At 41.6% G+C, this 530420-nt stretch overlaps 1 protein-coding gene and 1 long non-coding RNA gene across 2 annotated transcripts; one reads left to right on the top strand and one right to left on the bottom strand.

Moving 5' to 3' along the window:
• The first annotated feature begins 43072 nt into the window (after positions 1–43072).
• Positions 43073–286973, top strand: LOC140211676 (chondroitin sulfate synthase 3-like). The gene is made up of 2 exons (XM_072281715.1): positions 43073–44658; positions 284680–286973. The coding sequence occupies exons 1-2, from the start codon at positions 43762–43764 to the stop codon at positions 286249–286251; spliced, it is 2469 nt and encodes an 822-aa protein (XP_072137816.1). The 5' UTR covers positions 43073–43761; the 3' UTR covers positions 286252–286973.
• LOC140211677 (uncharacterized) lies at positions 62307–92044 on the bottom strand. Its single transcript, XR_011889545.1, has 3 exons — positions 91972–92044; positions 82364–82456; positions 62307–62450 (listed from the first exon to the last, which is right to left on the bottom strand). It is a non-coding gene; the product is annotated as an uncharacterized lncRNA (long non-coding RNA).
• Positions 286974–530420: the final 243447 nt, after the last annotated feature.

The raw sequence follows: 530420 nt of genomic DNA, 5'->3' as shown, positions 1-530420 counted from the left end.
AATCCCTTCCGACCTATGTTCGTGAAACTTCTCACGCTCTTAAACTTTTCGATGATTTTAAGTTCCCTGGCCCCCACCGCTTTATTTTCACCACGGATGTCCGGTCCCTATATACTTCCATCCCCCATCAGGAAGGTCTCAAAGCTCTACGCTTCTTTTTGGATTCCAGACCTAATCAGTTCCCCTCTACCACCACTCTGCTCCATCTAGCGGAATTAGTTCTTACTCTTAATAATTTCTCCTTTGGCTCCTCCCACTTCCTCCAAACTAAAGGTGTAGCTATGGGCACCCATATGGGTCCTAGCTATGCCTGCCTTTTTGTTGGCTTTGTGGAACAATCTATGTTCCGTTCCTATTCTGGTATCTGTCCCCCACTTTTCCTTCACTACATCGACGACTGCATTGGCGCACCTTCCTGCACGCATGCTGAGCTCGTTGACTTCATTAACTTTGCCTCCAACTTTCACCCTGCCCTCAAGTTTACCTTGTCCATTTCCGACAGCTCCCTCCACTTTCTAGATCTTTCTGTCTCTGTCTCTGGAGACAGCTTATCCACTGATGTCTACTATAAACCTACTGACTCTCACAGCTATCTGGACTATTCTTCTTCTCACCCTGTCTCTTGCAAAAACGCCATCCCCTTCTCGCAATTCCTCCGTCTCCGCTGCATCTGCTCTCAGGATGAGGCTTTTCATTCTAGGACGAGGGAGATGTCCTCCTTTTTTAAAGAAAGGGGCTTCCCTTCCTCCACTATCAACTCCGCTCTTAAATGCATCTCCTCAATTTCACGTACATCTGCTCTCACTCCATCCTCCCGCCACCCCACTAGGAATAGGGTTCCCCTGGTCCTCACCTACCACCCCAACAACCTCCGGGTCCAACATATTATTCTCCGTAACTTCCGCCACCTCCAACGGGATCCCACCACTAAGCACATCTTTCCCTCCCCCCCTCTGCTTTCCTCAGGGATCGCTCCCTATGCGACTCCCTTGTCCATTCATCCCCCCCATCCCTCCCCACTGATCTCCCTCCTGGCACTTATCTGTGTAAGTGGAACAAGTGCTACACATGCCCTTACACTTCCTCCCTTACCACCATTCAGGGCCCCAAACAGTCCTTCCAGGTGAGGCAACACTTCACCTGTGAGTCGGCTGGGGTGATATACTGCATCCGGTGCTCCCGATGTGGCCTTTTATATATTGGCGAGACCCGACGCAGTCTGGGAGACCGCTTTGCTGAACACCTACGCTCTGTCCGCCAGAGAAAGCAGGATCTCCCAGTGGCCACACATTTTAATTCCACATCCTATTCTCATTCTGACATGTCTATCCACGGCCTCCTCTACTGTAAAGATGAAGCCACACTCAGTTTGGAGGAACAACACCTTATATTCGGTCTGGGTAGCCTCCAACCTGATGGCATGAACATTGACTTCTCTAACTTCCGCTAAGGCCCCACCTCTCCCTCGTACCCCATCTGTTACTTATTTTTATACACACATTCTTTCTCTCACTCTCCTTTTTCTCCCTCTGTCCCTCTGAATATACCTCTTGCCCATCCTCTGGGTTCCCCCCCCCCGTCTTTCTTCCCAGACCTCCTGTCCCATGATCCTCTCGTATCCCTTTTGCCAATCACCTGTCCAGCTCTTGGCTCCATCCCTCCCCCTCCTGTCTTCTCCTATCATTTTGGATCTCCCCCTCCCCCTCCAACTTTCAAATCTCTTACTCACTCTTACTTCAGTTAGTCCTGACGAAGGGTCTCAGCCTGAAACGTCGACTGCACCTCTTCCTAGAGATGCTGCCTGGCCTGCTGCGTTCACCAGAATCTTTGATGTGTGTTGCTTTAATAATCCAGTGAGTGGAAGTTCTGTGGGCAAAAATGCCTTATTAATCAGGGGTTAGAGGAGGATGGCCAGACTGGTTCAAGCTGACAGGAAGGTGACAGTAACTCAAATAACCACCCATTACAACAGTGGAGTGCAGAAGAAAATCTCTGAATGCCCAGCATGTCAAAACATCAAGTGGATTGGTACAGAAGGAAAAAACAACCAACGTAAACTCGGTGGCCACTTAATTATGTTCCTCCAGTACCTAATAAGGATGGTAATAATAATAACTTAGTTGCAGAATGAAATCCTGTATCTAAAATAGCCACTGAGTGTACATAAATACAAAAGACAAACTTTGCATATTTTTGGATAGATATTTCAATAAGGACAAACGGTTACTGTTATAATCGACAGTTTGCTCTTGGATGTATGTTTACAAACTTATTTTTGCATTAATTTGGATATGAGAGGTTTTGTTTCTTCCATATATATTCTCCTACATGCTCCATCATTTTTGATGTATTAGTGGTTTTTACTTTGATTTTCCTATAGTAAGTTAAGGGAAATCAACATTCTTGTGAGTGCTTTGCTCCTGCACTAGGGAATTGCTCCTGCTAAAACTTACAATGCTCCATCTAATGGTAGAATTATGTAGCCACAGTATACATAGTGTGATAAGCAATTTTATGAAAGGAAGAAATTTGCTGAGCTATAGGTATGTAACAATGGTGATATCAAGAATAAGAGACAGTGTACTCTCATAGAATGAAAATTTAATGTACTAGTCAATTTTCCCTTGGCTTTTCACACTGGCAAGAATGACTACATACAATCTTCAAATGGAAAAAAGATTAAATCTCTGGGAAATAATTGGACTAGAACATTTAATTATAAATTCAGATTTCCATGTTTTTATAGAAACTGATCAGTAAATTTTTCCTGCTGTAATTTCCTTCAATGCCCCTGCTGTGAGGCAAAATGATTGCAAAATGACAAATGTACACAGCAACCTTCTATTAAAATTGTAAGCATAGGAATTCATATTGGGAATGATTTCTGAAAGGTTGCATAATTGAAACATATTTTGATGTAAAAGATTGTGGATAATTGTCTTATGCAGGCAAACTATATTCACACAGAATAGTTGGTCATATACTTCGATTAGACACTCTCTTGAATACCACACCATTTTTTATACCTAAGTTTTTCCACAAGGAGTGAATAAAAAAAATGTATGTGATGAACATCAGTTGTGTGAGCTCAATTCAATCATGCATAATGCATTGACTTTCAAGTAGTAAAGATTTTTTTAGTAGGGATTAATCCACAGAAAATGTGTTGTCCCACCATACATCAACTGGTTCACAGCTCAGAAAATCTAAGTCAGGGTGCTTAATGAATAAAATTTTAATTGTGTGAGCAAACAGTGAATGGAATAAGAGCAGCATTTTTTCAGGGTCTGTGGTGAATGAATAAAAATTCTGGATGCTTTTTTGTTCTGTTATCTTACATTTTCCAATGGCTTTGCATATTTGAAAAAAAAAACAGAACTGTCACCATTGAAATTTCATTGATTAAGTGATAGAGCAAAGATAATGGGAGCACACTTAGAATTTTAAATTAGCCATGACTGAAAGAAAAATTTCTCTATGCGTCTGATCAAATCACAAGTTAACTTGCAGAGTACGAAGGTACAAATGTGTCACACATTTGCAGTTATTTGACTCACCTCCTGACACCTCAAAGCCTTTCTGTCATCTCCAAAACACAAGCCAGGACCATGTTGGACTACTCTCCATTAGTCTGGATAAGAGCAGTTCTCAACATGCTTGGACCCATCTAGCACAAAGCAGCTAACTTTATTAGCTCTTCATCCATCACCCCGTAATACTTCTTTCTTCCACAACTCGGCTGCATCTGCAAATTACACTTACAGTCATATTCTACAACTGGTTAGTCGAGTAGTTAATGTACCAGGCTCATACTGGACTGTAATCAATTATTAGTTCTGATAAACATCTCTTTCTCAGGAGATACAAATTTTATAATGTGGCCTTATTACTGAGGATATTACTTGCAGACCAAATATTTAAAGTGGAATTAGATATGACTACTTTCAAGAAAGAAAATGTGTGATATGTTCAAAAATAATAAATAGCTCATATGAGATGTATAAACAGAAAAACAAGAATAGAAACATGCCTTCAATTGTTTTGCTTGCAAGAGAAGTTAAAAATAGAATGTTAATAATAATGAAATAACTGCACTATATTGGGATTTCATTTGGTATAAAGTGCTCAGGTATTGCTTACAATAAGAAAGGAAAATTTAAGGAACAGGCAGAACAGTTTAAAGGCAGGGTCAAAACTATGCGGAGTAAGGTTGATGTTAATACACTATCAAAAAACTTAACTGGATTTTAAATACATTCATTGTCTTTTCTATACTGCTTTATTTGGTGGGTTTATTCAAAAGTACATCAGCTCTTATGAAGCAGTGTCACAGATCAGAATTGTTGAGGTTTCATTTACTTATCACTGAACATATGCATTGTTCCCCCAAAGGATCTGGAAATGCAGTGCATGCATATGGACATCAAAGCACTCCAAGAGAGAATACATACATTGTTATTCAGACAAATGAACACCAGGTTTTTTTGCAGTTTCGGCTAGAAATATGGAAGATCACGTTCCCAAAGCCCATAAACCAGGTAATAAATGTGTTGTGGTTTCCTGCATTGGATGTTCAGAGGCATTTACAATTTAAATGTAGAAGGCAAGATTAAGGGGTTTGCTGATGATGAAGAATCATTGTGTGCGCTTGGATTGATTGGGTGAGCAAAAAATTGACAAATGTATTTCAATCCCATGAAGTGCGAAGCTGTGCATTTGGGAAGGGCAAGCAAGGCAGGGAAATGCAAAATGAAGAGCAGAGAAGTGAAAAATGTAGAGGAACAGGAGTATTTCAACATGTCTTTCTATGGATAAGAAGGTAGCAGGAAAAGGTAAAATGGTTAGAAGGAAAAAAGATTACATGAAGAATAAAACCTTGTGCAAGAATTACATTTTAAATAAAACACCAGTTAGCCCTTTGATTGGTTAGTAGGGATAGTTAGAGAGAGGACAATAAACAAAGGAGCAGGTAAAAATTGTGAAATGTAGGTTAGAGCTGGTTAGTGAAGAGAGAAACTGAGCCAATATTGTAGAAGATTAACCGACAGCAGAATTGATCAGTTTTGATACAAATAGAGAAAATGCGTTACCTGAAACTGTTGAATCCAATGTTAAGTCTGGAAGGTCGCTGTTATTCTTTCAGAGATATTTACTTTGTCCTGTTTATTCCTCTCCCATCCTCACTGCAATTAAAATCAATTTTTTATTCCCTTTTTTCCAGGAGTATCAAGTGGTCTTTGACCTGAAACGATATTTCTATTTCTTTTTCCACAGATGCTGTCTGACCTGATGTGTGTTTCCAGAATTCTATTTCCTTTTAAATATGCTCCATCTGCAGTTTTTTTGTGTTTTTGTCTGGCATGAGTATGATGGGTCAAGTGGCCTCCTTCTGTGCCACAAAGTTCAATGATTCTCTGAATTAACCAGCCCTTGTATGTAAACTTACATATTTGAGCTGAATCTAGACTTAATCAGTCAGGCCATAAAACTGAGTATTAATGCAGCTACAATTTTCACAATGTCCCCCAGCACTATGGTGCAGATAGTGGAGTTGCTGCCTGTTTGTTTCCAGTGACCCAGGGTCCAGGCCTGACCACCAGTGCTGTACGTACATTCTCCCTGTGTACGTACACAGAATTGCCTTTATTTAATTGATTGTGTTTGCTTCGATAAGTTAAATGCTTTCTTGTGTTTATTAATATTTTGGATTAATTTATACCTGATTTTAAAATTAGAAATATTTTGCTTGCCTAATTAATTTTAATGGCTTTTTTTTCTGAACAGCAGAAGCAACCAAAAAACTTGAGAGCTTTGAAAATTAGGTGTGAGGCAATCAGCGATCAAAATGTTATCAATCATTTTGTGGGTGGGGCTTATCCTGTTCCTTCCTGCGCAGTGCATGCTGGCATTACTTTCTGACACTCGAGTTGTTGCATTGGCCCATATCATTTTAGATTCAAAGTTGACCTTCCATTCAGTGAACAATTGTATAAGGTAACTTCTAAGTTTTTTCTTCTTCCGGTCCTAGCCTTGGTTTACTTCCACTATTTCTGAGAGCAAAAAGGTAGTAAGATAAATTGCTAAGTACGATCAATCCCATCCACCAAAGTTGCCTGACAAATAAGCTTTCTGTTAAAGCTTACAAAATACATCTTTGGTCAGGCTTGCTGAGTGCTCCCAATATTTTCTATTGTTATGATGTGATGGATATTCACTCCTTGGTCATTTGCAACTCTTGGCTTTCTAAACACATCATCTGCAACTTGTAAGATTAAAAACACTTATAAGTAAGCTTCCAACGAACAGTTTGTTTTAGTTAGCAAAAGGAAGTCAGCCTTCAGTTCTTAAAATGTAAATATAACCATATAACAATTACAGCATGGAAACAGGCCATCTCGGCCCTACTAGTCTGTGCCGAACTCTTACTCTCACCTAGTCCCACTGACCTGCTCTCAGCCCATAACCCTCCATTCCTTTCCTGTCCATATATCTATCCAATTTAACTTTAAATGACAACATCGAACCTGCCTCAACCACTTCTGCTGGATGGTCTTTCCACACAGCTACCACTCTCTGAGTAAAGAAGTTCCCCCTCATGTTACCCCTAAATTTTTGCCCTTTAACTCTCAACTCATGTCCTCTTGTTTGAATCTCCTCCACTCTCAATGGAAAAAACCTATCCACGTCAACTCTATCTATGCCCCTCATAATTTTAAATACCTCTATCAAGTCCCCCCTCAACCTTCTACACTCCAAAGAATAAAGACCCAACTTGTTCAACTTTTCTCTGTAACCCAGAGAAACCCAGGCAACATTCTAGTAAATCTCCTCTGTACTCTCTCAATTTTATTGACATCTTTCCTATAATTCGGTGACCAGAACTGTACACAATACTCCAAATTTAGCCTTACCCATGCCTTATACAATTTCAACATTACATCCCAACTCCTATACTCAATGCTCTGATTTATAAAGGCCAGCATACCAAAAGCTTTCTTCACCACCCTATCCACATGAGATTCCACCTTCAGGGAACTATGCACCATTATTCCTAGATCCCTCTGTTCTACTGCATTCTTCAACGCCCTACCATTTACCATGTATGTCCTATTTTGATTAGTCCTCCCAAAATGTAGCACCTCACATTTATCAGCATTAAACTCCATCTGTCATCTTTCAGCCCACTCTTCTGAGTGGTCTAAATCTCTCTGCAAGCTTTGAAAACCTATTTCATTATCCACAACGCCACCTATCTTAGTATCATCTGCATACTTACTAATCCAATTTACCACCCCATCATCCAGATCATTAATGTATATGACAAACAACATTGGACCCAGTACAGATCCCTGAGGCACATCACTACACACCATCCTCCAATCTGACACACAGTTATCCACCACCACTTTCTGGCATCTCCCATCCAGCCACTGCTGAATCCATTTTACTACTTCGATGTTAATACCTAATGATTGAACCTTCCTAACTAACCTTACGTGTGGAACCTTGTCAAAGGCCTTACTGAAGTCCATGTAGACAACATCCACCGCTTTACCCTCGTCAACTTTCCTAGTAACCTCATCAAAAAATTCAATAAGATTTGTCAAACATGACCTTCCACATACAAATCCATGTTGTCTGTTCCTAATCAGACCCTGTCTATCCAGATAATTATATATACCATCTCTAAGAATACTTTTCATCAATTTACCCACCACTGATGTCAAACTCACAGGCCAATAATTGCTAGGTTTATTCTTAGAACACTTTTTAAACAATGGAACAACGTAAGCAATACGCCAATCCTCCGGCACCATCCCCGTTTCTAATGACCTTTGAAATATTTCTGTCAGAGCCCCTGCTATTTCCACACTAACTTCCCTCAAGGTCCTAGGGAATATCCTGTCCGGACCCAGAGACTTATCCACTTTTATATTCTTTAAAAGCGCCAGTACTTCCTCTTCTTTAATCATCATACTTTCCATAACTACCTTTCTTGTCTCCCTTACCTTACACAATTCAATATCCTTCTCCTTAGTGAATACCGAAGGAAAGAAATTGTTCAAAATCTCCCCCATCTCTTTTGGCTCCACACATAGCCATCCACTCTGATTCTCTAAGGAACCAATTTTATCCCTCATTATCCTTTTGCCATTAATATAACTGTAGAAACCCTTTGGATTTATTTTCACCTTACTTGCCAAAGCAGCCTCAAACTTTCTTTTAGCTTTTCTAATTTCTTTCTTAAGATTCTTTTTACATTCTTTATATTCCTCGAGCACCTCATTTACTCCAAGCTGCCTATATTTATTGTAGATCCCTCTCTTTTTCTGAACCAAGTTTCCAATATCCCTTGAAAACCATGGCTCTCTCAAACTTTTAACCTTTCCTTTCAACCGAACAGGAATATAAAGATCCTGTACCTTCAAAATTTCATCTTTATATTACGTCCATTTCTCTATTACATCCTTCCTATAAAACAAATTGTCCCAATCCACTCCTTCTAAATCCTTTCGTATCTCCTCAAAGTTAGCCTTTCTCCAATTAAAAATCTCAACCCTGGTTCCAGTCCTATCCTTCTCCATAATTGTATAGAAACTAATGGTATTGTGATCACTGGACCCGAAGTGCTCCTCAACACATACCTCCGTCACCTGCCTTGTCTCATTCCCTAACAGGAGATCCAACACTGCCGCTTCTCTAGTTGGTACCTCTATGTATTGCTGCAAAATCTATCTTGCACACATTTTACAAACTCCAAACCATCCAGCCCTTTTACAGTATGGGCTTCCCAGTCTATGTGTGGAAAAATAAAATCTCCCACAATCACAACCTTGAGTTTCCTACAAATATCTGCTATCTCCTTAAAAATTTGCTCCTCTAATTCTCGCTCCCCATTAAGTGGTCTATAATACACCCCTATAAGCGTCACTACACCTTTCCCATTCCTCAATTCTACCCAAATAGCCTCCCTAGACGAGTCCTCTAATCTATCCTGCCAGAACACTGCTGTTATATTTTCCCTGACAAGCAATGCAACACTTCCCCCTCTTACCCCTCTGATTCTATCACACCTGAAGCAACGAAATCCAGGAATATTTAGTTGCCAATCACACCCCTCCTGCAACCATGTTTCACTAATAGCTACAACATCATATTTCCAGGTATCAATCCATGCTCTAAGCTCATCCACTTTCTTACAATGCTCCTAGCATTAAAATAGATGCATTTAAGAAACTCTCCACCTCTTACTCTCTGTTTATCCCTAATGGAGCAAACAACTTTGTTATCTTTTTCTTCCTTCTCCCCTACATCTTCGGTCTGAGTGCTCCCGTTCTCTGCCCCCTGCCTATCCTCCCTCACACTCTGTCTACTAGCTTTCTCTATTTGTGAAACTAACCTCCTCTCTCCTAGTCTCTTCAATTTGATTCCCACCCCCCAACAATTATAGCTTAACGTCTCCTCAGTAGCCTTCGCAAATCTCCCTGCCAGGATATTGGTCCCCCTAGGATTCAAGTGCAACCTGTTCTTTTTGTACAGGTCACGTCTGCACCAAAAGACATCCCAATGATCCAAAAACTTGAATCCCTGCTCCCTGCTCCTTGCTCCAATCCCTCAGCCACGCATTTATCCTCCACCTCATTCCTTTCCTACTCTCACTGTCGTGTGGCACAGGCAGAAATCCCGAGATTACTACCCTTGCAGTCCTCCTTCTCAACTCCCTTCCTAAATCCCTATATTCTCCTTTCAGGACCTCTTCCCTTTTCCTACCTATGTCATTGGTACCTATATGTACCATGATCTCTGGCTCCTCTCCCTCCCACTTCAGGATGTCTTGGACGCAATCAGAAATATCCCGGACCCTGACACCAGGGAGGCAAACTACTACCCGGGTCTCCTGACTGTGTCCACAGAATTGCCTATCTGACCCCCTGTCTATCGAGTCCCCTGTTACTACTGCCCTCCTCTTCCTTTCCCTACCCTTCTGAGGTTCAGGGCCGGACTCTGTGCCGGAGGCATGGCCACTGTTGCTTCCCCCAGGTAAGCTGTCCCCCGCAATAGTACTCAAACAGGAGTACTTATTGTCAAGGGGCACAGCCACTGGGGTACTCTCTAGTACCTGATCCTTCCCCTTCCCCTTCCTATCCGTGACCCACTTGTCTCCCTCCCATGGCCCCACTGTGACCACCTGCCTGTAACTCCTCTCTATCAAGCTCCAGTTCCCTAACGCAGTCCTTTAGGAGCTGCATCTCGGTGCACCTGGCACAGATGTGGACATCCGGGAGGCTGGGAGACTCCAGGGCCTCCCACATCCAACACCGAGAACAACAAGCTGCCCTCACACTCATACTTCCCCCCTTTCCAGAAATAACAAGAAAAATTGGAAACCAAACCTTCTTCGCCTTACCTGTTTCCACCTAAGCCCGTTGAGCCAAAGCCATAAGGCCTTCACTTTGCTCCCGGCTCACTCCGCTGCCCGCAAATTGACACTGCCCGCTGTATGAGGCTGTTTTGCTTTTAAATCTTCCGCTTTTCACTGCCCGATGTCACATGCCTGCGCAGTCCTGCCTCTCTTAACTCCGATGAAAAAACGAAAAATTCAAAATGGCTTCTGCCGCACTCTCGCACTGATTCTCAGACTTCTTTCTCCAAATTAAACCTGAATCAGGATTTCTGACCTCTTAAATCTTCCGTGCTTCACTGCCCAAGGTCACGCCTGTGCAGTCCTGCCTCTCATAACTCCAATGAAAAAAACGAAAAATTCAAAATGGCTTCCGCCACACTTCTGCTCCAATTCTCAGACTTCCTTCTCCGAATTAATTGAAAGCAATAATCAGCTTGAAGTTAAAACAAAGTATTTTCTCTAGAGCAGCATTGATGACATTCTGTGTAAAACCAGATGATAGCTCATAGTATCCTATCTTACTGCTCAAGACAGTGGGATATTTAATTTAGCTTGTTTCAAACAGACAAGCTGACTCTATGTTGCTTAGTTCAAGGAAGTTTGTAGAATAGATGGATGGATATTATTTAACATACCAATAGCTGACATGTTTATACTTAGAAGACTTTAAGTACTCAATGAAGTTAGCTTCACAGCTGGCATTTACAGCCTTAGTTGAGGTCTATGTTTGCTAGATGCTTTTAGACTGTTTCTGTTCAAAAGGATATCTGAGAAAATATGATACGCTTGTCAAGTCACCCAAGTGGGAGAAAAAGAGTATATATGTAGAGTGCAGTTCACGTGTATTAGGAATGGGGCAAGGAACATCTAGAAACCTGGAAGAAACATGGGTTGAACTAGAATCTATTCCTCCGGCTTCAGTTTCTGCTACAGGCAACTTGTTCGTCTGCATCCTGGAATGTCTGTTTCGTTTATAGGAATTGTACCCATGTTTTGGAAATCCTTTTCCTTTGTTATTAGTGCTTTATGCTTTGAGTTTCATGTTTAGGAAGTAGCTTGTGCTTTAGAAATGAGTTGTGTTTTAGAAATGATTTGTAATTTGGCAATGTTAAAGGTAGAAATTCTCAGAGTTTTAAATATATTTTAAGAGTGTTGCTTTGATTTAAATAAATGAACTATGTTTTTAACTACTTTCTTAGCTGGAAGTATCATCTTCTGATGGGGAGACGGGGGCACCACTTGACTAGTAGGTATTGGCGACTAAAATCACCATGGAGAATAAACAGGGTAGCAAACTGGTCTTTAAAGATTGGAGTACAGTATAATCTCCCTTCACTGAGAGTACTCGTGGCTATTTACATTTGTATATCGAATAGGGCTTAATGTTCGCTTGAGTTGAGAACTTCACAGTTAGCAAAACCAATACCTTCACAATATTATTCCAATAGATTGAGTAATGAAAAGTGGAATCGATGATGTAATTTGGTCTTAAGTATTTCATTTACATTTTGCCATCCTGATAGAATGGCAGCTTATATGTACTCTGGAAAAGACTGAAAAAGTTTGAGCTCTATCCACTGTGACAGGTACACATCCTGTTTCCTGTATTCATCCACTTGAAGGGTACAAATACAGATCATGATCTATTATCTGTATATAGAGAAAGTTATTCTGAACCTGAATTTTGAATCTATATTCATTCTATATTTTGAATATTGGTTAGGATATGACTGAAATGTCACTTCCATTTCTGGACTTTAGAACTTATATAAGATATGATGGCCCAAAAATGTTCTGGAAATATTTATAAAAATTATTCAGGATGAGAAATTTCAGCTACAACATTTTCAATCAGTTTCTTAAACTATGCACTGTTCCAGCATGTTTCAAGAAACCTGTTACTATTTCAGAACTCAAAAAAGTCAAAGAACACTGAATTCAATGATTACAGACCAGTTGCATTCACTTTTGAAAGGCTTGCCATGTTATTTCTTAAATCCATAACTCAAACATGTCTAGTTCTACTGCTATTCACCTACAGAGCTAAGGGATCTGTAGACGATGCCTTTAACGTTGGTCCTGACTTTATACTACAGCACTTAAACTCCCCCAGTACATACTCTATGTCTGGATTCTCTTTTTCAGTTTTAGTTCAGCCTTCAATACCATCATCCCTGAGCTTCTAAAAGAGAAACTCGCCAAACTTAACATACCAGGTCCCAACTGCAGGGGGATCACGAACTTCCTCTCTGATGGGAGGTAGTATGTGAGACTAGGCAAGCCCATCTCCACTTACTGCTCAGTAAGCACTGGGGAGCCACAGGAATGTGTTCTCTTCCCTTTCATTATTTACTCTGTATACCAATGACTGTCATTCCAGTGATCCATCACATGAACTGATAAAGTTTGCGAAAAATTCCACCATCATTGAACTAATCGGCATAGACGATAACTCTAAATACCACTTGGAAGTAAACAAACTAGTGTCCTGGTGCAATCATAACAACCTGGAGTTCAATGCCCTCAAAACCACAGAGATACATATCGACTTCAATAGAAATGTAACCTTCTCTTCATCCACTCATCATCAATGGCTCTACAGTTAGCACCATTTCAACATTATTCTTTCACAGAACCTCACTGGGAAAACCATATCTCCTTCATTTATGAAAAGGCTCAGCAGAGGATGAACTTCTTGCAGCAGTTGGTTAAATTCCATCTTCCCTAGAACATACTGTGAAAATATACGCTGAAGTTATCGAGAGTATTCTCTCATCAGCCATTGCTGTCTAATTTGGTGCAGCATTCTCTCACAATATACAAAAACTATGGTGATGTGTCAGAACAGCAGAAAAGGTTATTGGCTGCAGTCTACCATCACTGCTGGACCTGTACATGTCCAGGACAAAGAAGGGGCAGGAAAATCATTGCAGATGTTGCCCCTCAGCAAACTGTCATTTCCAAATGCTCCCATCTGGAAAGTGCTCTAGAAGTCATAAAATAAAAACATCATACCAACTTATAAATTTCTTCCCTAAGGCAGTTAAACTGATCAGCCATTCAATTTAGACCCCTCCCACACTCCCTCAGTCATTGTATTGCACTGTGGACATTTTTTACAATACTGTTTACATTGTAAATACACACTGGTATTTATGTACTTATGTACATTTTATTCCATATCTATACTTCGTACTTCTGTGATGGTATTGGGTTTGTTGACTGTGAAGTTCTAAACTCAAACGATGACCCTAAATCGTGATTGGGTGTAGATAGATACAGCTACACTCACTGAAGGGAGGTAATACTCTAACTACCTCCTCTTCAAAGACTACAGGATTTCACTTCCCTATGTATCCTTCACGGAATTATTTTTAAATACACATGGTTAAGACTCACAGAGGATTTTTTATCTTAAAACTTATTCCAAATTACAAAACATTTCTAAAACACAGAAGTTTTCCAAAACACAGATACAGTTCCTATAAGCTACAAGTCAACACCTATACATTAAAAAGACAACAATTCAGACAAACAAATCATCCTCACAAAGGCAGAGGAATAGATTCTTATCACCCTGTCTTTCTGGCATTCTTCTTGATGTGTTTGTAATCATTCCTAATAAGCCTGAACCACTCTCTAAATTTAGACTGTTTTTTCTGCCACTTGTGTGACTTCACATGTATATGATATTTTTTCAGATACTCTTTTCATACAAGTGGTTTAAAAGCTACTGGAGACATTATCCTCAGATATTCACAATTACTGCTGTGAAACTGAATCTTTGAACTTACAAGTTTCCAACTTTTAACAGATCAGCTGTTTTATTTGCTAATGTCAATCTGGTCTACAAGCTTCCTTAAACTGAATAACTTAGCCAGCTTGTTTGGTTTGAAACAATCCCAATTAAATAACCCGTTGTCTGACACTTTAACCCTTGAGAAATCAGTCCAGCTGCTGTGATCTAATATCCTGCTTTCTATAGTCAGTGTGTCTGTTCGCAAAGCTGTCCTTTTAACTTCAAACCAAATATTGCTTGCCATTTACATTAAAACTGAACATTAGCTCCTGTTTACAACGATAAGCTAAACAAAGCATATTGTGTGGGTTATCTTATTCGAAAACAACCCTTTGATCTCTAAAATTTTCTGCTGCTATGTTAGAAAGCTGAGCTTGGCAAAAATAGGAAGAAAGAATGGCCCTCTAACCCTGGACAGTGAATATCTGTTACACTTCTAGCAATATCGTATATAATTATTTTTTTTTCAAACTGTTGAATATAGTTTTTTGGTTGCAGATAGCACCAATACAGCAAATTCCCAATACATGCAAATGAATATGTTGAATAATGTTGAGCTCTGACCCTTGTGAATGCCTCTGAGCAAAAAAGTTGTAGCTGAAATGTTTCACACTGCTGTAATTAAGTTTCATTTCATTGCATTTATGCATATGAAAATAATCTCAACTTTGACTTTCTCCTTGGAAAGATGAAGGTTGAGAGGTGATTTCTTGGGATTCACAAGATCATGACAGGTTTAGGTAGAGAGATGTCTCTGCCTTTTTTGGGATGGTTCAAGGGTAATTAGTGGGAATTCGAAATAATGGGCATAAAATGCAGTGTGGAAAGAAGTTTTTTTTTAATATAGAGAATGCTAATTATCTGAATTCATGAATAAAAAAATTTCAAATGGTAATTGAATAGGTATTGAAGAAAAATAGTTTGGCAGATTACAGGGAATGAGCTGGCAAATGGGACTGAATGGGTTGTTTTACAAAGTGCAAACACAGAAGAAATGGACAGAAAAGTCTGTTTTCTGTGTCATAATGACTCCATATTCAAGCAGTCTCCAATGACTGAAACATTGAGATGTTCAGTTCTTTTCACTTTTATTTTTACATCTTTGATCCTGAAGAATGGCCGCTCCAGTATTCTAATCGAGAGATCAGTTTTACTCTTTGTCTTATGTGGTATATTTTAGGTGATGTATTCACCTAAAATATCTCATTGATCTTTCTGATTGGGACTCAGTGTAAACATAAGAACATAACAAATAGGAGCAGGAGTAGGCCATCTGGCCCGTCAAGCCTGCTTCTCAATTCAATTAGGTCATGGCTGATCTGACCATGGACTCATCTCCATCTACCTGCTTTTTCCCCATAACCCTTAATTCTCCTACTATGCAAAAATCTATCCAACCTTGTCTTAAGTATATTTACTGAGGTAGCTTCCACTGCTTCATTGGGCACAGAATCCCACAGATCCTGGAGGCAGAGCGAAGTCAAGATGGAAACAACTCTATTTCTATCTTTGATATCTCTTTTTTTGCATTTTCAAGGTTCCTTTGAAGACCCTGACCTGGAGTTACACTCTGACTTTGGTTCTTTGTGGGAATGGGACCGGCTCTCAGGGCTTCACGACCGGCCATTTTTTGATAACCCAAGGACGCAGCCTGGAAGGCGAGTGCACCTTCAGGGTACTGGATTCTTGTGGCTCTGGAGACAAGCTGATTCTAGGCCAGTGTCCCTGACTGAAGTATTGCAGGAGATCAGGGAACATCGGGAGCAGCAGGTTAGCTGCCAGGGGTTGTGTTTCCGGAGAGCTGCACCGTTCTGGTGCTGACTTTCTGGGCACAGAGCTCAGAAAAAGCGACGCAACAGTCTTTTAACGTCGTAAGTCAGCGAGTTGCTTCTTACGTCTCTCCTCTTGCAGTGAAATGGGGACACCTCTTTTTTCCTTATTTAGGAGAGAGAACACCGGTGGTATATTGAATTACTGGGTGAGTGAGTAGTCATTGGGGTACTGCAAGTCTGTGTCTTTACTGATGCTTGCTGCACGCTTGAGTGCTCTATGGAGGGTGCTGATGTTTTTTTGTTGGTGTGGGTGGGGGAGAAGGTTGCCTTTCCTATTGCTTGTGCGTGGAAGGGGGGAGCTGGGGGGGCTATGGGATTCTAATGTTTTAACTGTCATTCATTCTTTGGAGCACTCCTCTTTTTTGTGGATGTTTGCAAAGAAAAAGAATTTCAGGATGTATATTGTATACATTTCTCTGACATTAGATTTACCACATTGAAACCATATACCTTACTGAGATTTACCACCCTCTGGGAAAAGCAGTTCCTCCTCATCTCCGTCCTAAATCTGCTCCCCCAAATCTTCAGGCTATGTCCCCTAGTTCTAGTCTCACCTATCAGTGGAATCAACTTTCCTGCCTCTATCTTATCTATCCCTTTAATAATTTTGTATGTTTCTATAAGATCTCCTCTCATTCTTCTGAATTCCAGTGAATACAGACCCAGGCAACTCAATCTCTGTTCGTAGTCCAACCCCCTTATGTCTGGAATCAACCTGGTGAACCTCCCCTGCACCACCTCCAAAGCCAATATATTCTTCCTCAAGTAAGGAGACCAGAACTGCACGCAGTACTCCAGGTGTGGCCTCACCAGAATCCTGTACAGTTGCAGTTAAACCTCCCTGCCCTCTAGCAATGAAAGCCAACATTCCATTTTCTTCTTGATAGCCTGCTGCACCTGCAAACCAACCTTATGTGATTCATGCACAAGCATCCCAAGTCCCTCTGCACAGCAGCATGCTACCATTTTTTTACCATTTAAATAATAATCTGCTCTTCCTTTTTTCCTTCCAAAGTGGATGACCTCGCATTTACCAGCATTGTACTCCATCTGCCAGACCCTTGCCCGGTCACTTAATCTATCTATATCTCTCTGCAGGCTCTCCATATTTTCTGCACAATTTGGTTTTCCACTCAATTTAGTATCATCAGCAAACTTAGATACACTACACATGGTCCCCTCTACCAGATCGTTAATGTATATTGTGAACAATTGCGGGCCCATCACCGACCCTTGCGGCACACCACTTACCACTGATTGCCTACCAGAGTACACCATATATCCCAACTCTGCTTTCTGTTAGTTAACTAATCCTCTATCCATGCTAATACATCACCCCCAAAATGGCATTGACCCTGGATGTCCATGTCTCTTCAGGGGTTCAGGATGTCTGTTCCAAGAATCAGACAATTGATTTATGGATGGCTCTATCACCCCCTGAATTCAGTAATTATAAATGATTTACCATTGCTCCAATTTGTGATGATAGGAAAAGACTCCAAAAATTCCAAATATCTTTGAGTTTCTCCAATATCTTTTCCCGAACGGTTGGTGTGTGTTGTGCTTTGTTTCTCTTAGCCCATTGGTTTCATCCTTCTGACATGCGGAATCTGTTCTAAGAACATTATTAACTGAGAAATTTAATCCCCAGTAGGTTTAGGATAGAATCAGCTCCTTAGAGGAAGGATTTCCTTTCCAGGAAGCTCACAATAGTCTGTATAAAGTACAGTATGACTGGACAAAACTGAACCATCTTCCCACTCCTGTAAATATTAATTTCAGAATGATTCGCTTCATGTAGGTTAGAATTTTTCAAAATGCGATATGTGTTGGTGATTCTATTAAAAAAGAGAATTCTTTCCATGAACATAAACATGCTGACAGGCAATGAATAAAATGCCCAGTCAACAAGAATTTGCTGAACTATAAATTCCAGTTAAGTGGAGACTTTAGTGAACTGGAGTTTGGTAGTTGCATATTTGTCTATGGTGTGGTTGATAATGGGTGATGTTTATAAGTTTGTTGCTGGAAAGTACTAGGGCCTGGGTGCATTAAAATAGGGTTGTCCCCTTTTTTTCTGCAGAACACCATACCTCAGCGAAAACTCATGGAGGAACATCAGCAGATTATTAAAAAATCAATGTTCAAAATCACTGATATAAAAGTACATCTTAACATCTTTTGTTTACTTGAGGCATCCTTTCACTGCTTTAAAAAAAGCAGTGAGCAAACGAGTCCCAAGGTCAAGTTTATCTAACCGCCTTTACTGTTGCTGGCATAATTCCTCAAGTTCTTCGTTTCTCACCCCTTCCTCCAGCTGCCTCCCCATTGACAGCAACCTCGAGGAATTTCTCAAGATGCATTCCACTTTAGCCAATTCTGCCGTTAGCTGGAGGTGATTACAATTCCGAAGCCCCAGAGAGAGGAAATAATGAGGAAGTGAATAAAAACCATTGAGAATTCTTTTTATGCCAGTGATTTTGAACATCGATCTTCTCATAAAAGGGTCAAAAGCTGACGATTTCAGATGTAAAATGATCGTGCAAACCCAATACAGGAAAGAAGAATATCATTTTTTCTCATACCTACATGAATAGGAAAGGTTTAGAGGGACGGGGGCTGAATGTGGGCAAATGAGATAAGCTAAGATAGGAACCTTGGTCAGTATGGGCCAGTTAGGCTGAAGTATGACCCTATAACTCGACAACTCATTATTAGGTTTTAGGAAAAAATTATAAAGCAGCTGTCAATTGAGAATTAGATCAATAAATGGAGGGAAAATATTTTGAAGATATATGAATACTGATTGAATTAGCTAGTATAGACAAATTATGAAGAATGCTGCCCGCGGTATGTTATTCAAAGTCCTAAGTAAATTTAATATCGAAGTACATATATGCCATCATATAATACCCCAGTGTATACTACACTGTAAGACAGACCAACAACCCAATATGCAAAAGACAACAGACTGTAAATGAGAAAGGAAAACAAAGCAAAATAGTAATACAGGTCGACCTTCAATAATCTGGCACCATTGGGACCTGAGGAGTGCTGGGTGAGTGAAAATGCCGAATTACAGAAGGATCACATTAAGCAATAGCTAACCGCCTCATCATACCTTTAAAATATCATGTAAATCAGTACAAGCTAGATAATAATGAAACAGAAATATTAAATGAGTAGAAAGTGAATTTTAGTAAAGTAATATACTGTACAGGAACAGATAAAATAAAGGGTACAGGTAAATGTACGGGAATTAACTTGTACAGAAAAGTTGATCACTTCCGCTTCTAAAGTGAGACGTTTAATATACCTTCAGGCAAAGTTACATGTCTGCAAGTGTGGGGTTGTCAGGATCATCAACATCTTCATCTTGAAAGATGAGTAAAGCATCAGGAACTGGTGCTGAAACTGGCACAACAACTGCAGATGTTGGTGGCAGCACATCTGGGTGAGCAGAAGTTGATGGCATTGCATTTTGAAAAGTTAGCTCCCCTCTTGCACTTTTTCTAGCAATTTTCTAGAACATATCTTCCAAGGTAAGCTGTTTCATATATTTTGGTTTCTCTCTGATTAGCTTATCCTGCAGCATATAAACACTCATTATTTCTTGCTCAGTTATAAATCATAATTGCTCTCATCCTTTCAGCAATTCACCTGTCAACTTAATTAGCCTGTCAATAAAAAGCCTCTCTGCTACAGGAAATTGTGTCATACCTTTGAAGGCCCAAGGACGTAAACTTTTGCCAATGACCAGTAACTTACATCTGTGGGTTCCTATAGCATTAGAGCAGCCTAGCAAAGTCACACGATCTCTTGATACCTTATACCCTGTTGGCGATTCTGCATCTGCTGTTGTTAGTGTTCTTCTTGGTGTACATCTCCAACGCGAACAGTCTCATCAGCATTGTACACCTGCTCAGGGCTTAATTTTTCATCGGAGACTAACTTGGCGAACTCGTCAACAAACTCTGCTGCTGCTTCCTTGTCTGCTGAATGTTTTTCACCACACACAGCACGGAACTGTGAACCATGACGCTGCTTGAACCGACGAAGCCAGCCTTCACTATAGTCACACTCATTATCTAGTCCCAGTTCTTCATGAAACTCTTTTGCTTGTTCCTTCACCATACCTCCAGATAGTTCAACACTTTCACTTACACGAAGATTAAACCATGTTATCAGCACTTTATCTAGTTCTGAACTTCTTCCATCTTTCATTGTTTTTCTTACGCACATCTGTTTCCTTGAGCCACTATCAGCAAAAAAATGTAACAGTTTTTCTTTCTGTTTCTTTATATCATACACTGCGGAAGAGCCGATGTTGTAACACTCGCACAAGCTTTTCACCGATACACCACTGTCCAGTTTTTTCAAGAGTTCAACCTTATCCTTAGTGGATAATGTGCTGTCTTTTCGCTTCACAGCACGAGGTGCATTTCCTTTACTCACTGGGGCCATAACTGAGCCTAAAAAGGAGCCAATGATGTTAATAAATGCAGGAAAACAAGCAGGAATCGCCTATTTGTGCTTACAAGAGCGCACCAACACGTGAACAGATCTAGCGCAACCAAAATAATGCGCAGCAGATTGGTACGGTGGCCCGGGAAATTTGAAATTACAGTTGCGCGGAAAATTTGAAATCAGTGCCGGATTATCGAAGAAACCGGATTACAGGTAGTCGGATTAGTAAAGGTCAGCTGTAATAATAATAATGATAATAACCCATGAGGAGTTGCCTGTCCCCTACTGGGCACATCTCCAGGTGCTAGATTGGGGAATGCTCTGCAGATATGGAGAGCAGGATGGAAATAAAATACCACCTGCTGACTGTCATGTGTGACGCCAATCAGAGTTACCGGACAGATGATGCTAATGAGAGAGATAACGGAAGACAATGAAGAAACATTCAAAATGCTAATGATAGAGAAGGGAGAGATTAACGAGAAAGAAACACAATTCAGATATTGACAGACGGGTTGCTTTGAACCTGAACTGTTTGAAGTTTGATGGACAGGTGATACCCCAGCAGGGGGATAAAAGGAGCAGGTTTGCTAAGGCACGAGACACGCCACGAGACCCTGGAAAGAGCAGTGTGCCCCCACAAGTGGTGGGCGTTTGGAGGACCGGTTCCTGGGAACCGATCAGAGGCTCACAGGGTGTAAAGGTACGATCGGTGGAAATCTGGGGTGTGTGTCCGCCCTTGCCTGGGTGCCGGTTTCACCGTGGAAGAATGATCGTATCCGGAACAGAGGGGTCACAGTCGGTGACCACAGCGGGATTAGAAGACATCAAAATGTCTGTCCGAAACCAACTGCGAAGACATCAAAAGGTCTGCCTGAAACCAATTGCATCTCTCTCTCTCTCCAACAGTACAACAACAGCGATTACTTCGAACTGCACTAAGCTGAACTGAACTCTGCTTCACTTAAGACTGATCATTTTACCCCTAGACTGCGATAGAGGTTGATTGATTCCTATTACCCTATTTCTGTGTATATGTGTGTATTATCATTGCTAACCTGTTACATTTATATCCTTACGATTAGAGTACTGTATTATTTATTTCTTTAATAAAACTTTATTAGTTCCTAGTAATCGCAGACTCCAACGAGCATTCCATTTCTGCTGGTTTGGCAACCCAGTTATGGGGTACGTAACATGACCAAAACAGAAACAAATCTAGGCGCCAACACAGTAATAGCAACAACACAGATGTAGATACTCTGCAGAATTCTGATGATGAAGCTGAGCTTACAGATAAAATTATCCTAACATCTAACACCACACAAACAGAATACTTGGGGCACTGTCCCAATAAAACAAACTACATTATCAAAATTTGCAAAAATTGTAAATATTCTCAACAATATTACATTAGCACAATATTTAGGAAAACTTGAAACATTTGAAGAACTACACACATCAGGGACCTCCACAACCCTCCACCGAGGACCTACTTCCTTCTTTCTGCTGTCATCAGGATGAAGATATGGGAGCCTCAAAACTATACCACCAGATTCAGGAACAGTTATTACCCTTCAACCATCAGACTAGTGAATCAAAGGCAATAACTTCACTCAAATTCACTTGCCCACCTTTGAAATATCCTCACAACCTATGGATGCACTTTTAAGGACTCCTCATCTCATGTTCTTCATATTTATTGCTTATTTATTTATTTATTATTATTATTATTATTATTATTATTATTATTTCTTTCTTTTTGTATTTACACATTCTGTTGTTTTGTGCACACTAATTGGAAGCCCAAGTTGGAGTGGCTTTCATTGATTATTATTCTAAACCATAGAAATATAGAAACATAGAAAACCCACTGCATAATACAGGCCCTTCGGCCACAATTCTGTGCCAAACATGTATTTACTCTAGAAATTACCAAGGGTTACCCATATCCCTCTATTTTTCTCAGCTTCATTTACCTATCCAAGAGTCTCTTAAAAGACCTTATTCTTTTCTGGATTTATTGAGTATGTCCCCAAGGAAATTAATCTCAGCATTGTATATGGTGACAAAAAAGTACTTTGATAATAATTTTACTTTGAACTTTGAACACTGACATACTGACATACTGTAATAACAGCAGTGTAGTACAATGGATCCAAAATAGAGACACTCTTTAAAAGAAACACAAAACTGAGGAATGAAATGAAAACACTGAATTTACAGATGCAACTAAGAAGCAAAATTGAAACCTTAAGAGCAGAAATAGCCCACATAATAGAGTAAATAATGGATAACCCAAGCAAAAAAATTAAGAGAAAAGCTAAGGAAACATAAGGTCCATATAAGGTAAGATCAACCTAACAAAAGCATTGTAGAACTTATACAAGAGGAGACCAGTGACTAGTAGGCTGCAAAAGGACTGAGACAGATTCAGAGATTGGGCAATAAAATGGCAAATAAAATACAATGTTGGAAAATGCCTGGTCATGTACTTTTGTAGAAGAAATAAAAGTGCAGACTGTTTTCTATCTGGGGAGTAAATCCAAAAATCTGAGATGCAAGGGGACTTGGAAGTCCTTGTGCAGAACACTCTAAAGATTAACCTGCAGGCAGAGTTGGTCGTGAGGAAGGCAAATGCAATGTTAGTATTCATTTCAAGAAGTCTAGATTACAAGAGCAGGGATGTGATGCTGAGGCTTTATAAGGCACTGGTGAGGCCTCACTTTGAGTATTATGGGCTCTTCATCAAAGAAACGATATGCTGGCCTTGGGGAGGGTTCAGAGAAGGTTTATAAGAATGATTCCAGGAATGAAAGGGTTAACATATAAGGAGCATTTGATAGCTCTGGGTCTGTACTTGCTGGAATTTAAAAGGATGAGGGGGATCTTTCGAATGTGGAAAGGACTAGACAGTGTAAATATAGGAAGGATTTTCCCGTGGTGAGGGAGTCTAGGTCAAGAGGACACATCCTCATTATAGAGGGACATCCATTTAAACCAGAAATGCGGAGAAAAGTGCATTGGTGAATTTGTGGAATTTGTTACCACAGACAAACATGGAGGTCAGGTCGTTGGGTGTATTTAAGGCAGATCTTGATAGGACATGACATAAAAGTTTACGGGTAGTGGGGCTGAGGAAGGGAAAAAAGAATCAGCCATAACTGAATGGCAGAGCAGGCTTGGTGGGCCAAATAGCCTAGTTATTCTCCTATATCTTATGGTATTATGGAAATTTGAGAAGTAGAAGCTAAGGTAAGATGTATCAGTATTACAGTGGAGTAAAGGGAATTACAGAAACATGAGAGAGGAGTTGGCCAGAAATGATTGGAAAAGAACACTGGCAGGGATGACAGCAGAGCAGCAATGTCTGGAATTTCTGGAAGTAATTTGGAAGGCACGGGATATATACATTCCAAAGAGGAAAAAGTATTCTAAAGGAAAATTGACACAACCGTAGCTAACAGGAGAAATCAAAGCCAACATGAAAGCCAAAGAGAGGGCATATAACAGAGCAAAAATTAGTGAGGGAGAATTGGTAAGCTTTTAAAAAACAACAGAAGGCAACTAAAAAGTCATTAAGAAGGTAAGGATGGAATATGAAAGTAAGCTAGCCAATAAAGAGAATGCCAAGTGTTTCTTTAGATACATAAAGTGTAAAGGACAGGCAAGAGTGGATATTGGACCACTGGAATACAATGCCAGAGAGTTAGTAATGGGGGAACAAAGAAATGGAACTGAATAAGTTATTTGCATCAGTCTTCACTGTGAAAGACACTAGCAGTATGGCGGAATTTATAGGTGTCAGGGGGCATAAGGTGTGTGAAGGTACCATAACTAGAGAGAAGGTTCCTGGCAAACTGAAAGATCTGAAAGTAGGTAAGTCAACTGGACCAGATGGTATACATGCCAGTGTTCTGAAAGAGGAGGCTGAAGAGATTGTGAAGGCATTAGTAATGATCTTTCAAGAATTACTAGATTCTGGAATGGTTTTGAAAGACTAGAAAATTCCAAATGTCACTCCACTCTTCAAGAAGGGAGAGAGGCAGAAGAAAGAAACTATAGGCCAGTTAGTCTGACCTCAGTGGTTGGGAAGATTTTGGAGACAATTATTAATGATGAGGTCTCAGGATACTTTAAGGCACATGATAAAATAGTCCATAGTCAGCATGGTTTTCTCAAGGGAAAATCTTGCCTGACAAATCTGTTGGAATGCTTCGAAGAAATAACAAGCAGGATTGGTTGATTTTGTGTACTTGGATTTTCAGGAGGCCATTGACAAGGTGCCACACATGAGGCGGCTTAACAAGTTGTGAGCACGTGGTCTTACAGGAAAGATTCCAGCATGGATAAAGCCTTAGCTGATTGGCAGAAGGCAAAGAGTGGGAATAAAGAGAGACCAGTGACTAATGGTATTCCATGGGTCTGTGCTGGGACCGATTCTTTTTACATAATATGTCAATGATTTGGACATTGGAATTGATGGTTTTGCTGCAAAGTTTGCAGATGATATGAAGAAAGGTGGAGGCACATGTAGCTTTGAGGAAGTAGAGAAACTACGGAAGGACTTAGACAGATTAAGAGAATGGGCAAAGAAGTGGCAGATGGAATACAGTGTCTGGAAGTGTATGTCAATACATTTCAGTAGAAAAAATGAAAGGGTTGACTATTTTCGAAATGGAAAGAAAAAAAAAACAAAAAACTGAGGTTGAAAAGGATTTGGAAGTCCTTGTGCAGGATTCCCTAAAGATTAATTTGCAGGTTGAGTCTGTCGTGAGGATTGCAAATGCGATGTTAGCATTAATTTCAAGAGGACTGAAATATAAAAGCAAGGACTTTATAAAGCTCTGGAACATTGTGAGCAGTTTTGGGCCCCTTATCTTAGAAAGGATGTGCTGAAACTGGAGAGGGTTCAAAGGAGATTCACGAAAATGATTCCAGGATTCAATGGCTCTGGGCCTGTACTGTATTCACTAGAATTCAGAAGAAAGAGGGGTGACCTAGTTGAAACATATTGAATGATGAAAAGGCTTTGATTGAGTGAATGTGGAGAGGGTGTTTCCTATGGTGGGAGAATCTAACACCAGACGTCACAGCCTCAGAATAGGGAGTGTCCTTTCAGAAAGGAGGTGAGGAGGTATTTCTTTAGTCAAAGAGTGGTAATTCTTTGCCACAGGTAGCTGTGGAGGCCAAGTCTTTATGTATATTTAAGGTAGAGGTTGATAGACTTTTGATTGGTCAGGGCATGAAGGGATATGGGGAGAAGGTGGAAGATTGGAACCGAAAGGAAAATTGGATCAGCCATCATAAAACTCTCCCAACCATTGAGCACATCTACATGAAATATTGCTGTAGAGAAGTAACAGCTATCATCAAAGATCCTCAGCACCCAGGCCATGCTCTTTTCTAGCTGCTTCCATCAGGTAGAAGGTACAGGTGCCTCAGGACTCGCAACACTAGGTTCAACAACAGTTACTACCCCTCAACCATCAGGCTCTTGAACAAAAGAGGATAGCTACACTCATTTCAGGACTCATTTAAGGGCTCTGCTATATTGTTATTTCATGCTCACTATTTATTGCTATTTGTTTGTACCTGCATTTGTGCAGTTTGTTTACAGTTCCTGATGTTTACAGTTTATAAATATCTCATCATGGTCTTATGGTCTTGCTTACAGTTAGTGATGGTCAGTTTGTTTACAGATAACAGTTCCTGATGTTTACAGTTGACAGTTACTGTTCTATAGATTTGCTAAGTATGCCCACAGTAAAAGAATATCAGGATTGTATGTGATGACATGTAAGAACTCTGATGATAAATTTTACTTTCAACTTATGAACAAGGTATACATTGTCCCATAGTAATATCTACAACTGGCATCATCCCAAAGTCACTACGTATTAGAATTACACAATTAGGCCCGTATAGTAATATTTACATTAATCTTCAAAAAAAACCACGATACTAAATACCACTAGAATAACCTGTAAGTTCCTAACAATTGAGGAACGAGTGTGCTTGCAACACACACAAAACGCTGGAGGAACTCAGCAGGTCAGGCAGCATGTATGGAAAAGAGTAAACAGTTGACATTTCAGGCTGACACCCTTCATCAGGACTGAGAAGGAAACTGGGTGGAGGGGAAAGAGGCCACCTGGTAGCAGATAGGTGAAACCAGCTGAATTAACAAATCAGAGTGGAAATGGGAATTGGAATTAAAAGTTTTGGCCATTGGGAAGTCCCGCTTGTGGCAGATAGTGCTTGACGAAGCTGTCCCCCAATTTATGATGGTTCTCACCAATGTAGAGGAGGTTGCATCTGGAGCACTGGACACAATAGATGATCGCAGAAGATCCTCAGGTGAAGTGTTACCTCACCTGGAAGGACTGTTTGGGGTCCTGAATGGAGGTGAAGGAGGAGGTGCATGGGCAGCTGTAGCTCTGAGCCCCTCGCAGGGATAAGTGCCTGAAGGGAGATTAGTGCGGAGGGATGAATTTTCAAGGGAATCACAGAGGGAGTGACACTGTGCACAGCAGAAGGGGCAGAGGTAAAGGTATGTTTAGTGGTTGGATCCCTTTGGAGGTGCTGGAAGTTGCAGAGGATAACATGCAGGATGTTGAGGCTGATGGGATGATAGGTAAGGGCAAGAGAGACTATCACTATTAAGACTGCGGGACAATGGGGTGAGCACAGATGTATGGGAAGTAGAAGAGAAGTGACTGAGGACAGCGTCAATGCTAAAGAGAGGGAAACCACGTTCTTCAAGAAGGAGGACATCTCTGACCTGAAATCAAAAGCCACATCCTGGGAACAGATGCAGCAGAGGCAAAGAAACTGAGAAAAGGGAATAGTATTTGAATTGACACTCAAAGCTGCTGCGCAGGTTAAATCTGTGGTTAAGAAGGCATACGGTGCATTGGCTTTCATCAACCATAGGATTGAGTTCAAGAGCTGAGAGGTAATGTTACAGCTATATAGGACCCTGGTCAGACCCCACTTGGAGTACTGTGCTCAGTTCTGGTCACTTCACTACAGGAAGGATGTGGAAACTATAGAAAGCGTGCAGAGGAGATTTACAAGGATGTTGCCTGGATTGGGCAGCATGCCTTATGAGAATAGGTTGAGTAAACTCAGACTTTTCTCTTTGGAGAGTCAGAGGATGAGAGGTGACCTGATCGAGGTATATAAGATGATGAGAGGCATTGATCATGTGGATAGTCAGAGGCTTTTTCCCAGGGCTGAAATGGCTATCACGAGAGGGCACAGTTTTAAGGTGCTTGGAAGGAGGTACAGAGGAGATGTCAGGGATAAGATTTTATGCAGAGAGTGATGAGTGCATGGAATGGGCTGTTGGTGATGGTAGTGGAGGCAGATACGATAGGGTCTTTTAAGAGACTCCTGGATAGGGACATGGAGCTTAGAAAAATAGAGGGCTTTGGGTAACCTTAGGTAATTTCTAAAGTAAGTACATGTTCAGCACAGCATTGTGGGCCGAAGGGCTGTAGTTTTTCTATGTTCTATGTTCTAGTATTTTTACAGGAGATAGAGTGGGAAGAAGTATAGTTAAGATAACTATGGGAATCAGTAGGTATGTAAAAGATGCCAGTTTGTCTCCAGAAATGGAGCCAGGTAGATCAAGAAAAGGGAAGGAGGTGTCAGACATGGACCAAATGAATGTAAGGGTAGGGTGGAAGTTATAGGCAAAGTTGATAATATTGATGAGCTCAGCATGGGTGAATGAAGCAGCGCCAATACAGTCAATAATGTAGTGGAGGAAGAGCTGGGGAGTATAACCAGGAAAGGCTTCGATCAAAGACTGCTTTACGTAGCTGACAGAGATGCAGGTTGGGGCCCATGCAAATGCCCATAGCTACCTCTTGAATTTGGAGAAAGAGGGAGGAGCTAAAGGAAAAATTGGTCAGGGTGAGGACCATTCTGCCAAACGGTTGATGGTGGAGGGGGATTGCTTGGTTATGCCCGTACCTCAGTTTTTACCAGCTTGAGCTCAGAAAGAATAAAAACACATTCAAAATAATAATTCTGATTCTGGTTCCTTAGCATTTTGGGGAACTCATTTTCTGTTATTATATTAGGTCACAGATTCCAACCTACATCACCCTCATGAATATGGTTGTCATAAGAGTATGCCACAAGGCAGGCATCCTCCTAGTGGACATAAACTTTTCACTATCTGCAAACAACAAGAGTCATGAGAGTGATGGAATACTCCCTACTTGCTGAGATGAGTGCAACATCCAAGAGGCTGTGCAGAAGGCAGCCCAGTTAACAGTCTCCCTCAATATTCATTCTCTCCATCGGCAATGAACAGTGACTGCGGTGTGTAGCATCCACAAATTCACTGCTGTTACTCACCTGGGGTACTTCAACTGCATCTCTCAAGCTCAGAAACTGTTTTCAAAACAATCAAATATTGTGTTTTTGATGACAGTTTGGCAAGGAGGTGAAAGAATGAAATATGTAACAAACTGCACAAATCTGTGTTTCTAATTAAGATTCACAAAATGGATCACTTTACGTGTAGATGCAGGGAGTTTTAGAATATACTGAATGCTTCTCATTGGGATGGGATGGAGTGGGGGAAAGGGGGCAGGTGGTGTCAGGAAAAGAACAAATCAAATCTCTGAAGCTGCACGACCCAGCACACGTTTAATGTATTCATTCCAATGGAAAAAAGATAAAGCAGAAGTTTCACTAAAGTGGAAAATGCTGAAATATTTCAGTATGTTTTCTTAAGAAAGCACAAGAGCTTAGTGTTTTAGAAATTGACCCTTTGACAAGGAAAAATTATCGATGCACAGAGGAAACTCTCCAATTTATGTATGATGGAATAATCTCTTCAAGAGAAACATATTACTCATTTTGCAATGAATTTCCACCTTTTTATATTGGCTACTGAAATAATGCACAGTAGGCAAACCACATTAGTCTTCTGATTTATAACAGCTGTGACATTAAATTAGACCTTTGAAATATCGATAACATTGTGCAGGCTGGCATTTGAATAAGAAGATTATGCAAATTAAATGCCTTAGGGACAATGCATAAAATAAAATATACAAATATGATGGGGGAAGGCGTACTGAAACACACCAGTAGTCCATATTTTTTTAATTATTCAATTCTCAGTTTTTGAGATTTCATGTAAAACTCTATCTGGAAATTACGAACTTGGATTCCAAGATCCCTCTGTAGATCAACACAGTCCAATCTCACCCCATGAATACAACAGTAAGGGGATATTGCTGAGGCTTTATAAGACACTAGTCAGCTGTAGGAAATCTATTTAGTGATTTCTGAAGAATTTCCATATGCAAAAGGATGGAGCAGGTGGAGGGAAAGTGAGAAGAAGGGTGTCTGTGCCCAAGGACACCCATGTGAGAGTGAGAGCTTTGTGAGATACTTGAGAACTTTGACTTGGAACTTCTTGCAGCATTGGTTCTGTTGACATTGCTGCTTTGAGGCCTGGTCTGGTGGAGATTATAGAGTGGTTGAGTCAGATATCAGTTCTGTAGTTATTGGTGACATGAGAACTAAGCTGCTGGAATCTGGAGCAACACAAAGTGTTAGAGGAACACATGGGTCAGGGAGCATAAATGAAGGGAAGTGCACAGTCAACATTTTGGGTTAAGACTCTTCACCCGGACTGAAAGAAAGAGGGGAGATAGGCCCGTTTAAAACAGGTAGCGGAAAGGGGTGGAGCAAGAGCTGGCAACTGATAAGAAGATCCAAATGAGGAGAATGGTAGGCAGGTAGGGGACGGAGGAGAGTGGGATAATGCTGAGTTCCTCCAGCTCTTTGTGTTGCTCCAGCGCTCATTGTTGTTTGTCATGGTGTGGATGATGTGGAAATCTTTATGGTCCTTTGTCTGGACAATGATATAATTCAGAAACGATGTCTTATCCTTACCTCTCTATGAAACAGAGTGTTTGTTGTGTTGAGGATGGTCTCCAAGCATTTTTTGAAGAGACAGACTAACTGGAATTGACCTCCCCTGCTCCTTCTTGTCAATCACATTTTGATGGAGGCTGTGCCCTTTCCCAGCCTAGTTTTGTCATTGAAATTGTGTAGGAGGATCAGTTTATTTCCCTGGGGGCTGTGGACAAAGAGTTTTTTGAGATCATAAATTATGTTTTCGAGAGCAAACATAAAACGCTACTAGATTAGAATCACCACCATTCCGTAAAGGGAGAAAAAAAGAATGCTCAAAAGGCACTGGAAGGTAGTCCAGCCAAATACACAGGATCTAGAAAACCCTGGATGCACAGAGTGCAGGAGGCTGAGCAACTTACTGACATAGGCTCTTCAGCTCTATAAACACTCAGCGGTCCACCCCACAGAGAGCAAAGGTTGGGGTGAACTCATCAGGGACAGAGAGGATATTAACACCTGTTCAAGGGAACATTTTGAAATCTCATCAGACATGGTTCAGTTCTTGGCTCCATCCTTTAGAAAGCTATTTGGATCAGCTTTATTACTACTCCTAACTAAGGAGAATTCAAGGAGACCAATTCCTAACTGTCAAATAACAATTCATCAGGTGTGTTCTGGCTGAAATTCTAAATCCCAGAGAACTTCAATTAGATTCCACAGCCTCATAACCTACTTTGGAAAAAGGAAGATATTCCAGGAGATGCACAGTCATGCACAACTTCAAGAGAGGAGATGTCTAACTCTGGTAACTACTGAAGGATCTCCCTAGTGCCTACCAAGGTTCACCTCTGTCACCAAATTCCAGTGGATGTAAAGGTGCTTCCTAAGTCACAGCGTTACACCTGTCTATCAATAGCCACAGTGGACGTGACCTCACAGAGGTGCACCACTGCTCCACCCCAGCAGCATCCATACCAGCACAGATTTAAACACACAACCCACTGATTCCATGCTCAGGGCAATCAGACAGCATCCCACGGAATCAATCCCGAACGTAGCATGATCTTCACTCCACAACAGCTCCAAGAAGAATGAAGGTAGCAGCACCCACTATATAAATGCTTTGTTTGACCTGACAAAAGCCTATGATTTCATCAGTTGTGGAAATGTAGAAAATCCTCTTCAGATTCAACTGCTTACATAATTTCATCCCCATCCTATGGTTGCCCTGTGATAACATGCAAGTGCAAATACCAGAACTGGTCTACACTAGTATCATTTCAGTGAAGACCGATGTCAAACAAGGCTGCCAGAACACTTTTCTAAATCTTCTTTGCGGCAATATTCCAACAAACTTCCTTTGTGGGAGAGGGGCTAATGGCACTCCAGAACACAGGACACCCAGACCCCAATCAACACATTCAAAATGCTGGAAAAACTCAGCAAGTAAGTCAGCATTTATGGAGGAGAATGAAGAGTTGACATTTTGGGCTGAGACCTTTCACTAGTCTTGATGAAAGACTTGGTCCAAAACATCGACTGCTTATTCCCCTCCAAAGTTCTATTTTGCTCAAGGTTTCCAGCATCTGCAGAAACTCTTGTGTTTATGCAAACCGCAGCAATTAAGCTGTTGTATGCAGAAAATAATTGCATTTGTGGCTGAGTTCCAAGCCATTTCATTCAAAGTTTGAAGTACATTTATTATCAAAGTAAGTAGAAGGGTCTCGGCCTGAAACGTCAACTGTACCTCTTCCTAGAGATGCTGCCTGGCCTGCTGCGTTCACCAGCAACCTTGATGTGTGTTGTTTGAATTTCCAGCATCTGCAGAATTCCTGTTGTTTGCATTTATACTTTATACAACCTTGAGATTTATCTTCTTATAGGCAGCCATGAAACAAAGAACCCCAATTGAACCCACTAAAGACACAGAAAAAAATGTCAAACATCTCTTAGCAAAAAGGATGACAGATGGAGTTTAATGCTGATAAATGTGAGGTGCTACGTTTTGGTAGAACTAATCAAAATAGGACATACATGGTAAATGATAGGGCATTGAAAAATGCAGTAGAACAGAGAGATTGAGGAAGGATGGTGCATAGTTCCCTGAAGGTGGAATCTCATGCGGATAGGGTGGTGAAGAAGGATTTTAGCATGCTGGCCTTTATAAATCAGAGCATTGAGTATAGGAGTTGGGATGTAATGTTAAAATTGTACAAGGCATTGGTGAGGCCAAATTTGGAGTATTGTGTACAGTTTTGGTCACTGAATTATAGGAAAGATGTTAACAAAATAGAGAGAGTACAGAGGAGATTTACTAGAATGTTACCCGGGTTTCATCACCTAAATTACAGAGAAAGGTTGAACAAGTTGGGTCTTTATTCTTTGGAACGTAGAAGGTTGAAGGGGGACTTGATAGAGGTATTTAAAATTATGAGGGGGATAGATAGAGTTGACATGGATAGGCTTTTTCCATTGAGAATGGGGGAGATTCAAACAAGAGGTCCATGTTGTAATTGTTATGTGGTTAAAAGCAAACACTAATGCTGAAATTCTCCTCCACTTTCAATACACCGGCATAGCCTTTGGCAATTGAGGAAAAGGGTATTTGAAAATTATGAGGGCTATTAGGGACTATTATAGAGGAGTTGTGCTCTGGGGTAAATTAGCCCTTATATGCAGTGCCAGGACAAGTTTCAGGAGACAGTTATCTAGTCCTGCTCCTACTTTCTGGTGGTCCTTTGTTATGTGAGCAGTGCTCTGTGAATGGTGGAATCGGTGCACCACCTCCTAAACTTAACCTCAATCCCCTTTGATGCCACTTCTGTCCCAATTGTGGTGGAGTCTACAAGTCCCACAATGACTCCACCAGCTGCTTCAGAAACAGTCACATCCTTAATCCTGAGGGGCTATTTAAAAGGTGTCTAGAATAAGTTGATATTTGGTATTGAGCTGTTGTCATTATAGTTTACAAAACAAACATGGGTCAGAGAGCACACACTTAGCACTTTTTTGGTGAGTAAAGAACAACTGCTGATACAATTGAGTTTTGATTTCAGATATTCATTGATCATTGTATAGTGCATCTGTCAGTCCCCTATGTGGTGCTGTTGAGTCAATCCTTGTGCAGCTAAACTGCTATATTTGAGTTTGACCTGGAAGCAGCTCCGAAATAATTTCCTAACTGGCCTTCAGGAACTACGTAGGATACCAGGAATATTGTATTTGAAGGTAACCCCAAAAGCCATAAATGAAAGAGGTGGGGTTTTCACAAGTGAATTATACATTTAATTAAATATACACAATCATAGATGTGTGTGCTGAATGTGTATTATTGTGTCCCGAGTTCTCTCAGTTTAGTGAAGGAAATCTCTGGATGCCTTCAATTTTCTAACATGTTTAGTTTAGCAAAATCAGCAAATTTTCTTTTAGGTCATGATCCATGCAAAACTTGACTTGGCAGATTGGGGAAGATGTGTTCATGTTTTCCATTGTGTCACTGTGCACTTCTGTTAAGTAGTACTTAATCATGATTGTCAGAAACATTAATATATTTAAGAATCAATTTTATCATATGTTCAATTCGGCTTCTTGACCTTGATTATACTTTCTATCAGTTGCATTGTTTGCCCCGTGTAACAACTTTATTTTAGCTGTAAGATTCCCTTTGTCGATAATTCCGGCCTTGCCATTATGCAACTCCTGAGTTTGCTTTCAATTTATGATGGTGTAGTTTTCTTTTAACTCAAATCTGTTTTGACTGCATTACAGATATTTGTCTAGGATCATGACAATATTGACTTCTAAGGCACTGGAACAGATCCATGTGTGTTAATAGTCATATTTGTGACTAGTGTTTCAATCTTCTAGAAATCCCAGTCATTGTATAAATCAAAGATATAACAAATATACAAAAATACCAAGGTTGCAGCCTTTAATCATAGCAAGAATTGGTTCTTACTGACAAGTAAAATAATTATTCTGCTGTTGATACCTTTCAGCAGTCACAAGATTTCATCTGGAAACCACAAGTGTTTATTCAGGATTGTTGTACGAGACCAAAATCAATGTTGCAAATAATACTAAAATAGTATTAATCTACCAGTTATTCTATAGATTATGGACTGGTGATATGTCAAATTGTAGCAGCAGATATAAAGTAACTCTTTGAAATTAACAAGAATTACATTAAGTATCTTGACTAAGGAACTAACAAATGGAAGGAAGACAATTCTTTACATATTAGAACAGGAAGTAGACTGTAAGTCAGCTTTCATTGAATTGATGCACCTTCCTGAAATACCCCGGAAGTGCAGAAGATGCCAATTTAACTCTAAAACATGGACAGTGTGTCCTTAAATTAGATCTCTACCTTAACTTTCATCTTCTCACCTCTCATCTGCACCGCTTATTACCACTGCCTAACACCAATCTTTCAAGTTTGATTTTAAACTTTTAAAATACCCCAGGATCAATAACATTTGGGGAAAAGAGTAAGGTTTTGTCTACCCTTGTATAATGAAGCACTTTCTGACATGACCTCTGAACTATCTAGCTCTGATTTTAAGGCTATGCTTCCTGGATCTATATTCTCTGTAAGTGGCCTATAAAATTCTTCAATCATCTTAAGCAACTGTTCATTCAATTTCTGAGCTGCTATACCAAAGGAAATGCAAACCAATCTCCTCCTCTTGCTCAAGACTATGTGTTGTGTTGAATTCAAAGAAGATTGGAGATTGGTAAAATAACTGAACAAATAAGAAAGAAGGGTAAAGGGGAAGTTGGAATTCCCATGTGATTATCTATTAAGGTACCCTGAGAAGGGATAATAGCTTCTGAATAGGTGAGGACATTCAAGCTACATATTTAAAAAAATCTTAATTAGTCCAAATTAATCTGCATTGATCTGTGACTTTTTTTTTCTTTTGTAGAAGCTAGAGTTGCTCACGAGTTTCTTCTGGAGGCTCAGGGATGTGTCTACTGAGTACAATTGTCCCAAGTTTGAACAGATGTCTACAGCATACAAGTCTTCGGTCAGTGTAAATTTTTGCTCCCACTCCACATCCTCCATGTATAAAATGCACATATGCATGGACGTGACCAGCTGTACATGGTGACCTAAGAACAGCACAGTCTTTCTGTACCAAATCAGGCTTTATTTGGGAATTAAAACTTGCTTCAGTGTTAGTTAACTGATCGTCTGTTGGGGATTCTGAGGCATTTCTCATCCCATAAGTAGGCTCTTCAATGAGGAATATCCTTGTGTCTTCCTTTTGTATGCATTTATCCTTGGTGCACTTCTCTTCATCCATCTGGCTGACCTTCTTTATTCTTGAACAATAATTGCATATCTTTTCCTACCGACATCCTAAGCTCCCATCCTCTAGATAATGCAATACGGTAATACATTTTGGAAGCCTTAGCACAAGTACATCTGCAAATACAAAGGTTTTTGCAAGTCATTTGAAATGGAATAAAAAAACAAGCTTGACTTTATTAACAATGGATTTTGAAACAGGATGTGACAACTACAATCCAAATATAATACAGATATCAATAACATTGGGGAAGCATTATTATCATCCTGAAGAAATCAGCATGATTTTCAGAGACTTCTGAAGAGAATGGATTCAATATTTTTAACTACTGAGTTGTGCAGTATTTGTTAAAGCACTAGGTGGTGCAATTGTTTCTCTAGAAATTTTCCACCTCATAAAACGATGCAAACTGCAACCGCAGATACCTATTGCCATATTCAATCACTATAAACATGGTTGGATTTTTACAATATTTTGTACCAAATAATAAAAAAGGATGCATAATGAAACTCAGTGAGCTATTTCATCATGCATGCTACCATTCAGTTGGGCTCCTTTATTCAGTTGTCCGGGATCATAGGATGCCCTTAGTACACACATCATCTAGAGCATGTTTTTTTAAAATTATCAAACTCTCCTGTACCCGTTTTGTACTGTCTAATTCTACAGCACTCATGTACATTTGGAACCGTTTTTATTATTAGTAAAGGCCGAATCAAGCACCTGAAAGGCAGATTTTACAGAAAGGTGACAAAAGTTCATTTTTCTCAAATGATATAATGACAAAAATAGATTAATAACACACTTATCACAAGCATAACGATGCAACTTAACAGATTGTATTTTTATGCATATGACTTTTCCTTTTCTTCTTTTTGAAGGAAAGCTTAGGAAATAATTTCTTCATTTGTGGAATGGTCACAGGTTGTGTGAATTAAATCAATGCAACGTCGACTGTACCTCTTCCTACAGATGCTGCCTGGCCTGCTGCATTCACCAGCAACTTTGATGTGTGTTGCTTGAATTTCCAGCATCTGCAGAATTCCTCGTGTTTGCACATGTCATATCCTTGTCAGACAAGGATATATCTGGATGTGAGCTGAAGATAAGCTGTATATTTGCATTAATATAGTAAAATCTGTACAACCAAGTTTAATAAGCAATTCAGTGAAACGTTTATCCTTATCATACCTCTTTAACAATGGATACTTTACTGACCATTGAAACAGAAATTAGAATGGCTTATCTATTCACTGTAGAATCAGGTTTGTATTGTGATTTGTGGAATGGATGCAGCTGATGATTTTCATGTTAGAACTTGAATCCTACCTATGAGCTTTAATGAGCCACAGGCCCAGTTGTTGTAAATGTCATTCTCACCGCCTCCTCCATTAGCAGTGACATGTGTTTATGTCATGTCACGGGGGAGGCGAAAAGGTAAAGTGGGTATTTTGTGGGAATTAGCTGATGTAACAGTGAGGAGCATTTCACCACTTCAAAGCAACTGACAGTGACAGTTTTCCTTAAATTGTTGTTTAATTTAAATACAGTTACACTTACAAAAAATCCTTAAACCTGGCCTACAGCTCCAATATCTACAAGAAGGCGGGCGGGGTGGGCAGTTTGGATGAGGGTTACTGAGTACGTTCCAGTACTGGTGGATTAAGTTGCATGACCTGATTAACATTTCTGAAATGTGTGTTCTTGGCTGCCAACAGCCAGGTTGAAGAGCCAGCTGACTGTTGAGTAGCCAGACCTGGAGCATGAGGCCACAGCAAGGGAATGCAGGAGGTTGAAGGACATCAATGCAGAATGCTTGCAGAGATCAGGTTTGGTGCAGATCCCAAAGAGAGATATGAGTGAAGAACGGAGCATTGTGGCAACACAGAGTGATCAAAGGAGAGGGGAAGAGGTTCAGGAAGAACATGGGGAACACTGAATTGTGGGTGAAGTGACTGGACACCGGGAGATCACTGAGGAGGTTTCTTTGAGACGTAGTCAACCTCACTCCTCTATCTCCTGACTTAAGAGCGGTGTTCTGAAAAATAATTTATGCATTCCATGTTGGCGGACTTCATCCTTTTTCAGACATCCCACCTTGCAAAAACTCATTTCAGGGAGGTAGTACCCCTAGCCCCCGCAACCCCATATCCCCCCCCCGTCAACCGCCAAGGGTGTACGTAATACTTTGTTTAGTGATTTTGTCTAATCTGTAAACCCAGTTGGATATATGCAGAAAATGTGACATTAAAATATGTACATATATTATATTATATTATCATGTTTGTTCCATTACAACTTTAAGTAAGTCTACAGGGAGCTTGGCGTCATCACATAGGACATCAATAGAGTAGATCCTTAGCAGCTAGCCAGCTAGTTTAAATAACGTTAGCTACCCTAATGAACGAATGACACCTGTTAAACTTACCTCAACATGTCTTTTACATTTTGACCCACCACGGGCAATAGAAATGTCACAGTTGCAAACAGAGCAGCGAGCAACACTGTTATTATTTTTGAGGTCGACTGTAAAGCCCGCCCACAGAGAAAACTGACAGGTCTACTTAGCACGAAGAGAGACCAATCAGGATGCTCCCTCTCCTTCTCAAAATAATCGATTTGTGGAATATTGTATATAATTTCCAGGCATCAGGGAGCCACTATCAATATGCGGGAGACTCCCGGAACTTCCGGGAGAGGTGGGTTGTCTGCCTCTTTAATAGCTGAGTTTCCTGAGGCCTAGTAAACCCAACAGTTATTGTTTAAGCTGGGAACAGAAAAACAGAACCTGAGGTGAAGAGTAGCACAGGAACAGTTAAAAAAAATGGCTCATCTCCCGGGAACATGTGCTTTAATGCAGGCACTTCCGAGGCATGTTGGGTTCAAGCTTGTGATATTTTACACTTCCATTGCCCTCCAGTCTCAAACCAACCTCCTTTTGGGTGTTAAAATGCTTTCTTTTATGTGAGACACTCATAATTGCACTGATATTGTTTTAGTTCATGAATTTTCCAATTCTTATGCTTCTACTTTAACATGCATTTAAAAGCAAATTTTAAAATGATAAATATTAACTAATACATTACTACATAGATGGAATTTACATGGAAATATGCTGATTAAATTAATGGAAAGAGAAGTAAAGCTGATCACATGACTGTCACAAAATTGTTTACCATGTAGTGACAGGAAATGGAGAGTTCTGTAGGCATATAATATTAACCTAAGTTCAGTTGTTCAGTGGAAAAAGTAAGATAATCAAATACTCGCCTATGTAGAACAAGACCAAACCTTAGTTTTCGCTTTTAAATATGATCTTGAAGATTTTGAGGTTTGTGTTATACATGGATGGTTTTACAAAGTTAACTCAATAATCATTACATCTTTATCACTGCAGATAAAGTGTTATGTTCTAAGTGAATGCTCATTAGAGCTGACATGTTTTATAATAAAATGTACAACAATATAGCAGAGCTATAAATTTCATACAGATCTATTTTAATTACTTCAACTAAGTTAGAGTCTCTTCTAATATAAATAGTCCATTTGTGACATGACACAGCCGGAATACAAGTTGAATAGATGATAGATTTCAGATCATTTTTGAGTATAATAATGCAGTCACACAGAAAATGCATTAAGTATAAAAAAAACTGGAGACCTTGACTCAAAATAATTCTCATCGGTACTTTCCATAACTTGTAACTTCTTTTACATTCTTCTGTGGTAGATACATTGCCTATTTCTGCACATACAAGAGAAAATCTTCAGGTGCTGGAAATCCAAGCAATAGGCACAAAATGCTGAAGGAACTCAGCAAGCTAGATAACATCTATTGAAAGGAGTACAGTTGATGTTTTGGGCCAGGACGGGTCTTAGCCCAAAACATCAACTGTACTCTTTTCCACAGAAGCTGCCTAGCCTGTGGAGTTCCTCCGGCATTTTGTGTCTGTTGCTTGGATTTCCACACATTTTTAGTTGTCTGGGTTTGGAAGATTATGTGCGTCAAATGTCCTGGAATCCAAAAAGACAAAGAATTTACAATAAACAACAGGAATTCTGCAGATGCTGGAAATTCAAGCAACACACATCAAAGTTGCTGGTGAACGCAGCAGGCCAGGCAGCATCTGTAGGAAGAGGTGCAGTCGACGTTTCAGGCCGAGACCCTTCAGCAGGACTAACTGAAGGAAGGTCCTGACGAAGGGTCTTGGCCTGAAACGTCGACTGCACCTCTTCCTACAGATGCTGCCTGGCCTGCTGCGTTCACCAGCAACTTTGATGAGTGTTGCAAGAATTTACAATAAATAGTTTTAGGAAATAGCTATTCCTAATGTTGTCTAGCAATTATTTATAGGTAGTCTTTTAAGAAATATCATTTTTTTATTACAAGATAATTAACTCTACATCTGAGATTTATGAATGAAGCCTGCTGTACTGTATCTCATGGTCAATGGCTTTCTTTACAGATTTAGAAAATTAATTTGGTTAAAAACCTAGTCCATGCTGCCACAAATTATTGGTAATCCCCACACTTTTCATTCTGCATTTCCTTAGTCTAAGTACACAATCACTGGGGAATTCTGCATATGTCTGCAAGGCAATGAACATTTGTTATTAAATGACTCATTATTGTAGATGTATTAAGTTTTATTCTTGTTAATCATTTTCCTGAATAAATACTGGCTGTAAAACTGAGTTTATTCATTATCATTTTATTATTATTATACTTATTATAAATGCACATCAGAATTATAATCAATCACATATTCCCTGTTCCATCCTTATATCTATCAATTGATCTACTATCCCAGAATCTATATATCTGTTTTGAATCTGCTCACCACCTGAGCATTAAGAGTCCTTAGGAAATGGAGAAGAAAAACAAATCAGAATTCTTTGAATGAGAAAAATCTCCTAAATGGTTTCCTTCTCCCTTAGCACCCCCTCCACCGCACAACCATTCCTCGTTTTGGGCCCTAGCCCTAAATTCTTCAGTTTCAGAAAACACATCTTCAGTAACCACACTATCAAAGTCTCTCATTATGTTCAATATTTTAATAAAGTCGCCTCTCTTAGACCCCACAAGTTAATCTCCCCTCAAATGAGAATTTCTAATCCAGGAATTAATCCATTTATGTTTGTTCTACTACCTCCAAAGCAAATATGTCCTCGAGTATATACTTCCATGGACAAAGGTGGCCAAACCTCTTCACATGGATTTACTAGACCTTCATATTGTTTCAACAGAAAATCCGGATGTCTATGCTGTATCCTCCCAGTGGTCAATTTGCCTTCCCACATCCTTACTATATCTGTGAGTTAACTTCCTGTTTTTCATAAAATGACACACTAAGTCTCCCCTGTATATTAACATTTACCAGTGTTTCACCATTTACAAATAGACTGCTCTATCAAAATGAATGATCTCTCACTTTCACACATTTTTTCCTTATCATTCACCTAACCCACCTTATCTTACGGCAAATGGTCGGCAGCTCAATTTTGCATCTAGCACTGTATTGTCAGCAACTAAAAACATTGATCTCTATCCTTTGGCTTGTTATTGATATGGATTGCAAGTAATCTAAGGCCCAATATTGATCCTGGTGGCACCCTGCTATTAAAAAAAAGGCTTATTTCTCCTGTTATCTGTCTCTTGAATGCCTCTTTTCACTATTTAACCTCATTAACCTTTTTTTTAAATAATCTTCAGTATGGAGCCATGCTAAATATCTTCTAAGAAGCCAGATACATAAATGATAGCTTTTTATCTATCTTGTCGAGTGTGTCCCTAAATAACTCCCAGAGTTGACAGAATTTACATAAACAGTATTGATTCTGCCTCATTACGAATTTTTCTGAGTGCCATGTTCCAACTTCCGACAATGATAGTAATCAACAATCCTCTTTCCCTTCCCCATGTCCTTCTTTCTTGAAAAGCTTTATGGCATTTGCTACATTTCAGTCCACTGATTGATTCAGAATTTAAAAATGTTGAAAGATCAAATCTACACATCCAATGTAGAATCATAAGCAAAGGAACAGGCCTTAGCCCATCAGATCTACACCCAACTATCAAACACTATTCTACAAATGTTTGTATATTAATTTCATTCTCAATACTTGGTCCATAGTTGAAGTGATTCAATACCTGTGAAGCTATCCCTTTTAGAGATCTCCTGTACAAATTGATTTGTCAGTGTTTCAAAATTTAAATTAAATTTATTATCAAATTATCTATATGTCACCATATGCTACCTTTAGATTCAAGAATGTTTGATACTCTTGGAATGCCACGTTTTCATTTCAAGGTCTGTAACGTTAATGATAAAGAGAGGGGTATTTCTTCTGAGACCTTCTATCCTAGATCAGATTTCCTTGCTCTGTAATCCTTTAAATGCTTTCAACTTTGATGAAACTGCTATATAAGATTAAAGGGCAAGGAAATTTGAACCTCTGGAAATTACATTATAATTGTCTTTGCAAATCTGTGAACCGGGTGAGTCAGGGTAGGCCATTTCTCTGTTCCATTGTTTCACTTCAGAGAGGGGTTTCACTTTATCTTGCTGCAATAAATCCACAAGCAGCAAGGGAAAGCTTAGCTAACAACTTTTCGGGGAAAAGTGATTCCTCTAGAACTTACACTTCGCTAAAGGCTAAACTGAACGCCCGTGAACATACATTCATTTCAGCAGTTTATCAAATGCTTGAACATAATGCTAAACATCACTGAGTATAAAACTTAAATGCTCATTTAAAATAAAGTGAAACTATACTCGAAAAAAAATTTATAATATTTCAAACATCTTTCGTGAGAGCGTGCTGGCTCTCGACACACCTTTTATCGGTGTTATTTTGTTTCAACTTGCCCACTTCATTTCGCAATTATCTGTATCCTTAATCTAAGGCGTCATTATTGTTTTCCGGTCAGCCTTCTTGAGGGGAAAAATAGGCTTTCAGTGTAAAATATTTTAATAAATCGCATTGGGTAGGGCGGAGCATTCCCCATTCTTTGTTTTATTAAGGGGATTATTGATATTCAATTAAAGAAATCACATCTGTAGTTCGCAGCAATCAGTGATTATTGCAGGAGTCCTCTCGGCAAGCTTTCTTCTGCCTCAGTCTAGCAGCAGCCGCAAGCCATCAGTGTCAAACAAAGTCTGCTTCTGCTTCAGCTCCTCCTCCTCCAGCATTTCACACCACCGAGGCAAAGACGCAGCTCAAGGGGGCGGATGTCCCGTCCCTCCTCCTCAATTGATTGGCTTGGTCGAACTCAAAGCCGACGAAACACTTTCAACCCTGTGCCCTAGCCCTGGTACGACTGGTCAAAAGAGCTGTCAATCTGGAGGGAACCCCTCGGTTCCTTCCTTCAGCCTCTCAGCGACTGCGCTTTGTGAGGGCGGTATTAATGTTAATGAAGGAAAGCCGGAGCTGGAGCAGAAAGACTGAGAAATAGAGAGAGAGAGTGGGAGAAGAGAAAAGGAAGAAAAAGTTATTTGCCCCTGACGTCAAATGTAAACAAGATGGCGATCCGGGGAGAGTGGAGAAGAGGAGGAGAGAGAGGGGAGAGAGTGGGAGTGCCACACATACTTGAAATGTGCTCTTGCACTCAAGGAGTTGACTTGCTGAGAAGCCAGCCCTGACAACGCGTTCATTTCTTACCGTCAACTTTCCCCCCCTTGTGTGTTTTCTATGATATATTTAAAAAGGAAAAAATGCACAGAAAAAAAAGTCAAACAAAATGCGTGAATCTCTCCAAGAAACGGAAAAGGATCCGCCTGCAGTGAAACCCAAGAACTTCCTTCAGGTTGTGACAACTTGGAAGAAAAGGAGCCAGACTTAAGTTGAGTTGGTAGCCCTGGGCAGAGGAAAGACCCTTTCTTTTTACAAGGGAATATGAATTTTCTCTCTTTACTTAAAAGAATTTAAAATGGACATTTAAACAAAGACTCCGCAGTTTGCTATGGTGGAGTAGATTACTGGCTATCCAGTATATGTATGTGTGTGTATGTGTGAGAGAGGACAGGTGGGAGACCCCTCTCCTGCAGGGATATGGCTGTAAGGTCTCGCAGACCGTGGATGAGCGTGGTGCTGGGACTAGTGCTGGGTTTCACCGCCGCTTCGTGGCTTATCGTGCCCAGGGTGGTGGAGATCAACGGCAAGAACAAAAGGATCTCCAATATCTGCCATTCGTTGCTGAGCAGAGCCGGGATCGCGAGGGAGGCAGCGGCGGGCGCCAGCAACAGCAATAGCAGGAGCTTGGGCTGGCACAAGGACACGGTGCTGCTCAGCAAACTGCGGCAGCGAGAGGAGGCTGAAGAGGAGGGGGAGGACGAGGAGGAGGAGGCGGAGGGAAGGCAAGGGGCGAGCGACAAGCATTTCCTCTACGTTGGGGTGATGACAGCTAAAAAGTACCTGGACTCACGGGCGGTGGCCGCCTATCGCACCTGGGTGCCATCCATCCCGGGCAAGGTAGAGTTCTTTTCCAGCGAGGGCTCCGACCAGTTGCCCCTGCCCGTGCCCATCCCGCTGGTGTCGCTGGCCGGGGTGGACGACTCGTATCCGCCGCAGAAGAAATCCTTCATGATGCTGAAGTATATGCACGATCTTTACCTGGAGCGTTACGAGTGGTTCATGCGCGCCGACGACGACGTTTACATCAAGGGCAGCCGGCTGGAGGAGCTACTGCGCTCGCTGAACAGCAGCCAGCCGCTCTACCTGGGGCAGACTGGCCTGGGCACTAGCCAGGAACTAGGCAAGCTCGCCCTCGAGCCCGGCGAGAACTTCTGCATGGGCGGTCCCGGCATGATCTTCAGCCGGGAGGTGCTTCGTCGTATGGTGCCGCACCTGGGCGAGTGCTTGCGCCAGATGTACACCAGCCACGAGGACGTGGAGATCGGCAGGTGCGTGCGGAGGTTCGGCGGCACCCAGTGCGTCTGGTCGTATGAGGTGAGCGCAACGTGGGGATGCCTGCTGACCCACGCCTTCCACCCGAAGTCTAGCTTTTACCCACCCACCATCCTTACCCATCCAAGTGAAAGCTCTCTCCCACTCCCTTTTCTTTCATACCAAACCAGCTATGCTTCAATCTCTCCCTCTTCACTCTCGCACCCATCCTGATCTATGCCACTCATCCAAACTAGCTAGCGCCTACCCAAACATTTCAATAGACCTAGATCTAATCTTATGACTTCCAATCTTTCTTCACCCATTCAAACATAAGATCTCACTCCCTTCCCCTTATCCACGGAGAGAATTCTGCCTCATCTCTAACAACCACTTCACAACCGCCACATCCATGGAATTCACACACACACACACACACACACACACACACACACACACACACACACACACACACACACACACACAATCACCTATGTTCATCCACACACTCTCACCTGCCCATTTTAGACCATCCATACGTGTCCATCTGCAACCACTCTCATCCCTTCTAGGTAGTCATCTATTCTCTTTACAAATTGAACAATTCACATCCACCTAATCCCACCACTTAATCCCTTTACTTGCTCAGTCCTTCATACTGGCCTGCTCAGTACTGCAGGGCTCTCCCCTTGGCACACTTAGACTAACCTCTCAACTGCTGCCCCATTGTCAGGCTGGTCTTGCCTTCATCCATAGCTAACCCTACTGATGTTCATCCTGCTAGCCCTTTTTAACCTGTTAGAGTTTACACAGTGCATTCGCTACACTAAATGTTACCACTCCTTTCTCCCATACCAATCCACCCTCCACATGGTCCCAGCTCTTGACCACGGCATTTTCCTCAATGTACTCCTTGAACAGCTTTGCCCACACCTTGTATCCAACTTGACCGCTTTGCTCTATGGATCTACACTATCCTCTCTTAAATAATCTTATGTCACACTTTCAGTAGCAACTCCATCCAATTTTCAACTCCCCACCTTCCATCCCTACAATCCTCATCCCTCACCTCATTTCCCCTACTTCCCCTCCTCCATTCTCCCACTTACAACTCTTAGAACATCCCACTGCCACATTTCTCTTTGACCTCGCCTCACAATTTTCCAATCTGTAACAGCACACTTGCAGAGCTCTGTCTCTTCCCTCAAACCCTCTGTACTTTCTTCACACCTCCTTCACAACCCTTCCTTTCACCACCCTCTCCTCCCTTCCCCTTATCCCCATCCTTTCCTTGCTCAGCACCTCTGGGGTGGGGTGCTGTCCTGGTAGTGTGTGAGGCTTGTCTGTTCATTACTAGTTAGAAACTTGCTACCCCTCAGTAATTTGCAATACACTGTAACAAATTACAGCCTGTGCCAAAATTACAATATTACTGCCATTCTGTTATCCTTAGACGAAGTACATTAGCATGTTGTCATATGAAATTTTGATCATATGTTCAACAATAGTGAATTAAAAAATTTTTTTGTCAACTGCAATTGCAGATAAGAGGACATAATAATATCCATTTCCTCTGGTTCAGTAGTACAAATTTGGAATAGTTTTATTATGCTGCTTTCGCTACATTAACAAATTAAATAAATAGAAAAGTTTTTAATGTCTATAAAATCAAAAGATAGACCTGCCATAAGTAAAACAAAGAACAAAAATTTTAATTTCCAGATAACTGTTAAAAGTTTCAACTCTGTAAATACAAAATAGTTCTGAAGACGGCATCAGATCAGAACAGTAATATTGTGGTACCTGTGTCACTCAGTTGAGAATGAGCGAAGTCCTGTTTGTTTTGTCTTTCTATCATAATTAAAAAATTCCTTTTATAATGGTTTTATGATCACTTTCAGATCACCTTACTGTAAGATCTCCTGGATAATAAATGAAATGAATCTAGAAGCTTTGTGATTATGCCATTAAATGTCCAGCATTCTAATGTGTCCGGTTTGTCTCTGAATAAGTCAACGTTTCTCATAATAGGTCATCAGACTTGTATTTATTGAATGTGAAGTAAATTTGACAGTGGTAATAAAATTGGGTATAGTATTTCAGGAGAAGGCCGGCTGGTGGTGTAGTGGCATCAGCGCCGGACTTCGGAGCGAAGGCTCCCGAGTTCGAATCCAGCTGGCTCCCTTGCACAACTTCCATCCATGCTGGGTTGAGTGTCGAGCTAGCAACTCGGCCTCATAAAAATAAGAAAGCCTGCTAAAAAAACACAGTCATGAAGGCATCCCGATTACGCCACTCAGAGTTAAGGGCTTTCTTCTTCTTCATTTCAGGAGAAAGCCATAATGAGAGGTGTTAAAATAGGAAGTGCAAACTAAAACTTGGAGTTAAGATGATTTTGAAATGTATTTTTCTTGTAATGCAAATTCATCCACAAACAAATAGAGGATAGGTTTTTGGTAATAGTGGTAGAGGGGTTGGTCGTGGGGGGGGAAGTGGAATGAACACTGAAATATCAGACCTATAAATAATTCACTAGTGAACTCCCTATTCTCTGCTGTCAGGGTGAGTTAGCTTAGCGATGAATTTAAAATGCAGCTCTAATGAATCCTTATTCAATGGGCAACTTTAATTTGGAGATTACTGGGAGAATACAATGATCTGGGAGTTAATACAAAAATTTCCAAAATGAGAAGACCTTTTAGGGTCAAATTGATTCCTTATAGCTCCATATCCTATTTTTCCTTCTCCAAATTATTTTTGATTACTTATTTAACTACTTCGCTCTTCTACTTTGTTATCACCCTTTTAGTTCACAAATTACTCCTTCAAAATTTATTTTATTTCTTTCTAATACTTTAAATAAAATTCCTCATGTTTGAATTTTGTGTTAGTAGAAAATGATACTCAGAATTTATTGTAATTGTCATAATTTCAGTGAAGGTTCTGGGCATCTGCACATAGCCCATTAAAAATTGACAAGTAATGCCTTGGAATGGCTAAGCTTATTGCTTTACTTTAGAACCCGTAGTGAAGTAGTAACACTCATGTAAAGAAGGAGAATTAGTTACCTGAGGAATTAATATTACTCAGTACAGTGGGCTACCTTGTGTCTTAATGATGACTGCATTTCTGTATTAACTTTATGCCATGTTCTTGTAAAATTGTGACAATGATAATCTTAAGTATTTTTATGCACATTTTTGATGAAATTTTAGCCTTTGCATGTAGTTTTGAGATATTTGTAACCAAGCAATTTGAACGTAATTGATTCAACAAACATACACCTAAGTGATTTGACATATTTAAAATTCCTCCATCTTTTGCACTAGTTCATTTTGCTTTAACTGGATCACGCTCTACCTTGTTGAGGCAGACGAAGACTTCTGTCTGCAAAATAAGCAACAGAAGTGTGTTGTTATCACAATCATTTTCTGTTTAACAGATATTTTAAAGTACAATCCAATCTTGCGTTACATTTGTGATGGACTGGGTGCCATTTCCATTGCGAGGTTTTGTTTTCTTTTGACAGGTATAAACATTGGTTCTTAAATTTACATTTGAATTACCGTATTATTGATCTGTATGCAAGTTTAATCAGTTTCAATTAATTGTGTCCTACAGAGGGAAAAAGTGCATGATCGATGAAACTGTTGGTCCATAATTTCCTTCTACTGTTTGAAATGTTGGTGTTAAACCCACACTGCATAATTTTATTGACCAGCCATGGTTTATGTAAATTACTTTAATGTCAGTACTTTGTAATAATTTGTGATGCTTGTGATTAGAAATTATATTTTGACCGTTGTCAGGGTTCCTCCTATCATTCAGGAAGCCAGGGACTGCAAGTTTCCTCCTTTCACACTGACACTGAGCTATCTATGCTAAACTTCTAAGTGCAAGGTTGTACATCATTTTCTGTGTTCTTTATTTGCATTCTACTTGCATTAGGGAAAAAGTAGCTTCAGAATCTCTGAACAATGAAAGCTTTTTAATGCACATAAAGATACCATCTCAATGACGCTGTATGATGATCTGATACTGTCAGGCCATCATAAATAAGGAACTTATCAGGGAATAATATGTTCTTTTTGGGCATCTCCATTTTGCTGATATTTGCTTGTTTTCTGCTGTTTCTCGTATCCAAGACTCTATTACTTTGCCCATAATCATGCAATTCTTTCTCAAGAAATGTTAGTGTGTTTGTAGCATTTTTGGTAAGCCAGATCAATTCTGTCCTGTTATTGTTTAAGATGTTGCAGTTATGTCAGAATTTCATGATTTTTGAAACAAAATATTCTGCAAACATTGGGGCAAGCTTTTCAGTTTCTCCACTATAAATTATACATTAGTATAATTTCTAAATCTGTGAGTTCTATTAATGTATAATTTATATAGATAAGCTGAGTCATACTTGCTTTGTAACCATTACAATGAAATTCATGTGTTCCAAGAGTGATGCTACTGCTGAATTGAGATTATGAATATTATGTGACAGGGATGTGAGGAGGCTAAAATGAAAGTTTTAAAAAATTGGTGTAGATAAGTAATGGGAAGGGGCAATCTTACTCAGCACTTCATTGTAGGAGGACCAAGTTTAGTAGTCTGAGCATGTATCTGGTCGAGGGAAATTGTAACTAAAGATAACTACAAGACCAGAATGGAATGAAGTGTAGGTTTCAAAGAGGAGGTGGCTTATTTCCAAGTAAGTCCAAAAAGAGGAACTAAAAAATTGATCAATATATGGAGTCAGAGGGCAAAGCTGAAATCTTTAATGAGTATGAGGCGAATTAACCTGGTTTGTTTTATGATGAAGTACCCAAAAAGATTAACGGGCTAAGTCTTGTAGTTATGTTGGGCATGTATTTTTGCAAAGTGTTTGATGAGCAACTGCATACAAGGTAAGTTAGCAAAAATTAAGTTCCATTGAATAAGAGGAACAGAAAGCAGAGAATGAAAATTGACATTAAATTAACCTGGACTGAGGTAAACAGTGGTATTTTCCGGGGCTTGTTTCTGAGGCACTGCCATTTTGAATTGACAGTGGTATTACAGAGTAAAATTTCAAAATTTCCAGGCGACGCTAAGTTTGGAATTATGGTTAACTGTGAGTAGCAGTGGCCTTGGAATGAGCAGGCACTGTCAGATGAAGTTAATACAGAGAAGTTTAGATTAATAAATCTAGCCAAAGAATGTGGAGACCGAAATTGTGGACTAAGTGGTCATTTTTAAAGTGGGAGCAGAGATGCAGCCTTAGTGCATATGTTCATAAGTCTTCAAAGATGGTAGCACTGGTTGAAAACATGGTTAAACACTTGAGCAAGGAGGTTACATTGAACCATTAAAACAACCATGGTTACATCCAATTTTGGTCTCTTCATGTCAGAATGGAGGTGATGACCTGACAGAGAATTTACAGGGTTAATACAGGAATGAGGAATTCTAGTTGAAAGGAGAGATGAGGGAATCTCCGGCTGTTCTCCTTGGAGTGCAGAAGATTAAGAGAGGATGTGTTAGAGGTGTACAACATTACATAGGTTTAGGTGAAATAGAAATAAAAGCTTCTCAGCAGCAGAGGAGTCAAGGACCAGAGGTGACAGAATTAAAGTGATTATCAAATGATAAGTGGCATTACTATAATTTGAAATGGATGCAGATTCGATGGTGGCTGTCAAAAAAAGTATTGGGTAAATTTGAAGATTAAAAAATGTTGGTTTGTGGTGAAGAGTGACTGTAATGCATTACAGAGTTGGTACAGGTTGAATAGAGTGGTGTAGCTGAACAACCATCCCCTTTAGTGTAATGATTTTGTGATCCAAAAGAAATACACAAGTATGGCATTTTTAATCTACATGAACAATAATTGCCAATTGTTTTTCCATATTTAGGAGAATATTCCATGAGGTTACATTCCTTCTCCGCACCACCACAAATTTAAGATGAGAACTTGTTGATCAAGGAATCCTTACAAAATGCTAATGATGCAAACACTGATTTATAAAATTCATTTAAAGTGATGTGTACAACTGGCAGAGAAAGGGTCTGCAATAAAATCACAAAACTAACTAAACTAATAAATTGGGATAAATTATTCAGCTATAACTAAACAATACTTTAACTTGGTTTGCATTTCTAAATTCATTTACATGGCATAAATCAAAGAGCAACAATTTCATAACTCTTCACAGAATTGTAAAGGTTGTCAATATGAGGCAATATCTTGATTGACAAATTACCTTCAGCACTGATGCTGGAGAGAAAGAATAATTACCTCAAATTTCTTGGAGCAGAAGGTTATGCTTGTATATCTCCTTGGAGTAAAAATGTATGAAAGCAATGAATTTCTTACCTAGCTCAGATGATTTGCTCAGGATAAATTATTGGGAAGGTTGGGTATGGGCCACAATGTGGTGGCGGGCTGCAGGCCAGAGCGTATCGAAATGGCAGGGTCCACGTCCTTGAGCAAGGAATGAGCCGATGTTTGGATGATTTAAATGCTGAGCCAGATTGAAAAGGCGGGTGTTGGTACCTGAGGTGAGGGTTAGGCTGGTACTGCTCACAGCTCTGCGCTGAACTGAGGCTGTGGCTGCCTCCATTTGAGGCCTGGCTTCGTGTCTGTCTCACTTCCGTCCTGAATGCTATTTGCTTACTTTTACTGTTTGCACTGTATGCACATTGGGTGTTTGACATTTTTCAAAATTGGTTTTGTTTGGTTTCTTTGTCTTCTGGCTCCTGAAGGGAGACAAATCTCAAGGTTGCATAATGATACATACTTTGTACTTTGAAGTTTGAAGTGTCTTCTTTACACCTTCTAGGTTATCTAACAGAATTGCTAAAATATGTGAAGTCAACCAATGATCCATAATAATATTGTCCAGAATATTCTCAGGATATGTTAGAACCTGGTTGAAATCTCCTTTCTAGCTCTCCATAATGTGTTGAAAGAGTAGGATTTTTAATGTCTTAATTTCCCTTGGAATAGGCTTTTTAACTGACCCTTGACTCCTGTGGAATTTTGTATATCTCTTGTGAATTTCTGAACTACACCGATCAGTATCAGAATGCTCTGATTATAATTTGATGTTTGAGATATACTCCAGTCATTGAGCCTTAGCTACAATGTACAAAGATTCCAGCCCTATTTTCTAAGAGAGTTATTTTATTCTTTTGATCTAAATCCTAAGTATAACCCTTGAGTTAGCCCATGGTCTCACTTGTAATTATTTCTCCCATTGATTAAAAGTCCAACTGAAGTCTTAATTTGGTATCAAAGTCCAATTTTAGTAAACTTGAAGAAACTTGATACTTGTATGTTTCTCAGATTGTGTGGAGTTCCAACCAAGATGCTGAATTTGATCTTTTGTTTTATGACAGAGGTTGAAGTCATGGAAGTGAAGGGGAGACTAAAAGCTATTCAGTAGACTGACTTCTTTCCAGGGAAACCTGTTAAACCAGCAATCTAATTAACTCATTTATTCTGTTTTTGTAATGCAAATGAATCTTCTTTGGTAATAATTTTGTGAAGTCTTTGTGTCCATAAATAAAGGAAAATTTCATGATGCCAAGCTAAGTTTGCCAGTGATCCCATTTTCTTTATTTTCACATCCTTAAAAGTTGCAGGTTTCTGATAGAAAAGCACAAGATGTGAATTGGGTTAAATGAGAGAGAATACACATTTATAGCAAATAGATTACATGTCTTTACTATTTCATGGATTACTTGGGTAAATGTGACTTATTCTTAACCTGCTTGAAGTGAATGAATCTGGATTGTACAACAGTATGCCTTTATAAACGACTACATGGCATATGATGTGATGTCTTCCGCAATTTGCTAAGCAATTTCAGTTTGATTGCAGCATAAACTGGAACTTTCAGAAGGGTTGGAACAAGATTCTCTTTGTTTCCAGCAGCTGTTTGTTCTTACGAGTGTACTTTGAAAAATGTCTCTGCCAATTCAGAAATCGTCTGCCAAAAAAAAGGAAACAGGCAGCAGATAAGGACATTATCCATAGGAATTGTTAATGTATCCTCTCCAATGGCTTTTTTGTTAAATTACAGCGTTACAAATCATGCCTACACTGATGTACCACTTATTGACACTGTATTTCAGCGAAGGAGCATTTCCCCTTCCATAGATTCTCAAAGCTGGCAACTTTACAAGAGGTATATAAAGTTAAAGGTGATAAGTACTGTAAATATTTGAAGGAGACAAATACTTTGAGATCCTATCTTCTGCTGTGTCTGGATGCTTCCACTTTATTGTACAGAGCACTCTGTAACTGCAGGACACTGTAAGAACAAAGATAAGTTGTTTACAAACAACATCCAGGGACACTCCATTCTTTAAAAATTTAAGTAAAATGTGCTTTGCCCTCTTGTTCTAGACTCACCCACTATTGGAAGCATCCTTTCCTCATCCACTCTGTCTGTGTCTTTCAATTTTCAATAGGTTTCAATGCGATTTTCCACCCATATTCTTCTGAACTCCAGTGAGTACAGTCGCAGAGCCATGAAACGTTCCTCATACATTAACCCTCTCATTCTCAAGAATCATTCACCCTTTCATTCTCAAGAATCATTCTTGTGAACTTCCTTTGGAACCTCTCCAATGCCAGCACTTGGAGTATTTTGAGCAGCACAAATGACTTATAATACTGCAAGTGTGGTCTGGCCAATGCCTTATAAAGCCTTAACGTGAAATCCTTGCTTTTATATTCTGGTCCTCTCGAAATGAATACTAACATTGAATTTGCCTTCCTTACCATTGACTCAACCTGCAAATTAACCTTCAGGGAATCCTGTCGGAGGACTCCCAAGTCCCTTTGCACCTCTGATTTTTGAGTTCCCTTCCTGTTTAGAAAAGTCTACACTGTACATGACCCATACACTGACCTATATCCCCTCTGCCACTTCTTTGCCCATTCTCCCATGTCCTTCTGCCGACTCCCTACTTCCTCAGCACTACCTACCTACCCCTCTACCTACCTTCGTATTGTCTGCAAACTTGGCCACAAAGCCATCAAGTCTGTCATCCAAATCGTTGAAGTATAATGTGAAGAGAAGTGATCCCAACACTGACCCCCATGGAACACCACTAGTCACTGACAGCCAACCAGAAAAGGCCATCTTTTTTCCCATGTTTTGCCTCCTGCCAGTCAGCCAATCTTCCACCAATGTTAGTATCTTCCCTGTAATACCATGGGCTCCTGTCTTGTTAAGCAGCTTCGTGAGCAGCACGTGGTCAAGTGCCTTCTGAAAATTCAAGTAAACAGCATCCACTAAATTTCTTTTGTCTATTCTGCCTGTTACTTCCTCAAAGAATTGCAACTGATTTCTCAGAGAAGATTTCCCCGTAAGAAAACCATGCTGTTTTAGTGTATTTTATCATGTCTCTCCAAGTACCCCGAAACCATCCTTAATAACGGACTCTTATATTTACCCAATCACTGAAGTCAGACTAATTGGCGTATAATTTCCTTTCTTCTAACTCCTCCTTTCTTAAAGAGTGGAATGATATTTGCAGTTTTCCAGTCCTCCGGAACCATTCTAGTGATTCTTGAGAGGTCGTTACTAATGCATCCACAATCTTTTCAGCTACTTCCTATAGAACCATAGGTGTAGTCCATCTGGTCTAGCTGACTTATCTACCTTCTGTGTTTTCAGCTTTCCAGGTACCTTCTCCTTACTAATAGCAAATACACTTACTTCTGTGACATGACACTCTTCGATTTTTGGTGTACTGTAGTGTCTCCCACAATGGAGAGTGTCACAAGATGCTTATTAAGGTTGTCTGCCATTTCTTTGTCCCCCATTACTGCCTATCCAAAGTCATGTTCCAGCAGTCTGATATCCACTCTCGTCTGATATCCACTCTCACCTCTCTTTTACTCTTTATGTATCTGAAAAATCTTTTGGTGTCCTCCTTAATATTATTGGCTCGCTTCCCTTCATGTTTTATCTTTTCTCACTTTATATCTTTTTTAGTCACTTTTTGTTGGTTTTTAAAAGCTTCACAATCCTCTAACTTCCCAAATATTTTTGCTATATCATAATGACCTCTTTTCCTTTATTGATATCTTTGAATTTCCTTGTCAGCTGTGGTTGCCTCATGCTCCTTTAGAGTACTTCTTCATCTTTGTGGCGTATTTATCCAGTGCGATTTAAGCTGTTCCCAGAAACTCCAGCCATTGCTATTCTGCCATCATTGCTGCTAGTGTCCCTTCCAATCAACTCTGGCTAGCTTCTCTCTCATGCCTCTTTAATTCCCTTTGCTCCCAGTAATACTGATATATCTGACTTTATCTTATTCCTTTCAAAGTGCAGGGTGAATTCTACCATACTATGATCACTGCAGTGCAGTGGATTTGCCTTCCAAGCCTTCCTTGGTAATGCTTCCCAACTCTTTCTGTGTTGCAATGATGACTGCATTGGTGCCGCTTCGTGCACTCATGCTGACCTCATCAATTTCATCAACTTTGTCTCCAACTTGCACCCTGCCCTTGAATTCACTTGGTCTATTTCTGACACCTCTCACCCCTTTCTTGATCTCGCTGTCTCCATCTCTGGAGACAAACTTTCTATCAACCTCTTTTATATGCCAACTAATTCCCATGGCTATCTTGACTATTCCTCTTCCCAGCCCATCTCCTGTAAATGCTGCTACAGTCGGCCCTCCTTATCCGCGAGTTCCACATGCACGAATTCAACCAACCACGAATCGAGAAAACCCGGAAGTGCTCTCCAGCACTTGCTGTTCGAGCATGTACAGACTTTTTTTTTCTTGTCATTATTCCCTAGACAATGCAGTATAACAACTATCTTACATAGCATTTACATTGTATTAGGTATTATAAGTAACCTAGAGATGATTTAAAGTATACGGGAGGATGTGCGTAGGTTATCGTGGATCGGGATCGAAAAAAATGGAAGTTCTCCTACTGAGTAAGGAGGAACAGGTACATCCGGTATTTTTTAGCGTCACTTAGTCAAACATTTGTCTTAGTATATAGTATATATTTTACCTTGCTATGCCTATAAAATACTTGAGAAAAGTATGTTTCACCGCTGGGCTCGGAAACGGAAATTTCTGAGTTCGATCCAGTGACAGACTGCTTCCGACCACGCTCTCCATCTGTGCCGGGTTGATGTGGAGGATCAAAAACCCAAAATCCCAAAACCCAATAATTAAACCACTGCGTTGCTTAGTAATAATTGTAGCTTTAGTCAGGCAGGGCCTTTCTCATTTTATCCTTTAAAATTGTTCCGATCGTTGACCGACTGTAGCCTAACGCTTTTCTAATGACCGATGGCATTTCACCTCTTTCTGATCACTTTATTATTTCCACTTTATTTTAAGTTGTGATCATGGTTATTTTCGTGAACAGAAACACTGCGGATTCAGAGCTCCGCCGCCGGGTCCTAATGCCCACTGCACTGAGACAGGTTAAATAAGGTCTAGGGTTCCGCTGGGTCCTAAGGTCCACCGCACTGAGACAGGACAGACTTGAGTATCCGCGTTTTTTGGTATCTGCAAGGGGTCCTGGAACCAATCCCTCGCGGATGAGGGCCGACTGTATTCCCTTTTCCCCATTTCTTTCCTCTCCACTGCATCTGTTCCCATGATGAGGCTTTCCTTTCCAGTTCGTCAGAGATGTCCTCCTCCTTCGAAGAGTGGGGTTTCCTTTCCTCCATCACTGATGCTGCTCTCACCCGCATCTCCTCCATTTCCCAGACATCTGCAGTCACCCCATCTTCCTGCAGCCTTAACCAGAGATAGAATTCCTCTTGTCCTACCACCCCTTGAGCCTCCGCATCCAACACATCATTGTCCACTACTTGCGCTATCTGCAATGGGATCTTACCTTCAACATACTGTTACACACACGCACTCTCGCGCTCTCTGCAGGGATTGCTCCCTCTATAATTCCCTTGTCCATTCATCCCTTCCCACTCATCTTCCTTTTGGCATGTATTCCTCCAGATGACAGAAATGCTAAACCTGCCCATTCACCTCCTCTCAGGGCCCCAACCAGACTTCCAGGTAAGGCAACTTTTCAGCTGGAAATCTGTTGGGGTCGCTTATTGTATTCTGTTCTCCCAGTGTGGCATCATCTACATCGGTGATTATATAAAAAAAAAGAAATTGCCTTTAAACTCACGAGAGAGCATAGGCCATCAACTTTTCGCTGTTGATGTTTCTGTAGCAGGCAGTTTCTTTTTTACGAGGTCGAGTTGCTAGTTTGATGCTCCACCCAGCATGGATGGAAAGCATACCTGGGGAGCCGGCTGGGTTCGAACTTGGGAGCCTTCGCTCCGAAGTCCGGTGTTGATGCCACTACGCCACCAGCCGGCTGACATTGGTGATACCTGACATAAATTGGGGCAACACACATAAAAGTTGCTGGTGAATGCAGCAGGCCAGGCAGCATCTCTAGGAAGAGGTACAGCTGACGTTTCGGGCCGAGACCCTTCGTCAGGACTAACTGAAAGAAGAGCTAGTAAGAGAATTGAAAGTGCACCGCTTTGTTGAGCACCTCCGCTCCATTTACAAAAAGCAGAATATCCTGGTGGCCAACCATTTTAATTCCTATCCCCATTCTTGTTCTGACATGCCAGTCCATAGCCTCCTCTTCTGCTATGATAAGGTCACTCTTAGGGTGGAGGAGCAACACCTTATATTTCATCTAGGTGGTCTCCAACCTGATGGCAAGAACATTAAGTTCTCTGTCTGGTATTTTCCCCTCCCCCTTCCCTCCTCTTCTATTCCCCATTCTGACCTCTTACTCTTCTCCTCATCTGCCTGTCACCTCCCCCCAGTGCCCCTCCTTCCTTTTTACCAACAACCTCTCTTAGCAGATTCCTTCTTTTCTAGCCCTTTACCTTTCCCACCCAACTGGCAACACCAATCATCTTTTATCTTGTCCTGCTTCTCCCCCTCCCACCTTTTTATTCTGGCATCTTCCCCCTTCCTTGCCAGTCCTGATGAATGTTCTCGGCATGAAACGTTGACTGTTTATTCATTTCATGGAAGCCGCCTAACCTGCTGAGTTCCTCCAGTGTTTTGTGTGTGTGTGTGTGTTGCAATGGATTTGCCTTTTGCTTAATGTTCCTATTATTGTATTAGCAAAAGAATACAACACATATCAAGGCTGAAAGAAAGATTTTCAACTTAGTAATATTGATCCAGCTGTTACTAATTGCAGTCATCCATCTATATTTGGAAACCATTATTGATTTAGTATTTGCTAATAGATCACTACAAACGTTTAATGCTTTCTAAGTAAAACTCTGACTTGTGCCTTGTTTGAAGTTTTCTCTATTTTCCTTTTCCATTTACTGGTTGCTGTTTCGAAAGCTATTTCTTTTATTTCCAAAGCATACAACCATTATCTAGTTAAGATAATTGTTTTACTCCGATTTTTAAAAAAAAAGTTAAAAAGGAATGGGCTACTTGAAATGGGATAGTTGAGGAAGGTGTTGTACCTGATGCCTTAAGGACGTTCAGATCATAAAATCACTTAAGAGAAGGTGGCAAATAGAACTAATGTTTATTGGTGTTGAAACATGAGAAGACAGAAAAGGATGCTCTTCCTGGCTACGGACTCCAGCACAGGATTTGCCATCTCAAAATAAGTGGGTTATTTAGGACTGAAGTAAGGTGAAGTTCCTCCATTCTCCAGAATGTGAATGTTTGAAATTGTATGTCTTGGAGGACTGTGGAGTCTCCGTAGTCGATTGCATTTAGAACCGAGGTTGATAAATTGCCAGATATTAAGGGAATCAAGAGATATGGGGATAGTCAAGAAAGTGAAAATAAGCCATCTTGAATGGTGGATTATGCTCAGTGGACCTAATTGGCCTTGGTGTTTTTTTTTGGTTGTAAAAGCCTAAAACACTTTACTTATTTTTTGGCTTCTGCTTCCTCCCTTCCCTGTAAAGCTTTTTAAAAACAAAGTATTTTATAAGTGTAATTATCTTTAATATCCCAGCATTTGTCACTACAAATGCACAGCGTGAAACTGGCTCTGTGGAACAAGTTGCTGCAGAGTATCTCACTGCCACTGGAGTACTTTGAAAGTGCAGTCACTGGTGTGATATCAGAAACGTGACGGTCAATCTGCATATGGAAGATTACACAAAAATAAATTGTATTGATCAGGTTATCTGTTTCAGTGTTGTTGATCTGTTTTTCCTCCTTTTATTGGCATTGTTATTTGATCCCTGCGGGCACATTCTTTACTGCAAGTACAGTATATGTTGATTTATTTAATTTGCCTTCTGACAATTTTTGCCTGCATTATGAGTGTACTAGCAGTGATGTATTGAACAAACATTAAAAAAAATAGAAGCAAAGCAGAGAGACAAATCTAGAGACACACTGTCTTTGTCAATTAAAACATCTATGGTTGTTCAGCATCTTTGAAATAATCCTATGTGAATCTTTTGGATCCACTTTAGGGAGTGGATAAGACCATGGTTTAAGATCTGATGGTGCTGCATTTCCTCAGTGCAACACTAAGGTTATCAGTCTAAAATTTAGAATATGGAAGACAGCAGAACAGGCCCTTCAGTTCACAATGCCAGTACCCACCATTATTCCAATTTAAACTAATCCCACGTGCCTGCACATAGTCTATATCCTACCATTCCCTGCCTATTTATGGGCCTCTCTAAAGGTCTTTTAAATGTTGTTAACTTCTGAATCAGACTGCTAGATAATGCTTCTGAGTCATAAGTTCCACCATCAGTTGATGTCTGGTGGACATCTTTTCCGAGTGCAGATTAACAAAATTAGTGGACAATTGCAATGCATTTCAAACCTCAAACGAAATGTGTGGTTTTCTATCATCTCTGAATTTTGTTTTCATTTATCTCCAGTGTGATGACTTAGATGGACGTGTATCATTTAGCTATCTCCATATATGAAAATAAGTGGAAAGGTCAGGGGAGATTTTTTTCAAGAAATGCTCTTGCAATGGATATAATAAATTTTTACAATATTCGCAGAAGTATGAAAGAAAAATTAACTTCCTGCTTCTGATGGCATCTTCTGTCTGCCTCCCTCTGGTGCACTTAGTCACTTCATTAACTGCAGTGTGATGTCATTCTCCTTCGCTTTGTTTTTGTTAAATAATATCATTAGGGAAAGGACATGCGTTTGGTTTGGGTACTCAAGTTTGTTGCCTTAAGCAAGCATGCCTGCAACTAGGGATAAAGTAAAGCTCAGTCCAGCCCACCCTCAGCATCCTTGCTACACCAGTGGAACATGGTGTGGCTTCTCTGAGACCACCAATTTCATTGCATCAAAGGAAGCCATTCTGCCAAAGGCCTATGTCTACCCTTTACAAGAGCACATCGAAATGAGTCCTATTACTATGCTTTCACATGGCATTATGTGCTTCCAACACTTTATTTTTCCCTCTCTTTTATAGAAAAACAACCTAATTAAGAAATCGATTGGTGTTACAGTCAGTGCACGGCTGGCCCACAAAAGGTCTTGTTCATGTGTTCAAGATTAGCAAACTCAGCACAGGTGGCCCAATATTTGTACTGAACAGGCTCTGTATACAAAGATCCTTCCTCCACTAGCGCTGCTGTTATAGAGAGAAGTTCAGGATGGAGGACGGTGGAGAATTTTAAGAAATGGGTCAGAGGCAGTTGTTGGGTGGAAGAGCAGAGTGACTTTTGGCATTTAGTGATTGGTTGACGAATGGAGTTACGAGAATGATCTCGGGACTGAACGGGTTAACATATGAGGAACATTTTATGGCTCTAGGCCTGTACTCGCTAGAGTTCAGAAGAATAAGGGGTATCTCATTGAAACGTATCCAATATTGAAAAGAGTGCATATAGAGAGGATGTTTCCTATAATGTGAGAGTCGAGGACCAGAGGGCACAATTTTGGAATAGAAGGACAGCCTTTAGAATGGAGATGAAGAAGAACTACTTTAGCCAGGGAGTGGTGAATCTGGTATTTATTGCCACAGATGGCTATGGAGTTCTTGGGTGTATATTGAAAGAAGAGGTTGATATATTCTTGATTAGTAAGGGCGCCAAAGGTTAAGGGGAGATGGGAGGAGAATGGGATTGAGAGGGATAATAAATTAATCATGATGGCATGTTAACACTGATTAGATGGGCCGAATGGCCTAATTCTGGTCCTGTGACTTGTGGTTTTACTTTGTTTGGTGACTTGGTTGGGCAGTGATCAGTGATTGTGGATTTTGGGTCAGTGTTCTCAGGTTGTGTAAGCAGATCTTTTTTTTGGTGGTGGTGGGGCGCAGTTGCAGTTGTTAGGCAGGGGTTAGCGGTGTGAACTTCTGGTGCATAGTGGGGCCCAAAGACTGTCGGATAAGTATCTTGCTTATACTGGACCTACCTGAGTCAGTTTACGAATACTTGACTCTGGGCTACCTGCCTTTTTTCATTGTAATTTTCTTTAAGGGTATAGCACAGGAGCAGGGCCTTTTGACAGCTAGCCACACTGTGTAGCCACTCACCTATTTAATCCTAGCCTAATCAAAGCACAGGATGATTCACATTCTCCAATTAACCTACTAACTGGGATATCTTTGAATATGAAAGGAAACTGGAGCACCTGGAGGAAACTCTTATGTTCATGGAGCGAAAAATCACAGTGGCATTGGAATTGAACTCCAAACTCCAATGCTTCGAGCTGTAATGGAGTTGATCTTAACAGCTCTGCTAACATGGTGCCCTTAAATTAGATTGTTTTTATTAAATTAAAAATATGCTCTCAGTTATTGTGACATTCTCCATCGAGATAAGTGGCCCACAGGAATTAATATTACAGAAGTGCTTGCCTTTGGATGCTACCTTTTTTGGAGGTAAAGTGTCATAGTATACAGGCTCCTTAGGAGCCTTGGTGTTCTGGGGGGGGGCATCCTGTCGTTCAAGTTGCAGCTCCCTGAAAGTGACAGAGAGGTAAAGAAGGCCGATGACATGCTTGTCTACATTGCTCGAGGCATTAAGTATTAAAGTTGACAAGTTGTATTGCATCTGCATAATTTTCTTGTTAGGCCACATTTGGCATGTTGTATCAAGTTCTGGTTGCCACGCTGTAATGATCTTTGGAGAGGGTGGAGAAGAGATTCACCAGGATGTTGTTTGAATTGGAGCATTTGATTACAAGAAGAGGTTCTCGACCAATCTTTCTCTTGTGTTTCTGTATCTGACTGAAGTATATAAACTTATGAGAGGCCTAGGCTAGATAATCAGTCTTTTTCTCAGGATGGAAGTGTCAAATACTAGAGAGCATAGGTTTGAGGTAAGATGGGGAAAGTTTGAAGGCACGTTTTTTTTTATATACACAGTGTTCATAGGTGTCTGGATTTCACTGTTGGGCAAGGTAGTAGAAGTAAATGCAGAAGCACTATTTAGACAAATCGACACATACAGGGAATAGAGGCATTCCCTGTGTGTGTCGATCAAAAATTAAATGAAATGAGCTAGTTTCTCTTCATGTTCGGCACAGACTGGGGAGGGGGCTGTGGTGGCGGATAGCTGAAGGGACTGTTTCTGTATTGTGCTGTTCTATGCTTTATAATCTGTTAATAATTTCCTGATTCAATACAGAAATTTTATTCCACCTCTATATTTGGATTGAAGTTGCTGCATGAGAAGATGTAGTCTAGATTCTGGATGATAAACATGATAAAGTGGAGGTACTAGAAAGGTTAAGGCTACCTTTTCAGCTGGGGTTTGTTCTTGACAGCTAAGTGAAGTAACATAGAAAATTGCCCAGAATCCGGCTTTAATCCTCCAAATATCTTCACCTTCAGGGGTGGTGCTTTAGGGCTGGAAGTGGGCTAGTGCTGCATTTTCTGTTTTAAAAATCTGTTGGATTGAATTATAGACCAGTTATCTGGATGCAAGGAAAAGTCTTAGCAGCAACAGTAAAATTCAGACAGTTGTCATCAGAACAAAGGTAGATTCATTTGAGATCTATCTCGGACTTGAACTATTTTGGAAATTGACTAACTTCATAGATTTTTGACCATGTAACAGAGATGGTCAATGAAAGAAATGTAATTAATGAGCTATTTGTGGACTCTCTAAAGTTGATTATTAAAATGCCACTTAGTAAATTTATCATTAAGATGGATGCTCACACAAATAAAAGGGGCTATAGCAACTTGAATAGAAAATTGGCTGATACAGGAAATGAGAGTTAAAGGTTGTTTTTTTTATTGGGGGGTGGTTGGTATGAATTGCACAGTAGAGTTCCATAGAGGCCTACTATGATTGAGTTTAATGTTAATGACTTGCACTTAAGTATGTATACATGACCTGGCTCCAAACTGTGACAAGGGCAGGAGAAGACTTAAAGAAACTATACCAGTTGGAGGAATGTGTGGTTAGGTGGCAGATGAGATTTAATATTGAGAAAGAAGAAGTAACACATTTTGGTATTTTAAAAAAATTTAGAAGTTATATAGGTCAGGACGCATTTTTTAAAAAATGATACAAAACAGAGGTCTGGAGCTGTATGTGCCCAGTTCACTGAGATTGGAAAAAGTAGTTTCAGAAAAAAGATGGGCTTTATGGGCAGAGACTTAAATTAAAGTTCTTTATGGAGTAATTTATCAGTGTTTAGAATTTACTGTGGGAATTACTAGAAGCAGATTCAATGGCACACTCAAAAAAGACCTGGATTAGTACAGAAAGTACGGAATTTGCAGGGTGCTGGAGTGCAGTAAAGCAGATTCCTCTAACATTAAGCTGTATGAACTAGAAAGGCTGGTTACAGCATAGAAGACAGCCATTCTTTGATCCTGTTGAGAATGTGCGGAGTTTTGTGTGCATCTCCTCTGAATGCATTGCATGTAATTTATCGTACTTTATCTGTTACTGTATAACTGTGGACCCAATGGAGTTTAACCTGTAAGAAAAACTTAGAAACATTGAGAAGTTTAGCATTTTTTAAAAACAAAGACAGAACTTAAGAAAAGATCTATATATTCTGGTTTCTTCAATTCCTGTTGTGTAATGGAGTTTTATTGCAAGTTTAATGTTAGTGATACCTATTATTCTTAACAGAATTTTGGATAAACTGCCTGTGAGATTGCACAGTGTTCTTGCAAATGCAGTGAACCCAGATGCCATAATAGTAGAGCAACTAATTGTAATTATGGAAAGTTCTTTAACAGTAAAATGTTTAATTAGAAATAAAGCATTAGCTTCACCACAGCATGCCAGCAGGAAGTGACAAATGTAGCAAATTGTCCTGAGATTAGGAATAATCTCATTAATATACAGCAAAAAATGGAGAGCAGAGATGAAAGATATTTGCTCTCTAATGGGCCTACATATAGAAACACCATGGTCTTTGTGAGTGTGAATTCTTTTTGGTCTTTGTGTGGTTTTCAAGTTAAAAACGTAAATTGATGTCTTTTTTTTAATAAACTTGTGTATACAGGCTGTGGAATTTTATTCTAATTTGTCCGTGTACTCTAGTTTTGTTCTTTCTTTTGTTTTCCCCACTGCATTCGTACAAAGCTGCGTTAGAGACCTCACGACAAACCACTGAACTGTAGCAGTTGGTGGTGAGGAACCACATGAAAAGTCTTGGGGTTAATTGAGGAGGACTGAGCAAAATAAGTGCTGTGATGCAGAACCTATTTTTGGTACTCTTCTTTAGTATTTTCTCTGATTCTCCTAAGAGTGGTGATAGAGGCAAGCTTATTCAAAATTGGACTTTTAAGGTAGAACTTCCAGGGTACCCACATGTAAGCAGTTTGATCATGGGCTCACAATTGCAAACCCTGGTCCTGTTAAACCATTAAAAGGAAATTGTGATTTTTCTGTCATAGAGAAGGTGCTGTGTGAAACAGAGGTCAGGCCCATTAGGGGCCAAGTATTAGGATTTGTGGTGTTACCGGAGGTTAATAGGCTGGAAGGAAAGGGGGATTGATGGTGGTATTCAGTCATAATTGGAGTCTGAGAACAAGGACAAAGGTGTTAATCAGGTAAGCAAACATCCTGGGGGTGGTATGGGGCTGAATCTTCATTAGGAGGGCAGGATTTATTCTGATTGGATGAACAGGGATGGAGGAAAATATTGATGACATTCAGGAAGTTCCTAGACTATGGCTTAGATGTTGCCATCAGGCTTTATAAAAACCACCTCAAAAATGGGACCTTGATTTAACATTTTAACAGAAAGATGATTTTTATGATCATATTACAGACATCCCACCCTGCAAAAACTCATTTCAGGGAGGTAGCACCATCAATTTGCGGGAGATTCTTGGAACTTCCGGGAGAGGTGGGATGTCTGCAATAGAGTAGCTCCTTAGCAGCTAGCCAGCTAGTTTAAATAATGTTAGCTATGCTAATAAACGAATGACACCTGTTAAACTCACCTCAATATGTCTTTTACAGTCTTAACCCACCATGGGCAATAGAAAAGTTGCTGTTGCAAACAGTGTAGCGACCAACACTGTCATTATTTTTTACCCCAATTAGGCAGGGGTACACTTTAGTGTAGTCTGGGGTGAAGTATGTTTTATATTTTATTTTTTTGGAACACTGCCATGGCATGTGCTCTCTCTTGTGCTTGCTCGCTCTCAAAAAATCAATTTCTGGTATATTGTATATAATTTGTGGGCATCAGGGAGTTGCTATCAATATGCCGGAGACTCCCGGGACTTCCAGGAGAGGTGGGATGTCTGATATTAAAGCCCCTTTGTGTTAGACTACTCAAGCTGCTGATTAGAGCTTGAACACTGCCTTCTTTCTCAGAGACAGCAGTGCTATATTCAAGCTAAACCAAGACTTAGTTTATTCAGCTTTTCCTATTTAAAGTGCTAGCAACTTCCAATTTTTCAAGAGGGGTAACTTATTCCTTTTAAATATAATCTGCTATTTAATACATGCCCTTGTTATTGCAGCCATCGAGCTGTAAAATGCTTTGTTGCTTCACTCTTGATATTCCTCAGCACATACTACAGATGTACTTAATACTTAAAATTAAAAAATAGACAAAATATAGCCCTGGTTGGTATTTTAAAATCTGTGAATTGGGAATCTAAAAATTATTTGGTTCTCATCTTGGATTTCATTAAAGATATGTGCACCAAAGTCTCAACTGAATGACCAACTTGAAAATTTCTATTTCTGCTTGCAGTATTCTATGTTCTGGAAAAGATTCAACAGAATTGTAATTTTTTTTCCCAACTCTGTTGGGAATTTCAGAATTTTCCCCAGTATACTTTCTCAGTACAGTACCAGTCTCCTGAAATTTTGTTTTGTGAGATTCTTTGTGAGAAGTGGAGTTTACAGTGTAAACCATCTTTTTTTCCATCTAAATTTTTGTACAATGATTTCAGCAATGTCCCCACTCTATTCATTACAATAACACCTATTTTGTTGGTCAACTACAGAAATGACTCGAGACAATCTTCAAGGGATTGAGGGAAATTATGAATCTGGTTTCATCAATAGCTTCGCAAATTTGTCCAGAGAATAACTTGAGAGTCTGGGACATCAGGCAATTCTTTGCCACTGTTAATAAATGGAGGTGGAAATGGTGGGGGGGTGGGGGGGGCGCGGGGAAGAAAGCGAGTTGGAGGAGAACATGGGCCAAGAGCAGAATAAGAAACAAAAAGTCTAAATGATTTAGTGTCATTGTAATTTTTATTTTGCTTTTTTTTTGGAGTGACAGGTAGTTCACTATAATTTGTATTGCATGCATTTGCAGTCAGATTTGCTCTATCAGAATTCACTTGAAATGTCAATTATTTTGGCAAATGGGTAAATGCAGGTGCTAAGTGGGTGCTATGCTGATAAAACAGATCTGTTTGAAAGTCTAGTTTTGGCCCACACTTTTGGGGCTAATTGTGATGATTACCATGAGTTGAACATGTCTAGAGGCACTCAAATAGACCCCTACAGGTTTATCACATAAGTGATGATTAGAAACATTTTTTTGAACTGGTATAAGCAGCCTCCTTGCAGTTTCTTCCTCCAAATGATGCAAACTCCCGATATATTTTAGATCCACATTTGAAGACCACTGCCGGGCCAAGGGGAGGGAGCACGGAGGTTTGCAGACTTGGCACTGGTGCCTCTGAATATCTTTGCTCACCTCTAGTTTCTTTACCAGCTTACAAGGTCTCCCATAAAGGTAATAAGAAAAAAATGCTCTCTTTTCCTCCCTATAAGATGGAGCATCAGTAGACAATTTTATCCAATCCTAGTCCTAACAAACTCAGTATATTCTTATCTAAAGATGATATTTTAGAACCAGGATAGAAATGCTCAACTTGATGATCTTGGTTGCGCTTCAACAACCTAAGTTTTTAGAAAGTGAAGGAGGCCCAATTGTTGTATGACTTGCAGATACCTGTCCCGCTTGGTGGCACAATAATATCAGCGCCGGACTCCAGAGCAAGGGTTCCCGAGTTTGAATCCAAGTTAGGTTGAGCGTTGAGTTTTTACTTGGCCTCGTAAAAACAAGAATAGCTTGCTACGGAAACACCATCAAAAGATGGTGCCCCACTGCCGAGATGATTAACTCCACTGCTGAGTTAAGGGCTATTCTTCTTCTTCTTCTTCTTCTTGCAGACCACTGTATTCGATGGCTAAAGCTTCTGAAAGCATTTGAAGAAATGGATTGGACATAATTTTAGTGTTTTTGGTGAAAATGAGAGTTTTATTAAAATATGTATGCAACTTGAATGTAGCAGCAAGAAAAATTAGCAGGGGAGAGGAAATGATCCTAGAATTTATAGATGCATAGCTTTTAGATACAAAATGTCAAATGCCTCGTGTTGTTCTGATTGATCTGAATCAGCCAACTGACTGGAATTTTTTTACACAACACCTTTAATGTAGTTTATAATATTCTGTTACAAATTGGATCAATCCCATGGCTTTATATAGTAACAAGATAATAAAATACTTGGTATTAACCTGTAAACTTTAATATTTAACTTATTGAAAATGTCTATTTTAAATGTATAGAACTAAAAAAAAGTACAGTAGAACTCCAATAATCCACTCCCTGATTATTTGCAAATCTGTGTATGTGCTCCTTTGCGATATACTTTCTTGTTTATGCTTTCCTGGAACTTATCTAGTTCACTAAAATGGTACCATGTAACATCTTATAAAAATGAGTTAAAAGTATGTTGGTGTATTGATTAGATAACATCCAATAGTCCAGAAAATCTGCAAGGCTAGCACATTGAAGTCTGTAGCATGGCAGACTACTAGAGTTTTACTGTAGCTGAAATTGAGGATGCAAAGAGACTTCATAGAGTATATAGATAGAACAAATGAATGGCCAGGAATAGGACAAATAGAATATGTGGAAAATGTGATGTCCTCCACTTTGGTAGAAGAAATGGAAAGATGGAGTATTTTTTAAAATGGTGTGAGATTGAAAGAAGTTGATTTTCAAAGGGACTTGAAGTCCTCGTGCTAGAGAAAATTAACATGGAGGTTCATCAGGCAATTGTTGTCCTCATTATAAGATTTGGTCCTCTTCCACCAATAACATGGAGTTCTTATGAAATTACTCTACATCTGAAATATTGGGTTGATTGGTTTGTTTTACAAGGGAAAAAGTTAGCTGACTGAAATTGTACACTCAAAAGAATGAGAGGTGATCACATTGTATACAAAGTATTTATGGGGTCTTTTGGATGATAAAGGAATTGAAAGATATGAGAAAAGTGCAGGAAATGAATGGAGCAGGGACAAGCATCCAATTTACTCCTTTTATTTCTCAAGTTCTTTTGTAGAACTAACATAATGTTACCAAAAATTTTAACTCTGCAGAAGTGCAACTTAATAACTTCAAATTGCAAGATTTTCAGTATAAAGTATGAACTTGTAAAACAGCAGAAGAGCTTTTCTTTTATTGTCATAGCCCAGATGTTTTAGCCAGAAGACGTCGAAACAGGAAGAAATGAAGCTGAATGAAGACCAAAATATTAAACCTTCACTAAGTTGAAATAGCTTTCTGTGAAATTAAAAGGGTCTTTAAGAATGAATGAATTATGTGTGAATATGTAATTAATAACTCTGTTAAGTGTTTTAGGTATAGCAGTTAAACTCTGCAAATTATTGAAAGCCAATCCTTCAGTGTGATGTTTCCCTACAGAGTTTTATGGTGATCCTTCAAGGTTCTTTGTTGGAATCATACTAGTTCTTGAGGAGCTATAGAAAGAATGTTCTCTGGCTTGAATTAAATGCTTTATAATGCTTTATTTTCTTGTTTTTAATTTTGACTGGAGTGATTGAGTTCAGCATGCAATATGAGGATGCCTTATGGCTATTCTTTTACCTTCTGTTTCTAATTGTGTTCATCCTGCATTTCCTTTAAAGAACAGGTCGTCTTTGTTGTTTAGTTTAATTATGTTAGCATCTCAGTACAGATGTTGTAACTGCTTGCTTTAATTTGTGCATGGATTTGGTTACTGAAAACCTGCCATTTCTGTTTGGATTTTCCTGTCACTGTTGATTTAGTTTGTGTATTTTTCTTAAAGTGTGTAGTTTATATGAATCAGTTTCAATGTACTTCTTTCAGCATAAGACTTTTATGATTTCAGATCAGATAAATACACAGCGTTTTAAATTTGCAGTGATGAACTGATACCTTATATTTCTATAGCAAACATGAGAAAATTTGCAGATGCTAGAAATTCGAGCAACACACACAAAATACTGGTGAACGCAGCAGGCCAGGCGGCATCTATAGGAAGAAGTACAGTCGACGTTTCAGGCTGAGACCCTTCGTCAGGACTAACTGAAAGAAGAGATAGTAAGAGATTTGAAAGTGGGAGGGGGAGGGAAGACCTGAAATGATAGGAGAAGACAGGAGGGGAAGGGATGAAGCTAAGAGCTGGGAAGTTGTTTGGCAAAAGGGATACAAGGCTGGAGAAGGGGGAGTATCATAGGACAGAAGGCCTTGGAAGAAAGAAAGGGGGAGGGGAGCACCAGACGAAGATGGAGAACAGGCAAGGAGTTATTGGGAGAGGGAAAGAGAGAAGAAAGAAGAAAAAAAATTAGGGATGGGGTAAGAAGTGGAGGAGGGGCATGAATGGAAGTTAGAGAAGTCAGTGTTCATGCCATCATGTTGGAGGCTACCCAGACGGAATATAAGATGTTGTTCCTCCAACCTGAGTATGGCTTCATCTGGACAGTATAGGAGGCCGTGGATAGACATATCAGAATGGGAATGGGACGTGGAATTAAAATGTGTGGCCACTGGGAGATCCTGCTTCCTCTGGCGAACAGAGCGTAGGTGTTCAGTGATAGGTCTTCTCCTATCATTTTGGGTCTCCTTCTCCCCCTCCCACTCTCAAATCTCTTACTATCTCTTTTTTTTCCATTAGTCCTGACGAAGAGTTTCGACCTGAAACATCGACTGTACTTCTTCCTATAGATGCTCCCTGGCCTGCTGCGTTTCACCAGCATTTTGTGTGTGTTCCATATATTTCTACTATAATCTTATCTGTCAATTGTTTCAGATTTCGCAAAGCGTAACTTTTGCAATGAATCATCTATTATTCCCAATTTTTCTTTTATATGTAGATGGCGATAGAAATACTAGAAGTCTACTGTTCATTCAAAATTAATCAACATTTCTGTAACCCATGCTGTAGGTTGGAATTGAACCCCAAATGCTGGTGCTGTAAAGCACTGCACTAACTGCTCTGCTACTCGCCACCTTTATAGCAAGAGTTATTGATTAAAATTGCTGTAGAAACATCATATTCCTTCAGGTGAGCTGCTGCTTTTAAGAAGCTGAACGACAGAATTCTGACAGTACTTTTGTTATTATTTATATCCAATGTGCATATCATTTTCAAATGGAATTGTCATCCTATAATAAGTGATATATAACGGTGAGCACTGTTAATATTGTTATTTCATCGGCAAGTTCTGGCCCTGTGTGTTCATTCATTTGAAAAGAGCCATTTTTAACAATGTTTTCTGAAGCGTAGTAATGCCATCGCTAAGGATGCACAGTGTTAATAATATGGAAATTCTACAGCAAATTCAGGAACTAGTTTGAGCTGCAAATCCCTGGGTTGATTTTCATCAATCAAAAGGCACCTTATTTTTAAGAACTTGCTGAATTTGCATTTTAATTGTATGTTAGACTTGTGAAGGCAGATGATTAATGGCATAGTCCTTTTTAATGATGATTGTCAATGCAATGCTAATCGAATCTTTGTATTTGCAAATTAATCATTTTAAACTGGAGCTTCAATCTTTTTGGATTGTAAGTAGCCATTGAACTTTTAAATGTCAAGAGTTTTTTTCCCTTTATTTTAGAATTTGAGTTATTCTTGCCCTCTTTTTCTTGTTACTACACCTAATTTGACATTGAATTCACTGGCCTTCCCAATCCAACCTCTTTCTCTGTTACTTTAAAAACTTTTAGTTCTGAATAGCTAGGCCTGCTGTTGCTATTCCGATACCCTCACTGCTATGGAAATACAAATAGTGCTTCTGGCAAATCATGCAAAAAGATGCTTTTTGTTAATTGGTCATCACATTTCCATAAAATTCTGCCACTTTATGTTTATTAAGTCACTGGAACATGATATCTCCTGGTAAATAAGTACTTTGCATGTTTAGGGTTCCAAAACTGCCTTGCATTGTTATTTATTTGTGTGTTTGTGTAATTACAAATGTTATACAACTGACATTCAGTAGTCACATTGACAAGCTTTGTAGCAAACCTGACAGGATTCTTCACTACCAAAAGGCAACAGATCACGTTTTACTCAGAAATAATATTCTCTTCCCTCTTGCCTTTGTTCCAAGTTGCTACTAGTTGCAACTCCCAGTTGAAGGCCAAGCTGAGCAGATGATTTAACTAAGTAGTATGTGCTTTCTTGACTTCTAAAAACAAAAGTAGTAAATTTAACCATTTCCTTTATTTTCTTCAAATTAGAAATTCAGTGTAGCTTTGCAGTCCCTTGGGTCTTCAGGCAGCATTAATTATTTGTACTGGTAGATAATAATGACTTATTGCTATGAGATACTGTAGTAGTGTTTTGGTATCTCCTATCAGCATGGTTTGCAGCTGTTTTTGTGAGAATAATTTCCTCTGAAATTTTAGGGAAACCATCTGTATTTGAGAATTGTCTTTCACTCCTACGCTAATGTTAGTTGCACTAATATTTAGGGAATGTTCCATGGAAGTTGGAGTTGATCTCTTCGTGGCACATGGAACATGCCGTGCAAGAATTCCTCCGCAATCTCCATCAGCAAAGATGCACCGCAAGGCTCTGTGCTTAGCCCCCAACTCTACTCAGTTTACATTTCTGGCTGTGTGGCTAAGCACAGCTCCAATGCTATTTTAAAATTTGCTAGCGACACCACTGTTGTTGGCTTAATCAAAGGTGGAGAAGAATCAGCACGTAGGGGGGATACTGAAAATCTGGGTGAGCGGTGCCACAGCAACAACCTCTCACTCAATGTCAGCAAGACTGATTATTGACTCCAACAAGAGGAAACCAGAGGTCCATTAGCCAGTCCTCATCTGGGAATCAGAGGTGGAGATGGTCAGCAGCTTTAAATTCCTTAATATCATTTTGGAGGACCTGTCCTGGCCCAGCACATAAGCGCAATTATGAAGAAAGCAAGGAGGTGCCACGGCTTCCTCAAGAGTTTGCGAAGATTCAGCATGACATCTCAAACTTTGACGAACTTCTACAGATGTGTGGTGGAGAGTATATTGACTGGCTGCATCACAGCCTAGTATGGAAACACCAAAACCCTTGAACAGAAAATCCTACAAAAATAGTGGATATGGCCAAGTCTATCACAGGTACAGCCCTCTCCACCACTGAGCACATCTACATGGAGCATTGTTCCAGGAAAGCAGCATCCATCATCAGTGACCCTCACCGCTTGTCATGTCCTCTTCTGGCTGCTGCCATCAGGAAGAAGATACAGGAGCCTCAGGACTCACACCTCCAGCTTCAGGAACAGTTATTACTCCTCAACCATCGGTCTTTTGAATCAGAGGGGATAATCTGGCTTGCCCCATAAGCTGTGGATTCTCTTTCTTCACCTCATGTTCTCTATTTATTTTTTATTTTCTTTCATTGTGTATTTGTGCAATTTGCTGTCTTTTGCACGTTGGTTGTCAGTCTGTTGGGTTCAGTCTTTCATGGTTTCTAATATGATTATTGGATTTATTGAGTATGCCCTTAAGAAAATGTATCTCAGGGTTGTGTATGGTGGCATGTATTTTGATACTTTGAATGTAGTGTTATCACTCAGTTAGATTGCCTATAAGCTGTCATGAAACAAGCCACCAGTAAAACAATGTAGTGGAGATCACCGAATCATGGTATCTCAGTGGTGCTTATCAGAACTAATTGACGAGCTTCTTGCTGCCATGTCATTGTTATATGAACGTGTGGAAGTGTATGCCCGCAAGAACCCAAATCTCAGTGTTGTATATGGTGACTTAATATGTATGTTTGTACTTTGATAATAGATTTACTTTGAGCTTTGAATTGTATCAGACATTGATGTCATGGGTCAGCTGCGTGAAGGCTGTCGTGGATGTGAAAAAGTGGGATTGGAACTGGTTTAATATTGTCACGTGCTGAGGTATAGTGAAAAACATGTCTTGCATACTATTCATACAGGTCAATTCATTACACCGTGCATTGAAGTAGTACAGGGTGAAACAATAAAAGACTGCAGAATAAAGTGTAACAGCTACAGAGAAAATGCAGTGCATAGGTAATAAAGTGCAAGGTCATAACCAGGTAGACTGAGGGCAACAGTCCAACTTACCATATTAAGGAACTTTCAAAAGTCTTATTACCGGGGTTAGAAGCTGTCCTTAAGGTTGGTGTTATGTGGTGTCAGGCTTTTGTATCTTCTGTCCAATGGGAGAAGGGAATGAAGAGAATGTCTGCCATTGGTGGGCATTTTTATTAAGCTGGCTGCTTTACTGAGGCAATGGAGGTGAGGCTGGTTTTTCGTGATGTGCCTAGTTGTGTCCGCAACTCTCCGCAGTTTCTTGCGGACGCGGGCAGAGCAGTTGCCATACCAAGCTGTGATGCATGTGGAAAGGGTACTTTTGATGGTCCGTCAATAAAGATTGTTAAGGGCCAACAGGGATATGCTAACTTTGTTTAGCCTCCTGAGGAAGAAAAGCCATTAGTGTGCTTTCTTGGCTGTGGTGTCTACGTGATTGGATTAGGAAAGACTATTGGTGATTTTACTTCTTTTACTTCTTCTTTCAGATATGATTCTACCACTAACCTGTGTGTAATTGGAACCTGGGTTTACATTTTGATGGGGTGGTTTTGGGCCAATTGAGTGATCAAGCATTTTGCTATCTCCGAGAGAGTTTGGTGAGGTTGGGAGCGGATTGTGTGGCCTGGAAGCCTGGAGGCGATTCTCAAGCCCATGATTGGCTCCATTGCTTTTCCAGTTGAGGCGTTGAGCAACGTTGAAGTCAGCGAAGATGAGAGCAGAGGACGGGCGGATGTTCGGCACTGACTGCCTGTGTTTGTTCCTTCCTCTCTCATTGGCTGCTGTGAGAGGAAAGTGCAGAAATCTTGAGATGCACATTATAGGGATTGACTGGTGAGGCTTATGGCTGTGGTCTAATTTTTGAGGGACTTGGAGGTTCATGTTTGAGGTTACCAATTTTCTCACTCCCAAATAAGGGACAAAAGTAGCAGTCAAATACGGGACACTTGTGTTTACCCTGAGTAAGACTACCATGACCATGAAGCCTTGTGCGCATGCATGATGTGCACATACATGACGTGCGCATGCGTGTACGTGCCGATTTTTTTTTTCCCTATAAATCAGATTTGGCTTAATCTTCCCGATTCTGTTATGTGAAACTACACTGTACATTCGTTATTTCTACTTTATATAGGCTGTGTATTTATCATATCATTCTTGCTTTTACTATATGTTAGTATTTTTAGGTTTTGTGTGTTATTTGGTATGATTTGGTAGGTTATTTTTTGGGTCTGGGAACGCTCAAAAGTTTTTCCCATATAAATTAATGGTAATTGCTTCTTCGCTTTACGCCATTTCGGCATGAAGGGTTTCATAGGAACGCTCTACCTTGGCGGGGAAAATACGGGACAAGGGCAGCCTTGTATGGGAGAAACCAATTTAGCCCAATGTATGGGATGTCCCGGCTAATACGGGACAGTTGGCAACCCTATTCAAGTTTCATGTGTTTCTGGATTCTGGTTGCTCTTTACTTGCTGTTTTTTGAGAGATTTGATCTGGGTGATCGATTCGGACTGGTAGGCTTCGAAGAAGACTGGCTCTGCAGCCTGCTGGTACTAGTGCTAAACTGAACACAACTGAATACTCCTAGGCTCCTGATTTAATGTTGATATTCTTTGTGGTGTTCGCTTTCTTTTTGCAGTTTGTACAATTTGTTCTTTTTTTCGCATATTGGGTATGTGATGTTTTCTTTGAATGGATTCCATGGCATTTCTTTGTATTGTGGCTGCTTGTGGGAGGACAAATCTGAGTTGTACTCTGCACACATGCTTTGATAATATACTTTGAATCTTTGAATGTTAACTTCTAGGAATATTCTACAAAAAGAATTATACATTGCGATATCCTGTGACCTACCCTAATTGAGCCCTTTTCTGCCAGAGTCCTCATGCTAACGTGAAGCATGGACTGATCAAGGAATTTTTGGGGGGAGAGGTGTTGGCGGCTATGATGTGGCTCGGGTTTGAAGATTACAGCGATGGCACTTACTAAAGCGTACTGTGATGTTTTCTTTACCTTGAGCAGTGAAAAGTGAGGTTGGATTATGGGCAAACCATTGGTATCACAGTATGGACTCTTCACTTGTGGGATATTGCACACTGTTCTGCAGGATTTTACTTGAGTGTTCAGTGAAGGTCATTTGTTGCAGCTGGAAGCTTCATTTACAACTGTAACAGAGGTCATGCTAGGCTGCAAAGTGTGACATTGTTAGACATTCAAGTGATGCTAGAAAATTACCTGCTGCATTAAACTGAATTATACATAGAAGTAATAAAAACAGAAATTGCTGCAAGCTAGCAACTGAATTGTATACGAAAGTGCCTGGGGCATTTTCTGATGGTATGCAATTTCACTTGGAAGAGATTGGTAATGCAGTTGAATGAAGGGTAACATTGTAATTTGTGCATTTTTTTTAAAAAAAGCAGGCTTTAATGTATCTGATTTCATGGTTTGCTTTCCATGTGACCAGAATAAGTGTATTTATTAGTTTTATATATAACTACTGGATATTGCTGATGATTTGGCATTAGGAAGAAATGAATGAACCCTGTTGCCTAATAACCAACTGGTTATTTTCAATTTTAGAACAAATAGTCAGAAACAACTCAGGGTTATGATACTAAACTAACAAATTTGAGATCATGTGTTCAAATGGCACTGGCAAGCTGAGAAATGAAATGCCACGGTAATTGAATTAAATTTAGTTACGACTAAAAACAATGGCTTATTGTCATTCGCTTCACTGATGTATGATTTAGTTTTCAACACAATCTTCCTCCACTTCTTAGGCGGATCCACGTTCAACTCTAGTCTTGCTAAGGCACAATTAACACAAAGCCTTCCAAGGTAATCCAAGTCAAATAGTGCCCACATTTCAGAGGCATATTTTTTTTAAAGTTCAGAGCTAGGAAGCTAATGCAGGTTTCCCCCGCCATCTGAATGTAGAGCATTCCTACAAAACCGTTCGTAAGCTGAAATGGCGTAAGGCGAAGAAGCAATTACCATTAATTTATATGGGAAAATTTTTTGAGCGTTCCCAGACCCAAAAAATAACCTACCAAATAGCACATAAATTCTAAAATAACACCAACATATAGTAAAAGCAGGAACGATATGATAAATACACAGCCTATATAAAGTAGAAATAATGTATGTACAGTGTAGTTTCACTTAACAGAATCGGGAAGTTTGAGCCAAAATCGATTTGTCAAAAAAAATCCGCATGTACACATGTGCACATCACGCATCCGCATGTGCACATCACGCATCCACACGTACACGCAAGTGCATATCACGCATGCATACATACACGCATTCGCACGCACCTGCCCGCACAAGGCTTCATGGTCATGGTGGTCTTTCTCGGGGTAAATACAAGTTTAAAGCAAGTGTCTTGTTTCATAAAAGTGAAAATCCTCTTTCGGTTAACGAAAACAGGTACTAATGTAGGTCTTTCATAAAAGCGAAATGTCTTAAGGAGAATGTTCGGAAAGCTGTGGACACCTGTATAATACAAAATGACACACACACAATGCCGGAAGAACACAGCAGGCCCGCAGCATTTATGGAAAAGAGTACAGTCCTGCTGAAGGGTCTCGGCCCAGAACGTCAACTGTACTTGTTTCCTTCGATGCTGAGTTCCTCCAGCATTTTGTGTGAATTGCTTGTATTTCCAGCATTTGCAGATTTTCTCTTGTTTGTGATTAGATAATACAAAATGAACCTGATTGAGAGGATTGATGAGGATAAATTTTACTTCCTTATCATAACCATGCTGTAGAACTAGACTTGTTATGCTTGTGCTTTTAACTCTTCTAGTTACGCCTTTCAAAAGTAGCTGGATGTATATTTGACATGTGGATTTGGAGCTCATCAACAGGGTTAAAATCTTCTGTGAGTTTAGTATTTTGCCTCCGGTTCAGAATAAGTGGGAAAATAACCATGAAGGAAGGTAAGCAAGACAAGACCAGACTCTTGTAATGTAGAATATAAGTCATCCTTCATCAGCTTACACACTCCTGGCAAATTCCAGCACCTCAGCTCCATTGGCTGAAGTGTACTGATGAAAATATCCAGGCACATTAATTGGCCAAACACAGGCAAATTGGGAGTGGCGCTGGAAGGCAATTTGTTTAGCATGGCACCTTGTCCATGTTGTGTAACTCCACGACGCAATATATTCCCAATCTTGCCATTAGAATGCCATTGCGCAGGACTTCTGCAGCTGAAGACTTTAGTTCATTGTTCTATGATCTCAACCTGAGCCTCTAGGGCAAGGCTTCCCATCCTGGGGTCCAGGGACCCCTTGCTTAATGGTATTGGTCCATGGCATAAAAAAGATTGGGAACCCCTGCTCTAGGGCAAAACATAGCCATTATATTTGGCTTTGATTTATTTTTGATGGAATTTAAGGGGAACAATAAACAAGGGGAGGTTAATAGTGCTGAGGCAGAAGTTAGTTCTGGATAAAATTGTGAAATAGATTAAATAATGAGGTATTGAAAAGGGATAACTGAGAGAAGATGTTGGTTAAAATGAAATAGAAATGTGAGGTTTTAAAGTGTCATTGTTAGGTATTTAAAGCATTTTGTCTGCACACTGATATTTTGATATCGAGCCAGCAGCTTGCCCTGAATGTTCTGTTAAGAACAATGTGTCTAGGACAACAAGCTGGACCTTGATCGTAGAAACTAGACTTTCAATAACATTCTGGATTGGGAGGAGATCAATGTTGAATATCTTGAGTATAGATATTAATTTATTATATTCAGGATAGGTAGAGATTGTCATATTGATTGTTTTTATGGTTTCTGTAACAAGATGCTGCGGTAAGCAGCTTCATAATGAAGGATTTTATTTGCGGGGTAACCCCTAAGGCTCAACCCCAACCCGTTCTTACCAGGGTTGTCACTTGAGTGTTCAAAGGTAAACTGACCCCAAAGAATGTGGTTGTTGACTGTGCAAGAAAAGAATACAGTATTTGTCTTTACTATTGTCTGTGATGAATTCTGGAAGATTAGGCATGACTAGATCCAAAGCTTGTCTTCAAAGTTCAAAGTACGTTTATTGTCAAAGTATGTATGCAGTATACCAGTCTGAAATGTGTTATCCCCACAGACTGCCTTTGTATGATTCACGCAATTCTCTTGTCATGTAATTGCTCCATAGCTTTAAATATCACTTAATCTGCCACACTCTATCTGTGCAGTATTGAATTTGGATTCCCTTATTAAATGGCTCAAGCAGCATTCAATAAAGGCAACAAAGTTGAGAGCACGAGGAAATCTGCAGATGCTAGAATTTCAAGCAATACACATAAAAGTTGCTGGTGAATGCAGCAGGCCAGGCAGCATCTCTAGGAAGAGGTACAGTCAACGTTAAGGGTCTCGACCTGAAACGTCGACTGTACCTCTTCCTAGAGATGCTGCCTGGCCTGCTGCGTTCACCAGCAACTTTAAACTTGAGAGCATGATCATTTTCTTATTGAACACCATTAATGACTCCAGGCCCTAAATCTACTACTTGGGTGGGTATGCCAATGTCTTACCGTTGGCCGATGATTGGACAGCTGCTTGGTCATTTGAAAGCTGGAAGGGTAAAACTGAAGACTGCTTTGAAAAAAAGATGACTTTCTGGGCAGAAGTGCCCATTTATGTCAGCAAACATTAGGGATCAGTACAGATAGCTAGGTAATCAACAACGCATTGGGATTGAAGTCTGAAGAGATAGGTAAACATTGTGGGAGCATAAACACAGGTGGAAGGAAAATAAGAGGAATGCATTAAGAGCTTGGGGAGTGCGTGGTTTGACTTGATGAATGAGGGAGGAAGGAGCAGTATGACCTGGGTTTTAATGACGCACATCTACACTCAATTGACTTGAGGATGGAGCAGTCTGGAGTAAGGGATTGAAGGCGAAGGTTTGTTAAGAAGAGAAGCTGTTCATCGTGGCATTGAAGCCTGAGCTTCCTACTAGAAGGCATGCAGCCAGATGCAATTGTGGATGGCGAAACCAGGCCCTTACCCACTGCACTGTCCATCATGATGCTTTATTCCGTCAGACTGTGGATGAGATTTCCCTGTTCGTGTTTCCTGTTTGTTGTCAAGTTAGACAAATTAGTTGATGGGTCAATATAGACATTGAATCCCTTGCAGTGCATTGGAGATTTGAATATATGATAGGTACAGGCCTGAATACCAGAATTGATATGATTTTCAAATTGAAGTTACAATATTCTTATTTTTTTCTGAGTTCAGTAATGCTTATAAAATCTTGGGCAGGTTTTTAATTGGCCCATTGGCTACTGACTCAAGAAGATGTGGTTGATCACTCTCCAAAAGCAAAAGAAGAAGTTATTAGGATGTACATCAAGTGCACTTGGCCTTTGTATAGTTTCCAAAAAAAATAGTTTTAAAGGCAACATTTTTTCATGTTATTATTTATATATTTTTTTTGTTTTCAGACTTCTGCAAGTAAGTATTAGTGTCAGATTTCTAATTCTCAAAGCAAATGTGACATTAAAAATGCGGAGAGCACAGGCAAGTGGCTTTCTACTCATGATGTGTATATTAGTCATAGGGCTGGATTTCACCCAATTTCCACTTAATCTTTAAGCATTAATGTGTCGTTTTCTCATGGAAAACTTTATGCACATCTGGATGCTGGATAGAGATAAATTTGTATGATAACATCTGAAAATGCCATAGGGATCCTTCCCAAATTAAGTTGGCCGTCAGCTACCAAGTACAGAAAGCTGCATGATTGCAAGCAACGCACACAAAGTGCCAGAGAAACTCAGCAGGCCAGGCAACATCAATGGAAAAGAGTAAACAATCGATGTTTCTGGCCCAGACTCTTCATCAGGACTCAATATTCTTGTTTATTTCTTAAAGAATATAGGAAGATTTATTGGAAGATTTTGAGCATTTTTTGTTTTGCCAGCTTTATATGAACTTGTATGTATATTGGTGATTCATTAGCAAGCAAATGTACAAACAAGATCAAAGTTTTGAGAGCAGATCACTTACCAATAACTGCATCAAAATGGAAATCTATAAAGCTATATTCTCTGAATTGAAAAATTCAGCAACATTGCCCAACGCATTTTTCCCTCAACACTCATAAAAAGTGCTGGTGAAGCAGCAGGCCAGGCAGCATCTATAGGAAGAGGTACAGTCGACGTTTCGGGCCGGGACCCTTCTGTTCCATTGTTGTTGTGCATACTTTTAATTATTCTGTACAATGTCTTGGTAGCTTCTGGGCCTTCTAAATTTGTATGTTCTGAGGCTACATAAAGTGATCCATCAATTCCAGATAGATGTTTCTGTGTGTTGCTCCAGCACTTTAGACATCTATCAGATTACAAAGTGGTTTCTTCTACTGACAGAAAAATCTGTCAAATGATACCAGGGCGTTATTCAATATTCCCACTGGTAACATTTGAAGGTGGCATTTATAGGGTGCCCAGTCGCCACTTGTACATTAGAAAATCTGCAGATGCTGGAAATCCAAGCAACATACACAAAATGCTGGAGGAACTCCACAGGCCAGGCAGCATCTACGGCAAAGAATAAACAGTCAACATTTTGGGCTAACACCTGATGAATGGTCTTGCCCTGAAACGTTGATTATACTCTTTTCCATAGATGCTGCCTGGCCTGCTGAGTTCCTCCAGCACTTTGTGTGTGTTACATTGCCATTTATATTGATGGGAGAGGAAGCTACAATGAGTAAGTTAAGGCTGAAAGGCCTTCTACTGATCAGTATGGTTCTTTCCTCTACTCAGTGTAGAACTTCTGTCAGGCTAACAGTCGTCATGAATGTATTTCAGAATTGCTCGGTGCACCACTACAGCCAAATTGAAGGTGTAGTGTTTCAACTCAGAAATTAAAAATTACATCATCAACCCTTACCAGCAAATATGTGGGGGAAGGAAAGGTAACAGTTAATCTTGTAATTGAGTGATAGGTATGTGTTTACAACGTTATCATGTAATCAGCTACCATTAAAACTTTAAACCTGATTTCCTTTATGAGCAGTTTCCATTGTAGAATTGCGTGTAATCATGAATTTATTTTCCATAATCACATTCCAGCTGTATGCTTTTACAGTGTGCAGTAAAACCACAGACTGTATATAAAGACTTGCCTAATCACATTTCAGCAAATGGATCTGTATTTTCAAAATGTTGGCAAAAGACCACATCTGTAAATCTAAATGAACTCTAATTTTTGTTTGTCTGGATTTCCTCCAGTAATATCTTCAAAGTAATCTTTGCCTAAAAAAATACGTTGTCCTAATTGGTTATGTAGTTCATTGTGTGAGGTAAAAGTATTTGTGGATGAAAGGATCAATGACTTTTGGAAGAGCAAAATATACTGCATGTTGGAAGTATTAAATGACAAAACAAAGTTGATGTTTAAGGTTGACCTATCATCAGAAATGAAGAAAAAAATGAGGCTTAAACTCAATTCAGAGGCAGAGAAAGAGTGGGAAAGAGAAAGGAACAAAAGGTTTGTGACAGGGCGGAGACACTAGTAAATTAGGCTTTTACCTTCACATTTGTCAATTGATCTCTTCAGCTTTCTCCCCTATAACAGAACTACCTTTCTGTTTTTTAGTCTATTCCTTTTCCCCGATATATACTTGGCAGCTTTAAATTGTACCAGTTTTGAAATTATTTCAGTTGAAGTTCCTATTTTATTTTTAACTTCCATTTGAGACCTTAAGCTATCTCTCTAATTTTATCACTACTGACTGGCATATGTAGTTTATACCTGAGCTCTGAGATAATATTGCGAGAAAGCCAGAGCCATCGGTAAAAGCCAATAATAAACAGTGAGGGTCTTTCTGTAACCATTCTCTATACACACCATGGCTGAAAATGTATTGCCATACCATCAGGGAAAGAGTGCTCGAGAGGGTTGGAAATTCAGCGTGGATCGGATTATGTTGGATCTTGTCCTTAACTAGAGCTTTCAAAATAAAAAGATCTAATCTCTTACCGTAAGGCCAAGAGTTTGCTTTTTGGTCAGTTTCAGTTACTCTTCATTGTCTTTTGTGTCATGCTTCATGGAATTTAGCTGTCTGAATCCCACCTTTCACAAGATATAATCATTGTAAGATACCATTATACCTACTCATTATAATACTTAAAGATCATTGCTTTGAAATGAGAACACTTACAGGCAGTTGCCTGTGCTACTACATCAGCAACATACAATGCACTTTTTTCAACTGCTGTCATTCATGCAGAAGCATACAATTTCTGAAGCCAGTAACTCTTGGACTGCAGTCTCAATTTTAGATGAGTGCCTTGAAAAATTATTCAGTCTCCACAACCATTTTCACATTTTACTGTCTCAGTTTCTAAGTTAAAAATATATTGAAGTAAGATTTTTTGTGTTAATCCCAAAACCTTGTGCATCATGTCAAATCAAAAGAAAATCTCCAATACCTGTCAAAAAATAACAAAAGATTATAAACCAAAATTGTGAGGCTGAAAAAGTATTCATCCCCTTTGTAATTACTATGCTCACTTTTCTCAGGTGCAATATACAGTATTACCTAACCAACTTATCTGATTTGTTGATGTAGAAAATTGGAGGATTGGTTACCAGTTTTCAATGAATTCATAAGAATAAATACCCCCTCTCTCTGTAAGGTCCAGCTATATGGTAGATTTTCAACAGACTAAACCAAAGTGAAGACAAAAGAGCATTGAAGACAAGTCAGGGAAATGGTAATAGCGAAACACATATCTGGGGAAGGGTGTAAGACCATTTCAAAGGCACTGAACGTACTTCAGAGCTCAGTGCAGTCCATCACGGAAACATAGAAAACCTGCAGCACAATGCAGGCCCTTCTGTCCACAATGTTGTGCCAAGCATGTACTTTAGAAATTATCTAGGGTTACCCATAGCCCTCTATTTTTTGAAGCTCCATGTACCTATCCGGGAATCTCTTAAAAGACGCTATTGTATCCGCCTCCACCACCGTTGCTGGCAGCCCATTCGACGCAGTCACCACTCTCTGCGTTTTAAAAAAAGACAACAACAACTTACCCGTGTCATCTCCTCTGTACCTATTTCCAAACATCTTAAAACTGTGCCCTCTCATGTTAGCCATTTCAGCCCTGGGAAAAAGCCTCTGACTGTACACACGATCAATGCCTCTCATCATCTTATACACCTCTATCAGGTCACCTCTCATCCTCCGTCATTCCAAGGAGAAAAGGCCGAGTTCACTCAACCTATTCTCATAAGGCATGCTCCCCAATCCAGGCAGCATCCTTGTAAATCTCCTCTGCACCCTTTCTATAGTTTCCACATCCTTCCTGTAGTGAGGTGACCAGAACTGAGCACAGTTCTCCAAGTGGGGCCTGACCGGGGTCCTATGTAGCTGCAACAAAAAGTGGAAAACAAGTGAAACAACAGCCATGCTGCTTATGTCATGCCGTGCCTCTAAACTTGGTCACTGGAGAAGAATGGCACTTGTAAGAGTGTCACCAGGTCAATATGAGCTGCAGATGTCAGTGGCTGCAACTAGAGATGAAGTTCATGGCTCCATATTCTCTAAGGCCTTGCACAAAAAGGGTACTTATGGAAGAGTGGCAAGGAAGAAGCCCTGGCTAAAAAAATGCACATCTTTGCCTGTAAAGACTTTACAAAGCATCACTTAGAAGATACTGTAGAGATGTGGAAGAAGGTCATGTGGTTAGATGAGACTAAAGTGGAACTTTTTGGCCTTAACACTAAACAGTACATGTGGTGTAAATCTAATACTGTGCATCAGCCAGGTAACGACATCCCTTCTGTATAGTGGAGGTAGCATCATGTCATAGTCATACTTTATTGATCCTGGGGGAAATTGGTTTTCTTTACAGTTACACCATAAATAATTAAATAGTAATAAAACCGTAAATAGTTAAATAGTAATATGTAAATTATGCCAGAAAATTATGAAATAAAGTCCAGGACCAGCCTATTGGCTCAGGGTGCCTGACCCTCCAAGGGAGGAGTTGTGAAGCTTGATGGCCACAGGCAGGAATGACTTCCTATGATGCTCTGTGTTGCATCTTGGTGGAATGAGTCTCTGGCTGAATGTATTCCTGTGCCCAACCAGTACATTATGTAGTGGATGGGAGACATTGTCTAAGATGGCATGCAACTTGGACAGCATCCTCTTTTCATGGGGATGCTTTTCAGTAGCAGGGATTGGAAATCTAGTCAGGATTGATAGGAAGATAAATGCTGTTAAATACAGAGAGATTCTAGATAAAACCTGCTAGTCTCAGGCCGAAAGCTTAAACTGAGGAGGAAGTTCGTCTTTTGGGCAGAACAATAATGCAAAGTACAATGGCAGAGCAACCATGGAGAGGGTTTCAAATGAAGAAAATTGATGTCCTTGAGTGGCTTATTCAGAGTCCTGACCGTAACCCAATCGAACACCTCAAGATTGCTATCCGCTGCCGCTCCCTGATTAACCTGGCACAGCCTGAGTGGTTTTGCAAAGAGGAGTGGGCAAATCTTACTCCATCATATTGTGCAAAGCTAATAGAGACTAGCCATAAAGACTACTGGTTGTAATAGCTGAGGGCTGTGGTCCAAGTAAGTACTGAGCAAAGGGGGGGCGGGGGGGTGAAATACATTTGAATTACTGACATTACAGTTTCTGAATTTTTTGTTGTTCAGGCTTTACAATTTTTCCTGCTTTTTGAGATCTACTGTGAAATAGGAGCATGTGATTCACAAGTAAAAATTCTCAGTTAAATTTATGAAAATCCCTGGTTGGAATATTCACTTATGTGAATAAAAAGGTTGGGAGCTGAATACTTTTAGCCAAGGCACTGTAAGTGAACATTCATTTTTGGAGACTGTGAACATTAAGTGATTGTTCTTCACCACAATGCAGTTTTAATTTTTGTTTAAACTTAAGTGGCATCTTGCCCACCTTTGGGTCACTTGACTGTTGTAAATTGCACTTGTGACTTCATAGTTGTTGAATTAATGTTTTGATTCTGCTGTGCCTGTCTGTTGCTCTAATTGCTATTTGAAACAACACTGCAAATGCAGATTTCTAAAATGAGCATGAACATTTCTGGAAATCTGTGGCAGCACTTGCAACGGGGACAAAAAGAGGTTAATACTTCATCTGAATTGTTTGCATTAATTTGGTTAAATTGAGAGGAGAGACCAACAATAGATGGTGTAATCATGGAGAGCAAATTAATGGGTTCATTGACCTGACAGGAAACACTATCCTGATGAATTATGTCAGTGCAACAAAAAAAATTTAGAGTGTATCTGGAATGAAATGAAAATGCATGGGAAAGGTCCGTGTTAGCAAGGGTGCAGGAAAATGGTTGTTTTTGAAATGAAAAATCCACAAATCAGCAGGAGACCTGAAATAGAAATTGAGAGATGTACAGCTGGTCTACTAATGCTTTCTAAATAGAGGCCAATGCCCTGGCAGAGAAGCTTCCAACAGAAAACTCAGCGGCAGAACTTGGTTCTTGTGAAAGATCCATACCCTTAAGCTCAATCCTTCCATGTCAGATCAGGCCAAATCATAGCAGCTTCCGCTAAAAATAAATTAATGAAGTGAGCAGAACAGCCCAGGACAAACAGTGTGATCAGGAGAAAGTCAAAGTGCTGTTCCTGAAGCTGAGTTTTGAGCCAGGTTGGAAAAGTGAAGCAATCTAGATGCACATGCTGAAGTAGGAATTGTATTCACAGTCAGAACAACTACATTCATTAAAAATATTCAGCAATTTGCTTTATTTACCTGTATCTCCTTCATTAAGGGGACTACATCATGAGCAGAAAATGGAGTATGGCAGTTGCAGAGAAAACGTGTTAACTTGTTGCTGTAAAGGGGGAGTGTTTGGGCTCCGAGACTGTGGTATGAGAAGCAGTGCATCAACAGTAACAAAATTCTTGCATCGTTTTCTGTTCCTGGAAAGCTTTTAGTTGGTTTTCCCAGTTGTGCATCGTCAACTAGGCTTCTGCTACTCTTCACCATTTTGAATTTGGACAACAGCTTTATTTCTCTTTGTCTTCAAGCATCCTATTTATGGGCTGCCACTGACACTTCAGTTGTATAAGCTGAAGTATGTCACCTCTCTGTAACCTGAGTTACACTTGAGGAATAAGGTTCCTCTTGTCCTCACCAATACATGAGTCTCCACATCTAACATATTCCCTGCAGTTTCCGCCATCTCCAATGAGATCCCACCTCCGAACACATCTACACCTACCTTCTCCACTCTCTACAGGGATTGCTCCTCATGGATTTTTGCTCCTTGAGGTACTTAACCATCCAACCATCCCAAATATTATACCTGCCCCAACCTCTCCTCCCTCACCACCCTTCAAGGCCCTAAACAGCCCTTCCAAGTAAGGCAGCACTTTACATGTGAATCCTTCAGTGTCATTTATTCCATCCAGTGTTCCCAGTGTGCGCTCCACTATATCAGTGAGACATGATGGAGATTGGAGAATCACTTCATCAAGCACTTTCACTCTGTCTGCTGTAACTGCCAGGATCCCCCGGTGGCCAGCTATTTTAATTCCTCTTCCCATTCCCACACTGACATCTCTGTCCATTGACTTGACTACTGCCAACTTGAGGTGAAGCGCAGGTTAGGTGAACAACATCTCATTCCATATTGGTTGCCACAGAATCAATGTTGATTTCTCTAACTTCCGAAGACCAATATCTCATTTCCCCTGTCCATTGTTTTCCTTTATCTCACTGGCCCCATTACCCCTTCTCTTTCCCCCATTCCCATCATCACAACCTGCTCCCTCTGGTCTCCCATTTCCTTCACTATATTCCATCGCCTACTGTCCTGTCCTATCAGATTTCACCTTCATTAGCCCTTTGTCTCTTCCACACATTACTTTCCAGCTTCTCACATCATTCCTCACTCCCCCCTCCACCCCCCTTTCCCACTAAATACCCATCTTCTCCCTCTTACCTGGATTTATTTACCAGCCACCAGCTTGTGTTCTTCCCCACCCCCCTTTTTATTTTGTCTTCTGCCCTCTTTCTTTCCAGTCCTAATGAAGGATATTGATCCCAAATGTCGACTATTCATTTCCTTCCATGTATGCTGCCTGACGTGCTGAGTTCCTTTTGTGTGTGTTGTTAGATTTCTTGTTCTGTGCATTCTCAAAGCCAGTTGTGTTTTTTAAAATTTAATTCTAAGCACTTCAGCCTTTGTTCCTGGAGCTTCCTTTCAACTTTCGCCACTAACAGTTGTATAAATGACGACTCCAGAAGGCCATTTTCCACAGCACAATTAACGTCTCTGTCCCTGCATAGCATATTTTGTTTTAATGAGGCATGCTTAAATCGCCCAACCTGGAGGACCGGACTATCTGTTTTACTTGGTCTCTATTTTCCAGATCTATCTGACATGGATGGAAAGCAAAAAAGGCTGCAGATTGTGGAAATCTGAAATTAAAAACTACAGATGCTCATTTGTGGAGAGGGAATCTTTTAAATGTTTTAGGTTAAAATTCCTTTATGCGAATTGATAAAGGTGATTGTGGAAGATGGAGAGTGGCAAGGAGAACAAAGGAAATGTCTGATGGGATGGAGAGCAGGGTTGCCCATGAGACACAGTTGCATTTGATGCCAGCAAAGAAAGGGAACTAAACACTTACAATCCTGTCTAATGCGGGGTTGAACCTGCCAAAGGCAAAAGCTCTTGCTAGTGCAGACTTTGGGATCATTAGAGCTGACATGTTGCCTATTGAGCAAGGCATAGACTCCAGAGATCAGGCTTAAAATGCACAGAAGCTAAATGCAGATGGTTCTGAGTGTCTTTAGAATATTAGCATGTACCTATGTGAACCCACAGATTGGAAGTTGGCAAATTGAGGAGTGGAAAGTAAGAGATGACTAAAATACACGGAACATGCAGGAATTTAAGAGATATGTAAGAAGTGGAATCAACGTTGTTGATATTATTAACAAAGGGTTCAAGAAATTGGTTAGTGTACAGTTGGAACAAAGCATTAATGATATTACAAAAAGCCAAGGATCTAGGAAAAGATCTCCGTCTGTGGCTGGGCGTCAAGGGCATTACTGACTATGCAAGGAAAAACAGTGTTGACTTTTCCCGGTAACGCCTATACCAAAGAATTCTACATCTTCAGAACAAAAAAAAAAAATTGCCCAATGGCTCTAACCTCTCTGTATATCGGCAGCACAGCAGTGGAAACTGCAGGCAGTTTCAAACTCTTGGGAGTGCACGTCACACATAGCCTCTCATGGCCCCAGAAAAATCGTACACAATCAGGAAAGCTCGCCAATGCCTTTACTGTTTGAGGAGACCGAAGAGAGCTGGACCATGTACATTTGTACATCTGTACTCATGTCCTTCATCAATAGAGCGCATCCTAATATGCTGCATCACTGCATGATATGGAAACTGCACTGCTGCGATCAGAAAGGCTCTGCAGGCATCACTGACACCAGCCTAGTCGCCATCAAGGACATGTGTTCAGAAAGGTGCTAGAAAAGGGCCAGTAACATCATGAAGGATCCCACCCTCCCTGCCCATGAACTGTTTGTCCCACTCCCATCAGGGAGGAGGCTGCATAGCAACCATGCCAGGACCACCAGGCTCAAAAATAGTTACTTTCCCCAAGCAGTAAGCCTGATGAAAACCTCTGCCCACTAACCCACCTCTCCACACCCTCCACCACCACTACTTTGTCATTTTTGAGAGGAAAATTGGATCCACCATGTTGAAATGGCTCAGCAAGACTCTATGGGCCAAATGGCCTAATTCTACTTCTATATCTTATGTTCTTTCCTGTCGGTCAGCTTATGTACAGACACTCGAGTGCCTAGCATCACTTTATAGATAATACATACACTGTCTATCTATATAAGCTGTCATATATATGTATATTTATTGTGTTCTTTATCTTATTGTTTTTTTAATGCTACATTGTATCCAGAACAACAATTATATCATTCTCCAATACAATTCTGTACCGAAAATGGCATAAAGCAAAGTTTGGAAATATTTGTCTTTAAGAAAGATGCGCAATCGACGTTCTAAGGAAGAACAAGGTATGCCATCTGGGGCAATATTATGGTGTATGTGGAGAAAAAGTGGAGTCCTGGATCAAATCTACTACTATATTACCGTATACTTTAGCACGGCCATTGAGGATGCTGCAATAAATGGATGAAGATTAGTAAAACGTAATGATGCTTAAAAGGGAACAATTGGAACTTAGCTATCCCAGAAGTGACTGGTGAACCAACAATGTGATTTATAGCAAATCTAGGCGTAGAAGAGTAGTTGCATGCAACTTGGATTAAAATACTCTTTGGTTTGGAGTTAATGAATTCACTGATATGAAAAGACTTTTATTTTTTAAAAAAAGATTAGTATACAAGATTGTTCTTATATTTTCTAATGAGGTGATGAATGTGAAAGAGGTGACCAGTTTGCTGGGAAATTGGATGTAAGAGGTAAGTAACGGTTTGTGGGCTAAAAGATTGATGTTGTCATCGACCAAAATGTGATTGGAAAAGGAACGGCCCAACAAGTTCCTGCTTTCAGTTAAGTAGGTTGCAAGTCATTCAGCCGTTAATGTCCTATCTGTGGTGCTGGTATCTGTCTTTTAACAGATAATTACCAAAATGTTTGTTCATTTTGTAGTTTTAATTCTGAGGAAAAACCACATTTGAAATATTTACTCACCTCTTATTTGGGCAAGTAATATTAATTTATTCTTAATTTTTACTTTTTATTTCTATCTTCCATTTTTCATTTGGTCAGCCGTATCTTTCAGTCCATATTTGTCAAATGCTGACTGAATATCTTGACTATTTGGAAATTTTACTAGGAGTTCTGCTTTTAAAAGTAATTTAGGCAGGAAACCACTAGATTACTCAAGGAAATTGAATGAGATTAGAATGCATGAAGTTGTTTTCCTAACCAGCTTAATACAAGGACATAATCTTTTTAACTTTCTCCTACATTGTCTATGTTTTTATTTTACATCTGAATTTGTTTTGCTTATTATGTGAACTAGTTCATGTGTTACATTGATAATGTACTTTATGCATTAAGTGAAGTAGGACATCTTTAGAAAAAGTTTTCTTGGTCGAGGAATCTTGGACATGGTTTGAAATCCTGCCAGAATATATGACTATATGACTGACTTTGTTAGGGGGTTTAGAAATTTGCGAAACACACCCTCCAGAATCTTCTACTCCTGCTCTACACTTCTGCAATTAAAATGTTGAATATCCCCGCAAAAATTGCCAGTGGCATGTAATTCTTAATCCATGTGTGATTCTAGTATACTTCATGTAAAATGGTTACAACTCTTTTTGTTCAGAATAATAGCAGCAAATTTGCGAATCCACTAATGGTCACTGGACCTCGAGCTCAGTGTGTTGTTTGAGGTTATTATTAGTATTTTTAAACCTGTCATTTCTTCAGATGTTTATTGAGGGGTGCTGATGTAGTAGCTGCTTAATTTATTTTCTGTTTTTGTAATGATATAGACAATTATCACCAAATACTTAACAACTTTTTTCTTACAAGACTGGATTGAGTAGAAATAGGGATGATGTTTCACTTGCATTGGAAACTAGAAGCAAGGTATCACAATCTCAAAACATGGGGTCCACCATTCAGAGAAGGGCTAGGAATTTCTTATATTTCTTTCCCCAGAGGTGGTTGAATATTTGGAATTCTTTACCAAATGGGCTGTGGGGAATCAGTTATTGGGACTATTCAAGAACGTTTTGGCTATTAATGGATTCAAGGGTGTAATACTGGAGAGTAGCACTGAACTAAATCAGTGGTCCCCAACCATTGGGCTGCAAAGCATGTGCTACTGGGTCGTGAGGAAATGATATGATTTGGCAATATGAGTCAGCTGCACCTTTCCTCATTCCCTGTCACGCACTGTTGAACTTGAACCCCCCCCCCCGTTGGCCGGTCCACAAGAATATTGTCAATATTAAACCGGTCTGTGGTGCAAAGAGGGTTGGGGACCCCTGAACTAAATGATCAACCACGACCCAGTTGAAAAGTGTGTGAGAAATGAGGGGGAAAATTACCCCTTTTACTAATATTCATGTTCGTGTATTCATTGGAAGGATGCTCAAATGATATGTAAATGATCGTCTGATAAAATCATAAAATTGTGCAAAGGTTGTGAACCAGAAATTGTCCTTGAAAAAATGTACAATCTTAACAGTGTGGTGATATCAGTGGGGCATCTGGCACCCCCTAGTATCTGATCCTGTGGATGCATCCCTGTGTGATTGGTGTGGGTGGAGCAGCATGTGGAATAAAAGGAGATATTAAAAGAAAGAAAATAGGACAAAACAGGATGAAGGAACGAATTACAACATTTAAAAGGAACTTTTAAAAATACAATCTGTTGAGTGCTCATGTATGATTCTTTGGATTCAGTTGTTCCCTCACAGAACTCCACATTTTAGCTTTCAGCTACAGCATTAAACCACACCATCAGGATTCTTAAACATGAAGCAACAGCCTTCAACATTGAGGGCAAAGTTCACTCACCACAAATTCAACTGTGGTTCACAATGAATTGCTTACCATAAATTGATGCATTTCCATCCATAAAAGTTCTGAGTGATCGATTTTTTTTTTCCACAGAAGCTTTTAGCCTTTTAAATAGAAATTGCAGAAAAGGAAAACAGTTAATTAAATGCTAATTTTGCTCAATATCATAAGCAAATGCTTCTGATTGCTAGAGCCACATTGTAGCAGTAGTGTTCCAATATGAGACTGGAATCTCATTGGTATCCCAGCAAGAAAATTTATTTGCAAAATTATTTCACAAGTGTATGCAGCTACATTTCAAATTGAATGGTGAATTCCGTCAAACTTCATTATCGCTATGTTCTAATATCACAAGTTAAAGTTTACTTTTCGGTAGTTCATTTTCTATCCAATTGAATTTTATTATTTATTTGCTGTACCCTGATTATATATTAAGGTAAAATTTTACATGACTTTGAATCTACTCATTTACTTATTGAGTTTGTTTACAGCAAGTGAGCCTGACCAAAAAAAAGTCTCTGAACTTTCTGGGGCTTCTGTTTAAAAAGTGATAGAGCTATGATTTAATCTGAAAATCTGTTAAAGGGACTGGGGTAATCTGAATTTTCTGAAAAAAAAAGGGAATGTATATTTCAAGGAAAATGGTGATGGGTGATCTCAAATGGGTGCCACAGTGGCGTAGCAGTGAGTTCAATGCTTTTACATCTTGAGACGTTGGAGGACAAAAGTAAATTCCAGCAGCATCTGTAAGGAGGTCGTATGTTCTTCCCATGACTGCATGAGTTTCTTCTGGATGTTCCAGTTTCCTCCCAGAGTCTAAAGATATACTAGTTAGTTAGTATGTTAATTAGTCATTGTAAATTGTCCTGTGCATAGGCTAATGTTAAATAGGTCACAAGATCACAAGACAAAGGAGTAGAAGTAGGCCATTCAGCCCATCGAGTCTGCTCCGCCACTCCACCATGAGCTAAACTATCCTCCCATCTAGTTCCAATTTCCGGCTTTTTCCCCATATCCCTTGAAACCCTGACTAATTAGATACCTATCAATCTCTTCCTTAAACACCTTCAATGATCAGGCCTCCACAGCTGTATGTAGCAACGAATTCCATAAATCCATGACCCCCTGGCTAAAAAAAAGAATTCTCCTCATCTCTGTTTTAAATGGGTACCCTCTAATTCTAAGACTGTGCCCTCCTGTCCTAGACTCACCCACCAAGGGAAACAGCCTTTCCACATCGACTCTGTCCAACCTTTTCAACATCCGAAATGTTTCTATGAGATCCCCTCTCATTCTTCTATACTCTGATGAATACAGTCCAAGAGCTGACAAGTGGGTTGCTGGGCACGGCTCGTTAGGCTGGAAAGGCCTGTTCCACACTCTATCTCTAAATTTGAAAATAAGAAATAAATCTCAATCAGAGTATGGCTGAAGAATTTAGTCGCCTCATCAGTGAAGGCTCCTCCACTTAGTCATAGAAATAAAAAAACTATAGCCCAGAAACAGACCTTTTGGTCCATCTAGTCCATGCTGAACCATTTAAACTGCCTAGTCCCATCAACCTGTGCTTATACCATTGCCTTCCATACCCCTACCATCCATGTAGCTATCTAAACTCCTCTTGAACATTGAATCAGAATTGCATTCACTACCTATGTCGGCAGCTCACTTCACACTCTGAGTGAGGAAGCTCCCCTCATGTTCCTCTAAAGGTTTTACCTTTCACCCTTAACCCATGACCTCTAGTTGTAGTCTCACCCAGCCTCAGTGGAAAAAGCCTGCTTGTATTTACTGTATCTATACCTTTATCAAATCTGCCCTCAACCTTCCAAATTCTAAAGAATAAAATTCTAACGAACGTGTGAACTCTTTCCTTATATCAGGTCCTTTAGTCCCAGCGACATCCTTGTAAATTTTCTCTGTACTCTTTCAATCTTAATTACATCTTTCCTGTAGGTAGGTGAACAAGATTGCACACAATACTCCAAATTAGGCTTCACCAACATCTTATACAACTTCAACATAACATCTCAATTGCTGTACTCAATATTTTGATCTTTGAAGGCTGATATGCCAAAAGTGTTCTTTATGGACCCTATCTACCTCTGACACCACTTCCAATGAATTATGGATCTGTATTCCCAGACCCCTTTGTTCTGTCAACTTCTATCAAGTTTCTGAAATTATGCATCATCAGATTACACGTCTATGAAATTTAGAAAGAAATGTTAAGCAGATAAGACATTTACTTGCAAAGTGATTTTACTTTTATCATGCATGATTAGTTGACATTATAGTCAGATATTTTGCATAAGAACCCATTGCAATTTAACTCTTTTATCTGTTCTCTCTAATAGATGTCCTAAAAAATGATATCATGCTGTATGTTTCTTATGAAATTCATAAAGGGAAATGGAGATGGTTTTAAACTGATTACAGGCAGCATATTGTCACTTTCAACAGAACCAATTAAGAATTGTATTGAAAAGTTAATTTCAATGAAAATATTTCACTTAACAATTCAATACATTCTATTTTCCTGTTCACAACTATTGGTCATATTTTCTATATATGTAATTGGTTAGTGCATACTCTTTACTATTTGTTAAGCAGTTTCCTCATTTCTTACAGATACCTTCCATATTGTGGTGTAACTTAATAGATCCTGGCTTCTTTTGTTAATTCTTCCATTTTCATCTGGAAGCCAGTATCATGGAGATCATATTTATACTTGATCATGAACTGCAGTATGATCATACTGGTCTTACCCACATTCATCATTCCTCTCATCTCCAGCAGGATGTACTGCCTAAGTGAAATCTTTGGCTTCATGAAGAGTTATTGGCTGCAGGGGCGTATCTACAGAAAATAGCGCCTATGGCAAGCACTGAAATTGCATCCCTGTTCAAACATCTGACACCCATCTTTTAGATAACTTTACTATAATATCAGCTCAAAAATACAAGTCAAGCTTGTTAATCTTTTAATTAACAAATTATGGCACTACATGAAAATTATACCTGCACCTTCCTTGCTTTCACTGATGCAAATTGGTCTACGATGTGATCAAAGTCAGTTTCTTCTCTTTCTACACTTAGCAGAGCAAGATCAGAGTCTGCCATGACCCATGGAGGCTCTCAAATATGAAAGTATTGGTTTTAACTTGCTGAATGATCTCTCACAGCTGGCAATGGAAACCGTGATGGTTATGAATAGTAATGTGAAGATTGGGGAAGATGCTCTCATCTCCATACTGGAAATAAATTCAAGAAGCTCTTCAGGTCTTGATATTTTCATGTTGACCCGCCGTGATAGCAACATTCTGCAATCCAAAATTGCTTCATATAGCTGCTGTCCATCAACATCAGAGCTGTACAATTCGCCCAAATTTTCACACTTCTTCTTTAGGTTGTTACTGTCGGCGCCATAACACAGTCCCTGGACATCGAGAAGGAACCCAAACTTGGCGTCAGTGTCGCGCAAATGAGCCAACCTTTCGTCCATTTCTCTGTGAAGATGGTCGAGTGTTCCCTTCATGACTCTTTCCATTTCCTCCTTAGCTGTTAACCCAGTGTCTCTCGAGTTCTCATCAGCCATTCATTTCTTTCGTCTCTGACGTCTTTCAACTTCAATACTTATTCTTGACAGAGACCGACTCCTCCTTCGAGTAACTCACTGACCAACATTTCTCTTTCATCATAAAAATGATCTCAGAGGGCTTTGAAATCCAGGGCATCATTGTGGAAGTTCATGCTAGGATCCTGCAGTCTCTTTTGAATACGGTCAATGCGAATGAGTACTTTGTTCCAAAAACCCAGCAAAATCAGAAAATCGTAACTCAACATGTGGTTGTACAGCTGCCTTGCGTCACTTCTTGTTTCAGTGATCTTGTTTTCATTGTCTATCATGTCCTGAAGAACTTGAAGTATCTCCTCAAGGTACGTTGACGGGTTTCACTGCTTCTGTCCTTGCACTCCACCTGGTTTTGGACTCCAACTTAACCACAGGCACAGTGTTTTTGAGTTTTTCCCAGCGCTGTGTTGAACGAGAGAAAATCACGTAGAGAGCTTCAATGGTTCCAAAAAAACTTGACCATCATTGTATCCTGCTTGGCTGCATGTACACCCACCAAGTTGGGTGAGTGATTGTCGCAATTCACAAACAATGTCAGGTTGTTTTTCTCACTTATTCTTTGATGAACACCACTTCTGTGTCCAGCCATTACAGCAGCATTGTCATAGCACTGTGACCAACAATCTTGTAGCTCCATTTCGTCCTTCTCTAGCTGTTTCAAGATGTCTTCAACCAAGCTCTCAGCATCCTTCTGGCTTACCTGGATAAAACCAAGGAAGGACTCTCTAACACGGACTGTTTTCCTCTCAACATCAATTTCCACATACCTCACTACTTCTGACATCATGATGTGCCTGATCAGGAGTTGAGTCAAACATAAGACCATAGTACTTGGCTTTAGGAATGCTCTCAGTAAACTCTGGTGAACAGTGAATGCCATCGTGTGGATGAATTTGTTCTGGACACAGGGTGAAAGACAAGACATGGATCCAGGATGATTTTCCAAATGAGTGAGGTGTTCTTTTATGACAGGGTCAAAGATGGCCCTGTAAGCCAAGGAAATTTCTCACATTGGAGTCACTGTCTAGCTGAAGTGACTCCCTGTGTCCTCGCAAAGCCAGGTTCTGAGTCGCAAGGAATTTTATGCAATGAAGGATTCTTGTCAGGATGTCACGCCACTTCTGCTTTTCCTTCTCAATCTGTGACTGAAGTACCGGGTCAATAACACCTCTGTTTCCAGCTAAGTTTCTTTCTATTTCTTTCCACTGTGTGAAGCATTCCCGATGATTCTTGGCATTTTCATGAACACTAATCCTTTCAGGTGCTTTCCACTGGTTGAATCCACTTTCCTGCTCCAATGAGGATTGATGGTCTGACCGGGAATAGAGAAGACAACAGATACAAAATGCAGACTTTTTAGAAGCGAAATAGACCAGCCATGAGCGAGTCACTTCCCCACCACGACCATTTCCCAATTTCCTCTTGAACCAAGATTTGTTCATTGGGCGGTTATTTTTTGGTAGAAAAGGCCCCTCACTGTTCTGGAAATACTTCAAACCCAGCTTTATTATTTCTGTTCTCAACGCGTCAGGCAGAATTGCTTTTCCAATATCCTTGTCGAACTTCAGAAGTCCAATGTCATGCTGTTCAATCACCTCTGGTATGACAGTTCGAGGCTCTTTGACACCATCCAGTTCACTAGGTTCAGTGTCGTCAGGTAAAATCTCGTCAATAAACTCAACATCATCACCACCACCATCGTCTTCCCCTCCAGTCATGTCCACATTCTCTGTGGCAGCCTCACTCTTAATCTCGTCATACTCGGATATATCTGACTTGACTGCCTCCTCGGCTTGTGACGCATTTGTACTCGATCCACCTTTGGATTCTAACAAACTTGTAGCAGGTGCAGGCGACTCCATGGAACGTGTCGAACTACTTGTTTCAGGCTTTTCAAAGAAGGGCATGAAGAACTTGACTTCTTGGCTTCCTCTACCTCCAACTTTCGTCTCTTCCGTCCTTCAGCTCCACTTTCCTACTTTGTGAAGAAACGTTTCATAGTTTTCTTACACAATGCTCTGAAATAAGGCCATCCTAGTGCTTCTCACCCATGATAATCAAAGGCAGATCATACATCTGAAGAAAATTCTTTTTTCACTATCCGAGGATGGCTTGTCTGACTTTAATAGAAACTGCTCAGTGGCGCCCCCCCCCCCCCTTCAAGTGGCACCCAGGGCACGTGCCATACCTGCCATACCTTAGATACGCCACTGATTGGCTGATCTTAGCCAATGAGAACTTTCCGGGCACCTTGGCTTAGCTTCGCATTTAATTAACAAGAGTGTAGGTTTTGAACTTTACTGTGAAAATTAGTGAAGATATTCATTACATCATGAAAATTTTCCCCATAAGGCTGAGTTAGTAATATTTCTGGATCCTCATCTCAAGGTTAGGATCCTAACCTACATTTCTAGATCCTAATCCCTGTAATTAAACTAACAAGGTTGTTGTCATGGGTGACTTCAACTTCCCAAATATTAGTTGGCACTTCCTTAGTGCGAAAGATTTAGATGGGGTTAGAGTTTGTCCGATGTGTTCAGCAAGGATTCCTGACTCAATATGTATACATATGACTAGAAGAGAGGCCATACTAGATCCGGTACTAGGCAATGGACCTGGTCAGGTGACAGAAATCACATTGGGTGAACATTTTGGAGACAATGACAACAGCTCCCTGACGTTTTGCATAGCCTTGGAGAAGGATAGGAACAAACTGTATGGAATGTATTTAATTGAGGGAGGGGTAACTTGGGAGTGTAAACTGGGAACAGATGTACTCAGGCAAATGAACAATGGAAATGTGGAGGTTGTTTAGGGAGAATTTACATGGGCTGTTAGGTGGGTCTGCCCCTTTGAAGTATGGAAAGAATGGTAGGATGAAGGAACTTTGCTTGACAAGAGATGTGGAGCATCTAGTCAAGGGAGGAAAGAAAGGGTTTAAAGGGCAAGTAATAGACAAGACTCTAGAGAGTTACAAGTATCCAGGAAGGAGCTTAAGAATGTACTTAGGAGAGCTGGAAGGGGGCATGAGAAGGACTAGGTGAGCAGGATTAAGGAAAGCCCCAAGGCATTCTACACATTGTGAAGAGCAGGGGGACGATGAGAGTGATGCAAGGGATAGAAAAGGAAATGTGGCTGGAGTTAGAAGTTGGGGGAGGTCCTTAATGAATACTTTGCTTCATTATTCACCAGTGAGAAGATCCTTGATGTTTGTGAGAACAGTGTAAAACAGGTTGGTATGCTATAACATTGAGTTTTAGAAACAGGCTGAGAAGTGGTGGATAGAGTTCAACCCAGAAAAGTGTGAAGTGATTCCACTTGGAAGGTTGAATTTGAAAGCCGAATACTAGGTTAATGGCAGGATTCTTGGCAGTGTGGAGGAACGGGGATTTTGGGGTCTATGTTCATGGATCCCACAAAGTTGCTGCGCAAGTTGATAGGGTAGTTAAGGTGCATGATATGTTGGCCTTTATTAGAGGGATTGAGTTCAAAAGTCACAAGGTAATGTTACAGCTCTATAAAACTGTGTAGACCACGCTTGGAATACAGTGTGTAGCTCTGGTCACCTTACTTTTGGAAGGATCTAGAAGCTTTAAAGAGGGTTCAGAAGAGAACTCCCAGGATGCTGCCTGGATTGGAGAGCATGTCTTTTATGGATATTTTGAACAAGCTAGGGCTGCTCTGTTTGAAGAAAAGGATGAGAGGTGACTTGATATAGTTGTATAAGCTGATAAGAGGCATACTATAAGAGATGATAAGTGGACAACCAGAGACTTTTTTCCAAGGTAAAAATGGCTGATATGAGAAGGCATCATTTTAAGGTGATTGAACGAAGGTATAGGGGGAAGGCAAAATTTTTTTTAATGCATTGTGGTGTGTGTGGAACATGCTGCTGGGGTGTTGGTGGAGGACGATACATTAGGGGTATTTAAGAGACTCTTAAATACCCCTAATGCACACGGATTATAGATACAGGAATGATATAAACATAGAGGGCTGTTGTGAGGCAACGGTTAGATTGATTTAGAGTACATTTAAGGTCAGCACAACATCGTGGGCCAAGGAGCCTGTACTGTGCAGTAATGTTCTATTTTGAATGTTTTGATTTTGATGGCTAGAATTGATTAGCAAGGACAAGACTAGTTGTAGTTTTAAATCAGAAGAGATGGAACACAATGCACAGAGTTTGGTGCAGACTGCATTTAGTGCAGATCACCAAAGGGATATTTCAGAAAACAGTTGGGAATTCTGAACCGGGGAAAAATAGAACAGCCAATGGAAAATTCCATAAAGTAGTCGAATTTTTATTTCTGCTTGTAATTAAGCAGCTGCAACAATTTTACATATAGCATCAGTAGGAAGAAATGCCATTTTCTGAAGAAATGCCATTTTCTGAAGCAACAGCACTTTTTGTGAGATGAAATTGTCATTTACTGCTTCTTTAGAAGCTGGAAGGCAGTGAGGCCAAGACTTAAAAGCCTGACCGACACATTCTGAGCAGCTGCAATCAGCAGGCCTGTGATTAATGGGTAGTGCTTTTAAGTGGGGATTGATGTTGAGACCAGAGGAGACATAATAAGGGATAAACTTTGGGACTTTCCTGTGGATCAAGGTCAAAGTGAGTTTGGCTACAAAAGTACAACTTGGTGGTGACTGTGTGAGATTTCAGGCTTAATTAATGGAGGGAAAAGAGTTTTATAGCGCATTTCATGCTCACAGGATATTACAGTGCCACATACAGCCAGTGAGGTACCTTTTGAAGTGTTGCAAGAAAATACAATTGCCATTTGCATGAGAACATCACAAAATAATGTTGATTAAAAGCAATTTCGATTGGCAGATAAATCTGTTCCAGATAATCACTTCAATCAGTTTATTGAATCAGCCTATTTATCAATACCTTGATTAAAACCACTCATTTTAGCTTCCAAAATAAGCTGCGGACCTCATTGTAAGAACAGAATTCGAGACAAGATGAAAGTAGCTGTTTTATCAAATGTGCTACTAATGAGTTCCATTTTAAAAAATGAAGCCATTGGAGAAAACTCCATCCATGCACAAAAGATGCATGATTCCTACTAATCACTTCAGCCCAGGACATAGTTACCTGAGTTCATCAGGGTAGTGTCCCAGGCTGTTTAATGCATGACTTGCTCTCTGTAACGAGGTCAGAAGTAGAGGCGTTTGTTGCTGATTATGCACTGTTTGCGTTACACAGTAAACAAGAGAATGAATAGTTCTTGGGGACTTTAGGCAAGAATGTAGAATTGGGGCTATAATCTTATTGAATTGGCAGAACATGTATGGGGGGGCTGACTTTGCCAATTTCTACTTCTAATTCATATATAATTTCTGACTTCTCCAGTAATGAAGCATTTAATGCCTGCATACTCCAAAACTTGGATAAACTCTTAGTTTTGACTGATGAGAGGGGGAAAAAAATATACATGCCATACCAGTGCCATAAAATGAACTGAAAGTGTGTAGGTTGCAATTCAATAGTGAGTATCCGATCAGCAACATCCCGGAGACAATTTCGGCCCAAGACTGGAATGACCAGCTAGATAAATATTAGAACAGCAGGTTAAGGTGCGCTGCGGAATTCACTGTCTAATTTAAAATTCAAGTAAAGATAACTTATTCTTCCTGTGGAAGACATGGGTTTTCTCCAGGTCCCCCAGCTTCCTCCCTCATTCCAAAGACATTGGGTTTAAATCGGGGTTGTTGGATGTTCTGGCTTCATGTGCCAGGAGGGCCTATCCCAAGCTGCATCTTGAAATAAAATACAGCAATGTGATGATAACTTACATCATTTGTGTCACTTGTGAAGTCCATCCATGAAAGAACATCATTGTTGGGGGGAGGTGGGGAGAGTAGTAGTTTCAATAGAAGACACACATAGAGTGTTGTAGAAACTCAGCAGGCCAGGCAGCATCTATGGGAACAAAGTACAGTTGACATTTTGGGCCGAAACCCTTCAGCAGGACTGGAGAAAAAAAACTGAGGAGTAGATTTGAAAGGTGAGGGGAGGGGAGAGAGAAACACCGGGTGATAGGTGAAACCTGGAGGGGGAGAGATGAAGTGAAGAGCTGGGAAGTTGATTGGTGAAAGAGACAGAAGACCATGGAAGAAAGAAAAAGAGGGAGGAGCACCAGAGGGAGGCGATGGGTGGGCAAGGAGTTAAGGTGAGGGAGGGAAAAGGGGATAGGGAATGGTGAAGAAGGGGGGTGGAGGACATTACCAGAAGTTTGAGAAATCGATGTTCATCCCATCAGGTTGGAGGCTACCCAAACAGAATATAAAGCCTCATCACAACGGTGGAGGAGGCCATGAATGGATATATTGGAATGGGAAGTGGAATTAAAATGGGTGGCCACTGGGAGATCCTGCTTGTTCTGGCGGACAGAGCATAGATACTTAGCGAAGCAAGCTCCCAATCTACGTTGGGTCTCACCAATATACAGGAGGCCACACCGGGAGCATTGAACACAGTCAATGACCCCAGCAGACTTGCAGGTGAAGTGTTGCCTCATCTGGAAGGGCTGTTTAGGGCCCTGACTGGTAGTGAGGGAGGAGGTGTAGGGACAGGTGTAGCACTTGTTCTGCTTGCAAGGATAAGTGCCAGGAGGGAGATCAGTTGGGGGGGGGGGGCGAACGGACAAGGGAGTCGCATAGGGAACAATCTCTGCGGAAAGCAGAAAGTTGGGGGGGTAAGGAGGGAAAGGTGTGCTTGATGGTGGAAGTTTCAGAGAATTATGTGCTGGACGCGGAAGCTAGCTGGGTGGTAGGTGAGGACAAGAGGAACCCTATCCCTGACGGGGTAGCGGAAGGATGGGGTAAGAGCAGATGTGTGAAGTGGAAGTAATGCAGTTGGGGGCAGCATTGATGGTGGAGGAAGGGAAGCCCCCTTCTTTGAAAAAGGAGGACACCTCCTTTGTTCTAGAATGAAAAGCCTCAACCTGAGAGCAGATGCAGCTGAGATGGATGAATTGAGAGAAGAGGATGGCATTTCTACAAGTAGCAGGGTGAGACAAGATATAGTCCAGGTAGCTGTGAGGGAATTTTCATTATGAAGAAATGGCTACGAGGTAATTTTTGCCAAAAGACTAGAAAATCCAGCTGAGTCTTTGAATGTGAAAAAGGCAGTGAGAGAGATCTGCTCCTTTTTAAGGCTGCATTGCACAACCAATAACCTTACTTTTTTTATCTCTCATCATTGTTTATCCTTTTATGTGTAGTTTCTACATCAGCCACATAGTATCAAAAAATTTTCAAATTTAACACTGCATTTAAAAGACAACTTAAAGAGCTGTAGAAGATGTAGAAGTCAGCTATCTTGACAAAAAAATAGGTTGCAACTAGAAATGGAAAGTTCAGTTTTCTCTGTAATCTTTTGATAAAGCATTGCTTCCATGAAAAATTTAATTTTTTGCTTTTGAACCATTATTGTTAAATAATTATATTGATTGACCTCAATGCTTTCTTAGTGGTCTGACTTTGTAAGGAGTCTTGTCTGGCAGCCATTTCAAAATCATTGTCACATTTCCTGCCAAAGGGTTTTGGACCGAAACATCGACTGTACTTTTTTTCCATAGATGCTGCCTGGCCTTCTGAGTTCCTCCAGCATTTTGTGTGTGTTGCTTGGATTCCCAGCATCTCCAGATTTTCTCTTGTTTGTCACATTTCCTCTCTGGTTGTACCCACCTTGAAAATGATTGCTACATCTTTTACAGTCTTTTTTTTTTGACCAGGATCATCAAATATATTCCTATTTCCAAGATTTGTGTATAAACCAAACCTGTTACCCCTTCCTATATCTACCTCCTTATTAGGGTCTGTGTACTGACAAGTCAGATATAGGATGGGGTAACGGCATGCACAGTGAGACAATGCCCACCTCCAGCCTTCCAGCATATATTATCTCGTATTCCCTGCATTGTGAGCTTTCTTGTCCATCATCTGGTCATAATGATTTGAAGTTTTGTTCTTTTCAAACATTAAGAACATTAAATATAACCCATTTATTTTTGTCATGACCTCTGTGTCCTCACCAATAGAATCGATCTTCCTTGCTGCCTGTAGCTTCAGGGGATCTATACTGTTTGCAGCCTTGTTATTCTATCTGGTTGCAAACTGAATGTATAGCCTCCTTCCTATCAGAGGACCTTCATAATCTCTCTAGCCACATGTCTGCTATGAACTTGTCTGTGCACCTCCAGGGCTAACTCTTGCAATATGTACCTGCCTGGCCGCCTTCGCCCTTCCCTAAATTTGACCCACTCGATATTCAGTAACTTATAATGGGATCTGGAAGGGTACTGCTTTAAATTTGCACCCAGTGGTATTTGTCCCACTGGGGCACCACAGTGGTGTAGCAGTTAGTGTGACGCTATTAGAGCTCGGCATGTAGCAGTTCAATTACTCTGGAAGCAAGTTTGTATCTTCCTTTCTGTGTGCACTTGGGTTTCCTCTGGGTGCTCTGGTTTCCTCCCACAGTCCAAAGACCTACCAATTAGTAGGTTATTTGGTTATTGTGAATTGTCCTGTGATTAGGCTAGAGTTAAATTGGCAAGTTGCTGGGTGGTGCTGGAAGAGCCAGTTCCGTGCTATATCTCTAAATAAATAAAATAAAAAAAATTTAGAACCTTTTGATCACTCAACGACCTAGTTCTTTAATCTCCTCCACCCCAAGAACTCCATAAGCGTTCCATGGTATCTTGTGCATTTTGTCACTTATGATACATAATTTCTGGCCATGTTTTAACTATGAGAGTAGTGTTGATCATTCTTCTATTTAAATCTCTTTCACCATTTAATTTGACCGTGGTTGAGCTTGATATCAACTCCATTTACCTACTTTATACTTTAGATTCAGAAACCTTGCATTCCTTTAGATATATATCAAATTCTCTAAAACTTGCTTCATTGAATGCCGTTCTTTTTCTCCTTGAATACCCACCTTAAAACACACATCTCTGATTTCATTATGTTCCCATATCAACTTTGTTTTTTTTCCCTGATTAGCTTCAATAAAACACCTTGCATCATTGGCTTGGTTCAAAGCAGTTTATAATTGCAAGCTGTTGTTGTAATGTGCAAATGCTGCTCACATTTATGCTGTGTGGCGTCAAGTGAGCAGCTCACAGTAATAGGAGCATTGTGTATTAGGGGCTAAGTTTTCCTTGCTAAGAATTATTCCAGAAGAAAAAAAAATGTAATTTACAACCATAGAACACTTCAGTCACGTATCCAGGGTGATAAGTAACAATTTATTTCGAACTTTACCCTGTCTGCAGTTCTTCTCAAAGCAATGAGTTACTTTTGAGATGTAATCACTGTCTTATAAATAGGTAATTACAGAATCCACTCTGCGTACACAAATAACAAACAAGTTAAATGCCAAATGATCAGATTGTTGCACTAACCGGGGGGGGGGGGCGGGAGGGATGGTTGCCAAGACAATAAGGATTTCTCCTCTTGAAAAAACCACCTGAATAGGTAGGCATATGGTACTTCCATAGAAGCAGCGTTCCCTCAGTGTGGGTGAGATGTGCGAGTATGGATTTTGTTGCTGTGGTGCTTTTTCAAAATGTCACCTACCGATTTAAAGATCTTAGGCAATTGGAGCAAGATAACACCACAAATGCAAATCTTCAAGATGTGGGGGGGGGGGGAATTTCATCAATGAAATTTCCAATATTTAAAAAAGTGAGTTCAGAAGTAACATCAGTTGCTATTATATCATGATGGATCTGTATGTACCTTACTTTGCTCTGAAATATCACTATGTCATTTCCTGTGGGAGCAGACACTGATCTTAAAAGACTCTGTAGTCATCTTCCTAATACTCATGAGACATTGATGGAAACCTTAGGGAAGTTTCTAAAACAGGTGAAAGTGCAGATTCACATATTTTCTCTCTGGTTTCTTTGCTGGAAGACATTGACATCACCCTGTGGAATTTCTGAGTCGAGTAACATGGTCTGAGTATAAATTTCAGTAAGACTCTCTGATAGAGAGCTAACTGCATTTATAGGCTTTGATTAAAAGAACATTGTCTGAAGATGTTGAAACTTCATCTTTCATGTTCTGTAGAAGAATCAAATCTTTTGGGATGACGTCCTGTTTTTGAGTCTGAAAGATTGAAACAAAGATGTCCTGGTTGCTTAAGTCTTTTACTGTGGCTTCAAGACATGATAATAAATGGCTGTTCTGTATAAACCATTAGTTGAATAACAAGATGCACTTAGAAGCCAGAAGATCTGGCTGCCAAATGTTGAATGAAGTCAATAAACCCAGTGCTTTCACACTCTTCTCTCAGTTCTTTGAATATCAACTTGTCAACGTTCTTTAAAAGACTATTAACAAGTCTTATGACATTTTCAGTAGAACTTCATAAACAAAAATAATCAGTTTTTCAAATTGTGGTTTAATTTTATGTCATGTTTTTGGTTATCATTGCTAGAGATGCCAGGCTGAAGTGCTGGAGTGCCTGCTGGAGAATGCTGCGAATACAGATAATGTTCGTTTGCCTTTCTCTACCGTATCACGCAGGAGCATTGAGCCCAAGTTTGCAGTGGATACAAGAGTTCTTTTCAATTTATAAATCTCTCATGAAATATGCAGTAACATGTATTCTTTCCTATATGATATGTGTGTTGTAGATTGAGGGTGACGTGGCATAATGTTAATATCTAAGATTATAAATGATTCAAAGAATAAATGTATTCAAAAATTATTAATTTGCATTTTACCCTGTTTTTTTCACCGATTGTTTTTTTCCATTTTTTAAATGTTTTTACCCAAGTTGTTACAGCTATATTTTTAGTTGTTGCTTTTTAAATTTTTGAAATGAATGTTCCATTGAAAATCCTTTTGATTTTGTTGTGTCATTTGGAGGGCAAAGAGGAGGAATGTGGATAGTTCCTGGGAAAATTGATTTTATCCACCCAGACTGTGAAGGCCACATTTAGGGGCAGAGACACATTTTGGAATATTGCTGTACAGCTTCCTTTGATGGTTGCAATTCAGTAGCAAGGCAGTGACAGTGTAATGCTGCTTTCTGGAATCTGACCTTTAGCTAACATCCAGTACAGGGATGGTATTGTCAGCGATTGTTGAGATCAGCATATTTCAGTTTTTTAAACCTCCATCTCACTTCATAGAAGCTGTCAGCTATGTTATCAGTTTGTGTTTAGAACTTTTATTAAAGACTTCTGGCCTGTAGTTTTTAAGGCATTGGCCTCGTCTCTCTTGCTAAAACCAATCCAGATACCTTACCTAATAGGAACTGTCTAATGGCTGAACCATTCATGTGAATGAATTGTAAACAGCCCCTCTAGTTCAGTATCCCGATTTTGAAAAAAAATACTTGAGTACATGAACAGTTGTCACTCCAGTGCTAAAACTTGCACTTGCAGAGTGGTCAGATTGATGTGACATTTGATAGAACTTGTGAAATTCTACCTTACAGCAGGTCATTACTCTTACCATAAAGAAAAAGAGGAGCAATGTATACTGCAGAGATTAGGTTTGAAGTAGTGGAATTATCTGTCTTAAATATATCAATAAACTTCCAATAAAAGGTGAAAGATCATTCGTGTCTGTCCATGTTTATTTTCATAAGTCATAACACAGATTTTTGGCATGTTCTTGCTTCCTTTTTTCTTCAGGCAGTGGCACAATGTCCTCACCAGTGTTGCATAATGTCTCCGTTGTCTGAATAAACTGTATGTCATGGCAGTTGATCTTGAGTTCCTTTCTCTTAACAGTGACCGTTTGTTTGACAACTTGACATTAACTTACAAGAATAAGTTTATAATTTTCATATATACAGTGAAATCTAGTTAATTAGGACACATTGGAACCAATGCATCTTGGCCCAATTAAGCGGCTGCCCTCGTTAGCCGAACTCAGAATCAGAATCAGGTTTATTATCACCGGCATGTGATGTGAAATTTGTTAACTTAGCAGCAGCAGTTCAATGAAATACATAATCTAGCAGAGAGGGAGAGGGAAAAAGTAATAAATAAAATATAACATAACAAGTAAATCAATTATGTATATTGAATAGATATTAAAAAAGTACAAAAACAGAAATACTGTATATTTTTTAAGAAGTGAGGCAGTGTCCAAAGCTTCAATGCCCATTTAGGAATCAGATGGCAGAAGGGAGGAAGCTGTTCCTGAATTGCTGAGTGTGTGCCTTCTGGCTTCTGTACCTCCTACCTGACAGTAACAGTGAGAAAGGGGCATGCCCTGGGTGCTGGAGGTCCTTAATATTGGACGCTGCCTTTCTGAGACACCGCTCCCTGAAGATGTCCTGGGTACTTTGTCCGCTAGTGCGCAAGATAGAGCTGACTAGATTTACAACTCTCTGCAGCTTCTTTCGGTCATGTGTAGTAGCCCCTCCATACCAAACAGTGATGCAGCCTGTCAGAATGCTCTCCACGGTGCAACTATAGAAGTTATTGAGGTATCTGTGGACATGCCAAATCTCTTCAAACTCCTAATAAAGTATAGCTGTTGTCTTGTCTTCTTTATGACTACATCAATATGATGGGACCAGGTTAGATCCTCAGAGATTTTGACACCAAGGAGCTTGAAGCTGCTCACTCTCTCCACTTCTGATCCCTCTATGAGGATTGGTATGTGCTCCTTCGTCTTACCCTTCCTGAAGTCCACAATCAGCTCTTTCGTCTTACTGACATTGAGTGCCAGGTTGTTGCTGTGGCACCATTCCACTAGTTAGCATATCTCACTCCTGTACGCCCTCTCGTCACCACCTGAGATTCTACCAACAATGGTTGTATCATCAGCAAATTTATAGATGGTATTTGAGTTATGCCTAGCCACACAGTCATGTGTATACAGAAAGTAGAGCAGTGGGCTAAGCGCACACCCCTGAGGTGCACCAGTGTTGATCATCAGTGAGGATATACTTGCATGGAAATGGGTAAAAAAGATAAACTGATTAGCAATTTATGTATATAAATGAAATACAGAACAAATTAGAGCACTACCAGTGCTACTGCAGTATTATAAAACTGTAATAGTTCCTAATACTTATCGACAGAGGAATTCATTCATATTGGGTCCCTTTGACTGTAAAACAGTCTTTTGACTGTTTTTGGGCCCCTTATCTTAGAAGGGATGTGCTGACGCTGGAGAGGGTTTAAAAGAGGTTAACGAAAATGATTCCAGGATTGAACAGCTTGTCATATGAAGAGAGTTTGATGGTTCTGGGCCTGTATTCACTAGAATTCAGAAGGATAAGGGGTGACCTCATTGAAACCTATTGAATGGTGAAAGGCCTTGATAGAGTGGATACGCAGAGGATATTTCCTACAGTGGGAGAGTCTAGGACCAGATAACACAGCCTCAGAATGGTGATGAGGAGAAAGTTCCTTAGCTAGAGAGTGGTGAATCTGTGGAATTCATTGCCAAAGTGACTGTGGAGGTCAAGGCTTTATTAAGAGTTGAGGTAGAGTTTGACAGATTCTTGATTGGTCAGGACATGAAAGGATGCATGGAGAAGGCAGGAGATTGGGCTGAGAGAAAAAAAATTAATCAGCCATGATGAAATGGCAGAGTCGGCTCAATGGGCCAATTGGCCTAATTCTGTTCCTATGTCGATGGTGTTGTGGTCTAACTGAACAAAATCAGTGCAGACAATGGACTGCCTTCATACAAAGCTGTTGATGGTTGCATCCTCCAAATCTTCATGTTCATTATAGCATTCAAGAATGCTGATACCTTCAAATCCTTCATAGTTCCTAACTTGTTGAAGAGTGAATCATTTTATTTTCACTCCTGACCGTTTCTGGCATCTCCAAGCCTGAATGCTTGAAACCGCAGTGAGCAAAACAGTTCTGAATTATCTTAATGCTTATTTCTTACCAACTGTCAGTGACAAAAAGCACTACATTTTGAATATAAACAAATGCAACTAATACTATTTAAAAAGTGTTCACTCGATGTATGTTGTAGTTCTAACAGCCATGCATGTGCACATGACTGACACTAGTCATGTTTGGCAACAATTTTCTGCCCTGAATAAGTGGCATAGTATCTCAATTTTCTCGATTAGTTTTTGTTCTTCAGGAGTTGTTCCAAGTAAGTGGCTGCCTCGATTAACTGATGGCCCAATTAACTGAAAGCCACTGTATTTTCCATTTTTTGTTTTTGACTTTCTGAAAAATCTTTGTAACTGATGAAAACTTGTTGTCTTTCCCTCCATTTGGTCAAGGTATTGAGTTGTCAGATTTTGACTACAATCTTGATTTCATAGGGAATGGACAATCCACATCATTTCCCGAGATAATTTATATTTTGTATTCTGCAGTTTTTCAATTTTGGGGTTACAAATGATTGCCAAGAATATCAGACTAAAATCTTAATTTACTGCTTTTGACATGATCACTTTGTGAGATGTATCCTGGCCACATTTGACTTTGCTTTCACCCTGCTTTGATGTGTCTTTCGGGGTGATAATTAAAAAATGACCCTGTATCCTTGGCCCCGTTTTAATAAGACACATTTTAAACCACTTCCACCATTTTAGTAGCTGAAAGCAAGCTTGGGTATTGAACCTAAGTTTCCCTTAATTTCTACTATACCACATTTTAACTATTGAGCAAACACAATTCTTTTTTAAATTTGGCTACCTATGTGTTCAAGGTTGATGTGCTTAAATTTTGACTTGCATGTTCCATAAATGAGCAATATATATTTAAGCTGTACATGTATTTATCATATTTCTGTGTGCAATTAACCATTTTTAGTGGTCATAACTATCATGACAGTATCTACCATTAGCCCTAGTGTTGATTATGGCAGATCTTGCTTTGAAAGAATCAATGATGTTGTGGTTGATTATGATGCAAGTACCAGCCTACCTATCACAATGGTACCTTCTTCACTCAAGAGACTTCATTACATATTACTTTAGTTGAAGCTTCCATGGAGATGCTACCAGTAAATGTAATGATGATTGAAGCAGTTATTTGTAATATTCTTGTTAGGAAGAGGTGTCATTTGAAGAAGAAAATGTTGGCAGCTGTACCCTTGTGAGCTCTTTGCATTATTTGACCAGATTATTTGGCCCAAAGAGCTTGCTGTCTGTAGAAATATTAAGAAAAGCAAAACAGCAATGTGATATTTGGCATCCACGGTAGTGGTGCTGATGCATATTAATGGATAGTCTGCACTACACCCATGTTCTAAAGTACAGGATGGAATGGGAGAGAAGTGTCTTTGATACTGAAAGCCTGCACACCAGATGTGCCTTAGCTTATTAAAGCCTCAAACAATTGTTAATGAGGTTCTTGTACTGTGAAAAGATCTCAGACCTTAGCTACCCTACTGTTCAGAGGCCATGTGAAATTGGAGCTGGATAATTGGGGAAAGGTTGGTATTTGCATCTTCAGGCTATATGTTGATTTAGCAGTTTATTCCACTATGCCTTTGGTTTCATATTCCACCCTTTTATCCATCTACCTTTTTTTAAGAAAGGAATTGTCATTGAGTTCAATCTGAACAGGATAGGATTTTCCCTGGCCCATCTGTTTATCAGAATCATGTTTAATGTCATTGGTGTATGTTGTTAAATTTGTTAACTTTGTGACAGCAACACTATGATTTAAAACAAACCTGTGAATTAGTTTGTGTGTGTGTGTGTGTGTGTGTCTCTGTCTGTCTGTAACAATGAGAAGAGGGCATGTCCTGGGTGATGTGGGTCCCTAACGATCAACGCGGCTTTTTTGAGGCACCAGTCCTTGAAGAGGTCTTAACTACCACAAAGGCCACGATGGAGCTGACTGATTTTACAGCACTCTGCAGCTTGCTTCGAATCTGATGATTCTTCTAAGGAGAACATGTGCAAAGTACCTGCAACCTGATGAGGCTTGCACAGCCATGCCCAGTAAACAGTGTTGCTATGATAATGAGTAGAAAGGCATAAAACCCATGGCTGCCGACAGCCTTATTCAACTTTATGAATATGCATCAGTCTAATACATTGTGTTCGATGGGTGTTTCATTATCACTGTTCATAAATCACAGGGCAGCTGCAGGAAGTTAAGAGGGGATGTGACTGAGGTATATAAGATTATTGGGATATAGATGCAATACTCTGCAGGAGACTATTTCCCATAGCAGAGGTTTTAACCAGATGGCATAGATTTAGGACATGAGGTAAGAGATTTAGCAGGGATCTGGGGAGAATCTTTTTCACCTGGCCAATAGTAAGAACCTTAGAGTGCTCTGCTTCAAAGCAGAGATGTTGACAGCATTTAAGGAGTATAGTATTTTTAACTTTTATATGTTTTTCATACCAAGGTGCATGGTTCTCTTTATGTTCATATTATTATCCATTTTATATATTAATGCTGTTATCAGGTCTATACCTTTGTAGAGTTAGTGCATTCTATGTACAGGGCACCTTTACCACTTGTGATCTCCTGGACTGATACGAGTATTTGAAAGGCTTTTCTGCTAGACTCAGTCCCTTAGTGTCAGGTAGCGGTACGACCTTAGACTGCAGCCCTACACTACAAAGCCTCTGAATTGGCTGCCGAAGTTTCAGTACATTCCTTAAAAAACACAGCTGCAGCCTGGAATGTGCCATCCCCTTTTGGGTCTCTCATTGTACTGCAAGACCAACTAGTTTTGGGCTTTCACCGAGTAGATGAACTTCCAGCAGCACTTGATGTCTGTCTGGTGCGTGTTCCTTGGAACCGCTTGTAGTTCTGAGAGTACTCTATTATGCCAGTGCTTGGGATGAACCTCAACCCTTGTATCTGTTTCTAGACTTCCTTTGAAAATGCATCATCTGCAGACACAGTCATTTGTCTCTTGCTTATCAAAAGGAAATGTATGTTTATGGTGAGATGGTGATATATTGAGGTATCAGAATGGGAATAGCCTTACACTTCCTCCCTCACCACCATTCAGGGCCCCAGACAGTCCTTCCAGGTGAGGCGACACTTTACCTGTGCGTCGGCTGGTGTGATATACTGTGTCTGATGCTCCTGGTGTGGCCTTCTATATATTGGTGAAACCCGATGCAGTCTGGGAGACCGTTTTGCTGAACACCTACGCTCTGTCCACCGGAGAAAGCAGGATCTCCCAGTGGCCACCCATTTTAATTCCACGTCCCATTCCCATTCTGATATGTCAATCCATGGCCTCCTCTACAGTAAAGATGAAGCCACACTCAGGATGGAGGAACAACACCTTATATTCCGTCTGGGTAACCTCCAACCCGATGGCATGAACATTAATTTCTCTAACTTCTGTTAATGCCCCTCCTTCCCTTCTTACCCATCCCTTAATTATTTTTATCCCCCCTTTTTTTCTTCTCTCTCTGTCCCTCTCACAATCACTCCTTGCCTGCTCTCCATCTTCCTCTGGGCTCCCGTCCCCCTTTCTTTCCCCCTAGGCCTCCCGTCCCATGATCCTCTCCCTTCTCCAGCCTTGTATCCCTTTTGCCAATCAACTTTCCAGCTCTTAGCTCCTTCCCTCCCCCCTCCTGTCTTCTCCTAGCACTTCAGATCTCCCCCTTCCGTTCCCAGTTTAAAATCTCTTACTATCTCTTCTTTCAGTTAGTCCTGACGAAGGGTCTCGACCTGAAATGTCGACTGTACCTCTTCCTAGAGATGCTGCCTGGCCTGCTGCGTTCCACCAGCATTTTGTGTGTGTTGCTTGAATTTCCAGCATCTGCAGATTTTCTCGTGTTTGCATCTCTTGTTGTCACTGTGGTTTTGAAGGCAAACACCATTGCTAGAGGGTGACAAACTGAACTGAATTAAACTGAACATGAGCAAGGGTTTCCTGACCAAGATGTTTTATTTTGTCCTTATTGTATTGCTGTCTCTGTGAATTTGAAGTGTGAAAGCCAACTGCTATGTTTCCCAAACTGCTTCAAAGTACTTCTTTGCCTTCCAAGAGTTTGTATTTGTGAAGCTGCATAAAAGCTGATAGAAAAGTATATAAAGCGACACACATAAAAATTGCCGGTGAACGCAGCATCTCTAGGAAGAGGTACAGTCGACATTTCAGGCCGAGACCCTTCGTCAGGACTAACTGAAGGAAGAGTTAGTAAGAGATTTGAAAGTGGGAGGGGGAGATCCAAAATGATAGGAGAAGACAGGAGGGGGAGGGATGGAACCAAGAGCTGGACTGGTGATTGGCAAAAGGGTTATGAGAGGATCATAGGACAGGAGGCCTAGGGAGAAAGAAAGGGGGAGGGGGGAAGCCCAGAGGATGGGCAAGGGGTATAGTGAGAGGGATAGAGGGAGAAAAAGGAGAGAGAGAAAAAGAATTAATAATAATAAAAGTCAAATAAATAACAGATGGGGTACTAAGGGGATGTGGGGCATTAATGGAATTTAGAGAAGTCAATGTTCATGCCATCAGGTTGGAGGCTACCAAGATGGAATATAAAGTGTTCCTCCAACCTGAGTGTGGCTTCATCTTTACAGTAGAGGAGGCCGTGGATACACATACCAGAATGGGAATGGGACGTGGAATTAAAATGTGTGGCCACTGGGAGATCCTGCTTTCTCTGACAGACAGAACATAGGTGTTCGGCAAAACGATCTCCCAGTCTGCGTCGGGTCTCGCCAATGTATAGAAGGCCACACTAGGAGCACTGGACACAGTATATCACACCAGCTGGCTCACAGGTGAAGTGTCACCAAGGGAGTCGCGTAGGGAGCGATCCCTGTGGAAAGCAGAAAGAGGGGGGAGGGAAAGATGTGCTTGGTGGTGGGATCCAGTTGGAGGTGGTGGAAGTTACGGAGAATTATATGTTGGACCTGGAGGCTGGTGGGGTGGTAGGTGAGGACAAGGGGAACCCTATTCCTAGTGGGGTGGCGGGAGGATGGGGTGAGTGCGGATGTGCGTGAAATGGGAGAGATGTGTTTGAGAGCAGAGTTGATGGTCGAGGAAGGGAAGCTCCTTTCTTTAAGAAAGGAAGACATCTCCTTCTTCCTGGAATGAAAAGCCTCATCCTGAGAGCAGATGCAGCGGAGGCGGAGTAATTGCGAGAAGGGGGATGGCATTTTTGCGAGACAGGGTGGGAAGAGGAATAGTCCAGGTGTTCCAACACCTCCAATGGTTCCATCTACCATTAAACCCTTCCCTACTAGCTCCTAGTATCACCTCCCTTTTCCAGCACTGGTAGCCCTTTGTGTATAACTTCCACCAGTAGTCGTCTCCCACCTTCACACTCCCCTTACCCACTTTGCCCCATCTGCCTCTCAATATTTAATTTCTTTTTGTTTGCCTCCATTTATCATTCATCTGCCACGATCTCCTAAATCCACCATCCCTCCCCCAACCTGGCACAAACTGCTTGCCATCTTACACCCCTCCTCAGTCCACCAATTACTTCAAACTCCTGTCCACCATTCCCCTTCTCCCTCTAAACTGGCCAAGATTCCTCTCCCATGTCAGTCCTGAAGCAAGGTTTCGACTTGAAACATCGACTTCCTTTCTCCACAGAGTTCTTCCAACCTAAGCACATCTTTCCCTCCACCACTCCCCATCCCCGCTTTCTGCAGGGATCACTCCCTATGCGTCTCCTTGCCCATTCGTCCCCCCCATCCCTTCCCACCGATCTGCCTCCCGTCACTTATCCTTGTAAGCGGAACAAGTGCTACACATGCCCTTACACTTCCTCCCTCACCACCATTCAGGGCCCCAGAAAGTCCTTCCAGGTTTCTCCCCCTGTCCCTCTCACTATATTTCTTGCCCATCCTCTGGGTTTCCCCCCGCCCCTTTCTTTCTCCCTAGGCCTCCCATCCGTCCCATGATCCTCTCATATCCCTTTTGCCAATCAACTTTCCAGCTCTTGGCTCCATCCCTCCCCCTCCTGTCTCCTCCTATCATTTTGGATCTTCCCCCTCCCCCCTCCCCCCTCCCCCCTCCCACTTTCAAATCTCTTACTTTCTCTTCTTTCTGTTAGTCCTGACGAAGGGTCTCGACCCGAAACGTCGACTGAACCTCTTCCTAGAGATGCTGCCTGGCCTGCTGCATTCACCAGCAATTTTTAAGTGTGTTGCTTGAAATTCCAGCATCTGCAGATTTCCTCGTGTTTGCGTAGATAAGTATATACTTGTATTCCAAGAAAGCAAGTATCTTATCGGACACCATTTAAGTAAGATGTATTAAATCAATGTATTGACATTGCTATAAACAATTATTACAATAATTTGTGTTTAAAAATGTTATTTTAAATTTTGGTAGACAATATTCTGCTTTTTTCTCCCCCTTTGCTCAAGTTGCTTGTGTAAACATTTTAATTAGCAGCCTTCTCCCTGTTTCTATTGTTAATTTTAATCATGTGTATATAAATGAAATTGGTTTCCCTTTGTCTGGGGAAGCATTTTTTTTTGCAACTTCTCCTCCAACTTGTATCATGTTGAAGTCAGACTGTCACTCTGTGAAGAACAATTAACAGTTTTTGTGTGCAAAGGTGTGATTATAACTCCATAAATATAATTTGACACATTGATGCACCAGAACTGTTTTATACCAAAGAACATGATATAAAAGACTGCTCCACCATTTTGTAAAATGATGGATAATTTGATTTTTGAACTCAAAACCACCTTCTACCTAATCCTCTGAAGTTGAGAATGCTCCACTTAAATATACACAATAACTAACAACCATCAGTTTTTTTTTGCATTGTCTGTTCATTAAGGACTTAAATTAGTATGCAATAAGTCTACTTTTTTTCACTTTTACATTCAAATTTTTATCCATTTGAGTTGTGAGCAAAAATTAATTATGGATTTTTTTTGGTCCAGTTCTATACAATTACTTTTCTCCATATTTTGTTATGCAGTCAAAACAAAAATGCAGCCATTTGCCAGTCATGCTAGTAGAGACTTGCATTTATTACAGAAAACGACTAAATAACTAGGCGGAAGATGAATTCCTGGCACCACCTCCACAACAATAAAACAGCAGGAATCCAAGTATTTTTAATAGAAAACATAACGTACATGCAATTAGATTAAATTCCTTTTGAGGTTCAAAGTTGCTGGGCAAAACAAAACTACACAAATGCAAATTAACAGGAAATTCAATGGTAGCCTGCTGAGTGTTACGTGGTATTTGGTAATTTAAAGGATCCTTTTTATTTTGTTTCTGCCTTAACTTAGTTCAGAGCAGTGCAGTTATTTTCCTTTCTGTTTAAGAGTTAATAGGCAGTCAATTGAGCAAGATAACAGGCTAAAGAGCAAAGGTTTTTGAGGAGTGCGCTAGTGGAATATTCAAATATAACTTAAATCCATTTTTCAATCTGACTTGAAAAAGGATCTATATAATTCATAGAGCAAGATGGTGTGACTGAGGCAATAGTAAATAGTAATAGTTAGGAATAGTAAAATACAAAATCCAGGTGGCTTTTACAAATAAGGCAAATTACAAACAGTTAAAAGTCATTTGAAATTTTTTAAAGTTAAAAGAATTAAACACGTGTAGCTTATTAAAAACATTAATTATAGTGTAGAAAACTCATGACACAAAGAAGTTTCTGATAGATGAATAATAGCTACCTGGCCAATTCTCACCTTCCAGCATGCGCCCATAACACCTGTGGATCATAGGCCTAGTTCTACATCAATGTACTGTTTAAATTTAATGGCACTTTCTGTCTCTATCATCCTTTCATCCAGTAAATTCCAAAGATATTTCTGGTTGAAATATATTTTCTTCTTGTCTTTTTAATCTTTCTGCCAGAATTTAAATCTGCCTCCTGGCTATTGATTCCTTAGCTAAGGGAGAGAAATTCCTTCTTTTAATATTATGTAGGTATAACTTTATTCACCTCTCCTGTTCCATTTCCAGCTTTCCTCTCGGGTACATTTCTATTCCTGGCATCATCTTTTTAAATCTCCTCTGTATCCCACAATTCTACATCACTCCTATAAATCTGATCAAAAGGATCTAGAATCCGGGCCTCTGAACCTCCCTCTGCAACTGGATCCACGGCTTCCTAACCAGGAGACCTTAGTCTGTGTGGATTTGAAATAACATCTCCATCTTGCTGACAGTCAACACTGGTGCACCTCAGAGATGTGTGCTTAGCCCACTGCTCTACTCTGTCTACACCCATTTCAAGTTCCTGGGTGTCAATATCTCTAAGAACCTAATCTGGACCCAACATTTCAATGCAACTTTGAAGAAGGCAGGATAGTGGGTATATTTCGTTAGGAGTTTGAGGAGATTTGATGTGTCACCAAAAACACTCGCAAATTTCTACAGGTGTACCTTGGAGAGCATTCTAACTGGGTGCATCGCTGTCTGGTATGGGGTGCAACTACATCGGATGGCAGTGAGCTGTAGAGAGTTGTAAAATTAGTCAGCTGTCTCATGGGCACTAGCCTCCGTAGTATCCAGGACATCTTTAAGGAGCGGTGCTTCAGAGAGGTGGCATCCTTTAAGGATCCCCATCACCCAGAACATGCATTCTTTTCATTGCCACCATCAGGGAGGAGGTACAGAAGCCTGAAGGCATTAACAAATTTCATGACATATGCCAGTGATATTAATTCTGATTCTGGCCCTCGTCAGTGCTTTGCTGTAATGTGACCAGAACTGTATGCACTACTCAGAGGCCTGGTTACTGTTGTGTGTAGTTGTAATCTTGATGCTTTTGTATTCTTTGTCTTGTCTAATAAAGGAAAGCAGCCTGTAATTCATTTAAACCACTTATTTTCCTGCTTTTAAGCATTTAGAAAGATAGACACATAGAAGACCTATAGCACAATACAAGTCCTTCGGCCCACAAAGCTGTGCCGAACATGTCCTTACCTTAGAAATTACCTAGGGTTACTCATAGCCCCCTATTTTTCTGAGCTCCATGTACCTGTCCAGGAGTCACTTAAAAGACCCTATTGTATCCGCCTCCACCACCGTCGCTGGCAGCCCATTCCATGCACTCACTACTCTCAGCGTTTTTTAAAAAAAACTTCACCCTGACATCTCCTTTGCACTTACTTCCAAGCACCTTAAAACTATGCACTCTCGTGCTAGCCATTTCAGCCCTGGGAAAAACCTCTGACTGTCCACACGATCAATGCCTCTCATCATCTTATACACCTCTATCAGGACACCTCTGATCCTCTGTCACTCCAAGGAAAAAAGACCGAGTTCACTCAACCTATTCTCACAGTGTATGCACCCCAATCCAGGCAACATCCTTGTAAATCTCCTCTGCACCCTTTCTATGGTTTCCACATCCTTCCTGTAGTGAGGCGACCAGAACTGAGCACAGTACTCCAAATTTCTCAGCTTTTGAAATGATTATCTTCCAGGGTCCCTCTTCCTCTACACCTCTCCCTATCCTTCTCATTTTCCCTCCCAATCACACTTGTTGGAATGCTTTGCCTTGCACTTCTCTGTATTAAATTCCATTTGCTAACTTTCTGCTGTATTGACCAGTCCCCCTCAATCATCCTACAGTCTAAAGTTTTCCTTCTTCCCGTCAACCACTCGACCAACTTTTACAGCTATACCTAGCCAACATTTGGGTCTAAATCAGTAATGTATATTATGACGTGCGAGGGAATGAACCCTGAAGAAGCTATGCTAGCAGCTTTGCAACTAACTGACCCCAATTATAACAATAGCAATTACTTTCACTTAGCTCTTCAGTGAAAGTTCACAACCCAATTAACTAATGCAGAGGCTACCCTTGCCATAGGTGACATAAAGCTGAGGGGTGCAGGTAAAATGTGCAGCCAAGTTGGTTTAATTACACAATACCCCCGGTGGGAGGTTCAGCAGCAAAGAAGGAAGACTAACATACTCACCACCCTGCACTACTTCAAAATGGAACTGCTGACTGTCTGCCTAACCCAGACCAATAGTTTTGATTTGAGATGTAAACCTCCAACTACAGAAACTGTGTGTGTCAACTCTGTAAACTTTTGTGATTGTGTAGACAGTCAAATGATTCCTGATAAGCCCTAGGTTTTCACTGTTGAGAAGGTGGATAAAAGTAATACATAGTACAGTAATTCAGAAAACTAATGTCACAAATGTTGAAGACAATCAGTAAACAATCACTTTTTTTTTAAATATTTCCCTTTTGTAGTCAGTTTTCACATGCAGGATAGGTTGGTTGTCTAACATTAGGACTCTGCACCTCTTTGTTCCATAGGGAGCTCCTGTAGCATTGCAAACTTACTGACTTCTCATAAACCTATGGAATAAAGCGTGCAAATAATATTTTAATTGTATTTGCTAAGTTATCAGAAATCTAGTTACAATTTTTCCTGGTCCTACTTAAGCCATGATGAGCATCTTGCTTCCGAGGGATTTTCTGCTTGGAAATCACTTAACTACTGGGCTTCTGACTGTGACTATGAGTGTGCCACATGGCAGAGCTTGCATTTTAGATCATTCTACATTCTGGAATGTGACAAATTTATAACCCGAAACAAAGAAAAATACTGTAGTCCCATCAAAATCATAAAGAACCTGCACCTTACAGCAAGGTGAATCTCAAATGCAAGCTTTCCATAAGATATAGATGCAGTATCAGCCCACTCGACCCGTCAACCCACTGTTGCACTATTACATAGTGAAGTATAACAACCAACTAGTGCACAATGAGGGCCCTTGAGCAGTCTGGTAAAATAAGTCAGCAGATTATCTACTTCAGTTGTGTGGGACAAATACACATTAGATTGGTTACGAGGAGAACTTGGACATTCTTGCATAAAGTCCTGTAACATCTGCTGTAGGATAAATAGAGTTTTACTGATTGCAACCACAAAAATTCAAACAGCAGCACTGAAAATTTAGCTGACGGCATGAACTCAAAATCTCCATAATGGGACTTGAGCCCATCACTCTCAGATATTATGGCTTTAAAATATTATTGCAAAATCACTCCCACAACAACACAGGTTTAAAATTATAGTTGTGTTCTAGAATATTGCTGTGACAATTAGCATATAATAGATAATATAAGTTGTACTATATTGTGGTATTATCTTTACTTAATGAAGGCACCGGCATGAGAATCGGGTTTATTCTCACTGAAGTATATCATGAAATTTGTTGTTTTGTGGAAGCAGTACAGTGCAAGACATAAAAATTACCATGTTTCAAAATAAAAATAAATAACTAAATAGTGCAGAAAACGAATAATGAGGTGCTAGTGGGTAGAAATGGTCATGGGTTTCTCCAAGCAACTTTTGCTGAAATCTTTGTATTTAAGTGTCTTTTGGAATGGTACTAAAATCAAAAATTGCATTGTGCTGATTTTGTTGCCTTGGAATAGTTGCCCTTTTAAAATAATGATTATAGCACATCATTCTAAGCCATTTGCAGTATGATTACCATTTCCCAGCTTGTGCCCTGTACAGACCTGCATAAACTGAGTCAGCACACCAGTGTTTAATCAGAAGGAAGAGAGCAATAACCACAGCCTGCTGGTCTGTAAAATTTGTTCTAGAAAGCTTGAGAGATCATATAAAAATGTTCTTTTATGAAAAGCAATTTGCCAGTCATTGGTTTCACTGGGATTTTAAAGCAGAAGTGGTGTGCAGTCAGATTGCTCTGCCATCAATGTGTCTAACTAACATCTTTGTTGGTACCAAAATATATTGCTTCTGAAATGTCAGACACTGAGTTTTGTTGCACCATCATCTTCCAGGCTCACAGGAATTAGCTGCTAAAATCCTATGTTAATTTTAATATTGACATTAAAGATCAGCTTTATCTATCAAAACATACAGTGAAAAGCATCATTTGTGTCGGGGATTTGCTGGGGACAGCCGGCAAATGTCACCACACTTCCAGTGCCAAGATATCACACCTACAATTTATCCTTGGAATGTGGGAGGAATTTGGTGCACTTGGAGAAAACCTCACTTGCTCAGAGTGAGAACTCATAATCTCCTTACAGGCATTGGTGAGAATTGAATTTAGAATTTATTTAAATCTTACATCCATCCCACTAAGTGAGGGAGTAAAAATCTTTGCGTTATGACTCCGTCGCAATGTACGGACATGTGAATTTAAGAGTATAATGGCTTGCAGAAAGAAATTGTCCCGTAGCCTGTTGGTCCTGGCTTTAATGCTGCGGTAGCATTTGCCAAACGGAAGCAGCTGAAACAGTTGGGGTGACTGCTCTCCTCGATGATCTTCCAGACCTTCGTTCTGCAGCAACTGCTATTAATGTCCTCAGTGGAGGGAAGTTCACATCTGGCCTGTCCGTACCACTCTCTGCAGTGCTCAGTGATCACGGTTGGTGCAGTTTGCATACCAGCTGGTGATGCAGCAGTCAGTTGACTTGCAGTTTTTACAGTAGGTGTGCTGTAAAGTGCTGTGCCAACTGCTATGTTACTGTGCTGCCCTATATGCTGTAGGTACAGTAAATTATCGGTAGGAGTCTACCCCATGAAGGTGTACGAATCCAACAAGAATTTCATAATTGTCTACTTCATCTACTTTCCAACATTATCTATAACATTGTTAGATACAGATTTTTAAGGAATAAACTCCTTTAGAAGTAGAAGTATACTCTCACCTTGTATATCTGTTATCAGGGTTGGCGTATTCATTTGCTTTTCTTAGATGGGACACTGAAATTCTCACTTAAGTGGCCAGTTTCTCAGTATGATATTTAATAATGTGTTGCTCAAACACCCAAGATCATCCCATATGCCAGTATTTGGCCAATTATCTTCCAAACTTTTCCAAACCATGTGTCTACCCAACTGTCTTTTAGAAGTTGTTATTGTACCTACCTCAACCACTTCCCCAGCACCTCACTGCACATGGATGCAATGCTTTATGAAACAAGTAAAGTTGCCTCTTAAGTTCTTATTAAATCTTTCCCCTCTCATCTTAACCCTATATGCACTTTTGCTCTTGATTTCCCAATCCTGGCGGAACAGCCTGCAAGCATTCATCCAAATTGTGCCCCTCCTGATTTTATACTCTATAAGAACATTCAAAGGAATCGTCCTAGTGTAACCAACCTCTCCCTGTAAGTTAGTCCGAAAAGTCCAGGCAGCATCCTTATGAATTTTTTCTGCACCCTTTCCACTTTAATAACATCTTTTCTTTTGCAGGCTGACCAAACCCAAACATAATTCCCCTAGTGCAGCCTCACCAGCCTCCTGTACATCTGTACTATGACCTCACAATTTGATACTTAAAGCTCTGATTTACCAAGGCCAGTGTGACAAACGTTATTCCTGTTTATCTATGACTCCACTTTTGGTGGACTATATACTAGAATTCGATGGTCCCTATGTTCTATATTACTTCTCTAGGCCCTGTCCTGTACTGTACAAGTCTGACCTGTATTTGACTTTCCAAAATGCAACTCATAACCGTTACCATTTGCTGATGTTGAAACTTGTTCATTTCAGTGTAAGTGAACTCCCCATAACATGATCAATTTTACAATCGAACAGTGTTTCAGGTATGAAGTTTCATTCTTTAGATTGTAACTAAAGAGTGAAACTTCAGATTATTTCACTCTTTATTGTTGGAGACTTAGTAAAACCAAAGGAACATGTTTTTTCATGTTTTCTCAATTTTTTTCCTACTGCATCTCTGTCTTTCACATAGTCACACATGCTCAGGCAATCCTGTAATCTTTTCCTGTTGTTTTCAGTACATTGTGTTTTATACCCTTTTACCCTCCCTGGTTCAGACTGTGCTATAATGAAAATTCTTTGATTTCCCCAATATCCAGTGGAGGTGCTGCAGTCTGATTGACTCTTGAAGACTTGTTTTGCAAAAGCCCTGATGCTGCTGATAGTGTGGTAGATGTCAGGTGACATTTGATTGTTTCTGATTGTAGAATACAGACCTATATGTTTAGACTGTAATTTCAATCCAATTCTGTGTTGGATCCAACAGTTTACTTCTCAGATAAGACTGTTTAATTGTTATATTCTTTGTAGTTTAACGATTAATTACCTGCTTGTATCTTAAATAGTTCTTATATACATGTAATAGTTTAATAAGCTTATAGTGGCTATACAAAGTATAATTCTGGAAAGTTCTGGAAGTTTCTGTGTTCTGCATTACTTGAATAAGTGCTTTTTCATTGGTTAACTTGGGACTGCAGTATTGAGTAAGTGCTTTCTAATTGGTTATTTGGTATCTATACTGTAGATTTGAATGCAATTTTTCTCATCTCTATAGGCACACAATAGATGAACACAAATCAGCACCATCTTGATATTCTTAGTCTTTAACTGTAGCTTTCTCTTTACTAATAAACCCCTGTGACTGTCTATTCAACTTTCCTCTGTTCTACCAACACTTAATAAAACGATCATGAAGCAAGAAGTTTTGTGCCTCTATTCTGAATTTCAAAAGAACCTTGAATCAAAAATATCAGAATCCAACAATTGACATAGTCAGCAGGATATTAGGGGGTTAGAACTTGGAACAACCGAAGACAAAAGTGGAAGCGTATCAAAAGGGGTAAGAACTTCCTTGTCTTCTGTTGTCTGAAAGTAGAAAGGGTTCTGGCTTCGAATACAGGATTGAGGATTGCTGTGTTACTATTTAAAAAGAAAGCAAAACAGCTGTGAAAATATTGGTTGTGTAATCTATTTGGTTGGATCCCTTTCAGTTACTATCTGTTTTGGTACCTAGAGAAAATACTAACTGTACAATCTGTTTGTTTGTAATCTATATGGTTGTAATCTATTTGGTTGCTGGATCAATCTATTTAGTTACAATTAGTGATTTAAAAAGCCTGTACTAATTAAGAATGAATCAAAATGATGGCGAATGTCGTGAAACTTGCTTGGAGCTCTTGACTGAATAAAATATCTGTTTAATTAAGATTCATAAGATAATACTAAGCTTTATTAAAATCCAGAAAATGCCTGCCACTGATTTAGAGATGAGACCACGTGGCCGGTTTGAATGAATGTGCGAGTGATTGAAAGAGTTAATGAGACAAGTACAGTCTTTTACTAATCTAAAGAAACGCAAACGTAATAAATTACAAAACAGCATGATAGAGACAGTAAAAAGTCTAAAGAGCAAATCTTTGCATTAACCAAGCAAGTGAAAGAGCAACAGGGTAATTCAATTGAAGTGTGTTTTGCAGAGCTCAGAATCAAACAAAAAATGCTGTTGTAAGTTCACAGTGCTTCTTTAATCAAGTACCAGTGTTAAATTTTAAATAACTAGTTGAAAAAAGAGGAGAGGTGATGCTTTCTATTACACATAGAAAACTGGTGCGAAGTACAAACGTTTGTACAATGCTGTCCTGGAAAGGATGATGGAAACATTTGTACAAAGAACAGCTTTGCAGGTTTGTGGGGAACGTGCAAGGAAGCAACTCTAATTTGATAGTGCTTTCAAACTGTCAGCATAGACACAGTGGGCTGAATGGCCACACTTTATCATTTAATGAAAGACGATACAAACATTAAGTGAGTTTTCAGTGTGAGGGGCTTAAATCTACTGTGTCTTCTGGGCGTTTGTGAGATAATTTTTCTTATGTCAAATTACTCGTTAAATTCCTGACATTCTTGTTCATTTATGCTGGAATATCAAAATAACAGGATCAAGATGAACTTTAAAGCCAGCATTGGATGGTTATTTCTTGTTTGAAGGTCAAATATTCAGCCATACATTAATTATTCATTTAAATTAGGCCAAGATTTTTAATGCTATTGAAGTCATAAATCTGTATTTAATAAAATACAATGCAGGTATCTGTAGATTTATTTAAAAAATCACAACAATGTAGAAACAAGAAATGACTTCTCTGTTTTCTCTGCAGTCTTTAGTTTAATTTTATACCAATTTTAAACCAGCCAAGGAAGGATAGCTGAATACGTAGTTTATTAGCTTATGGTTGAGCCTTCAGGCACAAGAATTGAAAGATATATGGAAATTATTCTGAGAATATTTTGGGATTTCATGATCATGTATTTTTGAACCTTGATACCGTGCATCTCTGTGCATAAAAACCTAAGAAATTCCACCCATGATTTTTTAATTTTTTAAAAGAAGGAATGGCTTTGCTCTGAGCTCCAGATGTTGCTCAAGCTGAATAAATTGAAGATTTATTGTGGCTTTCAGGATGTTGCTTGAACCATATCATTTATACTATCAAGTTTTCAGAAACTGGCAACAGCATCTTTTCACTATGATCTCAAATATAATACTTTACTTTTGTCTATTCTTGGATAATTCACATTTTCAGCTATTGTAATTATATCTGGATAACATCTAATTTATAGATAGCTACTAATCAGTCATCATAACAGCAAGATTAAGCATGAATAGCTTGTTATATAAGATATAACCATGAGGAACAAAAGAAAATATCAAGGCAAGTTGCATTATTTTTGAATGAGCTAAAGTTATTGAAAGGGTCTTCAGTTGTTTCAAGCAGTACTTGTAATTTTGTGGTAATTTTAACAGTGGTTAATAGTTTTATTGAATTCTAATTTTTTTTTGTCTTTGAATGTCAGATATGTGTGTGTGTGTGTGTGTATATTTTATTTATATTTATATCTAAGTATTAAAAACCAAAGCATCATGGTATCCTCTTTTCCTGTCATTTCAACAATTGGTGTTTCTAAGGAACTGTTAATTGTTCAGGCATTTTCTAAATAGCAATACTGTGCCTTCAGTATTTTGCCTCTGCCATAGAGTGCTGGATAACCTACCTAATTTTCTAGAGTATCTAAGGTTTTTGACCTCTGTCTTATCTACTGTTGCCATCGAAGTACTTCCTTTGACTGCAGCTGTGCACCATAGCATATGTATTAAAACATGTAAAACACAGTATAGAGATTATTTATAAGTATTTTAGAGTAGAGAAACTTTCTTTCCCACCATTTGTCTTGTCTGTGAGTTATCGGCAAGTGGTGGCATTGATTCATTGGGGCATTAGATATTCCAGGATAATTTTTGTTGTAAGATAAGCAATTAGATTAGAAAAGGTGGAGTGAAAATCTGATAATAAAGTCTGAGTGAGGAAGGGTCTTACTTCAGAAAATTACAAAGCAGAATCAGTCTTGAGTGGAGCTATGAAAAAATAGTAGAGAACGTTAGTGGAACAGATATAGTTCAAAGATTGTGGGAAACCTTCAACTACATGATGAGGGAGAAGTGGAGAGTCCGTCATCGTGCCTGACGCCGGCCCCCTAGGCCTGAGTCGACATAGTAGTAGTTCAACTACACGAAGAGTACACAAACCAAAAGAATGTTAACAGTGTGGAGAACAGATTCATGAATCTATCTGAAATGATTTTCGAGATAAATGTTGAACATATGTTGAATTCAGTTCAATCTGAAACCAGAGTCTTAAATCTAAGCAAACCAAACTATGAATAAACAAGGCATGAGTTGTTGTGTAAACTGCAGATTACATGAACAGTTATGACAGTAAACAAAGAATGACTGAAAATTGCAAAGTTAGTACATAGTTTAAAATAAATACAGATGCAAAATCCCAACAGAAAAGGGAATCTAACTGAGAGAAATTAAAGGTGATATTTTATCAAAAGAAAACTTTTTGCAAGAAAAAGCAGTAGACTCAGACTGGGAAATTTTCATAATTCAGCATGGGGGAACAGTAAATTCATGGTAAATAAGGGAAAGGTAACATAGTAGAACAATCTAGTAAGAAACTTATTTAAATGTATTTAAAAGGGAAAAATTCTAATCCCTACACATTGATACAGACAGAATTATATTAGGGAATAAGGAAATAGATAAATTTCATCAAATATTTTATATCAACCTTTGTGGGAAAGATACAGAAAACCTTCCATAAATAATGGAGAACAAGTCTAGAGTGACTGAGAAAATCAAAGTAATTAGCATTTACAAAAAAATGTTCTGGAGAAATTATTAGGAAGGAAAGCCAGTATGTGCCAGGATCACAGAGTTTTGAAAGAGGTAGCTGTGGTGATTGTAGATATCTTCTCTGTCATCTTTCACAATTAAATACATTCCAAAGTGTGATTGAAAGAGCAGGTGGGTTGGTCGTTTGACTGACTACTTCTCCTTCACTTACATAGGCTTCTTTATGATATGGAGGTCCTCGATTCTGTTCAGAACACTCCTACCCCGCTTTGAGCAGGTAGGAGCTAGAGATTCCTGGAGTCATTGGGAATGTTATACTTCTAGGAAGCTTTGACCTCATCCTTAAATCCTTGTCTCTGCCGCCTCAGTAATCTTCCCTCCTCCACCCTCAGAGTGCTTGTTTTGGGAATTTGTGGAAATATTATCTGCCCATCATGCTTGACTGAGAGTAACTGGAGACTCAGTGCTAGGAATGTTGGTCTGGGACACTGACATTAGTTTGCGTAACCTTCTGATGAATTTGAAAATTTTGCCGGTGCTGAATTAGCGGTACTTTTCCAGTGTTTTGTGGTGCCTACTGGATACTTTCAAGGAGGAAACCGGCTTGCGTGCAGTACGGGATTATCGATTGTTTGTCTTCCACTTCATTGACTAGTGTTTATGGCAGTGATATAATACTACACTGTGGCACACTTTCTAGTACAACTCTCTAATGGCCACCTGTTCTGTGCCAAGCTTAGCATATAAAACATTAATTCAACAGTACCTTGTGTACCAAACTATCTGAAAGTAATGTGGGCATTTGTAAATTGTGTGTGCATCTGTGTGTTTGGGGTGTGATGGAATAGAATGCAGTTCCAGGACTAAATAAGAGCATTTATGAGTGTATTCACACATAATTGCAAGAGTTGAATACAAAGATGTTTTACACCTTGAGAGAGAGCTAGCTATGCAATCAGTTGGCTAACTTACAGATCAAAGATCATGAGCTGGATTTACTTTCTGACGGGGTGGACTAGTTAAAGTAAATATCATCCCTTAAATTTGCAAGGAGCTGGAAGATTGCAGGATTTCAGCAATACAGTAATGTTACATTATCTCCTGGCTACTGACTTCAAAATTGGAAGCCATTACATTATGCCAACTAGTCTTATTCTTTGAAGATATCACAAGATAGACTCTGGCTAGATGCATTATCTGCCGTGTTTTTGTCAAAGTGATTTGTTAAATCCATTGAGTGATCTTGAAATAGACAAAGATTATCTGATGTGACACTCACTAGCTGGAGCAGGAGCTTTCTGAGTAATCTGTTGTTAAACATCTGTGAAAGCATTCATGCTTCTGAATCTCAGCCTAGCTTTTGAAGAATTTATTAGAAAACATTCTATTTGACAAAATACCTGTCAGTTGTTATTAGAAATGTAATTAGTTATTGAAGACTGAATTTTCTAAGGGGGAAGTACATTAGAAACTACCACCATCTGTTTTGAACGATGTTTAATAACCCTTTTAATTGCAGTATGCTCGTAAAACCTCATCAATCCATCGGTGATTGGTATATTCTTCTAGGTTTTGAAATAAGAATGAAAAACAAATAAATGCATTAAATTGAAAGTCATTGAGGTGGCATGTCTCTGATGCTGGTGTAGAAGTATATCTAGTGACCGTCACACAAAAAAACACTTGTAGGCACTGTATTTGATTTTCATCCACATTTTTTCCCAGACATTTTTGGTACTTTAAAAATATCATCTGATTAAAAGCTACATTTTAAACTTGTCTCATTTTTACCTGGATTTACCCTGAAATTTCTCATTTTAGTTTTGTAAAAGTAGGTGCTTTCTGTTCATGCCCTGAATATCTGATTGCTTCTGATTTCAAAGCTATATCAGTACGCCACTGCTTGATGAGGGAGTTAGTCAGTGACCGTGCATGAATGTGTCTCGTAGGCAATCTAAATCTCACAGACCTAACAGTTCCCAGTATTATCCAGGCAGGGTTGGCTGCCAGATTGGCAAAAGAAACTCTGAAGTTGGTCTCTCACAATGCTTAAGTTACACATTTTGCAAATGGTACAGGGTTTTAATGAGCCTTTCTTCTGATATAGCATCTGTTAGAAAGTCTGCAAACAAAAGGAAAAAAATCATCTTTTTGTTAGCAAACTGGTTTTCAATTTCAACATTTATGCGTAAAGCACGACCATGAGGACAAGTTTAGGAAGTGCAGCATTAAGAGTGGATTGGTTTGATCTCTGCAACTTGCATCTTTCCCCCACCCCTACCAGAGCCCATCCCACCCCCTCTAACCTGTTTTAGATACAGAAGATGGGTTGAAATGACTTTCATATCTGAGTGGTGTCTCATTAGGCAGAGTAGATTTTCACTGCAATCGAACCTCAGGTACCGTCGTCCCAAATCTATTATGCTGTGATGGCCTTTGGCAGCCTGCCACTGCCAAGAGCGGAGCCATTCCCTAGCTTAAACATGGAATATAGAACAGTACAGTGCAGCAGAGTGTGTAGGCCTTTTGGCTCATGATATAGTGCCGACCCGTCAACCTGCTCCAAGGTCAATCTAACCCTCCCCTCCCACATAGACCATCATTTTTCTTTCATTCATGTGCCTATCTTAAATGTCCCTGATGTACTTGTGTATATCTCCACCCCTGGCGGGGCACTCTATGCATTTAACACTCTATGAAAAAACTTACTTCTGTCATCTCCTCTATACTTTTCTCCAATCACCTTGAGGTTATGCCCTTTTGTAATAGTCATTGCCACCCTGAGAGAAATGCACTGCCTATCTACTCTGTAAGACCATAAGATATAGAAGTAGAATTAAGCCATCTGGCCCGTCAAGTTCTCCCCGTAATTTGATCATGGCTGATTTATTATCCCTCTCAACCACCTCCTTTTGCCTTAGATGACCTGACTAATCAAGAACCTAGCAACCTCCACTTTAAATATACCCAATGACTTGGCCTCTACAGCTGTCTGTGGCAATGAATTCCACAGATTCACCACCCTCTGGCTAAAGAAATTCCTCCATGTCTGTTCCAAAGAGCATCCTTCTATTCTGAGGCTATGTGCTCTGGTCCTCTGATCTCTGTCAGTGGTGGCATTACTTAAGCTACTCTGGGTACCAGACATTGAACACTCCACGTGAGTCAATGTGCAGAGCTGGTTAATCTCTACTGGCAACACACATCAAAGTTGCTGGTGAATGCAGCAGGCCAGGCAGCATCTCTAGGAAGAGGTGCAATCGACGTTTCAGGCCGAGACCCAGGGTCCTGACGAAGGGTCTCGGCCTGAAACGTCGACTGCACCTCTTCCTACAGATGCTGCCTGGCCTGCTGCGTTCACCAGCAACTTTGATGTGTGTTGCTTGAATTTCCAGCATCTGCAGAATTCCTGTTGTTTGCGTTTATAATCTCTACTGGAACTGTTTACAGTCCCTGGTTGAAGGAGTGGAAGAATTAGATAAATCCCCTACTCTTCTTATCTGGTCTTGTTATCAATTGCTTTAATCTGTTCATTTTTTTTTCAGAATCTGGACGGACATGGGTGGTAAAGCTGGCATTTATTGTTTATCCCTGATTACCCGCTGAGAGGGTGGTGGTTAAGACACTTTCTTTCAATGTGGGCACTCCCACAATAACTTTAGGATTTGTGCCAACATAATTCCAGATAAGGATGGTGTGTGACATAAATGGGGCTCTGCAGGTGGTGATGTTCCCATCCCCCTATCCTCGTCCCTGATGGTGGAGATCACTGGTTTGGCAGATGTAGTCTGAGTAACACAGGCAGCAAATGTCAGACTTGTCGTTGGGATAGACACTGTAGCTGCTGTGCACCAGGCTTGGGAGGAATCAATGTTTAGGGTGATTAATGGGGTGCCATTCAAATCGGCTACCTTGTCCTTAATGCTGTTAAATGTCTTGATTGTTGTTGAATGTGCAGTCATTCAGGCAAATGGCGAGCACTCCATTATACTCCTGAATCCTGGAGTCAAAAATGATTCATTTACTGTAGAAGACTCTTTCTCTGACTCGTTCTTGTGCTTTATTTATTATGTAGCTGCCCAGTTTTATTTTGGGTTGTTGGAGACTCCCTGGATATTGATGATGGGAGACTCAGTGATAGTAATTCCAATGAAGTATTAGGATTAGGTGGTTAGTGTCTGTTTTGGTAGATGCTGTTTGCTGGCTGATGTGGCAGGAATGTTGTTTACTATTTACCATCCTTTGCCAAGGCTTGCTTCATGCTGGCATAGCTGCTTCAGTGGCTGAGGAATTGAATATCGTGCAAACTTCAGTGACCATCTCCCTCTCTGACTTCATGGTAGAAGGCTCACTGATGAAGCCTAGGACACACCTCAGGAACTGCTGCACTGATATCCTGGGGCTGGAATGCTTGACCTTAAGTAGCTTCTTCCAACTTGAGGTGTTTTCCCCTTGGTGCCCATTGACCAGTTTTACCAGATTTCCTTGATATCCTGATAAAACTGGTCAAGTGCTGTCTTGATGTCTTGGGCAGTCACTGTCACTCTGTTTCTCCAGTTCTGCTCTTTGATTGTTCTGAGACTGTGATAGTCTGAAGCTGAGTGCTCCAGGCAAAATTCTAACATGCTCACTGATGTCCAGGATTTTGGTGAGCAAGTGCTGCCTGACAGCACTGTCAATGCCACCTTCTATCACTCTGTTGACAATAATGAGAATGAGCAGGTAGCTATTAGTTAGGTTAGCTTTGCCCTTTTTTTTTGTGAATAGGACCAGTCCAAGGAATTTTCCACATTGTCAGAGAAATACCAGTGTTATAACTGTGTTGAAACAGACCAATTTAAGCTTCAAATTAGTATAGGCCAGAAAACAAATATGGTTAGATAAAAAATTGCTACTCACCTCCTGTTCTCATTGATGAAGAGTATAAAGCTGGACAAAGACCTGGAGAATAGCCATTGTAGCTAGAAAACAGAATGACTCAGCATTGTGTGGAGTGGGTGGGAGAAAATCTAATTCAAATAATAATTTTAATATTTTTCATTTTCTTTTAATTTTCAGTAACTACTGAGAACTGAATTAAGGATACAAACATAAAATACAAATGGAAATGCTAGAAATAGACCAGAGAATATATGTAGAGGGAAATAAAAATTGAGATAAATTTGTTTTCTAATGAAAAGTTTAACTAATATGTAGTCTTGACACAGAAACCATTCATTAGTTTATTTTAGTGTAGATAGTTTGACAGTTGATGTAACTGCTGAATCTTCTGGACTTGCTTTGGAGAAGTTACCAGTATAGCATTAAAGGCAAAAGTTAGGATTTCAGAGGAACTCAGCAGGTCAGGGAGCACCTATGATGTTGGGTTCCTCCAATGTGTGGTTACTCAGGATTTCCAGCGTCTGCAGAATCCATTGTATTTATGAAGATGTTAAAATATTTTAGTTTATAAAATGTCTTTAATTTCCCTAGGCTTCAGTTTTCTTTCACTCATTTTTAAGATTTAATTTTCCCAAGATTATTACTTATTTAATCCTGGTCAGAAACAAATCACTTTATGTTAGAATTTTTTAAAATTAGTATTTAATTTCTATCCTTGGTTGTTAAAATTATTATATTTTTTATGGGTCTAATTTGTCATAGGTGGACATTTTTGGTACTACTAATTTGAACGAGGATATCTCCATATCTTAAAATGTTGCTTCACATATCCTGCAAGGAGGCAGTTGTTCAGGAAGGTACTTTGGAAGGAGAAGACATTTGAGCTGCTTGTGAAATGGTCTTATATGTGACAAGGACATCAGAAGTATCAGAATGTTGGAAGAGGAGGGTTGAAGAGCCAATTGGTGGCACGATTGTGCTGAAGAGCCAGAGGAAGATCCAATGAATGCAGAGCCCCTGTGTGGTAGAAGATGAAGAGAATGAGAATCATCTGATATATCAAGAAGGAGACAAAGGAGTGAAAGCAGATGTGTAGAAAATGGAATAGATATAGTTGAGAGTCCCATCAACTACAAAGTAAACCAATCCTGGGATTGGGGGAGGGGAATAAAAATGTTAAAAATACTGATTTGGATGGTGGCATTGCCTAACTAGATGGAAGTGAGACAGGAAATAGAAGCTCAAAGAGGTTTTGTACTGGAAGTAGGTGAGTCTGAAGGGCAGTCTAAGTTTCAGTTGGTTCATTGCAAATATTTATACACTGGTCATCCCTAGGAATGGAAATAGAGATATGAGGAAAAGAAAAGGAAGTCAAGAATGAATCTCATTTGGGCAAGACAGGTTGATGAAATTTCCCAATCTGATGTTGGATGTCAATAGACTAACATTTCACTGAGGATTATTGTAATGCCCTAATGTACTTTGAGGATGAGGTAAAACATACAAAATTTGTTCCCTAAATTTTGATTTGGTTGCTTTCTGAAGCCAGAAAGTCAGTTAGATTGTGCTACTCAGAAATATCAAAAATATATTAACTGAAGTATACTTAGTGATTGTCTACAGGAAGTTTCAAGTTTCTCATTAACTCATTTAAATTGTTGGAGAAAGGTACTTTGAAAAGTTCAGTATACCTTGCTAAAGCCAACCTGTTTTATAAAAGGAAATCAGATTTGCTCAGTGAGTTCTTCTATGAAGTAACTGTGGATAAAGCAGGACCAGGATAGTACAAAATGTGAATTTCCATGAGGCACTTAATAAGATGCTGCATTTTATCATATTACTGTTACATACCTCAAGGAGATCTTGTGATTTTTTTTTGTGAGAATGATGTAATGGTCTTTTGGAGGTCACTTGATATAATTTTCCCACCGATGTGAGGTCATGTGATGACATATTCACCACAGGTATATAAGGGAAGACCTCAGATGATGCAGTTAGTTTTTAGTTTTTAGTTTTCTAGCTAGAACGTGCGTGTGTCTCCGTTTCTGTTGCATATTTATTTTATGATGCAGTTTCATTTTTAAAACGGAGTGTTATGTTCTGTTGCAAGGTACAATAGTGTTGAGCTGGCAATTTTTGCTAGATTTGTTTATGTACCTTTTTCCAGTAGTATTGGAGAGTGAGACTTTATCGAAGTACAGGATATGAAGGATTAAGAGAGGTCGGAATGTTCGGCAGTTTAATAAAGGATCGGCCTTATTGAGCCTTCGTTGAAGAAGTAGCGACCTGCATCAAAGATAACTCTTGCGGAATGAGCAAGGTAGTTCATGCAGAATTTGCTGTTTAGAAATTAAGGTCAGTTGTTTTAAGCCGTTTATTTCCTTCATCGTGAATCCTTTGGACAGAACCAGCAGGAAAGTCGTGTCAATGAAGAAATCCTTCCCCAGAGAAGTCTCTCCCAATTGAATGTATAAATCTGTTGGACTTTCGAATTTACTATTTTAAGAACTGTGTTTGACTTTACCGCTTTAAGAACTGTTTTCGAGTTTATCGCTTTAAGAATCAGTACCGAGTGACGAATCGTTGAACGGCCGCATAGCGGTTAACTTCCGGTTAAGGTTTCCGTTGGTTTTTTTATATTGTTTATCTGTGTTTAATAAATGTTTGGTTGTTTTTATATAACCTGTCTCGATTGATAATCATTGTTGCCGGTTATGTAACATTACAGACAATAAACATTCATAGTGTAGGAGGCATCATTTTGGCATTGACATAAACGAGTCTTTTTCTGATGTTAAGGTAAGTGATAATTCAACATTTCAACCTCTCAACCCAATTTGCTGAGGCTGGCATTGACTGTCAGTGGAGATAGGTTAGTGAGCAAGGGAAGATTTGCCAGTTGGAGTGTAATCTGAGAAAATTATTCACTTTGGCAAGAAAGGTAAAGGGATATACTATCTAAATGGTGAGGGTTCTGGGTGTCCAAGAACATGGTTCACAAAATACTAACATGTAGTTAGAGCAAATAATTAGGAAACATAACAATTTTATAAATAATCGCCAAGGGAATTGAATAGGGAAGTTGTCCTTATAAGTACATTGCTGAGACTACATTGGGACAGTGGTGTACAATAGTGGTCACCTTAATTAAGGAAATATGTTAGCCTGTTGGAAATTGTCCAGAGAGAAGTTATTGGACTAATACCTGGGATGGGTGAGTTGTCTTGCAATTCTTTTCCACAGTGGTGGAAACAATCTGAATTTTTTAAGCAGACTTTGATATGCTCTGACTATCAGTTTACTGCACAATCAGATCAACCATAATCTTATTAGTGGTAGAGGAAGCAGAAGAGGCTGAATAGCCTATACTTGCTCCGAGTTGATAGGGGAGTACAGTGTAAGAGCAAGAAAATTATGTTGCAACTGTATGAAACTTTAGACAGACTGAATATGAAGACTGCGGAGAGGAAGCAAAAGAGATTTACCATGATTCTGCCTGGATGATGGGTATGAGCTAGAAGGAAAGGTTAGATAATTTGAGTTGGTTTTCCGTGGAGTATCAGAGGCTGGGGGAGATCCATAGGGTAGACAGTCAAAATCTTTTCCCCATGGTAGAAGTGTTAAACACCACAGGGGGATGGGAAGTTTAAAAACAATGTGAGGAGCAAGTTTTTTTTTACACAGAGTGGTAGGTGGCTGAAGTAGGTTACCAGGCCTAGTATTAGAAGCAGGCAGTTTGTAAAGTTTAAGGATTTTAAATAAACACATAAATATGAAGGGAACGGAGGGATGTGGGTAATACACAGGAGAACATTTAGTATAAAATGGCATTAAGATTGGCACAAAATCATGGTCAGTATGGCCTGTTCATTGCTGTATTGATCTATGTTCTAATTTGTATGACCATCTTCTTAGGTGAATGGAATTTGTGGTTATCTTTTCATATTCTGATCATTAAAGATTATTAGAAACCTCAGAAGACTCATTTGATAGGTGAATAAATTAGTCATTTCTTGAATATATAGGAAGCAATCTGAGCTTTTTATGTTAAATCAGTGCAGTAATGGAAGTTGCTATTCAGTGACCTGCTTCATTTTCTTGAACAATTAAAAAGGCAATGTTTCCTATTTAATTATTTGCTTGTCGTTCATGTTGGAGTCATTGGTCAAGTTAATTTGCATAGCATTGACTAGAGAGCAAAAAGCAGAGATAAAATGCTGTTAGTGCAGTTATCATTGCAAGGCCTTTGAGTAGTTGGCTGACTCAGTCATTCCTAGGTGTAGCCGCTGTGGGAGTGAGGAATGGAGAGTAGCTGGGACAGGATAAAGAATGTGGGTGGAACATTAAGGGAGACAGGACCAACTGTGTGCATGGGGATGGGCAACAGAACCAAGGGGTGTTTATGGAGGATGGTGAGGAATGGGATGAAACTAGGTATTGGAAGGGGAGGCGTGTAGGGAGTTATTGGAGACAGGATCTGATGTGGAGTGAGTGTGTACAGAGGGAAGCATGGTGGAGATGGAACTAGAAGTGTGGAGAGTGGTGTTTGGGGAACATATTTTGATGCAGAGAGAGAACGTGGTGTGGAGAGAGAACGCAGTGTGTATGGGAGTGGATGGATGTGGAGAGAAAACGAAGCCGGGGAATGAAATCGGATTTGAAGAGTGCACAGTGGGGAATGGGAATGGGTTTTGAAAGACAATGTGGTGAAGAACAGAACCTGGTCTGAGGGGAAAGCGTAATGGAAAACAAGATCTGGAGTGGAGAGATTATGATGGTTAATGTCATCAGTTTTGGGAAGAGAAAGTGGTGGGGATCAGGACCAGGGGCAAGTGCTCAATACCAGGACCAGGCGCCAGGAACTAGAGAATGTCAGAAAATTTTGGAAAGTGTGCCCAGAATGGCATTGTAGGTATGGATGGAGTAGAGATGATCAGAGTGTTGGGATGGATTCCCTAAGGCACACAGTGGAGGGGGACTGTTTATCTGTCCTTTTCCTGCATACATATGCACAGGCATGGAGGGGAATTAAAGCAAGAGATAGATGAAGGAAGGCCTAGTCAAAGAAAGCAGCAGATACAGATGTAAAGAGACAAGGAATGACTGAGAGTAGGAGAAAAGTATATGTATGAGAGAGGAAGGGATACAAAGCTAAGCAAGGGAATAAAGAAACAGAAGAAGAAGAGCAAAAGTTGAGGGAAGGACAAAACTTAAAAAAACAGAGCAATACAAAGAAAATGTATCCATGCAATAGCAGATAGGGAGTAGGAGGAGAGGGAGAAAGACTGGTAAAGACAAAAAGATTTTGAGTGAGAGTATTAAGTATACACACAGAGCAAAAATTGATAGTTGCAAAAGGTTGCAATGGAAAGGCAAGATACAGGAACAAATAATAATTTAAGAAGAGGGGATGTCAAGAAGTTGAATTCTTTGACTGGGCAAAGTGCAGAGACAGAAGAGAGCAGGAAAATTAAACAGAAATTAGGAAACGATGAAATGAGGAAGAAAAGGAAAAGGTTAGACATTTGGAGGGATTGGAATGAGGGAGGAAATTAGGAATATTTCTAGAGAGGAAAAAGCAGAGAATCATTTGAAGTGATCTAGAATGTGAGGGAGAGGAGAATGTGTAAGAAAGGCTGATAGAACTCAAGCCCTTCAGCAGTAGGAATCAATGTGTTGATCTAGTCTTAGGTACAGCATGAATACAGGCCATTTAGACCCTGACCACCAAGCATCAGTTTTTACATTAATCCCATCCTAACCCTTTTATTTTTCTACCACATTCTTAGCAGCTTCCCCCGATTCTGTGACAATTCAGTTAACCAACCAAACTGCATGTTTTTAGAATGTGAAAAGAAACCAGAGACCCCAGATGAAACCCATGTGGTCACATGAAGAACATGCATACTCCTTACAAGTAATACCAGTGGTCAGGATGGAACACTGGTTGACAGGAGCCACTCTTCAAGCTTGCATCACTGTACCTAGGAAGTTATTAGCATTCTCCAATTGAAGATTTCTTGCAACACACATCAAAGTTGCTGGTGAACGCAGCAGGCCAGACAGCATCTCTAGGAAGAGGTACAGTCGACGTTTTGGGCCGAGACCCTTCGTCAGGACTAACTGAAGGAAGAGTTAGTAAGAGATTTGAGAGGGGGAAGGGGAGATCCAAAATGATAGGAGGAGGGGGAGAGATGGAGCCAAGAGCTGGACAGGTGATTGGCAAAGGGGATATGAGAGGATCATGGGACAGGAGGTCTGGGGAGAAGGACGGGGCGGGGGGGGGAGGGAACCTAGAGGATGGGCAAGGGGTATACTCAGAGGGACAGAGGGAGAAAAAGGAGAGAGAGAGAAAGAATGTGTGTATATAAATAAATAACAGATGGGGTACAATGGGGAGGTGGGGCATTAGCGGAAGTTAGAGAAGTCAATGTTCATGCCATCAGGTTGGAGGCTACCCAGACGGAATATAAGGTGTTGTTCCTCCATCCTGAGTGTGGCTTCATCTTTGCAGTAGAGGAAGCTGTGGATAGACATGTCAGAATGGGAATGGGATGTGGAATTAAAATGTGTGGCCACTGGGAGATCCTGCTTTCTCTGGCGGACAGAGCGTAGGTGTTCAGCAAAGCGGTCTTCCAGTCTGCGTCAGGTCTCGCCAATATATAGAAGGCCACATCGGGAGCACCGGACGCAGTATTTCTTGCCCTATTTGCTCTTGCTTGGAAAAATGGTGAACATGGCTGAGTTACTGATTCAAAAATGTTCACTCTTTTAAATTGTTCCAAAATGGCATATCTTGAAAGTGACCAGAGGCAGTGCTACAGAAGATGTATTATGCATAAGCAAGTGCATTTTCCAAGGTCTTGCGGTGAAACACAGTACTAGTTTCATGTGGGTTGATAAAGAACTGAAACGTGTGCAGAAGCTGCTGGGAATACTCATCAGGCTGTGTAGCACCTTTGGAGAAAGAACAATGAACTTCCATCAAAATTAATTTACTGTCCACAGATATTAATATAATTTATTCTTGAGCCTCTGCAGAGTAAATCTGTGCCTTTTCCAAATGATAAAACATTTTAAAGTTAGTCTGATGATGGCAAATAAATCAGTCTCGAGAAAGGGCCCCTCACTGGAGTCCAGTATTTTAGTTTATTTTCATAGGGTTCACCAGGGATTTGCAACAGTTTCTCTAAACCCCCATCAACATTTGCTTTCATAAGAATAGTTTAGGTGGTGCATCTGATGGACTGTATGATTTGGCAGCCAAGCCAATTCGAGAATACGCTTTCCTCCATCGTTTTCATTTACTTAAAGTGTGTCATTGTGGATTAGTCTCAGGCGTTCAGCCGTATGTTGTGCATTTAGCCCACAGGCGTATATATGCAGCACAAAGCTCAACAAGCAGGAGATTGTTCAGCTGCGTAAACATTGTCCAGAGGTGGTTGAATACTAAAGATGTTGTTTAAACACTCTGCACTTTGTGTCTGAAAACCTGTTGGGATTTAGTGGTCAGACTTTATGGAGCTTGAGGTAGAAGGGCTGCAGTTAGCTGCCCGAATGCTTGCTAGCCATAATTAAGGTTGGTGTGCAGTTCCAGTTACAGCAGTCCCCCACTGAATAAGGGACAGACCGAGCAATATCACTCTCACAAGTACCTGTACGTTTTCATAGAGTTTTCCAGTTCCTGGCTTCAAAACCATAAAATTACAGAGCACAGTTGTTTTGGTAACTGCTTGTTGCGGTTTTTTTAAGAAAGAAATAACGGCGATGTAGCCAACTGAGCCGTCAGCACTTCAACAGAATGTTAGATCCCTGTAACATTTTATGGTCGTCATTTAAACTGGTGTATGTATAAACTATAACTTTATTATAACTGAAAATAATTATAATGAAAAATAGGTCATAAAATGGAGTTTAGAGAGCGGATTACTACTTTTCCATTTGGTTATCTTCAGATACACTCATCACAATGTTAAAAGAGAGAGAGATAGCAAATATTTAATGAGGTGAGAGGCAAAGCTGTTTAACTACAGGATTCATCTGAAGACAGATGATTTAGGGAAATGTACTGGCTGTTAGACATCCATTTCTTTGAATTGATAATGTAAGAAGTTTAAAGGGAAAACTGAAAGCAGGAATTCAGACCATGTTGAATCCAGTTCCCAGTGAGAATAGAGATGGAAGGACTGCAGATAGGAAACAGCACAGCTAAGACTGAGATATGGATTTAGCAGAAGTAGGAGACAGGAATCAAATAATAAAAAAGAATATCCATGGTTGAAAGTCTGGATTCAAACCAGTTCTGGGGCAAATATGTTGTCTTCCTTGATTTTGATCATGTAGAGATGATAGTTATGAAACGTCCATTATTGTGGTAATTGTGTAGCTTGACTGGTAGATTCTTGTGGAAAATCAGGTTTGTGGATTAGATGAGTGGGACAGAACATTAAGTAGGTTAACTGTTTATTTACAAGACAAAACAGACACTAAACTTACAGTAACTCCTTCCAGCTAAGCTTGGTTACAGACACGTATCCAAACTGAGTGCCCGAAGTGGCAGGAGACTAATCGCACACAGTGGCAAACACTTACCTAAAGTATGCACCACTGCCTTACACCCCCACTGTCTACCATTTCCGCAGAACTTTTGTCTCCCTGGTCCGCGCAGACCCAAGAGTAAAAGAGACCTCATAGTTACCACACACAAGATTAAACCCTACGAGCGCCGTGATGTCATCAGCTAAATGGAAGCTAGTGGGAGGGGCTGCAATGCTCCCTACACCAGCCAGTCCCTGCCTCCCACGGGGGAGTGGCTTTCGACACTTTCTGCAACATAGATCCTATTTATCGTGCCATGTGGGGTATCAGTACTGCCAATAGAAAGAACTATTTCAGAGTTTAGTATTCATGGACAAAATACAGAAGAAATGATTTCTTATCTACAATGAGCACAGTTCTCATTGTACATCTCTATAGAGTGCAGGCCTCAGGCATGAGTCATCCATGCTGTGGGAGCCACCTTTCTGCTGATCTCTTTGCTCATCCATGCACATCTTGTATTCCCACATTAGGCCTGTGTCCTTCAATGCCTTGCCTGTTTAAGTGCCTGTCTAGTATGTCTCAAGTGGTTTGACTATGTCTGATGCCAGTACCACCACGAGCAGTAAGTTTCAGATATCAGCCACTCTCTGTGCCGAATAACTTCCCCTCAAATCCGCTGTAAATTTCCTTCCTCTTAAAGTCATGTCCTCTTGTTTTTGATACCCCCACTATGGAAAAAGGTTTCTGACTGCCTACCCCATCTATGCCTTTTATAATTTTGTATATCTTTTTTGTATATCTTTATCAGGTTACCCCTCTGCCTCCTCAACCTGAGGGAAAATTAGCCCAGCCTATTTGATCTGTCCCCACAACAACCTCCAATCGAGAAAACGTCTTGGCAAATTCCCCTTGCAATCTTTGCAATGTAATCACATCCAGCCAATGAAGGGGAAAGCAGAACTGCACACAACACTCTGAATGTGGTGTAACCAGTGTTGTGTACACATCCCTAATTGTGTGCAGTCTTGAAAATTCATTTTGATAAAAAATGAAAACAGAATATTAATTTGAAATTAATGATGAATTATATTTGAAATGTTATAAAACACTTCAACAAATATGCTCACAAGGTTCACAAATAACAAAAAGAGATATGACGTAATTGAGCGATAAATATTGATAGCAACAGAAGGAGAGCTCTCCTGGGCCGTTTCATGTCGGTGTTCACTCTCCAGACAACTTTACTGAAAAGACGTCTATACATTTTGATCATGTTGTCGGACTTTGCTTTGTGCAAGTTGGCAGCTGCATGAGCTACGCCACAACAGTGACTCCCTGTCTAAAAGTATGTCCATGAACTTATTTGTCCATTTTTTGGATATCTGGGGATTAGTGGCAAGGTGAGTCTTTATTGCCCTTAAGGTGATGGTGAGCAGCCCGGAATTTCTGCTGTCTTTTGGTGGGTGGCACACCTGTGATGTGTTTGGGTGGCAAATTCCAGCCTATAGACAAAGTAATAATGTAGGAACAGTGACAGATTTCCAAATAATCACTATGGAAGTTCATCAAGCTTATAAATAAAAACACTTTAGTTTGCATACTATTGCGGCACTCACTCATGCTGCTGTGCAGATGACTTGAATTCCAATGTATAGTTTTTAAAAGTGGTAGAACTGGGTCAATAACTGTGTAAAAGAGAGCTGGCATGAACAATGTTTTATATTTGTATCTATTTATGAAGATGAAGTGTTTGATAAGACATTTTGAGGTGTATCAAATCGACTCCTATGGGCTATGAAAGTTGCCTTTGTAATTGTTGATTTTTTTTTTACAACTTATCATATTTAGAAAATGTTGCAAGCTGTGGGCTGTGATTTCTGATACATTAATAGAGTAAAGTGTACAGGCCAGATCTTTGGACCTTCTGGAATTGTATAGTGTTTAGTTATTTTTATGTACTTTTTTCTTCAACTACTATCAATGCTGATTTTCTGTATGGTCATTCATGAGTTCGAAGAAGAGATAATGAGCGAACTTCCATATTATGTAAGGAATTATCGGAGTACAGAGTTACAACATAATGCTTTGACCGTCAGAACATGGAGGAACCATCGTGCGCTCCCACAGCTCCTGATGATCCTTTGGTCTCGGTATCTGAAGATGGCGTACGGGCTGCCTTTGAGGGAGAATCCAAGGAAAGCATTCAGTCCAGATGGAGTACCTGGCTGAGTACTGAGGACCTATGCTGATCAACTGGCTGGTGTGTTCGCAACTATCTTCAACCTCTGGCTTTGTCTGGTACCCACCTGCTTCGAGCAGCTTTCAATCATGCCAGTGTCCGAGAAAAACATGGTAATCTGCCTCAATGATTAGTGCCTAGTTACACTTACATCCACGGAGGTGAAGTGTTTTGAGAGGCTAGTGATGAAACGTATTCACTGAAGTCTGAGTGGTGACTTAGATCCTCTTCAGTTTGCCTACTTCAGCAACAGGTCCACAGCAGATGCCAACTCAATGGCTCTTCACGGAACTCTGGGACATCAGGAAAGCAAAGATGCATACATCAGGATGCTCCTTGTTAATTCCAGCTCAGCATTTAATACCATAATCCCCTCAAAACTAATCAGTAAACCTGCGCCCCAATACCCTCTTGTGCAATAGGATCCTGGATTTCCTCACTTGCAGACCTTAGCTGGTTCAGATTGGCAAAAACATCTCAACAATCTCCATCAGCACAGGTGAACCACTGGGCTGTGTGCTTAGCCCTACTCGCTTTACACCTATAACTATGTGGCTAAGGACAGCTACAACACCATATTCAAGTTTGCTGGTGACACCACTGTGGTGGGCCGAATCAAAGGTGGTGATGAATCGGCATACAGGAGGGAGATTGAAAACTTGGCTGAGTGGTGCAACAACAACAACCTTTCACTCAATGTCAGTAAGACTAAGGAACTGATTGTAGACTTCAGGAGAGGGAAACCAGTCCACATTGGAGGGTCAGAAGTGGAGCGGGTCAGTAACTTTAAATTCCTGGGTGTCACTATCTCAGAGGACCTGTCCTGGACCCGTCATATAAATGTAATTGCAAATAAAGCACAACAGCACCTCTACTTCCTCAGAAGTCTGCGGAGATTCAGCATGACATCTAAAACGTTGACAAACTTCTATAGATGTGTAGTGGAAAATGTATTGACTGGCTGCATTACGGCCCGGTATGGGAACTCCAGTGCCTTTCAATGGAAAATCTTACAAAAGGTAGTGGATTCGGCCCAGTACATCAAGGATAAAACCTTCCCAACCATTGAGCACATTTATGTGAGACACTGTCATAGGAAGGAGACACCTATCATCAAAGATCCTCACCACCCAGGCCATGCTCTTTTCCCACTGCTGCCATCAGTTAGAAGGTGCAGGTGCCTCAGGACCCACACCACCAGGTTCAAGAACAGTTACTGCCCCTCAACCATCAGGCTCTTGAACAAAGCGGAATAACTATACTCATCTATTGAGGTATTTCCATAACCAATGATCTGACTTTCAGGATACATCTTATTATTTCATGCTCTTATGTAGTGTTATTTATTTGTATCAGCATTTGCACAGTTTGTTGTCTCCTATGCCTTACTTGTTCTTTCATCGATCCTGTTATAGTTACTGTTCTATAGATTTGCTGAGTATGCCCACAGGAAAAATAATCTCAGGGTCATATGTGGTGACAAACACGGTATGCACTGTACTCTAATTTTACTTTGAACTTCAGTGTGTAAAGCACTTGTTTGTCTTTACTGTGTTTGAACTTCAGCATCAAATTGTTTTATGTGAATTGCACAGAGATGTTTAGATTCACTATAAAAGTTGTTGTGCGGCTTTGTATTTTGAAAGATCATTAAGGTCCAGTAGGTTGTATTTAGTGTAACTGATACTGTGCCAGATGAAGTATAGTGCAAACCAGCAGCTGGAATTGGCAATCAAACACACCATGCAAATTATTTTCGTAGCCGCCACCTATTAAAAGTGTGTTTGCTAAGGAGCCTTGATATCTGCTAGACAAAGTTGTGCATTAGATGTAGAAAATTAAATATCTTTAAAGTATTTTGAAACCCAAATCTAGCAGGCAGATTTTTACTATAAGAACCCTTCTCAAAATATGTGAGGGTAAATTTAAGCAATAAGGAGGCTCATGCATCCTGTATCTTTCAGTGAAGGCTGACATTTAAATCTGGGTACCCCAGATGAGAATCATTTGTAACTGCCCTCAGCCATGGTTGGGGAGAACTGGGCAGATCAGGAGGAAAGAGAAGTGGGACAGAGGGGGAACAAGTTGTCTGAAATTAGATAATTCAATATTGATACCTTTTGGGTTGTAGACTACCCAGGTGAAATATGAGGTACTGTTACTCTAGATTGCATTTGGCCACTCCTAGAAGCAGAGGAGGGATGAATGAAACAGGGAGGCGTGGTGAAAGTAATCGGTGGGAAGGGAAAAAATATAGCTAGTCGTGGGATCACTTTGTACCTAGTGGGAATGTTGAAGAATGATATGCTGGATGTGTAGGCTATAGGGTTGAACGTTAAGGACCAAAAGGAGCTCTATCCCTGTTCTGTCTGGGAAGAGGTGGTGTTAGAGCAGAGGTGCAGGAAATAGAGGAGATCCTCTGTCAACTACAGAGGGAAAGAAGCCTCATTTCCTGAAAATGGAGAACATTTCAGATGCCCTGACGGTCTCATCTCAAGATAGATACACTGAAGATGGAGAAACTCAGAGAAAAGAACAGCATTCTTTCAAGGGACAGGGTTGGAGGGTTAGGTGGGTTTGTAGTAAATATCAGTGAATAGTGTGTCTCCTTAGATGGAGATAGAAATCAGGGAAAGGAAAAGTGGTGTCAGAAATGGTCCAAGTGAATTTGAGGGCAGTGTAGCAGTTAGTAGTGAACCTGATGAAATTGTGAAGTTCTGCAGATAAAAAATATTGGAAATTTATTCCAGAAGAGACTGAGAATAAAGACTGCTCCATGTAGCTAACAAGAAGGCAGGCATAGCTAGAGCCTATTTGAGTGCTCCTCACTACACCTTTGGTTTGTAACAGTGGGATGAATCAAACAAGAAGGTTGTTCATGATTAGCACAAGTTTCAACAGGCAGAGGAGGGATTGTAGATCTGATTGAATCTTTGTTCCAGAAAGAAATCAAGAGCTCTGAGGCCATTGTGATGGGGGAATGGAAGTGTTAAGAGACTGCGTATCCATGGTGAAGATGAGGCAGTGAGGTGTGCTGGCAGAGGAGTTGGAAATCGTTAAATGGTGGAGAGCATGCTGGGAGACCCAGCTGTAGGTGGGAACAGACTGGATAAGGGAGGGGGAACAAGATAAAACTGAGGTAGTTATAAGCTCACTGGGGCAAGAGTAGGCAGAGTGGGCCTACCAGGGCAGTGCTGTTTGCAAATCTTGGTAAGAGTTGTAAGTAGCCAGTACAGGGCTGGAAGCTGTGGACCAGATATCTCCTGTAAAGATAAGATCTCTGATGATATGGGAGATAATGGGCTGGTGTTCATTGGTGGCATCAAGGGTAGATCTGAGCAGGTGACCAAGAAGGTAGAGATCAGTGTACAAAATTATAAAACACTATGCTTTTCTGTGGGTTTGATGGTTAGGCTGGGATTGATGCAGAGTGAGCAGAGAGCTGCATGTTCTTTCAGTGTAATTTGAGTTTATTCCTGCATGTAGAAACAAAATACCGTTTCAAATGTACTGGTGCATCATTAAATGCTCAGTGTAGGTGTTGGCAGATCACCTGTGTGCACAAATAGAACTAATTTGCATCATAGGATTGATTCCATTTGCTGCTGCCTTCATGCATTACATTTGAAACAATAACTGGCAAGCAGAAAATACCAGCCTTAAATTTTCTTTGTGCGTAATAGTGAATCATTCTTGGAAGGCGAAGCTGCTGTGGCTGGGGAATGGAAGGAGGACTTTTGATGCCAGGTTCTCATCAGGTTTTGATGCCTGGGAGTTTTCTCTTGACTGGGGTTGGAGATGAAGGAGCGCCATTGGCTGGAAATGGCACCCTTAACTTTCTGCTCTTGGGACCATGAAACTACTGATTGTTGTCATGCTGATTGCCATTTAAAGTGGCAATCAGCTGCAATAGCTAATATATTTATTTGTACAGCCCCTATAACATAGCAAAACTATCCTGATAGATGGCATTCAAGCAAAAAATAGTGCAAAAACATGCGCAGATATACTGGAGCAAGTGTTCATATGGTTGGGTTAATGAGAGAGACTTTAAGGGGTATCTTAAAGGAGAAAAAGGAAACATAGAACCCAAAAAAAAAGGTTAGGAATCAAATTCCAATGTTCAAGACTTTGAAAGCTTAGTCATAGCTGATTTCATTTACAAAGCCTGAGTGACTAAATAAAGTAATGTTCAGGAGGCCCATGACTGGAGGAGTACTGATATCTTGAGAATCTCATCAGGCTGAAGAAGGTTCTATGGCACAAGACGATGAAAGGGTTTGAAAACAATGGTGATCATTTTATAATTAAATTAGGAGTGAGCGAAACAATACTTTAGAGTACCCCCGATGGGAAAAGAGTCCATCCCATTAGCAACTTGTTGAAGATGACAGTTGCAACTTGTCACAGGCTCTGCAAATAAACCTGATGCCAAGTTTCAAAAGTGACCATAATCAAATTCCCAAAGCTCTCTTCTACCTGGTAAGTGTCCAAAGGACATCAGCACAAGCATTAGCCTCTTTCAGATATCTTATTCTTTTTCTCCTTGGCATGGTCAAGGCCAGAGATATCCTGGCAGAACTCTTGCTCTACTTTGGAATGGGTTTACATATATTAGGCTCTTTTGATTTGCTTGCTGGCACCAGAAAAAAAAATTCCTTCTTTTATACTGAACAGCTTTTTTTGTGAACAAATTCATTGAGTGCAATTAATTTCTCCCCATTTCTATGAGACTGGCATTTCATCTACTCTGGGCCAAACATTGAGGGAATAATATATCAGTGACTGGCATGAAACTCCCACTGTGAGATAAAACATTGCTGAAACAACTCGCATCACATATTGTTGTTTAGAAATGTAATTTCTAACTCTGTTTTGCTTTCAAACTTTTACAAATTAATATAATTGTACTTTCTATTTTCTCATCTGAGATGTGATACTGTGAGGAATTTTGGATAATTCAGGAAATATGTTTGCGCACTTGCGAACATAAAATACTCTTGCACCCCAGCTCTTTTCAGTATAAGGTGTCATTATTCTCATTTCGGACATTGGAGCCTGTCATCTTGAAAGTAACCAGCATTGGTCATTCTCAGAACATCTGACACTTTGCAAAGTTAGGTGTATACTTCACTTCACCTCTCAGTCCCCAACACAGTACCAATCCTTGTCTTAACACTTCTTCATTCTCTGTTCTTTTGCATTTGAATCCAAGAGTGAAATGTTGATCTCCCAACTCCAGAGTTTGAGATTACCAATAACCATCTAACATTACCAACACCTACCATATCCTCAGCACCCGCTCTTTGCTTTTTCTGGCCATTGCAGTACAGGCACCTAATCTCAGTTCCCTCTCTCCTCCACTTCTATGATCTTTTGATTACGGGTCCTGTTCTTTCAACCATCGCAGTATGACACTTCTAAAGTAATCTTGCTTGCAGCAGAGGCCTAACTGGGTCCCGGAGCACCAGCTCCCAGATTCTTCCTCCAACATCACCCCCCCCCCACCTGATCCTGCCTGAAAACAGGAAACTAGAAATGAGAATCAGATTTATTATCGGTAAACTTTTATGTTGTCAAATGTATTGCTTTGTGGCAGCAGAACAGTACAAAGATAGTAGATGAGTTTAAATGACAAAAACAAATATTGCAAAATAACAGGAATAACAAGAAGGTGTTCATGAACTGTTCAGAAGTGATAGTGAAGAGAAGAAGCGGTTTCTGAATTGTTGACTGTGGACCTTCAGGCTTTTGCTCCTCCTCCACAATGGTAGTAATAAGAAGAGGACATGTCCCAGATGTGTCTGAAGTGATGAATGCTACCATGAGGCCCTACCAGTTGGAGATGCCCTTGATGTTGGGGAGGGTTATGCCCATAATGGATCTTGCTATGTCTATAACCCTTTGCAGCCTCTTCTGATCCTGTGCAGTTGAACCTTCATACTAGGCTGTAATGCAACCAATAAAAATGCTGTCCATGGTACACCTATAGAATTCATGGTATAGAAATTTGTAACTGTCTTTCGTGACACATGAGTTTCCTCAAAATCCTAACCAAGCAGAAATGCTTGCTTTTGTAATTCATCTATGGGTTGGGCAGAAGTTGTATGATGACTGAACACTTGATCTTTGAACTGCAGTTTATGTTGGAGTTGTGGCAGTTCCCAAAACATTCAAATATTGGTGGACAGTTTTTGATGGTAAATTGTTGGATTATATTTCATTAGGTTTACTACTTCCCTGGAACATGCGAGTCAATTCTCAACAAAAAAAAAAGGCTGTGCACTAATATGTAAACTATTACACACTTGATGTGTCACTTAAAAAAAAAGCTTTAGCATTAGCAGTAAAAGTTACAGAATTCTTAACTAACTTTGTGTGCTGTTCCTGGATATTCCATCTGTCTAATAACTTAGTAAGGTACTTGGCAGACTCCTGAATTGCACACCGATGCTGGTGGCTTGACTGAATTTTCAGTGCTGTATTCATTCAGTTTTTTCTTCCTTCATGAGAAAACTGGGCATATTTTCTAAACAAGTAAACTAAGGTGTTAATAAAAATTGATGAGACCTTGCTGGTGTGTGGTTCTTCGTAAAACAGAAGCTCTCTAATACCCAGATGATCACATCTGAAGTTTAATGCAAAAGCCAGGAGCTAGCATAACTTGGGGATAAAGTAGAGTCTGGTTCCTATCTTCCCTATGCTCTCTTCAGTCCTTTCCTCCCAACCTCCCCGCATATCCTTTGGTAACAAACTCATTTTGGTCAGTATGTGAATCCTGCACTAATTTTTCTCATTTTCTCTTTCTATCTGCTAACTCAGCAGAGTGCAGATTTAAAAATTTACTGGCTTAGGTAACTTAGCTACTCAGTTGTTACTTAAATGAGTCATCAGGAGATCCAAGTCATGTTATTTCGAATCCAAAAATTGATTCTAAATGTTGGAATGAAATAGACAATTGATTTTTGGAAATACTTAGAGTCGTAAATTGTGGAAAAGGGAACCGCCATTCAACCCATTCTTCCAGTGCATGTACAGGCCTTTATTTGTCTGTACAGTTTAAGTTTTGGTTTTTCATCTGTTCCTGCTAGGGAACTGTTGTTGGCACAGTATGTCAGAGTCTGGGCAGTCATACACAGCACACACCCAAGTTTCTCATCTGCATTTTCACTATTCAAGATAATTGCTGGTACTTGAAAATAGAACACCAACCGTTAAAGTGTAAGCTGATTTCAGTCCCGCAAGAGTGCTGCATTAATTTCTGGAGCAAATGTAGACAGAGTCGCCCTTTAGTCCATTTGCTAATTGGTCATTCTGCATTTGGCAGCTGAGACAAGTAATACTGGCAAGACATTTAACCACAAGGCAATGTTGCGGACTATACCTCATATCTGAGCATGGTGCTACTCTCACCTGATGTCTACGCAGTAAGTTGCTGTGTATTTTGGAACGTTAAATAGGGAAGCATGAACAAAGCAGTTTCCACAGCTGGAAATAGCATTGTATAAAATTACAGAAGCTGCTTTTACTAAATTAAAGAAAATACTGTAAAATGATGGATTACTTCAATTTCTTTTCCTTTAGGGAAAGTGGTTTTTGCTGGCATATAATGCTCATCCATAATTGCCTTTAAGAAGGTGATTCTGAAAAACTGCCTGGAACTGCTGCATCTATTCTGCTGAAGATATTGGTTCTGTTGGATAGAGAGTTCCAGGATTTAAGCCCCAGCAATGATGCAATATATTTCCATCAGAATGGTGTGTATCTTGGAGGGGAGCCTCCCTTGGTTGAGTGATTGCAATTCATTTTGAAGAACATACAGTGCATTGGCAGAGGAGAGAATGATGGATTAAAGTGGTGCACGGGGGTGCTTTATCATGATGGCGTTGAGTTTCTTGAGTTTTGTTAGAGCTGTAGTTACTAAGCAAATGAAAGAATGTTTCATTACACTTCTAACATGTGGAATATGTAGGTAGTGGATAGTAGAAGTTGAGTCACTTAATCAGGATACCCAGGTTCTGACCTCCTGTTGTAGCCAAGGCATTTTTACAATGGGATAGATTAAGTTTCTGGTTAGTGTGGTGACTCCTAGGGCCATGAAGAACGTAGTCATGGTGATGCTGTTCAGTGCCAATGGTGTGGATTAGACTCTGTTGTTGAAAATGATCAATGCCTGTTACTTGTAGACCATGAATGAATGTTATTTCCCATTTAAGAGCCCATGCTTGAACATTGGCTGGACCTTGGTTATGAAAATGCATGAGCTACTTCATTTTTGGAGCTCAAGTAGAAGTGAACATAACACAATTATCTATCTCCAAAAAGCCTCTCTTCTGACTCCGATGGAGGTAGTTGAGCCAAGATATTGCCCTGAAGAACACCTGCAGTGACATCCCAATCACCGTTTTTTTCTGAATATTCATGACTCAGTTATGGGAGACTTTTCCTCTAGATTCCTATTGGGCTGAATTAGAATCAACCCTCGTACTTTGTAATGGTGATCCTCGTCAGTAAGCTAGGAGCAGAAGGCCAAACAAACTGACCTTACGGACCTCAGAAGCATTCATATGCCCTTCAATTGGTATTGGTATACTGATAAAATCTTACTGCCAAATGGTCTGATGGCATTTGCATCTAGAGTAGTCTCCTTTCAAACCTTCATCTCCTGTCGGAGCTGGCACTTTAGTCATATTTTTAAATGTTATTGTGGAAATATGTTTACCTACATCCACATGAGTTTCCTTCTTGAATTCCTCCCATTGCTTTAAATTAATTTACCTTTAAGTAATTTATTCCAGTTCACTTGTAAATAATTTCTCAGTCTGATAAAATTGTTTTTGCCACAGTTTAGCCCTCTTTACTCCAACTCTCCCATTATCTTTGTCCTTTCCCGTAATTGTACCTCATTTTACTGAATTATGAATGTGATCACAGAAGTGATATAATAGTGATACAGGAGCATATAGTACTATATCATGGAAGCAAGCTAGTCCTATTTGTTGCATTTGACCCATATCCCTCTAAACCACTCCTGTCCATCTACATATCCAAATCTTTTAAATGTTTTTATTGTATCTGCCTCAATCACTTTCTGTGGCAGTTCATTTCATGTGCACACCACCCTCTTCGTGAAGAGGTTCTCTTCAGGTCCCTCTTAAACATTTTACCTCTCAAATTAAACCTATGGCCTCTAGTTTTTAAGCTCCCCTTCCCTGAGTAAAAGACTGTGTGTGTTCATCCTATCTATACCTCTCATGATGTTATGATTTCTATGAGGGCATCCTTCAATCTCCTCTGTTCCAAGGAATAAAGTCCTAGCCTGCCCAACCTTTCCCTTGTAACTGAGGCCCTTGAGTCATGGCAGCGTTCTCATAATTCCTTTCTGCACTCTTTTCAGCTTAATGATGTATTTGCTGTAACAAGGTGACCAAAGCTGTACACCATCCTCCAAGAGCGGTCTCACCAATAACATGTACAACTGCAACATAATGTCTCCGCTCCTGTACTCAATGCCCTGAAAGCTAGCATCCCATATACCTTCTTCTCCATTCTGTCTTCCAGTGACGTTTTTTACCAAACTGTAAAGGTTCCTCCATCCCATAACAGAGGACCATTGGTCTGACCATTCACTGTACAAGTCGTACCCTGGTTTGACTACTCAAAGTGCAATGCCTCACACTTAACTGAATTAAAAGCCATTTGCCAAACCTTGCTGATCAAGATCCTCCTGATATTTTTGATAACTTTCATCACTGTTTATGATATTACCTGTTTTAGTGTCATCTGCAAACTATGCCTTGTACGTTTATGTTCCAATTATGTATATAAGTAACAAACACCACAGCACCGACTTTTGTGGCAACCATTAGTCCCAGGCCTTCAGCCCAAGAAACAACCTTTACTCATCACCCTCTGCTTTCTACCAAATCCTGCCCTCCATTGCTTGCGTGACATCAACTGAAGGCAGGATTTGACTTCACTAGAATTCCCAGCTGTGTAAAAGGAAAACAATTTTAGCTTCTAACCTTTAGCATTGAATAAACCTCCACCCCTATATAAATGAAGAAAATTGACTTAATTTTCATAAACTGCTGTTTTGCACAGTTACCATTTCACAGATAGCTTTTTCAGAGTGACTGCTGCAGTGGTTTTAATCTTCCAAAATTACTTTGATTCTCGGAACGTACCGGAAGCTCAGGATTGGGAGTAATTATTAGAGTCAATAGAGAATTGGCTAAGCAGCAGAAAACAGAGGCCTGGGATAAATGCATCCTTCTAATATCAGGGGAATGTAATGCTTCGGCCTCAATTTTTTTTTCTGATGTGCAGTTAAGAGGTGAAGGAACCACAAGTATTACAGCCAAATTTGTATACAATATAAAGATAGGTGGGAAAATGGGTGGAGCTCAACGGGAATGCTTTTGAGGTGGTGAACTTTTTTTTTGTTTTTAGGGGCTTTGCGCTTTATGGGGAATAGGCAGGAAAGTGGAACTGAGGTCAAGCTCAACGCAACTGCAGTACTGTATGGCAGAGTCATAACATTGAGATGTACATGGTCTGTTCCTGTTCCTTTTGATTATGTTTATTTATTGAAAAAATGATAAATATAGTGGAAGAAAATAATATTGACCCTTTGTGTCATACTGCTTAGAATCCAAAGAATTTATTATATATAATCAATAACAATGGCCGCTCATTTGGGTTACTTAGAAAGTAGATATGAAAAGTAGAAATGGGAGATAGAATATCCTGGAAATAAATTCCTGAAAAGCTGGGGAGTGCAGAGGCATGCATAGCAATAATATTTGGTCTTTGGTTTGTTTCAAATTCATATCTTTCATGTTGGGGTGCTAGAGATAACCTGAATACATCTGTGCTGGGAAAGAACAAATTCCAACAAAATTTCCAACAACTCTCGGATACCTCCCCTTGTTTACCCCTCGATCGTGACCCCACTAAGGAGCACCAGGCCATTGTCTCCCATGACATCACCAACTTTATCCACTCGGGGATCTCCTATCCACTGCTACCAACTTTATAGTTCCCACGCCCCGCACTTCCGGTTTCTACCTCCTGCCCAAGATTCACAAACCTGCCTGTCCTGGTAGACTTATTGTCTCAGCTTGCTCCTGCCCCACTGAACTCATTTCTGCATACCTCAATACTGTTTTATCCCCCCTTGTTCAATCCCTTCCTATGTTCGTGACACTTCTTATGCTCTGAAACTTTTCGATGATTTTAAGTTCCCTGGCCCCCACGGCATTATTTTCACCATGGATGTCCAGTCCCTATATACTTCCATTCCCCCATCAGGAAGGTCTCAAAGCTCTCTGCTTCTTTTTGGACTCCAGACCCAATCAGTTCCCCTCTACCACTACTCTGCTCCGTCTAGCGGAATTAGTCTTTACTCTGAATAATTTCTCCTTTCGCTCCTTCCACTTCCTCCAAACTAAAGGTGTAGCCATGGGCACCCGTATGGGTCCTAGCTATGCCTGCCTTTTTGTTGGCTATGTTCCAAACTTATTCTGGTATCTGTCCCCCACTTTTCCTTTGCTACATCGACAACTGCATTGGCGCTGCTTCCTGCACGCATGCTGAGCTTGTTGACTTCATCAACTTTGCCTCCAACTTTCACCCTGCCCTCAAGTTCACCTGGTCCATTTCCGACTCCTCCCTCCCCTTTCTAGATCTTTCTGTCTCTATCTCTGGAGGCATCTTATCTACTGATATCTACTATAAGCCTACTGACTCTCACAGCTGTCTGGACTATTCCTCTTCTCACCCTGTCTCTTACAAAAATGCCATCCCACTTCTCGCAATTCCTCCGTCTCCGCCGCTTCTGCTCTCAGGATGAGGCTTTTCATTCCAGGATGAGGGAGATGTCTTCCTTTTTTAAAGAAAGGGGCTTCCCTTCCTCCACCATCAACTCTGCTCTCAAACGCTCTCCCCTATTTCACGCACATCTGCTCTCACTCCATCCTCCCGCCACCCCACTAGGAATAGGGTTCCCCTTGTCCTCACCTACCACCCCACCAGCCTCTGGGTCCAACATATAATTCTCCGTAACTTCTGCCACCTCCAACGGGATCCCACCACTAAGCACATCTTTACCTCCCCCCCCCCCCGGCTTTCCGCAGGGATCGCTCCCTACGCAACTCCCTTGTCCATTCATCCCCCCCCATCCCTCCCCACCCCTCCCCACCAATCTCCCTCCTGGCACTTGTAAGCGGAAAAAGTGCTACACATGCCCTTACACTTCCTCCCTTACCACCATTCAGGGCCTGAGACAGTCCTTCCAGGTGAGACGACATTTCACCTGTGAGTTGGCTGAAGTGATATACTGCATCCGGTGCTCCCAATGTGGCCTTCTATATATTGGCGAGACCCGACGCAGACTGGGAGATCATTTTGCTGAACACCTACACTCTGTCTGCCGGAGAAAGCAGGATCTCCCAGTGGCCACCCATTTTAATTTCACGTCCCATTCCCATTCTGATATGTCTATCCACGGCCTTCTCTACTGTAAAGATGAAGCCACACTCAGGTTTGTGGAACAACACCTTATATTCCATCTGGGTAGCCTCCAACCTGATGGCATGAACATTGATTTCTTAAACTTCCGCTAATGCCCCACCTCCCTCTCGTACCCCATCCGTTATTTATTTATATACACACATTCTTTTTCTCTCTCTCCTTTTTCTCCCTCTGTCCCCCTCACTATACCCCTTGCCCATCCTCTGGTTTTTCCCTTCCTCCACCTTTCTTTCTCCCTAGGCCTCCTGTCCCATGATCCTCTCATATCACTTTTGCCAATCAACTGTCCAGCTCTTGGCTCCATCCCTCCCCCTCCTGTCTTCTCCTATCATTTCATATCTCCCTCTCCCCCTCCCACTTTCAAATCTCTTACTAGCTCTTCTTTCAGTTAGTCCTAACGAAGGGTCTTGGCCCGAAACGTTGGCTGTACCTCTTCCTAGAGAAGCTGCCTGGCCTGCTGTGTTCACCAGCAACTTTTATGTGTGTTGCTTGAAATTCCAGCATCTGCAGATTTCCTCGTGTTTGCGTCCAACAGAATTTCAGTTAGTTGTTTGAGTTGTCCCGGAAAATGTATGAGAGAATATGGAGACTTTTGGCTGTGATGGTCTCAGAGTTGCATTGTTCACCAGTGGTGATCAACAACACTTAAACATGAGCAAATGGCATCTGTACCTGCGGGACTATCCCAGTAGTGGCTGGAACTGTCAGAGCAACAGATTAGCTACACTTTCTTTTAAGAATAGGTAACTACATTGGCTCATGGCCATTGAAATATTTATCTTTTTAGACAGCCAATGGTTGAAATCCCATGGCTATCTTTTAACTTTATGTAATACTATGTCAATGTAACTGTAGTTAAAATGTTTTTATTGCAATTGAAGAAACAGGAAAATACTAAAGTCATATTTGTTCCTATTAACCACAAAGCTACTATAGTGTTAGTAAGGCTATTGAAAGCAGTGAACAATACTTGACGATTTCAACAAATAAAGAAAATTATTTCCTAATTTTAGAAGTAAAGTGGAATCCATTGAACTGCAGAAAGTGGAAGTGACTGTGTGAGCATCTAGTAATGGTATTGTGACTCAGCATCTAAATCATACTGCAGCAAAGGGTAATTGCAACAAATTTACAGTGCTCAATAAGTAACTAAGCAATTTGTATATGTTGCCATGTGTAATTTTATGTAGCAGTAAAAAAAACATTAAGCATTCAAGAGGAGAATTGCAGAGTTTATAGACAGCAGTTATTTCACTTTCTTCTTGAATTAGCTTCACACAATAAGTCTAACCCAGTATCAGCTTAATCCATTTTGGAACTACAAACGTTTGTAATACCAGATTTTGTTTTTGTGTGACATTATAATGCTAAATGGAAATTGGTTAAAAAAAATCTGTGAGGTGAGAGTGACTGTCCTTGACATCAAGTCAGCATTTGACTGAATGTCATGTGCAGAAGCTCTTGAAAAAATAGAGTCATTGGCTATCAGATGAAAAGCATGTCAATGGATGGAATCATACCTTGTACAAATGAAAAAGATTGCAATATTTTAATTGTATTCTAATTATTTGGATTGTCATAATTATCCCATCCCCAGAATATTAGTGTAGCAATTCTTCAGGTCATTGGCCCAAATACAGCCATCTTCAATTCTGTTCCTTCCATCGTAAGGTCTGAATGGGGGCACAGTAGCTTAGCAGTTAGTGCGACAATATTACAGCTTGGGGCATTAGAGTTCGATTCTGGCGTCCTCAGTATGGAGTCTGTATACATCCTCCCTTTGGAATGCATAGGTTTTCTCTGGGTGATCTGACCCCCCCCCCCCCCCCAGCGCATCGTCCAAAGACATAACAAGTAGCTTAATTGGTCATTGTAAATTGTCCCGTGATTAGGTTGGGGTTAAATCGGGCTTGTTGGGGGTTGCTGGGGCCGTGCGTCTCAAAAGGCCAGAAAGGCCTACTCTGCACTGTATGTCTAAATTTGAGAAAATAATAAATTAATGCTGTTTACTGAAGACCACACAATGTTCCATTCCATTTGCAACCACTGGCTCTGGCTGCATACTCCCTTGAAGTCATGACTCTCACTCTGGTTCTGTACTAATGAGTGAAGTGGATGCTAAGCCATTAGAATTTCTAAGCAATCTGATGTCAGATTATCACAGTTTATGCAAATTGCCAACATCCTCCATAAATTTCAAGAGCTTGCTGCGCATATAAATTAGTAGAATTATTACTGTCAGTTAAGTAATTTTTATCACTGATTTTCTGAGAAGTCAGGATATTTTTCTGATACATTTTGTCACAGTGAAGTCCCATTATGTTTCCTTTTGTAATCAGTCTCCTTTACAGAGTTTCCCTATGTAGAACTTGCCTCCCCAATTATCTATTTTATCTAATTCATAGTACATGCAATATATCAGGAGTGTACTCACATCTTTTTGAAATTTGTGGTTGTTTGCAGTATTCACAAATGGTCACCACTCTCACATAAAGAGAGCAAGCCAATGAAAACTTAGTTGGTTGATAAATGGTTAAGATTTATAATTAAAGCTGTGTTGTGATTGCCATGTTTCCTCAATTCTCAGTAACACAAACATGTTACACTAAGTTACCTTTATTAATATCATGCACATCTTGATAGCAGTTGGCAAGGTTGATGGAATAAAATTGTATTCCCTTCCAATTGTAAAAAACATATTCCTTTACTTTTGTAGAAAATGTTAGTAACATGTGCCCTTTAGTTTATAAATGTTAAGTATACTATATGCAAGCTAGGATATTACAGTGATAATTTTTTTAAAAAATAATTTTAATTCATATATATATATATATATATATAAACCAATCGAGAAAATAGCAGGGAATCCGTTTGTTTACTTAGGCCACAATGCCTCTTAATTGAGGCAGGAGTCTTGCTGAACAGTTTCTAACTAGCACCAGTTGCTTGCACTTGTGTGGATGTTAAACACTAGATTGTACTTTGAGCAAACAGTTTTTAAATAGCATCAGCTGCATGTGTTTGTGTTCAAAAAGCACCGATTTTTATCCCTGAATCTTGGCGAGAAGTAAGTTGCTGGACAATCCAGAACTGTTTTGCTCACTACAATTTCAAGCATTCAGGCTTGAAGATGCCAGAAATGACCAGGAGTGAAAATGAAACAATTTCATTACTTCAACAAGTTAGAAACTATGAAAAATTTGTAGGTATCAACAATAGTCTTGAATGTTATAATGAAAATGAAGATTTGGAGGATACAGTTATCAACAGCATTGTATAAAGACAGTCCATTATTTGCACTTCATGTCTGCGCTGATTTTGTTCATTTGCAGTCAAAAGAACATGGCGTGGATGAATTCCTCCATCGATAAGTATTAGGAGCTAATACACAGTTTTATTGTACTGTAGTAGCATTGGTAGTGTTCCAGTTTTTCAATTTCATTTAAATACATAATTTGTTGGTCAGTTTCTTTTTTATACAGGTGTCCTCTGCTTTTCAAACGTTTGTTTTACGAAACCTCACTGTTATGAAAGACCTACATTAGTACCCTGTTTTCGCTTTCAGAAGGTGTTTTCACTGTTACGAAAAAAAATCAGCACGATAAAAAATCAGCGCGCGATAAAAGGCAACTCTCCCCCGGGTTCAGAACGGCTTTCTCACCGGCATTGCTTAAACACAGGCCTGTGAGCAGCCGTTTGCAAGATGAGTTTTAAGGTATCGGAAAAGCCTGAAAGAGCTCGTAAGGGTGTTACACTTAGCGTAATTAAGCATTTTGATCGTGGTGAACGAAGTAAGGACAACGCGAGTTTGGCTTGTGGAAGCTGGTGAACATGATGTTGAAGAGGTTTTGGCATCCCATGACCAAGAACTGACAGATGAAGAGCTGATGCAATTGGAAGAAAAAAGGATAACAATCGAAACCGAATGAGTAATGATAAAGTGCGACTTTAATTTTGAAAGGGTACGTCAGTTTAGGGGATATTTGCAGGATGGTTTGAGTCCTTACAAAGAACTGTGTGATAGAAAAATGCGCGAGGTTCAGCAGTCAAGCAAGCCTTCCAGATCAGCCACAGCAGACGATGAACCTCGACCTTCGACATCGAGGCGGGCAGAGATAGAAGAAGATGAAGATGATAGAAGAAGATGAGCCGCCTGCTCTAATGGAAACAGGCGACGAGATGACACCCCAGTGTCCCACCACCCCAACCCCCAGGCCACGGACAGATACCGATTCGCGGAGAATGCAGCGGTAGCTGGGAGGCACACAGCACATCTTTAAGAAAAAAGCCGAAACAAACATGCTAATTAATTAGGTGCCGCCGACACGTAATTGTCGACCCAGATCAGAGACAACGCAATTGGAAATCAGCACTGATCTGGGCCAACAATTACGTGTCGGCAGCACTTAATTAATTAGCATGTTTATTTTGGCTTTTTTCTTAAAGATGTGCTGTGTGCCTCCCGGCTACTGCTGCATTCCTGCATGCTTCGCGGCACTGTATCGCTCGGCAGCCTGGAGGGTGGGGCCACTGCACCATCCCAACCTGCGACGACTCAGTCTAACACACCATCATCCATGTGCTCGGCGCTGTCTTCCTGATTCCCATAAGTGATATTACACTACATACATTATTTCTACTTTATATTGGCTGTGTATTTTTATGTGTTATTTGGTAGATTTGGCAGCTTCATAGCTTAAAGTTTACTGGCGAGCGCGTTTATGCCAACAGCGCTTGCGTGAGATTTTCTGCCGACAGCGCTTACGTGAGATTTTCGCTACGGAGAGCAGTTCAGTAATGATTGTGGAAAAGTATTTCTACTTTATATAGGCTGTGTATTTATCATATCATTCCTGCTTTTACTATATGTTACTGTTATTTTAGGTTTTATGTGTTATTTGGCATGATTTGGTAGGTTATTTTTGGGTCTGCGAACGCTCACAAAATTTTCCCATATAAATAAATGATAATTGCCTCTTTGCTTTACGACATTTCGGCTTATGAACCGTTTCATAGGAACGCTCTACCTTCGGATGGCAGAGGAAACCTGTATACCTTTTTAACTATTTCCATGAAACTTCAACCCCAATTTGCCAAAACTTCATGGAAATAGTTAAAAAGATATAAAAGAGACAAACTAACAAATTTTATATATATACTACCTTTCCTCTGCTCTCCTATCAGATTCCTTCCTCTCTAGCCCTTTACCTTTCCTACCCACCTGGCTTCACCTATCACCTTCTAACTATCCTCTTCCCCTCCCCCTACTTTTCATTCTGGCATCTTCCCCTTTCCTTTTCAGTCCTGATGAATGTTCTTGGTCCGAAACGTTAACTATTTATTCACTTCCATCGATGCTGCCTGACCTGATTTCCTCCAGCATTTTGTGTGTGTGTGTGTTACCTTTTATTTAAACTGATTTTCATCTGTACCATGTGAACCTTTCTAATACTTCAATTAATCCAAGAAACATTTTGTATAAAGGCTGCTAAATGGATTTTCAAGCTGTGTATGGTAAACCAAGAATTATGTGCATGTGTCTTGTACTCATAATTAAAGAAAGCTTCCTGTCTGATGGTGATATAGATGTGGTCATGAGTTTCCTTTCCCAGAATAGGTTTCTGTTTGTGCATTGCCTCGTCATTGCAAATACTTTGCACACCACATGTGAACCAGACTTTTCCCAGAGAGAATTACTCAACATTGCCAGAGAGGAAAGCACTCACTGTCTAGCATTGCCTATTCAAAACAATGAACTGAAAATCTGGATGCACTTAAAGTGATAGCAACTTAAATTTAAGCTTGTTATTGGCATCCATTGTGAATATTAAACGTAATTTCCAATAATATGTAGAGTTGATTCTGATTCGTGTATAAAGGGCATATCACATTTGAAATCACCCAAAATATCACGATTAATAGAAATTACAAATAAATGGGAGGTTGTAATACTTCCATAACTCAAAAAAGAGACAACTTTGAAAATAGACAGATTGATATAACTGATAGAGTTTGCTATTACCATAGTTGCGAGATGAGACATTTTGGTTGTTACACATGGTAATCCAAAATGCATAAGAAACAAATTCATCATTTTGTACATATCAGTGGTTTGGATATCACAATGTACCAACACTGAGTTTCAAATGAAGTCTGTTGTGCACTTGCTTTTACCTTATTGTCCTTAAATGAATCTGCATTTGCAATTGAAAAGACGAACAGAAGTGATGATCTGTATGAAAGTGTATCATCTAATTTATTAACAATATATTAGGGATCTGTTAATCCACAATCCAATAAAAAAAATTTTAATGCACACTGCCATTTGATGTTTCACAAAGATAATCAAATGGAGATAGCTTTACAGTAAACTCACTTGCATTCATGCATCCACAATTTTCATGCAACTGGCTGAACAATTGTTTTACAAAATAAGCTTGAACATTGAATTTTATTTCATGTGTTACGCAAAACAAATGTGATTAGATATTTTAGTTTATTTATGTTTATATTTATAGACATTGTATTTGTCAGCTGCTTAGCAACAACATCTGCTCTGCTGTGGTGCTTAATGTCATGTTGAGTACAGTAATTCAGTTATTTTTTGCTGTATTTTATATGAATACTTTTTAGCCTTAAATATAAAATTGTGGTATATAGGGTATGGAGGTGACATAATTTGGCAATTTATTTACAGGTTTATGCATCGAGTACTCGTCGGTGATGTGTTCTAATTTGTTAATCACTCAATGTCGATCATCCAGTAGCATTTGTATTCATAGTGATGAGGTGTTTTGAGAGGTTGTTGAAGAAACCTATCAACTCCTGCTTGAGAAGCGACTTGGATCTGCTCCAGTTTGCCTACTGGTGCAACAGGTCCATAGCAGATGCCATCTCATTGACTCAACCCTGGAACATCTGGACAGCAAAGATGCATACATTAGGATGCTATTTACCAACTATAGCTCAGCATTCAATACCATCATCCCCTCAAAACGAATTAATAAGCTTCAAGGCCAAGGCCTCAGTACCTCATTGTGCAATTACTTGCAGACCTCAGTCAATTCGTATTGGCAACAACATCTCCTCCACAATCTCCTTCAGAAAATGTGCACCACAAAGCTGTGTGCTTAGCGCTGTGCTCTACTCGCTTGTGAATGTGAGTCTAAGCATAGCTCCAATGCCATATTTAAGTTTGCTGGTGACACCATTGTCTTTGGCCGAATCAAAGTTGGTGATGAATCAGCATATAGGAAGGAGATTGAAAATCTGGCTGAGTGGTGCCACGACAACAGCCTCTTACTCAATGTCAGCAAAACTAAGGAGATGACTATTGACATTAGGGGGAGAAACCCAGAGGTCTGCGTTCTCATTGGGGAATCAGAGGTGGAGAGGGTCAGCAATTTTAAATTCCTCTGTGTTATCATTTCAGTGGACCTGTCCTGGGCCTAACGTGTAAGTGCAATTACAAAGAAAGCATGGTAGTGTTTTTACTTCCTTGGGAGTTTGTGTATGTGACATCCTAAACTTTGACAAACTTCTATAGATGTGTGGTGCAGAGTATATTGACAGACTACGTCACAGCCTGCTATAGAGACCGCAATCCCCTTGAATGGAAATTCCTACAAAAACAGTGGATATAGCCAATCATTCACAGGTAAAGCCCCCTCCCCTTATTGAACACAATACATGAAGCATGGTTGCAGGAAAGTGCTATCCGTCATCAGGGACCCATGTTAACCAGGTTGTGCTGCCTTCTCACTGCTGCCATCAGGAAGAAGGTACAGGAGCCTCAGGAGTCAGCTTCGCTTGCCCCATCATTAAAATGTTCCCACGACCAATGGAGTCACTTTCAAGGATTCTTCACCTCATGTTTTTGATTTATTGTTTATTTATTTATTATTATGATTTGTTTATTTTTGTATTTGCACAGTTTATTGTCTTTTGCACCCAAGTTGGGGTGGTCCTTCGTTGATTCTATTAGGGTTATTATTCTATTATGGATTTATTGAGTATGCTCACAATAAAATTAATCTCAGGGTTGTATATGGTGATAAATTTACTTGGAATTTGTTATCTGAATAATTTTCATGCAATCCACACATTCATTCAACATAGCCCCCGTTCCCCACATTTTATGTCTCTGCTTCCAGTTGTGAAGAAGCTCCCATATGATCTGAGCGAGTCTTCCAGCTGTGTGATGTGCCCTTGAGAAGATAGCATTGGCCACACAATCATCAAGAATACAGGCAGGTCATCCCCCACCATATCTGGAACCAGCACCATGCTGCTTCCTCGCATCAGGTGACCTTCGCTAAAATTTCCCCTTTGCCTTTTTTTTATGGCTTCTGAGTAAAATACTTCTCAATACGTAATCTTTTTTGTGGACATATTCTTTAATAACTTAGTTGTGTCTACCAGCTAATTTTAAGTGGGCCTGTTTGAATCAACAAATCCTGATTCCATTTATTGACTGAGCTTGAGCTAAATCTAAATTAGAATCCCAAAGCTGCAGGCATGGTGTGCTAACTTGGTGCACTGCCATCTGCTGTCCTGGTTTGTCTAAGTGAAATCACTCTATCTTTTCTATTCAAAACATGCCAAACTGGGATTTCTAATCCAGTCATTGACAGAAAGTGGTTTCCTGATTTTCTTTTGGTTTGTTCACCTCAGTAAGAATTAGCTTCAGTCTCTGCACTACAGGAGGGGAAATTGGAAGCACAAGCTGATGGGTAAATTAAACAATATGGATGTACGGCACTGCAAGAGAAAACTATTAGAGAAATGGGAATTGGCAAAGTTATTTAGTTTAAGGGAAGAAAACTGAAAGGGTAGGAGAAAAAATTAACCAAATCAGCATGAGAGAAACGTTTATTTAAACCTCATGAGTATTGCAGTACATATTCTACTTGTTTTTTCAGCTGGGGGAGAATACCAATTTCATCCACTCGTTCTTTTCTCTTGACAGCAGTGGGACACTTCCATGAAATTGGCCCTCCTCCAACATCTTGCCTATGGGGGCATTCTTTTTGTGTGAGCTCAGCGATTAAAGTGGAACTTATTAATCGGTCAAGTAGGGGGGGGGCGGGGTGAGGGCACCATTTCCCCTATCAGTTTTTTTGAGCCTTCATTTGCCTTGGTCTTGCATATTTCTTGCATACTGACATTTCTTAAGTAGAGCCTGTATTGCACAATATTTTGATTGCTTTAAGGATTCAATCACAAGCAGTCTCAGACTGCATACAATCCTTTTATGCCATTGTAGGTTTTTTCCTAACAGTGTCTTTGGATAAATTCAGAAATTCTAATCTCTAATTGGAAGTCTTCAAAGAGAGCATAGATGAGACTCATGACCAACAATCATATGGTCTTCTGCCTAGACCATATGATTGTTGAATTTGCTATGTGGAAAGTATTTCCTCCTGTTTAAACATTTTCTCTTGTGCAAATGAAAATAAATCCATCTATTACAAGTGTCAGCAGACTGAGTCAATACTGATGCTGTTCAATTTCTAGCTTGATTTAAATCAAGCTACCATTGTAATAGATGATATCTGGTACTTCATTGTTTCCTACTGCAAGTACCAGGAGGAGTTTCCAGCAAGAATCAGCTCTGAAAAGGCTCATTAAAGCAGCAACATACACAAAGTGCTGGAGGAACTAAGCTAGCCAAAAAAGCAACAGTCGACCTTTCGGGCTGAGACCCTTCAGCAGGACGTCTCGGTTGGCCTGCCGAGTTCCGCCAGCATTTTGTGTGTGTTGCTTGGATTTCCAGCATCTGCAGATTTTTCTTTCGTTTGTCATTAAAACAGCGTGTGTAAGTGCACTGGGATCCTGGTGTGGACCTGTGTCGCCGTGCTGGGAATTCGGCTGGGGGCTCAGCCCTTCAATGACATTTCCGCAATAAGGCAGCAGTTAAACGGGTCTCCAGTTTATGGTTTCTTGGTGGTAAGGAGTTGTCACCAGCCAGCAAGAGTTGATGAAACAGAGAAACATAGAAAATAGGTGCAGGAGTAGGCCATTCGGCCCTTCGAGCCTGCACCGCCATTTATTATGATCATGGCTGATCATCCAACTCAGAACCCCGCCCCAGCCTTCCCTCCATACCCCCTGATCCCCGTAGCCACAAGGGCCATATCTAACTCCCTCTTAAACATAGCCAATTTACTGGCCTCAACTGCTTCCTGTGGCAGAGAATTCCACAGATTCGCCACTCTCTGAGTGAAGAAGTTTTTCCTAATCTCGGTCCTAAAAGGCTAAAAAAGAGAGACTAGTTTCAGCAGACTGTAGACCTATACAGCTACTACCACTAGTCCTTCATAATGGGTCGTGCTAACTGTGCACTCCTCAAGCATTGTATCTAAGTGCTGAATCCAGTGTCCGTCCGCATGCACATCACATCAGTGGTCCTCTGAGCCCTGCAACGTAAAGCTAACTACCTTATTGATGCAAGAGCACTATTGAAGGACAGAGGCATGCCCCAAGTTCAGCAGCAAGTGTCTGAGCAGATTTCTTTTATTAAGTACAGCACCATTATAGTGATTGGTTCCAGTGCCGAAAGTGCTGTAGCAAATCAGTGCACTACTGGATGGCAAAAGCAAGGTATCAGTGTACTGAAAAAATAGTTATTACCATCTGTGACTACTTGAGAAATTATGATACACTTTTTGTACAGAGAATTATGATTTGTGTGCAGATCTTTAGTACACCAGTATCACATTGCATTGCTATATAATTGAGGAGGATCCCATAAAATGATGTTTAAAACTGTATATCTTCTGAATAAAAGAACTTGTGATATACACTCAGTGCCCGCTTTATTAGGTACACCTGCTTGTTAATACAAAATCTAATCAGCCAATCATGTGCCAGCAACTCGATGCATAAAAGCATGCAGACATGGTCAAGAGGCTCACTTGTTCTTCAGACCAAATGTCAGAATGGGGAAGAAGTGATTTAAGTGACTTTGTGGAATGATTGATGGTGCCACATGGAGTGGTTTGGATATCTCAGAAACTGCTGATCTGCTGGGATTTTCACGCACAACAGTCTCTGGAATTTACAGAGGATGGTGTGAAAAACAAAAAAAAACATCCAGTATGCAGCATTTCTGTGGGCAAAAATGCCTTGTTAATGAGAGAGGTCAGGAGAATGGCCAGACTGATTCAAGCTGACAGAAAAGCAACAGAAACTCAAATAATCATGTGTTGCAACAGTGATGTGCAGAGGAGCATCTCTGAATGAACATCATGTCGAACCTTGAAGTGGATGGCCTACAGCAGCAGATGACCATGAACATACACTCAGTAGCCACTTTATTAGATACAGGAAGTAGCTGAGCTATTATAGTAGCTGACCGCTGACTATATAGCACAAGCCTGAAGAAATACTTGATTTTATTGCACCACATCAAATCAATTGTTAATTTTTTTTCTTCCTGTAGAAAAAACATTTAAAGCAAATATAATGGATCCTAGTTTGTCGGGACACATTGAGACCAGCACATTCTGGCCCAATTAAGCAGCTGCCCCAATTAGCCAAAGTTTCATGGAATAGGTAAAAAGATATTTAAGAGACAAACTAATATTATGTAATTATATGAAATACAGAATAAATTAGAACACTCTCAAAACTACTATGGTATTATAAATCTGTGTACCTGTTGTATTCCTTAACTGATATTCCAAAATCCAAAAACCTTTGAAATCTGTTCTCCCCCCCCCCCCGAGTACTGACGTGATATCACAAATGGAAAATTCCACAAGACACTGGCAAAGTTCCCAGGCGATGCCCAGATATCTGCGCATCACAGAGTTCTGAGAAGTGACCTCACAAATGTAATGAACAGAAATGAAGGAAAGATGGAAAACACTGAATAATGTGAAAAATGAAGGTCTTAATCGTGTATTGTCTTCGTCGGAGTGGACATATGCCACTTATTGGTATGTTGATCATTAAACAAGCAAAGATCTATCATGACAAACTGAAAATTGAAGGTAACAGTGAATGTTCTGCAGGTTGTTTGCGACAATTTAAGAAAAAGCACAGCATTAAATATTTAAAGCATCTACTAATCATAAAAATCTAGCACCAGAACAAGTCTACAATGCTGATTGTTTTTATACCTTACAAGTGGCATAAGATTTATAAAGCGTGGCTGATGAAAATCTAACACCAGAACAAGTCTACATTGCTTGTTGTTTTTTATACCTTACATAAAACCTAAAAAAAATATAAATACAGTGTACTGTAACCTTTTAATCAAAAGATAGCATCGTAGATGGAGACTGAAAGCCTGCCATTGTTTGTTGTTGTTCAATGGTTGGCTCAGGTATTCTCCTGATGCTCCTGAGCTGCTTTTGCTACTCTGCTCACGTTATATTTTCAATAAATTAATGGCATATAATAATTTTTACTATTAAGTACTTATGCATGATGAATATGTGCAAGACAAAAACTGCTTACCGGCAGCACATAAATTCAGAGTTGGAAATGATGGCGGTCCCAAGCTAATTCAATATATTTTCCAAAATCCAAAAAAAAAATCAAAATCAAAATAATTTCTGTGTAAGTAAGGTAGAAGGTCACACACCAACTAGTATTTAAAACCATAACAGTTTTTTTATTTAAAATGGCATGTTACTGCAATGGAGAATTAACTTGTATTTTTACAGCAATTTTCTAGAGGGCTAAGGTTCCTTTTAACAACTTTATAAAGTGTAAACGCTGTTGTTTTGGCAAATATGACAGTTAATATGCACACAAGATAACAAAAAGGAAAATGAGCTAAGATGCTGAATGATATGCTTTTGCATTATTGGTTTAGATCCCAGGAAAAGATATCACTTCAAAAAGCGTAATAGAATCCTTTATGTATGTCCAATCTGACAGGAGAAACAGTTGGAAAGGTGAGCACTCACTCAGTGCTCCTTTGCAATTCTTTGATAATTTGTATTATCTGCTCAAGTTTCTGAAATGGAACTTAAATCCACCACCTGCTGGCTCAGCGACGAACACTACTTGAGCCAAGGATGTTACATAGCCTTGAGTTCAATGCACAAGCACATTTTTTTTGCACTTTCTCTGTAGGCAAGAATGTATCTGAAAATGACATGCAACTTGCCAAAAGCTTTCTAGTGACCCAGAGAATTTTTCCTACTCTCTTGCACGTCTAATTTTAATTTTAGCACCTAATTACAAGGATGGTTACAAAATGGTCAAATAACATTTAATGCTTTGCAAAAGAACAATTTTCTTTAATAAAACATTTGAAATAATTAATGTAATATAGGGAATTTTGAAGCTTTGAGCTCTGCCATTCAATTTGATTGAGAAGGGAGAAAGAAAGCACTAAATCTGTGTGAGTACAGATACTTTGTGACTAGCTGCCCATTTTCATGACCTCCAGTCACAATTGCCTATCAGCATTTAACTGAAATTATCTCATAAGAGAACTTTTTCAGGTTTTGACCGGTAGGTAATGAGAGAAGAGATTCTGTCGTTCCATCCTGTATGGATTAGAAACCTTCATCTATTCACCCTGATAACATGCACAATTTCCTGATGAATTGGGGGGGGGGGTGGAGAGTGAATTCTAGGCCACAGCTAAGTGCTGGATCTCCTGTTTACATTCAGTCCAGGGTCTTAAATTGCCTCTTAATTTTTGAAAATTTAGTTGGCATCTCTGGGTAACTAGAGTACAAGGCCAGTATAAACCACCAACAATACAAGCTCCATCCACCAGAAGAAGCAGGATCTCCCAGTGGCCACCAACTTTAATTCCACTTTCCATTCTCAGTCTGATATGTCAACCCATGGTCTCCTCTACTGTTGCGGTGAGGTCACACTGAGGTTGGAGGAAGAACACCTTATATTCCGTCTGGGTAGCCTCTAACCTGATGGCATGAACATTAATTTCTCGAACCTCCGGTAATGCAAATCTTCCACCCCCCCCCCCCCCTTCACCATCCCCCATCCCCTTTCCCACTCTCTCACCTCATCTTGCCTGCCCATCGCCTCCCTCTGGTGCTCTTTCTTTTTTCCTTTACACTCTGTCTTCTATTAGATTTCCCCTTCTCCAACCCTGTATCTCTTGCAGCAACCAACTTATCGGCTCTTTACTTCATCCCTCCCCCTCCCATTTTCACCGATCACCTTGTATTTCTCTCTTCCCTCCTGACACCCCCCCCCCCACCAAACCTTTTAAATCTTCTCCTCATCTTTTTTTCTCCAGTTCTGGCCCGAAATATTGACTGTACTCTTTCTATAGATGCTACCTGGCCTGCTGAGTTCCCTCAGTGTTTTGTGTCCAGCATTTTCTATGTGTTGTTTGGATTTCCAGCATCTGCAGATTTTCTCTTGTTTGTGCAGGGTATCATTGCTGATTTAGGAGATATTGGTCGCAAAATGCAAGCAAATTTGCAAGGGCAGAGTCTCCATCTCTTTGAATTAAGGAAAATATAGTAGTCCATTAAGTTCAGGCAGAAATCAAATGTGCTTTTAGCATGTGGTCTATTGAATATCTATCAAGTCTAAACCAATTATCCTTCCATTTCTGAAAGTTTTTTCAGTTGATCTTTAAAGTGCTGCTACTAGAATAGGACAACTCATTTATCACGTATAAGAAGCAACTCACTTTCAGTTAGGTGTAAGACAACTGGGCAGCCAAATGAACAGCCAATTTCTATTTTGGCTTCATAATGCAGTCTCACCCTTAAGGCTGTTAATTGTCATTCTGGTGCAACTTTATTTTGTTAAAATTGTAAGTGTTTGAATGCACAATAATCTGACTTGATTTGTGTAAAAATATTTCAATCATTTATGGATTATCTCTTGTTATAATAAGGATAGCATAGATCAATCTGTTTGCGTTTTATTGCACTGCTTTTTCTCTCAAGGCAGATATAGTCCAGCTTTGAAAGGCAAGCTGTTAGTCCAAATGAGCTTACCTACACACCCTTATCCAAGAAGACTGTACCACCTCTTCATCTAGTTGGGAGCAAGCCCATTGCTAGATTTTCTTAAGGGACTTAGGCAGTACAGTTGGTGTGATGTTTACCAGAATTTCTGTATCTGACTCTGGAGTGGAGCGAGGCATGAATAGATGAATTCATTTTACAATCCAGGTTTGCACAAACACATAACTTAGTTTTGCAGGGAGGTAACCGAAGCTACATAGGAAACTAGATTTATAGATTCAAAAAATCCAGTTGCCTTACTTTTTCTGGCAATCATAAATTCCTCAGCAAAAATAAATACTTTTAAGAAATATTTAAATTCTTCATGCTTCATAAGTGCAAGTGTATACAAAAGCAAATGCCATCCAGTGCACATCTGTGTGCAATAAAGATGTATTGACGATTAAAACAGCACGCTGGAATATCATTGGCTCTGCCACAAGCTATTTTTCATCCAGTAGCAGTGAGACTATCACTTTTTTATTGAAGCTAAAGCACTAATACATTTACGATTATGAACCATGCTGCTGCAATCTGATTAATCTGTTCTCCAATATAAAGTCAGAAAGATATGAAATTATGATCCATGCTACTCTCAAGCCTCAGGGAATGGCAGCCACCTTTATATGTTAGTCATAGAATATGTTTAGAGTTGACTGAAATGCCTCTAACTTACTAATATGCATGAAGTGCCCTGGTCTTGATGTTCTGCATATTGTGTAATTCTGGCCTGCTCTTCTGAAGCCGGCCTCCGTCCATTTCTATTCTAAGCCATAGTCTCCCTGCTCCTCTGTGCAGCGCAACAGCAAAAAAAAATTGAAAGGGTATCTGCTTGCCATTTCATCTACTATTTCAGTGAATGCAGTTGGCTGTTGGATTAACATAGTGCCCCCTTCAGCTTTGCCTCTAGGATGCAAATAAAACACATTTAAAAAGTTCAAAATAAATTTATCATCAAAGTACATACAGATATATGTCACCATGCAGAACCCTGAGGATCCTTGTCTTGCGGGCATACTCAGTCAATACAAAAATCACAATAGAATCAACAAATGACTGCACCCAACAGAATTGCAATAGCCAATGTGCCAAAAGTAAAACAAAGTCTGCGAATACAAAAAGAAAGAGAAAAAAAGAAATTATAATATATAAACACAAAGCAAACAAATAAATAAATACACAAGCAAGTAATAGATATCAAGAACATGAGAAGAATTGATCTTGAAAGTGAGTCCCTAGATTGTGGGAACAGTTCAGTGATAGGACGAGTGAAGTTATCTCCTCTGGTTCAAGAACCTGATGGCTGAAGGTATTAACTGTTCCAGAACCTGGTGGTGCAGGTACTGAAGGTCTTGTAGCTTCTTCCTGTGGCAGCAGCGAGAAGAGAGCATGGCCTGAATGATGGGAGTCTTTGATAGATGCTGCTTTTCTGCGACACCACTCCATGTGCATGTTCAATCGTGCGAAGAGCTTTCGCTGTGATGGACTGGGCTGTGTCATTACTTTTTGTAGGCTTTTCCAGACAAGGGCATTGGTGTTGCCATACTGGGTGTGTACTCTCCACTATATATATGCAGAAGTTTGTCAGAGTTTTAGATGACATGGGAATCTTTGCAAACTTCTGAGAAAATAGAGGCACCACAGTGCTTTCTTTGTAATGGCACTTGTGTGCTGAATCCAGGACAGATCCTCTGAAATGATAACACTGAGGAATTTAAAGCTGCTGACCCTCTTCACCTCTGATCCCTTGAAGAGTACTGGCTAATGGACTTCTGGGTTTCCTTCTCCTGAAGTCTATAATCATCTCCTTGGTCTTGCTGACATTGTTTGAGAGGTTATTGTTGTGGCACCACTCAGCCAGATTTTCAGTCTCCCTCCTATATGCTGATTATGTGCTACTCTTATATTTATTTGGGAATAAATACATTCAAAAGAACTAAAGACTTAGTTACACACATAAAAGTTGCTGGTGAACGCAGCAGGCCGGGCAGCATCTCTAGGAAGAGGTACAGTCAACGTTTCGGGCCGAGACCCTTCATCAGGGTCTAACTGAAAGAAGAGCTAGTAAGGGAATTGAGAGGGGGAGGGGGAGATCTGAAATGATAGGAGAAGACAGGAGGGGCAGGATGGAGCTAAGAGCTGGACAGTTGATTGGCAAAAAGGATATGAGAGGATCATGGGACAGGAGGCCTAGGGAGAAAGGGGGAGGGGGGAGAAAAGCCCAGAGGATGGGTAAGAGGTATAGTGAGAGGGACAGAAGGAGAAAAAGGAGAGAGAAAAAGAATGTATATATATAAATAAATAACGGATGGGGTACGAGGGGGAGGTGGGGCATTAGCGGAAGTTTGGGAAGTCAATGTTCATGCCGTCAGGTTGGAGGCTACCCGGACGGAATATAAGGTGGTGTTCCTACAACCTGAGTGTGGCTTCATCTTTACAGTAGAGGAGGCTGTGGATAGACATATCAGAATGGGAATGGGACGTGGAATTAAAATGTGTGGCCACTGGAAGATCCTGCTTTCTCCGGTAGACAAAGTGTAGGTGTTCAGCGAAACGATCTCCCAGTCTGCGTCGGGTCTCGCCAATATATAGAAGGCCGCATCGGGAGCATTGGACGCAGTATATCACCCCAGCCGACTCACAGGTGAAGTGTCGCCTCACCTGGAAGGACTGTCTGGGGCCCTGAATGGTGGTGAGGGAGGAAGTGTAAGGGCATGTGTAGCACTTGTTCTGCTTACAAGAATAAGTGCTAGGAGGGAGATCAGTGGGGAGGGATGGGGGGGATGAATGGACAAGGGATATGCGTAGAGAGCGATCCCTGTGGAAAGCGGGGTGGGGGGAAGGGAAGGATGTGCTTAGTGATGGGATCCCGTTGGAGGTGGAGGAACAACACCTTATATTCCATCTAGGCAGCCATCAACCTGATGGCATGAACATTGACTTCTCAAACTTCCGCTAATGCCCCACCTCCCCCTCGTATCCCATCCGTTATTTATTTATATACATACATTCTTTTTCTCTCTCTCCTTTTTCTCCCTCTGTCCCTCTCACTATACCCCTTGCCCATCCTCTGGGCTCCCCCCCCCCCTTCTCCCTAGGCCTCCTGTCCCATGATCCTCTCATATCCCTTTTGCCAATCAATTGTCCAGCTCTTGGCTCCATCCCTCCCCCTCCTGTCTTCTCCTATCATTTTGGATCTCCCCCTCCCACTTTCCAATCTCTTACTAACTCTTCCTTCAGTTAGTCCTGACGAAGGGTCTCGGCCTGAAACGTCGACTGTACCTCTTCCTAGAGATGCTGCCTGGCCTGCTGCGTTCACCAGCAACTTTGATGTGTGTCGCTTGAAATTCCAGCATCTGCAGATTTCCTCGTGTTTGTGTTTGTAAAGATTTAATTAACTGTATTTCACTGTTGCTGGTGAAATCATTTCCATATGACTCTTGTGATGGTAGGTTCAGTTCCACATTCCCGTTTACCTACTGTAACTTTTCATCTGCTTGGTGTTCACATATCCACCTGCCTTTGCTAAAAATATTCAAACTGGTTACATTTTTTAAGCTTTCTTACATATTTGCAATATCGGTATTCTTGCTTTTGTAAGTATTGCCCTAGGTTATCCAGATCCCTCTGAGCTCTAAAGTCTTCTCTTATCATTTAAGTATTGTTAATTTTTTAAAATTTATGCATGTATTAAAAATTTCACATTTTTTCAACTGTTTACCAAATCTTCTGCAGTTACTTAGCTATATAGCAGTTCAATGCAATGTATATTCCCTCTTGCTAATAAATTCCCTCTTATACCTTATATTTTCCACAGTAACCTTTGATGTGGCATTTTTATTAAGTGCTCTCTGGCGATCTTAGTGCATCACTAGTACCTAATTGTGCACATGTTAATGCTTCAAAGAACTCCAATAAATTAGTGAAATATGAGTTCTTTTTCACACAACCATATTTACTTGTTTCATTACCTTGAATTTTTCCAGTGATTAAGTAAAATTCTTAATTATAGCTTCTACTATCCCTGAGAATAGATGTTAAGCTTTTTCTATATGGAGTACCATTTGCTATTTTCCTGTCTAGTGGAACTTTAGCCAAATCCGGGCGATTTTGGAAACCTTAACAAAAAAGTCACTGGCTATTCAGTGGCACCTCAGGACTAGGAAGACAAATAATCAGTATCATGTTTTTTGCATTCCAGTGATAACCCATGAATTGCAAATTGAATTAAATATTAATGGAACTGTTTATTATCACACCTCTGCTCCTCTCAATCATCTCATACAGAGTATAAAATTTTGTAAAGCTGTTGAAACAGATTCTGACTAGTATTAATAATGTTAGTTTTAACAATTATTTTTATGTATTGATCATATACTGGCCTCCAAACGGTACAAATTACAAGAAGAAATAGCAAAGGCAAATAGAAATGGCAATGTTACAATGATCATGGAGGATTTCAATATGCAGGTAGGTTGGGATAAATCAGGTTGTTGCTGGATCCCAAGAGAGGAATTTGCAGAATGCCTACGCGATGGCTTTTTAGAGCAACTTCTGGTTCAGCCCACTAGGGAAAGGACAATTCTGGATTGGGTGATGTGTAATGAATCGGATTTAATTAGGGAGCTTAAGGTAAAGGAATCCCTAGGAGATAGTGATCATAATATGATGGAATTCACCCTGTAGTTTGAGAGGGAGAAGCTAAATTTAAATGGATATGTATAACAGTGGAGTAAAAGGAACCACAGAGGCATGATGGAAGAGCTGGCCAAAGTTGATTGGAAGGTGACACTAGCAGGGATGACTGCAGAGCAGAAATGGCTGGAGTGCTTGGGAGTAACTTAGAAAGTGCAAGATCAGTTCATCCCAAAGAAGAAGCAGCATTCTAAAGAGAGGATAAGGCAACCATGGTTGACAAGGGAAGTCAAAGTCAGCATAAAAGCAAAAGAAAGAGCATATAATATAGCAGAATTAGTGAGACATCAGATGATTGGAAAGCTTTTAGAAGCCAAGAGAAGGCAACTAAAAAAGTAACAAGGAGAGAAAGATGAAATGGAAGGGTAAGCTACCAGTGATATAAAAGGGGATACCAAAAGTTTTTTTTTTCAAATAAAGAAAGAGTAAAAGAAAAGCAAAAGTGGATATTGGGCCTTTAGAAAATGATGCTGAAGAAGTAATAATGGGGGGATAAAGCAGTGGCAGAAAAACTCAAAAAGTAATTTGCAGACATTCATAGTAGAACAAAGTAGAAAGGAATGGAAAGCTACACACAAAGACTGACAAATTGTGAAAATATAAAACAAAACAATAATAATAAATAGTACTCAGAATGTGAGTTGTAGAGTTCTTGAAAGTGAGTCCATAGGTTGTGTTCAGTGATCAGATTAGTGTTGTGGTGGGTGAAGATGTTCATGCTGGCTCAGGAGCCTGATGGTTGAAGGGTAATAACTGTTCCTGAGCCTTAGGACCGAAGGCTCCTGTACCTCCTTCCTAATAATAGCAGCAAGAAGAGAGCATGGCCTGGATGGTGGGTGAGCCTTGATGATGGATGCTGCTTCCTTATGACAGTGTTCTTTATAGATGACTTTACCTGCAATCAACTGGGCTGTACCTACCCTTTTTTGTATTTTTTTACATTACTCTGCCGTGATGCTTCCGTACCAAACCATGATGCAACCAGTCATGATACTGTACACTTATATATAGGCATCCGTTTGTCTCATGAGACCATGGATTTGTGCCTTGGAAGGTTTCCAGCGCGCAGGCCTGGGCAAGGATGGAAGACCGGCAGTTGCCCATGCTGCAAGTGTCCCCTCTCCACGCCACCAATGTTGTCCAAGGGAAGGGCACTAGGATCCATACAGCTTGGCACCGGTGTCGTCGCAGAGAAATGTGTGGTTAAGTGCCTTACTCAAGGACACACACGCTGCCTCAGCCAAGGCTCGATCTAACGATCTTCAAATCACCAGACGAATGCCTTAACCACTTGGCCACGCGCCAACACACGTGTACACTATGATCTATAGAAATTAGTCGTTGCAAACATGCCAGATCTATGCAAACTTCAAATAAAGTCGAGGCAGGATAATGGGGTTGAGCGGTATAATAAATCAGCCATGATTGAATGGTGGAGCAGTATTGATTGGCCAAATATTTTTCATTCTACTCCAATATCTTATGGTCTTGATTCAACCCAGCTATCTGCCTATAGGTTAAGTCCCTTCCAGGAACATTTTAGTTGATTTGTGAGTGGAATAATGTCTGAGTTTTGAGTTGAGCGGCAGATTTTTTCTTCCATTTGGGAGGGAAAACTTGTGATGCACTGCCTCAAGTATTTACTGGACACTTGCTTTGCAGTAGCAGAAAACTCCAGCTTGCTTTATCAAATCATCAGGTAATTCATTTATTGTTTATTTTGTATATAAACCAAGAAGGCTAAAAGTAATAATTGTAGATTATATAGGCCAGCCCTTTATACCAATCCCAGGTCAAGCAAAACAAAATGCTGTAAAAGGCTTTACTTCATCTGAGCACCTTTTTATAGCATTACAGATTACTCAGGGAATTAAGAACAAACAATAATGGAAATCACAAATGAAGGAAAATCTTCTGCAGATGCTTGAAATCCAAGCAACACACACAAAATGCTGGAGGAACTCAGCAGGGTCTCAGTCCAAAATGTTTTCTTGTACTTTGTTTCCATAGATGCTGCCTGGCTTGCTGAGTTCCTCCAGCATTTTGTGTGTGCTGAAATGATGGAAATGTTCAGAAGATTAGGCAGCATCTATTGGGAATAAGAAAGTAACAGGGAAAGGTTGATAACCTTTCTTGTACAGTATTTCTAGAATTTTTTTTTGTTTTTATTTCAGATTTTTAGCATCTGCAGATTTTTTGTGCTTTTTGATTGATAGCAAAGTTAAGCATAAAATTAAAATATTCTGTACCTCATCAATACACCTACAATTGCCCCCCTGTTGAGTAATCTAATTATACATGCTCTCCAAGCCTACACTTAGAGAAGTACCACTTGGCATAGGCACAACCAATCCCTGTGAATCTGTACTAAAGCACAAATCAACACTGTAAAGAGGAGAAGTTCTTTGGAAGCAGTGAACTATTTCTTATGTACTTAGTTTTATGTTTATCTTGATCTAATAAATCTGTTCTGATTGAAATGATCTTGCTTATTCAGGAAACAAACATGCATCTCTTTTAAAAGCTGGGCAAATTATAAATGTCGTGTGTTTCATATTGTTTAGCAATCATCTCCCGCCCCCCCCCCCCCACTTTTTCTATCATTGAATTACATCTATGAAGCAGTAAAACTGAATCCACAGATTTAAGTACAGTAGCTTAAATTGCCACTTACTCTCATATACTGTAAATCAATAACCATGGACAAAAGGAAAAGCTTTCTCATTCAACATAATGTCCTAACTCCTAGCATCTTTAAAATATTAACATCCTGACCTTTAATAGAATTTTAATATCAGCGCCTACATAAAGACATGTCTATTGGATTGATTTTAATTTTTCTGTTGTAGCTACTATGGCACTTTCATCTTGTCCCACTGCACTATAATTGAAAATATTATTGTTGCTATGATCATTTGGATTTTTATTGCTTCCATTGTAAATGTTATTGCTAGGCCTAATGCATATTATACCCCTGCCAATCAGGCAATTTAATTTGGTAATATTAAATATACAAGATTAACTTGCCAGTGATTTCGATTTTTTTGCTTTCCTTGTGTTTTTCTCACTTCAACACCACCCACAGCCTCTCTCCATCACTAGATAATTTTCATGCAGGTTGACAACAGTCAAAATAGAGTGTGCACTAATTTACTGACCTGTTCAACTTAGCGGAGTGATTGCATCAGCAATTTAAAACATGGTAGCTGGAGCTGATTGGTGTAAGAGGCTTTCCCAGAGGAAAGTCAAAATATACAACACAACAAAGCAGAAATCAAGGATCACAGTTCAGAGAGCAAATTTCCGCATCTTGTTTGTTTCTCATGACTTCAATTTAGAATACATTATAACCTTTTCCAATAATTAAAAATAATTTGGTTTTCACATTCATTATCTGCAGCCATTATTAATACACTCAAGTGTAAAGTATCAAGGCAGACTCAGAACTGCAGTGATCTGTATTTAAATTTATAAACCAACACCATGCTTTGTTAGTGTCACAATTTTTTTTAACAAAAGTGTAAATTCAGAACCAATGTGTGAACTGAAGAACAAAAAAATTGCAGAGGAAATAATGCTTTCAGGAACTGGAAGATTTTCCTTCAAAACTTTGTGGATTTCAGTTGATACCTTCAAGACTGTTTCATATACTTGTATCAGCTTTATGGATTAAAAAGTAGGTTGATGGAATTTGGATGCCGGTTAACCACATTCGAAGAATGTAATTGTTTATATAGTGGCTTTTCTCTTGAAATGTTGGAAACATTCACTTGGTCAGGTCTAGATAACAGCTAAATTTGAATGTGCAAATTCCTCTTTCTTCATTAGTTCTAAAGGAGTTAATGCTGCAAGTATAACCTTTTGGCTCTTCTGAAAGCTTGTATCAGCCTGCTGCAATAATGCCAATTGGTATGATGAGTGTCTACTCCCTTTTTGGAACAAGGAGCAGAAGTAGGCTCTGCAGATCTTTGAGTCTTTTCTGTAATTCCTTGTGATCACTGTTGAATTGTAACCTGAATAATATGTGATTTCACACTGCCAGTTTCACACACAAAGTGAGTGTGACACAATAGATTAACGACTTCCATTTTCAATGAATTATGCCTGCCTGTTTCTCATTTTAATAAGAATCTGCCACTCTTTACAGTTCCATTCCTTCCCTTTTTTATTAATGCTTCTTTAGAATTAGGGAAGAAATTGGAATTTGTAATTTCTAATTTGGCTGCCTATTGAGTAGTATGTTAAACCTTGGTATAAACATGCATTTAGGTGTGCATCTCTAATGATTATTGGTGAATGGTAAGGAGATTCCCCCTGCTGTCTACTTCTGGATATGAGAGAGGTATATTTCCAAAGACACACTTTTAGGCCCACTTTATAAGACCTTACTAAGGATTCATTAATACCTTAATTTCTCAAATATTCCATGAGCCTTGAAATTAAATTGTTGGTAGGATAATCCTGATGAAATTGTCCAAATTTATTTTGTGTGACTAAAGTAGCGCTTGGGGAAATATGGATGAGCCTTGTATGTGTCAACCAAGTTTGAACCTCTGGAATTATGGACTTAATTAACAAATTAGCTGAGACATGGAGTAATGGGTGGGTGTTCTAATTGGCAGAAAATGATTAATGATGTCCCACAGGATGCTTCAGTTGTTCACTATATTTATTGGTAGGACATAAAGTCACAAACCCAAGTTTGCAAAGGAAATAAAGGTGGATTGCAAGATTGTAAGATAGAAACACAAAATTGCAAAGTGGTATTAGGTGAAAATGCAAAATCATGCCAAATCAATTTCATTAGTCCGAATGCTATGGACCTGAACAAAATAAAGATATTTCTAAATGTTGAAAAGCTGGAAGGTCTGGCGGTCTGTAAAGGCACAATCTCAGGTACAGTATACCAAATGTTAAAATTCTGTGGACAGAAACTGAAATAAGTGAAAAGGTGAATGAAAATTCTGGAGATATTCAGTAAGTCAAGCAGCAACAGTGTAAATTGAAACAAAGTTATTAGAGTGAAATTATAGTGTCCTTCGCCACAAGCAAAGAACTAGAAGACCAGCGAGTACTGAACGTTGTTCCATTATTCAAGAAGGGAACCAAGGATAATCCTATAAACTATAGGCCGGTGAGTTTTACGTCATTCATAGAGAAGCTGGTGAGGATTCTTAAGGATGGGATTTATGAGTAGTTGGAAAATCATGACCTAAGTAGCTTCAGCATAGCTTCATGTGGGGCAAATCATGTCTTGCTAAATTGATAGAGATTTTCAAGGAAATGGTGAGGGCAGTGGATTGAAGGTAAAGCTATGGATGTTGTCTATGTGGATTTTAGTAAGGCATTTGATAAAGTGCATTATGGGAGGGTCATGCAAAAGATTAAGATGCATGAGATCCATGGTAAGTTGCCCATTTGGACTTGGAATTGACTTGTCCATAGAAGACAGAGGATAGTGGTTTGTGGGATTTAATCTGGCTGCGGGGTTGTGAGTGGTGATGACCTGCAGAGATCCGTACTGGGAACTCTGCTATTTGTGATGTAAAATTATCTGAATGAAAACACAAGTAGGTTGGTAAGTTTGCAAATGACGTGAAGATGGTAGTAAACATGAGGAATTCTGCAGATGCTGGAAATTCAAGCAGCACACGTTAAAGTTGCTGGTGAACGCAGCAGGCCAGGCAGCATCTCTAGGAAGAGGTACAGTCGACGTTTCGGGCCGAGACTCTTCGTCAGGACTAACTGAAGGAAGAGCTAGTAAGAGATTTGAGAGGGGGAGGGGGAGATCCAAAATGATAGGAGAAGACAGGAGGGGGAGGGATGGAGCCAAGAGCTGGACAGGTGATTGGCAAAAGGGATATGAGAGGATCATGGGACAGGAGGCCCAGGGAGAAGGAAAGGGGGGGGAGGGGACCCAGAGGATGGGCAAGGGGTATAGTGAGAGGGACAGAGGGAGAAAAAGGAGAGTGAGAGAGAAAGAATGTGTGTATATAAATAAATAACGGATGGGGTACGAGGGGGAGGTGGGGCATTAACGGAAGTTAGAGAAGTCAGTGTTCATGCCATCATGGTAGTTTTGTGGATAGGGTAAAGTCTAAATGCATCGGTTGCAGATATGGGCAGAGAAATGGCAGACGGAGTTTAACTTTTTCAAAGGTGTGAAGTTTTGCACTTTGGAAGATCAAATGTAAAAGGGCAGCACACTGTTAATGGCAAGCCCTTAACAATGCTGATGTGTAGATGGGTCTTGTGGTTTGAGTCCATTGTTTCCTGAAAGTGGCTTCACTAGTAGATAGAGCGGTAAAGAAGGCATATGGCATAGTTGCCTTTATTAATTGAGAAACAAGTTCAAGAGTTAGGAAGTTATGTTCCAGCTCCATGAAAATCTAGTTAGGTCATATCTGGAGTAGTGTATTCAGTTCTGGTTGTCCAGTTGTAACAAGGATGTAGAAAAAGATCTGATAGAGGTCTTTTAAGGTTAAGGGGGGCATGGATAGAGTAGAGAGGCAGCATCTTTTTCCAGGATTAAAATGTTTATCAGAGGACATGCATTTAAATTAGGAGAGAATGTGTTAATAGGAGAAGTGTGGGACAAGTATTTTTTCTCATAGTGCGGGTGGTTATACTGCCTAGAGTGGTGGTGGGGGAAAATACGACAGAGGATGGGTTCCCAACCTTTTTTTTATGCCATGGGCCAGTACCATTAAGCAAGGGATCTGCGAGCCCCAGGTTGAGAACCCTTGCAATAGAGTCATTCAGAGGCTCTTAGATAGACACATGAATATGCAGGAAATGGAAGGATATAGACGTTGTCTCGACAAAAGGAATTAATTTAATTGGGCATTTGATTAATAATTTAATTAACTTGGAAATAACATTACGGGCCAAAAGGCCCGTTTCTCTCTTAAACTGTTCCATGATTTGTGGGTTTTGGCCTTTTGTCAGAACTGAGAAAAGGTGGAAATAAAAAAAAAGCTGGGCTTTGGTTTTAGAGCAATAACATACAAAATCTTAAAAGTTGTGCTACAACTACACAGATGTACCACAAGCATGAGTAACATCCCCCAACATCTCTTCTGGGTAAGGTATGACCCGTACAAAAAGGACTATACATGAATTTGGAGACTAATATCCTTGTAGGCAGGTTTGCTGGAGCTGTGGGAAGGTTTAAACTAATTTGGTAGGGGAATGGGAGCTGGAGTGATAGGGCCAGGGATGGGATAGCTGATATACAAATAGATGCAGTGTGTAGTGAGACCGTGAGGAAGAACAGGCAGATAGATAATAGAGCAAAATTAGACCATAAGACCATAAGACAAAGGAGCAGAAGTAGGCCATTCGGCCCATCGAGTCTGCTCCGCCATTTTATCATGAGCTGATCCATTTTATCCTATTTGGTCCCACTGCCCCGCCTTCTCACCATAACCTTTGATGCCCTGGCTACTCAGATACCTATCAATCTCTGCCTTAAATACACTCAATGACTTGGCCTCCACTGCTGCTCGTGGCAACAAATTCCATAGATTCACCACCCTCTGACTAAAAAAATTTTTTCTCATTTCTGTTCTGAAAGGGCGCCCTTCAATCCTGAAGTCATGCCCTCTCGTACTAGACTCCCCCATCATGGGAAACAACTTTGCCACATCCACTCTGTCCATGCCTTTTAACATTCGAAATGTTTTTATGAGATCTCCCCTCATTCTTCTTCTAAGCTCCAAGGAATACAGTCCAAACGCCAAGGAATACAGTCCAATTGTAATCAGTGAGATGAGTTGAAGTGTAACATGGGGCCAAAATGGAAAAAGGGTGATGAATACGGGACTGAAGATGTTATATTTGAAGGCACGTAATATATGGAATAATGTAGATGATCTTGTAGCACAGCTGGAGATTGGCAGGTATAACATTGTGGGCTTCACTGAACTGTGGCTGAAAGAAGATCATAGTTAGGAACTTAACATCTAAGGTTTCACATTGTATCGAATGGACAGCCTGGTAGGCAGATGGGGTGGGATGGCTCTGTTGGTAAAAATTTAAATCAAATCTTTAGAGAGGTGACTTTGGATCAGAAGATGTAGAATGAGAATCAGGTTTAATATCATTGGTATATGTCATGAAATTTGCTGTTTTGTGGCCGTAGTACAATGTAATACTTTATACAAATCTATAAATTACAATAAGTGGTGCAATGTAAGAATTTTTTTACAATAATATATATGAAAATTTAAATTAAGTATGTAGTGCAAAAAGAGCAAAAAAAAAGTGAGGTACTGTACACTTAGGGTTCATTGCCTAATCAGAACTCGGATGCTGTAGGGGAAGAAGCTGATCCTAAACTTGTCGACTGTCGTCAGGCTCCTGTACTTCCTTGATGGTAGTAATGAGAAGAGTCCGTTGCCTGGGTGATGGGATAGTTAATGAGGCCATCGTCTAATGGTTAGAGTTAAGAAACTGCAAGAGTTAAAGTCCATGATTATATGCAGGCCTCCAAACAGTAGCCTGGATGTAGGTTGTGAATTACAATGGAACATAGAAAAGACATGTAAAAAGGGCAATGTTACAATTGTCATGGGGGATTTCAATATGCAGGTAGATTGGGAAAATCCAACTGGTGCTGGATCCCAAGGGAAGGAATTTGTAGAATACTTTTGAGATGGCTTTTTAGAGTGGTTTAAGGCTGAGCCCACTTAGGGAAAAGGTAATTCTAGATTGGGTATTGTATAAAGAACCAGATTTGATTAGGGAGCTTAAGTTAAAGGAGCTGTTAGGAGACAATGATCATAATATGATATAATGCACCCTCCAGTTTGAGAGGGAGAAGATAAAGTCAGATATATCAGTACTACAGTGGAAATAAGAAAAAAAAAGGAACTAGAAAGGCATGAGAGAGGAGCTCCCCAAAGTTGATTGGAGGGGGGACACCAGCTGAGATAATGACAGAACAGTAATGGCTGGAGTTTTGGGGGGCAATTCGGAAGGTATAGGATAAGTATATTTTAAAGAAGAATTAAAATTCTAAAAGGAAGATGAGGCAACTGTGGCTGACAAGGGAAGATAAAGACATCCTAAAAGCAAAAGACAGGGCATGTATATAGCAAATATTAATGTGAAGTTAGAGGATTGGGAAGTTTTTAAAACCCAACAGAAGTCAAGAAAGCCATAAGGAAATTAAAAGATGAAATATGAATGTAATCTAGCCAACAATATAGAAGAGGATAACAAAAGTCTTTCCTGATATATAAAGAGTAAAAGAGAGGTGAGAGTGGATATCGGACCACTGAAAAATTTTGCTGGAGAGTTAGTAATAGGGGTCAAAGAAACAGTGCACGAACTTAATAAGTATTTTTGCATCAGTCTTCACTGTAGAAGATACCACCAGTATGCCAGAAATTCAGGAGTGTCAGGGGGCAGAAATGAGTGCTGTTGTTATTACTAAGGAGAAGGTGTAAGGAAAGCTGAAAGTTCTGGAGGTAGATGGACCTGAACCATATGGACTATATGCCAGGGTTCTGAAAGAGGTAGCTAAAGAGATTGTGGAAGCATGAGTAATGATTATTCAAGAATCGCTAGATTTTGGAATGGTACCAGAGGGCTGGAAAACTGCAAATGTCACTTCATTCTTGAAGAAGGGAGGGAGGCAGAAGAAAGGAAATTATAGGCCATTTAACCTGACTTTAGTGGTTGGGAAGATGTTGGAGTCTATTACTAGAGATGATGTTTTGAGGTACATGATAAAATAGGTCAAAGGCAGCTTGGTTTCCTTTAAGGGAAATCTTGCCTGACAAATATATTAGAATTCTTTGAAGGAACAATAGGCAGGGTAGACAGAGGAGAGTCAGTGGATGTTGTTTACTTGGATTTTCAGAAAGCCTTTGACAAGGTGCCACACATGAGGTTTCTAAATAAGATAAGTGCCCATGGTATTAAGTAAAGATACTAACGTGGATAGAAGATTGGCTGACTGGCAGGAAGCAAAGAATGGGATTAATGTGTTCTGTTTCTGTTTGACTGTCGGTGACTAGTGGGGTTCCACAGGATTTGGTGTTGGGACCAGTTTTTTTCATATTGTATGTCAGTGAATTGAGTGGTGGAATTGATGGCTTTATGGCCAGTTTTCAAGATGGTACAAAAATAGGTGGAGGGGTAAGTAGTGTTGAGGAAGCAGGGAGTCTGCAGAGGGACTTAGATAGATTAGGAGAACGGGTGAAGCGGCAGGTGAATATAGTGTGGGGAAGTGTATGATCATGCACTTCTGTAGGAGTAGACTATTTTCTAAACAAGGAGAAAACTCAATAATCAGAGGTGCAAAGGGACCTGGCAGTCTCCATGAAAGATTCCCTAAAGGTAAATTTGCAGGTTGAGTTGGTGATAAGGAAGGCAAATGCATTGTTCTTTCTTTTCAAATCTTTTTATTGTTATATAAAAGAAATAACACAAGTACATTGAAGTAACAACACTTACAATGTCTCAAAAAAGACATTATTAAAGCATTGTTAGCTTTCATTTTGACTAGAATATAAAAGCAAGGATGTAATGCTGAGTCTTTATAAGGTATTGATCAGACCGCACTTGGAGTATGATCAGCAGTTTTGGGCTGTTTATGTAAGAAAGGATGTGCTGGCATTGGAGAGGCTCCAGAGAAGCGTCAGGAGAATGAAATGCTTAACAAATGCGGTATATTTAATGACTCTGGGCCTTGCTTGCTGGAGTTTAGAAGAATGAGAGAGGGGATCTCACTGAAACCTGTTGAATATTGAAAGGCCGAGATGGAATGAATGTGGAGAGCATGCTCCCTATAGTGGGGTGTCTAAGAACAGAGGGCACAGCCTCAGGATAGAAGGACATCCCTTAAGGAAAGAGATTAGGGTGAATCTCTGGAATCCATTGGCATAGATGGCTGTTGAGGCCAAGTCATAGGTTCTTAATAGGTTCTTGATTAGCTAGAAACTCAAAGGTTAAGGGGAGAAGGCAGGAGAATAGGATAGAGGGTGATAATAAATCAGCCATGATGGAACAGCAGAGCAGATTCGAGGGGCCAAATGACCTAATTCTGCTGCTGTGTTTTATGGCCTTATGGATTACTTTAAACAGTTCTGGGCCCCTTCGCTTGCAAATTATTTATTCGCCATGAGGAGGGTTCATCTTAGATTATTCAGAAGAGTATTTGTATTGCAGTAGTTAATTTGCAAAAAGTATTTACTGTACCAATATTGTTGGCCCTGGAATTTAAGCAAAATTTTGTGAGAAATTGTTAGGTAGAATAAAAGACTGAATCAGAGCCCTGTATGGAGGGGGAAACCAATGGCCAGGAACAAAAAAGTCTACAGGAAGTGCAGATACAGCCCAGTCCATCACAGGCAAATTCTCCTCCCCCTTCCCCAGCCCACACTGTTGAGCACATTTGCATGGAGCCCTGCCCCAAGAAGACAGCGTTCATCATTAAGGACCCCACCATCCGGGCCATCCTTTTTTTCTCTGCTACTGCCATCAGGAAGGAGCCTGAGGTCTCACACCACCAGGTTCAGGAACAGCTATTACCCTACAACCATCAGGCTCCTCAGCCAGCGTGGATAACTTCACCACAAATCTGAACGGATTCTCTGACCTACAAACTTACTTTCGAGGACTCCCTACACCTCATGTTCTCAGTATTATTTAATTTTTTTTTTGCACAATTTGTTTCCTTTTGCACATTGTTTTTTTTTCACTTCTGTTATATTTCTTTATTTTCCTGCAAATGCCTACAAGAAGATGAATGTCAAGGTAGTATATGGTAAAATCTGCCTGCTTTGATAATAAATGTACTTTGACTTTGGGTACTAATTCTGCTGATTGGATGCTTGGGTCTAAGGGACATAGAATGAGCATTTGTGCCTTTTGAGAGTAAAATTAAGAATTGTTTTTCTAGGCAGTTAGTTCCAGATGTATGAAACTGCTCCCCAAACAACAAAATGATATTAATTGTCAAGTGTTAATTTTGAAACTGAAAATGATGGGCTTTTGTTAAGTAAAAGTATTAAAGAATATGGGGCCATAACATTATGATACCTGGTCACAGTCCAACCATTAGATTGAATGGCATATTAAATTCAAGGTCCAGAATCCCTTCTGCTCCTGATTTATTCATATGTAAGCAGTGGAAATACACCTTTGTATACATCTTGGCTCTTTTAATTTCCCCACTGCGAATAAATTTCAAATTTGCGAATGCAATGTTATGTCTGCTTTTATCTCCTGGTTTTTAGTCATTGAGGAAATCCTAACCATGAGCCCCTCTGAGTCTGAGGCAATCATAAGATAGCAGTGTAATTGTATAAGGACTCATTCTCATGGTAACAAAGAAATTAGTCTGATGCAATAGATATTGGTTTCGATTGGAGTATCCAATCCTCTAAAATATCATCTCTTTTCACGTTGCAAGGAAAATTGAGGCAATATACGATTAGGTGCTACAGTACAGTTCTAACTATTTGAAAATCCAGGTTTTCATCAAGTAATATTTTCCTCACTGTTTGTCCACTCACTGAGATCCGGTTCCCTCACTCCCCGTCCACTCACTGGGACCCAGTTCCCTCACTCCCTGTCCACTCACTGGGACCCAGTTCCCTCACTCCCCGTCCACTCACTGACCTGGTTCCCTCAGTCCCCGTCCACTCACTGACCTGGTTCCCTCACTCCTGATCCACTCACTGATCCGGTTCCCTCACTCTCCGTCCACTCACTGGGACCTGGTTCCCTCACTTCCCATCCGCTCACTGACCTGGTTCCCTCACTCCCCGTCCACTCACTGGGACCCGGTTCCCTCGCTCCACGTCCACTCACTGGGACCCAGTTCCCTCACTCCCCGTCCACTCACTGGGACCCGGGTCCCTCACTCCCCCGTCCACTCACTGGGACCCAGGTCCCTCACTCCCCGTCCACTCACTAGACCTGGTTCCCTCACTCCCCGTCCACTCACTGACCTGGTTCCCTCAGTCCCCGTCCACTCACTGACCTGGTTCCCTCACTCCTGATCCACTCACTGATCCGGTTCCCTCACTCCCCGTCCACTCACTGGGACCCGGTTCCCTCACTCCCCATCTGCTCACTGACCTGGTTCCCTCACTCCCCGTCCACTCGCTGGGACCTGGTTCCCTCACTGCCCGTCCACTCACTGTCCCGGTTCCCTCACTCCCCGTCCACTCACTGGGACCCGGTTCCCTCACTCCCCATCCACTCACTGGGACCCGGGTCCCTCACTCCCCGTTCACTCACTGGAACCCGGGTCGCTCACTCCCCGTCCACTCACTGACCTGGTTCCCTCACTCCCCGTCCACTCACTGGGACCCAGTTTCCCTCGCTCCACGTCCACTCACTGGGACCCAGTTCCCTCACTCCCCGTCCACTCACTGGGACCCGGGTCCCTCGCTCCCCTGTCCACTCACTGGGACCCAGGTCCCTCACTCCCCGTCCACTCACTAGACCTGGTTCCCTCACTTCCCGTCCACTCACTGACCTGGTTCCCTCACTCCCCGTCCACTCACTGACCTGGTTCCCTCAGTCCCCGTCCACTCACTGACCTGGTTCCCTCACTCCCCATCCGCTCACTGACCTGGTTCCCTCACTCCCCGTCCACTCACTGGGACCCGGTTCCCTCGCTCCACGTCCACTCACTGGGACCCAGTTCCCTCACTCCCCGTCCACTCACTGGGACCCGGGTCCCTCACTCCCCCGTCCACTCACTGGGACCCAGGTCCCTCACTCCCCGTCTACTCACTAGACCTGGTTCCCTCACTCCCCGTCCACTCACTGACCTGGTTCCCTCAGTCCCCGTCCACTCACTGACCTGGTTCCCTCACTTCTGATCCACTCACTGATCCGGTTCCCTCACTCCCCGTCCACTCACTGGGACCCGGTTCCCTCACTCCCCATCTGCTCACTGACCTGGTTCCCTCACTCCCCGTCCACTCGCTGGGACCCGGTTCCCTCACTGCCCGTCCACTCACTGCCCCGGTTCCCTCACTCCCCGTCCACTCACTGGGACCCGGTTCCCTCACTCCCCGTCCACTCGCTGGACCTGGTTCCCTCATTCCCCGTCCACTCACTGACCTGGTTCCCTCACTCCCCGTCCACTCACTGGGACCCGGTTCCCTCACTCCCCATCCGCTCACTGACCTGGTTCCCTCACTCCCCGTCCACTGGCTGGGACCCGGTTCCCTCACTCCCCATCCACTCACTGTCCCGGTTCCCTCACTCCCCATCCACTCACTGTCCCGGTTCCCTCACTCCCCATCCACTCACTGTCCCGGTTCCCTCACTTCCCGTCCACTCACTGACCCAGTTCCCTCACTCCCCGTCCACTCACTGACCTGGTTCCCTCACTCCCCGTCCACTCACTGATCTGGTTCCCTCACTCCCCGTCCACTCACTGGGACCCGGTTCCCTCACTCCCCATCCGCTCACTGACCTGGTTCCCTCACTCCCCGTCCACTGGCTGGGACCCGGTTCCCTCACTCCCCATCCACTCACTGTCCCGGTTCCCTCACTCCCCATCCACTCACTGTCCCGGTTCCCTCACTTCCCGTCCACTCACTGACCCGGTTCCCTCACTCCCCGTCCACTCACTGACCCTGTTCCCTCACTCCCCGTCCACTCACTGGGACCCGGTTCCCTCACTCCCCGTCCGCTCACTGGGACCCGGGTCCCTCACTCCCCATCCACTCACTGAGACCCGGGTCCCTCACTCCCCGTCCACTCACTGGGACCCAGTTCCCTCACTCCCCGTCCACTCACTGACCCGGTTCCCTCACTCCCCGTCCAATCACTGGGGGTCCCTCACTCCCCGTTCACTCACTGGGACCCGGGTCACTCACTCCCCGTCCACTCACTGGGACCCGGGTCCCTCACTCCCCGTCCACTCACTGGGACCCGGGTCCCTCACTCCCCGTTCACTCACTGGGACCCGGGTCACTCACTCCCCGTCCACTCACTGGGACCCGGGTCCCTCACTCCCCGTCCACTCACTGGGACCCGGGTCCCTCACTCCCCGTCCACTCACTGACCTGGTTCCCTCACTCCCCGTCCACTCACTGGGACCCGGTTCCCTCACTCCCCATCCGCTCACTGACCTGGTTCCCTCACTCCCCGTCCACTGGCTGGGACCCGGTTCCCTCACTCCCCATCCACTCACTGTCCCGGTTCCCTCACTTCCCGTCCACTCACTGACCCGGTTCCCTCACTCCCCGTCCACTCACTGACCCTGTTCCCTCACTCCCCGTCCACTCACTGGGACCCGGTTCCCTCACTCCCTGTCCACTCACTGGGACCCGCGGGGGTCCCTCACTCCCTGTTCACTCACTGGGACCCGGTTCCCTCGCTCCCCATCCACTCACTGTCCCGGTTCCCTCACTTCCCGTCCACTCACTGATCTCGTTCCCTCACTCCCCGTCCACTCACTGGGACCCGGTTCCCTCACTCCCCATCCGCTCACTGACCTGGTTCCCTCACTCCCCGTCCACTGGCTGGGACCCGGTTCCCTCACTCCCCATCCACTCACTGTCCCGGTTCCCTCACTTCCCGTCCACTCACTGACCCGGTTCCCTCACTCCCCGTCCACTCACTGACCCTGTTCCCTCACTCCCCGTCCACTCACTGGGACCCGGGTCCCTCACTCCCTGTTCACTCACTGGGACCCGGTTCCCTCACTCCCCGTCCACTCACTGGGACCCAGTTGCCTCACTCCCCGTCCACTCACTGAGCCGGTTCCCTCACTCCATGTCCACTCACTGACCCGGTTCCCTCACTCCCCGTCCACTCACTGGGACCCAGTTCCCTCACTCCCCGTCCACTCACTGACCTGGTTCCCTCACTCCCCGTCCACTCACTGACCTGGTTCCCTCACTCCCCGTCCACTCACTGACCTGGTTCCCTCAGTCCCTGTCCACTTACTGGGACCCAGTTCCCTCACTCCCCATTCACTCACCGGGTTCCAATTCCCTTATCCCCCGTCCGCTCATCAGGACCCAGGTAACCACACTTCCCATCCACTCACTGGGATCCAGGTTCCCATGTTCCCTTGAAGCTTAACTCATTCACAGAAATCTTTTTGTATAGTAATGGTGAATCAAGAATGTGTTGGTGTTTCGATATAATAAAATCCAATAGTGTAGTTCAGAAACTTGCCATTACCAAAGTCCTGAGCATGCACAATTAATAATTTTACTGTATTTCCATTTTGCCAGTCTCCACTATTCTCCATCTGGCAAGGAAGAACAATTTAACCCCCAATATCCCAGTAAATATTCATATTCACGATGGTTGTACCACTGCCCTGTTCTTTACATTGTCTTAAGACTGCAATTGCATATTGTTCTTATCAGATTTTCATCCAATCACATTATTGCTACATTTGAAGCTGATACCATATCATTACCCTGCTTAACCTTGTCAATTTTTTTCTTTAGTTTGCTTTGTAAGAGTTTAATATGAATGGATTTTGCCTTTCTGAAGGTTCTGCCTAGATATAGGGACTGAGTGTTTAGCTGATCGGGTGTCTGACCATATCATTTTGAACTTGTGGGTGGGTGGCTTTTTCTGTCAGAGCTGACTTCCTTCAGGGAGTTGAGGAGGAAAGAAGATGAATCAGTGTATAAAACAGAGATAGGTGGCTGACTGCAAGATAAATATTGACACTTGGAATTCAGTAAAGATGAAAATACTTGGGCTAATGCAGTCTTTTAAGCAAAGGCATGATTATGTAGCAGAAGATAATGCTTCATGTAGGCATCATTAATGTACTGGTGAATCAATTTTGGAAAGCTTACCAGAACTTCATTGTGGGAGCGTTGTAATAATGCTGCGTAAAAAATTGAAACTAAATTCTAGGGACATCAAATGTCTGCTTTCTGAATAAATCAGTTTGAAGTAAAGTTTGATTTTCGTTTATTCTGTACCTATATAACATGCTGTCCATTGCCCTATGGATTAGTTATTTCAGAGGCATTTACTGAAATATGTTTTTATATTCAAAAAGGATAATTTTCATCTGCTTCTGAATTTGTTCTGTGCTCGCATAATGATTAAATGTAAATCACATCATGATGTAATGTAATTAATGGTGCGCAGAAATAGCCAGCATCACTGAGGGTGGCTTTAATATAGTCAGTTAAATCCTACCTCATTGGAGACAGCTGGTGCCAGGAAAAAGACAAGCTTCAAAATATGTCTTTGGAATGTCGCAGGGAAAATGGTGGTCACTTTGCAATAGATTCCTTCCACAGACATGCAATCTGAAGCAATAAATTTGAATGGCCCTCTTTCGTCTCGTTGGTCCAAATGCTGTCTTGATTTTCCTGTTGAACTACCTGCTACTTTTTGATATGAATAGCCTGTGGAAATGTTCAAAGTTCAAAGTAAAATCTATTTTCAAATTAGATACATGTCACCACCTGCAACCCTGAGATTCTTTTCTTCTGGGGGCATACCTAGCAAATCTATAGAACAGTAACTGTAAACAGGATCAAGAAACAACAAACTGTGCAAATGCAAATATAAATAAACAGTAATAAATAACAAATATAAAATAACATGGAATAAACAGGACCTTTTCAGAATGGCAGGCAGTGACTAGTGAGGTACCACATAGCTCAGTGCTGGGACCCCAGTTGTTTACAATATATATTAATGACTTAGATGAGGGAATTAAATGCAACATCTCCAAGTTTGCGGATGACACGAAGCTGGGCGGCAGTGTTAGCTGTGAGGAGGATGCTAAGAGGATGCAGGGTGACTTGGATAGGTTAGGTGAGTGGGCAAATTCATGGCAGATGCAATTTAATATGGATAAATGTGAGGTTATCCACTTTGGTGGCAAAAACAAGAAAACAGATTATTATCTGAATGGTGGCCCATTAGGAAAAGGGGAGGTGCAACGAGACCTGGGTGTCATTATACACCAGTCTTTGAAAGTGGGCATGCAGGTACAGCAGGCGGTGAAAAAGGCAAATGGTATGCTGGCATTCATAGCAAGAGGATTCGAATCCAGGAGCAGGGAGGTACTACTGCTGTTGTACAAGGCCTTGGTGAGACCACACCTGGAGTATTGTGTGCAGTTTTGGTCCCCTAATCTGAGGAAAGACATTCTTGCCATAGAGGGAGTGCAAAGAAGGCTCACCAGATTGATTCCTGGGATGGCAGGACTTTCATATGATGAAAGACTGGATCGACTAGGCTTATAGTCGTTGGAATTTAGAAGATTGAGGGGGGATCTTATTGAAACGTATAAAATCCTAAAGAGATTGGACAGGCTAGATGCAGGAAGATTGTTCCCGATATTAGGGAAGTCCAGAACCAGGGGTCACAGTTTGAGGATAAGGGGGCAGCCTTTTAGGACCGAAATTAGGAAAAACTTCTTCACACAGAGAGTGGTGAATCTGTGGAATTCTCTGCCACAGGAAATAGTTGAGTCCAGTTCATTGCCTATATTTAAGAGGGAGTTAGATATGGCCCTTGTGCCGAATGGGATCAGGGGGTATGGAGGGAAGGCTGGTACAGGGTTCTGAGTTGGATGATCAACCATGATTATACTGAATGGCGGTGCAGGCTCGAAGGGCCGAAGGGCCTATTCCTGCACCTATTTTCTATGTTTCTATGAAAGAGCATAAAATAACAAGATAAAGGTCCTTAAGGTGAGACCATCGTTTGCGGGAACACCAGAAATAGAATGAGTGTAGTTATCCTCTTTTGTTCAAGAGTCTGATGGTAGAAGGGTGGTAACTCTTCTTGAACTTGATGATACGAGTCCTGAGGCTCTTGTACCTTCTACCTGATGACAGCAGCGAGAAAAAAGTATGGCCTGGGTGGAGAGGAGCTTTGAGATTTCTGCTTTTCAATGGCAACATTTCATGTAGATGTGCTCAATGGTTGGGAAGGCTTTATCCATGATGTACTGGGCTGAATTCACTACCTTTTGAAGGATTTTCCACTCAAAAGGCATTGGTATTCCCATACCAGGCTATAATGGAGCCAGTCAGCACACTTTCCACCACACATCTCTCGATATTTGCTAAGGTTTTTGATGACATGCCAAATCTCTGAAGACTCCTGAGGAAGTCCAGGTGCTGTTGTGCTTTTTTCACAATGATATTTACATGACGGGTCCAGGACAGGTCCCCTGTGATAGTTACATCCAGGAATTTGAAGTTACTGGCCTTCTCCTTGGAGTTTAGAAGAATGAGGGAGGACCTCATAGAAACATTTCAAATGTTGAAAGGCATGGACAGAGTGGATGTGACAAAGTCGTTTCCTATGGTGGGGGAGTCTACTATGAGAGGGCATGACTTGAGGATTGAAGGGCGCCCATTCAGAACAGAGATGCGAAGAAGCTTTTTTTAGCCAGAGGGTGGTGAATCTGTGGAATTTGTTGCCACTTGCGGCAGTGGAGGCCAAGTCATTGGATGTATTTAAGGCAGAGATTGACAGGTATCTGAGTAGCCAGGGCCTCAAAGGTTGTGGTGAGAAGGCGGGGTAGTGGTACTAAAGGGGAGAATGGATCAGCTCATGATAAAATGGTGGAGCAGACTCAATGGGACGAGTGGCCGAATTCTGCTCCTTTGTCTTATGGTTTTCTCCACCTCTGCTTCTTTGATGAGTACTGGCTCATAGACCTCTGGTTTCCCTCTCCTGATGTCTACAACCAGTTCCTTGTAAATACAGATTTCCCAGAAATCCTGCCCTGGAATCATCACCATCCCCTGCAGCCCATTGCACATAGATATATTTGCAAATGCCTCATCTAGGCGTATTTATAATATTTGAATTTCGGTTACATAAATGAAGTAACCAAAGGAGCACAAACTATGTTGAAGTTCAAAGCTGATTGGTTAATCATGTAAATAACAAGACACACAGCCCAGCAATCCCCCAATTTAACCCTAGCCTATTCACAGGGCAATTTACAATGACCCATTAACCAACCAACCAACCAGTACATCTTTGCACTGAGGAAGGAAACTGGAGCACCTGGAGGAAACCCATGCCGTCATGGAGAGTACATACAAGCTCCTTACAGGCAGTGGTGGGACTCTCTGACCGGATCAATTTTTGGTGTAACCACGTACAGCTAACAGCATTTAAACAATGAGTTCAAGGTACATTTCTTCTCAAAAGTATGTATACTATATATAACTTAGATATTCTTCTCCTTACGTGTAGCAACAAAGTAAACCAGTAAAGAAAGACCATCACCCACCCAATATGCATTAAAAAGACAAATTGTGCAAACAATAAAAGTAAACAGGAGTTTACTAAAGTGGGTCCAGAGCCACAAAGCCATCAGCCAGTTCAGGAGCCCATTAGTTGCAGGCCATAGCCTCAGTTCAGTGCAGGGATGAGCATCAGCGAGCTGAACCAGCCCATACCTAGCCTTCTGCCCCAATGCCCCAATCTGGCTCGACGCTTAAGTCATCCAAACTTTGGGTCATTCCTCACTGTTGGACTCGGGGCCCTGCTGCTTGGACATGCTCTCAGGCCCAGGCCCCGCCGCCTCAATTCAGCAACGCACCCAACCTTGCCAATTAGCCTCCTGCTTAAATTAAATGCAGTGACTAAATCAGTTTAAGAACTTACTTCCATAATTTGTCTTCCATGGTTCCGATATCTCAATTTTGTGAAAAACACTTGGTTGAGTTCTGAATGTGACCAATTTAACTAAATGATTTTAACTGCCTGAAAGGAAATCTGGTTTCAACAGCTGCCCATTTATCTGGAAAGCTGGGGAGATGAGCTACACCCACCACTTTCTCGCATAGCAGTTCAGAATATTGCTCATTATTTCAATTCTAAGCTAAGCCAATTGTTTGATCTTCGTTTATTTCCTGGTAACTAAAAAGACAACAAAATCATCACAGTGGCAAAATATATTTATGCACTATATTAATTGTGGTTATTTCAGGCACCATTTTAACAAGACTTCTCTTACATATTTTCATTATAATATCACAAATCTGACATGCAGTGTGACATTATTTTAAAGGGCTTAAGAATTATTTCTGGTCAACAAATGTTTGTGGCATGAACAAAATGGAAATTGGTAAAAGGTGCCTTTCTTGTAGCTTTTTTAACTCTGGCTGTGAGACGTCCAATCAGCAACTCTTTGGGTGAAAACATTTTTCATTAGCCTCAAGGCTTGTGTTCTGCTTGTTACCACATTAAACTGTGATAATTTCCCATCTGCTGCTATTGATTCTATAATATTCATGAAAGTGTAGGAGTTGTGGGTAACACATGGACTGCTGAGGGAAAATGTTATTTTTCCCATGTGTCTGTACATTTTTTATTCTGTATGGTGAATAATTCTATTAGAGACGGTAACATTTGAGAAAAAGGACTTTGTCCCACTAGCTGTTTCAATTTACCACTTGTACATTGAAATATGCAGCTGCCATGACTACATGGGATATGTGTCTCTGCTGTGTATGTAGCATTTGACCAGAGACAATTCAACAAGATTTCCGTAGCTCCGTGACTTTAAAACAATTCCCATTAAAACACTTGAAAACAGCAAGTGTAGTGGCATATGGATGTTCAACATTTTGGGTTGAGACCTGGCATCAGGATTGAGATTGTGGAGAGTAGATTGCCAGTTTATTAAAAACGAGGGTGAAGATTGATACAGAGCCTTGTAGGTGGCAGATAAATCAAGGTGTGTGGGGTAATGATGCCCAAGTGGTGGAAGGAGGTATGGATTGTTGAGACAGAGACTGTTGGTGATAGGTAGAAACATAAGGAAAGAAAAAAAATGTTGACAGATGGAGCAAGGCAGCGGTTGGGATGGGGAAAGTAAAGATAGAGGTTGGTGTTTGATAGGTAGAGCCAGATAAGGAAGAGATGCAGGGCAGATGGAAACAGGTGGGAGAGGGAAATTAGTCTAGGTAATAAGAGACCAATTTACAGACATTTCATCCAAAATTCCAAAAATGTCGCGGTTGTTTTCCAGAAAAAAATGTTTCCCATTGGTGAAGATGAACAGCAGCAATGTGCAGCTACATTGTGGTGTGTGGCAGCGAAGGCCTCAGATGAATTCACACCATCTCAAGTCCCCCTGCAATCCTCAGGCCAAAATTATCTGGTCTATAAATTCCAGTTAAAACCTGCAAACTGAGAAATTAGACCTGTTTCAAACATATTCATACTTGTAAGAAGTATTACACTGGGATATGTTTGTCACTGAGTCAAACCGTTCTTGGTTCAGACCGTGCTGTAGAAAGCTGAGCAGAAAATCTGGAGTGACAGTGCTGAAGGAGAGCTGTCAGAATTGACATCCTTCAAAAGAAATGTTAAACCATCTGCAACATTCAGTTGGATGTAAAAAAAAGTGTAATTTCACAGAAGAGCAGGAATGTTCTTGTCAATATATTTCCCTCCTTTAACAATGTTAAAGATGATTATCTTGTCATTATTGTTCACTTGTTAGTGGGAATTGGGCCTGGCCAAGTTCTGTTGCCACGTCACAATAGTAATTCATTTCTAAGTTATTTGATCACAATTGTGATGATAGAAGTAGTGAAAGCAACAAATAAATTCCAGATACTGTATGTTACATAACTGTTAAGGATTATTGTAGTAACTGTTGCTCTTGCCTTTTGTCACAGTTTGAGTGGCTTAGTTTGGCCATGTTTGATAGTTGTATGCAGTAACCATTTGGCCAGTCATTATTATTTGTCCAAGTGCACTAGCAGGTTAATTATGTAGTCATTTTGAGAAGGAAAACCCCAAATATCTGTTTGTAACATTCAGCATGTTGGAATTAAAAAACCTTCAGTGTGGTGAATCAATTAAGTAGCTGATTTTTTTTCTCTCTGAAAGCAAGACAATTAGGAGTGTTTGGATGATTACTAAAGCAGAATTATTTTTATTGGAGATTGAGAAACGATAAAGTGAGTCTGTTGCCTGTAATTGTCAGCCTTCCATATTCCTAGTGACCCATTACTCAATCCAACTTTTAGGATTTTAAAGTGCCAAGGCTTATATTTATTCAGCCCTCTTACTTAAGTATATCTAATGCAATGAGAATTAATCTCCATCATTTATTAGAACAAAAACAACTCTCCTGAGTTGTTTCCTGGAATAGTAATTGAGTCTTTTCCACACTTGAATAAATCTTTTTGCACAGACGTGCCTTAAACAGCATTTAGCTTGTATTTCAATGTATGGTGCACCCAATAAATGTTATAACATCATTTCACAGATCTGTTTGTTCAGTACATCTTGTTCTTTATTAATTTACACTTTAAACCATACCAAATCCATATGAAACTGGATGCCCTCAAATAGCTTCTATTGGCCAGAAAAGCAGAGTTGTTTCAAACTGCAGACTTTTTTGCAATGACTGCCAGGCACACAAATGCCGCTTGTGTGATCAGCATACTGGAGGTGTGCTCATTCAGGAACAAGGAGATCAGTGTTGATTGTCTTTTACTTCTCATCCTTCACCAATACTGCTGTGAGTAGGCATTCTATGTATTTAACAGTCCTGTTTATTAAATACATAATTAATGTGTGTATAATAAATGCCAGGAAAACCTAGGAAATTAAATTTAGAAAATGATCTCCTGATAGAGGAGGGGAGAACAAAACCTGCAAAAACCAACAGTATAAAGCCAACATGGCAGAGAAAAGGCTCTTTTTCTAAATTTAATTTCCTAGGTTTTCCTGGCATTTATTATACGTGCTTTACTTATTATATATTTAATAAACGGGACTGTTATAGACACAGAATATCTATTTACAGTAGTATTTGTAAATTCATCCTGTATAGAACCATCTCAACATGTTGTTAGTGAACAACCTGAGAAAGAACTTGGGATGAATCACCTTGACAACTCTCAGTCATCAGTCTGTGCTGTGAGTTGATTTCAAACGGGGCAATATAGGATGGAAGAATATATCTCATTTTCTTTGAGCTAAGAGGAAGAGGGAGGGGAGAAAATTATTCCTGCTCTTGTTGACTATCTTAGTAGTCTCTTCAGGAACATGTATCTAGGTGAGGATAGATTCAGGCTTATTTTATGGTCTGCAGAGTGTTTGATTTAAACTGGATGGCTTTAACAGTGCTCCTTCACAATGATCTATTTCTCAGGAATGGCTCTCAGATAACTTGCTCCATTTTGGCAGAAGAAGCAATAGATAATTGGCTATAGAATTCTAATTGCAGCTACTACAATGAGCCTCAAATCACAATGTCCGTCCAAGTCAGATTGACTAATAAGATTCTTAAAATACTGTTTGCATCCACAGCTTTACAATTTCTGTTAATGTGGAGTCCAAGAGGTAACAGGGAAACTTGGCTGAGCTGATCAGAGTAATTCTGCTGTCCTTCTGGATTAAATGCTGAGCTCCCACCGGTTGATATTACTTTGTTATTTAATTAATTAATGAGAATTGAGTGATTCAACTTACATTTGAGACTACAGGTTACACCACACCTCATGGCTCCATGGTCCCAGGTTCCAGTGCCAACCGCGTAGGCTACATGGCTTTCCCCAAAGTGCTCCAGTATCCTCTCAAATCTCAAAGATGTGCTAGTAGGTTAAATTAGCAGCGTCTTATCATCAAAGATTACCTGTTGATGTCAAAAGAAATTAAAGGGGAATTGCTGGACGTGGGCAATTGCAAGAACACATAGAAATATGGAGCAGGATAATGGAACTAATGGAATACACCGCAGGGAGCTGCCATGAATCCAGTGGGTTAAATGGCCACTTTCTATGCTGTAATTAATTAATTAAACCTCAAATGTACTTTGATCTGAGATGATCACTTTTGCTTATATTCCTATTATGCTTCATGTCTTACAATATCCTGCATTAATTCTAATTTCTAATATTGTCCTCTTTCTAATACAGCTGTGTTTGTTTAACTATTCCTCCAAGTTTTAAAACCTTAATTATTTGTATCTCCACATTTTGTTTGTTTACTGTTTTCCAAGTCTCGGGTCAGGCCCATCTAATTTGTTGGCAGACTTTTCCTTCTGTTATTGTTGGCATAAATCACATTGTCAATATTCAGAGCAGATTTATTATCAAAGCTACATTCCCATATACAGTGGATTCCAGTTAATTGGTTCATCGGGTTCACTGTTTATTTGTGACAACTCTTAAAGAACAAAAACTAATTGTGAAAATAGCCAGGATTCCCTTCATTTATTTGGGACACTGTACTGCTTAATTAGGGCAGGAAACTGTTGCCAAATCGTTTCTAACTAGCATCAGTTGTGTGTGTTTATGTGTAAAAACATGTGATTTTTGTCGCTGATAGTTGGCGAGAAATAAGCAAGTAAGAGAATTTATAATAGTTTTGCACACTGCAACTTCAAGCATTCAGGCTTGGAAATGCCAGAAATGGCCGGGAGTGGAAAATAAAACTGTTTCACTACTTCAGCAAGTTAGGAACTGCACAGAGTTAGAAGGCATCTTCACAGTTCCAATGAAAATGAACAGTTGGAGGATGTAATTGTTGAAAGCATTGTATGAAGGCGCTAATTTGGTACATTTACAATCAATCAAAAGAATACATCTGCATATTGGTTGTCTGTCATATCCGACGATGACAGCGAAACCTGTGTTGGAGAGTTTTTAAAGTGGAAAAGTGGGACATGAGATAGTTCCAGTCTCTCGACCGTGGAAGTGGGGTCCAGTGGTATGAATATCCATCCAAACCGGGGACTTCCTTGAATGCAGTGGATAACTATGATTTATTCTGTGCCTTACCTTGCCCTATGCTCTCCATAAAGTGTTGTGGAACTGTCTTCCTAGTTGTTTGGATCTCACTGTTGAACTCAATCCACCGGAGCTGACTTCACATGCGAGGACAGGCACGTTCCTATTTCACCAGGGTATGAGGTTCTCCAGCTACCCTCACCTGGTTTAGCCTGCCTGCCAAAGCGGTGTACTGGGGTGTGACCACTGTCATATGCTGCTGTACTTGGAGCCACAGGTGAGAGCTGAGTGTCTGGTGGGGACCGAAAGTGGGTGAGTTGCCTCAGAATGGACACAGCAAGCCCCTTCACTAGAGGTGCTGCCCTTTCCTGGACATCCCATACATGGCAGTGTACACTGGATTAATTCCTCCATTGTAACCATTAGGAACTACAGTACTATAATACTATAGTAGAGTTGGTAATGTTCTAATTTGTTCTGTGTTTCATTTAGATACGTAATATTTTACTCAGTTAAATAGTAGTTTGGCTTGTTTATATCTTTTTAACTATTCCCATGAAACTTTGGCTAATTGGGGTAGCCATTTAGGTCCTCTATCTTGCTCTCCAACAACCATATGTTGGACCGGAGGATGTTAGGTGCAAGGGAGCAGTGGTTATGTTCCCCATCGCTTCAATTTGACCTGAAGTCTGCCCCCCACCCCCAACCCCACCCATGACAACCTGGAGCAATGACAATTTCTTCAGGTTCATCAGGAGATTATAAGATCATTAGTGCAATTAGATGATTCAAAAGTGAGTTTCCCCCTTCTCGAGCCCTGTAACTTTCACCAATCAACTTACCAGCTTTTACTTCAACCTCCCCTCCCCCGCCTTTCCTTCTTACTCTGACACCTCATCTGATGCAGGGCCTCGGCCCAAAACGTCGACTGACCTCTTTTCCATAGATGCTTTCATAGGTTGCCTGCTGAATTCCTCTAGCATTTTGAGTGTGTTGCTTATCTTCTGAACCTGGCTGAATTTTAACAAAAATTTGCATTCTTTTCCCTTCATCAGCATTTGTTAACTCCAGTAGATGAAATAAAATAAAAAATATCTTCAGTACTGCTGCTCACCATGCTGAACCTCTTCAAGCATTTCTGACTTAATTACATTTTGGTGCATGGTGATTTCCCTTCAGGATATCTGTTCATTTGCACACAATGCCCTTGCAATTTTATGACCTTATAATGCATAATTACATTGAATTTATGATTTTTTGAATCATGGTCCATGGGTGATAACATCATGTTTTTTTTTACTGTAGATTCCCCATATGATATATTTTTCCCATTGCCTTTCTCTTGGTATTTATTCCAGTAATGGTGTGGTTTTGATCACTAAGTCATGCCTGGGTCTTGCCTCCAGTTCTCATCCTCCATTTGGACAGCCTGGTCTGGTTCCAGACTTATTTGTCTCATACTTAAATTATACAGTTGCCTTTGCACATTCTGATTTTATGGTTCTCTGAAGTAGTTAGAAAAATGATGAAAGTATGTGGTAAAAATATGTTTAAAAAAGGCTAGATATGATTGTGATGTGAGCAGAGCATTATTATTATCTCAAGTACTTCACTGCATGGGCATTATCATAGTGGGTGCAGTTTTTCAACTGGTTCTGGCAGGCTTGAGCAATTGCCAGAATTGTTAGTCTTTGTACAAATAGTTCAAAAATCCACATTTCTGTCTGTGTTCCATCATTTTTTTTACATTTTAAATTATACATCATACATCCAGAATGAAGATTGTGGTGATTCATGGAATAGGCTAGACTTGCCATGCAAACATTAAAGTTGTTTCGGGGATATATTCAGACGCCTGTGCAATTTCTTCAGTCTGAATGAAGAGAGCCAGCTGTGGGTCAGCACCAAGAAAAAATACTTGACAAGAATTTATCTAAGTAATTAGACTGTAGAAGGACGGTTAATAAGTACAGTTCAAACAAGCGCAATGCATTGAATTTGATACGCACTTCAATCCTGACCTCGGGTGATGTCTTTGTGGAGTTTGCATGCTCTTCCTGTGACTACTGGATGCTCCAAGTTTTCTCTGACATCTCAAAGACACGGGTTAGTAGGTTACCTGGCCACTGCAAATTGCACCTAATGTGTAGATCAGTGGTGGAACCTGTGGGAAGTTAATGACTAGGCAGAGAGAATATCAAATCGGATTAATGTAGGATCAGAATCGATGTGTGGTTGATAGACAGCAGGGACTCGATGGGCCAAATGTTCCATTTCTGTGAGTTTATGATGGGGAAGCAAGTATTTTGTAAAATATTGTTCCGTATTATACTCAGTGGCCACTTTATTAGGTACCGCCTGTATGTAATAAAGTAGCCACTGAGTTTATGTTTGTGGTCTTCTGCTGCTGTAGCCCATCCACTTCAAGCTTTGACATGTGTGTTCAGAGATGCTGTTCTGCACACCACGATTGTAACACGTGATTATTTGGGTTACTGTTGCCCTCCAGTCAGCTTGAAAGTGTCCATCCATTCTCCCCTGACCTCTATTGTTAACAAGGCATTTTTGCCTACAGAACTACCTACCACTCACTGGATTTTTTTTGTTTCTTGCACCATCCACTGTAAACTCCAGAAACTGTTCAGCATGAAAATCCCAAGAGATCAACAGTTTCTGAGATACTCAAACCACCCTGTCTGGCACCAACAATCATTCCACAGTCAAAGTCACTTAGGTCACATTTTTTCCTCATTGTGATATTTGGTCTGAACAACAACTGAATCTCTTGATCATGTCTGCATGTTTCTGCCACATGATTGGCTGATTAGCTATTTGGATTAATGAGCAGGTATACAGGTGTATCAAATAAAGTGGCCACTGGGTGTGTATTTGAGCAGTGGCCATGTACAGGCCTTAATAAAGGTATTGCAACATTGTGTCCTTGCTTAAAAAAATGTAATGGTTTCTTCCCTTCAAGAAGCATTAATGCATGATCTTCATGAATAAGTAAAAGATACTATGCCATACTTATGTTAAGTAAATCAGAGCTATTCATAGGTTTGTTCCATCAGTAATAGAAAACTTTTTTTAAACTGCAGGTGCTAGTTATTGGAAACAAAACTGGAAGTGTAAGAAGTGCCCAGTAGGTCAGGCCACATTTATCGTAAGTAAAATAGGTAACATTTCAGGTTCAAGACTCTTCATCAGAACAAAAAAAAAACAGCGAGTTAGCAAGTTAGCTATTAGTTGTAGAGAGAATGGTGGAGGGTGAATGGTACACAGGCACAGATATATTAGGCATTTTCAGCATTCTCCACAGGTTACACTCCTTTTTCTCTCTCAAAACTGGTTGTGATGAGAGACTTTTGAAACTATTTGAATTTATAAATAGGGCAATGTTATATTCAGTCATTATATACAGTGGTATGCAAAAGTTTGGGCACCCCGGTCAAAATTTCTGTTACTGTGAACAGCTAAGCGAGTAAAAGATGACCTGATTTCCAAAAGGCATAAAGTTAAAGATGACACATTTCTTTAATGTTTTAAGCAAGATTACTTTTTTTATTTCCATCTTTTACAGTTTCAAAATAACAAAAAAGGAAAAGGGCCTGAAGCAAAAGTTTGGGCACCCTGCATGGTCAGTACTTAGTAACACCCCCTGTGGCAAGTATCACGGCTTGTAAATGCTTTTTGTAGCCAGCTAAGAGTCTTTCAACTCTTATTTGGGGGATTTTCGCCCATTCTTCCTTGCAAAAGGCTTCTAGTGCTGTGGGATTCTTGGGCCATCTTGCATGCACTGCTCTTTTGAGGTCTATCCACAGATTTTCGATGATGTTTAGGTCAGGGGACTGTGAGGGCCAAGGCAAAACCTTTAGCTTGCGCCTCTTGAGGTAGTCCATTGTGGATTTTGAGGTATGTATAAGATCATTATCCTGTTCTAGAAGCCATCCTCTTTTCATTGTCGGCTCTTTTTATAGACAGTGTGATGTTTGCTTCCAGAATTTGTTGGTATTTAATTGAATTCATTCTTCCCTCTACCAATAAATGTTCCCCTTGCCATTGGCTGCAACACAACCCCAAAGCATGATCGATCCACCCCTGTGCTTAACAGTTGGAGAGGGGTTCTTTTCATGAAATTCTGCACCCTTTTTTCTCCAAACATATCTTTGCTCATTGCGGCCAAAAAGTTCTATTTTAAATTCATCAGTCCACAGGACTTGTTTCCAAAATGCATCAGGCTGTTTTTAGATGTTCCTTTGAACCTTCTGAAAAGAACTTTTTGGCCGCAATGAGCCAAGGTATGTTTGGAGAAAAAAGGGTGCAGAATTTCATGAAAAGAACCCCTCTCCAACTGTTAAGCACAGGGCTGGATCGATCATGCTTTGGGCTGGTGTTGCAGCCAGTGGCACAGGGAACATTTACTGGTAGACGGAATAATGAATTCAATTAAATAGCAGCAAATTCTGGAAGCAAACATCACACTGTCTGTAAAAAAGCCGAAGATGAAAAAGAGGATGGCTTCTACAACAGGATAGTGAACCTAAACACACCACAAAATCCACAATGGACTACCTCAAGAGGCACAAGCTGAAGGTTTTGCCATGGCCCTCACAGTCCCCTGACCTAAACATCATCGAGAATCTGTGGGTAAGCCTCAAAAGAGCAGTGCATACAAAATGGCCCAAGAATCTCACAGAACTAGAAGCCTTTTGCAAGGAAGAATGGGTGAAGATCCCCCAAACAAGAATTGAAAGACTCTTAGCTGGCTAGAAGAAGCGTTTACAAGCCAAAGGGGGTGTTACTAAGTATTGCCATTCAGGGTGCCCAAACTTTTGCTTCGGGCCCTTTTCCTTTTTTGTTATTTTGAAACTGTAAAAGATGGAAATAAAGTTTTCTTGCTTAAAATATTGAAGAAATATGTCATCTTTAACTTTATGCCTTTTGGAAATCAGTTCATCTTTTACTCGCTTAGCTATTCACAGTAACAGAAATTTTGACCAGGGGTGCCCAAACATTTGCATGCCACTGTATCAGAAGTAATGACAATTCTGGTTAAGCCATGGCTTAGACTTTAATTTTCCCTGTAATATTTTTGCTTTTTGCCTATTTCTTTAACAAATACTTGCTTTAAGTGAAAACGTGCAGTACTGTTTCACAATAGGGTACCAGAATCTGCTTCTGTGAGCTTAAAAATGGTACATTTTTAGTTCATTACTTCACGTTACTCAGTGGGACACATCATTTGCGTCATTTGTGATAATTCAGGTGAACACCATGGGTTCAATCCTAAAACAACCACATTTTGAATACTCTGCTCTGCTCAGTATTGTTCTGCATATTCTATTATGTCAATGCGGGGAATTGTTCAGCATTCGTACTTTGTGTTCCTTTGGAATCCAGTGATTAAAGGTAAGTAGTATCTAAGTAAACACTTCTATGAAGTTCATACCTTCAGTATTTTGAGCATGGAATGAATGTGGTCCGTTCTTTATCTTGAGTGAAAATATGTAAGTGAAAATATTGAAGTTTGTCCAACATACGGTGAATACTAAGATGAACGAAATTCATTACACACTGGTAGCAGGTAGCCTGATAATCCAACTTGAATTTGAAGTGAACTGAAGTGATTTATATGACAGGAATGTACTGCTTCCCAAATATTCTCATTAATTTTAACATAATAATTACTCAACGTATAATTTATAAATGTAGAAGTAATCTGTGGAGCTAGATTTAAGATTGAGAGAAAGTGCTTTGGAATCCTGTATGGAGAACTCTCATAATTAGAATAAAGTCAAGTTAAAGTTTCAAGTTTTTTTGTGAAATAATTGAAGAACTATAAACTCATTGAAATTTATGACACAGGAAGGAGTCCATTTGACCCATTATATCTGAATGTCTGCTCTGACCAAAAACTTAGTAATTTATATTATTTCCACTTCCCAACTTTTAAACCATATCCTTTGGCTACCCTAGTGCTGACCTACGAGTATGTATCTTTTCAACAGTTTGAGAATCTCTGCACTCTCAATGCTTTCAGACAGTGAATATTGCACTTTAAGTACTTTTTGGCCGGAAAGGCTTTTCTTCAACTCCCTTCAGATCAGAGCTGATATAAATCTATGTCCCTTCAGTATCAACGTATCTGCCAAGGGAAATGCGTCTTTTCTCCTCACTCCTTTTGTTTCTCATCATTTTCTACATTCTAATTAAATCTCCTCAGCTTTGGTTATTCCAAAGCAAACAAGCAAGTCTCACATTATAGTTAAAATTTTCCTGCTTTGACATCTTTCTCTCAAGTTCTGTCTTCACCACTCTTACAGTACTGTCTTGCTCATCCTACAGAGTGGTAGCAGAAATTTACAGAGTTTCTTCTTTATAGATAGTCCCATGGAATCACATTTCATCCACTGCAGTTTTGTGGGTTCTGTGGTGATGCTCAAGGTGAGTGTGGGAATCACTCAGACTCCTCGAAAGATGGGAGAAGAATGGCTGATGGGTTTAGTATATGGGTAATTTGTGGGGTGACACAATCTTTTTGCCACTAATGCTGAGCTTGTGTGTAGGGATTTAAGATTCTGAGTTTGATCCAGACTCTTCCTCCTCCATTTTGAGTAATTACAGATCAAGGTTTATCAAGAATCCACAGGACTGTTGCATTGACTTAACGCAAACACGAGGAAATCTGCAGATGCTAGAATTTCAAGCCACACACATCAAAGTTGGTAATGAACGCAGCAGGCCAGGCAGCATCTCTAGGAAGAGGTACAGTCGAAGTTTCGGCCCGAAACGTCGACTGTACCTCTTCCTAGAGATGCTGCCTGGCCTGCTGCGTTCACCAGCAACTTTTATATGTGTTGCTTGCATTGACTTAATGAGGTTTTTTGAATGAACTCTTCCTTGAATCATCTTCTTTTCCACCTTGTGTTCTCATTTCATCTCAGAGCTCTTTTGAGAGTCTGATGTATGAGTGTGCAAGAGACATGGCTTGCCCCTGCAGCTGATTGAATGTAACTAGAGCATCATTGTTGGTGCTATTTCCATTGGAGAGGACACTAACACTGGTTCACATATTCTTACAGTGGATTTGGAGAAACAGCGTTACTAGCATGATTCGAACGTTTTAAGGTGCCTGTTGTATGTAGACCATATATTTTGCTCCAGGTTTGACATCTTGATCTTCAAATCTTCTTTTCTCCAATTAACCAAAAGACGTTTGCCCTTGTTTGCTCTCCCCAAGTGCAATGTGGCATACTTCTCCAGATTAATTTCCATCTGCCATCTGTCCACATAAACCAATCCATTTCCAAACTGCTAGGAGATATCATTTTCATCCTCTCAATCAATATTTAGTTAAGTTTGGTATAATGAGCAAACTTCTTGACAACAGCCTTGGAATTGTTCAAGTCATTTTATATATAACATGTAAGTTAAGGACCCTAGTCCTTGACCCTCCATAACCCCACTGTACATAGCTCCCTGGGCACTTAAACTCCCTTTGATAATGACCTGTTGTTTTTCTCCGTTGAAGACTATTTCCTTAAGATCACTTGGATTTTTACTTTTCTGATCTGTCTGCCTTTTAGGATTGTGTCAAACACTTGGTTATAAATCGATTTCTAAGAATCTGTTCCAGATTTCATTTACCATTTCTCTCAAATTTTACTTTCTTTGACTTTTTTTTTCCAAATTTGGTTTGTTGCGTGTCCATTTTAGCAGTATCTTTAGTTTTATAAACAAAATATATCAATTAATTTCATAGAACTTCACAATAATACACTTAGAATGATTTTATTACAATATCTTCATTCACCATCAAGGAATAATAGCAATGTGTGGAAAGAGCATTATATTTACAGTACTTGCATTACAATAACAAAATCTGGGCATTCGTACAGGGTTTGATGGCAATACATATATTCTAATTGAGGAATTGCCAGGAACAATCTGACATTGATAGAGGATTCTTGACCTTGCTTAGACTGAGCTGTAAGAGCTGTTAAAAAAAACCTTAGCATGCAGCTGAGGAAGCTGAGGAAAACCATAAACAGCTTGTACTCATTAATACATTTTTCATCCTCTCTCTGCTCTGCTGTTTTGTCCTGTAAAACTGCACATCTACCTTTATCTTTTTCACAACTAAGTAGCACAGTAAAGTAGTTTACTGATCACTATGAGAGACCTGCAAGTAAAAGAAAAGACCCTGTTCACTTTAACCCTGAGTCTCATCATGGGGGTGAGGGGTCACTCCCTCCAGCAAGCAATCAAGTCCTTGTCAAATGCAGCAGAAGAAAGCAGCAATTAGATTTGGATTAAAAGGAAAGACAACAACTGGGCTGCAAGATGAAGACAGGAGGATATGGAACTGCGGGGGGTGTATCTGGGATGAGCCCTCTGGAGACGTGGGCTTATCAACGAAACATAGGGATTGAAACATCAAGTCCTAGTAGCTCTACTGAGTCTCATTGGAAAGGGAAGCTGATAAGAATGGAGGATGTATGTGCAGCTATAACAATGGTAACTTGCATTTGTAAGCATCTAAAATGTGGTGAAGTGTTCTGAGGTACAAGATTATGAAGGAATGGCCTCAGAGAATTTGGAGATGTTCAGATTCCCAGCTGGACACAGAGAAGCTTGAATAACTTCAGAAAATATTTATTTTTCTTTTCCTGGGATTGAAGTAAAGTTGAAGTCACACCAAAGTAATCCAGATTTGAATGTAGCAGCTTGTTTAGATGCACCAAAGAAAGTAATGGTGGCTTCACTGGGTGTCTAGACTGATTTCTGTGTCTTAAACAAATTATGCAGATTTAGGAATTATGTTTCCAAGGCTATGGTGCCTAGGCCATTCAGCAATGAAATGAGAAGAAAGTTCTTCACCCAGAGGGTAGTAAATCATTAGATTCCTTTATCCAAGCACGCTACAGGGCCTCAGCCTCTGTGCACATCCAAGACAAGTATATTTCTGTGTGTTCAGGGATCAAGAGAAATGAAGTTCGTGCAAGAAATTAACACAGAGGGATAAAACCAGCAGTGATGTAATTCAGCAGTGAAGCAAGATAGGGGGCAGTGAGTTGGTCCTGATTCAGTGTGTTTTGTTAATGTAATTAGCTTTCTTTTAGCCCAAATTAAGGTGTTCCTAAGAAAGTATTGGAAAAATCTATTACTGTGCTCCATCCATCTTTGGCAAACCACATTTTGACCAGATGCTAGTGACAGGCTGTGGCTTTTTAATATAAATCCACACTACACGTCTGCCATTTTAACCAGTTTCAACTTAGTGCCATTGCTGATCATAAGCTAAAATAACTGGACCCAGAACACACGCAGTCCTACGACTCAACCACACTTTTATTTTCCTTGTACTCAAGGAGACCAGCATGACCCCGTCATCTCATTGTTCTGAAGCCAGGGCAGAAAACTGCTATTTTTATACAGAACTGGCTTCTCAGTTATGGATATTAACCATATGGTAAGTTAAATATGTTTTAAATTCCTTACTTCCAAGATTATTTACCATTCACAATAGAGGTATTAAAAGTTAATAACGAGCTGACAGCCTATGATAATGTGAAGTTAGTGAAGCAATTGTCCCTTCGCTGTTGGGCGTCTTCCACATCCTTCCATTAATCCTATCTCTTCTGTCTTTTGCACCCCATATTGCGTAAAGGCCTCACTTGTCGAGTTTGAGTACACACTACCTCAGTCATTCCTCCCCACTTCCCATTGTTAGTAAACAGAGGTGTCTCTGATGGTCTCACTTCAAAGGTCTCCCTTGTCTGGGTGTGACTATACACCACAGCAAACATACGTGCTCGGATGTTGCCTTTAATTCTTGCCTTACCACAACTTCCACAGCCGGAGCTTGCATTATAGCAAAATTATAACACTTCAGAATTATCAAAAGAAAGCTGTACATTTATAATGCACCCTTCTTGGCCTTGGAACATCATTTGGTATTTTTTATAGTCAATTGAAAACTTCTGACAGGTCGTAATTGTCACGCAATTGTTGGTTTCAGATTTAGTTATTTTGTGGCACTGCCAATACACAAACAAGAACATTGAAATAGTTAAGATATTTCAGAGAATTTAAGTGGCAATCATCAAAGTCAATATTGATTTTAATACTACAAAATGATTTTAATCTTTCAGGAGTGAAGGACATAGTATTCAAGATTTTTGAACTGTATTTTTAAGTAATTTCTGGTCCCTATAAAATTATGGAGGAATGTATATATTTTTATTAGTTAAAAATACTTTGTTCTCAATGGCACCATGTACAAATATTCTGATACTTTAATTATCTTAAAAATGCCATTATATCTATATATTAAAACCATATATGGTGGTGACTATTAAAATATTTTTCAGCCTCTTACATAACGACATCATATAAAAGATATGATGTTTATCTACAAATTTGCATTTTGAATGACGTAGTGTTATACCTAAAAAAACAAAACACTGCTTTTGAATTCTATGCCACGTCACGGAGCACGGCTGCCTAGTATTATGAGCATCGCCTACTTTTTAATTTGTTATTATTGAATAGGTATTGTTTTAGATGTGTTGGCCATTACTGTACTTGTATTCCAATGCAACTGCTAACTTTTCCCCAGAGCCAGGTTCTGCAAGTTAATTGCAGTCATGATTTGAAAAAACGGATTTCCCTAGGCTTGCAGGGTTGTAAAGGAAGATGAGACTACCATTAGTGTGTGGAAGAATGTTTTTTAATCCCAGTGCCAATAGAGTTGCAGGAAGTATTAACTGGGGAAGGCTTTTAAAGCAGACAGTGTGTCACATATTTGGCACTGCTGTCTAAATGATCCTTGCATTCTTTCCCATTAATGATCTTTCCTTATATAGGAAAGGATATACTTACCTTGGAGGCAGGACACACAAAAATTAAACAAATTGAATGTCAGGATGAGAGGGTAGACTTTCATGGAAAGAACCAAATATATTGGGCCTACCCTCTGGAATTTAACATAATAAATGTTAGTGATCTTATTAAAACCTGAGATTACTTGGGAGCTAAACAGAGTAAATACTCAGAATTTTTCCCCCCGGTTAGAAAGAGAGGACACTTAAACACTAAGTTGAGAAGACTTTTTTTTCTCACTGAGAGGATTGTGAATCTTTGAAATTTTCCACCTTAGATGGCTAAGGATACTATATTATCAAGTGCATTCAGTGAGAGAGAGGGGTGAATCACAGGTTATGAGCCCAGGCAGGCAAATGGAGTGAACTTGGTGCATGGTGGAGCAGACTTGATGTAGGCATAACATGCTGGTTCAATGTTCAAAGTAAAATTTATTATCAGAATACATACGTGTCACCACATACAACCCTGAGATTCTTTTTCCTGCTGGCATACTCAACAAATGTATAGATCAGGAACTGTAAATAGGATCAATGAACAACTAACTGCAAATGCAAATATAAATAAATAGCAATAAATAGTAAGATACAACAGTACTTAAAGTGAGATCATGGGTTGTGGGAGCACCACAAATAGAATGAGTGTAGTTATACGCTTGCTTTTGTTGAAGAGCCTGATGGTAGAGGAGTAGTAACTTTGAACCTGATGATGCGAATCCTGAAGCTCTTGTAGCTTCTACCTGATGGCAGCAGTGAGAAAAGAGCATGGTCTGTGTGGTGAGGATTTATGATGATGGTTGCTGCTTTTCTACAACAATGTTTCGTGTAGGTGTGCTCAATGGTTGGGAGGGCTTTACCTGTGGTCTGCTGGGCCAAATCCACTACCTTTTGTCAGATCTTCCACTCAGAGGCATTGGTGTTCCCATACCAGGCCATAATACAGCTAGTTAATACACTTCCTACCGCACATCTATAGATGTTTGTCAAGGTTTTTGATGCCGAATCTCCGTGAACTTGTAAGGAAGTAGAGACATTGTCATTCTTACAGCACCTTGTGAAGTGAGTCACTACCCATTTTTCTTATTGAAATTTGACGTAATTGTGATAGATTCAAGGATATTATTGATCATTTACTGATCACTGGATCTCCAGTTGGCCTTGGATCATCTGGACAGCAGTAATACCTACATCAGGCTGCTGCTTAATGAATGCAGCTCAACATTCAACACCATCTTATACTCAGTTCTAATCAACAAGCTCCAAAACATGGGCCTTTGTACCTCCCTCTCCAACTGAATCCTTAATAGTATCCCCTCTTAGCTGACAATCAACACTGGTGCACTTCAAGGATGTATGCTTAGCCCAATGTTCTACTCTCTCTACACCAACGAGTTTGTGACTGGGCACGGCTCAAACACCATCTATAAATTTGCCAGTGACACAACTATTGTTGGCAGAATTTCAGATGGTGTCGAGGAGGGGTACAGGTGCAAGATAGATCAGCTGGTTGAGTGGTGTCTCAACAACAACTTTGCACTGGATATCATTAAGACCAAGGAACTTAATGTGGAATTCAGGAAGGAGAACTTAAGAGAACATACACCAGTCCTCATCGAAGGATCAGCAGTGGAAAGGGTGAGCAGTTTGAAATTCCTCGGTGTCAACACCTCTGAAAATCTATTCTGGGCCAAACATATTGATGCAATTACAAAGAAAGCACGACAGCAGCTATATTTCATTTGGATTTTGAGGAGACTTGGTATGTCGCCACAGACACAGGCAAATTTCTACAGATGTATCATGGAGAGCCACCTAAAAGGTTGCCTTATCATCTGGAATGGAGGGGCCACTGAACAGGATCGAGAAAAGCTGGAAAAAGTTGTAAACCCCATCATGGGCATTAGCTTCCCCAGCATCAAGGACACCTTCAAAAGGTGATGCCTCAAAAAAGGTGGTATCCATAATTAAGAACCACCATCACCCAGGACGTGCCCTCTTCTCATTGCTACCATCAAGGAGGAGGTACTGGAGCCTGAAGATACACTCAACGTTTCAGAAACAGCTTCTTCCCGTCCACCATCGTATCTCTCATTGGACAATGAACCAATGTACATTACCTCACTATTTTTCCCATTTTTTGCACTAATTTAATTTAATATTTTTATAGTTTTATTCATTAATCTCCATTGCAGCAAAGCAACAAATTTCACAACATGCAGAAGTGATATTAAACCTGTTTCTGATTTAATACTTACTATTTCGGAACTTTATCAAGTGTGACTATTTTAGGAATTAGGCCTGTGATCACAACATCTGGCACATGTGACATTTGACGTGTGTCTTTCTCAAGAGCCAAAATAATCAGATTTGTTTAGTGCATTTGGGACATTTTTAAATCATCAATCCAATATATCAGTTAGCTTCAAAACCATTTCATACTTGACAACCTGTAATTCTCAAGAATATAAAACGGTAGTACCCTGTACAAGTTTTCCCATAATTGATTATATTATTTAAGAAAAATTTTCCCAAGCTGCACTAAGTTTTCAGATTAGTTGGAGATCTTTGCAACTTACTTACATTGAATAAGCTAACGCTGAAGGGGGAACCATGAATGTATTTGTTATTTTAGACTTGAACATTAATGATCGGCCATAGTTTAGCTTCAGTAACAGTGAGTATATACTGGGCTGATAGCCAGCTTCATTTGAAATTGGCCCAATCTGCTGGTTCTTTTGTAAATTGTCTGAATTTAGGATGATTGACATGTTCTATTTTTGTTTGTTTCCTTGAACTGGCTTTGTAGCATTGTAGCTTTGTGAATATTTGAAAAGGGAGAATAGATTTTAATTTTGTTTCAGCGCATGCTTTTGTTTGCCGATGATCATCTTTGACACAGCAGTATACACTCATTACAACCAAAAAGAGTTTCATTTACAATATTTTATGAAAGAAAAAGGCTGCCTTCCTTTTTCTTCTGCATTATTCTGTTGATTATTTAATGTTCCTTCCTGGATGTTTTTGCTATCCCTATATAAAAGTGGCTTTCCTTTACTGTTGTAAATTTACTGTAAAGTAATTCATTTATCACAAACTTAATATTTAAATTTTTTGAAGGTCTATTGGGACTTTCTTATTTCGAACATTTAATCAGAAAGCTGTTTAATTTGAGGAATCATTAAATAAATTTAATTCATTTTAATTTTAATTAAATTTATTGCATTAACAAGTTTCATCCTGTCTGTGATCCCTTCCTGTCACTCACCCATCGCTGACTATAGTGAAGAAGTAAACAGGAAGGAGATCAGATTGGATAAAAACAGGGAAGACGCATAAAGGTCAGTGATGCAGGTGGGATGTATCCTGAATCACTAAGGGCAACTAGTGAAAATAATAGAGCCTCTGATATGAACTCAAAAAGGTGTAGTGTACAAACGATTTGATAAAGCAGCACAAAACAGGCTCTTTACCAAGACTGAAGCCCGTAAGATTAAATGATAGTGCATCATAGGGAGCCATTGTCTGAGAGAAAGAAAGTACGGAGCAATGAGGAATGGCTGTTCTTCTGCAGGCAAGTACGCAGTGAGGCCACTAAAAGTTGTGATTGGGACCATTCTTGCTCCTGATATCTATTGGCTAATTGGGGCACAATTTCAAAATCTGAACAAGAACTTAAGTATTGATGAAGGTTATAAAAGATCTGGAGAGATATTAGGTAGGCACATTGTAGATGAAGTGGGAAGACATGCTTCATAGTAGGAAATGTTGGCCATAGAAGATCATGGTTGCATAAGCATCTAATTTTCTGAGATGATAGAAAAAAAATTGAAGAAGCTGTTTAAAAGGTTCCTGATTTAAACACAGAAGAGAATCTTAAATTCAGCACGATGAGTTTGAGCTATGTGAAATGCAGAAATGTTTAAAATGTTTCATTTAACTCCAACTCACTCATATCTCATGGAGTGAGGGAGTAGGCAACCAACATTGCAGCTTTATTTAAATATGATGATTAGGCTCTGTGCCTCAAATGTAGATGATGCTTCAGGTTTAATGTGATAGACAATAGAAAGTGAGGGTCAAGAGCAGCAAGATACTACCTCCCAGACTACCTGTCCCTTGACTACAATTGGACCTCCACTGCCTATGTCACCCCATTCCTAACTTGGTGCTCCCTTCCACTTTCTTGGACAAGAGGAAGGATTAGGTGGCCCCTCTTTCTCTTCCTATCGTGTAAAATTGGGGACATTTTGGTCAATTATAGCCCCAGCTGGAGGGTGATGTCCTGTCTGGACAACATAGGAATTCAGTCAAGTCTGAGAGAAGGTACAAAGTAAATTTAATAGAATATTTTCCAAGATGAAGTTACGTGGATCGACTAACTAAACTTGAAATCGTCTTGTTAGGGCAGAAGAGTTATTAATTCAGAGGAGTTCAAAATCATGCATAAAGTAGATGAGGAGGTATGGTTTCCAGTGGCAGAACAAATGACACAGATTTAAGGTAATTCACTAAAGCTTAAATTCGGTCTGCAGATCAGGGTGCCGAAATGAGCTGGTCCCATGTGTCTTTGTTCTGCCTATCTCACTCTAAACATTTCATTTTCATCTACCTTTGTAAATGTAATTGTAATTGTACCCGCCTCTAAATTTCTAAACACAATAAGTTCTGGAGCTGCTGGAAATTCAAAGGAACACACACAAGACACTGGAGGAACTGAGCAGGTCAGGTAGTATCCATGGAAATAAATAAAGAGTCGACGTTTTGGGCCCTTCATCAGGACTCTAAACTACTGCTTGCAGCTCAATCCCATATACCCATCACTGAAATGAATATTCAAGGGTATACGTCCTATCGAAAGGACAGACTGATGGGCAGAGGGGGTGGAGTGGCTCTGTTGGTGAGGAATGATATTCAGTCCCTTGCGAGGGGGGCATAGAATCAGGAGACGTAGCGTCAGTATGGATAGAACTGAGAAATTCTAAGGGTAGAAAGACCCTAATGGGAGTTATCTACAGGCCCCCAAACAGTAGTCTGGATGTAGGGTGTAAGTTGAATCAAGAGTTAAAATTGGCATGTCACAAAGGTAATACTACAGTTGTTATAGGGGACTTCAACATGCAGGTAGACTGGAGGAATCAGGTTGGTACTGGACCCCAAGAAAGGGAGTTTGTGGAGTCCCTCCGAGATGGATTCTTAGAACAGCTTGTACTGGAGCCTACCACAGAGAATGCAATTCTAAATTTAGTGTTGTGCAATGAACCGGATTTGATCCTCGAGGTAAAGGAGCCATTAGGAGGTAGTGACCATAATATGATAAGTTTTAATCTACAATTTGAGAGAGAGAAGGGAAACTGGGAAGTGTCAGTATTATAGTTGAACAAAGGGAACTATGGTGCTATGAGGGAGGAGCTGGCCAAAGTTCAATGGAACAATACCCTAGCAGGGATGACAGTGGAACAGCAATGGTAAATGTTTCTGGGAATAATGCGGAAGGTGCAGGATCAGTTCGTTCCAAAGAGGAAGAAAGATCCTAAGGGGAGTAAGGGGAGGCCGTGGCTGACAAGGGAAGTAATGGACAGTATAAAAATAAAGGAGAAGTAGTATAACATAGCAAAGACAAGTGGGAAGCCGGAGGATTGGGAAACTTTTAAAGAGCAACAGAAGGTAACTAAAAAGGCAATACGCTGAGAAGAAATGAGGTATGAAGGTAAACTAGCCAAGAATATAAAGGAGGATAGTAAAAGCTTCTTTAGGTATGTGAAAAGGAAAAAAATAGTTAAGACCAAAATTGGGCCCTTGAAGACAGAAGCAGATGAATTTATTATGGGGAACAAGGAAATGGCAGACGAGTTGAACAGGTACTTTGGATCTGTCTTCACCAGGGAAGACACAAACAATCTCCCAGATGTAATAGTGGCCAAAGGACCTAGGGTAATGGATGAATTGAAGGAAATTTATATTAGGCAAGAAATGGTGTTGGATAGGCTGTTGGGTCTGAAGGCTGATAAGTCCCCGGGACCTGATGGTCTGCATCCCAGGGTACTTAAGGAGGTGGCTTTAGAAATCGTGGACGCATTGGTAATCATTTTCCAATGTTCTATAGATTCAGGCTCAGTCCCTGTGGATTGAAGGGTGGCTAATGTTGTCCCTCTCTTCAAGAAGGGAGGAAGAGAGAAAACAGGGAATTATAGATCGGTTAGCCTGACGTCAGTGGTGGGAAAGATGCTGGAGTCAATTATAAAAGATGAAATTATGACACATCTGGATAGTAGTAACAGGATCAGTCCGAGTCAGCATGGATTTACGAAGGGGAAATCGTGCTTGACTAATCTTCTGGAAATTTTTGAGGATGTAACTATGAAAATGGACAAGGGAGAGCCAGTGGATGTAATGTACCTGGACTTTCAGAAAGCCTTTGATAAAGTCCCACATAAGAGATTAGTGGGCAAAGTTAGGGCACATGGTATTGGGGGCAGAGTACTGACATGGATTGAAAATTGGCTGGCTGACAGAAAACAAAGAGTAGCAATTAATGGGTCCCTTTCGGAATGGCAGGCGGTGACCAGTGGGGTACCGCAGGATTCAGTGCGGGGACTGCAGCTGTTTACAATATATATTAATGCTTTAGATGAGGGAATTAAAAATAATATTAGCAAAGTTGTCGATGACACAAAGCTGGGTGGCAGTGTGAAATGTGAGGAGGATGGGCCGAATGGCCTACTTCTGCTCCTTTGTCTTTGTCTTATGTTATGAGAATGCAGGGTGACTTGCACAGGCTGGGTGAGTGAGCAGATGCATGGCAGATGCAGTTTAATGTGGGTAAATGTGAGGTGCTCCACTTTGGTGGTAAGAACGGGAAGGCAGATTATTATCTAAATAGAGTCAAGTTAGGAAAAGGGGAAGTACAATGAGATCTAGGTATTCTTGTACGTCAGTCACTGAAAGCAAGCATGCAAGTACAGCAGGCAGTGAAGAAAGCTAATGGCGTGCTGGCCTTCATAACAAGGGGAATTGGGTATAAGAGCAAAGAGGTCCTTCTGCAGCTGTACAGGGCCCTGGTGAGACCACACCTGGAGTACTGTGTGCAGTTTTGGTCTCCAAATTTGAGGAAGGACATTCTTGCTATTGAAGGAGTGCAGCATAGGTTCACAAGGTTAATTCCCGGGATGGCGGGACTGTCATATGTCGAAAGATTGGAGCGACTGGGCTTGTATACTCTGGAATTTAGAAGGCTGAGAGGGGATCTTATTGAAACATATAAGATTATTAAGGGATTGGACATGCTGGAGGCAGGAAGCATGTTCCTGCTGATGGGTGAGTCCAGAACCAGAGGACACAGTTTAAGAATAAGGGGTAGGCCATTTAGAACGGAGTTGAGGAAAAACTTTTTCACCCAGAAAGTGGTGGATATATGAAATGCTCTGCCCCAGAAGGCTGTGGAGGCCAAGTCTCTGGATGCTTTCAAAAAAGAGATGGATAGAGCTCTTAAAGATAGCGGAATCAAAGGTTATGGGGATAAGGCAGGAACTGGATACTGATAGTGGATGATAGCCATGATCACAGTGAATGGCAGTGCTGGCTCGAAGGGCTGAATGGCCTACTCCTGCATCTATTGTCTGTGAAAAGCTTGCTTAAATTTTGAAATTAAAATCTTGTTTAAATTTTCTCCCTCTCACCAAATAATCACCTATTTAGTTCTCACTCAGCTCAAACTGTGTGATTGGCACAAGGAACTTTATCATTTCAGTTTATTTGCAGAAGATGCAAGTTTTGAAATCAATGTCAAGCCATTAGTTTCACTAAAGGTACATTCATTTTGTTACCTATGAGAAGTGAGAGAGCTTCCCGGGGAAGCAGTTTCTTTGCACACAAGGCCTTCTTTATTCTGTATGGTAATTCAGGTCAACAGCATATTGAACAATCATCTTTTCATTGAGCACAGGCATGGCAATTGATTGTTGAGGTAACCAATGGCAATTTGATAATTAATATAATGAAATTAATATGTATTCTTGTTTCCAGTTCAAATAGTGGTGCGTATTTATCAGTAAAGAGCTATTATAATGTGACGATATAAAAGCTACTATTGCAGGGGTTCTTAATCCTTAAAAAGAGTTTTTTTTAAATTTTGGTTAATTATTAATTCCCAGGTGCATTGACTCTATTGCATAGAGCCTAAGCTTTCAAGTAATAGTGATGGGAGCAAAATATTCGGAAGTATTTGAATAGTTTTCAGAACTTGAATATCATTTGATGCTGCTTGGTGACGTTTCATGAAGGAATAAAGGTTTCAGTGAATGCATTGCTATAAGCTAACCCCACATTGGAGAAAAGGAACTGTAACAGTTTTTCATTTCTCCCACGTTTCCAAATAGATCTAAATTGCTAAACAGAAATTAATGAACCATATGTAATATATATAGGTAGGTAGATAATACTCAGTGGTGTCCCAGGTGTATTAAGGATACATAGCAGAAACTGTGATGTAGATCAGTACTGCTGGGCTACAGGCCAAGAGATCAGACCAAGAGATTCTTCATGTAACATATACTCAACCATTCACACTATTGTAATCAATTGGGAAATGTGGTTGAAAGTTATACCTTGATACATATTTTGATTTCAAATTTTTAGTCTGACAAATCTGTTCAGAATTCCACGAAAGCATTTTCTATCAACTTAAGAATATAGTGAAGAGGGGGTATAGGAAAGGTCAATGTGACTAACTTTTTAAATATAGATATTAATATACAGTTTAATGCACAAATGCCACTTTAAGAAATGTCACTTATTCCATTATTCATATTTTTTCAAAACTACTGCAAACCTGTCAAGTGTACTCTTACTTGAAAGAATAAATTGAGCAGATGATGAGCTTTGTCAAGTGTCTAAGCTGGAAAGGCACTTGCATATGCACTAAATAGTGACTGCTGCATGTTATTTTAGCAGCCATTCTCCATATAGAAATCCCAAAAGAAAAAGGCCAAATCTTAACTATTGCAAAAAAAAACAGCGCTTCATCTTCTTGCTGTGAGAGTTGCCAATGTTCATGAATCACAAAATGTTTGATTTGAAGGTTTTTTTTAAAGCAGTGCAAATTGTTTAAACATGTGGGGAAAAGGCTAAATTTAGATTTTTCAGGGCAATGTGAAATACAATTTTAAGAAGAGTATTCTCAAAGAATTTGACTTGCAACTTGCTCATGGATGCCAGCGAAGCTGCTCAAATTAGTCATCTGTCTCTCTGAGAAGATTAATATAGATATAAAAGGGGAGTGAACACAGTTCAAGCATTCCATTTCTTCTGTGTGTAGTCTGTTGAGGAAACATAGTATGGGCAACAAATTGCAGGGGAAAATAAGTGAATATTGGACCTGCATACTCTGAGAAAAAATTAAAATGCTACGCATGAACAGAGAAATGAAGGATATGAAATAAAGATTAGCTTAGAAAGAGAAACTAATGACATAGATTGGTTCAAATCTATTTGGCAAATATTATAACTGTCTGGAAGATGATGGTTGTTCAGGGACATATTTCCGGCTAGTCACGTGGGAAACTTCATTTCTGGTCCTGGCCAGTACTGAACACAGTACTGTGCTTTGGATATGTAGTTAAATCAATAACCCATCTTTCCCGGTGATTGCAGAATGTCTCACACATTATCTTATAGAAAAGCAAACATCTTAAAATTGTGTTTCTAAGTGTATGCAGGTGTATATTGACACAAGTGTTTTACTCAATTGATGAAGCTTTTCTATATGTTATTATTATTTAATGCTGTTAAAGCTTGAAAGTTTTTACCTTGATAGGAAAGAGTCTTTTTAGTTGATCAGTGTCAAAAAAACCAAATTAAATCCACTATCACTCAGTTTTGTAAAACAATAAAACATGAAAACTTCTAAGGGATGTGAATACTTTTTATAGGCATTGTAACTGCAAAGATATAATGCTATAGCTTTATAAGGTATTGGTCAGACTGCACTTGGGGTATTGTGAGTAGTTTCGGGCCCCTTATTGGCCCAAAGGATTGGCTGGCACTGGAGAGGGTCCAGAGGAGGTTCAGGAGAATGATGCTGGGAATTAAAGGGTCAAAGTATGAGGGGCTTTTGATGGCTCTGGGCCTGTACTTACTGGAGTTTAGAAGCCTGAAGGGGGCGGTGGATCTCATTGAAACCTATGAAATATTGAAAGGCCTAAAGAGAGTGGATGTGGGGAAGATGTTTCTAATAGTGGGGGAGTCTAGGACCAGAGGACACAGCGAGTAAAGCAGGGATGTCCCTTTAGAGGAGGATTTCTTTAGCCAGAGGATGATGAATCTGCAGAAGTCATTGCCACTGATGACTGTGGAGTCCAAGTCATAGTGTATATTTGAAGCAGAGGTTGATAGTTTTTGCTAAGTAAGGGCATCAAAGTTTAAAGGGAGAAGGCATGAGAATAGTGTTAAGAGGGATCATACATCAGCCATGATTGGATGGTGGAGCAGACTTGATAGCCCAAATGAGCTTATTCTGCTCCTATTACTTATCATCTGATATACAAGAGGAAGGTGGTTACCCTTATTCCCAGTTACAGTCGTTATATTTGTAATACATGTTGATGATTGATTCTCCATCCTTTAATGATTTCATATTTCTCAGGGCTTGTGGGATGAGCTTTTCCATGTGAATATATTACAAAGTTGTCTCTTGTTAACACATGAATGCAGCCAAACCTCAGAGTTCATTGGTAAGGTGTTGGACTGAGCTGACTTGTTGCTAGGGGCTGAATTCCTAGCCAAGGACCTTAAGACTTCAGCCTGTCTCAGACTTTCCCAAATGTGGAAGTACAACATGGGCTGGAGGTCAAATACTGGCTTTAGGAGCCCAGTGATGGTTCATTAACATGCTAAAGAGAGTTCTGATCTTTGTATTGAGCCCTCCCATCCAAAGTAATTTAATGTTTTGCATTAAACTTTATAATTTTGATGTTTGAATTGACTGACTGCTCGGATGGGAGCACTGCCTGATCCTCCTTACTGCTTGGAATACACCTTTGTCTTACCAGGTGCCTCAGAGGTGTAGAGGGTCATTTTTCTGCCTTGTCCTGTCCAGAGAGAGTCCAAATCCAGAGCAACTCAAACTGAAAGGGGAACAACAACACAATCACAGAGCTCCTTGCTGGACTATTTTTGATGGAATAATATCAGTTTGTTTTAGGGGGAATAATCACTGAGTTGCCTCTAAGTTAATTTTTCTTCCGTGAAACACCTCATTGCTAGTGAAACCCATGTCATCATAACCAAATCAGGAAATTTGTGTAGGATATTGTCACAGATGTAGGCACTTGGCAGAGATTGATGTGCTGAACTGTATTTCCAATGTGAAGATAAATTTTGCTGATGTCTTCCACGGCAGCAGCTCCTGTCAATATACAACACTAATAAGCAAGAGAGGAAAGGGATAATTAAGTGAAAGATTTGCTAGCTGTACTATGCATGAGGTATTATATAACCTTGGCTGCCATTTAACTGAATAAACTGCAGGTGCTCAAAATAGCAATTATTTTTCTAAATAAAGTGCATATACTCTGCCCACATTTGCTTACAAATGTAGGCAGTCTGTATGTAGTCATCACTTCCTTGTCCATATTTAGCCATTATTTATCAAAAGTGCATCATGTAATTTATCTACCTGTAGGCGGCGATAAGTGTTTTAATCATCTTGTTTGTGTTTACTTGATCTTTTCTATTTGATTATAGAACCCCATAAAGCCCAAAAATTGAATAGTAGGTAAACAAATTAGAGTTATGTACTTGTGTGTATACATTTTATAATTTAATTTCACCTTTGATGCCTGGCCATGATCTAATTATGGTTCATACTGACAGCCCTTCTACAAATGGAAAACAGTTGAAGGAAAAGTATTATGTAAGTGGCATAATTGCTTTAGATCTTGTGAAAATATTTGAAACAATCCCATCAACAATTAAGACAATCATTTTTCCTTCTACCACAATCTTAATGACAGAACATAGTACAGTACAGTAGTCCCTTCAGTTTACAATGTTATGCCATACTAATAGAACTAGTAATTAAATGCTTAACTAAACTCATCCCTTCTGCCTTCTCAATGTATGTATCCCTTCATTCTCTGCACACACATATGCCTCTCTAAGAGCCTCTTAACTGCCTCTATCTTATTTGCCTCCACTACCAGCCTGGCAGTGCAGTGTTGACAGTGAAGAAATAGTTCGTGCAGTACTAGTGACCCAGGTTCATTTCCCATGCTGTCTGTAAGGAGTTCGTATGTTCTTCCCATGTCCAGACGCTCCGATTCCTTCCGCTGTCCAAAGACGTACTAGTTGATCGGTTAATCGGTCATTGTAAATTGTCCCTTGATTATATGACCATATAACAATTACAGCACAGAAACAGGCCATCTCGGCCTTTCTAGTCCGTGCCGAAATCTTACTCCCACCTAGTCTCACCGACCTGCACTCAGCCTAGGCTAAGATTAAATCAGGGTTTGCTGGGCAGTGCGGCTTGGAGAGCTGGAAGGGCCTATTCCATGCTGTATCTCAATAAATAAATAAAATGATTCAGTATGAGCTAAAATAATGTAACTCTTTAACCTTCAGCTTTCAACATGCTTTCAATTTCAGAAGATTGCAACAACATTGACTGCTGTCAAGAAGAACTTATGCAAGTTTCTTTCTCTGAGGTGTATTAACTAATTCAGTGTGGTGGTAGTAGTACTTTTCAGATATGACAGTAAAATGGTGGATCATGGAAAAGATACGCCGGTTATGGCTGCTTTGCTGTATCGTAAAATCTGGCCGCAATCAGTGATGAATTATACAGGTCCAGTCCTTCGGAACTTAGATACGGGAATATCTGGTGAAAGTGCTATTTTTAACAGTAAATGTTCCTACCAGTTGGGAAATAGAATATTTTTTTAAGAAGAATGGAGTCAAATCAACTTCTGTCTATTTATACTTGTTTTTGTTAAGTCTGTAGAGTGGGGAAAAAAAGGCAACTTAGTTTGTCTTATAAATTTATCCTGGTAACTGAAGTTTTATTTATTTTAATGTGTTGATGGCCTGTAAAACACAGCAAAACTCCAGGGAGCCATTTCTGATATTATCAAAGCAAGCTTTTTATCCATTATATGTAGGTTTAACATTGGTGTTTAACCAATGCAGTACTCTGGAGTAGGTGTTGGGAGGGCAGGGAAAGGATAAGAACAGATCGTTGTATTAGACCTTTACTTTGTAAGTTATTAAATTTTAAGTGATACCTGGTTGTGATTTATCTGTCATGCTCTTAATAATAAGTCTTATTTGAAGGAAAGTGATTAGTGCTGCCTCTCTTTTTGTTATTATGATCTGTTTAGAATTTAAGAAATTTCCATACTCCCTTCTTGCAAATTTCCTGTTAGGTTATTTTTCCAACACTTGGCTTCTCCAAGCATTTCTGATAATAATGTTAATTACCTCTTTTCAACATCACTCTCCCAGTTCATGTTTACTTTTCAGCTATGTGAGAGTATTTAACAGACACAGCCCAAGAATTTGGCTTACCATGATTTAATTTTGTCACCCTGCAACTTGGACACATCATTAACTTACGCAGAATAATGCTGGCAATTTTCAAAGCTCTCTATCCCTGTCCTTTCCAGTTAGATGGATGAAGTGAGAATAAGATGTTTAACCTCTGTGCTGTGGTGGGTAATTCAGGACTGTGGACTGATGGAAGATTCATTTTGTAATGCATAAGCTTATTTTTCAGAGGCCCAGGGTAGCTGCCAAGATAATAATCTTAAAGCCAGCTTTATTTGTGCTTCAGTATAACTGGAGAAGTCCACCTCCCATGTTTATGCTATCATTCAAAGTAAATTTATTATCAAAGTACTTATATGTCACCAAATACAACCCTGAGATTCATTTTCTTGCAGACATACTGAATAAATCCATAGAATAATAGAATCAGTGAAAGACCACACCAACTTGGTCGTTCAACTGGTATGCAAAGACAACAAACTGTGCAAATACAAAAAGTAAGATATAATAATAAATAAATAAGCAATAAATATCAAGACCATGAGATGAAGAGTCCTTGAAACAGAATCCATAGGTTGTAACCCTGATTGAGTACATGAAAGGGCTGTTCCACAAGTTGTGGCTGCACTTTGGAGCCACTGTTCTGATCTTTGGGCACTCTGGTGCAGAGAGGGGTAGGAGTTTGGGGTCACTTAGAGGACCTCCTAGTAGATAGGTTTTTGGGCCTAGCCAAGTGGTCATTTATTAGGTCTGAACAATGGGCTATCAGGGGGATACAGGCAGTTTGCCATTAGGGGATCAATCCAAGCCGGCTGGCTGCCCACGTGCCTGCAGTAGGAAGCATACAGTGTCTGCTGGGTTGCTGGAAGTCTTCAGGAAGGCTAGTCCATCCAGGAAATCGACTATGGCATTTTCATTTAAAATCTTTTACGCATTTCAAACAAGCATTTGCCTAACTTCATTTAATCATTTTCAGAAGAAAAGGACTCGATGGGAAAGGGCAAAAGTTTAGGATCTTCCTGCCATTGAACAAATTAGATGAAATTTGTGTTAAAATCCCATGAGCTATTTACTTTAACTTTGTAAATGTAAGTGAGAATGTTCTAACATTAAATAATGGAAATAACGTTACTTGTTATGGGAATGCTTCTCGACAGTTCTCTATTTATATATTTTAGATTTTATAAAAAAAAGTAAATTTTGCAATTAAAAAGGTATATCTGGGGACATGTACAGGGTTGGCTGTGCCGACTGAAAATTTGCACTTTTGTCTCAGGACTGTGCCTATTTATCACTTGGTGAAAGCGGGCAATTTGTTAAGGGAATTCCTGAAGATTAGCCTTTGGCAGCCTTAATATAGTTTTGTATCCACTTTTACAACATCTTGTGTATTTTCCCCTTTAAGAGCACTTGTGAGTTGCAGGTATGTGCAGTAGGTTACGGGGCTACAAGGAACCAACATGTTGGGCTTGAGATTATTGCACAGCATTATGTGTGTAATCACCAGTGTGGGGACTAAAGTCACCAGAGATTCCAGCTGCAGCACAGCTGGTGAACAGAAATGGTGATGTAATGGTTACATCTGTCTACCAGCAGCAAGGATCTAGAGACATGAGTTCAAAGTTTTACCACGGCATCTGGGAGATTTAAATTCAAGTAATTAAATAAATCTGGAATTTAAAACAGAAGCATGGCTAGGTAATGTTAATCACAAAATGGCTGGATTGTTGTATGTACCAGCCTGGTTTACTGATGTCCTTCATGGAAAGAAATCTGCCACCCTTACCCATTCTGATTTATCCCTGGCTCTTGACTTTCAGTGCCTCCTTGACTCTTAGCAACTTTCTCTGTTCACTGGCAGTTAGGGATGGGTAATAAATACTGATGTTGTTAATAATGTACACATTTCATGAATCAATAAATTAAATGCAGGCAACAAGTCTACACGGTACGTTTTGAAACTATTAGCTGTGCAGCATTTACTATTTTCAAACCAAGTTAAAATCAGTTAATAGACACACAGTTTGCATAATAAGTAAACTTACTTCTTTAAATAGGCAATTACATTGGCTGTGTACCAGTAAGTTGCAGTACAGAACACCACAAGTCATATGACAGCTAGTTGGCAGATACCATACTGAAGTCATCTGCACCACTTGAAACACAGATCTGGCCATTAATACTGGCCTACTGTTCCTCTGTAGAATGTAAGAGACTTGTTTGGTGCACTTTTTATGGAGGAGGAAGCTGGCTAAACTTCACCAGAATTTAATGTGATAGATACATGCCCTTTCCTGATTGCAACTTTACAAAATTGAATGAAGTCAGCAGTAGGAATGAGTCAGAGTGACAGTCTGAGTAACATGTAAAGATATAAAGTACTTGTACCTTGTAAGTATTGCTAATAAGTTTGTCCATCTACAGTTTTAGAGTGCCTCAGATGATTTGCTGTCTAGTTTATCAGAAAATATCCAACTATTATCAGCTGACATGGCATCATGACTGAACTTATAAATACAACCGCAACAGAGTGCATGCTGCCAGTGTAACTTTCTATAAGATATTCTCAACAGGAGCCCTTTTATGGATAGCTACTGCAGAAATCCTTGTTGGAGGATTAGAGAATTTCATTTTGATTAGCGTTCTTGCTGCTTATTGTATCCCTCAAAAGAATTCATCTCCATGTGACTTTTCAAAATCTCACCCTACGCCCTCCAAATAACTGCCAATAAATATTGTACAAACAAACAAAATGCCTGCAACTCATGCCACTGTAAAACTAATGCCAAGGAAATTCCTGAAATCAACCCAATGAATATTCAAACAAATGAATAAATTGTGTTGGGAAAAAGGAGCAAAAGAGGTGAGTGTGATTATTTGCTTGCAAAGTAGGCAAAGCATCATGCTTTCTTTGTTGCCTTTTTGAAAGGAATTATAAGTCTCCATTAGGGTTGTGAAGCACAGTTGTACTTCTAGTAGCAAGGTTGTGATTTTTGGAGGGAATGCACTATATATCTTTTAATAAGAGTAAAAAAGGCAAGTTTTATTCCAGGAATAATGCCAACATTTTACATTAATAGGCTTTTATTGGGGGGGGGGGGGTGGAGGGTTTCTTCTTTAAGTAAAAGGTCAGGTTGATTTTTCAAAGTTGATCTAGTGACATGAATTGCCCCAATATTCTCCTACAGAGACAATTTGAAGATGATTTCATCAGCAGAATTGGTTCCAAATGATGAGAGCAGTGCCAATCCCACCTGAAATGTCCATTGCAAATAGAACTCAATCCTCTACTATAAGCCCATTTTCATGATTGCTTAATAAAGTCAGGCTGTCAGAAAGACAAGATACCATACTTGGTGAAGATCAAAATGTATGTAAATCAAATGTAAAGAGTTGGGACAATTTACAGGAGTAAACCTAGAGCTTAATTTGGATGAACAGTGCAGCAGAAGTAAAATGGATTGACTCCAGTGGTGGCAACTATATCCCAATTGTTTTCTACCATTCCAAAAATTCAGCCAAGACTTATTCTGATCTTGTGATTTCTAATTTGGATTCACATAGAATAACATCGTAACAAGTGGATTGCTCTCTGATGTGCCTATCGTAGGCCACTTGTGGACATCCAAGCTAACGTAGTACTTCTTGATGATATAAGCAGCTCAAGGTAGAGGGAATCCTCTGAGCAGATCGCTGGCTGGCAAGGGGAACCAGGTACAGGTCAGCCCCCTTTAATTGCCTACCAGCTCTCTGATAGGTCATTCAGACACCACTGAATTTGGCTGTGATAGGCTGACAACCACACATTTTGAGTCATACAGCATAACAATCACCTCTCATCTGGCAGTGATTAATTTCTAGCCTGTTGTCTCATTTAGTAAAACATTAAGAAAGGTTCAGAAAGCATCAAAATCTATCCAAAAGTGCTAATAGTATTTAGCCAGGGTAAAAGGGCACAGATTTAGAATTGGCAGAATTTGTAGAGAAAGGGAACCACTGGTGTAGGGAGAAGGCTGGGATAAATGATGGAGCAGATTTGACGGCTGCTGAAATAAGGAGTTCCGATCTCGATGGGCTCACTGGCATTTCCTATTAACCAGCATTCTAACATGTACTGGAAAGACTCGGCAGGTGAGGTAGCATCTGTGTGGAGAGAAATAGAGTTGCCATTTAACAGTCATGATCCTCCATGAGAACTAAGAAATGTCATTGATCCAAATGTCATAATTATTTCACTCTGCACAAGTGCTTACAAAAATGAAACTACGTAAATTTCAGGCAGACCCACTGTGAATGTGTCCGATTATTACCTTTCAGAACTGGAATCAGAATCAGGTTTATTATTTATTATCACTGACTGGCATGGTGTGAAATTGTTGCTGTGTGACAGCAGCACAGTGCAAAGACATAAAATTACAATAAATTACACAGTAAACAATGCAAGCAGGTTTCATGGGGTTCATGGACCATTCGGAAATCTGATGACATCAGAGAAGAAGCTGTTAGGGAACGGTTGAGTTTACCTCCTCTCCGATGGTAGTACTAAGAAGAGTGTATGTCCCAGATACTGAGGGTCTTTAGTGTTGGACGTCACCTTCCTGAGGCACTGCCTCGTGAAGATGTCTTTGATTGGGAGGATAATGTCTATGATAGAGCTGGTTGAGTCTGCAAAACTCTGCAGTCTCTTGCAATCCCGTGCACTGGAGCCTCCCTGACAAGCTGTGATGCATGGAATCAGAATGCTGTCCTCTGTACATCTCTAGAAATTTGCAGAGAATCTTTGGTGACATACCAAATCTCCTCAAACTCCTAACAGATAGCTGGCATGCCTTCTTCATTAAGATATTCCTCGTCAAAGTGGTCCAAGGCCTGTGTTCTCCCATAGTGAGACAGTAATGCCCGGATTGCACAGCTCATAGTAACTAATATGCCCCGCTATTGTTAGATTATACAGGAACTGGGGAAATGAAGATGCACCTGACAAGATGTAACGACAGTTCCTATGGCATCACCCCTCAGATTCCCTTCCTCTGTAATAGCACACTGCAATCCTAATTCTCCAAACATGTCAACCTGGTATGTTCCCACTGTAATAGAGCTTGGCCTAAAAGAAAATCAATGAATTAAAACCACATAAGCTTACAGATACTTTATTACCAAAACTGTTGAATCAGAAGTTTATGGTCACTTCTGTTTAATGTCTGCGCTTTTTAAGAATAAGCCTGTTGTGAAGGAATTTCTGGTCAGCTGGTTTCCTTGTAGGGTCTTGAACCAGGTGATTAGCATTAACATTTACTAGCTAATTACATAGAGTCACCTTACGCTGCTTATATATTTGAGTAAGATGTGTGCCTCGAATAGTGAGCTTCCATCCCCCATCCCAGACCTGAGTCAAAACTTGAAGAGATTAAAACTGAAAAAAGCAGTAAACTGATTTCTCCCCAGTTGTGGCTCTTCTAGCTTTTTTCAGGGTTCAGTGAAGATGAAAATTGATTCCATAACCTTTAAAGTGTAACTGAAAATTGCCTGCTTCATGGTAAATTCAGACTATACTGGTCAAGGCCACTGATTAAAATTTTCTGTTAAGATTAGTGGCTGCTGAAGCAAACAAGAAACTTTCCGTGACTAAATGTATTCATTGTAATTCAATGTGCAAGAGAGAAAATGTCACAGAAATATTGGTACCTCTCACATAAGTAAATAATCTTAGATTTAATAATGAAGTTTTATTTTAGCAAACAATCTGTTGAACTATTTATTATTCTTTATTTCCATAATGCCACACAGGCTCTTAGGCGAGGCTGACCTTTTGTGTGGTGTACTAATTTCTGAATTTGAAACTCTGTCTGCTTGCTTCTGACAAAAATGTAAATGTCAAAATCCACTTTTCACCTCTGTGTGAGGTAAGATTGAAATAGTTTTTTTCAAATGCTTCTAATTTTCTCAAAGTTCTTGTAACTGTTTTACTCTGAATCCCATTAAAAATGTAAAGAATTGAGATTTTGCATTAATTTGTGCCATTCACTCAGTTTATGGAGGTATTGTTACTGCAGCTGGATGAATCTGCAATTGGCTGTTGTAAAATCCCTATTGCAAAGCTGCAATAGTTTTCACAGGAAAGAGGGCTACATCTGGTGTATATTCTGATGCAAGTTTCCTTTTTTTAAATTAAACTATTTAATATGACTGGCAGCACCATCCTAGACAATTATTGCTCTGTTCTCTGTGGATGACTTGCAAAATGATTAAATCAAAGTGGCGCCTCCCTTTGAAGAGTGAAAAGCATATTCCTGAAATAGTGAATGTGGGTGCATACAACTAGATAGAGAGGTGCATGTGGTAGCATTAATTCTGAATGCAAAATGCATTCTCCTGCTACTTGGATTTTTTTTTAATGTGAAAGAAGCAAATCCAAAATTGGAACCAATACCATCATTCTGCTTGGTTTTGAAAAAGCAGAAGCTGCTAGCAAACAGAGCAAGGCAACTCCTGGTCACAAAGCTGCTATTTGTTAAAGGTGGTAAGTTCAAAGCCTGATAAATAATAGCTTTGTTGAATCAACATAACACACAATGCATCATATTTACAATGAATGCATTTGTCAGTTAATTTTTAGAATTGTCAAAGATGAACAAGCAAATGATTTCTTAGAAACATAGAAAATAGGTGCAGGAGTAGGCCATTTGGCCCTTCGAGCCTGCACCGCCATTTATTATGATCATGGCTGATCATCCAACTCAGAACCCCGCCCCAGCCTTCCCTCCATACCCCCTGATCCCCGTAGCCACAAGGGCCATATCTAACTCCCTCTTAACTATAGCCAATGTACTGGCCTCAACTGCTTCCTGTGGCAGAGAACTCCACAGATTCACCACTCTCTGTGTGAAGAAGTTTTTCCTAATCTCGGTCCTAAAAGGCTTCCCCTTTATCCTCAAACTGTGACCCCTCGTTCTGGACTTCCCCAACATCGGGAACAATCTTCCTACATCTAGCCTGTCCAATCCCTTTAGGATTTTATACGTTTCAATCAGATCCCCCCTCAATCTTCTAAATTCCAACGAGTACAAGCCCATGAAACGGTTATTATTATTCAGTTATTAGTAATGTTGCACTGACCTGACGTTGGTGTACTTTGTTTTAGCCAAACAAAATGTGCTGTTAGCTCCACAGCAAACTTTCTACTAAGTACATTTCAATCAAAGAACGGTACAGAAATATGTGTTATGGCTTTGGGCTGCATGGCTGACAACCATTCATTTCTCTGAGGTATTGGATAAATTTTACATATGTCATTAACCAAAGAATCACACTAGGCATGGATTAAAAGCAGCAGTATTGCTATTCAGATTTTTCAACAAACCTGACTGATTGACTAACAGAACAACATTTATTTTTTAAGAGGATACATAATTTCTTGTTCATTGAAGTATTTTGGACTTGGCCTTTCCTTCATTAACGGTTTTCAAATAGCAACAACTAGTATTTGATTTGCATTCGATGGTGAACTTGCCTTTGGAGAGGGTGTGTGCTTACTTAATATTGAATCTGCATTCTCCTCCCATCTTGCAAATTAATTGATCTTGTGGCACACAAGAACTCATTTGGGTATCGTTTATCAATGGAGTTTTTGACCTAGAAAAAATAAAAATTGATTTCTGGATCATTTTCATTTGCTTGAATTCATTTCCTCCAAGGAACAAAAGTGCAGAGGAGCTACAGTGGGATACTGTAGTTGTCAAGAATATTGAACACAGAATATTTTGAAGTCAGAGGAGACTTAAGTTCAGGCAGGGTATAAAATGAGCAGTTCATCTGATTAGGGCAGATTTAAAATAACCTCCACAATTTTCAACTGTGGGATGAAGTTCTGTATGAGGTGCATCAATAAAGACACAGATAGAAATCTGAAATGAAAACAAAGAATGCTGGAAACATTAATTGAGTCAAACATTGCCCTCCTCAGCTGTTGTCCCACCTGCTGCAGATTTTCAGCACTTCCATTCTCATGAAGTGAGAATCAATGGTAATTCGGGCACATTTCACTATCTAGCCAGTTACTGCCAATCAGTTTAATCTCAATCAGCAACAAAGTGACTGATAATGCCATCAACAGTGCTATCAAGTAGCATTGTTTCACCAATAATCCACTCACTAATGCCTAGATTCAGTTTTGCCAGGACAAGCCCAATCCAAAGATGGGCCAAATAACTGAATTCATTTGGCTGAGCATGGCATCAAGAAACCCTGATAAAATCAATGTGAGTGAGCATCAAATACTCCAATGGTTGAAGCATATTTCTGACAGAGAAAGATGACTTGTTGTGGAAGGTCACTTATCACAGCTACAGGATATCACTTCATTTCCTGAAGTCCACGTTCTAAGCCCAGTTGCCCTCATTTGCTTCATCAATGATTTCCCCTCCATCATTCGATTGGAAGTGGAAATGGTCATGGTGACTATACAATGTTCAGTTCTGGCAAACACTCCCAAGCCCATATCTGCATGTAACAAGATCTAAACAAGATTCAGGCATAGTCTGATCATTAGCAAGTAATATCAGGGAGTGACTGTCTTGACCACAAGCAAAGCCGAGCTACCTGCCAATGCTGTGCATCATCAACATCCTGGAGGCCACTATTGATCAGAATCTCAAATGGACCTGTCACAAATGCTGTGGTTACAAGAGCAGGTCAGAGACATGTGCGTCATATGGGAAGTGACTTGCCTCCAGACACCCCAGAACCCTTCCACCATCAAGACACAAGTGTGGTGGAATACTCTCCATTTGCAACTCTAGAAACAGTCAAAGCTCAGCGTCATCAAGGCCAAAGCAGATCATTTGATTTGTACCTAGTCCTCCACCCTAAGCACTCATTCTTTCCATCACCAGTATACACTGGCCGCAGTATGTGCAATCCTCATACAGTGCACTTACTTAGTTGGGTTATACAGGCAGCAGCTTCTACAGTGCCATGTAAAATTATTCAGCCTCCAACCCTTTGTTCACATAAACAGCCGGGGATTTTGATCAATTTAACTGAGAATTGTTATTTGTGAACCGCCTTTTTTAACAGTTGTGCCCAAAAAAACAGGGAAAATTGTAAAGCATGAGAAACAAAATATTCAAAAACTGAAATATCAGCAGTTCAAAAGTTTTCAATCCCCCTTTGCTCAGCACTTAGTTGAACCACCTCTCGCAGCTATTACAGCCGGTAGTCTTTTTGGATAAGTCTACTAGTTTTGCACAACGTGATGGAGCAAGATTTTCTCATTTCCCCTTGCAAAATGGCTAAGCTGTGCCAGGTTAGTTGGGGAGCAGCAATCTTGATATCTTGCCAGAAATGTTCGATTGGGTTATGGTCAGGATTCTGACTGGGCCACTCAAGGACATCAATTTTCTTCATTTGAAGCCACTCCATGGTTGCTCTGTCAGTATGCCTTGAGTTATTTTCCTGCTGAAAGACTAACTTCTTCCACAGTTTAAACTTTCTGGCAGAAGCTAGCAGGTTTTTATCCAGGATCTCTCTGTATTTAGCGGCATTCATCTTTCCATCAATCCTGACCAGATTTCCTGTCCCTGCTGCTGAAAAGCATTCCAGTAGCACGATGCTACCTCCACCAGACATTACAGTAGGGATGGTGTTACCTGGGTGATACGAAGTATTAGATTTATGTATTAGATTCTCATCTAACCACAAGCCCTCCTTCCACATTTACAGTATCTTCTAAGTGACGCTTTGAAAAGTCTTTACAAGCAAGGATTTGTTTTTTTTTTAAAGACAGGGCTTCTTCCTTGCTATTTTTCCATAAATACTCTTTTTATGCAAGGCCTTGAAAATTGTCGAGCAATAAATTAATCTCCAATTGCAGCCTCTGACTTCTGCAGCTCAGAAGAACTGTTGCAGCACAGTAGCTTACAAGGCCATTCTTCTCTGGTGACTAAGTTTAGAGGGGCAGCCTGACCTAGGCAGTGTGCCTGTGGCTTCATATTTTATCCACTTCTTCACAATGGTCTGCACTGAGCTCCGAGGTATGTTTGCAGCCTCTGAAATGGTCTTGTATCCTTCCCCAGATTTGTGCTTCTCTAGCATCATTTCCCTGGCTTATCTCGAATGCTCTATTGGCTTGGTCTTTTGAAAACCTACCTTACTGTTGGACCTTACAGAGGGATGGTGTATTTACTCTTACGAATCATTGAAAACAGGTGGTTCTCCAATTACAGTATTGTATCAGAGGAAAGTTAGTGTAGTAATTACAAAAGGGATGATTACTTTGTCAGCCTCACAATTTTAGTTTTTATTTTTTAGTAAATTGATGTCAGGCTTTGGAATTTTTCTTTTGATTTGATGTGATGCACATTGTTTTATAGATCAGTTCAAAAATCCTACATCAACATATTTTAAATTTAGAAAATGATACACTAAAATTTAAAAATGGTTGCAGAGGGGTGAATAGTTTTTCAAGGCACTGTACCCCAAGGATAAAGTCTTTAGATTTTTAGAGCATTACTACCAGCAAGGTTTCCTTTCATTTCACTCACATCTTGACCTTGAAATATATTAGTATATCTTCTAGGTTGCTTAATTTTAAACCTGGGATCCCCACCCCCATCAACAGCGTTGTGGGAGTATCTTGACCAGAAGAACATCAGCAGTTCAATTCATCACAATTAGTGTTGGACAATAAATGTTTGCCTCACTTGCAAGGCACAAGTCTCAGTAGATGAATACATTTTTAAAGCACTGTTTGTAGAGTGTACAAGTACTCAGTTTCATGGAGTAATTATTGCTTATGCTTGCAGTTCCACCCTAAAATCTGGGCCTGTGTCTATGTTTACCTGGGAAGAAAGGTCACTTCATTGTTATTAGAAGAATATTTATTGCTGTGGTACTAGTTAAGGTTCCATGTCAGAGGCAAAGATGGGAGGAAAGAGAATGCAATAATCCACACTATAGTAATGGAGATTGCAGCTGATACCATTAATAATCAAGTCTGTGCTCTTGCTACCATTTTAAGGCAACAATTCTTAAAGGTGGCCCAAATCCAAATATATCTTTTTATTGTATGCCTGCTGTGCATGTGTTGGACTGATCTGCAAATGCCTTCAATCCATTATCTGCCAACCGAATCTTCAATCTTCCCTAATCAATATTGCCCACATAGGCTTTGTTACTCTGTCACTGTTGAATTATTGACTCTGTTTCTAAAGTTAGTGTGGATTTTGTCAGATGGCAGTTGCAATAGACTTACTGATATTGTTATTTTTACCCTATTCTAAAATGTATTATCTGGATGTTCAGAGTATCCAGAACATTTAGAAGAAAACTCAACCTCACAACAAGTTACTATTTTGCTATGGATTACAGCAAATTTAACAGAATTACAGCAGTAACAACTCAAATGATCAAAATCCTGATTTTATATAGTATAGATCAATCTAGAAAATCTTCTCAGGGTGCTTCACAAAGAGACAAAAATATGCAGTAAGAATAAAGAAATAAGGATATGTGGTGCAGCTTTAAAGGTGGTGTGTAAAGAAGTTCTTTAAGAAGAAGAAAAAGTTGGATTTACAGAGGGATTTGAGGGAAGATATTGTGGAGCCTTCCATTTGTGTGCCAAGGGAGAAGATGAATCCATATGATTAGTTCAGGAGCATAATCCTTCTGTTGCTTCTCTTTTTTTTAGTTAAGTATCATTTCATTAAAAGAAAATGAATGCAGTTTCAGCTACAGTCTGTGTGAGTGAATTTCACACTAGCCATCTGTGATTCCTGTCTAAACCGGCTGCATTTTAAAAAATTGGAAATCAATTGTAGAACATTGTTTAAGGATGTTGTAAGAAGAAAGTAACAGAATTAGAAATAAGATCCTAGAAATTCAATTGCAAGTGCTCTTTCTCTTTCAGTATTATGCAGTTGAAAATTGATTTTCCAGAGACAGCTAAGTCAGGGCCATGGACTGATCAACTGATTGATGGAGACAAGGGAGACATAGTGTTGTTGGAATGAAAGGTCAGAGGATCAGGCTGACAGGATGTCAGAGGGGGCTAGAAGAATGAAGAGATTCTGTATTAGAAGGCTATGGAGCCTTGAATATCCAAGGATAGGTGCTTGGATCTTGCTGGAATATAAGCGAATATTTTTGGTGTAGGGGGATGGTTCTACATGCAGACCAGTAGTGCCTGATGATGGGTCCAAGAGATCAAAGATAAATATGGGACTTGCCTTACATTAGTTCACTGCATTAGTAAAAATGCAGTGACTATCCTGAGGGTGTCCAATAACGGTTTCTACCTGGATAACAGTCTAATTCCCCCCCCCCCCCCACAGTGCTCCAAAGGGAACATTGCATAGATCATTAAAGTCTCTTGCATATTCCTACAGATGTATGGTAGGGAACATTGTGACAGGTTGCATCACAGCTTGGCATGGAGCCTCCAATGCATAGGATCACAAGAGACTGCAGAGTTGTACTCTTGGCCAGTTCCATTATAGGCACAATAATCCCTGCCATTGAGAACATCTTCAAGAAGGTGAGAGGCATTATAAAAGACCCTCCCCATCTGATTTTCACATTACTTCCATGGGGTAGGTGTGGCACAGGAGCCTGAAGACCCACACTCAGCGTTTGAGGAAGTGCTTCTTCCCATCTGCCATCAGATTTCTAAACGATCCATGAAATCAGAAACAATACCTTTGGATCCTTTGCACTATTTATTTATATTTTTCTAAGTTATTGTAATGTTATAATAATTTTTGTGTTGTGCTTTACTGCTGCAGCAAATCACCATCTATGTAGGTGATAATAAATCTGATTTTGATAATACACCTAATTCTGAAAATTGGAATGTAATCAAATTTCTTGGTAAATATTTCTTAAAAGGGGAAGACAATGTAACAGCACAAGATCTGTTCACTGCAATCATCCAACTTAGGAACTTTTTAAATTTTTGAATGCAATATCTTGAAATTTTCAATATTAACCATAATGTCCTATTTTATTTTTAAAACTATCACATCAGTACATCCCGCAGTGTAGTTGAATTTATTCTGTTTTTCTACGAGAGATTCTTTTATCCAAACGGCATATTAATAGCTGTCTCACACTCTGCATGAATAGACCAGTTGTTCAAAATTATACATCTGATTTGAATCAACATACTGACAGTGGGCGGGATTAAGAGGATGTGGCCATTGTGGATCTTTTCCAGTCTCTGGATGATAGACAATGGTAATTCACTTAGATGGAGTCGTTTAGACTCCCTTGCCTCCATCAATCAGTTGCGTGCCTCAAACTTGACAACTCTTCATCCCTGAATATTTCTCGAGGGTGTTAGCAAACAACGAAGTTTTATGACAAGCCACCCAAAGAGATTTCAGGGTGGATGACCAAAAGTTTAGTCAGAGGTTGGTTTTAAGGAGCACTCTAAAGAAAGAAAGGAAGGGATGTCTAGTGGGAGAATGTTTCAGGAAAGGTACTTCAAAGTTTAAGACTTTGACGGCTGAAGGCAAGGCTACAGCTAATTAAATTAGCAATGTTCAAGAAAGATGAATGTCTTTGGAGGCTAGAGATTAAGGATAGGGTCTATTGAACTAGTCTCTTGTAAAAAGTTGTATTTACAGTACTGTGCAAAAGTTTTAGGCACCCTAGATTTTTATATAAATTTTGTTTTAGGTGTTTATTTTTTGTCATTTGCATTAGTGTGTCAGTAGAAAAGAGCAAATTTTAGATTTTCAAACATTCTAAAAAATTAAATGCTATAGAAAATACTTTGTTAAAGAAAGTAATATATTAAGTAATGGAACATTTTAAAAATAAAATAAAAAAAATAAAAACATGATACTTTGTAGGTATATAGCCCAGTGCATGCTTAAACAAGATAACAAACAGGTGCTAACGATCACAGACATAATGAGTTGAATGAACTGAAACAGAAAGTATGGATCAAACTAAAAGGTGAGACTGTGGCAGATGTGACAGTTTAACCTTCAAATCATCAAATCTTACATCATGGCAAGAATGAGCACAGCAACAAGACACAAGATGGTCATCCCGCATCAGCAAGGTCTCTCGCAAGCAGAAATTTTGCAGCAGACAAGAGAGACATCAAACTGATGTCCCTTCCAAATCCAGCACCGCTATCAACTCTGAACTCACAAAAACCGCTGGAACCCAAGTACACCCCACTGTCTGGAGAAGACTTGTCAGAAGTGATTTTCATGGAAGAGTTGCTGCCAAAAAGCCATTCCTCTGAAGTAGAAACAGAGCCAAGAGACTCACCCATGCACAAAAACATGAAGACTAGGGTGCTGAATAACGGCAGCAAGTTCTCTGGACAGAGGAGTCAAAATTTGACATTTTTGGCTCAAACAAGAGGCAGTTGTCTATAGAAGTGCTGGATAGCGCTACATGGATGAGTGTCTGCAGTCAACAGTGAAGAAGAGGGTAGATTCCCTGCAGGTTTGGGGCTGCATTTCTGCAAATGGAGTTGGTGATCTGATCAGAATTAATGGAATCCTCAATACTGAGAAGTACAAGCAGATACTCATCCATCATGCGCTATTGTCAGGGAGGTGTCTGATCAATCCCAACTTAATTCTGCAGCAGGACAGTGGCCTCAAACATATAGACAAGGTCATAAAGAGCTGTCTTCAGTGAAAAGAAGAACAAGGAGTTCTGCAACAGAGGTATGGCCTCCACAGAATCCAAATCTGAACATCATCAAGCTGGCTGGGATTACCTGGAGAGACAGAAGCAAGTGAGAGAGCCAAAGTCTGCAGAAGAACTGTGGCAAGTTCTCCAGGATACTTGGAACAACCTATCAGTTGAGTTTTCTTTTAAAACTGCATGAGAGTGTAACTAAGAGAATTGATGCCATTTTAAAGGCAAATATTCAGTTTTTTTTTTACTGTTTACTGCTCTTTATAGTAAATTTGTTGATATTTAGTAACTTTTCATTTAATTATTTTTGAAAGCATCTTAGCTTTACAATTTTTTTACATGTGCCTAAGACTTTTGAATAGTACTGTATATAGAGCTGAGTATTTTTGACCTGATCTACAACAGAGTGCAGCTGATGCATGCTGCCTTCCTTAATGAATAGAATGCAATGTGCAAAAGAAATATGATCTGTCTTTACATTAAGGCATACTTTATTTAAACTATTTCAATGACCATTCATAGTGGAACATTTTCACAGAGCAGAAAAAAGTATGGTAGATTTGCTGCGCAGTAAAGTGAATGATTTAGTTTTGGGAAAATTCACAAAACTGGTAAAAATATCAGTACAGAAGTGGGCTGTTAGAATCACATGAATTAGCTGCAGGAATAAGCCCTTTTGGCCTTTCAAGCCTAGTCTACTATTTAACAAGATCACGTCTAATTCAAATCTTCCACCATCCTTTGAGGAAATTTTCATTCTAACGTTGCATTCTGAAGATCCCTCATGATTTTGTATGTTTCAGGAAGTCCTCCTCACTCTTCTAAACTCCCAGCACATACAAGCCTAGTCTGTCCAACCCTTCTTCATGAGTAATCCTACACGTTGCATGTTGAGTAAAGCGTCTCTGAGATGCAATGAAACTACACGAAAATAAGGAGACTAATATTCTACAGAGTCTCCAGATCTGAGCTCTATATAACTATATAATCTCATTAAATTTGTATTAAATTCTCTTATCCATAAGTAACATTTTCATTTCACTTACATAATTGCAAACACCATATGCAAGAATCTTGAACTAGAATATCTAAAGTCCTCTGCATCTCAGAGCTTAGTATGTTCCACATTATACTTCTCCTTGATGTCTGCCCACTCAGTTCAGCTATCTACACACCTTTGTAGCCTCTTCATGTCCTCTTTGTAATTTACTTTCCAGTCTATCTTTGCAAAGTTAGCAACCATGCTTTTTATGCCATCATCCAGGTCATTTAGAAGAATCGAAAAATTGGTGGCCCCTGCAACCACTTGTTAGATTGTATCAACCAGAAGAGACCCTGTTTATGTCTTTGCCATCTCCCATTATCCAACTAATGACTTGTCCATGTCAGTATGTTACCTCAGTGAGCTTTTATTTTCCCACATTATATTCCTTTGATCAAATGAGTTTGGCCTCTTTTACCTGATCCTTCAAACAATAAGTTAATGATCGATCACACCTCCAAGCCATTTTGTTACACTAATCCCATATCCCTTCATTTCTTTAAGAATAAAGAAAAAGTGTGTTGCTGTTTATTTTATCATTTCTCTTCCACTCTTCTGGAGATAACTTTCAATTCCAGTGTCCCACTAACTGTACTTATTGCCAGGTGACTAAAGGTGAATGGCAGCTGGGGAAGGGTGATGATCGTCACCTTTTGCACTAACTTCATTTGCGAAGAGTGGCAGCCTTCACCTCCTTGCCTCTCCACAGTATTGTGCATTTATGACTAAAATTCAACAGGCACCGGAGAAATTGGCCACTGTAATGGCAATGTGCATAGAGCTAAAGTGTAACAGTAAATTACTCCAAGAATGTTTTAATCACAAACAAGAGAAAAGCCGCAGATGCTGGAAATCCAAGCAACACACACAAAATGCTGGAGGAACTCAGCAGGCCAGGCAGCATCTATGGAAGAGTACAGTCAACATTTCAGGCCAAGACCCTTCGTCAGGACTGTTCAGCGGAAGATTATTTCTATCATTTTATATCGGCTTCCTAGCAACACAGAAACAATTATCTTCTGTTTTTGGCAGATTAGAATTATTAACTTTAGGAATTTAGGAAGGAATGGAGGAAAGGATGTCCAGTGACATATGCCATTAATTAAATGAAATGATAGAAATAATCTTCAGATGAAGAATCCTGCCAAAGGGTCTCGGCCCAAAACATCGACTGTACTCTTTTCCATAGATGCTGCCTGGCCTGCTGAGTTCCTACAGCATTTAGTATGTTTCCAAGAATAGTTTAACTATTTAGTTCTATGATTTTGAATTATCAATTAGAAACAGGACAAATAAAATGTGTATCTTTTTTGTGTAATATTATTGAATGAGCTTTATTTGTGATATCCCCCATGGAAAGGATATCTTTACTCCCACTTCCCATGTCCCCCCCCCCAACAGAGACTAGTGTAATTGTTTATTTAGAGAACCCTGAGAGTAATATAATTCCACTCTAAATGTCCCTGGGTCTGTTAAACCATGTGTAGTATCATTTTATTAGTGTTATAGGGTGCTTGGCCTGAACACAGATTGAATTTCTCTGCAACAGGAAAAACTCATAAATCTTAAAAGTGCAATTGAAGTGATGAGCCTGTGGGCCTGCGGCAAAGTTCGTGACTCGTACATTTCTGAACATTTTGTACAAGTGCAGCAGAATGGGATTATGTATGATAAATTCCAGTAATTCTCAGTGAGCTATGATAAGAAGGATTGGGACTTTACAGAAAGGAGCAACAGGAGGAACCAAGATAAAAGCTACTGCTGACACTTGTGAAAAAGGTGTGTGTGCCTTTACTGGCTCTCCCACAGTGTGGTGTTCTCATCAGAGATATGGAGGAGTCTGCAGCTTTGTTTGTCTTCCTGGCTGTGGACTCTCTGCAGCAGGGGAGGGAGTCTCCCAACAAGCAGAAAGTCAGGGGGAGGGGGAAAAAGTACTGGCCTTTTTTCCAGTCGATTTAGACTTTGTCTTGGCATGGTTTCATTCTTACTTAAGTCGCCAAGACTGTGAGTTAATAGTGGGCACGGACTAAATGTTGCAGTTGCACAGCATCAGTTATACAGCGACATGGAGTGAGAACACCCATCTGCAGCATTTTTATTGAATCTACCATTGTCTTAATAACCTCACTGAACTGTGCACAATACACCTTCCACAACTGTAAATTTTTATTGCATTTGAGTGTGCTGAGAAGATCCTAAAGAAGATGCAGCAGCCTTTTAAATACGCGTTTTAAATAAAAATGTACAGCAAAGAAATGGAAGTGTCAAAGAAATCCAGTACCAATTCAGCACCTTAGTGCACTGTACCAAAGCATGAAATCACCCTGTGTCAGTGGTCCCACATCACTGAAGTTTCTCAGCAGACAGTATAGCTGTATCCTCTGCATATTAAGTAATGTATCGGATCAGGTAGGGAAGCATATTGATGTTTGAGGTGACAGATCCACCCCCACACTCATAACATCTAAGCTGGTGTGAATAGAACTGCTGCATCATTAAATGCCATAAATGTGCATTAAAAATAACAAGCCAGTTGGAAGCAAATGGCAGATCAACTGCTATGTTTAAAGAGAAAAGTCAGGTTGCGAGGCTCGATTGAAGAGCATTCTAATTTGCATTTTTTCTCTCTTGTTTGAAAACAATGATCTACTGTGTTATTGGTTTGTAATTTTTTTAATGGGTGTTGTGTTTAATAGCTTGTGGATGATACAGAGCCGGCCTGCTGTGTATTTGTGTTTCTGCCATGCCCTTTAACCCTTAGTTCGATGCTATTAACATTTCATACTACTTTTGTTGCCTCTTGGTGCCGGAAGATGGGACTGGATTGAATATCTATCTAATAACTTCCACATTTTCCCTTCTTTTAACTTGTTGTTCTAACAGCTTATACAAAACTATCTTTGATTAAAGGCTGGGGGATCAGAACCATTATCATCATCCTGTGCAATTAGATCCATAGCAATCACAGAGAGCATTTAAGGCTAGTAATAAGAGAGAAGTTGCAGAGTTTGCATTTGATTCCAATATATGTATACACATGGTTTTCTGTCTGTTGATTTTTGCATGATTTGTGTGCAAGAACAATCCACATTGAGGAATTATAACCAAAAGCTTGCCTCTGGAAATTCATGACGTGGCACTTAACCATCGCATGCTGTTACATTTCTATTTGATTTTGACGTCTGATGGTTGAGTCAGCTTACAATATAAATGGATTGGCTTATCTTTGCTTAAAGTGATGCTTATTTCTGTTTCTGTTTACTTTCATTAGCATTCGTTGTTGGAATATATCCAAATAGACATTTCTGAGATTTCCTCTGAGATGTTAATCAGCCAAATACTTTCCTGAAGAATTTCAAATACATGCCAGAAATCTGACTGCAGAATAGCAAGAAGTACATGTTGAAAGTTTCCTTATAGAGGAGTTACTTTGTCTTTCTCTGAAGAGAGATTTCTGAACTGTCAACATTTCTACCAGCAGATAGTACACTTCTCAGGAAATTCTTTGGAAAAACATGTCAAAGAGAAAGATCAGCTGGAAATTAGATGAAAGAGCATTACATTTTTGTAATCCAAGAAAAATAACTCCTGAAAAGCAGGGGTTTTTAAACAATGAATGAAGAATGCTGGAGTCTCACATTGCTGGATGTCGGATCCAGGATTTTTAGTCACATTGGAGTAGTTTGTGCTGATAGCTGTCCTCTTCATTAGAAACATGTTTTCAGCATAGTTAAGAGCCTACTTTTACATTAGCATGTCTCCCTGAGCAAGAAACCTTGCCGGCAGTAAAGCCAATTCAGATTTCCCCTTTAGACTCTTCTCTGACTGGCCCAACTACCCATCCTGATGATAACCCCCCCAAAGGTCATGACCTCAGACATCCCACCCTGCAAAAACTCATTTCAGGGAGGTAGCACCATCAATTTGCGGGAGACTTCCGGTAGAGGTGGGATGTCTGCAATAGGGTAGCTCCTTAGCAGCCAGCCAGCTAGTTTAAATAACGTTAGCTATGCTAATGAACGAATGACACCTGTTAAACTCACCTCAACATGCCTTTTACATTTTAACTCACCACGGGCAATAGAAAAGTCACTGTTGCAAACAGTGCAGCAAGCAGCACTGTCATTATTTTTGATCCCTATTAGGCAGGAGTATACTTTAGGGTAGTCTGGGGTGATGTACGTTTTATATTTTCTTTTTTTTGGAACACTCTCCCATGGCGTGCTCTCGCTCGCTCGCTCTCTCTCACTCTGGCTTGCTTTCTCTCTCGCTCGCGCACTCTCGCTTGCTCTCACGCACTCTCATGGTCGCTCTCGCTTTCTCTCTCGCTCACTCGCTCTTGCGCTCTCTCTCGCTTGCTTGCTCTCACTCTCTCTCGTGGTTGCTGTCACGCTTTCTCTTTTGCTTTCTTCCTCGCGCTGTCTTGCTCGCTCTCAAAAAATCGATTTCCGTGACATTGTATCTTATTTGCGGGCATCAGGGAGCCACTATTAATATGCGGGAGACTCCCGGAACTTCCGGGAGAGGTGGGATGTCTGTGACCTGCACCTAACAAGACAATGTTGACATCTTCAACCACCACCTCCCCCCACCACCACCACCACCACCATCACCAATAACTGAACACATCCCCACTTATCTATCCAAGCCATCGGTCAGAAGCAATGCCCTCTCCATCTCAACATCACCAGTCAGAACAGTCAGCAACCAGCTTTCTTTTTTCTTTATCCAGCCAATTCTTGATCTTTTCCTCAGTGCTGATGGAAACATGGCCCAGCATGGATACATTCTCCAGTTGGTGCAGTACACTTAGGAGCAGTCTTACCTCTTGTGAGGCCAGCAGTGTGAAGTTTTTTTTTAAGAGTGGGCCCGCTCCAAAACAGTCATTGGTGAGCAGTAAGTGTTTAATTTGCCTCTTCCAGTGTAGGGAAGTTGGTGCTTATCTTTCTTCCATCTACTTCTGGTTTGTGTGGTATCGCTGATTCTACTCTATACATTTGATTTAGTTGGGACAAATCATTTCAATGTCACAGATGGCAGAATTCCACCATGGCCACGTCTGTCTGGAGAAGGCAAACCCGGTGACCTCTGGAGTAAACATCCTTCATTCCCAATACCTTATTCAGCTGAAACAGCAGAGAACCATTGTAACTCATGAAGTATTAAATGTGTTCTGTATATTTTCTTTTGTATGGCAAGAGTACAAATTAGAGGAGTATTCAGTTATTTTACTGTGTGCTGAATTTTGACTGGCCCAATTCTGATAGTTCAGTTGGAAGCAGGAAACTTGCATTCTTCCAGTGAAATTTTATGTGAGTACCATTTTGTGAGGAATTATTTAATTCAATAATGTCATACTTTTCTTGAACACACAAAATAGATTGATTAGTTTTCTAAAATTATAATATATATGTCATAAATCAATTAATGGGACACATTGTGTCACGGCTATAGGTTTGACTGCTGCCAAATGAGAAATTGGAAAGCTCTGTTTTTTCGCACTGGCGTTACGGAAAAAATATAAGCTCTTGTGTTTCCTTTGTGCCAGTCTAGCTTGGTGAGTGCCAACACCTGAGTAAACTTTAAAGGCTGAGGACATCTGTGGAAGTGATGTAAAAAAAACATGGAGACATGAGACTGCAGATGCTGTAGTCTGGAGCAACACAAAAAGCACTGGAGGAACTCAGCAGGTCAGACATCATTTATGGAGGGAAATGGCCAATCTATGTCTTGTGTCAAGACCCTTCATCTGGATTGATGAAATGTATCTGGACAGTGACGATGTCGGGTCTCAACCCAAAATCCATTTCGTTCCACAGATGCTGCCTGACCCACTGAGTTTCTGCAATGTTTTTAGTGTTTTATTTCTAAAAAGTGGTTGGAGCATAACAGAAGCCAAGGAGATGAACTGAGCATGAGATGAAGGAATAAACATAACCAGTGTGGTGCTACCAGAATCCAAAAATTGGATTCAGTTTAATTGGGGCACGTTATATTGGCCCAACTAAGCGGCTGTCCCAATTATCCAAACTTTAATGGAAATAGTTACAAAAGATATAAAAAAAGACAAACTACCATTTAACTGAGTAACAAATAATATATTTAAATGAAATACAGAATAAATTAGAACTTCACCAATATTACTACAATACTATAAAACTGTGTATTTGTAATGGTTAACAGCAGAGGAATTTATTGAGTGCATGTTGGCATAGTACACGATTGGTAAACTATCCATTCTTAGCTGCTTAAAGCACTGAGGTTTAACACTTTTCCCAATAACCAACAATTTGTTTTTGTCAGTTCCTGACATATTTGAGCAACACAACACACTATCATGAACTATTGCTTTCTTTGAACCGAATAGTGATGCGTGTTTGCAGCAAAGGGAACTGTCCAACGTGGCATGATTTTGTTTTAAAGAAAAGGCCTGTTTCATCAGCTTTGTAGATATCATCTGCACAAAGTTTTAGAAACAAGTTAGGGAGTTTTGTAGATTTGCAGCTTCAGCACTACCTTTCTCACCGTGTGCTTTCTTGAATTTAATGTGGTGCTTACATTTCCATTGAGACAAACAACCATCTGTTGCTTTAAAACCTTTGTGACTTTTGTTTAAACATTGGTCCACTGACATGTGCTCCTTGTCCAGTTACAATGGAGAACCGTTGATTGAGGGCCTCTATAACATCTGGATCCTGACCTTCACGCTTTCGTTTTTGGAATGTTCCATGTTGTCCCTCATGTAATGCCCAGTCTTCTCGCAGTTCATCTTGCGGACGTATCACGCGCGCAGTTGTAGATTTTGGCACTCCAGTTGTCTCTGCCAGCTGACGAGTGGTGTGAGGCAGATGGCTTTTAATTTGATTCAGTAGGGTAATTTTTTCAGCTCGAGTCAAATCTTTACATGCCAATGGTCTCAAAAAAATTTTTAAACCAAAACGATCAGAAATGACTTTTTTTTAAAATGAGCGTCCCTCAGCCCAAATGAATAACATAACACAAGCAAACGCAACCATTGGCTTTAAAACTCGGAGTAGCGTATAACAGCCACATTAGTGCACGGTATAGTGTCCCAAATAAACAAATGGAATCCCAACTTTTCTCGATTTTGTTTTTTAACAGTTGTTCAAAATAAGTGGCTGCCTCAGTTATCCAATGGCCCAAGTAACTGGAATCTACTGTCTTAATCTGCTTCATTTGACATAAACCAATTAACATAGATGCATCGATTTATTTGTCATGATCATGTTAGTTTAACCACAATACCTTCAGTGGCCTGTGTTCTATAAATACTTAATTTCAAAACTGACTTTTAAATTTACAGTTAAACAGATTTTTCTGAAGACTGACTGGTTCTCGTTTGTATTAATACCTATTGTGTAACTCCTGAGAGATATCCAATGTCCGACAATTCCCTAATACTGCTAACTGGAAGTCCGACGCAGGGTTTCAACTATATGACAACAATTCAACAATTCACCCCTGCCCCCCCCCCAACACCCTCCCCTGCCAGCTCACTGACACTGCTCAACCTTTTGAGTTCTTCCAGCAGATTGTTTGTTGCTGCAGATCCCAGCATCTGCAGTCTCCTGCGTCCCTGTCTGGAATGGGCACTCTGTTTTCGTCTGTAAGTGAAATTAAGGTTAATCTTAATGGTAGTAAAGTGGAAGAGGCCCCAAGTAACATCTTTAATACTGTGTAAAATAATGGAATCATTATTCAGGAGTAAACTTCAGGGTCATATCAGAAAACTACATTGTGGTTTTTAACTGAAATGTTCTTGCTTGACTCCTTGCTTAAAGAGACCAATTTCAGAAATTACAAGAGTTAACTATCTGAAATGATTAAGCAATGATAGAGGAAATTCAAGCGAAATACTGGAATGAGGGTTCAAAACTGGATAGACATCGAGTTCTAGAGGTCATGGATAAAGATGGAAACAATGATTTTCCAATCAGAGCAGAGCAACAGTCAGCATAGCATGTAGTATGCTGACTCCAAGACAGAGGAAATATAATCTAACTGTACAGTTCCATTGTCCAAATGCAACTTGAGTCTGCATCTTGTTCGCTGGCTGAAAAACAAGAGAAACAGTCAAATGTTAGAGACAATGCGGAGAAAGCCACGTGGCTAATCACTGAAGTTATAAGTCGGAGTTATGAACAGGACTGGAGAAGTTGTGTTTTTCTTCCTGAAAGTGGGTCATTGTATATAATTGTCACTAGTAGCAGGAAGTAGGCCATACAGGCTTTTGAACTAGCTCCCATCATTTATCAAGATCTTTTTCTTTCACCTCAGCATTATTTTCCAAAACTATACCCATATCTTTTAATACTACTTGATATTCTTCCTACCCACAATTCTGTTTACCTGTGTTTTAAAAGAGTACCACAGCCCTTCAGGATAGACAAAGGGAAAGTTAAGTGAGGATAATGAGTCAAACAATCGGAAAGCACAAAAAGATATTTTTCTTCTTCTTTTTCAATATTTTTATTGATTTCTATATAGAACAATACAGAATCCAAAAGAATACATATTATAAAACAAAAGAAAAAATATGATAATACCAGATACTGTATGTTAAATCATATTAACGAACTCCTTACCCTATTTTTTTTTTTAATTTATTTATTGAGATACAGCGCAGGACAGGCCCTTTGAACTGCTCCGCCCAGTAACTAGACCAACCACGGGACAATTTATGACAACCAATTAGCCTACCAACTCGTACATCTCTGGACTGTGGGAGAAAATTGGAGTGCCTGGAGGAAACCCACGCAGTCATGGGGACAGTGGCGGGAATTGAACCAGTATTGTAGAGTGTTGTGCTAACCAGCATGTGACCATGCCATGAGTTAAAATGATTTTAAAAAATCAGACTCATGTCATGGAAATGTTCGTACAGTGGATGATTAGCACCAAGAATCAATTTCCAAGCAAAACACAAGAATAATTTAAGAAAGCTTTAGATATCACAAGATCACAAGACAAAGGAGCAGAAGTAGGCCATTCGGCCCATCGAGTCTGCTCCGCAGCTCCCCCATGAGCTAAACTATTCACCCATCTAGTTCCAGTTTCCGGCTTTTTCCCCATATCCCTTGATACCCTGACTAATTAGATACCTGTCGATCTCCTCCTTAAACACCCTCAATGATCAGGCCTCCACAGCCATATGTGGCAACGAATTTGACAAATCTACGACCACCTGGCTAAAAAAATTTCTCCTCATCTCTGTTTTAACTGGTTACCCATTAATTCTAAGACTATGGCCTCTTGTCCTGGACTCACCCACCAAGGGAAACAACCTTTCCACATCTACTCTGTCCAACCCTTTCAACGTTCGAAACGTTTCTATGAGATCCCCTCTCATTCTTCTATACTCTAATGAATACAATCCAAGAGCCGACAGACGCTCCTCATACGTTAGCCCCTGCATTCCAGGAATCATCCTCGTAAATCTTCTCTGAACTCTGTCCAACATCAGTATATCCTTTCTAAGATAGGGGGCCCAAAATTGCACACGGTATTCCAAATGAGGTCTTACTAATGCCCCATAGAGCCTCATCAACACCTCCTTACTCTTATACACTATTCCTCTTGAAATGAATGCCAACATAGCATTCACTTTCCTTACCGCCAATCCAACTTGGTGGTTAACCTTTAGGGTATCCTGCACGAGGACCCCCAAGTCCCTTTGCACTTCGGATTTTTGAATTTTCTCCCCATCTAAATAACAATCTGCCCGATTATTTCTTCTTCCGAAATGTACAACCGTACATTTGTCAACATTGTATCTCATCTGCCATTTCTTTGCCCACTCTCCTAAACTGACTAAGTCTCTCTGCAACCTTTCCGTTTCTTCAACATTTCCTGCTCCTCCACCTATCTTGGTGTCATCCGCAAACTTGGCCACAAAACCATTTAATCCATAATCCAAATCATCGATACACATCGTAAAAAGAAGCGGCCCCAACACCGACCCCTGCGGAACACCACTAGTAACCGGCAACCAATCAGAATAGGATCCCTTTATTCCCACCCTTTGCTTTCTGCCTATCAGCCAATGCTCCACCCATTTCAATATCTTTCCTATAATTCCATGGGCTCTCATCTTATTAAGCAGCCTCATATGCGGCACCTTATCGAAGGCCTTTTGAAAATCCAAATACACAACATCCACAGCCTCTCCCTTGTCAATCTTATTCGAGATTACCTCAAAAAATTCCAATAAGTTGGTAAGGCAGGATCTTCCCTTCATGAAACCATGCTGGCTTTGGCCTATCTTGTCATGCACCTCGAGGTATTTCATAACCTCACCCTTGAAGATTGACTCCAATATCTTTCCAACCACCGATGTCAGACTAATAGGTCTGTAATTTTCTTTTTGCTGCCTCCTTCCTTTCTTAAATAGCGGAACTACATTTGCGACCTTCCAGTCCTCCAGAACCATGCCAGAGTCTATTGATTCCTGGAAGATCATTTCCAATGCTTCCACAATCTCCAAAGTCACCTCCTTCAGAACCCTTGGGTGCACCTCATCCGGGCCAGGAGACTTATCTATTCTTAGTCCACTTTCTCTCTAGTTATCTTGACTGTACCTAATTCTATTCCCTGATACCTCTGGCTATCGGGTATATTGCTCATGTCTTCCACTGTGAAGACTGATGCAAAATACTCACTCAGTTCCTCCGCCATCTCTTTGTTATCCATTATAATTACTCCAGCATCATTTTCAATCGGTCCCATATCTACCCTTGTCACTCTTTTACTTTTCATATATTTAAAAAAACACTTAGTATCCTTTTTTATGTTAATCGCCAACTTCCTTTCATAATTCATCTTTTCTTTCCTAATGACTTCCTTAGTTTCTTTCTGTAAGTTTTTAAAGGTCTTCCAGTCCTCATTTTCCCCACTAATTTTTGCTTCCTTGTATGCCGTTTCTTTTGCTTTTATTTTTGCCTTAACCTCGCTCGTTAGCCACATTTGTGCCATTTTTCCATTCATGATTTTCTTTTTTCTTGGAATATATTTTTCCAGCATTTTCCTTATTTCTTGTAGGAATTTCATCCAATTCTGCTCTGCCGTCCCTCTATTTAGTTTACTTTTCCAATTGACTTGGGCCAGTTCCTCTCTCATACCACTGTAATTTCCCCTGTTCCACTGAAATATCGATACACCTGATACCAGCTTCTCCTTTTCAAATTTGAAACTGAACTCAATCATATTATGATCACTACTTCCAAGAGGTTCCTTTACCTCCAGCTCCCTAATTGCCTCAGGTTTGTTACACAGCACCCAATCCAAAACAGCCGGTCCCCTGGTGGGCTTCTGGACAAGTTGCTCCAAAAAGCCATCCTGTAGGCATTCTACAAACTCCCTCTCCTGAGATCGATTACCTTGCCAACTTTCCCAATCCACTTTCATATTAAAATCCCTATAATTATCTTGACATTGTCCTTCTGACACACTTTTTCTATTTCCAGCTGCAACTTGTAGTCCACATCCCGACTGCTGTTTGGAGGCCTGTATATAACTGCTGTTAGTATCTTTTTACCCTTGCCATTTCTTAATTCTACCCATGATTCTACCTCTTCTGATCCTATGTCCCTTCTTTCTATTGATTTGATATCGTTACTTACCATCAGGGCCACGCCACCCCCTTTACCTACCTTCCTATCCTTCCTGTACACTGTGTATCCTGGGATATTCAGCTCCCAATCACATCCATCATTTAGCCATGACTCGGTGATGGCCACAATGTCATATCTTTTAACCTGCAGCTGTGCAGCAAGGTCATCCACTTTATTTCTAATGCTGTATGCATTTAAGTACAGTACATTTAGATCGGTGCCTGTTGCCACTTGTGCTATATATCTATTTTGCAGCAAATTATCCTGTATATTCACCGGCCTGTCCTTCTTGCCATCTTTGCTGCACAGTATTTTTGACTTATTTCTATTTTCCTCTTCCTCGATCCTAACACTTTGGTTTCCTTCCCCTTGCCAACTTAGATTAAACCCACCCTAACAGCTATATTAAACAATCCCGCTAGGATATTAGTACCTTTTGAGTTCAGGTGTAATCCATCTTTTTTGTACAAGTCATACCTTCCCCAAAATAGATCCCAATGATTCAAGAATTTGAAACCCTGCCCCCTGCACCAGTTACTTAGCCACTGATGGTCTTGCAACCCAGATACTCCTACAGCCCTGATATTGAACTCAGCCAAACCATCTTTCCAATTCTTCTATCATTCAATTCTCTTCTCTTCCAGCAAATCTATCTGATAGCAATTTTTTTGAAGACTGTGACTTAACCAGTCATAATAGAAGGAATATGTAATTTGTCATCCAATGTGGTCTTCAATATTACTAGCTTGCTATTGTAATGACTGTGAGCAATTTGCAAATACACAGGAGGAAATGTAATGTTTTTGGGGATGTTTGCAAAGAAGAAGTATTTTATTGTATACATTTCTCTGATATTAAATATTGACCTAATGCTAGTTGATTCATTTGTACTTTGAGATATCTAAGTTTTTGTTAGAATCAGGAGTGAAAATAAAAATGAGATGTATGGATAATAAGCTTCTTGTAAGTAATCACGCATCAGACCTCCAGTCTACAATAACAGTATGCAAGGAAGGCTTTGTTTTTTACAGGTAAAGAAACCTCAGTAGCAATCAAACATCTGACAAGTTAGTGAACAGCAATAATCTTGTTTACTTAAGAATCTCCTCTGTTATCAAATAAAAATCACATTATATTTAGGAAGAAGGGTACAAAGTATTAATCTCAGTATTCCATGCTTTATATGAAAATTTTTCCAGACAGTATTTTTCCCGAGGGAAAAATCCAGAGCTGGATTTCTTAAGGCAGTTCAATGCTGCCTGGCAACTCCTGCAAAGCCAATGGTGCCAAACTGTATGGGTCTTTGCCATTCCTTTAGATTCATCAGCTGCATGGAGAGGGGGAGCCTGCTACATGGGCAACAGCCTGCTCTCCGTATCGTACTGCCCTGGTGCATATCACATGGACAGCTGGGACACAGCATCCACAGTCGACTCCTACCAACGGAGGGCCTGAGAGTCCCTTATGTACAGACACTCCTGTGCCTAGGGTCACAATCAATCTATGTATGCTGTACAAGCTTTCTTATGTATTAATATTTATTGTTTTTTTATTATTGTCTCTTTATCTTACTGTGTTTATTTTTTGTTTTTCATGAGATTCGCAGTAACAATTATTTAGATTTACTTGAAGTGATATTAAGCAGTCTTGAAAGTGATGCATTTTTGGGAAGGAGATACACATCAAATGGCAGTGGCCTCGAGAGTGTTGTTGAAGAGAGAGATCTCAGAATACAAGTACATAGTTCCCAGACAGTGGTGACATAGGTGGACAGGATCGTGAAGAACTTATATGGCATGCTTGTCTTCGTGGGTCAGGATATTCAGAGTAAGAGGTGGGATGTCATGTTACATCTCTACAAGACTTTGGTGAGACTGTACTTGAATTCTGTTTACCATGCCACAGGAAGAATGTAATTAAGCTAGAGGAGGCTCCGAGAAGATTCACAAGAATGTTGCCAGAACTAAAGGGTTCAGTTACAAGGAGAGTCCGGAGCAGATGTGGCAGAAGGGTGACCCTGAGGAGGTTTATGAAATCCTGAGCAGCACAGATAGTCACAGTTTTTTTTTCCACAAGGCAGTAGAATCTTAAGTTTTCACACACACACACACACACAGAGGTTGGTTAGTATATGAAATGAGCTGCCAGATGAAATAGTAGAGGAAGGTACAATTTGCATTTGGACCAGAGGGCCTGTATCTATGTTGTACATCTCCATGAATCTATCTACTCTGCTTCACAGCTGTCCGCATCTGTACATTTTTCCAACACTGGTCCCTTCTCAAATCATTGTTTCCCAGTTCCTCCATCGGCAGCTGTTCTCTCAGCTGCTGTGCTATGGGTTTCAAAACTCAGGGCAGCCCCGTAGTATAGTGGTTAGCAAAATGCTATTACGGTGCTCGTAACCCAGATTCAATTCCGCCTCTGCCTGTAAGTAGTGTGTACTTACTCCCCATGTCCACATGGGTTTCCTCCGATTTTCCAAAGACAAGTGAGTTAATAGGTTAATTGGTCACATGGATGTAATTGGGTGGCAGGGGTTTATTGTGCCAGACAGCCCTGTTACTGTCCCATATCTCTAAATAAAATAAAGTAAAATCTCTAATCAAAATTTCTCTGCCTCTGTATATACCTTTTAAACTTCATTTTTTAACCAAACGTATGGAGATACCAGTGCAGTTTACCTACTGGGGCTTGGTGTCATATTTTATATGATAAAATGAAGGAACCTACAGCATATTACCATGTTTTAAGTTGTAAATTTTTGATGTGTAATATTGTTTTAATATGGAGTAAATTATTTTTCTTCTAAGCAGTTTACTCCCTCCAGCATTGTTGTACTCAATAGTAACAGGGAATAAGATCAATCACTACCCAAACACACAAAACACTTTTTACATTGCGGACTTAATAATCTGCAGTCTCGCTGGGAATTCATATAATCATTAACGATTCTACTTTTATAAGCCCTAGTTTTAAACATACTAATCACATTCTTTATAAAGCATTTAAATAAGGCTACTGATGGTAGGACACTTTCATCAATTCTTCTCATTTATCCAGAATAATGAAATGCGCATGGACCTTTAAATCACCCACTTTAATATTTTATATGAAAACACTACCATAAGGAGCCCTTGTTTTTCTAATATAAGTCTGCATCATCAGGAATTTTATAATATCTAGATAGAGGTGAAGTAAAACCACAGCAATTAGGTTTATGCAGCCCAAGAATTTGTGTCTGATTTATGGTGTATAGGTTATACAATAGCACTTGCTGTGGCGAAAAGTAAATTTATCTTTCACTCCTTTGAGGCTTGTGACCTTGAATTCTGGTTAATGTCCATGTTGTCTCTTATCATATTAGACCCATAAATTAGTTGCCAAAGGCTTCTTTTACTGGTAACAGGAGTACAGAAGGCTGCTTTGTTTAATGTTGCTGTCCACCCCCTCCCCCCGCACTCTAAAGAAAGAGCTACTATAGGGTTGAAATGTTCCTTCTGTATAGAAGTGACAGATTTAATCAGACCTACATAAAGCTGGACTACCCTTAGCTGCAATTGGCCTGATCTCTTGTCAAGCTTGATGGTGAAATGTAAGCTGAAGTTGTCATTGGTGCTGCCACACCTGTGATACATTCGGAATTGACAGCAAATCTCTTTCACTTCTCAGAAGATGCAGGAAATTGACACATTTTATCTGAGGAATGGAATGTTGCTGTCTTAGTTCATGCAAGACTTTTAGGATTTATGTGTTGCTCCAGCAATTTAACTCATTTTATGCTTTTGTTCAATGCTCTGATGACAGCTTCCGTCAGAAAACTTGAAATGTACTGTACGCCATCTCAGTTCCTTGCAACTTTTATGTATATGTTTATACTGTATCTGTCAAATAAGACCCAAAGTATTTGTTGAGCTATCCTAATAGGCTAGAAATATTACATCTGAGTTGCAATAAAATAATGGAAGGATTAGAGGAGCTTGAATAGGCCCTCTGGACTTTAAAGTCTGCTCTGCTTTTCATTTAAGATTTGTACTTCAATTCCATTCTCCTACATTATTTCTATATTTCCCATTCCCTGAATATAAATAAACCTACAGATTTCCATCTTGACTGAACTCAGTGATTAAGCCTCTACAATCTTCTGAGATGGAGAAATCCAAAGATACATCACTTTGGGTCAGCCTTTCTCAACCTTTTTTCCCTGGGGGAATCCTTGAAATGATTTTCAGGTCACAGGGAACCCTCTGTAAAAATTATTATACCTACAGCTCACAGTACGTTAGCATGATCAGTAACTTGTAGATTTATTAATCCAAAAGTAATTGTCAGTGCTCTTTTAAGAAGAGAATGAATTTTTAGCCAACCTTTCTTGAAAAAAAGGTAGTTAATCTTAGCTTACCTTTCTTGAAATTAATCTTCCTTTCCCTTCCATAAATTTTAAAAACTCATAAGGCAAACATATCAAATTTCTACTAAGTAACTGGCTTAAGCCAAAATGAGATTTAATTTTTTGAAAGTAGGTTCAGTAGTTTTAATTTTCTACTACACTGTTAGTTTGTTCGCTTCCACCCCGCCCCCCCATAAGTCAGTCGGTGGCACGCAAGGCAAATTTGGGGGAGGTAATTCGGGAGGGAGAGGCTGACATCACAGCCCAAGTCGGAAGAGTCTATTCAATACTTGGAAAACACACTTCACACTCCTCTACAACCTACTGTCCTCCCCTCCGTCCAATACAGTGCTCACCAATTATCAATGGCCTCCCCTATCTTGCATCCAAAACTGAAAATGGACTCAACCAAATAAACACGATCCAACTGTGCGCTGCCATACTGGGCTGAGAGACCCCTAATGAGATTGCTAGTGGGCTGTTCAGTCACTGCCCACTGCAAGAGCAAAGTTCAAACAATATTTATTTTTGTTAATCACAATCTCTCATGGAACCCCGGTTGAGAAACCCTGCTCCAGGTGAAAAGATTTTGCCTCATCTCAGAGCTGAATGATCTGATGCTTATTCTGAGACTGTGATCTGGGTTCTGGACTCCTGAGGCGAAGGCAACACCCCCCCTTGCATTCACCATGTAGAGCCCCATAAAATATTTGTAAACTTCAATGAGAACACCTGCTAAATACTATATCTACTACATGATCTATCTTCATGTGGCAGACCTGCCATCTCAGATGTCAGTGTGGTAAATAATTACTTTTTTCCAAGCCAGTAATAGGAAAACATTTTGTGTATGTTAATTTATAAATACACTATATTTCTTTCTTTCATCTGAACAGTCCCATGACATATACATTTTACTTATTCTATGCCAAGGTAGAGTATATATACAAATTAAATCACATATGTTGTTGGTGACCTCTATGTCCAAGATGCACTTTTCAAAGTCAATAAATGACTTCTGAAGTTCATTCACTGTTGTAATGTAGGAAGCACCAAGTTATCAAGGTTATTGTGTGACCAACATGAATGGTGAACTCCAGTTGGAAAATCTAACTGATCCGCAACATAAAAGAAAGAGAAAAACTATTCTAAGTTTTTATTAAATATTTCCAGCTGTTTCAGCACTGGGATAGATAGATGCCTGTACCCTGGTTTGTTTGACATTGACTTTCTGTCAGCCTCCAAACCACCTTGAAAATAACTGGGGGAGGAAAAAGCTTCCATTTCACCCAGTTATTCTTCAGCAGAAAGCTGTCGGTTGACTAGCTTAGACCTAAACACACACTCCATTTCATACCCATTTTCCTGCATTAAAGAAGCTACAATACAATTTGGAAAACAATTTGGAAAATTTTACATTTTGATATGCAATATTTTACATGTCTGTACAGCAATGCATGAAAAATTCCACCAACCCACTCTACACCTCACTTCCTGTGTGTCTATAAATTGTACATCCTCATGGCAGAAGAACTAATTGTGTGAATTCTAAAAAGACCATAAGACATGGGAGCAGAGTTAGGCTGTTTGGCCCATTGAATCTGCTCCGCGATTTATAGATCAAAGCTGATCACACAAGGGTTAAATTCCCTTGGGAGTTATGTAATTTTCTCTGTTCTCTTCTTTGGATTTCTGTTCTGTTGCAGATATAACGGCAACTAACCAGAAGAATCCCTGCAAAGATTCATCTATAAATGTTATATTGGATATGCCTTAAGGAAATTCATCATTCTTGCAGTATTGATTAAGAATTTTCTCCATGCGTGAAACAATATCGAAAATTAATGGGAAGGGTATTTCTCCAATGGAAGGCAGAAAATTACCCTTTCGTTCTTATACCAGGCAGCTAATAACAATACCTCAAAAGTCTGAATGGTACTTCAGAGTTATGCTATCAAAATCTATCAATTTTATGTTTTAAAAGATAAAAAGATGACAGCTGTTTGAAGTGACCTGGGTAACAATATTATGGAATAGACTTTATACTTGTGCAGAGTGTTTGCTGACAAAATTTGTCAGCAAACTGTGGAGGATGTATCTTGTATCTGGTTCCTTAAGGCTGTGGAGGATGTATCTTGTATCTGGTTCCTTAAGGCTGGAGGGTGGGAGGCGGTGGGTTAGTAGGGATAAGCTCCCATTACCTAGTAAATGCTCCCAATGGTGTGTATCTCAAATAACCTTTGACAACCAAGTCGGGCTCCTGGCCTTCACGTGTGGCTTAGTTACTAAGCCTGGTGGAAATGTCTCTACTGACAGGAAAAGAGGCAAAGGCAGATTACCCAAACCTTAAAACCAGTCGCTTCAGGCAGACGGGGCTCGTCAGCCATGATTGGTGGCTCATCTAGGAGAAGGAAAACTCTGAATCAAAATGTTGCTGCCTCGAGGCTACACCTACTTATAGGGAAGGTGTTGGGTTTAAAATTGAGGGAAAAATTTTGGAGCTGGATTCTTTAAGGCAGTCCAATGTTGAGTTCAACGCTGACTGGCAACTTCTGTGATGCTTCTGGTGCCAAGGTATATCAATCTCTGCCGCTCCTTTGGATTCATCAACTGTGTGGAGGAGGGAACCTGCTACATGGGTAATAGCTTGCTCCCCATATTGTACTGCCCTGGCATGTATAGGCAGCTGAGACGCAACATCCATCATTAATCCCAATCAATAGAGCGCCTACTACTACTAGAAGTAGTGCCAGTAACTGCAAATAATTGGAACATTGGTTCCAAAACATGGAAAATGTCAGATCTAAGCTTTCATGTTCTACACGCTTTGAGATTTGTCGGGCATACAGTAGCAGGCAGATTGGCATTTATTGATTTAAAAGAGGGTACTATACTCAAAATAAGATCCAAATGATTTTGACAGAAATATCAAGGACAGTATTGAACTGAGATTTTGCAATATGATCTAGTTCAATTAAAGCAACAAACAAAAAAAGTAATAAAAGAAACTGCAATGCTTCACTTGTGAAATTAAATTTGTAATCCCATGAAATACAGAGAGATGTTAACAATGTGAAAATACTGTAATGAATTTCTCTCCCAAAAAGCACACAAACCAAAGATATGAACTTCTTTAAAAACTTTTGGTTTTGCTTTGTGACAGATTCAGAAATCATTTTCTGGTCTTTGAAAACTTTGTGAAACTACAAACTTCCCTTATAATAAATTACACAGTGCATGTGGTCACATTACTTCTGAGCAGCAACAAATCAGAGGTTTTACTGGTCTGCAAAAAAAAGTTCCCCTATTGATTGTCTGAAAATCTCAGTTAAACTACAGAATGTGCAGTTCTCATTGGGGTGGAGCTGAGCAGCAACAATGCAGTTTTGTTTCAAAATGGTAGTTGTGAAAGAAGGACAAACTGATTCATATGGAGATTGCCAAAGATAAATCAGTATTCACATAATGAACAGCAGAACTTGAAAGACTGTGTGCAGGCATGTGTTCTGTGGAGGAAAAGACTTGGCAATTATTATGTGACCACATGTAAGTGCTTGAGAGGCATCTTTATAATATAATGCCATTCATATGAGAATTCCATAATAAAACAGTGTAGCCATATGCTGAGAGAGAGAGAGAGAGACACACACACACACACACACACACACACAGGAATTCACTATAATCTGAATTAGGGTTGACAGCCCTGTAAAACCCGATCATTGTACATATTCATTCTGCAGTAATTTTACTCAATGTATTCAGTGCTCCAGGCTGTTTTAGCCAAGCTTTTGATGCATTGCTCCTTCCTTCCTTTCAATGAAAAATGAGGAAAGTGCAAGATAGGTATATTCCAAATAAGAAGAAATTTTCAAAGGGAAGAAGGACACAACCATGGCTGACAGGTGAAGTCAGAGCCAAAGTAAAAGCAAAGCAGAGGGCATTCAAGGAAGCCAGAGTTAGTGAGAAGACAGAGAATTGGGAAGCTTTTAAAAACTTGCAGAAGGAAACTAAGAAGGTCATGAGGAAGGAAAAGATGAATTATGAAAGGAAGCTGACGACTAATATCAGAGAAGATACTAAAAGCTTGTTTAAGTATATAAAGGGTGAAAGAGAGTTGAAGGTAGATATAGGACCAATAGAAAATGACGCTGGAGATATTGTAATGAGAGCTGGCAGAGGAACTGAATACATATTTTGCATCAGTCTTCCTAGTGGAGGACGTCTGCAGAATGCAGAGGACATTCAAGAGTGTCAGGGAATCGAGGTTTGTGCAGTGAAAATTACGACTGAGAAGGTGCTCAGGAAGCTTAATAGTCTGAGGGTGGATAAATCTCCTGGATCTGATGGATTGCACCCTCAGGTTCTGAAGGACGTAGCTGGAGAGATTGTGGAAGCATTAACGTTGATCTTTCAAGAATCGATAGATTCTGGCTTTATACCGGATGACTGGAAAATTGCAAATGTTACTCTGCTATTTAAGAAGGGTCGAGGCAGAAATGAAACTATAGACCTGTTAGCCTGACATCAATGGTTGGGAAGTTGTTGGAATCGATTGTTAGGGATGAGATTAAAGAGCACCTGGAGGCACATGACAAGATAGGCCAAAGGCAGCATGGTTTCCTGAAAGGAAAATCCTGCCTGACAAACCTACTGCACTTCTTTGAGGAAATTACAAGCAGGGTGGACAAAGGAGATGCAGTAGACGTGGTGTACTTGGATTTTCAGAAGGCTTTTAACAAGATGCCACACATGAGGCTGCTTAGCAAGAGAAGAGCCCATGGAATTACAGGGAAATTATTAGCATGAGTGGAGCATTGGCTGATCGGCAGAAAACAGAGAGTGGGAATAAAGGGATCCTATCTGGCTGGCTGCCGGTTACCAGTGGAGTTCCACAGGGGTCGATGTTGGGACTGCTGCTTTTTATGATGTATGTCAGTGATCTGGACTATGGGATTAATGGATTTGTGGCTAAATTTGCTGATGATGCAAAGATAGGTGGAGGAGCGGGTAGTGTTAAGGAAACAGAGAGCCTGCAGGGAGACTTGCATAGTTTAGGGGAATGGGCAGAGAAGTGACAAATGAAATACAATGTTGGAAACTGTATGGTCATGCACTTTGGTGGAAGAAATAAATGGGCAGACTATTATTTAGATGGGGAGAGAATTCAAAATGCAGAGATACAAAGGGACTTTTGGGAGTCCTTGTGTAAGATACCCTAAAGGTTAACCTCCAGTTTGAGTCGGTTGTGAAGAAGGCAAATGCAATGTTGGCGTTCATTTCTGGAAGTATAGAACATAAGAGCAGGGATGTGATGTTGAGGCTCTATAAAGCACTGGTGAGACCACACTTAGAGTATTGTGTGCAGTTTCGGGCTCCTTATTTTAGAAAGGATATACTGACATTGGAGAGGGTTCAAAGAAGATTCACAAGAATGATTCCAGGAATGAAAGGGTTACCATATGAGGAATGTCTGGCAGCTCTTGGGCTCTATTCCCTGGAGTTCAGTAGAATGAGGGGGATCTCATAGAAACATTCCGAATGTTAAAAGGCCTGAACAAATTAGATATGGCAAAGTTATTTCCCATGGTAGGGGAGTCTAGGACAAGAGAGAACGACGTCAGGATTGAAGGACGTCCATTCAGAACAGAGATGCAGAGAAATTACTTTAGTCGGGGTGGTAAATCTATGGAGTTTGTTGCCACGAGCAGCTGTGGAGGTCAAGTCATTGGGTGTATTTAAGGCAGAGATTGATAGGTTCTTGATTAGCCAGGATATCAAAGGGTATGGGGTGAAGGCAGGGGAGTGGGGATGACTGGAAGAATTGGATCAGCTGATAATTGAATGGCAGAGCAGACTCGATGGGCTGAATGGCCTACTTCTGCTCCTATATCTTATGGTCTTTATGGTCTCATTCCAGTCTGACTTTATTGTACCTCTGTATAAGTTGATCAAATTTTATTCTGTCCATTGAACAGCGATGCTCATATCCAGGTGTTGTATTTCATCATATTAGTGGGTTCAGGTCAATTGGTATCTGTTTCGTGAAACTCTCTCAACCAGAATAGGTCCTTTTGTGGACAGACTGCAAATGTGCCAAATTTGCTGAAGGTCTCAGTGTAAGCCACAATGGCATATATTTTAATGTGTTAATTATTGTCACAGGCACAGAGGATAAACACATAGATGTGATGTAGCACAGACTTAAGATACGTTGATTGAGTTCCAATGCCAAATGGTCAACACATTCAGCATTTCCCCAGATAATGCAATCAATCTTGGATTTTCTGAAAAAGAGAAAAATTAAAAGACATCGCTGTTGTAACTGTGAACAAAGTCACGAGAGAGACACTGAAGCAGGTTGATATAGAAGTGGTTTATTCAGCATTTGAGAAACTCTTGGAAGAAGAGGCTTGGCTGACCCAATATTATATGACATTTTTATATGTGAAAGATCAAAGGTAACAGCAAGACAATTCTATAGTTACAATTTATCTACAATGCTTCCTTTGAATTACATATAATTTCCAAACACCTGTCTTCATACCCATTCTCCAGACACCCAAAATAAATGTTAACTTCCTCCGACTCTGGGCCACATTCATGCATATTGCAGGCTCCGATGATCAAATGGAGTGTTTCTTTGTTTGCAATCAACCCCCAAAATACAGCATTGTTCAGAGCTGCAGCTTAAATTCAGTCTACAATCCACGTTCAGGTCTGAAGACTGACTGCTGTTAAAATTAGCATTTGCTGTATACCATAACTCCAGAATACACCTTAACAGTTTCACCTTGGAGTTGTACTTCAAATCCGACCTCAAATGAAAGATGCCAATAATACTCAGAAGCAATAAAGGCAATACCTGTCAGTCAAATTAATGTAGAATCTGGGCAAGCTCCCACATTTCAAGCAGAAGTAACATTTGTATATGAAACTTGTTGAATACAAACTCAGTGATAATGAGTAGTAACGTTATGTACTTTGAACTGTTCAGGCTTTCATATAGTTAAAGCACTCAATTAAACATGCTGAAAGCTTTATTTGAATAAGTTAGAAAATTACTATTTCTGTTTTGGTAAAGAGTTTTACATCCTCTGTCAAAATAGTAAAGCCATCCTTAATTTCATGAAAAAAATCTTTTCTTGAGGCATTAGAACTTAAAGTAGATGGAGTTCTGTATATTAGAAACTTCCAATTGCATAGACATGAAGTAACTAATTAAACCAATTAAATGGTGTTCTTCTATATTAGATAAGCAATGGTTTGTGCTCCTTGTGAACTTTTTAATATTGTTGCAAGTTGAATCAAATCAAACAAAAAGAAAGTAACTTCAGGGCATTAAAAAAAACACAGTATGCTATGAATTGTAGGGTGAGTTAGCCTGACAAATCTAAACCTTAATTGAAGCTGTTGTGAGAGACTTTATGTACCTTGGCAGACAAATTAGTCACACAGCAATGTTGGAGCCAAATGAAAAGAATAGCAAGCGCAGTATTTAATAAATTAGGTAATAATATCAGCAATTTTACATGAGGCAAAAGTTTTTGATGGTGTGACTTTAAAACAATATTATATATTGGCTATTGAAGTAATTGAGGGAAGAATCAATCCTTCACATAAAGTGTTTAGTAAGATGAATCCAATAATAAATCCAGTTAAAAGATTTGACTACAACTAGTAAACCAAGGAAATAGAACAACAGATGCTTATTGTTGTAATGTGCTTATCACATTAATATTGTCTCAACAACTTTACAGAAATGGGCGAGAGAGCAGCAGTGAACTGGAAGACATTCTTAGCCTGGAAGAATAGAGGCAGCCTTAGAGGACCTTCAGCAACTGGTTTAGATTTGGCTTTCTATTCTGAGCAAAGAGAGGCCTGATTAATAAAATGATCTGTTCTTTTGATTTCATTTCTTACTGCTTCAATAACTGGAGCAGTTGTAAGGAAATTGTATGTTGTGCTGTTGTGACAATGTCGACTTTAACACATCTGAAACTCTTTAAAGCCACATGGTGGTTTCTGCTGCTAAATATGCATTTTTACTGATTACAGGAAACATTACAGCTCTTCATGAAAAGGGTCTGCTGTGACTTCTCATGAAAAGCTGAAACGAGTACAGATGAGCTGCATCATTCTCTTTTTTCTACCCCATTCTTTGATCTGGACACTTGACTTTGAATAGGTCATTCCAAGAACTTTCTTCGTGGGAAGCTTTCAGAGTGAATTTATTACATGTCAGTAGACTAAACCCATATATGGAACTGCTAATCTTACATAATTTCCTTCAGCCTGCAAAGATCATGCACTGGCTGCCCTCTGCTCAAATTGCAATTGTAGCAGCAGACTTGTGGGGAGGGAATAGCCACAGGAACTTGTATTACTTTTGATTGAGCTGCTTTTGTTTCCGCTTTTCATATTCAAGTTTGAGACAGCTTGCAAAACTTTCAGTTTAAAGGGGCATCAATTTCATTGGGCAGTGATTTTTATAATGTTATACTTGGCAAAATGGCTTGCTTATCAAGAAACAATGTTTTCAGTCAGAATTAGGTTCTGGATAAAAAGCAAGTACATACATACTATTCGTTTTAAGTTTAATCATTTTTCTCAACTACATCTTGTTTGAAAAGCAGAAAATGGGAGCTTGCGCTGTCCACTGTCCTCTGCCTTTATGCGGTCCTTTTAATTATTGGTAAGATGAGTTTAAAAAAGGTGCATCTTATAACATGGTTCTTGCATTTTTTCATTATCTCATGAATATAAATGTCACAAGCAAGATTAGTTTTTAGTTCTTACCCTTAACCAGCCATAAGAAGGTGGGAGTTCTTGAACTGCTGCAGTTAGTGTGCTGAAGGTATGTGTTGCTTTGTGACAGGACTTTGGCTTGATGGTGATGATAGGTAATTCACGTAGTTTTGATGTAGTGTGCAGCCTGAAAGGGGACACTGCAGGCACTGTTTCTCCTGCTCCCTTTGATTTGGAGATGTTATTGATGTAGTAATTTGCAGTAGTACATCCTGCAGATGCTACATACCCAGCTACTGCTTTGATACATTGGTGTTGATCGGGAAAGAAAAGGGCAGCCCATTTACCACCTTCTGGTTTGAAGCAAATATTGGAATCATTTAATTACATTAGCGTTAGTCCATGGCTTTCCATTGCCTAAATCCTGTGGTGACTAACTCACCTCTTACCTACACGAAACCTATCCACCATCTGCAAAGTTCAAGTCAAGAGTGTGTTGGAATACTCTACACTTGCCTAGATAATTCAAAAATACTGAAGCATCGTGACACCAAACAGGACATAGCAGCACATTTAGTAAGCACTCCTATGCATAACCATTCACTCACTCAATCACTGGTGCGTTAGTAGCATTCCGTTGTACTATCAACTGAATGCACCAAGACCCCTCAGACAGCACCTTACCAGCTAAAAGAACAAGGAAAATCAAAGATGGGGCCACCACCACCTGGAAGTTACCCTCCAAGCCACAAACTATCTTGACTTAGAAATCCTTCACAGTCCCTGATTCAAATTTGTGATTCTCTGTCTCTGACAGTAGTGTGGATATACCCACATCCCTACGACTGTGGTGGTTCAAGAAGGAATCTCACCACTTTTAAGAGCAATTGGGGATGGGCAATTTCATGCAGGCTCATCCTAAGAAGCCCACATACCTTAAAAGAAAAAAAACGGTTTGTCGTTATTTATTGCCAACAAGACAAGCCTAAAGAGTAACAGTAATAAATATTTAAAACTGCAGTGACCAATGTAGCAACAAGTTAGTTATATCAAGTGCATGTAATACAGGAAGGTGGTTGATATTTCATGTTACATCCCATTTCATCTCTTCCTTTGTACTGGTATTGATTTAGGGAATATCAATAGAAGTTAACAACCTATTTGACTGTGATTAAGTTTGTTATATTTTCGCTCCCAGCGTCCACTTAAAATGTAATCATATCGTGGAACTATGTCTGATCTATTTTTGCAGCTTTGAGATCAGTGGCCTTCCCAAATTGAGAACTAATTCTTGTTTAGAATCATAGATTTACAGAGTGCAGCAGCTATTTGGACTGAAGAGGCAGTGTTTTAAAGAAAAACCCTGTCAGTCAGAACACCTCTATCCCCATAGCCCACTGATCTTTCCCTAAAATGCCTACATTTTTATGTTCCTGTACAAGAATTTATAGGCCACCCTTTTGAAGCCACTGCTTAAACTCTGTCAGCACGTTAATAGGTCATGCAATCCAAAATCACAACCAGTTCTTTTTTTTCTGTCATTAACTCCTCATCTTTCAATACTGTGGGAAAAAAATGGAGCCACAGAAATTAAAGCCTTGGTTTTCTTTAAGGAAAATCTTTCTAGTAGTGTGGGTATCACAAGAGCAAACATCAGAATGGTTTAAAATCTCCAAGGGAATTTCTCTTTTAAGATTTTCATTCTGCTTTTGGGCAGTGTGGTGCCCAGCCATCAATTAATTAATTGGAAATTAATGGAAGAGTCTTGCCATGAGTTCATGGTTATTTTAAAATACATCATTACAGTATTTGCCAATATTTAAATGTTTAAGCTGAAGAAATTGTCTTTACCATGAATTGTTCTGTTCATAACACCAAGTTCTTAGAAAAATAATTATTGTCAGGGAATGTGATGTAAATTTCTTGAGTCATTAACGTAAAGTTATAAGAGTGAGTAATTTAGAACTGGAGTGGTTATTGTTAGTAGTGTTGGTACCCACATATTTTCTGTCTGAAATTTACTTTTAAAATACATTTTAAATATAGTCTTGCCACTTAAAGGTTAATGGCTGCAAAATATTAATTCAATTAAAGTTACTGGGAAATGCAATCCTAGGTTAACTACTTGGAACTGCAATCCCAGGTAAATGTGTGTTATTATCGAGAAACAATTTCAATCCTACGAAATATAACTTTTGATTTCCATTGTTGAATTGTTGTTTCCCTGTTTAGTTAAGAGATGTTATTTTGTTTTCTTTTTGTTGGGGGAGATATTTTCTAAGTTTTATTTTACTGTTTATCTAAACTGGAAACAAAATGTAGTATTTGGTTGATTCTTTCATTGTGGAGGATATTAAGTTTTGTCTTTGAAGAAGTATAGTGCCAATGAAACCAGTCACTGTCCAACAGCATTTGACATTAATGCCTTCAGTTTAATTTACTATCGTATTCAGTATAGCAATGATTTCTGTAACCAGAGGTTTATACATGTAACTTCCCTTGTTTGCTGGAAGTAATATTTTTAACTAATAGGCATGTACACCAAGGTAAAGTTGTTAATTTGCAAAGGGAAAATTATCTAAAGCCAGGATAATTTATAAGGAAAATGGGAGTAGTCTGGAACAGTCTGCACTATTGCAGACTACTCACATTTTCCAGGAAAGCTTTTCCGTTACTGTCATCCGATCTTTTGTGCCCTTAGCTGTTGGGTAGCTGTAAAGTAACATGAACAGCAGCACTAATAAATTTGAGGTGCAGTACAGTAGATGGAAATATTATATACTTAACTCTACAATACCTTAGGGTTTTTCCTCCAAATTCAAAAGCAAATTAGATTCCAACAGAACCTACAATTGTGACAGCTAACATTTCTCTTTACCATATTCATGATCCCAGATGGAATCTTTGATGAAGTCTGATTTCATTGAAAAGTCCTGATAAACGTGGCAGGAGCAGCACTAGGCATTTTATAGTGCCAGTCTGATAAAGTTACACCATGTTTCATTTGGGATGCAAGTGTTGTTAGCAAGGCTGGCATTTATTGCCCATCCACAACTGCCCTCCAGTGAGGGTGCTGAACCTCTGCAGACCTTCTGATGGCTCTGCTCCCACACTGTTGTTGGATATGGAGATCCTAGACTGAATGTTGATGATAGAATAGTGACGTATTTCTAAGATAAAGGTGGTCATGCTCATGTCTATAATCTTAGAAGTAAAAATCACAGAGATCTAACATGAATTTTGTTGGTGTGTATGTGGCAGCCACTGCATTGCTGAGAGACTTGAATATTTTTAGGGTGAAGCATGAGATATCAGCAAAGCATACTGCTTTGTTGGTGATCTGAGTACTGTTAGAGCCAAACCCATCCAAATGAGTGGAGAGTATCCCATTACAATCCCGGTTTGTGCCCTAGGGGTGATGAGGCTGAAGGATAGCCAAGCCACAGAATGCCAGAGGTATGTGATTAGCCTCTCTTTTGATGGGAATGGTCATTATTAATGGCATTTAATAGCCTGAAAGTTACTTACCACTTATCCGCCCATATCTGAATGTTAACGTGGTCTTATTGCAGGCAGGCGTGGATTGTTTCACCTTCTGATGTGGTGCAGGTTGAACTGAATATTATGCATTCACTCGACAAGCATTATCACTTTTGATTTTATGATGGTGGGAGCATCCATGATGAAGATATTTGTGCCAGGGTGCTGTTTTGAGGAACTTCTACAGCAGTGCCTTGGAACTGAGATGATTCACCTTTGACATCCACAATCATCTTGCATTGTATGAGGTATATCTCCAGATATTGTCAGTGGGCAGGGAGAAAGCAATGCCAAAGGCCATCTGCAAAGGGAAGGCAGTCACCTTGAACTCTCCCTGAGGAATTCCATTCTCGGCTTCAGGCCTGTAATGTGGTTTCTTTTGAGCAGATTATTGGAGAGGAAGTGTTACTCCATAGCACTATTGGAAAGTCCTTCCATCCGTTTGCTGAGATTGAGTGTAAACTGGTTGGGCAGTAATTAGATAGATTGGATTTATCCTTTTCATGCACAGGAGATGGCTGGGAAATTCTACATTGTTGGATTGATGCCACCTTGCATTCTAAATGATTGAAGGACTAAATTAAGGCAGAGATTAGAGGGGAAAAAAAATTGCAGAAATTGATTCTGAACAATTAGTTAACAGAACTTCCGTAATGTCCTCAACATTGGCAAAGAGGAAAAGACGAGGCTGACATGCAGCTATGTTCAAAGGGAACACCAATTGATCAATTTAAATTTGCCTTCTCTCTGGGCCCCACCATGAAAGATACCACTCCTCAGCCAATTTATTTCCCTTTACATGACATCACAAAATGGCTTAACACTGGATATAGTGAATGCCATAGATCCCAATGATATCTTGTCTGTGGTGCTGAAAATGTGCCCTCCATCATGAACAAAGTCTCTTGTCAAGCTGCATGAGTAGACTTCACACACCTGGCAGCTACCGGACAAAGTGGAAGAGGTACCTCCTCCTGCTGAAGCACAGGATGAAACCAATCTAAACACTTACCATTTTAACAAGCAACACTCAATCAGCAAATTGTTGAAAGGTGTCATTGATTGATGCTATCAAGTGACATTTAATCAATAAACTGTTCACTGATGCTTGGTCTCAGATCTCATTACAGCCATTAAATAGATCAAAGAACTGAATTCAAGAGATCAGGTGTGAGTAATTACCCAGGACATCAAGTTAACATTAGGCCAAGGAGCCCTGGGTAAAATGAACAGGAAACACAGAGCAATTCTGCACTCAGCAGAGTCCTTTCTATTGCAAATTAAAATGTTCGTGGGTATTAGCAGGTTAATTCATCATTGTAAATTGTCCTGTGATTAGGCTAGGATTAAATCGGGGCATTGCTGGACGGCAAGGCTCAAAGGGCTGGAAGGGTCTATTTGCACTGTACCTCAATAAATAAATAAAAATATTTTAAAAGTCACCCATCTTTTCCTTCAAGTGCTTCTCAGAGTAGCTTCTACCATCTCCTGACACTACATATAAAGCCTTCTCTCCCTTGTGGCACAAACAAGAATGTATCTGATTTATTGCACAAATTTGATTTATAGCTAGTCAGAAAATACTGCCAGACACGGACAACATTCAGTTAATAGATTTTGTTAGATAATGATTCACACAGAATTCCAATGAGATAGCGATCATGTCTAATGAAAAGCATCTAGGTAAAGTACTTGATGTTCAATGGTATTGACATTGCCAAATCCCCTTCGTTAAGCACTCAGATCACCAGAAAATGAATTCAGCTACACGCTGTAGCTGTGAGACAAGGTCGGAGGCTAGTAATGGTGCAGAAAGGGTTTACACCTTGATTCTAATTCCTTTCCAGGAACGTGCTGGAATCCCCTCCATGCTTGAATGAGTGCAGATCCTCTAGTTGTTAAACAGCGGTGACAGGTTCCAGATATTTACCATGGATTTAATCGTCACCTTAAACATGTTCAACTGTTGAGGCACCTTGGCTGCAGTGTGCACCCTCCAATTGCAAAGTAAACCCAGCTCTTCTGTCTAGATGGTCAAATGCAGCAGTGTCATGGGGATTCTACCACCTACAAGGTGGCTGGGGGGGAGCTGTGTACTGCTCCTATAATCACACTTCACCAAAATAGAATCCAAATTCTGGATCTCACTGGCAAGCACAGAAGGAGTTCTTACACCTTATGGGCTGCACTTCACCTGGCTAAAATGCAACAGCTTCTTAAGAAGAACAATTGCAGATTGGGAATAAATGCTAAATTTATACAAAATCTCCAATCAAGAATATCCCCATTAAAAGAGGATTAAGGTTCTATTTTCATTAGAAACTGATGTCAACTTCAGTCCTTGTACATTTAAGGTTCAAGGTTCAAAATGCATTTATTGTCAAAGTATGTATAGATTGTACAACGGTGAGTTTTCCTGTCCTAACAGGCAGCCGTGAAACTAAGAAACCTAAAAGAACCCATAAAAAAAACCATCAAACACCCAATGTGCAGAGAAAAGGAAAGAAGAAACAAATCAACTCATGCAAACAATAACTGCAGGCAAACAGCATTCTGAACTGAAGTCCACAAAGAGAGTCCGAGTCCCTTAATTCAGCGCAGAGCCGGGTTAACGTCACGGAGCAGTGAGCTGAACTGGCCTGTCCCTCGCTTTGGGTCCTGACACCCTGACCTTTTCAAACTTGCCCAGTGCCCAAGTCATCCAAACATTGGGTTCAGTCGCTTCGATACACTTGGGGGCCTGGACCCCGCTGCCTGTCACTGGTGCCTTCTTAAACTGGAATTCATTCTGCAGTCTGAGTAATGTTCAGCTGTGGAACATCAAACAGACTGTAACATGTGAAGCAGCCATAAAAGCAAGATCAGTGCTTGACATTTGCTGATAGCCATAGGGATTGACAATAGACCCAATTTTGTTTTGGCTGGAACTGTTCCAACAACTTTAAAAGTTGTTCATTGCCATTTGAAATAAAATGCTGAAAGACTTCTTGTTTTAAGAAGAGTAGGCAAATTTTGTGACACACCAATTAGCTTAAAATTACACCCACTTCAAGCAGACTAATCTTACACAATTTATTTCCCCAGTGAAGTACTTAATAGGTTAGAGTAGTTTAATGTTATACTAAATACACCTAAATCATTTGTTTTTTCAGGAAAAGCACAAATTCGCATGAAAAAATTGCTAGAATCTCAAGAGTCACATATTCTTAAATGGGAATTGAAGGTTCTAACAGTACCAAACATCTAAAGTGATGAGGATTTTTTCATTTTAGTTCTGGGCTAAATAGATTCAATTAGTTTCTAATCAAATATCATTTTCAACAAAAATCCACTTTTTCATGGAAAATATTCAGAATTGCTGCTAGCACTAAGTGTAATAAATCATTTATATATTTGAACCAGACTATGACTCTGCATTGACATACAGTCTAAAGATAATCCATATAATGTAATACAACAGCCTGTGACTGAGCTTTGGTCTATCCTGATCTCATTTTGGAGATGTTCCACATGACTCTAACAGAAAGAGGATCTGCAGTGTGAGTTGTAATCTTCTCCTTGTATTAATCAGGACACAAATCCACTTGTGAATCCAAGATAAATGATCCATATAGAGAGAACATGGATCTCATTCCTCAGCAGAGATTCTTTAGACTGGAGCAAGGTGTGTAAGGGGAGAGAAAGATTTGCTGACAAGGTTGGTGTAAGGTTCAGAATTACATAGACCATTCCTGTGCTGTTGTGGACTTTTTTGTAGCACATGTAGTAAAAGCTGTATTGCAAAGCCAAAAATTCATACTTTCAGTGTTGGGATTAGTGAACTATTCTATCCAGCGGACAATGCCTGTAATATTGACTAAAATAGCAAAACCAAGAAATAGCACTTTTAAAAATAAATGCCAAGCACTTATTAAAGAATTTAGTGATACAATGACATTTTTGGGAGGCAATAAACATCTTCAGAAGGGGACTGGGCTTGAATATAAAATTCAAACCCAAACAAACGATGGGTAATTTAAATTCTACTTAATCTCACTACATCTTGCCATCCTGACTTCACCTTCACCATAAATGTCAGTACCATGAAACACTTGTTGATAATACTGAGCAACTCACCTTGAACTGGATATACTACCAATATTGGCTAGCACAACCCAGACTGACAAAAACTCAAATTTTAAATTAAAATTTACATTTGCCCTGAACTCAGCAAAAGTACCATACTATTCGTGGTATTTAGGTCTAGTCTGTTAAGCATGCTTGAAACTTGCTCAAATTCATCATCCAACTTGTATCCATGTTTCTTTCCAAAAAGACATACCAATTGAAAAGATTATAAACATAAATAGTGGGTCATGTCTAACCATCCTTATAGAGTTTTTTGAGGAAATTATCAGGAAAGTGGATGAATGTAAGGCAGTGGATGTTGTCTACATGGAGTTTAGTAAAGCATTTGACAAGGTCCCACATGGGAGGTTAGTCAAGAAGGTTCAATCGCTCGGTATTCAGGATGAGGTAGTAAATTGAATTAGACATTGGCTTTGTGGCAAAAGCCAGAGACTGGTAGTTGATAGTTGCCTTTCTGACTGGGGGTCTATGACTAGTGGTGTGCCACAGAGATCGGTGCTGGGTCCTTTGTAGTTTGTCTTCTATATCAATGATCAAGGCGATAATGTGGTTAACTGGATGACACCAAGATTGGTAGCGCAGTGGACAGTGAAGAAGACTATCGTATCATGGCTTGCAGGGTGGCCTGCATCAGCTGGAAAAATGGGCTAAAAAATGCAGATGGAATTTAATGCAGACAAGTGTGAAGTTTTGCACTCCGGTAGGACCAACCTGAGTAAGTTTTACACAGTGAACGGTAGGGCACTGAGGAGTGTGGTAGAACAAAGAGATCTGGGAATACAGGTCCAAAGCTCGTGGAAAGTGGCATCACAGGGTTGTAAAGAAAGCTTTTGGCCCATTGGCCTGCATAAGTCAAAGTATTGAGTACAGGAGATGGTATAAGACGGTAATGAGGCCTAATTTGGAGTATTGTGTGCAGTTTGGCCACCTACCTGTAGGAAGGATGTAAACAAGGTTGAGAAAGAACAGATAAAATTTAGAAGGATGTTGCGATTGAATAGGTTAGGATTATATTCTTCAGACCATAGAAGACTGAGAGGAGATTTGATAGAGGTATACAAAATTATAAGGCATATAGATAAGGTAAATGCAAGCAGACTTTTCCACTGACATTGTATGGGACTATATCCAGAGTTCATGGGTTAAGGGTAAAAGGTGAGAAGCTTATGAGGACCATGATGGGGAGCTTCTTCACTCAGAGGGTCGTGAGAGTGTGGAATAAGCTGCCAGCCTAGGCAGTGCATGCAAGCTCAATTTCAACATTTAAGAGAAGTTTGAATAGATACATGGATAGTAGGGGTGATGAGGGCTATGGTCCTGGGGCAGGTTGATGGGAGAAGGCAGTCTAAGTGATTTCAGCACGGACTAGTTAGGCTGAAGGACCTGTTTCTGTGCTGTACTTCTCTATGACTTTATCACTCTAAAATAATTTAGTCACCCCAACCAAGTTGTCACAAAATACTCTGACCCCCTAGGGAGATTGACCTCTGCAATTTTGTCAGTTATGCAGAAGAAAATTCTAACTAACATTTCTTTTTTGCTGGTACTAAGAACAAAAATTATTCTATAAACAAGAATGGGCTGCTGCACAGAATCAAATTGTTAAACTTTATGTACATTCCTGCCATTAAACACAAATAATGCTACAACATAGTTTTAACTATATCCTCTCCAAATTTAGAGTCAGTGGTGAACAGCACAGAAAGAGGCCCTTTGACCAACTACATATACAAACCATCATGCCTATCTATACTAATCCCATTTCCCCTTTTACCGCTTGCTCATTCAGGTACCCGTGAAGATGTCCCATAAGTGTTGGTACAGTTCCTGCCTCTGCCAGTTCTGGTTGCTTATCCCAAAAACCAATTCCTCTGCGGGGAAAAATGTACCCCTCAGATTCCCTTTACACAATCACTTCTTCACCTTAAATCTATGTCCTCTAGTTTTTGACAGCCCTACCATAGGAAATAGACACGGCCTATCTACCCCAAATAATTTATATGCCTTGTAATTTTATATGCCTCCATCAGGGGGGTTAATCCTGTCTCTCCTGATGACTCAGGCCCTCCCATCCAGGCCATATGGTTGTGAAACAAAAAAACAAGCTGCTGGGGGAACTGAGCGGGTCAGTCCCTGTGTCACCACTCAGCATATGTAGAGGAGACAGTCTGTGTACAGAGGTAAGGCACAGGGCTATAGCAAGAGCTGACAGGTAACAGGTGGACTCAGGTGAAGAGAGGTTTGTGGGCTGATGGAGCGAAGGATGGAGATAAACAGTCGTGTGGGAGTTGATTAGTGGAACTAGATAAGGTAGGGATGCTGAGCAGAGGGGAATAGTGCGGGGTTGGGGGGAAGATAGGTTACCAAGTAGATTGAGTGTGTGGGTAACAAAAAGCGGGATCTCAACCGCACAATGTGGATTGTTGTTTTGTTTCCACAATAGCTTCTCGACTTGTTGACTTCCTCCACAGCTTGTTTTTTGCTCCAATTTCCAGCATTGCGGTCACTCGTATCAACAGACTTGTCAACCTTTTCTGCATCCTTTCTCAGTTCCTCTGGACTAGTCTGATTAATTGACAAACTACCTGCTCTCGTAGCTGCTATAGATTTTCTCTTTTATAATGATCTTCTGTCGGAGTCCAGTCCTTGATCTGGTCACACAAAGTAGCTGTAACTGGAATGAAAGTCGAGCTTTTTCCTGGTGGATGGGAAAACAATGATGCCTGTTACACTGAGCAATTTCTCTTAAGTGGAAGAAGGTTTCAGGAATCAGCAGTTTTAGGACAGCTCCATCATGGAATCAAGACTCCCTTTTGTACCAATGCAGAGTTCGCCAACTGAAGTGAGGCCTGGAAAGAAGCGGATTATTCTTCTGAGGATACTGCAAGCTCTGTGGTGTTAGATGATCAACTATAACCTCCGTTATCCCAAGAACTTACCCAACGATGCTGCAAGGAATGCAGTAACCTTCTGAGTACAGCCGTACTGAAGGTATTGTCCCTAACAAGAGAAAATCTGCAGATGCTGGAAATCTGAGCAACACACACAAAATGATGGAGGATCTCCACAAGCGAAGTTCCTCGAGCATTTTGTCTGTATTGTCCCTAATCAGGGGCTGGCAGTGCTACTGGGTGCGCCTTGTTGAACTGTCTACAGCAGCGGTCCCCAACCACCGGGCCGCAGAGCATGCGCTACCGAGCCGCGAGGGAACGTTGGGGACCCCTGGTCTACAGCACCGACAACCAGGTTAATTCATCCCTGTAAATTGTCCCTAGTGTGTAGTTGGGTGGTAGAATTTATGCAGAGCAGTTGAGAACGTGGAGAGAATAGGTTAAAGAGGATATTGAACACTGTGATTGCAATGTCAACTGGCATAGACTCAAGGGACAAGAATGACCACCTGCGCTACAGGGAAAGATGCTAAATACATATCAAGTATCAGTGCTAATGACTACACTCGCCAGTTGTAGGTCCCAGGGAAGAATTATTCAAAGAAACCAGCTCCACCTTACTTACCCAGACACACACTCACCTCCATAGCACGGTATTAGCTCTCATCCCATTATCTCAGTAAATTTATTTCAGCAAGTCCAAATGGTTATATAGATTAGTTTAACTTGTTGCAATTCCCCCTTGGTAAGAATTTTAAGTAACCTCATTTTCCCCACCACTCCAACTCTTTTAATTGCCTGTATCAAGGACTATGAACCAATTGCTCATTCAAGAGACTAAAACAAGTTACCATCCTGGGTAATTATGTTCACGGTTTCTATTAGGTAATCTAATTAATTGTTTTATCTGCAAGATTCTTTCATTAGAGGCCCGGTCCTAAAGGCCTGTAATCAAATGATAGCATATTCCCATTACATATAAAAAGGTCATTAAATGAACAAGAGATAATTAAAAGTATTATAATTAAAATAATTAACCTCAGCTTTCTCATACTATATTATTGGGCTTGGATCAGTTTCTAGAAAATGTGTTGCCAACTCAGAAAACTTCAGTGTTGTGTTCTGTGCTCCTATTGTGTCAGATGTAGGATAAGCAAAGGAAATGACTGCATGTACTATTGGCTTTGTATAATTCACACCCCATTAACAGATGTGGAAGGGAATTTCTGAAGTAGTAAAGCTCAATATACTGCACGTGATTACAAACACTAGAATATCTGCAAGTGCTGTGAATCCAACACAACACACAAAAAACGCAAACACGAGGAAATCTGCAGATGCTGGAAATGCAAACAACACAAACAAAATGCTGGTGGAACGCAGCAGGCCAGACAGCATCCGTAGGAAGATGCACAGTCGACGTTTTGGGCTGAGACCCTACGTCAGGACTAACTGAAAGAAGATTTGTAAGTGGGAGGGGGAGGGGAAGATCCGAAATGATAGGAAAAAACAGGAGGAAGAGGGAAAGAGCTGGAAAGTTGATTGGCAAAAGGGATTCAAGGCTGGAGAAGGGAGAGGATCATGGGACGGGAAGCCTAGGGAGAAAGAAACGGGGAAGGGAGCCCAGAGGAAGATGGAGAGCAGGCGAGGAGTTATTGTGAGAGGGACAGAGAGAGAGGAGAAAAAAAGGGAAAATAAATAAATAAAGGATGGGGTAAGTACGGGAGGAGGGGCATAAACGGAAGTTAGAGAAGTCAATGTTCATGCCATTAGGTTGGAGGCTACCCAGACGGAATATAAGGTGCTGTTCCTCCAACCTGAGTGTGGCTTCATCTTGATAGTAGAGGAGGCCATGGATAGACATATCAGAATGGTATCATCCAGCCTTCCAGCTCTTAGCTCTATCCCTCCCCCTCCTGTCTTCTCTTATCATTTCAGATCTCCCCCTCCCCCTCCCCCTTTCAAATCTCTTACTATCTCTTCTTTCAGTTAGTCCTGACGAAGGGTCTCGGCCCGAAATGCCGACTGTGCTTCTTCCAATGGATGCTGTCTGGCCTGCTGCGTTCCACCAGCACTTTGTATGTGTTGCAACACACAAAAAATGCTGGGGGAGCTTAACAGGCCAAGTGGTATCAATAGGAAAGTGATTAGTCAACGTTTCGGGCTGAGAACTTTTATCAGGGCTGGAAAGGAAGGGGAAATGAGTCAGACTAAGAAGATGTGGGGGGGAGGGAAGGCGGGAGGAAGAAGCATAAGGTGGCAGGTGATAGGTGAAACCGGGAGAGGGAGAGAGGGTGAAGTAAAGAGCTGGAATATTGATCGCCGAAAGAGATAAAGGGCTACATGTGATTGGTAGTTTCTCAGTTGAAAGTAAAATCATCTTCTTCACTGACACTTGTGTTTTGGTTTGAAACCATGTCCATCTAAATGTTTAAATCTGACAGTTTTAAATCCCCATAGCTGTATATTTTTCTACATGAATGTTCAAGTAATTTATAGTGTAAGAGACCATGAAGGGTGAGAATAAACATGGTACAGTGCATTGAAGTTTAATAGAGAAACCTTGTTTTTAGATAATATCATACAGGCCTTTATGAGGTGGGGGATATTGGTGACAGTTTAGAAAACAGGTTCCTAGAATACATGATTTTCTGTAACATGAAGCTGCATTATCTGTACATCTATCAAGAAAAGCAATCTTAAAAAAAATTGTGTTGATTTATTTACTTATTTTCCCCACACAATTTTCATGAGAGCGAATTTTATTCCGTACTCTCAAATGATCTGTGAGTTGTGCAAGGGAGATTTTCAGTAATTCAAATGGCTATTACACATATAGAATAGTACTAATAACATACATTGGTTCCATGGGTCTTTGTTTTGTGACTGCGGAAAAGGCAAATTTCAGAGTAGTATGCTACGTACATACTTCGATAATGCATACTACATACTTAGAATCTTTGAACTTAGCAGATGTTTCTGGAGTGGTCTCATCACACTGCAACAAGCTCTATCTATAGAAGGCACTTTTATTCCTAAAATTAATAAAACACTGTCAGTCTAGTAATGGCTTTGGTGAAGCTAGGTAGTTCGTAGTGTTGAATTTAAACCAAGCTGAATGCCACTTCAAGTGAGAGATATTGAGCTTTGTGGTGGCAGCTGCTTCTTGGACTTCAAGAAATCGATAGAATTCTTAATTTGCTAATTAGTCCTTGGTCCCCAAGGATATTAAAATAGCAGGTTTCATCATAAACAGGAACATGCAAGTCACAGTTGATCGTGATGAAGTATAAATTTGTGCATTAGTTGCTGCATTGGTCCATTTATGATTCAGCACAATACACAAGACAATGTCACTGTAACTTCTAACAGTTCCTTAAATAGATCAATATTCCCATTTGCACTCACACAATAGAAATATAGAAGAGAATTCTGATATTTGTGGAACACCTGCAGCCCTTTGTACAGATTAATTGTGCAGATATTAAAATTAATTCAATGACTATGTTAAAGCATGATGTAATAAATGGTGTTCCCAGACAAATGACAGCTGATGCTGAACAATAACAACTTGCACTAGTTTATGCACTATTATAAAATGTTGTGAGACCACCAAAACAAATTTACCTAAAAGTAAATCTGAACAAAATCTGTATCTTTCAAAGATTAATTTATTTTCTTCCTACTGTTCCAAATATTTCTGATGGTTAACAGTTTTCTCTTTAGATTATTAAGTTTCTTTATCTGTCGAAGTTTCACAGTAATCAGTATCAGACTCCTAATTTCACATGTTAGTTAGCTACAATCAGGCTGCCCAAGTATAATTGAACCTCCTTTGCTGATTGTTGATGTGCATAATTCATATGATGGAACTGAGCAGCCGGGCAAGGATGTACTTTCCTTGATCAGATGTCATGAGTCACATTCCTGTCATCATCAATTACCGATGTGTTGAGCTACATTACATTTTACCTGAAAGCAGGTCTCCCAAGTAGCTGCTGTAGATGATCAAGGTGCCTCACTGAGCAGAGCATAGCAGTTTCAAAGTAAATTTATTCTCAAAGTATGTGTCTGCTACCAAATACTACCCGGAGATTCATCTTCTTGGAAGGGTGTACAGTAGAACAGCGGTCCCCAACCACCGGGCTGCGGACTGACCTGTACTGGGCCGCAAAGCATGTGCTACCGGGCCGCGAGGGAACGATATGAGTCAGCTGCACCTTTCCTCATTCCCTGTCACGCACTGTTGAACTCGAACATAGGGTTGCCAACTGACCCGTATTTGCCGCGACATCCTGTATATTGGGCTAAATTGGTTTGTCCCATATGGGACCGCCCTTATCCCGTATTTCCCCTGCTAAGGTAGAGCGTTCCTATGAAACTTTTCGTGCCGAAATGACGTAAAAGCAAAGAAGCAATTACCATTAATTTATATGGGAAAAATTTTTGAGCGTTCCCAGACCCAAAAAATAACCTACCCAATCATACCAAATAACACTAACATATAGTAAAAGCAGGAATGATATGATAAATACACAGCCTATATAAAGTAGAAATAATGTATGTACAGTGTAGTCGGGAAGATTAAGCCAAAACCAATTTGTGGACAAAAAATCGGCACGGACGCGCATGTGCACATCACATGTGCGTGTCACGCATATGCACACAGGTGCCCGCGCAAGGCTTCATGGTCATGGTAGTCTTTCTCGGGGTAAACACAAGTGTCCCGTGTTTGACTGCTACTTTTGTCCCTTATTTGGGAGTGGGAAAGTTGGCAACCCTAACTGTAAAAGACATGTTGAGGTGAGCTTAACCCTACTTAAACACCCCCCACCCCCCTAGTCGGCCGGTCCGCAAGAATATTGTCAATATTAAACCGGTCCATGGTGCAAAAAAGGTTGGGGATCCCTGCAGTAGAACAAAGAAGTGCAATTGAATCAAGGAAAAAATACGCAAATAGTGCAAATACTAAAAGAAGTAAGTAATAATAATAATAAATGTCAATGAATAATACTGAGGACATGAGCTGTAGTATCCTTGAAAGTGAGTCCATAGGTTGTGTTCCATGATCAGTTCAGTGTTGAGTTGGATGATGTCCATGCTGGTTCAGGAGCCTGAGAGTTGAAGGGTAATAACTGTTCCTAAACCTGGTGGTATGGGACTCAATGGTGGGGAGGGCTTTTCTTGTGATAAACAGGGCTTTGTACACATTTTGTAGGCTTTTCCTTTCTTGGGCTCTAGTGTTTCCGTACCAGGACACGAATCACGCAGTCAGGATATTCTCCGCTGTGCATCTATAGAGGTCTATTAACGTTTTAGATGACATGCCGAATCTGCATCAACTTCTAAGAAATTAGAGGTGCTGCCGTGCCTTGTTTGAAATAATATTTAGGTGATGGTCCCAATAGAGATCATAGACAGTCAAGGAATTTAAAATTACTGATCCACTTTTCACAGAATCTACAGTGTAATGTTTCTGCCTAAAGCACTCATTATAATGCAGTTGTGAAAATGCTTTCTTATCTGCTTTTTTTTTCTGCAGGGCTACTGCTAAAATGAGTAGCATCTTTATTCTAAGCTGTATGTGAGATTATTCCCCTGGTTAAGGCTAAGCATTATTGTTAACTACAGAATCTTAACTATGGCAACTGAACTGCAAGGAAGTTGGTGCAACGTTTCCTGCTCTTCCTTTCTCAATTATTTTCCCACCTGGACGGCAGGGCAAGTACTTGCTCAAAATCAAGTCACAAAGGTAACAGATATGTTGCACTGGGTGACCATTGCCCCTGCTAGTACAACCATAGTGTCTTAGGAGTTCTAGAGGATGGCATAAAATACAATATTTGTAAACCAATTTCCCCCTGCTTCCATGCACCAAGGCCATGGCAGTTGAGGCAGCCATGAACAGGCATGTCAGAATGAGAAGTCGAATTGCAATGGGTAGCCACCAGGTGGTTCTGCCTTTTGCAGCAGACAGAGCAAAGGTGTTTAACCAAATGGTGCACAAATCTGCATTGGGTCTCAACAACGTAGAGGGGCCGTAGTGGGAGCACCAGATACAATACTCCTTACCTTATCTTCCCCTCCCCCCCATTCTGACTTCTGTCACCTTCCTCTCCTGTCATGCTGAAGGGTCTCAGCCCAACTGTTTCTTCCCTCCATAGATGCTGCCTGACTTGTTGTGATCCTCCAGCATTTGTTTATTTGATGTTCAAGATTTGCAGCCGCTGCAAAATCTCGTGTGTTCAGAACTTAAGTTGTGATGGTTCTTCAGCAGAAAAACATTCTGGGGTAATCAGGAACGCTCTGCAGTAATCTTCACCCAGCTCAGCCATATTGCTTGCTGTAACTTGGTCTTCTTGCATTTAGCCCAGGTCTGGAGTAACCAGCTCTCTTCCTAGTTCATATTTATTTGTTTTTATTTTATTCAGAAAAGGCCCTTCCAGCCCAACGAGCTGCACTGCCCAGCACTGTTCCCTGTGTGCACAGTCGTGCAGTAACTGAATTGCTCCCACTCACACAGCCTTTGTTGCTGTGTATATTTTCTTTAATATAATGTTAATATAAGATTGAAATTATCCTAATATAATTTTGAAATCTATGTTAATATAATTGCAAAATACCCTGCAGTTAATTGTGTTAATGAATATAATCCATTTTTTTCTAAAATAATAAATGTACCACAGCCTTTACTTTGAAACATTTTAGAGCTTCAATGTATTTACATAGCTCATGTTTCCAGTTACAACCCTGTTTAAAAATTGTAGCAGAATGGGTGTTGGTAGCTCATTGTTAATAAACTGCCACCCTGCTGAATGCTAACGCTGTCTATGTTTAGAAGTTTATGAAACATGCAAAATTTTCTTTGTTGTACTTTATTTCATTATACCCTTCAAATAGGTCAATTAAAGGGAATGTTGCTGCCCAGTAACCTATCTATTTATCTCCAGTCTAATCAAAGGACAGTTTACAATTTACAATGACCATTGGAATGTGGGAGGAAACCAAAGCACATTGAGGAAACCCAAACGCTCATGGAAAGGACATACAAACTCCTTATAGATGGCATCAGAATTGAGCTCTGGGCAACTAACTGCTATGCCCTATATTAACTGCCTATGGAAGAGCATTCAGTGCCAACAGCTGCTATGATCCGTCATTAGAGAGCCAAAAGTCCTCATCCAAAATAAACATTTCCCTATGCAAATTACAGCCCATATTGATGTAGTCAGATGCGATTAGTAATTTTAAAGGTACACATTGGCCAAATGTCTCCTTGCATTGCTATCAGGAAATTATCAGAACATTTTTAAACTTAGTTTTTCACTTAATTTGCGGATCATTCTTCACTGAAGGATTGAGCTTCAACTGGCATCACTTTGACTTTGATTTTGCATTGCCCTGCACCCATCTTCCAATGAATCAGTGACAAGTCAACTGTCTGACAATGCAAGACCAAGGTCAGAAAAGTGGTAGTTTTATCTTTGCTAGGCTTCTTTGCTACCAGTTTGAAATAACTCCTCTATCAGCCATCCATATGCCACAAATGACTCTTGCATTTGGTTACCAGATGTTCATCAGGCTTCTTATAATTAATGTATTTGCATAGTTATTGTTTTCATTTAACTAATTGATTACCATCATTGAGTTGACAGTTCTTTCAGATTTACACTGTACAAATATTGCAGTGTTTGTCAACTTCAACCACTTTTGCTTAGTTGAATCTTTCTTATAATGGCAAGAATAGTACCACTTGACCTTTAAGGTGTCTTTTGCCAAATTTATGAAAAAAAATAATTGAACAATAGACGTTGAAAACGAAGGTGGCAACAATTGAATGGATTTGTAAACAATTGCTCATGACAGCATTAAAAGAGCTTGCAATCAAAAAATCCCTTTCATTTGTCATGATTAGATGCAGCAAGACTTTGGAATTAAAATATTCTGAAAATTGAGTGTCTACCAGGTCAGTTGTGTTTTGGTTTGAATGCAGTTCTTAATTTTGAGATGGAATTGTATCATTTTTATGATCTATCAAACATGGAAACCGTCAGAAGTTTGTGATGGAGGTTGGACCTGTAGTGGTTAAAACAGCAACATTCAATCGAAGACCTTTCATACAGTTTACCCAGCAACTGACCAACTACAAAAATAACTTAATGGAACTTGTTAATTTACGTACTGTTTACAAAATATAATCTGAAAAATTGTTTTGAAAAAATGCATGTACATAGATATGCTGTACTCTCTCAAACTAATTTTCTCTTTCACATCCACAGATGCAGCAGCTGTTCTATGAAAATTACGAGCACAACAAAAAAGGATACATTCAGGATTTGCACAACAGCAAGATTCATAACGCTATAACACTCCATCCCAACAAACGGCCCTCCTATCAGTACAGACTGCATAATTATTTGCTAACCCGTAAAGTTTCAGAACTACGCCATCGGACCATCCTGTTGCATCGAGAAAGTGCTTCTATGAGCAAGCTGAGCAATACTGAAGTGCGCAGGGAGGATCAACAACTTGGAATGATGCCTTCTTTTATGCGTTTCCAGCCGCAGGATAGGAACGAGGTCCTTGAGTGGGAATTTCTGACTGGGAAACACCTTTATAGCATGGTAGAAACACAAATCCCTCGGCAAGGCATCAACAGCATGCTGCGTGCAGCACTAGATGACACCATAATGCAAATTATGGAAATGATCAACTGGAACTCCAAGACCAGGGGACGTGTAATTGAGTTTAAAGAAATTCAGTATGGCTACCGCAGAGTTAATCCCATGCATGGAGCAGAGTATATCATGGATCTGTTGCTACTTTATAAGAAACACAAAGGAAGAAAGGTGACTGTTCCTGTGAGACGCCATGCTTACATTCAACAATCTTTCAGTAAACCATTCATGAAGGAGGCTGAAGAAATTAATGCCAGAGAGCTTGCGGAAAGTATAAACAATGATGCTCAGTCATTCTCCTTCCTCTCAAACTCACTGAAGATCTTTTCACCATTCCAATTCACAGAGAGCACCAAAGAGCTTAAGCAACGTAATGACCAGAAAGTTCACATCCTAGTCCCTCTCACTGGAAGGTACGACATATTTGTGCGGTTCATGGAGAACTTCGAGAAAATTTGCCTTATTCAAAAGCAGAATGTAAAACTATCCATCTTGTTATTCAATTCTGATTCAGTCCCAAATGAAGGCAATCACATGGAGTTAATGAGAGAGCTTAACCTGAAGTATCCTAAAGCAGATATGACAATTCTCCCAATGAGGGGAGAATTCTCCAGAGGCTTGGCACTAGAAATGGGTTCCTCTTCATTTCATAATGACAGTTTGTTGCTCTTCTGTGACGTTGACTTAATTTTTACGCCAGACTTTCTGCAAAGATGTAGGGACAATACAATTCAGGGAGAACAAGTTTATTTTCCTGTAATCTTTAGTCAGTATGACCCAAAAATAGTTTATGGTAGTAACCCTGTAAATGATAACAACTTTGTTTTCACAAAGAAGACCGGTTTCTGGAGGGATTATGGCTTTGGAATTGTTTGCATATACAAGAGCGATTTATTGCAAGTTGGTGGATTTGATACCTCCATTCAGGGATGGGGCCTGGAAGATGTTGATCTTTTTACTAAGGTGATTTCTTCCGGCTTGAATGCCTTTAGAAGCCAAGAAATTGGGGTTGTCCATGTTTACCACCCTGTTCACTGTGATCCCAATATAGATCCTAAGCAATACAAGATGTGTCTAGGGTCCAAAGCAAGTACATTTGGATCAACAATGCAGCTGGCTGAACTCTGGCTTGAAAAGCATTTAAATGGTGGATACAATAGAACTATATCCTGACACTCAAGCTCCTTATCTCACTCTTCAAAGGATTTTACCTCAGATTTTTACATTATTATGCTTTTGGTTCTCCAGTCACCTCTTCCAAAGAAGATTTTCAAAGCATTAAGACAAGGTGAATAACATTCATGAATATTTTAATGTCCTATGGAAAGTGCTTTGAAAATGGGTTATTTTGATCTTTGCCTAAAGCTGGGGAGATTCAAAACACCTGAGAGTTCTGTCAGTTGCATTCCTCGTGCAGGCTTTGTAAAAGTGCTTCTTGTGTCAGAATCTGAACTCCAAAATCAAAACTGATATGTTGGAAATTATGCCACAAAAGTGCTTTAAGCTTCAAGTGGGAAAGAACTATTGTAGACTTTTTAATTTATGTTCAGACTTTAAAATTGTTGACATTCACCATCTGCAGTATTTTTAAAAAAAACTATGTGAACAAATGTATGATTGTATGTTTGCTTTTAAAAACTTTTATGTGGGAATATATTCTCACAAGATTACAGGTACTGGTGACCAAGCTCTAATTGTCAGAAATGTATGTATTCCGTGTAATGTGTACAGCGAGTTTAGATGACTCCTGGTTTCTTCAAGTGGAAACATGCTGCAAGTAGGCATGTATCTTCATTCCTTTAGCTTTGTGTCTTTAAATGCCCCTACAGTTTGCCGCTTAGAAATCATCTGAGAACAATCCTATTTATAATAAAGTATCTGCATAACATTATTTGACTTCCTAAACATGGTTGAATTGTTTTTGTCAGTTTAATGAACATCATTGACAAGGAACATATTGCTGCATTAATGAAGTGGGTGGTTATTTATTTTATTAGTAATTTTTGCATTGGTCAAGTTATCTCTGGATTTAGCAGGGTGTATCATTAGAAGTATTGGAAATGTTCTTGAAAGTACAGTGGCATGCAAAAGTTTGGGCACCCCTGGTCAAAATTTCTGTTACTGTGAATAGCTAAGTGAGTAAAAGATGACCTGATTTCCAAAAGGCATGAAGTTAAAGATGACACATTTCTTTAACATTTTAAGCAAGATTACTTTTTTTTATTTCCATCTCTTACAGTTTCAAAATAACTAAAAAGTATAAGGGCCCAAAGCAAAAGTTTGGGCACCCTACATGGTCAGTACTTAATAACACCCACTTTGGCAAGTATCACAGCTTGTAAATGCTTTCTGTAGCCAGCTAAGAGTCTTTCAATTCTTGTTCGGGGGATTTTTGCCCATTCTTCCTTGCAAAAGGCTTCTAGTTCTGTGAGATTCTTGGGCCGTCTTGTATGCACTGCTCTTTTGAGGTCTATCCACAGATTTTTGATGATGTTTAGGTCGGGGGACTGCGAGGGCCATGGTAAAACCTTCAGCTTGCACCTCTTGAGGTAGTCCATTGTGGATTTTGAGGTGTGTTTAGGATCATTATCCTGTTGTAGAAGCCATCCTCTTCATCTTCAGCTTTTTTTACAGATGATGTGATGTTTGCTTCCAAAATTTGCTGGTATTTAATTGAATTCATTCTTCCCTCTACCAGTGAAATGTTCCCCATGCCACTGGCTGCAACACAAGCTCAAAGCATGATCGATCCACCCCCGTGCTTAACAGTTGGAGAGGTGTTCTTTACATGAAATTCTGCACCCTTTTTTCTCCAAACATACCTTTGCTCATTGCAGCCAAAAAGTTCTATTTTAACTTCATCAGTCTACAGGACTTGTTTCCAAAATGCATCAGGCTTGTTTAGATGTTCCTTTGCAAACTTCTGACGCTGAATTTTGTGGTGAGGAGGCAAGAAAGGTTTTCTTCTGATGACTCTTCCATGAAGGTCATATTTGTGCAGGTGTCACTGCACAGTAGAACAGTGCACCACCACTCCAGAGTCTGCTAAATCTTCCTGAAGGTCTTTTGTGGTCAAATGGGAGTTTTGTTTTGCCTTTCTAGCAATCCTACCAGCAGTTCTCTGGGAAAGCTTTCTTGGTCTTCCAGACCTCAACTTGACCTCCACTGTTCCTGTTAACTGCCATTTCTTAATTACATTACAAACTGAGGAAACGGCTACCTGAAAACACTTTGCTATCTTCTTATTGCCTTCTGCTTTGTGGGCATCATTTATTTCAATTTTCAGAGTGCTAGGCAGCTGCTTAGAGGAGCTCATGGCTGCTGATTGTTGGGACAAGGTTTGTGGAGTCAGGGTATTTATAAAGCTTTGAAATTTGTATCACCTGGCCTTTCCTAACAATGATTGTGAACAAGCCATATCCCTAACAAGCTACTTAAGGTCTGAGACCTTGGTAAAAGTTATCTGAGAGCTCAAATCTCTTGGGGTGCCCAAACTTTTGCATGGTGCTCCTTTCCTTTTTATCACTCTACAATTGTACAAAACAAAAATAGTACACTAATCTTGCTTAAAATGTTGAAAAGAATGTTTCATCTTTAACCTTATGACTTTTGGAGATCAGTTCATCTCCAGTCACTTAACTATTCACAGTAACAGAAATTTTGACCAGGGGTGCCCAAAACTTTTGCATGCCACTCTGATTATTGCTTCATACCTACATTTCACTGTGGTTAATTTTTGTACCATCTTTCAAAATGCAGGCACCAGAGGTGGAATACCAGAATACTGACCTGGGTCAGAGTAGCTATCTTGGGTCAGTAAGAAGATGGACTAGTGAAATTTTAGTGTCATGATACAGAGCTAGCATCATTTTGAGCTGAAATTAAAACAGGCTATGCTGGAAGTACACAACAGCAACATCTGTGGAGAGGGAGTAGAGTTATTAACAACTGGAGAAGTGTGCTTCCAGTTGCAAAGAGGAGGGAGGGTAGAAAGAACAGAGGGAATGTCTATTAGATACACTCCAAGGCTGTCCGTGTGCTGTCATGCTTTCTGTCCTGGTAAACAAGAGCAAGACAAAGGCCAGATCAGTTCTGACACAAACAGCAGAAGACTGGAAGAGGATTGGCAGCTAAAGACAGAGGTCATAGTGGAATTGAAGAATTATTCTGAAGGCTGATTAGAATCCCAGAGACGTTTTAGTGTACTGAACCAAGATGTTCTGGGAAATCAAAACCTAATCTGTGTCTGGTTTCTCAAGTGTAGAAGAGATCACCAAATGTACTGTACTAAATTGGAAGAAATGCAAGCGATTCACAGCTTCATCTGAAAAATTCTTGGAACCACAGATGGTGGGAATGAACAAGATGAAGGAAGTGTTCCTGTGACAGGGGGATTAATTCTAGGATGGAGCACTCCCTTCAGAATGCCAAAAGAAGAGAGGAATGTGCATCTGGTGTTGGAATTGTGTTCCCAGTGGCAGGAATTAGAGGATGAACCATTGAGTGTGGAAGCAAGCGGGCTGAAAGATGGAGGAGAGAGAAACCTATACTTGCTTTGGCCACTAAGAGAGGGAAACTTGTGAAATGTGGTGGCTTCTATACCCAGCTTTCAAATTTCCATTGTCCTTTGCTAAAGCAGTATATAAGTGCTGATCTTTTTGCTTATTTTGTTTACAATATCACAACTCCATAGCTGCCAACAACTTGGAAGTTGATGCCAATGGTAAGGCATAAGGATTAAGGTCAGGTTGGTCAGTCAGCATAGTAGTTTGGAGATGCAAGTCATTGTAAGTGCCCCCTGATAGTTGTCTGGAGTGGTAAGGGGTCAGGTGAGAGGTAAATGATTATAATCATGATACGATACTGAAGCAAACCTCAAACACTCTGGTATCCTACTTCAACATGGCTGTTTCGGAACAGGCTGATGGTCATCAATGCAAGAAGTTAACTTAATTGTTCTCTCCACAAACGCTGCCTGACCTCAAGTGTTAATAGAGCATGGAAACAGACCCCTGGCTCACGCCAACCATTCAAGGAGATATACCAGCACTTGGTCTGTGGAATACTACTCCTTGGGAACCTGCTGACCATCGTGCTTCTTCACTTCAAACAGATTTGGATTTCCTTGTATAAACATAACATGCATGCACAGCAAGCAATTAGATAGGCAAATTTGAAGTAATTTAAAAAAACTTTGTTTCAAATGCAAAAGACCACAAGCTGTTTTGTTCTCTGCCCCAGAAGGATTGTAGCAATAGTAATCATCAGAATAAATACTGGAAATATTGAGATACCCCTATGTTAATCAGACTTTTATGAATGAGAAACCTTCCTGAAATTTCTCAGATTCAAGGAGAGTGCAGAGAGTTGAAGTTGAGCTGTTTCCTCAGACTAACAAGTACCAGAACTGGCAGTGTCATCTTAAATTTAAAGAAAATCTAATTAGAAGTGACGAGGAAAAATGTGCCTCTTTGGATATCTAGTACCTGGACAGGTTTGAGTACCAATTTATTAAAATGCTGCAGAACAAGATTCAGATTTTCCCTCCTAACTGGCACCTCTCAGTTTACCACATCTCCACTACTATTCATTTTGTCCTTCCAGTCTGCTATACAACACACTTCCTCTGTGATCTATCTGCAAATGTGACATTGGGAAAGAAAGGTTTTGGAGCAAGCTTAGTAATGCCAGGCTATTATTAAGTGAACCTTATCTGCCGATATGGTACAATGGAAGATTTCTGCCAAGAAACCTATGTGCATTTGTAGGTATGTTAAATATGTTGTCTCTAAATACATACTAAGGCATTAAAGGACTGTAAGCCCAATGCAAATGAGTGCACATATTGTAACTGTTGTTACCAGGGTTTAAAACGTGGGAATAATGCAGCAGTTGTAGGGTGACTAGCATACTCTTCACAGATAGCAAGTTCTCACAGCAGATTTACGAGTCCCTCATCCCAGCCCACTGATACTCCTTTGTCCACTTGTCTCTCTTTACTGATATCCCTCCTGGTACTTAGCTTTGCTAGCAGAACAAGTGCCACACCTGCCCGTACACCTCCTCCCTCACTACCATTCGGGGCCCTGAACAGCCCTTCCAGGTGAGGTGGAACTTCACCTATGAGTCTGTTGGGGTTGTCTACTGCATTCAGTGCTCCCAGTGTGGCCTCCTGTGTATTGGTGAGACACGACATAGATTGGGAGACCGATTCATCAAGCACCTACCAGAAAAAGCCGGATCTCCGGGTGGCCACCCATGTCAATTCTACTTCCCATTCCCATTCCAACATGTTAGTCTACGGCCTCTGTACAGCCCTGATGAGGCCACACTCAAGCTGGAGGAGCAACACTTCATATTCCGTCTGGGTAGCCTCCAAACTGGTGGCATGAACATTGATTTCTTGAACTTCCAGTAATTGCCTCCCATCTGTCCTTCGTCATTCCCCATTCTTGTTTCCCTCTCTCACCTTATCTCCTTACATGCTCATCATCTCCCTCAGGTGCTCCTCCCCCTTTCTTCCATTTGTGTCCTCTTCTATCAGATTCCCCCTTCTCCAACCCTTTATCTCTTTAACCAATCAAATTCCAGCTCTTTACTTCACCTCCTCCCCCTCTCCTGGTTTCACATATCACCTACCACCTTGTACTTCTTTCTCTCCTCCTCCCACTTTCTCACTCTGACCTCTCATTTTTTTTCTCCAGTCCTGATGAAGGGTCTTGGCCCGAATCATCGACTGTTTACTTTTTTCCATAGATGCTACCTGGTCTGCTGAGCTCGTCCAGCATTTTGTGTGTATTGCTCCAGCAGGTTGAAAGCTGTTTTGGTTAAAATGCAGCCAATAGATCAGAATCAGTGGAAGAAAGGACAGTATAGGTTGATCCAGGAAAGGAACTCGGTTGGGAGCACATTCAGAAAATGTGGAAAAAAAAACAAAAAGCTGAACATTTTATACGTGTCACCTTTTTAAAAGTTTCTCCATTTGGCTTTGCCATTTAGATTATTTTGAATGGTCGTACCAGAAACATTAAACATCTGCACAGGGCCTGACATGCTGAACATATGTAACATTTTCTTTTTTTTTAATTTCAGATTCCCAGCATCTACAGTATTTTACTTTCTCTTTGCAGATGTTTCATCTCTCAAGATACACATAACAAGAGCAGAAAACTAAACCTGAAATTCAGAAATCTAATTGCCACTCATTGCCTCAAGCTGCATTGGAAACATTTCACAAAGGATTGTAGTGCACCATTAAACCTCTTTCCTTACCACTTGCCTAATTAATTTTTAACATGGAGTACAAACAGCATACATAATGAAGACTCTATCTGTTGTTGCTTGTGAGTTATCAGGCCAGCTCACTTGTGGGACACAAATCATGTCTTTGTAAATCTATCCTCTGTTCTGGTAACAAAATTCCACAGCTAGAAAATATATTCAATTATGTAGTAATTAAGTAGCTTAGTCACATGCACCCGATCTTCAGTGAAGAGGCAATTGAGATAAATTGAGGATATCTAGAGCATCACATAAGTAATCATTCTTACAAAAGTAGAAACATGGGCAACGGAAATGAAATTAAAGTAAGAAGATTAAATAGAACACAATTATTTTCAAACAGAAAGAGAAAACGCTTTTGTATCTAAAGGAGAAAAATAGATCTATGATCAGGAATTAAGGAGTCAGATGAAACAGAAGTGGAATAGGAGATGAAGAGCCCATCAAAGTCAGCATGAAGCACAGTGCAGCATAGATTTCCCTCCCTCTGTCGGTTATTTGGAAGGGCAGTCCCAAAGCTCACAAGCATTAAACCATCGCCAGCCTGCTGTGTTCCTTATGAGAGCTTATCAGCTGAGCAGGAGGAAAACCTGCTAATGAGAGGTTTCATACCTCTAGACAGCACATTAAGGCTGCAGCTATCTCTGCCAGGATAGGATCAATATACTTTCAGTTGAGCATTATGTGAAAAAAAATCTAGTAAAGCGTCTGATACTGCCAGAAATCAAGACGAGTGAACCAATCTGAGGGGAACCCAATTGCTTGTGACAAGCCCAAAACACTGATAATAATGCCCCAAACCATTGCTAGTAATAGAGTTCACACTCATCCATCAAGTCATATCCACATGCTGAGACAAAAGGACTGCCAGGAGATGCTTTCAATGCATTCAAATGAAATTATTAAAGCATCTTACAACCTGCATGACATGAAGCCACATCAGAATGGTGCTTCCCGCAACAATGTGCCACAATGATTTCTTCCCCCATAGTCCAGACTCGAGGGGTAGCCCTGGGCTCCAGCTATGCCTGCCTTTTCATTGGCTACGTTAAATAGTCCATGTTCCAAGCCTTCCCCGGCAACGCTCCCCAAATCTTTCTCTGCTACATTGACAACTGAGCTCATCAATTTCATGGAACTCTAACTTCCACTCTGGTCCATTTCACCTATCACTTTCCAGCTGAGATCCTTCTCCTCCCCCTCCAACCTTTTTATTCTGTTGTCTTCCCCCTTGCAATCCAGTCCTGAAGAAGGGTCACAGCCCAAAACGTCAGCTGTATATTCCTTTCCAGAGATGCTGCCTGACCTACTGAGTCGCTCCAGCATTTTTGTGTGTGTTGCTTTGGGTTTCCAGCATCTGCAGAATTCCTCATGTTTGTGCCATAATGATTGCTGCCCACTATATGACTTGCACTCTGACAACAGTGTAGGTGCAGCCATGATTGCCTGGGAACTTTTGTGTGTTGGATGCTGGGTTCTATCAGAAATCAAGCTGCAGGCTTTAAAATGATTTGTCCAGTTGTGACATTAAAGCTTCAGTTGGTACATGCGCACAAATAAAACTAAATTCAGATGTTGTAGGGGTGCCTTTCTTCCTCCCTAGGCCTCCCGTCCCATGATCCTCTCCTATCCCTTTTGCCAATCAACTGTCCAGCTCTTGGCTCCATCCCTCCCCCTCCTGTCTTCTCCTATCATTTTGGATCTCCTCTTCCCCCTCCCACTTTCAAATCTCTTACTAGCTCTTCTTTCAGTTAGTCCTGACGAAGGGTCTCGGCCAGAAATGTCGACTGTACCTCTTCCTAGAGATGCTGCCTGGCCTGCTGCGTTCACCAGCAACTTTTATGTGTGTTGCTTGAAATTCAGATGTAAATGTGCAGACATTCAGATTGTGGAATACAAGTTTCTTTCTGAAATCCCTGTTGCCCCACTCATTTGATAAACTACAGTAAAATCTGAAGAGTTGTCAGATGACAATCAGCCATCTGGGAGCATTGTCTTGAATCCTGGGCATTTGTGCATGATGGAGTATTGATAATAATGTCATTATGTTGCTTGGTTAATAACCCAGAGATATGGCACCTTATGGTAGAGTTCAGATCACATCAAAAAAATTAGAGAATTTTAGTTCCATTAATTAAATAGAAAATAAGAAAAGAAAAGCTGGATTAGACCGTGCAGCGCTTCAAATTTGTTCCACTCCTATTAAACTGGGCCTTGTCTTCTTTTATGACTGTTTAATGTGTAAAATATTTGATGTCTTTCGGAGAAGAAAACCTGCCATCTTTGCACTGTTTGGCTTTTGTGCAAGCTGTAACTTTATTTGATCTTGGCATCACTGGAAGGACAGCGTATATTAGCTATTTTTCACCTACTTGAGATGTTGGTAGGGAGAAACTTTTAGAACCATTACAATCCTTCTTGTTAAGGTACTTCCACAGGGGTGTTCAGAGGATTTAGACCCAGCAACAAAGAATAACTGGCAATATTTTTCCAAAATGAGATAGGGAGACCTGGAAGGAAACCTTAAAGAATCAATAAATGCAGTTAACATTTGGAATAGTTTTTCATACTATTGATGACAATTTCTCAGACTTGTGAAAGCCAACAGGGAGCGGGGGCAGAACAGCTAAATCTATTAAGTACTTGCCTTTATGACATTTTTGTGGGCCAGGCACAAATCTATTTTCCAGACCCAGCAGCACACCTCACCCTGTAACCTCACTCTTAGACCATAAGATAGAGCAGCAGAATTAGGCCATTTGGCACATCAAGTCTGCTCCGCCATTTCATCATGGCTAATACAATTTTCCTCTCAGCCCCAATATCCTGCCTTCTCTCCGTATCCCTTCATGTCCTGACCAATCAAGAATAGATCAACCTCCGCTGTAAATATGCATGAAGACTTGGTCTCCACAACTGCCTGTGGCAAAAAAAAAATTCCACAGATTCACCACTCTCTGGCTAAAGAAATTCCTCATCATCTCTGTTCTAAAAGGACACACCTCTTTTCTCAGGCTGTGTCCTCTGGTCCTAGACTCTCCCACCATAGGAAACATCCCCTCCACATTCACTCTATCAAGACCTTTCACCATTCGATAGGTTTCAATGAGGTCACCCTCATTCTTCTGGATTCTAGGGTGAATACAGCCCAGAGCCATCAAACGCTGTTTATACAACAAGCCACTCAATCCTAGAATCATTTTCGTGAACTTCCTTTGAACCCTGTCCTGTTTCAGCATATCCTTTCTAAGATAAGGCACCCAAACCTGCTCACGATACTCCCAAGTGAGGCCTCACCAATGCTTTATAAAGTTTCAAATTTACATCCTTGCTCTTATATTCTAGTCCTCTTGAAATGAATGCTAACATTGCATTTGCCTTCCTTACTACAGACACAAACTGCAAATTAACCTTTAGAGAATCTGGACAAGGACTCCCCAAGTCCCTTTGCACCTCAGTTTTTTGTATTTTCTCTCCATTTAGAAAATAGTCAACCCTTTAATTTCTTCTACCAAAGTGCATGACCATACACTTCCCGACACTGTATTCCATCTGCCATTTGTTTTTCTCATTCTCCTAATCTGTTTAAGTCCTTCTGTAGCCTCTCTACTTCCTCTGAACTGTCTTCCCCTTCAACCATCTTCATATCATTTGTAAACTTTGCAACAAAGCCATCAATTCCATCATTCAAATCATTGACATACAATGTAAAAAGAATCAGTCCCAACACAGGTGCCTGTGGACCACCGCTAGTCGCCAGCAGCCAGCCAGAAAAAGCTCCCTTTATTCCCCATTCTTTGCCACCTGCCAATCAGTCACTGCTTTATCCATGCTAGAATCTTTCCTGTAATACCATGGGCTTGTAGCTTGTTAAGCAGCCTCATGTATGGCACCTTGTCAAAGGCCTTCTGAAAATCCAAGTAGACAACACCAACTGATTCTCCTTTGTTTATCCTGCATGTTATATCTTCAAAGAATTTCAACAGATTTGTCAGGAAGGATTTTCCAGTGAGGAAACCATGCTGACTACTGCCTATTTTATCATGTGGCTCCAAATACCCTGAGACCTCATCCTTAGTCATCAACTCCAACCACTGAGGTCACACTAACTGGCCTATAATTTCTTTCTTCTGTCTCTCTCCCTTCTTAAGGAGTGGAGTGACACTTGCAATTTTCCATCTCTGAAACTATTCCAGAATCTAGTGATTCTTGAAAGATTATTACTAATGCCTCCACATTCTCTTCAGCCACCACTTTCAGAATTCTGGGGTGTACACCATCTGGTCCAGGTGATTTATCCACCTTAAGACCTTTCAGTTTCCCAAGAACCTTCTTTCTAGTTATGGTAACTTCACACACTTCATGCCCCTTGACAGCTGTAAATGCCACCATACCACTAGTCCCTTCCACATGGAAGACTAATGTAAATTACTTATTCAGTTTGTGTGCCATTTTGTTGTCCCCCATTACTACCTCTCCAGCAGCATTTTCCAGTGGTCCAATATCCACTCTTGCCTTTCTTTTACAATTTATGTATCTGAAGAAACTTTTGGTATCCTCTTTAATATTATTGGCTAGCTTACTTTTGTATTTCATCTTCACCTTCTTATTGACTATTTTAGTTGCCTTGTGTGGTTTTTAAAAACTTCCCAATCCTCTAACTTCCCACTAATTTTTGCTCTATTATATGCCCTCTCTTTGGCTTTTATGTTGGCTTTGACTTCTCTTGTTAACCACGGTTGTGTCATCTTTCCTTTAGAATACTTCTTCCTCTTTGAGATGTATATATCCTGTGCCTTCCGAATTGCTTCCTGAAATTCCAGCCCTCACTGCTCTGCCGTCATCCCTGCCAGTGTTCTTCTCCAATCAATTCTGTCCAACTCCTCTCTCATGTCTCTATAATTCCCTTTACTCCACTGTAATACTGATACATCTGACAGTAGTCAGAACTCCATGACCTCAGACACTTGCACCAACACTCATGTTCCTCTCAACGCACTTGCCTCAATCTTCCCAGGACCACCAGAAATTGTAGCGAGTTGTGAAAGTAGCCCAGTCTGTCACAAAAAGCAGCATCTCCTTCATTGACTCTGTTTACATTGCCCGCTGCCTCAGGAAAACAGCCAACATGATCAGGGACCTCTTCCGCCCCAGTCAGTCTCTCTTTTCTCCTCCCATTGTGCAAAAGGTACAGAAACTTGAGAACACATAATATCAAGCTCAACGACAACTTCTATCCCACTATTCTAAGACTCTTGAATAGACTTGTTAATATGGTACAGAGGAACTCGTGATTTCTCAGTCTATCTTGTCACAACCCTTGCACTTCATTTGTCTACCTCCATTGCACTTTCTCTGCACCACAGACCAATATTCTGTACTGTTCCTTTGCCTTTTGCACAACCTCAATGTACATGCGTGGAATGATCTGTCTACAAGAGCTTTTCACTGAATCTCAATACATGACTATAATAAACAAATCACTGACACCACCACTCATGTACCTGCCCAACCCTCTTGCTCATGCTTCTCGACTAATCTCAAGTTCAAGTTCAATTTTATTGTCATTCAACGTATATATGTATACCTCCAAACAAAATAATGTTCCTCTGGAGCAAGGTGCACAACACAGTACATATAATTCACACTCAGAACACATAAAAGTAATATTACCACAAATAAAATAACAAATAATAAGGTGCCTTTATGAAACAAGTTAAAAAGTAAATAGTATAAGGTTACTGCCATTTCATACATGGTGAGACCTGGGTGGTGTCATGGAGTTCAGTAGTCTCACAGCCTGGGGGAAGAAGTTGTTTCCCATTTTTACAGTCCTTGTCCTTATGCTATGGTACCTCCTGCCTGATAGTAGGGGTTAAAGAGATTGTTGGACGGATTGGAGGGATCATTGACAATGCTAAGAGCCCTGCATACATAACACTCTTGATAAATATCTTGGATGGATGAAAAAGAGACCCGATGATCATCTCATCAGTCTTTTGAGGGTCTTTTGCTCAGATGCCTTGCAATTCCCATACCAGATGGTGATGCAGCTGATCAGGACACTCAGTGATGCTCCTGGAATATTGGGTTAGAATGGGGGGAGGGGGGAGCCTCGCTAGTCTCAATCTCCTCAGGAAGTCGACACGCTGTTGTGCTTTCTTGACTAAAGAGGTGGTGTTGAGGGACCAGGTAATCTTCCACTCCGCCCCACCCAAATTTACTGCTGGATCCCACCAGTGACCTCAGACTGCTTCCAATGACCACCATTCTTCCTAAAATCACTACCCCATTGACTGCTGTCTGCTCACACCCCAACCTAAGTGATTTGAACTCCCAAATATAATCTCACCTTAGTTCCCATCATTTATCCCTAAATATGATTAAATTTACCACTACTATTATCCACTACTGATTGCCATCTGATTTGACCTCCACCACCATTTCTATATAACATTCTATATCCACTTGTAATCAGATTCGCAAACACCATAAAAACAACCACAGTTTAAAGTATTTAGCAAGCCAGTCTTCCCCATCACCTGCTTTTGTAATAGCAAAATATAAAGAACGATAGATAGTGGCCATGCTCACACCCAACAGTAATTAAAGTAAAGAAATTGCACAAATCTCTGGCAATTCCCGTCATATGTGGTATTGATTTGTGAGTTATGGCCACTGGCATCATATTCCAGCTGAACAGAGAATGAAAGCATTTCACTTATTTGAGGGAGCTCCCACTGGTCTTGAATTACTCCCAGTTGACCTGAATGGGGGAGAAACAGGAACTATGTTGTCCTTCTGTTGCATTCCAATGTGACAACTTTGCAGTAAGCATTAGTGCTTTTGGAAGCTTCTGCACCCAATCAGCTTTAAACTAAAGTCTTGCAATCAGAAAGTCCTCATTTTTCTAATAACAAATAAACCAGAACTACTTTCGATTATTTTCAATGTTTACAGTGGAGCGGCATAGTACAGCACCACAGAACGACCCAGGTTTAACTTTACTGCTGACTGTAAGGAGTTTGTACATTCTTACCTTGACCGTGTGGGTTTCCTCCCATATTCCAAAGATGTATGGGTTAGTAGGTTAATTGGCACAGGCTGTTTGGGCTGGAAGGGCCTATTACCATGCTGTATCTCTAAACAGATAAATATGGATGTCTATAAATTGTGGTTTTGCACATGCCTAGAATTATACCAGAATAACCAATGAACTCAATCAATAAATATGAAGGTGCTTGTTATGTTATTCGTTATGTACTTTATACCTTGGTGTAAGTACATTAACAAATTAATGTGCAAAAATGGCAGTCATAAACTAGAATCCATTAAGGATGAAGTTTTACTTGTGTGTGATTGCACAGAAAAGAGGAGACTATATTGAATTAGAACCATGGAAATGAAGTGAAAAATCCACGTCCATTTCCTCTGATAGGAGATCAGGGACAAAGGGTCTTCAGTCTACTTTAAGCAGTAAGAAGGAGATTAGCAGAATTTCCCTTGCTTATGCAGAAAGCTGTTGAATCATGAAATACTTTACCAATGGTTGAGGCAGAGACTATTTAATCTTTTAAAGAGAAATTGGATAAATAAATGAAGCAAGTTGATATCCAAGGTTATGGAAAGCCTGAGTGCAAAGATACGCACACAATTGGGCCAAACAATCTGCTCTGTTCTGTAAACCTCCATAGTTCTATTATCTTACAGTTCAAAGACATTTCTTTGAAGTATTAATGAATATGAATCAAGTCAATTTACATATCCTTTAAAAGATTTGCACTTCATATTGCTGTAATGCAAATCATTCACTATGTACGGGTAGTAGCTGTGACTGTGAAAAATAAGGCAGGTTCACAAAATGGTTGCAATCTGAAGAGGAGTAGCAAAACTGAATGATCGATTTGATCCTCATTTCCTTCTAATAATGAATGTAATTTATTCTCTTTTATGGCTGCAAATGAGTTTCTAAAGTTCTTAGAATGTTTCAGCCTTAGCGAGTGACTTTTCTGCCTAGATTACAAAGCTTTTTAGTTGCTGCCTGTGTTTTTGTGTCCAGATACAAAATTTCAGTTTACAGCCTGTCATTACTCCGAATATCACAATCAAAGAACGGGGTTTATTCCACTTCCTTATCATATTCTCCAATTTAGCTTTGCGTTATCCACGTCTACCTGGAAGGGGAAGTTAGCCACATGGTAAAATTAAATTTCATGTCAACGATTCTGTAAAAGACATTGATAACGGTAACAGATTTATACTCTAGGCTATGTTCAAGGAACGAATGCACCAATAGAATCAGGGCTAAAAGGGATTACTATCCATACAGAATCAGAATCAGGTTTATTATCACCGGCATGTGCTGTGAAATTTGTTAACTTAGCAGCAATGCAATGCAATCAGTTCAATGCAATACATAATAGAGAAGAAAAATAAATAAATAAATTACAGTATATGTATATTGAATAGATTAAAAATCATGCAAAAACAGAAATAATATATACTTAAAACGTGAGGTAGTGTTCATGGGTTCACGTCCATTTAGGAATCGGACTGCAGAGGGGAAGAAGCTGTTCCTGAATCACTGAGTGTGTGCCTTCAGGCTTCTGTACCTCCTACCTGATGGTAACAATGAGAAAAAGGCATGCCCTGGGTGCTGGAGGTCCTTACTAATGGACGCTGCCTTTCTGAGACACCGCTCCTTGAAGATGTACTGGGTATTTCGTAGGCTAGTACCCAAGATGGAGCCGACTAAATTTACGATCCTTTGCAACTTCTTTTGGTCCTGTGCTGTAGCCCTCCCCCAACCATACCACACAGTAATACAGCCTGTCAGAATGCTCTCCACAGTACATCTATTGAAGTTTTTGATTGTATTCGTTGACATCTCTTCAAACTCCTAATAAAATATAGTCGTTGTCTTGCCTTCTTTATATGTTGATATGTTGGGACCAGATTAGGTCCTCAGAGATCTTGACACCCAGGTACTTGAAGCTGCTCACTCTCTCCACTTCTGATCCCTCTATGAGGATTGGTATGTGTTCCCTTCCTGAAGTCCACAATCAGCTCTTTTGTCTTACTGACGTTGAGTGCCAGGTTGTTGCTGCGACTCCACTCCACTAGTTGGCATATCTCACTCCTGTACGCCCTTCTCGTCTCCATCTGAGGCCTGACCAACAATGGTTGTATCATCAACAAATTTATAGATGGTATTTGAGCTATGCCTAGCCACACAGTCGTGGGTATAGACAGAGTAGAGCAGTGGGCTAAGCACACACCCCTGAGGTACATCAGTGTTGATCGTCAGTGAGGAGGAGATATTATCACCAATCCACACAGACTGTGGTCTTCCAGTTAGGGAGTCAAGGGTCCAGTTGCAGAGGGAGGTACAGAGGCCCAGGTTCTGTAACTTATCAATCAGGATTGTGGGAACGATAGTGTTAAATAGTCGATGAACAGCATCCTGACATAGGTGTTTGTATTGTCCAGGTGGTCTAAAGCCATGTGAAGAACCATTGAGATTGTGTCTATTGTGGCGATAGGCAAATTGCAGTGGGTCCAGGTCCTTGCTGAGGCAGGAGTTCAGTCTAGTCATGACCAACCTCTCAAAGCTGTACTATCGATCACATTGCTGTGTGGTGAACTTGGCCACAACACCCACTTTCCCTCTTTGCTGCTCTCCTGGAACTGGAGCTGGAGCTCGATGACCTTTGTTTCATACGATAGACTGAGGAAGTGATAGATAGGAGCTGCAGGGAGGTATCCACCCCTAGGTTGCAGGAGGCAGGTGACTGTCAGCAGAAGGAAGGGAAATAGGCCGCCAGTACAGAGTACCCCTCAGTAATGAATATACCGCTTAGGACACTGTTGAGGGAGCAGTGGCACAGCGACCGGGTCTCTGGCACTGAGTCTGGTACTGTGGCTCAGAAGTGAAGAGAGATGAAAAGGTCTGCAGTACTGATCGGAGTTTCCATAGTTAGAGGAACAGGAACGAGATTCTGTGGACGCAATAGAGACACCCTGGATGGTATGTTGCTTCCTAGGTGCCGGGTTCAGGGATGTCTCAGATCAGGTCCACAGCATTCCAAAGGGGAGCCATTAGCAGCCAGAAGTCTTGGTGCATATTGGCACCAATGACATAGGTAGGAAAGGTGAGAAGGTCCTGAAGGGAGATTTTAGGGAACTACGTAGAAAGCTGAAGAGCAGGACCATCAGGGTAGTAATCTCCGGATTGCTGCCTGTGCCGCCTGCCAGTGAGGGTCAGAATAGGAGGATATGGCAGATAAATGTATGACTGAGGAACTGGTGCAGGGCGCAGCGGGCAGGGGTTCAGATTTGTGAATTATTGGGATCATTTCTGGGGAAGGTACAATATGTAAAAAGGGATAGGTTACATCTAAACCTGAGGGGGCCAATATCCTTGCAGGCAGATCTGCTGGAGCTATTTGGGACGGTTTAAACTAATTTGGCAGGGTGATGGGCACTGGATGACAGGGCTGAGGATGGGGCAGCTGGTATACAAGTCAATGCGGTGTGTAGTGTTAGGGCTGAGGATGGAGCAGTTGTTTTACAAACAGAGGTAGTGTAATGAGACTGCTAGCAAGGGCAGGTTGATGATAGGGCAAAATTGCAGTCAGCAGGATGAGTTGCAATATAAAAGGGGGACAAAATCAAAAAGGGTGACGAATACAGGACTGAAGGTGTTATAGTTGAATACACGCAGTATACAGAATAAAGTCCATGAACTTGTAGCATGGTTAAGAGATAGGCAGGTATGACGTTATCGGCATCACTGAGTTGTGGTTCAGGGAAACTTATAGCTGTGAGCTAACATCCAAGGTACACATTATCAAAAGATCAGACAGGTAGGCTGAGGGGGTGGGGTTGCTCTGTTGGCAAATCAAAGGCTTAGAAAGTGGTGACATAGGATTGGAAGGTGTAGAATCCTTGTGGGTAGCATTAAGAAACTGCAAGGATAAAAAGACCCTGGTGGGACTTATTTACAGGCCTCTGAACAGTAGCCAGGATGTGGGATACAAATTACAACAGGAGATAGAAAAGGCATATCAAAGGGGCAATGTCACAACAGTCATGGGTGATTTTATTTTGTAGGTAGATTGGGTAAAATAAGGTTGGTACTGGATCCCAAAAGGAGAATTTATAGAAAGCATACAAGATGGCTTTTTAGAATAGCTCAAAGTTGAGCCCACTAGGGGATCAGCTATCTGGATTGGGTGGTGTTCAATGACTGGAATTGATTAGAGAGTTTAAAGTAAAGGAACCCTTAAGAGGCGGTAATCATAATGTGATAGAATTCACCCTGTAATTTGAGAAGGAGAAGCTAAAGTGAGATGTATGAGTAGAACAGTGGAGTAAAGGGAATTTCAGAGGCATCTGAGAGGAGCTGGCCAAAGGTGATTGGACAGGTCACTAGCAGTGATGACTGGAGCAGCAATGGCTGGAGTTTCTGGGAGCCATTCAGAGGGTGCAGGATAGATGCATCCCAATGAAGAAGAAGTATTCTAAAGGCAGGGTGACACAGCCGTGGCTGACAAGGGAATTCAAAGCCAACATAGAAGCAAAAGAGAGTGCATATAATAGAGCAAAAATGAGAGGGAAGTTATAGGATTGGGAAACTTTTAAAAACCAACAGAAGGCAACTAAAAAAGCCATGAGGAGGGAAATTATGGAATACAGAGGCAAGTTAGCCAATACTATTAAACAGGATACCAAAAGTTTCTTCAGATATATAAAGAATAAAAGAGAGGTGAGAGCAGATGTCAGACCACTGGAAAAAGATGCTGGGGAGGTAGTAACGAAAGAAAAGGAAATGGCAGGTGAACTAAATAAGTATTTTACATCAAACTTCAGTGTGGAAAGCACTAGCAGTATGCCGGAAGTTCAGGAGTGGCAGAAGGGAGTGACATTGACATTATTAGGGAGAAAGTGTTTGGGAAACTGAAAGTCTGAAGATAGATAAATCACCAGGACTAAATGGTCTACACCCCAGGTTTCTGAAAAGGGTGGCTGAAGAGTTTGTGGAGGCATTAGTAATGATCTTTCAAAAATCAATAGATTCTGGCATAGTTCCGGAGGACTGGAAAACTGCAAATGTCACTCCAGTCTTCTAGAAGGAAGAAAGGAAGAAGAAAGGAATTTATAGGCTGTTTAGTCTGACCTCAGTGGTTGGGATGATACAGGAGTCAATTGTTAAGAATGTAGTTTTGTGTAACTTGGAGGCACATGACAAAATAGACCAAAACAGCGTGGTTCTTTTAAGGGAAAATCTTGCCTGACAAATCTGTTCGAATTCTTTGAAGAAGTATCAAGCAGGATAGAAAAAGGAGAATTGGTGGAAGTTGTGTACTTAGATTTTCAGAAGGCCATTGACAAGGTGCCACACATGAGGCTGCTTAACAAGTTAAGAGCCCATGGTGTTACAGGAAAGATACCATGGATAGAGCAGGAGACAAAGAGTGGGACTAAAAGGAGCCCTTTCTGGTTGGCTTCCAGTGTCTAGTGGTGTTCCGCACGAGTCTGCGTTGGGACTGCTTCTTTTTACAGTATATGTCAATGATTTGGATGAAGAAATTGATGGCTTTGGGGCCAAATTTGTGGACAATACAAAGATCATGGAGGGCCAGGTAGGACTGAAGAAGCAGAGATAAGCGGAAGGACTTAGATTAGGAGAATGGACAAAGAAGTGGCAGATGGAATACAGTGTTGGGAAGTGTATGGTCATGCACTCTGGTAGAAGCAAGAAAAGCATAGTCTATTTTCTAAATGGAGAGAAAATTCAAAAATCCAAGGTGCAAAGGGATTTGTGATTCTTCATGCAGGATTCCCTGAAGGTTAATTTGTAGACTGAGTCAGTGATAGGGAAGGTAAATACAATGTTAGTATTCATTTTGAGAGCAGTAGAATAGAAAAGCAAGCTTGTAATGTTGAGGCTTTATAAAGCACTGGGAAGGCCTCACTTAGAGTATTGTGAGCAGAGTTGGGCTCCTTATCTAAGACAGGATGTGCTGACATTGGAGAAGATCCAGAAGAGGTTCTTGAGAATGATTCCAGGAATGAAAGTATTACCATATGAGGACCAATTGATGGCTCTGGAACTGCATTCACTGGAATTCAGAAGAATGAAGGGGGAATCTCATTGTAACCCACTGAATGGTGAAAGGCCTCGAAAGAGTGGATGTGGAGAAGATGTTTCCTATGGTGGGGGAGTCTAGGACCAGAGGGCACAGCCTCGGAAGAGGGGGACATCCATTTAGAACAGAGATAATAGGTTCTTGATTGGTCAGAGCATGAAGGGATACGGGGAGATGGCAGGAGACTGGGGCTGAGAAGAAAATGGATCAGCCATGATAAAATAGCAGAGCAAACTCTATGGGCCAAATGGCCTAATTCTGTTCCTGTATTTTATGGTCTTGGAGTCTTAAATTCTGCAAAGAGTCTCCAGTGACTGAGTGCAGCGACACGACCTGCGAGGTCAGTGTTGGGTGAGTCAAAACAAGTAGTGTGTCCACTCAACATTAAGATGTTAAGCTTTTGACCAGGATGATGCATGGGGGTCATTGCTGGGACCTGGTAGCCCCTGCTTTGCAGACTGACAGATCACATGGATCTTTTAGTCTCTCTCATCGTCTCCTTCTGGATGTGATAGAATTTGTTGTTTTCCCCTCTCTTTGTTTCGCCAGCACAGCGATTTCTCTTACTTTCCCAAAATATTCTGTACAATGTACTTTATTCATAAAATATATAGTTATTCAAACAGGGCAAGATATTATTTTCATTTCAGCTACCAAGCACTTCCTTCCACCAGTAATAATATTTACACCGCATCAACAGATCATTCTCAAACATTCCAGTAGTAAAACATTTGAGAAGTGAATACATAAGGCTCAGTCCTTCAGTATCCAATGGTAGGAGTGCCTTACGCTGCAGCCTTTCCGCATACATCCTTTGCGGCAGCGGCACCAGAACACTGCATCACTCCTGTGCGTCGGACCATGAGTGTCTACAGCACTCGGTAGTGGACAACTCCTTGCATCGGAAGACCGACAGGTTCAGGGCAAGCAAAGATTTCTTTATGGTAGAAAACTCAATGGCTGTAGCTGATCGTTGAGTTTGTAAGGGGCAGTCCTGAGTTTCATACTTCAATGCTGAGCGTCCAAACTACTTGCTCCCCTTGTTACTGAGCTACAAGTGACAGAGTGCCTGAGGTTCAGGTTCCCTGTGCAGCAATAGTGGAAAGCAGGGCTTTGCGACAAGTTCCTACCCAGCCCGAATAGATACCTTAAAGTGTGGAAGGTAATGTGAGTGTTTGGAAAGAAAAACGCAGAAGTTTTGTCAATAGGTCAGAAAATGCACACAGGAATCATCTCTCTGCCTGGTAACTGCACCTCCACGGCATTGTAAATGAATGGAACCAAAAGCACACAATATTGATTAAAAAAAGAACCCTTACTAAAAGCGGAAACTAGTATTGCCCTTTGTCAGTCTTATGAATTCAATAATGGGAGGATGGCCATACATAGTTACTTACTTACTGACCGTTATGCCTACTGCCACTTAGGACAGCAATAAAGAGGCCACTGGGTTTGAGTTGCTCCACTGGGTTTGAGCGATTGCGCCCCTCGATGCTCTTGGAGATGTTATCAAAATTCTGGGATTTATGGATTGGATGGTAGTTCATATTGGCCTCTTTCAGTTCTATGTTTTTTTGTCCTGTTTCACCCATTCTTTCTTGTAGCTGGTAGGCATGCTGGGGGCTTGGGGTGGAATGTTCTGGTCGCTGTTTCTCCATGTGGGTGAAATATTAGTTTTTTTGTGTAAGAGGGGGCTTTGGGGTTTGAAGTTCTTGTTGCTGTTTCTCCGTGTGGGGGGGGGGATATATTAAATTTTTGTGTGAGGGAGGGGAGTTGGGGTTGGGGATTGATATTCCAGCTGCTGTTTTCTGGGTCGGCGATGGGTTAGTTTTTGTACAAGGGAGGAGTTGGGGTTTGTGAGTTTTTGTTTCCTTTTCCTTTTGTGCGGTGGGGAGGGTTGATAGCTTTTCTTTCAACTATTTCTATGGTTTACCTGTATTTCATGGCTACCTGGAAAAGACACATCTCAGACAAGAGAAGATCTGCAGATGCTGGAAATCCAAGCAACACACACAAAATGCTGGAGGAACCCAGCAGACCACACCCCATCTATAGAAAAGATTTGTATTCTGTATACATATTTTGATAATAAAATGAACCTTTGAACGTTTACAAGGTACTCGATCTCTGTCTGTCCTTGCTCATATACCATTGCACACAGACGTACAGGGATTCTTCGTTGCTGTTTCCATAACAGCTTTCATTGACCAGTCAGGGTTTTTAACTCTGATCTAAACCCCCGACCAGTGGACTACACTTAGTCTTCCCTCTACCCTTTGACCTGTTTGGCATGGGTGACCCTACCAAGAGTCAAAGTATGAAGTCCTGACTCCAGCCAGCGTAGCTGTCTGGGGTACTGAGGCATCCAAACGATGATAAAGTTGTGGTCTTCATAGAGGTTGGTCAGACATAGAGGTAGCCATAAGTTGTGTGCTCTGAACCCAGGAATGGCCTTTAGCAGTGTATTTTAATATAAAATGTCCAGGTGATTTCTCAAAACCATTATGCCAATTTATCTGCCAAACATTGGATTAAACTATGCAAGAGGCAAGTTCCCGTGAGATCATTTGGTTACTCACAGATGGTCATTTAGCTCTTCTCCAATATTGAAATGCAGAAATCAGCAGCAAATTGAAGATCAGGTGATCAGACAGTAGGTCTGGGACAAAGTCCGCATATCCTCTGTCAAGGAGTTCGATAACTACACATCCAGCCCTCAGTTTATGCCTGCCATACACAGCAGATAGCTCAAAACATCCTTTTGAATGGAGTGGCTGACCTTGAATAGATAAAAGCTATGCTTCTTCCTTAAAATTGCTATTTAAGATCTAGTAATTTGTCTGAAATTAACATTAAATTTTTAATAATTATTGCAATCTGTTTGAATAATTAATCTAATGACAGTTGAAAGGTTTTAAGCAGCAGCAAATTATCAAAAGACCATCAATATATTCTAAGAACAGGGTGACTGAAGCTCAGCCATAGCTTGTAACTTGCTTCTCGTGTGAGCTTCCTCTGGGCCAGAATTCACCCAACTTTCATTAGGCCAGATGGGTTGGGGCAACAATCATCAAGCTTGTGCAGAAAGCTAGACTCTGTCTGATCCACTCTGACAGTGGAAAATTCCCAAAGGTCGTCAAAGAGATAGGTTTAGGGAGCATTTTAAAACAATATAGAGGGAGACGTTCAGGATAAGAATTTAAAGGTTTTATGGTGAGGCAGCTGAAGACACAGCTGCCAATGGTTCAGATCAGAGCTTACAAGCTAAATGTGGAAGAATCCCAACTAAACAATGCGGGAACTTAACTGAGCTCAGAGTGATGAGGTAATTAGATTTGAAGGCACAGTGGGAATTTTAAAAGCCAGGCCTTGCTGGATCCGAAGCTGATAAAGATCAGTGAGATACACAAAATTCTGGAGGAACTCAGCAGCCCAGGCAGCATCTATAGACAAAAGCACAGTCGACATTTCGGGCAAGTCCTGCCAGTTTTGGCCTGAAAAGTCGACTGTGCCTTTTTCTACCGATGCTGCCTGGCCTGCTGAGTTCCTCCAGAATTTTGTGTGTGCTGCTTGGATTTCCAGCATCTGGAGATTTTCTCTTGTTTGTGAAGGTCAGTGAACTCATTTGTAGAGGGTGAATGGCTCTTGGTGCAAGATAGGAATGGGATATTACATCAGATGTTTACGGAGGGAAAAAAAGAACACGCCAAGTCTAGAGATAGCAAAAAGACAGATGGTTTCTGCAACAAAAGAGCAAATGAAGAGGAAAAGACCAACAATATAAGGGAGCGGAACGTATGTGGCACTGTAAGTAGAATCACACCTTAAGATTATGTTTGTGAATAGTCTGGTTCAACCTCAGACAGATGGTAAAAGAGAAATTGAGGTTATTTGAAATTCCCATTGTTAAATTAAGATTCATTGAAATGTTTGTTTTTAAACTTACTTTTTTGGCAAAGTTATTGATAACCTACATCAATATATCCTCTGGGTTTGCTGTCAAATTTTGTTTCAAAACATTCTTGTTAAGGCCTTGCATAAAAGAAAACTGTTCAACATCCAGCGCCAGATGGGTGATCAGTATGACAAGTCTCAGACAGCAGAAGGATTAGGGGGGTTGGAAATGGATGGTATTATCAGACACTCAAAATTGATGCTTATTTTCTGAACAAAGCGTCTAAAATTGATGAGACATTGTAGGAACCGATCTCCCTGCAGAGGGTCAACACCTGTAAGGCAGCAGCGCCAGACAACATCTCAGGCCGAGTACTCGGAGTGTGCACACCAGCTCACCAGCTCACTGACGTCTTCAATACTTCACTCATCTGTCTTGCCGTTCCACACGGTTCAAACCAGCTACCATCATCCCTGTACCAAAGAACTCGATGCCCTCAGAACTACAGTAAATGACTACTGATGTCAATCATCATTAAATGCTTTGAACAGCTGAAAATGGCACATATCAAAAACTCCATTCCTGCCATTTTGGACGCTCACCAATATGCTTAGCAACAGAACTGCTCTACAGCTGGTGCACTCACTTGGCCCTGACACATCTAGAAAACAAGGACACTTGTGTCAGAATGCGCCTCCTGGGTGTCAGTTCTGCATTCAGCTCTGTTGACCCACAGACCATGGTGAACAAACTCCTACTCCTCGGTCCAAATACACCACGGTGCAACTGGGTGTTGGACTTCCTAACCAACAGATATCAGATGATTAGGATGCACAACTGCTCTTCCTTCCCCATTATCCTCAGCTCCTCAGGGCTGTGTGCTGAGCCCATTGCTGTACACTTGCCATGAAGTCCTGTACCATTGCTGTACTGGACGTCATGGCTAAACACCCGAGCAATCACATTGTCAATTTTGCTAATGATACAGCACTGGTGGGGCTCATCACCAACAACGAGACAACCTAAAGAGAGGAGACAGAAGAGCTTGAGGCCTGGTGCCGGGGAAACTACCTCTTCCACAAGATTAAAGAGGTGGTTGTCAACCTCAGGAGAACTCACACCATTTACACTCCACCTTACATCAGTGGCAGAGCAGTGGAAACTGTAAGCAGTTTCAAACCCTTGGGAGTACACATGCCATGGTCCCAGAACACATCCTACACGGACAAGAAAGCTCACCGATGGCTTTGCTTTCTGAGGAGGCTGAAGAGAGCTGGACTTTGCAGCTCCATGCTTACATCATTCTACAGAAGCACAGTACAGAGCATCCTAACAAACTGCATCACTGCTCGTTCTGGAAACCACATTTCAGTGGACAGGAATACTCCACAATGGGTAGTCAAAACTGCAGATCACATCAGCGGCAGCAGCCCACTTGCCATAAAGGACATATACACAGAAAGATGCTGGCAAAGGGCCAGCAGCATCATAAAGGATCCCACCCACCGTGCTCATGGACTTTTAGGCCCATCAGGAAGGAGGCTACAGAGCATCCACATCAGAACCACCAGTCTCAAAAACAATGAATTACCCCAAGCAGTAACACTGATAGTCGCTTCCACACACAAGCTCCACCACTACTTTATTATTTCCCGATAGTCACCTTATGTACAGGTGAGTGTTACTTTATTGACATAAAGTCAGTCTATGTAAATAAACCATCTTATGTGCCTTATCTATATTTATTGTGTGTTTTATTTTATTATTATTGTGTTCTTTATCTTTTGTGGGTTTTTTTGTGCTGTACAGGGTCTGATTGTAACAATTATTGTGTTTTCCTTATATTTGCGTACGAGAAATGACATGAAACAATTTTGAATTTCGGGAGATCAGAGGTAAATGTGCAGAAGCTGGAAATTTGCCAAAGCCAAGATGATGCTGGTGAAGCACGGAGACATGCTGCGATCTGCTGACAAAACTTCTAAATATACCTCTTCTAAATTATGCTCACACTGCAGTCTGCAGCCTGTAATTTCCCTTCATGCAACGTACTTTTTGAAATGTCTTAATGAACTAGTGGTTTCACGATCTTCTGAAGGACTCAGAAGCATGCAGGTATGGCACCTTTAAGCCGATGACAGTACATCACCATAGCCAGAAGAGATGGAAGAGGGGTGGACTCCGAGCCAGATTGAAATGCCAAGTAGTGAAAGCTCCTGCGCCCAGTATCTTGTTAACAAATGTACAGGTGCTGGAGAACAAGACTGAGCACCTAAGAGCAAGAATGCTGTATCAGAAGGAAATGAGGAATTGCTGGGCTGTGTTCCGTAGAGACATGGATCACTCAGAACAGGATGATTCGGTGATCAGACCCATGGGGTGCTCAATACACAGGCTGGACCAACTGCTGATTCAGAGTCGGCAAAAGGTGGGGCGTCGGTGTTTCATAACTCCCTATGGTGCACTGATGCAGAGGTCTTGGTTGCTGATGCACTCTAGTTCCCCCAACCTGGAACATCTAAAATCTAAGTGCTGACTGTACTATTTACTAAGAGAGTTCTCTTCCGCGATCCCGACCACAGTTTACATACCGCCAAAAGCCAACATCAATCAGGCACTCGAGATATTGAATGCTGCCGTCACCAAACAAGAAATGGCCCTGATGCATTTCAAGTGATAGTCGGGGACTTCAATCAGGCTTCTTTGAAGAAATCTCTGTCCAATTATCATCAGCATATAACCTGCAGCACTAGGGGTTCCAACACACTAGACCACTGCTCTGCTACAATTAGGAATGCCTCCCTTTCCATGGGGCTGGCTGGTGGTGTAGTGGCATCAGCACTGGTCTTCATGGCAGGTAGTCCTGAGTTCAAACCCAGCCGGGTCCCAAACTGGGCAGCAGCATCTGTGCAGAAGAAAGGTCTGGCAATCTACTTCCATATCTTGCCATGAAAATCCGATGGATGCTAAGATCCATGAGGTCACAAGGAGTCAGACTCAATTAAAAGATTGAGCAATAACCTTTCCATGTCTAGACCACATTTCAGGAATTCTATCCTTCTCCTAATTACATACAGGCAGAGGAGTGTTTATTGCCCTGGTTTAACCATCAAAACCTTCTCAAATTCCCACAGCCCCTGATAACCCTGTGATTTCAATCCCTAAGGCCGACATAAGAGCATCCTTCAGTAGGGTGAATCCATGGAAATCATCCAGCCCAGATGGGGGTACCTGGCTGAGTACTAAAGATCTGTGCTGATCAACAGGGTGGAGTGTTCACTGAGATCTTTAAAACCTCATCTCAGCAGTATGATGTCCCACTTGCTTCCATCAGGCTCAATTATACCAGTGCCTACGAAGGTCAAAAATAATCTTTGTTCATTGCTGAATTCTGCCGCATGCACAACGTCTTTAAGTATTGAGTGTGAAAAGAATGTGCCCACTTTAAGAATGGGACACTGTTTAAAAGGGATGGGTTGCATATTTACGAAAGAGGGAGATGAATGTGATATTTTCCCTGTCATCAGTGGCAGGGTGGCAGCTATCCTTGAATTTTCTTTCCCTCAAATTGTGATGTGACCAGGATTGTATAATAATTTTAAAGCTGAGGCAGATTGATTTTGATAAGCAACTGAGTAAAGTTTACCATGGGGGCAGTCAGATCAGCCAAGATCTTAACAAATGGCAGAGCATACTCGAGTACCCTAGGCCTTCTTATGCTTCAGTAAATCACTTTCCGATTAGCCTAAACACATGTAGAGCAAGACTCTTCACTTTCTTTACTACATTTCTGATCACATTGCATTTCTGAATTAATTTAAATAGATATATTTATTCCTCCTAGCAAGCTGGAAGGGACTCAACTTTTAACATCTACACTTTCCACATCAGTATTAGTTCTGCGCTAAATGTCAAGGACAATTAAATCACTAAAAGGCAAATTCTAGCACAATCTGAAAAATAGGTTATAATCAAAAGATTTACAAAAAGCAATTTCAGCTCTGTTATCTACAAATATCCACAATGAGACAGGGTTAGAAGAAATGATGAAATGTTGTGTTTATTGCAACTACCCAGGCCAATATATTCATTGATGAGGTCAGATCCTGAAACTAATCATGCAGACGGGAGAGACAATTAGACATCAATAATAGTCAGGCTTACAAAGAAGGCGTTATTTTGCAGCCACAGTGTTGGAAGGATTCAAAATATACCCCCCCCCCCCACCCCCTTCATCAATACATCAACCATATGTCCTTCACTCAAATTCTTTAATGCATTTCTCACTGCTATATTAATGCAATACATTAAGTGGTCTCTTTGATAAGATGTTAGAAATATCATGGAACATGATAAATTGCAGGTAAACATCATTATTCATTTAACATACAGACATTCTCTTAAAATAAGATGATTGTTATTTTTCTCCTATTTTTCACCTCGTGAAGGAAGTTGACTACAAATTGATAGACATCTCCTTAGGCTATGGCCATTCTCCCATAAATGCGTTTAGCAGTCCATCCTTACACCCATTCAATACGTGCAAGCAAACAGCACCACAGCTTCATCTAACGCACACAAATAAAGATTCCCAAAAAGACTGACTGACCTCCACACTGCGCCACTCGGGACATGCTGTCTTCTCACTGCTGCCATCAGGAAGAAGGTACAGGACCACCAGGTTCGCCATCATCGGGCTCTTGAACCAAAGGTGATAACTTCACTCAGCTTCATTTGCCCCAACATTGAAATGTTCCCACAACCTATCGACTCACTTTAAGTACTCTTCATCCCATGTTCTCCCTATTTATTGTTTATTTATTTACTATTATTATTATTATTCCTTTCTTTCTGTATTTGCACAGTTTGTGTCTTTTGCACACTGGCTGAATGCCCAAGTTGGTGCAGTCTTTCACAGAGAAGAGAAAATCTGCAGCTTCTTAGAAAGCTGAGTAACACACACAAAATGCTCCAGGAACTCACAGGCCGGTGGCATCTATGGAAAAGAGTGCAGTCTTGGCGCAGTCTCTCATTGATTGTATGATGGTTGTTATTCTAATATGGATTTTTTGAGTATGTCTGCATTCTCAGGGTTGTATATGGTGATGTATATGTACTTTGATAACAAGTTTATAACGGATAATAAGTTTTGAACTTTGACCAGGAATTGTAGTTCAGTATATTCCAGAAGATCCCTCATTTGGTCATGGATTTCAAAACCATGTGACATGTGACAATTGATCATATGATTATAAATAGCAGAAGTTAAAAGTTTAATTAAATTCCTGTGGACACAAAATAGAGTTTATTGGCATAAATAAACCAAGCAGGCTGATCAGGAAAGTCAGCCACTGGGTTCTGTGTTATGCTTTGTTAGTTCATTTGAGTCAATTGGTAGCAGGAGTACTCTAATTATCCCCAGCTGCACTTGGAAAAGAAAGGATAGCATCCTCATCTCAGTCACTGGCAGCTATATTCTTCGCAAGTTAGGTATGATAGCACAATGGTTAAATTAGTAAATGGTAATTTAGAGATACAGTATGAGTTCAACACCTGACACAACCACTGTAGAATTTAAACTCAATTATTAAATACTGTATTCTGAAATTTAAGTAAAAGTAATGATGACCACAAAGCAACTTGGAACTTTTGTAGATCACTTTGTAGAGATCTGTTTTCACTTTGATATGAAAGAGTGTTTTTCTGTTGATCAGTGTCTCAAAAAGCCAACTTAAATCCATTGTGAACAACAGGAATTCTGCAGATGCTGGAAGTTCAAGCAACACACGTCAAAGTTGCTGGTGAACGCAGCAGGCCAGGCAGCATCTGTAGGAAGAGTCCTGATGAAGGGTCTCAGCCTGAAACGTCGACTGCACCTCTTCCTACAGATGCTGCCTGGCCTGCTGCGTTCACCAGCAGCTTTGATGTGTGTTGCTTAAATCCATTGTGATTTAATGTAGTAAAAGAATATAACATTGAAACTTTCAAGGTGGGGGGGGGGGAATTCCTTTCATAGGCACTATATATAGTTGAGTTAGAGAAGGAAATACCTGACAAAGAATACAGCTTGTGTATTTCAACTTGAACTAATGGAAGATTTTTCATAAAATGTCATTTTGAAATCTTTCTTATATGGAAAAGTTGTGTTTTTTTTAATGATAAAACTCCACGATGGCAAGAAATAGTAACCATTGCAGAATTTACACTTTGCTTTCATAATATTCAGGTTTTTAATATCAGCCCTGAACAACACCATTTGACTGCAGGATGTGCTGGTTACAAGGATATGAATCTGGTGAAATATGAAAGTGCAAGTAAGAAACAAAAGGAATGCTAGAAAGCTATTTCACAGAACAGGAGTTGCAGCAAAAAACATAGCCAGACACATAAAAAAACTTCACAGCAAGCATTTGAACATTTTATGCATGCAATAAATTGTGAGAATGAAAAAAGCCTTTGATGAAATGCAGGAGCTACATGGTGTGATACAAATGGAAGTATCCTGTCTTTATTGAGTGTTGACAAGAATGACAATCAGGCCAATTGAAATGGTGCAGAATATGTACTGTACTTCTCTCTCTCAGGTACCCTTGGACCACAGGGGGACATGATCACACTAAAGTTCTGCTAAAGTATTGCTGTACTGGGGTCATCATACAAGATAGTGTCAGCTACAGGCAGTAACAAGACCACCAGTAACATGAAGAAAATTATGTCAGCTGTGGCAACCATCCCAGTTTAGAAACCCACCCCCAGGTGTTTGTGAGAAGGATGTTGCAGTTTAAATTGATAAGGGAGAAACTTTTTTCACTTATAAGTTTGGTATCTAATGTAATGACTATCTGTTAAGGTACACTTTTTAAGGTACACCTACTCATTATCTAATCAATCAATGTGCCAGTAACTCAATGTATAAAAACATGAAGGCATAGTCAAGAGGATCAGCTGAGCGGAACTGGTTTCTGTAGGATGAGCTGGTGTTACTTGGCGGGCGAAGAGGCTGTTCTGATGAATGTGGCAGTTTGGCATAATCTGAAGTGTGATTGGGTTGGGGTGGAAAGTTGTAATAGTAGTGGAATAAAAGAGGAGGATATAAGGGACTAAGAGGAGTGGAAGAAAGTGCAGGCAGGTTGGAAAAGTGGAAATAAATGAGAAAATTTTGAAAATGGATAACAATGATGGGCTTGAAGGAAGGTGATAGAGCAGTCTAAAGTAATGTTGAAGTTTAAGCAAGGGGTGAAGTAAATGCAGTGAGTCCAATAGCACTGACTATCAGTCTAAAGAAGGTCACAGGAGATGTAAGTATGACAAAGATTCTGCATGGTGGAGCACTGTTGGTTGTTTGTAAAAATTTGGAGCAGAGAAAGCAATGAAAGTACTAAATATTGGCAAAAGAGAGGTTATAGAAAAGAGAGTGTTGGGGGAAATGGTGTTAAAGGGTTGATAACAGAAATATCAACTAGAGAAAACTTAGAGAACTAAAACAAAACATTAAAGAAAGATTGGTGACTGAGATAAAAAGATTGAAAACAGTGAGGAATAGAGTTAAGGTTGATAGCACATCTGTTATTTTAATATGTTTGGGTTCAATCTTAACAGAAAAAGTAACAATTGGATTCATGTGCTTTAGTGTCAGGACCTAAGTTCCACCACCACTTAGGTGTTATAAATGTCAGAAATATGGGCTTGTAGCAGCGGTGTGTAAAGGAAGGTTTAATAGCTAATGGACAGGAATTTAAGAGTTATGTGAGGGGTTTTGCTGAGAAACTGGAAGTGATATGTGTGCAAGAAACATAGCTTAACCCAACACTAGATTTAGTAATTAATGGTTATGAGAGTGTAAGAAATTAGAGTTAATGGCAGAGTGGGTAGGTGTGCAACTTGTTTTGAAAAGGAGTTTACATTACAAAGAACTAAAGAAAGGAAAAGAACCGGAGTACTTAGTAACCGAAGTATGGAGAAAGGAAGGTCAATTAAAACCACGAATAACTGTAATTCCTGGCAGAAATTAGAAGTGGGTAATAAATTTACTGGAGCAAATTGCTACACAGGGAGATGCAGTATGGTGTGGGGATTTTAATGCGCACAGCACATTGTGGAGGAGCATGATGACATGAGAGAACAGCTGATGGAAATGGAAAATCTGGTATGTACAAATGATGGAAGTGGGACAGGAGTAAATTTTAATGCAGGTTCTGAATCAGCAATTGATTTAGCATTAGTTATAGCATCTTTAGCAGGAGATTGTTGATGGGAGGTTTGGAAAGAAACAACAATAGGTAGTGATCATTTCCCTGTGTTACATAGAATAGGAACAGAAATAGTAATAGATCAGGAAAGTACGCTGGAATGCTGGTTATTTGAAAAGGCTTATAGTGGAAAATTTTAAAAAAAAGTAATCAGGAATTATAGAATATTGAAACCAATCAGGATGTGGATCTTTTATATGACGAGATCGGAGAAGGGGTAATGATAGTCGCAACAATAAGTATACCAAGGACAAAAAGATACGAGGAAGCTATAAGACATCATAATAGAGCATTTAGAATATTAAAGAGGACACACAATTTTCAAAAATTAGTTGAGTATAAAAAGATGCAAGCAATAGTTAAAAAAACAATTTGAAAGGTGAAACAAGATACTTGAGTAAGTTTTGACCCGGGGGCGATACAAACACATATCGAAAGAGTTTGGAAAATTATAAAAAGAATGATTGGTCTCACCAGGGAAACTGAATACCCAGTGTTATGTGATGGGGAAGGAGCTGCAGTATCGAGTGTAGAGGAAACAGAAATGCTAGTGCATACTTCTGTTAAAATACACAGTTCTGACAATGAGTAATGAAGGAAAAAGGAGAAGAGAGGAAACAGTATTAGAGAACATGGAAGCATTAAGTAGGATGGAAATTTTGAGGGTACATTAAATATGACGTTCCCCATGACAGGACTGAATAGTATTCTTAGAAAAACAAGGAGCATCCCCTGGGAAGGATCAGATAAGTTATGCTTTTTTTAAAACCTAGTTTGAGTGAGAAAGGGAAGGAAGTTATTTTAAAGTTATTTTATCATGTATGGGAAATCGAAATACTTCCTGAAGCATGGAAAAAAAGCAATCATAGTTGCAATATGTAAACCGGGCCAAAATCCTAGCAGTCCAGCAAGTTGTAGACCAATAGCATTAACCTCACGTTTATGTAAAAGCATGGGAAAATATTTAATAGGAGATTGACATATTATAGTGAAACAAGATGAGGTATTTTTAAATGTCAGAGTAGGTTTAGGAGAGGGAAAGGAACCATGGATCCAGTTTGATGACTAGAACATCAGGTGAAGAGAGCTCAGTAGAACAGAGAATGCATAGTAGCAGTCTTCTTTTAATGTAGAGAAAGCATGTGATATGATGCAGAAGGAAAGTTTGAGCATCAAATTATATAAATTAAGAATTAGAGGTCGAATGCTAAACTGGATGAAAGATTTTTTAATTGGTAGACCTATCATGGTGTGAGGAGGGAAATCTATATCAAGTAAACAAATTGTGGAAAATGGAACCCCTCAGGGAAGTATTGTTAGTCCATTAATATTTGCTATAATGATATTTTCTAATGCAAATAGTATCAGAGGATCATTATTTGTGGATGATGGTGCCATGTGGAAACGGGCTGGGAATGTGGAATCTATAATACAGAAACTTCAAGAGGCAATAGTTAAGGTGGAAAATTGGACATGAAAATGGAGGTTCAGATTTTCCAAAGAGAAATCTAAAATAATGTTTTCCACTAGGAAGCAAATAAAACAACACTTAAAACTAAACAATTATGGAATAGAATTAGAAAATGTGGATACCTTTACATGTTTAGGAATTTGGTTTGATAAAAGACTCAGATGGTCAACACACATTAAAGAAATAATAACCAAAAGTAAGAAAGTGCTAAATGTTGTGAAAAGTGCTAAATATTGTGAGATATTTAATACGAAAGGAATGGGGAGCTGATAGAAAATAAACTCTCCCACCTTGTTTACAATTGAATTCCAGTTCTTACTTAGAGTGAAACCTTCATCTTTGTTAAAATTCTTTTCTGCTATTTTTATTTCAATGGTTTCCTTTACCAGGTGGTCCCAAAAGCCATTGGCATGGCACAGTAGTTTTGTGCTGTCGAAACCAATGCAAATACGGTGTTCTTCTACCTCCGATTTCTCTGGGTAACCCAAATGGATACACTGCTTGTGCTCCTTGATGAAGGAGGAGGAGTCATCTAGCTATCTGCTTGATCTATGCCCCATCATCTAGCTTACCTCTATCAAGTAACCCCTCATCCTCCTTCAATCCAAAAAAAATAGCCCTGACTCACTCAACCTATCCTCATAAAATATACTCCAGAGGCCAGGTAGCATCCTGGTAAACTTCATGGACCTAAGGTCCCTCTGTTCTTCCTCACTCCTAAAAATTATGCCAATAACCAGTGACAATGTTCTACACTGTTCACAACACCACCAACCATTGTGGTGGTGTAAATTTGTAGATGGCACTGACAATCTGCAAACTTACTAACCTACCTTTCCATTTCTTCATCCAAGTCATTTATAAAAATCACAAAGAACAGATCCCTGTGGATCACAACAGGTCACTGATCTCCAGGCAGAATACACTTCATCTATGACTGACCTTCACCTTCTATCATCATCATCAGGTGCCGTGCCCAGTTTGAGCTTTGACTGCCATGGCCCACAAACTCCTGTTTCGGGTCAAGTGGATCAATTCATTGTTATTCATTTCCAGTTCTCTGGCTGCTGTCTCCATCATCATTTGTCTTTGCCTTCCTCTTGCTTTCTTCCCTTCAATCTTTCCCATAGTTACCATGCATTCTAACTCCTCTTTCCTAATCACATGTCCAATGAAGTCACTTTGCCTTTCCATGATCTCATACATTATTTCCCCTTTTGTGCTTGCTCTATTCATGACATCCTCGTTAGATATTTGTTTCGTCCATGATATTCTTTGCATCCTCCTCAAAAACTACACATCTGCTGCTTCAATTCGTTTCCTCATGTTACTAGATATTGTACAACATTCTGAGCCATATAACATAACTGGATAAACTTAACATTTCAGTACTCTGAGGTGGGTTGTCATGCCTAGTTTAGTGTTGGTCAGTACACTCTTCATTCTCATAAAGGTGTCTTTTGCCTTCCCTATTCTTCTTTTGATGTCCATGTTGCACCTGCCATCTGATGTCACCCAGCTTCCTAAGTAGCAAAAGTCCTGTACTTGTTTTATGTCTTCCCCGTTTATTCTCAGCCTGCAGATAGAATTCTCTAGGAAGAGGTACAGTCAACGTTTCGGGCTGAAACCCTTCATCAGGTTCTGATGAAGGGCCTCGGCCCGAAACGGCGATTGTACCTCTTCCTAGAGATGCTGCCTGGCCTGCTGCATTCACCAGCAACTTTTATGTGTGTTGCTTGAAATTCCAGCATCTGCAGATTTCCTCATGTTTGCGAGATAGGATTCTCCTTCTTTTTGGATATCACCATACATTCTGTCTTTTTGCAATTGATAGATAGACCTATTTTTGTACTTTCTTCAACAACTATATCAATAAAGTTTTGTAGGTCTTCCTCCATACTTGCAATTAACACAGTGTCATCTGCATATCTAAAATTACTGATGTTTTCACCGCCAACTTTGATTCCCAAGATGTCTCTTATTTTTTGTAATATTGTTTCACTGTACACATTAAACAAATCAGGGAAGAAAACACACCCTTGTCTAACACTTCTCTTGATTTTCGTAAAGGGACTCACTTCTCCATCTATTCTTACAGTGGCAGTTTGTTCCCAGTACAGATTTCTGATTAGGCGGAGGTCTTTCAAATCTAGATCTAGAGTTTCCTGTAATATCTCGAATAACTTATTGTGTTCCACTTTATCAAATGCTTTTGTGTAGTCAATAAAACAAACAAACAAATCTTTTTGCACTTGAATAGCTCGTTCTGATAGTATCCTTAACATCAATATCGCGTTTCTTGTACGTTTGTCTTTCTATGGGGAGGCCAATTCTGAATCCACACAGCCAAGTTTGCCTGGATCGCAAGCTTCCTGACTTTCTGAATGAGCCTATGATGGAGAACCTTATCAAATGTGTTACTAAAATCCAAGTACATCTCATCCACTGCTGTACCTTCATTCAGGTGCCTTAAAGAACGCAATCAGGCTCGTGAGGCATGACTTGCAAAGCCATGTTGTCTATCCTTAATCTGACTTTAACCCTACAAATGCTCCTAAGTCATGTCTCTAAGAATCTTCTATCATAATGTGCCCACTACTGAAGGAAGAGTCATTGGCCTATACTTTCCAGGGTCATCATAACTCCATTTCTTGAACCAAGGAATAACATTTTCCAATCATCTGGTACTAATCCTGCAGCCAGTGAGAATGCAGGGATCATCACCAAAGACACAGCAATCTCTTCCCTCTCTTCCTGTAGTAACCTGGAATATATCCAGAGTGACACCAGGGATTTATCTTTCCAAGTGCTTTTCAAATTTCCATCACTTCCTCTTTCTTAACTTTGACATTTTCTAGCATATCAGCCTGTTTTATACTGTTCTCACAAGCATCAAGGATCCTCTTATTGGTGAAATATTGAAGCAAAGTATTTCAAGTCAAGTCAAGTCACTTTTTATCATCATTTCGACCATAACTGCTGGTACAGTACACAGTAAAAATGAGGCAACGTTTTTCAGGACCATGGTGCTACATGAAACAATACAAAAACTACACTGAACTACGCAAAACAACACAAAAACGACACTAGACTACAGACCTACCCAGGACTGCATAAAGTGCGCAAGACAGTGCAGGCATTACAATAAATAATAAACAAGACAATAGGCACAGTAGAGGGTACAGTAGGTTGGTGTCAGTCCAGGCTCTGGGTATTGAGGAGTCTGATGGTTTGGGGGAAGAAATTGTTACATAGTCTGGTCGTGAGAGCCCGAATGCTTTGGTTCCTTTTGCCAGATGGCAGGAGGGAGAAGAGTTTGTATGAGGGGTGTGTGGGGACCTTCATAATGCTGTTTGCTTTGCAGATGCAGCGTGTGGTATAAGTGTCTGTAATGGCGGGAAGAGATACCCCGATGATCTTCTCAGCTGACCTCACTATCCGCTACAGGGTCTTGCGATCTGAGATGGTGCAATTTCCAAACCAGGCAGTGATGCAGCTGCTCAGGATGCTCTCAATACAACCTCTGTAGAATGTGGTCAGGATGGGGGGTGGGAGATGGACTTTTCTCAGCATTCACAGAAAGTAAAGACACTGCTGGGCTTTCTTTGCTATGGAGCTGGTGTTGAGGGACCAGGTGAGATTCTCCACCAGGTGAACACCAAGAAATTTGGTGCTCTTAACGATCTCTGTGGAGGAGTCGTTGATGTTCAGCGGAGAGCGGTCGCTCCGTGTCCTCCTGAAGTCAAAAACCATCTCTTTTGTTTTGTTCACATTCAGAGACAGGTTGTTGGTTCTGCACCAGTCCATTAGCTGTTGCACCTCCTCTCTGTATGCTGACTCATCGTTCTTGATGATAAGACCCACCACGGTTGTGTCATCGGCGGACCTGATGATGTGGCTCGAGCTGTGTGTTGCAGCATAGTCGTGGGCGAGCAGAGTGAACAGCAGTGGACTGAGCACACAGCCCTGGGGGGCCCCCTTGCTCAGTGTGATGGTTTTGGAGATGCTGCTTCCAATCCGGACTGACTGGGGTCTCCCAGTCAGGAGGTCTAGGATCTGGTTACAGAGGGAGGTGTTCAGGCCCAGTAGGATCAGCTTTCCAATCAGTTTCTGAGGAATGATTGTATTGAATGCTGAACTGAAGTCTATGAACAGCATTCGAACATATGTGTCTTTTTTGTCCAGGTGGGTTAGGGTCAGGTGGAGGGTGATGGCAATGGCGTCGTCTGTTGAACGGTTGGGACGGTACGCGAACTGCAGGGGGTCCAGTGAGCGGGGCAGCAGGGTTTTGATGTGCCTCATGACGAGCCCCTCGAAACACTTCATGATGATGGATGTGAGTGCAATGGGAAGGTAGTCGTTGAGGCAGGACACTGAAGACTTCTTCGGCATGAGATGGCGCTGCTCAGGGAGATGTTGAAGATATCAGTGAGAATATCTGCTAGCTGGTCTGCACATCCTCTGAGCACTCTGCCAGGAATATTGTCTGGTCCAGCAGCCTTCCGTGGGTTGACCCTGCACAGGGTTCTCCTCACATCGGCCATGGTAAAACACAGCACCTGGTCAATTGGAGGATGGGTGGTCTTCCTCACTGCCATGTCATTTTCCGCCTCAAAACAAGCATAGAAGTTGTTCAGTGCATCTGGGAGGGAGGCATCACCCGCACAGTCAGGTGATGTTGTCCTGTGGTTGGTGATGTCCTGAATGTCCTTCCACATGCGCCGCGTGTCGCCGCTGTTCTGGAAGTGGCTGTGGATTCACTGGGCGTGTGCACACTTTGCCTCTCTGATGGCCCGGGACAGTTTGGCCCTCGCTGTTGTTAGGGCTGCCTTGTCACCTGCTCTGAAGGCGGAGTCATGGGTCCTCAGCAGCGCACGCACCTCAGTGGTCATCCATGGCTTCTGGTTAGAGCATGTAGTGATGATCTTGGCCACAGTGATGTCATCGATATACTTGCTGATGTAGCTAGTCACTGATGCCGTATACTCCTCTAAGTTGGTAGAGTTGCCATCGGTTGCAGCCCCCCTGAACAAGTGCCAGTCAGTGTGCTCAAAGCAGTCTTGAAGAGCAGAGTTGGCTCCTGCTGGCCAGTTTTTCACCTGCTTCTGAACTGAATTTATTAAGGACCTCCCCTATCTCATCCAACTCCAAGCACATGTTTCATCTACTATCTCTGATCAGTTCTACCCTCATTTTAGTCACCTTCCTGTTCTTCACATACGTGTAGAATGCCTTGGGATGTACTTGTTCCTATTTGCCATGGTCTTCTCATGGTCTCTTCTAGCTCTCCTTGGCTACCTTATAACCCTCTAGAACCCTGTCTGATATCTGCTTCCTAAACCTTAAATAAGCTTCTTTCTTCCTCTTGACAAGATGTTCCACATCGCTTGTCAACCATAGCTCCTTCATGCCACCATCCTTTCCTTGCCTCAATGGGATAAACCTATCCAGAACCTCATGTAAGAGTTCCTGAAGCAATATCCATATTAAAGCAGGAATTGTCATCCTTCTTCAAAGAAAGGGGCTTCCCTTTCTCCACCATTAATGCTGTCCTCAACTGCAACTCTTCCATTTCACACTTCTGCTCTTACTCCATCCTCCCGCCACCCTACCAGAGATAGGGTTCCTCTTGTCCTCACCAACCACCCCACCAGTCTCTGCATCCATCACGTAATTCTCTGAAACTTTCTGCCACCTCCAATGGGATTCCACCACCAAGCACATCTTTCCCTCCTCCCCACTTTCTGCTTTCCCCAGGGATCGTTCCCTATGCGACTCATTGTCCATTCGTTCCTTCCCACTGATCTCCCTCCTGGCACTTATCCTTGAAAGTCCCTACCATCCAGTGCCCTAAACAGTCCTTCCAGGTGAGGCGACACTTCACCTGTGAGTCTGTTGGGGTGATATCCTGTGTTCAGTGCTCCCAGTGTGGCCTCTTGTTCATCAGTGAGACCCGATGTAAATTGGGAGACCCCTTCATCGAGCATCTACGCTCTGTCCGCCAGAAAAAGCGTGATCTCCCAGTAGCCACCCATTTTAATTCCACTTTCCATTCCCATTCCGATGTGTCCATCGATGGCTTTCTCCACTGACATGATGAAGCCACACTTAGGTTAGAGGAAAAACACCTTGTACTGTGTACTATTTGGGTAGCCTCCAGTCTGATGGTGTGAACATTGATTTCTCAAACTTCCGGTAATGCCTCCCAACCCAACCCCTCTCGCTCCCTTTTCCCTCCCCCTTTCCCAACTGTGATTCCCCTGTCCCTGTTCCCTTCCCACACTCAGTCCACAATAGAGACCCATATCAGAATCTGGTTTGTTATCACTCAAATGTCATGAAATTTACCTTTTTGCAGCAGCAGCAGCAGTAGCAGTACAATGCAATACATAAAATGACTACAGTGCTGTGCAGAAGTGGGAAATGCAAAGATAAGGACATTATGTAGGCAGAAGGGATTAGCTTAGTTGGCCATTTGATACTAACGTAACTAGTTCGGCACAACATTATGGGCCTGTTCCTAGGCTGCAATGATCTACATTCCATTTTCTATCTTTAATTAAAGTTTGCATTTTATTTTAAAATATTGTGGTGCTCTGGGAGTGTGGTCTACAGCATTCCCAGTGGTCAGAGCTATTTACTGTTTTTGTTTTAAAATGTGTTCGTGGGATTATGGAGGAATGTTCAAGTTCATTTATTGTTACATTTTAGGTTGGGTTACACAGTTGTTTGCTTGTGTGTTTGTGGGTCACTCTGACTGTAACTGGGGTGTGTAATCATCACCACCCCCGTCTGTATAAGACTGAGTGGTTCTCTCCCGGGGTCATAGTGCCCAGACTGTTTTTGTGCTTATTGCAATAAAACCAGCAGTTGAGCTAAATGAGCTTCTCTCGTCTGTCATCATAGACTGAATGCTTGCCACAATGCTCTCTGTTCCTCGTGTTTTTATTTTCTTCTGAGTATTAGAGACAGTTAAACAGTAAAAGACAGCCTCAGTGGTAGCAATCTGGGAGCAGGAGTGTCTGAAGTCAGTCTCACATTTGCAGAGCAGAGCCTTCAACAGATCCATCTGATCGGTGCCATGGCAGGTAAGTGTCAGTGTGGAACATGACTGGGCATTGAATGCAAGCACTGAGTTTTCACATGAACACGTTTTCCCCATACGTTAACTTTGTGTGAACAAGGTGGTCAATTTAAATTGCTGATGCTGCATCAGTTTCAAGCAGATAAATAAAAATATAATATTCTGTATAATTTCCCTCCAAATAAATTCTACTGCTCACAGAATTCTCAATGGTTTGAAGTAACTTAGCACTTTAAAGTCTATTCACAAAATGGGATTATGTACAGACACAATACCAGTCTTGGTTAAATGATTGCATGCTTACATATAAGTCGTAAGGTTGTGTACTGAAACCGTGCTATAGAAGTCTATTACAACTGGAGTACTGAGGATTTCTGTATTGTATGAAGTGTTGTTTTTGATACACAGCTGAGGTTCATTTTGTGCTCTTTGACAGATATAAAAGATATCATGGCAAGCTTTTAAGTAATGTGAAGGATTCCTTTCACTGCCAAGCCAAAATAATAACATATTTTTCTATTGATGTCCTAAGGAAATAAATGCTTCCAAAAAAACCGTACACCATTTTATTAGTGGTTTATTTAGCTATATTGGAAGCAGACATTTTCATCACTTTTTTAAATAGTGCAGCAGTAAAATGGAAAATGCAGACACTGCAATCTGGAGCAAAGGCAAGCTTTTGGAAGAAGAGAGAGAGAGAGCAGCGACTGTGGAGGCAAAAGGGATGGATGATGTTTGTGTTGGGCTATCATCCTGATCCTGACGTAGGGTCATAACCTGAAATGCTTACTTAACCCTTCTTGTCCCGATGAGCTCCTCCCGCAGTTTGTTTTTCCTTTTACTGTGTCGAAACCCTGACTGCAATTGTCCTGTTCTCATTAAGAGAGCAGAGTCTGATAAAAACAGGGATGAGTTTGACCTCAATGGATGACGGCCAATCAACACCTCTCTAAATAATGAAGGGTGGGGGTTGGTTAAACAGACCTAAGATTCACAATAAGCTGTTTTGTATTAGAGTGTATTGAACAATATCACGGTCTACACAATGTCTGCCTGTGGACTGAAGATGGACTGCAAATTAAAATATCATATGTCACTTAAATCTACACAGGCATCCAGCTTAACAAGTGGGAAAATTTGCAGTATCTCGACAGTTCTTAAAGTTCAATTAATTATATATTTTGATGAGCTCCGGTAAGGATTTGGTCAGTTATTTTATATAAAGTTGCTCATTACTGAACCTATGAAATGAATCCTGCTCAAAGATAGTGAGGTACTATAACAATTTACAATTTTCAATTAAAGATTTGGCTCAATAAAGTGAACTGTACTTGATCTAATACAATGCCTCTAGCTATCCTGTTCCCATGCATCTATTGAGTTGTGAATTGAAACTGCTAGTTTTCATGTACAGAAATTTCGCTTCAAGCAAAACCAGACAAGGGTGGTCTTGCAAAAGAGTCATTGATATATAATAATAAATATAATAACCTGAAGAGCTTATAAAGGACTTTATAAAATTCATTGCTTTGAGTAATGTAGCTGAGTTAAATCTGCATTTAATTATTTCGTGGTGTGCAACAATATTTCCTGTAGTCCGGTTGGAAAGTGCTTGATTTGCTAATATGCAGATCACTCCCAACCACTGAGCACATGTACTTGAAACACTGTCATAGGAAAGCAGCATCCATCATCAGAGAGATCTCACCAGCCAGGCCATGCTCTCTTCTCGCTGTTGCTATCAGCTGGAAGGTACAAGAGCCCCAGGACTCACAGCACTAGTTTCAAGAACAGTTACTACCCCTCAACCATCATGCTCTTGAATTGAAGGGGGTAACTACACTCACTTGCCCCATCATTGAAATGATCCTTCAACCAACGATCTCACTTTAAGGATTCGTTATCTCATTATCTCTTGTTCTCGTTATTTATTTCTATTTATTTATATTTGCATCTGCCCAGTTTGATGTCTTCTGCACTCTGATTGAACTTTCACTGATCCTGTTATAGTTACCATCCTGTAAATTTGCTTGAGTATGCCCACAGGAAAATGAAACTTAGTGTTGTATATAGTGATGCATATGTATTTTGATAATTTACTATGAACTTTGAACTGGAACCAAATTTCATGAACTTAATAAACAAATGATAAGAATATAGGTGAAATACTAAAGGCAGTTCTGGATAACACATTTCAGAATACATATAATTCTTTAGAAAGTGTAGAGGAGTATATCACTGGGAATGAAGGACTTCATTTAGAGGATGAGGGTTGCAAAAGTTAGGTATGTGTTTCTTGGGACAGTACCAATTTTCAAAATGATGAGATATTCTGAATAATCAGAAACATTATTCCCTCTGGTGGCTGGGTGAATAGAAAGATAGCACAGATTTAGAATTAATAGCAAAATACTGTATCTAGAACCAAGATGAAGAGAACATTTTTATTCAGCAGATTGGCAGCATCTAGTAATGCACTTAAGAGGGTAGTAGAAATTAATTTGGTAAACAACCTTAAGAACTGGAATGAGACACGTAGAGGATTGCAGATAAACTATCGGGATGAGGCTTTCCTACTCTTTCAAATAGTTAAAATAGATAAAGAGGCCCAATTTCCCATATTGTAAACATTACAAAAATCAAACAAAACTGTATGCAAGTATCCTGTGAAGAAACCTTAACAAATGAATTTGCTTTTAATCAATAATTTCAAAGCTTTTAATAATAATTGCACACAAGAGCACCATTATATTGTATGAAGCTCCTGTAATACTTATTGTATATGTATGCACATGGTTACAAGTTCCTTACTCAAACCCTGGGTACTGCAGGGTGTATCTGGAAATACAAAGTGACGTTGTAGATCTGCTACATTATGAGCTGTTTGTTTATTTTTAGTGTCACTTTGTCCTTCTGAAAGGAATCCGTGTCATTGACATGACACTAAAGGAAGGTGTCACTCCTTGAACCCATTCAATAGAATCTTGTGCCATTTCTTTCACAGTCTTCATCAGATCAGCTTCAGGACACGTAATTCATGGTCACATAACTCTTTGATAGTCTCCTGTGCAGAACTGTCAGTGGTTACCAGTACACTTCTAATTCCATCTTCAATTTGGCCCAAAATATCTCTCTGTAACACATAACTAAGCTGAGTTTAAAATGACAGATTTGTTTGGTGTCTCAACAAGACTACAATGAAAGGAAGGGCGTTAAATACCACCATAATGAAACAATAATTAGCTGGAATCTGCATGTTCACGAATGCAATTCCCGAACCTGCAGCACAGCCTGCCTGTGAGGGCACATAGACCCCGCAGCAGGGTCCGTGATTGTGACAATATGTCACTATATACAACCTTGAGATACATTTTCTTGCAGGCATACTCAATAAGTTGATATTGGAATAATAAACATAATAGAATCAATGAAAGACCACGCCAACTGTGCGTTCAACCAGTTTGCAAAAGGCAACAAACTGCAAATAAATAAGCAATAAATATCAAGAACATAAGGTGCTGAGTCCAAGAAAGTGAGATGTGGGAACATTTCAGTGATTGGGCAAAATGTGTTATCCCCTCTGGATCACAAGCCTGATGGTTGAGGGGTAATAACTTCTGTGAAATTTGGTGGTGTGAGTTCTGAGGCTCTTGCACCTTCATCCTGATGGCAGCAATGAGAAGAGGGCATGACCTGGGTGGTGGGGGTCCCTAATGATGGGTGCTAGCTTTCTTGTGACAACAGTTTGCGTAGATGTGCTCAGTGGTGAGGGCAGCATTACCTGTAAAGCACTGGGCTATATCTACTACTTTTTGTGGGAGTTTCTATTTGAGGGCATTGGATTTTCCTTACCAGGCTGTGAAGCAGTCAGTCTATATACTCCTCGTCACACATCTATAGAAGTTGGTCGAAGTTTTAGATGTAATGCCGAATCTACTGATCGGTGGAATTTTGGGCGCTCTGGGAAAGCACACAAGATCCAGTTATGATCGCACAGAAAGTCACCTCTGTGCAATGTGGAAATTCTGAATTAAACTTGAATCACAGAGGGCTTCTTGACAGCTGCGGCAAAGCTTGAATGCCATCACCTATTGCAAAGCAAAACCAAGCAACATAAATAACAGCAAAGACTCACTCCCAGATGAGCTCAATGCCTTTCATGCTTTGACTGACAGAATATGGAGGAACCTTCACAAATCTCCATAGCTCTTGATGACCCTGCGATCTCAGTTTCTGAGGCCAATGTGAGAGCATTCTTCAAGGGGATGAATCCATGGAAAACACTTGGCCCAGGCGGTATACCTGGCCGAGCAATGAAGACCTGCACTAATGAACTGGCTGGAGTGTTTACAGACATCATCAATTTCACACTTCAGCAGTCTGAGGTACCTACCTGCCTCAGCAGGCATTGATCATACCAGCACCCAAGAAGATCATAGTAACCTGCCTTAATGACTATCCATTGTAAGCAGCACTTACATCCACTGTGATGATATGAAAACCTGCCTGAGCAGTGATGTGGATTCACTCCATTGCAACAGGTCCACAGCAGAAGGCATTTTATTAGCTCTTCACTCAGCTCCGGAACAGATACCTGGGAACACCACCACTTGGAAATCCCCCTCCAAGTCACTCACCATCCTGACTTGGAAACATATCATCGTTCTTTCATTGTCATTGGGTCAGAATCATGGATTTGCCTCCCTAACAGCACTGTGGGTGTACCTACACCCCAGGGACGGCAGTGGTTCAAGAAGGCAGCTCATCACCACCTTCTCAAGGGCAGCTAGGAATGGGCAATAAATGCCAGCTTAGCTGGCGAAGCCCACACCCTGTAAATGAATAAATAAAAATAAAATCTGGACAATGAAGATGAATTCATGAGGGTGGTATTCATTGACTACAGCTCAGCACTCAGTACTATATTCTCCTCAAAACTTTTCTCTAAGCTCCAAGACCTCAGCCCCTGTACCTACCTGTGCAACGGTATCCTTGTTTTCTTCACTGACAGACCCTATTCAGTAAAAATTGCCAATGGCATCTCCTCCACCCTCACCATCAACACAGGTGCACCATGGGGCAGTGTGCTTAGCTCCCTGCTCTACTCATTTTATACAAGGGGTGATTGATAAGTTCGTGGCCTAAGGTAGAAGGAGATGAGTTATACAGCTCTTGTTACATACACGTGCAGTTCAACTCTTTGAGTGATTATGCAGAAAGTTTGAGGTTAATAATTCATCAGTTAATAAATCATCAGGGTAAGTTTGTGGCCTAAGGTAGAAGGAGATGAGTTATTAACTTCAAACTTTCTGCATAATCACGCAAAGAGTTGAGCATGTAACAAGAGCTGTATAACTCACCTCCTTCTACCTTAGGCCACGAACTTATTAATCACCATGCTGTGGATACTTTCTGGAGGTCCAAGATCCGTATGCTCCACGACCACTGGACTAAGTGTGTAAATGTAGGAGGGGACTACGTTGCAAAATAAATGTGCTAGGTTTTCTAAAATTGACTCATTCTACCTTAGGACATGAACTTATCAATCACCCCTCGTCGTTATGATTGTACGGCTAAGTACAGCTCCAATGCCATATTTAAGTTTGCTGATGACATCACTGTTGTTGGACTAATCAAGACTGGTGACAAATCGGCATATAGGAGGGAGATTGAAAACCTGGTTGAGTAGGGCCTCAGCAACAAACTCTCCGTCAACATCAGCAAAGCCAAAGAGCTGATTATCGACGACAGAAGAAAGAAGCAAGAGGTCCATGAGCCAGTTCTCATTAGGGAAACGGAGGTTGAGACGGTTAGTAGCTTTAAATTTCTTGATGTCAACATATCACTTGTGTCCTGGAACAGGTCAGTAACAAAGACGTTTCTATTTTCCTATAAGTTTGCTTAGATTTTACATGTTACCAAACATATTGAGACAGGTGGTGTGTATTCTAACTGGTTGTATCACAGCCTGGTGTAGAAACACCAGTGATCAGGAATAGAAAAGGCTACAGACAATGATGGATACAGCCCAATCCATCTCAGGTAAAACCCCCCCCATCACTGAGCACATATTTATGGAGTGCTGCCACAAGAAAGCAGCACCACTCATCAAAATCCCCCACCATCCAGGCTACACTCTCTTCTCAATGCCACCACTGGGCACGAGGAGCCGAAGACTTGGTCCAACACCACTCGTTTCAGAAACAGTTATTACACAACAGCCATCAGGCTCCTGAACCAGCGTGGATAACTTCATTCTTTTTTTTTATTAAGTGCAATCGTGAACAATAGCCAGATCAGAAATGCTGATCAGGTCAACTAGTTCCCAAAGAGAACTCTGATAGGCCAATCAGAGGGTTTACTGCTGCTCAGCAATAACAGGCACGAGGGTCGCTAGCCCCTGTACCCCAGAAACACACCTGAGCGGTGTGGCGAAGATATGTGCTATGCATGACCTGATCTGAAAGCATCATGTTGACTCATATCAGATGGTGTTCACAGTGGAACAGCTTAGTCAAAGATGAGGTGATCAGCACTGATGGACAAATTATACCTCCACTACCCCTTAATCACTACTACTGATTCTATGACTGACAGATTCATTTTCAAAGACTCCTTACAGCTCATGCTCTCAGTATTACTTTTATTTGCTCAGTTTGTCTTCTTTTGCATATTGGTTATTTGTCAGATTTCGTCAGTGTACGTATAGTTTTCGGTAAAATGCCTGTAAGAAAATGAATCTCAACATAGTATATCATAGCATATACATTCTTTGATAATGAATTTACTTTGAATGTAAATATTGAGTGGGGCAAGATTTCTCCTTGTATTCAGAGTTCAATTTCAATGCCATCTGTAAGGAGTTTATCTATTCTTCCCATGATTGCTTGGGTTTCCTCCAGGTACTCCAGTTTCCTGCTACAGTCCAAACACGTACTGGTTAGAAGGTTAATTGGACATTGAAAATTGTCCTATGATTATGCTAGGGTGAAATAAATGGGTTGTTGGGTGGCATAGCTCATCGCGTTGAAAGAGTCTGTTCCAAGCATTATTTCTAAACAAAAGACTAAATAAATACTAAAAAAATAATAAGAATGTTAGGTTTGTTCTAGCCCTTCTCCACTTTCATGAATTTGGGCTCCTGCGTTGCTGATGGGATCTTAATGAATCCCACCAATAAATACAGCAATATGGAATTCATGAGGGAATAAATAAGTTTCTCTGATGGAGATGAGAAACAGAAAATACTAGAAGCAGTAGCTTTAAGTCATGTCCATGGAAAGAGAAGCAGAGCTAATGGTTCAATCAAAGATTCTTTGTCAGAAGTAAAAAAAAATGGAGAAAACAAGTTAATCTTGTGTTGCAGCAGAATGTCTTGAACCAAGTAATGTCAATGTTGACTAGATGATTCCAGTATTTACTGGCTGTCCAAGCTGTCATTGAGGGCGATTAGAAAGGGAGAAAAACAAGAGGACATATAAAGCTGTTGCTAAAACTGCAGCCAAGACGAGAATGCTGGAAATACTTAGAATATAAGGTAGAGTCTGTGGACATAGGCAACTGAGATAATGTAAAACAACTGTAAGGCCATAATATAGGAAGGATGTGAAAACTTTAGGGAGGGTGCAGAGGAGATTTACCAGGATGCTGTCTGTACTAGAGAGCATGTCTTATGTGGATCCACGAGACTACTCTGCCATTCAATGCTTATCGCTAATCAAAATATGTTTGTGTACTTTCTTGTGCTCTCCTTGTGATTCTTCATTCCTTTTCTGATTAAGAAGAATCCAATATGAGGGAAGATTTTACCCTATCAAGCCTCCCTGGTATCTTTGAGGTTTCAATAAGATCATTTCTCATTCTTAAGAACTCTAGTAAGCAGAGGACAATTGGGTTCATCTCAGTTAAACTTGTGTGGACTGCTTCCAGTGCTAAACAGGGTAGTAAAACTGTTTATAGTATATTTTTATACTCCAAGCTCCTTGAAATAAGGACCAGGATTTCATTAGCCTCTCTTACTATTGTTGTGCCTCTGTGCTGACTTTCTGTGTTTCATGTACAGGCACCACCGCCCCCAACCCACTTTGTCCTGCAGCTTATGGCTGTTTTCCTTCACTTAAGTAGTACTTTATTATTCTCCCTTCCAAAATGACAACTTCAGATTTTGTCACGTTACGCCACATTTGCCAGCATTATTGTGCCCACTCAATTACCTGATAAATATCGTTCTTAAAATTGCTTGTAGCTTGTCAGCATATGTACTTTTATATTATTTGCAAATATGACTACAGCGCATTTTCTTCCTTCCTCAACACTGATGCTGGTAGCACCCATCTGGTTACAAGTTACCATCTTGAAAATAACCTCGTATCCTTATTTGCTCTTCCTGCTAGTTGGCTGTCCCGCTCCATTCTAATATGAAACCATAAGATACACGAGCAGAGTTAGACCATTCAGACCACTGAGTCTGCTCTTCCATTCCATTATGGCCGATTTATTCCTCAATCCCATTCTCCTACCTTCTCCCTGTAACACCCATACTGGGAAAAAACCTATCAGACTCTGTCTTAAATATAAACAAAGATGTGGCCTCCACAGCCATAGGTGGCAATGAATTCCACAGATTTACCACCCTCTGGCTAAAGAAATTGCTCCCCATCTCCGTTCAAAGGGGATATCCTTCTGTTCTCATTCAGTACCCTCTGGTCCTAGACTCCCCATTAAAGGAAACATTAACTCTGTCAAGGCCTTTCAATATTCAATAGGTTTCAATGAGATCCCTCCCCCATAATTCTTCAATACTCCAGCAAGTACAGGCCCAGAGCCATCAAATGCTCCTTGTGTGTTAACCCCTTCATTCCCAAAATCATTCTCGTGAACTTCCTCAGGACCTTCTCCAATGCTAGCACACCATTTCTTAGATGAGGGGTCCAAAACTGTTCACAATACTTCAAGTGCAGTCTAGTTAATGCCTTATAAAGCCTCAGCATTACACCTTTGCTTTAATATTCTAGTCCTCTTGAAATGAATGCTAACATTACATTTACTGTACCTTCCTTACCACCGACTTAACCTGCAAGTTAACCTTTATGGAATCCTGCACCAGGACCTCCAAGTCCCCTTGCACCTTTGATTTTTGAGTTTTCTCCCCATTTAGAAAGTAGTCTACACCTTTATTCCTTGTACCAAAATGCCTGACTATACCCTTCCCTTCACAATGTTCCATCAGCCACTTCTTTGCCCATTCTCATAATATGTCCAAGTCCTCTGCAGACCCACCTGCTTCTTCCACATTACCTTCCCCCCACCTATCTTTGTCCACAAACTTCACCATAAAGCCATTAACTTTGCCATCCAAATTATTGACATTTAATGTGAATAATGTGGTTTCAAACACTGTCCCCTTTCGAGCACAACTAGTTAATGGCAGCCAATCAGAAAAGGCCCCTTTTATTCCCATTCCTTTTCTCCTGCTGGTCAGCCAATCTTCTATCCATGCTAGTATCTTTTCTGTAATGCCATGGGCTCTTATCTTGTTTAGGAGTCTCGTGTGCGATATTGCGTCAAAGGCCTTCTGAAAATCACAGTAAAACAGCAGCCACTGACTCTCCTTTGCTTATCCTGTCTGTTATTTCCTCAAATAATTCCAACAGATTTATCAGGCAACATACCCCTCTCCAGCCATGAACTCTCACCTGGTGACGTTGCCCTTAGTGCGGCATCTGGTAAATAGCTTTCAAAGAATGCAAAGATATCACACCTTGTGATATCCCTCTATTGACTTTTATCCTTCTTCAAAGAACGTATATTTTTCTGACATGATTTTTCTTCTATGAAGCCAAGTTGAGGAGGCTCGATTAGAAGATTACTTTACAAGTTTCTGTTATTGCCTTCTTCATATTCGTCCCTAACAGTTTTCTAATGGGAAACATTAACCAGCCTATAGTTAACTACTTTTGCCTCTCATTCATTTTGAATATGGGCATTGTGCTGGAAGTTTTCAAACCTTGGGTGCTTCTCCAGAAAGCAATACATTTTTGGAAGATTACAACCACTGGATGCTCTCCATATGTAGTTATATCTGTAACGTTCAGTTATATTGGTTCGTGCATGTTTAGGGGAAATCCAGCCCAGCACCCGCCTCAACACTCCCCACAGGGTCGGTTGCCGCCCGAATCAATCACAACATCAATCATCAGCCAGCACACTCAGTAAATTTTAACAAATACACTTTATAGATATTACTAATTCTATGACATTAATATACATTTGATACAGAGAGGAAAGTAATGAAAAAACAGACGCCAACACTTATCAAAGTCCAAAGTCCAAGTTCTTCGCGCGCTACCGTTGGAGCTCAATTTGACGTCAGACGACCACCCGAATTCCGTCGACTCACAGCTCGGGACCACCCTTAGTGATCGACCGGAGCCTCTCCGCACGTCCGCGGTCCTCCTCGTCTCTCCTCCGACTCCCCGCCAAAACTCAGTCCACAGTCATATCATACAGCATGGTATCCGAAAACAAAACGATACATAACCACCCATTGGCTAATAGAACCCTGCTATCTCAATTTAAAGTAAAACAAACTGCTAGCGCAAACTCTCTTCAGTGTTAAAGCACAACAAAGCCGCATTCCCCAGATTAACATAACAAAGTCGCCATTTTAAATGTAACAAAAGAAAGACCCCGTACATATCCTTTGGAATCCTAGGGTGCAAACTATCAGTCCTGAGAACTTTTGAGCCTTTAGTATCAATAGTTTGATGAAGACTAATTCTCTGGTGATGGTAATGGAATTTAATTCTGCTCCTGTAATGAAATATGGAAAGCACAGATGCAAGGTATCTGTTTAACTTTTTGTCATTTCCTTCAGTATCTGTAATTATTTTGACTTTCAATCTGAAGGAAATGTTTGTTTGGCAATTAAGGCATGTTATATTGTGGCAAATGTAAACATAACATGCAAGCTTCTTGATTTACTGTTGTTTAACTTTCATTCATACTCTGTCATATGTGTAATTTGTTTGTGGAGACTGAAATTAATATTGAGCAATAAACAAAGAAAGGCAATTAGCAAAATTGGCAGCACCATCTATCAATTCTGAAGAAAATTCCTAAATAGAGATCATGAAATTAAATGTATTATTTGAATAATCAATAACGAATAAAGAAGAATGAGAGAAACTTAAATCTTCCATATCCCACTGACCTTTTGAATGGAACAAAGTTCCATGAAAAATCCTGTAATCCTTGGGATATTTTCTCGACCAGGCTCAGTAAGAGCCAACAGGTTCCAGAGCAATATAGCAATTTGGATTCAAATTTGGGTTGGTGATGGGAGGTCGTCATCGTCATGGCTATCCCTCGAGATCAAGGATGATGGTCTTCGTTCTGAAGAAGTGGTCCACAGAGTGAAGATGCCTGTGCGTGTATTTGTTTAACATGTACTTGATGTTGCACTCCAAGAAGCACACGATTCTTCACAAATCAACCAACTGATTCCAATGGCATGGAAACCACGACGATTGGAGCTGATGCATTTGTTGCAGCCTTCATCCGCCTTCACAGCCGTTGAGTTTGAAGTAACTTCGTCCGCCTGTTCCACCGTTGAGGTCTTGGTTGGATTGTTCTTTGTCAGGGACCTCACCCTTGACCTTACCGCCATGGATGACCCTACCAAGAGCATAGCTCCAGACAGCATCGCTCTCGGGATCACAGGACCACACAAGCTTCTCCACCACAAGAAGGTGACAATCCACGGAGAAGAGATGGGAGGTAGAGGGTGATGATAGAAGGTTGTTTTGTGAAAGGAAGCCCGTGCCAGTGGTGTACCACACAGACTGGCACTGGGAGCATTGCTGTTAATTGTGTATTAACAATCTATAAACGAGGACAGGTGGAATTATTAGGAAGTTCAGAGATGATATGAAGGTTGATATTGATGATGGTGAGCAGGGTAGTGTTCGGCTACAGAACAATTTTTATGAATTGGTAAAACTGGAATTTTTGAATTTAATCCTGAAAATGGATTGTTGGATTTTAATTCAATGGCTTCGTTAATTTAATCCGGAGAAATTAAATGATCGGTTACATGCTGAAAGGACTTTTGGGCTAGGATATACACAATAATTGGTAGAACTTGGAGAGATATTGAGGGACAGAGGGTCCTTATTGTACATGTATGGAGATACTTGGAGGCAGCAGCACACCTAGTTAAAGTAGCTAAGAAAGCAAACAGTATATTTGACTTCATTAGTTAGGGCACAGAATTTAAGAACAGAATGTTATAATAAACTATATAAAAAGTTTTATAGCCAATTAGAGGCAAAGGCTGAAGGCATACCTGACTGTGGTATACACATTTTTGAGGGGCTTAGATAGTGAGAAACATCTCCCTTCAGCGAAGATAGTTATGACCAGAAAGCATCGACTTAAGGTAAGAAATGAGAAACTTAGGGGTTTTTTCACTTTTGGATTGGTTGAAACTTAGAATGGACTTCTGGAATTGCGCAGGCAAATACTCTCACAACGTATGTGTAACAACTACTTAGGTGAGCACTTGAAATAACATGGCATAGAGGGTTATGCATAGGATGTGGGATTAGTATAGATAGATAACAGAAGGCTTGTGCTGCACAGTAAACTTGATGGCTCTATAGGCGCTGTTGATGGAATAAAATCTGGGGTCTTTATTGATTATAACTAAGAAAAGTAAGTAATACTTCCTTACTTTAATCCTCAAAAGAAAATGTTTACTACATTGCATAATATTTTCTGGAACTAGAGAAGGGAATAAACTTTTTAAAACTTACATGAGGATAACTTCTGTCAATTCAACATTGTGAAAAATATATATTAGAAAGCACTAATAATTAATATATTAACTCTGTATTAGTAATATTAATACTTGCATTTAACATTGGATATGTACAGAGACACAAGAAGTATGGAGGCCTAAGGGCCAGGTGCAGGTCGATGAGTCAAGGCAGAATAATAGTTTAGCATGGACTAGATTGACCAAAGGGCCTGTTTCTGTTGTGCTCTATGACTTTATGACACTAACAAAATCTGGTCGAATTTCTCAACTATTTTTTGAATAATGAGTACTTCAAACATTAAAGCTCTCCTATCTAATCAACCAAGTCCCTGTAGTGCAGAAAACTGTAATTTATTCATGGAGAAAACATGGCAGTTCCTTAACAAGTGTCAGAAAACATTAAGGATGAATCTAGACTTGCACTCTTTGAAAAAGAATAACATTATCATTAAGTTAAATTAAGATGCCCTTCACTGATTAAAGGGAAGGTGAAATTCATTACTGTGAACATGCAATTATAGACGCCCATAAAAGATCACTCCACTGGGAGCCATTCAATAGGATGGATATTTTTCATTACATTTTAAATTTAAATTTAGAATACACATTCATGAATAAAGCGTACAAGAATTGGGACAATCAAAACAAAAAGTTCTGAAGTGTTTTTTAAACAAATACTTCTTTCATTAGAGATGCTGCTTGAAATGAAGTGAAGAAATTCTTTTGTATAAAATTCCAGAGGTCACTGTTTAAAAGAGATAATGGGTTTATTGAAATAGAGAGCAAAGTAGTTCCGATGAATGAATATACATTTTATGTGTACATATTGTGCTTTGCAATGTGTGCCAGACCATTGTCTTTTCTTATTCTTCAAAATTCAAGAAGTTAGAAACATAAAGTTAATGGACTCAAATAAATTCTGCTGAGGGTCACATGATATTATTACTTCGAAGATGAAGCTAATCGGAAAGTTTGCAGCAAGCCTGAAAAAAATTCTAAGGTCAAAGGAAAGTTCCTGTAATCTGTCTACTGACAGTTAATCTTCAGGCCAATCAGAATACAGCTGCAGTGCCCACACATTAAAGTCTAGTCTGATGAGCTGCCTATACTACTTTAAAAGAAAATTGGTTACCCTCTCAGTTTGTTCCTACTTACAGGCAGCTTTCCTTTCTTTAAAACGTCATTTTCTATTAGGTGTGCAAGCCAAAATATTGTGCTGCTCTGTTGCTGCTGTGTAAGATCTCATTACTGAATTGGCTTGACAGAATCTGTCTGCTCCAATCCCCTGTCTGCATGATCATTACAGGGATAAGTGGAATTTCTACCTTTCAAAGGGCCAGATTGAAAGGAGCAGTCAAGAAGCTGGGCCTTTGGCTATCTAGACTATGGTCTGGATATCAGCCCCTCTTACCTCTCCTTTCTGAAGCCATGACAGCACTGAACTTGGGACTTTTTTCCTCTAATACCGCAACTGGGCTTAAATTTAGTTTAAGATGTTTAACATGTTTCATTATTACTTTGTAGACATTATTGTACATTTGGCACTATGTGAGGTAAAGAATCTAAGTTATGAAAATGAAGATGCAAATCCATCTGAAGGTATAAACTATTCTGATTATGTCAGTCATAATTTCAGAAGTATATTAAGCAATTAGATTACAGGGGTATCATTTTGTTTCACAGTGCCTGTGTAATTGTAGGCCGTATCTCGGGTAATGATGAGCTGCTCTCAGCCCATAACCCTCCATTCCTTTCCTGTCCATATAGCTGTCCAATTTAACTTTAAATGATATTGAACCTGCCTCAGCCACTTCTGCTGGAAGCTCGTTCCACACAGCTACCACTCCCTGAGTAAAGAAGTTCCCCCTCATGTTACCCCTAAACTTTTGCTCTTTAACTCTCAACTCATTACCATGCAATGTAAACATTTTCTGAAGAGTTGTAATAAAGTTGAAAACTTATAATTCACCACAATAGGACTCGATAAATACAAAGGATTAGACATTAATTGACTTGAATTTCTGGTGCTTTAAAGAACTTCTTGGGCTCAAAAATTTACAAGATTATTGCTACATATGATGCTATTGTACTTTCTTTGTTAAGGCTCCTTACTTCTAAGACAATTTAAAGAAATATTAAATGAGAGATGTTTTCGTTGGATTTATAATATTTCTACTTGCAGCCTTCACTAAATTTTGAATAATGATGTCTTTAAAAAGCTTAAATTCAACTGATGCAAATTCAGAATCAGGATGATCTCACCAGGGTTCACATTTGAGTACTTGGACCCACAATCGATTTGCCCACATCTAGGAAGAAGAGGATATGCCAAGAAAGCTCAGGGATACCATTAATCGTGACCGTCTTCAAGATTGAAGACAATTCCGATTGTAGAGCAGAGATTAATATCTCGATAAATATATGACTCCAATGATTATACCAATCTGAGAAGTCTGGAACTTAATATACAACATCCAACAGCAGTCAACTGAGATGACTGTGGACGGGGAAGAAAGGTTAGCATTGGATGTGGTGGCCAACAGGTCTGCTTCAGTACCCTGTGACCCTTCATGTTTCCCCCTCCCACTCCCAAAGAAGTGCAGGTTGGGGGGTTACTGGTCTTTGTAAATTGCACAGTGTGTAGGGAACCATCGATCCCAGCTTTGCTGGATGGAGATATTGAAGATGTAACCAACAAGGAAAAAGATGATATGTTTGTAGAGGTGTTCCAAGCGTTACACAGTTCTGGAGAGTTAGGTGATTTGAAAAAGGAAATTATGTTATAAGAAAGTTGGAAATTGGACAGGAGTTTGGATGATAATAGCTCCATAAATTTGTTTTTCTCCCTTCAGGAATTGCAGGAAGCTGTCCAATTAGGTTCAAACACTTCTCATGGTAGGGATGGACTGTGTTATGAATTGCTTAAGCATTTAGATGACTCTGTATTAATAGAAATTCTAGCATTGTTTAATTCAGTGTGGAAAGAAGGAAAAGTACCGGTAGAATGGAAGCATGCAGTGGTAGTTCCAGTTTTAAAGCCAGGTAAGGACACGTCTAGTCCTAGTTCGTATCGGCCTATAGCTTTAAATTCAGTGCTTTGTAAAACTATGGAACGAGTGGTCACCAACAGACTTGTTTATTTTTTGGAAAATAAGGGACATTTTGCTGCCTATCAAAATGGTTTTAGAACTGCAAGATCAACAGTGGAATCTGTTGCCCTTTTAGATCATGATATTTAAAAAACATTTCAAAATAGAGAAGTAATGGTAAGTGTATTTCTAGATATTAAAACAGCATATGACTCACTATGGAAGGATGGCTTATTAATTAAACTCTATGATGCGGGAATTAGAGGTAGAATGTTTAATTGGATCAAAGATTTCCTTAAGGAAAGGACAATTCAAGTAAGAATAGGTGGAACAAGCTTCAAGTCAGTTAAAATAGGTAATGGTACCCCTCAAGGAAGTGTCATTAGTCCAGTTCTTTTTAATGTCATGATAAATAATAATCTTTGATCAGGTAGGGACAGGATTTGGCGAATCATTGTTTGCAGACGATGGTGCAATCTGGAAAAGAGGAAGAAACATCAAGTATATATTAAGGCAGGTACAAAAGGCTTTAAGATCAGTTGAAAACTGGGCTAATAAATGGGGTTTCAGGATTTCTGCTTCTAAGTCCAAATATATGATTTTTGGCCTTAGAAGAAAGATTCCTGATTGTGAATTGTGTCTATATGATTCTCCACTAGAAAGAGTCAAGGTATTCAAGTTTTTAGGTGTCTGGTTTGATGAAAGACTTACTTGGAGGGTTCATATAGATAATCCAATTGGAAAGTGTGAGAAAGTTTTATATGTTATGAGAAGTATTGCTGGATGCGACTGGGGAGCAGGGCGGGAAACTATGTACTTAATATATATAGCTATGATTAGATCAGTTATAGATTATGGTTGTATTGTTTATGGTTCCACTGCTACGGCAGTGCTTGGAAAATTAGACACTGTGCACTTAGACTCTGTTGTGGAGCTTTTAGAACAACATCAGTTCTGGCATTATGTGTGGAGATGGAAGAAGTGTCTCTGCATTTAAGACGAATTCAGTTGGGCCTGGAGTATTGGGTAAAACTAAATGGATTCAATCACAGCTGTCCATCAAAGTGTCTTTTGCAGGGGAAGTCGGAGCACCAAAGTAAAGTTAAAAGATACACATTTTTAGATTTGATTAATAACTGGGCTGTGAAATTGAAACTGACTGAGGAAGACATAGTTAGCCAAATTTGCCTGCCACCCATCCCTTTTTGGCTCTTTCCAGAACCAGAAACAGACCTATTCCTCCTTTTTCAGCTTAAAGGAAGCAGTGCAATTTCATCAGCGTTGATCACAAATGAATATTTAAATAATAAATAGGGATCTTATCTGAAGATTTTTACTGATGGCTCAGTGGACCCAGAGAGCAGTAGGACAGGATTTGGGATGTATGTGTCTCAACTTGGAGTTAAGATTAGTCACCGGGTTTCAGATGGTGTTTCTGTCTTTGCAACAGAATTATTAGCAATCCTCTGGGCCTTATGATGGATAGAAGACTCTCGACCAGGTAGGGTTATCATCTGTTCGGATTCTGCTGCTGCCTTAGAGTCTATAAAAGGGAGTAAATCAAAAGCTCATCCTGACATATTTATTGAGATTCTCTTAGTGCTGTTTAGAGTAGGGAAGATGGGTTGTGCAGTTAGATTTTCATGGATACCTGGGCATGCTGGGGTGGAGGGAAATGAAACTGTGGATGGCATTGCAAAGTCTTCCTTACAGAGCAGGCAAGTAGAAATTAGAGTTCCCCTAGGCAGAGCAGAATTGAAAAGTAGGATTTAAAAAGGTATAGAGAAGAAGTGGCAGGAGGATTGGAAAAATGAATTAAGGGGCAGGCATTATTTTTCTCGTCACCCACTAGTTAAAAAGGTCTCAGACTGTTACCTTTTAAGTTGTAGAGATATGGTGAAATTTACAAGACTTAGGTTGGGACATTGTGGGCTAAACTATTATTTAAAGATAATAGGAAAACATCCTACTGGATTATGTGACTGTGGTAGTCCAGAGACAGTCCAGCATGTTTTGCTGAGCTGTAATCGATACAAAATTGAAAGAAGCATGTTGTTCAAGAGGCTGTCTGGCTTAAACTTATTTTGGTTTTCTATTCAATCTTTGTTTGGCCATCAAGAGAATCAACATCTGATTGAAGAGTCTATCATTCAGTTTATACGTGGGACTAGGTTGTATTCGAGAATTTGAAGTTTTATAATTAATTATACACCCTGCAGAGGGCTGTAATACGCCTGGATGTGTCTAAGCAGCCGGAAATAGAAGAAGAAGAATAAGAAGAAGAAGAAGAAGAAGAAGAGGAAGAAGAGGAAGAAGTGGTAGATGTTAGTGGGAGCTGATGGGATTGTTTGGGGAATAAAATGGTATGAGTGTAGTATTAGTGTAAATAGAGATTTCTCTTCAACACAGACTTGGTGGGTGAAGGCTCTAACTCCATGTTGCCTGACACTATGACTAGTAACATCTGACCCATCGCTCCTACTCTCCGTCTATTACTGTGCAGCCAGTATCCCAACCGATTTCATGCCATGAGCTGCACCAAACCCCATCCTTTTCAGCTCCGAAGAAGGGTCTCAGCCTGAAGCGTCTGCTGTTTGTTCATTTCCATGGACGCTGCCTGACCTGCTGAGTTCCTGCAGCATTTTGTATGTGTTGCTTTGAATTTCCAGTGTCTGCAGATTTTCTTGTGCTTAGCTAATCATATTCATATAAAGGCATTTAGCAAGTGCCTTCTGTGTCTTTATAAATAAAATCCATCGACATTCCCCATCTATTACTTTAAACATGTTTTCAACAAATTGCATCAGGTTTGTCAGGTATGATTTACCTCTTACTAATCTATGCTTACTCTTTCTGGTGAGCTAAAACTTTTGTGAAGATATATTGTATATCACTTAGTCCCTAGTTATAAACTCTAGTGATTTCCTGAAAGCAGCATGTCTGTAATTCCCTGGTGTCTTTCTCTCACCTAAATGATGGGGTGGCATTCAATTTTCTGAAGTGAAAGAATTGTTTCTGAAAATAGGAACATTGTAGATATTATAATCATAACTGTATGATGTACTTGATTGGTTTAAAGAGTCATAGAAACTTACAGCACAAAAACAGGCCCTTCTGAAATTATTTAAACTGCCTACTTCCATCGACTTGCACCAGGAGCAGAGCCCACCATTCCCCTGCCAGTCATGTACCTTCGCTTAAACATTGAAATTGAGCTGGAAGCTTGTTCCACACTCTTATCACCCTCTGACTGGAAAAGTTTCCTCTCATGTTGACCTTAAACTTTTCACCTATCATCCTTAAACCATGACCTCTGTTTTTAGTCCCACCCAAACTCAGTGGAAAAAACCTGCTTGTATTTATCTGTTCTGTACCCCTCATAATTTTGTATACCTCTGTCAAATCTCTTCTCAATGTTCTATGTTCCAAGGAATAAAGTCCTAACCTGTTCAATCTTTCCTTAAATTCTGGTCCTCCAGTCCCAGCAACATTCTTGTAAATTTCCTCTGTAGTCTTTCAATCTTATTTACATCTTTCCTGTAGGTAGGTGACCAAAACTGCAAATTAGGCCTCACCAATTCCTTATACAACTTCAACATAACATGCCCATCTCCTGTACTCAATGCTTTAATTTATAAAGGCCAATGTGCCAAAAGCTTTCTTTATGGATCTAACTGTGATGCCATTCTCAATGAATTATGAACCTGTATTCCCAGATGCCTATGTTCTACCAGAGTCCTCAGTGCCCTACTGTTCACTATGTAAGACCTACCCTGGTTGACCCTACTGAAATGCAATACCTCACACTTGTCTGTATTAAATTCTAGCTGCCGTTTTTCAGCCCATTGTTCCAGTTGATCCAGATCCTTCTGCAAGCTATGATAGCCTTCCTCACTGTCCACTACACCCCCAGTCTTGGTGTCGTCTGCAAATTTGCTGATCCAGTTAACCACATTATTATCCAGATCACTGACAGAGATGACAAACAATAATAGACCTAGCATCAACTGCTGCAGCATTGCACTAGTCACAGGCCTCCAGTCAGAAAGGCAACCGTCCATTATCACTCTGTGGCTTCACCCACAAGGCCAAAGCCATTGACCATCCTCCCATGCGAAACCTTGTCAAGCACCTTGATAAAGTCCATGTAGACAACATCTGCTACCTTGCATTCATCCATTTTCCTGGTAACTTCTTCGAAGAACTCTGTAAGACTGGTTAGACATGACCTACCATGCACAAAGCCATGCTGGCTATGTCCATGTCTATCTAAATACTTATATATCCTGTCCTCCTCTGTAATCTGTATAGGGTCCATGAAGTTGATGTCACTTTGCCCTTTGCCTCACTTCTAGAGCCTCTGTGTCTGTCTCTTGGGTAAATACAGATACAAATAAAAATTACTTAAGGTCCCCCTCCCCATCTATTTTGTCTTCACACATGTATTACCATTCTGATCTTACAGAAGACAATTTTGTCCATTGCAATCTTTTTGCTCCTTCACCTTATCTTCTACAGCAATCTCATGCATTCTTCTAGTCCTCCTGATTTCTTTCTTAAGTGTTCTATTGTATTTCTTATATACTCAATAAGCTCCTCATTTGTTCCTACCTGCCTATACCTAGTATGTACCTCCTTTTCATTTCCTAACCAGGGCCTCAATATCTATTGAAAACTAAGGTTCCCCACACTTGATATCTTTATCTTTCATTCTGACAGGCACAGACAAGCTTTATACTCTCAAAATTTCAGTTTTGAAGGCCTTCCACTTACCAAGTACACCCTTGCCAGAAAACAGCCTCTCCCAATCCACACTTGCCAGATCATTTCTGATACCATTGAGATTGGTCTTTCTCCAGTTTAGAAACTCAACTGGTGGACCAGACCTATGTTTTTGCATATTTGCTTTGAAACTAATGCCATTGTGATCACTGGATGTGAAGTGTTTCCCTACTCACATTTCTGTCAACTGCCCTGTCTTATTCTCTAATATAAGGCCAAGTATTGCATACTCTCTCATTTGGACTTCTATGTACTGGTTAAGGAAACTTTCCTGAACACATTTCATGAACTCTATCCCATTTAGTCCTTGTACAGTATGGGTGGCCCAATCAATATGTGGAAAGTTCAAACACCTACTATAACAATCCTATGTTTCTTGCAACAGTTTGCAATCTCTCTACAAATTTATTCCTCTAAATCCCTTGGAATGTTGAATGGTCTATAATACAGCCTCATTAGACGAGTTCTCTAGTCTGTCTGGACTGAGCACTACTGTGACATTTTCCTGACTACTAAGCCACCCCTCCTCCTTTAATCTCTCCCGCTCTGTCCTGTCTAAAAAACAGAACCCTGGAATCCTGAGGGGCCCACCCCTGCCCCTCCTGCAACCAAGTCTCACTAAAGGCTACAATATGTGAACAGGCCGACCAGGGGGAGTGCCATACTAGATCTAGTACTAGGTAATGAACCGGGTCAGGTCACAGATCTCTCAGTGGGTGAGCATCTGGGGGACAGTGACCACCGCTCCCTGGCCTTTAGCATTATTATGGAAAAGGATAGAATCAGAGAGTACAGGAAAATTTTTAATTGGGGAAGGGCAAATTATGAGGCTATAAGGCTAGAACTTGCAGGTTTGAATTGGGATGATGTTTTTGCTGGGAAATGTACTATGGACATGTGGTCGATGTTTAGAGATCTTTAGCGGGACGTTAGGGATAAATTTGTCCCGGTGAGGAAGATAAAGAATGGTAGGGTGAAGGAACCATGGGTGACAAGTGAGGTGGAAAATCTAGTCAGGTGGAAGAAGGGAGCATACATGAGGTTTAGGAACTTTATGTCTTCGTTGTCCATGGGAATGGTACCAGAGGAATGGAGGGAGGCAAATGTTGTCCCCTTGTTCAAAAAAGGTAGTAGGGTTAGTCTGGGTAATTATAGACCAGTGAGCCTTACGTCTGTGGTGGGAAAGCTGTTGGAAAAGATTCTTAGAGATAGGATCTATGGGCATTTAGAGAATTATGGTCTGATCAGGGACAGTCAGCATGGCTTTGTGAAGGGCAGATCGTGTCTAACAAGCCTGATAGAGTTCTTTGAGGAGGTGACCAGGCATATAGATGAGGGTAGTGCAGTGGATGTGATCTATATGGATTTTAGTAAGGCATTTGACAAGGTTCCACACAGTAGGCTTATTCAAAAAGTCAGAAGGCATGGGATCCCGGGAAGTTTGGCTAGGTGGATTCAGAATTGGCTTGCCTGCAGAAGGCAGAGGGTCATGGTGGAGGGAGTACATTCAGATTGGAGGTTTGTGACTACTGGTGTCCCACAAGGATCTGTTCTGGGACCTCTACTTTTCGAGATTATTTTTAAATACCTGGATGTAGGGGTAGAAGGGTGGGTTGGCAAGTTTGCAGACAACACAAAGGTTGGTGGTGTTGTAGATAGTGTAGAGGATTGTCAAAGATTGCAGACAGACATTGATAGAATGCAGAAGAGGGCTGAGAAGTGGCAGATGGAGTTCAACCCGGAGAAGTGTGAAGACATACATTTTGGAAGGACAAACTCCAAGGCAGAGTACAAAGTAAATGGCAGGGTACTTGGTAGTGCGGAGGAGCAGGGGGATCTGGGGGTACATGTCCACAGATCCCTGAAAGTTGCCTCACAGGTGGATAGGGTAGTTAAGAAAGCTTATGGGGTGTTAGCTTTCATAAGTCGAGGGATAGAGTTTAAGAGTCGCGATGTAATGATGCAGCTCTATAAAACTCTGGTTAGGCCACACTTGGAGTACTGTGTCCAGTTCTGGTTGCCTCACTATAGGAAGGATGTGGAAGCATTGGAAAGGGTACAGAGGAGATTTACCAGGATGCTGCCTGGTTTAGAGAGTATGCATTATGATCAGAGATTAAGGAAGCTCGGGCTTTACTCTTTGGAGAGAAGGAGGATTAGAAGAGACACGATAGAGGTATACAAGATAATAAGAGGAATAGATAGAGTGGATAGCAAGCACCTCTTCCCCAGGGCACCACTGCTCAATACAAGAGGACATGGCTTTAAGGTAAGGGGTGGGAAGTTCAAGGGGGATATTAGAGGAAGGTTTTTTACTCAGAGAGTGGTTGGTGTGTGGAATGCACTGCCTGAGTCAGTGGTGGAGGCAGTTTAAGAGACTACTAGACAGGTATATGGAGGAATCTAAGGTGGGAGCTTATATGGGAGGCAGGGTTTGAGGTTCGGCACAACATTGTGGGCCGAAGGGCCTGTACTGTGCTGTGTTATTCTATGTTCTATGTTCTATGTTCTATATCCTAAATCCAGGTGTTGATCTGTGCTCTGAGCTCATCTGCCTTTCCGACAATTCTTCTAGCAAGGTGCCCCACAAGGCTGTGTACTCAGCCCCCTGCTGTACTCACTGTACACCCATGATTGTGTAGCTAAGTTTCCATCAAACTCAATATATAAGTTTGCTGATGACACAACAATTGTAGGCTGTATCTCGGGTAATGATGAGTTTGAGTACAGAGAGGAAATTAAGAACCTGGTGGCATGGTGCGAAGACAATTACCTATCCCTCAACGTCAGCAAGACGAAAGAATTGGTTGTTGACTTCAGAAGGAATAGTGGACCGCACGACCCAGTTTACATTGGTGGTGTGCAAGTGGAACAGGTCAAAAGCTTTAATTTCCTTGGGTTCAATATCACAAATGACCTGACTTGGTCCAACCAAGCAGAGTTCACTGCCAAGAATGCCCACCAGTACCTTTACTTCCTGAGGAAACTAAAGAAATTTGGCCTGTCCCCTAAAACCCTCACTAATTTTTATAGCTGCACCGTAGAAAGCATTCTTCTAGGGTGCATCACAACCTGGTATGGAAGTTTCCTGTCCAAGACCGAAAGAGGCTGCAGAAGATCGTGAACACGGCGTAGCACATCACACAAACCAATCTTCCGTCCGTGGACTCACTTTACACCGCACGCTGTCAGAGCAGTGCTGCCAGGATAATCAAGGACACGACCCACCCAGCCAACACACTTTTCATCCCTCTTCCCTCCGGAGAAGGCTCAGGAGCTTGAAGACTCGTACGGCCAGATTTGGGAACAGCTTCTTTCCAACTGTGATAAGACTGCTGAATGGATCCTGACCCGGATCTGGGCCGTACCCTCCAAATATCCGGACCTGCCTCTCATTTTTTTTTGCACTACCTTACTTTCCATTTTTTAATTTTCTATTTATGATTTATAATTTAAATTTTTAATATTTACTATCGATTTGTAACCTAGGGAGCGGGAAGTGCAGAATCAAATATCACTGTGATGATTGTATGTTCTAGTATCAATTGTTTGGCGACAATAAAGTATAAAGTATAAAGCATTAAAATATACAACTCAGAGCAGAGCAGAGTTGTACCATGCTCAACCTTTTGATTCCTGACTTTGTCTGAGGTCTTAACTACACCTGTCTCCACAACCTCTCCACTAACTGTTCTGGCACTCTGGTTCCCATCCCCCTGCAATTCTAGTTTGAACCCCATTCTGCAGCACTAGCAAACCTTCCTGCTAGGATATTGATCCCCTTCCAGTTCAGGTGCAAACCATCTTTTCTGTACAGGTTGCACCTTCCCTGGAAGAGAACCCAATGATCCAAAAATCTTATGCCTTCCCTCCTACACCAACTCCTTAGCCATGTGTTAATCTTCCTAGTTCTGACCTCACTAGCACGTGACACAGGTAGCAATCCTGAGATCACAACCCTGGAGGTCCTGCCCTTTAACTTAGTACCTAACTCCCTGAACTCTCTTTGTAGAACATCATTATTCTTCTTACCTATGTTCTTGGTGCCTTCATGAGCCATAATCTAAGAAATACAAGAAACACAAGGAATAAAGCAGGAGTAGGCCATTTAGCCCGCCATTCAATAAGACCTTGGCTGATCTGGCCATGGACTTATATCCACCTACCTGCCTTTTCCCTATAGCCCTTAATTCCCCTACAATGCAAAAATATATCCAACCTTGTCTTAAATACAGTTACTGAGGTAACCTCCACTGCTTCGTTGGGCAGAGAATTCCACAGAGTCCGACCGTCTGCGAAAAGCAGTTCCTCCTCATCTCTGTCCTAATTCTACTCTGCTGAATCTTGAGACTATGTCCCCTAGTTCTAGTCTCACCTATCAGTGGAAACAACTTTCCTGCTTCTATCTTATTATCCCTTTCATAATTTCTATAAGATCTCCTCTCATTCTTCTGAATTTCAGTGAGTACTGTCCTAGGTGACTCAATCTCTCCTCATTGTCTAACTCCCTCATCGCTGGAATCAATCTGGTGAACTTCCTCTACAACACCTCCAAAACCAGAGGAGATTAGAACTGTACGTAGTACTTCAGGTGTGGCCTCACCAGTACCCTGTACAGTTGCAGCATAACCTCCCTGTTCTTAAATTCAATCCCTCTAGCAATGAAGGCCAACATTCTATTTGCCTTCTTGATAGCCTGCTGTATCTGCAAACCAACCTTTTGTGATTCCTGCACTAACACTCCCAAGTCCCTCTGCACAGCAGCATGCTGCAATTTTTTACCATTTAAATTATAATCTGCTCTTTCGTTTTTGCTTCCAAAGTGGATGACCTCACATTTACCAACATTGTACTCCATCTGCCAGACACTTGCCCACTCACTTAACCTATCTATATCCCTCCGCGGACTCTCCGTATCTTCTGCACAATTTGCTTTTCCACTCAATTTAGTATCATCAGCAAACTTAGATACACTACACTCGATCCCTTCTTCCAGTTAATGTATATCGTGAACAGTTGCGGGCCCAGCACAGACCCCTGTGGTACACCACTCACCACTGATTGCCAGCCAGAGTAACACCCATGTATCCCAACTCTCTGCTTTCTATTAGTTAATCAATCCGTGATCCATGCTAATACATCATTCCCAACTCTATGCATCCTTATCTTATGGATAAGTCTTTTATGCAGCACCTTATCGATCGCCTTCAGGAAATCCAAGTAAATAACGCCCCTCTGTTTTCCTCTATCCATTGTGCTCATTATATTCTCAAAGAGCTCCAGGAAGTTTGTCAAACAGGACCTGCCTTTGCTGAATCTATGCTGCATCTGCCTGATGGGTCCATTTCTTTCCAGGTGCCTCGCTATTTTTCTTTAATGATAGCTTCAAGCGTTTTCCCAACTACAGATGTTAAACTAACCTGTCCTTTGCCTACTTCTCTGGCTGTTCACCCTCCCACTGAAGACTTGATCTGAGATGTCCTGGACACTGTCACTCATGAGGCAAAATTCCATCCAGGAATCTCATTTTTATGCACAGGATCTCCTTTCTGTTCCTCTAATTAACACATCCTCTATCATGATAGTTCCCCTAATTAATGCATCCCCTTCTCCCTCCTTCCCCTCTGAACTGTTAGACTCAGTGTCAGAGACCTGATCACTGTGACTTTCCTCTGCTAGGTCTATCCTCCAATAGTACCCAAAGTGATACACGTGTTGCTGAGGGGGATGCACAGGGGCAGTCTGCACTATCTGTTTAATCTCTGTCCCCTTCCTGACTGTCACTCAGTTTCCTATGTCCTGCATCTTGGATGTAACTACCTCTCTATATGTCCTATCTGTCACTGCCTCAGCCTCCCAAATAATCCGGAGTTCATCTGTTTCCAGCTCCAACTCCTTAACACAGTCTGTTGTAAGCTGCAGCTGAATGCAGTTCTCACAGGGACATTGGAGTTATCCCTGCCTTCCCGTATTCGGCAAGTGGAGCATTCCACCATGCTGCCGGACATTTCTCCTCTTCTAACTGAGCAAATGTAAAAGCTGGAGGGAAAAATAAACTCTATCTACAGCTTTTTTTGCCTTCTCTGACTGAAGCCTCAAAGAGCTAAAAGGACTCAAAATCTCCACTCTAACCCTGCCACTCCGACAATGGCCGCTCCGCTTACCCCTGCCTTACTTTAATTTCTTCCTTGCTAATGAATCCTGAATACTAATTGGCCCCTGGTCAAAGTTACCAAACTGCTGTGAGTCACTGCCTTTTCTACTCAATCAGCAAACCTGAGTGAACTACATCTCAGCCTTCCTATCTCTCCAATTGGCCGCTGATCAAACATTAAAAAAAAATTCAACATCTTACCTCATCCAAAATACTGAAACTGTATACTCATTAGGAATGAGGTTTATTAGTACATAGTACTGTGTTTACTGATCAGCACTGTCTTGCAAGTGAACCAATGTGTCAGTACCTCCAGCTGAACTCTGCTTTTTTGTGTGTTTCCCCCTAGCCGTCAGTCTGTGGTTTTGTATTGCCATGTGCTCCTGTCCCTGCTCCTGCTCTACACTGACCCCTGTATTACTGAGTACTCCGTCTCTCACCTGTTTCTTATTATTACCTGTATTGCTGCCACTTGTGTCTCATTGTTCTCCACCTGTCACCTGCCTCTCTGTTTATTGCTCAGTGTATTCCAGTCCTGTGTTTTCACTTGTTCGTTGCCAGATTGTGCCTTCAAAATTCGCACGCTTATTTATAATGCCTTCACCCTGTCACATTGTGCAACCCTAAACTTTCTCCAGATCAGTCTTCATGCATATCCTCTGCACTCGATGGCCACCAAAGCTGATGACTCTGGAACCCACTCCTTGTTGCTCCTGATGGTCTGCATCTCTAATTCATGTCAGCTTCTGCCAATCACCTATGCACTAAGTGCAATTTACATCAACCAATTAGCCTACCAACCTGCACTTCTTTGGAATGTGAGAGAAGCATGGAAAGTCACATGGCACAGAAAAGGGCCCTGTAGCCTATTGCATCCGTGTCAACCTTTTTGCCTCTTCCCAGTAATCTCATTTTCCTGCATTAAGGTTGAATCCTTCTGTGCCTTGCCGATTTAAGTATCTGTCTAAATGTCACTTCAGAAAAGCATCTGATTCCACCTTCTCTTCTCCAGACAGCAACCACTAGAAACAACATTGGAAATGAAGAACCTGGGTCACCAGAGCTGTGAGGCAGTTGCTCTGCTGTGGCAATACAGTAGTGGTGTCCCACAAGGATCTGCACTGGCGTAACATCTATTCAGCATGTTCATATGCAACATAGATGAAGGAAAAAAGCTGCATTGTATCCTGAGAATATTAAGATACTGTAAATGTCTTTGTAAGAGGTATAAATGGCAGTATTTAATCACCAAGAGGTATTATTGGATGAAGTGAATGTTTGAAACTTTGCCAATAGACTATGGAGGGTATTTGCTTTGGAATTAATACAAAAATAACTGAAAAAAATACTTTCTAAAAGGAAAACTCTAAGTTTACAGAAAAGTAGGAGTTTGTGTAAATAGATTATTAAAATGTGTTGAAAAGACATGGGAAATCATCAAAAGCGCTAATGAAATCTTGGTCTTTACTTCTTGAGTGATGCAATGGAGTGGAATGAAAGTTATGCTGTAGGTACACAGGTAGAGTAACCTGGTTGGACCTCTCCTGGAAAACTGTGATCAGATAGGATTTATCAGAGAGAGTTCAGGATATATTTATCAGGAGAATACTTGGACTTCAAGTATTAAATAACTTTGAGAGATTTCCATAGACTACTCTTACATCCAATGCAATTAGCAAGGTCAGAAGTGATTTAATGAAAATTTTGAGACATTACGAGGAATGGACAGAAACCTTTGAAGTGCCCAGGGCATGCTGACATTGTATAAAGACTTGAGCCAAGCTTTGCAGGAATGCGGTTAGGAAATACTTGGACACCCAAATTTAGTAGAAATTTGAAGCTCTCTTCTGCAAAAACAAATTAACATTGGGTCATTTTAATGTGGTAGTTCCTAAAATGTATCATTTTCAAAAGTATTAAGGGATTTTGGGCTAAGGTTGAAATGAGGGAAGGTCAAGGACAAACTACATTGAGCAGCATAACACAATTGAGGGGTTAAAGGTTGTTACTTTACTAATGTTGCTATGGTAGCTAGGATGACCATATTGGAATACAGTTTAAAAATGCAACAAAGGTAGGGATGAGGATTTCAGCAGCATTTAGGGTGAGCCAGGTGATACAGAGGTAGAACTAGGCAACCCAGGTGATGATTGAAAGTTAATCTTTCCAGTAAAACTGTCACCAATTGTTGAGACTCAGGTGACTGCCAAGATAAAGAATGGATTTCACGGCTAGGGAATGGAATTTGCAGTGGATATCAACAGAAGTTGGTTAGCTTTTGCGGATAGTTACCTATTCCACTGAAAATAGCCAATTTGTGGTAGTGCCTTTATCGAAGTATCCCAGAGTTTCTTACCTGCACACAGAAATGCTCATGTAATATAGAACTACAGAATATGCTGGGATCAGATATTTGACCTATGTCTCCACCATTGGGCTAGCCACTAAACTGAACAGCCAGGCATATACTCAGTGGCTACCTCCTGTACCTAATAAAGTGGCCACTGAGTGTACGTTCATGGTCTTTTGCTGCTGTAAGTCCATCCACTTCAAGGTTTGACATGTTATGCATCTAGAGATGTTCTTCTGCACACCGCTGTTGTAAAGTGTGGTTATTTGAGTCCCTCCTCCACGACCTGGATCAACACGTTGACTCTGTGTGGAGGCTTGCTTGCTTCACTGACTCCATCAGTCAATGCCAACTCAGGGCCACCTAAAGTTGGAATGGCTGTGGACGAGATGCCAGAGGAAGACCAATCCAACCCCGGCTCCTTAACAGACAAACTCGTGTCTGCCCCCTCCCGGGCCATGCCAAATGAAACAACAACATTTGAGTTACTATTGCCTTCCCGTTGGCTTGAACCAGTCTGGCATCTCCTCTGATCTCTCTCAGTAACAAGGCACTTTTGCCCACAGGACTGCTACTCATTTTTTTTTTTTGAATCATTAATTTTATCTCTCTTTTTTCTAGCTGTGTCTAAATGCCAGTGGCTTCCAGGGACATTCAGAAACAGTGAGAAGATTTTCTCAAGATGGGACGCATGACTCTGGTCCATGAGGTTTACTATCTTTTGGTGGAATTTATTTCTAGCCACCCGGTAATGAATGGGTGGGTGACATTTTAGTGTGTCGGTTCTGACTGGGGTGCTGATACGGGAGAGATGAATGTTGTCCCCTACTTGTGAATATGTGCAATTTTGGAGGATATCCCCAAGGAGCAGCATGTGGAGGAGGAAGGCAGGCTTAATAATGTTGGTGTGGGCAGAAAAGTCACCAACGGGGATCTCTGGTCAGGGTTGGGAAGATAGGAATGGGCAGAGGCCCAGCAAGTCCCATTGATTTGGAGTATGAAGAAGAAATCTTCTCAAAAATTGCAAAAATCTGGGAAAGATAATGAAGGCTAGTTTACAATGACCATACTAGTAAAGAGTCAAGGAAGGATAACAGGCTCACATGACACTCCAAAGAGCTGTTGGTTATACGTGAACATGCTGTTCTGTGGCGGTCAAATATTTCTCAGACTGATTTTTAGCATATTTTATTGATATGCACATATTAAACAGACAAAACTGCAGGTAAGTCTTCAATTATAGATACTGAATATTGTTTCAGGAACAGCACTTTTTTCCCAGTCAGCTTCTCACTTCCACAAGGTCTGATGGATCCATTATGCTTTAATTACCACACAGAGTGCCACCATTTAGAGCATTGAACAGGTTTTATTATTTTCTCCTTGAGAAGCCTATCAATTCATGCCTCCAATTTTTATTTTGTTTTGTAAGGTGCTAACCTTGAATTACTTGACTAACCTTGACAGGAAGGACCTTTCAAATCAATGTGAATTTTGTCTTGGGAAACTCTTCCACATTCCCGCTCTTCTTTGGAAATCTCTTCATGTTGAGTAGTTCCTGTAATGTTCCAGTGACACTTATCTTAACATGACTGATGTTCCTCCAATCCAAGATAAAATTTTCATCTAGTCTCTTCCCAATTAATTGGTCCAGAGCTTGCAACAACAACTAGTGATGAAGTTTAAACCTGCCTTTAGTGTTTCAGTGTCATTTTGGTAACTGCAACTTTAATACTTTGACTCATACAGGTTTTCAGGTTTAGCTATGTCTTCTCAAGTTCAGGCTTTGCCATTCCATTGCATATTCAGACTGCTTCATCAATGACGCACTGCACCTCAGCCACACTTTAATGTCATGTCTCTGTTATTCACTTTTATGACAAAAATTAGTTGTTCTACATCTACCAAGTCTTGCCCTTTTTCATGAAACACCATGAGCACATCCAGAGATTTTGCTGTCATCTTTTTTGTGGAGAGAACAGTTGGAAACTTGAGAAGTTTGAACATCTTCCTTTAACTTCAAACTTTTACTTTGTTAGATCAGATTTACGTTATGCTAATGCCTGCATATTCTGGAGATGTGGCATTTTAAACCATCCGTGAACCCTTCTATCTGGAACAACATTCAGATGGTATATATTCCCCTCTATATTAGTAAACAGACTTTGTTTACATTCTTAAAATCATGTTAGGTTTGCTTCAGAACAGGTTCACTGCTTGTGCACCATGGATGCTGTTAGAAGGAATATCAGGATTCACTTGCAATTCTGAATATTGAATATTGACGGTCTCAGCCTGAGCACACACCCCTCAGCATCAGCGGCTCCACAGTGGAGAGAGTGGAAAACATCAAGTTCCTTGGGGTGCAGATCTCGGACAATCTCACCTGGTCCAGGAACACCACTGGGATTGTGAAACGGGCCCAGCAGAGATCGCACTTTCTGAGGAAGCTTAAACAAGCATCACTCCCCACTAACATCCTAACTACATTCTGCAGAGGCGTGGTTGAGAGTGTGCTGACCTTTTGCATCACAACCTGGTACTCCAGCTGCAGTGCTGTCGACAAAAAAGCCTTGCAGAGGGTGGTGAGGGGAGCAGAGATGGTTATTGGGGTCTCCCTACCTTCTGTCCAAGATCTCTTTCAGAGTCGATGCCTCCAGAAGACATGGTACGTCATTAAAGACCCCTCACACCCTCTCCATGAACTGTTTGTTTTTCTGCCATCAGGCAAACGTTACAGGAGCATCAAAACTAAAACCACAAGGCTACTAAACAGCTTCCTCCCACAGGCAGTCAGACTGCCAAATAGCTGCTCTACCTGACTCTGCCTTGGGCACTTTTAACTTGCACTGGACACTTCATGTGGCTGTTGTGTTTTACTATTTATTGTTATGTTTATTATTTAGTGTTGCGTTTGTTATGTTATGATTGCCCTGCTCCTGAGAAACGCTGTCTCATTCTGCCCTGCAGAGCTGATGTATGGTTAGAATGACAATAAAGTTTTCTGAATCTTTTTGACTACACCATCATGTTCAATTCTGGTCATCACACTATGGAATGGATGTAAAGGCATTAAGAGTGTTAAGAAAGCTTTATGAATAAGGATCATGGGATGAAGAGCAACAGTTATAAAGATAGATTAGGAGACGGCAGCTGTTTTCTTCAGAGAAGAGGTGCATCAGGAAAGATTTGATAGAGGTGTATAAATGATGAAGGATCTGGAGAGAGCATTCCCTTTGCTGGAAGGATTGAGGACTAGATGTCATAGGCGTAAAACAAAAAGGAAGAGCAGTAAGAGAGGCATAAGGAGAAACATTTTCACAGAGCAGTGATTGGAAATTTGGATGCACTGCCTGCAAATGTTCCATTGTGACCTCCAAAAGGGAGTGGGATAAATATATGATGAGGAAGATTTGCAGGACTATGGGACAAGAGGTAGAACTAGAGAGTTGTTCTCAGGGTGCAGACATGATGGGCCAAGTGGCCTCTTTCTGTGTAATAACCATTCTGTGCTTACACTTTCTATTCCACTGCTTGGACAAATTTCCCGTATCCCCAAAGGTCAGATTCACACCTAATACCAGCCATTTCTGAATCTGGATTTTATTGAATCCTCACACTCACCTATCCCTTTAAAGGCAAGCAATACCTTTTCCCAGTAGCAATTATATGTAATGGCAAGAAACCCTACCCCTTTTTTTCTCCCTAGGCCTCCCATCCCATGATCTCTCCAGCCTTGTATCCCTTTTGCCAATCAAATTTCCAGCTCTTAACTCCATCCCTCCCCCTCCTGTCTTCTCCTATCATTTCAGATCTCCACCTTCCCCCTCCCACTTTCAAATCTCTTACTATCTCTTCTTTCAGTTAGTCTTGACGAAGGGTCTCGGCCCGAAACGTCAACTGTACCTCTTCCGATAGATGCTGCCTGGTCTGCGGCATTCCACCAACATTTTGTGGGTGTTGCTTGAATTTCCAGCATCTGCAGATTTCCTTGTGTTTGTGTTCCTTATAAAGCTCTGAGGCTAGATCATAAAAGGTAACTGCACTGATTTCCCATTAGAAATCTTGTTCACCAATCCAATCAAGATTTACCTGATTTTCTCTTAGATGTTCCTCAATATTTAGAGTAGCTTGTGCTTGACCCTACTCAGGGAAAGGCTATCTTAGATTGGGTCTTGTGTAATAACCCAGATCTTATTAGGGAGCTTAATGTAAAGGAACCCTTAGGAGGCAGTGATCATAATATGATTGAATTCATACTGCAATCTGAGAGGGAGAAGCACATGTATCACTATCACAATGGAATAAAGGGAATTACACTGGCATGAGAGAGGAGCTTGCCCAGGTGGATTGGAGGAGAATACTGGCAGGGATGTCAGCAGAGCAGAGATGGCTGAAGTTTCTGGGAATAGTTCACAAGGCGCAGGATAGATAGGTCCCACAGAGGAAGACGTTCTTAAATGGTAAGATTAGGCAACCATGTCTGACAAAGGGCTGAATAAAAGCCAAGGAGAGGGCGTATAAAGTAGCAAAAGTGAGTGGGAAGTTGGATGATTGGGAAACTTATAAAATCCAACAAAGGGCAGCTTAAAAAACTAGAAGGGAAAAGATTAAATATAGGGCAAACCAACCAATATTACCAAAAGTTTTTTCAGTTATATAAAGAGTAAAAGAGAGGCGAGGGTTGATATTGGACCACTGGAAAATGATGCTGGTGAGGTGGTAATGGTGGATGAAGAAATGGCAGATGAACCTACTGGGTACTTTGCATCTGTCGTTACTAGGGAAAACATTAGCAGTGTGCTAGAAGTCCATGAGTATCAGGAAGCAGGAGTGAGTACCATTGCTGTTACAAAGGGAAAAATGCTAGGCAAACTGATAGGTCTTAAGGTGGATAAGTCATCTGGGCCAAATGGACTACATCCCAGAGTCCTGAGAGGAAGAGATATTGGTTGAATTGGTCATGATCTTCCAAGAATCACTTGATTCTGGCGTGATCCCAGAGGATTGGAAGATTGCAAATGTCATTGCACTCTTTAAGAAGGGAGGAAGGCTAAAGAAAGGGAATTATAGGCTAGTTAGTATAATCTCAGTGGTTGAAAAAGTGTTGGAGTCTATTAGTAAGGATGAGGTTTCGGGGTACTTGGAGACTAATGATAAAATAAGTCAAAGTCAACATGGTTTCTGTGAAGGGAAATCTTGCCTGACAAATCTGTTAGAATTTTTCAAGGAAGTAGGAAGCAGAATGGACAAAGGGGAAGCAGTGGATGTCATTTACTTGGATTTTCAGAAGGCGTTTGATAAGGTGCCACACATGGGGCTCTGTAACAAGATAAAATCCTATGGCTTTACAGGAAAGGTACTGGCATGGATAGAGGAATGACTGAAAAGCAGGAGGCAGTGAGTGGGAATAAAAGGGGCCTTTTCTGGTTGGCTGCCAGTGACTAGTGGTGTTCCTCAGGGGTCAGTATTGAGACTGCTACTTTTCACATTGTTTATCAATGATTTGGATATTGGAATTGAGGGCTTTGTGGCAAAGTCTGCAGATGATACAAAGATAGGTGGAGGGATAGGTAGTGCTGAGGAAGCAATACAATTGCAGCACTGTTAGACAAATTGGATGAATGGGCAAAAAAGTGGTAGGTGGAATACAGTGTTGGGAAATTTGTTATTTGCAATGCATTTTGTTAAAAGAAACAATAGTGCGGACTATTACTTAAATGAGGAGAAGGTTTAAATGTCAGAGGTGTAGAGGGACTTAGGAGTCCTCGTGCAAGACTCCCAGAAGGTTAATTCACAGGTTGAGTCTGTGGTAAAGAAGGCAAATGCAATGTTGGCATTTATTTCAAGGGGAATAGAATATAATAGCAAGGAGAAAATGCTGAGTCTTTATAAGACACTAGGCAGGCTGTACTTGGGAGTATTATCAACAGGTTTGGGCCCCATATCTCAGAAAGGGTGTATTGTCATTAGAGAGGAGGTTCATGAGGACGATTCCGGGAATGGAAGGGTTAACATATGAGGACCGTTTAGCAGCTTGAGCCTGTAGTCACTGAGATTTAGAAGAATGTGAGGGGATCTCATTGAAACCTACTGAATGTTGAAAGGAATAGATAGGGTGGATGTGGCAAAGAAGTTTCCTATGGTGGGGGTATCCAGGACTAGAGGGCACCGTCTCAAAATTGAGGGGTGACCTTTCAGAACAGAGGAAGGAGGAATTTTTTTAGTCAGAAAGTAGTGAATCTGTGGAATGCTCTGCCACAGACTGCAGTGGAGGTCAAGGCCGTGAGCATACTTAACGTGGAAGTTGATCGTTTCCTGATCAGTCAGGGCATCAAAGGATATGGCGAGAAGGTAGGTTGTATGGGGTTGAGTGGGATTGGGGATCAGCCATGATGGAATGGCGGAGCAGATTCAATGGGCTGAATGGCTTAATTTTGCTCCTATGACTTATAGTGCTATGGTCTTAATATTGTGGTGAGCATTCAGTCCATGATGACAGACAAGAAAAGCTTGTTTAACTGAACTACAAATTTTATTGCAACAAGCACAAAAACAGACCAGATTCTACATGACATCTAAAACACCAATGCCTTTGAATGGAAATCCTACAAAGAGATAGTGCATTCAGCCCAGTACATCATGGGTAAAGTTCTTCCAACCATTGAGCACATCTACATGAAACACTGTTGTAGGAAAGCAGCATCCATCATCAGAGTTCCCCACCACACAGGCCATGCTACTTTCTCGCTGCTGCCATCAGGCAAAAGGTCCGAGAGCCTGAGGATTCACACTGGCAGGTTCAAGAACAGTTACTACCCCACAACCATCCGGCTCCAGGACAAAGGGGATAACTACACTCACTTGCCCATCCATTGCGATGTTCCCACAATCAATGATCTCACTTTAAGGACTCTTTATCTTGTTACTTCATTATTTTTTGCTAATTTATTTGTATTTCCATTTGCACAGTTTGTTGTCGTTTGAACTTTAGTTGATCTTTCAATGGTCCTCTTATTAGATTAGATTATGAGGACACTCAGTCCTTGTTTATTGTCATTTAGAAATGCATGCATTAAAAATGATACAATATTCCTCCAGAACGATATCACAGAGACACAGGACAGACCAAGACTAAAACTGACAAAACCACATAATTATAACATATAGTTACAACAGTGCAAAGCAATACTGTAATTTGATAAACAGCAGACCATGGGCACGGTAAAAAAAAGTCTCAAGTCCCGATAGCCCCATCATCTCACGCAGACGGTAGAAGGGAGAAACTCTTCCTGCCATGAACCTCCAAGTGCCGCAAACTTGCCGATGCATTGGAGGCACCCAACCGCAGCCGACTCTGAATCTGTCTGAAAACTTCGAGCCTCCGACCAGCCCTACGACACCGAGCACCGAGCACCATCTCTGCCAAGCGCTTCGACCCTGCCCCGGCCGCCGAACAGTAAGCAAAGCCGAGGACTTGGGGCCTTCCCCTCCGGAGATTCTGGATCACACAGTAGCAGCGGCAGCGAAACAGGCATTTCAGAAGTTTCACCAGATGTTCCTCCGTGCTCCCACGTCTGTCTCCATCAAATCAGGATTGTGCACGGCACCCTACTTGACAGATAACAGATATCATTCACCGGAGTGGCTGCTGCACGCTGCGTCGCACCAGCATCTTCTCCTATATAGTTAATATTCTATAGATTTGCTGAGTATGCCTGCAGAAAAATGAAATCAGGGTTGTATATGGCAACATATATGTATTTTGATAATAAAATTTACTTTGAACTTTAAATGGATTGTATTTTTGACTGGCCAACACCATGGATGTGATGGGCTCAATAGCCTGTTTCCATACTGTATGACTCAACAACTCTATGACTGCATGCAAAATAATAGAATCTCTTTGAAAGCAGTAATATGCACCCTTTTTTCAATTTTGATCCTTTATCTCATTTGCTGCCACAGGATTGACTGGATTTCAGCAGTTTTCACACTGCATGTTCTCCCTGTGCTCAGAGTAGACAAATTCATTCCTCAAACATCAGAATACAAGCAGTCAAAGCTTTCCATGTGATAAGTACCACAAAAAATTCAGTAAATGATGTGCCTATCTATCTAAAATTTAGATTCTAAGTGAAGGGTTCTGAGGATGGAGAATCCTTTGTAAACTCTTCATCAATTTCAAACCAGCTTGAAAATGTCTATTAAGTTTCTCAATCATCCAGGTCATTGTATATCAAACAGTAGTGAATCAAGGAAATTGGACTTGCTGTATTGTCTAGAAGATGTTTCACCACTCATCCGAGAGGCTTCTTCAGTTCTGATCCATGGTGGGCAATTTTCCAGCTAATAAACTCTTTAAATTGTTTAAAGGTATAGCAATCACCCGAGGCTTGAAAATGATAGCTGAAAGTTAAGAATCAGCTGAAAAGCTAATATAAGGGGATTTTCAAGGGCCAGTGAAGAGTATACATTGTTTAGGAAGCATTCAATCCATCCTTATTTTCTCCTCTTATCTGTGTTGTACTGTTAACTGATTTAACCATTCATTTTCCTGAAGTTGTCAGAACTGCACTTTTATTATGAGGCAGTTGAATGCCTATTTTAACTTAGCCCAGGTAGATATTTTGTGATTAACCCAGGTAGATATTCCCAAATTTGTTATGAGGAAGCTCAATGCCCATTTTAACTTAACCCAGGTAGATATTCTGTGATTAAACCCAACATGACTCTGTGATAATAATTTGATTATTACATTATATAAACAAACAACATTGTGCATCTTACTCCAACTATAATGTTGTGCATTGTACATTGTCAGTATACAATATAAATTATGCCAATCTCAAGGTCAAAGAAGCATTGCAAACTGATCAGGAAGCACTTAATCTTGAAAATATTACTTCTCCTTGTTCTGCTCTCTTAAACTGGAACAATTAAACCTTTGAATAATCAGTTCTTTCATAAAAGGAGAAAGCACCAGTTGTAAGGTTTTGGATTTATGGAATCAGCTGATGAATGTTTTTTCTCAGCCTTGAGATCAACTATGACCAATTTTTATATGAAGTTTTTCGCCATCTATCTGAAGTATATATGTGGTAACCAGAACACCAGTGGGAAAAAGAAGTGAATGTGAATCTCTAAATTGTGACAACAGCTGTATTTTAGAAAGCATGCAGCAATAACATGGCCAGCCTAAGATGAAATGACAAAAGAATGTAATCATTCTGAAATAAATATGGTTCAAAGGAAGCACTTGGCGCACAATAATTTGAGATTAGCTGAATAGGCCAGGTTGGGCCAAAGTAGCTTCCCTTGGGATCGAAATGCAAAATCTAACAATAAGAAAATAACAAGCTTTTAGAATTTTTACTGCCAGATAAATAATCAATCAAATTACGAGTTTCTCTCAGAACTGGACAATTGGGCATAGTATCTGCAAGTATAAAAATATTTAAAAATATTTAGAAGTATTTTAAAATGTTCAATTTTTTAGGTATTTAAAATACTGACTTTATTTTTTAACTCTTTAAATTCTTTGTTCCTTTTATGTTTAATAGTTTGTTCTTTAAAATTCAACTGTTCTGAATGTCTTAGAGGCATTGAGAAATATTTAGAGAGCTTTTAGAAGATTTAGTGCTGTAACATTTCCAGCTGTCAGAGGAAATGACTCAGCTGCATATCAACTTTATTATTGTGAGTAGATTTGGCTTTGACCACATTTTGTTTATTCTCTTTACCTTGTGATGTGTATGGACCTGCCATGGCAAACCTTCCTAATATTTATTGCAAATTCTCATTTGGAAGGTTGCCAAAAGTGGACCTGATTTTCATTTTTTTACAGTCTGCAGTAGTTGCTCAAGTGCAGTCACAGATGAATACAAAATTCCCCCATTCATAACTCACCTGCTTCGAATATGGCAACATGACTTACAGGATTATGTCTAGACTGGGATCTCATATTTGCGACCTGTAACACCTGCCAGGTAGGTGTTTCCTGTCATATCTTATGCATATCATACTATTGGTGTAAAATTAAAGAGGAATGAATTAGAACTAAAAAGAAAGGGAATGAAGGAAACTAGGTCAAGGAGCTAAAAACACTGAACATAAAAAAAATTACGCAAACATGTAACCTTGAGTTGCTGATATAAAGGAGTTCGGTGAAAGAAAAGGGAATGAACACTAACGAGCACAAAAGCAAGAAATATATTTATTAATGTCTAGCTGGAGCATTTCTGGAAGTCAGATTTGAAAAAGAAAGTCAAGGCTTTAAGATGCAGAAGGGTAACCAAAATAATGCCATTGATGAGAGATTCATTATGGGCAGCATTTGTCCTTGAAAAGGGAAAACTAAGAAATTATTTAATAATTGTGAATCATTTGGGTTAGGTTAGATTAAGAAGAAAATGATTTCAGTGGCTGAAGTTAAGATTTAGCTTTCAAAGAAACAGATGAATTGAATAAACACATTATATGGCAAGTTGTCATGAGCTGGAAAAGAATCAGAAAGCAGATTCTAAGACAATTTGAAAAAGCAGATTAGAAAGTAAAAGACAGATGTAACAAAATAGCAGGGTTGAGAGGAATGAGTGATGAACTTAGATTGGGTGGGATAAAGGAGACAGAAAACACGATGGGATAAATAACCTAGTCTGAAAATATTTATTCATTTCATTGTCAGAATCATAGTCAAGCAGAGTACAAATTCAATGGCAGGATTCTTAATGGTTTGGAGAGCAAAGGGATCTTAGGATCCATGTCCACAGATCCCTCACAGCTGCTCTGCAAGTTGATAGGGTAGTTAAGAAGGCATATGGTGTGCTGGCGTTCATTAGCCAGGGGACTGAGTTCAAGGGCTGAGAGGTAATTTTACAGCATTGTAAAGCTCTCGTTGGGTTTGGAGTACTGTCTTCAGTTCTGTCTCCTCTTTACAGGAAGGATGTGAAAGTTTAGAGAGGGTTCAGAGGAGATTTACCAGGATGCTGCCTGGATTAGAGGCCACGTCTTTTGAGGAGAGGCTGAGAGATCTGGGACTTTTCTCTTTGAAGAAATGGAGGTTGAGAGGTGAAATGATAGAAGTGTGTCAAGCACATTTTCCCCAGAGCAGTAATGGTCAATGCCAGAAGACATCTGTTTAAGGTGAGTTAATGTAGGAAATGTTAAGGGAGATGCCAGAAGTAGGTTATTTTGCACAGACAAAATGGAGGGTGTCTGGCACACACTGCCAGAGATGGTGGTAAAGGATGTAAGAAACTTTTAGATAAGTGCATGAATGTAAGAAAAATCTGGGGTTATTGGTGTGTAGGAGGGAACAATTAGATTGATTGTGGAATCACAAACAAGAGAAAATCTGCAGATGCTGGAGATCTGAGCAACAGACACTAAATGCTGGAGGAAATCAGCAGGCCAGGCAGCATCTATGGAAAAGAACACAATCAATGTTTCCAGCCGAAACCCTTCGGCAGGAATTGTGGATGGCGGAGTAGTTTTATGTAGGTCTGCACAACATCATGAGCAGAAGAGCCGATATTGTGCTGTACCATTCTATGTCCTGGACATTACAGATGCTGATCATTACTCATCATTACGAGTAATAATACCTTTAGATTCTGCACGGCATTGATACCAGGGAGGTAAAAGGATCAGTGGTGTTTATACAAACTAAGTAAGGGCTAAAATTGATCTTCTAGAAGTGGTGCAGGGATTGTAGCACATGATTATTGTACACAATTCCAGCATATGTCATGCAGCTCGTCAACCTGGCAAGGCGTAAATGAAGCTGACAACTCTCCGAGGTGGGTGAGCCGGCTGGATTTCTGCTTGGAGCTTTCGGGGAAACCGTGACAAATGGTACGTCACAAGTGATGGCAGACTCTCTGGTTTTCGAACGGTGTACGCTAGCAGACTTGGGAGCTATTGTTCAGTTCCCATATCGCTGTTTTAGCTGTCAGTAATCTCTGTTTTTTTATAGAACATAAAAGCTGTTTAAAAGTAATTTGATCGGATTTTTAAATAATGTTTAGATTTTACTTATCATCTGGGTCTCTTAAAAGCAGTTTAAATGTCTTTGACTGAATTGTTGCAGAGCTGTCAGGGGAGACAGCACTCAGAACTCACCTCCTGGGGCCAATTCCTAACTTATGGACTACTCTTCTTTACAACAGAGGTACCTCAAGATTAATTATAGTCATAGGATTGTACAATGTAAATGTAGCTGTGTGATTATTTTGGAGGGTAAGTGACAGATTGAGATTGATCTGCCTTACTGCACACAACAGCATCCTATTCATGCTTAATCCATCTCTGTACAGAGCTGTGCAAAAGTCTTCGCTACACATACACAACTAGGGTGCCTAAGACTTTTGCACAGCACTGTATTTGTCAAGGTGGAATGGAGAGCAAGTTTGTAAATCTGGCGGAGCAACGGATGTTGGGAATAGTGAGGATGGAGCGCTGCGGGAGGGGTGTGGTACAGGTGGCAGAGGAGAAGTGCCGGGGCAGGGGTTGGCACAGGTACAGACATGCCCAGCCCTGTGACACCAGTCAAGGTAATTTGATTGCAAACAATAGGTTTATTGATCATCACAAAATGCCTTCCTGATGCTTCCCGCTCTCTCCTCTCTCCCTTCCCCTTTTCCCAACCATGATTCCCATCTCCCTGCAGGCTCGAAGGGCCGAATAGCCTACTCCTGCACCTATTTTCCTATTTTCTATGTTTCCCGCTCTCAGTCCACTATAGTGACCCATATCAGAATCACGTCTATCATCGCTCACATAAATCATGATTTTTTTTTGTGGGCAGTACAGTGCAATACATAAAATTACTACGGTACTGTGCAAAAGTCTTAAGCACCCTACCTATATTCATGCCTAAGACTTTTGCACAGTACTCTATTTGTCAATGTAGACAAGGAGCAAAGGATGTTGGGAATGGCTGGGGTGGAGCACTGCGGGAGGGGTGTGAGACAGGTGGCAGAAAAGGAGCCCCAGGGCAGGGGTGGCACAGGTGCAGACACGGCCAGTCATGAGACACCCGTTAAGGTCACTTGATTCAAAACAACTGGTTTTTTAATCATTACAGAATGCCTCTCCAGTGCTACCCGCTCCATCCCCTCTCCCTTCCCCCTTTTCCCAACCATGATTCCCCTTCCCTTACCTCCCTCCCCACTCCCAGCCCACAATATAGACCCATATCAGAATCGGGTTTATCATCACTCACATATCAGAATCAGGTTTAATATCACCAGCATACGTTGTGAAATGTGTTAACTTTGTGGCAGCAGTACAATGTGATACATGATAAATACATTAAAAAACTGAATTACAGTAAGTATATAGATGTATATTAAATATGTATTGCAAAAACAGAAATAAATAAAAAGTAGTGAGACAGTGTTCATGGTTCAATATCTATTTGGAAATAGGATGGAAAAGGGAAAAAAACTGTTCCTGAATCACTGAGCGTGTCCCTTTAGGCTTCCGTACCTCCTTCCTGGTAGGAACAATGAGAAGAGGGACACCTTGGTTGGTGGGAGTCCTCACATGATGGACGCCGGTTTCTGAGGCACCACTCCTTGAAGATGTCTTTGATACTACAGAAGCTGGTACCCTTGATGAAGCTGACTATTCTTATAAGTTTCTGCAACTTCCTTTGATCTTGTTCAGTAGCCTCCACTCACCACCACCCCCCCCCGCATACCAGACAGTGATGCAGCCTTATGTCATGAAATTGGTGTCTTTTTTTGCATCAGCAGTACAGTGCAATACATATAATTATTACAGCACTGTGTAAAATTCTCACCCTGCCATATGCAAAAATGCCATTCCCTATTCCCAGTTCCTCCGAGTCCGCCGCATCTGCTCCGAGGATGAGGTTTTCCGTTCCAGGACATCTCAAATGTCCTCTTTCTTTAAGGATCATGGTTTCTCTTCTGCTGTCATCAATGATGCCCTCACCCGCATCTCCTCCATTTCCCGCGCTTCGTCTCTCACCTCATCCTCCCGCCACCACAACAGGGACAGAGTTCCCCTTGTCCTCACCTACCACCCCACCAGCCTCCGGATCCAACACATTATCCTCCGCAACTTCCGCCACATTCAACAGGACCCCACCACTGAGCACATCTTTCCCCCTCCACCCCTCTCCGCCTTCCGCAGGGATCGGTCCCTCTGCAACTCCCTGGTCCACACGTCCCTCCCCACGGATCTCCCACCTGGCACTTACCCCTGTAAGCGCAAGTGCTGCACCTGTCCCTACACCTCCTCTCTTGCCACCAGTCAGGGCGCCAAACAGTACTTCCAAGTGAGGCAACACTTCACTTGTGAGTCTGCTGGGGTCATCTATTGCATCCGGTGCTCCCGGTGCAGCCTCCTCTACATCGGTGAAACCCAACGCAGATCGGGGGACCGCTTCATCGAGCACCTCCACTCCGTCCGCCAAAACAGACAGGATCTCCAGTAGCCACCCACTTCAACTCTGCTTCCCACTCCCATTCAGATATGTCCATACATGGCCTCCTCTACTGCCATGATGAGGCTAAACTCAGGTTGGAGGAGCAACACCTCATATACCATCTAGGTAGTCTCCAGCCCCTTGGTATGAACATAGAATTCTCCAACTTCAGGTAATTCCCTCCCCCTCCCTTCCCCTATCCCTATGTCACTCTGACCCTCCCCCAGCTGCCTATCACCTCCCTCTTGGTTCCGCCTCCTTCTACTACCCATTGTGTTTTTGCCTATTCTTTCTTCACCTTTTCTGCCTATCACCTCCCTGGTTCCCCTCCCCCACCCCTTTATCTTTCCCCTTACTGGTTTTTCACCTGGAACTTACCAGCCTTCTCCTTCCCACCCTCCCCCCACCTTCTTTATAGGGCCTCTGCCCCCTCCCCCTACAGTCCTGACGAAGGGTTCCAGCCCGAAACGTCGACTGATCCTTTCCATGGATGCTGCCCGACCTGCTGAGTTCCTCCAGTGTGGTGTGATTGTCATCTTTCTGTAGACTCCCTGCTTCCTCAACAGCACCTGCACGTCCATCTATCTTTGTATCATCTGCAAATTTAGTCACAAAGCCATCAATTCCATCACCCAAAGCATTGACATACAATGTGAAAAAAATAGCCCCAACACCCTTGTGGAACTCGATTAGTCACCATCAGCCAACCAGAAAAGGCCCCATTTATTCCCACGCTTTACCTCCTGCCAGTCGGCAAATCAGGTTGGAGGAGCAACTAATCCATAGCTTAGCAGACTCATGTATGGCATCTTGTGAAAAGCCTTCTGAAAGTTGAAGTAAACAATTTCCACTGACTCTCCTTGCTATTCTAGCAATGCCATTAAGGGAATAATAAGCATCTTAGCCCCAGAACAGCCATGGACAATGGCATTAAGACAAGCACATTGGTGATAGCTGACACAGAGGGTGTGTTGGTGGAGTTGCTGACAAGCAGAATCAATGACTTGGATCAATCCTGATGACCAGTCCATGTAAAGTTTGCACAGTGTTACTGCGAACGGGCGGGTTTCGTCCATTGCTCTACTATCCTCCCACATCCCAAAGATACGCACATTGGTAGATTAATAGGCCATTGAAAATTGCCCCTATTATGTAGATGAGCAGTTGAGTACATGGGGGTGGGAGTTGATGTCATGTGGGAAAAATAAAAATGGGATTGACATGGAATTAATATGAATACATGAATACTTGACTGTTGGACAGCATGGACCTGGTGTGAAAAAGGTTCATTTTCCATGGTGTACTCTCTATGACTTGTATAGACCATGGCCTGGCTCATTTATACACTTGGATTGGATTATTAGATTAGATTAGATTATGAGGACACGCAGTCCTCTTTTATTGTCATTTCGTAATGCATGCATTAAGAAATAATACAATGTTCCTCCAGAAAGATACCACAGAAACACAAGACAAACCAAGACTGAAAAAACTGACAAAAACCGCATAATTATAACATATAGTTACAACAGTGCAAAGCAATACAGTAATTTGATGAAGAACAGACAATGGGCACGGTAAAAAAAAAGTCTCAATGTCTCTCAAAAGTCCCATCATCTCACACAGACGGTAGAAGGAAGAGAAGCTCTCTTCCTGCCATGTGCTTCCAGCGCCGCAAACTTGCCGATGCAGCACCCTGGAAGCACCCAACCACAGCCCACTCTTGAGTCCGTTTGAAAACTTCAAGCCTCCGACCAGCCCTCCAACACCGAGCACTGAGCACCATCTCTGCCGAGTGCTTCAACCCTGGTCCCGGCAACAGGCAATAGGCAAAGCTGAGGATTTGGGGCCTTCCCCTCCGGAGATTCTCGATCGCACTGTAGCAGCGACAGCGAAGCAGGCATTTCAGAAGTTTCTCCAGATGTTCCTCTGTGCTTCTCACATCCGCCTCCATCAAATCAGGATTGTGCACGGTATCTACTTAACAAATACGATATCATTTTGGAGCGGCCGCGTGTGCTGCGTCGCGCCGCCATCTTCTCCTCCCCTCCGATCATGGTATAGTTGCATTTAATTTTATATGTGACCAAGTTATGGGCAAGCACAGGGGGAAGCTGAGATGCAGGGCTGTTGGCGTATTACAAATGATTGATATGCAGTTTGATACTGAGCTTGGCAATAAGCTTGCAGATGTTTCATCACCAGTTGATGAGACATCCTCAGTGCGCAGTTGTTGGTGTTTCTGTCTGGGAGCGCTCGCATTTACATTGCCTCAGTCCTGATTGGCTACCTCTTCAGTTGACCTTTAAATTCTACCGGGCTCAGTGAACACAGCAATATCGAATGCCTCAACCTGAGCTACCAATATTCACCACCACCTTAAATCTTAAGTTACAGATGTGTTTTCTGGAATTGCACATTGACAAACTCTTCACAGGTAGTCCATGTAGAAAGAGCTGTCCCCTCTCTTCCTTTCCCTGTGCCTGCTCTCCAGTTGCCTGCTGTACAATCAGTTATACTGGCTGGATCCACATATTGAGAAGTTTGTATGGCAGATCATGAGGAGCCTTGATTTCTGCATTGTTGCGTTGGTCAGGGTTCCTTCAAAGCAGTTCAGGATTAGGAAGTTTTGTTTTAGAAAGCCAGTACTCTATCAAAGCAACACACATAAAAGTTGCTGGTGAACGCAGCCGGCCAGGCAACATCTATTGGAAGAGGCCTGCCTGTCCTGCTGCGTTCACCAGCAACTTTTATGTGTGTTGCTTGAAATTCCAGCATCTGCAGATTTCCTTGTGTTTGCGTCTCTATCAAAGATAGTGTTGCAGCAAGACTCAGCACACTAGTCATTAACTATGTCAATCGTAAGTAGCCCTTGCACTGAAAACCCAGCTTTTGTTTACTTACATGGTGCTTGAATGCTGCTGGCATTACAAAATAATGCAGAGTTAAAGCATTGTAACCTTTGTCAGGATACTGGGCATTTAACTACAGTATATGACTTGATGCTTGTTGTCTCATACCTGGTGAAGAAACCTTTGATCATTGGATAAGTGTGACATGTTAAAACATAATGCAGTCAGTGCACTCAGCATTGTGGGGAAATCTGTAATCATTTTGCTCTCCAGGTCAGACTGAAGGGGTGGGAGAAACGTAACTCCTTGAGCTTCAATATACAACAAAAAATATTAATCTTCAGTGCCATTTAGAAGGACTTTTCCATGGACTTCTTGAGAATCAATACCACTGCTTGTCTTGAGTTTACAAGTGTTCCTATTCTAGATATGGACAACATTTTTGCTGAAACATTTTGATTTCTCTCTGAAGTCAAGGGAAAAGCATTACTTCCTGAAAACCATGCATTAATGGAGTCATGGATTTATAGAGCTCTACAGCACATAAACAGAGCCTTTGGCCTATCTAGTCTGTGCCAAGCCATTAATTTGCCTAGTCCCATTGACCTGGATCATAGCCCTCCAAACCCCTCTTGTCCATTACTTATCAAATTAACCCTGCAACGAGACTTGCACTGGCCTTTCATTTCACATTCGCACCACCTTCTGAGCAAAGAAGTTTCCCCTCCTGTTGCCCTTACACAGTACACCTTTCACCATTAACCCATAACCTCGTTGTAGTCTCGCCCAACCTCAGTGGAAAAAGTCTACCTGCATTTAACTTATCTATAGCCCTTATAATTTTGTATACCTCTGTCAAACCTCCTCTCAATCTTATATGTTCTAGGGAATAAAGTCCCAGCCTATTTCCCTATAAATCAGGTCCTCAAGTCCCAGCAACAGCCTTGTAAATTTTCTCTACACTCTTTCAAACTTATTTACATCTTTCATAGAGGTATATGATCAAAATTGCACACAATACTCCAAATTAGGCCTCACCAATATCTTACATGATATCAACATCATATCTCAACTCCTGTATTCAGTATATTTATTTATGAAGGCCAATGTGCCAAAGGCTTTCTTTATGACCCTATCTACCTGAGTTGCCACTTTGAAGGAATTATTGATCTGTATTTCCAGATCCCTCTGCCCTACCACGCTCCTCAGTGCCCTACCACTCACTGTGTAAATCCTACCCTGGTTGCTCCTCCCAAAGTGCAACACCTTACACTTGTCTGCTTTAAATTCCACTTGACAGTGTAGACAAATTTCCAGCTGGTCCAGATCCCACCGCAAGCAATAATAGTCTTCGCCACTGTCCACTACACCACTAATCCTGGTGTCACCTGCACATTTACCGTTTTGGTTAACTACATTACTATCCGCATAATTGATATAGATAACAGACAACAACAGGCCGAGCCCCGATCCCTGTGGCATTCTGCTAGTCACAGGTCTCCAGTCAGAGAGGCAAACATCTACTACCACTTTTTTGCTTCTTCCACAAACCTAATGCCTCATCCAATTTACTACGTCATCTTGAATGCCAAGCCACTGAACCTTCTTGACCAACTTCCCTTACGAGACCTTGCTAAAGTCCATGTAGACAACATCCACTGCCTTACCTTCATCAACTTTCCTGGTAACTTCCTCGAAGAACTCTATAAGATTGGTTAAACATGACTTACCATGCTCATAGCTATGTTGATTATCCATAATCAATCCCTGTCTATCCAATTACTTATATATCTGGTCCCTTAGAGTACCTTCCAATAACTTTCCCACTACTGATGTCAGGCTCACTGGCCTATAATCCCCTGGCTTAATCTTAGAGTCTTTCTTAAAAAAATGGAATAACATTGGCTATCATCCAATCTTCTATGGATGTGAGACGTGGACACTCACCAAGACTATGCAGAAGTCTCTAGATGGTTGCTATACACGAATGCTCCGGATGACTCTTGACGTATGTTGGCAACAGCACGTGACGAATGTCGAGCTCTATGACGACCTATCGATGCTCACCACTAAACTCGAGGCAAGAAGACTGCAACTAGCGGGGCACTGTCTACGCCACCCTGAGCTACCTGCCAGCCTAGTCATCATATGGGAGCCCAAGCACGGGAGGATGAACCCTGGGCGCCCTCCCAAGACTATGGTCAACACGCTCCTAGAAGACAGCGGCGTGGCTAATGTAGATGAACTGAACACACTGATGAGGGAGAGGGAGAAGTGGAGAGACCGTCATCGTGCCCGACGCCGGCCCCCTAGGCCTGAGTCGACGTAGTAGTAGTAGGAATCTTCTATTACCTCTCCTGTTGCAAAGCATGATTTAAGTATCTCTTCAAGGGCCCATTCAGTTTCTGCACTAGCCTCCCACAGGGTCCAAGGGAACACAATGTCAGGTCCTGGGCATTTATCCACCATAACTTGGCTCAAAACAGCAAATACCTCTTTCTCTGGTATCTGTATAGGGTCCATGACCTCGCTGCTGTACTGCCTCACATCTATAGACTGTGTGTCCATCTCCCAAGTAAATACTGATGCCAAAAATCCACTTAAGATCTCCCTCATCTTGTTTGGCTCCACACATAGATTACCACTCTGATCTTCCAGAGGCCCAATTTTGGCCTTTGCTATCATTTGCTTTTAATATATCTGTAGAAGCCCTTGGGATACTCCTTCATTTTGTCTGCTAGAGCAACCTCATGCTTTCTGATTTCCTATTTAAGTGTCCTCTTGCATTTCCTCTGCTCCTCAAGTACCTCATTTGTTCCTTCCTGCCAATACCTGCAATGTATCTCCTTTTTTTCCTTTAACCAAGGCCTCAATATCTCTCATGAAAGAAGGTTCCATAAAGCTGTTTCCTTGCCTTTTATTCTGACAGGAGCACACAAACTTTGCACTCTGAAAATGTCACTTTAGAAGGTCTCCCAAGTACACCTTTGCCACAAAACAACCTATCCCAATCCACACTTGCCAGATCCTTTCTGGTACCATCAAATTTGTCCTTTCTCCAATTTAGAATCTCAACTTGAGTGCCAGACCTATCTTTTTCATAATTACCTCAAACTAGTGACATTATGATCACTAGATGCAAAGTGTTTCCCTACACAAATGACTGTCACCTGTCCTGTCTCATTCCCTAATAGGAGATCTAGTATCACACACTCTCTAGTTGGGATTTCTATGTACTGATTAAGAATACTTTCCTGAACAGATATGACAAACTCTAACCCATCTAGCTCTTTTAAAGTATGGGAGTCCCAGTCAATATGTGGAAAGTTAAAATCATCTACTACAATAACTTTATGTTTCTTGCAGCAGTCTGCAATCTTTCTACAAATTTGCTCGTCTATATCCGTGGGCTGTTGGGTGTCTATTTGATTAATAGGACTGGATGTTACAATCCCTAAAGTTTCTGCACTGCACTTGACTTGAGTGGAAGTAGTTCTTAAAGATGACCATTAGATGATGTTACTACCATTACGACACATCTTCAGTTGTGTACCTCAACATCACTGGGTGTTTTGGCCTTTTATCACAAGACACCCTCAGGCCCACCACAGGCTGATCAGACCTGGATGCATGTCACATGGTTAATCTCTAGATGGTCACTTGGCAAGGTCGTACATTTCTTATTTCTCAGTTCTACCCATAACGCCTCACTAGATGAGCTCTCCAGTCCGTCCTGTCTGAGGAATGCTGTGACATTTTACCAGACTAGTAATGCAGGCCCTCCCCCTTTAATCCCTCCTGTCTATCACGTCTAAAACAATGGAATCCTGGAACACTGGGCTGTCAGTCCTGCCCCTCCTGCAACCAAGTCTCACTAATGGCTACAATGTCATAATTCCTTGTGCAGTTCCCTGCCCTAAGCTCAACTGCCTTACCTACAGTACTCCTCGCATTGAAATATATACAGCTCAGAACATTGGACTCACCATGCTCAACCTTTTGATGCCTGACCTTATATGTAGGGTTAAAAACATCTTTCTCCATGACCACTCCAATATCTGGTTCCCATCCCTCTGCAGCTCTAATTAAACCACTCCCCCACCCACAACCCACCTCCCCGTGTACAAGTTTCCTATTTCTAGCCTCGCTTGTATGTGGCATGGGTAGCAATCCCAAGAATACAACTCGGGGGTCCTGTCTTTAAACTTAGCACCTAACTCTCTGAACTCACTTTGCAGGACCTCGTCATCCATCCTACCCACGTCATTGGTACTGAAGAGGACCATGACCTCTGGCTGCTCATGCTCCCATTTAAAATGCTGTGGGCTTGATCTGAGATGTATCTGACCCTGGCACCCAGGAGGCAACAAACCATCTGAAAATCTTGTTCTGATCCACAGAACGATCTGAGAATCTCATTCTCATCCACAAACACGAGGAAATCTGCAGATGCTGGAATTTCAAGCAACACACATAAAAGTTGCTAGTGAACGCAGCAGGCCAGGCAGCAGCTCTAGGAAGAGGTACAGTCAGTGTTTCAGGCCGAGACCCTTTGTCAGGACTAACTGAAAGGAGAGCTGGTAAGAGATTTGAAAGTGGGAGGGGAAGTCTCCTATCATTTTGGATCTCCCCCTCCCCCTCCCACTTTCAAATCTCTTACTAGCTCTTCTTTCAGTTAGTCCTGACGAAGGTCTTGGCCCGAAACGTCGACTGTACCTCTTCCTAGAGATGCTTCCTGGCCTGCTGCGTTCACCAGCAACTTTGATGTGTGTTGCTCATCCACAAAACCTCTTTTCTGATCCCTTAACCAAGGAATCCCCTATTACTATAGATCGCCTCTTCCTCCCACTTCCTTTCCGTGCCACAGAGCCAGCCTTAGTGCCAGAAATTTGACTGCTCTGGCTTTCGTCTACTTGGCTGTATCGCACACTCTCCACTCCCACCCCAGAAGTATACAAAGTAGTCTACCAGTTGTTGAGAGGGATGGCCCAAGGGTACTTTCCACTGACTGCTTACCCCCTTTCCCCTCCTGACGGTCACCTGATTACCTGTGCTCTGCACCTTTGGTGTAACTATCTCCCTGTATGTTCTGTCTATCAACACCTCAGCCTCCCGATGGATCTGAAGTTCATCCAGTTCCAGCTCCAACTCCTTAAAACGGTCTGTCTGAAGCTGCAGCTGATTGCATTACTTGCAGATGTGGTCATCAGAGAATCTGGATCCCTGACGACTATATAATATCCTATCTGTTCTCCACATATTCCTATAGTAATGCTGGACTCAGAGAGTTGCTGCTAATCCCTGATGTCTGGAAGCAGCTGGCCTTTGCAGAAGACTTGAAGTTGATAAAGTCCTTCTGCATCTCCACACACTCCCTGCAGAACACTGCATGTCGAAGCATCTGGAGAAAGCATTTGGCATTTATGAAGTCATAGCAACAGCCAGAAGAAGTCAGTCCACCGCTAAGCTGCAAGCTGTCAACGATCTCTTTTAATGGGCATATGAAAGTAGAAGGCCCCTTTGAAAGCTCCATGTACATTTAGCAGTTAATTTCAAGCACAGGCACTTAGTGTGCAGGGATTATGGCAAGACCAGTCCAGCATCCGGCAAGACTTGCGACATAACTGTGTGTAAATCCCATGGATACGATTTTGGATTTCTATATGTTGCTGTTACACCTAGACTGAGATGAACGTTATGTCCAAATCATGTTTGTTACATGATATAATTTTACTGTCGCTGACATTGGCCACAGCTCAGATGACATCACACCTGCCACTAAGTCAGCATGCTATAGGTTCATACTCTACTTTCTAATCATGAATATGAGCGTAGAGACTGTCATTTCAGAGAATAAGGAGAGAAACCACACAGTTTCAACTGTCCCATTATACTGCAACCCTATCTGCTTCTTGAGTGGCTGCAAAGGATTGCACAGTACTATTTTGAATCTGTTTCGGAGAGTTATCCCACTTGTCCTGGACAATATTTATTTCTCAATTGACATCACTGAAACAGATTATCTGTTCTTTATCACAGGGCTTTGGAAATACTCTGTTTATAAATTGGTTACCACGTTTCCTGCTTTGCAACAGTGTTTATACTGAAGCTAATATTCTCAGCACGAAAGCGCTGTTACACTCAGTTTCAATGGACAGATCACAACCCAGGATGCATAGAATGGACCACGTTCCCAGCTCTGTTAATAGATCGCCAGAGGCAAGGATTCAAAGACATACTCAAAGCCTGCACGAAGAACTACGGTGTGCATCCTGACACCCGGAAATCCCTCACCTTTGACCACACAAAGTGGAGAAGTGGCATTCAGTATGACGTTGATACACAAGTGACTATGTATCAAGAGCACACTGACTCTGAATAAACAGTGGAAGGAATCACAAGGTCACAGACTATTCATCCACTCCTACTCCGTCAAGCACTTCCTTCAGCATCTATTGAAGAGTCTGCAGCTTCTCCATTGGCCTCGTCAACCACTTCAGAAACTAGAAAACCAGAGTACAAGCAAGAAATACTCACTCAAGGGAAAGGGGGAAGAAAGCACAATGTACTACAAATGCAAATTCTTTCATCCTTCAATCATATAATTGTATATTCTGCAACTCGTTGTGAGCTTTGAATTTGGAGATGTGTATATTAGATAGAAATTTGTTGCGCCCCTATTTTTATTAAAGATTGTATTTTTATACCAACATGTGACTTTGGGATAATTACTTCTTTCAAAATATTCACGTCGATAGAAATCTGCTGTAAAAAGTAACTTGCTGGAGGAACTCAGTGGGTCGACCATCATCTGTGTGAGCAAGGAATGCTGACGCTTTGGGTCAAAATCCTGCTTCAGGACGAGATATAGAAATATGGCTGAGTTTCACAAAACTATTTGTGAAGTGACCGGGAGTTTGATCATTTAACTTTGCTCTGCTTAAAATTGACTTATCCAGAAGTAGAATCACATTGCACCCATTTCTGTGCATCTCTTCAGCCTTGCAAAATTTGACTCCTACCTTTTTGAAGGCGTTTTTATCTACCTATGCACATTCCTTCTTGCATAAAACTCCGAAAAAAATGAATTAATAGTTGTGGTACATGCAAACATCAGCCCAGTGCATGGAAATCAGCTGTTTTAAATTTTTCAGAGAACAAAGGATTCTAACCCAGTCCCTTTGAAACCAGATCTGTCACATGCTCAGCTGGAAGTGGATAGGGCAGGTCATGATATTTCACAATTAATGTACAAAATGATCTTTCAAAGTAAGGGGTGGTTCATTTAAGCTGAAGATGAGAATTTTTTCCCTCTCAGGGGCTCATAATTCTTTGGAATTCTCCATCTATGAGACTTATGAAAGTTAAATTATTATAAATATTCAAGACTGGAAAAGAGAAACAGACAGGAAAGTAAAGCTGAGATAAAGATTAGATTGACCATGATCTCATTGACTGATGCAGCCAACACCAGGGCCAAAGGCTTACATTATTTATTTTCTTATATCCTTATGATATGCAGCTCGGTGACCGTCGGCTCATACAGGAAGCTGAGGAGGTGATAGGTAGAAGCTACAATGAGGTAATCACCCATGAGTTGCAGGAGGCAGGAAAATGGATGACTGTAAGAAGAGGGAAAAGAAATGGTCAGCCAGTACAGAGTATCCCTGCGTACGTTCTCCTTGATAAGTATACCAGTTTGGTACTGTTGAAGGGGATGACCAGCTGGAGGGGGGAGCCACAGCAACTGGGTCTCTGGTACTGTGCCTGATCCTGTTGCTCAGAAGGGAAGTGGGGGGGGATGGTGCGGGGAGAAGTAGACTGCAGTAATGACAGGGGATTCCATAGTTAGAGGACGAGATACGAAATCCTGTGGCTGCGATAGAGCAAGAGGTTCCCAGTCTGGGGTCCACAGACCTCAAGGTTAATAGTAGGTGTCTGTGGCAAAAAAAAAGGGTTGGGAAACCCTGTGATAGAAACTCCTGAATGATATGTTGCCTCCCAGGTGCCAGGGTCGGGGATGTCTCAAATCAGGCCTATGACATTCTAAAGGGAGAAGATGAACAGTCAAAAGTCTTGGTACATATTGGCACCACTGACATGGGCAGAGAAAGTGAGGGGGTCTGGAAGAGAGAATTTAGGGGACTAGGTAGAAAGCAGGACCTCCAGGGTAGCAATCTCTGGATTGCTGCCTGTGCCACACACCAATGAGGGTAAGACTATGATAATTTGGCAGATGAATGGGTTGCTGAGAAATTGGTGCGGCAGGCAAGATTTCAGATTTCTGGATCATTAGGATCTCTTCTGGGGAAGGCATGATCAGTACAAGAGGGATGGGTTACACCTGAACCTGAAGGGGACCAATATCATTACAGGTATGTTTGCTAGAGCTATTATGGAAGGTTTAAAGTAATTTGGCAGGGGGACAGGAACTGGAGAGATAGGGCTGAGGATGAGGCTGTTGGCTTACAAGCAGAAGCAGTGAGTAGTGAAACTGCCAGGAAAGATAGGCACACAATAGGGCAAATTTGCAGTCGGTGCGATGAATTACAGTGTAAAAGAGGGACAAAATCAAAGTGGGTGACAAATATAGAACTGGAAGTGTTATATTTGAATGCACTCAGTATATGGAATAAGGTAGATGATCTTGTAGAGCAGTTAGAGATTGACATCTGTGACATTGTCATCACCACTGAGTTGAGGCTCAAAGAAGATTACAATTGGGAGCTTAACATCCAAGGATACATACTGTATTGAAAAGGCAGGCAGGTAGGCAGAGCGGTTGGGGTGGATTTGTTGGTAAAAAATGAAATCAAATATTTAGAAAGAGGTGACATAGGATCGGAAAATGTACGATCCGTGTAGTTGGAATTGAGAAACTGCAAGGGTGAAAAGACCCTGGTGGGAGTTATATACATGCCTCCGAACAGTTGCCAGGATGTGGGCTACTAATCACAATGGGAGATAGAAAAGGCTTATCAGGTAGATTGGGAGGATTAGGTTGGTGGTGGATCCCAAGAAAGATAATTTGTAGAATGCCTGCAAGATGGCATTTTAGTGGTTGAGCCCACTAGGGGATCAGTTATTCTGGACTGGGGGTTATGTAATGAACTGGATTTGATTAGGGAGCTTAAGGAAACGGAACCCTTAGGAGTCAGTGATCATAATTTGATAGGATTCACCCTGTAATTTGAGAGGAGAAGCTAAAATCAGATGTATCAATATTACAGTGGAATAAAAGGAATTACAGAGGCAAGAGAGAGGAGCTGGCCAAAATTAATTGGAAGGAGATGCTAGCTAGCAGGGATGATGGTAGAACTTCAATGGCTAGAGTTTCTGAGAGCAATTCAAAAAGCACAGGATAGATACATCTCAAAGGAGTATTCTAAAGTGAGGATGACACAACCATGACTGATAAAAAAAGCAAAAGAGAGGGCGAAAACTATCGGTAAGTTAGGGAATTGGGAAACTTTAAAAAACCAACATAAGGCAACTAAAAAAACAATGGGGATTGGGTGGAAGATGAAACATGAAGGTAAGCTAGACAATGATTTCAAAGAGGATACCAAAGGTTTTATCAGATATATAAAGAGAGGCGAGAGTAGATTTTGGACCACTGGAAAATGGTGGTGGAGAGGTAGTAATGGGGGAGATGCAAATGGCAGATGAATTGAATATGTATTTTGCTTTAGTGCTTCACACTAGCAGTATGCTGGAAGTCCTAGAGTGTCGGGGGTAGAAGTGAATGCAGTTGCTGTTACAAGGCAGAAAGTGCTTAGGAAACTGAAACACCTGAAGGTTGATAAGTCACCTGGACTAGATGGACTACACGCCTGAAAGAGGTGGCTGAAGAGATTGTGGAGGCATTAGTCATGATCTTTCAAGAATCACTGGATTCTGGCATGGTTGCGGAAGACTAGGAAATTGAAAATGTTACTCCACTCATCAAGAAGGGAGGGAGGCAGAAGAAAAGAAATTGTAGACCAATTAACCTGACCTCAGTGATTGTAAAGATGTAGGTGTCGATTTTAATGGATGTGGTTTTGGGGCACTTGAAGGTACATGATAAAATAGGTTTCTTTAAGAAAAGATTTTGCCTGACAAATCTGCTGGAATTATTTGAAGGAATAACAGGCAGGATAGCCAGAGGAGAATCGAAGATGTTCTGCACTTGGATGTTCAGAAGGCCTTTGACAAGGTGCTGAACGTAAGGCTGCTTAACAAGATAAGAGCCCATGGTATTCCAAGAAAGGTACTAGCATGAGTAAAGCTTTGATGATTGGCAGGAAGCAAAGATTGGGACTAAAGGTAGACTTTTCTAATTGGTTGCCAGTGACTAGTCATGTTTCGCAGGGGTCGGTGTTGGGACCACTTCCTTTTCCATTGCATGTCAATGATTTGAATGACGGAATTGATGGCTTTGTGGACAAGTTTTGAGTCAATATGAAGATAGGTGGAGGGGCATGTAGTGTTGAGGAAACCAGGAGGCTGCAGAAGAAATTAGCGGATTAGGAGAATGGGCAAAGACATGGCAGATGGAATACAGTGTGGTGAAATGTATGGTCATGCACTTTGCTAGAAAGAATAAATTCTAAATGGGGAGAAAATTCAAAACTCCAAGATGCAAAGCGACTTGGAAGTCCTTGTGCAGGATTCTCTAAAGACTAATTTTCAGATTGAGTCAGTAGTGAGGAAGGCAAATACCATGTTAGCATTCATTTCAAGAATATAAAAACAAGAATGTAATACTGAGGCTTTATAATGCCCTGGTGAGGCCTCACTTAGAGCTTTGGGTCCTTTATTTAAGAAAGGATGTGCTGACATTGGAGAAAGTTCAGAGGAGGTTCATGAGAATGACTCCAGAAATGAAAGACTTATTGTATGAGGAGCAATTGATGGCTCTGGGCCTTTACTCATTGGAATTTAGAAGAATGAGAGGGGATCTCATTGACACCTATAGAATGTTGAAAGGTCAAGATAAAGTGGATGTGGTGAGGATGTCTTCTGTGGTGGAGAAATCTAGAACCAGAGGACACAGCCTGAGAATTAGAATGGAGGTGAAGAGGAATGTCTTTAGCTAGAGGAAGGTGAATCTGTGGAATCTATTGCCACTGGCAGCTGTGGAGGCTAGGTCATTGGTTGTATTTAAGGTGGAGGTTGATAGGTTCTTGATAGTCAGGACGTGAAATGTTACAGATAGAGGGCAAGGGAATGGGGTTGAGAGGAAAATGGATCAACCATGATGAAATGGTGGAGCCGTCTCAATGGGCCAAATGGACTAATTCTGTTCCTAAGTCTTATGGTCTTATGGAAATCATACTGAAAATCGTTCAACTACTTTGGGCAAAATATTCCAATTTGTAAATCATTGTCTATCTAATGCCTTTAGGAAAAACAATTATTGAATTGTCAAAGCAATGATTATATTGTGGACTGAATACAACAAAAAGGTCTGAAGAATCTGTTTGTATTGTTCGCTAACCTCTGGTTTATCTTTGTACCAGCAGGTTGTCATTAGTTAAAGAAGATGTGAAAGGCACTGTGAAGGCAAGGTTTCCATATAACAAGGCTTTTGTCAAGGATCCACATAGTAGACCGGTCTGGAATGTTAACGAACTTGAGATCTGAGGCATGTTGGCAACCTGGATCTAAAGCTGGCTGGATGATAGGAGACCAAAGATAGTAGTGGATGGACTGGAAATGTATAACAAGTGATGTCCCACAGGACCTTTTGTTTGTCACCCGTAAATGACCTGGATGCGATTTGCAGGTAGTAGGATAAGCAAGCTTGCAGATGATTCAAAAACCAAGTATCATAGATAGCAGAGATTGTTCGAAGATAGAACAGTTAGGTCGTGTAGTGTAAAAGGCAGTGACCTTAGGAATATCAATGTACAAACTCACCTTGGGTTGTAAGTCTGTAGCTTCCTGAAAGTAGTGTCATAGGTAGTGAAAATAGCATGAAGTATCAGAGTTATGTTGAGTTGTACAAAACATTGATTTGATTGCAGTAGTGTACAGTTCTGTTCACCACACAACAGGAAGTATATGGTAGCAGTATAGAGAGAGTACAAAAGAAATTCCAAAGGATCTATTTTAATTTAATTTAAATATAGTACAGTATATTTCTTATTTTATAGTTTTTATGTATTGCACTTTACTACTGCTGCAAAACAACTAGTTTCACAACACATGTCAGTGAGATTAAACACACACAAAATGCTGGTGAACGCAGCAGGCCAAGCAGCATCTATAGGAAGATGTACAGTCGACTTTTCGGGCTGAGACCCTTCATCAGGACTAACTGAAGGAAGAGATAGTAAGAGATTTGAAAGTGGGAGGGGGAGGGGGAGATCTGAAATGATAGGAGAAGACAGGAGAGGGAGGGATGAAGCTAAGAGTTGGAAAGCTGGAAAGTATGCCTACCAATGGTCTCCTCTACTGTCAAGATGAAGCCACACTCAGGTTAGAGGAACAACACCTTGTTTTCCGTCTGGGTAGCCTCCAACCTGATGGCATGAACATTGACTTCTCTAACTTCCGTTAATGCCCCTCCTCCCCTTCTTACCCCATCCCTTATTTATTTATGCATTCCTTTTTTTCTCTCTCATTTTTCTTTCTCTGTCCCTCTCACAATCACTCCTTGCCTGCTCTCCATCCTCCTCTGGTTCTCCCTTCCCCCTTTCACTTTCCCTAGGCCTCCCATCCCATGATCCTCTCCCTTCTCCAGCCTTGCATCTCTTTTGCCAATCAACTTTCCAGCTCTTGGCTCCATCCCTCCCCCTCCTGTCTTCTCCTATCATTTCGGATCTCCCCCTCCCCCTCCCCCTCCCACTTTCAAATCTCTTACTATCTTTTCTTTCAGTTAGTCCTGACGAAGGGTCTTGGCCCGAAACGTCGACTGTACCTCTTCCTATTGATGCTGCTTGACCTGCTGCGTCCACCAGCATTTTGTGTGTGTTGCTTGAATTTCCAGCATTCTCAGATTTCCTCGTGTTTGCGACATTGATCTTGATTCTGATTTGAGGATGTTGCCTGGAATGGAGTGCTACAGTTGTGAGCTTGTATTTATTCTCAATGCAACATAGGAGGCCTTACAGAGGCTTACAAAATTACGAAGGGCATAGATGAGATAGTCAGAATCTTTTTCATGGGGACAGGAGAGTCTAGAACCAAAAATAATTGGTTTAAGATTAAAACAGAAGAAATTTTAAGAGAACAGGACCTTCTGACCCAGTGAGTAACACCGCCACCAATCTACCTATTTAACCCTGGCTTAACGACAGGACAATTTACAATGACCAATTAACCTACTAACTGGTATGTCTTTGAACAGAGGGACAAAGCTGGAGCATCCAGAGGGAATCCACATGCTCATGGGACGAATGTACAATCTTTCTTTCAGAGGACAATGGAATAGAACTCTGAACTCCAATGCCCCAAGCTATAATATTGGTGTGCTAACCACTGTGCTACTGTGACGCACAAAGATGAGTGGGAAGTAACATAAAAGAGCCCTGTGGGCAAGATATTCCACACAGATTTGTGACTGTCTGGAATGAGTTGGCGGAGGAGAAACAGATATGTTTGCTTTGTTTAAAAGACGCTTGTCAGGAAGTTCTCAAAGCTCTCCGCTTCTTTTTGGATTCCAGACCTAACCAGTTCCCCTCTACCACCACTCTCCTCCATCTAGCGGAATTAGTCCTTACTCTTGTTAATTTCTCCTTTGGCCCTCCCACTTCCTCCAAACTAAAGGTGTAGCCATGGGCACCCGTATGGGTCCCAGCTATGCCTGTCTTTTTGTTGGCTTTGTGGAACAATCTATGTTCCAAACCTATTCTGGTATCTGTCCCCCGCTTTTCCTTTGCTACATCGACGACTGCATTGGCGCTGCTTCCTGCACACATGCTGAGCTCGTTGACTTCATTAACTTTGCCTCCAACTTTCACCCTACCCACAAGTTTACCCGGTCCATTTCCGACACATCTCTCCCCTTTCTAGATCTTTCTGTCTCTATCTCTGGAGACAGCTTATCCACCGATGTCTACTATAAGCCTACTGACTCTCACAGCTATCTGGACTACTCCTCTTCTCACACTGTCTCTTGCAAAAACGCCATCCCCTTCTCACAATTCCTCTGTCTCCGCCGCATCTGCTCTCAGGATGAGGCTTTTCACTCCAGGACGGAGGAGGTGTCCTCCTTTTTTAAAGAAAGGGGCTTCCCTTCCTCCACCATCAACTCTGGTCTCAAACGCATCTCCCCCATTTCACATACATCTGCTCTCACTCCATCCTCCCGCCACCCCACTAGGAATAGGGTTCCCCTTGTCCTCACCTACCACCCCACTAGCCTCCGGGTCCAACATATAATTCTCCATAACTTCCGCCACCTCAACGGGATCCCACCACTAGGCACATCTTTCCCTCTGCGCCCCCCTGCTTTCTGCAGGGATCGCTCTCTATGCGACTCCCTTGTCCATTCGTCCCCCCCATCCTTCCCCACCGATCTCCCTCCTGGCACTTATCCTTGTAAGCAGTACAAGTGCTACACATGCCCTTAAACTTCCTCCCTCATTACCATTCAGGGCCCCAAACAGTCCTTCCAGGTGAGGCAGCACTTCACCTGTGAGTCGGCTGGGGTGATACACTGCATCTGGTGCTCCCGATGCAGCCTATATATTGGCGAGACCCGACGCAGACTGGGAGATCGTTTCGCTGAACACCTACGCTCTGTCCGCCAGAGAAAGCAGAATCTCCCAGTGGCCACACATTTTAATTCCACGTCCCATTCTCATTCTGATATGTCTATCCACGGCCTCCTCTACTGTCAAGATGAAGCCATACTCAGGTTGGAGGAACAACACCTTATATTCTGTCTGGGTAGCCTCCAACCTGATGGCATGAACATTGACTTCTCAAACTTCCGCTAATGCCCCACATCCCCCTTGTACCCCATCCATTATTTATTTATATCCACACACTCTTTTTCTCTCTCTCCTTTTTCTCCCTCTGTCCCTCTCACTATACCCCTTGCCCATCCTTTGGGCTCCCTCCCACCACGTTTCTTTCTCCCTAGGCCTCCTGTCCCATGATCCTCTCATATCCCTTTTGCCAATCAGCTGTCCAGCTCTTGGCTCCATCCCTCCCCCTCCTGTCTTCTCCTATCATTTCAGATCTCCCCCTCCCCCTCCCACTTTCAAATCTCTTACTAGCTCTTCTTTCAGTTAGTCCTGATGAAGGGTCTCGGCCTGAAACGTCGACTGCATCTCTTCCTAGAGATGCTGCCTGGCCTACTGCATTCACCAGCAACTTTTATGTGTGTTGCATAGAGGTAATTGGGTAGGAAAGGAATTCAGAGATATAGGTACAATGAGGCATCGTGGTCAAACTGACAAAGTGGGAATGAGGGCCTGTTTCTGTGCCACACATTTCTATGGTGTTATGAGAATTTTGATAGTGTGTGAAAGCATGACCTTCATGTCAAAAACTGTGCAAAGTTATATCCCGCCAGCCAACAAAGATTATTTGGTTGACAGGAAAAGGTATTATTTTAAAATGAATATTTAAGGAAACTTTACAAGGATGAACTGAAGAGTCAAATATTCTGTATCGTGAGCGAAAAGGTAATTGCCAGAGTTTGGCATATTGGTATGCATTGGATAAAGATCAGGAAAATTCAATAAATAATGTACTGCAAGGACTCCAGTGTCGAGCCAGCAAGAACAACTTATGGAGCTCAAAATAGCTACTAAAATTGTTCAAAAGTACATACATCAACAATTGAATGAAGGGAGTTAACTGGTTCGTGCTCACAATCATTCAAAAGTGGAATGAGATGAAATATGTTGTGTCCTTAACACGAGTATATTATCAAAACTTGAGATCCATTCTCATATCTTGGCTTTCCCTGTCCCCTGTAAAAATGCTATTTCCTTTTCTCAGTTCCTTTGTTTCCACCACATTTGTTCCCGGGATGCAGCTCTCCGCTCCAGGACATCAGAGATGTCCTGCTTCTTCAAAGAACAGGGTTTCCCTTCCTCTACCATTGATGTTGCCCTCACCCGCATCTCCTTCATTTTCTGAACATCTGCACGGACCCCACTTCCCACCACTTTAACAGTGATGAAGTTTCTCTTGTCTTTAACTACCAGTCCATGAGCCTACACATCCAGCACATCATCCCCCACCATTTCCAAAGGGATCCAACCATTGAACTTATCTTTACCAACTCCTCCTCTGCCTTCTACAGGGATCACTCTTTCTGTGATTCCCTTGTCGATATCTCCCTCCTCACTAATCTCCCTCCTGGCACTTACCCCTGCAAACAGCCTAGATGTTCACTTCCTCCCTCACCTCCACATGAGGCAACACTTCACCTGCGAATCTGCTGGGGTTGTCTGTTGTGTCTGATGCTACTGATGCAGCCTCCTCTCCATTGGTGAGTCTGGTCGTAAATTAGGGGGAGCACTTCGTTGAGCACCTTCGCTCCATCTGCCAAACGGACCTTCCCAGTAGCCAAACATTTTAATTCTAATGTCCAATCCCATTCTGAATTGCACCAAGATGAGGCCACCCTCAGGATAGAGGAGCAACACCTTATATTCTGTTTGGGTAGCCTCCAAACTGATAGCTAGAATATCAATTTCTCCTTCCGATAAAATAAAATTCCCTCCCCCTCTCCTAGAACATAGAACATAGAACACAGAAAAACTAAAGCACAATACAGGCCTTCTGGCCCACAATGCTGTGCCAAACATGTACTTACCTTAGAAATTACCTAGGGTTACCCATAGCCCTCTATTTTTCTAAGCTCCATGTACCTATCCAGGAGTCTCTTCAAAGACCCTATCGTATCTGCCTCCACCACCGTCGCCGGCAGCCCAGTCCACACAGTCACCACTCCCTGCGATTTTAAAAAAAAACTTACCCGTCTACTCCTCCGTATCTACTTCCAAGTACCTTAAAACTGTGCCCTCTGGTGATAGCCATTTCAGCCCTAGGAAAAAGCCTCTGACTATCCACACGATCTATGCCTCTCATCATCTTATACACATCTTCTCTTCTTCTATTTCCCACTCTGGCCTCTTACTACTTATCACCTGCCTATCACCTCCCCCTGGGTCCCCTCCTCCTTCCCTTTCTCTTATGGTCCACTCTCCTCTCCAATCAGATTCCTTCCTCACAAGCCCCTGATCTTTCCCACCTACCTGGCTTCACCTATCACCTTCCAGCTAGCATCTTTCCCCTCCCCCATCTTGTTATTCTGGCATCTTTCACCTTCCTTCTGAGTCCTGATGAAGGGTCTTGGTCTGAAATGTCGACTGTTTACTCTTTTCCATCGATGCTGTCTGACCTGCTGAGTTCTTCCAGCAGTTTGTGTATGGAGCATACATACAAGAAGAACCAGTCATTGATTACACCCTTCAATTATGATCATTTTTAGTTTAGCGACTTATGAAACAAGATGCTATCAAGCTTAACATTCAGTGAGAATTGTCCAAGCAGTACTGAAGAACGAGTTTGCAGGGCCATTAAGGTTAAAAGGTGACTCATTCAATAGCAACCAGCACATTCCACTGTGGATTATACTGCAAGGTTACAGTTGCAGAGCAGACTCAAGACCTTACGGAGTTTAATTTAACGAAATCTTGAAAGGACGATGGAGATGAAGCAGTTAAGGAAGAACAAAAGTATGAGTCAAGTCATGAAGAGAAACATTTAAAGCAATATTATTGTGTTTGTGTATTAAAATTATTTAGCATATACAACATTTTGTGATGGGACTTCAAAAAGATAGTTGTTTTATGTAGCCCAGGGAGGTACCTAGTGAAAGTAGATGAAACTGAATAGCAACAGATAAAGGATCAATTCCCACAAGAGATATCTGAGAGATAAGAGAATAGGAACATTGACCCCAATAGAGAATATGAAAGAAACAGCATACAATTTTACCAAACTGAGTTGAGAAGTGAGACTTTCTTCAATTCAAAAAGTAGAAATAACATCCTTTGAAATGATAAAAGTGACTCATAAAACTTGTAAATTTGTTACATCTGTAAATATTGTGAGTTTATAAAACTCTTTTCTTTGAAAACAATTACAGGAAATTATAGTGTACATAAAAAGGAATGATATGAATGATGTACATGAAGATTCAATGATGAATGTGCAGAAAGCTGTATAAAAATCAAGATTAGCAAGTTCCTGCAGTTTTCTGTATCTATTTGTATATTTCTAAAAATACTGTATTTTCCAAGTTAGAAGTAAGAATTATGTTCAAGTTTTTAGACAAAGTTCTTCCATAATATCACTCTTCACAAGGAAATCGTTCAAACTGTCTTCTTTGTCTACATTGAGATCTCTGTTTTCCTGCAACTTAAGTAAAGGCTCCGACATCTTGTTTTATTGTTTTGCCTGTGGAGGTCAAGGTCACAGTAATTTCAGATCCCTGCCCCGAGATAAGGCAATCTCTGGCAAACCTATACCAGTCATCACTATTGCGTTGTGGACATCACCTATACTCCAAGAGGATGGTTCGTCTCACAATGATAGGCAGAGCAGGCATGGGGCCATTTATATGTATTACAGGCTTCATCAAACTACGGACACTCATTTCCTACACAGATCTTCCTGGCAAACTTCTGGCAGGAATTAGAATTGGAACTAGTTTATTATTGTCACATTGAGCAAGATGAAATGAAAGCATATTGTTGATACAGGTCAATTCACTTCAATAGTGCATTGAGGTAGAACAAGAAGAAGTGCAGTGCAGTGAAACTATAACGTACAAGATCATAATGAAGTAGGTTATGAGGTTAAGAGTCTATCTCATTGCACTAGGAAATCCTCCTTCGCCTTAGAAGCTGAGTTTGAGCCTGGTGGTATGTGCTTCCAGGCTTTCGTATCTTCTGGCTGGTTATAACCCAGGAGAGTATCTATTGCCCACCTGGACAAAAAAGTGCAGATGCACTATTCTTCACCCAGTATGTCCTGGTCCTTCGCCTTGTTGGGAGCTTTCATGTCCGCCTCCCACCACAGCAATATATAATTCAAGTGAAACACTTTGCTGTGGCTGAACTGGTGCAACTTCTGGCCTTTTATCTCTTCCCCTTCAGGGTGTTAAACATGACTTCCTCATGAAAAATTACATTTAATTTAGTGCATAGTATCCTCCACTCACAGTGCAGAGTCCAATACATTGAGGAAACCTAACTCATCTTATAGAATAGTTCTAATCACTAAACTGGTGGGACTTCCAGTTTCATGCTGCCTGTTGCTTTCATCTTCCATGTCATGCTCAATCTGAACCCTCTGCCCTCACCCTCCCACACTGTTTCAGTCCAGTCCAGTCCAGTCATCAGACCGCAGTTTCGATGGGATACAATACAGCCTTCCAGACTCAACCTAGAGATGAACTCTTTCACCTGCACTTCCGTGCCATCATTTCCATTAATATTTGTTTTTCTTGCAGACTTTCACTCTATTACAATCTTCCATTTTTTTCCTGTCCAGTCTTTTTTTAATTCTCCCACTGATTTAAAGCTCACTAGCTGTTTTTGCAGGAAAACATCGGCATTTCGGGAATCTGCTTAAGGGCCAGTACTGGATTGCAGGAAACGCAGCTATACTCATTTGAATGTAAGCGAATGGCTTGCTGTATGGTATCAAGGTAGCTTTTGGTTATTCATGTTCAGTTAAATGTTTATACTTGTTTATTATGACACAGGAAGCCCAAGACATCCTTGCCAGCTCACAGCAGAGCTATCTCCTCATTCCCCTTTCCTTATTTCCCTGTACTCCTGCAACTTATTCACTCTCACATGCCCATCAACAGCTCTTTAAACCAGACCATGATATAGCTTGTAGTAGACAATTATTCCTACAAGCACATCTTTCAGGTAGAAAGAAATCAGAGCACTCATCATAGGCCTGGGTTTTTATTGTTTTCTTGATTAGTAATTGCTTCATTATTGCCTTGTGTACCAGGATTCAGTGAAAAACTCTTGTTTGCATGTGATTGAGTCAGTGCATTCCATACATAGGTAGTACAAAAGAATGCAGAATATAAAACATAGAAAAATAGAAAACCTACAGCACAATACAGGCCCTTCGGCCCACAAAGCTGTGCTGAACATGTCCTTACCTTGGGAATTATTTAGGGTTACCCATAGCCCGCCATTTCTCTAAGCTCCATGTACTTTTCCAGGAGTCTCTTAAAAGACCCTATCGTATCCACCTCCACCACCGTTGCTGGCAGCCCATTCCACACACTCACCACTCTCTGCGTAAAAAAAAACTTACCCCTGACATCTCCTCTGTACCTATTTCCAAGCACCTTAAAACTGTGCCCTCTCGTGATAGCCATATCAGGAGGATAGGAGACACAGCCTGGGAAAAAGCCTCTGACTATCCACACGATCAAGGCCTCTCACCATCTTGTACACTTCTATCAGGTCCCCTCTCATCCTCTGTCGCTCCAAGGAGAAAAGGCCAAGTTCACTCAACCTATTCTCATAAGGCATGTTCCCCAATCCAGGCAACTTCCTTGTAAATCTCCTCTGCACCCTCTGTATGGTTTCCACATCCTTCCTGTAATGAGGCGACCAGAACTGAGCACAGTACTCCAAGTGGGGTCTGACCAGAGCCCTATAGACATTACTTCTCGGCTCCTAAGCTCAATGCCACGATTGATCAAGGCCAATGCACCGCATGCCTTCTTAACCACAGAGTTAACCTGCGCAGCAGCTTTTATGGTCCTATGGACTTGGTCCCTAAAATCCCTCTGATCCACCACACTGCCAAGAGTCTTACCATTAATATATTCTGCCATCATATTTGACCTACCAAAATGAACCACCTCACACTTATCTGGGTTGAACTCCATCTGCCACTTCTCAGACCAGTTTTGCATCCTATCGATGTCCTGCTGTAACCTCTGACAGCCCTCCACACTATCCACAACACCTCCAACGTTTGTGTCATCAGCAAATTAACTAACTTATCCCTCCACTTCGTCATCCAGGTCATTTATAAAAATCACAAAGAGTAGGGGTCTCAGAACAGATTCCTGAGGCACACCACTGGTCACTGACCTCCATGCAGAATATGACCCGTCTACAATCACTGTGGGCAAGCCAGTTTTGGATGCACAAAGCAATGTCCTCTTGGATCCCATGCCTCCTTACTTTCTCAATAAGCCTTGCATGGGGTACCTTATCAAATGCCTTGCTGAAATCCATATACGCTACATCTATTGCTCTACCTTCATCAATGTGTTTAGTCACATCCTCAAGAAATTCAGTCAGGCTCTTAAGGCACAACCTGCCTTTCACAAAGCCATGCTGACTATTCCTAATCATATTATACCTCTCCTAATGTTCATGAATCCTGCCTCTTAGGATCTTTTCCATCAACTTACCAACAACTGAGGTAAGACATACTGCTCTATAATTTCCTGGGCTATCTCTACTCCCTTTCTTGAATAAAGGAACCACATCCGCAACCCTCCAATCCTCCAGAACCTCTCCTGTCCCCATTGATGATGCAAAAAGCATCGCCAGAGACTCAGCAATCTCCTCCCTCGCCTCCCACAGCAGCCTGGGGTCTATCTCATCCAGTCCTGGTGACTTATTCAACTTGATGCTTTCCAAAAGCTGCAGCACATCCTCCTCCCTAATATCTACATGCTCAAGCTTTTCAGTCCACTGTAAGTCATCCCTACAATCACCAAGTTCCCTTTCCATAGTGAATATTGAAGCAAGGTATTCATTAAGTACCTCTGCTATCTCCTCTGGTTCCATATACACTTTTCCACTGTCACACTTGATTGGTCCCATTCTCTCACATCTTATCCTCTTGCTCTTCACATACTTGTAGAATGCCTTGGGGTTTTCCTTAATCCTATCTGCCAAGGCCTTCTCATGGCCCCTTCTGGCTCTCCTAATTTCATTCTTAAACTCCTTCCTGCTCGCCTTATAATCTTCTAGATCTCTATCATTACCTAGTTTTTTGAACCTTTCATAAGCTCTTCTTTTTTTTCTTGACTAGATTTACAACAGCCTTTCTACACCACGGTTCCTGTACCCTACCATCCCTTCCCTGTCTCACTGGAAAACCCATGCAAATATCCCCTGAACATTTGCCGCATTTCTTCCATATGTTTCCCTGAGAACATCAATTTCCAAGTTCCTGCCTGATAGCCTCATATTTCCCCTTACTCCAATTAAATGCTTTTGTAACTAGTCTGTTCCTATCCCTCTCCAATGCTTTGATAAAGGAGATAGAATTGTTATCACTATCTCCAAAATGTTCTCCCACTGAGAGATCTGACACCTGACCAGGTTCATTTCGCATTACTAGATCAAGTACAGCCTCTCCTCTTATAGGTTTATCTACATATTGTGTCAAGAAACTTTCCCTGAACACGCCTAACAAACTCTACCCCATCTAAACCCCTCACTCTAGGGAGATGCCAATCGATATTTGGGAAATTAAAATCTCCCACCACAACAACCCTGTTATTATTACACCTTTCCAGAATCTGTCTCCCTATCTGCTCCTCGATATCCCTGGTACTATTGAGTGGTCTATAAAAAACACCCAGGAGAGTTAGTTCAGAGTTCAAAATAAATTTATGATTAAAGTACATTATGTCACCATTAAGAACCCTGCGCACCATTAAGAACCCTGAGATTCATTTTCTGGTGGGCATACTCAATAAACCCATAATAGAGTAGTAACCATAATAGAATCAATGAAAGGATGCACCCACTTGGGCATTCAACTTGTATGCAAAAGATAAAAAGAAAGATATAATAAAAATAATAAATAAATAAGCAATGAATATCATGAACATGAGATGGAGTCCTTGAGAGTGAGTCCATAGGTTATAGGAACATCTCAATGAAATTGAGTGAAGTTATCCCTTTTGGTTAAAGAGCCTGATGGCTGAGGGGTAATAAGTGTTTCTGGTCTTGCTGGTGTGTGTCCTGAGGCTCCTGTTCCTTCCTCCTGATGGCAGCAGTGAGAAGAGAGCATGACATGGTGATGGGGCCCTGATGATGGATGCTGCTTACCTGTGACAATGTTCTGTGTAGATGTGCTCAGAGGGCTTTACCGACAATGGACTGTGTCATATCCACTATTATTTGTAGGATTTTCCACCCAAGGGCTTTGGTGTTTCCATACCAGGCTGTGATGCAGTCTACTGCACCTGTATAGACGTTTGTCGAAGTTTTAGATATTATGCAAATTTTTGCAAACTCCTAAGGAAGTAGAGGCGCCATCTTGCTTTCTTTGTAATTGCACTTACGTGCCTAGCCCAGGCCAGGTCCTTCAAAATGATAACAATGAATAATTTAAAGTTGCTCGCCCTTTCCTCCTCTGACCTTCCAATCAGGACTGGCTCATGGACTTCCGGTTTCCTTCTCCTGAAGTCAATAATCAGCTTAATAATCAATCTGAATCAGCTTTATTATCACTGAGTTATGTGATGCGAAATTTGTTGTTTTGCAGCAACAGTGCAGTGAAAAATTATGATAAATTACAAAATAAAGAGTGCAAGAAAAGGAATAATAAGGTGGTGTTTATGGGTTTGTGATGGTGGAAAGGAAGAAGCTGCTTCTGAGTCATTGAGTGTGGGTCTTCAGGCTCCTGTCCCTCCTCACTGACTACAGTAACGAGAAGGGGGCAGGTCCTGGGCAGTGAGGGTCCTTCATGATTGATGTCCCTTCTTGAGGCACTGCATCTGGAAGATGTTCTTGATGGTGGGGTAGGTAGAGCTGGTTGAGTCTACAGACTTCTGCAGTCTCTTGCTATCCTGTGTACCAGGCTATGACATAATTAATCAGAGCACTCTTCACCGTACATCTATAGAAATATGGTCGTGTGGTCGGCAACTAAACCAGCTCCCCCACCCGGCTTGCCTGGTGAGGAGGGTGGCCAGACACCCTGCAGGACGAAAAACAAGACCTGTCAAAGGGCGGATGAACCCTCTTGTAGGGTCAACAGCCATCTATGAATTGCGGAAAGGGCATTCCTTGCATTGAAGCTTGTTCTGGCCATTCATTGCAACAGAACTTCCCCCAGCTGTCTTGGACCCCACCATGCTGCTGTATCCAGGAGGGGATGTTGAGAGGGTGGGTCTGGACCTGTGAAACCCCCTACTCACCTAAAATCCACTCATGCACACATTGTTCCTTTCTGAAGTGTGGGGTACTACCTCACTAACTAACTGAAAGGAACCATCATCATCCTGTGGAATGGATAGCCAGAGAGAGAGGGGGATAGAAATATGCACGAGTCTTTAATGACATTCCAAATCTCCTCAAACCTCCAACCAAGTAGAGCAGCTAGTGTGTCTTTATCACCATTCTGCCAATGTGTTGGTCCACAGAGATAGTGACCCCCAGGAACTTGAACCTGCTCATCTTTTCCACTGCTGACCACTCAATGAGGACGGGTAGATATTCTCCAGACTTCTTTTTTCTGAAGTCCACAATCAATTTCTTAGCCTTGCTGACATTGAGTGTCAGGTTGTTGTTGCGACACCAATCAACCAGCCAAACTATAATATCTTACTCCTGTATGCCTTTTCAGTGCCTTCTGAGATATTACGAATAATCATGTGCCATCTACTAATTAAGCTGTGCTTGGACATAGTCATGAGAATGGTATGGGTCTCCGCTGGTCAGGGTCGACCATGGAAGCTACATCTTAGCTGTCCAGATACACAAGCTAGTGCAGTTCAATATAGAGAGCAAGCTGCTGCCAATGTAGCATGCTCCTCCTCTCCACACATCCGATAAACCCAAAGGAACGGCAGAGACCAATACGGTTTGGCACCAGCAGCATCACAGGAGTTGCCAGTGAGATTTGATCTCAATGTAGGATTGCCTTAGGGACTCTAGCTACTGATTTTTCCGTCAGGGTTTACTCCTGAAGCCTTCCACATGAGTGGGTATAGCCACAAGGTAGTGGGGGTTTGAGATCAGAGCTTTCCTTCTCCGAGATGTGCTGCCAACCACGGCTGATGAGCCCCATCTGCTCAAAGTGACTGGCTTTAATCGTGCTAGTAATCCACCTTTACCCCTTCTCCTGTCAGTAGAAACAGTCTCCCAGGCTTAGTAGCTAAGCCCCATATTAAGGCCAGGAGCTGGACTTGGTTGTCGGAAGCTATTTGATGTGCACGCCATTGGGAGCATTTAATTGGCTGTGTGCTGGACTGTAGTGATGCCTGGTTTCACGTCTGTGGTCTTGTAACATTTACTCAGCTTTGGAATGAACTGTGGCTGTTGCCTGCACCGGCTGGGGTGATGCCTGGCTTTGTGTCTTTTGTAAAACTCCAGTTCTGAAGCTATTTTTTTTAGATTATGAAGACACGTAGTCCTCTTTTATTGTCACTTAGTAATGCATGCATTAAGAAATGATACAATATTTCCTCCGATGTGATATCACAAAACACAGGACAGACCAAGACTGAAAAAAACTGACAAAACCACATAATTATAACATATAGTTACAACAGGGCAACAATACCATAACTTGATGAAGAAGTCCATGAGCACTGTAAAAGTTCAAAGTCTCTCAAATGTCCCACATCTCATGCAGACGGGAGAAGGAGAAACTCTCCCTACCATGCTGACCACAGTCCGACTCTGAGTCATCTGAAAACTTCGAGCTCTGATCAGCTCTCCGACACCGAGTACTGAGCGCCATCTCTGTCTGAAGGATTCGATCTCAACCTCGGTCACCAACAGCAGGCAAAGCCGGGGATTTTGAGGCCTACCCTCCGAAAGATTCCCGACCACGCAGTAACGACAGCAACGAACGAGCATTTCAGAAATTTCTCCAGATGTTCCCCTGTGCTTTCACGTCCAATCTCCATCAAATCAGAATTGTCCACAGCCCCTATTTAACAGATACGATATCACTTTTCACCAGAGGGCTGCTTGCTTTTGTTGTTTGCACCATTTGTCGTTTTTTTTCTCTCCCTGTGCTTGATGGTCTTTTTTTGGTGGGTTCATTTGAATTTTTTTTTGTTTTTTGACTGCTTGTAAGGAGACAAATCTCAAGGTTATGTTGTGTATACATGCTTTGATAATAAATGTACTTTGAACTTTGAACTTTAGGTACTACATCTTGTCCCCAGGGGCGGCACTAAGGTGGTGCTAGCTGGTGCTATAGCCCCAGCAGAAATTGCAATAGCACCACCATAGCACCAGCAAGAAATTGACTGCAGCTGCTTTCTTTCTCTGCATAGTTTTGAATACTTGTTTCTCCAGTTGATCTGTGAAACAGCGCCCCCAATTACCATAGCACCCACGCAGCAATAAAGTTATAAACTCTGTCAGATCCACTCTACACTTCTGCTTATTCGTTCGTTGTCAATGTCCCGCCGTTGCTGTCCTCAGATCAGTTAAGCTGATCTAAGATCACTTAAGGTGGTGAGGTCACTCACTTTCACTCACGCGAGAGATTGATAGTATACATCCAGGTGCAGATCCATGGTCTCGCGAGACTAATGGATGCTACACGTGCACATTGTGCTTTTACAAACGAGCGTGGGCCTGGCACATGTATTATTTTGGCCAGCGTGAAAAATGCATCGATTTTTAGTCAGAAAATGACCACATCCAGAGGAATCGGTGGTGTCTCAGCCTGAGCATGTCTTAATTGAAAGTGACATGCAGAACGAAGTAAGTGGGGATGAGGACAACAGCAGTTCATCAAAGGAGTGTGAGGGCGAAGTAGAGGAACAAGAAACGGAGCGAGATTCGGAACAGAACATGGATGAAGCTGCTCTTAGTGCGAGTGGGAATACTGTTAGCGACGTTAGCCAGCAGCCTGAGGAAGGACCCCATCAGCCAGCATTGAAAAAGTACCCTTCGCAACAGTTTGGCAATCAGCAAGGGAGTATTTGTGGCTGATTTGACCCGTACTCCAGGCTGGGATATTCAATCACAAAAGATGCTACATTCTGCTTCGCATGCAGGCATTTCCTGTGTGGAGGACATGGGTTCCATTCTGAGTCTACCTTCACTGTCACCGGTTACCGCAACTGGCGGAAAGCTACAACAGCTTTCAAAACCCACCATGTAAGTGCAGCTCATAAGTTTGCTATGGAGGCACAAGCCAAATTCAGATTGAGAAAATAAGACAGTTCAAGATTGGGAAATATGTTTGATAAAGGACATGCAAAGATTGTCCAAGAAAATTGTGAGTATATGAGAGCAGTGGTTGAGTCTCTACGCTATACTGCGTGCAAAGGCATTGCCCAGCGAGGTCACTGGGATAATGATGGATCTGACAATAAGGGAAACTTTGTTGAGTTGCTCAATGTAATTGGGAAGTTTGATAAAACTGTAGCTAAAAAAATAGAGGACAATCCTGGAAATGCAAAAAACACCCATCACGATATCCAAAATGAAATTATGGGTATTATGGCAGATATGGTCAGACGTCAAATAAGTGCAGAAATCAAGGAGGCTGGACATTTTGCCATCATGGTGGATGAAAGTAAAGACTTGAGTAAAAAAGAGCAACTATCAGTGGTGGTGCGGTATTTGAATAACGAAACAGTGCTTGAAGAATTCTTGCTCTTCACTCCAGCAGAAGGTTTGGACGCAGAGTCGCTTCTTAAAAGCATTGAACAGACACTCGCCCAGTGTGTTATTGATAAGAACGCGTGTATAGGTCAGTGTTATGACGGGGCAGCAGTGATGTCCGGGTGCAATAACGGGGTACAAGAGAGGTTCAGGAAAGAGGTCCCGCAGGCATTATATATACACTGCCATGCTCACAGACTTAACCTTGTTTTAGTGGATGTTGTGAGCAATGTACCACAAGCGGGTGAGTATTTTGAAACTGTGCAGCTGCTTTACAACTTCTTTTCAAACTCTGTTGCCCACGATCTTTTCATGAAGAAACAGAGAGAACTGGAATCAACTACACAGCCCGTGGAGTTGAAGAAATTGTCAGATACACACTGGGCATAGCAGTATACAGTTTTGTGGGCTATAAGGAAATCACTCCCTGCCATTCTTGCTACACTACAGGATATTATGGGTCAACCAAATGCACGGAGGAAAACGGAAGCCAGAGCTGTAAATGGACTGATTGACGAGCAGTTTGCTTTACTTCTCACTCTGTTTGAGGATTTATTCCGAGTCACCAAGTTCATGTCAGACCAGCTACAATCTCCCAGTTTGGGGCTTTCATCCGCTGTGGACTTGGCTCAGTCTGTTATCCATGCACTCTCAGCAAAACGGGGAGAGGAATCATGGAGTGAAATTCAGACAAGAGCTAGGGACCTGTGCGTCAAGGCCGGTATACAGAGCAGAACACATGAAAGGAGACAGGCCCAGCCACCCCGCCGCCTACATGATTTTGTTGTTGAGGCCCAAACTGAATGCACACCTGTCACATCCTCTGATGACCTTCGCAACCACTGTTTCTATCCAGTTATAAACAGACTTCTGACTGAAATGAAAAGACGGTTCTCAGTTGAGACTGGGAGGTTTCTAACTGGAGTCTCAGCATTGAGTCCCAAACACAAATTCTTCCTAGACAAGAATTGCCTTTAGCCAATGGCCCAATACTATGGAGTGACTGAAGCGAACCTGACTGCAGAGCTACATTAGGTTCGGCATCTGCTGGAAACAAAACAAAAGCAAGGACGGACAGTGAATGACACAGTGGAATTTCTAGCTCTAATGAGACCCTACCACGATGCATTTATAGATTTATACAAACTAATCTGCATATCACTGACTCTGCCTGTTACATCTGCCTCAGGCGAACTGAGTTTCTCTTGCCTCAGGCGCATCAAAAACTACTTAAGGAATAGCAGCGGCGATGCTCGGAACAGCAATTTGGCCCTGTTGGCCATAAACAGCCGGAGGACCAAAGCACTTGACACCCAGAAAATCATTGATGCTTTCGCCACCAATCACAACAACAGATGGATTGTGCTTCTCTGAAAACATCAATGGTGAGCGCAGTTGATTTTTTAAAAATTTGGCCCAAGACTAATGCTGATTATTAGATTTTTTTTTAGATTATGAAGGCTTGCAGTCCTCTTTTATTGTCATTTAGTAATGCATGCATTAAGAAATGATACAATATTTCCTCCAGTGTGATATCACAAAAAACAGGACAGACCAAGACTGAAAAAACTGACAAAACCACGTAATTATAACATATAGTTACAACAGTGCAACAATACCATAACTTGATGAAGAAGTCCATGAGCACAGTAAAAGTTCAAAGTCTCTCAAATGTCCCACATCTCACGCAGACCGGAGAAGGAAGGAAAATTCTCCCTGCCATGCCCGACCACAATCCGTCTCTGAGTCATCGGAAAATTCGAGCCTCCGAATCAGCTCTCCAACACCAAATACTGAGCGCCATCTCTGTCCGAACGATTCGACCTCAATCTCAGTGGCCAACAGCAGGAAAAGCCGGGGATTTTGAGGCCTACCCTTCGGAAGATTCCCGACCAAGCAGTAACGACAGCAGCGAATGAGCGTTTCAGACATTTCTCCAGATGTTCCTCTGTGCTTTCACGTCCATCTCCATCAAATCAGAATTGTCCATGGCCTCTATTTAACGGATACGATATCATTTTTCACCAGAGGGCTGCGCACACGCGGTGCGCTGCTCTCTCTTCCCCCGCCTCATATTATTATTATTTTGTGGTGGATACCCCATAGCCCTTATGTTTCTTGCAAATCCTAAATTATTACATTTACTGCTATTAAGCCTACTGGTTTTGCTTAGACTTCCAAGCGGTGATTCTGTTGATTTTTGTTTAAAATTCAATAGCCGAATTAATTGAGGTATTGCATGGTCAGAGTACGATTTGTCCAACTCCTGGTAAAGCCTTGCATCTGTTGTTTGCTTTATTTGACTTTAATAACGGTGTATCTTTTGGCATTGCTGTCTATGTAAGGCGAATAGCAGTGGGTTCATTTTGTGTTTTTCAGTTTAAAGGCACGCATTTGATGCTGATTGCGGGATTGGTGTGTGATTTACGTTGTCCGCTGTTGCTCGGATGCTCTGTTTTTTTTTGTTTATGCTCCGTGTCGCCCGGGTTGTCTCCGATGCTGTTGACACTGTCACAGTTCACTTCTATATTAGATCTAACAATTGCTGTTGCTTGTGAATCAACAGAGGCATTTATAGTAGGCACATAATGCTTGAATCTAACTTTTTAACGCCACGTGTCTGGCCTTGCGAATACATATTACCATACAGTGCATCCCTCAGCACCATCACTGAATAATTCAGCCCCACTGTAGCACCAGCAAGAAAGAATCTCTGGCGCCGCCACTGCTTGTCCCCATTACCACCCCCAGCTATAACAAGTTTAAGGAACCAGTTGTGAGTACAGAGAGAGAAAAAGCAGTGAACCAAGCACTACTTTTTGAAATTGCACTTGTTAGTTACTAACTAACTGAGCCTCGGAGTGAGACTTAGCCAGCTTTCAAAAAAAAAATCACTTCCATAAATGTGGCTCATTCTGGCTCCACAACAAAGGCTGGAAAGCCCAGTGCTGTGCAGCTGGTTGCTACTGAGGATGAAGCCAACTTCATGCACAAGCAGACTTCCAGATATCTGCAAGAGCTAAATCAACAACTTCTAGTTCTGATGGAAGGTCATTGACAAGAAAGATTAACTCTGCTTTTCTCTCTCTACAGGTGCTACCCTGACCTTTTGAGTGTTTCCTGTTGTTTCCGTTCTTGTTTCAGTCTTCCAAATTCCACATTACTTTGCTTTTGCAGTGCTGTGATCAATTTGAACACATGTCGAAGTATTCTGTGTTGCTCTCTGCAGTTATAGACATGCTAAATCAATAGACACGTCTGGATTCCTGATGCAAAATGCCAAATTGTCAACAAAGACATAGATTAGAACTGTATTTTAAATTTGCAAAGGTTAATCTGCTAGACGTGATAACTAATAGCTTGTTCCAGTCAATGGATTGGACTGGAAAATTTCAGTCAACATTCTGTTCTGTATTTATCAGATGTGAAGGAAATAAGAGCATTCATGCAGAAGTAGTTGCGACATAAAATCCAAACACATTTACATGATAAAAGACAGCAACGTTTCTCTGTGTGCAAAATTGTGTATCGATAACATCAGTAAGAGGACGTTTGCTAAGTGTGGTAGATTGCCTATTCTTTGTTTTTAACTGCATATTTAGCTGATCTAACACACAAACATTTTCTGCCATTCCTCTTGATATTATTTTTAGCCCTTGTGTTGTCCTTAAGGCGTTTATTTGACTTTGTTGGGTCTACGCTTTAAATAATTTGTTGGTAATTATTTTCTAGTTAAAGTTAAATGTTGATAATTAAGTTACAGTATAACAAAGGTAAATTCATTGTCTATGGTATATCGCGGCATGTGATGATATCACCTACGGTTTTGCCACGTCTTATGTGTAACCTCCAGTTTGGGAAGGTGTAAAGGCGGGTGCCATGCGTGCAGTATGATCATGAAGAGCTCCGTGTCTACCCACAAAGAAACATTATAGAAGCAACGCCATAAGTTCATGATAATGTATTTGAAGTAAAAATATTAACACGGTTTCTGTTAAGGAAGCGATGGTTGGGGAGGCTTTTCAATTTCAAACACGGGGTCGGCTCGAGCCCGGTGGCGGTTTGACGCGACCCCCCTCGCCCACTACTCGGGATGGCTGGAGACACTCGCTTAAAGAAGAGAGCGTGTGTGGTCTCCAGAATGAAACAGACGCTGTATATGTTTGTATTTTTTTATCAACAGTTTTCACCATACGATGTTAATGTGGAAGAGTGAACAGTAAATGGTTAACCTTACTATGACTCTGTCTTCATTGGCTCCAGTCTAACTTGGTGTTTAGTCAGAGTTTCAACACACTGCACAAGAACACTCTATCAATATATCTCCTGTCGTCTCTCTTTACATCAGTGCATTGATCATTGGGTGCTAAAATTAACAAGTCGAGAAATTTTTGTATTCCTCAGAATAAGTGGGAATGCTGGATATTTTAAAATATGATTCAATGGTGGTGATAGCTGACAGCTTCAAGTAGGAGCAAATATCACCAATAGTTTTGTTATGACACAGACCCAACCGCACGAGATCTGGGGTTTAGATGCTTTATCTCTCCAGAATATGGCCAGCTGGCATAGCCCCTTTAAGGATTCAGGACTGTCCTGCTAATTGGCAATCATGTTCCGGGTGCTAAGAATTGAGTCTTTAAAGAGCACCTGAACTGAGGTTCAGTGCTCAATTGTAAGTCCTGCTAGTGATATTGTCTAGTATTTGTTTTGTGCTCATTTCTCGATCCAGCTTGACACTGTGTCTCGATCCTAGCCTCGAATATTCCAGCATTTGGGTCCAAACCATACCTGTCAAGGACTCCCATCACAGTACGATTGAACCAGCATGGACCCAGAGGGGTCTTTTACCTGCTGTGACCAGCCACAGTGAAAACATTTCCAGGCAGACCCTGCAGAAGCATGACCTCCAGGTAGTCGTTGGTCAACTTTTGCAGGAGGAAGCCAAGAGAGTGGCTAGAAGGGGGAGCTCTTGGCCACTCTATATTGCCCTGAACTCTGAGACAATCTGAAGGATGATCTCACCTTGGGACAACCAGTAGAGGACTTAGAGGTCCTGATTGACCAATCCATTTGCCTCAATAACTATTCCCATTCTGATATGTCTATTCACGGCCTCCTCTATTGTCAAGATGAAGCCACACTCAGGTTGGAGGAACAACACCTTATATTCCGTCTGGGTAACCTCCAATCCGATGGCATTAACAATGACTTCTCTAACTTCCATTAGTGTCCCTCCTCCCTTTCTCATCCCATCTCTTATGTATTTATTTATTTGTTTATTTATTAATTAATTATTTCTCCCCCCCCCCTTTCTCTCTCTCTCTTTTTTCTCCCTCTGTTCCTCTCACTATAACTCCTTGCCTGCTCTCCATCTTCCTTTTGGCTCCCCTCCCCCTTTCTCTCTCCCTAGGCCTCCCGTCCCATGATCCTCTCCCTTCTCCAGCCTTGTATCCTTTTTGCCAATCAACTTTCCAGCTCTTAGCTCCTTTCCTCCCCCTCCTGTCTTCTCCTAGCATTCTGGATCTCCCCCCACTTCTCCCACTTTCAAATCTCTTACTATCTCTTCTTTCAGTTTGTCCTGACAAAGGGTCTCAGCCCGAAACGTCGCCTGTACCTCTTCCTATAGATGCTGCCTGGCCTGCTGCGTTCACCAGCATTTTGTGTCTGTTGTCTCAATAATCGTCTGGCAGAGTGTAAGTGGGACTACATCAAGAGGTTGAAGAGGGCTAGCCTGAGCCCAGCCTCAACATATCGTAGTTCCACTCCCTGATCATGGACCATGACCAACCTATCTCCTGCTCAAGATCCTGTCGAGCCCATGCAGATCTGGCTCATAAGAATCTCCGCTGACGAGAGTTTCCAGCGTCGGAGTCAAGGTTGCTGCTATTACTGCAGGGAAGCAGGTCACCTGTGGGCTGAATATCCAAAGATGTAGCTGTAGGGAGAACTGTGTTGGTAGCAGCCACTACCCCCATGACCTCACTGATTCTGGTGTCATGCTGAGGGCAGAGATCTCCTGGGATATGAACGAACAAGCGGTGAATACTTTTTTGGACACCGGGACAGCTGGAAATTTCCTGGCCTTAGGGAACGCCAGTCAGAGCCGCATACCGCTGCAGGTGTTGAGTCAGCCCATGCCCATGTCTTGGACAGCCGTCCGCTTGGCTCTGGGCAGATCCGTCAACAGACACGGGTCCTGCAGAAGAGGATGGAAGATCACGCAGCAGATATTAGTTTCTATATCACTGAGTCTCCTCACAAACCCCTGATCCTCGGGCACCTTTGGCTATCCCTGCATAAGGGTCGTTCCAAGGTCCAGTCACTGCAAGAAGGTATGTTTTTGGCTTGGTGTTCCAACATTGCGAGACTCTTCCGAAATCTGTGGCTGAAGACAGGCGGACTTCTGTTTGGAGTAACCTAGAGCTTTCAGAGAACCCAGTCCAGCCTTCAAGGGCAGCCAGTAGGCCCGTGTAAGTCCCGACCCAGTCCAGTCAGGGTTGCGCTTGGAACTAGATCTCTAGTTCAGGAGCAAGCCAAGTGCGTGCCCAGTCTGGAACTCTAGCAGCTAAGCCAAAGGGCTCCATTTGCCAAATCCTGTCTAAGGGGAAAGCTCCAAAACGGAGACCCTTGGAGCCTAGACCCTAGAGCACAAGGACCATTTGTCACACCTTGCTGCCGATGTCTGAGGATACGGACGAGGACTTGGACTGTGATTTGGCCTCTATTTTCATTAAAGACTCTTGTGACCCTATGGAGGAGACTCTGAGATGGGCCAAATCGCCCCTGTTAACTAAGGAGCCTGGAGGAAGGTTCGGAGTAATTGCAGCATCCAAGCCAGTAGAAATCCCTTCCATCTACAAGGATTTGGAAGAGGTCTTCAGCAAGGGAAAGGCCTCGACTCTCCCACCTACAACTGTGCCTGGTACTTGTCCTCCTCGGGGTTGATTATATGTGCTCTTAGGCTTGGAGCGAAAAGCTATGGAGGAGTATATGAAGGAGGCTCTTGCCCTTGGATTCATTCGGCCCTCCACCTCTCCTGCTGGTGCTGGCTTCTTCTTCGTACGGAAGAAGGATGGGAGCCCGTGGCTATGCATTGATTATAGAGGCTGAATCGCATAACAGTCAAGAGTCATTACCCTCTTCCACTCATGAACACTGCCCTTGAGATTCTCCAAGGGACAAGAGTGTTCTCAAATCTAGACTTGTAGAGTGCGTACAATCTGTTTCACATAAAGGAGGGTAATGAGCGGAAGACGTGTCAGAGATATTCTAAAGAGGCTTCTTGATCGTGGACTTCGTGCCAAGCTGGAGGAGTCTGAATTTCACATAACTATCATTGCATTTTTGCATTCATCATCCCTCATGGGAATCTCAAGATGGACCCTAGTAAGACGCAGGCGTCGGAGATTAGCCACAACCATCCAATGTGGAACAGGTCCAATGATTCCTGGGATTTGCCAACCTTTATTGAAAGTCCATCAGAAACTTCAGCTCAAGGGCAGCTCCGCTGACTGCGCTAACCAAGAAATCCACAGGCCCTTTTGTTTGGACTGCTGAGACGGAGGCTGCTTTCACAGAGCTGAAACAGCAGTTCACGACAACTCCCATTTTGGATGCACCTAACCTGGACCTTCCCTTCATCATGGAGGTGGACACCTCGGACATCAGGCTGGGTGCAGTGTTGTCTCAATGGACACCTTTGGACAATAAACTGCACCCGTGCACATTCTTTTCCAGGTGGCTATCCCTAGCTGAGGTGAACTACGACATCAGAAATAAGAAGCTGCTCGCGGTGGAGTTGGCTCTGGAGGAACAGCATCACTGGCTTGAGGGGGGGCAACCCTTTTATTGTATGAACAGACCACAAGAACCTGGCTTGTATTCAGCAGGCCAAGAGACAGAATTCCAGGGAGGCCTAGTGGTCTCTTTTCTTTAACCATTTTAATTTCGTCCTGACCTATCAAACAGGGTCAAAAAACAAGGAGCTTGATGCCTTGTCCCATCAGTTTCAGAAACCCGACTGAGAACAGCAGCCTACTATCATCTTGCCCCAAGCCAAGGTGATTGTGCTAATCTGTTGGGGGAATCGACACACTTGTTCGCTAGGGCCAGGCACGAGGAGGGTCTACAGGTCAGCCCTTTGGGTTGGCTGTTCATTCCTAGTCCTGTCTGGTCTCAGGTTCTTCAGTGGGGACATGCATTGAGAATGACCGCTCACCCAGGGATTGCCGGGACCCTCGAGTTCATTAAGAGAAGATACTGGTGGCCTGGAGTGGCGAGAGAGGTCCGTTAATACATGCAGGCATGTAAGGTGTGCACCCAGAACTAGGAGTCCCACACCCAACCTCCAGGGCTCCTTCACCCTCCGCCTGTTCTGGGAAAATCATGGACGCACATCTCCACGGACTTTGTCACAGATCTTCCTCCCTTCGACGGGAACACCATTATAATGGTGATTGTGGATTGTTTTTCGAAGGCCTGCAAGTTCATCACCTTGGACAGACTACCATCTGCAGCAGAGACAGCCAAACTTGTCCTGCACCAGGTCTTCAGGATCCACGGTTTTCCAATGGACATTGTGTCAGATTGTGGTCCCACAATTCACATCACATTTTTGGAGGGCATTCTGTAAGCTGATTGGGGCAACAACGAGTCTTTCCTCTGGGTTTCACCCACAGTCCAACAGCCAGATGGAGCAGGTGAACCAAGATTTGAAATGAAGGTGCCTGGCCTCTGAAAGACTGGACAAGTGGTGCAACCCATTTGATGTGGACAGTGGTCACCCACTATACTTTACAGTATTCGGCACATGGGATGTCCTCTTTCGAGTGAGTGAGTGGGCCAGTGAAGGAGTGGAGCTTTGAGGCTTTGACTCGAGAGATTCTGGCAGTTTTGGCAGCTGGTCTGTGCAATCAAGTCAATCAAGATTTGAATAGATCAGCAGAAAGCCGTTGATTGGAAATCAAGATTTGAATAGCTCAGACTCAGCAGAAAGCAGCTGATTGGGCAGTCGAGGTCAGGTGACCAAACATTTTGAAAAGCTCAAACAGATAAATGGAGGGGTAGCTCAAGCGAAGCTGCCTGTGGAAAGCGGCCAGTGAGTGAGTGGGCCAGTGAAGGAGTGGAGCTTTGAGGCTTTGACGAGAAGAGGCGGAGGACAAGCTTGCTCACAGTTAGTTTTTATAAGGTCTCCTGAGACGGTGATGTGCCTCTCATGTGAGATGTGGCAGTCCTGGGGGAACTCCCCTCTCTCGCAGAGTCACATCTGCCAGAAGTGCATATGGCTGGGGGATCTGGAAGACCGTGTAAGGAATCTGGAGCAGCAGCTGGATGACCTTTGACTCATAAGGGAGAATGAGGCAGTCATAGATGAGAGCTACAGGGAGGTAGTCACACCTAGGCTGTCGGAAGCAGGTCGTTGGGTGACAGTCAGAGGGGGGAAAGCGAAGGTGAGCAGACAGGTAGTGCAGAGCACTCCTGTAGCCATTGCACTGAATAATAAGTTTACCGTCCTAGAAACTGTTGTCGGGGACGACCAACCAGGTGTGAGCCACGGTGGCAGGGCCTCCAGCACTGAGTCTGACCCTGTGGTGCAGGAGGGGTGGGACGGAGAAGAGGAGAGCTGTCGTCATTGGAGACTCTATAGTCAGGGGAGCAGACAGGAGATTTTGTGGACGTGAGAAGGACACCCGCATGGTTTGTTGCCTCCCGGGTGTCAGGGTCCGGGATGTCTCTGACCGGGTGCACGACATCCTGGTACGAGAGGGAAAGCCATGATGCACGTTGGGACCAACGACATAGGCAGGAAGAGGGATGAGGTCCTGAAGTGTGAGTTTCGGGAACTAGGCAGAAGGCTGAAGAACAGGACCTCAAGGGTGGCATTCTCCGGATTGCTGCCAGTGCTACATGACAGAGATGGTAAGAATTGGAGGAGATGACAGTTGAATGCATGGCTGAGGAGTTGGTGCAGGGAGCAGGGTTTTAGATTTTTTAGATCATTGGGATCTCTTCTGGGGAAGGTGGGACTTGTACAGATTGGATGGGTTGCACCTGAACTTGAGGGGGAGCAATATCCTTGCAGGTAGGTTTGTAGCATTGTTCGGGAGGGTTTAAACTAATTTGTGAGGGGGATGGGACCCAGAACGATAGAGCAGTGAAAGAAGTGCATGGAGTAAAGTCAGATCTAACATACAGAGAGGCTTTGAGGAAAGAGAAGCAGAATAAACGGTGTAAAGACAGTAAGGTAGAAGGGCTGGAGTGTGTGTACCTCAATGCAAGAAGAATCAGGAACGAAAGTGATGAACTGAGAGCTTGGATACATACATGGAATTATGATGTAGTGGCCATTACAGAGACTTCGCTGGCACCAGGGCAGGAATGGATTCTCAATATTCCTGGATTTCAGTGCTTTAAAAGGGATAGAGAGGGTGGAAAAAGGGGAGAAGGGGTGGCATTACTGGTCAGGAATACTATTACAGCTACAGAAAGGGTGGGTAATGTAGCAGGATCCTCTTTTGAGTCAATATGGGTGGAAGTCAGGAACAGGAAGGGAGCAGTTACTCTATTGGGGGTATTCTATAGGCCCCCTGGTAGCAGCAGAGATACAGAGGAGCAGATTGGGAGGCAGATTTTGGAAAGGTGTAAAAATAACAGGGTTGTTATCATGGGTGACTTTAACTTCCCTAATATTGATTGACACCTGATTAGTTCCAAGGGTTTAGATGGGGCAGAGTTTGTTAAGTCTGTCCAGGACGGATTCCTGTCACAGTATGTGGACAGGTCGACCAGGGGGAATGCCATACTAGATCTAGTACTAGGTAATGAACCGGGTCAGGTCACAGATCTCTCAGTGGGTGAGCATCTGGGGGACAGTGACCACTGCTCCCTGGCCTTTAGCATTATCAGGGAAAAGGATAGAATCAGAGAGGACAGGAAAATTTTTAATTGGGGAAGAACAAATTATGAGGCTATAAGGCTAGAACTTGCAGGTGTGAATTAGGATGATGTTTTTGCAGGGAAATGTGTTATGGACATGTGATCGATGCTTAGAGATCTTTTGCGGGACGTTAGGGAGAAATTTGTCCCGGTGAGGAAGATAAAGAATGGTAGGGTGAAGGAACCATGGGTGACAAGTGAGGTGGAAAATCTAGTCAGGTGGAAGAAGGCAGCATACATGGGGTTTAGGAAGCAAGGATCAGATGGGTCTATTGAGGAATATAGGGAAGCAAGAAAGGAGCTTAAGAAGGGGCTGAGAAGAACAAGAAGGGGGCATGAGAAGGCCTTGGCGAGTAGGGTAAAGGAAAACCCCAAGGCATTCTTCAATTATGTGAGGAAAAAAAGGATGAAGGAGTGAAGGTAGGACCGATTAGAGATAAAGGTGGGAAGATGTGCCTGGAGGCTGTGGAAGTGAGTGTGGTCCTCAATGAATACTTCTCTTCGGTATTCACCAATGAGAGGGAACTTGGTGATGGTGAGGACAATATGAGTGAGGTTGATGTTCTGGAGCATGTTGATATTAAGGGAGAGGAGGTGTTGGAGTTGTTAATATACATTAGGACAGATAAGTCCCCGGGGCCTGACGGAATATTCCCCAGGCTGCTCCACGAGGCGAGAGAAGAGATTGCTGAGCCTCTGGCTAGGATCTTTATGTCCTCGTTGTCCACGGGAATGGTACCGGAGGATTGAAGGAAGGCGAATGTTGTCCCCTTGTTTAAAAAAGGTAGTAGGGATAGTCCGGGTAATTATAGACCAGTGAGCCTTACATCTGCGGTGGGAAAGCTGTTGGAAAAGATTCTTAAAGATAGGATCTATAGGCATTTAGAGAATCATGGTCTGATCAGGGACAGTCAGCATGGCTTTGTGAAGGGCAGATTGTGTCTAACAAGTCTGGTAGAGTCCTTTGAGGAGGTGACCAGGCATATAGATGAGGGTAGTGCAGTGGATGTGATCTATATGGATTTTAGTAAGGCATTTGACAAGGTTCCACACGGTAGGCTTATTCAGAAAGTTAGAAGGCATGGGATCCAGGGAAGTTTCGCCAGGTGGATTCAGAATTGGCTTGCCTGCAGAAGGCAAAGGGTGGTGGTGGAGGGAGTACATTCAGATTGGAGGATTGTGACTAGTGGGGTCCCACAAGGATCTGTTCTGGGACCTCTACTTTTCGTGATTTTTATTAACGACCTGGATGTGGGGGTAGAAGGGTGGGTTGGCAAGTTTGCAGGCAACACAAAGGTTGGTGGTGTTGTAGATAGTGTAGAGGATTGTCAAAGATTGTAGAGAGACATTGATAGGATGCAGAAGTGGGCTGAGAAGTAGCAGATGGAGTTCAATCCGGAGAAGTGTGAGGTGGTACACTTTGGAAGGACAAACTCCAAGGTAGAGTACAAAGTAAATGGCAGGATACTTGGTAGTGTGGAGGAGCAGAGGGATCTGGGGGTACATGTCCACAGATCCCTGAAAGTTGCCTCACAGGTGGATAGGGTAGTTAAGAAAGCTTATGGGGTGTTAGCTTTCATACGTCGAGGGATAGAGTTTAAGAGTCGCGATGTGATGATGCAGCTCTATGAAACTCTGATTGGGCTACACTTGGAATACTGTGTCCATTTCTGGTCACCTCACTATAGGAAGGATGTGGAAGCATTGGAAAGGGTACAGAGGAGATTTACCAGGATGCTGCCTGGTTTAGAAAGTATGCATTATGATCGGAGATTAAGGGAGCTAGGGCTTTACTCTTTGGAGAGAAGGAGGATGAGAGGAGACATGATAGAGGTGTACAAGATAATAAGAGGAATAGATAGAGTGGATAGTCAGTGCCTCTTCCCCAGGGCACCACTGCTCAATACAAGAGGACATGGCTTTAAGGTAAAGGGTGGGAAGTTCAAGGGGGATATTAGAGGAAGATTTTTTACTCAGAGAGTGGTTGGTGTGTGGAATGCACTGCCTGAGTCAGTGGTGGAGGCAGATACACTAGTGAAGTTTAAGAGACTACTAGACAGGTATATGGAGGAATTTAAGGTGGGGGCTTATATAGGAGGCAGGGTTTGAGGGTCGGCACAACATCGAGGGCCGAAGGGCCTGTACTGTGCTGTACTATTCTATGTTCTATGTTCTATGAATGCCAAATTTGGTATTCTCTGCCACTCTTCCCTGAGCAGGAGGCCAAGGTTGGGATTCCTGCAGCTGAAGATCGAGTTTGACGCTGCAAGGAGAAATGGCTTCTACCTAGAAAGCTGAACTAAAGACTAACTGCAAGGGAAAATAGCGAGCAGTTTTGCAGCCTGGGCAACAGGTCTGGCTGTCAACTCAGGATTTTCCTCTCCAGCTGGAGTCCAGGAAATTGGTGCCCAAGTTCACTGGACCCTTCAAAATTCTCCGGAAAATAAACACGATAGCCTACACCTTGCAGATCCTCAAGATCAATCCCACTTTCCATATTTCCAAATTAAAACCTGTAAGCACCACCCAGGTTTGTTGATGGATAGCAGGTCTTCGCCATGAGAAGAGTGTTGGAGTCACAAACCGTTCACGATGTTCAGCAGTTCCTCGTGGACTGGGAAGGATTCAGACCCGAGGAATGGTGCTGGGTTCCTGAAAGGGACACCTTGAATCTGGCTCTTATCCATGACTACAATCGTGTCTCTCTGAGCAGCCAGGGGCGTCAGGAGTCGGCCATAGGAGAGGGGATCCTATTATGACATGCACCCAACTGCACCAGCTTCTGGGGTTTAGATGCTCTAACGCTCTAATATATGGATAGCCGGTGTGGCCCCTTTGGAGATTCAGGACTATCCCACTAACTGTCCGTCATGTTTTGGGCATCAAGCATTGAGTATTTAAAGAGGTTCAGCACTCAATCACATGCCCTACAAGTGATATCATCTGGCCTCTGTTTTGTGCTCAGTTATCAATCCAGTTTGATACTGTATCTCGATCCCAGCCTTGGATACTCAGCATTTGGGTCCAAACCATCCTCGTCAAGGACTCCCATCACAGCTCAGGCCATCACAAAAACCAACCTGTACTCCACTGACTTTCTCTACACTTCCTGCTGCCTTGGGAAAGCAACCAGCGTAATCTAATACCACTCCCCCTCAATCATCTTGAGCTTGGCACAAGGGAAAATGTCACTCAATTATCCCAGCTTCTGCCTGACCTGCTGATTATTTCAAGCATTCATTTTTATTTTAGCTTGCCAGCATCTGTAATTTATTATGTTACAATTTAAGAACTGAATGATTCCTAGGTCAACGTGATCTTTTTTTTTATACGAGATATAAGAAAGGCAAATTGGCTTTTACTTTGTGTGGGAGAGTGGAAGAAAATATTATTGTTGTTTCCATTGAGAAATCAAAGTCATTGATTCACAGGGAGACTTGGCAGTAAAGTAAATTTGCCTGAATAACAAAAAAAACTTTAACAATAACAAAATAAAGGATGCACAGAAGAGAATTACTTGATATTGTATCTACTGCCAATATACAGAGACAGGTAATCATTGCATCATGGAGAAAGATGGAAACGGTTTACTGAAGTGGAGGATTAAGTTTACATCTATCACATGTTAGAAAATCTTCCATTAGTACCACAGATTTAATTAGAAAATTTACATTATAGGGTCTATTGTGTTGTGATGCAAACTAAAAATTCTACTTTCAATAATCCAAAGGAAAAGCATAGCAGATGATGGAAATCAGAAATCCTATCACAACATGGTTTAGACCTGAATCTGAATGTGGTTTATAAACAGTATGAAAAACAGAGTAATTACTCCTGAGTATCTAAAAACAAATTACTCACAAGAAAGTTAACCCACTGGCTGTGCTCACTTCCAACTTACAGTACATGGACTTTGTTCAAATCTATATAATTTGAAAGTGCAGGCACTGGACCTAAGTTTTCCCAATGTATGGCTGAGGCTTCTACAGGGAGTGGGCATCCAAAATATTGCTCTTATCCATTGAAGTCTAATCTGGCTGAAATTGTATACTTGCATTGCAGAGATGTGCCAGGTCACTTGATTATACTAAATTATCGTCGAGGAATATCTATGTCAGCAACTATTCATTACTATCTCCAAAAAAACAAGTTGAAGTGGTTTTTCAACCAATGATAACATTTGCTTAGACATTATTTTGTCAACTGCATAGTTAATAATTTATCTGGATTAGTTCATGGGTGGAATATCAAACCTATTAGATACAGCAACATATCTAGGTACATGGAAATTCTCATTAAGCGCTGAAGACAGTTGGAGTAAATTGGATCAATCCTGCGATGCCCCCTGGACATAGTGCAGCAGAGGATGAAACTTGACCTCCCTGCTCAGTTTAATCACTTCAGTTTCTGGCCAACACTGTTCACTGGCTTATCACTTCAGCAGTGGCTATATTTCATTAGGAATTTGGGGAGACTTGGCATGGCATCAAAGACTCCCGAATATCTACAGATGTACCATGGTGGGAATTCTGTTTGCTTTACCGCCTGGCATGGAGGGACCACTGCACAGGATCGGAAAAAACCTGCAGGAAGTAAACTCAGCCAACTCCATTGTGGGTAACACCCTCTCCAGCATCGAGGACATCTTCTAAAGGTGATGCTTCTAAAAGGCAGCATCCATTATGAAGGTCCTCCATCATTCAAGGCATGCCCTTTCCTCATTGCTACCAACACGGAGGAGGTACAGGAGCCTGAAGACACACAGTCAACATTTCAGGAACAGCTTCTTCCTCTCCGCCATCAGATTTTTGAATGGACAATGAACGCTACCTCACTATATATAGATCATAATTATTTTAAATTATGTATTGCAATGTACTGCTACCAAAAAACAACAAATGGCACGGCATATGCCAGTGATATTAAACCTGATTCTGACTCTGAAGCTTAACACACACACAAAAAGCTGGAGCAACTCAGCAGGCCAGGCAGCATCTATGGAGGGAAGGTAAACTCAATGTTTCAGGCTGAGGTCCTTCATTAGGACATTTTTTCCAGATCAGGCACTGAAGCCGATCTGGAAAAATCCAGCACTAGCACAGCACTAGCTGGAGCAAAGTCCATGGTCTTCCACCACTCCACCGGTTGCTTGGAGGAGGAAAGATGTTCTGGGTTCTGCAGAGGGCTAAGAAATCCTTTAAATGCTAAGCAAGTTCTTATAATAGACAACGTTGAGAGTCATGCTTTTAGGAAATAGATGCATTAGATTCAAATATTGTGCAATGCACCAGATCCCTCTCACTTTGTGACCAACAACTTCTATCAATTAAAATCACGTACCTGACATTGATATTGTCCATTGCACCAGAACACATTAATCTACACAGCATCTCATAGCCTGCACACATACCAGCTATTATCCAAGTGGATTTTACCACCCTCTGCGACATGCTTTTCCCTCACTTACAGATGTGTAGAACAGGAGGCATTGATGACTAACTGGCAAGGTAATGGTGCGAATGCATCACATTAAACTAGTGAGAAAAATGGGTTCTAACCATAACCAGAGTCCACCGATAACAATGGACTACAACCACACGAAAAGACGGTATCCCCGTCATGAGATTCCTCTCACATCCTTTCAGATTCACAAGCTGAAGATGGAGAAAACATGCACCTTTTCCTCCATCCCATCATCGCAATCCCATGTTTACGTCTTTTTCTAGCAACACACACAAAATGCTGGAGGAACTCAGCAGGCCAGGCAGCATCCAGGAAAAAAGTAGAGCCTATGCTTCAGGCCGAAAACCTGGACACTTCAGTCCTTCCGAAGGGTTTCGGCCCAAAACTTCAACTGTACTTTTTTCCATAGATGCTGCCCGGCCTGCTGAGTTCCTCTAGCACCTCCAGCATTTTGTGTGTGTTGGTCAGATTTCCAACATCTGCAGATTTTCTATTGCAGATCTTGCAGTCTTTTTCCATTTGGATATTGGGAATTGCAACCTTGCAGGCCATGGTTAAAGAGGAAAACAAATAAGGCACAGTATCTCAATTTAACATTTCCAGCCCCTAGCTCAGAAATGTCAATGTCATTTTGAGTTTGGCTTAAGGTAGAATCTGATTGGACAGTCATTAGGCAGAATAGCAGGTAGCCATAGCAGGAGACAGCTTAAGAACAGAAAACCATTGTAAACATAGAAACATAGAAAATAGGTGCAGGAGTAGGCCATTCGGCCCTTCGAGCCTGCACCGCCATTCAGTACGATCATGGCTGATCATCTAACTCTGAACCCTACACCTGCCTTCTCTCCATACCCCCGATCCCTTTGACCACAAGGGCCTTATCTAACTCCCTCTTAATTATAGCCAATGAACTGGCCTCAACTGTTTCCTGTGGCAGAGAATTCCACAGATTCACCACTCTCTGTGTGAAGAAGTTTTTCCTCATCTCGGTCCTAAAAGGCTTCCCCCTTATCCTCAAACTGTGACCCCTCATTCTGGACTTCCCCAACATCAGGAACAATCTTCCTGCATCTAGCCTGTCCAATCGCTTTAGAATTTTATACGTTTCAATCAGATCCCCCCTCAATCTTCTAAATTCCAAAGAGTATAAGCCTAGTCGATCCAGTCTTTCATTATATGAAAGTCCTGCCATCCCAGGAATCAATCTGGTGAACCTTCTCTGTACCCCCTCTATGGCAGGAATGTCTTTCCTCAGATTAGGGGACCAAAACTGCACACAATACTCTAGGTGTGGTCTCACCAAGGCCTTGTACAACTGCAGTAGTACCTCCGTGCTCCTGTACTCGAATCCTCTTGCTATGAATGCCAGCATACCATTCACCTTTTTCACCGCCTGCTGTACCTGCATGCCCACTTTCAATGACTGGTGTACAATGACACCCAGGTCTCGTTGCACCTCCCCTTTTCCTAATCGGCCACCATTCAGGTAATAATCTGTTTTCCTGTTCTTGCCACCAAAATGGATAACCTCACATTTATCCACATTAAATTCCATTTGCCATGAATTTGCCCACTCACCTAACCTATCCAAGTCACCCTGCATCCTCTTAGCATCCTCTTAGCATCCTCCTCACAGCTAACACTGCCGCCCAGCTTCATGCCATTCGCAAACTTGGAGATGCTGCATTTAATTCCCTCGTCTAAGTCATTAATATATATTGTAAACAACTGGGGTCCCAGCACTGAGCCTTGCGGTACCCCACTAGTCACTGCCTGCTATTCTGAAAAGGTCCCGTTTATTCCCACTCTTTGCTTCCTGTCTGCTAACCAACTCTCCACCCACACCAATACCTTACCCCCAATACCGTGTGCTTTAAGTTTGCACAGTAATCTCCTGTGTGGGACCTTGTCAAAAGCCTTTAAGATAGAATAGAAACAGCCAGTGGCTATTCATCCCCCCATTATTAAACATGGATCCCTTGCCACCCAACTGTCATACCCTCTCACCAAATATCCCCCAGTAAAAAAAGCCTTGAAAAGATGCAATGATTAGAAAGTAATTCCTAAGGTTTGTATCCCAACTTGTAATTTCCTTCATCAGAGTAAATGACCAAATGCTTAAACTAACAATATATCTCCAAGTTCCAAGTCTCCCAGAAAGGGAATACCTACTAATCTCTATTTAGCCAGGCCCTCTCAGAATTGTAATGCAAGGAAGGATACAAGTTCAGCAACACGAAATGTGAACTCTGATTCCCTTGATTGCTGAATAACAGCAGTATTTTTTACTTTCAATTTCAGATGTTCAACACTTTAAGTTGTTTTCAAATTTTGCTGTTAGACTTCTAAGAATCATATGTGTGTCAATTAGATTATCTCTTATTCTTCTGAACTCCAGTGAGTATAGGCTCATCTCACTGAGGACTTGTGTCACCTTCCCAGGGTTCAGTCTATTGAAACTGCACAGCACTGGTTTACATGCAAGTTTACTCTTCTTGAGGTAAGGCTATACAAGTTCTCACAAAGCTCTTGTACAGCCTCAGTAGATGTTCCTTACTTTTGTACTTTTGATAGAAATTGTTGTACCATTTGAGTTCCTAATTACTTCCCGTTCCTGCATCTCTACTTTCAGTACTTCCCTACCCAATACACTAAGGCCTAGTACAAGATGGGTGGCAGCAGTTCTATTATCCAGAATATGCTGGACTGCAGAAGAAAGTGGATGACCATTGTGCTTGGGCACATTGTCAAAGAGTAGGAAGAAAAGAAAGAAGAAAGGCTTATAAAACACACAGAAAAATATTTCTGAAATGGAGATAGTGAAGGAAGCATGACATTCAAATCAAACACAACAACCTTCTGTTAACATCACATTGTTCACAGCCATATAGCCTATCATTGTAAAATTGATTGTACCGTATCGCCTACATTATAATGAGGGACTACTTTATGTTTTAGTAACACGATGTCGCATGCGCTATTAGGCGCGTATTGATCTGTATGGGTGTGCCAAGTTCGGACTCTACCAGTAAAGAACCATGAAACTTAGTTCCCGTCTCCAGCGTTTTAATAAATAAATAACATAGTTGTGTAAACAAGCCACATACAAATCAAATTGGCGACCTACATCTTATCGGAATGCTGTGTTTCTCTACCAGTAAAGAACCATGAAACTTAGTTCCCGTCTCCAGCGTTTTAATAAATAAATAACATAGTTGTGTAAACAGGCCACATACAAATCAAATTGGCGACCTACATCTTATCGGAATGCTGTGAATTATGAACCTACATCTTATCGGAATGCTGTGTTTTAGTTGGTAATGACACTCGGAGGAGGAGAAGAGAGAAAAGGGAGATGAAAAGGAGCGGCAGACACATCTAGACTGAGTACGCTCATTGTGCTAGCAAAAAGGAGACGTGAGTCAAGTGGAATGTGCAGTGATTGCAAGGAGCTAGCTAAAAAGAAAACAAGGAAATATGGGACTAAATTAACATAACAAAGAGGCGACGATTGGAACCATTACAGCATTTGATAGTGGCGTTGAAAACTGGGTAATTTACATTGAAAGAGTGGAGTTGTACTCTGATGCTAATGGTATTAATGATGAAAAGAAAGCCAGCGTCTTACTCAGTGTTATGGGAACAAAAACATACGGAGCTTGTTAACCCCTGAAAAGCCAGTTGACAAAACGTTCAAGCAAATAGTATTCTCCAACAGTACTTAAACCCCAAACCACTGGTCATTACTGAAAGATTTAAATTTCACAAATGGAATCAGAGCAAAAATGAAAGCATTTCTGAATATTGTGCTGAATTGCGCAAATTATCAGAACATTGTCAAATTGCAGCTGGTCTATCGGATGCATTGAGGGAGAGGTTAAGGCTGATTTATACTTCTGTGTAGTAGCCTACGCAAGTGGCCTACGCCGTTGTGAGCATTTATACTTGTGCATTGGTGTGTCTGCATCGCTCTGCAACTCAGTGCCAAAATGCTAGTTGGCGGTGGGATTTCTATGCCTCTGTGTTGAGTTTCTTCGTGTTGAAACTCAACACGAAGAAACTCAAACTTCAAACACTGATGACTGAAACTGAAGGAGGGTGAATTTTCTGTGCTTGTCCGGCCACTGTGAGACATGGATGAAGAAATGTATTTCAAATATTTTCGGATGTCGGCAGGTAGATTTGACGATTTGGTTCATTGTGTCCAACCATTTATTTCGCATCAGTGTACGCACAGTCTATTCAGAGACTGGCAATCACCATTCGAGTTTTAGCTTCAGGTGGAAGTCAACGGGCTGTGGCAGCTAGCTACAAACTGGCGTCAAACACAGGGTTCTCCATAATTTCAGAGGTCTGTAACGCTTTATGGAAAGTATTGCAGCCAGAGTTCCTTCCCTGCCCTTCAGTCACCCAATGGGAAGCTATTGCAGCGTAGGAGGAAATGTGATGCTACCAAGCGGACAAATCACAGTTGTTGCGGTCTGCGTTGCCGCGATGCGTAGTTTCATTTTTGGGGAGGTGCGTGTCAGGCTATGGCGTAGGGTACGGTGTAGGGTATGGCGTAGGGTATGCGGCTATGCCTTATCTACGGTGTCGATGTGACACAGAAGTATAAATTGGCCTTTAGTGTGTGGCATGCACTGTGAAACCACACAGAAGAAGCTCCTGTGTGAAAAAGACCTTATATTAGAGAAGATGCTGAACATTGCAATATCATTGGAAACAGTAGCATGGAATGCATCGGAGATACAACAAAAATCTCTGGAATATGCTACAAATAAAATGTCACTGAACAGAAATGAAGGAAAGAAATGTTACCATTCTGGGAACATTGCACATGGTCCTGATGATTGTTGGTTCAAAGATAAAGAATGCAGAAACTGTGGCAAACAGGGCCACATTAGCAGAGTATGCAAAGCTAGTAAACAGCAGAAAAAGGACAAAATACAGAGAAACAAGAAACCCCAGAAAGGAAAATACAACAATGTGCACAAAATGAAAGAAAGCAGTTCTGACGAAAATGACTCAGACAAAAGTGAATTGTCTTGTCTGCAACTTCACAGCGTGAAAGAGTCAGTTGATCGAAGGGTAATATGGATCACTCCACAAGTGGCAGGAGTGAGACTGAAAATGGAGTTAGACACAGGCTCAGCTTTAACAGTGATCTCTGTACACGACTACAAATGACTGCTTTCTCACATACCTCTGAAACGAACTAAACTACTGCTAAAGACTTACACAGGGCAGAGGGTGCGTCCCAAAGGTAAAATTACAGTGATAGTGACCTACGGAGAGAAAACGCAGCAGCTGAACCTCTATGTTCTGAAAAATGGAGGACCACTGTTGCTGGGATGTGAATGGCTCAGGAAAATCCAGTTGGATTGGCACACCATCAAGGCACTAGTTGTGTCAGCAAAGGAGGGCAGCAAGGCTACATCTGAGAGACTGTCACAAATACTTGCTGACTTTGAGGAAGTGTTCATGAAAGGAATAGGAACACCGCAGGGCATGAAGGCAAGGATTGCGATTGAGGAAAATGCATGTCCAAAATTTCACAAAGCCAGACCAGTGCCATATGCAGTCCGTCCTACAGGAGAGGCAGAGCTGAAAAATCTGGAGCAGACTGGGGTCCTGTCAAAGGTGGATTGGAGTGAATGGGCCACGTTTATTGTTCCAGTGATGAAGAAAACCTCCAGCACAAAACCAGGAAAACCAAGCAAGGTGCGCATATGGGTGACTTTAAAGTGACTGTTAACCCAGTTCTCCTCACAGTACAGTATTGTCTACCTCGCATTGAGGACATCTTTGCTTCCCTGTCAGGAGGGGAACATTTCACAAGAAATGATTTGACCTAGGCCTATCTCCAAATGGAAATCGATGAAGCATCCAAGAAATGTCTGACATTAAATGAACACAAAGGACTTTACCAGTACAACAGGTTGGTGTTTGGGATAGCATCAGTGCCTGCAATCTGGCAAAGGGCAATGGACCAGGTCCTGCAGGGCATTCCAGGGACTCAGTGTTACCTGGATGACATCATTGTCACCGGCAAAGATGACGACGAGCACCTTTCTAACCTTGAACAAGTGCTCACCAGGTTACGAGAATATGGGCTCAGAGCTAATCGACAGAAATGTGAGTTTTTCAAAAAGGAAATCTCATACTGTGGGTATGTGATCAACAAGGATGGCTTACACATGTCTCAAGACAAGATAAGGCACCACCACCTGAAAATGTGTCTCAGCTGAGAGCATATCTTGGACTAGTGAACTGAGGGAGTTAGATATGGCCCTTGTGGCTATGGGGATCGGGGGTATGGAGGGAAGGTTGGTGCAGGGTTCTGAGTTGGATGATCAGCCATGATCATAATAAATGATGGTGCAGGCTCGAAGGGCCGAATGGCCTACTCCTGCACCTATTTTCTATGTTTCTATGTTTCTATATTACCACAAGTTCTTGCCTAACCTATTCACAGTCCTACACCCACTAAATGCACTATTACAGAGAGGGACACAATGGAAGTGGACTGAGAGCTGTGAAAAAGCGTTTCAAGAAACTAAATGACTCATAACTTCGGAAGGGGTGCTCGCGCACTTTAACCCCTCCTTACCAATCCGACTAGCTTGTGATGCCTCATCCCATGGGATAAGAGCTGTGTTATCGCACAAGTTCCCAGATGGCTCAGAAAGACCAATAGCCTTTGCCTCAAGAATGCTAACTTCAGCTGAACACAACTACGCACAGATTGACTAAGCCTCGTGTGGGGAGTCAAGAAATGTAGTCACTACCTATATGGTCAAAAGTTTACCCTGTTGACTGACCATCAGCCTCTCGTGTCAATCTTCAACCCAAGAAAAGACGCTCCAGTGATGACAGCTCAAAGGCTGAAACGATGGTCTCTTTTCTTAGGAGGTCACAGGTATGACATTGAACACAAGGGGACCAAGCAACAGGGCCATGCAGATGGTTTGTCACGTTTACCACTGCCGACTTCAGAGATAACTACATAAATGGATTCAGCAGAGGTCTTTCACACAACAATCATTGAACAATTACCAGTAACAAACATCCTCATTGAAAGAGAAACAGGCAATGACCCTATGTGGTTAAAAGTGTATGACATCACAGTAAAGGGATGGCCAGCGCGGGGTAACACACTGTTTCCAGCCTTCTCAGTGAGGAAGGAGCAGTTGTCAGTGTGTCGGGGAGCTCTAATGTGTGGTTCACGAGTTGTGATTCCTCCCAAGCTACACACCAGAGTGCTGGAGGAACTGCACGAGGGGCACCTGGGTACCGTGAAAATGAAAAGTCTTGCCCGTGCCTATGTGTGGTGGCCAGGAATCGATAAACAGATTGAGTACTTGACCAAGAACTGCTCTGGATATCAAAAGATCCAGAACACACCACCACAAGCCCCTCTCCATCCATGGGAGTGGCCCTCATCACCATGGCAATGAGCGCTCATCAACTTTTCTGGACCATTCATGGACTCTATCGTTTTAATTTCCTTTGATGCACATTCCAAATGGCCAGAGGTCATCAAAATGAAGACAACCACATTGGAAAATACCATTACAGTTCTGAGGGCCATGTTCGCCAGGAATGGCATACCAGAACAAATGTGCACAGACAATGGATGACAATTTGTCTCTGAAAAATTCCAAAGTTTTGTGAAGAACAATGGAATTACGCACTTTACATCTGCCCTTTACCATCCATCCATAAATGGCTTGGCAGAAAGATTTGTGCAGACATTCAAGAAAGCCATCAAGGCAATGGACTGCGAAAATCGACCACTGCAACACAAGATAGACAGCTTCCTCTTTGCCTAACATAATGCAATACATGCAACCACTAATCAGACTCCAGCGATGTTGTTTCTGAACAGGAACCTGAGATCCCGCATGGATCTTCTCAAGCCAGATGTACGGCATGATGTGGAGAACAGACAGTTTAAACACTTGAATGCTAAGTCAACACGGAGCTTCAGCGTGGGACAGTTAGTTCTTGCATGGGATTGCCGGACTGAAAAGTGGCAGCCGGGTACAATTTCCACCATAGATGGGCCACTGATATATACAGTGGAGGTGGGAGAGAATATATGGAGATGTCATGTGGACCAAATCCTGGATGCTCAGGTGAAAAGCACAACAACACCTTGCCCTGACTCCCCTGACATAGAAGCAAACACTCCTGATGTGACCATATCAGCCTCATCCACAGATAAGCCTGTCATCAGTGCTGAGGACCCACCTGATGTACATGTGGAGACTCATTCCCCCAAGCAAACGTTTCAGGACAGACATTACCCGGAGAGGCAGAAAAGACCTCCCCAGAGACTTGAGTTCTAAATGGGTCTTAGACCAAAAGTGAAAAAAAAAGGCTTGTTATAATTTGATATTATTAAGTTACTTTGTTATAATTTGTAAACAAATGGTAGGCATTTTTATGTTAAGGGTAAACATTTGTTTAGCGTAGTGCCCCAGTAAAAATGAATAAAAGGGGAGGAGTGTACTGTATAGCCTACATTATAATAAGGGACTACTTTATGTTTTAGTAACATGTCGTTGCATGCACTATTAAGCGCGTATTGATCTGTATGTGTGTGTCAAGTTTGGACTCTACCAGTAAAAAACCATGAAATTTAGTTCCCGTCTCCAGCATTTTTATTAATAACATAGTTGTGTAAGCAGGCCACATGCACAGCATTGATCAAGTATTTTCCAGGCTGGTATGGAGAACATTCCTGGTCTTCTTCAAAGTGATGTATTGGGATCTGCTGTGTCCATTGGAGGATGTATAAGTTTTAAGGTCTAAATTATATGTTTAAAAACAGTGGTCCCCAACCTCCGGTCCACAGCCTGGAGGTTGGGGACCACTGTTTTGAAACACAGTTCCTCAACAATGCAGGACTTCTTGAGAACTCCATGAGATGTTTAACCTTGATTTTCATGTTCAAGTTATTAAACCTAAGGAATCTAGAACTAATAGCACAGGAATTTATTCAGATGGGAAGGTAATACCATAAAGAAAAAAGTACTTCATCATCAACCAATGAAAAGTTTATTCAAGTCTCGGAAGGTTCCTCAAATGTGGCACACTTGCAGCAGTAGCCAGAATCATCCAGTAAATTAGCTTTAAGTACTTCACATTGGGTCATTTCATTGGACAGCAAAGTTAACCACTTTACTGTGGCTCTGGAGTCATGTCTATGCCAGTTTGGAGTAAGAACAAATTTACAGCCCTATCAATAGCGTTAATTGATACGTGAGTGGTGTTAGATCTTACAGTGTGTAGTTTTTCATTCATGGGACGTGGATTTTTCTGACAAGGACTGCTTTTTTGCCCTTTCCAAATTATTGTCATTGGTGGTAAGCCAGGTTCCTGAATGTTTGAGTCCCTGTAATGAAGGTGTTCATACAGCATCCGTGACAGGCATTCTTTCTAATCCTGTATAATGAGTCTGTTTCTGTCACCCATCACATTCTGGGTAACAACTTTGCTGTGTAGTGCTTTGCAAAAACATTGAGATAATCTAATTAAGAAGTATTTGCATTCCTGATTGATCCATTTTAGGCACATTTTCAAATGGCTGGATTCCTCTGTGGTTTTATATGTTACTCAAAGATTTATTTGATAACTGCCAAAAATATATACAGCTCTTAACACAGTCGCTGTAGCTTAACTTGTCTTAATTTGTCTAACTTATCATTGGATTATATCGTGAATCAGAAATGATTTACCAGAATGATCAATGTGCGTGACAAGGAGTCCTTATTATCTGATCACTTTCACCAGCTACTTTTTACATGCCAAGATGTGACTAATTGGCTGCATTTGGGTTGCTTGATGGCCTGTGGCAAAATGCAGAGCCATTAACTTCAGTTTTCATTCCTAGAGTGTATGAGATTCTCAAAGGGATATTTATCCTGAAAGACAAGCAAATCAGAATTGCTATAAGGGTTATGAATTTTTCATGCAAATGTATGCTCAAACAGTGAGGGGTTTAGCCAGTGCAGAAGCTTCATAGCACAGTTTGAAGGTCTATCCAGTACTAACTGAGTGTGAGTCCATATCCACACAGATACTGACTGACAATCAAGAGTTCAAATTATTAACTCGCCCTTTGTGCCAAAGGCAATATAAATTGCGAATTAACAGACTGTGCTTCAGAATACTTCAGTAAATACAAGAATAATGTTTGTACTTTACTAGGACCATAGCTTAAAAGGGCTGCGGTTTAATCAAATAGTGAAATAATACAGCAGAGGCTGGAAATCTGAAATAAAAATAAGAAATGCAGGGAAGATTCAGTAGGTCAGGCAGCAATGGAGAAACAGATTGACATTTCAGGCCTTTCTTCAGAATTAGAAAAATTAAGAGAGCAGACATGTTTAAATTAACAGTGGAAAGCGAGGGATGGACAGAGAGGACGCTAAGAGAATGCGGATGACACTGATTAGTATTGACTGGGAGAAGGTGGTGAAGCCTTGTTTATGATGGTTAATCTGTCTGGAGGAAATATAAATTAGAGAGGACAGAGGAGAGAGACAGCTGCAAAAACTGTAAGATTCAGAACTGAGCATTTACTGGAAGTCTGAAATAAAGGAATTATTCTTTTTCTTCAAAATAGTTCACAATCCACAAGCTACTGATTATGAAAGGGAATTTCCAGATGATCTGACCATATTGGCAATTTTAATTATAATTACTTCCATCAGTGCTCCTCTGGCTCTGCCTACTGTTTATAGACATCTTGTTCTACTATAGGAACATGTTCAATGATACTCTACACTAGAGTTGACGTTCTTTTGATTTGAAGCACCATTTTGCCCCCAGCCATTGATTAGATTTTGCATTGGTTTGCATAGTGAAATTAAACAAAATCTGGTTAAGTCAGTCTAATAAGAGTTTTGATTTGAACTCAAAGCAAGAGCTAAAACTGTAGGGCAACATGATAAGCATTAAATCTTTTCTGATTGGATAATAGGTGGTCACTTTAAACTCTGAGCCTCACTCAAATATGCCCAGATTGACTTTGTGACAGAATAATGTACCTCTCATTCTGAAATCAATCTCTCTTTCTCTCCTTGTCCCATATATTCTCACTATCCAGATGTGCACACTTGCACAATACGTTTTCTGTATCCTCATTGCTCTGGATTAAAATTGTGTATGGGAAGTAAGCATTAAACAAATTGAAGAATTCTCTTATCCAGTATACTAACAGAAGTATTAATTTCAACTGTTTTCTATTCTGAAAAAGGATCTAGTGCTTTCCCAGCGTAGATAATGAATAAACTCTTCTAGGGATTCCAGCTGGGTGCAAGTATCGATTTTAACTGGCGTTTTGATGACAAACTCTGTAATCTTCATCAGGGATGATTCCTAGGTACGTCTAGTCCTGTGGTGTATATATATATAATCCCAGCTCATGTGGGTGAAAGATGATCTGGGACTCAGGTCAGCTGGTGTTTACGAGATTCCTTGTATATGTGGAGCAGTGTATATTGGCCAGATAGGATGCATGGTGGAAACCCACATCAAGGAGCTTAGGAGATGTATCCGTTTGGTTTACCTGGAGAATTCGGCAGTAGCAGAACATTGCATTTGTAATGGCCATAGAATAGACTTCAAGGGTACAAAACTACTGTGCCATGCCAATTGTTTTTGGGATCGCCTGGTGAAGGAAGCCATTGAAATAAAACTAGAGAAAAAGAATTTTAACAAAGATGAAGGTCTCGGTCCAAGTAGGAACTGGAATTCGATTGTAAACTAGGTGGGACAGGGGAAACATGATTGTTTGAGGACTAACCATTCTTGATGGATGGACGACAGGGGTATAAATATACCACTGGCTGGATGTATCTAGGCATCATCCCTAATGAAGAGAGTAGAGTTTGTCATTGAAGCATCAGTTAAAATTAATACTTGTATCTGGCCAGAAGCCCACATTGAACTTATTTCTTATTCTATTATTTAATACTGCATCTAAAATTTCCTTTGACCGTCTAAAGCAAAGCAGCTTGATCTTATGAAATGAGATGGATGTTCATGACATTATACCATCTGCCTCTCAATGTAAATCCGGAGCTAAAACTAATCTAACTTTGAAAACTTACTAAATAGATCATAAGCATATCCATAAATTTGATGATTGAAAATTCCACTGACAGCACATTGGAGCCCAATTCTTCTCTTATATCTTAGAGACTTATCATCTAAACCCCAAACTTCCTCAAGATGTGCCCTCCCTCTGGTACTTCACAACCCTATCTAGTCAACTGACTTCCTATATTCCTGGACTTATAGTGACACATGGGGAGGATAATTGACCCACCAGGTTTATGCTAGATCCCATAGAAGTAATCTCTTTCATCTGTAACCCTACATTCTCTTCTTACCCCACATGCTCATCAACCTTTCTTTGATTCCTCTTGTCATTCACCCATGCAGGGTTAATTTATAGTATAATTAACCAGCATATTTTTTGTGTAAGCGAAGGAGACCAAACACTCAGAGGAAGCCAATACATTTACAAGGAGAAGCTCTGCACAAATAGAACTTTTCGTCAAGAATGTACAGGAAGTCCTGGAACTGTGAGGCTGTAGATATAACTGTTTAAACCAATTTAATGTTAATAAAATACTTACATATATTTTGGTGAAGCCAAGGGAGCAGGTAGTGGATGGTCATATGAGCAGCTGGTACAAATCACAAGCCCTGGTTATGCAACCATTGACACCAGGCAGCCAATCTTTGAAGATTATCGATAATGGCTAGGGTCACCCATCTTGTAAAGACACTGCACAGAAGATGGCAACGGCAAACCATTTCTGTAGAAAAATTTGCCAAGAATAATTTTGGTCATGGGTAAGACCATGATCTGTCATGGTCCGGTCCGTGAAGTCCATATTCCGGTTCATGGTCCGGTCCATCGACCCTTGCTCCAGATTTTCCTATCTACCCTGTTTCTGTTCTTGTTGAGCTAATTGAGGCAGCTGATGCTCGTTGGGGCTGGCTGCATAAATACCTTCAAAGACCAGGGCATGGCTGCTGGATTGTTCTTGTCTTTACTCCTTGTATCCCTTGCTCTGCCTCTGTTTCCTCGCCTGAAGCCCTGTCTTGTCTTGCCGGTAACTCTCGCCTCGCTTGAAGTTCTTGTCTTGCCTTGCTTTGCCAGAAGCCTTGCCTGGTCTTGCTGGTAACTCTCGCCTCGTCTCGCCTTCAGTCTTGTCCTGGAGTCACCTTGTACCTAGGTCCCTTCCTGTCCCTTGCCTCTGTCGGGTGGTGATCCGCGCCCTGCCCAGGTGATCCGCGCCCTGCCCAGGAGTACCGTGCCCTGCACAGGAGGAGCCTGCCAAGCCTCGCCTCATGTCTCCTGCCTCCTGCCAAACCTCACCTCAAGTCTCCTGCCTCCAGCCTTGCCTCGCCTCGTCTCCAGCCTCCAGCCTTGCCTCGCCTCTAGTTTCCTGCCTCCAGCCTCCAGCCTCGCCTCACCTCTAGTCTCCTGCCTCCAGCCTCCAGCCTCCAGCCTTGCCTCGCCTCTAGTTTCCTGCCTCCAGCCTCCAGCCTTGTCTCACCTCTAGTCTCCTGCCTCCAGCCTCCAGCCTTGTCTCACCTCTAGTCTCCTGCCTCCAGCCTCCAGCCTCACCTCGCCTCAAGTCTCCTGCCTCCAGCCTCCAGCCTCGCCTCACCTCAAGTCTCCTGCCTCCAGTCTCCAGCCTCACCTCACCTCAAGTCTCCTGCCTCCAGCCTCTAGCCTCCAGCCTCACCTCGCCTCAAGTCTCCTGACTCCAGCCTCCAGCCTCACCTCGCCTCGTCTCCTGCCTCCAGCCTCCAGCCTCGCCTCGCCTCAAGTCTCCTGCCTCCAGCCTCCAGCCTCGCCTCGCTTCGCCTCAAGACTCCAGCCTCCTGATAGCCTCAAGCCTGAAGACTCCAGCCTCTAGCCTCTTGCCAAGCCAAGTCTCCAGCCTCTAGCCTCTTGCCAAGCCAAGCCTCTAGCCTCAAGCCTGCAGATCCCAGCCTCATCCTGCTTGCCTGCCAAGCCTCGTCCTTGCCGAGTTCTGGGGTCCGAGCCAGAGGCAAGACCCAGGTACTGGGTCCTTGTCCAGTCTCTGGCTCGGAGTCCAAGCCCGGGCTCCTAGCTCTCTTGTCCAGTCCTGTTCCAGGTTCCTGGTTTTCCTGTCCATGTCCTTGCCATCGCCTTGTATCCTAGTCCTGTCCCTAGTACTTCAGTGTGTGTGTCTTGCACTTGGGTCCGTCCCCACCCACCTCCTTATGACATGATCACCCACGTCAATATGACATATCACATAATAATGGTGATATATTGTTGTTCATCTGTATCTCAAGAGGTATTATATGTTTCTGTCTCTGGCTTGTGCTGCTTTCTATAGAGAGTGAAATGTGACTGTCCAACAATTAGTCCTGATGAATGAATGCATAGTTTATATCTGTCCCACAGGTGTTTCAGCCCAAAGGGGTTAGAATATCAGATGCTTTTGGGGAAGGGTAGCTGCAAAGAAAAGATCACAATAATGGAAGAAGGGAAGGAATCCTTGAAGCACCATCTGGACCAAAGACATGGATGAAATTAGAATGACAGCCTGCTGCAAGATTTGGTCTGGAAATCAGCTGTGGCTCTTTTGAATTACAAACATAAAACAGGCACAAGTGATTTGTAGCCTGTTGTAAATATGCTATTTGTCACATTGTAAAGGATGGCTTTGAGCTTGTTGCTGAAACAGACACCAGATCCTTTACAATTGTCTAGTTCAAGTTCAATGCCTTGTGGATCGTCCTGAATGTAGCAGATCTGATGCAAACCTGATAGAATATTTTGTCAAGATTGAACAAGGGATCCTGGAACTGTGATGCAGTAGATATAACTGTAGTAATATTGTATCATTTCAAAGATCTGCTGAAATCAATTTTAATGTTAATAAAATACTTACATACCTTTGGTGAAGATATGTGAGCAGCTGGCGGATGGATTTATGAGCAGCTGGTGCATATCACAAGTCCTTGGAATGAGAGTGAACGTTCCCTTGGAATGAGAGTGAACGCCAGTAATGTCTGCATTACATCTCATCTGGCACTATATTGATACTTCATCTCTTTTCATTCTGCATCCTCCTTAAATCAATTATTTTCTCAAGATGCAAAAGGGTGGTCGATGTTTTGGGATGCAACCTTGCATCAGGACTGGTCTTGGCCTGAAATGTTGACCATCCCTTTACCTCCACAGATTTTGCTTGAATCATGCAGTTCTTCCAGTAAGTAGCTTATTTTATGCTTCAGCTCCCAGCATCTGCAGCCTCTTGTGTCTCATTCAAAGTTCAGTTCAAACTAAATTTGTTATCCAAGTACATAGTAATCACCATATACAACCCTGAGATTCATTTTCTTGTGAGTATACTCAGTAAATCCCAGAAACAAACAGAATTAATGCAAACAACAGGAATTCTGCAGATGCTGGAAATTCAAGCAACACACATCAAAGTTGCTGGTGAACGCAGCAGGCCAGGCAGCATCTCTAGGAAGAGATGCAGTCGACGTTTCAGGCCGAGACCCTTCGTCAGGACTAAGAGTCTCTTCCTTCAGTTAGTCCTGACGAAGGGTCTCGGCCTGAAACGTCGACTGCACCTCTTCCTAGAGACGCTGCCTGGCCTGCTGCATTCACCAGCAACTTTGATGAGAATTAATGAAAGACCACAACCAACAAGATGGGCAAACAACCAATATGCAAAAGACAACAAGCTGTGCAAATACAAAGAAAAGAAATAATAATAATAAATAAAGCAATAAATATCAAGAGCATGAGATGAAGCGTCCTTGAAAGTGAGTCCATAGGTTGTGGGAACAGTTCAGTGCCGGGGCGAGTGAAGATAAGTGAAGTTATCCCCACTGGTTCAAGAGCCATCAGGAAGAAGGTGCAGGAGCCTCAGGATCCACAGGATCCACACCGCCTGATTCAGAAACATCTGTTGCTGCCCTGTTGTGCCAGTAGGCAACTTGGAATGGATCCAAGACAATTTATCAGGCAGGAGTTGATATGTTTCATCACCATCCTCTCAAAACATTTCACCACTGTGGACGTAAGTGCTACTGGATGATAGTCATTGAGGCAGGTTACAACTTCTTCTTAAGCACGGGTATAATTAAACCCTGTGTTGGCGCAGGGCCAAGTGGTTAAGGCGTCGGTCTAGTGATCTGAAGGTCGCTAGTTCGAGCCTCAGCTGAAGCAGCATGTTGTGTCCTTGAGCAAGGCACTTAACCACACATTGCTCTGCGACAACACCGGTGCCAAGCTGTATGGGTCCTAATGCCCTTCCCTTGGACAACATCAGTGGCATGGAGAGGGGAGACTTACAGCATAGGAAACTGCCAGTTTTCCATACAACCTTGCCCAGGCCTGCGCCCTGGAAACCTTCCAAGGCACAAATCCATGGTCTCACGAGACTAACGGATGCCTATAAAATAAAAATTAAACTCTATTTGAAGCAGGTGGGTCCCTCAGACAACTGAAGTGAGCTGTTAAAGATACTGGTGAACCTGCTAGACAGTTGTACTTGCCCAGTTATCTCATCTGGGCCGGATTCTTCCTGCGGGTTCACCCTCCTGAAGGATGCTGACACATTGGCCTCAGAGACTGAAATCACAGGGTCATCAAGGGCTCTGGGAGTTTGTGAAGATTCCTCCATGTTTTGACAGTCAAATAAAGCATAGAAGGCATTGAGCTCATCTGAAAGTGAAGCCCTGTTGTCATTCACTTTGTAAGAGATAATAGAAAATAAAGCCCTGAGCATCCTTCAGTGGTTCCAGTTTAGTCCAAAATTGCCGCTTTGCATGTGAGATGACTTTCCAGAGATAGTAGTTTGATCGCTTGTATCTTACCTGATTCTCAGACCTGAATACTACTGATCTTGTCCTCAGCAGATTGTGGATCTCATGTTCCATCCAGCACTTCTGGTTGAAGAAGATTCTGAATGATTTTTCAGGGACACTACTATTTACATAAATTTCTGTTACAACCGTGGTGTATTAATTCTGATGTTCTGATGAGTCCTTGTACATGACCAAGTCCACTAAGTCAAAGCAATCGCATAGCCACTCCTCTACCTCCTATGGCCACCTCTTTGTTGTCCTTATTTCTGGAGTCTTGCTCCTTAGCCTCTGCCTGTATGCAGGTAGGAGGACAGCCAAGTGATTAGGTTTCCCGAAATGCTGTATGGGCTTGGAAGGGAAGGCATTCCTTACCCTAGTTTAGCAGTGGTCTAGCATGTTGGTACCGCTGAGACTGAAGGTTATGTGTTGATACTAACTGGGCAGAGATTTCCTCAAACAAGCCTGATTGATGTCCCTGACTATGATTTGAAACGCACTGGGATGGGCCATTCCTTGGTTGGTGATGGCAGCATTCAATACCGTGATTACCACCAGCTTTCGGTGGTATGTAAACTGTGGTCAAGATCACGGTGGAGGACCCTCTCGGTAAGTGGAATGGTTGGCACTCAATCGTTAGATGTTCCGGATTAGGGGAACAAGAGTATGGCAACACGGCCACATCTGAGCACCACAGAGAGATAATCATGAAACAGACACCCCCACCTTTTGTATCCTCCGAATCAGCAGTTCAGTCCGTCCTCTGTATGGAGAAGTCTTCATGTCTCACTGATCTAAAATGCCACCCTGATTTTTTCCTAATCATATTTTTCTTTTCATTCCTTGTAGTCAGTTAGAATTCCCATTCCATTTATATGAACTTCTGTGAAAAACATTTTCAAAATCATACCTATTAATAAGGCTTTCATCAATCCATTGAATTTTCTGATCCTTACTCACCAAAGCTATTTTGGATCTGCACAAACCTGCATTCATCACCCACACCAACAAGAAGAATGGTTCATCTGAATGCATGATCTTGGGTATTAAGTCGAGCTTTTATCTCCAATATCACTCACTCCAAAAACGACTAGCCCCGGGCCTGTTTTTTCGAAATTGCCTTTGACTGCATTCAGAGACAGAAAAAAAAATCAGAGCACAGAATGACAGCAAGCATTATATAATTATGGAGTTGAGGTATGTTTATATTTCTGGAAAAAATTAGCCTAAGAAGGTTACTCACCAGACTGTGTGCACCCATGACCACACACCCATGGCCCCCTCTCTCCCCCCAAACAAACCTTTATGATGTTACTAGGCACTGCTCTCAAGCCTGCTGAAGTTCCTTCTGAGTTTATTTTGAGGCCAACATTCAGATGCTGTTATGGATCTAATCATAGTACCACTCCATGTCTAACACTTGAACCAATGGATCTTATCAAAGCCCAGAGGGAGTAACTTGCAAATCTGTGGAGAGAGACAAAGAGCACATCTTTAGGAAACGAAACAAATGAGAACATTTCAACTCAGAAATGTTACTTTATGCTCATTCTTTGTGTTGCTTTTTGCTTTTGTTTTTGTGGAAAATCAAGATTCTTTAGGTCCAGGTCAATGTGTCATGGTCCGGACCATACGGTCCGCATTCTGGTTCATGCTCTGGTCCATCGATCCTTGTTCCGGGTTTTCCTGTTTTCTCCCTTGTTCTGTTGAGTGCCTCAATTAAGGCACCTGATTCTCATTTTGGGCTGGCTACATAAATAGCTCCTGGGTTCAGCTTCATTTACTGGACTGTTCCCTTCTTTTCCCCTTCCTTCTGAAGCCTTTGCCTGAAGCTTTGCCTGCAACCTTCGCCTGCAACCTCACCTGTAATGCTGTCAAGTTCAACCACGGAGCAAGATTGGGGCCTTGCTGTGTCAAGATAAGGAACAGTCTGTTGTTGTTTGAAATTATCTCTTCGTGTCCTTGCCTTCACTAGGTAGGTCTGGTTGTTTGCCGCTACTTTGTGTTGGGAACCGTCTCTTTGTGTCCTCGCCTCCGCTGGGTAGCTCCGGCTGTTTGCTGCTATCCTGAGTGGAGAACTGTCTCTTTCTGTTCGGTGTACTGTGTATAGAAAGAGCTCCGACCCTTGGTCCTGTTCCCAAGAAGGAGGTCCTGGCTCTGCATGCTGTGTACGAGTCCCGGCCCTACGTCGTGCTCCCAAGGAGGGGTCCCGGCTCTGTGTTCCATGTTCCTGTACTCAAGACCAAGACTCTGTGTTTCCCATGCTCAAGTCCAAGGCTCCAAGGTTCCCGAGTACCAGGTCCAAGGCTCCGAGATTCCCGTCTCCCAGGTCCAAGGCTCTGAGTTCCCATCTCTCAGGTCCAAGGCTCTGAGGTTCCTGTCTCCCAGGTCCAACTCATGGCTTCATGTTCTCGTCCTGTCCATGTGTCTCGTCCAGCCCAGGAATACCTCACCCAGCCCTGTGCTGGAGATCCCTCGTCTGGTGCTGGGGTTCCCTCGTCCTGTCCAGGAGTCCCACATCTAGTCCTGTAGCCAAGCCTCGGAGAACCCAAGCCATGTCCAATCCTGTAGCCCAGTCATGTCCTTGCCTAGTTCTGGGGTCTGAGCCCAAGTCAAGACCTAGGTTCTGGGTCCTTGTCCAATCTCTGGCTTGCAGTCCAAACCCAGGCTCCTAGTTCCCAGTTCCTTGTCCTGGTCCCACTTTCCCAGCTATGTCCTGGCCCAAGTCTGTGTTCCTGTCCCAGCTCCTAGTTAATGTCCAGCATCCTTTCTTCCCCATTTCCCTGGCTTTCCTGACACTCCGAGTCCTGTTCCTAGTACTTCAGTGTCTGTGTCTTGCATTTGGGTCCACTACCAGCGTCGTCCTTATGACTCAATGAATAACTGGCTGCATTAGTTATGGAATTTATTTATTTATCACTTCATTTTTGACCCTGATTGACCTCCTAGATTACTTGAGATGATTTACAATTAGGCACATTCCCAGTAGTATTCTTATTGTCTTTAGGTTCTGCATCCATCTTGGAAGGTGTGGCCAGGTAGAGTTAGTGATCTTATTTTAATTTTTTTTTTCAAATAATTTCAGTATCATTATACTTCACCTAGTATACTGGATCTGTTAGCAATTGACTCCACAATAAAAAAAAAGCAGGTTTTTAATTTTGAAACCTTCCCTGCTCTGCTACCCAAGAAACATAAAACAGAAAGACATTGACATTCCAGACGTCGAGTGTTGCTAAAATGTTAACGAATGGAAATGTGCTACCTGATATTTTCTGGTCATTAAATGTACCACTTGAATATACTTGTCATGTGGGGGTGGACATGGACAAACCTTCAATACCTTCTTTCAGAAAACTGCAAAGATGTGAAACAGTTCCCCAAGACATTTCTAAAATAGGATTCTTTAATCTCGAGCAAGATTAGTGAGTTAGTTAGTTAACAGGATGAGTGCAGTGATCAGTGTGGGCATGATGGGCTGAATAATGTCACTGAGTAATGCAGCATAGAAGGAGACCTTTTAGCCAAACTGCTCCGTCCTTCCTGCTAGTGCTAGTTGCTCGTGTTGACCCATAAACCACCCCCTCCCCCAGACCTTCTCCTCCACATACCTATCCAAATGACCCTTGTACCCACCTCGATCACTTCCTCTGGCAGCTCGTTATAGGCACTCATGACCCTCAATGTAAAGAAACCCCTCAAGTCTCTTTTGAATGTCCCCCTTATTAATATGTACCTGGCCCTCCCCAACCCTGGGGAAAAGACTATGACTATCTACCTTATCCATACCCTTGCTGGTCTAATTAACTTTTATGAAGTCATGTCGTGTCCCTTTCCAGGAGGTTAGTCCACCTTTGGTCCCCACCTGGCACTCAGCTCTCACCTGTGGCTCTCTGTAGCTGTTTGCATGCGACAGCGGCCACACCCCGGGCAACGGCTTCGACAAGCTGGCTAAACCAGGTGAGGGTAGCCGACGGGTCTCAAACCCTTGGTGAGATAGGGAGTTGTCTATCCCAGCATGTGAAGACAGACTCCGGCGGATTGAGTGGACGAGACCAATGGAAGGTCCAACGGTCAAGAAGGCGGTCTCTGCAAGCGTCGTGGAATGCGTAGAACACGACAAGACACAGAAGTTGTCTTGGTCACCCACTGTGCCCAGTCCCATCTCCAGCCGTCTCGACTCTTGTCTTGCCACTGGATCCAGATGGGAATTGGGAAGAGAGAGTGAGGCTGACACTGCGCAACTCTCCCTCACTTAAATCCAAATCACGCGCTAGTCTTGACACCATCACCATAATGCTGAGGTCTTCATCGACGTCAATGATGGATGAACAACAATGAAGTCATCTCTCATTCTCTTATGCTCCAAGTAATAAAGATACAGAGTGGCCGATCTCTCCCTGTAACTCAGACCCTCTAGTCCAGGGGTTCCCAACATTTTTAATGCCATAGACCAATACAATTAATCAAGTGGTCCGTGGACCCCCAGGTCAGGGACATGTATTCCTAGGTCCCATTGTTTCGCAACACTTGTCAGTGCCCTGCCATTTGTAGTTCACCTGGCTTGCTGCTCATGCTCGTCTAGGGGAATCAGCCTTCAGCCCTGCCAAATAAGGTATTCAAGTTTGGGTGGATGCTGCGTAATGTACCCCCGTACAAACCCACACCGCAAAATATCAGACAGTACACAATATGCAATTAAATGATTAAACTTTGTAACTCTTACTTTAGCTATGTGGTTAGTAGAGAAAAAATATAAAAGAAAAAGGCGCCACTTTTATTAAATAGTTCGTGCACAAAATTGTTGGAGCTCACGCCTCAGGTATTCCTCCAAAAGCGACATCTGCCGAAACGTCACCGACCCCCAGACCCTCGGATTCCAGTCTCCGCCGTCGGGTGGTCTACCAGCACTCCACACACATGTCCTTCCTCTTCCTTCTCCTCGACCAAAAGCCCGCGAAAACCCTGCTCCCAGACATACAAGAAAGAATAACATTTCTCCCACTGGTTAGCCAAACCAGTGCTGTTATAGCTGTAGTTATAACCCAAACATTGCTGCTACAGAAAACCATTACCTCAGCAGTTAACATTACAGAGAAGCCATTACACATTCATTCTGCAAGTCCATGCAGACAAAATCCACTGCCCTGTCTTCATCTATCCTGAATTAACTCTTCGAAAAACTCCAATAGCTTCATTAGTCGGGACCTTCCATGCATAAAACTGGGCTGAATATACCTGACTATACATATGATGGTAGATCTTGACCCTCGGAATTCCTTATAATAACTTCACTACAATTGTAATTAGGCTTTCTGGTCTATAGCTCCCTAGCTTGTCATTGCAACACTTCTTGAACAATGAAACAACATTAATTACACACCAGAGCTCTAGAACTTCACCACTGGCTAATGACGAGGCTAATCTTGGATATATATTGAGGAAGCAAGGAGTCTGCAGAAGAACTTAAACAGGTTAAGAGACTGGGCAAAGTGGCAGATGGAATACAATGTAGCGAAGTGTATGGTCATGCACTTTTGGAAGAAGAAATAAAGGTGTAGACTATTTTCTAAACGGGGATCAAATTCTGAATTCGGAGGTTCAAAGGGACTTGGGAATCTGCAATGGTTGCATTCAATTCCAGGGGACTGGAAAATAAAAGTAAAGGAGTACTGCTGAGGATTTTTACGGCTTTTTAAGGCTTTTAAGGCATTGGTTAGCCCACATATGGAATATTGCGAAAGTTTTGTGCCCCATATCTAAAAAAAGGATGTACTGGCATTGGAGAGATTCCAGAGGGACATGTAAGGTGAATTTGATGGCTCTGGGCCTGTACTCACTGGAGTTTGGAAGACTGTGGGGGGGGGGGGGCGCGGAATGGGGAATGTCATTGAAACCTACCAAAAATTGATAGACCTAGACAGATTGGATGTGAAAAGAATGTTTCCAGTAGTAGGGAATTGATAGGTTCTTGATTAGTAAGGGCATCAAAGGTTATAAGAAGAAGGCAGGAGAATGGAGTTGAGAGGGAAAATAAATAAGCCATGATCAAATGACACAGCAGACTTAACGGAATGAATGGCTATTTCTGCTCCTATGTCTTGTGATCTTATGGTCTAAATCTATATACAAGGCCCTCGGCAATTTCTTCCTCAGCTTCCCTTAAGGTCCAGGGGCGCACTTGATCAGGCCTTGGGGATTTGCCCACCTTATTGCACTTCAATGCTGCAAGTACTTCCTTCCTCATACTAAGCGTATTATTGAAGACCTCATTACTTACTACCCTAATTTCATTGGCACCCATGATATGCTCCTTAATAAACACTGAGGAGAAATGGACATTAAGAACCTTAGCTATCTCCTGTGGCTCCACTCATAGGCGGCCATGATGACCTTTAACAGGATCTAGTCTTTCCCTAGTCATTCTTTTACTGTTAATATAGAAAATCCTCTTGGGATTATAGTTAACCTGCCTGCTAAATCCATCTCATACCCTCCTTTTGACTTCCTGATTTCCTTCTAAAATTTGGGGTCTTAAATTCGTCAAGGTATTCATTCATACCCAGGGATGCTACTTCAGTTAATTGGCCTGCCTCGTTCCCTAAAGAGGAGGTTCAATATTGCTCCTTCCCAAGTAGGTTCCTGTATATTGCACCAGGAAACTGTTTTGGACGTAGAACACAAATTCCATATCATTCAGGCCTTGGCACTCTTGGTGACCCAGTTAATACTGGGAAATTGAAATCTCTCACTAGCACTACCCTTGTTCGTTCGCTCATCCATCATACAATGATAAGAATCACTCTTGTCATCTGCGATCTTTAGTGGCTGGACTGGTTTGTGAGTATGCCTATGGCTGGAGAGGCCAATCCACCCTTAAAAAGTTCTTTGGCAGTGTGGGCAAAAGATAGCAGCCATGTTGGGTTGTTGGTCGCTGGCTCGTGCTTTCCAGGCCAGCCTACATCTCTCTGTTGCAATTGTCCTTTCTGCCTCATGTATCACTACCCCCTCATGAAGGGAGGAGCACCACTCAATCTGATCCTGGGCGATATTTTCCATTGTGTTTGGATTGATGCAAAAAGCTTTCAGGGAAGTTTTCAGGATGTCTTTATAGCATTTCCTTTAGCCTCCATGACAACGCTTTCCTTTCTGTAGTTCACCATAAAGCAGTCTCTAGGCAACCGATGGTCTGGCATATGAGCTACATGGCCTTCTCAGTGTAACTGTATCAGGATGGTGTAGATACTGAGCAGGTCTGCCTTGGTCAGTACCTCAGTGACAGGGATTCTGTCTTGCCACTTAATGCTGAGGAGCTTTCTAAGGTAGACCGTGTGGAAATGGTTCAGTTTCTTGTTACACTGCCCATGTTTCACAAGCATAACATAGAGTGGGAAGTAGTGTGGCCTTATACATCTTCAGCTTCGTCTGGGGTCTTATACCTCCTCTGTTCCAGATGTTGGTATAAAGTCTGCCGAAGGCTACACTTGTTTTGGTGATCCTGGTGTTTACTTCATGATCAATGATGATAGTCTGCAATGTGATACCAAGATACGTGAACCTGTTCATTGGGTTGAATCCTTGACCTTTGATCATGATGCTTGGCTCAATGTATGATCTCCCTGGAACTGGCTGATGCATCACTTCAAACTTCTTGGTGTTCATGGTAAGCCCAAAGTTGGTACACACCAGAAACTTGTCAACACAGCACTGCATATTATCTTTTGAACCAGCATTGAGAGTGCAGTCATCAGCAAAAAGGAAGGCATCAGTCAACATGATGGAAAACACCAGCTGATTAGTGTTAGCACCAAGACTCAACCCTGATTGACCCCTTTTGAGACAGGGAATGGGCTTGGATGTCTCACCGTTGTCCTGGTCTCTAACCTGCATGCTAACTTGGAGTTACTGCATCATGGTGATGAAGTTCCCTGGGTATCCACACTTAACCATGTGCAACGCCCTGTGCTCTCTCCGGATTCCACACTGGCTCTCTGGTAGGAATCCTCGGTCAAGATGTGATGTGAGTCAAATTCAAACTCAAATTTGACAGTTGAGAGGAAGCCTGGAGAAAATCTTGGCTGCAATAGGCAGCAAGGATATTGCCTGCTAGTTGTCACGGGACTGTCAGTTTCACTTTTGCTTATTCAGGTAGATGATGTATATGTCTTTAAATTCCTGTGGAATCGTCTCTTCACCATGAGTTGGAAGAGCTGATGGAGCTTTACTGTTAGCACTGTACCACCTTCCTTGTAGGCTTCAGCTGGTATTGTGTCTGATCCAGGAGCTTTGCCTCTTGAGAGCTGATGTATTGCTTTCTAGATCTTGCCTTAGGTTGGTGGAACATCCAGTGCTTCATTGATAGGTACTTGGGGCAGACGATCGATGGTTTTGTCATTTATAGTTGAAGGATGATTCTGAACACAGCTAAGGTGCTCAGGCCACCTATGAAGAATTTTCTCTTTGCCCATGATCACTGGGTTCCCATCAGCGCTGAGGAGAGGGCATGATCCTAATGATGTGAACATAGATAGAACATAGAAATCTACAGCACATTACAGACCATTCAGCCCACAATATTGTGCTGACCATTTAACCTACTCTAGAAACTGCCTAGAATTTCCCTACCACATAGTCTCTATTTTTCTAAGCTCTATGTAACTATCTAAGAGTCTCTTAAAACGTGGGGCCATAGACTTCTTTTAGTGCAATGTAGTAGTTCTTTAAATCACGCCTATCTGCACATGTCTGCATTTCATCAGTTTTATTGCTCAGCCAGGAATCCAGCATCTGGCGCAGTTTGTGTTGTATGGTCCTTTGTATGTTATTGAAGGCATCCCCTTTTAAGACAGATTTAGGGTCACTGAGGAAAGCTTTGGGGGGATGACGTTTCTCATCCAGCAGTTGTTTGATGTTGACACAGTTTTCATTGTGCTTTCTGGTAGCAAGCTCCAAAAACCTCTGCAACAATGTAGTGGATCAGCTTGCCAAAGGTTGACCAAGCAGTTTTCAATTTTGATTGCCCAGAGGGGTGGAGTTTAAGCAGTCTTCCAGAGTGTCAGCAGAAGACAGCTTTATTTTGCTGCTTTTCAGCTTGGAGACATTCTGCCATCATGGGGCTTGCTTTCCTTGTGGGCATCTCTTGGGCTGGATATGGACGTTCAGTCTAGAAATGATGAGAAGATGGTTGGCCAGCATTTAGCACTGCACATACAGTAGATATCCTTGAATACTTCCTGCATCTCTTCCTGACCATGACGTAGTCAATTAAATGCCAGTGCCTCGAGCAGAGATACAAGCACGATATTTTGTTATGGGGTGTGATGGTGGAAGACAGTGTTGGTGATCAACAATTCATGTTCGGTAATATCTGGAGTAGTAGAAGATTGTTGCTGTTGCAGCAGCCAACAACAAATTTCCCAAAGACCCCATCCCAGGAGATGTTGACAGAGCCTACACTTGCATTGAAGTCACCAAGGATGATAAGCTTGTCCTTTTTGGGAACAGTGCCAATAACTGAGTACAGTTCTTTATAGAACTTGTCCTAGACATCATCTGAGTTGGTCATGGTCAGGGCATATGCACCGATGATGGTGCATGCATCCTACCTTGCGACAGCAGGGGTTTCATGGTCATGAGCCAGTCATTCATGCCCTTTGGAAATCTAGCAAGCTTGCCAGCGATCTCTGTATTCACTGTAGATCCAATTCCAGCCTCACATTTACCTTGATTTCATTTTCCACTCCAAAAGAATTTGTATCCCCGCCTTTTTCACAAAGTTTGCCCTCTCCTGCAAGATGGGTCTCACTCAGGTCTGCAATATCAATGTTATATTGGGCCAATTCTCTCCTTATTTAAGCAGTTCTCTTTTGAGGTCTGTCAGCATTGATTCTGTCCAACCTTTTGTGCACATCCCATGCACCAAGGATGAGAGGAATAGTCCTTAATTTTCTCTTAGATATACTTTGACTGCTGTGATAAGGACCCTCCAAGCCATGGTAAACTGGCTAGGGAAAGAATGGAGTGAAGGCAGTGTTTAGGGCAATTTTTCTAACCTCTTCCTCTGCCCATGGAGGTGAGCAGTGCATTACTGAAAAGGGCTGCTCAGTCACTCAGGTAGCTGCGAAAGCCGCTGTTTCTCCATGTAGTGAGAAACAATCCTATGGCCAGAGACGCCAGTGTACAAAGTAGCCAGTTAACGGCTATGTTGCCAGTGTATCCACACCAGCTGCTTTGTCACTAGCTTGTTGCCACAGAACGTAGGTTTGTTTGGGATGGGAAAGATGGATGACAAGAGAAACTTGCACAAAGACTTTTTTAAAGTGAGGAGAAGTTGCGCACTGTCGACCTCACTCACTGGTCTGATACCATCTGTATCCAGAGACAAGACAGAGTCAAGATGGCTGGAGATGGAGTCAGATGCAGTGAATGACCATGACATCTTTGTCATGTTCTAAGCACACCAGAGCACCTTTCTAGGTCCACCTTCCTGCCAGATGTCTGCCAGGTCCAGTCTTCACTAGCTTGGGTAGACAAGCACAAACTCATCGAGGGTTTAAGCTCCATTGGTTACCGTCACCTGGTTTAGCTTGCTCATCGAAGTGGTTTATCAAGGCGTAGCCGCTATCACTAGCAAACAGCTGATTGGAGCCACAGGTGAGAGCTGAGTGCCAAGTGGGGACCAATGGTGGATGAGCTGCTTCCAATAGAGCACGACAGGTTAAGCCATTCTTTGTTTGTTTCAATAATTAATTACAAGTTACATGTAAAAGTACATGAATGGCATAGGTCATCACGGCACCACGTCATAAGTGCACACCTCATTAAAAAGAAAAACAAAACTGAGATACATTCTCCTGGGCTCCCATGATTTTCTTTCAATTAGTTTACTGTTTTGGAGATACAAAACATAACACTACCTTTCCCTGACACTCCACACATCCCAACACTATCTAACTATTCTCACAACTACGTGGAATTTCTCAACATGCTGCTCCTCATGTTCCTTGTGATTGTTGAGGGGGGTGTTTATAATATAGGGGAGGGATCGTTGACTCAGGCCTAAGAGGCCAGCGTCGGGCATTTTCATGCCTTACAAGGCGCGGAACGAAAGTCTGTGTGGCGCGCCCACAGTCAACGAATCCTCCTTATAATATAGCCTTACAAAGGTGATCATCCTTTTCTTATTTCTAAGTTCTACCCAAATGGCCTCCTAAGACAATTCCTCAAGAACGTCCTCTAAGATTTGCTGTTATGTCCTCACTTATCATTAAGGCAACATCCCCTCCACTCTTACCTGTTCCTGTGTCACGGTTAAAGGATTGGTATCCTAAAACACTGAGCCAAAGGTCCTGTTTCTGTTCTGTATGACTCTGACGTGAGGAAATCCTTTGAATTTGCTTTTCAGTGGCCATTGTTTGCTAAGGTCAACCACACCTGGCATGGAGAGATCATACAGCCCTTCCCTGTCAGTGTTTAGGCTACTGCAAGCCACCTTCATCCGAAACCATCAGTTGCTTTTGCAAATTGTATGTTAATCTAGCTTCCCATTTAATGTATCCATGTTGCCTGAACTACATCTTACAATCATAGAGCCATACAGCAGAAACAGGCCCAAAGGCCCACCAAGTCTGCTCTCACCATCAACCACCCTTTCACACTTAAGCTCCTCATGGACGAGGTGAGGACTGATCTAGGGTCACTAAAGCTCAGAAGCAGCAACTCGACTACCTGTGTCACTGATCTGCCCTTGTGGAGGCAAGTTCCCTGTTCAAGCACCCTTTCAGATAAAGACATTTCTCCTTAGTTCCTAATAATGAATAATTAAAAATCAGAGCACATATTTCTGTAGGTGAAAATATCTTGCATCATGCAGAACAGAGCAATTCTTTGACTTCCGAGATTCTTGAGTCTTTCTTGCAGATCCCTGCACTGCACAGACTCATTTAATTCATCCAAGAGGTGTGTCTTCTTATTATCCCTATCTGCATATTCCTCCAATACATATCTCTGTTAAAAATATTTATCAATTATATATTCATTCTGTAAATTTATTAATGTATTTTGATATTTTTTACAAAACCTTTTGCTTTTTTAAGGGCGGCTAAATTTAGTGCCACTATATTTGAAATTGCACTTTAATTCCTGAATTTAATTCACATAAATAAATGAAGATTTGGCCCACATGGAATCCCTGCAGAATATTACTTCCCATCTTTGTCAGTCTGAGAAATAATTTTTGAACCTGTGCTATGCCTTGTTCAGCTTGTTAACCTTATTACTTACTGTCACTTCATTAACATATCCAAAAAAAGTCTGATTGTCAAACTCACTGAAAATTATTTGGAAAACCAAATATGTTACATCTGGTATACACTGCACTTGGAATCACGGGAGAGAGAAGAAGGAGAGTCATTTCTACCACCACAGCTGCAGCAGAGAAAGCGTCAAGATAGCTCTGGATAAAGAGGGCAGATCCGTGGGTTACTGCTAGAGCACAGGCCGGAGTCTGATCAAACCTATTTGGGTTGCCTGGGTGAGGGTGTATGGTGTTGAAAGACCCAAAACACCTGACAACCCCAGGTAACATCACTGATGGTGTGCCCTAGCTTAGCATCATGCAGATGTTTCTGTAAACTGTAATTACCTTTATTTACAGTTTCTATTAACTTTTCCATAGAATTTACTAAGGTTGATCAAACAGCTTTCTTGAGTTCTATTTTGAAATCCCTGTTGATTATTTTTGATTAAATTTTCAATTTTTAGACATGTTTTAATACACCTTCAAGTAAAGATTCTATTATCTTCCTTACCACTAACATTAAGCTAACTGGTTTTGGTACCTTGCAATAAATCTTTCTTCCTTTATAAATATGGAATTACATTAGCTGTCTGCTAGTTCATTGACATCACTCGCTGCTCTAATGAATTTTTATTTATAAGGTATTGATGTCTTTGCTGTTTTGTCCTTAACAGTTTTAATATATACAGATGTAATCCATGGAGAACAACATTTTATCTTCTGAATTTAATTAGTTTATCAATTATCTAGTACCATTCTATCTCAAACATCTTGACAGGTTACACAAATTCTTCTAACGTCACATCTACATGTTAAGTTGTAATGGTTAACACTGAGGCGAAATTATCTTGTTTGTGAGATTATTGTGTGTACCACTTGGTGGTCCTACTTTTGTTCAGATTTTTCTTTGGTTGTTTCAGATTGCAAAACTCAGTACTATGTTACTCATTGTTTAGACTACCAGGGCACTGATACATTCTCAATTTGGCATCTGTTCAGCACTTAGAATTGTTTGTTTCTCTCCGTGCCTTGTGGAGCATCGGGCAGCAATCTTGCAGTTTCTTTAGCATTTGTCTGTGTTTTTTAACAAAGCCGAGTTGCTAGCTCAATGCTCGAACCAGCACGGATGGTAAGCATGCAAGGAGCCACCCAGATCTGAACCCCAGCCCACTCGCCTTGGAGTTTGGTGTGGGTGCCACTACACTGCTGACCAGCATACCATCTTAGGATGGGTAGGCAATATGATCAAACAGTACAACTATTCTGAGCAGGTTGATTACAATACCTAGACTATTGAGATGGCAGCATTGATATCAATGCAAGTCATGGAAGTTTATATACTCAGAAGCAGAAAGTTACCTTCCATTCCACCATTCAAAGGGATCATTAAAACCTTGCAGGTTGGTTGCTGATTACCACAAACTTTCCACCACCCTACATTCACAGCTTCTAGATTTCTCTGGCACTCTTTTCTCAAAAATTATACTTCATTAATAAAATTCACAGCTAAATACTTCAGTACATTCACAAGTCAGTATTGATACTACAAGGTAAAGCATTCCACTTACATATAAGATTCACGTTATGTGGATATCATGAGCACAAAGGCCAAGAGGTTCTAGCCCCTCAATGTCCATTGGTAGGAGAGCCTTCAACTATGGTCTGTCCCAGAAACATAGAAACATAGAAAACCTGCAGCACAATACAGGCCCTTCAGCCCACAAAGTTGTGCCGAACACGTCCCTATCTTAGTGTCACATGTCCAGCAACAATGAATATATAATTGAGTCAGGTTTTATAAAAAAACATAAACATTTATTAACCTCTGCTCAACAATAGTGAAAAGTATTCAAACGACTAACTTAACCAGAAGTTAACTGCTACACGGCAACTCTGGAACAGTTCTTAAAGTGGTAAATTCGAACACAGTCTTAAAGTGGTAAATTCGAAAGTCCAAGTGATTTATACAGTCAGTAAGGAGAGACTTTTCTGAAACTGATTTCTTCGAAGACGTGACGTTGCTGCTGATCCCAGTCGAGAGATGCCGTCCAAAGAATTCACGACGGAGGAAATAAAATGGCTTAAATGAACTGACCTTTTCCTGGCGGGTGAACACTGCACAAACCTTCCTGATCTTGCAGGGGTTATCTCAGATGCAGGCCACTATTCCTGAATGAAGATTCAATAAGGTCAATCCTTTATGAAACCACCGAACGACACCAACTTTACTCAATCCTCTGGGTTCCCATACTTTAGTAAGGTCCTCACTCTCCAATACTAGACTGGAAAGGTAAATCAAAGCTGCAACACACAAAAACTGGCAGTGATTGGCAAAACTGCCAGCACAACGATTTTACCTTACAATAGAAAGTAAAACTCTGCTTTAAAACAAAACTGCATCATGAGACGAATACACGGCATAATGAAGTAACTAACGAATTAACTGACGAATTAAACCTGCATGACAACAGGGGTTTTCCCTTTATATACCTGTAGGGAACATGTCATCATGTGACCTCACACTGGTGGGAAAATTACATCACCCCACCATCACAAGGCCATACATCATGCTCACAAGATACTCATGAGGTATGTAACACTTAGAAATTACTAGGCTTGCCCACAGCCCTCTATTTTTCTAAGCTCCATGTACCTATCCAAGAGTCTCTTAAAAGACCTCTGTTGCCGGCAGCCCATTCCACGCACTCACCACTCTCTGCGTAAAAAAACTTACCCCTGACATCTCTTCTGTACCTGCTCCCCAGCACCTTAAACCTGCGCCCTCTCGTGGCAACTATTTCAGCCCTGGGAAAAAGCCTCTGACTATCCACACGATCAATGCCTCCCATCATCTTATACACCTCTGTCAGGTCACCTCTCATCCTCCATCGCTCCAAGGAGAAAAGGCCACATTCACTCAAACTGTTTTCATAAGGCATGCTCCCCAATCCAGGCAACATCCTTGTAAGTCTCCTCTGCACCCTTTCTATGGTTTCCACATCCTTCTTGTAGTGAGGTGACCAGGTGAGGTGTCCTCACAGAGACTTTGCAATATCTGTATCAGGCTTCAGTTGGTTGAGCTTCAGTACATACTGCTGCAATTTGGAATGTGCCAATCTGCAACATTTGGTTGTGGACAGTTCTTGCATAGAAACTCCAAAAAGCTTTGGCAGAATCAATGGCAACTTTTGGAAATCAAAATAAAACTGCAGAAATGTTAGAAATCTGAGATAAAAACAGAAAATACCGGAATAAGTTCATAGGTTAAGCAAGTTAAGTAGAAAGAAAAACAGTTAATGTCTCAAGTTAAAGACCCCTTGTCGCAAACATAATTAAAGAATGATGAGAATTCTGGAGTCAATGTAGAGGACTTCTGAGACTAATCCTTCCCTACTTCTAAACCATTGTGGATTAGGATGTACCCAGAGACAGTCAAGACAACATAAATGTCAAATCCCTTATTCTTCATAGCTGCTGCCTTAGCTGTCGGATATCTCCGGCATTTTCTATTTTTATTTTAGATTTGTAACATCTCCAGTCTGTATTTTGACTGTGATGGAAGAGTCTGCGAGCTGTCAGATATGATTCTGTAATTCTTTGAGCCAGCACTTCCCATTTAGTATGGCCAGATGTTGGTTAGAATGTTTCTCTGCAGTAAATTGGGTTGGTTGTGACTTTGTCCTAAATGACTGTACCTTGGTCAATGAAGGTGGTCTGGTTTCACGTTAGCAGTTATTATTCAATTGAAAGGCTTGGTTAGTCTTGTAAGAATGAACTGTGTTGGTGGATCTGAAGTATCATTTAGAGCACACCAGGAAAAGATAGTAGGTTTAATCCCGTATTGAGTGTTATGGAACCAGAATGGGTTGCTGCATGATAATCACATAGTTTTTTTGCCCATTGTGACTAGAATGCTTTGTTTTCAGCTACCAAATTCAAATTCCACTGCTACCATGGTGGGCTTTGAATTGCTAGTCAAAGTGTTCGATTACTTTTCTCCTAACTTAACCGCTGCTCCACCATGCTCCTTTCAAGATCGTTTGTTTTTTGGGGTCACGAGATTCACATCCAGAGTACATAATGCCCTGCAGCCTTTTAATCTTCCTGCAGGTGACAGCTGGCAGGAGGCAGAGGCCTGGGAAAAATAGTAGTGTGAAGCTGGTGGAATAAGACACAGAAAATATACTTGAGTTCTGGTTTTGGCCAGGCATGTTGCCATGATTCTCTGTCTGCAAAGTTGCCCCTGCTGTACTGCTTGACATCTTTTACTGTTTCAATCAAGAATCTGGATGGCAATAACAAAATAATCGCAGATACTAGAAGTAAGAAATAAGAACAAAAACTGCTGGAATCACTCAGCAGGTCAGGCAACATCTGTGGAAAAAGCAACAGTTCATGATTCATTTCCTAGACCGTTCACCAGAACAGTTCTGACAAAGGGTGTAGAACCTGAAATATTATATTCTCCTTCCAGACAAGTTGTCTGATCTGCTGAGTGTATCCACATTTTTCTATTTTAATATTATATAAGAGTCTGGATGCTGTGTCCAGTTTTCTGTCAGCATTGCTGGATAACCTACACATATTACATCTTATTATCCAAACATGCTTGATGAAAGGAGGACAGAAAACACAGAGAGATGAGGAGAACAGAGTTGATTCATTCCTTTTCATTTTCCATTGCTCACCTGTCAATGTACAATTGAATTACTGAGAGAATCTGTGGAAAAGTTATCCCAACCCCTCCCAATACATTCAGAAGAACGTCACTTGCACAGGAAACCAGACTTAGAAATTTTTGGAAACTATTTATAATAATGTTGAAGACTCCATCAATCACACAAGGAGTCATAAGAAACCTGTACTTGAACTGGCTTAAGAGAGTCTATCAAATTTAAAACAGCCTGTTTGCTCAAATGATCAGCAGACAGCAAATCTGATCTATTCAGTCAGTCCATTGAACCTTAGTGCAAAAAAAAACTGAATTGCTTAATGCTAGTTTCTACAAGCAAGGAACATATTCAGCTCTAGATTTATTAGTCCAGTACCTTCCTCAGGCAACGAGTTAATTTATATTGAACTTCAATAACTGTTTTCTCAAGTTTAACTCTTTTCAGCTTTTTTCATCATTCCAAGCTAAATAATTAGCCTCTTAAGAAACACACATAAAAGTTGCTGGTGAACACAGCAGGCCAGGCAGCATCTCTAGGAAGAGGTGCAGTTGACATTTCAGGCCGAGACCCTTCGTCAGGACTAACTGAAGGAAGAGTGAGTAAGGGATTTGAAAGTTGGAGGGGGAGGGGGAGATCCAAAATGATAGGAGAAGACAGGAAGGGGAGGGATGGAGCCAAGAGCTGGACAGGTGATTGGCAAAAGGGATACGAGAGGATCATGGGACAGGAGGTCCGGGAAGAAAGACAAGGGAGGGGGACCCAGAGGATGGGCAAGGGGTGTATTCAGAGGGACAGAGCGAGAAAAAGGAGAGTGAGAGAAAGAATGTGTGTATAAAAATAAGTAACAGATAGGGTACGAGGGGGAGGTGGGGCATTAGCAGAAGTTAGAGAAGTCGATGTTCATGCCATCAGGTTGGAGGCTACCCAGATGGAATATAAGGTGTTGTTCCTCCAACCTGAGTGTGGCTTCATCTTTACAGTAGAGGAGGCCGTGGATAGACATGTCAGAATGGGAATGGGATGTGGAATTAAAATGTGTGGCCACTGGGAGATCCTGCTTTCTCTGGCGGACAGAGTGTAGGTGTTCAGCAAAGCGGTCTCCCAGTCTGCGTCGGGTCTCGCCAATATATAGAAGGCCACATCGAGAGCACCGGACGCAGTATATCACCCCAGCCGACTCACAAGTGAAGTGTTGCCTCACCTGGAAGGACTGTTTGGGGCCCTGAATGGTGGTAAGGGAGGAAGTGTAAGGGCATGTGTAGCACTTGTTCCGCTTACACGGATAAGTGCCAGGAGGGAGATCAGTGGGGAGGGATGGGGGGTACGAATGGACAAGGGAGTCGCGTAGGGAGTGATCCCTGTGGAATGCAGAGAGAGAGGGGAGGGAAAGATGTGCTTAGTGGTGGGATCCTGCTGGAGGTGGCGGAAGTTAGGAAGAATAATATGTTGGACCCGGAGGCTGGTGGGGTGGTAGGTGAGGACAGGGGAACCCTATTCCTAGTGGGGTGGTGGGAGGATGGAGTGAGAGCAGATGTGCGTGAAATGGGGGAGATGCGTTTAAGAGCAGAGTTGATAGTGGAGGAAGGGAAGCCCCTTTCTTTAAAAAAGGAAGACATCTCCCTCATCCTAGAATGAAAAGCCTCATCCTGAGAGCAGATGCGGTGGAGACGGAGGAATTGCGAGAAGAGGATGGCGTTTTTGTAAGAGACAGGGTGAGAAGAGGAATGGTCCAGATAGCTGTGAGAGTCAGTAGGCTTATAGTAGACATCAGTGGATAAGCTGTCTCCAGAGACAGAGACAGAAAGATCTAAAAAGGGGAGGGAGGTGTCGGAAATGGACCAGGTAAACTTGAGGGCAGGGTGAAAGTTGGAGGCAAAGTTAATAAAGTGAACGAGCTCTGCATGCGTGCAGGAAGCAGTGCCAATGCAGTCATCGATGTAGCGAAGGAAAAGTAGGGGACAGATACCAGAACAGGCACGGAACATAGATTGTTCCACAAAGCCAACAAAAAGGCAGGCATAGCTGGGACCCATACGGGTGCCCATAGCTACACCTTTAGTTTGGAGGAAGTGGGAGGAGCCAAAGGAGAAATTATTAAGAGTGAGGACTAATTCCGCTAGACGGAGCAGAGTGGTGTAGCTAAAGGTGTAGCTTTAAACTAAAGGTGTAGCTATGGGCGAAGCTACTGACTGAGCTGGAGACCACCGCGCCAGAACTGCTTCTTAAACTCCGGACCACATCTGGACCAACGAGGCGCACCATGTTCCCGGAGGCCTGCGGTCTGCTACCATGCTGGAGCACTTGGAGACACGGCCCATTCCGACCTGGACCTCTCCAGAGCAGACGACCACACAGAAGTGACGATGGAGACCTCAAGGTGCCCCAGACGCTTCCCCAGAGAAACCACCGTAAAGCTCCATTGGTGGCCATCCACAGTTGCCGGAAGTGAGGCCTCCGCCACCGACCTCAGAAATCCAACCTGAGGCTCGACTGGAGCGGAGGCCTCCGCAACCATGACTCGGCTTAAGGGCTTGTTTCAGCAAGGAGCCCGGCCCTCCGGGATTAAGTGTCAGCTTCGGGGCGCGACCCAATCGACAGCCTAGGCTCCTGGCAGCTGGAAGTGGCAGGGGAGCCTTCACCGACCCAACTCGGCCCGACCCGGAGTGCACGACGACGCAACCCGCCAACATCAAAGAGCTGACAACAACACACTGCATCGATGGAGACCTGGAAAGATGCACTATTTACCGAGGAAGCGTGCGAAAAGAGCTAGGCTGCTGGTCAGATTGAAGCTGAGGGGCTTCGGGGTCCCTATGCCCACCATCCTACTAGCTAATGTGCGAGCCATAGAGAACAAGGTGGATGACCTTAAAGGGAGATTCACCTACTGCAGGGAGATGCAGAACTGCTGTGTATTCTGTTTCACCGAGACCTGGCTCTCCCCTGCCACCCCCAACTGTGCCATTCGACCGGAGGGACTTTCGATCCATCGGATGGACTGCACAGTGTCTTCGGGCAAGACGAGGGGAGGTGGTGTCTGCCTACTGATCAACACTGGGTGGTGCTCGCACACAGTGGCACTGACAAGGTCCTGCAGCCCAGACCTGGAACACCTGTCAGTGAAGTGTCGTCCCTACTATCTGCCACGAGAATTCACCTCGGTCATACTGACAGCAGTCTACATTCCCCCCCTGGGCGAACGTAGAGTGTGGTCTGAACATACTGTATGCCAACATCAGTGAACTTGAGACCAGGTATCCGGAGGCTTTGCTCATTACAGCTGGGGACTTTAACCAGGCCAACCTCAGAAAGGTGCTGCCAAAGTTATACCAACATGTCTCCTGCCCCACTAGAGGCCCGAATATACTTAACCACTGCTACACAGCAGACCAGAATGCCTAACGTTCTGTCCAACAACCTCACTTTGGAAAATCGGACCAGCAGGCCGTACTCCTCCTCCCGGCTTACAAACAGAAACTGAAGCGGGAGGTCATGGTGTCAAAAGTAGTGTCGCGTTGGACGGAGGAAATGGATGAGGTCCTCCGTGACTGCCTTGAATTGGTGGACTGGTTAGTATTCAAGGACTCGGCAGCTAACCTCGATGAGTATGCCTCAGCTGTCACGGACTTTATTTGGAAACGCACGGAGGACTGTGTGTCTCGCAAGACGATCCAGGTATTCCCTAACCGGAAACCTTGGATGAATTATGAGGTCAAGTCCCTTTTAAAGGCTAGAGCTGCGGCTTTTAGGTCCGGGGATACCAGTCGCTAAACGGAATCCAGGCGTGAACTCCGGAAAGCCATTAAGAGCACCAAGAGGCAATATTGAGCCAAGTTGGAAGCCCAGGCTAACCAAAGTGATGCCAGAAGACTATGGCAGGGTCTAAATGAGATCACTGGGTGCAAAGAAAAGGCTGGGAATATCAATAACTGTGGCGCTTCTCTTCCTGATGAACTTAACGTATTCTATGCAAGATTCGAACAGAAGAGGAGTATCCCACTCCCTCCGGATGAACCGGACCTGGTGGCATCGAGATTCATCGTCACCAAGGAGGACGTTAGAAGGGCCTTCCTGAAGATAAATCCAAGGAAGGCGACGGGCCCAGATGGCGTCCCAGGACGGGTTCTCCGGGCCTGTGCAAGCGAGCTAGCTGAAGTGTTTGCTGACATCTTCAACTGCTCCTTGTTTCAGTCTAAGATCCCCTCGTGTTTTAAGAAGGCAACGATAATCCCAGTGCCGAAGAAGAGCAAGGTACATGTCTGAATGACTATCGACCTGTGGCTCTGACATCAATTGCTATGAAGTCCTTCGAGAGATTGTTTATGGCACACATCAACCACAGCCTACCGGTCAACCTCGACGCTTTGCAATTCGCCTACCAGAGCAACAGGTCAACGGCAGATGCCATCTCTCTGGCCCTACATTCCTCCTTAGAACACCTGGAGAATAAAGACACATATGTAAGGCTCCTTTTTCATTGACTACAGCGCTGCCTTTAATACCATCATTCCAAATAAACTGATTCCTAAGCTCCGGAACCTGGGCCTTAGCACTCAGATCTGCAGCTGGATCTTCAACTTCCTCACAGACAGGACCCAGTCTGTAAGAATAGGGGACAAGCTCTCCTCTACAATCACTCTGAGCACCGGTGCCCCCCAAGGCTGTGTACTCAGCCCCTGCTGTACTCACTGTACACCCATGATTGTATAGCCAAGTTTCCATCAAATTCAATATACAAGTTTGCTGATGACGCAACAATTGTAGACCATATCTCGGGTAATGATGAGTTTGAGTACAGAGAGGAAATTAAGAACCTGGTGGCATGATGCGAAGACAATAACCTATCCCTCAACGTCAGCAAGACGAAGGAATTGGTTGTTGACTTCAGAAGGAGTAGCGGACTGCAAAACCCAATTTACATCGGTGGTGCGCAAGTGGAAGAGGTCAAAAGCTTTAAGTTCCTCGGGGTCAATTTCACAAATGACCTGACTTGGTCCAACCAAGCAGAGTTCACTGCCAAGAAGGCCCACCAGAGCCTTTACTTCCTGAGAAAACTAAGGAAATTTGGCCTGTTCCCTAAAACCCTCACTAATTTTTATAGATGCACTGTAGAAAGCATTCTTCTAGGGTGTATCACAACCTGGTATGGAAGTTGTCCTGTCCAAGACCGGAAGAAGCTGCAGAAGATCGTGAACACGGCGCAGCACATCACACAAACCAATCTTCCGTCCTTGGACCCACTTTACACTGCACGTTGTCGGAGCAGTGCTGCCAGGATAATCAAGGACACGACCCACCCAGCCAACACACTTTTCGTCTTTCTTCCCTCCGGGAGAAGGTTCAGGAGCTTGGAGACTCGTACGGCCAGATTTGGGAGGAACTTCTTTCCAACTGTGATAAGACTGCTGAACGCATCTTGACCCAGATCTGGGCTGTACCCTCCAAATATACGGACCAGCCTCTCGGTTTTTTTGCACTACCTTACTTTCCATTTTTCTATTTTCTGTTTATGATTTATAATTTAAATTTTTAATATTTACTAATTTTAACTATTTTTAATATCTTTAATATTTAATATTTGTAATCTAGGGAGTGTGAAGCGCAGAATCAAATATCGCTGTGATGATTGTACGTTCTAGTATCAATAGTTTGGCGACAATAAAGTATAAAGTATATTAATAATTTTTAAGGCCCCATCTTTTAAAGGAATGAGCACCTTTCCATGAAATATCAATTAAGAGATTTGTCGTAACTACAGATTCTACAACTGGCATTTACATGTTATCATCCTCATGGATTTTGAATGAAAACTGAAATATATTCATGGTATGCATAGAAAAACATATACAGTGGCATGCAAAAGTTTGGGCACCCCTGTCAAAATTTCTGTTACTGTGACTAGTTAAGCAAGTAAAAGATGAACTGATTTCCAAAAGGCATAAAGTTAAAGATGACACATTTCTTTAATAGTTTAAGCAAGAAAACTTTTCTATTTCCATCTTTTACAGTTTCAAAATAACAAAAAAGGAAAAAGGCCCAAAGCAAAAGTTTGGGCACCCTGCATTTAGTAACTCCCCCTTTGGCAAGTATCACAGCTTTTAAACACTTTCTGTAGCCAGCTAAGAGTCTTTCAGTTCTTGTTTGGGGGATTTTCGTCCATTCTGCCTTGCAAAAGGCTTCTAGTTGTGTGAGATTCTTGGGCCATCTTGCATGCACTGCTCTTTTGAGGTCTATCCACAGATTCTCGATGATGTTTAGATCGGGGGACTGTGAGGGCCATGGCAAAACCTTCAGCTTGTGCCTCTTGAGGTAGTCCATTGTGGATTTTGAGGTGTGTTTAGGTTCGTTATCCTTTTGTAGAAGCCATCCTCTTTTCATCTTTGACTTTTTTACAGACGGTGTGATGTTTGCTTCCAGAATTTGCTGGTATTTAATTGAATTAATTCTTTCCTCTACCAGTAAATGTTCCCTGTGCCACTGGCTGCAACACAACCGCAAAGCATGATCCATCCACCCCCGTGCTTAACAATTGGAGAGGGGTTCTTTTCATAAAATTCTGCACCCTTTTTTGTCCAAACATACCTTTGCTCATTGTGGCCAAAATGTTCTATTTTAACTTCGTAAGTCCACAGGACTTGTTTCCAAAATGCATCAGGCTTGTTTAGATGTTGTCATGGTCCCTTCTGGCAATCCCCCACCTTGCTACTTACCTCAGGAATTGGACCTCAATCCCCTTGCTGAATTTCCAATCATTCCCAGGTCCCACTAACTACACACACCTGCTTTACATCAGGAAATGCAGGATAAAGACCCTGTGATCACAACAAGGAGCTGCCAGTACGTTGGTCAACTCTGGTGTGAGTAAACCTGATTCCTGAGAACTGTCAGTTCTAAGTTCTGGCACACCTTATATTCCGTCTGGGTAGCCTCCAACCTGATGGCATGAACATCGACATCTCTAACTTCCGCTAATGCCCCACTTCCCCCTCGTACCCCATCTGTTATTTATTTTTATACACACATTCTTTCTCTCACACTCCTTCTTCTCCCTCTGTCCCTCTGACTATACTCCTTGCCCATCCTCTGGGTTTCCCCCCCCCACCCTTGTCTTTCTCCCCGGACCTCCTGTCCCATGATCCTCTCGTATCCACTTTGCCAATCACCTGGCCAGATCTTGGCCCCATCCCTCCCCCTCCTGTCTTCTCCTATCATTTTGGATCTCCCCCTCCCCCTCCCACTTTCAATTCTCTTACTAACTCTTCCTTCAATTAGTCCTGACGAAGGGTCTCGGCCTGAAGCATCGACTGTACCTCTTCCTAGAGATGCTGACTGGCTTGCTGCGTTCACCAGCAACTTTGATGTGTGTTGCTTGAATTTCCAGCATCTGCAGAATTCCTGTTGTTTGCAGTTCTAAGTTCTGCATCATTTCCTGGATACTCTATGTGACCCTTGTCTCTGTGTAAAGGCTCTCCTGGATACCGGTTCCCCATTCGTGGTGGTGCTAACGCCTCATGACGCTGCCTCAGCGCCTGTGTCCTGCACTTGGGCTCGTCCCCAGCCACGTCCTTGCAACAGAATGAACTGGCTAAGCATGAACCCAGTGGACATGGAAACTCCATCGAGTTTCAAACCTTTGCGGCCGACTCAGGGTGGAATGACAAGGCCCTATGGGAGGTAGTCTGACAGGGACTCTCAGATAAGATAAAAGATGAACTGGCAACAAGGGATGACATGGACAGCCTGGACTCTCTGATCTCTCTAGTCACCAGACTAGATAATTGACTTAGAGAGCGTCTGAGAGAAAAGACCAGTCGCCCCGCTCCTCGGGTCAGCCCACGTCCCGCCTTACCATCTCCTACCAGCACTAACCTCTCTCTCCCCTCTGTTCCTCGCAGAGCTCCCGCTCCTACTCTTCTGGTGAGTCAGGCAACCCCCGCTTCGGTTCCCCAAACCTGGATGCAGATCCCAGCTACCGTGAATCACCAACAACAGTCCCTGTCCCTATCCGCTTTGGTGGATTCTGGTGCCGAGGGCAATCTGCTGGACAAAGACATAGCCTCCCAGGCTGGAATACCTCACAAGCCGCTAACTACTCCCCTGGAGGTCTGGGCCCTGCATGGAAAACTGTTGGCTCGGGTGACCCACTGTACGCCGCCCCTGACCTTGATCCTATCCGGCAACCATCGGGAGGAGGTACGATTCATTCACCTCAAGCCCCGGTAGTTCTAGGGTATCCATGGCTGACCCAACACAATTCCCCACATCGACTGGTCTAGCGGGAGGATAGCCAAATGGAGCCAGTCTTGCCACGTCAACTGTCTGTGGTCAGACCCATCTCCCAGGGAAGCTACCATGACCTTGCCTGTCCTGGACCCACTCGATTTGTCCCACGTCCCCACAGAATACCATGACCTGGGACAGGTATTTAGTAAACAATGAGCCCCTTCCTTGCCTCCGCGCCGCCCATATGTTTGTGCCATTGACCTTCTCCCCAGGGCCTCACTACACACCAGTCGCCTTTTTAACCTATCCCGACCGGAGAGAGAGACCATGGAGAAGTACATTAGCGAGTCCCTCGCAGCAGGCATTATCAGACCTTCATCCTCCCTGGTAGGCGTCGGTTTCTTCTTTGTAGAAAAGTAGGACGGGTTGCCTTGTCCTTGTATAGATTACAGAGGCTAACATCTAGTCAGGGTGAGGGAGGGGACGAGTGGAAGACGGCCTTTAATACACCTCTGGGCCACGTTGAATATTTGGTCATGCCGCTTGGCCTCACCAATGCTCCCGCCGTTTTTCAAGCCCTAATCAATGACATACTGAGGGACTTTACTAATCGGTTCGTATTCGTTTACCTCGATGTATGTCCTGATATTTTCTAGCACCCCCCCCAACCCCAAGAACACGTTCACCATGTCCGTCAAGTCCTCCAGAGACTGTGGGAAAACCAATAATTTCTGAAGGTGGAGAAATGCGAGTTCCATGTTTCTTCGGTCAGCTTCCTGGGTTATATCATTGAGAGCGGGCAGGTGAAAGCAGACCCCGAGAAGATCCGGGCAGTGGAAGAATGGCCTCGACCCATGACCTGCAAACAACTTCAGCGATTCCTGGGGTTTGCAAACTTCTACCGCCAATTTATCAGACACTACAGTCGAGTGGCGGCCCCCCTTACCTGGCTTACCTCGCCTACTACCCCCTTCTGTTGGAACTCCGAAGCTGACTCGGCGTTCACCGACCTGAAGAGGCATTTCACCACGGCTCCCATCCTGGTCCATCCGGACCCATCCCATCAATTTGTTTTTGAGGTGGACGCCTCTGACTCTGGGATAGGAGCAGACCTGTCCCAACGATCAAGTTCGGATGAAAAGCTTCACCCCTGCTCCTTCTATACTCGCCGACAGTCCCCCGCCGAGCGGAATTACGACGTGGGGAATTGGGAACTCCTGGTGGTCAAACTAGCATTGGAAGAATGTAGGCACTGGCTGGAGGGGGAAGAACAACCGTTTGTGTTGTGGACTGATCATAAAAAACTGGAGTATATTCAGACCACTAAACATTTGAATTCCCGCCAGGACTGTTGGGCATTATTTTTTTGGACGGTTCAAGTTTTCCCTCACATACAGTCCAGGGTCCAAGAACGGGAAGCTGGACGCGCTCTCCCACCAATACTACTCCAAGGAGGACACTTCCAGCCCAGGGACTATCCTGCCACCATCCTGCGTGGTTGCCACCCTCACTTGGGAGATCTAGTCCAATGTAAAGGAAGCCCAACGGGACAACCCCGACCCCGGCAATGGACCCGGTGATCACCTGTATGTGCCCGTTTCTGTCAGGTCTCAGGTTCTCCAATGGGGGCACACATCTCGGTTTGCCTGCCACCCCGGGAGTGATCGGACCCTAGCGCTCCTTCCGCCTCCACGGAATCCCCGCGGATATCGTCTCCGATCGAGGTCCCCAGTTCATCTCACAGGTATGGAAGGCCTTCTGTCAAGCCTTGGGCGCATCAGTCAGCCTGTCATCCGGCTTCCACCCCCAGACAAACGGGCAGATGGAACGGGTCAACCAAGACCTGGAGGCGACTCTACGTTGCGTAACGGCAAACAACCCGTTGACCAGGAGCGACTACCTCCCGTGAGTTGAGTACACCCACAACTCTCTGGTGAGCTCTGCCATTAGAAGGTTTCCATTCGAATGCTCCCTGGGATACCAACCCCCGCTCTTCCCCACGCAAGAAGAGGAGATTGTGGTACCGTCGGTTCAGGACCATATCGATCGGTGCCTTAAGGTTTGGGAGGAAACACGCACGGCCCTACTCAGATCAGCAAATCGCAATAAGAAGACGGCTGACTGACACCTGACTCCGGCGCCTGAGTACCAACCTGGGCAGATGGTGTGGCTTTCATCCAAGGACATCCCGCTCAAGAACGAGCATAGGAAACTCGCCCCTCACTTCCTGGGCCCATTTAACGTCGAACGTGTTATCAATCCCGCAGTGGTCCGCCTAAAACTGCAAAGATCTATGCGCATCCACCTGACTTTTCATGTTTTCCAGTTAAAGCCAGTTTCCGTCAGCCCCCTGTGTCCCCCGGCTGAGACTCCCCCACCTGCCCGTATCATCGACAACCATCTGGCATACACCGTCCGACAACTACTGGATGTGCGCCGTCGGGGCAGGGGTCTCCAATACCTGGTAGACTGGGAAGGGTACGGTCCAGAACAGCGTTCCTGGGTACCCCGCTCCATCATCCTAGACCCTTCCCTCATCCAGGAATTTCATTAGAACCATCCAGGCAGGCCTGGACAATCACCTGGAGACACCCATTGAGGGAGGGATACTGTCATGGTCCCTTCTGGCAATCCCCCACCTTGCTGGATACCTCAGGAATTGGGCCTCAATCCCCTTGTTGAATTTCCAATCATTCCCAGGTTCCACTAACTACACACACCTGCTTCCCATCAGGAAATGCAGGATAAAGACCCTGTGATCACAACAAGGAGCTGCCAGTTTGTTGGTCAACTCTCGTGTCAGTAAACCTGATTCCTGAGGACTGTCAGTTCTAAGATCCGCATCGTTTCCTGGATACTCTACGTGACCCTTGTCTCTGCGTAAAGACTCTCCTGGATACCGGTTCCCTGTTTGCAGTGGTGTTAACGCCTCACGACTCCGCCTCAGTGCCTTTGTCCTGCATCTGGGTTCATCCCCAGCCACGTCCTTGCAACAGATGTTCCTTTAAACCTTTTGAATTGAACTTTTTGGCTGCAATAAGCGAAGGTATGTTTGGAGGGGAAAAAGGGTGCAGAATTTCATGAAAAGAACCCCTCTCCAACTGTTAAGCATGGGGGTGGATCAATCATTCTTTGGGCTTGTGTTGCAGCCAATGGCATGAGGAACATTTACTGGTAGAGGGAAGAATGAATTCCATTAAATACCAGCAAATTCTGGAAACAAACATCACACCGTCTGTAAAAAAGCCGAAGGTGAAAAGAGGATGGCTTCTACAACAGGATAATGATCCTAAACACACCTCAAAATCCACAATGGATTACCTCAAGACGCACAAGCTGAAGGTTTTGCCATAGCCTTCACAGTCCCCCGATCTAAACATCATCGAGAATCTGTGGATAGACCTCCAAAAGAGCAGTGTATGCAAGATGGCCCAAGAATCTCACAGAACTAGAAGCCTTCTGCAAGGAAGAATGGGGAAAATCCCCCAAACAAGAAATGAAAGACTCTTAGCTGGCTACAGAAAGCGTTTACATGCTGTGATACTTGCCAAAGGGGGTGTTACTAAGTACTGCCATGCAGGGTGTCCAAACTCTTGCTGTGGGCCTTCTTCCTTTTTTGTTACTTTGAAACTGCAAAAGATGGAAATAAAAGAGTAATCTTGCTTAAAATATTAAAGAAATATGTCACCTTTAACTTTGTCTTTTGGAAATCAATTCATCTTTTACTTGCTTAGCTATTCAGAGTAACAGAAATTTTGACCAGGAGTGCCCAAACTTTTGCATACCACTGTAGGCTTTCTCAACACTGCCAACATTTTCAGGGGGTGAAGGATTTCCAATTGCACATTGAACAACCAAATAATTTCAGTCTATCTTTCAGTCAGTTGTGGCTTTTTATTTTTGTTTCTAGTGCATAGATAAAATCCCCAGTTGGAGTTTTGACTGCGTTGCAGCATTCAACAAAATCAGAATGTGTTAAGAATAAACGTGGCTCAGGTAGCTCAGGGCTCAAGAAGAAGAATGAAAATTAGATCAGGGGATAGGAGCTTGTGAAGAAGAGATTAGGGAATGGACACCCGCGAGCGAGTGAGCGACAGGTCTACAGTTCAACAGGGGTACTGGGGTTTGGACAAGGGGAATGATGACTGAAGGGCTGGGATGGGAAAGGAATGAATGGGAAACAGATGGTGACAGGCTTCCTCTAGAGAGCTAGGAATACTTGCACAAATAGCATTGCCCCAGTTTCGGCTGAAGCTTCAATTTCTATTTGCTACTGATGTTATACTTATGAGAGGATTTCTCAATAGTGTGGGAACAGTATTTTATGGCAATGCTGCTTGGATACATTAGAAACCCAGTGCATTGTCTTCCACTACTGTCTTATGGTAGAAGCAGTTTGCTGAGCCCACCTCCACCAGGTCTCCTCTGTGGAATTTCATCTGTAAATTCCAACAAGCAACCTACGAGGGCTGATTGATAAGTTTGTGGCCTAAGGTAGAAGGAGTCAATTTTAGAAAACCTAGCACATTGATTTTTCAACATTGTCCCCTCCTACATGTCCACACTTAGTCCAGTGGTCGTGGAGCATACGGATCCCTTCTTTGTAGAAGTGGTCCACAGCAGGGGTGATTCATAAGTTTGTGGCCTAAGGTAGAAGGAGATGAGTTATTAACTTCAAACTTCCTGCATTACCACTCAAAGAGTTGAACTGCACGTGCATGTAACGAGAGCGTCTTGGACCTCCAGGTGGTCCACAGCAGGGATGATTGATAAGGTCGTGGCCATAGCTAGAAGGAGATAAGTTATACAGCTCTCGTTACATTCACGTGCAGTTCAACTCTTTGAGTGAAAATGCAGAAAGGTTCTTCTCATCTCCTTCTACCTTAGGCCACGAACTTATCAATCACCCCTGCTGTGGACCACTTTCTGGAGGTCCAAGACGCTGACTTCTACAAAGAAGGAATCCGTATGCTCCACGACCGCTGGACTAAGTGTGTAGATGTAGGAAAAATAAATGTGCTAGTTTTTCTAGAATGGACTCGGTTTACCCTAGGCCACGAACTTATCAATCACCCCTCGTAAAAGGTAGAGGGGTTCCTCAAGGCAGGGGAATGCTGTCAGAACACTGTTTCTGTACTTTGTTTAGCAATTTAATACTACTGTCCTACAGAGCTTGGTGAACAAACTGCTATTCCTTCGTTTAAATATACCACTGTGCAACAGCGTGCTGGACCTCATATAGTCAGGATGCATAACTGCTCCTCCCACCCCATTATCCTCAACACAGGTGCCCCCCTGGGCTGTGTGCTGAGCCCACTACTGTCCAGCCAAACACCAGAGTAATCATATTGTCAAATCCACCGATGGCACGACAGTGGTGGTCCTCATCCCCCAACTACGTTGAAGCATTTTACAGAGAGGAGGTGAAAGAGCTCGAGGCCTGGTGCAAGGCAAATAACAACTTCTTTAATGTCAACAACACAAAGGAGATGGTTTCTGACTTCAGGAGAACTCATGCCACTGACATCAGCGGCACTGAAAACAGTTTCAGACTCATGGGAGTGCACAATCTTTCATCGTCCTGGAACATACCCTACACAGTCAAGCAAAAACATCAGTGCCTCTGTTTTCTGAAGAGATTCTCATGTCATTCTACAGATGCGCAGTAGAGAGCACCCTGACAAGCTACATCACTGCTTGGTACAGAGAATGCACTGCAAGGGACAGGAAGGCAGAACAATGGGTAATTAAAACTGCTCAACACTTCACCAACACCAGCCCACTTACCACCAAGGACCTATATACAGAAAGGTACTGGAAAAGGGCCAGTAACCTCATGAATGATTCCACCCAACCTGTTCATGGACTGTTTGCTCCACTTCCATCGGAGAGGAGGCTACGTAGCATCCACACCAGGAACACCAGACTCAAAAACAGTCACTTTCTCCAAGCAGTAAAGCTGATCAACACCTCCACCCACTAAATCCACCACTACTCTATTATTTCCTGTCAGTCACCTAATGTACAGCCTAGCATCACTCTATGGACATACCAACAATCTACTTAGAGAAGCTATCTTATGTATTCATATTTATTGTTTTCTTTATCTTTCATGTTTTTTTTTGTGCTGGATTGGATCCAGAGTAACAAAAATTTGTTCTCCTTTACACTTGTCCCCCAAGAGGACCTCAAACATGTCATGGTCTGGAGTCTCAGTGACCTGGAGAGCTATGTTGGCTGGAGTCAGGGCTTTATTTTTTGGCTCTTGGTAGGGTCACCCAAGCCAAACAGATCAAAGGCTAAAGGCCAGACTAAGAGCGATCCACTGGTCCTCCAGTTTCAGGGGTTCAGCTCAGGGCTAACAATCCTGACGGATCAAAGAAAACTGTTACGGAAACAGAAATGAAGAATCCTTCTACATCTGAGTGCGATGGTATTCCTGAGTCTCCACATGGGACTTGCATGACTGACACCAGTGAAAACCAAGCAGAAGCTACTGACATGATGAAGGAAGCCCTGGACACCATCAGAAGTGGAGGACCTTCATTGCTGCTCTAATTGTCAGCACCATAACGGGCAGTAACAAACTTTATACTTGTGTGCAGGAAATGCCACTAAACAATCTTGGAAAGGAATTTAAGGGTGTTACTAGAAGTGGGGAACTTTCCAGAATGGTAAAAGCAGAAATGAAACAAAATCTACTGGATTAAGAAAAACAATGAAAGCAAGTGTGAGGCAGCAAAAATTCTGTTACCATATTTAGAAAACAGTTAATTTGCAATAGCAGTGACATTAGCACATTGCTATCACAAATTAGTTAATTCACACTTGAGCTGGCTTATAAGCAGAAATCATGGGTTGTTGTGTTAGTATCCTCCTGAAATCTTACATATATTGCTGAATTATCTTGATCCTTAAAATGGCCTGGTTGGGAACTCACTGTGTATTTTGGCAATAAAACTCTTAATAGTGCTTTCTAGTCTCCTCCATTACCCCAATGTACCAGAAATCTTCATACTGAAAAACAGTATGAATTTCAACATGAGTCTTCAATAAGTCTTAACAACTTTTGAGAATCAATTTTGTTCTTGCCTTCTTTGTGTCATAGGCAGAAAGGCAACTGAGATAATAAAGGGGTGACCAGCGTACTGCCTGTTTGGAATTTATTCAGCAAAGACCCTAATCAGATGAAAAACAAGAAGGGATGAAAAATATCGCTTGCTGTGAAAAAAAAAGTTGGACCAAAAATGTTGTTGCATAGTGCAATGTCTTTTCATTTGATGTGATAGTCCTTCTCTGAAAAAAAAGTTGTTAACTGTGATTGTCAAATCTTGGTATACATATTGTTGCCTGGGAATCATTAACGCAGGGCCCCTTAGGTATGCATTGAGGTACCCCTATACATGTAGAAGCAACATAAATGAGAATCATTTAGAGCCCATGCTTCAATATAAGAATGAGTCTTTAATGGTCATTGAGAATCTGCTCAGCTGGTGTTCTGCCACCTTAACACCAATGTTTCTTAGTGAGAGTATTTACTTTAAACCAGTTCCACCAGAAATGCACATAGGTAGTCATGAAATTGCACTCTATGGCTCACGACACCCTTTACCCCTGCATGAAACTGGCACATATCACCTCTTCAATGCCGGCTTGATGCATGTTCTTCCTGCAGATGAAATCACTGTGTCGAAAACCTGAAAAATTAATTTAGAGTAATCACAAGCCTGCTTGAATGACCTTCATACCACAAATTAGAAAGAATATTCCAAGAGTGATTAGCAATAACTATTGCGTGACAATAGATGCCATGGCCTAGAGCCTAAAGTTTGAAGCCTTTGAATAAGTTCAGAGTGGTGTATTTTATATATGAAAAATAAATAATAATTCTCCAGAATATGCAATAATTGTTTATTGGTATACATAACAAAACTGAGTTGCAGTAAAGTTGCAGGGTCACATAACTATTCCATTATACTGATACAAAATTTGCAAAAAATATATCACAGCACTCATGTGTTCATGAAAATCAACATAAGGGATGTGTTTAAATTCAACAGCTATCATAAAACACGGGCTGGCTGGTGGTGTAGTGGCATCAGCACTGGACTTCAAGGCAGATGGTCCTGAGTTCAGACCCAGCCGGGTCCCAACCTGGGCAGCAACAGTATCTGCATGGAAGAAAGGCCTGGCAATCTACTTCCATATCTTGCTATGAAAACCCTCTGGACCCTATGGTCCATGAGGTCACAAAGAGTCAGATTCGACTTAACAACTGAATCATAAATCACACTGTGACATTTTTCTGTCACTGTATTGTATGTAAGGCTTGATCTCAATGTATAAAATATGAAATAAACAAAACATAAGCCTGTGATCCAAGAATGGAACAGAACAAGAACTAGACTAATGAACTTACTATACTTTATAGGAATTGTATGTATTATGGAGATAAATGAACTCCTTCGCACTCGAGTCTAGACTTCAGCCCTTGTTTGATGGAAGCATTAATTGATAAGTGAGGTTTCATTTTGAATCTGCTCCTGATGGATGAATAAAATATCCCTGATTTTGGAATTCTGAATGGGAATGTTTCTATTGCTAAGGTTTTGGCTGTATAACATATCTCCCCTACACCCCCCCTTACATTGTCACTTGTGTTCAACCATTGTTAGCTGAAGATTAATCTACCAGTCTTACATTTTGAGGAATTAGGCACGTGTGCTGACATGAGCAAGGTACCACACTCTTCCTCCTCCTCCCCTTCTCTCGTCTCCCACCAGTGCTGCCAAAAACCCACCAGTGTGAATGAAAAAGTTCAAATTTCAGTGGGAAGTGTACACCCACCATTTTAGCCAAGTGTCATCTTGCTCCCAGTGGGCAGATGGGGTTAAAATTAGGTGTAGTTACTTATGGCATTAAAACTTAGTTTTAAATCATTGAAAATAGTCAGAGGCTAGAAACAATAAATTGACTAACATCAGCAGCTTGGGATGATATAATGTGAGGATAGATTAGAAGTTAAGAACCTTTTCGGCACTGCTGCAAGATTGAATACAGTACTTTATTTAATTATTTCAGTTGAAAATATGCAATGTAACAGACACTAACTTCATCTACATTTATAGCTCCAGATGGAGATTAAATCCGGTGACAGGTGTTATGAGAAAAGCCTCTGTAAATAAATGTGATTAAAACTCAACAAGTGACCTAATCTTACACTCACTGCGCAATAGGCTTTACGTCAAGATTTTCCATTGACAATTATGCTGACTCCTTACTACAAGAGGGGATGAGATCATGAGTTCTTCAACAGAATCAGAATCAGGTTTATTATCACCGGCATGTGACGTGAAATTTGTTAACTTAGCAACAGCAGTTCAATGCAATACGTAATCTAGCAGAGAGAAAAAAATAAATAAAATGAAACATAATAATAAATGAACAAGTAAATCAATTACATATGTTGAATAGATTTAAAAGAATGTGGAAAAACAGAAATACTCTATATTAAAAAAAAGTGCTGTAGTGTCCAAAGCTTCAATGTCCATTCAGGAATTGGATGGCAGAGGGGAAGAAGCTGTTCCTGAATCACTGAGTGTGTGCCTTCAGGCTTCTGTATCTCCTGCCTGATGGTAACAGTGAGAAAAGGGCATGCCCTGGGTGCTGGATGTCCTTAACAATGGACGCTGCCTTTCTGAGACACCTCTCCCTGAAGATGTCCTGGATACTTCGTAGGCTAGTGCCCAAGATGGAGCTGACTAGATTTACAACCCTCTGAAGCTTCTTTCAGTCCTGTGCAGTAGCCCCTCCATACCAGACAGAGATGCAGCCTGTCAGAACGCTCTCCACAGTACAACTATGGAAGTTTTTGAGTGTGTTAGCATGATCTTTTTGTGACATAAACTGACCTGATATTTTATCGATTATCCTACTAGATTCGACAGATCAAGGGCTGAATCTTAAATCTCGAAAATGGGTGGATTGTGATAATGTCAATGAAAAATTTAGAAAAGGAGACAGACCGCCTCAAACTTTTTTTAATTAAAAGAGAAGGTAAGGGATTAGAGGTGAAGGAGAAAAGAGAATAACCAATCATCTCTTGGGAGGCTGGTTGATTATTTAACTATTATAATACTTACCTACAATATCAGGCTATTAGTGAAATCTTTATCAGCACCCACAGAGATGGGCTCTGCTATAATCTTTTGGTTAGTGCCTAATTTGGGCACTAAAATGTGCCTCTCAGAAGCTGGGTTCATGGAAAGTGAGGATAGTTGGTACCTAAAGGCCTCATTGGACCTGTAGCACAGTACATGGGGGCGTGTACTGGTTATGATCTAGCAAGAGCCAAACCAGTTGAATGGTGAAGGGACAGATTTAGTGATCAGGTGAGGGACCTTTGAAGCAGAAGGGGGAAACATTGGAGCCTTGATTTGGATAAATGTGAAGTTTGGGGGTTGAGAGTGAGACTAGAAGTGGAGAGAGATGAAGGTAGGTTTACCTTGTAAATGTCATAGTCCAGCACAGCTGTGAAGATCATATTGGCCCAGGACTATTCAATACTGATTGCTCCCAGGGCAACCTCATTCAAGTTCCCTTGTAATACTCCAAAATGAGCATAGAGCAGACATTGGCATTCTCCTAAATAACACTGGAAATCGCGCCACAGATACAAGGGTAATAGATTTAGTACTGACTGGTTGAATTTCCATGGTGATGTGAGAAATCTCATAAATAGTAATTAATATATTTCACATTGGAAGAAAAATGGTGTATGGAATGTTAAGTGGCAAGCAACATTCATACCATTCAAGTGGCAGGCAAAGATCAAGTCCAACCTAATCGCATACCTTGATATTCAATGGATTACTATTTACAGGTCTCCACCATTGATATCCTAGACATCCCATTGATCAGAAACATACCTGGATCAAGCACAAGAGTAAATTGGACGCTGGCTAAGCTGTGATGAGTGACTCACTCTAGACATACCAAGACACAAGTTAGCAGCATGAAATTTACAACTTACCAGGATGAATGCAGACTCAATAGCTCAAGAAGCTCAAAAGACAGCCTGATTAACAGGCACTCCATAAACTTTCATTCCTCAATCTGTGGCATACACTGGATACTGTATGCAAAATGCATGGCGGTTACTTACTCAGATGACTCTGAAACCATTCCAAAACACATGATCACCATCCAGAAGGACAATGGCAGCTGGAATACGGGAACATCAACAATGGACTTGAAATTATATTGGCAGTTAGAACATAGAATATTGAACAGTACAACACTGTACAGGCTCTATCGCCCACAATGTTAACCTGCTTCAAGATCAAGCTAACTCTTCCTTCCCACATAGCCCTCCATTTTTCTTTCATCCATGCATCTATCTAAGAGTCTCTTAAATGTCCTTAATGCAATGCATTTCATGCATCCACCACTCTCTGTGTAAAAAAGCCTGCCTCTGACATCTCCTCTGTACTTTCTTCCAATCACCTTAAAGTTATGCCCATGTTAGCCATTTCTGCCCTGGGAAAAAAGGCACTGGCTGTCCATCCTATCTATGCCTCTTTTTATCTTAAACACTTAAATCGTCCTCTTTTGCTCCAAAGCCAAAAGCCCTGGCTGGCTCAATTCTTCCTCATAAGACATGTTCTCTAATCCAGGCAGCAACATGGTAAATCTCCTCTGCACCTTCTGTAAAGTTTCCACATCCTTCTTATAATGAGACCAGAACTGAACACTCCAAGTGTGTTTTATGGAACTATAAGGTTACCACATGACTTTTGAACTCAATCACCTAGGTAATGAAAACCAAATACCATAGGCTTTCTTAACTACCCTATCAACTTACAGAACAACTTTGAGGGATCTGTAGACATGGATCTCAAGATCCCTCTATTCCTCCACATGCCATGAACCTTGAACTCTGCTTTCAAGTTCGACCTTCCAAGGTGAATCACTTCACAATCTGTTGAATTGAACTCCACCTGCCACCTCTCAGCCCAGTTCTGCATCCTATCAATGTCAGTTCTTCATCATTGCTGGGCCTAAATTCTGAAACTCCCTACCCAGGAGTACTATTGGAAGTACAAGATGAATTATGGCAGCTCAAGGAGGTGGCTTACCATTATCCCTACCAAGACAATTAGGGATGGGCAATAAATGCCGTTCTTGCCAGAAATACTCAGGGGAAAAAAATGTTGAAAATGGTGGTATGCTGATAAATGTCCTTGAGTTTATTTCTAATTATAGGTTTTCCCAAGGTTTGGGGAATGGAGCAGTTGAATGGAAGTGAGTAAAACTGGATCCATGAGGTAAGTCCCAGGGATCCATTAGGCATAGTTTATAGGTTACGAAACAGAGGAGTTCCTTTTCTGGGAAAATGTTGTTCGTCCATCGTTGACGTCGATGAGGACCTCAACACCATAATGATGGTGTCGAGACTAGTGCGTGATTTGTATTTAAGTGAGGGAGAGTTGCGCAGCGTCAACCTCACTCTCTCTTCCCAATTCCCATCTGGATCCAGTGGCAAGACAGAGTCTAGACGGCTGGAGATGGACTAAGCGCAGTGGATGACCAGGACATCTTCTGTGTCTTGTCCTGCTCTACACGTTCCACAATGCTTGCAGAGACCGCCTTCTTGACCGTTGGACCTTCCATTGGTCTTGTCCACTCTATCTGCCGGAGTCTGTCTTTACATGCTGGGATAGACAACTCCCTATCTCACCGAGGGTTTGAGACCCGTCGGCTACCCTCACCTGGTTTAGCCGGCTTGTCGAAGCCGTTGCCCGGGGTGTGGCCGCTGTCACATGCAAACAGCAACGGAGAGCCACAGGTGAGAGCTGAGTGCCAGGTGGGGACCAAAGGTGGACTAACCACCCTGAAAAGGACGCGACATGTTCCCCCACCAGTGGTGCTACCCCTCCCTGACACCCCATATACCCCTCTGGGAAAATAAACAGCTTTGCAGTAACCCACTACTTGAAAAGGGTCATTCACAAACGGCCTACTTTCTCTACAAGCATTGTCTGCTCCCTATCAAAAACTGATGGAATTCCTGACCACAATCTTCTTCTCAGACACCATCATTCTGCAACACCGTACTGTTGTCTGCCCGCTCTACCAGAATTCTCCTGACCACTGACATCCTGTGTCTCCTATTCTACATCACAACCTATTCACCTGCACTGCTGTCAGATTTCTCCTAGCCTGTATTGAGGATGTGCCAGTTCTCTCCTCCAATATCCTTCTCTTGATCTTCTACAGAGGCATTATAGAAAATATCTTGAAGGTTACACCTCAGTCTGGTATGGTAACTACACTGCCTTGGACTGGCAGAACCTATAGAGAGTGGCAAACAGTGCCCAGTCTATTATAGGCTCATAAATTCTTCCCACGCAGTCCACCTTTACAGTACATTGCATCAGAAAAGCTAACAATATCATTAAAGATACCTTCCACCCTAGTCATGCCTCTTCTGTCTTCGTGGAGAGGATACAGGAGCTTAAAGGCCTGAACAACCAGACACGAGAACAGCTTTATCCTTACTGCTATCGGATGTCTGAACCAATCATTTCTTTCACGTCCCCTTACCGGTGGTGTTCACAGGTTTTCAAACCCTTAATTCTATCTCTTCCATTATTGTCTTTTAGCATGTATTTTTGCTAATAGTAATACCTCCTCATAAACCACCTCCCCTGGCCCCACCACCAGTAAACTCCAAGCAAAGAAATTCAGTTTTATGATCCAAATTGGGGATTTCTAGTAGTTAGAGAACACCTAAGAGAAATGTACTATACCTTTTGAAATCTATATACATAGACATGCACACACACACACACACACACACACACACACACACACACACACACACACATACATACTCACACACAAACATACTCATACACAGACACACACACACATATATACACACACACACACACACACACACACACACACACACATACACACACATATACACACACACATACACACAGACACACATGCACACACACATATAGACACACATACACACACACAGACACATACACACACACACACACACACATATCCCTTAAGTTCTTCCTCTTCCTGACACTGCATATATCAGAAATGTTGAACTATTTGTCATGTAATATTGCAGCACTGTTATTGTTGTTTTTACTTCTGGCTCTAAATATTATGAAGTACATCAGATGTAACATATAAACATAGAAATTATATATATAAATAAATACTTATGTAAGTCCAGGAAAAATATGAGCTGGAAGACATACTTTACAAAATTGGCATATTTGTTAAGACAAACTATGATAGTGAAAACTTGAAGCATGTCTTCATCTCTTTATTTTTATGACCTGTTTAATCAACAGGTAAAGATGTTTTGATGGCTGGAAACAAATTTTTTTTCCATTGAATCCCATTGTCTTTGATTTTATGAGAATTCATTGATATCATACTTGATTACATGCTGTTTCAAATTCAAAAGCAATCACTCTCACCTTTCCCCAGGGCTTCAGCTCTTCTGTCCAAGTCTGTAGTAAGGCACAGAGTAGAGTAATCCTGGCATAGTCCAAACCTAGCACCACTGAGCAGCTTATCGACAGCACTGTTGATCGCCTCTTCCATCAGCTTGATGATGATTAAAAATAAGCTGATGATGCAGTGATTAGTTGCATTGGATTTGTCTCTTTGCAGACAGGATGTTCATGAGCTATGTTTGACATAGGTGGTTGCCGATATTGTTACTGCAATCATGTGTGGTATGGGTGTAAATGGCTGTGGAGCACAATTTTGAACAATGTTCCTCTTCTACAATGTAAAACACTCCAAGTTCTCCCTAAATCACATAACCTGTGGTCAATATGCTGTCATTTCCTATTGTAACATGATTATGACAGCTCTACAAGTGAAAAGGCTGTTGAAGGAAAGTGTCCATTGTGGTCGCGCTGATACGCAATGAGTGAAAGCAATACACTGAGTCCGGCAGGGTTCGGTTGAACTGTTTACTGCAGCGGTCCCCAACCACCCGGCCGCGGACCGGTACCAGGCCACAAAGCATGTGCTACCAGACTGCGAGGAAACGATATGATTTGGCGATATGAGTCAGCTGCACCTCTCCCCATTTCCTGTCACGCCCTCTGTTGAGCTTGAAGGCACGCAAGGTTATTACACACGCGTCATCCATGTCAGCGCAGGAAGGAGATCAACTCCTCGAGCTTGCAACTGACAGCGGGCTGAGAAGCATGTTTGACATAACAACTCTGCCGGCATTCTGGATCAAAGTCAAGGCTAAATATCCTGAGTTAGCCACGAAAGCACTGAAAATGTTGCTTCCACTTCCAACATATCTCTACAATGAATGCAATGAAAACTAAATTGTGGAATAGACTGGACATGAGGACCCCCCTTCGAGTATCGCTGTCTCCCATCACCCCTCGATAGGACCGTCTTGTTGCAGGAAAACAAGCCCAGGGCTCCCACTGATTCAGCAATATTGGTGTGTTGCAATGATTTTATATGTTCATATGGGGAAAATATGTGCTGTGTGTTTAATAGCCAATCGTTACTTAAAATGTTATGATGCTATTGACTTATAAGTGCCTTATATAACCATATAACAATTACAGCACAGAAACAGGCCATCTCGGCCCTTGTAGTCTGTGCCGAACGCTACTCTCACCTAGTCCCACCGACCTGCACTCAGCCCATAACCCTCCATTCCTTTCCTGTCCATATACCTATCCAATATTTCTTTAACTGACAATATTGAACCTGCCTCTACCACTTCTACTGGAAGTTTGTTCAACACTTACTTCAAGCTCCCCTGATAATTGACTTATCACTATATTCATGCGAGGAAAATATGTACTGTGTTTTTAATATTAAATTCAGTAGATAAACCTTTTTAGAAACAAAATTGAGTGTATTAGCCACTTATCACCTATATTCCGGTCATGATTAACACCCTGCCCCAGACAGAATTGCCAAAAACGATTTGTAGAAAGAAATCGGCACGTACATGCCCGCGCAAGGGTTCATGGTCATTGTAGTGTTTCTCGGGGTAAACAACGTATCTGACTGCTATTCTTGTCCGTTGGTAACCCTACACCCCCCCACCCCTCGGTTGGCCAGTCCGCAAGAATATTGTCAATAATCAACCAGTCTGCAGTGCATAAAAGGTTGGGGACCCCTGGTTTACTGTTTCAATACCCACGCGCTTAAGTCCCTGCTCCCAGCATCCCCTGCTGTTTGTGGGGCAGCAGTGACGTCGGCTTCCGGGCCGAGGTCACCCCGCACTCAGAGCCCTCTCGGTTGCCGCTGACTGCGGACCCGCCTGCGACTGCTGGAGCCGGTTCGCTTGCCGCATGGGTGAGCCGCCACGTGACACCCCCCCCAGAATCGGCGCTAGGAAGTGCAGAGTCCGCAGCCTGCACACTGTCAGTTTTTTAGGTGGCCGGCCTCGTTGTCGGGGTGGCACCGCAACCGGGCGTTCAACGTCTAGATGCACCGGTTTGAGACAGTCAACGGTAAAAGTCTCTTCACGACCGCCTATGTCGAGAACACAAGTCGTCCCATTATCGCGCACCACCTTGTAAGGTCCTTCGTATGGTCGCTGCAGGGGTGGTCTGTGCACACCTCGGCGAACGAAAACATACTTGCTCTGTTGTAGGTCCTTGGGCACGAAAGAGGGTGTTGTTCTGTGATGGGACGTCGGGACTGAGGCAAGTGTTCCAAGCCGCTCCCAGAGTTTAGTCAGGACCGCCGTAGGTGTGTCCTCCTGGCCAGGGGGTGCTGGCACAAACTCACCGGGAACTGTGAGCGGGGCACCTGACCTGCGGCCAGGTCCTCCTTAGGTGCCGTGCGGATGCCAGGCAGCACCCAGGGGAGTTCGTCAACCCAGTCTGGCCCTCGGAGGCGTGCCAGCAGGGCTGACTTCAAGTGCCTGTGGAAACGTTCCACCAGGCCGTTGGACTGCGGGTGGTAAGCAGTCGTTCGGTGGAGCTGGGTTCTCAGGAGTTGTACCAGCGCAGACTACAAAGCCGATGTGAACTGCGCACCCCTGTCTGAAGTGCCGTGGGCTGGGAGTCCGAATCATGCCATCCAGGTAGTAATCAGGGTTCTGGCACATGTCTCTGTGGCCGTGTCAGCGAGTGGGATAGCTTCCGGCCACCTCGTGAACCTGTCCACCATGTGAACAGGTATCTCACTCCTCTCCAAACCGGCAGTGGGTCAACGATGTCCACATAGACATGTTCAAACCTCCTATGTGTCGGCTGGAAGGGTTGCAGTGGGGCCCTCACATGCCTCTGGATCTTGGAAGTTTGACAGTGCGTACATGTCCTGGCCCAGTGCCCGACCTGCTTGCATGGGTCGTCCCACACAGACCTGTCTGTGATCAGTCAGATGGTTGCCCGGATGGAAAAGTGGGCTAAACCATGCAAGGTGTCAAAAACGCGGCGCCTCCAAGCAGTCGGGACAATGGGCCGAGGTTGCCCGGTGAACACATCACAAAGGAGCTCATTATCTTCGAGCCCAATGAGTATGTCTTCGAGGCGGAGTCCTGAGACTGTGGTTCGGTACCCCGGCATCTCTCTGTCCAGCCGTTGCGCCTCAGCTAACGCCGCATAATCCACCCCGGAGACAGAGAGTACACTGATTGGACGGAGGTGTGTGACAGCGCATCTGCCACCACATTGTTCTTCCCGGAGATGTGCTTGATCGTGGTGGTAAACTCCGAGATGTACGACAGGTGGCGTTGCTGGCGGCCCGACCACAGGTCCAACACTTTGGCAAACATGAAAGTGAGGGGCTTGTGGTCTGTGAATACCGTGAACTCCCTCCCTTCCAGGAAATACCTGAAGTGCCAGATGGCAAGGTACAGGGCTAGCAGCTCCCTGTTGAAAGCGCTGTACTTAAGTTCCAGGGGTCGTAGGTGCCGGCTGAAAAAAGCAAGCGGCTTCCACTGGCCTTCGATGAGCTGCTCAAGCACGCTGCCAACTGCCGCGTCGGAGGCATCCACAGTGAGGGCAGTGGGGACGTCGACCCTGGGGTAGACCAGGAGTGTAGCGTTTGCTAGTATGTTCTTGGCTTGTTCAAATGCCGCTCTCACCTCCTCTGTCCAGGTGACCTCCTTGACCTTGCCGGACATCAAGCCGAAAAGGGGCCACATGATCCGGGCTGCTGAGGGCAGGGAATGGTGATAAAAGTTAACCATCCCAACAAATTCCTGCAGGCCTTTAGTAGTGCTGCGTCTGGCGAATTGGTGGATGGCTTCAACTTTTGTCGGCAGGGGCACAGCTCCATGGTGTCCCAAGAAGTCGATGGCGGATGGGCCGAACTGGCACTTGGCGGGGTTGATAGCCAGGCCGTAGTCACTTAGGCGGTGGGAGAGCAGGCGTAAATGTGCTAGATGTTCCTGGCGGGAGAAGCTGGCAATCAGTATGTCATCCAGGTAGATGAACAGAAAGTCCAGATCTCGCCCTGCTGCGTCCATCAAGCACTGGAACGTCTGTGCCGCGTTTTTGAGCCCGAATGGCATCCTGAGGGACTCGAACAGGCCAAAGGGGGTAATGAGGGTCATCTTGGGTACATCGTCCGGGTGGACTGGGATCTGATGATACCCTTGGACCAGGTCAATCTTCAAAAAGATGCGCGCCCCGTGCAGGTTGGATGTGTGGTACCGGATAGCAATCGGTCCTGGTGCGTTGTTCAGCCTCCTATAGTCGCCGCATGGTCTCCACCCTCCCGCAGACTTGGGCACCGTATGGAGTGGGGAGGCCCACGGGCTGTCAGAACGCCACACAATCCCCATCTCCTCCATCTTCTTGAATTCCTCCTTCGCGAGGTGGAGCTTGTTGGGCAGTAGCCTGCGGGCCCAGGCATGAAGGGGAGGTCCCTGTGTGGGATGTGGTGCTTCACACCGTGCTTGGGGTCTATTGAGGAGAACTGTGGCGTGATGATAGATGGGAACTCCGATAACACTCTGGCGAACTCGTTGTCGGAATAAGTGACGGAGTCCAGGTGTGGGGCCAGTAGCCTGGCCTCACCGAGGAAGAAAGTCTGGAACATCTTCGCATCAACCAATCGTCGTCCCTTCAAATCCACGAGCAGGCAGTGTGCGCGGAGGAAGTCCGCACCCAGCAATGGCTGTGATACTGCGGCCAGCGTAAACGTCCACGTAAAGCGGCTGGAACCGATCTGCAAGGGGATGGTTCTTGTGCTGTAGGTGCGGATGGTGCTGCTGTTGGCTGTCGTAAGTTCTGGTCCTGTTCTTCTAGTTTGGGTATCATGGTTCGAGGTGGGGGTAGGATACTGATTTCCGCCCTTTGTCCACCAGGAATCTACGCCCGGAGTGCTTGTCCCAAACGTAGAGGAGGCCATCAAGGTGACCAGCCGCTGTAGTCATCAGCGATGGCTGGTCCTGGCGTTTCCCTGGAACGAGCATGGTGGTCGGCAGCGACGGGCCCTGGAACCCCACCTTTGATGATAAAAACACCAAGACTCAGAAGTGGTGCCGTCCCTTGGTGTGGGTGTTATGTGTTCCGCTGCTGGGGTGCGGGAGGGCTGGACTTTCGGCTGTGCAGCAGCACTAATTTCGATGGTGGTTCTGACATTTTGTTTGGCGCGCCAAAGCACATCTGCGCGGGCAGTCACCCTGCGTGGGTCTCTGAAGTCTTCATCCGCTAGCAGGAGACGGCTGTCTTCTGGCATTTGCTCCAAGAAGGTATTTTCAAAAACCAGGCAATCTTATGGCCATCTGCCAATGCTAGCATGTCGCTCATCAGGGCTGATGGCGCGCGGTCGCCCAGGCCATCCATATGCAGTAACCACGCGGCCCGTTCACGGTGGGAGAGGCCAAATGTGCGGGTTAACAGGGTCTTGGGTGCCTCGTATCTGTCTGTTGCCAGGGGCTGATGCAGAAAGTCGATAACGCGGCCCGCTGCCTCCTGGTCGAGGGCACCCACCATGTAGCAATACCTGGTGGTGTCTGAGACAATTTGCCTGATCTGGAACTGGGCCTCTGCTTGCTCAAACCAGACCAGGAGTAGAGTGGTCCAGAAGGTTGGCAGCTTAAGGGAAACTGCATTCTGCAGAGCCGAGTCGATCATGCTGGGTCCAAATGCCGTTGGACCGTCGGGGTCACCAATGTAGTCGTGCTGATATGCAACAAGTGAAAACAACACATTGAGTCAGGCAGGGTCTGGTTGAACTGTTCACTGTTTCAATCGCGCACGCTTATGGCCCCACTCCCAGTATCCCCCGCTCTTTGCGGGGTGGAAGTGACGACGGCTTCTGGGCCGAGGTCTTCCCTGCACTCAGAGCCCTCTTGCTTGCTGTTGGCTGCGGACTCGCCGCGACTGCTGGAGCCGATTCGCTTGCCGTGTGGGTGACCCGCCACACCATTATTATTTACCAGGGATAACTAACAAGGAACAACAATCCAATGGTCTCAACAATCATTCATATTACCAAGAACAATTAAGCATATATTTTCAAAGTTTCCCCAGGCACTGATATTTGATATCTGCCAGAAAATATCGAATAAATCATTATTGACTACCATCAGTTTAAGATTAAAGATTGTTTATGTCATTTCCACTACACCAGTGTAAAGGAAATCGAAATAATTGTTACTCCGGATCTGGTGCAGCACAGAAAAAAACACAATAATAAAAAAACACAATGAATATAAATTAATAATATAGCTTATATACATATAGTAATTATATGTCCACACTACATATTGATGATATTTAGCTCTATCAGCTCCTGCCTTCACAGAGGATCTCAATATTTGGTTCAAAACACGTGTCAAGGGCATAATAAATAGCCAAAACAGGGATGGCAAATCTTCTCCATGTTCTTTTTATAATACCTTTACAAACTCTATGAAGTGTGAAACACTAGTTTGTTCTGATGTTCTAGCTGAGACCTAATCACTCATTTATTAGGTTCTAACTTGATAGGACATAGACTTAGTTAAGGCTGCATGCCATTTGGTAGTGGCTGTATGTTGTACTCTGCAGTTAGCTTCATTGACTTCAGTGAACCTGGTTTTCAGAAGTGGAGAACTGCTGCCTTTGAGGACTGTGTATATTGTACACTAACACTTTTTGCTTATCTGCACTTACAGTCATAGAGCCATAGAAAAGTCAGCAAAGAAAAGGGTTCTTCGGCCCATCAAGTCCATGCCAAACCATTTAAACGGCGTTATCCCATCAATTTCCACCTACCATCCAGACCCCTACTATCCATGTGCCTATATAAACTTCTCTTAAACATTGAAATCGAGCTCGCATGCATCCATTGCACTGGCAGCTCATTCCACACTCTCACGGTTCTCTAGGTGAAGTGGTTTCCCCTCGTTTCCCTCAAACTTTTCACCTTTCACCTTTATTCCATGACCTCTAGTCCTACCCAACCTCAGTGGAAAAAAACCTGCTTGCATTTGCCCTATCTATACCCCTCGTAATTTTGTATACCTCTTTCAAATCTCCCCTCAATCTTCTACATCCCAAGGAATAAACTCTTTCCATATAACTCAGGCCCTCTAGTCCTGCCAAAGTCCTTGTAATTTTTCTCTGTTCTCTTTCAAACTTATATACATCTTTTCCATAGGTAAGTGACCTAAATTCCACACAGTACTCCAAATTAGGCCTCACCAATGTATTATGTAACTTCAACATAATGTCCCATCTCCTGTACTTTAATTTATGAAGGCCTATGTGCCAAAAGCTTTCTTAATGACCTATCTACCTGTGCTGCCACTTTCAATCAATTCTGGACCTGAAGTTCCAGATCTCTTTGTTCTACTGTACTCCACAGACACCACCTACCACGCACAAAGCCATGCTGACCATTCTTAATCAGTCCCTTTTCCATCCAAATACTCATATATCCAATCCCTTGGAATACCTTCCAAACTTTCCCATTACTGATGCCAAGCTCACTAGCCAATGATTTCCTGGTTTATTTTTAGAACCTTTCTTAAACAGTGGAACGATATTGGCTATCCTCCAGTCCTCCAGTACCTCAACTGTTGCTAAGGATGATTTAAGTACCTCTGCTAGGGCTCCTGTAATTTCTACACTTGCCTCCCTCAGGGTGTCTGAGGGAGCACCTTGTCAGGCCATGGGGATTTATGTACCATAATTTGCCTCAAGACAGCAAACACCTCCTCCTCTGCATTCTGTATAGGGTCCATGATCTCACAGCTGCTTTGCCTCATTTCTATTGACCATGTGTCCATCTCCTGAGTAAATACAGATGCAACAAATCCACTTAAAATCTCCCCCATCTCTTTTGGCTCCATGTATTGATTATAATCTTGATCTTCCAGAGGACTAATTTTGTCCCTTGCAATGCTTTTCTCTTAACATATCTGTAGAATCCCTTAGGATTCTCCTTCACCTTGTCTGTGAGGGTAACCTCATGCCTTCTTTTAGCCCTCCTGATTTATTTCTTAAGTGTTCTCTTACATTTCTAGTACTCCGTAGATACTTCATTTGTTCCTACCTGCCTATACCTATTATGCATCTCCTTTTTTTAACCAGAGCCCCAATATCTCTTGAAAACCGAGGTTCCCTAAACCAGTTATCTTTACCTTTTATTCTGACAGGACAAGTGCACCTTTGCCAAATCCGCACTTACCAGATCCTTTCTGATACCATCAAAATTGGCCTTCCCCCAATTTAGAATTTCAACTGTGGACCAGACCTATGCATTTCCATATTTACTTTGAAACTAATGGCATTATGATCAATAGGTGCAAAGTGTTCCCCTACACAAACTTCTGCCACCTGTCCTGTCTCATTCCCTAATATCAAATGAGGTATCTCACACTCCTTTGGACTTCTATGTACTGATTAAGGAAGAAACTTTCCTGAACACATTTGATAAATTCTATCCCAGCTAGTTCTTTTACAGTATGGGAAAATTTAAATCATCTGCTATAATAGCCTTATATTTCTTGCAACAATCTGCAATCTCTCTATAAATGTGTTCCTCTAATCCCCGCAGATTGTTGGATGGTCTATAATATAGCCCCATTAAAGTGGTCATACTTTTCTTATTCCTCATGTCCACCCATAAAGCCTCACTAGATGAGCTCGCCATCTGTCCTAACTGAGCACTGCCGTGCCATTTTTCCTGACTAGTAACGCCTCCCCTACAACCTTTAATCCTTCCTGCCCTGTTGTGTCTAAAACAATGGAACCCCAGAACACTGAGCTGCCAGTCCAACCCCTCCTGCAACCAAGTCTCACTAATAACTACAAATTGTTATTCCATGTGTTGATCCATGCCCTAAGCTCACCTCTTTCCGACAATTAAAGATACGAATATTCACAGCTCAGTACATTAGTCACATCATGCTCAACCTTTTGATTCCTAACTTTGTCTGAAGTCTTAACAACATCTTTCTCCACAATCTCTCCTCTAACTGATATGTCACTCGGGTTCCCATCCCCCTGCAACTCTAGCTTATACCCACCCCACCCCAAGCAGCGCCAGCAAACCCTCCTGTTGGGATATCAGTCCCATTCCAGTTCATGTACAAACAGTGTCTACCTTCTCTGGAAAACAGCCCATTAATCCAAAAAATCTGATGCCTTCCCTTCTCCATCAACTTCTTAGCTACGTGTTGAACTGTATTAATTTCCTATTTCTGGCCTCACTAGCACATGGCAAGGGTAGCAATCCTGAGATCCCAACCCTGGAGGTCCTGCCCTTTAACTTAGCAGCTACCTCCCTGAACCTCATCACTCTACCTACATGAACCATGACCTTTAGCTGCTCATCCTTCCACTTAATTATGCTGAGGACTTGATTGGAGATGTCCCGGGCAATATACCATGTGGGATTCTTGTTCTCATCCACAGAACCTCCTTTCTGTCTCCTAACTAACAAAAACTCTATCATCACAGCTCGCCTCTTCTCTTCCCCCACTCCTTCCATTCTGAGTCACAGAGTCAGGCTCAATGCCAGAGACCTGACTGCTGTGACTTTCCTCTGCCAGATCATCCCCCTCAACAGAATCCAAAGTTGTACATCTGTTGTTGAGGGGAATGGCCACAGGGATAGGCTGCACTTGCTGCTTTCCCCTTCCTGATTGTCACCCTGCATCTTGGGTGCAACTGCTTCTCTGTATGTCCTGTCTGTCACCCCCTCAGACTCCAGCTCTGTAACACAGTCTGTTGGAAGCTGTAGTTGGCTACACTTCTTTTTTTTAATACAAAATATCTTAATTACAAATTAAGTGCTATATATACAAACCAATGACTAACACAATTAATTCACTACAAATAGACAATACACATAAAACTAAAATATTTCCATCTCTGTCACTGATGGCAATAACCCCCTGCTGAGTCCAAAGGTCCTGGAATGCCTCTGTGGTCACTGTGGACAGTGCATGTTCCTTCTCAATATTTACCCGGGCATGAACATACCCCCTAAACATTGGCAGGCAGTCTGCCCGTGCAGATCCTCCTGCCACCCATTTCCAAGACCCATGGATGGCTGATTTCGCCAGCCCCGGGAGCAAGTTGACAAGGACATCCTCATCCTTCCATGACCTCTCCTTCCTGGAAGATCGTATATAAATAAGGTGGTGCTAAAATGCAACCAGAAGGTGAGAAGCAGCCCACGCAGATACGCAAAAAGGGGCTGCAGCCTCACACACTCCATGTACATGTGGTATATGGTCTCCTCCAGCCCGCAGAAGTGACATGCAGCTGGGAGATCTGTGTACAAGCTAAAGAATTTATTGCAGGGCACCAGTTTATGCAGCAGCCTCCACCCCAGATCCCCCAGGTGCATGGGAAGAACTCCCTCATAAAGGGACTTCCAATGTGGACCCCCCTCACCTCCAGGTGGAAAGGCAGACTGCCATGGCATGTCGGGATGGTGGACAAGGGCTAGGAAGTGGAGGGTGTGGAGCAGCGGTCTATACAGGTACCTTCCACTTGCATACCTGAATGGGATTGTGGGTGTTGAGGAGAGGCTTCTTAAGTCGTGTGGACTCAGCTCTCGAATAAGATTGCGGGGACTGGGCCCGACAAGCAGCTCAGCCTGAGTTGTTCCACACACCTGAGCCGCACTGACATCAGTTGAGGTAGGGCAAAGGTTGGCCAGGACTCCACCATGTTCTCAGTAGGTCCTGAGCTATGTTCCCTCTAAGCTGTGCGCGTGCACAGACATTTTTTAACTAGCGCACAAAAGGTTAGTTACCTAAAATAATGTAGTAATTAATAATTGCACTTATTGAAAGTAATCTTTTAGCTAAATGTTTATGTGTGAAGAAAGTTGCTGGAGAATTTGCTAGTGGAAAGAAGTGAGATGATATTTGGAAACTTGACTTTTTGAAGCGTCATTTGGTAAGTAGATTGCATTTGGACGGTGTACAAAAGCTCAGGCAACAGAACCCGTCATTACTCCTGACAGAAGCCGGCCACACTCTGCAAAGCAGCAGGGCTGACACCCGCCAGTGGTAGCCGCATCACTTCGTAAAGACAACAGTCCCTCCAGAGAAAGAATGTTGCCAACACGTGCCACCTCAGAGGGTGCTCGGCATACAGGAATCTCTGCGGAGTCCTGAGGCGGAGAGCTGCCAGTTGCACACATACACACACCAGTGACTGTCCGCCCTCTCCCACTGGGAGACTCAAGACCGTCGTGGCGACCGTGGTTACCCCAGAAGAAGTCCACTAACTTCCTCTGCATTCTTGCGACAAAGGGAGCAGGAGGGGCCAAGGTGACCATCCGGTTCCACAACATAGAGGACACCAGCTGGTTTATGACCACCACCCTGCCTCAACAGGAAAGCACCCTGAGAAGGCCTGACCAGTGCCCCAGTCGGGCCATGATTTTCGTCCCCAGGTCCTGTTAGTTTGCTAGCCAGATCTCCCCAGAAGGACTCAGGTAGGCTCCCAGACAGAGGAGATGCCTGGTGCTCCAGTCAAGAGCTTTCACCTCCTCCAGCAGGGAGTCCACCTGCCACTGACCCACTAAGAGTCCAGAACATTTCACACAGTTGATCCTAGCAGAGGACACTGCCGAGAAACCTTCTTGGCACTTGCGCATCCTCTGCAGGTCACTGGGATCTGTCACCATGAGGAGTATGTCATCAGTGTAAGCCGAGAGGGTGACCTCCAGGTCCAGTTCACACAGAACCAACCCCGTCAGCCTTCGCCGAAGAAGGCTCAGGAATGGTTCAATGCAGATTGCATTCAACTGGGCTTCCCACATCACGCAAGAGTATCATTCAACTACTCTGCCTGGCATCCCTGTATACCTTTAAAACAATGTCATTTTCTTATATTGCACTAGCTTCTTATGTTAATTCTCCCTAAGTGCACTTTGTTAGAAGCCACTGCCTTTTACTAATAATAATTTTATAAGGTTTGTACGTTTTGACAGATTCATGTAATATTCACCTTCACTGGCAGAAAGCAGTATAGATGCTAAACTAACAGTTTATCACTTTTCTCATTTCTCAATGGCTAAGTATTAACACATTACCCACGTGATGTAATTTTTTAAATTACTGCATGTAGCCTACTAATTTGGTCAATCCTATCTAAGAAATTTCATTTATCTTATCCATAAATATTAGCCGGCTGGTGGCACAGTGGCATCAGCGCTGGACCTCGGAGCGAAGGCTCCAGAGTTCAAATCCAGCTTTCCATCCGTGCTGGGTTGAGCGTCGAGCTTGCAACTCAGCCTCACAAAAAAAAAAGCCTGCTAAAAAAAACGCCCTCATGATGGGAGCCCGATGACTCCACTCTGAGTTAAGGGCTTTCTTCTTCTTCTTTTTCATAAATATGATAGATTTTTCAGAGATTCAATCTTTATGCTTTTGTCTATACACATCGTAACATTGTTTCTCAGCTCTTTGTTTAGTTTGTTTAGTAATTGCATGTTTGGTTGCACTCTAAAATAAATTGAAATCTTGGAATTAAGACTACTCTCCATTGTTGACTTCAGGAACAACCCTAAGCATCAGAAAATAAATGGAGACCCAACAATATCTTCACATTGAACTCATGCTTTCTTACTTACTTCTCAGCAACATATTCGGAAGCTTCCATCCAATGTGACAACTCTTTTGGATTTGGAACTTATTACCATTTTGATGCTTTGCCTGTCCCTTAATTAAAAACAGAAGCTGTTAAAAAACCTCTAAAGTTCTGCCAACATCTTGTTTGATTTCCAGCTAGCACAGTTCTTTTAAATTTTCTGCTCTATTTTTCTTTTATCATTGGCATTCCACAAAAATGCCTGAGGAATATTTTGATACCTAGCTTGGGATCAAACAAACTGCCACACTAGTGTGAACAGTAGGAATTTTGGAGATTTATATCTTAAATGCAACAGCAACTCATTAGCACCTTTTGGCATAATCTAAGCAGAGTAACACACCTTCTCCTCTCCTCACTTGCCCAACAACCCCCTCTGGTGCTCCTACTCCTTCCCGTTTTCCCATTGTTGACTCTCATTTCCTATCAGATTCCTTCTTTTTCAGCCCTTTCCATTTTTCATATATGCTCTTCCAGCTTCTGACTTCCCACCACCCCCTTCCTCCAGCTACTGACCTTCTCCTTCAGCTGGTCCCACTTATCACTTACTATAGCTTGTCTTCCTTGCCCTCCCCTTACCTTCTTATTGTGGCTTCTTACCTCTTGCTTTCCAGACCTGATGAAGGATCTCAGTCTAAAAGAACGACTGTTCATTCTCTTCCATAGATGCTGCTTGACTTGCTGAGTTTCTCACCCATTTTGTGTGTGTTGCACAACATGACTTTTATGGGTTTTCTTGGCTATGGTACATGAAGGCTATTTATGAGGGACCAATAATGTATTTCTTTTTACTTTTGACAACAAATGTCACTCTAATAAGATGAAATTCTTCTTCTGGTTTGTTGCTCCAGAAGGACTTGAACTCACCACCTCATTCTGCCCATCACGTTTCACTCAGACATCAACATTAAAGTAAAGTGTTTGAATTCCCAGACTATGACTGTCAGATGGGATTTACACTTATCCCTGCCCAGCATGTTGTGAGGATGTTCATGTCTCATGTGCCAGATTTTCACACTGATGAGTAAAAGTTGCCTTCTTTTAATGTGGGTTAGCTGCTGCCCAGCAGTAACTACATAGACAACAAAGAGCAAAGAATTGATTCAGTGCCTACTGCGATGATCTAAACAGAAATCCAAGAGGCTCAGTGGACAAAGAGCTCTTTTCCACTTCTTTATTGTATGAATACATTGAAAAATGATCTCTTGGAACTGTTATTGGAATCTGCAGAAAATTTAAAACTCCTGTTACACTATCTTATGAACCCAACTTTTCTGGATTGGCTGAACAGGAGACGAGGAGAATTGATTTTTTTTTATTTATTCATTTACAGGATGTGGGTGTTGCCAGCTAAGCAGCATTTATTGCCCATTCCTAGTTGCTCTTGAGTAGGTGGTGATGAGCTACCTTCCTGAACCGCTGCAGTCTCTGGGGTATAGGTACACCCGCAGTGCTGTTGGGGAGGGAATTCCCTGAGTTTGACCCAGTGAAATGAAGGAACCACAATAAGTTTCCAAGTCAGGATGGTGAGTGACTTGGAGGGAGATTTCTAAGTGGTGGTGTTCCCAGGTATCTGTTGTTCTTGTCCTTCATCTAGGTGGTAGTGGTTGTGGGTTTGGAAGATGCTGCCTTAGGAACTTTGGTGTATTGTTGTAGTGCATCTTGTAGACAGTACACACTACAGCAACTGTTCTTCAATAGTGGAGGGACTGGATGCTTATGAAAGAGGTACCAATCAAGTAGGCTGCCTTGTACTGGATGGTGTTATGCTTCTTGAGTGTTGATGGAGCTGCACTCATCCAGGCGAGTGGTGACTATTCCATTACACTCCTGACCTAAGCCTAGTAGATGGTGGACAGGCTTTGGGGAGTCAGGAGGTGAGTTACATGCTGCAGGATTCCTAGCCTTTGACCTTGTCTGGTAGTCATGGTTTTTATATGGTGTATGGGGTGTCAGGGAGGGGTAGCACCTCTGGTGGGGAAACATGTCGTGTCCTTTTCAAGATGGTTTGTCCACCTTTGGTCCCAACCTGGCACTCAGCTCTCACCTGTGGCTCTTCATAGCTGTTTGCGTGCGACAGCGGCCACACCCCGTGCAATGGCTTCAACAAGCCTGCTAAACCAGCTAAACCAGGTGAGGGTAGCCAATGGGTCTCAAACCCTCGGTGAGATAGGGAGATGTCTATCCCAGCATGTGAAGACAGACTCCGGTGGATTGAGCGGACGAGACCAATGGAAGGTCCAACGGTCAAGAAGGCGGTCTCTACAAGCTTCATGGAACATGTAGAGCAGGACAAGACACAGAAGATGTCCTGGTCATCCACTGTGCCTAGTCGCATCTCCAGCCATCTCGACTCTTGTCTTGTCACTGGATCCAGATGGGAATTGGGAAGAGAGAGTGAGGCTGACGCTGTGCAACCCTCCCTCACTTAAATCCAAATTAAACGCTAGTCTCGACACTATCATCAAGCTGGCTGATGGCGTAATGGCATCAGTGCTGGACTTCGGAGCGAGAGGTCCTGAGTTTGAATCCAGCCAGCTCCCTTGCACGCTTTCCATCCGTGCTGAGTTGAGTGTCGAGCTAGCAACTTGACCTCGTAAAAAGTACAAATGGTGTCGAGGTCTTCATCGACGACGATGGACGAACCTTATGGCTAGACCAGTTCAGTTTCCTGTCAATGGTAACCCCCAGGATGTTGATAGTAGGGGATTCAGTGATGGTGATGCTGCTAAATGTTAAGAGACAATGGTTAGAGACTTTTTTGTTGGAGATGGTCATTGCCTGGCATGCATGGCTCAAATGTTACTTGCCGCTTGTTAGCCCAACCCTGGATATTGTCCAGGTCCTGCTTCATTTGGGTATGAACTGCTTCACTATCTGAGGAGTCACGAATGAAGCAGAACAGTCATCTGCGCACATCCCCACTTCTGACCTTATGGCAGAAGGAAGGTCATTGATGAAGCAGCTGAAGATCTTTGGTCCTAATACACTTCCCTGAGGAACTCCTGCAGTGATATCCTGAGGACGAGATAATAGACCTCCAACCACTACAATCACCTTCCTTTTAAAATTTAAGAAAGCCGCCACAGGAAAAGTTCTGAGAAAAGAATTATTCATGAGATGCTTCTGGTATCAACAGCAAAAATTTAAAATTTTGACAAAACTTAATTTCAATTTGAAAGGTTTTAATTACAATGATATAGATTTATGATAGCAATATCACAGACAAACTCTCATGTGGCTTTACTGGTTCTTGGTAAGCATGTGTGGATTTTTTTCTGGGAAATGCTCTTTCCACTCCTGGCCACTGACCAGTGCTATGGAAACTCAGAGCTAACTGGGCAAGGAGCTTCCAATGTCCTTCACTGCTGGATTTTCTGAACTCCATGAAATTGGCCCAAATTGAAATAGAAATTTATTTAAATACTCAGTACATCAAGCAGCATTTTGAGACAGATTTTGTTTTGATTTTATCCAAATTTAACTGCAGTGTGAGAGTTGATTTACTTATTATACTGAGGTGTCCTCTCTCTCAATACACGAAGAGATTCACCTTAGAGATAGCACTAGACACGTGCCTGCCATTTTGAGATAACTTTAAACTATTATTAATCATTTATCTTGATCCTTCATTGAGTGATTTATTCTGAGTTCTTTATTAGAAAAGTATTCTATTCATTCATATACTGAGTTATCCTTCCTCGCTGTCTAACTCTGTCCTGAAAGTTGATTGAAATAAAGGACTCACCTTGGAAAGGACATTAACCCTTCAATGTTCTGGCTCTTTGTATTGATGTATAAAGTTGCTAGTACCAGGCCAATCTAAGATGACAGCTTTATTAAGGCAAATATGATTGACTACAAAGCTCTGCTGAAAGAACTAATACCACCCAGAGATACTAATTGGAATTATTATAATAATGGTTCTTCTTCCTCTTAGGCAGTCCTTCAAGATCAGCAATGTCCTGCTTCCATTCCATTTAAGTCATGGCTCAGAATTAGCTATGCTTTAGGTTTTTTTTAGGTTCATAGGATGGCTTTGGGGACAAAGGGTTGAGTTGGGCATCAGGTTAGGATTTTGGGACAGGGATGCGGGGAATTAGAGAGCTTAAGCCTCCGCTCCATATTCAAAGGTCAATGGCGTAAATGTGGTTGGATATCGGGCTGGTAGACCAGCGAGGATGAGGGCTGTTGGTTCCCCAAGGATAGTAAGTCATCGGTGTGTGCTGGGATCAGAGTTCCATGCAGGCAGGAGACAGTGCCTCCTATGTATGTGAATTGACAAGACTGGAGTTCAAGGCCTAGTGTTTACTTCCTGTTATCAGTGAGTCTGGTGTTTGAGGCCTGGAGTTCAGGTACTCATTCATCATCATTGGTAAGTGTTGGGTGGATATCGAAGATCAAAGCCTGGAGGTCCATTGAAGTCCAGATCAAAGCCCAAAGGCCGATTGGATGTCTAGTAACTGAGGCCAAATGGCTTGAGCCCTGAGCCTGCAAATCTATGCAAGTTCACAAGGGCAGTCAAACATCCAACATCTATGAGTCTTTTGGAGGCTGGATGCCGAAGGCAACCTGTTCTGGGGTTACAGGACTGTGATATATGTGTTTGGGAAGGTGGAACAGTGCTTGTTTTGCTGCAGTTGTTTTGTTACTTGTTGTGCTCTGTGTTGTTCTTCAAAGTATGGCTATCATGCTATGTCGGCACTAGAATGCAGGCCGCGCCTTCCCACCCCCAACCTGCCATTCAGCACACCCTTGGGTGTTTTGGCTGTTAATGCAAGCAAATTATTTCACTGCATGTTTTGATGTACACATGATAAATAAATCTGAATCTGAATTTCCAGTCCTTTGAATTCCCAGGACTGAAATGGCTAACACGAGGGGCATAGTTTTAAGGTGCTTAGAAGTAGGTACAAGGGGGATGTCAGAGGTAAGTTTTTCACACAGAGTGTGGTGGGTGTGTGGAATGCACTGCCAGCGACAGTGGTGGAGGCAGATACAACAGGGTATTTTAAGAGACTCTTAGATAGGTACATGGAGTTTAGAAAAATAAAGGGTTATGCAGTAGGGAAATTCCATCTTCTAGAGTAGGTTACGTGGTCGGAACAACATTGTGCGCTGAAGGGCCTGTAATGTGCTGTAGATTTTCTATGTTCTATGTTCTCACAATCTACCTCATTATGTTCTTGTACCTTATTGTCTACCTGCACTGCATTTTACCTGCAACTCTTACACTTTATGGTGTATACTATTATTGTTCTTAACCTCGTACAACTTCAATGCACTGTTGTGATGAATTGATCTGTATAGGCGGTGTACAAATGGAAACACAAGAGAGACTAGAATGAAGCAGTACACAAAAAATGCTGGAGGATCTCAGTAGGTCGGTCAGTATATATGGAGGGAAATGAATAGTTGATGTTTTTGTGTTTTTGCCAGTATGCAAGACAAATATTTTACTGGACATCTCTACATATGACAATAATAAACAAAGTTATCATTTTAGCAATTAAGCAGAGGAATATCTTTATGTAAGATAATTTCTCAGAGTTGGTTCTTCCCAAAGGTAATCAGCCATTCTACTGTGAATAGAGATCTATGATCCTAGCATATCACGTCGATAATGCAGATGTATTCTATGGATTAATTGTCAGACCAAAATTACTACATACCAACTTTAAACCATGACTAGAAACTTTATGAACATCTGAAATGAATGCAAAGTGAGATAGGACTAAACTTCTCTTCACAAAGAGTCTTGCTTCATTTGGTTCTGCTGTCAGATATTGACTACAACTGTATTTATACAGCAAACCAGGTTTATTGTGTCTATGGACATATTAAAGTATATTGTATAATTTGTTATTGCATCTTTGTGACATGTATGAAATCTCACCACTTATATAACCTTAGTGTATCTCACATTCTCCCCTGCATAAATGCTACACTGCTGTTCATTTGCAATATATCCTCTATTATCAGCCATCAGTTTCTCTCCCGCTTTCCCTCAACCAGTCCATGCTAATCTCTGCAACTTCTAGCAGGGGTTCCCCTTCAAGGCAAAGAAATACATTCAACACACATCAAAGTTGCTGGTGAACGCAGCAGGCCAGGCAGCATCTCTAGGAAGAGGTGCAGTCGACGTTTCAGGCCGAGACCCTTCGTCAGGACTAACTGAAGGAAGAGTGAGTAAGGGATTTGAAAGTTGGAGGGGGAGGGGGAGATCCAAAATGATAGGAGAAGACAGGAGGGGGAGGGATGGAGCCAAAAGCTGGACAGGTGATTGGCAAAAGGGATATGAGAGGATCATGGGACAGAAGGCCTAGGGAGAAAGAAAAGGAGGAGTGGGGGGGGAGCCAAACAGATGGGCAAGGGGTATAGTGAGGGAGACAGAGGGAGAAAAAGGAAAGAGAAAAAGAATGTGTGTATATAAATAAATAACGGATGGGGTACGAGGGGGAGGTGGGGCATTAGCGGAAGTTAGAGGTCGATGTTCATGCCATCAGGTTGGAGGCTACCCAGACGGAATATAAGGTGTTGTTCCTCCAACCTGAGTGTGGCTTCATCTTTACAGTAGAGGAGGCCGTGGATAGACATATCAGAATGGGAATGGGACGTGGAATTAAAATGTGTGGCCACTGGGAGATCCTGCTTTCTCTGGTGGACAGAGCGTAGGTGTTCAGCAAAGCGGTCTCCCAGTCTGCGTCGGGTCTCACCAATATATAGAAGGCCACATCGGGAGCACCGGACGCAGTATATCACCCCAGCAGACTCACAGGTAAAGTGTCGCCTCACCTGGAAGGATTGTTTGGGGCCCTGAATGGTGGTGAGGGAGGAAGTGTAAGGGCATGTGTAGCACTTGTTCCGCTTATAAGGGTAAGTGCCAGGAGGGAGATTGATGGGGAGAGATGGGGGGGACGAATGGACAAGGGCGTGGCGTAGGGAGCGATCCCTGCGGAAAACAGAGAGAGGTGGGGAGGGAAAGATGTGCTTAGTGGTGGGATCCCGTTGGAGGTGGCGGAAGTTACGGAGAATAATATGTTGGACCCGGAGGCTGGTGGAGTGGTAGGTGGTAGGTGTGTTGCTTGAAATTCCAACATCTGCAGATTTCCTCGTGTTTGCGAAAGGAACACACTCTCCTAGTTCCTTTTCACAGAATTTCTTCAGCTCTTAGGAGACTGAAGAACCACATTTAATGATTAAAGCAGAGTCATAGAACACTACAGCACAGAAACAGGCTCTTTAGCCCACTTAGTCTGTGCTGAACTATTAATCTGCCCAGTAACATTGACCTGTACTCAGACCACAGTCCTCCATAATCCCCATCCATGTACCTATCTAAATTTCTCTTAAGTGTTGAAATTGAAACCACATCCACAACTTCTGCTGGAACTTCGTATACACGAAGAAGCTGCAGAACCTGGGCCTCTGTACCTCCTTCTGCAATTGGATCCTCGACTTCCTAACCGGAAGACCACAGTCTGTGTGGATTGGTGATAACATCTCCTCCTCGCTGACGATCAACACTGGCACAACTCAGAGGTCTGTGTTTAGCCCACTGCTCTACTCTCTGTATACACATGACTGTGTGGCTAGTCATAGCTCAAATACCATCTACAAATTTTCTGACAACACAAGCATTGTTGGTAGAATCTCAGGTGGTGATGAGAGGGCGTACAGGAGTGAGATATGCCAGCTAGTGGAGTGGTGCCGCAGCAACAACCTGGCACTCAGTGTTAGTAAGATGAAAGAGCTGATTGTGGACTTCAAGAAGGGTAAGACGAAGGAACACATACCAATCCTCATAGAGGGATCAGAAGTGGAGAGAGTGAGCAGCTTCAAGTTCCTGGGGTGTCAAGATCTCTGAGGATCTAACCTGGTCCCAACATACTGATGTAGCCATAAAGAAGGCAAGACAGTGGCTATACTTTATTAGGAGTTTGAAGAGATTTGGCATGTCAACAAATACACTCAAAAACTTCTATAGTTGTACCGTGGAGAGCGTTCTGACAGGCTGCATCACCGTCTGGAGGGGCTACTGCACAGGACCGAAAGAAGCTGCAGTGGTTGTAAATCTAGTCAGCTCCATCTTGGGCACTAGCCTACAAAGTATCCAGGACATCTTTAGGGAGTGGTGTCTCAGAAAGGCAGCGTCCATTATTAAAGACCTCCAGCACCCAGGGCATGCCCTTTTCTCACTGTTACCATCAAGTACGAGGCACAGAAGCCTAAAGGCACACACTCAACGATTCAGGAACAGCTCTGCCATCCGATTCCTAAATGGACATTGAAGCTTTGGACACTATCTCACTTTTTTAACATACAGTATTTCTGTTTTTGCACATTTTTAAAAAATATGTTCAATATACATAATTGATTTACTTGTTTATTTATTATTATGTTTTATTTCTTTTTCTCTCTCTGCTCGATTATGTATTGTATTGAACTGCTGCTGCTAAGTTAACAAATTTCACGTCACTTGCCGATGATAATAAACCTGATTCTGATTCCAATTCTGAAGAAGTATCCCTTCATGTTTCTCTTAAATATTTTACTTTTCTCTCCTAACCCTTGACCTCTGGTTCTGATTCTAACCTCAGTGGAATGAAGCCTGCTTGCATTTACCATGTCTATCTGCCCCTCATAATTTTGCATGCCTCTATCAAATCTCCCCGATTCAAAGTTCAAAGTAAATTTATTATCAAAGTACACACTGTATTTGTCACCATATACAACTCAGATTAATTTTCTTGCGGGCATATTCAATAAATCCATTAACTGTAATAGAAGCAATGAAAGTACACACCCAATAGGGCAGACAGCTAGTGTCCAAAAGACAGCAAATTGTGAAAACACAAGAGAAAAAGAAAGAAATAATAATAATAATAATAATAATAAATAAATAAGCAATGAATATCGAGAACATGAGATAAAGAATTCTTGAAAGTGAGTCTATAGGTTGTGGGCAACATCTCAAAAATGCTGGATGAATTAGCAGACCAGGCAGCATCTATGAAAATGAATAAACAAGTCAATGTTTTGGGCCAAGACTCTTCATCAGGGCTGGAGAAAGAAGGTAAGAAATCAGGGTAGGAAGGTGGGGGAAGGGGGAGGAAGAAATGCAATGTAGTGGGTGATAGGTGAAACTGGGAGAGAGGAAGGGGTGAAGAAAGGAGCTGGGAAGCTGATTGGTGAAGGAGAAAGGCTGGAGAAGGGGGACTGATAGGAGAGCACAGAAGGCCATGGAAGAAAGGGAACAGGAAGGACCACCAGAGGGAGATAAGAGAAGGTGTGGGAGGGAAGTGGGAATGGAGAATAGGAAGGTGGGGGATTACCAGAAGTTCGAGAAATTGATGTAAATGCCATCAGATTGGAGGCTACTCAGCCGGATTATAAGATCTTGCTCCTCCAACCTGAGTGTGGACTCATCATGGCAGTAGAGGAGGCCATGGACTGACATGTCAGAATGGGTATGGGAAGTGGAATCAAAATGGGTGGCTACTTGGAGAACCCGCTTTTTCTGGTGGACAGAGTGTAGTGCTCAGCGAAGCGGTCTCCCAATCTATGTCAGGCCTCACTGGTATACAGGAGGCCACAGTGGGAGCACCAGATACAGTAGGTGACCCCAACAGACTCGCAGGTGAAGTGTCGCCTCACCTGTAAGTACTGTTTCGGGTCCTGAGGGAGAAGGTGTAGGGGTGGGTGTAGCACTTGTTCTGATTGCAAGGATAAGTGCCAGGAGGGAGATCAGTGGGGAGGGACTAATGGACAAGTGAGTCACATAGGGAGCGATCCCTGAGCAAAGCAGAAAGTAGGAGGGAGAGAAAGATATGCTTGAGATCCCATTGGAGATGGCAGAAGTTGCAGAGAATTATGCGCTGGACGTAGAAGCTGGTGGAGTGGTAGGAGAGGACATGAGGAACCCTATCCCTGGTGGGGATGCAGGAGGATGGGGTGAGGGCAGACGTGTGCAAAATTAAGGAGATGTGGTTGAGAGTAACATTGACGGTGGAGGAAGGAAAGCCCCTTTCTTTGAACGAAGGAGATGTCTTCCCAGAACTAAGATGTCTTCCTTCTTCAAAGAAACAGATCTATAGTTTCCTGCCTTATTCTTAGAGCCCTTCTTAAAAAATGGAACAACATTAGCTATCCTCAAATCCTCAGGCAATTTATAAGTGGCTAAGGATATTTTAATTATCTTTGTTAGGGCCCCTGCAATTTCTGCACTAGTCTCCCACGGGGTCAAGGGAACAAGTGGTCAGGTCCTGGGAATTAATGAACCCTAATTTGCCTCAAGACAGAAAACACTTTCTTCTTTGCAGATTGTGCACAGTTCATGACCTCCTTGCTGCTTTGCCTCACTTCCATAGACTCTGTGTCCAACTCCCGGGTAAACATAAATGCAAACAAATCCATTTAAGAGCTTTTACCACTGAAGAGCTTTCATAAATCAAGGCACTGAGGAGAGGCGATAGGCTCTTATGCTGAAGTTGTACAAGATGTTGGTGAACCAGAACTTAGAGTATTGCGTTCAGTTCTGATCACCTATCTAAAGGAAAGATAGCAATAAGCTTGAAAGGGTGCAGAGAAAACTTACAAGGATTTTACCAGGACTTGAGGACTTGAGTTATGATTATGGTAGGATTTTATTCAGGAAAGTACAAGGAGAATAAGAAGGCCCTATTTCTGGACTGTATGACTCTAACTTATGGAGGCCTACATCATTTCATAGGGTATAGATAGGGTGAATACATCCAGACTTTTCTCCTCTTGCTGGGTGAGATTGTAATGAGAGGTCATGGGTTGAGGGTGAAAGTTGAAATATTTACGGGGACTCTGAGGGCAAAACTTCACTCAGACGACGGCGCAAGTGTGAAATGAGTTGCTAGTGGAAACAATGGATGTGGGTTCAATTGTAACACTTAAGAGAAGTTTGAATAGGTTCACGAATAGGAGAGGTTGGAAGGATACGGTCTGGGTGCAGTTAGATGGAACTAGACAGAATATCAAGTTGGCATGGACTAGATGGGCCAAAGGGCTTGTTTCTGTGCTGTAATAGTCTATGACTCATTGCGCTAGTCACAGCTACCCACTGATTTATCATCCCTCCTTACTTCTTTAGCCTAGGGACTTCTTATCTTCAGTGATATAAACCTCCATCTTCACCCTTCTGAGTCCACCACTTTTCTGCCTTTTAGTAATCTCAATAGTTCTGTTTATTATCAGAGGAAGTATACAGTATACCTGAAATACTGTCTTCACAGAGATCCACAAAAAATACAGAAGAGCCCCAAAAGACTGAACGACAGAAAAATGTTAGAATCCCAAAGCCCCCTCTCCCCCTCCCCGTGCAAGCACCAGCGAGCATCAATCTCCCCCTCCCCCTCCCCATTTCAGCAAAAAGCATCAGCGTCTACCACCCACCAAGCAACTTCAAAGCCCCCAAAGAGAAGCCATGATCTGCAGTCAACAAAGACCATTGTTTATCCGTCATTTCGAGATGCCACAGGCGTTCACTACAAAGGATAGAGAGATGTCACCCATTTCACAGCAAAAGGGGAGACTGGCAGTCACTATTATCATGTTACAGTGTGCCACGCCGCCTTTTATTCCAAGATTCTCCAGCTCGAGAATCGGCAGCAAACTCTCCCCGCCATTAAGAGAATGAGAGAGAGCGTTCACTCGACTACAGTGACCTCTGTCCACAGCATCAGAAGTTGCTGTCTTTATCAACTTTGTAAACTTATCTACCCAGGTTCATAGCTATTCCATTAACATCACCATATCGATTCTCATGATCATCCTGATCACATTATTGAAACCTGTCCACTCTTTAATGGACATCTTTAGTGAGGGATGAACATCCATAACTTCAGGTACAATGCCCATAAAAAGTATTCACCCTCCCCTTGGAAGTTTTCATGTTTTATTGTTTTAAAATATTGAATCACGGTGGATTTAATTTGGCTTTTCAACAGAAAAATACTCTTTCATGTCAAAGCGAAAGCAGATCTCTACAAAGTGATCTATATTAATTACAAATATAAAACATAAAATAATTGATTGCTTAAGTATTCACCCCCTTCAAGTCAGTATTTAGTAATTGCACCTTTGGCAGCAATTACAGCTTCGAGTCTGTGTGGATCGGTCTCCATCAGCTTTGCACATCTGGCCGTTGCAATCTTCCCCCCAATCTTCTTTACAAAAGTGTTCACGCTCTTGCAGATTGCATGGAGATAGTGAGTGAACAGCCCTTTTCAAGTCCAGCTACAACTTCTCAATTGGATTGAGGTCTGGACTCTGACTTGGCCACTCCAGGACATTAACTTTGTTGTTTTTAAGTCATTCCTGTTTAGCTTTGGCATTATGTTTGGGGTCATTGTCTTGCTGGAAAGCAAGTCTTCTCCCAAGTCACAGTTCTCTTGCAGACTTCATCAGGTTTTCCTCCAGGATTTCCCTGAATTTTGCTGCATTCTTTTTACCCTCTATCTTCACAAGCCTTCCAGGGCCTGCTGCAGTGAAGCATCCCCACAGCATGATGCAGCCATCACCATGCTTCATGGTAGGGATAGTATGTTATTGATGATCTGTGGTGTATGGTCAAAAAGCCCAATTTTGGTTTCATCAGACCATAGAACCTTCTTCCAGCTGACTTCAGAGCCCCCCACATGGTAAACTCTAACTAAGTTTTCGTGAGAGTTTTTCTACTCTCCCTTAAAGCTGTGACTGGTGAAGCACCTGGGCAACAGTTGCTGTATGCACAGTCTCTCCCATCTCAGCCATTGAAGCTTGTAACTCCTCCAAAGATGTCATAGGTCTCTTGGTCTTCTCCGTGGATTGTCACTTTGTCGTGGTGGAGAAGCTTGTGTGGTCCTGTGATCCCAAGAACAATGTCGTCTTGGTAGGGTCACCCATGGCGGTAAGGTCGAGGGTGAGGTCCCTGACAAAAAACAATCCAACCAAGACCTCAACGGTGGAACAAGCAGATGAAGTTACTTCAAGCTCAACGGCTGTGAAAGTGGATGAAGGCTGCAACAAATCCATCAACTCCAATCGTTGTGATTTCCATGCCATTGGAATCAACTGGTTGATTTGTGAAGTATCGTGTGCTTCTTGGAATGCAACATCAAGTACACGTTAAACAAATACACGCACAGGCGTCTTCACTCTGTGGGCCACTTCTTCAGAACGAAGACCATCATTCTCGACCTTGAGGGATAGCCACGACGAGGTCTCTTGGTGACCTCCATCACTAATCCCCTTCTTGCATGGTCACTCAGTTTTTGAGGGTGGCTTGCCCTAGGCAGATTTACAGCTGTGGCATATTCTTTCCATTTCTTGATGATTGACTTAACTGTACTCCAAGGGATATTCAGTAAATTGGAAATTTTTTTGTTTCCATCTCCTGACTCGTGCTTTTCAATCACCTTTTTGCAGAGTTACTGGGAGTGTTCTTTTGTCTTCGTGGTGATGTTTTTGCAAGGATACTGAATCAACAGCAGTTGGACCTTCCGGATACAAGTTTATTTTTACTACAATTAATTGAAACACCTTGATTGCTCACAGGTCTCCAAAAACAGATCTCCATTTAACTAATTATGTGACTTTTAAAACCAATTAGCTACATCAGTGATGAATAGGTGTGTCTTATTAAAAGGGTGTGAATATCTATGCAATACATTATTTTGTATTTTATATTTGTAATTAATTTAGATCCCTTTGTAAAGATCTGGTTTCACTTTGATACGAAAGAGTCTTTTACTGTTGATCAGTGTCAAAAAGCCAAATTTAGTCCATCGTGATTCAATGTTGTAAATCAATAAAACATGAAAACTTCCAAAGAACACACATAAAAGTTGCTGGTGAACGCAGCAGGCCAGGCAGCATCTCTAGGAAGAGGTGCAGTCGACGTTTCAGGCCGAGACCTTTCGTCCTGCTGAGTTCACCAGCAACTTTTATGTGTGTTGCTTGAATTTCCAGCATCTACAGAATTCCTGTTGTTTGCGGAAAAAAAACTTCCAAAGCACTGTATGCATATTTATTACATTATTGTTCAATAAGGTAGAGGTTGTTACTCTGTCTGTTTCTCCCAAAGAACATTTACTCAAACTGGGTCACCTCTGATCTTTTTCTTCAGTCTTTACCATTCCAACCCAATTCCTTCTGGACCCATCCCTGGATTAAGAAAAGCTGACTCCCAGTTCTATGCAACAGCCTTTTCAAAATCTCAGCCAGCAGGCCTTTTCCCCTCATCGTGTTTTGACAGCTACTGATCTGTTCAATACAGCAATGCTTTCTTTGATTCAGCTTAATCCCATGTGGTTACCATATTCAGGAGAAAATAACCATTGTTCATCAAAATGTGACACAGCCTCATTATTGAGTACTACTGGTAGTCATGCCACAAGTGGCCTTTCCCAGTATAAAATTCAACTCCAGTATCAAGCCATCAAAAACAATATTTCAACTTGAGATCCTAACTTGCAACACAGTGCTCAAAGGAGGCATTTTAAATCTGCCCTAGGAACTTCAAATCAGATGATAAAGATGGTTGGAAAGCACTTAGAGGCAGGGAGAAACCGTAAGAAAATCATTCCCATCGGTCAACAGCCTCGACAATACTTGTCAATTAGTCTTAGCTGTATCTCCCTTAAGTGTTAATTCAAACATCTTCATGCAACAAGGAATGTTAATATTTCACTAAAACTTCTGTTTGTGGGGTTTGTAAACAAAAGGGACACCATAAAGAAGTTGAAATATACCATTCTAGGGAACTTTTATCACAGCATCAATACAATTGTAGGGAAACTGTTGCACTTTGATATCCTGGTATAAAACCGATGAAGGTAGTCTGTATCACTAGTACAGCAAGAAAATTCTTACATCTTTGACCTACTGTACTTGACCTTTTATTTTGATAATCATGGCAATTCCTGGTCTAATTCACCTACTTTTTAATAACAAGTCATTTAAAATAATTACTTATTTGGGAATTATATCTGATCGATGTAGCATATAACCAGAGCAGAACCTCTGTGCAGTTTTATTTAAGTTCTTGTGAAGATCTTAACTTTTCAGATGGTATATTTTTGCTTTCAAAGTTGTTAATGGCTTACATATCCTTCTTAAATTATTTTGCTCATTTGTTGTGCTTCTTTTCAATTTATTTGCAATTGTCAATCTAAATTACTTTGATAAATGCAGTTAATAATATAGTAGTGATGAGACGGTGTGTGTTAATAATATTGATTGGCCTTTCATAGAAGTAGCCTGTCATTTTAATATTTGAGGGGAGGTGATTTTTACAGATGCATTCAAAATTAAGAAGCTATTTTTATCCTAATAGCTTTGGCTGATTTTTGGAGAGCTGAAGTAGGGAATTTCAAACTAATTTGGCTGTCACTAATTTTAATTAGTTTTCTGCCTCTTATACTGTGTAAAATCTGTGTATTCATGCACTATTCATTCATTGTAACCATAATTACACACAGCATGACTAATCTATCCATCAACAGGAAATTAGCCACATTAACTTTACATACCGGTATCGACTTTGATTTTCATACTTTATTGGAGATGGCGGAGGACTTAAATACTCACAATAATTGCACTGCCACACACACTCCAACCCCAATTTATTCGAAGTGGGAGGTTACCAACAGTCAATACCATGAACAGTTTTAGCTTCATTTTCTGATACGTTTATTTCCTGTGTGCTCATGGAGGGCAAACGCTCTTGAAGCTTTACCTTGCATTATGGAATGATGGAGTTCAGATTTGCATTTGTGGTGTATAAATCATAATTGCTAATTACTGTTAATACATCCTCCTGTGGCCTGAGCAGTATCTTGTCTTTTGAACTACAATTCATCTCAGAATACTTGGCAAGAGCTTTTGTTTTGTCTTTGGCATGAATGGATTCTGTTGGAAGGTCCTGACTGGTCACTTAGCCGATTAAGAGTTGGTGTCCAGGTACTTCCTGAAAAAATGCCGCTTAGTAAATCCAACAGAAAAAATATTGACAACAGTTAAGCTACGTAAAGACATTCCGCACTAATTTTGTGAGAGAGGACACATGGAGAGAAAGCTGCAATGGATGAAATTTCACCCACATCATAGCAGGGAGCCTGAATTCATTGTCTTTTTTGAAGACATCTAACACTGCCGAAAGAATCTTCCGCAGGATACTTTAAACTTAGACCCCGGTACATACACTTCCTCTAATTGAACCCAAGTGACCCCACAGCTGTTTTCAAACATGAACCAGAGAAAGCTAACAGGCTACATTTCCCCACTTAAATGCCAGCAAAACTGGGAATCCCATGAAAGCAACACAAACAAGAAGTTTCCCAAACCTCCTGGCAGCTGTTTGCCAGTGTTTCACAGATTACATTATGGAGAAAGTGAAACATGGAAAGGAGCTTTCCTTCTACAGTTTTATAAATTTATTGGAAGTACAACAAAAAAATTTAGCTGGACAACCACCAAGGAAATTCCCACTAATTATGTTTACTTTTGCAAGAAGAGCACCCAGAAGAGAATTGGATAGCGCTAGATCCAGCATGTTACCCAAACACATTGTCTGCAGTTTCTTCTCAGCCAAACATATACTGTTTGGGGCAGCAGATGAATTTTAGTGGTGCTCTGCTCCCACAACGTAGGTATCTTAAAGGCAATTAGAGACACACAAATGCCCTCTTTTTGATTTGCCTTGTGATAAAGCTGTTCAGAGGTATGCAAATGATTAAAATTGAAATAAATAATTAAAAAAATACGTTTTCTAAAGTATTAAATAAATAACAAATAAAATGCATGCAAAACTTTGACATAATTAAAAAATAAACAAATGTTTTATATTTTCAACAAACGTTTTGCCTCCTCCTTTTCTGCACGTTCTATGGTCCTGGAATCCTCAATGAAGAAAATGGGATTTTCCATTCTGTGCCGGAGATGATCCGCTGTGGGGTAGAAAAGGCAATTCCTAAAATAATTCTGAGCAATCCCAACAAGACCATGTCCTGCTGATGAAATCTATGTGGAGTGCAATGACAGAGACCATCTGTCTCTTTGTAATTTCTATGAGGTTCACGTTCAACAGTGCTTGTGGGTATGTCCAAGTCTGACTGAAGCTTCATCAGATGAATCTGATAATCTCAGTTAGAACCAATAAGTCCAGTTTAGCAAGATACATCTGCTTGCCTTGTTCTTTCAGAAATGTGTGTAAGAAAGTTTTCCATCAGTAGCATGCATGGGAATGTTTCAAATTGCATGGAGAAATTTGGAACATGGCAATTCAAATGAATTATAAATACTGAAAGATAAACTGCTGGTTGTGTCAGGGAGGTGGTAGGGCCCGTATTTTGACCTCAGAATTGACCTATTGACCTCAAAGACATTTTTTTATCTAGACTTTTTGTAATTTTGTAGACTAACTGTTCCATTTCATACAATGGTTACATAAGCACTGAGAAAGCAATGACTTGAGGTGCACATTCTTGTAATGGGAAGTACACCAAATTCTTTTGTATGGGCACATAAAAAAGAAGAAGGAAGTCTGAGAGTTGGAGCGGGAGTGCGGAGGAAGACATTTTTGAAATTTTCGGGTTTTTTTTCTCCATCAGCGTTCAGAAAGGCAGGACTGCGCAGGCAGTGCAGCGCGGCAGATTTAAAGGGAATAGAGCCTCATACAGCGGGCAGCGGAGTTTGCGGGCAGCGGAGTGATCCGGGAGCAGAGTGAAGGCTTAAAGGCTTCGGCTCACCGGGCTTAGGCGGAAACGGGCGAAGTGAGGAAGGTTTGGCATTCATTTTCTGTTGTTATTTGAGGAGAGGGGCAGTATGAGTGTGAGGGCAGTTTGTTGTTCTCGGTGTCGGATGTGGGAGGCCCTGGAGTCTCCAAGCCTCCCAGACGTCCACATCTGCACCAGGTGCATCGAGATGCAGCTTCTAAGGGACCGCGTTACGGAACTGGAGCGGCAGCTCGATGGCCTTCGTCTGGTCAGGGAGAGTGAGGAGTTGATAGAGAGGAGTTACAGGCAGGTGGTCACACCGGGGCCACAGGAGGCAGACCAGTGGGTCATGGTTAGGAGGGGGAAGGGGAAGAGTCAGGTAATAGAGAGTACCCCAGTGGCAGTGCCCCTTGACAATAAGTACTCCTGTTTGAGTACTGTTGCGGGGGACAGCTTACCCGGGGGAAGCGACAGTGGCCGTGCCTCCGGCACAGAGTCCGGCCCTGTAGCTCAGAAGGGTAGGGAAAGGAAGAGGAGGTCAGTTGTGATAGGGGACTTGATAGTAAGCGGGTCAGATAGGCGATTCTGTGGACGCAGTCCAGAGACCCGTATGGTAGCTTGCCTCTCTGGTGCCAGGGTCCAGGATATCTCTGATCGTGTCCAAGATATCCTGAAGTGGGAGGGTGAGGAGCCAGAGGTCGTGGTACATATAGGTACCAATGACATAGGTAGGAAAAGGGAAGAGGTCCTGAAAGGAGAATATAGGGAGCTAGGAAGGGAGTTGAGAAAAAGGACCGCAAAGGTAGTAATCTCAGGATTACTGCCTGTGTCACGCGACAGTGAGAGTAGGAATGCGATGAGGTGGAGGATAAATGCGTGGCTGAGGGATTGGAGCAGGAGGCAGGGATTCAAGTTTTTGGATCATTGGGACCTCTTTTGGCACAGGCGTAACCTGTATAAAAAGGACGGGTTGCACTTGAATCCTAGGGGGACCAATATCCTGCCAGGGAGATTAATGGGGGCTACTGAGGTGACTTTAAACTAGAATGGTTGGGGGGTGGGAATCAAATTAAAGAGGCTAGGCGAGAGGAGGTTAGTTCACAACAAGGAGATGGGAACCAGTGCAGAGAGACAGACGGGTGTAAAGTGAGGGTAGAAGCAAAAAGTAGTAAGGAGAAAAGTAAAAGTGGCAGGCCGACAAATCCAGGGCAAGCATCAAAAAGGGCCACTTTTCAACATAATTGTATAAGGGCTAAGAGAGTTGTAAACGAGCGCCTGAAGGCTTTGTGTGTCAATGCCAGGAGCATTCATAACAAGGTGGATGAATTGAAAGTGCAGATTGTTATTAATGATTATGATATAGTTGGGATCACGGAGACATGGCTCCAGGGTGACCAAGGATGGGAGCTCAACGTCCAGGGATATTCAATATTCAGGAGGGATAGACATGAAAGAAAAGGAGGTGGGGTGGCGTTGCTGGTTAAAGAGGAGATTAACGCAATAGAAAGGAAGGACATAAGCCGGGAAGATGTGGAATCGATACGGGTAGAGCTGCATAACACTAAGGGGCAGAAAACGCTGGTGGGAGTTGTGTACAGGCCACCTAACAGTAGTAGTGAGGTCAGGGATAGTATTAAACAGGAAATTAGAAATGTGTGCAATAAAGGAACAGCAGTTATAATGGGTGACTTCAATCTACATGTAGATTGGGTGAACCAAATTGGTAAAAGTGCTGAGGAAGAGTATTTCTTGGAATGTATGCGGGATGGTTTTTTGAACCAACATGTCGAGGAACCAACTAGAGAGCAGGCTATTCTAGACTGGGTTTTGAGCAATGAGGAAGGGTTAATTAGCAATCTTGTTGTGAGAGGCCCCTTGGGTAAGAGTGACCATAATATGGTGGAATTCTTCATTAAGGTGGAGAGTGACATAGTTAATTCAGAAACAAAGGTTCTGAACTTAAAGAGGGGTAACTTTGAAGGTATGAGACGTGAATTAGCTAAGATAGACTGGCAAATGACACTTAAAGGATTGATGGTGGACATGCAATGGCAAGCATTTAAAGATTGCATGGATGAACTACAACAATTGTTCATCTCAGTTTGGCAAAAGAATAAATCAAGGAAGGTAGTGCACCCATGGCTGACAAGAGAAATTAGGGATAGTATCAATTCCAAAGAAGAAGCATACAAATTAGCCAGAAAAAATGGCTCACCTGAGGACTGGGAGAAATTCAGAGTTCAGCAGAGGAGGACAAAGGGCTTAATTAGGAAGGGGAAAAAAGATTATGAGAGAAAACTGGCAGGGAACATAAAAACTGACTGTAAAAGCTTTTATAGATATGTAAAAAGGAAAAGACTGGTAAAGACAAGTGTAGGACCCTACAGACAGAAACAGGTGAATTGATTATGGGGAGCAAGGACATGGCAGACCAATTGAATAATTACTTTGGTTCTGTCTTCACTAAGGAGGACATAAATAATCTTCCAGAAATAGTAGGGGACAGAGGGTCCAGTGAGATGGAGGAACTGAGTGAAATCATGTTAGTAGGGAAGTGGTGTTAGGTAAATTGAAGGGATTAAAGGTAGATAAATCCCCAGGGCTAGATGGTCTGCATCCCAGAGTGCTTAAGGAAGTAGCCCAAGAAATAGTGGATGCATTAGTGATAATTTTTCAAAACTCTTTAGATTCTGGACTAGTCCCTGAGGATTGGAGGGTGGCTAATGTAACCCAACTTTTTAAAAAAGGAGGGAGAGAGAAACCAGGGAATTATGGACCGGTTAGCCTAACGTCGGTGGTGGGGAATCTGCTGGAGTCAGTTATCAAAGATGTGATAACAGCACATTTGGAAAGTGGTGAAATCATCGGACAAAGTCAGCATGGATTTGTGAAAGGAAAATCATGTCTGACGAATCTCATAGAATTTTTTGAGGATGTAACTAGTAGAGTGGATAGGGGAGAACCAGTGGATGTGGAATATTTGGATTTTCAAAAGGCTTTTGACAAGGTCCCACACAGGGGATTAGTGTGCAAACTTAAAGCACACGGTATTGGGAGTAAGGTATTGATGTGGATAGAGAATTGGTTAGCAGACAGGAAGCAAAGAGTGGGAATAAACGGGTCCTTTTCAGAATGGCAGGCAGTGACTAGTGGGGTACCGCAAGGCTCAGTGCTGGGACCCCAGTTGTTTACAATATATATTAATGACTTGGATGAGGGAATTAAATGCAGCATCTCCAAGTTTGCAGATGACATGAAGCTGGGCGGCAGTGTTAGCTGTGAGGAGGATGCTAAGAGGATGCAGGGTGACTTGGATAGGTTGGGTGAGTGGGCAAATTCATGGCAGATGCAATTTAATGTGGATAAATGTGAAGTTGTCCACTTTGGTGGCAAAAATAGGAAAACAGATTATTATCTGAATGGTGGCCGATTAGGAAAAGGGGAGGCGCAATGAAACCTGGATGTCATTATACACCAGTCATTGAAAGTGGGCATGCAGGTACAGCAGGCGGTGAAAAAGACGAATGGTATGTTGGCATTTATAGCAAGAGGATTCGAGTACAGGAGCAGGGAGGTACTACTGCAGTTGTACAAGGCCTTGGTGAGACCACACCTGGAGTATTGTGTGCAGTTTTGGTCCCCTAATCTGAGGAAAGACATCCTTGCCATAGAGGGAGTACAAAGAAGGTTCACCAGATTGATTCCTGGGATGGCAGGACTTTCCTATGAGGAAAGACTGGATGAACTAGGCTTGTACTCGTTGGAATTTAGAAGATTGAGGGGGGATCTGATTGAAACGTATAAAATCCTAAAGGGATTGGACAGGCTAGATGCAGGAAGATTGTTCCCGATGTTGGGGAAGTCCAGAACGAGGGGTCACGGTTTGAGGATAAAGGCGAAGCCTTTTAGAACTGAAATTAGGAAAAACTTCTTCACACAGAGAGTGGTGAATCTGTGGAATTCTCTGCCACAGCAAACAGTTGAGACCAGTTCATTGGTTATATTTAAGAGGGAGTTAGATATGGCCCTTGTGGCTAGGGGGATCAGAGGGTATAGAGGGAAGGCTGGTGCAGGGTTCTGAGTTGGATGATCAGCCATGATCATAATAAATGGCAGTGCAGGCTCGAAGGGCCGAATGGCCTACTCCTGCACCTATTTTCTATGTTTCTATGTTTCTAAATATTTTGTGACTGCTGTCAGCATGTCAGAGAGGAAGATGTGCAATTCTGATTTTACAGCAGAATCCCATACTGGACCTACATTCTCAAGCCAGTACCCATCTTAAACTTGAATAGATTAGATTAGATTAGATTATGAGGACACTCAGTCCTCGTTTATTGTCATTTAGAAATGCATGCATTAAAAGTGATACAACGTTCCTCCAGAATGATATCACAAGAAAACACAGGACAAACCAAGACTAAAACTGACAAAATCACATAATTATAACAGTGCAAAGCAATACCATAATTTGATAAAGAGCAGACCATGGGCACGGTAAAGAAAAAGTCTCAAAGTCCCGATAGACTCATTATCCCACGCAGGCGGCAGAAGGGATGAACTCTCCCCGCCATGAACCTCCAAGTGCCGCCAACTTGCCGATGCAGCACCATTGGAAGCACCCGACCGCAGCGGACTCTGAGTCCGTCTGAAAACCCGAAGCCTCTGACCAGCCCCTCTGTCACAGCCTCTCCGAGCACCATCCTCTGCCGTGCGCTTCGACCCTGCCCCGTCCGCCGTGCAACAAGCAAAGCCGAGGACTCGGGGCCTTCTCCTCCAGAGATTCTGGTTAGCTGAACAATAGTAGTAAACTTAATGTAAAGCACTCTCCGTCATCACAAACACTATTTAAAACAATCAAAATGATTTCTCCTGGCTGCTGGTACAAAGGTTTTCAGAGTTTCGTGTATGGTTAGTGTTTGAGTACGGTAACGGGAATGGGGTTGAAGTATATTTCAGCTCATGTAAATCTCGTTTTCCTGAGGTGATCAAACTAGCAATTGTACAGGACAAGTTACCGCACAGCACAAGAGAAGTTGCTTGGTTAGGGAAGAGAAGGATGATAGTGAGAAGACTATCAGCATTGGGTCACATCACCGAACGTCATCAGGGCACAATTGTCCTGCTTCAATGTCAGCAAGAGTCAGAGCCCAAGACCTCTTTCATTCAGAAAAATGATTGAAATGTGTCAACTGCTCCAGTCATAACTGCAGTGTCAAGTGAGGGCAAGGGCAGTATTGTTAGTGATCATCAAGGTAGCAGTGGGATGATTCTTTTATGAGGTAATTGAGGTATTAATATGTAGTATTGGGTATCATGTATTTAATGCCCTGACTGCAAGGCAATGAATGGCTTCAAGTAAATTACTCCCTGCAATCCTCAAGTGCAATTAGTCAATGTAACTGTGGTTTCTGAAAGTTAGAGCTCTGGATCATATCAGCACAAGTTCATCTTTATATAAGTTTTTTTTTCTTTTTAAAATACAGTTACAAATAAATTGTGTTTTGTGCCCCATAGATAAATTGAGCATGATAGACTTTAGATGACCTGGAAAAGCTATTGAGCATCCAGTGTTAACAACAAAATAATTTCCAGTGAGAAACTGGTTATTTTCTGCTGATCAACATAAGAGTGTGTAATTTCTTCTGCAACTTTAAATACCCAGTAACCAACGTATCACAGAATTATCTACTGATTTTGTTAATATTCATAACAAATATAATACATTTATGACTAATGCTGATCTTTCTTTATGTCATAGGAATAATTAATGCACAAGAATAAAGGAAGGACTACCTACTCAAAATTTCCTTTCAATTGATCATAAATTTATCAGTTTGTAATTTTATTGCCTTTCGAGACTTTAATTGCTTTTCTACATCCTGCTGATTAGTGTTCTTCATTTCATTCACTTTCATGCACTGAGCCATTGTTTTTCCTGTGAAATGGGTTACAGATCAGATATACTTTTATTTAAGAACAAAGGAGCTGGGGAAGAACCAATTTGATAAATCTATTATTTTATTCACAGTGTTTATGATTCACAATTGTTCTTTCTGTATAGCTTTATAGACCACACTCTGTCATACTGACACCACAGTAAGTCATACAACACATAATGGACCATCCATTATCCAAATTCTAATTCTTTGTAATCATGAATTCATAGAATCATAGAAACATACAGCACAGAAACAGGCCCTTTGGCCCATCTAGTCCAATGTCGAACCATTTAAACTGCCTATTCCATCAACTTGCACCAGGACCATAGCCCTCCATACCCTTACTAGCCATGTACCTATCTAAACTTCTCTTAAACATAAGAGTGTGTAATTTCTTCTGTAAATTGAGTTCACATGCACTGCCTGCACTGACAGCTCGATCCACATTCTCACGGCTCTCTGAGTGAAGAAGCTTCCTCTCATTCCCATTAAACATTTTACCTTTCACCCTTAACCCATGACCTCTTGTTGTAGTCCCACACAGCCTCTGTGGAAAAAACCTGCTTGCATCTATACCCCTCATAATTTAGTATACCTGATTCATGTTGAATGTGTCGGCGGCTGAACCCTTGTCGGTAAGTAACAGCAATCATATTATAGCAACACACATCAAAGTTGCTAGTGAATGCATCAGGCCAGGCAGCATCTGTAGGAAGAGGTGCAGTCGACGTTTCAGGCCGAGACCTTCGTCAGGACTAACTGAAGGAAGAGTGAGTGAGGGATTTGAAAGTTGGAGGGGGAGGGGGAGATCCAAAATGATAGGAGAAGACAGGAGGGGGAGGGATGGAGCCAAGAGCTGGACAGGTGATTGGCAAAAGGGGATATGAGAGGATCATGGGACAGGAGGTCCAGGAAGAAAGACAAGGGGTGGGGGAACCCAGAGGATGGGCAAGATGTATATTCAGAGGGACAGAGGGAGAAAAAGGAGAGTGAGAGAAAGAATGTTTGCATAAAAATAAGTAACAGATGGGGTACGAGGGGGAGGTGGGTCCTTAGCGGAAGTTAGAGAAGTCGATGTTCATGCCATCAGGTTGGAGGCTACCCAGACGGAATATAAGGTGTTGTTCCTCCAACCTGAGTGTGGCTTCATCTTTACAGTAGAGGAGGCCGTGGATAGACATGTCAGAATGGGAATGGGATGTGGAATTAAAATGTGTGGCCACTGGGAGATCCTGCTTTCTCTGGCGGACAGACTATAGATGTTCAGCAAAGCGGTCTCCCAGTCTGCGTCGGGTCTTGCCAATATATGAAAGGCCATATCGGGAGCACCGGACGCAGTATATCACTTCAGCCGACTCACAGGTGAAGTGTTGCCTCACCTGGAAGGACTGTTTGGGGCCCTGAATGGTGGTAAGGGAGGAAGTGTAAGGGCATGTGTAGCACTTGTTCCGCTTACATGGATAAGTGCCAGGAGGGAGATCAGTGGGGAGGGATGGGGGGGACGAATGGACAAGGGAGTTGCGTAGGGAGCGATCCCTGCAGAATGCAGAGAGAGGAGGGGAGGGAAAGACATCCCATTCCCATTCTGACATGTCCACATCCCATTCCCATTCTGACATGTCACATCCCATTCCCATTCTGACATGTCCACATCCCATTCCCATTCTCCGTCCCAGTCCTTATATTCCGTCTGGGTAGCCTCCAACCTGATGGCATGAACATCGACTTCTCTAACTTCCGCTAAGGACCCACCTCCCCCTCGTACCCCATCTGTTACTTATTTTTAGTAAACAGAGAAACAGAGCAGTAAACAGAGAAAAGAGGACAGGAGAAATGTTAAATAGTTCAAAGAAAGATCATGAGAAAAGATTTGTGGGTAATATTTAATGAAAATGTAAACAATCTTTATATATTTATATATTAAAAAAGACATAAGGACAGTTAAAGAAATAGATGCCAAAGGGATTCGGAAGGATGGTGCAATTGTCTTCAACTTCAAAGTTTCAAACTTCCTTTATTATCAAAGAATGTATAAATTATACAACCTTGAGATTTGTTTGCTCACAGGCAGCCACAAGGCAAGAAACGTGAAAGAAGCCCATTAAAAATAAATAAAATAACGACTAACACCCAATGCACAGAGACAGGGGAAAACAAACACAAATCATGCAAACAATAGATGCGAGCAACAATATTCCAAACTTTGAGTCCTTAGATCCGTTCCCTGGAGCAGCCTGGAGTAGGCCCGAATCCTTGGTATCAGTTCACCATATTAGCGGTCAAGGAGCACAGCAGCTGAGGCTGTCTTCATAGACTAACGGATGCCTATTTAGTTTAATTTCTCCTCACTTGCTTATCACCTCCTTACAGTGTCCTTTCTCCCATGGTCCACTGTCATTTCCTATCAGTTTCCTTCTTCTTGAGCCCTTTACCTTTTCCACATATCACCTCCCAGCTTCTCACTTCATCAACCACCCCCCAAACACCCACTGACCTTCCCCTCATCTGGTTTTACCTATCACCAGCCGACTTGTACTTCATCCCCTTCCTCCACCTTCTTATTCTGGCTTCTTCACCCTTTTCTTCCAGTCCTAATGAAGGGCCTCGGCCCAAAACACTGTAACATCCTTAGATGCTGCCTGACCTGCAGAGCTCTTCAAACATTTTTTATGTGTTGCTCTGGATTTCCGGCATCTGCAGAATCTCTAGTGTTTAACCATGAAGAAACAGGTAGTGGGTAGTGGCTCCATATGTCACTACTACAGGGCGTGACAACCCTGCCTTACAGGAGTCCTGGGCTCAGCTGGCTCCGGCTGACAGTACCTGGTATGGGCCCCTATCCAGGGTTACGGATCCCACTGCCTTGTGGGTATCTTCGGGAGAAGAGAAGGTTAAGGAGTAAACCCTACACAAATCCGGAGTGGAGCCCCTGTGCCAGTTGGATGATGTTTCACGTCACCTCCCGGCAGCTCTTGCAGCCAAGCTGATGCCGAATGTACTGCCTCGCATTCCTTTGGACCACATCCGCGAGGCCGAGAGGGGGATCTTGATGTCTGGGCAGCCCAGGTTCTCCATATTTATCGCCTAGGTCTGCATCCCAGAACGGGCGCATCCATTGTCTACTTAGACAGACAGAGCCATGATTGATTGTAACCATGAAGATTTTCTCTTTACCAGATGCAGGCAATCAGCAGTGGATTACATTTCAAATAATATGATCCAATTAGTCCTTGCATTTTTAGTTAGAAAGAAATAGCAAGTTTGCCGCACACTGATCACTGAATTTGTGATGAGAAGCCTAGGTGTGTGGTAAGGACCCATGTGCTGGAGTATCCAAGACCTGAACCGAGACACAAATTCGAGACTGAGACCAAAATAGGGTCTTGACTAGATGCCAGACGAAAACCTGGCGAGAACAGATAGAATCCAAACAAAACACAATCACAGACTGAACCAAAGTTGAGCTGATGATTGAGCACCGAACCTGAGTTCAGGTGTTCTTTAAATATCCAAGTTTTGGCACAAAACATGGCTGCCAAATAGCCAGAATCTTTAAAGGGACTGCGGCAGCTATCCATACTCTGGAGAATCAGAGTATCTAAAGCCTAGAGTTTGGTGCGGTCCAGTGCAGACTGTAACAGAACCCCCTCCCCTACGACCAACTCATGATGGCATTGGCTGCTTGGGATGATGTTGATGGTAATCATGGATCTGTGCTGTACAGGGGGTAATTCGGCAGACCTTGTATTATCCTCCGTAGGTTCAGTAGAGTCCTTTGTTGAAACAGAGTCCAACTTGGAGTCTTTATCCCATTCCAGAGACTTGACCAAATCATCATCCACATCTCCAGGTGACGGCAATGAGGCGCTACGAATACTTTGTCCTCCTGGGACTAGGCTCTGAGGATCTATGTCCAAAGGTTGAAAGGTTCACTTTATTGTCAAAGTCTGCATATACAATACAACTCTGATATTTGTCTGCTCCAGATAGCCATTAAATATAGGGCGTTGATGAAAGAAAAGACTTCAACTCCATCCTCCAGCACAAAAAAAGAAACAAAACTTGCAGACCCAAAACCATCCCCGCCGCCCGTTGTGAAAAACAGCCACGATAACAATCACCAACCCTCTCACTCGCAGAAAACAGCAAAGGTAGCTCCAAACCCTCAACCCCCCTCTACACACCAAAATTAACAGATCACCCACTTGCCAATCGTCCACAAAAAAGAAAACACCTAAAACAGAAGAAAATCAATATAAAGTACAATCCAATGATTACATAAATCTTAGAATATGGTAAACATCTATTTGTCTGCACACGAGGAGAGCAGCAGCACGAACTCAGTCAATTCATAGAGAGTAACTGCTGACCCGGGTTCAACACTACCCATCCAGGGCCAAATGCCACTGACCCGGATCCAACACTACCCATCCAGGGCCAAATGCCACTGATCTGGGTCCAACACTACCCATCCAGGGCCAAATGCCACTGACCCGGGTCCAACACTACCCATCCAGGGCCAAATGCTACTGACCTGGGTCTGAACACTGCCGGCCTGGGTTTGAACATGACTGATCCGGGGCCGAACGTGTCGGAATCATCTCAATGCTTTAGTCTCCCTTGCTGCTTCAAGATAGAGTTGTTCAAGATCCCGTGCCTACCTCTCGTCTTTTCCACATTTCAGCTTGTGTTCTCGGACCTTTTCGGCCCCCCCCCCCCACAACTCTGATTTCCACGAGACCAGCTCTCTGGACTCAGCATATCACTGGATCCTTCGATAGAATTCCAAACTGTATGTCATTGGCTCCACAGTTTCCATAACACAAACAGGACAAAAAGAACAAGCAGGGGGCATAGAAAAAGTGAGATAATTGGATAGATTTGCTATCTAGAAGATGTTGGCTGAGGAATCATTGTTCACTGGTGCCATCTTGACTGGAATCTTTTCCTTAGATTAGACCTGGTGATTGGTTCCCTCGGGCTTGGCTGCTGGGGCTCCAGAACTCTTGGTACCTCCTTGGCCTGCTTCTTGGTGCATGGTGACCTGGAGTCTGTGTATATCCAGACCTTCTCATTGTGGCTGGCCGTAGCTGACGAGAGATTCCGATACCCCACTGGGTTCACGTTGGCTCTGTCATACAATGACGAGAAGCCTAAGCAAGGATGAAGCAAAGTTGAGCTGAAGTTTGAGCACCGAACCTGAGTTCAGATGCTCCGTAAATATCCAAATCTTGGCGCCAAAATATGGCCAGCAATTAAAGGAGGGGGCCAGAATCTTTAAGGTGAGTGCTCCATTTATCCATACTCTGGAGAATCGTAGCATCTAAACCCTGGAGGCTGGCATGGTCAGGTGAGTACAGTAACAGGATTTATTAGCATGGAAACTGGCCCATCAGCTCAACTGGTCCATGCTAACTAAGATGCCCATTTTCCTGCATTTGGCTCTTATACATCCAAACTTTCCCTGTCCATATATCTATCCAAATTTCTTTTAAAGGTTTTTATTGTACCTGCCGCAACCACGTTCTCTGCCAGCTCATGCCATATGTGTATCAGTCTCTGTATAAAAAAAATGACACACTAGTTCCTATTAAATCTTTCCCCTTTCACCTAAAGCCTTTCCCCTTGAGTTCTTGATTCTCCAACTCAGGGAAAAAGTTTGAGTGCATTCACCCTACTTAAGCTCTTTATGATTTTATACACCTTTATAAGATCACCCCTCTGACTCCTATGCTCCAAAGGAAAAAAAAAGTTCTTGCCTGTCCAAACTTTACCTATATTTGCAAATCTTTCCTGAACTCTTTCCAGTTTAATAACATTTTCCTATAGCTGGGTGGGTGACAAAAACTGATCCTAATATTCCATACCTGGTCTCACCAAGATCTTGTACAATTGTAAAATAATGTTCCAACTTTTATATTTAATGCCCTGTCTAATGAAGGCCAACATGCCCAAGGCTGTCTTTACCACCCTGCTTATTGTGACTCCATTTTCACTGTACTTGTACTCCAAGGTAGCTTTGTTCTACAACATGCCCGGGGATTACAATTTACTCTGAAAGTCCACTTGATTTGATTTCCCAAAATGCAACACTTTGTGCTTTTCTGAAATAAACTCCATTGGCCGTTCCTTGGCCCACTTACCCAGCTGATCAAGATGCCCCTGTAACTTTTGATAGCCTTCTTCACTGTCAACAGTATATCTTATTTTATTGTCATCAGCAAACTTGCTAACAATTCTCACCCAGTTCATTGACACATATGGCAGACAACTAAGGGTCTAACACTGAGGAACACCTCAGGTCTCAGGTCTCCAGTCTTTGAGAAAACCCTGCACCATAATGTTCTGCTTTCTAACATCAAGCTCACTACACCTCCAATTAGCCAGCTCTCCTTTGATTCCATGTGATCCAATCTTCAAGTGCCCTTCCATGTGGAACTTTATCAAAGACCTTACTGAAATCCATAATGACCACATCTACCACTTGCCCTCATTGACCTCCTTGGTCACTTAAATTGAAAAGAATTGTAACAGAACAAATTTTCATGTCTCAAACAGTATTAGAGAGTGTAGGATAATATTGAATTACAATTCCCCAAGCCCTACATTTGTTGAGATTAAACTCATATTAGAAGAATAACATCCTGTATTTCATTTGAAAGACGTCTGATGGTATGATCAATAAATTTTCCTTTTTCACATGATCCAAACCACTCCTTGTGTTCCTTTTCCACTCCTAAAAGTCTATCTAGGTCTCTCTCCCTTTGTTTACTACTGCTATTCATCCTCCTCTTGTTGCCTAATTTGTTACCTTCCCTCACCTAGTTTAATCTGGATCTCACTTATACCCCTGTCTTTTTTTCCGTTGGCCTCCCTTCCCCTCCCCTTTCTTCTTCTGCCCGTCATCCCACTCACTCACCTGATTCCACTTAATGTTTACCAGCACCTCTGTCACCCCTCCTTCTCCCTAGAAAAGAAACCTTGATATAAAATGTGGTCCAATCCTTTGCCTCCATCGGTGCTGCCTGACCTGCTACGTAGCTCTAGCAATTTGAGGTTTTTTTTTGCTCCGGATTCAGGCATCTGCAGTCTCTAGTGTCTCTAATTTAGCACAATTCTCTCTCGGAATCTAAGGTCTTTCTTCAGTGTTATTTGTTTATTTACTGAGATATGGTGTGAAATAGGCTATTCCAGCCCCTTGAGCCACGCCATCCAGCAAACCCAATTTGACCCTAGCCTAATCATGGAACATTACCAATTAATCTACCAAGTGATACGTCTTTGGACTGTGGGGGGAAACCGGAGCACCCGGAAGAATTCCACGTGTTCACGGGGGGAACTTGCAAACACCTTACTGACAGCAGTGAGAATTAAACCTGGGTCTCTGGTACTGTAAAGCGGTGTGCTAATCGCAACACTGCTGTGCTGCCCCATGAGTTTATTGTCCTTCTCCTTGCCTCTGTTTATTTCTTGGCCTTTGTCTGCGTCCTTCCATCTTATAGCCTGTATGAGCTTTTGCTAGAGATTAAATCAAATAACTTCAAAGAAGTTAATATTAAGCCAATTTTCAGAGAAGCCTGGAACATGTTTAAAATGCATGCGTAGTCAAGAACTATATTCCGTCTTAATTTAATTTTCGTGTGGGCAATCATCTACATATACTATATACTAATAACAAACCATTGCATGACACTTTTTTACATCTGCTTGTCTTTAGAATCAATTTTCAAAACCCAAAATATTCCATCTCATTATTTACAAAACCCTTGAAATTAGCTGCTTGATCCTGAAACATATAAGCTTATTTGATCCACATTCACTGTGTAAAGTTTGTGGGCATTTATTAAATCCAGCTTCTCATATTACTTGTATTTCCGCCAGTCTCCTTCCTTTGAATCTAGACTCCAGCTAAGAAAGTTAACCAATGAAACTTTAAAAAACTCCAGTACTTGGGTTACCTTGATATTCATTGGTACAGCCATTAAGGCAAAACTGAGTGAGGAGAATTTTTATTTGCTTTTTCCTTCAATCAAGGTGCAAGATTCCACTAGGAACTAAGGAGATACAGAAAGCAACCTGGTGTAGCAGAAACCTGATGGCACAGAAAATTTCACACCAAAGCAAGTCTTGCTGTGAAATAAAACAGCACAGTGCCTTTAATTAATGTCAGGTGGACTGGAGAAGACGTAATCAATCCAAAAAAGGATATAAAAGCAATGAATTATTGCTAATTATTATATATTGTTCTCAATTAAATAAACCATTATCTTTGGTGGAAAGGTAATGTATTAATTAATACAGTAATAAATAATGGAAATAATAGACTTTGTTATTGAACGCAGTTTTTAAATATTGACTGAAGATGTGATTTAAGTTCATAGAACAGATGCTGGCATGGTGTAATGGTTGTTAACAGGTTACACATATGAAGTAAGTTTCATATAACAACTGCCCCAAGCCTCACAAAACAAAACTGTGAGCATTAAGCAGTTAATGAAAGGGGAACTGGATGGAGCTGCCTGAGGCATGGCTGAAGCAGCTGTTCTTCAGAAAGTTTTTAAAGATAAGGCAGAGATGGTAAAACGAGGGGACAGGGAGCAAATTCCATGAGTGCATGTAATTAATGAATGAAGCATATGGTCTTTTTTGGGATCTGAAAGAGTGCAAAATAAATAATAAATTTGAGCTTGGGGAATAGTAGATTCTGAGACACTGAGAAGGAACCTCATTAATCAGAATCAGATTTATTATCACTAGCATGTGTCACGAAAATTGTTAACAGCAGCAGCAGTTCAATGTAATACATAATATAGAACAGGAAATAATAGTAATAAATACATAGATCAATTGTATACATATATTGAATAAGTTAAAAATTGTGCATAAAACAAAAATAATATATATTAAAAAAGTGAGGTAGTGCCCAAGGGTTCAATGTCCATTTAGGAAACGGATGGCAGAGGGGAAGAAGCTGTTCTTGAATCGCTGAGTGTGTGCCTCCAGGCTTCTGTACCTCCTACCTGATGGTAACAGTGAGAAAAGGGCATGCCCTGAGTGCTGGAGAGTAGAAACAAATGGAATTATGTAAGTTATAGATAAGATAGAAACAGGAAAATTGTTTCCACTGATAGGTGATACTAGATCCAGGGCACATAGCTTCAAGATTCAGGGGAGTAGATTTAGGAGTCATAGTCATAGTCATAGTCATAGTCATACTTTATTGATCCCAGGGGAAATTGGTTTTCGTTACAGTTGTACTATAATAAATAGTAATAGAACCATAAATAGTTAAATAGTAATATGTAAATTATGCCAGTAAATTATGAAATAAGTCCAGGACCAGCCTATTGGCTCAGGGTGTCTGACCCTCCAAGGGAGGAGTTGTATAGTTTGATGGCCACAGGCAGGAATGACTTCCTGTGACGCTCTGTGCTGCATCTCGGTGGAATGAGTCTCTGGCTGAATGTACTCCTGTGCCCAAACAGTACATTATGTAGTGGATGGGAAACATTGACCAAGATGGCATGCAACTTAGACAGCATCTGCTTTTCAGACACCACCACCAGAGAGTCCAGTTCCATCCCCACAACATCACTGGCCTTACCAATGAGTTTGTTGATTCTGTTGGTGTCTGCTACCCTCAGCCTGCTGCCCCAGCACACAACAGCAAACATGATCGCACTGGCCACCACAGACTCGTAGAACATGCTCAGCATCATCCGGCAGATGTTAAAGGACCTCAGTCTCCTCAGGAAATAGAGACGGCTCTGACCCTTCTGGTAGACAGCCTCAGTGTTCTTTGACCAGGTGAGGTGGAACTGCTTTTCTTAGAGAGTACCATGTCTATGAAATCCTCTGCCCAAGGAAGCAATACAGGCTAGTTAATTAAATTAGGTGCCATGGTAGTGTAGAGGTTAGCTCGAAGCTTTTACTGCCCGGGGTGTTGGAGCTTGGAGTTCAATTCCAGTGCTGTCCGTAAGGAGTTTATACATTCTTCCTGTGAACATCTGGATTTTCACTGGGTATTCCAGTTTCCGCCCAAAGACGTACCGGTTAGTAGGGTACCTGGTAATTGCAAATTATTTTAAATCATCCTGTGATTAGGCTATGGTTAAGTAGGTGGATAGCTGTGCAGCATAGCTCATTGGGCTGGAAGGTCCTATTCTACAATGTATCTATAAATAAATGGAATGAAATAATAAATAAATTTAAGGTATAGTTAGATCGATTATTTTTTGCATAGTAAGATAATTAAGAGTTATGGGGAAAAGACCGGTATGTGGATCTAGGTACACTTATGAAACCAGCCATGATGTTACTGAATTTAATCCCAGCTTTCTAACTGACTTGGCTGTGCTATTCAAGTTGATTTTAGCTGATGTAAGTCAATGGAACTCCAACAACACTTTGAGAAGCCTGGGTAAATCACTGCAGTGCGTTTTGTGTTTAATGTAATTCAGCAGGGTACTGGTGATGCTTATGTTAAATATGCTCACAATAACGTCCTGGACAGTTTCACACTTCCTGAATGATGTTGGTGTTGCATTCATTCAGACAAGTGGAAAGTATTTTGACACCAACTTAATGTGTTTAGTAGCTGATGGAAAACCTCCATGTTGTCAGGCTATGAGGCACCTGCCACAGGATGCCCAGCATCAAATCTGTCTACATTTGTTCATTTCACTTCCTAGTTAATGGTTTCACCCAAGCTATTGATACCGGAGACCTCAATGGTAGCAATGCAAGTGAATATCAAGGGTGGTCTCTGTTGTGGTAGAAAGTCATTACCTGCTCCTTGTGTGGCACAAATATTACTTATCACTCCTCAGTCCACACCTGAATTTGTCTCGACATTTTCAGAGGAATTGAAAATAGATCTGAATGTTGTTCAGTCATCATGGAGAAACCGCAGTTATGACCTCATAATAGAAGTTCATCAATGAAGCAGCTGAAGATGTTTAGGTGTACTAATTGCATTAAGGAAATCCAGCAGTGATGACTGTATTCTAACAACCTCAGCTATCTCTATGTATCATGAAGCTCCAGTCATTGCGCCCATTGGTTATGGTTTTACCAGGACTCCTTGAACCTACATTGAATCAATTGCTAACCTTCATATTAAAGACCATTGGATCCAAAATTACAAAGAGGCCGCGTATAAGCAAAGCAAATTTCAGTGTAGATTTTTGCAACATTCTGTTAACAGAAATTTTAAAAAGAAAATCTAGTTTCATTTACTTGAATAAATGGCATAGTAGCACAACAGATAGGACTGCTGTCTCACTGTGCCAGACAGGCAGGTTCACTGTTAACCACAGATGTTGTCTGAGGGGAACGTCTCCAGGTGCTCCACTTCACTCTCACGTCCCAAAGACCTGTCAATTGGTCAGATAACTGGCACCATGGATCGTCCCTAATGTGAAGGAACGCTGTAGAAACCGAATGGGGCATTGATGATAATGTGGGGAGTATAAAGACATTTGCTTTAATGTAGGGAAAAGTGTAAATGGCTGCCTGTGATGGCTGATGTTCAGTGGGTTAGGTGAATGGTGATGCAGCTTAGTTCTGAGAGGCAGTGTTCTGGGCAGTATGCCGGCCAGCATGGTGTGTTTAAGCTCGTTATGGATTGGCAGCAGCCATGACATATATTGCCAGACAGCCCAGATCTTACAATCTCTCTCATCACCTCCTGTTGGATGTGATGGAAACTACTGTCTCTTTGTGGTTGCTGGCCATTTAGCTTGTTACCACGGAGAAATCTCCGAGCGGGCCAGACAGTTCATATTTAAGCCATTGAACCAACTGACTGTTCAAATTTACAGTAACAGGGAAGAGCCGCCAAATCTCAGTGGTGAGTATCATATATCACTCTGTTCAAAAATAAAATTGTTTGAGAGCACTGCAATGTCATGCAACCTTATTTTAGCAATCACTTCTGAGCAATGCTATCTCATCTATTGCTTTTGCTTTGAATCCTTTGGATAAAGAAAACCTATTAGAAAATGATAACAATGAACTTGCAGTCCACTTTGGTCAAGTCAAGTCAAGTTCATTGTCATTTTACAATATATATGTATACCACCAAACAAGACACCATTTCTGCAGAGCACTACCGCAAGCGTAACACACACATATCACACACAACTCGGGAAAATAAGAATTAAATATACAAATGAATTACTGATAGATAAACAAAGTAAAGTGGATAAATTAAATATTGAAGAGTACAATACAAATTATCCAGTGACACTTTGAACGCGATGCGGCAGGGAGTTCCGAAGCCTAATGGCCTGAGGGAAGAAGCTGTTTCCCATCCTGACCGTTCTTGTCCTCATGCACTGGAGTCTCCTGCCTGATGGTGGAACGTCAAAGAGGATGCTGGTTGGATGGGTGGGTGGGATCCTTGATAATACTAAGGACCATGTGTACACAGTGCTCCTGATAAATGTCCCCGATGGATGGTAGGGAGACCCCTATAATCCTTTCGACCGTTCTCACAGTGCTTTGTAGGGACCTTTGAATGCTCTACTGCTCCCATACCAGATGAAGATGCAGCTTGTCATGATGCTCTCAATGGTGTTCCTATAAATTCGGTTTTGTTGGGGGGTGGTGAGCCTCACTTATCTCAATCTCCTCAGGAAGTGGAGATGCTGCACTGCCTTCTTATTCAGGGGGGTGGCTATCATGCAATCTGCTTTATATCCCTCAACCCTCGGTAGAAGGTCCTCCATCTGAAGTTGCTGCTATAGGTATAGGTAGAGCAGGCCAATTAATGGCAAAAAATACTGAGGTAGGAATCAACTTAATTTTCAGATCATACTCAGTCATTGTCAGAACAAGCTGACATCAGTGAAGCAACCTTCAATTGGACAACATCTTTCACTGTCTGGCACCAATAAGATTGAGCTCGGATGCATTGATTTGAAATACATGCAATCAGCAACTTCACAAAGTTAGGCAAGAAATTCCTCTGCTGTCAGGGAACCGAAATGAAAATACTTCTGAATATTGTTTGCGTCATGGAAATTATTTATAATGAATTGGATCTGGAATTGGATTATTATTGTCACATGTGCCGAGATATAGTGAAATGCTGGTCTTGCATACTGCATACAGATCAATTCATTATGCAATGCATTGAAGTGGAACAAGGTAAAAAAATAACAACTTTAATAAGGTGTAACAGCTACAGAAAAGGTACAGTGAGGTAAGCAATAATGTTCAAGATCACTACGAGATAGATTGTGAGGTCAAGTGACCCGAAATGAAGTAAAATGATACTTAATGGAAAATCATTATGTTTGACCATCAAGTCTTCTTTACTGATTCTGACATGTAGGCGTCACAGGCACGACGAGCTTTTATTGCGCATCCCTAATTATTTCTCAATCACTTCTGAAAACATTTTAAGAGTTAACTACATTGGTGGGTTTGGAGTCATATAGATGGTAGATAGAGTAGGAATGATTGACTTCCTTCACTGAGGTCGTTGTGGGCTTGACTCCCTTCATCTGAGCATCAGAGAGTTAGTATGTGTACTGAACTTTAGCCCAGTGATGTCAGGAACTATGAAGACCATGTTTCAGCATCTTTCCAGAGGGTAAAATACACTCACTTTGTTAGACTGCTTTATCAAGGAAGGCACGATTTGCTCTGCATGCAAAATATTATGAATCTTCTTACACTCACTGATATTTTATTGCTCAGCTTCCGGACAAATGAGTTTATTAAAAAGATTTAAACAAAGTAAAAATATACACTCAGTGATCATTTTATTAAGTATACGTTGTACCTAATCAAGTGGCCACTGAGTCCACGTTCATGCACTTTTGCTGGTGTAGCCCATCCACTTCAAGGTTTGAGGTGCTGCGTATTCAGATATGCTCTTCTGCATACCACTTGGACAACATTTCTTCCCTGTGCTGATGCAACTGAACCTCTTGACCACGTCTGTAAGTTTTAATGCATTGAGTTGCTGCCATATGATTGGTTGATTAAATATTTGCATTAATAAATAGGTGTACATTTACCTAATAAAGTGGCCATTGAGTGCAGAACATAATGAGAACAGGCAGTTAAGTCTATAATGTTCTGTGAAGAGAATTATATTTTGTTCTTAAAAATATACAACATTGAAGATTTGAGAAACATTTGAGTTGATTGCTAGCTACCACTCAATATTATGATGTTGTTGCTGGCTCACACAGTACTTGACGATCTTTCTGATGAGAACAGCCTGACCACAACGTCATGATCTCTTCCACATGTGTGAAAAACCAGAAAGGCACACATTCTACAGAAACAAACTTGAAATAACTTCCTTAGAGAGGTTTTGGGAATCCCATCGTGGTCTGGTTCTTAATGGTTTACATTCAGCCTGTTCTGGAAAGCTTCTCATGATAAGAGCTGTCAAGAGATATTCAACTATGTTCTTGTTTTTTTTTATCTCAATACAGTTAATTATGACATTCCAGAGGTGACATCATCACCAACATTTAGAATAAAAGAATGCAATGTATTTATAAACTGTTAATGATAGGAAGGTTAAATGTAAATATACCCTGGGCCTCCTTGTCTCGTTTTATGGTGGCAATGTGCTCTACTGTTGGAAGGCCCCTGCACTCAAGCTATCTCTCTCTCCCTTCCTCCTCTCTCCCCCTCTCTCTCTCTCGCGATGGTGAGAGTCTGTTGATCCTCAGACATGCGACGCGGCAGATTGTAACATCAAGAAAGCAAGCTGCTGCTCTCCCACTCTTGTTTGTTGCAGGAGTGATATCTTTCTCTCCCTCACTAGTGAGAGAGAGCCTGTCTGAGATGTCAATGTATTGGATGAACAGGGGGCTTTGCTATTGCTTGCATGATGGGTGGTGGGGTTGTTGGTGCTTTCGCTGGAGCAAGTGGGGGAAAGAGAGAGGGAGGGGGAGGTTGATGCTTTTACAGATACTTGGATGTGGGGGGAGGGACTTTAGCTTCTAATGTTTCTGTCATTCATTCTTTGTTTCTGTTTCGTGGATGTCTGTGAAAAGTAAGAATTTCGGGTTGTATAATGTTTTCATTCTCTGATAATAAACTGAACCATTTGAACAGTTAATTTCTCATGGTATACAAGATGAACACAGAATATTTTCACAGTTAATACTGATCTTAGATCATTAGACCAGAAGACCATAAGATATAGGAGCAGAAGTAGGCCATTTGACACATCGAGCCTGCTCCGCCACTCAGTCATGGGCTGATCCAATTCCTCCAGTCGTCCCGACTCCCCTGCCTCCTCCCCATACCCCTTGATGCCCTGGCTAATCAAGAACCTACCTATCTCTGCCTTAAATACACCCAATGACTTGGCCTCCACAGCCGCTCGTGGAAACGAATTCCACAGATTTACCACCCTCTGACTAAAGTAATTTCTGTGCATCTCAGTTCTAAATGGACGTCCTTCAATCCTGAAGTCATGCCGTCTTGTCCAAGAATCGCCTACCATGGAAAATAACTTTGCCATATCTAATCTGTTCAGGCCTTTATAACATTCGGAATGTTTCTATGAGACCCCCCCCCCAATTCTCCTGAACTCCAGGGAATATAGCCCAAGAGCTGCCAGACGTTCCTCATACGGTAACCCTTTCATTCCTGGAATCATTCTTGTGAATCTTCTCTGAACCGTCTCCAGTGTCAGTATATCCTTTCTAAAATAAGGAGCCCAAAACTGCACACAATACTCCAAGTGTGGTCTGACGAGTGCCTTATGGAGCCTCAACATCACGTCCTGGCTCTTATATTCTATACCTTTAGAAATGAGTGCCAACATTGCGTACACCTTCTTCACCACCAACTCAACCTGCGGGTTAACCTTTAGGGTATCTTACACAAGGACTCCCAAGTCCCTTTGCATCTCTGCATTTTGAATTCTCTCCTCATCTAAATAATAGTCTGCCCATTTATTTCTTCCACCAAAGTGCATGACCATATACTTTCCAACATTGTATTTCATTTGCCACTTCTTTGCCCATTTCTCTAAACTACCTAAGTCCCTCTGCAGGCTCTCTGTTTCCTTAACACTACCTGCTCCTCCACCTATCTTTGTATCATTGGCAAATTTAGCCACAAATCCATAAATACCATAGTCCCAATCATTGATATACGCCATAAAAAGTAACAGTCCCAACACTGACCACTGTGGAACTCCACTGGTAACCAGCAGCCAGCCAGAATAGGATCCCTTTATTCCCACTCTCTGTTTTCTGCCAACCAGCCAATGCTCCACCTATGCTAGTAACTCCCATGTAATTTCATGGGCGCTTATCTTGCTAAGCAGCTTCATGTGTGGCAACTTTACTGGTGGTTTGATTTTATGGTCAAAACCAACAGCTTTATACATTTACAGTATATGACTGATGTCATTGGTTGAAGAGTCTGTCTTAAATCAGATGGTTGTAAGCTCAACCTCGGGAATTAAAGAGAAGAATAGATGACACAAAATGAGCCCGTTTAGCTCATCCATTCTGTACTGATTATATGTTAAGTTAACTGTTAGTCCAGTATTAATGGTACACAGCATGGCTGGAAAGGCCTTTCTGTAAGATGATATGTTAAAACATTAAAGAGAGATTGGCCTTGTTTATCACATGCACATCAAAACTTCAGTGAAATGCATCGTTTGCATTAAATCAAATCAACGAGAATTGTGCTGGGAAGCCCACAAGTATCGTCATGCCTCCAGTGCCAACATAGCATGCCCACAACTCACTAAGCCTAACCATCTGTGTTTGGAATGTGGGAGACAACTGGAGCACTTGGAGGAAACCCAAGTAGTCATGGAGAGAATGGACAAACCCGTTACAGTCAATGGCGGGAACGGAATCCCGTATGGTGATGGCTGGCTGATGAGCTAATGCCTCCACTACCACGTCAGCCTAAGCAGAAAGTAAAGGAATATAAATGTAGAAGTCGAGAAAGTGCATTGTGAGAAGGGCATGGAATTCAAGCCAGGAGGTAGCAGGGCTGAATATTTTAAAGAAGAATTCAAGAGACAGAGTATAGGCTACTGATGCAGGAACAGTAATGTGATTTGTAATTGTAAGCTTGGAGAAATAGCCTATATAGAAATATAATACTAAGGCAAACCTGGGGAGAGTTTTTAATTTAAGATTTTAAGTTAGTTTACTGCAGTGCGCCAATGAAGTTGGAACAGAACAGGATGATTTGGATGTGTGACTGTGTGAAAGGATCCGAGCCAAAATATTCCAGACTGGAGTTAACACAAAACTAAAGGAGAGCAAAATTTAATTCTGTGAAGATGAAAGGCCCATATGATATCCAATAACCTTACATTTGAGAGCATGCACCTTACATCCAAGTCTTACTCACTGTTTCTCCTTCACACCTCTTTGTGCTATACATTTGAGACAGGTGAAATATTTCAAGCTTGACTTCTGTGCAATAGTGTCTGTCTGGAGTCATGACTAATGACTCTCTTGGTCTGTAATGGCAGCATTGCAACGGACGGTTGAGACTACAAGCCAAAATTTAAAGGAAGTGTGAAGGATTCTGTTCCATGAAAGAGTTTAATGATTGTTAATCAAAATGTCTTCTGAATAAATTTTCTTGCAGGCATCAAAATCCAATTTAATTACTGGGTGCTTAGGAAATGACATAAACACAAAGCATATATTCTAAAACATCCTACAGACTTAGTAAAAAAAATATAAAGAACGGTTTTACTGCTAAATATATTTTGTAGAAAGAAAGAATTCACACAGCGTCCAGGGTTTAACTTCAGAGCAAACATTCTCCTTATTACAAGCTGACCTCAACTTGTCCTAGAACGAAGAATACTCCCTGTTCCAAAGTTTTCATTAATCATATACTATTTCTTTTCTACTTCCCCCCCCCCCCCCACCCACCCACAGTGTCTCTACCCCGCATGCACTGGGTATTCATAGAGTGAGGTAAGCCTTTTGCAGTGTCAGTCTTCAGTATCAATATTCAATGTGAGCCGTGTGCAGTATTATGTACAATGGTAAGCTTCCACCCTGGCGTTTTATTAAGCTGTTGCTAGATTAGGCATAAGTTCACTATAATTCACTTTGGCCTACATTTTAAGGTTTGGTCCAGTTGAGCCTGTTACAAGCTTTCACTGTACAATAGTAAGCTTCCATTCCGGAGGCAAACACAAGGAATTCTGAAGATGCTGGAAATTCAAGCAACACACATCAACGTTGCTGGTGAACGCAGCAGGCCAGGTGGCATCTCTAGGAAGAGGTACAGTCGACTTTTCAGGCCGAGACCCTTCGTCAGGACTAACTGAAGGAAGAGCTAGTAAGAGATTTGAAAGTGGGAGGGGGAGGGGGAGATCCAAAATGATAGGAGAAGACAGGAGGGGGAGGGATGGAGCCAAGAGCTGGACAGGTGATTGGCAAAGGGGATATGAGAGGATCATGGGACAGGAGGCCCAGGGAGAAAGAAAAGGGAGAGGGGGGGAAAACCCAGAGGATGGGCAAGGAGTATAGTCAGAGGGACAAAAAGGAGAGAGAGAGAGAAAGAATGCGTATATATAAATAAATAACGGATGGGGTACGAGGGGGAGGTGGGGCATTAGCGGAAGTTAGAAAAGTGAACGTTCATGCCATCAGGTTGGAGGCTACCCAGATAGAATATAAGGTGTTGTTCCTCCAACCTGAGTGTGGCTTCATCTTTACAGTAGAAGAGGCCATGGATAGACAATGAAGCCACACTCAGGTTGGAGGAACAACACCTTATATTCCACGCAAACACGAGGAAATCTGCGGATGCTGGAAATTCAAGCAACACACATCAAAGTTGCTGGTGAATGCAGCAGGCCAGCCAGCATCTCTAGGAAGAGGTACATTCGACGTTTCGGGCCGAGACCCTTCGTCAGGACTTTGAGTGTGTTACCACAACTTTGGATGGTACCAGCAGGACCAGCAACTTTGATGTGTATTACCTTATATTCCATCTGGGTAGCCTCCAACCTGATGGCATAAACATTGACTTCTCAAACTTCCATTAATGCCCCAACTCCCCCCCGCCCCCGTACCCCATCCGTTATTTATTTATATACACACATTCTTTTTCTCTCTCTACTTTTTCTCCCTCTGTCCCTCTCACTATACCCCTTGCCCATCCTCTGGGTTTTCCCCCCTCCCCCTTTTCTTTCTCCCTGGGCCTCCTGTCCCATGATCCTCTCATAACCCTTTTGCCAATCACCTGTCCAGCTTTTGGCTCCATCCCTCCCCCTCCTGTCTTCTCCTATCATTTTGGATCTCCCCCTCCCCCTCCAACTTTCAAATCTCTTACTCACTCTTCCTTCAGTTAGTCCTGACGAAGGGTCTCGGCCTGAAACGTCGACTGCACCTCTTCCTAGAGATGCTGCCTGGCCTGCTGCATTCACCAGCAACTTTGATGTGTGTTGTTCCATTCTGGAGTTTTATTAAGCCTTTGCCAGGTTGGTGGCTAGGCATACGTTTACTATAGTTCACTTTGGCCTACGGTTTGAGGCTCGGCCCAGTTGAGCCTGTTACAGACTTCCACTGCCTGTCACCAAACCTGTAGGGGCCCCCTTTTTATCTCTCTGCTACATGCTCATCCCCTATCTCCCACTGCTGTGGTAGAATCAAGAATTCACTATTCCCTGCTATAAATTTACTCCCCTTAATACAGCTGTGTAGCTGAGCTGTTTAGCTATAATGTGGGTGACTAGTAAAAGTATAAGAGTATAGAAAAGGAAAAAAAGGTGTTAACTTGCAAATTCCTGCCACTGGCTGTAAAGAATTTGTACCTTCTCCCTCCGACTGCGTATGTTTCCTCCGGGTGCTTCAGTTTCCTCCACAGTCCAAAGATGTGCTGGTTGGTAGGTTAATTGTCATTGTAAATTGTCCCATGATCAGGCTAGGGTTATATCAGGGGTTACTGGGTGGCTTGGCTTGAAGGGTCAATTCCACACTGTTTCTCAATAAATAAATTAAATTAAAGCATTTTAATACTGATTACAAAATCAGCTAACCCAGAAGGTAACCTAAATGGCTTGTTCGCCTGCTGATAACAGTCAGTTGTTACTTGACTGCTTTTTAAGGTGATATTTATATCCACAGAATATTCCAGTATGTTCTGCCGCCTTTAAGCCAGGAAGTAACTTTGGCTGTAAGTAAAGCAGCAACCAACTTGTACACAGCATACACCCACAAGCATAAATGAACAGGGGACCAGAACATTGAATTTACAAGGAAGAAAAAATCTGCAGATGCTGGAAACCCAAGCAGCACACAGGATGCTGGAGGAACTCAGCAGGCCAGGCAGCAGCTATGGAAAAGAATGCGGTCTATGTTTCAGGTCAAGACCCTTCTGCGGGACTGCTGAAGGGTATCAGCCTGCAACATCGATTGTACTCTTTTTCATAGATGCTGCCTGGCCTGCTGAGTTCCTCTAGCATTTTGCATTTAATTTACATCTTGGTTGAGGGATAAATTTTGGCAAGAGTTCCTGTGAGAACTTTCCCCTTATTTGACCAGTATTATAGAATCCTTATAAATAACGTTGCCAACATTTACTTAGCAGCTTTGAATTGTGTTGGGCACGTGGCCAAGTGGTTAAGACGTTTGTCTAGTTATCTCAAGGTCGTTAGTTCGAACCTCAGCTGTGGCAGCGTGTTTGTGCCCTTGAGCAATCACACGTTGCTGTAGTCTGTGCGAGGAGTGGCGCCCCACACAGACATCTAATCTGCACCTGGTAAGGCATGAAAGTGCTCGACGCAGGCCTCTCGTGGTCTGAGTCGACGTTCCCCTTTGAATGACATTCTTTTGCTTGTTCTGTAATTAATGTTGACCAATTCATTTTAATTAAATA

This window comes from Mobula birostris, chromosome 17 (assembly GCF_030028105.1).
Source record: "Mobula birostris isolate sMobBir1 chromosome 17, sMobBir1.hap1, whole genome shotgun sequence".
Taxonomy (NCBI): Eukaryota; Metazoa; Chordata; class Chondrichthyes; order Myliobatiformes; family Myliobatidae; genus Mobula; species Mobula birostris.
Note: the sequence above shows the minus strand (reverse complement) of the source record. Positions and strands in the feature narration are given on the sequence as shown.

What these genes read in the sequence shown, in the direction of transcription:
- LOC140211676 (XM_072281715.1), top strand. Translation starts at nt 43,762, where the DNA reads ATGGCTGTAAGGTCTCGCAGACCGTGGATGAGCGTGGTGCTGGGACTA. An exon ending in AGTGCGTCTGGTCGTATGAG is followed by an intron (nt 44,659 to 284,679) that starts GTGAGCGCAACG and finishes TCACATCCACAG; the next exon opens with ATGCAGCAGCTGTTCTATGA.